The 573,799-nt window shown below is 45.7% G+C and overlaps 13 protein-coding genes, 1 long non-coding RNA gene and 1 other non-coding gene across 37 annotated transcripts; 9 read left to right on the forward strand and 6 right to left on the reverse strand.

Annotated features, from left to right (window-relative positions):
* FGFR1 (fibroblast growth factor receptor 1) lies at window positions 149,327-201,244 on the forward strand. Of its 13 annotated transcripts, none has more exons than XM_018041774.1 (18): window positions 149,327-150,191; window positions 158,736-158,914; window positions 186,028-186,294; window positions 187,644-187,733; window positions 187,982-188,154; window positions 189,867-189,990; window positions 190,962-191,152; window positions 193,701-193,845; window positions 195,746-195,942; window positions 196,762-196,907; window positions 197,104-197,225; window positions 197,738-197,848; window positions 198,338-198,528; window positions 199,098-199,220; window positions 199,374-199,444; window positions 199,650-199,787; window positions 199,950-200,055; window positions 200,236-201,244. In XM_018041774.1, exons 2-18 carry the CDS (start codon window positions 158,824-158,826, stop codon window positions 200,410-200,412), a joined length of 2,463 nt encoding a protein of 820 aa, XP_017897263.1. In that variant the 5' UTR covers window positions 149,327-150,191; window positions 158,736-158,823; the 3' UTR covers window positions 200,413-201,244. The 13 variants fall into 13 exon arrangements, with proteins under 13 accessions (XP_017897263.1, XP_017897268.1, XP_017897269.1 ...); XM_018041775.1 differs by lacking the exon at window positions 193,701-193,845 and adding an exon at window positions 192,166-192,316 and having other exon boundaries at window positions 149,913-150,191; window positions 195,746-195,948; XM_018041776.1 differs by having other exon boundaries at window positions 149,913-150,191; window positions 187,644-187,727; window positions 195,746-195,948.
* On the reverse strand, window positions 202,091-220,589 carry LETM2 (leucine zipper and EF-hand containing transmembrane protein 2). 5 transcript variants are annotated; one of them, XM_013975418.2, is made up of 10 exons: window positions 220,063-220,589; window positions 218,835-218,915; window positions 217,187-217,640; window positions 216,470-216,613; window positions 213,729-213,866; window positions 213,120-213,320; window positions 211,809-211,928; window positions 208,436-208,549; window positions 206,359-206,451; window positions 202,091-205,381 (listed from the first exon to the last, which is right to left on the reverse strand). In XM_013975418.2, the coding sequence occupies exons 2-10, from the start codon at window positions 218,879-218,881 to the stop codon at window positions 205,328-205,330; spliced, it is 1,365 nt and encodes a 454-aa protein (XP_013830872.1). In that variant the 5' UTR covers window positions 218,882-218,915; window positions 220,063-220,589; the 3' UTR covers window positions 202,091-205,327. The 5 variants fall into 5 exon arrangements, with proteins under 5 accessions (XP_013830872.1, XP_013830874.1, XP_017897274.1 ...); XM_013975420.2 differs by having other exon boundaries at window positions 202,091-206,105; XM_018041785.1 differs by having other exon boundaries at window positions 220,532-220,584.
* Window positions 224,237-327,954, forward strand: WHSC1L1 (Wolf-Hirschhorn syndrome candidate 1-like 1). Of its 4 annotated transcripts, none has more exons than XM_005698833.3 (24): window positions 224,237-224,731; window positions 258,402-259,123; window positions 267,143-267,214; window positions 267,675-267,837; window positions 273,879-274,033; window positions 275,763-276,278; window positions 278,176-278,302; window positions 282,779-282,879; window positions 285,183-285,228; window positions 288,231-288,361; window positions 289,465-289,593; window positions 290,605-290,731; window positions 296,803-297,000; window positions 297,698-297,871; window positions 302,009-302,155; window positions 305,392-305,548; window positions 310,239-310,441; window positions 311,461-311,573; window positions 312,135-312,404; window positions 317,643-317,759; window positions 319,277-319,418; window positions 320,418-320,524; window positions 321,132-321,336; window positions 321,664-327,954. In XM_005698833.3, exons 2-24 carry the CDS (start codon window positions 258,446-258,448, stop codon window positions 321,903-321,905), a joined length of 4,320 nt encoding a protein of 1,439 aa, XP_005698890.1. In that variant the 5' UTR covers window positions 224,237-224,731; window positions 258,402-258,445; the 3' UTR covers window positions 321,906-327,954. The 4 variants fall into 4 exon arrangements, with proteins under 4 accessions (XP_005698890.1, XP_017897276.1, XP_017897275.1 ...); XM_018041786.1 differs by having other exon boundaries at window positions 224,648-224,731; window positions 317,643-317,726; XM_018041787.1 differs by lacking the exon at window positions 302,009-302,155 and having other exon boundaries at window positions 224,453-224,731.
* TRNAG-CCC lies at window positions 231,351-231,422 on the reverse strand. The gene has a single exon. It is a non-coding gene; the product is annotated as a tRNA-Gly (tRNA).
* Window positions 324,363-332,971, forward strand: PLPP5 (phospholipid phosphatase 5). Of its 3 annotated transcripts, XM_018041791.1 has the most exons (8): window positions 324,363-324,466; window positions 328,083-328,174; window positions 328,547-328,655; window positions 328,985-329,075; window positions 329,437-329,500; window positions 329,984-330,108; window positions 330,745-330,915; window positions 331,812-332,971. In XM_018041791.1, the coding sequence occupies exons 3-8, from the start codon at window positions 328,596-328,598 to the stop codon at window positions 331,973-331,975; spliced, it is 675 nt and encodes a 224-aa protein (XP_017897280.1). In that variant the 5' UTR covers window positions 324,363-324,466; window positions 328,083-328,174; window positions 328,547-328,595; the 3' UTR covers window positions 331,976-332,971. The 3 variants fall into 3 exon arrangements, with proteins under 3 accessions (XP_017897280.1, XP_017897279.1, XP_017897281.1); XM_018041790.1 differs by lacking the exons at window positions 324,363-324,466; window positions 328,083-328,174 and adding an exon at window positions 328,277-328,407; XM_018041792.1 differs by lacking the exons at window positions 324,363-324,466; window positions 328,083-328,174 and adding an exon at window positions 328,284-328,372.
* On the reverse strand, window positions 333,516-360,366 carry DDHD2 (DDHD domain containing 2). 2 transcript variants are annotated; one of them, XM_018041793.1, is made up of 18 exons: window positions 360,111-360,365; window positions 358,670-358,897; window positions 357,808-357,995; window positions 356,928-357,017; window positions 355,841-355,961; window positions 353,460-353,549; window positions 352,426-352,561; window positions 351,868-352,076; window positions 351,536-351,603; window positions 350,755-350,877; window positions 349,566-349,661; window positions 348,447-348,557; window positions 348,183-348,338; window positions 347,828-347,930; window positions 347,515-347,685; window positions 346,643-346,805; window positions 336,209-336,316; window positions 333,516-335,445 (listed from the first exon to the last, which is right to left on the reverse strand). In XM_018041793.1, the coding sequence occupies exons 2-17, from the start codon at window positions 358,887-358,889 to the stop codon at window positions 336,235-336,237; spliced, it is 2,127 nt and encodes a 708-aa protein (XP_017897282.1). In that variant the 5' UTR covers window positions 358,890-358,897; window positions 360,111-360,365; the 3' UTR covers window positions 333,516-335,445; window positions 336,209-336,234. The 2 variants fall into 2 exon arrangements, with proteins under 2 accessions (XP_017897282.1, XP_017897283.1); XM_018041794.1 differs by lacking the exon at window positions 348,447-348,557 and having other exon boundaries at window positions 360,111-360,366.
* Window positions 359,418-369,034, forward strand: LOC108634068 (collagen alpha-4(IV) chain-like). The gene is made up of 3 exons (XM_018041764.1): window positions 359,418-359,488; window positions 359,784-360,884; window positions 368,496-369,034. The coding sequence occupies exons 1-2, from the start codon at window positions 359,418-359,420 to the stop codon at window positions 360,610-360,612; spliced, it is 900 nt and encodes a 299-aa protein (XP_017897253.1). The 3' UTR covers window positions 360,613-360,884; window positions 368,496-369,034.
* Window positions 366,285-398,335, reverse strand: BAG4 (BCL2 associated athanogene 4). The gene is made up of 5 exons (XM_018041795.1): window positions 397,946-398,335; window positions 382,510-382,617; window positions 374,541-374,795; window positions 373,887-374,141; window positions 366,285-373,155 (listed from the first exon to the last, which is right to left on the reverse strand). The coding sequence occupies exons 1-5, from the start codon at window positions 398,213-398,215 to the stop codon at window positions 372,670-372,672; spliced, it is 1,374 nt and encodes a 457-aa protein (XP_017897284.1). The 5' UTR covers window positions 398,216-398,335; the 3' UTR covers window positions 366,285-372,669.
* On the forward strand, window positions 379,187-380,900 carry LOC106503669. The gene has a single exon (XR_001917352.1). It is a non-coding gene; the product is annotated as an L-lactate dehydrogenase A chain (long non-coding RNA).
* On the forward strand, window positions 398,375-408,106 carry LSM1 (LSM1 homolog, mRNA degradation associated). The gene is made up of 4 exons (XM_005698830.3): window positions 398,375-398,813; window positions 402,915-402,983; window positions 404,381-404,496; window positions 407,567-408,106. Exons 1-4 carry the CDS (start codon window positions 398,768-398,770, stop codon window positions 407,735-407,737), a joined length of 402 nt encoding a protein of 133 aa, XP_005698887.1. The 5' UTR covers window positions 398,375-398,767; the 3' UTR covers window positions 407,738-408,106.
* On the forward strand, window positions 428,794-436,511 carry STAR (steroidogenic acute regulatory protein). Its single transcript, XM_013975437.2, has 7 exons — window positions 428,794-429,151; window positions 430,406-430,519; window positions 430,786-430,913; window positions 432,732-432,890; window positions 433,006-433,190; window positions 433,916-434,009; window positions 434,730-436,511. Exons 1-7 carry the CDS (start codon window positions 429,088-429,090, stop codon window positions 434,841-434,843), a joined length of 858 nt encoding a protein of 285 aa, XP_013830891.2. The 5' UTR covers window positions 428,794-429,087; the 3' UTR covers window positions 434,844-436,511.
* On the reverse strand, window positions 437,829-466,485 carry ASH2L (ASH2 like histone lysine methyltransferase complex subunit). Its single transcript, XM_018041986.1, has 16 exons — window positions 466,140-466,485; window positions 465,424-465,490; window positions 464,602-464,747; window positions 459,676-459,764; window positions 459,318-459,412; window positions 455,385-455,480; window positions 454,590-454,685; window positions 453,844-453,919; window positions 451,586-451,679; window positions 450,673-450,890; window positions 442,284-442,451; window positions 441,798-441,991; window positions 440,884-440,976; window positions 439,538-439,636; window positions 438,659-438,718; window positions 437,829-438,557 (listed from the first exon to the last, which is right to left on the reverse strand). The coding sequence occupies exons 1-16, from the start codon at window positions 466,328-466,330 to the stop codon at window positions 438,450-438,452; spliced, it is 1,890 nt and encodes a 629-aa protein (XP_017897475.1). The 5' UTR covers window positions 466,331-466,485; the 3' UTR covers window positions 437,829-438,449.
* EIF4EBP1 (4E-BP1 protein) lies at window positions 483,966-507,660 on the reverse strand. Its single transcript, NM_001285589.1, is given in 3 exon segments — window positions 483,966-483,997; window positions 486,532-486,711; window positions 507,516-507,660. Coding segments are annotated over 3 exon segments (357 nt in total).
* ADRB3 (adrenoceptor beta 3) lies at window positions 542,629-545,306 on the forward strand. The gene is made up of 2 exons (XM_018041800.1): window positions 542,629-543,937; window positions 544,659-545,306. Exons 1-2 carry the CDS (start codon window positions 542,667-542,669, stop codon window positions 544,678-544,680), a joined length of 1,293 nt encoding a protein of 430 aa, XP_017897289.1. The 5' UTR covers window positions 542,629-542,666; the 3' UTR covers window positions 544,681-545,306.
* On the forward strand, window positions 565,760-571,262 carry GOT1L1 (glutamic-oxaloacetic transaminase 1-like 1). Its single transcript, XM_005698826.2, has 9 exons — window positions 565,760-565,977; window positions 567,144-567,325; window positions 568,186-568,297; window positions 568,555-568,664; window positions 568,893-568,985; window positions 569,079-569,229; window positions 570,055-570,220; window positions 570,663-570,805; window positions 571,066-571,262. Exons 1-9 carry the CDS (start codon window positions 565,863-565,865, stop codon window positions 571,215-571,217), a joined length of 1,224 nt encoding a protein of 407 aa, XP_005698883.1. The 5' UTR covers window positions 565,760-565,862; the 3' UTR covers window positions 571,218-571,262.

Raw genomic sequence — 573,799 nt, forward strand, 5'->3', positions numbered from 1 at the left:
TGAAAGGTCACTCAGATGGATCCCTGAAATTCTCAGGGTTTCCCAACAGTGGGGGGCATCCTCTTCATCCCCGCTCCTCCTTGGTCTCCACACTCTGGCCCAATTGCCACTCTCTAAAACGTTTTCTCTGCTACCCCTTTCCCAGATGCATGCTCTTTTCTTCTGCAGGATCCTCGAAATTATTTCCGTTTGCTCCAGTGGGGAAGCTAGGCGAGTAAGTGTCCCCTGAACCCTGTACCTGGCATTGTTATGGCCCCCTCCACCAACTCAGTCGCATTTGGAAACCTAACTTGCCCTGGTGCCCAAGTGCTCCAACCGTGGACTCTTAAGACCAACAAAACAACCTTGGAAATGATCTTATAAGATCACTGGGTCCAGCCTCTTGCTTCTGGACAGGTGAACATCCAAATCACATCGAGACAATTAATCTACCCCATCTCCAGATAGTCCCACCACTACTTAATGACCCTTGCAGGTGATGAGTTCTTCTTCATATCAGACCTGACTCTTGCCTGCACTAATGGGGGCCTCGACTCTCATCTCATCCATTGCGTCCGTGACAAATCACTACCGAGTGTTTTCTTTCTGTCCTTGGCCTTCTCCTCTTCAGCAGAGAAAGTTTCCCCCGAAATAAAACTCTGATTGTTCTGCTCCTTGCTTCCCGCCTGCCTCCTCTAAGCACCCTCTAAATCAGACCCGAAGCTCCCAAGGGAGTAATAGCCCTGCTCTTGCAGCTGGTCTGAGTTTTGCGTCTGGGAGCCTGGGCTTAGAACAGCTTGAAGTTAGCACAGAGGCGAATGAAGCTTTAAATCTCCAGCACTTAACAGCTTCTCTGCAGCCTCAGAGGTAACCGCATTTTCTTGCCTGCTTCCTCTCATCTCTCTATATATCTATGTAATCTCTGTTCACTGGAGCCTGACTCCAGCTCTCTGTCTGCGCTGCTGAAAGAAGGAAGGGTGGGGAAGAAAAATTAATAGACACAGACCCATAAAAATAACAGGCTCTCTGGAGCACACATGAAGAAATAATTAAACAGATTAAATTTGGGGGTGGTGGTGGGGAGAGGGCTGAGACTGATTCCTCAGACTTCCATTCCCAGAGGGGCTACGGCTCAGCCAAGGGGGATTTGGGAGCTTTTTCTTTTGTCCTGATGGGTTGGACTCAGAGCCAAATATTGTTAAGTCACTAAGCTCTTTAAAGGCTGCGATGGTGCATTCTATTTCTTTGTATTCCCCCATAGGGTTCTCAAACAGCACCGCACCCCAGTGAGAAAAGGATATTTGATATTTATTGAGGGTTCACTGTGTGCCACGTACAATGTCAGATGCTCTCCGTCGTGGCTGATGATCAATGGAGTGTGTTTCAGACTTCAGAGCCAACTACAATCTCCTTCCTCTGCTCAGGGATCAATCCCACCTCACTGCTACCTCAAGACCTTGTGATGCTGAAGTCGGAAAATACCTTCTCACACCTTACCTCGACTACCTCCTTCCTTTCTTCCCTTTGGTGGGCAGAAGCTTCTGCTGTGATGGCAAGGGAAGGAGGGAGGCTGGCATTTAGAGATCATTTAATATCTAAAAATGTGTAGGTCAGGACTTCCTGGAGGTCCAGTGGTTAAGACTCTTTGCTTCCATTGCATGGGTTGTGGGCCTGGTCAGGGAACCACAGTGTGGCCAAAAATAAAACAAAAACAAACAAACAAAAAACTATACTTCACGTGTTTAAAGTTAATTAAAAAATAAAAATATGTAAGTCAACAAGCTTCTAAAATGACACGGGATAGGGAGGGAAAATGGCAATCCACTCCAGTGTTCCAGCCTGGGAAATCCCACGGACAGAGAAGCCTGGAAGGCTACAGTCCATGGGGTCACAGAAAGTCAGACACGACTCAGCGACTAAAGAAGAAAGAAAGGGAGAGGACCCGGGGCTGGAGATGGCCTCCTCTGTCTGACAAGCCTGTTCATCCCTCCTGCCTACTTCCTTTGGGCTCAAAGGAAGACCTTGAAGAGGAACAGTCCTCCACTGCTATGATGGTCCATCAATACTCTATCAGTTCAGTTCAGTTCAGTCGCTCAGTCGTGTCTGACTCTTTTCAACCCCATGTCAGCTTGGAGCTGACATCTGAAGGGGGGCCTGGGAGCAGACTGGTGGGGCTAAGCCCTTAACCTGTGGGATCGGGTGCTCTCGCCGGGTTAGACAGAGGCAGAATTGGGTTAAATTGTAGGACAACCACCTGGTGTCTGAGAATTGCCTGGTGTAGGAAAAAAAAAGAAAACACAGTATTTTAATATTAAAAGGTAGGTTTCCCTTTGCTGCCTGAAACTATCACAACATTGTTAATTGGCTCTGCGTGTGTACATGCTAAGTTGCTTCAGTCATGTCCAACTCTTTGCAACTCCATGGACCGTAGCCCACCTGGCTCCTCCGTCCATGGGATTCTCCAGGCAAGAATACTGGAGTGGGTTGTCATGCCCTCCCCCAGAGGATCTTCCTGACCCAGGGGTTGAACCCGAGTTTCTTACGTCTCCTGCATTGGCAGGCAGGTTCTATACCACTGGAGCCTCCTAGGTAGCCCTTAATCAGCTATATCCCAATACAAAATAAAAAGTCTTCAAGATAAATAAATGAAAAATTTAAAAGAGAGGTAAAGTTCAGAATACAGGTACTTTCCCTAGAGAAGGCAGACCTGACAAGTACCCGGAACAGCAACGGGCAGTGAGAACAGTGAGCATGGGGCTAAGATGGACCGAGTTCACCTGATTTTTCTGTCCCCCATCTGTGGAAATGTTACTTCACTTCTCTGCGTCCATCTCTCACTCTTTCTATTTTTTTTATTAATAGATTATATTTTTGAGCTGTTTTAGGTTTACAGAAAAACTGAGCAGAGAGTAGAGTTCCCTTTTGCCCTCTCAGCTGCCACCCCTAGCTTCCCCTGCTATTCCCACCTTCATTCTCGGTGGCGTACGTTCTGTGGGTTTTGACAAATACATCCAACACTGCAGTAGGGTGTGGACTCATTTCACTGCCCCTATTCATCCTTCCCTGACCCTGACCCCAGGCAACCAATCATCTCTTTACCATCTCTGTAGTTTTGCCTTTCCCAGAACACCATCTAGTTGGAGCCATTCGGTAAGCAACCCTGTCAGACTGGCTTCTCTCATTTAGCCATGTGTATTTAAGGTTACTGCGTCTTTTCGTGGCTTAATAACTCATTTCTTTTTTTTTTTTCTGCTTATTTACTTTTTTGGCCATGCCACACAGTATGTGGGCTCCTGGATCCCTGAACAGGGATCAAACCCACGTTCCCTGCCTTAGAAGCATGGAGTCCCAACCACTGGACCACCGGGGAAGTCCCTTGACAGCCCACTTCTCTTTATCACTGAGTCTCTAATTTTTTTCAATTAAAGTATAACAAATATACATTAAAGCCCAGTGAATTTTTATAGTGAGCATCCAAAGACATGAAAAGTGCCAGCACCCCGGCACTCATCCCGCTAGTTATTACCATCCCCAATTCCCAAATGGTCACTATTGTGACTTCTAGAATCGTACATTAACTTTGCTGGTCTTTGAAGTCATTTGAATGAAATCACACAGTAAGTACTCTTTTGCGTCCCGTTTCTTTTCCTTGATACTTAGGTCCATCCAATCATAGTAATTTGTTCTTTTTTATTGCACTGAGTAAATATGTCACAGTTCATCTTTCCATTCTAGTGTTAATGAGCATTTGTGTTATTTCCAGTTTGGGACTATTACAAACACTGCTGCTACGAATATTCTTGTACAGGTCTTTCGGTGTACATGTGCTCACATTTCATTTGGGAATATACCCAAGAGTGAAATTTCCTGGGTACCACAGGGCATCTGTATGTTTAAGTCTGGTAGATATGCCACTTTACCAAAGTACCTGGGTTAGTTTACACTCCCACAGTTTTTCATGCTCATCAACACTTTGTATTGTCAATACTTTAATTTTAGCCATTTTAGCCAATTGGTGATTTGAATTTTCATTTCCATGATGACTAGTGAAACTGAGGACTGCCTCAGGTCAGCTCCTTGAGAAGCAGACTGAGATGGAGATTTCTAGACAGAAAGTTGGTGGGAGAACGCACTGGGAAAGAGAGAAGGCAGCAAGACTGACATCCCTCCCAAACTGGCTTCTGCTGACCCCTCGGGCACCTCGGAGCTGGCAGGACCCTTTAGAGTTGTCCTGCCTTGAGACAGGAGGCCAGATCTTCATAGCAGTACTGATCAATCACTGAACATGGGCTGTCCCAGGGAAGGAGTATGACTTGGGGTAAAAAATTCTCTTTTGCCAAAGGCAGTTCCCAGAGAGGGACACAGCTGAGAGGGACTCTCCAAAAAGCTAAGGGATGGAGCACTTTAGTCCAGAAAAGAGAGCTGAGCTGAGGACTAGCTGCATCTATAAGCACCTCTTCATGTGCTCATTGGTTACTGGGAGATCCTCTCTTGTGAATTACATATACTGTCATTTACCAAATTCATTTTTTACTGGGTTATGGTTCTGTTTTCTTTATTTTTTTACTGAGTTGTAGGAGTTCTTTGTATATTTTCAAGAAGAGTCCTTTGTCAGATTTATGAAATATAAAAACATACTGACTTTTTACTCTTCATGGTGTTTTCTAATTAACAGGAAGTCTTCATTTAAACGAAGTTTTCTCATTTCTGATGAGTGAGTTTTTTTGGTTTGGGGATTTGCGGGGAGGGGGTTTGTTTTGGTGATCTGTGTATAAATCTTTATACCCCCTAAGGTCATGAAAATGTTCACATTATGTTATCTTCTAGGAATTTGATTGTTTTATTCTACACATTTGTCTCTGATCTACCCAAAATTAATTTTGTGTATAGTGTGTGGTAGGGATCAATTTTTTTTCCAGTTGGACATGTATTTAATCTAGCAGCATGTATTAAAATGATCATCCTTAACTCACTACATTTCAGTGACACCTTTGCCATAAGCCAGGTGTTACCTTTGCCATAAGCAAGTATGAAGGCCTGTTTCTTAATCCTATTCTGTTCTATTGGTCTGTATGTCTAGTTTGTCCCAATTCCACACTGCGTTAGTCACTGTAGATCTATAAGTCTTATATCTGATAGTATAACTCATCTAACCTCATTTCTTTTCCTCAAGGTTGACTTTGTACCAAAATAACCCTTTCCATTTCAACACAGATTTTAGAAGTAGCTTTTCAATTTCCACCAAAAAAACAACTCTGCTTGGGTTTCCATTGGAATTGCACTGAGTCATTGACAAATTTAGGGAGAACTGACCTTGTACACTATTGAATTTTCCTATCCTTGAGCATGGTATATTCCATGGTGTATTTAATGATTTCTTCTTTACTATCTTTCAACTATGCTTTATAATTTTCAGTGAAGATCTCTTATATACCTCTTGTTAGATTTATCCCTAAATATTTGATTTTTATTTTTCTATAAATGGTGTCATTTAAAAGTCTTTATTTCCTAAGTGTTTGTTGCTGGAATATAGAAATACAATTGATTTTTGCATGTTGCTTTTTAAAATTGAAGTCTAGTTAATTTGCAATGTTGTGTTGGTTTCAAGTACACAGCAGAGTGATTCAGTTATACATACATAGATATCTTTTCAGATATTTTTTCAGATTATTTTCCCTTATAGGTTATCAAAGTACTGAGTATATTTCCCTGTGTTATACAGTAAGTCCTTGTTGATTATCTTTTTAAAAAATTATTTATTTTTTTAAATAAATACATGGGTGTACCTATGGCTGATTCTTGTTGATGTATGACAGAAAACCACAAAATTCTGTAAAGCAATTATCCTTCAATTAAAAAAAAGTTTTAAAAAGGAGATGAAGTTGCAAGCAACAGCATTTTAGAAAGTGAAATGCAAATGAATGGCTACTAATTAGCAGCCCAGAAAAAAACTGAATCTTAAACCAGTCCTGGTAAAAGTTAATACAAGAACCTATTTACAGGCAGAATCCCTCAAAAACTTATGAAATCACAGCAAGTCCCTCAGGACTTGGGAAGTAATAGACGTGTTTAAAAGCCTGTTTATGAACAGATCTCTAGATCCCTTCCCTCACACCTTGCAGCCAGGTGTACACCCTCTCCCACTCTGGTATAAAACTGGAAATGTGTTCTCTGGATGGGATAAAACAAATACACCCTGGGCTAGAGGATTCTAGGCACAGTTGACAGGATGGCACCTTTATGAAGACAGGAGCAAGACAACCTACATGTCCTAAATATTCAGGTCTCCAGCCAGCGCTGCCAACATAGCTCTGAGAATGCCAGCAACCAGACTGCGTCCTCCAATATGAAACTGGAGAATGGTGGATTCTTCCCCAGAAAGAGGAAAGATTTACAGAAAAAAAAAGTATTGATTTATTTTTGGCTACATGGGACTTCGTTGCCGCATGCAGGCTTTCTCCAGCTGCGGTGAGCAGGGGCTACTCTCTAGTTGCAGAGCACGGGCGTCTCGTCATGGTGGCTTCTCTTGTTGAGGGCTACAGGCTCTATAACATGGGCGCAGTAGTTGTGGTGCATGGGCTTAGCTGCGCCACGGTATGTGGAATCTTCCAGGATGAGGGATCAAACCTGTGTCCCCCATGTTGCCAGGCAGATTCTTAACCCCTGGACCACCAGGGAAGTCCTGGTTATTTCATATATAGTAGTGGAGAAGGCAATGGCACTCCACTCCAGTACTCTTGCCTGGAAAATCCCATGGGCGGAGGAGCCTGGAAGGCTGCAGTCCATGGGGTCGCTGAGGGTCGGACACAACTGAGCGACTTCACTTTCACTTTTCACTTTCATGCATTGGAGAAGGAAATGGCAACCCACTCCAGTGTTCTTGCCTGGAGAATCCCAGGGACGGCGAAGCCTGGTGTGCTGCCGTCTATGGGGTCACACAGAGTCGGACACGACTGAAGTGACTTAGCAGCAGCAGCAGTGTGTACGTGATAATCCCAAGCTTGTAATTTATCTGTCCTCCTTTTCCCCTTTGGTAACTGTAGGTTTGTTTTCTATGTCTGTTGTCTGTGAGTCTACTCTGTTGTGCACATAAGTTCATTTGTATCTTTTCTTTTTTGCTTCTTATATTTAGTGGCCTTGATAAGCTCACTGATTAATGCTGAGTTTATCTGAGGATTCTTTCAGATTTCCCAAGAATACAGTCAGGTACTCTATGAACCATGACAATGTCATTTCTTCCTCTCCAATCCTTTTACTCTTTACTTCTCTTTATTGCCTTTAAAAGTGAAAATTAACAGAAATATCTATAAAACACCTAATATTAATATATAGTTCCAGGTCTGTTGAATGAACGTACGAATAATCTACCCCTAGGCAAAATCCAATTTCTCAGAATATAATTCATTTATACTTATAGGTTCTATGCTGGATTAGGGAAGGGCTAGGATAAAATATAAAGAAGAACAGAACATGGAAGAAGAGATTAAAAAGTGAGATGGAAGGCCATACCATTTATCCATCTATTCATTCACTTAAATATTTATTAAGTGCCTATGTGGTGCCAGTCTCCATTCTTGGGCAGAATCTGCCCCTCATGGAATTTACATGTAATCAATTTAAAGATGAAAAACAAGATGATTTAATTTTATGACTTGTCTTTGAGAGAAACAGGAAGTCCTGGATCTTGAGCAGGTTAGGGGGAGTTTGACTATCTCAGGAGTCAGTGGGATGTACACCCCAAGACTTTCAGGGCCTCTAGCCTCAAGAGTGACCAGATCTTATATACTTTTTGAAACTCTTGCCTCTTTGGAATTTGCTGGAATGTCACTGAGGGTTGTTCCCACCCCCGGATGTGAGCTCTCTTCCTTTCTACCTCCAAAGGCTCTGGAAGCTAGAGCTCAGAGTTAGCTTGTCTAGAGCAGACCTCAGATGCTCTGTTCAAAGCTTTTGTCAAGGAAAACTCTGGAGGCCCTTGGAACAGAAGGGCTCCACTGAACAGATCCTGGACAATCTCCTCCCTTGATGAGGCTTCTTCTGACTCTAGGTTGATCTATCTGACGTCCTACATCCTACCAGCCCCAGGGATTGGGATAGCACAAGCCTCTGCTTAGACAGACTCAACCGCTCACCCCAGAGATGTCTCCTCCACTTCTGGCTCATAAAATAGTCCTGGGAGCCAGACTTGATGAACCAGATTTCATGAGCACTGCAGCACCCCCATCACTATGACACTCACTAAACTTGAACTGTACCCACAAGGTATAAATTCCTTATTTATAAAGCACTTTCACTCACATGATCTCATAAATCACAACTTTCCCAATACAGAGATGAGGAACCTGAGGCTCAGAAAGGCCAACCGGCCTCCCCAAGATCACGCTTCTGGTGAACAGGGAGGAGACCGGATTCAAGGCAAAAATTTTCTGACTTTTCAGAGGGCTAGTGGGCTGACAGGAAGCTAAACCTGGCAGGCTTGTTTGCAAAAACAAACAAAAAAAGATTTCTCAGGTCCCCATGGAGACCTCCTCCAGCTGTGAATAAAGCCGTCTTCTAAGGCTCTTGTTCTTGTCTAAGGGGACAGATTCTCAACCTCCAGCCATGCCCTTCCCCTTCCTGTTTCTTCTGCTTTTCCACCGGGTAGTCGGAAGCCAGGAGTGTGAAAACTGGAGGCGTTTCAGGGCCGAGGTGCCCGTCGTCCTGATGAGCGGCTGTCTCCTTTGTCCCCAGGCTGGGTGAGGAGCCAGCTGCCAGGCCAAGCCGGTCTGTAGGCACCCCTTCCCAGCTGGCAGCAGAAATCGAGGCACCCTCTGCCCAGGGTGCCAGGCCGTCTGTCTGTACTGAAGCATCCGGCTTGAGCTAATGAGCTCTTGGCGTGGACAGCCAATTATTTTAGCTCTTTAAACACCTGCCAAGCTCTCTCTCTCTCTTTTTTTTCTTTATTCACCATAGCATTCCCATAATGACTGAAGACTGAAATCAAACCCTCTGTGTCAAAGTCTGTGGCCTTACCCTAGGGCACTCCTCACCCCTTTCACAGCCTCAGGCCTCGGGCCCACGAGTAGACCGGGATGTTTTCCCCTGGAGCCTAGCTCACCCCACCTCCTCACATCTCAGAGTCCAGAGTCCAAGAAGGGTCTTGGAAGCTTCGCTCCATTCCAGGCGGCCCCAGAGTGTTCCTGGGCCAGACGAGAGGCCAAGGCCCCGGCCTGAGTCCTGCAGGCCTTCAGAATGGGTGCGTTCTGCAGCCAGGCTGCAGTTCCCAACACAACTCCAGCGCCTCGGGCCCCCACTCCCCACAGTGTGGCACCCCAGCCCACAAGGTGCTCCCAAGAGAGCCTGGGAAGTCATATCTCCAGCCTAAAGTACTTGTATCAAAGAAGACACACCCCTTGGAGTGGGTGCCGTAAGGCACACTCTCCAAAATGACACCATTTCACATTTTAAAAAATAAGTTATTCATTTGGCTGTACCGGATCTTAGTTGGTGCACACTGCATCTTCATTGTGGTGTGTGTGTGTGTGTGTGTGTGTGTGTGTGTGTGTGTGACCGCGCAATGCGCACGGTCAATCGCTCAGCCGTGTCCAACTCTTTATGACCCCCTGGACTGTAGCCTGTCAGGCTACGCTGTCCATGGGATTTTCCAGGCAAGAAGGAGGGTGCTGCCATTCCCTTCTCCAAGGATCTTCCCAGCTCAGGGATCAAACCCACATCTCCTGCCTTGGCAGGTGGATTCTTTACCACCGAGCCACCTGGAGAGCGTGGCATACCTGACCAAAGATCAAACCTGGGCCCCCTTGCATCAGGAGCCCAGAGTCTTAGCAACTAGACCACAAGGAAGGCCCATTCCACACTTCTTACAGGTTGCTCTAGACGTGATGGCTTTAAGACTCTGCTGAGCACATACCAGATGGGCTGTGAGAGAGCAGGCCTGCGTGAGGCCCAGACAAGGCTGTGCAAGGCGAGGCCCCTGTTAGGAACTTGCTCTGCATGAGCTGGACGCCCGCGTCCAGCTGGGTTCTCAGAGCTTTGCATGGAGGAGAAAACTGTCAGAGAAACAGTGTCTGCTTCTCACTGCTCTGTGCCGCCCACTCCTTGCACACAGCAGGGCCCGCAGTCTCCACAGCAGGCAAGGTTTTGGTGTCTTGTCCTTCCCTGGCCTTAAAGAAGGGCTCCAGATAACAGGTGGAGTAAGTTACAGGTGTGGAGCCAAGCATCCTGGGGCCGGATTGATCTCTCTAGGTCTCCCTGTCCATTGAATGAGGAAGGTTTATTGAACATTGCTCTGGGCCAGGGCTGGGGCAGAGGAGGTGAGTCATGAGGCCAGAGGCCGAGCCCAGCTGTGGTGAAGAGCCCCAGCCGTGGTCACCCGAACCCCACAGGAATCATTCTGTCTCTGTGACTCAGACCAGCTATGCCAAGCCACTCAGCTCTTTTGTAAAATCCAATGTGGATTTCATTAAATAAGATTGCACTCTTAGCACGGTGCTGTCCACAGGGAGCTCTCAAGACGTGTCTGCAAGGACGGTGGTGATGATGCAGTGTCGGGTGGTGGGGGCATTGTTCCCTTGGGTAACTTTCATCTAGGGAGGGAGGGAAGACAGCAACTCAAGGTGGACAAGGAAATCCGGAAGGCATGGATGAAGAACTCCCGAGGGTGAGGGAGAAACCCTGTCTCCTTGGGGTGATGAGGGAAGATTCGGCGAGGAAGGCAGCCTTTAGGAAGGGGAGTGGAAGTTCCTGCTCAGGAAGTGGGCGTTAGATGTGCCATGGCCAGGGAGACATCCCTGGTGTAGGAAGGACCACAAGCAAAAGTCCAGGAACAGGAAGGTGGAGGCTCATTCAGGGACGGGGTGATGGTGTCTCTCAAATCAGTGTGTGTATGAAATTAATAAAGAGTGAGAGAGAGTCTGGGAAGGCAGTTTAGGATTACTAGAGCCTTTGGGGTCACAGGGTAGAGTGGTACTTTCTGCATTTGTGCAGTAGACCTCCTCCCCTATTGTCTGTTCAAGGACATCCCTCCAGCAACTTCCCATCCTCTCCTGTGTCACTGTTTCTCCTTCCCTGTCTCATTCCCATCACCACACAACCATACTATTATTCCACCCACGTTAACATGAAACCGATCAAATACATCTCCTTGACCCCACTTCTGTGCTCCTGTAGAAAGGTAGCTAGACTCCCCAGTTCTCCTTTCCCCTTCTTAACCCAGCTTTCACCCCCAGTGTTCCACTGAGACTGTTCCTGCCAAGGTCATCCCTGGCCCCCACGTGGCTCAATCCAATGTTTATCTTTCTTGACCCTCAGGAGCATTTGACACAATCAGTCACCCCCTTCAGCGTGGGGCACTTTTTCCACTTGGTTTCCAGATACCACCCCCCTCCCATCTCATTAGAGGCTCCTTGTCATCAGCCTTTCCTCCTTTCTCCCCAGTTCCCTGATAACCTCCTTCCATTAGAGTACCCAGGACTTTGATTTGCACCACCTTGCTTTGTTTTTTCTTTTAAGCCAGTGTTTATTTCAAAATTATTTTAACTATGGCAAAATACACATAACATGAAGTTCACCATTTACTCATTTTTAAACGTATGGTTAAGTACATTTATATTGTTTGCACAAGCCACCTCCAGAATGCTTTTTCGTCTTGGAGACCTGAACCTCTGTGCCCACTAAACATCCACTCTCCCATCTCCCCTCTCCCAGCCCCTGGCAACCAACCTTCTACTTTCTGTCTCTGTGAATGAGACAACTCTAGGTGCCTCGTATACCTAGAACCATATGGTATTTGTCTTTTTGTGGCTGGTTCCTTTCACTTAATGTCCTCTGGGTTCATTCTGTTGCAGGCATGAGAGGATCTCTTTCTCTTTCTATGTTGGATAATATTCTACTGTATGTATAGACCCCACTTGGCTTATCCATTTATCCATCGTTGGACTTGTGGGTTCCTTCTGCTTCCCAGCTATTGTGAATAACACTGCTATGAACCTGAGTGTGCAAATATTTATTTGAGACCCTGCTTTCAATTCTTTTAGGTATTTACCCATAGGTGGAATTGCGGATCACGCGGTAGACCTCTTCACTTCTCTCCGCACCACAGAGATCTCACCCAGTTCCATATCTTGAAACCTATTTGCTGATGACTTCCAAATTTATTGTTCCAGCTCAGATCTTTCCCCTGGTCTCTTGACTTGTATATCCAACAGTATATCTTTACTTGTATATCTTTACTGGGATACACAGTAAGCATCTAGAACTTGATACCTCCCTAAATTGAATATGTAATTTTCTCCCCAGAACCTGATCTTCCTCTAGTCTTCTCACTTGATGACAACCCCATCTTTCCACCTGCTCCATCAAAAAATTTGGAGTCATCCTTGCCTCCTTCTTTCTGTCATATCTCAAATCCAGTCCAACAGGAAATCCTGTTGGCTTTATATCAGTAAATTCAGAATCTGACCACTTCATCACCTTGACTGCTACTCCTGAGGTCCAAGCCGGCATCATCTCACCTGGATTATTGCAACAGCCTATGAGCAGGTCTCCCTGCTTTTATACCTGGCCCCCTTTTCTAAATCTATTTCCAGGTAACAACCAAAATAATCTTTTTAGACTTTTTAGACTTTAAAGACTTTTTAAGTCCAATGACATCTCACCCCTTCTCTCCTTTAAACCCTCCGATGGCTCCCACCTCAGAGAGAGAAATGCCAAAGGGCTTTCACAACCCACAGTCTCCACAGATCTGCCTTGCGTTGGCTCCGTGACCTCATCTCTTACCCATCTCCCCTTGGGCATGAGTTTTCTATGACAGCATAACAAATTACCCCCAAGCTCAGTGGCTTACAGCAGCAAACGTTTCTTCCATCCCCGTTTCCTGGCAGGAGACGGGGTGTGGTGGCGTAGGTGGATCCTAGGGCTCTGCGTCTCTCACAAGGCGGTCATCCAGCTGTCACTTGGAACAGTGGTCACCTTGAGGCTCAACCCTTCCAAGCTCACCCACCTGGTTGTTGGCAGGACTCGGGTTCTCGTGGGCTCTGGGAGTGAGGGTCTCAGCTGCTCCGTGGCTGCTGGCTGCAGGCCATGTGGTCTCTCCATAAGGAGCTCACGACACGGCAGGAGCTCCCATCAGAGGGAAGTGACGACCAGAAACGTCACGCCATCATTTTTGCCGCATTATATTCATTGGAAGCAAAGCTCTAGGTCCAGCCCACACTCAAGGGTTGGGGGTTACACAAAAACATGGACCCCAAGAGGCACAGATCACCGGAGCCACTGGAGCAAGGACTATGTCTCTATCCACCCTGGCATCCCGTCCTTCCTTCAACACACGGGGCTTTGTCCCAGCGTGGCCCCCCCGGACCACGCTCCCCAACAGCTGGGTCATGCCCCCTCAAGTCTGTGCTCAAGTGTCACCTCTTCAGGGATGCTTTCTCTGACCCTTAACCCCTCATGCTCTCTCTTCCTTCTCCCGTCTTTACTTTTCTTCCTAATACTTGGTAACTTTGAACAAACTCCAACATAGGCTGTTTGTCCGCCTCCCTTAGAACACAAGCTCCTGAGGGGCAGGGATTTTTGCCTGTTTGTTTCACTGCTATATCCCCAGGACCTAGAACAATGTCTGGTACATAGTAAGTGCCCAGTAAATGAACAAAGCCTGTAGGTCAGTGACTTTCAACTTCTCAGTGTGTAGCCCTTTCTCTAAAAAATATTGTAAGAGACTCTCATACTAGAGTAAAGAATCCGCCTACAATGCAGGAGACCCGGGTTAGATCACTGGGTCGGGAAGAGCCCCTGGAGAAGGAAATGGCAACCCACTCCAGTATTCCTGCCTAGGAAATCCCATGGACAGAGGACACAATTCAAGAGACTAAACCACCACCACCATCCATACATCAGACAAATAAAAGCAAAGCGGTGGTGTTGCAACCAGGGGGTAGGACACGCAGCCCTTCTCCATCCACTACCCCCAACCCTGTCCTTCCCCTTTGGTGGCTGTTTCAGGGGCTCTCAGACCCTCGGGCTCTCAGAGCACTGTGAGATGTTTTGTTCAGAGCTTGCAGTTCCAGCCCCTTGTGTGAGTAGTGGATCCTGCTGGAAGCTGGCCTGGTATTTTGAGCCGCAGGAAAGGAGCCCAGTAGCCACTGGCCTGTTCCTCCCACAATCACCAATGACTCACTATGCGGACTCGGCTCTCTCCCATTCAAAACTCTGTTCTATTCTTGGCCTCCGAAAAATGAAAAAACACTCAGAGATTCTCAGAGAGTCACTGTTACAATCGACCTTACACATCGCTTAAGACGACCTTCTGCCCTATTGGTGTCCAATCATTAATTCATTCAACAAACATTGAGTACCTGCTGTGTACCTGCCGGGCACTTTAGAGAGACATAGAAAGCAGAGTGCCTACCTTCCAGAAGTACATGGGAGTATAGCAAATACTGAGATGTGCCTCCCCAGATCCCCTCTGTTTGCATATCTCCAGCACTGGGGAGCTCACTACCTCCTAAGGCCACACATTATACTATCTGATGCCACCAGCAGCAAGACTGTTCTTTTTATTGACCTACATCTGTTTTCTTCTAACTTTTACCTTTGGTCTTAATTTTCTCCTCTGGCTCCACACCAAATAAATCTATCTCTCTTCTAAATGATAGCCTGTTAAGTACTTGAAAACAGTAATCAAGTCCCACAGAGAGTTCTCCATAGACTTGTGGCCACTCTGGGGGGCCTGTGTTTTGCGGTTGCCCCTGAGGATTTAGGATTTGGGAACTGGGTGGGGTTCGGCTGCTCCTGATCTCAGAGCAGAGCTGTGGTGATCAGAGCCCCCTCTCAGAGCCCAGGGCCCACCCCACCCCACCCCGCCGCATCCCACCCTGGCACCAGGGGTTTCCAAAATGCTTTCACTGGAGGCTGAAGGGTTCAAGCCAGAGTCAAGCCCTGGGTCTCAGGTCTGCACACTACCCTTCCCAGTGGGGCAATTTCTCCTCTGGGGGCAGAGTTTTGCCCTTCTCTATTTGAGCTCAAGGAGGTCTCCTGGTTTTCTGGGGTGGGCGAGACCCAGGGAGGGGAACCATCAATGAGTCCAGAAACCCTGGCTGTAGTTGGAGGAGGCAGCAACAGGGAATTCAGGGGTTTCTCGGTGTGTTTTTTGTTTCCATAAAATGTCGTCTTCCAAGTAATTGTCTGTCTGACGCAATCCGGGGCCGCTGGGCCTCCGGGTGTAAATCTTCCCAAGCGTGGGGGCAGAGCTCCGCTTTTTTTTTTTTTCCTGCAAGCCGAAGCCCAGCTCTCTCTCCCGACCAGCCCCGCAGGTCTTGAAGTCATTAGTTCGGGCCACTTAGCTCAGCTATCTCCGGCACTCCTGCCAGAGCTGTGGGTAGCTCGAAACAGTCCTGTCTGCCCAGAGTGCGGGAGGCCAGGATCACCGCCCACCCCCCCCCCGCGCCCCCGCCCCGGGAGAGAAGAGGAGGGGGGATGCAGGCAGGGGAGGGGATGGGGCGGGGTGTGCAGAGGGGAGGGGAGAGCGCAAAGAGCCCTTCCCTCGTTGCTGACTGGCTGGGAAGCCTCAGCTGGAAGAGCAAAAGCCTCAGAAAATATCCTCGGTCCCAGAAGAAGACCCAGGATACCAGGGCGACACCCTGCACAGCTGCCCGAGGAGTGAGGTTCCTTGAAAATATCTTAGATCCCAGTTGCAGGGATAAGAGGTCCATTCTATTTATCTTATCCATTCATTTTAATATTTTATGTATGTTGGTAGGGTCTTCATTTACTCGGCTGTGCTGGGTCTTAGCTGCGGCGTTCAGGATCTTGGTCGTGTCAAGTGTGTTCTTGCACTGTGACACACACACTCTCTAGTTGTGGCACGTGGGCTTAGTTGCACCGCAGCATTTTATTCCCCCACTAGGGATCACAGCCGTATCCCCTGCATTGCGAGGCAGATTCTTAACCACTGGACCACCAGGAAAGTCCCCGGGGGGGGGGGGGCGGGGGAGGGGGGGAGGTCCACTTTCTTAGATGGTCTCAAAATGCTCTGGGTGGCTCTGCCCTTGCCTCCCTCCCCTTCCTTCTCTTTTCCCCAGGCACTTGTTTCCAGGTAAAATGTAAAGAAAGAAAGTAGAGCGTTCCGGACTTCCTTTCCCTTCCTCCTCCTTCCCTGCTCTTCACCCCCAGCTTCTGTCCATCTCAGATTCCATCCCAACCCCACTTCTTCCACACTCACAAGTGCCGGAGCAAACGGGGCTCTTCGCTTCCCCGGGGACCAAGTCCCTGTCTCAGGACTTCCACTTCCCCGTAAGTCACTTGGCATTACGGGAAGTGGAGGGTAGGCATCCTTGGGGACTTCTAGGCATCTTACATGAACAGAGAAGAGAAAAAAATCTGTCCTTCAGAGTTCGTTAGAACATAAGCTCGTTGAGGGCAGGAAGCCAGCAGGAATCCATGTCAAGCTCCCATCACGTGGTATCACCCAGACCCCACCCATCCACCCACTTCTACCCTCCAGTGACTTCAGTAAAGCAGAGCCATTCTGGTGCACTCAGTCCTTTTAATCCATGACCCTAAGGCAAGGTTTTGGGTGGAACTGTTCACTGGGTACCAATTCAACTCTTTGGCAGCCTCATCCCTCTAAGGTTTGTAAAACCCGGCACCCACACCCTCTCTTGCCTGCCCAGCAAAACACGCCGGTAGGAAAGTTCTCTGAGCTCAATCCTTTAGACTTATACGTGAATTAAAAACCCCAGTTAGGTCAGCCTGGAGATATTTGCTTTTCAATCATCCCTAACCGTGGAATTAAAGGCTTTAAAATGACCGGAGGCAGATCCATCCAGGCAAAGGCCTTGAAGGGAGCATTGGGCTCTTTCACATGCCCAACGTAGACTCTGCGGCCCCTGCGTCCTCGCTGCCCACGGAGGTCAGCCTAGAACCCAGTCCTGGAAGCCAAGGTAAGAGGCTGCTTATCTTCACTTCCGGACTGGAGAAGGGCTGTGAAATGCCAGCTGTGAAACAGTCCCTGCCGCCCCCCAGCTGTGTATGGAGAGAGACAGCTCAGTGTACGCATTACAATGAGATGAACCTGGACACGTTCCTGCCAGGACACAGGATCCTGGGCTGGGGGTTCTGGGAACTCTGAGGTTGTGGGGTTCCCTGCAGGCACAGCCCATGGTCTCTACCAGAGCCGGACACAACAAGAAGTTGCGTCCTTTCACTCAGTTCAGTTCAGTTCAGTCACTCAGTCGTGTCCGACTCTTTGCGAGCCCATGAACTGCAGCATGCCAGGCCTCCCTGTCCATCACCAACTCCTGGAGTTCACCCAAACCCATGTCCATCGAGTCGGTGATGCCATCTAACCATCTCATCCTCTGTCGTTCCCTTCTCCTTCCGCTCTCAGTCTTTCCCGGCATCAGGGTCTTTTCAAATGAGTCAACTCTTCATATGAGGTGGCCAAAGTACTGGAGTTTCAGCTTCAACATCAGTCCTTCCAATGAACACCCAGGACTGGTCTCCTTTAGTGGACTGGTTGGATCTCCTTGCAGTCCAAGGGACTCTCAAGAGTCTTCTCCAACACCACAATTCAAAAGCATCAATTCTTCGGTGCTTAGCTTTCTTTATAGTCCAGCTCTCACATCCATACATGACCGCAGGAAAAACCATAGCCTTGACTAGATGGACCTTTGTTGGCAAAGTAATGTCTCTGTTTTTTAATATGCTGTCTTGGTTGGTTATAACTTTCCTTCCAAGGAGTAAGCGTCTTTTAATTTCATGGCTGCAATCACCATCTGCAGTGATTTTGGAGCCCAGAACAACAAAGTCTGACACTGTTTCCACTGTTTCCCCATCTGTTTGCCATGAAGTGATGGGACTGGATGCCATGATCTTAGTCTTCTGAATGTTGAGCCTTAAGCCAACTTTTTCACTCTCCTCTTTCACTTTCATCAAGAGGCTTTTTAGTTCCTCTTCACTTTCTGCCATAAGGATGGTGTCATCTGCATATCTGAGGTTATTGATAATTCTCCGGGCAATCTTGATTCCAGCTTGTGCTTCTTCCAGTCCAGCGTTTCTCATGATGTACTCTGCATAGAAGTTAAATAAGCAGGGTGACAATATACAGGCTTGAGGTACTCCTTTCCTATTTGGAACCAGTCTGTTGTTCCATGTCCAGTTCTAACTGTTGCCTCCTGACCTGCATACAGGTTTCTCAGGAGGCAGGTCAGGTGGTCTGGTGTTCCCATCTCTCAGAATTTTCCACAGTTTATTGTGATCCATACAGTCAAAGGCTTTGGCATAGTCAATAAAGCAGAAATAGATGTTTTTCTGGAATTATCTTGCCTTTTTGAGGATCCAGAGGATGTTGGCAATTTGATCTCTGGTTCCTCTGCCTTTTCTAAATCCAGCTTGAACATCTGGAAATTCACCGTTCACGTATTGCTGAAGCCTGGCTTGGAGAATTTTAAGCATTACTTTACTAGCGTGTGAGATGAGTGCAACTGAGTTCAAATCAAAACAGCATCATCGTTTGGTGCGTGGTTAGTACAGCAGGAGAACATTTGTCTGGACTTTTTATTTATTTAACTTTTGGCTGCACTGGGTCTTAGGTTCCCCTTGAGGGATCTTCCTTGGAACGCTCAGGCTCTATAGTGGAGGCATGTGGACTTCATTGCCCCAAGGCATGTGGGATCTTAGCCCCCTGACCAGGGGTCAAACCTGCGTCCCCTGCCTTGGAAGGTGGGCTCCTAAATCACTGGACCACCACAGAACTCCCTTGTCTGGACTTGGATGTGCATGTCACCCAAGGGTTCTTCAGGGAGCAATGTTATGACGCCAGCATTATTGTCAAGTGGCATTTTTCCCCCCAGGATGTCCAGATGGTCGTGTCCCTAGGATGGGCCAACTAAATGGCTCACTCTGCAGTGTTGGGAGCTTTCTTTTCAGCATCAAGAGCCATTGCTCCCTGCACACCCACACAGCTATGTTCTCCCGCCAGCTTCTCCTCGCCATGTTCGTCTGGAAGGAAAGAAGCAAACTTAACCTTCTCCAGAAAGGCTGCAGAGGCCTCTGAAGATCTGGCTGAGGCTGAACGAGAACCCTTATTTCATTTGCTTGGTGGTCTCAGCCACAGAGCTAATGAGCTGCAAATACCCTCCTTCAAAAGGAAGGGCTGGGCCTTTGAAGCCTGGGTTCCCTCCCAGAAAGAACACCACAGCCTCCAGCCGCAGCCAGCTCTTCGCTCCCCAGAAGGGCCCTGGAGAGCTCCCCGGGACGGGAATCAGAGGGCCAACTTGCAGGGCACGCCCAGCCTCGCCTCCCCGTTGGGAAAGGGGAGCCGTTTTGCTTTGCACCCTGCACTGGGGACAGGGCGAGCATAACAAGCACCATTTGTGGAGTAATTAAGTCCATGCCAGCCCCGGTGCCAAGCACTGTTGGTGTGTCGTTGTCTCTGTTTCTCCCACTGGCCTTATTTTAAAGATACAGAAACTGGGGCACAAAGAGGAACGGTCATTAGACCAAGGTCACACAGCTGGTAGGTGCAGATCCGGGACCTGACCTTGCAGTGCTGGGACTCGGTAGTTGCAGCTCTTGGGCTTAGTCGCCCCAGGGCAGCTAGCTGACTTCCAAGACCATACATCTCAACACATGGCGAATATTTTCTCTCTATAAAACCCTGAAAATCAGCCTTGGTCTACATGTGTCTGGCATCCATGTGCTTAAGACCAAACAGAAATTGGTCTATGGTGGACAGGCTGAAATAAATTGTGCCAATGCTCACCTCTGAGAGAAAGTGGGGGAAAGCCCTCTCACACTGAGTTCGCGCACCCCACCTTCAGCCAAGCTTCGGCCAAGCACCGAGTGTTTGGTGGGAAGACTTTTGAGTATACATACTGCCCACCCTACGAAAGGAGGAGCATTAAGAACACTGCAGGGATTTGGGCAGCCAGATAGAGCTCTGCTTCCTAATGATTTCTGAGAACACACCGGAGATTACCTGCCTGATCTCTGCATGGAAGCAGCCAGCCCTGGGACAAGAAGGCAGGGAGTCAAGTAGAAATAAAAGCAAGTTTCAGATGTAGAGGAAGAGTACCAGATTTTTCACAAGACTGCTCTGGGTGTGTACCTAAATGCTTGAAACTCAGAATGGCTCATCTGGACACAGGGAAGGGAAGAAGAGGATGGGATGATTTGGGAGATTAGCTTTGACATATCTACACTGCCGTGTGTAAAATAGACGGCTAGCGGGAAGCTGCTCTATAGCAGAGGGAGCTCAGCTCTGTGCTCTGTGATGACCTAGAGGGCTGGGAGTTGGGGGGGAGTGAGGGAAGGTGCAAGAGGGAGGGCATATAGGTATATTTAGAGCTGACTCACTTCATTGTACAGCACAAACTAACATTGTAATGCAAGTATACTCCAATAAATAAAATAAAACAATAGTATTTTGCATATACTGGATTAAATAGAATAATTGTTAGAACAACCTCATGGTGGTCCGTGTTTCTATATATGTGTGTGTGTATGTGTCTCTGTGTGTGTATGTGTCTGTGTATATGTCTGTGTGTGTATATGTGTCTATATATGTCTGTGTGTCTCTGTGTGTATGTGTCTATGTGTGTATATGTGTCTGTGTCTGTGTGTGTTTGCGTCTGTGTGTGTCTGTGTCTCTGTGTATATGTATGTGTGTGTATATGTGTGTGTGTGTGTCTGTGTATATATCTGTGTCTGTGTGTCTATGTCTGTGTGTTGGGGCAGAGAGGATGGGGAAGGGGAGAATCTTTTGTGAACCAGCTGAGAAGTGACCCCTATTCTATATGAAACAACAGTGCAAGTGGCCTGCACTACACCCTCCGTGAGTGCTACTTGATTCAGTACCAACTCTAACCGCAGCCGGAAGCCAGGGCGGTGGGATGGAGGAGAGTCAGCAGGGGCTTCTCGGAGCATGAAGAGGACGTCAGATGGCCCTCGAAGGCTGAGATGCAATCATGTGCTTCAGGCAGGAGGGCTTTCCTGCTGAGAAGCACACATAGGAAGACGGGAAATAAAAGCTCAAATCCCAGCTGCATTGGACTTAAAATCACAAGCTGTTAGGGCTCAAAGGGATCTCAGAGCCGTGGGGTTCAGGCTTTCCCTCCGCCGATAAGAGCACAGAGGCCTGGAGAGAGCAGGTTGCCTCGGGTGAGCCGTTACCTACTTGGGCTCAGTGGATGTTGGTCTCCATGGAAGCAGGATGCTCTGTAGACAAGATCTCCGTTAACCCAGTAACGTCCTTGGGAGCCAGCCCTGTGCAGAGGTGGTGACAGAGCAGCTGTGGTGATTTGATTGTCTGTGTTACAATGAGTTGGAAAAGAACCAAGTCCCCCAACTCTGCTGTGTCAGACTCTAGCTGCAAAGCAATGGGGACCTTAGCTTCCCTCTGGCCTCCTGTTCCTGGCCTCCTGTTCCCTTCCTAGCTGTTCAGCTCACCACTGCCAGGTATGAAAAAAGTGAAAGTGTTAGTTGCTCATTCTTGTGAAACATGTGACCCCATGGACCGTAGCTCCTCCGTCCATGGGATTCTCCTGGCAAGAATACTGGAGCGGGTTGCCATGCCTTCCTCCAGTGGTTCTTCCTGACCCAGGGATCAAAGCCAGGTCTCCCACATTGCAGGCAGATTCTTTACCATCTGAGCCACGAGGGCAGCCAGATATGGTTTGGTACAATAAAACTCACCCATTTTAAGTGCAAAATTTGATAAAATTTTAGAGATTGCATAGACTTCTGTGAACATGATCATACTCAAGATAAACATATTTCCATCACCAATCCTTCCCACAACCCTTGCCCCAGGCAGCCACGGATCAGTTTTCCATCACTATAATTTCGCCTTTTCTTAAATTCCATGTGGATGGAATCAGGCAGCATATAATCTTTTGTTTTAACTTTTTTCACTTAACAAGGCATTTTTGAGATTCATTCATGTTGCCCATGTTAATATTTCATTCCTTTTTATTGCCAAGTGTTGGATGGATATTCCACAATCTGTTTATCTGCTCTGTAGTAGATTGACATTTGAGTTTTCCCAGTTTTAGCTATTTTGAATAAAGCTTCTAGGGACATTCATGGACAGGTCTTTGTGTGAATGTATGCTTTCATTTCTCTCAGGTAAATATCTAGGAGAGGGGTTGCTAGGTCATGGACTCTTGATTCCCGGCTAGCTCAGTCAATAGAGCATGAAACTCTTAATCTCAGTCAGGGCCATGGTTCGAGCCCCACATCAGGCAGGTCTTCTATGGACTTTCCAGGTGGCTCAGTGGTAAAGAATCTGCCTACTGATGCAGGAGAAGTGGGTTCAGTCCCCGGGTTGGGAAGATCCCCTGGAAAAGGAAATGGCAACCAACTCCAGTATTCTTGCCTGAAAAGTCCCATGGACAGAGGAGCCTGCTGGGCTACAATCCATAGGATCACAAAGCTGGACATGACTGAGCATGCATGCACGCAGGGTGGGTGTATGTTTAATTTTGTAAGACACTGCCATACTGTTTCTAAAGTTCAGTTCAGTCGCTCAGTCGTGTCTGACTCTTTGCGACCCCATGGACTGTAGCACATCAGGCTTCCCTGTCGATCACCAACTCCCAGAGCTTGCTCAAACTCTTGTCCATTAAGTCGGGGATGCCATCCAACCATCTCATCCTCTGTCGTTCCCTTCTCTTCCTGCCTTCAATCTTTCCCAGCATCAGGGTCTTTTCCAATGAATCAGTTCTTTGCATCAGGTAGCCAAAGTATTGGAGCTTCAGCTTCAGTATCAGTCCTTCCAATGAATATTCAGGACTGATCTCCTTTAGGATGGACTGGTTGGATCTCCTTGCTGTCCAAGGGACTCTCAAGAGTCTTCTCCAACACCACAGTTCAAAAGCATCAATTCTTCAGCACTCAGCTTTCTTTATAGTCCAACTCTCACATCCATACATGACTACTGGAAAAAAACCATAGCTTTGACTAGACGGACCTTTGTTGGCAAAGTAATGTCTCTGCTTTTTTATATGCTGTCCAGGTTGGTCAGAGCTTTTCTTCCAAGGAGCAAGCATTTCTAAAGTGACTGTACAATTTTGCATTCCCTCTAGGAACATGGAAGAGTTCTGGTTGTTTCACATCCTCATCAACACTTGGCTTTATCAGTCTTTTTACTCAGCTTGTTTTAGTGGATGTGCAGTAATATTTCATTGGAGGGTTAATATGCAATTATCTTATAATTAGTGATACTAGGCACCCCACTCCAGTACTCTTGACTGGAAAATCCCATGGATGGAGGAGCCTCGTGGGCTGCAGTCCATGGGGTCGCTAAGAGTCAGACATCACTGATCGACTTCACTTTCACTTTTCACTTTCATGCATTGGAGAAGGAAATGGCAACCCACTCCAGTGTTCTTGTCTGGAGAATCCCAGGGACAGGGGAGCCTGGTGGGCTGCCGTCTATGGGGTCACACGAAGTCGGACACGACTGAAGCAACTTAGCAGCAGCAGCAGTTTTACACATGTTTACTGGTCGCCCTTATATCTTCTTTTGAAAAGTATCTATTCAAATTGTTTGCCCTTTTTTTTTTTTTGGTTATTCCACCCAACTTGCTGATCTCAGTTTCCTGACCAGGGATCGAACCCAGTTCCTCATCAGTGAAAGTGCAGAGTCCTAACCTTTGAACTGCTAGGGAATTCCCACTCTTTTTTTTTTTTTACTTGCCACTCTTCTTGTTACTGAGTTATTACTTTTTACTGAGTTCTCTGTATATTCTCAATACAAATCCTATGTCATAAGTATGCTATGCAAATATTTTTTTTCAGTCAGAGACGTGCTTTCTGTTTTCTTAACTGTATCTTTTGAAGAGCAAAAAGTCTTTAATTTTGTTGAAGCTGATTTTATCAACTGATTTGTACCCTCTGTATCTTTGCAACTTATTTGCTTGATGTAAGAGAGATGCTAATTTGATATTTTCTTTTAACTTTGGTTCTCACATTTAGATTTTTAATTCATCTTGAATTAATTTTTCTACATGGTTTAAAGTAAGGAACAAGGTTTAATTTTTTTTCATATGGTGATTCAGTGGTCCCAGCACCATATGTTGAAGGGTCTATTTTTTTCCAAGTGAATTTTCTTGGCACTTTTGTCAAAAATCAATTGATGATTCTTAGGACCATAAAACATTCTATATGATACTATAATGTTGGATACCTGTCACACATTTGTTAAAATCCATAGAATGAACCATACCAAAATTGGAACCAAATGGAAACTATGGACATTGGGAGATAGTGACAAGCCAATATAGGTTCATCAACTGTAATAACGCATGTACCACTCTGGTTGGAGCTGTTGATAGTAGATTAGGCTGTGAGCTTGTAGGAGTAAGAGTAGGAAGTATATGGGAACTCCTTTTACTGTCCATTCAATTTTTCTATGAACATGAAACTTCTCTAAAAAATAGATTCTACTAAAAATAAAATAAAATAAAGTCAATTTTTAAAACAACTGACTGTATAAGTGTGGCTCTTCTTCTGACTGTCTAGTCTGTTCCACTGATGTGTCTTGCCAGGTCTTAGTTGGGGCATGTGGGATCTAGTTCTCCGACCAGGAATCAAACCTGGGTCTTCTACACTGGAAGCTCTACTTAGTGTCTTAGCCACTGGACCACCAGGGAAGTCCTCCACTGACGTGTCTGGATCATTATAAGTTATGGTAAGTTTTAAAATCAGGTAACATAAGTGATCCAACTTTGTCCTTCTTTTTTGTAATTAATTTGGCTATTTTCTGTATTTTGTCTTTTCATACAAATTTTAGCATCAGCTTGTCAGTTTCTTCAAAAATGCCTATTGGGAATTTTATCAAGATTGCATTGAATCTATAGGTCAGTTTGGAGAGAACTGCTATCTTACTCATGCTGACTTTTCCAAACCATTAACAGGGAATCCATTTAATTAAGTCTTCCTGGGCTTCCCTGATAGCTAAATGGGTAAAGGATCCACCTGCAATGCAGGAGACCCCAGTTCAATTACTGGGTCGGGAAGATCCTTTGGAGAAGGGATAAGCTACCCACTCCAGTATTCTTGGGCTTCCCTTGTGGCTCAGCTGGTAAAGAATCTGCCTGCAATGTGGGAGACCTGGGTTCCATCCCTGGGTTGGAAAGATCCCCTGGAGAAGGGAAAGGCTACCCACTCTAGTATTCTGGCCTGGAGAATCGGCCAAGAGTCCGACAAGAGACACAAAGAGCCACTCTCACCTCACTTCACTTTGCAATGTTTTCTGGTTTTCAGTGTACAGATCTTGCACATCTTTTATTAAATCTATACCCAAGTATTTTTATGCTATTGAAAAATGGAGATTTTTAAAAACTGTGTTTTGTAAGCATTCATTACTAGTATCTATGAATAAGATTAATTTCTGTATATTGATCTTATATTCTGAAACCTTGCTAAATTTATTTATTACCTCTAGTAGCTCTTTTGAAGAATCTTTAGGATTTTCCTCAAACACAATCATGTTATGTACAAAAAAGATAGTTTTACTTCGTCCTTTCCAGTGTTTATGCACCTTATCCCTTATTTTATTTACGTTCCTTTTATTTACAACCTCTGGCACAATGTTGAACAGATGTGGTTTGGACAGACATCTTTGCCTTGTTGCTAATCCAAGGCAGAAGTCATGGGGCCTTTCACCTTAGAGCAAAATGTAGGTTTTTAGAAAAAATCCCTAACCAGATTGAGGAAGCTCCCTTCTTAGTTTGCTGAGTGTTTCCTGAGTGCCTCATTTTGACAAATGTTTGGCTGCAGCTATTGAAACGATCATATTGTTTTCCTCTTTTATTCTATAATCTGTTGAGAAACACTAATTAATTTTCAAATGTTAAGCCAATCTTGCATTCCTGGAGTAAACTTCCAAAAGGAGGAAGACTAAAAAGTGCTATTCTCATCACATCATATCAAACAAAGGTACATGTCAGCATTGTTTGTCAAGGTTCTCCACTGTAAAATTACTCCTCATCCTCCCCAACCCCTTTCCATATTTTGCTCTTTGGAGTTACAAGTTACTCCCTGGCACAAGGTGTTCCAGGTTCATTTCAGATAGTCCCTGTCTCAGTCCCAGAATTATCACCACTTTAGCCAGTCCCACAAATTTTCATTTTCGTTATCACTTCATTCAAAATATCTTCCAATTTCCATTATGATTTCATCTTTGACTGATAGACTATTTAGAAGTATGTTACTCAGTTGCCAGATATATGGAAATTTTCCTGGATATCATCTTAATTTGTAATTTAATTCCACCATAGAGAATACATTCTCTCTAATGTCAATCTTTTTAAATTTAAGACTTGTTTTTAACAGCCCAGCTGATGAGCTGTCCCAGTAAACACACTTTTCATGTGCCATTGAAAAAAAAAGTATTCCGTCATTGGTGGGTGTTCTAGTCTATAGTTCAGTTCAGTTCAGTTGCTCAGTCGTGTCCAATTCTTTGCAACCCCATGAATTGCAGCATGCCAGGCCTCTCTGTCCATCACCAACTCCCGGTGTTCACTCAAATTCATGTCCATCTAGTCAGTGATGCCATCCAGCCATCTCATCCTCTGTCATCCCCTTCTCCTCCTGCCCCCAATCCCTCCCAGCATCAGAGTCTTTTCCAATGAGTCAAATCTTTCATATGAGGTGGCCAAGGTATTGGAGTTTCAGCTTTAGCATCAGTCCTTCCAATGAACACCCAGGACTGATCTTTAGGATGGACTGGTTGGATCTCCTTGCAGTCCAAGGGACTCTCAAGAGTCTTCTCCAACACCGCAGTTCAAAAGCATCAATTCTCCTGTGCTCAGCTTTCTTCACAGTCCAACTCTCACATCCATACATGACCACTGGAAAAACCATAGCCTTGATTAGACGGACTTTTGTTGGCAAAATAATGTCCCTGCTTTTTAATATGTTATCTAAGTTGGTCATAACATTTCTTCCAAGGAGTAAGCGTCTTTTAATTTCATGGCTGTAATCACCATTCGCAGTCATTTTAGAGCCCAGAAAAATAAAATCTGACATTGTTTCCACTCTTTCCCCGTCTATTTGCCATGAAGTGATGGGACCAGATGCCATGATCTTCGTTTCTGAATGTTGAGCTTTAAGCCAACTTTTTCACTCTCCTCTTTCACTTTCATCAAGAGGCTTTTTAGTTCCTCTTCACTTTCTGCCATAAGGGTGGTGTCATCTGCATATCTGAGGTGATTGATATTTCTCCCAGCAGTCTTGATTCCAGCTTGTGCTTCTTCCAGTCCAGCGTTTCTCATGATGTACTCTGCATAGAAGTTAAATAAGCAGGGTGACAATATACAGCCTTGGTGTACTCCTTTTCCTATTTGGAACCAGTCTGTTGTTCCATGTCCAGTTCTAACTGTTGCTTCCTGACCTGCATACAGGTTTCTCAGGGGGCAGGTCAGGTGGTCTGGTATTCCCATTGCTTTCAGAATTTTCCACAGTTTCTTGTGATCCACACAGTCAAAGGCTTTGGCATAGTCAATAAAACAGAAATAGATGTTTTTCTGGAACTCTCTTGCTCTTTTGGTGAACCAGCAGATGTTGGCAATTTGATCTCTGGTTCCTCTGCCTTTTCTAAAACCAGCTTGAACATCTGGAAATTCATGATTCACGTATTGCTGAAGCCTGGCTTGGAGAATTTTGAGCATTACTTTACTAGCACGTGAGATGAGTGCAATTGTGCGGTAGTTTGAGCATTCTTTGGCATTGCCTTTCTTTGGGATTGGAAAGAAAACTGACCTTTTCCAGTCCTGTGGCCACTGCTGAGTTTCCCAAATTTGCTGGCATATTGAGTGCAGCACTTTCACAGCATCATCTTTCAGGATTTGAAATAGCTCAACTGGAATTCCATCACCTCCACTAGCTTTGTTTGTAGTGATGCTTCCTAAGGCCCACTTGACTTCACATTCCAGGATGTCTGACTCTAGGTGACTGATCACACCATCATGATTATCGTGGTCATGAAGATCTTTTTTGTACAGTTCTGTGTATTCTTGCCACCTCTTCTTAATATCTTCTGCTTCTGTACGTGCATACCATTTCTGTCTTTTATTGAGCCCATCTTTGCATGAAATGTTCCCTTGGTATCTCTAATTTCTTTAAGAGATCTCTAGTCTTTCCCATTCTGTTTTCCTCTACTTCTTTGCATTGATCGCTGAGGAAGGCTTTCTTATCTCTCCTTGCTATTCTTTGGAACTCTGCATTCAGATGCTTCTAGTCTATAAATATCAATTAAATCAAAGTGGTTGATACTGTTCTTCAAATCTTCAGTGTGTGGCAGATTTTGATTTTGTTTTGGTTTGGTCTTTGGTCTAGTTTTATCAACTGCTGATGATGAAATGATACAATCACCTATAATGGAATTGTCTAGTTCTCTCTTTAATTCCATCAATTATGCTTCATATAGTTTGAAGCTTTAATATTAGGTCTATATGTATTTAAAAGTAATGTCTTCTTAATGAAGTGACTGCTTTATCACTATGAAATGTCTCTCTTTGCCTCTAGTAATAGTCTTTGTCTTAAATTCTTTTTTCTGACATTAATATAGCCACTTCAGCCTTCCTACACTTCCTGTTCACATAATATGTCTTTTTTTCACTCATTTACTTTCGACATATCTGTGTCCTCATGTTTAAAATGTGGGGATTTCCCTGGCAATCTAGTAGTTAGGACTGTGCACTTCCAATGCAGGGCACACAGGTTGGATCCCTGGTCAGAGAACTAAGATCCCACATACTGTGTGGCACAGCCGAAAAAACAGTCTGTTTCTTGTAGAAAGCATAGAGCTGGATTTTGCTTTCTTCCAATCTCTTTTAAATGAAGAGTTTTAATTTTTTAGTATTTAATGTAATTATTGATATTGCTGGGTTTGAAGCTACCATTGAAAAAAATTTTTTCCTGGTTTATTGTTTCTGTTCTCCCATTATTACTCATTTTCTATTTTTTGATTCTTTGAACTTTTTTTTAAGATTCAATTTTAATTTTCCTCCTGGCCCTTTAGCTATCCTTCTTTACATTATTTTTAGTGGTTGCTCTCCCAGGTGGTGCTAGTGGTATAAAGAAACGGCCTGCTGGTGCAGGAGACCTGAGTTCAATCCCTAGATCAGGAAGATCCCCTGGAGAGGGAAGGACACGGCAACCCATTTCAGTATTCTTGTCTGGAAAATTCCATGGACGGAGGAGCCTGGCAGGCTACAATCTATGGGGTAGCAAACAGTGGGACATGACTGAAGCGACTTAGCACACACTAGAAATTACAATACACATCCTTAATTTTTTACAGAATACTGTAAATAATGCGGCACTGTTTCACACAAATTATGAAAAACTTATAGCTCTGTTGATCCATATTCCCTCACCCCACCCCAGCCTTTATGTTGTGGCTGATGTATGGAGAGATTTTCTTTAGCAGTTGTTGTAATATAGGTTGGAGAAGGAAGTGGCAACCTAGTCCAGTGCTCTTGCTTGGGGAATCCTATGGACAGAGGAGCCTGGTGGTTTAGTGTCCAGAGGGTCGTACAGAGTCGGACACGACTGTAGAGACCTAGCATGGCACGGTTTGCTGGCACAAGATTCTCTTTCATTTGAAAATTTTTTATTTAACCCTGATTTTGTAGGATATTTTCACTGGATAGAATTCTGGGATGATGCTTTTTTCTTTCTGTACTTCAAGGAAATTCTACTCTTCTGGCTTCAGTGGTTTCTAGTTGGAAATAGGCTCTGAATTGAGTTGTTATTCCCTTGCGTATATCATTTTTTTTTTTGCTGCCTTCAAGATTTGCTCTTTATCTTTGACGTTCAGTAATTCAACTATGACATCTTTCTTTTCTCTCCATGCTTTACCTTGGATATTTTTATCGCTCTATCTTCAAGTTTACTTACTATTCTCTCTGTCATTTCCACTGGAAACTAAGTCCATTCCATTCTGACTTTATATCTTTCAGTTCTAAATTTTCCATTTAGGTGTTTTTTCATCATTTCTCTTTCTCTGCTCAATTTCCTATCTTTTCATTTATCATGAGCATAATTTATTTTAATTCATTGAGGACGGTTGGAATAGCCATTTTAAAATCCTTGTGTATAGTTCCAATATCTGGGTCATCCCAGGGTCATTTTCAGTTGATTTCCTTTTCTCTTTAAGAGTGTGTTCCATGTTCGTGGCTCTTTGTAGGTCAGATAACTTTGGGTTGTATCTTGATCGTTACAAATATTAAGCTTTGGAAAATCTTGATTTGTTTTTTTTTTTTTTCCTGATAAGAACTAGAAACTCTGTTTTTAAGTGGCATTTTCTGTGTTTGTCCAGATATTTTTCTCTAAATGAATCCCTTTGAGTCTGTTCTGTACATGCATGGTTCCGGGGTCTATTCAGAGATACTGGGTAGTCAGAATTCGAGATTCTTTTTTTTTTTTTTTTTTGCTTTTTCCCTTTCATGATTCCTTTACTCTCTTCAGCAGTCACAATTTCTCTGGCTTCAATTTCCTGGTTTCCCAGCCCAGAAAGATCACAATTTTTTCCACCAGTACCCTGCCACCTCTGGCATCACATCACTGAATTTGGCCCCCAGAAAAAAGCCCCCCGAAATGAGAACTCACTTTGGTAAAACTCCCTTCCTGGAGGGTGTACTTTCTTGAAGAGTTTCTGCTTCTGTTACCCTCTTGAACTTCACATAGCTGCTGTGTTGTGCCTTGTCCAGATTTTTAGTTAATTTTTATAGGAGCGTCAATCTGGTAAGATCTTACTGTTATTTCTAGAAGCAGAGACTCTAAGATATTTTAAAAAGCAACTATAGTGTCACTCCCCTACTAAAATCTCATAAACTTCTTATCATTGCCCTTGGAGTAAAGCCCTAAATCCTTTGTGTGATCTTGACTGAGGTCCCTGAGCAGGAGACAAGGCACCCTCAACTGGAAATTTTAAAGGCAATTCACAGAGAAAGATAGATATCATACAATATTGCTTATATGTGGAATCCTGGTGGTCCAGTGGTTAAGACTTCACACTCCCAATGCAGGGGGCCCAGGGTTCAATCCCTGATTGGGGAACTAGATCCCACATGCCTTAACTAAGAACGGGTACAGTAAAAAATAAATAAATAAGTAACAAAAAATAGTACAAATGAACTTATTTACAAAACAGAAATAGAGTCACAGATGTAGAAAACAAACTTATGGCTACCAAGGGGGACAAGAGAGGGATAAACGGGGAGACTGAGATTGACGTATACACACTACTATATATAAAATAGATAAGGACCTACCATACAGCACAAGGAATTCTACTCATTACTCTGTAATGACCTATATGAGAAAAGAATCTTGAAAAGACTGAAAAAATAATTTTTAAAAAAGTAGCTGTGAAAAGTATTTTTAATTGAATTTTTTAAAAAAGTTCAATAAAGAGACCACTGAGAGGAACCATCATCACCTTCAGTGAGAGTGAGGTTGAGATGGAAGGTGAAGGGCAATGAGCTGGGAAGAAATGAGTGGGAAAGGGAGTCAGGGAGTCGGAAAGCAGGGCCCGTGTGCTCCAGGAAAGGGGCTGGGCCAAGGCTTAGGGGGAAGGTGCAGAGGTGTGAATTTGAGGCAGCTGTACCCCCATAGTCACGCCCTCTAGGCCCCGGGTTCAGGCCAACCCTTTGCATGCTCCATCCCCAATCCTCCTCACAACAGCCCACTGCCAGCCCCATTTTACAGATCAGGAAACTGAGGCACAGGAGTTGTGATCACTCTGTTTCCTGTGGTCTCACTTTGAAAGTTAACATCTCAGGCCATCACTGACCACCACTTGAATAGCCAAGGCCGGCTTCTTTCAAATCAGCAAGCGCTCAGTTAAATGCCTCATGAGTTCAAGTGCAGGCCTGCTGTGAATGGAGAAGAAGGTGAATGGAGGAATACTTGACTTTTAAAGTAAACACTTTGCTTTTAGGAGATGACTGTCAGAGCCAGTTACTGCCTTGTGCCACCATATATTATTAATATATAAACCCAGGGCCACCATATTTTATAACTTTTAAAGAGAAGCTGGAAATCAGATCCTTTTTTTAAGTACAACTTTTAAATATTAGTTTAAAAGAACTTTTCTAACTGTACAGGCCAAACATGGGAGTAATTCAGCCATGGGCCTCCTTTGGCAACCATGATTTTAAAGAGGATTTCTTAAGAGAGGAACAGTCTGGTGCAAAGTATAAAAGTGAGTGAGGGACTTCCTTGGTGGTCCAGTGGTTAAGAATCCTCCTGCCAATTCAGGGGACATGGGTTCGATCCCTGATTTGAAAAGATTCCATAAGCCTCAGGGCAGATAAGCCCGCGTGCCGGAACAACTGAAGCCAGCTCTTCTAAAGCCCACAAGAGACACCATCACAATGAGAAGCCTGTACACTGCAAATAGAGAGAAGCCCTGGCTTTCTGCAACTAGAAAAAGCCCGTGCAGGGCAAAAATAAATAAATTAATTTTTAAAAAACTTTTGAAAAACGAGTGAGCACCTCCAACAAGGTACATGCATGCTCAGTCACAAGTGACTCTTTGGGACCCCGTGGACTGTAGCCCACCAGGCTTCTCTGTCCATGGGGATTTTCCAGGCAAAAATAATGGAGTGGGTTACCATTTCCTCCTCCAGAGGCTCTTCCCCACCCAGGAACTGAATCCATGTCTCCTGCATTGCAGGCAGACTCTTTACTGCGGAGCCACTGGGGAACCCCCTCCAACAAGGTTCTATTCCCTAATCTTTAACTCTGTGTGCATAGATCATTTAAGACTGTGCTTATGTTTTTCCCAGTCAACAATAAAGCAGATTATCTTTACAACATTTCAAAAAAGAGATAGACTATTTACAGAAGTTAAAGGAAACATGAAGTGAGATGAAGGAGCCAGGGAGTGGCAATTGTAGGGAGTCATGGTGACTATGGGCCTTAAAAGGCAGAATGAACAAAAGCTGTTTCCAGAGCCACTAAAACTGGGGCCGGGAAGTGGGGCCACCAGACAGGAGCTGTCGTTACAGGACGCAGTCACCACCAGAAGCTCAGCACCCAAACAGGAGAAGAAAGGCCAGGCCATGCCTCCACTAAGCTCTCTGATTCCTCCACAGCCCTCTACCACCTAGAACACTCAATGGGAAGCCAGGAGGCAGTTTTATTGTTCAGCTTGCTGGTTGCAGAACAGGGCAGAGAAGGACCTCCTCTAGCCCCATCTTGCCTCTACGGTTCCCTCCATCACAGCCAAGCTAGACATCTCTGCATCCCTCCAATCAGCTCTTTTGCTCTTTGCCCCCAGAGGTCCCCTCCTTTTGCCAGTCTCATTGCTGTTCAGCCCATCATTGTCAGCCTACACCTAAATCCCTAGGGGAGCTCTTTTTGACTCCCCAGCCTAGATAATGACTCCTTTAACTATATTCCTAAAGATCCCTGGGTCAGGAAGATCCCCTGGAGGAGGGCATGGCAACCTGCTCCAGTATTTCTTGCCTGGAGAATCCCATAGACAGAGGAGTCTGCTGGGCTACAGTCCATCGGGTCACAAAGAATTGAGCACGACTGAACCGACTTAGCACACAAATACGCATATCGCACCCTCTGCTCCTCTTCTAAAACATCATGGTATCTAGCGACTAATGAATTGTGCTAACATTTAGTTATTTCTCTTTCTGACTTACTTCACTCTGTATGACAGACTCTAGGTCCATCCGCATCCCTACAAATGACCCAGTTTCATTCCTTTTTATGGCTGAGTAATATGCTATTGTATGTAACACGTCTTCTTCACCTGTTGATCAAACATCATATAAACACACACATGTGGAATCTATAAAAGTGGTACAGATAAACACCTATTTCCAGGGCAGGAATAGACACGCAGACATAGAGAATAAACATGTGAATACAACAGGGGACGGGGAGGGTGGGATGAATTGAGAGATCGGGATTGACATGTATAGACCACTGTGAGTATGACAGCTAGCAGGAAGCTGCTATATAGTGCAGAGAGCCCAGCTCAGGGCTCATGATGACCTAGATGGGTGGGATGGTGGGAAGGGCTGGGAGGAAGGCACAAGAGGGAAGAGCTAGATATGTATGCTTACAGCTGATTCACTTCATTGTATAGCAGAAACTGACACAACACTCTAAAGCAATTATACTCCAGTTTTTTAACAAACAGTCATTTCTCTAATCTCTGCCTTCTCTAAGAAACTGCAGGCTCAAGGAGGGCAGGAGGGGGTTCTCTTTTCCTCCCCACCCTCTTTGCAGTACCAGGGCAGGATCTGGCCTGCCTAGTGCTCCATCAGGGTATGTTGATTGAATAACCTACGTGTCTCTGCCTTTCTCTTGCAGGAATATGAGTGAACTGAATGCGTACCACTCGCTTCTGAATCCTACCATGTGATTGACTATATTAATAAAACAATCAAGCTGTATTTTAAATCTAAATAGCATAATTAAAAGTAGAGTCCTATAAATTGAATGCCAATCGTGAAAAGCAACCCTTTCCTTTATTGGTCCTAGAATTACCTCTTCAAGGGTTGGAGGCTGCCCTGCTCCCCAAATTTGGGATTTTTAGATGTAGTAGCCATGTCTGTGTTCACCTTTCTACCATGTTTTTGCAGCCTTCACTTATAACACACACACTTGATTTTCCAGTCAAAAAGGGCCTCCTCTCTGCAACCTCTTTATACTTGGCCAGACTTCAGCCCCTAGAATATGTTACTCCTTTCTTCTAGAATTTCTCAAGTTCTATCGTGGATTATTGGTCAATCAAGATCAAAAATGCCCATATCCTTTTGTTCAACTGCTAGGTTCTTGTGTCAAAGAAGGATGGGACTTTTCCTTTCTGGCCATTAGTTAGATCCTTGGAGAGTTGATTTCTTCATCTATAAAACAGCAGCCGTGTCTGCTGTGATAATTACATGTTGCTGAGTAACAAACCACTTAAAAACTTAGTGGCTTCAAACAATCATTTTATTTGCTCATGATTCTGTGAGTCAGCCATTTGGGTTGGGTTCAGTTGGCAGTTCTTCTGCTGGACCCTGACTCTCCCCCGCCCCGGGTCACTCACACAGCTGCATTCAGCTGGCCCATAATCTGGAGTTGGGTAGCTTAAGGGGCCTCTTGGGGAGAGTCTTCTCCTCCCCATGAAGTCTCATCCTCCACAGGCTAGTCCAAGCTTCCTCCTATAATAGCAGAAGAGTTTCCCGGCAACAAGAGAAAGCAAACGCCCAATATATAAGCCCTTTTCAAGCCTTTGCTTACATCACATTTACTAATATTCCATTGGCCAAAGCAAGTCACCAGGCCAAGCCCAGAATCATTGTCAAGGGGCTACACAAAGATGTAGATACAGAATGATTCATTGAAGACCGTTACTGTGATGATCTACCATGTCTGTTTCCTCCAGACAGCTATGGCCAGGATCAAATAAGATGGTGTTTGCACACCACACGGTACAATGCAAATTATTATTTTGTTGATGTGTATAATTCCATTACTTTCATTTTGCTTGTGATGTATCTAGGGTCTTTCTATGACCCTTCTGAAATTCAGGTCCCTTTGGGATTGTATTACAGGCAAAATTGTATTCCCCTCAAAATACAATACAAACTGTCTTCCCCCCAAAATACAAATACAGCTGGGGTTGAGGTTCTAACCTCCAGCACCCCGGAATGTGACTTTATTTGGAAATAGGGTCACTGCAGTTGTAATGTCAATCCAGTATGAGGTCATACTGGAGCTGAGTGGGTCTTTAATCCAGTATGCCTCGTGTCGTTATAAGAGGATGGCCATGGAAAGATACAGAAACACAAGGGGAGAGCACCATGGAAAGTCTAAGTGGAGATGGGAATTGTGCTGCCACAACAACTGGGATGACCGGAAAAGCAAACAGGCAAGAAAGGATCCTCCCCTCGAAGCGTTCGGAGGGACCCTGGTCCTCTTGGCACCTTGGTTTTAGGCTCCCAGACTCCAGAGCCATGAGACCAAAGTGGGTAGACTGCCGCCCTAGGAAACTAATACAGATAATAAATATAACCTTAACTCTCATCAGCTTCATCTAAAGAAGAATAGAGGGGGTCTTCCCTAGCTTTCCAGTAGCTAACACTCTGAACTTCCAATGCAAGGGGCGAGAGTTTGATCCCTGGTCAAGGAACTAAGATCCCACATGCCACACAACATGGGCAAAAAAATAAAATAAAGTTGTTAAATGGTGTAAAAAATAAAGAGGAATGAAATAGAATGGACCATGAGACTGGTTGAGAGTCAAAAATGCAGGTCACTCACCATCGGTAGAACTTGAGCAAGTCACTCAACCTCTCTGGGCCTTAGTTTTCACATCTGTTGAGAAAGAGGGTTGCAGGAGATCCCTGTTTGGAAGCATGGTGCAGAGCTACCTCAACAATGTACTTGGGATCACTTTACACAGGTACACGGGAAAACACTTTTTAATTTTAATGGTTTAATTTTAATCTTAATCATAGTTATCTTAATGAGTGGCAAGTCAGGCTAGTTTTCCATTTATGCTGGTAACATAAAAAAAATGCAGGTTTTTGAAAAATCCTGATTTAAATAAAGCTATGAGTAAATAATAGAACAGTTGGCATATGGATATGGCAAAAACTGTGAAAGTGGTGTGTGAAAGACTGACATTTGGGGAAACACTGAATTATGTATTCTCAAAGGATTCTTCCAGATGGGAAATGCTAGGGTTCTGTGGATCCATAAATATGACCACTAGAGTAGAAGATAAGCAAGACTTCCAGAGGAAGACAGGTGGGCAGTTAATGAGAGAAGAGACAGCTCTGCCAGAAGCCAAGAGAGGCAGTGAGCCCCTTGTCACTCTTGGGAGGTGTCCTCTGATCCAGTCCTTGTTTGCTCTGCGTCTGTCATATAGCCCTACCTCCAAAGACACATCTCATGAGGTGTCTTTGCCAGGATGTGTGTTACAGTGAGCCCCCTACATAGGACCCTTCAAGTTTTGAACTTTCAAAGTTTATATCTGGTTCTAGCAAAGAACCAAAACCTGTGCCCTCAACATCAGGCAGGAGTGAAATTGCAGTTTGCCCTCCATCTCCTCAGATTTCCCTGGTGGCTCAGACGGTAAAGCCACCTACAATGCAGGAGACCCGGGTTCAATCCCTGGGTCAGGAAGATCTCCTGGAGAAGGAAATGGCAACCCACTCCGGTATTCTTGCCTGGAAAATCCCACGGACAGAGGAGCCTGGTAGGCTGCAGTCCATGGGGTCGAAAAGAAGCAAAGAGTCGGACACGACTGAGCGACCACTTTCTTTTTTCTCTCCTTCTGTTGTTGATGACCTTTCGGCTCTAACACCTCCCACCTCATCCCCCTCCTGCAGTCAGTAACTCCTCTCCCCTGTTTGCGTGATACCAGCCCCTGGATCGGAGAAGGCAATGGCACCCCACTTCAGTACTCTTGGCTGGAAAATCCCATGGATGGAAGAGCCTGGTAGGCTGCAATCCATGGGGTCGCTAAGAGTCAGACACAGCTGAGCGACTTCACTTTCACGCATTGGAGAAGGAAATGGCAACCCACTCCAGTGTTCTTGCCTGGAGAATCCCAGGGACGGGGGAGCCTGGTGGGCTGCCGTCTCTGGGGTTGCACAGAGTCAGACACGACTGAAGCAACTTAGCAGCAGCAGCCCCTGGATGCCAGCTGTGCTGCACTACTGTACTCTTCAAGGTACTGTACTACAAGAGTAAAAACTTGTTCTTTAGTTTTTGTGTTTGTTTTTTATGTATTATTTGGATGAAAAATATTATAAACCTATTAGAGGACAGTACTATAGAGACGATTGTGTTAGTTGGGTACCTAGGTTAGCTTTGTTGGACTTAAGAACAAATTGGGCTTGCACTTGTGGAATGTAACTCATTTGTATGTAGGGGACTTACTGTACCCTGTTTAAACTTCTATGAATGGAAGTCCCAGGTCCTGAGACACAAACTACCTCTTCACTCGAGGCAAATGGCAGAAACTGTCAAGTTGGGTAGTTGGAGAGTCTTGCAGTTGGGCTGGGCTCTGTGCTGTGTCCTGGTATGCACAGCTGGGTGGAATTTGATGGTCACATTGGACTGTAAGTGGCTAATAGTGGCTGAAGAAAGGGCAAGAGTCATAAAGATAAATGACTCATAGTCTCACAGAAGAGATCTTGGAAGTCCTCTAGCCACTGGTGCTTCCTCATTGGATTCTCCCAGCTCCTGCAGAAACACTTCCATTCTTGAGGAAACTGTTCCATTGTCAAGTAGCACTTAGGGTTAGACATGCCCATCTATGATGGGCTAGGTCCCTAGGTGGTACTAGTGGTAAAGAACCCACCTGCCAAAACAGGAAACATAAGAGACACGGGTTCGATCTCTGGCTTGGGAAGATCCCCTGGAGAAGGGAACAACTAGCCACTTCATTATTCTTGCCTGGAAAATCCCACGGACAGAGGAGCCTGGCAGGCTTCAGTCCATAGGGTCACAAAGAGTCAGACAGCACTGAAGTGACTTAGTATGCATGCATGCATGGTGGGCTGCAGTCTCCCTTCTATTAACTGACATGTGTGGATCTTTGAGCTGGAAGGACCCTCAAGCAATCGTCTGATTTCCCCCTGCTACTTTGAACAGGGCAGGTGTTTTCATTTTTCCCAGGAGACAGCTGAGACCCAGAGCGGGTTAATGCAGAGGGAGGCTCCCCACTTCCCATTCAGTAATTCCACACTGTTATGCCATGGTGTTCTGAGTGACTCTTAGAGCTGAATGGAGCAGAAGGATCAGTCCTTCTTTGCTCGCATGTAGGAATCTCTTCTATAGTGTGCTCGATGTGTGGCCATCACCCGCCCACCAACTCCCATGCTCGTTCTCACTATCCTCCCCCAGTCCCAGGAGAAACTCCGTAGCTCAAGGACAAAATATACCTGTCTGGTTTCTGTTCCGCTGTTGGCACTGACTTGGTTCTCAGATTATTCCCCTTTGGTTCTTTTTCCTGACTTTAGACTGTACTACGAAGCTACAGTCATCAAGACAGTATATAAACAGAAATATACCCCAAGGCACAAAAACAGAAATATAGGTCAATGGAACAATATAGAAAACCCAGAGATAAACCCGTACACAACTATGGGCACCTTATCTTTGACAAAGGAGGCAAGAATATACAATGGAGAAAAGGTAGTCTCTTCAATAATTGGTGCCAGGAAAACTAGACAGCTACATGTGAAAGAATGAAATTACAACACTTCCTAACAACACACACAAAGATAAACTCCAAATGGGTGAAAGACCTAAATGTAAGACCAGAAACTATAAAACTCTTACAGCAAAGCACAGGCAAAAAATTCTATGACATAAATCACAGCAAGATCCTCTATGACCCACCTCCCAGGGTAATGGAAATAAAAACAAAAATAAACAAATGGGACCTAATTAAACTTAAAAGCTTTTGCACAGCAAAAGAAACTACAAACAAGGTGAAAAGACAATCCTCAGAATGGGAGAAAATAATAGCAAATGGAACAACTGACAAAGAGTTAATTTCCAGAATATACAAGCAGCTCATGCAACTCAATACCAGAAAAACAAACAACCCAATCAAAAAGTGGGCAGAAGACCTAAACAGACATTTCTCCAAAGAAGACATACCGATGGCTAGTAAGCACAACATCGATCATTATTAGAGAAATGCAAATCAAAACTACAAAGAGATATCACCTCACATTGGTCAGAATGGCCATCATCAAAAAAAATCTATAAACAGTAAATGCTGGAGAGGGTGTGGAGAAAAGGGAACTCTTGCATTGCTGATGGGAATGTAAATTGGCACAGTCACTATGGAGGACACTAAGGAAATTCTTAAAAGAAAAAAAAAAACCAGGAATAAAACTGCCATATGACTCAACAATCCCACTACTGGGCATATACCCAAGGAAAACATAATTGAAAAAGACACAAGTACCCCAATATTAATTGCAGCACTGTTTATAATAGCTAGGACAAGGAAGCAACCTAGATGTCCATTGATAGATGAATGGATAAAGAAGCTGTGGTAGACACATACAATGAAATATTTGTTGTTGTTCAGTTGCTCAGTCGTGTCCAGCTCTTTGTGACCTCATGGACTGCAGCACACCAGGTTTCCCTGTCCCGCACCATCTCCCGGACTTTGCTCAAACTTACGTCCATTGAGTCAATGATGCCATCCACCCATCTCATCCTCTGTCATCCCCTTCTCCTCCTGCCCTCAGTCTTTCCCAGCATCAGGATCTTTTCCAGTGAGTCAGCTCTTCACATCAGGTGGCCAAAGTATTGGAGCTTCAGCCTCAGCATCAGTCCTTCCAATGAATATTCATGGTTGATATTGGACTTCCCTGGTGGCTCAGACGGTAAAGCATCTGCCTACAATGCAGGAGACCCGGGTTCGATCCCTGCATCAGGAAGATCCCCTGGAGAAGGAAATGGTGACCCACTCCAGTATTCTTGCCTGGAAAATCCCATGGACGGAGGAGCCTGGTATCCTACCATCCATGGGGTCGAAAAGAGTCGTACACGACTGAGCGACTTCACTTTTCTTTTGGATGGACTGGTTGGATCTCCTTGCTATCCAAGGGGATGAAACTAGAGCCTGTTACACAGAGTGAAGTAAGTCAGAAACAGGCAAATACCACATATGAAAGCATATACATGGAGTCTAGAAAGATGGTACTGATGAAACTGTTTGCAGAGCAGCAGTGGAGACACAGACATAGAGAGGAGACATGTGAACACAGAGTGGGGAAGGAGAGGATGGGACGAATGGAGGAAGCAACATGGAAACATATACACCACCGCATGTAAAATCGATAGCCAGAGGGAACTTTCTGTATGACTCAGGGAGCTCAAACCAGTGCTCTGTGACAACCTAGAAGGGTGGGAAGGAGAGAGAGGTGGGAGGTTCAAGAGGGAGGAGACATATGTATACCTAAGGCTGATTCATGCTGATGTATGGCAGAAACCAACACAATATTGTAAAGCAATTATCCTTCAATTAAAAATAAATTAAAAAAATTTTTGATGTTGACCATTTTTAAAGATTTTATTGAAATTGTTACACTATTGTTTCTGTTTTATGATTTGAGTTTTTTTTTTGCCCTCGAGGCATGTGGGGTCTTATATGGCTGACCAGAGATCGAACCTATACCCTCTGCATTAGAAGGTTGAGTCTTAACCACTGGACCAGGAGGGAAGCCCTACCCACAGGTTCTCATTCTACACTCAGCACCTCTACACACTAAGCCCTTCTTCTAGCTAGCAACCCTCCACAGTCTTAATAAGACCCCCTCTCACAACCACATAAATCTTTCCTTCTATAGACTGAGCACTCTCCCACTGTTGCCCAAAGGACGTGGTTTCTAAGTCTCTGATCGCTTTGCTGTGGTCCTCTGGAGTGCTGCAGTGCGTGATGCTCAGAACTGAGTTCAGCAGTCTAGATACAGTGCAGAGGTAACATCACTGCTGTTACTTGGCCACTAAGCTTCTGTTAACGCAACATTGACTACTGCATAACCACAGGCCCCTCGGGACTCTGCAGGTGAACAAACAGTCAGTTAAATCCCTACACCTATGAACCATTGTTAGACTAGCGTTTCCATACCTTTCACTCGCATGATGGATAGTTTTAATCTTTTTTTTAAATTTGGCTTCGACATGTCTTAGTTGCAGAACGCAACTTTTTGTTGCCACAGACAGACTCTCTAATTGTGGCACATGGGTTCCAGATTGCACAGGCTCAGTAGTTAAGACATGTGTGGTCTCAGTTCCCCGACCAGGGATTGAACCTCCATCCATCCCCTGCATTACAAGGCAGATTCCTAACCACTGGATTAGCAAGGAAGTCCCTAATCTAATCTTTTAAATTTTCAGATTTTCACCCGGAATACTTGTTCATCTCCTCCAGGTCTTTGCATAAACCTCATCTTCTTGGTGGTCTTCTGGACAAGCCCGTCAAACTTTGCCTAAACATACTTTGGTAGCATTTTCTATCTCATTCTCTGCTTTATTTTTCTCTATTGTTTTGATCACTGTTTGACATACTATGTACTGTATCTATTTATTCTTTTTCCATCTGTTTTCCCCCCATTAGAATGTAAGCTCCAGGCGGGAAGGGGACTTTTTTATCTATTTGTTCACCACCCCAATAGAGATAGTAACTCCTGACACACAGTAAGCACTCAGTATATACTGGTTGTATCAGTGAGTGAATAAAGTGTAGGTGTTAAGCACCTTGGGTTGCCATAACAAATACCATAGACCGGGTAGCTTAAACGATAGAGATTTATTTCTTACGGTTCTGAAAGTTGGGAAGTCCAAGCTCGGGGTCTGGCAAGGTTTGACTTTGGGTGAGGGCTCTTGTCTGCAGACAGCTGCTTTTCACTGCATCCTTACACGGCCTTGACTCAATGTGTGTGCATGGAGATCTCGCTTTCTCTCTGCCTCTCTCTTTCTTTAAAAGGCCAGCAATTCTATGGGATTAGAACCCCACCCTTATGACCTCAGTTAATCTTAATTACCTCCCTAAAAGCCCTGCCTCCAAATACAGTCACATTAAGGGTTGGGGCTTCAACATATGATTTGCGGGGACACAATTTCAGCGATAGTAGTAGGACATGGGGTTACCTTACTGAAACCATTCATACATGTAAGGAAACCGTGGCCCTGAAACACTGAGGCAAGATCTTTCCCATTCACCTGCAGACAAGCCCTCACATAAGGGCTATCAGTGGCACCTAGGGATCAATGTGGCCTCCCTCCAAAAAGCATCCAGGCATCTGGCAGCTCAGTCCTCCTTCCTCACTGGACCCTCATCTCCAAACTGCAGGGGCAAAGACCCTCCTTGCAGTCTACACTGTGCAAGATGGCCACAGTGGCCAGTTTTCATCCACTGGAGGAATTTGCCCTCTTTCCAGGAACCCATCCATCAACCTGTCCTTACTGAGTCCAGCTCAGGCTGCAACCAGCGGGCTTTCTCAGTGATGACAACAAGCTGGTAAGACAGAGCTAATTTTCATGAAGCTATTAGAAAAAAATGAAGTGCTAACAGCGTATGAGGGACCGACTCCAGGATGTCAAGAGTTCCAAGAAGAGAGAAATCAGAGTGAGTGGCAGAGGGCCTCCCTGGTGGCTCAGTGGTGAAGGATCCGCCAGGTTCGATCCCTGATCCGGGAAGATCCCACATGCCTCAGAGCAATTAAGCTTGTGCACAGCAACTATTGAACTTATGCTCTAGAGCCCGGGAGCTCCGACTACAAACGCCCATGCACTCTAGAGCCAGTGCCCTGCAACAAGAGAAGCCCCCGCAAGGAGAAGCCCGTGCACCGGAACTAAAGGGTAGCCCCTGCTCACCACAGCTAGAGAAAAGCCCACACAGCGAGAAGGCCCAGGACAACCAAACAGCACACCTAATTAATTAAGAACAGAGAGTGGCAGAGAGCCTCTGGGAAGCTGTGGGACTTGAGTCAGGTCTGGAAGGATGCACGGGACCCGGACAAGCAGAGGGAAGAGGGTGACGCTGTGGATGATGGGAGGGTCGGGATGGTGACTCTACATTATGAACCAAGGACCGAGTGGGGTTGGGAGGGGGATGAAGGGGATGAATAGCACTGTTGAGGATGGGGAAGAATAGCCCTGGGAAAGACAAGCTGTTTGTCCAAGTTAAATTATTTTGTTCTTTCTTCCTTCCTTCTCCCCACCTGGATCAGAGAGGGCCAGAGCTCGCCTAACAGGGTTCTTAAGGAGCCTCCCAAGAACGTTCATCAACAGCAGTTCTTCCCTTTTTTCCATCAGCACAGGCAGCTCCTCGGACTTCTTTGTTGAACTTCTTACCCAGAGTTTGTCCTCCACCAGCAGCCAGACTGGGGGGTTGGGGAGCTGCAGCTTGCTCCCCGGAGCACAGTCCAAGTTCCTTGGGGTCTGAGGTACAGTAGGGTAAAGGGTTTGGCTGGTAGGTCCCTTCCTTCTTGGATTCGACAAGAAGTGGGCAGGTCCAGGGCAGCTGTGCTGAGTATTTATGTTACGCAAAAGGCCAACTCAGCCCTCCTTCCTGCCAAGGTCAGCAAGCCGCATTCCAGGCGGTTTGGGTGTGTGGGTGTCTTCAGAGTGAGCTGGAACGTGGGCCAGGAGCCCGGGCCTTCGCCAGTGCAGCCCCATGGAGCCCAGGGGGCTTCTGTGCCCACCGGGCACCACCAGGAATCCCTTGGATCGTTTTTTTCACCCCAGACCTTCCACCCTTTCTTCTCTGAGCTTCTCTGTTCACCAGTGAGTGGGACCAGGGGTGGGGCATGGAAACAGGGACCTGGCCTCACTTGGGGAGGTGGGGGGTGCAGAGAAGAGACCCCAGAGAGGCTGCGGGGAGGGTGTGGTGTGTGGGGGAGGGCAGAGCCACAGCAGTCATGTGCTTGCCTGCACAACTTCAGTAAAAGCTCAAGGGGTGTGTTGCCTCCCCACCCCCCATGACCATCACCAGCCACAACCACACACATTCTCAGGTCGGACTGCCGGCCTTGGACTAAAGCGGCCATCATTTAAAGGGGAAAATCAGTAGCCACAGGACGGTCTGAATGTTAACTATGGCAGGGGAGCAGGGGCACGCCCACGCTTGACTTTAGAAATTACCAGAATGCGGAACCTCCCTGGTGGTTCAGCAGTTAAGAATCCACCTGCCAATGCTCAGGACATGGGGCAGGTTCAATCCCTGGTCCCGGAAGATCCCACATGCCACAACTACTGAGCCCGTGAGCTGCAAGAGAAGCCACCATGGTAAGGCCGCTCACCACAGCTAGAGAATAGCCCCACACACAGCAACTAGACAAAGACCACACACTGCAGTGAAGGCCCGGCACAGCCGCATTAATTGATTAACTAATTTTTTTAAAAAAGAAATCAACAACAACAACAAAAAAAAGAAATCAACAGAATGAGATTAGTTTGGGAATTAAGGACTCCTAATGTGCAGATAAACTTCCAATTTTATTAAAAATGTGCAAAGCAGCTCTTTCCTTGTCCCTCAGGCTTCCTCTCTCCTACACAAACCCTACCAGTCCCTCAGGGTTCGGCTCTGGGTCAAGGCTCTCTAGAAAGCCCTCATCCCTCATCTATCTCCCATGAGCCAGGGACCCTGATGTTTGTAACCCGTCTAAAGAAATCCCTGCCTGTTGAGCCCTTGGAGAAGCCAGGATGGGGTTATTCTATCTTCTTGAAATTTCCTGGGTCCCTGAAGACTGAACCGACACAGTTCATCATCAAGGCAAGAGACAAAGGCGGCAAATACAAGAGAAGGGCGGCTGGCAAGAGAAGCACTGGGACGATGGGAGAGGCCGCTGAGTGTGTTTTCTCCAGAGATGCGTTTGAATCAAAGTCAGGGCGGGCCCCCAGCATCAGTACTGGGCTCCACACCCCCACCCTATCCACATCCACTGAGGAGACAAGCAGGGAACCCTTGAGCCCCCAGCTCTGCAGGTGGCATTCTATATGACCAGCCCAGAGGGGCCTAAAAGGCAGAGTCTGGTGCTGAACTCTCTGTAAGCGAGACCCAGGAGCCCCAGTTTAATTAGAATTCCTGCCCATGATGAAGGCTTATGGCTGCCAGCCCAAGCCTTGAGCCATTGGTCACGCCCCATAAAGGCCACACACGAGTCCTGGATCCAGGGCGGGCCGGGTCCCTTGGTGGGGGTGGCCTCAGAAGTGGTCCCCACCAGCAACCCCGGGCTTCCCAGGACTCCATCAGAAGGTCCCCTCTCTGGAGGGCACATGTGTCATGACACCCGAGGAGGACTTGGACCTCTCTTCTGGGCCATTCAGGGTGCGGGGCTCTCTGTTCTCTCCCCGACGCCTTCCAAGAGACCACTTCTGTCCCCAGCATGCCCCCATGTCTGCCTTTGATCCCAGCTGTGGGGACCGCCATTCAAAGCCCCACGTGTCCGAGACAGCTGTGGGGTTGGCAGGACCAAGGCAACCTGTGCCAGGAGGGTGAGTATTTCGAGAAGATTTGCATCAAACACACATTTTTAAAACTGTGAAATATGCTATAAACTTCATACCAGGTTTGCTAATGACGAAGTCGGTGTGGGCTGGCAGCTGCTGGGCCATGCAAGGCTCCCAGCGGCTCCAGCAGAGACCATGAACTTGGGCACGCAGCCAGCGTGGGGACCGGCAGAGGCTCCGCCCACCTCCATCCTCCTGGTAGCCTGGCCCCCAAACTAGGGGGCCCACCAGTCTACAAAGTGTGACCCTGAAGGGTCCAGATCCCACCCACGATCCACATTCCTGAGGCTGCTTTAGACTACACCTTTAATAAAGCTTTGGTTTAACACTAGCAGGGTTTCCCATGAAGGGGTATCCCTTTAAGGGGTTTTCAGTCATTTACACTTTAGTGCGAATGAAGGCCCTGGGGGAGGTGGACACTGGCAACCCAGTCCAGTATTCCTGCCTGGAGAATCCCAGGGACAGAGGAGCCTGGTGGCCTGCAGTCCATGGGGTCGCAAACAGTCAGACAAGACTGAAGGGGCTTAGTAGGCATGCCTGTGAATGAAGGATCTGAGACGAGATTAATTTAGAAAATTAGGAGGTGGGGGCCCAGGGTACCAGGGTTCTGAGGGGGAGGGAAGTACTCAACAAAGTCATTTTAAGTTGGGGCAAGTTCTGCTCCTTCGTGGATGACTCTGAGGTTGAGGCTGTTATTGAGGCCAGATCGCAGAGGCTCAAATCCTAGAGTTGCCACGTCTTAGCCGTTAACTCGGTGCCTGTTTGCTCAGCTGTAAAAGGAAACTCTTAGCAGCATCCTCTAATGTTGTCGTGAGGATTTAGTAAGTCAGCGCACGTGCGAAGCATCTTGAGAACAGAGTCTGGCACAGAAGCCGTAAGTAGGCACCACATAAGTGCTGCTATTATTATCTACAAAATTCAGGGCTGAGACAAGACTGTCTTGGCCTCCTGTTGTCAAGCGTGTGGAGCTCCTGAAGGCAGTCTTTGAGAATGCTCTCCTGTTTGGAAAGCATCTCTTTGCTCCCCTAAGAAAGACTCCTGGAATGGCAGGAAAGAAGTTCAAAGAAACCCCTGCAGAGGCTACTCAGTGGCCCCAAACCCTCCATCCCTCTTCCTGCAAAGTCCCACTCTGGGTTATTACCAACTTTCTGTCTTGCATGCAAATGCAGTGCCGTGCTAATAAATCAATTCCCAACCATTAGGAACCTGTAATAACCCCTTCCACTCAGCCTTTCAAGCCTGTTTTCCCCAGTGCCCAATTAACTAATAGCTGGGACTTGGGGCTCCTTCGTCCTGGGTGACTCCTCACGGAATCCCTCCCCCTAGAGTGCTCCCTGGCCTCCCTGTCAGAACCCGCCTCTCAGGGCCAGCCAGGAGATGACTGAGCAATTAGAACGTGGAACGATGGGGGCTCTATGCTAATGGAGATGAGAGATAAATAGAAACATTTAATTTAATTAACCAAGCAATCAATTATGACTTGAATGCTATGTCCTCCCTGTAAGGTCCTATCTTAATGTTTCCACTTTAAAAAGTCAATAAATCATCATGTTAATCTATGAGTCTCTCAGTTTGCTCCCTCTCCCCACTTACATATTTTCAAAATAATCCTATTCTTCAAGATCGAGTTCTAACTCCTTCGGACTCATCTGAGTGCCAGGCCCTGAGCTACAAATGGGAACCGAGAGCAGTGGTCTCCTAAAGGGCTACATACACCCTGGGGAGGAGCACCAGGTGAGTTAGGGGTTGGTAAGAAAATACTGGAAATTCCATTTCTATTTTTAAAAATATTTATTTGGCTGTGCTGGGTCTTAGTTGCAGCTTGGGGGATCTAGTTTCCTGACCAGGGATTCAACCTCCATTGGGAGGGGAGAGTCGTAGCCACTGGACCATGAGAGAAGTCCCCATTTCTATTTATTTATTTTTAAGCATGCCCTCTGTTAATCTCTATTCTTGTGTTTTCTTTACGATGACTGTAATATATGAAAGGGCTTCCCAGGTGGCTCAATGGTAAAAAATTTGCCTGCAATGCAGGAGACACAGTTTCAATCCCTGGATCAAGAAAATCCCCTGGAGAAGAAAACAGCAACCCGTTCCAATATACTTGCCTGAGAAATCTCATGGACAGAGGAGCCTGGTGGGCTACAGTCCGTAGGATCTCAAGGAGTTGGACACAACTTAGCAACAAAAACAACAATGTATGAATACAGAAGTATACGGGTGTCATTTTTTAATTAATAAATACCCAAATATCGAGGGTACATAACTTACAATTTTTAATATGTGGGGTACCAAATCAAAAAAGTTTAGAGATGACATGGGTAGAGCGGTGGTTCTCCAAGAGGAAAGTGGGAAGTGGGTGAGAGATTTAGAATGCTCTGGAGGGAACCTTTTCAAGATGGACTTGCCCATCCCCCTGCCAGAAACCACAGGAGTCACAGGAGAACAGGTGGAAACTGCTTGTCATGTTTTAAATCTCCAGGTGGTTTATACTGATCCTCCACCCTCTCTAGTCCCTGGTGAGACCCGCCCAACCACTGACTTCTAGGAAGCTCTCTTCCACCCCCTTCCCAGCCTGCACTGGACCGTCCTGGGGTGTCCAGGTCTGAGGGAGGGCCCATTGCCAGTTCCTGCAGATGTGGGAGTTTCTACCTGGTGCCTCTTTCCAGAAGGTGTGAGAAGGGGAAGACCAGCGTGCTGGCCTCCACACATCACCCTCAGTGAAAGGCATTAAACACACACGTCATGGGGCAGGACTTCCCAGGTGGCGCAAGTGGTAAAGAACCCACCTGCCAATGCAGGAGACAGAAGAGACGTGGGTTCAAGCCCTGGGTCGGGAAGATCCCTTGGAGGAGGGCATGGCAACCCTCTCCAGTGTTCCTGCCTGGAGAACCCCGTGGATAGAGGAGCCTGGCGGGCTACAGTCCATAGGCTTGCAAAGAGTGCGACACAACTGAAGCAACTGAGCACGCACACTTGGGGCAGAGCTGGAAGGGGGTTTCCGGGACTTGGTCCCCTGGAGAGTCCCTGAGGACCCACCCCTCCAGACAGAACACAGAGTCCCAGGTTACTCAACGCGCAGCCTCACCACCCTTTCTGCAGACCTTTTCTCCGAACTTTCAGCACCCACTGCCCTCCTGTTGCCTCTCTTGTCCCCAAGGAATTTACACTGAGTAAAAGGCCTGTCCAGAGGGCTGATTTAGGAAAGGAAGACCCTGAGGACGGACAGACACATGGCTGTGAAGCAAGCCCTCCAACCAGACCTGTCACTTACGAGGCTGCCCCGCCCACACCTGCGCTGGGGTGGCGGTGCTAAGAGGTTCTGACCCAGGCTGGCGGGAGCCGGACGCCGAGTCCAGGGCTGCCCACCCACCGGCCTGCTGGCAACCCTGGAGATGGCCAGACATGAAGAATTCGGCCCATCTGACTCCATGTGTAATGGAGACAGGAAAGAGAAGATGGAAAGCTAGTCAGAAATGAGACGCACAGAGAGAAGGCAGTGCCGGGCAGGGTAGACCCTGTGGTCAGAGCCAGCCCAGTGGGCAGCCAGTTCCAAAGCCGCCTCGGCAGGCCGCCAATCCTGATTCTAAGACAGTGCTGCCCCTTGTTCTCCAGGTGGTCTGGGGGCATCAGGTCCCTGCAGATGCCAGAGCCAAGGGAAGCCAAACCTTGGGTAATTGTCCGCTTCCCAGGCAGAGCCTCCACGTATGTGGACGGGGCGGGGGACACACGTAGGCAAGGCCATCCCATGTGCCCCTGTCTCCACACCCACCTCCGTTTCAGGCTAAAGGACCTTTCCACTCCCAGGTCAGCCCTGGGGGCTCACAGCCGCAGGGTTCCCCAGCTGCAAATATTGGCTGGGAAGGAGACTGGAATGAGGCTCGCATTTCACCCCCTGGGGTTGGCCGAGACCAGGCCCTCCCTGGAGGTAGGTAGCCCAAAGGCAAGATGAGTTTCTTTCTGTGGCAGCTTGAGACCTTGGGGTCTTGTCTCTCCTTCACACGGTCTCTTCTAGAAGGACATTCATCCTGTTGGGTTAGAGGTCCCCCTGCCCCAATCATCTGCCTTCTCCCCAGAGGATGGGGAGCGGACAGCCACACATCACAGCCGGTTCAGGCTCCTCTGGTGAAGCAGAAGTGAAGCGAAGTCGCTCAGTCGTGTCCAACTCTGCTTCTTTGCGACCCCATGGGCTGCAGCCTACCAGGCTCCTCCATCCATGGGATTCTCCAGGCAAGAGTACTGGAGTGGGTTACTATTTCCTTTCCAGGGTATCTTCCCGACCCAGGGATCGAACTGCGGTCTCCCGCATTGTAGGCAGACACTTTACCGTCTGAGCCACCAGGGAAGTCGAAGGTCTGTTCTGAAGAGGGAACAAGGGTATGAATGGGGCTGTGTTGTTGCCCAGGATAATAGCCAGGACCCAAGGTGAGGGCAAGAAAGGCCAGCCAAGGTCAGACATAAGAGGTCATAGGAGGGCCTGAGGACAGGGGCACCGGCCTGAAGGACACTGCAGTGAACAGAAGGGTGCTTCTGTGCCCAGAAGAGGACAGAGGGGAACTCCAAGAGAACCACTTGGAGATGGTGGTTAGATTAGAGATGCCCAAAAGAAGAAAGACTGGCATCTCATTACCCCGCTGGCCAGTGACAGAGCTGGAGAGCTGATAGGAGTGGAGGGTGATGAGAAACTCTTCAGAGAACGTTCTGGAAGCCTAGACGCAGGGTGCAGTGGCATTTCGGCCCCCCTCTTCCGTCCATGGGGACCACAGAGAAGGTGCTTGGTATGTGTTCCTTTACATTTGTGAGCAGAGGTACTAGCTCAGCGTCCCAGGACTGCCGTTACAAAGAACCACAAACAGGGCAGCATGAAACAGCAGATATTCATTGTCTCTCGGTTCTGGAGACCGAAAGTCTGAAATCAAGGGGTGGGCAGCACCATGCTCCCGCTGAAACCTGCAGGGGAGAATCCCCCCTTGCCTTGCCCTGGCTTCGTTTGATTTGCCAGCAAGCCTTTGAGTTCCTTGGCTTATAGCTGTAACACTTGCACCTCTGCCTCCGTCATCTGCGGTGCCCTCCCTGCGTGTGTGTGCCTTCATCTAGTCTGCTTACAAGGACATCAGTCATCAGATTAGGGGTCCACCAACCTCCAGACCTCTTCTTAACCAGTTATATCCGCAGTGACCCTGTTTCCAAATATGGAACATTCTGGGGTACTAGAGTTTAAGACTCAACATATCTTTTTTGAGGGGGACACAATTTCACCACCAGCTGTTACTATTATGAGCCGTTTCTAGACCAGAGATTTCTGAAGGTGGGAGGCTCACTGGATTGGCCAGCTGAACGAGAAGCCTCTATATATAGCACAGAAGAGTGGTCCCTAACCTTCTTGGCATCAGGGACTGATTTCATGGAAGACAGTTTTTCCACAGACCAGGGATGGAGATGGTTTGGGGATGATTCAAGTGTATTACATTTATCGTGTGCTTTATTTCTATTATTATTACATCAGCTCCATCTCAGATCATCAAGCACTAGATCCCAGAGCGCAGGATCCCTGGCATCAGTTTAGTTCAGTTCAGTTGCTCAGTCATATCCAACTCTGTGACCCTACGGACTGCAGCACGCCAGGCCTCCCTGTCCATCACCAACTCCTGGAGCTTGCTCAGACTCATGTCCATAGAGTCAGGGATGCCATCCAACCATCTCATCCTCTGTCATCCACTTCTCCTCCTGCCTTCAGTCTTTCCCAGGATCAAGGTCTTTTCTAATGAGTCTGCTGTTTGCATCAAGTGGCCAAAGTTTTGGAGCTTCAGCTTCAGCATCAGTCCTTCCAATGAATATTCAGGACTGATATCCTTTAGGATGGACTGGTTGAATCTCCTTGCTGTCCAAGGGACTCTCAAGAGTCTTCTCCAAACCACAGTTCAAAAGAATCAATTCTTTGGCGCTCAGTTTTCTTTATGGTCCAACTCTCACATCCATACATAACTACTGGAAAAACTAGACAGACCTTTTTTCAGTAAAGTAATGTCTCTGCTTTTTAATATGCTGTCTAGGTTTGTCATTGCGTTTCTTCCAAGGAGCGAGCATCTTTTAATTTCATGGCTGCAGTCACCATCTGCAGTGATTTTGGAGCCCAAAAAAATAAAGTCTCTCACTATTTCCATTGTTTCCCCATCTATTTGCCATGAAGTGATGGGACTGGATGCCATGATCTTTGTATTTTGAATGTTGAGTTTTAAGACAGCTTTTTCACTCTCCTCTTTCACTTTCAAGAGTCTCTTTAGTTCTTCTTTGCTTTCTGCCATAAGGGTGGTATCATCTGCGTATCTGAGGTTATTGATATTTCTCCCTGCAGTCTTGACTCCAGCTTGTGCTTTATCCAGTCTGGCATTTCCCATGATGTACTCTGCATATAAGTTATATAAGCAGGGTGACAATATACAGCCTTGACAAACTCCTTTCCCAGTTTGGAACCAGTCTGTTTTTCCATGTCTGGTACTAACTGTTGCTTCCTGACCTGCATACAGATTTCTCAGGAGAAACGGCATGAGCTGTGCCCCTGGCACAGAGCACCTAAGAGGAAGGCAGGTGACACCCATACATTCCAGTGCTCAGGATTGCCGAGGATACAGTGACAACCCCAGGGACTCCTGTGGTTGGGTGTCAAGGAGTCTGCGGTTAGCAGGCAGGCCCCAGGGCGAAGCTGAACATCACCCCCAGGAAAGCCAGTCTGGAACCTCCCCACTTGACATGGGGTTGGTCAGGTAAGGAAACCTCTGCCTCCTCCACCCTTCCTTCCTGCCCCTCAGCCCCTTCTGGGAGAAAGAAAAGGAGAAGGGGTCTCAGAAAGGCATTACACCCTCTTCCTGCTCTCTAAGCAGTCGTGAACCAACACTCTTGCCAGCCCAGGAGGAGGAAGGGGACAGTATCATATTGTGCTTAAGACTGGAGTCTTAAATGCTGGAAAGAGACGGGGCAAATGAGTCAAAGTGACAGGAAAGTCAGCAGCCAGCCAAGAAGTCATTAAGGAGTGCACTCGCCAGTGGGGTGGAACAGCTACACTTACAAATACAGGTAGTGATTGGGAAGAAATCATGCCATTTCAAAATCACACTCCAACCAATTGAGATTCCTCCATCTGCTAGCTGCAGTGAGTGTGTCTGAAGCTGATTTATGAAAGTATCACATGCAGGCTGCTGCCCTCGCCAAATAGACGGCACCCTTCATCATGTGCTTGGGCCCTGAGCTCAGACAGCTGTCTTCCTGTAACTGAGGAAGACGTCTTCCTGCCCAGGTAAGAACAGGTCCCAGCCCTCAGCACTCCAACACGAGACACCAAGCCACACTGGAGCGGCACAAAGAAGTCTTTGTCAGTCTCCATCCTCAGAGGATCTCAGTACTCCTCCCATCTGATTGCAAGTGTCAGAAATCAAGGAACTTTCTCCAGGGCAGTATGGCTAAGTAAGGGCTGTCTGGAATCCAGGGAGCCAACTCCACGATGTATATTGAAGAATCAAGGTTAATGAGTGACACAGACCAAGGAGAAAAATACTATAGGCAAACGACTTCTTGAGCTGGTTACTGCTCCAGGGCAAGGTGTGAAGAAAGCATGCTGATCGATGCTGCACTATGGAAAGAAGTGGCAAGAAGGATCAGGATAAACTTGCTCACTGCTAACAGTCAACAACAGCAAAAGAAAGAGCAGGCATATGGGGCCAAACAGAACTTCCCCAGAGGCGCAGACGGTAAAGCGTCTGCCTACCATGAGGGAGACCCGGATTCAACCCCTGGGTTGGGAAGATCTCCTGGAGAAGGAAATGGCAACCCACTCCAGTATTCTTGCCTGGAGAGTCCCATGGACGGTAGAACCTGGTAGGCTACAGTCCATGGGGTCACAAAGAGTCGGACACGACTGAGCAACTTCACTTTCGTGGGCCAAACAATTCAATTAGAATATATCCATCAAATACTAATCAAGAACCCACTAGTGTAGACATAGTGTTAGGCACGTGTGTGTGCCCAGAGTCGATTTGGTCGTGTCCGACTCTCTGCAACGCCATAGACTGTAGCCCACCAGGCTGGAACTTCTATTAGGTAATATAATACATAGAAATGTTTTACTTTATCCCCCATGTCTCTTAACATCTCTAATATTTTAGACCTCTTTAAATTCTTACAATAAATCCTGGGCAATTTCTGAAAGCTTTCAGTTTGCTTATTCTTTTTGTATGTCATTTTGCTTTTTCAAACAATTATTATATTTTCGTTTCAGTGCCCATATTTTCATTTAATATGCCCACTATCTTTTCACTGTCTTTCTCTTTTCTAGCATTTTTATTACCTCATAAACATCTTTAATCCTTTGAAGCATCTATTTTTAAGAATTCACTTGCTGTGCTTAGTCGCTCAGTCGTGTCTGACTCTTTGTGACCCCATGGACTGCAGCCCACCAGGCTTCTCTGTCCACTGGGATTCTCCAGGCAAGAATACCGGAGTGGGTAGCCTATCCCTTCTCTAGGCGATCTTCCCGACCCAGAAATCGAACCGGGGTCTTCAGATAAATCCTTATAAGGGCCTGTGGATACACTGGCCCTGCCATAGGCATTTTGATTCTGTACCAGATTCTGTACCAGCTGAGCTACCAGGGAAGCCCTTTAAGAATTCATATCTCTTACATTTTCCAAAATTCTTAGTCATATCCATAGACACATGTTCGTTATGGATTGTTTCCGTGTGAGTTTTAAAATTCTTGAGCCCATATTCAACAGAACTCCATCTGTGAGAATCCTGTGTCAGGGTGTGTCCTTCCAGTGGGATTTTGTGTTTGCTTTTGCCAGTCTCCCAGGAGGTATCATCAGCCTTGGGCCATTTGTATTTTAATGTCTTAGCTTGAGGATTCCTGGACCACCCGGATAGTATAAATTAGAACCAAACTCGGGCAAGGTACAGGCTGTGACTACAGATTCTCAGGGGGTACTCTTTCTCATCCAGATCCAAGCCAAAGAAGACAAGTATCTTTGCTGGCTCCTTCTGCTGATGAGTGGACTTTTGTTTTTAGTCCATTATTTTACTGAGCATGTTGCCCATAAATGACTCTAGTTTTAGGCAAGAGCCTCAGTTCCAACCCCTCTGCTTGATGCAGGTCCAAGGCTTTGTCTCTGAGGGGGTTCAGACCGAACTCCTATCCATTACCAGGTCTCAGAACAAGCTGGCCTCCTCTCAGGGCTGCTGTGTCTTGATCACATTATTTTGTTGTTGTTACTCACTAAGTTGTGTCCGACTCTTCTGTGACCCCATGGACTGTAGCCCACCAGAGTCCTTTGTCCATGGGATTTTCCAGGCAAGAATACTAGAGTGAGTTGTCATTTCCTTCTCCAGGGGATCTTCCTGACCCAGGGATCAAATCTGCATTTTCTGCATTACAGGCAGATTCTTTACCTCTGAGCCACCGGGGAAGCCCATACTTACCAGTCTGGTTTTCTGTTTGCTCTACATTTCTGGCCTTGAGGATTTCTTTTACTTTTCTATAAGCTCAACTGTGTATTGAAAAGAGTACTTGTTCTATCATAGCCAAGATTTTTAGGTGTTTTGTAGCAAAAGAGTTCCCCAAATTATACTGGTTCATCGTATCTACAAATTAAAGTTTGAACTTCTTCATAGTTATTATCTTCTCATAGTTTGCTGAGTCAGACACTTCATTACTCCAGATTAATAATTTCATTGCCTCTGTGGGCAATATGTCAGCCTCAGCTCCTCTTGTTAAACACCTGTCCTCGCCACCTGTCTTAATTCAAATTCCTGGGAATAGTTACTGGTTTGGGCCACTCCACTGGGCCATGGGCAGCCCATGAGTCAACTGCTTTTGAGTCAGGTCCAGTCAGAGGCAGCTGGAGGAGGGGAGGGGTCCCATGGTGTAAAAGATCATAGCCTAACGCTACCTCAAGTCAGATAAATCCTCATAAGGGCCTGTGGACACACTGGCCCTGCCATAGGCATTTTGAACCCAGTCCTCTGCCCAGCACTGTCAGAAAAAGATCCCTTCATCATCCAAGTAGCATTTTGCCCATGAACAAGCAAATAAATGAACAAATAGTTAAGATGTCCAATAGAACAAATAGCTAGCCCATAGTCAGTTGTGCCAATTGTGACGGTTAATATAGTTTTGATTGAAAGGCAGTCTCTAATGGCCTCTGGTCAACATTTTTTGTTGACGATTTAGACACTGAGATCAAAGTCGGTTTATAAATTTGACGCATGAGACAAAGTTGAAAGGGACAGATAACACATTCCAGAAACAAAGTTCAAATGGTTTCGGCTGATTAGAATAAACAAGATTAAATTTAATAAGGATTAGGTAAAGCCCTGAAGTTAGGTCCAAAATACCAGTGGGGAAGCACAGGATTGCTGGCTTGGCATCAATTCACAGACAGAGGACCTGGGGGTCTGAATGACCGTAATTTCAACCTGAGCCTGGCTGGTCCTTCTCAGCTCCCACCCAAGTCCTCCTAGCCTTGGCAAGACATATAGGACCCACAGAAAAGAGCTCTCCAGAAGTCACCCAGCATCCATGGGCTTAGATGCTAGCTTGCCTCATCAGTCCTACCGTTACTCTGACCTCTGCCCATTCTCTGTATTCCCCAACTTACTCCCTCTCGTTTTATCCACAGCTTTGTTGCCTGGACCCTTCTTTCACATCTCTGCTCCTTAGTCATTGCACTTGGAGCCTTCTGTGTCTCTGAAATCCATCTCACACTAGGACCTTGGAAGAAATTCAGGACACATTTCTCCTGGAGAAAAGGCCATGGAAAGCATTCGGGCATCTCTGAATGGAAGCAGGAGCAGACATGTTCTTTGTTGCTGCAGGCAGAAGGGAGAGTCACATGGATCAGATATCTGTTCAATATCAGGCTTTCATGTTTCAATTAGTATGTGTGAGCTTACTCCATGCAAGGCGATAGGTGCCTTGAGCCATCCAGAGGAAAGACTTTGCAACAAATGGAATTAATTAATGGAATTAACCAGCCACAGTGTTGGAGGGAGATCCTTGACCCTTTATCAGGAAGACTGCAAGTCGATTCCTGCCCTGGAGAAGAGGTCTAGATTCTGACCTAAAAAGGCCCCCATCTGATGGCAAAATTCTGGTTCTATCATACTATTTTCAAGCCAGGCCAACTTGCTCAGAAAAGCACTGACAGGAACTAATCTTTTGAATGCAGAAAGAGTGGCAGTCCGCAGCTTGTCACACCAAAAGAATCAGAATGGCCTGCAAGAGCACCTGCAAACACTTCTCTACCGATGCACTTTGTTTCTGGCCCTTTAAGTTAGCCCAACCCATCCCCAGGCTGCACCTGCAGAAGATAAAGCCTGCCTGAAAATAGCCACGGGTGTTCGGAGCAATTTCCCAGAACTTCCACTCTCTGATTTGGCTCGAATTCCATCTTACCCTCCTCCAGGCTCTTGGCTCTGACTTCACCTCAGTTATCTGAACCTTGGCTTTACTTATTCTATAGACCAGAGAGATTTTCGGACTTTAGCACCAGAATCACCAAGAGAACTTGTTAAAACATGATTCCTGTCTCTATCCCCAGAGTTTCAAATTAAACAGGTCTGGGATGGACCCAAGAATTCACATGTCTAACATGCTCTCAGGGAACACTGATGCTGCTGGTCCAGGGACCATGCTTTGGGAATCCCTGCTCTAGCCTGTAGCACAGCTCTTGCCTCTGCAGGAACTCCCCAGGCTAACTCAATCCCCACGAGATCCTGCCTCTGCCCCATAAGCTGCTATAGCCCCAGGCACCCCTCGGGTACTGCTAGCATCTTTGGATGCTATTGACAAAGAATGCCTAAAATTCCCCAGATCACTTCCCTGAAACCCAGGCTTTCTTGATCTCTTTAAATGCAAGTGCTTCAGAAGGTATTTTGCATGAAAGTGCAAGTTGCTCAGTCGAGTCCAACTCTTTGTGACCCCAAGTACTATACAGTTCATGGAATTCTCCAGGCCAGAATACTAAAGTGGGTAGCCTTTCCCTTCTCCAGATCTTCCTGACCCAGGGATCGAACCCAGGTCTCCCACATTGTAGGCGGATTCTTTACAAGCTGAGCCACAAGGGAAGCTCATTTTGCCATGGTTTTATAGAAATAATTCATCACCGATCCTCTGGGAATGGTGTTCTTTCCTTGAGAGAGTGTTTGAAAAAGCCATCACTCCCCCAAGTCTTCCTAAATCAGGTGAGACCCGGCTGGTAGCCTTCTAGGTGCAGAACTGGAGGGCCGGAGCAAACAGCTGAAAGTGGACAGTAAGGGCCATTTATCATTTTTTTAAAAGAGAAACTCTGCCTGTTTTTTGTTTGTTTTTCATTTAGTTATTTGACTGTGGCATCAGTTATGGCACATGTGCTCTTCTATCCTCATTGCAACATGTGAGCCCTTAGTTGCTGCATGTGGAATCTAGTTCCCTGACTAGGGATCAAACCCTGGCCCCCTACCTTGGAAGCACGGAGTCTTAGCCTCTGGACCACCAGGGAAGTTCCATTAAGTTCCAATTATTAAAGCAAACTCTAACTTAACTTTCATTTTGGGCCAGGCTCTGTCATAAGCACTTTGCATGTATGTGTTATTCCATTCCTCATAGCAAACCTGTAAGGAAGATATTATTGTTATCCTCCTTTCACTGATGAGACAACCAAGCACAGAGAGGTCAGGTAACTTGCTGTAGGTCACACAGCTAGACCCTGACAGAGCCAGGATCAACCCCGAGAGTGCAAGCTCCAGAGTCTTGCACTCTGGACTGCACTGCAAACCTGGAGTGACTTGCAGACTCTGAAATCTATGTTCTGGGGTCAGGCTCCTTTTTAAACAGAAACGTGAACCCCAGTGGGGCACCAATTTTCAGGTCTTCTACCACTTCCTCACCATCTTCATTCACATTGAGACTTGTTCCCATATAAAGGAATAAGTAATTTGGGAACACGTCATTTGTAACAAGTAATAAGGGAACATGTAATTTGAAGAGTCAGCAAACAGAGATTTGGGAGAGGCAATGGGGAGGACCTAAGACCATTCCAGGTGGACCCAGCTGACCATGAACATAAACCTGACTTTAATTAGTATCTTGACTGTTTTGCAATGACTTAATTGAGGTGGGAACGCTGGGGGCACAGAGTTCTTGAGGGCTGTCTGAGACAGTAGGCATCCCTAGAAGTCAAGGTAGGTCTGAGCCACTTTTTTTTTTTAAAGATTTTTGCATCTGTGTGGACTATCTTTAAAGTCTTTATTGAATTTGCTACAATATTGCTTCTGTTTTATGTTTTGGGTTTTTTGGCCATGAGGCATGTGGGATCTTAGTTCCCCCACCAGGGATGAAACCTGCACCCCCTGCATCGGAAGGTGATGTCTTAACCACTGGACCACCAGGAAAGTTCCTGAGCCACTTTTAAGTTTTGGAGGTATTTCCTAAAGAGGGGCTTATTACAAATGTTTGCATCAAGGAAACAGACACCTTTAATATAAGAAATACACAGTGCAATAGCCTGGTGAAATTCACAAGATGACTGATTCCAGGATCTATTTGAACGCGTGTGAATTCTGTGTGCCCTGGCCATGTGGTGGGGTAACAATTCGCCATCGGAGGGTGCTGTGAGGGGTACCTGTCCTGTCGGGTAGCTCAGTGCCTGTGTGTGAAGCCTTGTGCAGAAAACATCTACACGCACTGCTGGGGTCGTCCCTCTTGCCCAACAGCCGTCCCTCCCCCGGGGCTAGTCCCAGCTCCCTGCAGATGCTGAGACTCCGGGTCTCCTGGAGTCTGGACCAGCCTGTCCCAACACCTCTTTCCACCCTCTGTGCTCTGTCTTCAGACCTTCTCCCTTCCTACCTCTCTGCTGAATTTCTCCCATCTACTGCTGCCCGAAAACGGAAAATGCATGATGTCCTGGCCAAATACCAACATTTTAATCAGCATCTAATGGTTCCTTTGCTTTTAAAGATCCCTTGTCTTGAATCCAAGAACATGTTTCTAGACCTGTATATTATTTCCACCTCTGGCCGTGAACTTGACTGAATAAATAGAATCTGGTCCGCCTCTTTATTGGAACAGAAGGGGCACTGTTTTCAGTTCACCTCCCCAGCCTTTCAGAGGGGCTTACATCCGCACAGACCCTGTTCCCACCCAGTATCTGCTTCCAAGCAAACTACAGCTGGACCAACAGCTAAATTTTTTCCAGGAGTGGGGGCATCTCAGCAAACTGAGATGGTTGATGGACAAAATGTAGGCTGCCCAGGCAAATTTGAATTTCAGATAAACAATGAATACTTTCATGGTATAAGTGTACCCCAGGCAATACTGAGGACATAGTATAAGTAACACAAAATATAAGTTAGTTTAAAGGTATTTGCCATTTATCTGAAATTCAAATTTAATTGGGAATGCTGTATTTTTATTTGCTAAATTTGGCCACACTAAGGATAGATCAGATAAAATCCAGTTAAATAAGAGTTATAATATGGAAGCAACCTATATGTCTTTCAACACAGAAGTGCAAAAAGATATGGTGCATGTATACAATGAAGTGTTATTCAGCCATTAAAAAGAATGAAATAATGGCATTTGCAGCAACATGGATGGACCTAGAGAGTGTTATACTGAGTGAAATAAGTCAGATGGATAAGGTGAACTATCATATGACATCCACTGTATGTGAAATCTAAAAAGAAACGATCCAATGAAAAAACAAGAAAGAAAGTTCCTGGTTGGACTATTTTAAAATTGAAAAAACAGATGTGGTACATATATAAAATGGAATATTACTCAGCCACAAAAAGGAATGAAATTGTGCCATTTGCAGAGATGTGGATGGACCTAGAGACTGTCTTACAGCATGCTGTAAATCAGAAAGTGAAGAACAAATATCATATTTTAACGCATATATGTGGAATCTAGAATAATCGTACTGAGGAACCTGTTGGCAAAGCACAAATAGAGACAGACATAGAGAAGAAAAGTATGGACAGCAAGGGGAGGGGTGAGGACGGGATGAATTGGGAGACTGGCATTCACTTGTATGAGCTACCATCCCATTCCTGACAAGCCAGCCTTTGGGGCTTCCCAGGTGGCATCAGTGGTAAAGAACCCGCCTGCCAGTGCAGGAGACAGGGGTTTGATTCCTGGGTTGGGAAGATCCCCTAGAGGAGGAAATGGCAACCCACTCCATTATTCTTGCCATGGACAGAGGAGCCTGCCCGGCTACAGTTCATGTGGTTGCAAAAAGTCAGACGTGACTGAAGAGACTTGGCATGCACGCATTGCATGTAAATTACACTGCGATAAAGCTGATGAAAAAGGAAAAACCTCTAAAAGATTTTCATAATTTTTGGGCTTCCCAGGTGGCGCTAGCAGTAAAGAACCTGCGTGCCAATGCAGGAAACACAAGAGACGCAAGTTCCATCCCTGGGTTAGTAAGATTCCCTGCAGGAGGGCACAGCAACCCACTCTAGCATTCTTACCTGGAGAATCCCATGGACAGAGGAGCCTAGCTGGCCACAGCCCATGAGGTCACAAAAGACTTGGAGAAGAGTTAGCGACTAAACAACAACTTTCCTAAAAAGCAAAGGAAGATAAAGGAGACTGATGCCTTTTTTCTAGTCCCAGGACTGATCACTGCATGATTTGGGGGCACACCTTCTATAGCAACCCCACCTCATCCACAGTGCTTCAATTTCATCCTAGATGCAAAACGAATTTCTCCTGGATCCTGAAATCATCTTGAGGTCTTCAGAAGAAGAGGTGCGGGAAACAGTCAAGGAAGCCTTCTATCATCTCAATAACCAGCAACCGTGAGATGGCCCCACCCCTCAGATGAAAGGGGAGAAAAACAGTCTCCTTAGAAAACATTTTTGAATTAAAAAATTTTATCAGAAACATTCACAGAAGGATTTTAGTCAAATGATGCAATAATTTTACGGCGATCATAACCATACTTTTGAAAGCCAGGGCTGATTACCAGGTGTATTAGAAATGGCCTTGGGGGAAAGCTCTGTGCAAATATTCCTTTTTTAGTTTCATTTCAAAGACAACTTAAAAGGGAAAAGGGAGGATGTCTGAAGCAGTAGAGTAGCAGTCATTTGCACCTGGACAGGCTATGTGTCATCTCAGAGTCTGGAGCATTCTCTGCACCTGTGGGAGCGCCCATGTGTGCCCAGAAAGCCCTGGGAGCTGGACGGAGGGGTGTGGCAGAGAGAAGAGGTGCCTCTGCCAAGGTCACTGGGAAATACAGGTGGACCTGAGGGCTCCGCTCCCACCTGATTACAATCACGTGGCCTCTCAGCTTTGAACGGAGCACGGCCTTTGGGAGGTCCCTCTGAGCTTCAGGACTGCAACCTCTGCAGCTGAAGGGAAGCTGATGAGGCCCCAGCCAAGTTTCCTGAGCTCTTGCTACACAAATGGTGCCAGTAGGCCTCCTGGGGGAGAATGAAGGTGGACATGATTCAGATCCTCCAACAAGGGTGAGGTTAACTCACAGAGACAAGTCTTTGGGAAGAGATGAGACCTGCCAACGAGGAAGCAGGCAGTGTTCAGACCTTTCCCTTGGCCTCCAAACCTAGGTGGGAGTAGACATGTTGTTATTTAGTCGCTAAGCCATGTTCGACTCCTTTGCGACCCATGGACTGGAGCCTGCCAGGCTCCTCTGTCCCTTGGGATTCTCCAGACCGGAGTCCTGGAGTGGGTTGCCATTCCCTTCTCCAGGGGATCTTCCCTTGGTGGGCAGATTCTTTACCACTGTTTTGCCACCAGGGAAGCCCTGGGTATAAATGTAGACGTGGCGTATTTCACAATGTCATCCTGCCCATCCTGTATCCTGTCCGACTGGAGAACCCCTGCCTCTTCCCCATGACATGCAAAGCCAGCTCAACACTGGCTTTGAGCGTTGAGCGTTGGCCTCCAAGCTGTTGGCTGAAAACCAGACCCTTGCGGTCTCCTCCAAGAAATCCAGAAGGGACTTTGGATGGCGTGTTCCCATTCTGTTTGTGTTTTGCTAGTTTCCCACCCCACCCGGTCCTCTTTTCCACTCCCTCTTTTCCTTCTTTCCCTTCTTGCAGAAGAAAAACACCACACTTAGACCTCAAGACAAGGAGAGCAGAAAAGCTTCTGGATTCTCACCCCACTTCCCTGAGCAGTTAGGGAAACCATGGTTCATGTTAGAGCTGAGCCAGGGCCTGTGCCCCAAGGAGGGTCCGTCTGACCAGGGCAGGACCCCAGGGTGGACCTGTTTGTCCCCATCCTCTGAGTGATCTGGAATAAAGGATGAGGCAAAGGTCAGCGGAAGGCAGTGGCCAGGGGGACCCACCAATCACCCACCACCGCAGTGTGGTCAGTGGCCAGCCTGGATTCTCAAGAACAGTTCCAGTTTCAAATACCCCATTGACCCCATGAACCATCCAAATGGCCTGGAAATTATACCATTTCAGTGTCCAAACTACAGTTTCAAGACTGCCCCCTCGGTTTGGAATGGGTACAAAAATCTCTCATTGCCCAAATGTCCCGGCTGGGTTTTAGAAACCGTGATTGCTGCGGCTCGAGACTGATGGGGAAGGGGGTGAGCTGGGTCATCACTGCGGCTCGAGACTGATGGGGAAGGGGGTGAGCTGGGTCATCACTGCGGCTCGAGACTGATGGGGAAGGGGGTGAGCTGGGTCCTCGCGCTGTCTCCCTGTCCCCGTCATCTGTGCTCTCCTTCTGCTCAGCACTGCCTGCTGCCCATCCCCTCCCACCTCCTGCTGGCCTCCCCTTGAAGGAAAACAGCCCCAGGAGGGATCTGGCAAGAGGACGTGGAACCCAAGTATCTGAAGAGGATGGTAGGCTCTTCGCACCCTCACAAGAGCTGGTGTCTTGGGACTAAGGGCATGTTCAATCACTCAGTCATGTCCGACTCATTTTTGACCCCCCAGACTGTAAGCTGCCAGGCTCCTCCGTCCATGGGGCTCTCCAGGCAAGAGTCCTGGAGTGGGTTGCCGTTTCCTCCTCCAGGGGATCTTCCAGACCGGGGATCAAACCCTCGTCTCCTACACCGGCAGGTGGATTCTTTACCGCTGAGCCACCTGGGAAGCCCCTTGAAACCAAAGGTCGAATCCTAATAAGGAATTAGGGGCTTAAGCAAGGTAATATGAGGGAAGGGAGAGAGGGAGCCTGGAGCCCCTTGAAGCTAAGTGGCTGCTACCTGTTCTGCTGTGGGCTAGCTTAAATCTCCCGCTTCTGAAGGGGACGGAGGAAACCACAGTTGCCATGGTTGAAGGAGAGAGCAGGTGTCAGGTAGGTCTGAGCATCCTTCACTGAGTGGTCACACTCACTTCTGGATGCAGGACCATGAGGCAGGAATGTGATGGCCAGACCTGAGGACCATTGGCTGCTGGCTACAAGCCTGAAGGGGACTCCTATATATTTTGCTGCACTTCTACCCCAGGGAAAATGTGAAATTTGTCTACCAGAAAGCTGCACAGTGGCTGATATCAACAGGAAGTACTCAGTCCCTTGGGGCGCCGAACTACCCATCGTGATGGTCTCTATGTCACCGCAGTCGCAGTCGCCAGGGACGTGGATCACCGTCAGCCTGAGACCGTGGAAGCAGAGTGTGCTGTAGCTCATCATAGGACTCCCACCCAGAACTCTGTCCCCCTCGGTCGGGGGAGTCTTGTGAGGATGCACCTAGAAGGTGCACCCCAGGCTGCCCAGGGCTGGAGGTCTAGGTCTTGAGCAGTTCCCCCTGGTCCCTCCCACCCTGTGCTCGCTTCTCTTCACTCCCTGATGACAACTGTCTCCCTTCTGCTCTGCCTCCCGCAGCCTCGGTGAGGGTCTGCCTGCTGCCTTCCCTAGTTGCCTGTTTGCTTTCATTCTCTCCTCTCTTTGTTCTCTGTACGGCAGAAGATAAGTCAACTTCAGTCCTAAAATCCATCCTCTGGTTTAAAAAATGGATGCATGACCATCTTGGAAGAAAGTCTCCATAGAAGGCTGTCTCACCCTTGGTTTTTTCTCTCTGGCTTGTCCTCCTATGGGCCAATATTTTCACACTTAGAAATTAATTTCTTTGACTTTGTTAAAATACAAATAAGTGGAGAAAGGGAACAGCTATTTATGTTTCAGAGCAAATGTACTTATTCCGCGAGGAAACTTTGATAGAGAAAGAAAGAATCTTAGAATTCCTTTGATAGGGAGATGCAGAATTGGAAAATAAAGGAGCTGGGAACAGTTAAGAGAGGCCCCAGAGAAAGAGGGAACAACTGGATAACAGAGAGATGGAAAGGGGCCCAAGGCGCACTTTTCCTGTTTCAGAGCTTCGCACTTGCCAAGTGAGTCTGAGCCAGGTCTCAGATCAACAAGGGGAAAGGGGAGGGGTGTAATGGCACCAGTTCAGGCCTTAGCCACAAAGGCCTCCTTTAGGCCAGGGACTGTGTTCAGTTCAACTCAGTTCAGTCCCTCAGTCGTGTCCAACTCTTTGCGACCCCATGGACTGCAGGGCCTCCCTGTCCATTACCAACTCCCAGAATTTACCCAAACTCATGTCCATTGAGTCGGTGATGCCATCCAACCATCTCATCCTCTGTCATCCCCTTCTCCTCCCGCCTTCAATCTTTCCCAGCATCAGGGTCTTTTCCAATGAGTCAATTCTTTGCATCAGGTGGCCAAAATATTGGAGTTTCAGCTTCAACATCAGTCCTTCCAATGAACACCCAGGACTGATCTCCTTTAGGATGGACTGGTTGGATCTCCTTGCACTCCAAGGGACTCTCAAGAGACTTCTCTAACACCACAGTTCAAAAGCATCAATTCTTCTGTGCTCAGCTCTCTTTATAGTTCAACTCTCACATCCATACTTGACTACTGGAAAAACCATAGTCTTGACTAGGCGGACCTTTGTTGGCAAAGTAATGTCTCTGCTTTTTAATATGCTGTCTAGATTGACTGTGTAGACACCAGCAATGCGATGACCCAGCTCCTGCCCTCAAGGAGCTCACAGACTCATGGGAAGAAGCACAAGGGCATCAACATTTGAGAGTGCTTCAGCTGAGCGATGTATACAGGGGAGGGGCCTGGGGAACAGGGAGGATCTGGCTCATAGGCTATTAACAGACAAGTAAGAAGGAATCTAACACCAGAGGGGAAGGGATACGTGGCAGAGGGAGCAGCCTAAGCTAAGCCTCATGGACAGGACTTCCATGGTGTCCAGCGGCTAAGACTCCACACTCCCAATGCAGGGGGCATGGTTTGAATTCCTGGTTGAGGAACTAAGATCCCACATGCTGTCAAAAAAAGCAGAGTTCTGTGTGTTTGGAATATAGAATCCTTAAGGTGATGGGAGATGGGGCCGGGAAAGTGCTCGGCCGTCAGAGCAACAAAGAGCATGCCCATATGCATAAGCTTTCTTAGAAAAGCAATGAGAGGAGCTCTTGGTGGGTTTTAAGCAGGGGCCTCTAGAGGGTGGGAGGGAAGCTCCAGACGGAGGGGATATATGTACACATATAGCTGATTCACTTTGTTGTACGGCAGAAGCTAACACAACGTTGTAAAGAAACTATGCTCCAATAATAAAATAAAAATAATAAATACATAAAATAAAAGGAGGGGCCTACAAGGGCAGTTTCTGGACGATCATCTGAAAGTTTCTGGACGATCATCTGAAAGCAAGCAAATGATGGAGAAGGGAATGAGACCAGAGACAGAGAGAGGCCATTCGGGAGGTGCTGGTAATAGGGGGAGAGCAAGAACTGACCCAAAGCAGGGGCAGAGGGCCTGGAGGAAGATTGGAGGCAGCACCTATGAGACTCGGGAGAGACACAAGGACAGAGGGATTGTAAGAAGATAACAAAACGATGCCTGGATTTCTGGCAGGGCCACTGGTGAATGGTTAACAATCCACCGAGAAAGGACTGCAGGGGAGTCATCCAGGGCGGAGGCCGATTGTCTCGATGTAAGTATAGCCTCGCTAGGTCAACATTCTATTTGAAAATCCCTTCAATTATCCATAAAGTCCAGTTGCTTTGGTTGAATTAGATGAAGTTCCAGGACCTTGCTCACATGGTCATTAAATCCCAGAATTGTACTCAGCATAGAGCTACAACTCATGGCATGAAAAACACAAGGAACCTGCCTCTCTATGGAATAGAAGAGTCATGTCCTCACCATGGGGCTGTCAGCCATGGATAGGATGGCTGGCAGGTGCCCCACATGCCATTTAAGTCAGAGTTTCTCAACCAAGGCTGAATATTGGATCTACTGGGGGAGGTTTGAGACGATGGCTGAGTCTCATGCGCAGAGGTTCTGACTTAACGCTCTGGAGCACGGCCTGGGGATCTGAATTATCAAAAACTCCTGGGAAACTCTAAAGTGCAGACACAGTTGAGAGTCTCTGATTTAGACTGTTCTCTCTCCTTCCCAGTGTATTTGAATTCCCCTTCCCTAGAAGCTCAAACAGTAAAGAATCTGCCCACAATGTGGGAGACCAGGGTTTGATCCCTGGGTCAGGAAGATCCCCTGGAGAAGGAAATGGCAACCTGCTCAAGTATTCTTGCAGGGAGAATTCCATAGACAGAGGAGCCTGGCGGACTACAGTCCATGGGGGTCACAAAGAGTCGGACACGACTGAGCGACTAACACTTTCAAAGGTCAATGAGCCAGGTCATCGTGGGACTGATGGCGACTGGCGGAGGCTCAGACGGTGACATCCTTGGCCCGCCCCGATAGTCCCTCTGGATCTCACAGTAAATGTTTATCCAGGCAACCCCGGGTCCGGCAGTGGCTGCTGATTGCTGGGTACACTTGCTGGGACGGGGCAGAGGCTCTTCCAGACACTGGTTCCAGACAGCTTGGCTCTGAAACACAAACAAACAGAAAATAGTCCCTCTGCCTCTCAACCTGTTCTGCATTGGGGAGGTGCTGGGGTGGGGATCAGGGGAAGATTTCAAACCAGGGCAACATTTACTACGCTTTTCCAACCTGTGCTAGAGTAGTTATTACTGCAAATAGCCATTTGGGCGGCCACGAGTCTGTAATTTCAACCTCTGAAGCAGCATGTTCTCAGAGCCCTGGGTATCTCATTTCGGTGACGCAATGAGGAAGATCCAGGGACAGGACAAAAGGCAAGTCTCACCTCCCTTCCCCAGCCTCCCCCAGCTGCTGGCACCACGACCACCAGGCTATTCAAAATCAGGCTCCAAGATTTTACAAGGAGGATCCTTCAGAGTCCAGGCTGGAGCTTAATTTGTCTTTTTCTTGCCATATCTGCATTTTTTGTTGTTCAGTAGTTAAGTCGTGTCCAACTCTTTGTGACCCCATGGACTGTAGCCCACCAGGCTCCTCTGTCCGTGGGATTGTCCTGACAAGAATATTGGAGTGAGTTGCCATTTCCTCCTCCAGGGGATCTTCCTGACGCAGGGATTGAACTCATGTCTTCTGTACCTCCTGTACCTCCTTCTGCTCCTCCACTGAGCCATCAGGGAAGCCCCATTTCCGCATACCTTCCCCTTAAAACGGTCCTAGATTCTCTGCCTACCTTCCCATTAAAATGGTCCTAGTTTCTCTGAGCATCTTCCCTGGAGCATCTCTGAAGCTCTAATCCCAGTGAACCTTGATCCATCAGAGGCAATGGAGACTGACTCAGTTTATCCATGAGTCCATAGCACAGCCTCCTCACTCAGCAACCAGAGCAGAAAAGTCCAGAGTGGAGGCCACCAGGCATAGCAGAGACCCCTTCAGCCACTCTGTTCTTCCCTGACCCCTTGGGTATCAGTAGGGCCTCCCCATCAGGGCCCTGAGGAAAGTAGAGGTACATAGTTTTGTGGGGAAGAAGGGTATACACCAGCCCCAGGCTTCGGGACACTTAAATCCAATCAGTGTTAATCAAGCACAGGGCAGAGAAGGCTCAAGACACCAGATGAAAATCCAAACTCTGGGGGGCCCCTGGGTTGACCCCGAAATCCTAGAGCTGCAGCTTTCCTGGGACTGCTTTAATCCACTGCGAAGGCACCTCTTTAGTAGGAGCCAGTTGCCCCCAGCCCACAAGTGACCCAGGACAGGGGCTTCTGCCAGAGTGGCTGGCCCCAGGCTCCCAGCTGACCAGCTCCTGTGTTCCTTGCTAGTGTGTCGTGTGGGTGACAGCCGGTCACCCTGAGATAAGGGTCTTCTTTTTTTTTTAAGGCAAACTATTTGCTCATTTTCTCTGGCTGGGAAGCATGTGGGATCTTAGTTCCCCAACCAGGGATTGAACTCACACGTTGTGCATCAGAGTGTGGCGTTATAAACACTGGATCACCAGGAAAGTCTTGAGACAAGTGTCCTCCAACCTGAGGATGACACACAAGGGTTTTCATCCTTCTCTTGGGGATCCCCCAGATGTGCAGTGGCTTCTGCAGGTGGCTGTAAAATTCTCAAAAACCAAAGTCATTTGAATTCATTTTCATCTTTTTAAAGCAATCAATGCAATATCAGAAAGTCCTCTGGGGGAGCCAAGGGGATGGAGAGCCGTCACAAATTTGACAGATTCCTCCTTGTTTTAGTTGTCATATTTGATGGACAAATTCACATAATTCATTCATTTCAACAAACATCCAGCAGGTGCCCAGTTCTGCGTGGTGACCCCTTCCCTGCAGGCAGGAATCCGGCAGGGCCCTGGCCCAGCAAGGTCTTGCTTGCAGTTTAGGAGGCAGGTGATCATCAGAGTGTGTGAACAACAGTGTGTGTGAAAAATAGTGTGTGACGACTAACAGAGGGGCAGCCCGCATGGGGGGCTAACACGGCCTTGGGGTGTCAGGAAAATACATGGGGATATTGGGAGCAATTCACCAGGACCTGAAAATGAGAAGTGAGGGGAAGGACGGCGGGCTCAGAACCGCAGAGCCGTGGGGAAAGGCGGCCCCTTTGAGAGCTGGCTTCCACAGGCTGGACCTCACCCTGGGGGCCCGGCTGAGGTCAACCATAGGATGCCGGTGCTGTGCCCGGCCCAAGAGCATTCCTGGCCCTTTCCTAGTGAGATTTCTTCTTCACCTCACACTGGGTCGATGAACATATGTCTGATAAGCACCGCCACGGGTATGTGGCCTTCAAAGTCACCGACGTCATCCTCTTTGGAAGGCTAAAAATAACTCTTCCATCTGCTGCCTCCATCTCACCTGCTCAGGCAGAAGGCGGCCAGGTGGGCCGCATCAGAAGCAGGACTTGGCAGAGGAGGGAGGACTCTGGCAGCTCTGCAGTTTGATCAACTATCCACCGACTTCCAAGCGTATCAGGAGGCGAGAGTCTTGCCGCACGAAGACATGAGGCCAGAGGACCGTCCAAAGGAGAGGAGAAGAGAGTGGGTGCTTACTGAGTGGCCTCTCTCTGTCGGCCCGGGGTCAGCCGCTTCGTGGATGTTACCATCATCTCTGTTTAAAGAGGAACCCAGGCTGCCCATCCCACGACTGGAAGGTTTGAAGTCAACCCCATGCCCACCCCTGCGGGCACACACACCAGCCCCCACTCCAGCTTCCTGGTTCCCTGCTCCGCCCCCTCACCTGCACTATCTCGGCTGCTGGGTTTGGAAGGGCCTCATTCTGGGCTGCAAGCCCTCCTTTTCTCACAGCTGCTCCAGCGGGAGCTGTCAGCACCGGCCCACGCGGGAGTGGGTGTTTGCAAACGTTCGGAATGACCTTCCTTTAATGACAGTAGCATACAGATCCTTGAACAAATGACACATGTGTGTATCCTTTTCCAAGAGATGCCCTCACTTGCCTGCATCAGACAAAGGGATATGGGATAGAAGATGCAGAGGGAAAAGAATCAGGTTTGGAAATTAACTCCTTGCATATTTTTTAAAATGAAACTCCCAGGAAATTCCCAGGTAGTCCAGTGGATAGGTCTTGGTGTTTTCACTGACGTGGCTGGGGTTCAAACTCTGGTCGAGGAACTAAGATCCTCGAGGCGTGGCCAAAAAATAAAACAAATAAAACAAAATGAGATGTAGCTGGGCATTTGTCTTTTTTTTTTTAAAGAAATTAACAAATTCCAAACCCCTTAACCCACAAACAAATATCCTCACGGAACCCTAGCGTCTGGGGTCCCCCAAGAGAGGACATGATGTCCATTTACTTCAGTGCCTTAAACTATCCACTGGTCTGTAACACACGGACCGTCTCACCCATCAGGTCCTACACGGCACGCATTTCCCTTCTCACTTCTGCACCCGCCTCCAGCCAAGGCAACGAGAAGTTCTTCTGATTGTGGTTCTCCAGACTCCTACCCCACTCAGAAAGCTCTGCCTTTAGCCCGTTTCTCTTGAACCTTCAGTCCCAGAGATGCTACTGTTCTTCTGCTTTTTAGAAATGATCACCCCCGAGTCATCTCTTTATGTTCAGTCTTCTTATCTCTCCAGTCTCCTAACTATGCCCTATTCAAGGACATGAGCGGTCAGTCTGGTCTTTGACGTGAAACATGAAAGAAAGGTGAGCGAGACAAGTGCGTGTGTAACCACACGGAGGATGGAGGGCAGGATGGGAGAGGGGGATGAAGCTAGCGAGTCTTGTGGGTGTGCTGAGGGGGTTGCAAGGGAGGCTGATCAGAGGCAAGAGCTGAAACTCTAGAGTTAGACTTCATTTTTCTCCCTACACTTGTGTTTACTTTTCATTAAAATGGGTAAAAGATACCCAACAGGAAACGTTAAAGGACTAACTGTATGCACAGAACTTTACTTCCATGACCTCACACTCTTAATCCTTTTTTTTTTTTCTTTCCTTAACAGATGAAGGAATTGGAGCTTCAGTTCAGTTTAGTTCAGTTCAGTCACTCAGTTGTGTCCGACTCTTTGCAACCCCATGGACCGTAGCACTGGAAAAACCATAGCCTTGACTAGATGGACCTTTGTTGACAAAGTAATGTCCCTGCTTTTTAATATGCTGTCTAGGTTGGTCACAACTTCCCTTCCAAGGAGTAAGCGTCTTTTCGTTTCATGGCTGCAGTCACCATCTGCAGTGATTTTGGAGCCCCCCAAAATAGTCAGCCACTGTTTCCACTCTTTCCCCATCTACTTGCCATGAAGTGATAGGACCAGATGCCATGATCTTAGTTTTCTGAATGTTGAGCTTTAAGCCAACTTTTTCACTCTCCTCTTTCACTTTCGTCAAGAGGCTCTTTAGTTCCTCTTCGCTTTCTGCCATAAGGGTGGTATCATCTGCATATCTGAGGTGATTGATATTTCTCCCAGCAATCTTGATTCCAGCTTGTGCTTCCTCCAGCCCAGTGTTTCTCATGATGTACTCTGCATATAAGTTAAATAAGCAGGGTGACAATATATAGCCTTAACGTACTCCTTTTCCTATTTGGAACCAGTCTGTTGTTCCATGTCCAGTTCTAACTGTTGCTTCCTGACCTGCATATAGGTTTCTCAAGAGGCAGGTCAGGTGGTCTGGTATTCCCATCTCCTTCAGAATTTTCCACAGTTTCTTGTGATTAAAGATGATATAACTTGGAACTTCCCTGGTGGTCCAGTGGTTTAGAATCCATCTTCCAACAGACGGGATGCGGGTCTGATCCCTGGCCGGGGAACTGAGATCCCACATGCCGCAGGACAACGAAGTCTGCGTGCTGCGACTAGAGAAGCCTGGGGGGTGAAACGGAGACCCAGAAGGTGAAGCAGCCTGCCCAGAGACACGCAGATGGGAAACGGCAGAGCCCAGATCCAAGCCCAGGCTGGTCTGCTTCTGCCGTCCTTGCTTCTAGCCACCGCCGATGCTGCCTCCCTCTGTACATCTGATGTCCAATTGTCAGGAGCACCAGGTGCTTACTTCAGAAACCACAGCTACTCAGGGAAGGAGTACACACCTCCCAATCGCCATCCTCTCCAGGAGAGAGATCCTTGCTCCTCTCCCAACAATCTCTCCCCACCCCCCTTTATTCCTGAATAGGCAGGTTGGTCCACATCCTGCCAGGTTAACTGTGACTCTATTATTGCCAGTATTGCAATGCCCCAAGAGAGGGCAGATACAGTCTCCTTGAGAGGAAGGATCATTTATTCCCTTCAGATCTCTCTCCTCAGCTAGTGGGGCATTTACTAAGTGCCTGATTAAAAACAGTCACCCCTGGTTTCTTGGTGGCAGGAGGCAGGGTATGGGTAGGGGGCTTGGTTCCAGGATCCCTGAGGACGCCAAAATCCAAGGATGCTCAGGTCCCTTTTATAAAATGGCATAGTATTTGTGTATAGTCTATACACATCTTCCCTTACACTTTAAATAGTCTCTAGATTACTTAGAAAACCTAATAAAATGTAAATGCTATGTAAATAGTGTAAATACAAAGTAAATACTATTGAAAATTCAAGTTTTGCTTTTTGGAGCTCTCTGGAATTTTTTTCTTCTTGCATATTTTCAATCTGCAGTTGGTTGAACCACGGATGGGAAGCCTACAGATACGGAGGGCAACTGTACTTCGTGTTTGATGTACAGCCAAGACAAGGACTGATGGAGGGTGGGAGTGACCACATTTCTCAGAGCCTCTGTGGTTCACTGTGAGATCCTGACCTCTTGAAATGTGTCACTGGCAGACAGGCCACTGAGCAGCCTCTGAGTACCAGGTGCCATTCAATTCTGAAGTCTCGGGGGACCCCAGGAGACTGCAGCAGAAGGGGGAGCCACATATATCATCCTCATGACATTTGTGTGGATTTTAAGTGTTTAGCTTTAATCACAAGTATGCATGCATGCGTAGTCGTGTGCAACGCTTCGCGACCCCACAGACTGAAGCCCACCAGGTTCCCTGTCCATAGGATTTTCCAGGCAAGAATACTGAAGTGAGTTGTCATTTCCTTCTCCAGGGGATCTTCCTGACCCAGGGGTCACACCTGTATCTCTTGCATTAGCAGGTGGATTCTTTACCACTAGTGCCACCTGGGAAGCCCAAGTGGAGGTTTAACTTTTTTAAAAAACCAATCTTTAGAAGTAATTTACATGAAAACATACGTCTATACAAAATCCTGCATATGACTGTTCATGGCAGCATTATTCAAAGTAGCCAAAAGTGGAAAGAGTCCAAATGTACCTCAAATGATGAACGGATACATGAAGTGTGGTATCTCCATATAATGGAATATTATTTGGGGGAAGAAAGGAATGAAGTGCTGGCACATACTACAGCATGAATGAACCTTGAAAATGATGTTAATTCAAAGGAGCCAGGCACAAAAGACTACAAATGGTAGGATTCCATTCATACGAAATATTCAGAGAGAAAAAGCAGAGTAGTAGTTGCCAACGGCTAGGAGGAGATGCAGAAATGATAGCTATTGTGTGTAGAGTTTACCTGAGGGGGATGAAAAACGTTCTAAAAGAGATCAGGGTAACAACTGCACGACTCTGAGGATATACTGAAAATCATTGGATTATACACTCCAAATGGGCGACTTTCTAGTATACGAATTATACCCCAATAAAGCTATTCCAAACACAGAATAATTTACAATGAACATAGCTGTTTCCTTACAATTGATATTGACTCCAATTATGTCATCTCTTCTACGGTTACTCTATTTCACATTGTTTACTCTCAAATCAGCTACTTTTCAAGGGCATTTGCTGATTTTCTTTTCCTTTCAAACCCACAAAAAAGGCACAAGGATTTTTTTTTTTCAAATCTGAGATCTTTTTATGATCAAAGTGATCCATTGTTAAAAATTCATACCATACAGAAATAGCATAATGTACATCAAACATCTACTCATAACCCCTTCCCCAAAGACTGCCACTCTAATAGGTTGCTTTATAGCTTTCCTGAGCTTTAATGAATGTATAAACATAAATGTAATTTGCACAAACTTGATATCCAAGTACACTGTTCTGAAACCAGCTTTTTTTCTTTGACAGCCTGTCATAGATGGCTTTCAACGACCAAACATTTTGATATACACCATCATTTTTAATACCTGCTTAATACTGTTGAATAGATAACCCCCCAGTTATATTAGTCAACTCCACGTTAATGGATATTTAAGCTGTTGTCATGTTTTTTCTATGCTAAACAAGCAACAAGGACATTCACTGAGATATTAGGTTAGCCAAAAAGATCATTCAGGTGTTTTCCAAAACATTTTACAGAAAAACCTGAACGGATTTTTTGGCCAACCCGATACATTCCTAGAAATGGGAATGATTAGCCAAAGGAGTCACCTGTTTTACAGCTGGATGTCTATTCCTTGGTCTCCTTCTAGAAAGGAGGCTAATTGGGACAATCCTGAATTAAAAAGTGTCTTAGACCTCAGCAATTGGAGCCAGGTGACTAGCAAGGGGCTCCATTTGGCTGTCCATCACTCCCCACCTGGAGGCCGGGATGGGGACATCACATCTTTTCACTTCTGGTGAATTTCCACAGGTGGAAACCAGCCAAATCCTTGAGTTATAGCCATTTTTTTCCAGTTCTAAGATTCCAAGGCTTTCCTCTCTCAATTTCTGGTAACCTCCTTGTTCACATCGTTCAAAGATTTCATGGTGATTTCCAAATTTAGACAAAATTCATTATGTCTGAAAGTAATTGGAAGAAAGTGTAGGATCACAGAGCACACGAGATGTTAGTACCAACCAAGGATGAGTTCACAGAACTATTTACAGCAAAAAGAATAACTCTTCAAGATCCCAAAGAATCACTTGGTTTTTTGTGATCTTCTCCCCAAAAAAACTTATTTTCAGAACCAGGCATCTAGCTACAAGGCTGCCTGGCTTCCTAGTAAATTTTAAAGCCTACATCCCTTAAATAAACCCTACCTCTCTTGAGTGAAATAGAAGCTGCTGCCCTTCCCTCAAACATGCTGTATTTTCCTACATTGTGTCTTTGCCATTAATAATAAAAACCTGGCACCATTTCATCTATTATATGCCAGCCACTCTTCTATGTGCTTTTGGGGGGATATTTTAGGTAATTCTACAAGGCAGGTAGCATTTCTCCCCATATACATGTAAGGAAAAATGAAGCTCAGAAAGGTTGAGTGACTTACCCAGAGTCACACAGCTGCTCAGGGTCAAGCAGACCACGTCATCCTAATTCCAACACTTCTGCTGTCAATCTCCCCCTCTGCATTGCCTGACACCCTCCACCCTCTCTGGCTCCCAACAATCTACATCCCTCAAGAGGCACCTCAAATTCCATCTCTTCTGACAGCTCCCCACCTTCAACCCCATGGAAGTTCTTTCATCATTCTGAATTCTTACTGTCTGAATTCTGAGGGGCTTATTGTCCTCAACACAGTTTCTTCAGCACCTTTCAAGCACCAGACTCTGCCAGATGTCCAGCCCCAGCCGCAGGTCTCAAGGAGGTGCAGCCAGGGTTGTGTCGGCCACTAGACTGCAGACCCATCGGAGGCAGGTGTGACGGGTACCTCCCTGTATCTCTGGGGACAGCGGCCGCCCAGGAGGCCCACAGCAGACATTTCTGGGCTCACTGGTGAGTTGGGTGAACGATGGCAGTGTGAAGGGATGGCTGCTTTTCTCCCCCCGCCCCCGAATCAGGGCCTCTGAGTCTCTGCCTGTTCCCGTGACCCACTGTCCTATGGATTCACCCCTTCCTGTTCTGAGGTGTTTCTCCTGTCACCGGGGAGGCAGCTCTGGCCAGATAATTTCTCTCCTTCTGCAGAGGGCGACGTGCAGCCTGGCAGGTGCCTGATAACAAATCCATTAAACCTCTGTCTCTTCTCCCAGCACGAGCTCCCGGGCACTCCGCAGTGTTTATCTTCCCTACCCAGCAGCCGGGTAGATGACAAGGGTCTCCTTCCACATGCGGCAAGTAGGAAAGAGACTGTACTTTGAGCCCCAAGTCACCTGAATGACATCCAAAGACAGAACAACAGGAATTGTACCCTGCATGGCATCCCCTCCCCTGAGGACCAGGGTTGGGCTGAGATTACTAGAAAACCAAACCCTGATGTCCACCCGCTTTCTCCTTCGGATGGCTCCTCTGACCTCACACACACACACACATACACACATGCCCCTACACATACACAGACGGCCCCTCCTTCCCTGGGCCCCTGACAAGAAAACTCAAAAGGGAACACAGGTGAGGGCAAAGCCAAGGAGACTGTGTCATCCAAGGGTCTGGGGTAGGTGGTACCTGATCCCCGTGGTGCAATTTGAGAGAATCAGGCAGAACTAAGGCCTGGGCTGCCTGCCACCAGGACCTGAAAGTTCTCATTTAGGATTGCTGCCTGAGTTGGCCTCACAGTCTCCCTCGGGCTTCATGGCACATGGAAGAACCCCCACGTCTGGTTTTATGCTCTTCAGTTCTGAAGGACCGATGCTAAAGCTGAAGCTCCAATACTCTGGCCACCTGATGCGAAAACTGACTCATTAGAAAAGACCCTGATGCTGGGAAAGTTTGAAGACAGGAGAAGGGGACAACAGAGGATGAGGTGGTTGGATGGCAGTACTGACTCGATAGACATGAGTTTGAGTAAGCTCCAGGAGTTGGTGACGGACAGGGAAGCCTGGTGTGCTGCAGTCCATGGGATCTCAAAGAGTTGGACACAGCTGAGCAACTGAACTGAACTGGGGCCATCTTGAGATTCCTAACAATTTTTAACGAGAGTAATCCTTTGTTTTCATTGTGGGCTGGGCCCCACAAATCATAAAAGGTGCTTCTATTGATGAGAAGGGAGCAAGATTCTTCAGAAAAGGATGAAGGACGGAACAGGTTCTTGAAGAGGGAAGGGGACGGGAGAGGGCTGAAGGGCTGTTCCTGAGAGCTGGGGGAGCTTCATGGGTTCCAATCAGGCCCCAGAAGCTCAGGGAAGCTGAGACTGGGCCATCCTGTGTCTTACCTCTCCCCCATCAGCCTTTCCCAAGTCGCTGAAGCCAGCAGAGCACTGAGAGCTTCTGGGTCTCAGTGTGGCCCCAGGAAGATGTCAGAAAGCACCCTCCCTCCTCGAAGGCAAACTAGTGCAGCCACTATGGAAAACAGTATATAAGTTCCTTAAGAAAATAAAAACAGAACTACCCTGTGATCCAGCAGCCCCACTGCTGAACAGATATCTGGAAAAGACAAAAACTCCAATTTGAAAAGATGTTCACTGCAGCAGCAGCAGCAGCAGCAGCAGATATGAAGCAACCCAAGTGGCCATCAAGAGATGACTGGCTAAAGATGTGGTATATATCAATATATGCAATGGAATATTACTCAGCCATAAAAAAGAATGAAATACTGCCTTTTGCAGGAAATTGGATGGCCCTAGAGATAATCACACTAAGTCAGTCAGAGAAAGACAAATGTCACACAACATCATTTCTGCATGGAATCTTAAAAAATAATATAAATATACAAATATATGAAACAGTAACAGAATCACAGACATAGAAAACAAACTGATAGTTACCCAAGGGGGAGGTGGGAAGGGATCTGTTAGAAGTATGCAGTTGGCAGGTACAAACTACTATACATAAAATAGATAAGCAACAAGGATTTACTGTATAGGGAACTATATTAAATATCTAATAATAACACATAGAGGAAAATAATCTGAAAAATATACACATATCTCTAACTGAATCACTTTGCTGTATACCTGAAACTAACATAATATTGTAAGGCAACTATACTTCAATTGTTATAAAAAGCATCCCCCTGCCTCCCGGCCCTGGGTGTGCACAGGGAGTGTGATGGTGGCCCCTCCTATATTTACACTCTTCTGTCCATCCTCCAGGCCCGGGGCTCAGCCTCCAGCTCCAAGTCCTTCTACAGTCCCAGAGCCATGGCAAGGCTGCTGCTGCTGCTGCTGAGTCGCTTCAGTCGTGTCCGACTCTGTGCGACCCCATAGACAGCAGCCTACCAGGCTCCTCCATCCCTGGGATTCTCCAGGCAAGAATACTGGAGTGGGTTGCCATTTCCTTCTCCAATGAATGAAAGTGAAAACGGAAAGTGAAGTCGCTCAGTCGTGCCCGACTCTCAGCGACCCCATGGACTGCAGTCCGCCAGGCTCCTCTGTCCATGGGATTTTCCAGGCAAGAGTACTGGAGTGGGGTCCCATTGCCTTCTACTCTGAGCAATTCGCTGCAGTTTGCCAGGTGCCTTCAGCCACAGCAAACTGGGACTGGGAGCCCCTGGTTCACTGGAGTTGCGCCCACGCCACAGAGAGCCCACTTAAGGCTCCCTGTGATCCAGAGCCTCATTAGGGAGCAGAAAAGTCACGCCCAACCTCATCCCCAGCAGAAGCCCTGCCCTGTCCTCTGGGAAAATCAGCCCTTTATTAAAGCGGGGAGCTGGTCTCTGTGAGTGAGAGTGGGGACTTCTTTCAAGCAGGATCCAGGTCTTAGATTCCTGTGTATTCCAGTATCAAGCTCAGAGCCCTGGTAGGAAAGAAGGAAGATGCAGAAAGGAAACGAGGGAAGGAGGGAAGGATGGATGGATGGGTTGGTCACCTAGGCCTGACTATTCAGAAGAGCACCTAGGAAACCCTCCTGTCTTTAATCTCCAAAACAGCCTGCCAGATTCCACCAATATTGCTGCATTTCTTAAGAACCTTTTGGCCTTGAGAAGCCCTACTAAAATTCAAATACTCCTGGAAATAAACTCTGTGAGCTTTCTTCCAGGGAGATAAAGGGCGGTGCTCGGAATCTGGTGAAAGCAGAAAGAAGGCGGGGCGGAGGGGGGACAGAGGCAGCGGTGACAAACACAACTGCCCCGGAAGGAACACACCCATGGCCACGGTGGGGAGAGGCCCTGTGTGGTCACTGCTGGCTATAGAGCAGATGGATGGGGCTCCAAGTGGTTCCTGAGCTGCGGTTTGCTGAGTTCTGCTTGTCCTAAGCTCCTTCATGTCCCAGCTCCCTGAAGTCCAGGACTGTGAATCCCTCTCCCTTCCTGAGCAACCTAAAAGCAGGGCCTCCCTTCATGGCGGGGAAGATCCAAAGCTACACAGTGGGTGGGAGCACGGATGCTCCGGGAGCCCTGCCTCCTGGCCCCTCCGCCCAGCACCCCACCAGTCCCGCTGAGCCCCGAGCCAAGGTGCTTGGAAAGGGGCCTCCCGCTTGGCCCCACCACAGCAGGGGCGGCAGGAGAGGAGGACCTGGAGGGCCTGCTCCCGAACCCTCCCTGGAGACCCCATCTGGCTCTGCAGGCTGTGACCTCGTTAAGGGGGCCTGCTGGAAAGCGGATTAGGCATCCCAGTGAGTTCCCGTCATGTGGTTGTTATTATCCGCAGTTTTCATCAGAATTCGGAACCGGTGCCCTCTGGCCAGCTGCAGCTGCCCCCGGATCAGCTGATCAGCATCAGCCGCCTACTGTGCAGCCCCCTAGCCCTACCCACATTCCCCCTTTCAATCCATGTGGATTCATCAAGCGTGTGGATTCATCAAGTACTCAGCTGGCAGTTATACCTGCCCAAAAGTGAAGTGGAGCCTCCCCACCATAGAAGCCAGGATCAAGTGCTGGTGGTCAGGGGGTGCTTCCCAAGGGGGCGTGGCCAGAGCAGAATGGGGCAGTGGGTGCTGGAGTAGCCAGAAATAAAGGCAGCCAGGGACTTCCTGCTTTAAGCACTGGCCTCTGCTCCCCTGTCTGGTCTCTGATAGCCTGGAGGTTCCCTGTAACTGCCCCCCAAAGCAGCAAAAGGCATTCTCCTGTGAATTCTAGAGATCAAAGTGGTCTTCCCTGACCCCTGCCGCCCCCTCCGCCAGCTCCCCCACAGGCCTGGGAAGTGAGGATCACTTTTCTTTTATTTTTTTAACAAAACAAGTGCTTGGGGAGTTATTTTTTAATCAAGTTAGTCCAACAATTCCAAGGTACAAACTTAGCCAGTTTTGAACTGATGGATGACATGGGCCCAGAGGTCAGTCCTTCCACAGAGGAACGGTCTCATCACTGATGCCCTCCTTGGTCACAGTGCAGATTCTGAGTGCGTCCCCAGAGCACACGTCTCTCTCTCAAAGACGTCTAGCAGGAGCATCTCAGTTGCTCTTCACACCCACTGCTTCGACCAGAGGGCAGCCTCCAGGGTTCGTCACCCTCTCCCTCCCTCCCCCAAACCTGGAACAGTCTCCTGGGGTGACCCGAAGCCTGGGGGCCAATTCAACCGCAGGGAGCCCCTAAGCTACTTCTAGTGCTCCCTCTGACTGGAGAAGCTCAGCTCAGGACGCTCTTCTCACACGCAAGGATGGCCGTGTGGGTCGTGGTCCCTGGGGTCCCATCTCACACACGGTGTTCAGTCATTGCCTCGGCCGGATGTCTGCTGAGCAATTACTACAGGCCGAGCACTGGTCAGGGTGGAGGACAGCAAACCCACTCATCCTCAGGCAGCTCCCTGCCTGCAGAACAGACAAGGAGCAGGGCTAGGTGGAGCTGACCATCGTGTGGGAGACACCGCGGGGGAGTTAGTTCCATGGCCTTTGCCCTCAAGAAGCTTAGAGTCAGGAGGCCAGGCTGACTCAGTGCGATAAGGCTGGAAGCGGGGTCAGAGGGAGGCAAGAGCGAGTAGCTAAGAGGGGACATCCAAGAAGTGCTTAAGATAGGGGGACGAAACACAGGGCAGAGGCATGGCAGACCCACAACAGGGACAGATCTAGGAACTGGAGCTTAGGCAGGAGAGCAGAGGCCCTCCACTCTAGGCAGAGCCCTGGCACAATCAGGTTTATACTCTTTTTTCTATTTTTTTAAGATTTTTTATTTTTTTGATGTGAACCACTTTCAAAGTCTTTTTTGAACTTGTTACATATAATATTGCTTCTGTTTTAGGTTTTCGGTTTTTTGGGCCCTGAGGCATGTGGGATCTTAGTTTCCCGACCCGGGATCAAACCCACACCCCCTGCAGTGGAAGGCCAAGTCTTAACCATCAGACCCCCAGGAAGTCCCCCCAGGTTTACATTTTAGAAAGTGACTGGCCAGAGCTGGGAGGACACTATCCTGGGGGAGTCTACCTTTGTTTAGTGAATGATGCCTGACAACTGAACTCAAGCAGCAGAGGTGAGGCAGGGCAAAGGGGCAAAGTGAGTGGATTTAAGGAGGGTGAGTGGACAGGATGTGGTGACTAATGGATGCAGGCTGTGGACCAGAAGGAAAACGACACCTGGCTTCTGGCTTGATCGCCCAGGAGGACAGCTGAGCAACTAAATAAGGCAGGGAATATGGACAAGGGGCAGGATGCTGGGAATGATAAAGGGTTCAGTTTCTAACTTGTTGACACTGAGGCGTTTGTGGGACAAATAAGAGATGCTGGAAAGCTGGTAGATGGTGTAATGGATTTGGAAGACATGGCAAACTGAAGGCATACAAGTACCTGAGATCATCCAGCTTGTAAATGATAGCAAAGTTAAACCCTGCAGAACACCATCAGATAATCCAAAGGAGGAGGAACCTGGGAAAAGTTGAATAGAATGACCAGAAATAGAAGAAAAATCAGGGGAGGAGAGGAAGTGCATTTTCCACATGTAACCAGAAAAGTCAATTCAAACTGATCTAAGTAATAAAAATGATTTAAAGGTGCATATAATTGGAAATCCAGGGCCAACATTGGCTTCAGGTTCAGCTTCATCCAGCTGCTCAACAACAACATCAAGGATTCAGTTTCTTTGTGTCTCTTGGTTTTGCCTTAGATAAGATGAGCTTTCTTCTAATGCCAGTTGCCAAAACGCAGGTTTCTTATCATCCCCTCAAAGTTCAGGGGAAAGAGATCCAAACAGCCAGATATCTCCCAGAGGATCAAGGAAATTTTACCTGGAAAACTGCCAAAATTTTTCCCCAAGTTCATTGGCTTGAATTTGGTCATATCCCCACCCCTGAACCAATTTCTGTGGTTCTGACTAGCTTATACCCAAAAAGCACTTTCCCCAGGCTCAGAGCATAAGACAGACTTGGTTTTCCACAAAGCACATAGAGGAGTAGATTCTTTAAATTTTTTTTAAAAATTACTAAAAAATAGAAAGAATGCATGTTATAGGTAAGCATCAGAGATGAGATCCTTTCAAGGAGGAAGTAATCTACAGCATCAAAAACAGAGAGACTGAGACTTCCCTGGCAGTACAGTGGTTAAGACACCACATTTCCACTGCAGGAGGTATGGATTCGATCCCTGGTCAGGGAACTAAGATCCTGCACGTGTGTGATATAGCCAGAAAATAGAAGGAGCAGAAAAAAAGAACAAAAAACAGAGAGATTAAGAGTCATCTTTTTGTATGAGCTGGAATGGAAATAGCTGTGAGGATAGGAGTCCATCTAGAAGTTTCCCTAGAAACTGTGGTCCCCAAAGGGAGTCAAGCCCAGGCGTTGGACACTATGTGTGAGCACTAGGGCACGTGTGTTGGGTGTGTGGATGTACAGCGGATGGCATGGCCACAGTGGACCTTTGGGAAACTCACTCTGGCCTGAGGGAGGGGTACAGTGAAGGAGCAAGGAGCCGGCTCCAAGAGCAGGGGAGGCTCTCTTAGGTACCTGGGAATGATCAGCCAGCTGGTGGTGACCGGGGATGGAGAAAAAGATAGAATGAGTGATGTTAAAGGGACCAGACTGCAGGACTGGGGAGTGTTTGGAAGTGAAGGGTGAGGAGTGGTGGTACTCTGGGTGTGAGGACAGGGCTGGACAGCCCCCGTCGGCCACCATCGAGGATGGAGGCCCTGCCAGAACTCTCCTCCCCTCCCCAGCCGGTCCATCTACCGCCGAGATGCCAGTGAGGTCACACGTGCTGCCACGGTCAGGATGACTAGTCACTGTGGAAAGGAAATCGCGGATACACATGTGGGAAACGCTCTACGCTCCAGCTGGCCCCACAGGTGGGGTGGGAGGGCGAGCTCCAAGAGGAAGGGACCAAAGGGAAGAGATGCTCCCCCATCAAATTTTTTTTACAAAAGTGCAAGTGGAAGAGGACTTTGCCCCAAGGAGCAGCTAAAGCAGAACAGGATCTTCGGTGTCCATTTTGGAAGCAGCTCCCTCAGTGGCTGGTAATTTTTCTTCTGGAAGGTGAAGTGTTTGCAGCCCTTGTTCCAAGAACTTGGACCCCGTGTCCTTTTTTTTTGCAGACTTTGGCTTTGGTCGAATGGGAGATGCTGGAAATCTTTCTGCAGGAGACCGGACCAAGTTGCACTCTTGGCCACACTTCCTTGGGCTGGGCTCCAGTTTGTAGGGGAAGAGGAGAGGGCTCGGGCGGGGGGGCGCTGACGGAGCGGAGAACACACAGGGGGATGACAGAGCAGGGGTGGACGGCTCTTCCCAACAGCCCTGGGAAGGAAAGACAGGAAGAAGAGTCCTGGCAAAACAGCTAATCCTCCGTCCCTGCTTCCTCGCTCAGCATCCGCAGGCCTGGACTTCCCACCCTCGTCTCACTCCAGGTGAGAAGGAGGCAGAGGAGCTGTGAATGGAGCATGTTTCCAAGACCCCTGCTTCACCAAAACCAAGGCCACCAATCTGGAAAACACGAGGCCTTGGCTCACCGCAGCCACACCTGCCTCCGCCCTCGCAAGTGAGGCGACCCGGGCTTGTGTCTCCAGGATGTGGTTCACGTCCAACCCTGACGACGACGGAGGGAGGAGGACCGGGAGCTGCAGCTGGCTGGAGGACGCCTGGGCTCGAAGCTCTGGCTATCTTGTCTGCCCCCAGAGCAGCGGCAGAATCTGGGAAGGAGTCAGATGCGAGGTCCGTGACTATTTTCAGAAGATGCTCAAGGAAATCTCTTCTTCAACCTAAAAACCTCGCCACCCAATCACCAGGAAGGCCACAAGGTCAAAAGCAGCCTTTTGGGTCCTACACCACCCCCTTCTTCCCCCTCACTGAGCACCGAGAATAACTTCCTGCTGGGGGTGAGGTGGGTAAAAAAAGATTTAATTACAGTTTCTGTTTCTGAGCACACTCTCCAACCCTGGGGCCGCCATGTTGCCCTGCCTGACTGTGGTGTCAGTGAAAGGGCACTGGCCTGGGCCTCCACCACAGGCCAAGACGTCACCCAGCAAGAGCCCGGGAGGTGGAGGGCCAGCTATCTCCTCGGCCAAGCTCGCATGTCCTCACAGCAACCCCTGAGCAATCTCTGATAACACCCAAATATTTGGCCTTGGGGTATCTTCTCCAGACACCTAAGGCAGGATCAGTTCAGTTCGGTTGCTCAGTCATGTCCGACTCCTTGCAACCGCATGGGCTGCAGCACACCAGGCCTGCCTGTCCATCACCAACTCCCAGAGTCTACCCAAACTCATGTCCATTGAGTTGGTGATGCCATCCAACCATCTCATCCTTTGTCTTACCCTTCTCCTCCTGCCCCTAATCCCTCCCAGCATCAGGGTCTTCTCCAGTGAGTTAGCTCTTCGCATCAGGTGGCCAAAGTATTGGAGTTTCAGCTTCAACATCAGTCCTTCCAATGAACACTCAGGACTGATCTCCTTTAGGATAGACTGGTTGGATCTCCTTGCAGTCCAAGGGACTCTCAAGAGTCTTCTCCAACACCACAGTTCAAAAGCATCAATTCTTTGGTGCTCAGCTTTCTTTATAGTGTAACTCTCACATTCATACATGACCACTGGAAAAACCATAGCCTTGACTAGATGGATCTTTGTTGGCAAAGTAATGTCTCTGCTTTTCAATATGCTATCTAGGTTGGTCATGACTTTCCTTCCAAGGAGTAAGCAGATGGAAGGATTCTAAGTCTTTGAAAGGAGGGTGATTTTCCTCTGGGTATCTCTAGGCCAGTGTTGTCTTCTCCCCCAGTTTCCTAATCTCACCCTCTTCCCCCGCCATCCTTCCCCTCACCCCATCATATCCTTGCCACCCTGTGGCTGGCCACCAGGACTGCTTCATGCCAAGGCTTTTTCATATGCGACTCTCAACAGCATCAAATGAGGCCCCACATTGCGTGGCCTGCCCTTCATTGTTGGCAAGCCCAGGGCACACACACCTCTCTGGATCCTCCACCACTCCCACCCTCCCACCCCTCACCTCCAGCTCCCAGTGGAAGATGTTTAAAAATCCAATATTCACCGAGCAAACATTTTGCAAGTCCTTCTCTGCCCTCATCCAGCCCTTAGCTGTCCTGTTAAACAAGCAGGTGAGGCGGGCCCTTCTCCCCACAAAGTCCCCTAACCTTCTCAGCAATGCCTTCTAATCTGGTCATCAGATATTTCTGAAGATGAAGGCTGGCCCCGGACGGGGCATCAATGGAGCTGTGGTGAAGACTGTTTTTCTGGTTTGGGACTTCACCCACTGGGATTCCGTTAACTGCCTTTGTTGTCCAAGAATGCGAGTTAGGAATCCCTCCAGGAGGTGGGAGGGGTGATTAAAACGAAGAAGAGAATAAAAGCTTTTAAACATTGTCCCTCGGTGCCAAGAACAGCTCCCAAGGCTTACAAGTACTCGCAGGCCCATCAAAGGGAAGCCAGGCCGATAGCTCTTGTTTGTTGACTCGGTAAAACACTACGTCCCAGGGTTATTGCCATTGAAAACATCTCCTCTATCTGGGATCTTTTCTACACCAAGTGCACAATTGCTTCATTCATCTCCTCGGAGGAATCTGTCACCAAATCCATAAACTGCCTCCGCCAGCAGGCAAGGCAAGACACCCACCTGCCTGGCCTCTGCCCACTGGGATGAGATAAGTATGTGGTTCCTGGGTTAATAAAGCCCAGACTCTCTCCCACCCTGTGGGCGGCACCCTCCTCCTTTCCCCAGCCTAGCCCCAGCCCCCCTCACTCTCATAAAGAACCAAGGCAAAGGGAGCGGGTTGGGGGCAGGAAAGTGTCTCCATCGATGTTCAGGGAGCTTCACGTAAACATACAATGTATTCCTCCCCCCAAGAAAAGAAATCTAAGCTCACAGTGTGTCTTCTACATGCCAGACATAAGCTGTGTCACACGTTTGCTCTTTACCATAACCCAGCGAGGCAGATCTTTCATGGAGGAAAAAGTTGCCCAAGAACCCAATGGCAAGAGTAGGACTCAAGAGCGAGTCCCACCAGCCAATGGTAAGAATGTGGGCAAACCGTGGAGAATCTGAGCTTTGTATCACCTGCCTCTTTACTGCAGGTAGTAATGGTACCTCTCCATTCCAGCTCCCAGCTCTGACTTCCTCAAGTGAGATGGGATCTCCTTCATCTCTGTGTCCAGGTACCATGATCACCCTCCTTGGATGTCCGACTGGAATGAAGCGGTACCCACATCACATGCCATGGGGAGCAAGGGGAGACTTGCTGGTGGTCCAGAGGAGGGTACTGGTAGGAGCTGGGGCTGAAGGGGCATGCCAGGCATCCCGGGGCAGACCATGGGGAGGGAAGGTTAAGCACATGCCCTCTTCTGGGAGTGGGAAGGGGGGAACCCTCCTCTCACCAAGACTCTCCAAGGGGACCCTCCCCTCATCCCCAAGGCTCATCAGTTAGATCAGTCAAATCTGCAGAAGTCTTACAGGAAGAGCCAAGTGACCCCGTGACAAGAGGTGAGAGTGGCACTGCCATCCAAAACATCCAAAGCACCCTCCGTCGGACGGGATAGTGGGGGCGGGCTCAGGAGCGAGGCCTGCCTGGTGCCACCTTGAAGAGACCCAGCAGTTCCTCAAAGAAGGGCGGCCCCTATCGCCTGGGTGGGACTCATCCACGAGTAAAAAGGAGCTGCTCTGGGCAGGTTTTAGTTGGGGGGAGGGGGTTCCCCACAGACCCACCTCAGTCTAGACCCACCTCGGTCTAGACCCACCTCAGTCTTAGCAGAGGGGCATCTGCGGAGGCACAGACATGGCCCACCCCGCCTCCTCTGCCCCCTTAGTGAGATACCTCTGTACCTTTCAGGGCACCACCTGCCTTCTGTCTTGCTGCAGGCCCTGCTGTTTCGTCTTTTCTTTGTGGAGCCCAGGGCGGGGCCCTTATGCCTCCCGGGTCCTCTCAGCGGCTCAGCAGCGCCTGGAACCCCCTCTTCACCCCCACCCCCGCCCCACGCCGTGGAGATGAGGGTGGGTTCAGGTGAGGCGGGGGTTGGGGGCAGAGGAAGGTGAGAACGGCCCGGTTCACCCATGCTCCCCCGTCTTGCCCACCCACCGTCCACCCCAGGCCCTGAGATAGCCCACCGGGGTGCCAGGCGCATTTCAGCGGGGGTGAGGAGTGCTGCCCCTGCTCTCTGGCCCCCGGGCCCCCGGGTGTGAGCCCAGCGCCGCCTCCCCGCCCGGCAGGAAGCGCTCCGGCGGCTTCACCGCGTCTGCATCACGGCCGTAATTGAGCCTCGCCCTCCGGGGTGATGTGAGTGTCAAAAATACGCCGAGGCTGTAAATCAGGCGGTAGGAAGCTCCGTCTCCAGTTTGCCTGCTCAACCAGAGGGAGACGAAATGTCCTGTCACGGGCTCCCCGAGTCTGCGAAACCGCGTGTGATTTCAGGAGATTTGTAACCGGCATTAACACCGGCCAGCGCCCGGGGAGCCGGGCTCCCGGCGCCCTGCGGCCCGCGCGCCCCCCGCCCTCCTCCGCAGCTGGGGCCGAGCCGGCGGGGGACCCGGGGACCAGGTGCCGGACCAGCCCTGGTGTTCAGCAGCAGCTGCTCTGGCTCCTCCCTAGGAGGATCTGGGGGGAATTTTCCACTGCCCAGTTCCATGGAGCTTTCACCTGCCCCGACTGGTCACAGGGAGGAGAGCGGGGAAAGTTTGGGGCGGGGGGGGCCCACACGCAGACCCCCCCCACCCGCATCCTACAGGCATCCGTGGGGGTGGCAGGCGGGCGAGTAGTGGATTTTGTTTGTTTTCTCTGGCCCTGGAATGCCAAGGTGTATGGAGGTGGCTTGTGGGTGGGAACCTGGCATCCTTTTGGGGGGGAAAGAAAGGACAGGATCCAGGCCCAGGTTTCAGGGAGCGAGCACAAAAGCCAGCGAGGGGCCTAAGCCGCCCAGCGTGGGTGAAGGCTGCCTGCGCCTCTTGCGCCGGCCTCCCTGCCTCCCTCCCCCTGCTCCTCCCCCTCCCGGAACCCGTCCCCACCCTCAGCCCTGAGCCGCTGATGCCCTCGGGGTTCTGTTTTCATTCCAGGCTGTGGATCCGGTCGTGGGAAGCAGGTAGGAAACCATGATTCTGGAGGTTAAATGAAGAATTATATTTAGTGCTCACAGAAAGCCAAATATTGGGTTAGCAGCCAGGAATGGAGAGGGGAAAAAAAAAACCCAAAGCAAACAGCAGAGGAAAGAAATTCCTACCAAACAAGGTTCCTATTCATTCTTCCAGTCCCAGGTGCAGGGGCCTGCAGAGGTGAGACCTGGCCGAGTGGAAGAGGTCTGTCGTGTGTTGGTGGCTACAGAGAAGCTCATGGACCCCAGACTTCTGTGAGACTCCAAACTCTGATCCCTCACTGCCTGTCCCCATGGGACCAAGGGGCTCTCAGGCCTGCCCACAAAAGTGGTTGTTAGGTAGCTCGGTAGGTAGCTTGGCTGGCAGTGGTACCCCAGGCTTACTACATTGGGAGGTAGGGATGGAGTGGGGAAGGGGAGAGCAAAGTGAAACGCCCCTGCCTTGACTTGAATGAGTGATTCAACCTCCCTGGTCCTCACCTATGGAATGCAGAGTTGGATAGTGATTTCACAGGGCCTCACTGACTCAACGGACATGAGTGTGAGCAGACTCCAGGAGGTGGTGAAGGACAGGGAAGCCTGACGTGTTGCAGTCCATGGGGATGCAAAGAGGCAAACACAACTGAGCGACTGAACAACATCCTATTATTCTGTTTCTGCCTAAAATAAATGATAAAAGTAAGAGTGTGAACAAGACCACAACAGCAGCACCCATCTGCTTCCATCAGAGCTTAGGGCGAGGCCCAGACATGGCAAGCTGTGTTTTAGCCTGTTCCCCATGACTTCTAGGATCTGAGCTGACTATGCTGGACTCCAGTGATGGATCTGGAACCTGCTCTGACTGCTGCAAAATCAGACAACAGCCTGGGCTGGGGCCGGGTCGGGTGGGGGAAGGACTGGAGGTTCAGGAAGAAATTGCGAGTAGGTGGGAGAGAGAAGGGACAGAGGAGGAACCATCGCAAACCCCACCCCACCCCCACCTTTAGCCAGCATCTTCTGTGGGACCACAGAGAAGGCCGTTTATCTTCCTAACTCCAAGGCTCATTTCTATTCAGTCACCGGATTGTTTAATTACCTTCTCCTTCTGTGGATTTCTCCCGTGGGGGAGGTCTATAGTAGGAGGCTGGATCCCAAGTGAGAAAGGGCCTTTAAAAGCAAAATTGCTAGCTAGTGGGTAAAGGACAAAATTCTGACCAATCCTGAAAGGAGAGTTAGCTCTCCCAGGTCTGTCTGTCTCTGTGTGTCTTTATTTCTCAGACACTTGACTCTCTCTCCCTCCCGCGCCCTAGTGTTCTCTAATGGGCCCAAGCTTCAGGCAGAAATTGGGCACCCGCACACCCTGTGGGTAGGAAACGCCAGCCTGAGGACTAGCCTTTGCTGTACGTTGATGATGATGAATGCGCCCTCCAAGGAGCCCAGCCTAAGGGCACACTTGTTTACTAGCTCATCCCCGGCCCATCCGCGATTCCAGCCCGCATCAGCCAGCACTCAGAAACAGGCATCGGTCAGGTGAGTCAGACCAGAGCCCCGGGAGAGGACACCCAGAGCCGCCACCCACAGACCGAATTGTAAGATAAAATGAATTCTCACAAACCTGCCCCTTCCTTTGCATGCCTTAAGCTTAGCAAATGACACCGCCTTCCACAAGTTTTCTAGAAACTAAAAATCATCCTTGACGTCCATCCAATCCACCACCTCCTATTTATCTCCCAAGTTTATCTCTACAGTCTCACCACCCCCACTGCCACTGCCCTCGTGGGCCCTTGGACAATGGTATCGGGAGGATGAAGGGACAAAATAGCATCTGCATGTGGTGAGAAGGAGTGGAAAGAGTGCTAAAGCCTTATTGTCCATGGAGGGAAGTCTATCAATAGTACCCAAAGCTGAAAACTAAAGAGGTAGGAATATAAGCATATTATTTGGTGTTTACAAAGGTAAACACCAAAAGAAGCAGTTAAAGGAGTTGAGGGACTTCCCTGGTGGTCCAGTGGCTAAGACTCCGCACTCTCAATGCAGGGAGTCTGGGTTCTATCCCAGGTTGGGGAACTAGATCCCACGTGCTGCAACTAAGACCTGGTGCAGCCAAATAAATAAATAAATATAAAAAAATAAAATGACTGAGTAGGAATAGATGATCAGATAAATACAAATAGAATAAAACAAATATAAAAGACAGATAAAGACAAATAGAATAAAGAGCCCAGAACCTCAGTAGGGAAAGAATTATTTGGTTAATGGTACTAGGGCACCAGTTGCTGTTGCTGCTGCTGCTAAGTCGCTTCAGTCGTGTCCGACTCTGTGCGACCCCCTAGACGGCAGCCCACCAGGCTCCCCTGTCCCTGGGATTCTCCAGACAAGAACACTGGAGTGGGTTGCCATTTCCTTCTCCAATGCATGAAAGTGAAAAGTGAAAGTAAAGTCGCTCAGTCATGTCCGACTCTTAGCTACCCCATGGACTGCAGCCCTGGAAAAAAAATTAGATGGCTACTTCACACTATATAGAACATATAAATTCCAGGTGTTCAAAAGACATAAATTTAAAAAAGAAAAATTTTACAGTTTCAGAAGAAAATATGAGGGAAAAAGAAAATAGGATACCTTTGTGATCTCAGTGTTGAAAAAGAGTACTTAAATAGAATACAAAAGCTGGATCCACAAAGGAAATTATTGATAAATTTACTGTAAGAAAATGTAAAGAAGAGAAAACTAAAAATTTAAAGACAAGAACTAGGAAAAGATACGTGAAGCATGCACAACAAGAGTTGAGGGACTTCCTCGGTGGTCCAGAGGGTAAGATTTCACACACCCAATGCAGGGGGCCCAGGTTCGATCCCTGGTCAGGGAACCAGATTCCATATGCTGTAACTAAGTGTTCGAATGTCACAACTGAAGATTTCGTATGCTGCGATTAACGATCCCACATGCCTCATCTAAAAGATCCTGCATGGACCTGGCCCAGACAAATAAATGCATGCTTATTTTTAAAAAGAGTTTAATAAACTAATACAACATTGTAAATCAACTATATTCAATTAAATTAAAAGTAGTTTAATGTATTTCATCCATATTTGATAAGGACCTCTTAAAGACAGTTTAAGAGAGGTTCCAGTTCCAGTGGATGGAGTAAGCATGCCCCACCCGCCTCCCCCATTAAATACAACTATAAATCCCACACAGACTGTATGGAGCAGGTAGCTCTCTGAGGACCCTGAAAAGTAAGTGGTAATAAGTTGATGGGGCTTCCCTGGTAGCTCAGCTGGTTAAGAATACGCCTGCAATGCAGGAGACCCCAGTTCGATTCCTGGGTCAGGAAGATCCCCTGGAGAAGGGAACAGCTACGTGCTCCAGTATTCTGGCCTGGAGAATCCCATGGACAGAGGAGCCTAGTGGGCCTACAGTCCATGGGGTTGCAAAGAGTCGGACACAACTGAGTGCATGTGAACACACCCACACACACAATGGGCTGATGGGGGAAGGATGCCAGAATTCAGAATTTTACCCAACCGGGGTTGAGGTTATCAGTTTTTCCCCTTCGACATCACCTGACCCGAAGGAAGCTCGAAACCCAGAAGTACATAAAGATGAGCACAGAAACAGCTCCCAGAGAAACCTTCTTTTTCTGATCTGTGGAAGGGAAAAGTGGACATGACTTAGGGTCAGAAAAGATTCCCTATTTTTGTTGGTTTTTTTCCTCTTTTTTTGCTATTCTCACTCCAGTTACCAGGCAGTACCAAAGTGGAAGCATGATACTGGTAAGTGTCAAAGCCCTGAGGGACACAGAGGAGCAGAGGTCTCCAGACTGGGCGGGGTTGGGGGGACAGATTTCCTGTATATTACTCTTTGATTTGAATGACTGGCAGTCTCTCATCAGATACCATGGAGGCTTAAAGGAGGAGGAACAACGTTTTTAAAATGCTAAAAGAAAAAAAAATGAACCAAGAATTCTATACACAATTCAGTGCAATCCTTATCAAAGTTCCAACTGTGTTTTTGTCAGACAGAGACAAGCCAATCCTAAAATTTATACAGAATTGCAAGGGACTTTTAACAGTCAAATCAACTTTTTAAAAGAGGAGTAAAGTTAGAGAACTCATACTTCCCAATTTCAAAATTTACTACAAAGCTACAGTAATCAAAACAGTATAGTATTTGACAGATGAATGGCTAAAAATGTGACGTATATATATGCACAAACAATGATATACAGTGAAATATTACTCAGCCATAGAAAACAATGAAATAATGCCACTTGCAGCAACATGGATGAACCTAGAAAGTATCATACTAAGTGAAGGAAGTCAGAAAAAAAGACAAATATCATATCATTTATATGTGGAATCTAAAAAAAATGATACAAATGAACTTATTTACAAAACAGAAACAAATGCACAGACATAGAGAACAAGCTAAAGGTTACCAAAGTGAAAGGGGGTTAGGGATAAATTATGAGTTTGAACTTAACAGATATATACTACAATATATAAAATAGATAAACAACAATGATCTGCTATTAAATATATGGCACAGAGAGTTATATTCAGTATCTTATAATAATCATAATGGAAAATAATCTGAGACAGAACATACATACATATATATATATTCTTTATTATATATTCTATATCAAAGACCCAACTGTAAGGGCTACAATAGCAAATCTCTTAGAATAAAACATAGATGTAGATCTCTGTGATCTTACATTTGATAAGGAAGTCTTAGATATGCACAAAAGGCATAAGCAGCAAAATAAAAATAGATAAATTAAACTGTCAAAAGTTTAACATTTTGTAAATCAAAGAAATGAAAAGACAACCTACAGAATGGGAGAAAATATTTATACATCATATATCTTTGATATATAAAGAACTCTTACAACTCAACAACAGAAAGACAAGTCAACTCAAAAATGGGCAAAAGACTTGAACAGATAATTAACTAAAAAAAAATACAAATGACCGATAAGCACATGAAAAGATGCCCAACATCATTCATTATTGCTGCTGCTGCTAAGTCACTTCAGTTGTGTCCGACTCTGTGCAACCCCATAAACAGCAGCCCACCAGGCTCCCCCATCCCTGGGATTCTCCAGGCAAGAATCCTGGAGTGGGGTGACATTGCCTTCTCCAATGCATGAAAGTGAAAAGTGAAAGCGAAGTCGCTCAGTGGTGTCCTATACTTAGCGACCCCATGGACTGCAGCTTACCAGGCTCCTCCGTCCATGGGATTCTCCAGGCAAGAGTACTGGAGTGGGTTGCCATTTCCTTCTCCAGGGGATCTTCCCTACCCAGGGATTGAACCCCGGTCTCCCACATCAGAGACAGACGCTTTAACCTCTGAGCCACCAGGCAAATTATTAGGAAAATGCAAATAAAAAAACTGAGATACCACTTCACACCCATTAGGTTGGCTATAAAAAAATAAAATAAACAGGAAATAACATGTAAGAGTAAGGATGTGGGAAAATTGGAACCCTGATACATTGCTGGTGGGAATATATAAATGGTGCAGCCACTGTGGGAAACAGTTTGGCAGCTTCTCAAAAAGTTAAACAGAGAATTACTATATGACCTAGCAATTCTACTCCTAGATCTATATCCAAGAGAATTGAAAACAGGTGTTCACACAAAAACTAGTACACAGTTGTTCATAGCAGTATTTATTCGTAGTAGCTAAGGACTGAAAACCACCCAAATGTCTGTCAACTGGTGAATGGAAAAGCAAACTGAGATATATCCATACAATGGAACATTATTTAATCACAGAAAAGAATGAAGTATCAATTCATGCTGCAATGTGGATAAACCTTGAAAACATGTCATGGGAAGGGAGCCAAATATAAAGATCATGTATTGTATGATTCCATTTATATAATGTGTCCAGAATAGGTAAACCCACAGAGACAGAAGTAGGTTAGTGGGAATGGGGGGAGGGGGACTAGGGAGTAACTGCTTAATGAGAAGGGTTTTTTTGGGGGGGAGGGGGATAATGAAAGTGTTTTAGAGGTAGATACTGCCAATGGTTGAGCAACATTACGAAGGTACTAAAAGCCACTGAACTGTGCAGTTTAAAATGGTTACAATGGTAGATTATATATCACGAATTTTACCTCCATTTTTAAAAAAGCATTCTAAATCCAGTGAAAGTATTCTTCAAGAATGAAAGTAAAGTAAAGACATTCTCAAATAAAACTAAGAGAATTTGTCTGCAGCAGACTCATTCTAAAATAAATGCTACAAAAATTCTTCAAATAGAAGGAAAATAATACCTTAAAGAAATTTAGAACATCAGAATGAAGAAAAAGAAAAAGTGGTAAATAGAATAGACTATCCTTCTCTCAAGTTTTTAAAAATATGTCTGACAATTGAAAGCAGAAATTATAACATAGTTCAGTGAATTTCCGGTGTATATAGATGTGATACACAGGACAACTACAAGGTGAAGGGGGAGGGTAAAGGGACCTATATGATGGAAAGGCTTCTACAGGCTGCATGAAGACGTAAAATGCTAAATATATATTATAATCTTTGGGGGACTTCCCTGGTGGTCCAGTGGTTGAGACTTCATGCTTCCAATGCATGAAGGTTCAATACCTGGTCAGGGAACTAAGATCCCACATGCCACAACGAAGAGTCACAGGCTGAAACTGAAAAGATCCTGAGTGTAACAACTAAAATTCCACACAGCCAATATACACATACTAAAATATATATATGTATACATGTATATATAGAGAGAGAGTTGGACCCTAAAGAAAGCTGAGCACCAAAGAACTGATGCTTTTGAACTGGTGTTAGAGAAGAGTCTTGAGAGTCCCTTGGACTGCAAGGAGATCAAACCAGTCAGTCCTAAAGGAAATCAGTCCTGAATATTCATTGGAAGGGCTGATGCTGAAGCTGAAGCTCTAATACTTTGGAGACCTGAGGCGAAGAACTGACTCATGGGAAAAGACCCTGATGCTGGGAAAGACTGAAGGCAGGAGAAGGGGATGACAGAGGTTGAGTTAGTTGAATGGCATCACTGACTCAATGGACATGAGTTTGAGCAAGCGCCGGGAGTTGGTGATGGACAGGGAGGCCTGGAGTGCTGCAGTCCATGGGGTCGCAAAGAGTCGGGCACAACTGAATGACTGAATGGAATTGAACTGATATATATAATAATCCTTGGAATAACTACTGGAAAAATTCATTTAAAACTATACTAAGAGATATAATTAAAAGCTCAACAGATAAATTAAAATAGAATACAAAAAACTAATCATGTAGACCTAGTTTTAAACATATCAATATACATATGAAATAAAAGTGGTCTGAAAGACAGGGACTGTCAGCTTTGATTTAAAATCAAACAAGACCCGACTATTCGCTGTCTATGATTTTGTAATATAAGTAGGTTAAAAGTAAAAGAATGGGAAAAATACCATGCAAACACTAATCAAAAGAAAGCTGAAGTGGCTGCATTAATATTAGACAAAAGACACTGCATAGCAAGGATAATTTCCAAGAATAAAGAGGAGAAATACACAATAATTAAAGAGTCAATTCTCCAAGAAGACGTAGTATTTTAAATATGTTTGCACTTAACAAAAGAGCTTCAAAATACACACAACAGATGCTGATAGAACTGAGTTAGCTGCTAAGTCACTTCAGTCATGTCCGACTCTGTGCGACCCCATAGACGGCAGCCCACCAGGCTCCCCCGTCCCTGGGATTCTCCAGGTAAGAACACTGGAGTGGGTTGCCATGTCCTTCTCCAATGCATGAAAGTGAAAAGTGAAAGTGAAGTCGCTCAATTGTGTCCGACTCTTAGCGACCCCATGGACTGCAGTCCACCAGGCTCCTCCATCCATGGGATTTTCCAGGCAAGAGTACTGGAGTGGGGTGCCATTGAGTTAGACAAATCTATAATTACAGTTAGAGATTTCAATATTCTTGTCTCGGTAATTGATAAACAAGCCAATAGGAAATCAGCAAATATATCGAAGAACTAGTCCTTCTACCAGCTGATCTGATTGATATTTACAGAATACTCCACCCAACAAGATCAGAATATACAGTCTTCTCAAAGGTACATATACATTTCACTATGACAGTTCATATCCAGAGTCATAAAACAAACCGTAATAAATATAATAGACTTGAAATCATACAGAGTATGTTCTCTGACCATAATGGAATTAAACAAGCAATCAATAACAGAAAGATAGCTGGAAAACCTCCAAACACTTGGGAATTAAACAACGTAATAATCCATGGGTCAAAGAGGATGTTTTGAGGGAACATCAAGTATTTTGATGGGACTTCCCTGGTGGTCCAACGGTTCAGAATCCACCTTGCAATGCAGGGGATGTGGGTTTGATCCCTGGTCGAAGAACTAAGATCCCACATGCCACAGAGCAACTATGCTCGGGCACTGCAAGTACTGAGCCCATGCACTTTGGAGCCTACACACAACTGGAGAGTCTCTGCGCCACAACAAAAGATTTCACACAATGAAGATGCTGTGTGCCTCAGCTAAGACCTGATGCAGCCAAATAAACAATACATAATTTTTTAAAAAAACCTTCTGTTTTTAAAAAAATTGACCTGAATGAAAATGCCACATGTTAGAGTTTGTGGGATGCAGCTGAAGCCATGCTCAGAGGGAAATGTATACTGTTAAATGCCTACATTTGAAATAAAGAAAGATCTCAAGGCACTAGTCTAAGCTCCCACATTGAGAAAAGGGCTTCCCTTGTGGCTCAGCTGATAAAGAATCTGGTTACAATGCAGGAGACCTGGGTTCGATCTGTGGGTTGGGAAGATCCCCTGGAGAAGGGAAAGGCTACCCACTCCAGTATTCTGGCCTGGACAATTCCATGGACTGTATAGTCCATGGTGTCGCAAAGAATCAGACACAACTGAGCAAAAATTCGTATTAAGAAAAACTAGAGTAAAGTAAACCCAAAACAATAAGAAAGAAGGACAAAACAAAGATGAAAAAGAAACCAATGAAATTAAAAGCAAATACAACGGAGAACATCCATGATAAAACTAAAAGCTGATTCTTCGAAAATTTCAATAAAAATGGATACATCTCTAGTTAGAGTAACGAAAAAGGGGGAGTGAGACAGGAGAGAGGACACAGATTATGGTCCTCCCTCATTATCTCAGAGGGATTCGTTTCAAGACCCACCTTGGATACCAAAGTCTGCAGAAAGTCTGCAGATTCTCAAGTCCCTTATATAAAATGGCAAAGTACAGAAAGCTGTCTGAATGCATGGGGTCTCATCCACCCATAGGAAGGAAAGACCATACTAGCTTCCAGAGTGAAAGAGAGGATCCCCCCATAGACTCCACAGACATTAAAAGAATGATAAGAGAGTACTAGGAACAAAGAACAACTCTACACAAATAAATTTGACAACTTAGATAGAATGAACCAATCCCTTGACAGCTACAAATTAATAAAGCTTCCCAAGGAAGAGGTGAAAGTAAAAGTGAAGTCGCTCAGTCATGTCCGACTCTTTGCAACCCCACGGACTATAGCCTACCAGGCTTCTCTGTCCATGGGATTTTCCAGGCAAGAGTACTGGAGTAGGTTGCCATTTCCTTCTCCAGGGGATCTTCCCAACCCAGGGATCGAACCCAGGTCTCCTGTATTGCAAGCAGACGCTTTACCCGCTAAGCCACCAAGGAGATGACCCAAATAGTTCCTATCCTTTAAAGACATCAAATTCATAGTTTAAAGTAGTGTCATATTGTCTTTCAATTTCATTGATTTTTTTTAACATGTGCTAAAAAACTCAGAACTGCAAAACTCCCTCTCCTCAAAAAAAGTCAGTTTTACTCTGATTTTAAAAATCAATTAAGAAAAAAACAAATGAACAGATATTAAAGTAGACAGAAGTAGGAAAGTCACACAAGAAACAAACAAAATCTATAAAAATCTTCAACTTCCGTACTAGTCAGAGGATGCAATTCAAATTCAACAAGAAGTCATTTGGTACCCAGAGGTTGATCAGAGCAAGTACTGGGAAGCTGCAGAACCACAAGGCTGTCACTTACTGCTGGTAGGAATACAGCTGACCAATCCCTCTGGAGAGGCATTTCACAAGAGGAAGCTAAAAATGGTCCTGCCCTTTCCCCGAGCAATGTCCCTTCTAAAATTCTCTAAGGAGTGCAAAGAAGAACATGCCAAGAAAGTTCATTTCAGCGTTGTCTGCAATAATACTTTATGCAAAATATTTTAAGCCAGAGATTTATACATGGTGTATTATTCATACAATGTAACACTATACCATATTCTTAAATGCTATTGATTTTATGCGGTTTTAAGTAAATGACCTTTGAGCTGTGTGAACTCGAACAGATAAAAATCTCATAGATAAAATGTCCAATGCAAAAGCAAGTTGTAAAAATTACAAATGACACTCTATAAAGTTTGAAAATGTGCAAAACAATGTTATATATTGTTGATGGATACATAAAAATGCTTTAATGGTATAAAAACATGTCTCTAGAAAATTGTACAGATGAACCAAGTTCCAGGGCAGGAATAGAGATGCAGACATGGAGAAAGGACCTGGACATGGGGGGAATGATGAGTTGGGAGACTGGGATTAACAGATATACTCGATCACATGTAAAATAGATAGCTAGTGGAACTTGCTAAACAGCACAGGGAACTCAACTCAGTGCTCTGTGATGACCTAGAGGGGTAGGATGGGAGGGAGGTCCAAGAGGGAGGGGATATATGTACACATTTAGCTGAATCACTTCGTTGTACAGCAGAAACTAGCACAACATTGTAAAGCAATTATGCTCCAATTTAAAAAAAAAAAAGAAAGAAAGAAAAAATCATGCCTGGAAACATAAACACAAATTCAGGACAGGCACCACCTCAGGGGCCAGAAAGGAATGTGCTCAGCATAGAATACACAAAAGGGCTTCCACTGGACCTAAAATTTCTTTTCTCTTTTTTTAAGAAAACTATGCAAGCAAGGCCAAAGACTGAAATTCAGTGGAGGTGGAAGATGGATTTATGAGACTTCATTACATTATTCTTTGTAATTTTTTTTAGATAAGGGATATTGGAAGCGTTTTGTAATGAAATGGAAAATTACCTTTGCACACAATAATGAGCCTAGTGGTTAGCATCCTTAGCCACGAGCAATGTGGCCTGGCTACCCAGGCTCTGATCCTACTTGGTCTGCTCTCTGGCTGTGGGACTCATGAAACGTTACTTAACTTCTCTGAGCCTCAGTCTCCTCATCCATAAAATAGGGATAATATTAAGACTTTCCTTACAGTATTTTTGTGGGGGTTACAAGTGATGAAATGTAAGCCGCTTCATGTAATTCTGGACACAGAGCAAATATAATTTTTGTTAGTGAGGCAGGAGATAGACGGGCCCCCAGGCTGAACAGTTTCTCCCCTGTGGACAGAAACTCCATAGCAGCAAAAGCTCCATAAAAGCAGGATGATGGAGGAGGCTGGGCCCGGCTCAGAAAAGAGACAAAAGACCACATATTCCTCATTCTCGAAGTTAAGCAGACCTCCCCGACTACACATGTACAGAAAGGTTCCTTGGCGGTCACCTGCGTAATAAGTGATGCCAGCTACCCATAAGCCTCTTCACTAGAACCCATCTTGGCTAAGAGATGCGCACACATACATGGGAGAGGACCCTGAAAGATACCAAATACGGACTGAGACCCAGGCAAAGCAAGATGAACCGTCAAAGGAAAACCCAGGATGAATGCCCAGTAAATGTGAGTCAAACTACCACGAGGGCGCAACTCTCTGAGCCCACCCCATGTCGATCCACACGTACTGAACTCTTTTTCTTCCTAATAAATACTTTACTTGTTTCACTACTGTGAGATCTTTCCAGGAATTGTTTTCTGCAAAGCGGAAGGACCAGGACCTTGCCGTTGACCACTGGTAAGTGGCTAGGATTAGCTCTCAGCACCAAGACCCGGCCTCAATCTCTGGCTGAGAAGTCTCACTTCAAGCTATTGCAGGCCGAGGCCACCTGAGATCATTAGTTTTTTTTAATCATTATTCCTCAACCTTTGCAACTCAACTATCACCTCTGTGAAACCTTCCCCACCCAACACTGCTTCCATGTCAAATCCATCTATCAACCCTGGACCCAGGAGAACTGGGCATTCCATTCTGACTGTTCACCTTGCTTATCTGTGTAGCTTAACTATTTGTCTGTCTACCTGACTACACCGTTTTCTCATTTACCATTTTATCTTAGCGTCTGGCAACGGTAGGAATGTGAGAATTGTGATGAATGCCTAAAAGAACAAACAAACCACTGACTATCCCTCCTGTCTCTAAATAAATCCACTTGTGTTTTCTCTCCCTATTCCCTCCTCTTCCCCAAGAGCCTGAGACCCCTGAGAGCAGCTTATGCTAAGTAACTTTAGATATGTCAGGCTCCTTTGCAACCCCATGGGCTGTAGCCCACTGGCTCCTCTGTCCATGGGATTCTCCAGGCAAGAGTACTGGAGTGGGCTGCCATTTCCTACTCCAAGGAATCTTCCTGACCCAGGGATCAAACCCGTGTCTCTTACATCTCCTGCCTTGGCAGGCCAGTTCTTTACCGCTAGTGCCACCTGGGAAGTCTGGAGACCAGTTTAAATCCCTCTAATCACAGGAGAAATACTTAACAGTCAGTGCTCTGAACTTACACTCTTTTTGGATCAGGGAGGCCTGGTGTGCCGCGATTTATGGGGTCGCAAAGAGTCAGACACGACTGAGCGACTGAACTGAACTGAACTGGATCAGAGAAGACAAGCTTAAAATAGAAAAAGAGTCTCTGATGGTGAAATTTCCGACCCTAAGGGTTGCACTAGACACACACACACACACACACACACGCACACGAACACGCACACTCACATCTATCTCTGCTCCGAGAGGGACTATCTCAACCAGTGAGACATACTGAAAAATAACGAGGGAACAGAACTCTCAGGAAAAGAGTTGTGAATGTTCTCTTGAAAAATCGTGGTGAATCACATTTTTAAAAAAAAAACACAAATCATATTCTTCGTGAATAAAAGAATGTTTCTCATTTACTGGCAAAAGCAGGCTAGTTAAGCCTTCTAGTGAATTCTTTATTAAAGACTGAAGTAAGGAATTCTTTTGTTAAGTAAATATTCAGGCTCTTCCTTGCCAGCAAGCTTTTGAAACCCTTGCTGTAATTATGCTGATGTTTTCTGTGTTTATATGTTAAATGCCTAGGGTTTAATTGTTAATGGGTAAATAAGAGAAGCCGCAGGTCCCTGCCAAAAGAGGCCAGATCACTGGGGCCGGGAGGACAATGGCTCGGCGGGACTCCCCTGGACGGGCTGGAGGGCAGTTAGGACAGAGCGTTGGCCCCAGCTTTGCTCTGCATAGACACGGCTCCCCTGGGCCAGGGGTGACACCCACCTGCGGGGAGAACAAAGGCGACGGTCAAGTCCTGGCCCTGGTCCTCAATTCTAGCCTGAGCTTCCTTGCTCCTCATCACCCCCATCCAGGTCAAGAATTCCAATTTCCCCAAGAAACCAACCAGAGCATATGATGCTGTTCCAGCAACCATCAAACAGGCAGAGAGCTGGGTCCCAGGCAGGTGGTACCGAGGCAGGAGGCCTGGGTTGAAGACCCACACCCACCACTCACCAGTCATGCTTGCGGTTTCATCTCTGTGCAGGGTCCTCATAGGCCTGATAGGGCTTTCCTGGGGGCTCAGTGGGTAAGGAGTCTGCCTGCAATGCAGGAGACCACCTGCAGGGCACGAGACCTGGGTTTGATCCCTGGGTCAGAAAGATTCCCTGGAGAAGGGAATGGCAAACCACTCCTGGGAAATCCCACAGACAGAGGAGCCTGGGGGGCTCCATGGGGTCAGAAAGGACTTAGCTACTAAGCTACTACTACTACATCAGCGTGACGGGGATAAGGGTACCTACCTCCTAAGGGTTTCATGACAACTAAATTAGTGAATATTGTAGAAACATGCTTAGAACCATGTCTGGCACAAAGTAAGTGTATTTAAGTTAAAGATCTAGCTGAGAGTTAAATAAACATTGTGTTAAGTTTCCAGGTATCGAATTTATCTGGAACAGAGGCAAAAGTCACACCCTCTGCCTGGATCTTACGGACCGTTTGCTGAGTACAGTGAATTGCCATACATATTTCATGTGTCCTCCTTCACATCAATGCATATTTAATTATAGTGTAGTCTCTCTCGTCTCTGCCTGCATCCTCCGGAAGATTACACACAGAGGATGGCAATTAGTGAGGAAACTTCCATAGACCCCTGTTGAAAGCCCAACAAGGCTTGTTTGGATCAACTCTTGTCTTATCTTTCCCTTAAATTCCTCCCCTTTAGGCATGGAGGTCCTGCCGGAAGCAGGCTGAGAATGCTTAGCCTGCTAGGGTATCTCCAAGATCGTCTTAGCTATTCTAGGCAAAGTAACCTTAAATCCCAAGTCAGAAGGTCCACTGGAAGGAAGGAGTTAACTGGAAATCTCTCTAAGAATGTTTGTTGAGAATGCTTTCCAGGGCTGGTGTGGAGAGGAGAGGGCGGAGATTCCAGAGGGTACAGGCTCAGCTAAGGCTAGGTAGTCCCCTCCAGAATCCAGACCTTCAGATGGGTTGGATGCAGTCAGAGATAAGTTTCTTAAACAAGCAGAAGGGGGAAAAAGCTCTCCGGGATTATTTTTGCTGTTGTTCAGTTGCTCAGTTGTGTCTGACTCTTAGCAACCCCATGGACAGCAGCATGTCAGGCTTCCCTACCCATCACCAACTCCTGGCGCTTGCTCAAACTCACGTCCATAGAGTCAATGATGTCATCCAACCATCTCATCCTCTGTCATCCCCTTTTCCTCCCACCTTCAATCTTTCCCTGCATCAGGGTCTTTATCAATGAGTCGGCTCTTCACATCAGGTGGCCAAATATTGGAGCTTCAGCATGAGTCCTTCCAGTGAATATTCAGGATTGATTCCCTTTAAGATTGATTGGTTGGATCTCCTTGCAGCCCAAGGGACTCTCAAGAGTCTTCTCCAACACCATAGCTCAGGGCTTATTAGGCTCTTAAAATTTCAGAGTTGAAAAGGGGCATCTCAACCCTCAGCTATCAGCAGGGCACCAAGAGCTGAGTCCCCATGTTTCTAGGCACAGAAGGCCCCCTAGTTCTCACCATCACTAGGCCAGTGCCTGCTTGGGTGTGAACTCCCTCGGAGCATAGACCCCACCCGCGCTCTCTCCTGGAGAGAGGAATTCATCAAAGTGTTGTCAAATAATCTCCCTGGCTCCCCACAACCGCATCTTTGAGGGTAGATGTGTGTGCTAAGTCGCTTCAGTCATGTCCGACTCTGCAACCCTATGGACCAAAGCTCCTCTGTCCATGGGATTCTCCAGGCATGAATACTGGAGTGGGTTGCCATTTCCTCTTCCGGGGATCTTCCCGAGCCAAGGATTGAACCCGTGTCTCTTATACCTCCTGCACTGGCACGGAGAGCTGCTATTAAGGCATTTGACCAAGGAAGCAGATGCTCGTGGCGGCTAACGACACACCCAGGACCACGTGGCTACTTCACCTGACACGATAAACCCACTCTCGGTTTTTGAGAGAGCCCCAAGGGGATGTCGGCTACAATGACACTTGCTGTAGGCACTAGCCATCCACCTGTATAAGGGTTAGATCAGGTGCTGCTGCAGCTGCTGACCTTCACCACCCCAGAAGGAGTTCAGGGTGGAGACCAGGAATGAGGCACTCTGTGCTCAGGGTAAAACTGGCAGGACCAGTCTTCAGATAGTTGGATATTCTCTGTAGCTGACTTTATGAGCCCAGTTCTTGTATCTCCTCATATCTGGAAAAGCACTAAAATCCTTCATGGTGATGACTGTTTCTCGTGACCAGCAGAAGCTTCATGAGTCCAGGAGTAAACTTTTGGAAAAATACGTGCTTGATTGCATGTATTCCCCACTTCACCAAAATCACATTATATACTGATCTTCCCCTGCCTCTCTGGAACAGTCTCTCAGAGCTATCTGAGCTGCCATCTCCTGGGCTGCAGTCCTCATTTTGCCCCAAGTAAAACTTAACTCACAACTCTCAAGTTGTGCATTTTGTGTGTGTTTGTGTGTGTGAACAGGGAGGAGGAAAAGCAAGGACTCTACTGTGTGTGTGAGCACAAGGGCCTGATCCCCGCCTCCCCGTTAGAACCATGGCTGGGGCCCACATCAGGGGAAGGCAGGTCAGTGAGGACCCCTCACAAACCTCAGAGCGCAGTGAGCCCCTCCTTCCTTGGCACCTTCAGAAGCGGCTGGTCCTGCTCGATGCCCAGCAATGGGCTCTCCAGACACCCCTTTACTCCTCCTGCCTGGGATACTGGGAAGAAAGGTGCTCCCAGAGATGCTGGGGACTACGCTCCACGGGTGCCTGGACTTCTACCTCGTGACAGCTCGGTGGAGACCCCCCCCCACGCCAAGACCCTGGGAGGAAGTCAGGAAGAGGTGCCCAGCCAGATAGGGGGTGAATCCTGTGGGGAAAGAAATGCTCACAGTCTAGGGGTTTATTCAAATAGCCTTGGACTTGGAGAGGGCCCTGGAGATGGCGGAGTCCAGCCCCAGAAACTGCTTGAGGAGCGTCTGAGCAAGAGACTGAAGCCAGCCAAGGAAGGGAGGATGGGAAGGAGAGGGTGGAAAAGGGAACGGAAAGACAAAGAACAGGCGGTTCGGAAGAGCCGAGAGCGTAAATCGTTTGCAGACGGCCGTGCAATGCACAACTGAGGCTTCAGTGGGGGTGTGCCCATCACTGTGGGCTCAGGCACGTCACACTGAGTGTGAGCTTGCGCGTGTGAGCAACCCCATGAGTCATCTCGTGTGTGTAATGGTCCTGGCAGTTCGTGAATCACAGAGCGTGTGTCAGAGCTCTGTGTGTGTGTGTGTGTGTGTGTGTGTGTGTGTTTCAGTGCACAAGGCCATAATGCCCAGAGTGACGCGGGAGAAGGACGAACGCCAGCCCTCCCGGGGCGAGCTGTGTTTAAAGGGCACCACGCTTCATTCACACCATGCATCACGCTCCACATTTCTGAACTGGGTCCAGAGAACGCCATCTGTCCCCCTTCCTGCTGAAACCTCCCCCCCACCCCGGCGTGGAGCAACAGTGTGAAATTCTTTGGGCTTGTGGGGTTGTTTTCAGAGTCAGAGATGGCCGGGATCCTAGAATCCCAAATTTCCACCCCTCTGTTTTAAAGAGAGAGGAACCTCGGCAGGGAAGGCCGGTCCCAGAGTCATGGGGAGAGCTTTCGGCACAGCTTACAGCACAGCCAGGTGCAGCCACGGGTCCCCTGCCCTCCCCCCACCCTGCTGTGCTCAGTCCACTCGGACAGAGTGGGTCTTTTTCCCCTTTCTGCTCGAGGATGTAATGAGATCACTTCTTTTTACTGAAATGCACCAGACCCTCCCATGGAGTGAAGCACTGATGCTGCATCTTGGAGGCTGGATGACCTCACGGGCAAAGCTGGGGCGTCTCTGGCCAGATGGCTTCGACTGAGCGTCATTCTACCGCTTCTCCCAGAGCCTCCCTCTCACCGCACCCAGGTCAGGAGGAACCCTTGGGGAGACCACTCTTGGGTCTGCATCTGTAATTGGCGGGGCCCTTTGGCAGGCGACACTATGATTCAGAAGCTGCTTATGAGCCATCTACGAATGCCTCACTCGGGACTCCTGGCTCTGTCTCCTTTCACCCTCCTGCTCCATTTCACCAGCTCCAGAAAAAATGAAAAGACAAGTACAGCAGTGGGTTTACTTTGGCAGTTCTGAAGAAGGGTTTACTAGGTAAAGGTCCTGAACTTATTAACCATTAGGATGAGGTGTGGGATTATCTATGAGTTTCAATTATCCATTCCATTCATTCTTCCCCAATGGCTCAGAGCTGACTTGAACTTCAAAGGGAGTACTCCAGCCCCCTGGATTTATTGTTCTTATTTCATATTAATTAAGTACTTACTACACACCCAGCACGGCTGAGGCCATTCAGGAGGCACCGACTCAGCCCAGCATCCCTGGAGAGCAGAGATTGATTATCTCATCTACCAGGACTTCAAAGCCCTTTCCTCCATAGCATCTTGTCACTGACTGTGGGGGCGGCTGGGATGCTGAAGGCACAGCAGGGCAGAGGGAATAAAAGGAGCAGAGAGGTCGAGGCTCTAGGGCAGGCGTGGAGTGAGGTGGATCTTGTATCTGAGTCCAGGTTCCGCAGTCACAGGAAAGTGTCTTCCAAACACGCTCTGCTAAATGCACACACTCAGGAAGGAAGTGAAGATACCTTCTGGTGTGGTGGACAGATGAACAGACCCAGCAGACTTTAACAGAGTCAGTGTCCCTCATACACATGGCACATGGGCCAAAGGAGCATAACCATGTGTTTCTTTAAATATAAATAATTGTATTCAGGAAGGCATTTCTTTCAGCACCATCAGTTCAGTTCAGTCGCTCAGTTGTGTCCCACTCTCTGCGACCCCATGAATCGCAACATGCCAGGCCTCCCTGTCCATCACCAACTCCCGGAGTTCACTCAGACTCACATCCATCGAGTCAGTGATGCCATCCAGCCATCTCATCCTCTGTCATCCCTTTCTTCTCCTGCCCCCAATCCCTCCCAGCATCAGTCTTTTCCAATGAGTCAACTCTTGGCATGAGGTGGCCAAAGTACTGGAGTTTCAGCTTTAGCATCATTCCTTCCAAAGAAATCCCAGGGTTGATCTCCTTCAGAATGGATTGGTTGGATCTCCTTGCAGTCCAAGGGACTCTCAAGAGTCTTCTCCAACACCACAGTTCAAAAGCATCAATTCTTTGGCGCTCAGCTTTCTTCACAGTCCAACTCTCACGTTCATACATGACTACTGGAAAAACCATAACCTTGGCTAGACAGACCTTAGTCAGCAAAGTAATGTCTCTGCTTTTGAATATACTATCTAGGTTGGTCATAACTTTTCTTCCAAGGAGTAAGTGTCTTTTAATTTCATGGCTGCAATCACCATCTACAGTGATTTTGGAGCCCCAAAAAATAAAGTCTGACACTGTTTCCCCATCTATTTCATAATAGCAAAAAGCTGTGAACAACCCAAAAATCCGTTAAGCATCAATTATTAATTAATCAATTAATCATGGTATATCTATACAATGAAAAACAACGCAGCTGCGAAGAAGAATGAGTTATATCTACATATGTTAACTTGGCGAGATCTAGTTATTAAGTTTTAAAAAAAAAGCAAGTTTACAGAGGATGACTTATTTGTATGAAAAAAGTTTTAAAGGGTAGCCTGTGAAGAGATACGTATGGGGCTTCCCTGTCGACTCAGTGGTAAAGAATCTGCCTGCCGATGCAGGAGACATGGGTTCAATTCCTGATCCAGGAAGATCCCACATGCCACGGAGCAACTAAGCCCAGGCACTCAGCTACCGAGCCCGTGTGCCCCAGAGCCTGTGCTCTGCACAAAGTGAAGCCGCTGCAATGAGAGGCCCTACGACCACAACCAGAGAGGAGCCCCGGCTTCCCACAGCTAAAGAAAACCCACGCAGCTACAAAGACCCAACACAGCCCAAAATATAAATGCATAAATAAGATTAGATAGAAAAGAATGTCAGATGACTATGAGAGCTTGAGAAAAAAGAGAAAATTTTTTAAGTGTTTATTAGAGAAAGAGATACATATGTTTATGAATGTTTGTATATGTTAAAAAATGTAGGGAAAATCTGGGAACGATGTATATGAAAAATGTGGAAAGATACTCATGAATGTGGTTACACTGTTTACTTCAGAGGGTGGGGTTGGAATGGACAAGAAAATCCATTTTTCTAGACCAGACTCTATTGTTTGACTTTAGCTATGAGCTAGTTTTATAACTTCAATAAAGAAGAACAAAATGTATTGTGAAACTAAAGAGAATAAAAATAGGCTTGTCAATGCTTCCCGGCTGCCCTCGACCCCAAAGCTTGCCCCCAAGTGAAATGCCTCGCCAGTTATGACATTTGGAGAGCTGGCACCGTCGCTTGAGAAAACATGGCCCATTTGGCCTCTGCTGCAGCGTCATGGAACAAACAGAAACTTCAGCTGTCAGCTCCAAAGAAAAATACTGATTTGCATAAGCATATGTGACCCAAACTTATTCTGTGACTTTGAGATATCTCACTCTAAACATATAACATTAATTAAAAGGAGCACAAGTTTCCGGCAACTGTACCCTACCTCCCCTATTTTTTTTATTCATTTTTAATTGGAGGATAATTGCTTTACAGTGTTGTGTGGGTTTCTGCCATACATCAACAGGAATCAGCCACAGGTATTCATATGTCCTCCTGAACCTCCTTCCCACCCTCCTCCCCTACATGATTGATCCATTGAAAATTGGAACACATTACAGATCCTTAAATCCCATCCTGAGTCAGGAGGAGGGAGGCGGCAGGGAAAGAGGCCTTGCTGTATATGCCAGGCCCCGGGCTGGGCACTGGGCCTATGCCGTCCCACAGGACCCTGTGATCATTCAGCAAGTTTGGAGGAAAGCGCGCGCGCACACACACACACACACACACACACACTCACACAAGCATGCACTAGAAACTACAGAACAAGGTGCAAAGGAAGCGCCTAAGTCTCAAGGAGGCAGTATGCCCATGGCCTTAGAGTGGGTACCTGGCAGGCTATCCATCAGGGTGGGAGAATAGGGATGCTGGGGTCCCTTGGACACCTTGGCGAGGAGACTGGCTAGTTTAACTCTGCCTGGGTCTACTTCATCCCCACTGAGGGTCTGAAGCTCTGGAGGATGGAGCCTCTGCATGAGAGGAAGCTGTTATTACTAGGACTGAAATCTAACTCAAACCAGCTTTGGCAAGACACTGAGTTATTTGACTCTTAGAACTAAAAATGTCCATAAGTAGATGGCTCCATGGGCTCAGGACTCAACTAAAGTCAGTCAAGTTTCATTCTGTCTCTGTATTTTTCAGCTCTGCTTTCTTATGTTCCGTCTTCATTTTTCAAGCAAGCTCTTTGAATGTGGTAGTGAAGATGGCCTCAGAAATTCCATGTATTATTTGGTTTCTTGCAACTACCCATTCCAATGAAAAGCAAGCATTTGTGCAAAAAAAAAAAAAAAAATGGAGGTGGGGACTTCCCTGGTGGTCAGGTGGTTGAGACTCCACTGCAGAGGGTGTGGGTTTAATCCCTGTTCAGTGAACTAGGATTCTGCATACCACACCAAAAAAAAAAAAGGCAAGCATTTGTTTCCCAATAGTTTCAGCACAAGTGCCAAGGATGGCTCTCACGAGGACAGCTGGGGTCATGTGCCCATTTCTCAATTAATTACCATTTCCCAGCCTTCTCCAGATCACGTGGATTAGGAATGAGGGCGTGGTCTCCCTCTCCAAAACTGGAGTAATAGTACCAGTGGAAGAAGGGAAGGATGTTGGGCAAGCAGACCACAGATGTTTATCACAGCATCTCAGGGAAACCTGCCAGGAAAATGTAAACTGAGAGACTGGGAGCTGTTGGTTTTTTATACCTGTCATCTCTTGGCAACCAGAAGCTTCTTGGAAATTGCTGAGGTTCTGAAGACACTAAGGATCCGGGTCTGCCACGATTTGCCCTCCACTCTTAGAGACCCAATCCCTACTCTTCCCTGCCTTGAATCTGGTATAACCCCTTTACTTAGTGGGAGGATGAGGGTGGACACAGAGGCACAGGCTGCCAGGGGCACCTGTGTCCTGGCATCAGTGGGGAGGGGCAGGCAGGGAGTATGAACAAGTGGGGATCTGGGCAGATGTGTGTGGCCTCAGGTGGGACTGCCTCGTGCTGGGGTGCAGGAAGGCTCTCTGCTGGGCACAGCCAGGGTAGGGCTGCCTTGCGTACTTGTTCGAGCTGGGCCATAATATACTAAATTCAACCAAATTTTCCTTGAGGAAGGGGCACCCTCATCTGCTCAAAGAAGCCATATGGGCAAGCAGAAGCCCTGCTAATCAACGACACAGACAGAACCCACTCCATTGTCAGCTGTGTGCTTTGGGGGTAAAAATATAATCATGGAAGTGACGGTGCTTTTTGCAAAGTAGTAAATATCAGGGATCATTCTCAATCACCCTCCAATTCTCCAGGCAGTGGAGTGCAGAACGTTACCTAATCTACTCCTGGGTTCTGGGCATATGAGAGCACCAGCCGCTGGGAGCTACTGACGCCTGTGGTTCCCTTAAAATCACCACACCCACAGCAACCTCTCGTCTTTCCATTGCTATTACATGTAGGACTGTATCAGGTATTTAGAAGTTAGGGCGTTTCACAATGTTAATAACCTTTGTTTGAGTGGATGTAGTGAGTGTGTTGGGGGGTCTGTGTGGGGACAGGGAATGAATAGGTCCATTCTCAGTCAGATTTCAAACTCCTAGAGAATGCACATTTGTCCTTCTTTATCTCTCCCACATCAATTACTTTTCTCCCCTGGTTACTGTGTTGAATTAAACAAATGAGAATGCTTCTAATAGAGATGAAATTAAATAACTTATAAATGATGCCTAAACAGTATCTGGTCCATAGAAGATGCTTATATTTCTTTCCCCTCACTCCTCTTTTCTCTGACCCTCCTCTTACTTCAGATGCTGAGAGAATAAGAATATTCATTCAATACTATTAATCAGAGAGGAGGGATAAATTGGGAGATTGGGACTGACATACACACTCTACTATATATAAAATAGGGAACTAGTGAGGACCCACTGAATAGCACAGGGAACTCTGCTCAAGACTCTGTACTGAATGTGTGGGAAATGAATCTTTAAAAGAGTGGATATATGTACATGTATAACTGACTCACTTTTGTAACGCATCATTGTAAATCAACTATACTCCATTGAAATCTAATTTTAAAAAACAATATTAATATGAGGCCACTTGTTAAGAGCTGGGCATTACGCTGTGCCCTGGAGCTACAATGATACAGAAGAAATAATTTGTTTTCTTCTCAAGTTCTGTGGGCCATCTGGCCTGAAAAATACCCTTGATTATAATCTTTCTTGTTATATGGAGTTGTAAACAAGATGCTCTTGGATAGAGGACAGTGGAAGGACAGTTTGATAGTTTTAATGATTTTCTGGGGTTGGAAGAAGAGCAGGAGAATGCCAGTTTGGAAGATGATGTTTGAATGGGGTCTTGAAGGATGAATAGGAGTTCACAAAGCCAAAAAGAGGCAAGAGTGTTACAAGCAGAGGAAAGAGAATAAGCGAGGCTAGTTTCAAGACTAAAAGTTAGCTTGAAAATAACCACCTTCTTGAACAGAACTATGATCCATTGCAACCGCTGGGGCAAGGGCCCCAAATCAAATGCTATCGGTGGGAAGACAGAAAAATGCTTCAGAGCTGGGCTCCATTAATCATCTCACACTTACAGCTCTTCAGGCCCTAGTACTAGCTTTTATGTACTTTTAGTTTGAGGATGTTCGGAGCTCTTTAAATGATCCAAGTTATTGTTTTCCATTATCTAGAAAGGAACTGTTTTTGAAGCCGAAGACCAAAGACTGAAACCCCCAGGAATTTATTTCGAACTCAGGAATTTCCCCGAGGCCTGGAATTTGGTGTCTGGGTTCCAGATTTGGGGGTAACTGTTGGGCTCCCTTCTCAGACTCTGCCTCTCATGTGTGTCTCCTGCCTCTCCCGCCTCTACCCGTACCATCTGCTCAGCAGGGCACAGCTTTCCAAAGCCCTGGGTCAGCCCTCGCCTGGTAACTCTACCTGGGGAGAGAGGCTGCTCTGATGACCCACCAGATCAAAGATAAAGCCCAGAGTGTTTACAGCATCAGCTTTCGCTCCCTGGAGAGGACTGTATCTTTCTAAATGGCTGCAAAACCCAACTGTGGCTTTTTGAATGACTGGCCCTGTTGACACCTCCAGGCCCAGGCTTCCAGCTGCTGCCCTGGCCCAGCCCAGGGAGGGAGGGAGACCGCTGACAGGACACCCATCAAGAGAACAAATCTATCAGCCCCATCTTCACTGAGTACCAGCCTCGCCCTCACACCTGCCAGGCGGCGCCTCCTCTTGGTAAACTTCTTTCTCCTTTAGTTAGGCCATGTGGGAGACTCTCGGGGCTTATGGTTGATTAGCAGCTGGGTCTGTGTCCAGAACCTGAGATCAGGAATCCATAGATCTGCGCCGATACTCTTCTTCCAACTGTGGCCGATTGTGTGCTGGAGCCTTGGATAATTATGCCTCTCAAAGCTTTTTACTCATTTACAAGGATGCCAACACGGAGCAGAAGAGGCAGACTGGGGTGGATGGAGGCCAGGGCTCAGCTCCTGCTTGTCATCCCTGCCCAGCTTCACATATAGTCTGCCGTTTCCCAGTTAGGGGACCCTTTGGTGCCTCGGTGTTCCTCATCTGTGAAATGGGACTGTCAACATTCCTCCTTCACAGGGTCACTAGGAGGATTAAGGAGGATTAAATGAGATGTACTTATGAAGAGCTGAGTACGCTGTTTGGCACAAAATAAAGTTTATCCAGGATCTACCGTCTTCCAGGGCTGTGGAAGGTGCTGGGGTCCGAGAGGCACAGGGCTCACAGTGGGGTAACTGAGAGGAGAATCAAACAGAATAACAAGTACAGAAGCAAATCAGGTTACTGGCCCTCCTCATGCACCTCACTTCAAAAATACCCCCTTATGTGTGTGTGTGCCCTCAGCACACAGCATGGCCCCCGCCTACCTCTCCAGTGTGTGTGTGTGTCTCTGTGTGTGTCTCTGTGTGTGTGCGCGTGTGTCCTCACTGCATGGCATGGCCCCCACCTACCTCTCCAGTATATGTGTGTCTGTGTGTGTCTGTGTGTGTGTGTCCTCACCATGCAACACGGCCCCTGCCTACCTCTGCACTGTGTGTGTCTGTGTGTGTCTGTGTGTGTCTGTGTGTGTGTCTGTGTGTGTGTGTGTCCTCACCATGCAACACGGCCCCTGCCTACCTCTCCACTGTGTGTGTCTGTGTGTGTCTGTGTGTGTGTGTGTCCTCACCATGCAACACGGCCCCTGCCTACCTCTCCACTGTGTGTGTCTGTGTGTGTCTGTGTGTGTGTGTGTGTCCTCACCATGCAACACGGCCCCTGCCTACCTCTCCACTGTGTGTTTCTGTGTGTGTCTGTGTGTGTGTCTGTGTGTGTGTGTCTCTGTGTGTGTGTGTCCTCACCACGCAGTACGACCCCTGCCTACCTCTCCAGTGTGTGTGTGTGTGTGGGTGTGGGTGTGTGTGAGTTTGCGTGTATGTCTGTGTGTGTGTGTCCTTACCATGCAGCACGGCCCCTGCCTACCTCTCCAGTGTGTGTGTGTGTGTGTCTGTGTGTGTGTCTGTGTGTCCTCACTGCATGGCATGGCCCCTGCCTACCTCTCCAGTGTATCTGTGTGTGTGTCCATGTGTGTGTGTGTGTGTCCGTGTGTGTCTGTGTGTGTGTCCATGTGTGTCTGCGTGTATGTGTCTCTGTGTGTGTGTCTGTGTGTGTCTGTGTGTCTGTGTGTCTGTGTCTGCATGTGTGTCTGTGTCTGTCTGTATATGTGTGTGTCTGTGTCTCCTCACTGCATGGCGTGGCCCCGCCTACCTCTCCAATGTCTGTGTCTGTGTCTGTGTCTGTGTCTGTGTCTGTGTGTGTGTATCTCTATGTATGTCTGTCTGTGTTTGTATGTCTGTGTGTGTCTGTGTCCTCACTGAATGGCATGGCCCCTGCCTACCTCTCCAGTGTGTGTGTGTGTGTGTGTGTGTCTGTGTGTGTGTGTCCGTGTGTGTCTGTGTGTGTGTCCGTGTGTGTCTGTGTGTGTGTCCGTGTGTGTCTCTGTGTGTGTCTGTGTGTATGTGTCTGTGTGTCTGTGTCTGCATGTGTGTGTGTGTGTGTCTGTGTCTATGTCTGTCTCCTCACTGCATGGCATGGCCCCCGCCTACCTCTGTGGTGTGTGTGTGTGTCTGTGTGTCCGTGTCTGTGTGTGTGTCTGTTTGTGTCTGTATGTCTGTGTGTGTGTCTGTCTGTCTGTCTGTGTCTCCTCACTGCATGGCATGGCCCCCGCCTACCTCTCCAGCACCTTGCTCCTTGTCCTCCAGCCATGTTGGACTCCTTTCTAGCCCTTGAGCCCACCAAGCTCTTTCCTGCCTCAAGGCTTCTGCTGGGGTCCGTTCTGCTTTGAACAGTGGTTCCAGGACAAGAAGCATGTCAACATATTCCAGGAACTTGATGGAAATGCAAATTTCCCAGGCCCACTCAGGCCCTCTGGAGCCTAGCACACTAACATAATCCCTTCTGCACAGGGAAGGACACCCCCTTAGCCTCTCCGAAGAGCCCACGTGGCCAGGGTGTGTCTGTGTGTGTGACTTCCTTGTTGACCTGTCATTTCGTCTGGAAGAAATGGGACATCTCTCTAAGAAGCCAGTCTGGAACCGGCGGGACCAGCTGTGGATAGATGATGTCAGCAAAGCCAGCGCCAGCACTGGGGACACACACAGACATCCTGGCCCACACGGCTGCGTCACAGGACACGCAGAGGCCCAGAGCAGGTGAGCCGGCTTAAGTGGAGAGGAACCAAGTCACTTGGGCAGAGTTAGCACCTAATGGAAAAGCAGAAACGTTAAGGACTTAATTAACACCTATATTCTAATCTCACTGGTAGCTAAAGTAGGACTTAACCATATGCTTGAAAATAACAAAATAGCCCCAGGACAGAAGCAAATCTATAAAGATGTTGCTAACAGTTAAGTGAGTGATACCTAGGAAATGAGTTTCTTTTTCCTTTGAACATGTTGACTCACTGTATTTTCACCGCCCCTCCACCCAAAATCAAGTTCTGTGAGTACTGTAGCCCTCCAACCTCCTGTGTCCATGGGATTCTCCAGGCAGGAATACTGCAGTGGGCCCAAGTTATATAGCTGTCTTTTAAATATTTGTCAAGGCAAGGATGAGCCTATTCCTGACACATTTTGAGTCTGCATTGCCTAGGAAGACCCACACACACATGTACACTCACCTGACAAATAGCAGCTTCCTTCCAGTCAAAGCAGAGAGAGAGAGAGACTCTGGAAAGACCCAGAAGGTGCCATCGGCACACTGAAAGGCCACAAAGTCCTAAACGGGGAGTGGCCCAGGCCTGCGGGCACAGAGGAAGCCCCGCCGCTGATGTGCACGGCAGGCTCCCTCGTCTGCAGAAATAATGCAATTGTGAGGGGCCAGAGAAGCCACAAATAGAACAAAGGAAGGAAAGGAAAAATCGATAGCTTTAGAGGGGAGGAAGGGAGCCAGGCGTGATGCCTGAGTCCTGCCGGCAAGAACAGGAAAGAGGCAGCAGGGCTGGCCGGGGGCCCCTCACCCACATCACAGTCCCCCTGGGTGGGGGCCGTGTTCCTAAATCCCTTGCTAGGCAACCTGCACCCTGCCTCTCGCCAGCAGACCCTAGTGTCCATCTCCCACACCTGGGGATTGAGAGGCGGAAAGACTGCGTAACTCACTCCAATTCTCACTCTCAATAAAAGCACAGAGACTTGAACCCAGGGTTGCCACCTGTCAGCCCAAGCTCTTCCTCGCCCACCACAGCTGTCTGGATCAGGAGGGCTCTTGTGGCTTAGGAGCCAACGTTGAGTTTGGAAGGAAGGAGGACCATGTTACCTGTGTGCCTGGAGCTGGCTTTCCCAGGCCTGATTCACCTGGAAACAGCCTCTGGGGAAACTTGATCCCCTCCCACCCCCCATCCATGTGCAGCACAAACTGATGGGTATCTCTGAAAGCAGGCGGGATAAGACCCGCAAGTGGCCTTCCTAGGACCTCAGAAGATAAACCGCCTTGCTCCTTAGGATTCGGTCCTTCTTCCCCTCCCAGGAGGGCCTGCCAAAAAGAAGGGTCTCTGAGGAGCAGGACAGGGCAGGCGTGGGGCCCCCAGGGAGCAGCGGGAAGTGGGGTCTCCTCTTGGTTGATCCACATCCCGAGCCCCTGGGACCCGACATCCGCCCACCACCCCTCCCTGCAGTGTTTTAGTTGGAAAGTAAGACCCAACTCGTTAAATCAAAGTGGTTTCCCCAGCAACCCTGGGAGAAGCAGGTTTACTTACAACAGGTAAATAATGCATGAGCTCAGGCTGAGAAATACAGCAGCCAAGTTCACGTTACTAACAGATTCACTGAACCTGGAGGCTGGGCTCCTGAGCCCAAGTCCCAGGGGATGAGGTTGCAATTCCCCCCACCTCACTCTCCTCTCCTAAGGAATCCTTTCTGCATTCAGGTTGTGCATATGTGTGTGTTCTCATTTTTTTTTCCCTGGCTATTTCTTACTCCCTAAATCAAACTGCCTCTGCCTTCAAGAGCAAAGGACTAGGCGCCCATCCTCCGTGTGGCTTCTCCAATCTCTAAAGACAGGGCGCTGAGAAAGTCTCTTCTTTTGCAAAGTCAGACAAAGCAGACCAGGCCTGCACCAGGCTCCTTGGTCTGACAGGAGACAGTTCATTTCCAAAGCCAGTCGGTGTACCTGACAGGTTGGCCAGGTCTCCACGCTCCCTGGCACAGATGACCGCCGCCAAGAAGAAATGTACACTGAACCAAACTGTGAAAGAACAACTCTTGATAAAGACAGTGGGTTCCTCCCTCCCCCCTGAGAATAACTGATACTGAACCTACATCTCTCTACCCTCCTGGAAAGATGCTGGGCTTTCTCTGCCTGGCACTCTGGAAGTCATAAGTTTTGTTTTTAATTTTATAAATAGGAATTGACAGTGCAATAGAGAAAACGCCTTTTCAAATTACACAGCGCCCTCCCAATTTGATATCCCCACACCTTCACTCCAAAAAGAATCATTTATGTATTTAGATGATTGAAAATTCAGTACAGGGAGAAATTTTAAAATGCCAGTCAGAATGAACTGGCAGGCTTAAGTTGGGGGCAGGGGTGCTTTGCTGGTGGCTCAGATGGTAAAGAATCTGCCTGTGATATAGGAGACCCAGGTTTGATCCCTGGGTTCAAAAGATGCCCTAGAGAAGGAAATGGCTACCCACTCCAATATTCTTGCCTGCAGAATTCCATGGACAGAGGAGCCTGGTGGCATGCTACAGTCCACACAGTCCATGGGGTCACAAAGGGTCTGACAAGACTGAGCAGCTAATACACACATAGGTTTAATGGGGAGGGGGGTGCATGAAAATTTAATTCCTGACCAAAAAGATTTGCAAGTTTTGGGGTTCCCCGGGAGGGTAGTTGGCCCTCCAAATCCCAGAAGATGAAGCACTTACAGATGTCTGTAGCACCTGACTTGTCCACCTGCTGTCCTCCTGTGTCAGCAGATGTGAGAGAGCAGCCAGATCCCTGTTTACCTTGGTTCACTGCCTTGTACACAGTAGGTACCATCTAGATGAATAAGAGAAGACAGAGAAGCTGATGAAAACATCTAGCTCCCCTGAAAACAAAAAAAATCACAAACTTGCCTTAACACAAGCAAGGAGATTTAGGCAACTATGGCCACTTGTGTCTGTTCAAACATACTTGCGGTATTACAAAGTGGCCTGGCTCAGAGATTGTGTGGAGCATCAAGGTGTTAATGAGTAACTCTCTGTGGAAATGCTCCTATTGGAAATCCCCCAGTTTCTCAGGTGGAAAGGAAGTAATTCACACTAACAATAGATACCGCTTCGTGACTGCAAAACGAGGCACGTCTTCAGTGAGTATCATAGCAACCTTGTTGGGTCTATGAAAATTATGTCAGCTTCGCATTCAAAGCTGAAAACCCAACAGCCAAATCTGTTAGAAAAACTACTCTCGAAAGAGGAAATTCTGACATGTGCTGCCACATGGATGAACTCAAGACATTACACGAAGTGAAATAAGTCAGCTACGAAAAGGTAAATACTATAGGATCACACTTATGGGGGTGCTTAGCATAGTCAGGTTCATAGACACTGTAAGATGGTTGCCAGGGGCCTGGGGACAGAGAGGAAGGGGGAGTTGGTGTTTAATGGGTTTAGAGTTTCAGTTTTACAAGACGAAATAAGTTCTGGAAATGGATGGTGGTGACGGTTGTACCACATTATGAATGTATTGGATATGATTGAACTGTAGGCTTAAAAATGGTTCAGATGGTAAAATTTATGTTATGTGTATTTTACTGCTATTAAGAAAAAAATGGAGAAGGAAAAAAAAAAATCCCAGGCATAAATGTAAACAGGATGATGGAAAAACCTTCAGGTTGACTATTGAAGCGGCTTAGACAAAACCACCCAGATAAAGCAATGTCTGACTTGAGAGTGAAATCAAGTGAGGTGTTTGGTCTGGACTGAAAATTTGTTTAGTTGGTCCCAGGTCATGCATCCACCGCTAAACATTATGACAGGCACATAAGAAATGAAAACGTATTCGGGAACAATCAACCGAGGAAGTGATGGAAGGTGTAATTGGAGGGCAGGCACCCTGTCTGTCACAGATCTCATGGCAGGGATAGAACAATTAGCGGGCAGCCAACAGCTCGCAAGGGCAGGCTGCCCGGGGGATGGTGCAACGTGATAGCACGCTCCAGAGAATGCTCTGGAAAATCACCACCACCAGAGGTACTGGACTGAGCCCTAACGGCACATCAGCAAACCCTGTCCAACTGGGCAAACAGTCTGTCTGTGGGAGAAAATGAATAATTACTGTGGAAGTCATTGACAGAAGCACAAAAGTCTCGGGAGAAACATCCCAAAACCTACTGAGAAAAATAAGACTGTGCGTGTCCCTGGCAGGCCGGCCCTAGAGAAACAGCGGAACCTGAGGAACTTGTGGAGTAAAACCTGCTGCCCCTTTGGAAACCAGAGAGGGATCTGGACACTTGCTGACCGTCTCACAGGCATCAGGCTGACACCCGCTTTGGCATCAATTCAAAAGGCAGTACATCTAAACGATTACGTATCAGTGTGACATTCCTGTCCCAAATACAGATCATGTTCACCGTTCTTGGCTAACACAGCACGGACCGTGATAATAAGTTACATAAACCCACTCAGGCTATACCTTAACACGCTGCAATATACGTACTACCTACAAAGCACGATTGGATCTCTTATCAAAGGCGTGCTTTTACATCTATCCTCCCATCTTTACTACCCCAAGAAAACCGGGAGACCAGTTGAAATAGCAGTGTTAAAATAACTTATGTTTATTTTTGGTTGCTCTGGGCCTTTGCTTCCGTGTGTGGGCTTTCCCTAGTTGCAGTCAGCAGGGGCTACTCTCTAGTTGCAGGACATGGGTTTCTCATCGCTGTGGTTTCAGGCACCTGGGCTTCAATAGTCGCAGCAAGTCGAATCCTCCCGGACCAGGGATCAAAGCCATGTCCCCTGCACTAGCAGGCAGGATTCCTATCCACGGTACCACCAGGAAAGCCTTGAAGGAGCATTTTACAAGAGAAAAAAACTCAGGCCGGGCTGGGCCTTTCCCAGGGCCTGTTTCTGTGGTCTGACCCATCCCTGTAGCTGCACTGGATGTTCATTCCTTGTGGACACAAGACACTTTCCTACAGGTCAGGGTGGGTCATCTAAATGGTACCTTCCAACACTTCGCATGCTTCCCTGGGTTACCCCCATAACTGAGGACCCCAAGTGGATAGGCAGCTAGTACGCCTCTGCCTCGCTTAGCGCTGGGTAAGCCGAGAGATCTCTGTGGCTCTGGGGGCCACATCACCAGTGCATGTGCGTCCCTCCAGGACGACCTCGCCCTGGGCTCTGACTCACCTAATCACAGCCCGGGTGCCTCTCTGTGAGCCGCAGGGAGTAATTTAGGAGTTTGGGCCCATGGAGTGCCAACAACCCGGCCAGGGAGGGATGGTCCCACAGAACTGCTGAGGCCTCGGGTCAGGGCGGCAGTGGCTTCAGAGCAGAGGACGAAATGCCAGAGGCCCGCGGGCAGAGGATCAACTGGGAATCAGGTGACGCTCACAGAGGGCTCTTTCTCATGGCACAGAGACCCCCACCCACAAGCGCATGCCTGGTGCAGTCAAGAACAAGGCAGAGATCTTTCTGCAGAGCCACAGGTGCGGCCTAAACCTCTGATCGGTTTTAGAGGGGGGTCTGGGGAGTCCTCAGTTCCTATCAGAAGGAACTGCCCACAGCCACAGGGAGGCCAGGCCTCCCTCCACTGGACTAGATGTCACCCCACCCACCTCCAAGCCTGGCTTCTCTCCCAGTTTCTCCAAAATTCTTTTCTGCTCTTAAAATGTCAAAAGCTCTAGCTTAACTGGGCTGACCACCACCCCGCCCTTCAAGCTCCACCTCCAACCCTGAAAGGAAAACCAGAATCCCCACATCCTCAGATGAAACTCCCAGTTCTCAGACCCCCACGTCCACACACTTCTCTTGCATCCAGCTCTCAGAGGAAGTCTGGGGGCTGAGGGAAAGGGGAGCGATCCAAAGACCCAGGGCTCTGGGCTCTACGTACGTGTGTGCGTGCTTGCATGCTAAGTTGCTTCAGTCGGGTGCTCCTCTTTGTAACCCCATGGACTGTTGCCCGCCAGGCTCCTCTGTCCATGGGATTCTCCCGGCAGGAATACTGGAGTGAGTTGCCATTCCCTTCTCCAGAGGATTTTCCCCACCCAGGGATCAAACCCGTGTCTCCTGTAGCTTCTGCACTGCAGGTAGGTTCTTGACCGCTGAGCCACCAGGGAAGACCCTCTGGGTACAACAGGCACTGGATTCCATCTTCCCCTCCCCCGATCCACCCCTAACACAGCCCCGCCTCCCACCCTCCCTTCACTGGGGGGTCTGGAGGACACCCCCAGGACTCAAGCGTGCTTTCCCACACTCCCAGAAGCCCCATCGGGCAGGTGGTATTATCTGGTCCCCAGAGAAGGATGCTGAGGCTGGTGGGGTTAAGTACACAGGGCATTGGAGTGGTGAATGGCTGAGCTCCCAGATCCTCAGGATGGTGCTCACAGCAACCTCACAGCTCCCCCTCAACCAACATTCTCCTCTCCCCTGCCTCCCCTACAGCAACTCCACCCCCCACCCTTGAAGTAGGAACTCCACCCCTATTCAAGCTTCCCTTACCTCTTTGGAAAGTGGGGCACCCATTATTTCCCTCCACACCCTTGACCTACAAGGGGGATGGGAAACGGAAATTACAGTGGCACCAGGGAAGCCGGGCTATCCTTTGATTCTGCTTGTGAAGGGTATGTGGGGGCACAGGACATCAGAAGAGCTGCCCAGAGCAAGGCCAGGGGCAGCACCCAGGGACAGCAGGCAGGAGAGCTCCTCCCACCAGCAGGTCCCACCATGTAGGGGTGGGGGAGGGGGTAGGAGAGGTTGCATCATGCCCATAGGTTCTACCCTTTGCAGGCATGGGCACCCTTTGCTCTGGGTTCCTTCTGAAGGAAGACTCGAACGGGACTGCTGAGCTTCTGAGACTTCAGCGGTCTAATGGGATGCAAATTGGAATTTGCTCCCATAAAGATGCATTATGCATGGACTTTCTATTAGATTTCACTTGGAAACTCATCATCCATCACCCGGCGGGGCCGGCTGTACCTCGGGCCTGTGTCAGCAGTTTCTCATCATCTGGTGTCTGAGGCCAAAGTCATCTCCCTCGCAGGGGGAGCCTGGGGGACCCCAAAGCTTTGGAAGGTGGCCCTGGGTGGATAGCAAAACCACTTCCTGGCTGGCATCTTCCAAGGGGATCCCAGCCTTCTTGTGAGGGAGCGGGGCCAAGATGACAAGTGGGGCCCGACCCGCGGAATATTCCTTGGAAGGACTAATGCTGACGCTGAAACTCCAATACTTTGGCCACCGGATGCGAAGAACCGACTCACTAGAAAAGACCTGATGCTGGAAAAGATTGAAGGCGGGAGGAGAAGGGGACGACAGAGGGTGAGATGGTTGGATGGCATCACTGACTCAATGGACATGAGTTTGGGTGGACTCCAGGAGTTGGTGATGGACAGGGAAGCCTGGCGTGCTGCAGTTCACGGGGTTGCAAAGAGTCGGACATGACAGAGCAACTGAACTGAACTGAACTGACCTGCAGAAGCAGGGGATGGAGCCACTTGTCTCAAGATGCCGCAAAGCCCACTGCACAGCTGATGCTTTGAGGGACAGGCCTGAGCTAGCGGGGAGGAGGGAAGGAAGGCTTTGTCTGAGGGCCCAGACTTCCACCAAGGGAGTCAGGACCACAGTCTTCTACCCACGGGGGCAAATAAAGTCCTGAATCTTCTAACAGGATTAGTCTGGAAGACTTTTCTTCCTAAGGGTTCACACAATCACACTCACACATACACACAGCCCACATCCCTGTACCCTTACACACATTCACAACCTTGCATGCATACATCCAACCCACCCACATTCACACATACAACAGACACACACACGCGCTTACAGTCACACATGCACAACACACACGCACACTCAGACACGGCATCCCTTTTCATACACGCCCATGTTCTCACACACACACCCATCTGCTCTCCCATTCACACCCACTCAAACACATGCGACACTGCAACACACACACCCATACCGTCACACACCCACACTCACACAGCACACACATGCTTCTATACATGCACATGCACATGTACACACTCACAGCCACACCCGTACAACACACATCCTCATATCCCACCCCCAAGATGCAACACATACACCCACACACGCACACATGCTCATTCACATCCAGGATTACCTCTGAGGCCACAGGAGTCAGAAGGAAGTTTTTCTTCATTCATGAAAGACTACAGATGCAGCCTCCCAGAGTCGCTAGGATACAGACTCTGTGGGTGTCATCAGAGCAATGGTAGCCGATTCCAGGCTCTTGGGAGCAGAGATTGGGCAAGGGGGAGCCATGTTCCCTCTACTAGTGGAAAGGCAGGAGGGCAATGAGGCACAGGAAACCCGACGGAAAGAATCAGCTCAGCTGGATGTTGGAGGCATGATATAGTGCCAGGTAGGAGAGAAAGTGCTCAGTCCCTGAAGCCTGTGAAACAATCCACTCATCAACCACTGTTGACTGAGCATCTACTGCGTTCCCCAGGCTGAGCTGGGGGTCGTGAGACCCAAAGTCTGCCTGTTGGGAGGCACCAAGCCAGTTCACAAAAGATAGCCCACAGTTCTGGATGGGAACAAGGGCTTTGAAACCGGAAGTGCTCATCTGGACCATCAGAGAGGCAAAGCCACTGTGGGCTGGCATGATTCCAGAAGGAGGAGAAGGGAGAAATGGGTGAAGGCTAAGACTTCCAGGCAGGACCATGGGAGATGTGGGGAGAGGAGCTAGCCCTGAAGAATTGGGCGATGAGAATCCGGCCCCTGCAGTTCACTGAGGTTAGGAGCCTATCTTTAAATTCACCTCTGCATACTCCAGGGAAGGAGGAAGGCCTTGGTGTGTCCCTTAACTGTGCTTCCAAGTTCATCTCCTCCAGGAAGCCATCCAAGATCTCCCTCCTCAGAGCCCAGCACATTTAAGGCTTTAATTTCTTGTCATCTCAGATTTAGACCAATTCAGCACATAGTAAGTTTTCATGATAAGCTTCTACTGTTAACAGTAGAATTCCTGTCTACCAGGGAAAGTCATATAAACCAAGAGCTATACTAGCAGTGTATTAATGCTTAAAAGAATTGACGCTTTTGAACTGTGGGGTTGGAGAAGACTCTTGAGAATCCCTTGGACAGCAAGGAGACCCAACCAGTCCACCCTAAAGGAAATCAGTACTGAGTATTCACTAGAAGAACTGATGCTGAAGCTGAAGCTCCAATACTTTGTCCACCTGATGAGAAGAACTGACTCATTGGAAAAGACCCTAATGCTGGGAAAGATTGAAGGCGGGAGGAGAAGAGGATGACAGAGGACAAGATGGTAGGATGGCATCACAGATTCGATGGACATGAGTTTGAGTAAGCTCCAGGAGTTGGTAATGGACAGGCAGGCCTGGCATGCTGCAGTCCATAGGGTTGCAAAGAATCAAACAAGATTGATCAACTGAACAGAACACTAGCAGTGCCATTCCCTTACACAGACTGGTATAGGGCCCAGAAGTGGAGAAGCAAAAATCCAAACAGGACTATCAGAAAAGGCTTCACAGGGACTTCCCAGATGGTCCAATGGTCAAGACTTCGCCTTCCAGTGCAAGGGGTGTGAATTTGATCCCTGGTCTGGGAGCTAAGATCCCATATGCGTTGTGGCCAAAAAAAAAAAAAAACACAAAACATAAAACAGAAACAATATTGTAACAAATTCAATAAGGACTTTTAAAATGGTCCACAGTAAAAAAAAAAAAAAAATCTGTAAGAGAAAAGGCTTCATAGAGGCAATGATGTTAAAGGCCAGGCTGAATGTGCCTTGTCACTGTTCATCAGCTTACCTCTGCCCCCAGAGTAAATTTTGTTTATTACATCATATACCTCTTCACCTGTAATGCTTGCTTGTCTGCTAAGTGGCTTCAGTTTTGTCTGAGTCTTTGTGATCCTATGGACTGTAGCCCACCAGGCTTCTCTGTTCATAGGATCCTTCAGGCAAGAATACTGGAGTGGGTTACTATGCCTTTCCAACCCAGGGATTGAACCTGCGTCTCTTGTGTCTCCTGCACTGGCAAATTCTTTACCACTATCGCTGCCTGGGAAGCCCACCATACCTCTGCATCTCCTATAATACCTAGCATAAAACTGGGCATCAGCAAGTTCTTAATAAATTTACTATCTTGGTCATTCATTCAACACCTACTGGCTTCCTTTCATGCTCATTGGTGGAGCTTCTAGGATGCTTCTTTACCCTCCAAAATGTCTAAGTTTATACCCAGCCAGCTCCCAGACTTGACAGGGCAGCACGTCGAGGGAGGGTGGAGTGCTCCCTGGGCAGTCCTATGGTTGCCGTCTTTTCTCTGCAGGTCAGAGTGTAGACAGGAAGTACAACTGAGAATCTTAGAACCAGGACCTCAAAGATGTCCTGTATCTTCCTTCTACAGCCAGAGACTAGAGATAGTAAGTGGGTGTGCAAAGTCCCAAAGGTGGTTAGATAAGATCAAAGGAAATCATATCTTGAAAACTGTGCTTTGATCTAACTTGACAGTGGAGAATCCTAACCTACCTCATTGGTGGCTTCTGGAGGAGGTGAGCCTTATCTCCAGTGATAAGTCAGATAGTCTCTCCTGTCAGTGGGATGGACTGAAAATCCCACTTAACTTCTATGCTCTTCCTCTCCAAACCCCTAACTCCAGTCTAATCATGAGGAAAACATCAGCCAAATCCCAGTCGAAGGAGACACGATACCTGACCAATATTCCTCAGATATCCAAGGTCATTCAAGACAAGGAAAGTCTGAGAAACTGTCACAACCAAGTGCAGGCTATGGAGACACCAAACTGAATATAACGTGGAATCCTGGATTAGAACAGAAAAAAAGGACTTTAAGAAATCTGTATAAAATTTAGATTTTAATTATACTGATGTATTAATGTTGGTTCCTTAATTTTAACAAATATACCATACTAATATGAGAGGGCAGTAGTAGTGGAAACCAAGCCCTGGTGTGTACGAACCCTCTGTACTATCTTTGCTTTTTTTCTAGAAATCTAAAAATGTTCTAAAAGAAAATTTTAATTAAAAAAAAAATTGGGAGGACTTCCCTGGCGGTCCAGTGGTTAAGATTCCACAACTTTCACTGCAGCGGGGTATGGGTTCAATCCCATGTGCTGCACAGCATGGCAAAATATACAAAAATAAAACAACTTTGAATTAAAATAGCTTTTTAAAAAAAATTTGCTCTGCAGTTATAAAAACACGATACCCATCATAGCTCTGAGTGTGAAAAACAGACTCAGCCCAGGGCTCGCCCTGTCCCACCACATGGTCATTAGACACACTGACGTCTCTTTAAGCCCCTCTTGATTGCAATGCTCTCTCAGACTTCCCTTGTTTCTGATGACCTTGGTGGTTTTGAGGAGGACTGGTTGGGTATGCTATAGAACGTCTCTCAATGAGGATTTGTTTGATGTTTGTTTCCTCAGCTTGATTTCAAGTCCTTTGGAACCACAGTGGTCGTCTCTTTCCCCTGGGCAGGTTCTAGGGAGAGAGGTAACTGTGCTTTTCTCCACTATGAAGCCTGCGTATAAGGCTGGTGAGAAGCCAGCGCAGAAAGGTAAAGCCATACCTTTAGGGCCCAGAGACCACCTGGGCCATTCTGAAATCAGCGTTGGCATCCTTGCTCCAGAAGTGCTGGGCCAGATGCATCCCTCAGCTTCATCTCCTGTGGAAGCTTTGGCCTCCGAGAGAGAATCTTGGCTGGGGGACTGGGGACTGCAGAGAACTAGCTCTGTTCACGTCTCCCCAGAGCCAGTTCCGAAAGAGAGGCTTCTCCACAGCCAGCTCCTGTGGTCCATGGGGACCCATGAAACTGAGAATACTGGGGTCTACGAGGTGTTGCCTTGACAACCCAGCCTTCCAGGTATGGGGGGGAGAGGGTGATGCTTGTGTGAGTTCTGAAAAAGGCAGGATGCTAGAGCCGAGATGACTCTAAGGGTGTTATCATCTTTACCTCCCCCCAGCCCCACCCAGGTCCCTTCATTCTACAGTTTCTTAGCCTCAGTCCTCTGATCCAGCCACTCCTTCTAGGATGCCGCCCTGGTGAGGGGGAGGCAGCCACCAGGCACTGAACTGTGTGGGTTTGACGGGAGCTGGCAGGCAGACTCAGCAAGCTAAATCCAGTGGACCATTCGAGATGTCTAGACAGGAAGCCAGGCTGGGAGAAAAGCAAGGCCACTCCCTGAGGCTGGAGGCCTGAGGCGGCCGGGCGGGCAGCTGCCACTGTTTCAGGAGCCCAGGGGATACGTCCCCAAGGGCCGGCGGGGGGCAGGAGCAGCTCAGGGCACATCCTTATGGCAGTAAACGGCATGCCTTGCCCCCGCGCAAGTGCAGCAGGGGCGTGCCAGCTGGAGCAGACATCCCATTAAGCAGTGGTGCTCAGGTGACCATGTAGCCCACCTTGACGCTGAGGTTGAATTGGGGAGAAGGGGACCTGGCATCCCCAGAGCCAGTACTGACATCCAAGCAGGGCAAGGAGAAGGGGATGAAGCACCATGCAGGGTCCACCCCTGGGACCTAGAACCAGTTAGACACCTGTCAGTTTCCCTATTTGTAAAATGGGCTAATCAGACACCTGCCACGCCTGCTTCATGGATCATTAGGACGGGCAGATGAAACGCTACATGGGAGAAGACTTGTGTGAAGTGCTTGGTAGGCATGACGATCACGAACAATATTTATACTGTAAGCTTCAAGGCTGTTGATATATTCGGTTGCAGGCGTGAGTTCTTTGGTTGACAGTCACTGACTCACTTAGATTTTTCAGGTCATTTAGTTCCAACACACCCAATCTAGTCCTTGATGAAAGCTGGACATGGTTCATGACCTTCCGAGGTCCTAGAACAAGTTGGTATCTGATTCCAGGGGCCTGCAGTCCAGGGTTCCTGATTCCCACCAGGGGCTGGAGCGCTGTGCATGCCACGTGGCCTCCGAGTCCTCTTGCTTTTCCGCATTCCACTTCCATCACCGAGAGCTGGTCCCCGTTCCCCGCATTTGCATTTTAGCGCACACCCACTCTCAACAGCTTATCCTAGAACCAAACACCCCTGCCAGGTTCTGAGATCTTTAAGGAAATACAAAAGGGTGAAAGACACAACAGAAAGAAGATAAGCAAGTGTTCCTTTGGAGCCCGGCCAGTGTGGATCGGCAGGACGCCCTGGAGCTCCCGCCCTCAATCTGTTCACCAACCTGTTTCTCTCCCCAGTCAAGCTGCTCCTGAAAGGCTCTCTGGGAAGACTTCCCAGATCAACCAGGCACTGGCAGCTTCCATGGCTTGGCTCTGTCTGAATCTAGCACTGCCCTGGGTGTCACTCACCTACCTTCCACCTCGCTCATGGGGCACTTGGCCTTGCCCTCCACACCCAGCTGCTGGGCCAAGCAGCTCCCACCTCCTTGCCCGGCTTCTGTGCAAGAATGCCTCCCCGCTCTCTGTCTTAATCCCAGCCAGGTGCGTGACATACATCTGACATCGATCCTGAATCATCTCTTGATGTATTCGTCCTCTGCTTTTACTGGGTCACAAGCTCGCCCTCTCCTCTCTGCACATCTGTGTTGTTGGTCTGAGACAGTTATAACTCAGGGGGTCTCATTATCAAGAAGGGAGAGTTGCTCACCTCTGGTCTTGGGTTGATTCAATCAGGAGGCGATTGGACTCCCTTGGGTCCCAACTCTATGTCTCTTCAGTCCTGGCTCCAAAGCTGAATTCATGACATGCTGTCTCTTTACTTTAGAGTGACAATTCTGTCTTTGATTTAAAATCCAAACTACTAGACAGATAGACAAGTCCATCTTCTCTTGCCAGACAGTCTCCTTACTGTGACCTTTTACTATCTGATCATAATGTTGTTTGAAAGGAGTCTGCGGATGTGCTACCAGTGTCTAAAAGGGAGAGGGAAGGAAAGCAGAATACAAACACACAAGTGTGCACACATGCGTGTCCATGTATGTTTTGCTGTCAAATATAACTTACCTCTAGATGATGAAGCATCAATTTGTCTCTGTAAGCATACATGATCTCCAAATGATATACACAAATCTGAAAATAACAGCTGCCGTCGGAGAAAGATTTTCATGATATATATTTTTGTAAAGCTTTTTTATGATGAATTATTTCATATGTACAGAAATATATGAGATTAATGTATGTATTGAGATAGGGTTAATAAATAATTCTTCCCTGTGGATCTACCACCCACTGTAAGAAATGGAGCATTACAATAGGGTTAAGACTTTTTGCAGCATGCCCCTGGTCCCACAGAGGTCACTGCTGTCTGCTTGTCCTCAGTCTTGCCTGCTTTTATTTTTTTTTTCCTTTTTATTACTTATTTATTTAGCTGCACCAGGTCTTAGTTGTGGAACAAGGGATATTTAATTGTAGTGTTCATACCCTTAGTCGAAGCACGTGGCATCTAGTTGCCTGACCAGGGATTGAACCCAGGCCCGCTGTATTGGGAGCATGGAATCTCAGCCGCTGGACCACCAGGGAAGTTCCAAATTTGCCTGCCTTTAAAATTGTGTTGTGGTGTTGGAGAAGACATTTGAGACTTGGACTGCAAGGAAGTCCAACCAGTCCATCCTAAAGGAAATCAGTCCTGAATATTCGTTGGAAGGACTGATGCTGAAGCTGAAACTCCAATACTTTAGCCACCTGATGCAAAGAACTGACTCATTGGAAAAGACCCTGATGCTGGGAAAGATTGAAGGCAGGAGGAGAAGTGGAAGACAGAGGATGAGATGGTTGGATGGCATCATCAACAAAATGGACATGAATTCGAGCAGACTCCAGGAGATAGTGAAGGACAGGGAAGCCTGGCAAAGCTGCAGTCCATGGGGTCGCCAAGAGTCAGACACGACTTAGGGACTAAACAACAAAAGCAATATATCCCTAAGTAATAGAGTCTTTCACTTCACTTGCTTGGAACTGTACAAAGAGGGTGTCAAACTGTATGTATTTTTCTATGATGAGTCGATGTCTGTCACCCTGGTAGTCAGATTCATTCATGCTGATGCTTGATTCATGCATTTTCATTGTGTTAATGTTTCACTGTATGAATATGCCCACCTTATTTACCCATTTTCCTGGTGTGAGACATTGGACTGTTTCCCATTTTTGCTGCTATGAGCTTTCTCTGACTGCCTTTGGTGCACACATATAAGAGGGATCTAGGGTGTGATCCTGGCAGTGGTGCTGCTGGGCCAGAGTAGCTATACCTTCAGCTCACTGACCATTTGCCAAAGGGTTTCCAAGATAGTTGTGCTAATTCATAATCCCACCTGCACATGAAGGGTATTTTGTTTCTCTGCCTTTTTGTCAACGCGATATTAACAGACTCCCCATTTATCGGGAAAAACGTCTGCCTACAAAGCGGGAGACCCAGGTTCGACCCCTGGGTCAGGAAGATCCCCCGGAGAAGAAATGGAACCCCACTCCAGTATTCTTGCCTGGAGAATCCCATGGACGGAGGAGCCTGGTAGGCTACTGTCCATGGGGTCGCAAAGAGTCGGACACGACTGAGCGACTTCACTTTCTTTCTTTCTCATATGCAAAGGGCCACTGTCCCTGTAAAACACACAAATACTCTCTCTGAAAAGTGTCACCATAAATAAAATTGCTGGACTTCCCTGGTGGCTCAGTGGTAAAGAATCTGCCTGCCAATGCAGGAGATGTGGGTTCGATCCCTGGTCTGGGAAGCTCCCACATGTCACAATGCAACTAAGCCTGTGGGCCACAGCTACTGAGCCTGCGCTCTAGAGCTCCGAACCTCAACTGCTAAAGCCCGTACACCCTAGAGCCCATCCTCTGCAACCAGGGAAGGGGCCGCAACGAGAAACCCGCGTTTGGCAACTAGAGAGTAGCCTCCACTCTCCCCAACCAGAAAGCCCACACAGCATGAAGAACCAGCACAACCAAAAATAAATAATAAATAAAAGATTTTTTTAAAATTAAGAACAATAATACATTGGTGAGTGTTGTGAGCTAAATTTTTTTAAACTTTTTTAAATTGTTCATTTTAACTTCTTTTAAAATATTTGTTCACTTGTCTATTTGGCTGTGTCAGGTCTTTGCAGCCCGCAGGATCCTTGTCCCAAAGGCAGGATCTTTCGTTGCAGCCTATGGACTCTCTATTTGCGAGATGCACGGATTCTCTAGCTGTAGTGACAGCTCTGAGTTGCTCCACTGCATGTGGGACCTTAGTTCTCCAACCAGGGACTAAACCCACGTCCCCTGCACTGCAAGGTAGATTCTTAACCATGGACCACCAGAGAAGTCTATGGGCTAAACTGATGACCTGTCAAATCATATATTTAAGCACCAACTCCCAATACCTCCAAACGTATCCATATTTGGAGATAAGATCTTTAAAGAGGTATTAGGTTAAAAAGAAGTCTGTATGGTGGGCCTTACAAGAAAAAGGAAAACAGGACACAAATAACACAGAGCAAGGACAGCCATAGGAGGATGCAGTGAAAAGGCAGTCATCTGCCAGCCAGGCAGAGATGTCTCAGGAAAACCCAGCAGCTTGCTCATGAACTTCCAGCCTCCAGAATGGTGAGAAAAGAGTACGATTCTGTTGTTTAAACCCCCCAGACTGTGGTACCTTGTTCTGACAGTCTGAACAGACTAATGCAGCAAGCAGATTTCTGTTTGCACAGCGCTCTCATCTACTCATTCATCTACTCATTTATCATCAAATATTAATAGAGCCCAGCCCGGGTGGAAGGTACATTTCATTGTTAAATCCTCCCTGAGTCAGGAATAACGATCCCTGCCTTTAAAACAAGAGGGCTGAGTCTCATCGTGTTTGGGTGAGTGCAGAGAGGCAAAGCAAATGGCAAAGGAACAAAGGTGGCTTGTGGGGGCCAGAGAAAACTCAGGCAGACACGATCAGCTTTAAATACACGACTGTCACGTGGGAGACAGAATCTATTTTTCTTTATGCCCCGAAGGGATAGAAGTATGGTAAATAGGCCGAAACATCAGGAAGACAAGTTTCACTTCGAAAGAAAATCTTTGCACAGTCAGATTTGTCTCAAGATTCCCAGCCCAAGGATCGAACCCGGGTCTCCTGCATTGCAGACGGATTTTTCACCATCTGAGCCACGAGGGAAGCCTAATAACAATTCAGCAAGATGTCTCAAATGTAATGAGCTGTTCCTAAAGAAGCTGGACAACCACTTTATGAGAGATGGTGTATATGTGTGGATGTGTGTGTGTGTGTGTGGAATAAGGGTCAAGCTTCAGGTTTGTGGTTGGAGGACATGACCTTGAAGGGCCCTCCCCATCCAGAGAATCACTGATATCTCTGAGACCAGGTGGTGGACCAGACAGAGAAGCTGTCTTCTGAATTCTGATTCTCCAGCCTTCCCACCAAGCCAAGCTGCCTTTAAACAGGTTAGCGGCTGGATAAATGTGTTCTGGGTTTCCCTGATGGCTTAGACAATAAATAATCTGCCTGCAATGCAAGTTCAATCCCTGGGTTGGGAAGATCTCCTGGAGAAGGAAATGGCTACCCACTCCAGTATTCTTGCCTGGAGAATCCCATAAACAAAGGAGCCTAGAGGGCTACAATCCATAAATTCACAGAGTCGGACACGATTAAGCAACTGAGCACTCACAAATACATTCTAATGATGACAGCATTCACTGAGCAGCCTGGGGACAGGATACAGCACAGGGAGTGTCCAGTTTTTGAAATGAGAGAATTACTTCTACTCACTTTCCCCTTCTCAGAAGTCTTGATTGAAGCCAGGTAGGTAGCAGGGAGCAGGAGGGAACATGCAATTTTGAGAACCTACTTAAGCACTGGGGTTCTCATACACCTTGATTGCTATTTCATCTTTATATTAGCTCCAGCTGTGATATCATTCTTTATCTCCACTTTACAGATGTGGAAGCTGAGACTCCAAAGAAGCCAGGCAATCGTCCAAGCTTCCAAAGCTAAATCACAGCAATGACCTTGAGCCAATTCCCTGCCTCGCTCTTGGAGCCAGAGCTTGCCTGATTCCAAAATCCATCACATCTTGTTACCTAATGGGTATCGGAATGTTAAAAATGTGGGTTTTCTTTCTCTAAATCCAGACTACTGTCCTTGAGGACAAACCCAGGATAAACAAGTTGTCTTGAATTAGGATTTACAGGCTGGGGGGTGGGGGTGGGGTGGAAACACTTCCTTCCTATTTTCTGATTGGACAATTGACACCTTCTCAGCTTCAGGTAGGGCTTCCCTGGTGGCTCAGTGGTAAAGAATCTGCCTGCAATGCAGGAGCTACAGAAGACATAGGTTCGATCCCTGGGTCAGAAAGATCCCCTGGAGAAGGGCATGGCAACATCACTCCAGTATTCTTGCCTGGAGCATCCCATGGACAGAGGAGCCTGATGGGCTACAGTCCCTGGGATGGCAAACAGATGACTAAAGCGACTTAGCACGCACAGCCTCAGGTATGGGGCCAGCTCCTCCCTCGGTCCCCAAGTTCCCTCCTAACATATTTAATATTTCCTGTGCAGTGGGTGAATCTCTTCTCACTTTTATTTCCGGAGGTAATGAGGCCCACCTCTAGAAGAATCTTTCTGCAAAGAAAGGCAGGACCACTGGTCATGGCCCAAAGACCTACGTGGATCCTGTGTCCAGCTGAATGATCTATTCAGTCTTCATTGATCTGTGAACTGGGCTGAGAGCCCTTTAAGCTGGCGGGAGACGAGGACTCTGAGTGGAGAGTGCTCTTCTTTTTTATTTTATTTTTTTCTTTACCCCAAGGCAAAATGCAGCTTCTGTTTTAATCTGAGCCCCACTCTCCTCGGTTAGAACAGATAAACAGAAAGCTGGCCATGGTCCCCTCACTAGACAGTAACAAAGGAAGGGAGGGTTGTTTTTGCCTGGGAGCTGGAGGGCTGGAGGAACCCACTCTCCAATTCAATTCAATAGGAAAGAAAGCCGGGAAGTATCCAGAAGAGGAAAGAGCCTTCCCTGCTCTCTACCAGCCTTGCTCTGACTTCTAGGGGCTTCACGTGGCTTCTTCCATGCCCAGAAGTGTCAGAGCTTATTTCCTTCCCAACATAGCCTAGTCCTGGAGCTGAACCTCCTTAAGCTCCTAGGTTTTCACTCTCACCTCGAGCTTTGCTTTAAGAATCCTCCCCTCCACCAGCCTCCCAGCTCCAGTCCACCTCATTAATTCAATCCATCTGACCTTTCTGGAACTCAGAACAGAAGGCGTAGCTTTTTTAGAGATAATAGACCCAAAGGGGTGGAGAGTCTCCGGAACAAAGAGAATAAACGAACGTCTTTTTTTTTTTTTTTTAATCCCTCAGGAAGTTTAACTTTGGTCAGGTGAGCACAAAGGGAAGCCAGGTAAATGGAGTGTTTATGAGCCAGTGAGTGGCACCTCGCACCCCTCCTGGAGGTCAGACCGGGGAGCGCTGCCTGGGTTCTGCCTTTTAGGGGCTTGGTGGAGGAGGCTCAGCTGTGGAAGGGAAGGGCTGGGCTGCTGTCTGCTTTCTAAGGGGAGAAGAGGTGTTTCCTCCACTCAAGGGGGCTAAGGTGAAGGCCCGTGCAGTTGGTTAGAGAAGACTGAGAATTTACCTGGTGGTTCAGTGGCTAAGAGTTCGCACTCCCGAGGCAGGGAGCCCGGGTTCCATCCCTGGACAGGGAACTAGATCCCACTGGCCACAATTAAGAGTTTGCTTGCCGCAACTAAAAGACCCCACCATCCCTCAGTTCAGTTCAGTTCAGTTTTTTGTGACCCCATGGACCACAGCACGCCAGGCTTCCCTGTCCATCACCAACTCCTGGAGTTTACTCAAACTCATGTCCATCGAGTTGGCGATGCCAACCAACCATCTCATCCTCTGTCGTCCCCTTCTCCTCCTGCCTTCGGTCTTTCCCAGCATCAGGGTCTTTTCCAACGAGTCAGTTCTTCACATCAAGTGGCCAAAGTATTGGAGCTTCAGCTTCAGCTTCAGCATCAGTCCTTCCAATGAACACCCAGGACTGATCTCCTTTAGGATGGACTGGTTGGATCTCCTTGCAGTCCAAGGGACTCTCAAGAGTCTTCTCCAACACCATCCCTCATGCCACAGCTAAGATCGAAGATCCCACATGCCGCAACCTGGGGCAAGTAAGTAAATAAATATTTTTTAAAAAGAAAAATAAAATGGGAAGGAGACTTTTCACTTCAAAAAGAGAAACAGAGAGACTGATTTTCTAATACCAGAACGAGGGAGACAGGAAGATCACTGCCCTTTCAGGGACCACGCAGTATTTGCCAAACATTCTAAGGCCCCCGTCACACAAAGGCCCCAGAATGGGGAACATGTTGAGAACCGACAGAGGGCACCTACCTGCTATCTGACCTTGGATGGGTCCCTTGAGCTTGTTAGGCTTCAGTTTCCCCACCCCCGGGGAGGAAGGGGTTGGATTTGATCCATGATTCCCAAATTTGGGTCCAGTGCAATTTACTGAAAGTTTACTGAAAACTTGTCACCAGATAAGAATAGTTTAAAAATATGGCTGGCTCCTCTCACTACCAGTTAAAAAAGGAAGCACATTTCAGGACTAAAAAAAGGAGGAGAGACACAATCTTAGAATATAAAGGAAAGTCCTTTAAAAGAAATATGGAAAAACCCACTATGTGATCTTCCTTTTCTCATTTTGGGACAGACAATTGTTAAGCTTCATCACAGAGGGAAATCAATTCAAGAAATGGGAAACTACCTAGCATCCTAGCTCCTAAGATTCCATGATTTGAAGCCCAGCAGGGCAAATCACCCAGCCTCCCTCTGATCCTCGCTTGGCATGTCCCAAAGCCTGAAGCACAGTGAGGCTGGTGGACGGTGGTCGCCACTCTCTGTGCAGATGACTCCTGATACCTGGAATGCAAGCTTTATTCTCCCTTCTTATCCCATTATGTTCCTCCTGTCTCCTGAGATGCAAAGGAGGTCCTGTCACCAGGACAGGGGCTGGTGGGTGCTTCGGGCAGAATGCTTGAGATATGCCCCTTCCTGCATCCGCTGGAGGCAGTAAGTCACTGGGCAGGGGGTTGCCTCTCGCTCACCTTGGACATCTTCACAGCACCTGTACATGAAGCCTCTCCGTTAGTTAGCCTCTCGGAGTTCATGTCTGTACGCCGAGGTCCAGAGATGCTAGAGTCCAAAGAGGGAAGAGGGAAGCTGGCACATGTTCAACCTCTGGTCCAGGAACTAGATTCTACAAGCCATGCAGCACAGCCAAAAGACAGATAAATAGTTTTAAATTTAAAATTAAATTTAAATGGTTATGACAGAAAATTTAAAACTAAAAATTATTTCATTGTAAGCATCACCACTCCCTCTCCAAGTTAGAGTTCCCCCGGTCGCTCAGTCATGTCCGACTCTTTTCGACTCACATGGACTGTAGCCCGCCAGGCTCCTCTGTTCATGGGATTCTCCAGGCAAGAATACTGGAGTGGTTTGCCATGCCCTTCTCCAGGGGGTCGTCTTGACTCAAGGATTAAACCCAGGTTTCCTGCACTGCAGACAGAGTCTCTACCATCTGAGCCACAAGGGAAGCCCTGAAAGATAAATAACTTTTAAAAGATTTTAAAATTAAAATTAAATAGAAATGGTTATGACAGTAAATTTGAAAAAATAATAATTTCATTGTAAGCATCGCCATTCCCCCTCCAAGTTAGAGTTCCCCTAAGCAGGAGCCAAACAGCTTCTTTTTCTTTGCCAGGAAGAAGCATCAGAAAGGTCTCATCCAGGAGGTGTCTGCCTGCTCTTACTTCCTTCATCTGCAATGCAAGGGGCCACGTGCAGCTGGGGCTGACCCCATCCTGGGCTCAAGGGCCCATTAGGGCATCCCCTGGGTGCCCTCTCTACAGCCTGGCTCAGGAGCTTGGGGCCAGTAAGAAACCCCACCACAGGGAAGGGTCAGCTTCTGTCACTGCTGGCTTCTCATCACCATTCAACCCTCCCTCTGCACCCCTCACCCCCACGCACCCCAGTAGGAACCAGAGCCATGGAAAAATCAGCATTGATGAATGGGGATTCTGGGCTCTGTGTTTTTACAAGCCGTGGTCTGGAAGTGCCAAGAGGCTGCCTTAGTTTGCTAGTGGATAGATTCCCTAGAGAAGGATAATGAGATTGACAAGAGATTGAAAGGGACCTCTGAAAGAAGAAGGTTAGCAAGTTCTGCCCAGGAGGAGAGAGAAGTGAAGCAGAGGGCAGAAGCCAGAGCCAGGAACACTGTGGACACTCCGTAAATCTTCAGCGTTACATCATTCATTTGAAACCTGGCTGAGAGGCGCAGAGAGAAAGAGAATCCGAGGCCAGAAAGGCATGGCCAAGGAGGCTATTGAGAAAAAGGATCTTGAGAATCACCAACCTGTTTCACTCACCTTCATGGCTCACCTTCTGTTTTCTTAGGCTCAATCACTTCTTCTTTGATGTCAGTCCTTACAGAACCTGGGCACTGCGGGTACATTTCAGGATGAAGTGTGGAGTGGGGATGTGGGCAGATGAAGCCCATTGATGGTGACGGGAAGGAAGGGAAGGACTTCCTGGTGGTCCAGTTGGCTAAGACCTGTGCGTTGCCAATGCAAGGGCCAGGGGTTTGATCCCTGGTTGGGAAGAACCAAGATCTCGCATGCTGTGTGGTGTGGCCAAAAAAAAAAAAAAGTGGGGAGTGGAGTGGGGCAAAGGACTCAGGAAGTCCCTTTAGACCCAAACTGGGATCAATCTGGGTGAAGCTTTAGCATCACTGAATGGGGTGGCCAGCCTGATCCCTCTCCTACCACCAATGAATGGATTTGAAGCTAGAGGTTTGCCCCTTGGTATTCCCAGTAACTCAGGTAAAGCCAGGCCACATTTAATGAGCAACTACTGCAGTGTCTGGCACCATCTGCGGGGCTTTAGATGGATTGTTTTGGCTTTTTTTTTTTTTTTTACATCTTCACGACCCTGTTTATCCATTTTGCAATTGAGGCCCAGAAAGGCTGCTAACCTTGTCAAGGTGACACATAAAAAAAATATTCGTATGCCGGACCCACCGATGCTTACCTCGCCCCAGGGGAATATTGGAAACTCACTGGAGCAAAAGGCTAGGAGGTCCCTCTCTGGTTATCCTGTATTTTTGATTAAGGCTAGAGAAAGTCTCATTTAGATCCTCCAAAGAGCTTTAGAGTTTCAATAAAAGGCCACCTGAAGCAGAAACAGGAAAAGGAGGGCAGGAGGGGGGCCCGACCGCTCACCAGTCCTAGGACAAAACACCTTCACCCTGGCGGGGGCGGGGGGCGGGGAGGGGGCGGCGACATGACCTACCCCTCGGTCTGTATCAACCCGGGTGTGCGTTCCCTGTCCCAGTGTGTTCCCAGCAATTCTCTACCTGCCATCAATACTCTGCTTTTGTTTTTGCTGCCACCAACACACGATAATCTGATCTGTAAGGGAAAAAAAGGGAGTGGAGGATCTGTAGAAACAAACATCATCAAATGTCCTGGCTCTGTTCCCGGAGCTTCAATAAAAATTCAGGAAGGAAGAAATTGCAGAGATGAGCCCCGGCGGCCAGGCTCCCTGAGTCTCCATTAAGTCATTAAGAGAGGACTTTGCAGCATCAGAGCCAATTGCCAAGACGCTGCCGTGGAGGGCGGCCCTCGCATTGGAGGGTCCATCTCAGTGACACAGAGGGATGAACCATCTGAGTTGGGTACTTGTCTTCCTCACGGTTCTCTTCCTTCACCCCTACATTCGACTTTTTACCATAACAAACTTTCTCCCCTGACTGTTTTCATAAGGTTTACTGCACTGAAGACCTGGGCTTGGAATCGTACTACCCACCGCAGCTCTCATTTGGGCAACTAGTGACCCGAATCATACGTACTCTTGGGAAGGTGGGCTGTGGGGCCAGGGGACCTGCTTCTCGGGTCTTCTACAGAGGTGACAGAACATCAGAGCCAAACAAGAATTCTTGGGGAGCATTCCTACAGGCAACCAAACCAAACAAGCCATCTCTCTAATCAAAACACCACCCCTTGTTCTTCTTCTGAAAATTTTGAAAGGCAGGAGATGGAATTATAAGTGGGTAGGGGTATGGAAAAAGATTAAAATGAAAAATAAACTTGAAACATACCTAGCAGAAAGCACATTTGATTTGAAAGATTCTTTCCATTTCAATTCTCTGTGGGCCTATTCATAACAGAGATATGGTTACTTAAAATACAGTTTCTGCGCTGGCTGGTTGAGTCTCTTGAAAAATGCCTTCCATGTTTTCCCAAGCCCTCACTTCAACTTCACCACAAAATTCCTGAACAACATATCCAATAGGACCAGCTGATCTCAAGCAGAGTAATTCTGAAACCTAGTGATACCCCTAAGAGATGCTGATGCTTGGGCTCACAGTTGCCAGATTTCAGTTCCTTTTTTTCCCTGCCGCCCGGCTTCCTACCCCCGACACACACACACTCCCAAGATCCCAGAAAGCATAACTGTTTTAGGAAAAAAAAATGACTCTGGTATTGATTGAGTCAAGCAGACTAGTAACAGGTTCTCTTTAAAATACATACTCAGACTGTGACAATTCTGTTTGGTGTGGTTAAAACTTTTTTAAAAGAAATAATTGAATCTTTAAAGCAAGAACGGTTTTAAATTCCCTTTTGTAGACATTGCTACATCAAGAGCAGCTTCTTTTCCCGAGGTGAAAGGCTGGCAGTGAAGGCTTTGGAGTCAGACTGTCTAGATCTGCAGACTCACTTCCTTATCTCACCACTTGTGGGTCGGGTTAGCCTTGCCAAGCCTCAGTTTTCTCATCCGTGAAATGGGAGCTAACAGTCATCCCTTTCTCATTGTTGTGAGATTTAAAAGTAATGACCTCACTTAGCAAATGTAAAAGCATTTAGGAAGGTGCCTGCCTGGCAAGCATTCATTAACTATTAGCTCTTGGGGATGTCAAGCAAAACATTAAAAAAAAAAAAAAAAAAGGCTTAGCCAGAGAGATCAACCCTAATGCAGTTATTTGCATTTCCTATACACTTCTTGGAAAATAAGCTCACGTGCTTAGAAACCTATGAGAGTCAAACAAGTAACTTTGGGAATAACAGTGACTTATTAGCCTTTGCCTAGCTTTGGCGAGACACTTCCCATAAGACTGAACACTCATCCGGACGGTTTCCTAGTAAGGTCTCAGAAGTCCACCCCTGTCCACTCAGCTGACTCCCCTGCCTTGGACTGCTGACCGAAGCCACTCATGGGCTACAGGGCACAGCAGGAGAGGGCCCTGCTTCCGACTCGAGAAGAGCCTCCCCACCCCGCACCCCGGCACCGCGCCCTGGCACCCTGCACTGGCTGTTCAGAGGAGAGCTGGTTTCAGGAACGACTCATGACGGGAGGGGTCTGCAGCCCTCCCTGATTCCAGTGTGCTGTTTATAATCATCTGCCATTTCAGAAATCAGCTTTCACGTTCTCCCTCTCTCTCTTCCGATCAGGGGCCATTTTGCAAAGTGGTTGGGGCTGTGGTCACTGTGAAAGAAAGAATGGGGGCATCAGCGAAGGCCTGAGAGTGGTCACTTAAATGCTGTCCCCGTGGACGTGCGTTGGTGGGATGTGTCTCCATGATTACTGAAGATAAAGTCATAGCCCTCAGTGTACCTTTGCTTTTTCCACACATGCCGTCATCATGTCATCATTACTTTATCATCTTGCTGATCATAAAAATAGTACACGGTCAGGAACAAGAGAAGGTGCCACCTCCCCTGGACAGAGGTAAGGGGAGAAGCGCATAGAAATTTTAGCCGCTGAAACATACACCCAGCACTCAGCCTGATCAACTGTAGAGACCACCCTATAGACAAGCTGCATTCCCAAACTCCAAATGATAGAAAGGTATGTAAACGAGCAACGTAAGCGTCCTATAACCACATCGAAAAGGAAACCACTAATAACAGTTTAGTTCATAGAACTTTGCTTTGTTTTAAATAATGACATTCAACTAAGAGGGAAAAAACATAGGCATAGGATGAAATTTTTACAGTAGTCCAACAGGGTAGCCTGAGGGGCCCCTTCCCACCCCTACACCCTAGACGTTCAATTCACCTGTTGTGTGCGTGAGAGTTTCCTTCCAGGTAATCTACAATTAGATAAATACACACATATATAGATATCTGCATATGGGCTTCCCCGGTGGCTCAGAGGTAAAGAATCTGCCTGCAATGAAGGAGACGGTGGTTTGATCCCTGGGTCAGGAAGATTTCCTGGAAGAGGGCATGGCAGCTGACTCCAGTTTTCTTGTCTGGAGAATCCCATGGACAGAGGACCCTGATGGGCTATGGGGTTGCAAAGAGTTGGACATGACTGAAGCAACTTAGCAGGAGGCAGGCAGACAGGTATCCGCCTGTGTAACGGTGTGTGTGCCCCCATTCTTTTCTTAAACAAAAAAGATTTGTTATATATATAGTCCAAAGCTTCTGGCTCTTTCCCTTCCATATAGATCTATCACATTCCTTTTAATAAATGCACAATTTTGCATTTATAGACCACAATTTATTTCACCAAGTGCCCTATGGATGAGTCTGTTTGGTGTTTTGCAGCCACAGTGTTGCAGTGATTATCATATACATTATATAAATGTACCTATATCCATGTATACATACATAGTCTTTTTTATATAAACATATCTATATATTAATATATATTATATACGCTGTCTTTCTACACATATACAAGGACATCTGTATCTTGAATTCCTAAAAGAAGAATTTTGAGGTCAAAGAGTATGTGAGGTATGTACCTTTTAAATATTGATAAATATTATGACATGATCCCCAAGGAGGCTATACCCTCAGCACTCTCACCAACAAGCATTTGGGGTGTCCGTTTTCCCACACCCTCACTGACACCTTCATCTCTCTGTCTTTTAAAATGCATGCCTATCTCTCCTAACCTAACACTGTCTATTTTTAAATTCTTTTCCTCTCTGACCCTGCTTGTCCGATATCACCAAAAGTTCTTAACAACCCAGGAGAAGTCATCTGCAACTCTGTTAGCATATCCTTGGATGGAATCCACTTCAAAGGTGTATCCCAGTCTAACCCTGCATCTTTGATCTTTGTCCCTGGGCAGGGCAGAAGCCTCAGGAACTGGGTTCTCTACTCCTGGGGAGTCCTCAGAAGTGCAAATGTCCACTTTTCGGCCACTGCCACCTCTGTCATCTCTCAGCTCCCCAGCACGGTGGTTTGGATGGGCGGCTTTTACTGGGAGCGGGTTTGTAATTTGGGGTCAGAAAGAGGGGATAGTTCAGGGAGCTCTGAAGGAAAGCAGAGGACAAAAGGCCAGCTGGTTTGCCATGAGCATCCTGGAGGGGGTCTGAAACCTAGACCAGGGACCACGGCTGTTAGGATCATGGAGGTTTTATAAGCCTTGTTAGCTTCTCCATATGTGTTCTTGTTATTTTCTTCTTGTTTCACGCTTAAATCTGTAACAAAAGGGGCTGCTTATCTTGATGGGGTCCGCAAGGAAGGAGGAGATTAGTGGGAAAAAATATATCCTTAACTGCAGATCTTGGACAGAGGATCTGAGGGTGGTGGTAATTGAAGAGTGTCACCACAAAGATACCTGAAAAAAGGCACCCAAAGGGGTGATCCTGGGTTAAAATGGAAGAGCAAGGTTAGCATTTATGGAGCACTTTTTCTGTGCCCAGCACTGAGTTCATCTCTCCAGAGCAAGCCAATTCAGAAGCTTCAGCATCCTGACATGCACGCACTCTCTGTCTTGCCTTCCTTCAGCATCCCACATGGGCTTGTGAGTTTCACTTTCAAGACTCAGGCATTATTACTTCCCCTGAGCCACCTCCTCCCCAAATACTCAGCAGGTACCCCTGACTCCCCAACAAGACTGTCAGCTCCCGGAGGCTCATCTCCAGGGGTGAGCTCCCCCTCATCTCATTCATTCTTCGGAATCATTGTGCCCAGCACAGTGCCTGACACAGGAGATGTCCCCCTCGCCCCCACCCAACCCCAATGCTCAGAGGATAAATGCTGCACTCAGGCCAGAGAATCTGAGACCTCCCTTTCCCACTCTCAGTTGGTCGGGAGAGAGTGAAGTGTTATTTACAGAAACACCAAGCCAAACAAGACCCTCCCTTCCCCGATATGCTGAAGCTGTGCTGAGAACAGCCAGGGGTCACCAAATGGCAGCCAGATGGTAACTGACTGCCGCTCCCTAACTCCAGGAGCCTGGGGCAAAAGGCTGGACGGCCCACCTGCTCCCAGGGACCTGTGAACCTCCACCGTGGAGGGAGAAATACAGACGGTTCCCTCCTCCCGAGGCTGCTCCCCTGCAACCAGTCCAGCCCCTGCCGGTACCCCCCCCCCAAGTCTGAGGAACCCCCAGAGCTGACTAGAGCTGCTCTCCAGCCCCTCCTGCCCCGCTGGTAGTAGACTTTGCTAGCCTCCCCCTCCACACTCTTCCATAACAGGGAGGTGTCAGCTCTGCAGGGCCACGCCAGCCAGCGGAGGAACGGTCCTCATCGCTGACGGGAACAGCTGAGCCCTAAAATAACTAGACTCAGATGGAGCAGGGGAGCGCTGGGGAGGGGAGGGCCTGCCTTCTCGAGGAAGAGGTCTGAGGACACTGCAGGAGGAGAAGGGCTTTTCTGCAGTGTTCCCAAACAAAGACACCCGATCAGGCTTTGGGGAGAGCTCCGTTTCGCTGGGTTTCATTCAGCACCGCTCACCTCCTCCCATAGACACAGGAGGCAACAGGTCCCCAGCCGGTTATCAGGTCCTCGAGCCAGTGTGGGCCTTTGTCCCCCTCCCCACCCCCCGTAGACATCGAGCTGACAGGGCAAGGGACCTACAGATTTTCTCCGACCCTCCCAGCTCTTTGTTATCTCGGAGGGATGATTATATTTCTGTGCGGAGAGGCAAGGTGCCAGGAGTCCCCAGAGCAGGACCGAGAAGCAGCGTGGCGGTCTGACCCCTTCTCTGCCTGGATAGGCTGGGGCCGCCCTGGGGAGGCACTCCCTTCACTGACCTGGGGCCCGATCCTCCAGTGGAGGGTCCTCCTTTCAGGAAGAGGAAGGGGAGCAGCAGCACCCAAGGGGAGCTGGGCTGGGAGGAAAGAAGCCCCGGCCTCGCAATGGCTCAGGAGCCCTCCGAGGTCTGTGGACAGCCTGTTCATTCATTCCTTCCCCGGGTTTCCCACCTTTCCTGTGCTGTCTTTGGCTGTTTCCCTGAGAGGAGCGAGAATTACCAAGTTGACCACTTGCTTTCATTTTGGTTTCTTGCTACACCTGCAGAGACATTTCCTCAACCCCAGGTTGATGCCGCTCAACAACAGACAAGCATCAGAACATCAAAATAATATTTGAACATTTTCTGTTGAAATCAAGGACACATTCTTTAGCGTCATCTGTGGGGTTCAAGATACCAGTAAAATGCTTCTAAATCAGAAGGCAAAAGGGCTGGATTTTAAAATAAATAAATAAATAAAACCCTGTTGGAACCTCTCTGGTGGTCCTGTGGTTAAGACTTCGCTTTCCAAAGAGGGGGTGCGGATTCAGTTCCTGGTCAGAGAGATAAGACCACAAGCCTCAGGGTCAAAAAATAAATAAGACTAGAAAACGCCCTGTTTTAGAAGAATCAGAAAGAAGATGTGTGACCTATTCTCTTGCAGTAACAAAGTGTGAAAACAGTGGTTGGATGTTAAATGCTGGACTATCTTGGCTTGTATTCCCTCTCCAACTATATTCTCTTGTCTGGTCACCCAAGTTGGTAATCAAGTTCATCAACAATATAATGAAACACCTCCTGAGAGGAATCCCAAGCTAGGTCAGATGCAAGATGGGAACCAGGCCCTAAGACAGTTTGGGAGCTGGTTAGAAGAAAGAGTAGAGAAGACAACTAACAAAGTAGTGTGTGCTTAGTCACTCAGTCGTGTCTGACTCTTGTGACCCCACAGATTGTAGCCTGCCAGGCTTCTCTGTCCATGGAATTCTCCAGGCAAGAATACTGGAGTGGGTTGCCTTGTCCTCCTCCAGGGGATCTTCCCCACCCAGGAATTGAACCCAGGTCTCCTGCATTGCAGGCAGACTCATTACCTAGTGAGCCACCAGTTTTGTTACATACCAAATCAGTGGGATATACCAGAAGGTCAGTAGGAATCCCAGGGACTCATAGAGCCGAGATTGGCTGGGCAGGCCCCTACTAGGTAGAGGAGTGAGTCTGGCCTTCTTACAGGGCTGGAATGAGCAGGATTTAAAGTGAAGGTGGTGGAAGTCTCTGGTGGCACAGTGGATGATAATCAGCCTGCCAGTACAAGGGACATGCTTTTGATCCCTGCTCTAGGAAGATTCCACATGCCAAGGAGCAGCAAAGTCCACATGCTACAACTGCGAAGCCAGCATGCCTAGAGCCTGTGCTCTGTAACAAGGGAAACCACAGCAATGAGAAGACCCCACACCACAAGGAAGAGCAGCCCCCGCTCTCCACAACTAGAGAAAGCGTGCGCAAAGCAATGAAGATCCAGGGAAACCAAAAATAAATAGATAAAAATTTATAAAGAAAGAAAATGAAAGAGGCCAATATATGGGCAACTCGTTTTGTTGTTGTTCAGTTGACAAGTCGTGTTCAACTCTTTTCCACCTCATGGACTGCAGCACTCCAGGCTTCCCTGTTCGTCGCCATCTCCCAGAGCTTGCTCAAACTCATGTCCATCAAGTCGGTGACACCATCCAATCATCTCATCCTCTGTTGCCCCCTTCTCCTCCTGCCCTCAATCTTTCCCAGCATCAGGGTCTTTTCCAATGAGTCAGTTCTTTGCATCAGGTGCCCAAAGTATGGGAGCTTCAGCTTCAGCATCAGTCCTTCCAATGAATAGAACCTAATCAGGAGCACAAGGGTTGAAGGGTGGAAAGATAAACTCACAGAGGGGTAACTTCATAAACGATAACTGGGACTTCCCTGTGGTCCAGTGGTGAAGACTCCACCTTCCAACCCAGGAGCTGCCAGTTCCATTCTGGGTTGGAGAACTACGATCCCACAGTCTACGTGGTACAGAACAACAAATGGTGCTGGAAAACTTGAATACCTCTATACAAAAAACACAGCAACAACTGACCATGCCTTGCACAATTTACAGAAATCAGCTCAAAATGGTTCATGGACCTAAATGTAAAATCTAAAATGAATAATAAAAAAATTGATGACTGAAGTTCATTTATTCCACAAATATGTGAGTTCTTGCTTTGTATTTAATGTTTTTTCATTCATTTGTAAATATTTATTTATTTACTTGTCAGTCGGTCCATAAACATGTACTGAGCTCCTACTATGTGAACAACACTATGGTAGTCACTGTTCTTTTACCCGCTGGTCCAATAAAAAAAACTAACTTGGAGGCAATTTCCTGGCAGCCCAGTGGTAAGGACCTGATGCTTTCACTTCTGGGACCTGGGTTCCTTTCCTGGTGGGGGAACTCAGGTCCTACAAGCCACACAGCACAGCCACAAAAGAAAAGAAATAACTTGGAGATACTTTCCTTAAATGTTGGGGTGGGAGGGGGTTGTCTTGTTCAGTTTTTGAGCTTCCACAACCTTGTGGGTTTCAATGAGGTGAGGATGAGGGAACAGGCCCTACCAGTAACTGACACAGCAACTTTATCTATATCAAAAGCAACACTTTGTGTGCGCTGAATTCCATTATTTTAGTTGATTCTGGTGACAACCTTGTGAGGGGGCTCCAGCCAACTGAGGGAAAACAAGTAAACAGATCTTCAGTTCAGTTCAGTTCAGTCCCTCAGTCATGTCCGACTCTTTGCAACCCCATGAATCGCAGCACGCCAGGCCTCCTCGTCCATCACCAAGTCACGAGTCAGTGATGCCATCCAGCCATCTCATCCTCTGTCATCCCCTTCTCTTCCTGCCCCCAATCCTTCCCAGCGTCAGAGTCTTTTCCAATGAGTCAACTCTTCGCATGAGGTGGCCAAAGTATTGGAGTTTCAGCTTTAGCATCATTCCTTCCAATTTCTTTCAAATGCATGACTTGTCCAAAATCAAATAGTTCTTAAGTAGCAGGCCAGAAAGAAGGTATCTATCACATCTAGGGTGGCACACTTCTCACCTGCCAGTGGTCCCCTACCTGATACCATGGGAGCGGCAGAAAAACATAAGCTCTTTGCTCCTTCCTGGGACAGCCTGATCTCTCAAGTCTGAGCAGGTCCAAGAATGTATATTTTTCAGAAGTTTTTGGGAGGATCTGAGTGAACTCCAGGAGTTGGTGATGGACAGGGAGGCCTGGCGTGTTGCGATTCATGGGGTCGCAAAGAGTCAGACACGACTGAGAGACTGAACTGAACTGATCTGATGTCCATTTGGATCAGGGAACCACTAGATTATACCAGCCTGCAGAAGGACCCAGGGAAAAGGGCATTTTAGCTACTTTCCCTCGAGTTCCTTTGAGTACTGGAGTGTGTGCTGGGTAGGCTTTGATCAATTTCCAAATCAACACCTCTCAGCTCCTCTTACTGTTTGCTTCTGAAACATTCGCTGCAGACTGAAGACTTCCGGAGGCGGAGAATGGTGCTGCAGAACTGACAAGACTCAGCACCCCTGGACCACAAAACCTAGGCCATATGTTTGGGAAAGTGAGATGGAACCAAAGTGTCTGAGGAGCCATCAAACTTCTCATGAATAAAAGCAGTTTGACTTTGCTCAGTAACTCTGTGGCAGGCCCTTATTTAATCCTCAACTCTATATGGAAAGTGCTATTGTTCCCCTTTTTGTTGTTCAGTGGCTAAGTCATCTCTGACTCCTTGCAACCCCAAGCACGAGGGGCTTCCCACTCCTTCACTATCTTCCAAAGTTTGCTCAAACTCATGTCCACTGAATCAGTGATGCCATCCAACCATCTCATCCTCTGTCACCACTTTCTCCTCCCGTCTTCAATCTTTCCCAGCATCAGAGTCTTTTCCAAAGAGTCAGCTCTTTGCATCAGGTGGCCAAAGTATTGGAGCTTCAGCATCAGTCCTTCCAATGAATGTTTACGGTTGGTCTCTTGGGCTCCAAAATTACTGCAGATGGTGACTGCAGCCATGAAATCAAAAGATGCTTGCTCCTTGGAAGAAAAGTTATAACCAACCTAGACAGCAAATAAAAAAGCAGAGACATTACTTTGCCAACAAAGATCCATCTAGTCAAAGCTATGGTTTTTCCAGTAGTCATGTATGGATGTGAGAGTTGGACCATGAAGAAAGCTGAGCACGGAAGAGTTGATGCTTTTGAACTGCGGTGTTGGAGAAGACTCTTGAGAGTCCCTTGGACTGCAAGGAGATCCAACCAGTCTATCTTAAAGGAAATCAGTCCTGAATACTCACTGGAAGGACTGATACTGAAAATGAAGCTCCCATACTTTGGGCATCTGATGCGAAGAACTGAGTCATTGGAAAAGACCTTGATGCTGGCAAAGATTGAAGGCAGAAGAAGGGGACGACAGAGGATGAGATGGTTGGATGGCATCACCAACTCTATGGACATGAGTTTGAGCAAGCTCGAGGAGTTGATGATGGACAGGGAAGCCTGGCGTGCTACAGTCCGTGCGGTGGCAAAGAGTCAGACACGGCTGAGCGACTGAACTGAACTGACCTTTAGGATTGACTGGTTTGATCTCTTTGCTATCCTCTTTTACAGATGTGAAAACTGAGATACAGAGCGAGAACATCGTTTCCCGAGGGCACTCGGTCAGAGTCCAAAGTGCTACCGTGTGCAACCTGAGGGCTTCAGGGTCTCATCTCCATCCCTCCAAATGCTCATCCGTCCACAGCCCGAAATTCGTGCGCCCTCCGGGAGGGGCTCAGTTGGAGGGGCGGGCACGCGTCAAAGGAGGCCAGACAGACTGAGGCAAAGGAGCAGCAGAGCGCCGGGCGACTCAACCCGCTCCCCCCTTCTCGGGGGCCCTCGGCTCAGAACTACAAGGCCCAGCAGGCAGCGGCAGGGGGAGGAGGAGGAGGTGGGACCAGCGTGGGGTGGGAGTGCGAGAAGGAGCCCTCGCGCCTTGCCGGCGCATAGCGCTCGGAGCGCTCCTGCGGGCACTGGCGCGGCGGCCTCGGCTGTGGCTGCGGCGCGGCGCGGGAGCCCGAAGTCTTGTCCAGCCGCAGCGCGCGGAGGAGCCCGGGCTGTGCCCAGAGCTGGGCGGCGACGTCCGGACAGCCCCGAGACTCCGCTTAGCGCATTGCGGCGACCTCGCCTTCCCCGGCCGAGAGCGCGCGCCGCAGCTGGAAGAGCGGCGGAGCCCGAGGACTTTTCTCCGGTCCGAGGGGCGCCCCGCCGGGCGCAGGGGACCAGGGCGGCAGTCGGGCACGCCGCGGCGCCGGGGCCCCCGCCAGGCGATGGAGCCCGGGCTGCCAGAAGCTTGAGGGCCGCCGCCCGGTGCTGGAGAGGGGGGGGCCACAGGGTCTGGAGACCCCGGGCGGCGGACAGGAGCCCTCCCCCCGCCCCGCCTCCAGGGCACCAGCTTCGGCTCCATTGTTCCCGCCCGGGCTGGAGGCGCCGAGCCCCGAGCGCCACCGGGAGTCGAGCGCCGGCCGCGGGAGCTCCTGCGGCCCCGCCAGGACCCGAGCGGAGCCCGGGGGCGGCGGGCCGGAGCCAGGGACGCGGACGCCCGCCCGCCCGCACGAGCCACGGCGGACTCTCCAGAGGCGGAACCGCAGCGCCGAGTGAGGTAAGAGCCGCGGCGCCCCCGGATTCGGGGCGGGCTCCGCATCCCGGGCGGGCCCCCGGCGCCGGAGCCTCCCGGCCGCGCGCTCTCCCCGCCGCAGCGCAGTCGGGTCCGGCGCCTCCCTCCGCTCGTTACCCGCCCCTCTCCACCCCCGGCTCCCTGCCCAGCTCCCGGCGCCCCCCTTTTGTCTCCCCTCCCTTCCCTCCGCTCGCGTCGCCTTCTGCGCCCCCTCCCCGCGCCCGTCCCGCCGCCCAACTTTTCCGCCAACTCGCGCTGGGGAGCTGGCGAGGCGGCGGCGGCTCCGCGGTGAGTCCGGGGAGGGACAGGGCCCGGGGCCGAGGCGGCGGCGGTCCTGGGTTTCCTGGGCCTGGGGAGGCAGGCGGGGGCGGGCAGCGCGGTGGGGGGTGTGTGTGTGTGTGTGTTGCGTTCCACACCATCTCCTTTTAGTCCACCCATGGGGAGTCTCCGCGATCCAGCAGGTAGCTTTGGGTGGAACGCTAAAAAAAAAAGAAAAAAGAAAAAATCCGGGGTCCTCCTAAGTCCTTTTCCCTCTCCGGGAAAGTCTGGGGTCACTGCGGCAGGCGGGTGGGCGGTTGGGGGCCTGAAGGGGGAAGGAAGTGGAGGGGTCGGTTCGCTTCTCTTCCAGTCGGTTTTAAAGGGGGGTGTCGTCACCAAATGGCTGAAGCTGCTTCAGCGAAGAGCGAGAAAGGAATTCCCTTTTTCGAGAGGCGCTGATCTCCGACTTAGTCCCTCTCTGAAAGGGTCGGAAGTTTGGGGAAGGGGAGGGCGCCCAGCGGGTGAGGTTAAGCCCCATTACGGGGTCTGGGGGAGGGGATTGGTCAGTTCCTATCTGGTTCGAGGAGGTGGGGGAAGGGATGAGGGTTTTGTCCGGTGCGGTTCGCTCGGCACCGGTGCTTGTTGCTTCGCGGGCCCAGAGCCCTCTGCCCTCTTCCCGCTCCCCTTTCCCGCTATGTTTGGGGTGAGGAGAAGAGAGGGGCTGGAACCTTCGTTTGCAGAGGAATTTATTGACGTTGTAGATGGAATCATTTAACCCAGATCCTATGAAAGCAGTCAGATGCCTCTGGTTGGGGAGTGGAGAGCTTGGGGAGCGGTGAAACCTGCATCTCTTGTCTGGACCCAGAGGCTTTGGCCCTGTTCAAAGTTTCCGCCGTGTCTCCCCACCACCTCCCCACCACCACTCCCCCCCCCCGCCCCATTTTCCAGATGTAGCCGCCGCATCTGGTTCCGTTTCACCCCACCCGGGTACACCGCAGCCGCTTGAACGTCCCTGTTCCTCCCTGCCCCCTCCCCCGGATCGAAACAGGGATCCTATAACTTGTCCTCACCACCTCGCTCTTTACGATTTTTTCTTAAGACTTGGGGACGAGGCGCTGGGACTGGGGGAGAGAAGTTACCCTGGATGCCAGGGTACTTAGGCTGTGCTGGCGCTTTCTGGCTCGTGCGGGAAAGAGGCATCGCCGGCGAGAGGAGGTTTAGGGGATGACAATATCTCCTCTGATAAGTGGTGGCCTCTTTGGCCACCGGTCTGACCCAGAGCTGGCCCTGACAGAAGTTTCTGGAACCGGAGCATTGCAGCCTCCTCCCTTTTCAGTTAGAGCCGGAGCGGCGGGAGTGTCTGACCCTGTCCGGAGCCCGCCGCCGGGTCTCGGGCCGCCCGGCGGTGGCGTCACGCGTCCCCTTTTCCACCCTCCCTGGAGCTAGCCCGGGGCGCAGCGGCTTGGGCGTGGGAGGGGGGCCCGGGCTGTGGCTCCCTTGGTGTTTTGAAGGAGTTCTTTCTTCGGGCGGCCGCTCCCGGAGGCTAACGTGGGGCGTTTTACCAAGTCCGCGCCGGCCGCAGGTTTGAAAGGGGTTGGCCTGTTGAGGGTTTTTGGTTCTGCCCTTTGAGGCAGGAAAGGGCTTTCTGGTTCCAAAGTTGCGAGAGGGTGGGGAGAGTTGGTCTCTCACCCTCTCCTCTCCAGCCTCTTTCAAATTGAAAACACTTCTCTGGTTTCCTCCTTTGGGCGGTCGTTCGGAGGCTGTAATGAAATCGCACTTTCTCTAGACATGGTAATTAAGGTGACTGTTTCCTCCGCAGATGGCGCTCTATCCTCTTCACCTCCGGCCCTGCGCTTTTTTTGGAAAACAGTCTAAATTATACAACCTTAGCCTTGAGACTGTGGGGCAGAAAGTGGCCATTCCCCATCCTCCCCCCCAACCCCCGAACTATTGGCCCGGGCTCCCCGTTTCCTCCCTGAGGCTTGTTTAAAGGCTAAGTAGCAGGGCCCCTTGGGACGTGCCTCCGTCTGGTTAATTACACCCCCCCACCCCCCCCCCCCCGCGCCAAGCCTGGGTCATCAGCCTTCCTTCCAGTGACCCAGGGGAAGCCCTTGATGGTGTTGGTGGGGAAGACCCAGAGACCTTAGGGAGGATGGCCTGCCTCCCTAATGACTTGTTTACGTATTCTACCCCCTCCCCGCCCCCGCCCCCGCCCCCAAACGGCTGGGAAGACCTCCAGGGCTGCTGCCGTGGACCGCCCCCCCCTCCCCCGCCACCGCCCCCCCCCACCCCGAGGAATGCCAGGTGTTTGAGGACTGGGAAGCTGCCCGGGTCTCGGCTCCAGCCTGCGATGGTTGCATACTGAATCGGGTGAGGAGCTCGTTGAAATATCTGTTGCATTTATTCTTAGTCATAGCGGAGCGTCAGCTTTTTAATCAGGGTCATCCGGGTGAAGAGCCACTTGGACAGTGTGCGCGCCGTGCGCTGTCTGCTCTGATGGTGCCCGTAGGAATGCGCGTTGGGGAGGCATTTTCACGAATGGGATTTGGGCCAGAGTGGGCACTGTTTTCTTTGGCTCCCAAGTAGAGAGCCTTGGGTACTTACTTCTTTTCCTTGGCTCCTGGCCATGGAGGATGTGAGAAAGTTCCGTTAGGCACCCTTAGAATAGCAAGTGAAGCCAAAAGCAGGAGAAGACACAGAGAAGGAGCCTGGAAGGTGCTATGGCCCCACCCCTCCTGGGGGAGAGGATCAGAACATCTCCAGACTTAGGTCTGGTCCAGCTTTGTTCCTGTGGACTCCAGAGGCCAGGAGGATGGAGTTGAGAATGGAGGAGGTAGCCTCCAGCCACGGAGACCAGGCTGGACTGCTCTGGCTTTTAGTTGTCTGCTCTTTGTTTGTTTGGGGGTGTTTGGGGAGTGCTTTTTGTTTGTTTTGGCCTGGGGGAAAAAAAAAAAAAAACGAGTCCTAAAAGGAGAGATTTGCTCCTGTGAGCTTGGGCCTTTAGTGGCCTCTGAACACTTTCTTCAGGCCTCCATTTTTTAATCTCTCTCATCAAAATGGCCGTGGTTAAGAGCTTCCTAGGAAGGTTTCAGCCTGTTGCTGCAGGAGGAGAAGGAGCTACAGAGTAAGTGATTCAAACATCTTACTCTGAAAAGGCCTCACCTCACTGGAGAGGAGTTTTAATTTCCTCTTGGGAAACAGGTCTCGCATTTGGCTTCCCAGGAGCTTTGTAAAAGGTCTGAGTCAACCCCAGGACTTGTTGGGAGTCCAGATGCAGAGCTTCAGAAAAGATTCTGGGGTTTCCAGAGAGGATTAAAAAGCAGACCTGGACTAAGAGAATTGCTTTTCTCCCTAAGGCTGCATGCATCTTCCTGAGAGAAATTCCCTGCTCATCACCATTCCACTTGCAATTACAAGGAGCCACATTCAGGCTCCAAGAAAACAGCCCCCACCTGGGTGAACACCTCCAAGCGTATGGTGGTCCACAAGCCATCCTGTCTTCAGTGGCAAGGCTTCCTAGATTACGGTGGGACAGTTAGAGTTTCTCTTCTTATTACTCATTTCTTACATACCTCACTCCCAGGGACATCTGGGCACTTTTTTTTTTTTTTTTTTACAAGGACTCAAAACTTTTAAATGAGCATTTCTGTTGGACCCAGTCACATTTTGCAAGCCGAGCTGTGGATGTGTTGTCGGATGTTTGTGGAGTATTTGCCCTGCCACTCTCTGCCGGGAGTAGGGAATGCTCACTTTGGGGAAAAGCAACCATTTCTGTTAAAAAGTCTTATTCCCAACTAAAGGGATTAAAATTTTGGCATTACTTCCTCAAGTCTGAGGAATCAAGATGTTTAGAAAATGTCCTGGTTGGTATGCTTTGAAATCGAGTTTGGCTGGCTAACAGGGAGCGCCTACGATTTTCTCTGGCGTTGTCAACCTCTTCTCTGCAAGCGCAGCTCTGTCAGTTTCTTTCCAATCGGCCCTTCTTTGTTTCATTCATTTATTCATCCAGTTACCAAATGCAGCAGCATCCGCTGTGTAGATGTCAGGTGCTAAGGGTATTAGCAAGGAGTAAACCAATGCAGACCCTCCTCTATAGGAGCTTGCCACCCTATGGTGGACGTTTTGGGAAATTCAGAGGATCCTCGAAAGGCCCAAAAAGACTTGTGGAAGACGTGGCAGTTTGAGGCGGGGCTCCGAGAATCAGAGAGGAATGAGAGACCGTGGCCTGCCAAGGATAGAGGAAGGGCAAAGAAGCGCTTGGCAGGCCGTGGAGGTTACCCAGAGCTGTCCTGTCCCCTGTAGTGTAATACAGGCCGAGTGGGATCTCAGAGTTTTCTAGTGGCCATGTTTGAAAAGGGAACAGGTGAAATGCATTTTCATTAATTCACCTGGATCTCAAAAATATATCTGATTTAGCCCAGTATATGTGAAGCATTATCATTTGAACATGTAATCAGTATTTTTAAAAAATCATTGAGAGACTGTACATTCTAGTATGTGCTTTTGATTTCCAACACATTCCAACTTGCACTGGCCACGTTTCAAGGGTTCCATAGCCACGAGGGGCCACACGGAACGGGACCCTGAGGTCTAGAGTGTGGGGTTTGGAAAGACTGGAGAGGGAGAAATGGTTTTGCAAAGGCAGGAAGTTCATGTCATCCGGTTGCCAATTACCAAAGTCCCCTGAGAGTGCTATCAAGGAGTGACTCAAAGCACAATGTTTATAGATAATTCCTTACATTTGATTAGTGTTTTCAAGAGGAGAGAGCAAGTCCTTTCACCCACGCTGCGGGTTTAAGGCTCGTCACCCCCTGTGGTGTAGGCAAGGCAACTATATTTCAGCTCCCTCTGACGACAAGTGGGAAGACAAGTGGGAAAATCGAGATGTTATGTGTCCTCTCCCTGCCCCTCCTCCTTCTTTTTCCCCCTCCTCGCCCCCCAGTGAGGACCTCTGCACCCAGAGCCAGAGCTGGGCTCCCAGTCCCAGGAGATGAAACTGCTGGAGAGAGGCTGATGGGGCCAACTGCTGTGTGCACCTGCGGGGCTACAGGTCACATCTGTCAAGCAGTGGAGGAAGGAGACTGTCCCTAAGGGACTTAAAGAATTCCTTAATTAGTAGCATGGGAAGAAGGTGAGGTAAAGGGGGACGGGACAGTCCCCAGGGTTCCAGACAGCGTGTGGACTAGTGGTTTGTGTCGCTCTGTTTTCCGTAGTGGGATGTGTACCCAACTTACCTTCTGGTTCCAGAAGTGGTTGCCCAGGGAGCTGGGTTTTCTGAACATCTTTTGTTTTACAGACTGGGGACTCAGTACCCAGAGGGGGAGGAACGGAAGAGACGTTTGCAGGGAAGCTGCCAGATTAGTTTGAAATGTGTTGATCACAGAGCCGAAAGAGGGCGGCCAGCAGCCAGACCCCACCTGTGAGGAGGTGGGCAGGCGGGGGGGCAGGCAGAGTGACCTGCCTCCCTGCTACCTTTGAAAACCAGCTTTATCATCTCAAGATGATACCACCCTTTCTCCTTGGATGCTAAAAATTCGTTCCTGACTCTGGCTGTTCCTAGGGGACTTACTTAGGTTCTTAGTCAGGTGTACCTTTCTTGGTGACTGCGCTGCATGCATTTGGTGTATCTTGGGGATGTAACGAGATGTGGAAGGTGGTTTCAGCGTATTCTCTGGCCAGCATCACTTCTGTCCCTGGCTGGGGATCAGGCCTGTTCTGTGTCCTAGATGGTACACTCAGGAGCTGCTTCCAAGGGTCTTTCTCTTGAGCCAAGAAACTGAGAATCAGTTTCGCTTGTCCAGGAGCAGCTAAGCCCGTGGGCCACTACCGAGCCCGCGTGCTGCAACTCCTGAAGTCTGTGCACCCAGGGCTGTGCTCTGGAACAATAGTGGCCACTGTAATGAGAAGCTCACGTACTGCACCTAGGGAGTGGCCCCCACTCGCTGCAACTAGAGAAAGCCCGCGTGCAGCAACAGAGACCCAGCACAGCCAAATATAAAGTAAATCAATGAATAAATTGTTGGGGGAAAAAAAAAGAAAACCCTTTCCCATTGCCAGAGTCACCTGGGACCTGTCCTTATCTACATGGTTTCTGTGAGACACGGGGAGTTACCCTCTGGAGAAAATGAGCTTTCATCCAGTTTTGATCATTCCATTTTTATATATATATTTATTTGTATTTATTTTTTTGGCTGTGCCAGGTCTTAGTTGCAGCATGCAGTTCTTTTTTTTTTCATCTGTGTCGGATCTTAGCTGTGGCTCGTTGCAGCTCGCAGGCGTCTTTGCTCTTCAGCATGTGGGATCTTAGTTCCCTGACCAAGGGTCGAACCCAGGTCCCTTGCGTTGGAAGGCAGATTCTTAACCACTGCACCACCAGGGAAGTCCCCATGCAAATTCTTAATTGCAGCATATGGGATCTAGTTCCCAGACCTGGGATTGAACCCAGGTCCCCTGCATTGGGAGTGTGGAGTCTTAGCCATTGGACCACCAGGGAAGTCCCTGATCATCCCCTCTGGCTTCCGAAAGCCCAGGTGATGGAGACCCCATGCTCTTGCCTCCCCACTGCACCCTGGGCAAGGCACTTAACCTCATTGAGTCTCAGTTTCCCCATTGCTTAAAGGGCAATAATAATTCCCACCCTCCCCGAAGTTCATAGTGAAGAAGAGCTGAAGTTTTATAGTTTAAAATCATACCTAGTCCACACTTGGCACGGGTTTTAGGTACAGTAAATGCTTACTCGATTCTGTCTCGTCTAGTCCTTTTCCTAAATTCAGAAAAACAGAAATGTTTACTTCTTGTTTGATTTGAAATCATTAAAACATTTCAGGAAAGCCTTGGGAGGGACGCAGGCACTGCCTGCATCTTCCGCGCTGGCAGGCACTTGAGAACGAGGCCAGGAATCCAGGGGTTTTTCTGCCAGCCGGGACTGACTCACTCACAAGGGGCCCCGTCTGGCTCCGGGGAGGCCAGGCTGAAGCACCACATGAGGACATGTTCCGGGGAAGTGGATTCTCTGAATAACTCGGATGGTTCCCTGGAGTATTTAGGACAGAAGCCACCTGGAAGACTGAGAGGGTCATCCCCTTACAGCCCAAATGGTGCCCAGAAGGCTTATCACTTAGGAAAGGTTGAGCAGCAAAGACCATTATCCTGAAGACCCTGGAGGACTGTTTTACATGTTGCTGCTCTAGACACGAGAAGGACTTCCTTGGTGGCTCACACAGTAAAGAATCTGCCTGCAATGTGGAAGACCTGAGTTTGATCCCTGGGTCAGGAAGATTCCCCTGGAGGAGGAAATGGCAACCCACTCCAGTATTCTTGCCTGGAGAATCCCATGGACAGAGGAGCCTGGCGGGCTACAGTCCATGGGGTCGCAAAGAGTCGGATGCGACTGAGTGACTGACACTTTCAGATAGGAGAAGGATAAAGGGCCGCAGTCCGTGCCTTTCACCGGGGTTGGCATGAGCCATCTTGGAGTCAGGCCTTGCAAGAAATCTTCTTCTGCACGACTTTTCCCCACGTCTGGATCCATTTCTGCTGGACGACTGCTGACACCTCTCGGTCTCAGAGAGAACTGGGCCCCCCATCTCACAGCTCCCCACTCGGAGGCATTGTTTAAGGAGCTGGTGAGAGTTGTGTTGTCTCCATGAGGGAAAGCTGCTGGAATCCCAGAGGTCCCCGTGATGGGTCCAGTTGTAGAGACAAAAAGAACGCACCCTGGAGGTGGCTTATTTCAGCTTCCTCGCCGTGTAGATCCAGAGAGGTGCAGCGTCTCACATGGCTCTCAGTTTGGGGACTTATCCCATGATTCCTCATCTCTCTTCACCCCTCACTGAAGGGTTGGTGTGCCCTAGAGGAAGTGAAGACTTATCCTGGGAGAGGTCACATTCGTACCCCCGGGCCCCCTCTGGGAGACTTTTCTGAGGCTGTTCGCTTTCCCAGCACAATGGATCGTGGGGCTCATGCCTTGGGGAGCTTGACAATCTTCCCAATATGGGAAACAGTCCACACTCAGTAAATAGTTGTTGGAGTGAATTAAAGCCCTCCTTGGTCTAATTAAGGCTTCTAACCTCCAATTCAGCATTGGGGCAGGACAACAATTCCCTTCTTTGTGTCTGAAGGAGTAAGAGATTGCTTCGGGCACCTTCTGGGCAGGGTGGCCGCGTGACAGGTTTCCCTCTTTTTTTCCTCCTTGCGATGTGGGAGACCCCCCACCCCGCCATTCAGACCCTTCTAACTTCGGGTTTTGTTTTTTTTTTTCCTTCTCCCCAGAGTCAGCTTGCAAAGGAGGATCAAGCCCACGGCGGAGTCTCCATGGAGGTGTGGAGCTTGGTCACCAACCTCTAACCGCAGAACTGGGATGTGGAGCCGGAAGTGTCTCCTCTTCTGGGCCGTGCTGGTCACAGCCACGCTCTGCACTGCCAAGCCGGCCCCGACCTTGCCGGAGCAAGGTAAGGCGCAGGCAGAGGGCCAGCGCGGGCACACAGCCCTCAGCAGCAGGGTGGGCCAGGCCGGATGTGCTGTGCTCAGCCAGGCAGGCTCCATCCCAGGGGGCCTGCAGGAGAAACCCCTGAGCTGGCTGGGGCCTGCCAGTAAACACAGCCAGCTTCATCAGAGGTTGGGTTGTGAAGGCCAACGACATCCGTCTGCCAGAGATAACATGCTCAGGGTGGGTTTGTGCTTTTCTCCTCCTTAAAAAAAAGAGCTTCTGGTTGGAACCCAAGAGCCAGCTCCCTAAGCTGGATGGTGTCTAAAGTGGGAGCTGGGCAGTGCGGTGGGGTGTGGTGACCTGTGAACTTGGATTTAGAACTTGGATGGTCTTCAGAGGATGTGGAGGGATGTGGGAGCTTCATACAGACCTCTGGCTTCTAGAAATCGTTCCCAAGACGTGTCTTTTATGAGGGTTGGCCATCACGGCCACGTGCCTGCTGTTCTGTCTTGACCGTGTCTCACAAGCCCTGTTGGGAGGCTTGGTAAGAGGTTTGCTTCGGATAAACTGCTGGAGGGATTTCAAAGAGATTTTGAAGAGCGCTGCAGGATGTAGGTGCTGGTAGAGACCTGTAGTTTATTGGGAATTCAGAGGGATTTTTAGTAACAGGAAAGACTTGCCCCCACTGCTGATGGCATTTTTCCGGACTTGTGAAAATACCTTGTGGAGATTACAGGTACAGCACACCTGGCAGCTTTTGAAGGTCTTTGAGAACTAATATTTGGGCATTTCTGCTGCCAAGAGGTAGTGTGGCTTATGACTCAGCAGCTGATGACAGAAGCAGAGGAGGTTGGCAGGCACTGGGTGAAGGGCTCACGCATGCGTGTGACATGGTGACTGCGTGTCAAGGGCCACCAGTCTCACTCACAGGACCTGTGTGAGTGACAGATGAAGAGTGAGCGTGTTTATCCCCTTGTAGGGTAATGGAGAAGGAGGGAGAAGGGTGAAGGGGGCTTTCTAGAAGCTGGAGCAAGCAGGTACCTGTTGCATTCAATGACAGAACTGAAGGCAGGGCCTGACCTGGAACATATTGGAGACCCTGAGTGAGGCAGGGGGGACCGTCCTACCCACAGGGAGGTCACCATCAGGTAGAGGGTGACAAGTACAAAGGCAGCCAAATTCAAGGTGAACCGTATTTAGACCACACAGCAGAGTTATGACAAAGTGCAGTGGGAATGCCAGGGAAGCGGGGCAGCAGAGCCTCTGAGAGGGTCCAGAGGGATGGGCAGGGGGTGGGAAGGAAATGCGGGTGTTCCAGGAGGAACAGCATGAGGGGATGCTGGGGCAGGATGTATAAGGCATTCGGAGAAGGACTCACCTGGTGCATAGGTAGTTGGAGGACATCATGCCTGGAAAAATTGGACCGAGTTAGTGAATGGAAGCCTTAATGCCCTGCAGAGGAAACTGTAGTTAAATGGGTAGATACTGGAAGTCTTAAAAAATCTTGAGCAGAAAGTGACATGATCCAGCTTTCAGATTTTCAAGCATTTGAGTTTGGACGGATGGGAGGAAGAAGTCAGAAGGACCTAGGTTCCAGTCGTGCTCCGCCGCTTAATAGCGGCGTTACGTGCTTTGACAAATAACTCAAAGCCTTAGTTTGCTTATCTTTAAAACGGGGAGAGTGACACAGGATGCAGTGAGATAATCCACACCAAGCACATGCTGGTAGAGCATGGATTAGTTATGGCTGCTCCCACCACTGTTGCCAGAGAAATGAGTTACTTTTTCTTTTTTTGCTGCATTGGGTATTAGTTGCAGCATGCGGATGCCTTTCTAGTTGTGGCAGGCTTAGTTGCTCCATGGCTTGTGGGATCTGAGTTCCTCAACCCGGGATTGAACCCATGTCCCCTGCATTGAAAGGCAAATTCTTAACCGGTGAACCACCAGGGAAGTCCCCAGAGGCGAGCTACTTTAACAGTTGTTTTTGCATGTCTAGCTGGAGAAAGGGAGTGAACTAGGGTGGGGGGTTGTAAAGGAAGGAAAAATAGCAGAGATACTATAGAAATAAAACCTATAGGCTTAAGTAGGTTTGATGTCAACTCTGGGTGACTAGAGACACAGATAGAGAAAGAGAAGCCGTATCCAACTCTTTGCAACCCCATGGACTGTAGCCCTCCAGGCTCCTCCATCCCTGGGATTTTCCAGGCAAGAGTAGGGCCACCCTGGAGTGGGAGGCCATTCCCTTCTCCAGGGGATCTTCCCAACCCAGGGATCGAACCCAGGTCTCCAGCACTGTAGGCAGACGCTTTACGGTCTGAGCCACCAGAGAGGCCTCAGAGATAGACAAGGCGAGTGTAAAGGAGGTGTGTCGGGATGGGAGGTTTGTGAGGAGCAGGTAGAAATTGGGGTCAGCTGCAGCAATGGGCAGCCACGAAGAGGGGTGGGTTAGGTTTGAAGATATGAGTTTACGGTCAACCCCAAAGTTGTTTTTTTTTTTTTTTTTTTCCACTTTCTCTAGCAAACCTTTTGCAGCCCGGGAATGAAGTGTAGAGAAACTGAATAGTAAGCATCTCGAGCCTGGGCTCCTGTAAACAGAAAAGGAATGTCCAAGGGTCTAAGCATACGGAGTGGAGGGCAGGGGGAAAGAGTCCTTGAAGCTTCTGGCTGTGTCCAGACTGGGAGAGGAAGCTGGGGGGAGGGGCTGGAAGTCTTGGTCAGGACGAGGTCCCCGCTCCCCTGAACAGGAGGGAGGGGGTGGGAGGGGGGCCTGTTAGGAGGTGATGTGGTGGTGAAGAAGGAAGGAACAGTGCCATGTTTTAAAAAATCAGCTTAACTGAGGTATCACTCACATTCTATAAAATGCACTGATCATAAGTGTAGAGCTCGGTGTGTTTTAATAAATACAGTATTATCCCACATAACTACCCCCTCAGTTAAAAAGCCATGAAACGTTTTCATCCTCTCCAAACCTTGTCTCGTGGCCCCTTTGCAGTCCACTGGACTCGGGCAATGGCAGATCTACTTGGTGTCACTGAAGGTTAGTTTTGCCTACTTTAGAATTTCTCATAATGAAATTATCTGGTGAATGTGTATCCCTTCACTTGGTGGTGGCCATCGGGTTGTTCACACTTCAGGCTGTTATTACTAAAACCGCTGTGAACGTTCGTGTATGTTGTGTTCATGTACTGTGGGCATGAAGTTTTCCCTGGACTGCTCCGGTTTTGATTTTGGCTCCGTTTCTTACCGGCTGTTGCCTGTTGGCTGTCCATCTCCGCCTCTCTGTAATATTTATTGGTAATGAACATCTCCTCCAGAGATCCTTGTGAATATCAGATGTGAATGTCTGCAAAGCTCTCAGAACCCTGGCTGGACAGTCAATGAACCGTACATAGGAGCTGTGGGTACCTTTTCTGGGGAAGCACCAGGGGGTAAGGGGCTTGCTTCATGGCCACACTTGGAATGCCTTAGGATGCAGAAGTAGGAAATCCACTCGTCTCGATGGGCATCGGGTCCCTGCTTGGTTGAGTCAGCCCCTCCCCATGATTATCCATCCTGAGCTTGGTGATGTCAGACCACGGCCCCCACTGTCTGAAACCCTAAGGAAAAATCTCTCTCCATGCTTTGTAAACTATAAGGTATCTCATAAATGTAAAGTATTACTGCTGGTTATTGAATGACAATGCCGCTCTTGTCCTCAGAAAAGACTGGACTGGTTTGCCCAAAAGTTTAAGACAAACTACCCCAAACCCTGCTCCCACTGACTGAGAGCATTTCCCCTTTAGAGAGAGAGGCTTTGCTGTGAGTGAGTGTGGTGAGTGTGTGTGTGTGTGTGTGTGTGTGTGTGTGTGTGTGTGTCTTGAGAGCCCCTCCCCCAGTCTGCAAATGCTCCTTGGGGAGTAGGGAGGGCCTGGAGTTTCTGGCTGTCCTTGGAAAGTTGATTTAATAAGGGTTCCAGGAAAACCAGCCTCCCTCCTTCTCCCCCTCTCCTTTCCCTTTTCTTTAAGGTTTGGGATCTTAAAGAGGCTGAGCTGGTTTCAGACCAGGCTTTGTGGGGGAGTGGTAGGGGGAGACCGAAGTGGGCTCATGGGCCAAGGAGTAAGAATGCCCCTTTAAAAAGATAAGCACTGGCTTGAAAGACACTTTGAGCTTGAAGAGGCTTGTTTCTGTGTATTTTTCTGTCTTTTAGAATAAGACTTGGGGAAGAGCAAGTGGACGAGTCCAAAACCACTTGCAAGACCACTTGTCACATAGTTGGGGGGTGGGGGTCCTGCCCTTTTTTCAAAGCAATAACCTAGGCTAAAACCCCCAGACCCCATGGTGGAGGGTACAACATGAGTCTCAAAATACTTGCCTACATGCTCAGAAACCTGCAACTAATAAACGATTTAATGGCTGGGGTTTTACAGCTCCTCCCACCTACCCAGATTTGAAGGAGTCTGGTGGCCGGTTGAAGGGGGAGAGGTTACCCTTAATGGAAAAGCCGCACGTTTCCATTTCTGGCTGCAAGCCCCCTGGAAGCCGGGCACCACAAAGCGAGGCTTTGTCTTTGTGTGCTGCAGAAACCTGGGCCCGTGGGGGAGGCAGTGAGTGGCGCTGGAGACATCACCCCAGCTTCAAGTCCAGTCCCAGGCTCTGGCCGCCCCAGGCAACTCCCCAAGGGCTCCCCCAGCTCGCCTGGGCCCAGAGCGGTATGCATTTCAACCTGGCTGCAGGGGGCAGCCCCAGATCGGTACCAGAGGGCATCTCATTGCTGTCCTCCTACAGGCCGTGGCCCCACTAGCTGCAGCTGATCGGTACGGCCAGAGGACCGGTGTCCGCTGGGCCAGTGTGTCCAGTGGCTATCCCATCCCATCCCCCATATCAGATCGTTTTGCAAAAAGAACCTGTTTGCTTTGGATTCACATGGGGTGGGGGGCGTTGAAGGGAAGCTTCTTATCCCCAGTGCTGGAAGGCGGGTGGCATTCCGTGGAGCAGAGGGCAGTGATGCAGGGTGAGCCACTGGCGAGCAAGGCTGGAGGATCTCAGGACCTGGGAATCTGCGGGGCGCCGGGCTATCCCTGCTTCCCCAGACGATCTTCTCTGTCCCCCGCCCAGGAGGGGTGGCTCTTGTAGCCCGAGAAGGGTGCATGGGCAAGTGTTCTGGAGCAGGGCTTTGCGGAGGGTGGGGGTCGGGAGAGGCTGTGAGGGAGGCGGGGAGGGCTCACGTGTCTGCCTGACCACGCCGGGCAGAGCCACCCCAGGGCCGTGCTCTTGGCTCTGGCTCCTGCATTGCTGCACCATTAGCTTCACTGATTTTCCACTCCGGTTCTGCCGGCCAGCTCCCCCCTGAAGCCAGGGAGGAGGAATTTCTCAGGGAAGAACAAATGGCTGTCCAGAGCCCTGGCCCGGGGTGGGGAGAAGGGAGGGAGCCCACACCGAGAAGCAGGCTGGGCTGCTGTCCCCCCTGGCTTCTGTGACCGCTGCCCCCCCTGGAGTCGAGGGGGGTGGGCAGGGACCAGAGGGAGAGAGAGAGCCAGGGATGCCCCTGGGGAGGTGGGCCAACAGGGCCTGGCCCATGAGTGATGGCTCGTGTCTGGGGCAGTGATGGACGGCCTTGGGAGAAGTGGGTTCTGGGGAGTCGTGCTCCGGGAGGGCGAGGTCCAGGGTCAGAGAGCCTGACCGGCAGCTGCGCCCTGTTTTCGCAGGGCCTTGGTCCTCGGGGGCCTCTGGGGGCTCCAGCTCACCCTGTGGACGCCGCCTTTGCCTCTTGCCTCCCGAAAGTCTGGCAGCGGGACAGCTGTTTCCCTGCTGACCGGGAAAGTCCAGCTGCTTCTGGCACTGCCGATCTCCCGGACTCAGCTGCCCAGGCCTCCCTGTTTGTCCTGGAGAAAAGGCGCCTCCATGCACTTCCCTTCCCTCTGCCCACCCTCTCCCCCACCTCCACCCCCCTAGTGATTCAGCTGCAAGCCAACTGCTCGACCTGGGCTCTTAAGGCCCGGAAGAAGTTCCAGACTGTTTCCTCTTAGGAGAAACTGCCTGGACTTGGGCTGCTCCTGAACTTGAGGGCTTGCTCCAACTCATAGCTGGTGATGGCCAAGTAGAGCGGGCTGGTCGTGGCTCCTGCCCTGAGCCCCCTTGTCCTGTTCTCGGTTCACACTGACCCTCGTTGACCCCCTTGCCAAACGAGGTGCCCCCTGCCTTCATTTAAAGGCTTTCTCTTTACAAACGGGAAAGCTCAGGATGGGCTGTATCCAGTTAGTTCCACGCACTGAGAACCATTGCCCGGGTGGAGCTGGAAACGCAGTGCTCCTTCCCGAGCCCACGTGTTGTGTCATGGCCAAGCCTCCTGGGACAGGTTGTATAAAAAAAGGACGTGAGTGTTGGCGTGAATGTGGTTGTGTTTCCCCGGCCCTAATGTGTAGGCGTGTTGAGCCTCAAGTGGGTGAGAGGGTCAAGGAGTTTGGTGAAGACTTGACGTTAGTGGTCATGAGTTTGGGCAGGGAAAGAGATTAAAAACCGTCAGTGCTAAAGCTTCACATACTTGATCAACAACGAAAGTTGAGCTTAAGCCTTTATCCCTTCCTCTGTGTTCTCCAGGGTTAAAAACTAGCCTCTGGCTAACGGTTTCTTCGCCATTTGTTTACTGACACATTTTCTTCCTTTCTCCTTCCCTTCCCTCCATCCCTCCTTCCTTCCCACCCACCCACCTTCCTTCCTTCCCTCTCTCCCATCCATCCATCCATCTGGCCAAACAAGGCTTCCTTCTTTTTTGTTTAATACAGCTGCTACTGCTAAGTCGCTTCAGTCGTGTCCGACTCTGTGTGACCCTATAGACGGCAGCCCACCAGGCTCCCCCGTCCCTGGGATTCTCCAGGCAAGAGTACTGGAGTGGGGTGCCATTGCCTTCTCGGTTTAATACAGCATGCACATGCAATTATAACCATTGCTTATCCTGGTCCCTTAACTGAAATGTTCATCCCTAGCCTTTCCTGCTTTCACTCTGTCATTTCTACTCTTAGCTTAAGGTGTAGCTTAAGGGCCATCTCCCGATTGAAGTCCTCCTCTGGTTCCAAATAAATCACTTTTTTTTTTCCTCTCCTTTTTGTGTAGCATTTGATCTAGCACTGACTTTCCTCTGCCTTACATTATTTAATATATGGCTGTTTCCTTCACCAGAGCAAAGTTCTGTGCAATCAGAAAGAATGTTTTTATTGCTCTTTTAAGCCAGGGATATTTGGGGGACTTCCTTGGTGGTCCAGTGGTTAAGATTTTGCCTTCCAATGCAGAGGGTGGGTGTTTGATCCCTGGTCGTGGAGCTAAGATCCCATATGCCACGCAGCCAAAACACCAAAACATAAAACAGACTCAATATTGTAACAGAGTCAAAAAAGACTTTTAAAATGGTCCACATAAAAAAAAAGGAATATTTCATTATAGAAAATTTAGAAAATATAGGCTTCTAAAGAGAAAAACTTACATGCCCACCATCCAAAAATAATCACTGTTAACAACGAATCTGTTTGTTTAGTTTTTTTCTACATTTATACAACATGACTTTTCAAAAGGTAATTTATACATTATATACTAGTTTGTAACAAAAGCAGGTACTTATTGCCTTGCAGAGATGTTTTCATCATGCTCAAGTAACTACACAGAAGTATAGATGTACAAGATTTATTTATTTATGCAGTCCTCATTTAAGTTATTGAGCATTTAAGTTATTTTCAATAGTTTGCACTTAAGTGAACATACTTTCACAAGTAAAATTGGTCCATGTATCCAAAGATTTTAGATACATTCTAAAATCTTTTAGATACATTCTAAAAGTTATGATTCAGTTCATTCAGTCGCTCAGTCGTGTCCAACTCTTTGCGACCCCATGAATCGCAGCACGCTAGGCCTCCCTGTCCATCACCAACTCCCGGGGTTCACTCAAACTCATGGCCATTGAGTCCGTGATGCCGTCCAGCCACCTCATCCTCTGTTGTCCCCTTCTCCTCCTGCCCCCAATCCCTCCCAGCATCAGGGTCCTTTCAGATGAGTCAGCTCTTCGCATGAAGTAGCCAAAGTATTGGGAGTTTCAGCTTCAGCATCTATGCCTTCCAATGAACACCCAGGACTGATCTCCTTTAGGATGGACTGGTTGGATCTCCTTGCAGTCCAAGGGACTCTCAGTGAGTCTTCTCCAACACCACAGTTCAAAAACGTCAATTCTTTGGCACTCAGCTTTCTTCACAGTCCAACTCTCACATCCATACATGACCACAGGAAATACCATAGCCTTGACTAGATGTACCTTTGTTGGCAAGGTAATATCTCTGCTTTTTAATATGCTATCTAGGTTGGTCATAACTTTTCTTCCAAGGAGTAAGCGTCTTTTAATTTCATGGCTGCAATCACCATCTGCAGTGATTTTGGAGCCCAGAAAAATAAAGTCTGACACTGTTTCCACTGTTTCCCCATCTATTTCCCATGAAGTGATGGGACCAGATGCCATGATATTTGTTTTCTGAATGTTGAGCTTTAAGCCAACTTTTTCACTCTCCTCTTTTACTTTCATCAAGAGGCTTTTTAGTTCCTCTTCACTTTCTGCCATAAGGGTGGTGTCATCTGCATATCTGAGGTTATTGATAGTTCTCCGGGCAATCTTGATTCCAGCTTGTGCTTCTTCCAGTCCAGTGTTTCTCATGATGTACTCTGCATAGAAGTTAAATAAGCAGGGTGACAATATACAGCCTTGACGTACTCCTTTTCCTATTTGGAACCAGTCTGTTGTTCGATGTCCAGTTCTTTTTTTTTTTTTTTTTTAATTTTAATTTTTTTATTTTTTTTTTAATTTTTATTTTTTTATTTTTTTTTTAACTTTAAAATCCATGTCCAGTTCTAACTGTTGCTTCCTGACCTGCATATAGGTTTCTCAAGAGGCAGGTCAGGTGGTCTGGTATTCCCATCTCTTTCAGAATTTTCCACAGTTGATTGTGATCCACACAGTCAAAGGCTTTGGCATAGTCAATAAAGCAGAAATAGATGTTTTTCTGGAACTCTCTTGCTTTTTTGATGATCCAGCGGATGTTGGCAATTTGATCTCTGGTTCCTCTGCCTTTTCTAAAACCAGCTTGAACATCAGGGAGTTCACGGTTCACGTATTGCTGAAGCCTGGCTTGGAGAATTTTGAGCATTACTTTACTAGCGTGTGAGATGAGTGCAGTTGTGTGGTAGTTTGAGCATTCTTTGGCATTGCCTTTCTTTGGGATTGGAATGAAAACTGACCTTTTCCAAAAAGTTGTGATTACATAGTACCAAACTGCCCCAGAAAGGTGATAACCAGTTAACATCTTTAAAAATTGTAACTAATAAATACTGTTTGTTACATTGTTATATTCTGCATCCTTTCCATATTTTTACCTCTACACCAGTCTCATGGCCATAGGTTTTATTTCCATAATCAGATGAGGAAACTGAGGTTCAGGGAGTTAAATAATTAATCTAAAGTCATGTAGTTGATGGGCCTAGAAAAGGGAATAGCAGCCCACTCCAGTATTCTTGCATGGAGGACCCCATGGATGTAAGAGCCTGGCTGGGCTACAGTCCACAGTCTCAGAGAATCAGACACTACTGAGCTGCTAACACACACACACACACACACACACACACACACACACACACACACACTCACACACACAGCTGATGGGAGGTGAAAGTGGGATTCAGGCTCAGGTAGGTCTGACTCCAGTAAATATTTTTTCCAGTGCCTTTACTATGTCTCTCTATCAAATTGCATTTCTCCCCAAAATTCAGGCAGACCAGCATTACAATTTAAATGCTGCTGGTTCGGTCCCTTTTGTCTCACAGGAAGTAGGCGTCACCTCCCTTTCTGGGGTGGTACATACATGTGTGTGATTGGGGTAAGGCTGCAGATGCTTGCCTTGTGCCTTTTCTTGTGGGACATTCTTCTGCTCTTGACTGTAAGGCTGTGCATTGCTCATAGGTCTGTGAGCCACCCCAGTCAAAGTGGTTTCCTAGCCTAGAATAATCAATAGAACAAAACAGCCTTTCCCAGTGTAGCTGAGACGTCCCACTTGGCGAAGGTCTGGGATTAGAGGTCTCTAAAAGCGTCAGAGTACACACCTGAGTTTTCCTTGTTGGTCACACTTGTTTTAGAATATAGTGTGTTGTCTGGACACATAAACCACCTGGATTGCTTCTAAAATGCTCCAATAATGTCTGATAGATGAAAATAAACATGGCTAGAAGGCTCAGCAGGCCCGAGCTCTAGTGTCCTTTTGAAGCTTCCAGTATTTGTGTGTGTGTGCGCTAAGTCGCTTCAGTCATGTCCAGCTCTTTGCAATCCCACGGACTGTAGCCTGCCAGGCTCCTCTGTCCATGGGGATTCTCCAGGCCAGAGTCGTGGAGTGGGTTGCTATGCCTTCCTCCAGGGAATCTTCCTGACTCAGGGATTGAACCCATGTCTCTTATGTCTCTTGCATTGATATGCAAAGTTTTTTCCCACCAGTACTACGTGGGAAGCCCCCACCAGTATATATATATATATAGTATATTGTAATATATATTTTTTATATTTAAAACATGAAGAAATGCAAAGAAAAATCCACAAGGTGATAGGGTTTTAAAATCTTGTTTTTCTTAGTGTTTATATTTAGCAAAGTAATATTTTTAAATATATATATATATATATATTATAATGCACTTGGACCAGTCACAAAATACTTAAATTGAAAGGATATTCAGCATATATATTAATTTGTAGTATTCTGTCTGAAGTGTGTCCCAAGAATAGAACACAGATTTACTGGAAGTTATTTGGTAAATATTTTCTTCCAACTCTTTTTTTTTTCTTAAGAAAAAAAAACTCTTTTTTTTCTTAAGAGTTATATTTTTCGTTGGTCCAAACATAGGAAATACACATCCATGTTAAGTACTTCATTTTTTAAAACTTTATTTATTTATTTTTGGCTGCACTGGGTCTTCCTGTTACCCTCGGGCTTTCTGTAGTTGCAGTGAGCAGGGGCTATTCTCTAGTTGCGATGCAAGAGCTTCTCATTGCAGTGGCTTGTCTTGTGCAGACACAGGCTCTAGAGCTCAAGGGCTTCAATAGTTATGGCACATGGGCTTAGTTGCTCCTTAGCATGCAGGACCTTCCTGGCAGAGATCGAACCCATGTCCCCTGCATTGGCAGGTGGATTCTTAACCACTACACCACCAGGAAAGCCCCTGTTTCAGTTCTGTCAGTAACTGTCTGTATGACCTTTGGGGGAAAACCATGCAAGTCTTGGCGGCCCCTCTGGATTGGACACCCAGGGCAGAGGGCATCCCTGCCCCAGCCTGGCCGTGGGTCAGGCCCAGCCCCAGCCAGTGTCACTCTGGCTCCACGTAGGAAAATACAGTAAGTGACTCATTGAAGAAGAGTCACCCAAAGACAACCTCAAATAAGGACATAAAACCTAGGTTATGAGGACATCTGAAGCCACAGGAGAAGGCTTGTTCCCTAAAGTGAAAGGACAAGCTGGCCAGTGTTGGTGGGCGGTGACATGTGTGCACACGTATGTCAGGAAGGCAGAGGTTTTGCTCTATTTTTTGTTTACTCCAGCACCTTAGTGTCTGATACGTATTAGGCACTCAGTTAATACTTTTTGAATAAATGAATGCACGCATGAACGCACAGGGAAGTAACCATCCATTTTCTTTTCTTAAAAAAAGATACTTGCAACTGATAAGAACCTGCTGTAAAGCACAGGAACTCTACTCAATACTCTGTAATGACCTACGCGGGAAAAGAATCTAAAGAAGAGTGTGTGTGTGTGTGTGTGTGTGTGTGTGTGTGTGTGTGTGTGTGTGCGCGCTTCCTGACCAGACGGTAAAGAATCTACCTGCAATGTGGGAAACCTGGGTTCAGTCCCTGGGTCAGAAGATCCCCTAGAGCAGGGAATGGCTACCCACTCCAGTATTCTTGCCTGGAGAGTTCCATGGACAGAGGAGCCTGGCCAGCTATAGTCCACGGGATTACAAAGAATTGGACACAACTGAGCGATTAACACCACTACCACTACATGTGTATATATATAACTGATACACTTTTCTGTACAACAGAAACTAACACAACATTGTAAATCCACTATACTCCGCTAGGACTTTCCTGGCGGTCCAGTGGCTAAGACTCCATGCTCCCCTCAATGCCGGGGGCCTAGGTTCGATCCTTAGTCAAGGAACTAGATCCCACATGCTGCAAGGAAGATCAAAGATCTTGAGTGCAGCAACTAAGACCCGGCACAGTCAGATAAATTAATACTGAAAAACAAAATCTAGGGGACCCCCCATTAAAAAAAATCTATACTCCCAATTTTTTTAAAAAAGGAACTAGAGGGGAAAATACCAACAATTTCCAGTTTTAAAAATGGGGAAGATAGGAATGAAATCCTTTTCAATGAAATGGTACAGCAAAATGGGATAGTGCTACCCCATATTGAGCCCTTTTTTTTTTTTAAATTTTAAAATCTTTAATTCTTACATGCGTTCCCAAACATGAACCCCCCTCCCACCTCCCTCCCCACAGCATCTCTCTGGGTCATCCCCATGCACCAGCCCCAAGCAAGCTGCACCCTACGTCAGACATGGACTGGCGATTCAATTCTTACATGACAGTATACATGTTAGAATTCCCATTCTCCCAAATCATCCCACCCTCTCCCTCTCCCTCTGAGTCCAAAAGTCCGTTATACACATCTGTGTCTTTTTTCCTGTCTTGCATACAGGGTCGTCATTGCCATCTTCCTAAATTCCATATATATGTGTTAGTATACTGTATTGGTGTTTTTCTTTCTGGCTTACTTCACTCTGTATAATCGGCTCCAGTTTCATCCATCTCATCAGAACTGATTCAAATGAATTCTTTTTAACGGCTGAGTAATACTCCATTGTGTATATGTACCACAGCTTTCTTATCCATTCATCTGCTGATGGACATCTAGGTTGTTTCCATGTCCTGGCTATTATAAACAGTGCTGCGATGAACATTGGGGTACATGTGTCTTTCAATTCTGGTTTCCTCAGTGTGTATGCCCAGCAGTGGGATTGCTGGGTCATAAGGTAGTTCTATTTGCAATTTTTTAAGGAATCTCCACACTGTTCTCCATAGTGGCTGTACTAGTTTGCATTCCCACCAACAGTGTAGGAGGGTTCCCTTTTCTCCACACCCTCTCCAGCATTTATTGCTTGCAGATTTTTGGATCGCAGCCATTCTGACTGAAGACTCCACCAGAAAATTACTAGAGCTAATCAATGAATATAGTAAAGTTGCAGGATATAAAATCAACACACAGAAATCCCTTGCATTCATCTTGAGCCCTTTATGTCACCTAATGCAGTGGTTCTCAGATTTTCCCTGCAGGGACATCACCCGGTGGACTTGTTAAAAAACCATGCCTCAGTCCACCCCTAGAGCTCTGGAGCCTGCAACGGGGCCCCTGCCAGGTGGTTCTAACAAGTTCCCCAAAGATGTGGATGCTGCTGGTCTGGGGATCACACTTTGAGAATCTCTGATATCTCTTAATTCTCACTCACTTCAAAAAGTCTACAAGGTAGATGTTTAGGAAACTGACTCAGAGAGGTCAAATAAACACTCCCCGAGGTTAAACAGCTAAAATAAATGGAGGATCTGGAGTTGACTTGGGTCTGTTTAATATAGGCGCCCATGACTCTAACCTCTGTAGTGGGAGGTGAGGAGGGTAAAGAGGGCTGAGTCTGAATGCTGGGGGGTTTCAGAGGGAGGAAGACGGAGGAGTAGAGAGTTGTCGGAAAGCCTGTCTGGAGGGAAGGAAGCCCTTTTCCAGGAATGCCCTCCTGCTTTGCTTAGGGCTTAAAGTCAGTTCTCACTGCCATTGGAATGTCATCGCTCTCCCATCATCGGACCTTTTGCGTTCGGAAATGTCTGCCCCTTGATTATCCAACTTCAGGGTTTACTTTGGGGATTAAGTTTTGTTTCCCTTTGGTTTTAGGAATTAGCTTTTAAAGAGTCAGGTTCCTTGACTAACCTACTGAACGAAATTCTCCCTTTGGCATCCAAAACTTTAGTCCATGTTATTTGCTCTCTTCAAGCCTCTCTCAATGCCTGAAAGGTACACTTGGAAGAGGCATTTATTTTATAATGTTAGTCTTTCACCACTACCTACTGACTACCAGTCCATTTTTTTACACTTATTTGCCTAGCTAGTGAGCATCAAAAAAATAAAGAGATAATTCTTCTAGAATACCTGGGTTCCTAGCTTATTCAGTCATAGTCTCTGGGCTACCCCACACCCTCAGTTCTGAGATTTCTTCTGGAACATCTCGGGCCAGAGGGAAAAGATGAAGAGAGACATGTATTGAAGTTGCTGGTGGCCATAACTCTGTGGCCAAAATGGAATCCCCTCTTCTGTTCCTTTCTTTCTTTCTTTCTTTTTTTTTTAAATATTGACTCTGTTTTCTGTGCTTTATATTACATGCTTATGGTGCTTAGTTACTCAGTGACCAACTCTTTGCCACCCCATGGACTGTAGCCTGCCCAGCTCCTCTGTCCATGGAATTCTGCAGGCAAGAATACTGGAGTGGGTTGCCATTCCCTTCTCCAGGGGATCTTCCTGACCCAGGGATCGAAGCTGTGTCTCCTGCATTGCAAGCGGATTCTTTACCTGCTGAGCCATCGGCGAGGGGAAGCCGTGTGCGTTACATTCTTGCGTCTTACCTGTTTCATTTTGGTCACATGCTTCTTCTTTTTCTTTTCTTTAATATTGACTATATTCTCTTTGCTGTATGTTACATCCTCGTGTCTTACTTAGGCATGTGGGATCTTAGTTCCTTAAGTGGAAGCACAGAGTCTTAACCACTGGACCACTAGGGAAGACCCCTCCCCTCTTTTAAGGAAAAGTAACTTACACTCTCTGTCTTCCTTCACTGAAGAGGGTGTGCTGTGCTGGTAGGGGCCGAGGGGACACAGTGATTGGTAGCCAATTCCCAAGGCCTGGTTGAAACTTAGAACGTTGGTTAGAGCTGCGGGACCAGGCGGTGGAGGGTAGTCCAGTCGGCCTTCCTGTCTCAGAGTTGAGGCCATGGAGGCCTAGAGAGAGATGACTTGGCCCAGGTCACGCAGTCATCCCAGCGACTTCCATGCCAGTACTCTTTCTGCAACCACCTGGGGCTCAAGCAGAGTTTGGGACTAAGTGGTTTTGACAAGGATTTCGAAGGGGGCTCTCGTTTCTTAGGACACCCGGAATGTGAACCTTGCCCACAGTAGGCGGTCTCTCCTGAGAGGCTCGTCTGAGAGATCCCCCAGCTCATCTGAGCACAGGAGTCCCCACTGTGGACACTGACCCTCCGGGCAGCCTTTGGTCCTGGTTCTTCTACCTGCTCTGTCTGAGAGCCATTTCATCTCAGGGAGAAAAATCCCCGAACCACGCTCTTTCAGTTTCTGAAAACAGTTCTTGTTTGTTGTTGTTCAGCCGTGTCTGACTCTTTGCGACCCCATGGACTGCAGCACACCAGGCTTCCCCGTCCATCACTGTCTCCCGGGGCTTGCTCAAACTCCTGTCCATCGAGTCGGGGATGCCGTCCAACTGCTACCCTCATCTCTGTCACCCCCATCTCCTCCTGCCCTCAATCTTTCCCAGCATCAGGGTCTTTTCCAGTAAGTTAGCTTTTTGCATCAGGTGGCCAAAGTATTGGAGCTTCTGAAAACAGGATGAAATACTTTCATGGTGAATGTGAAGGAGAGAGAGAATGAATACATGGTACGTCCATGGGCCCTGTGGGCCCTCGCTTACCTCCCAATCTGTGGAGAGGCCATTAGTCCCAGATTTTTAGATTTCATGAGCCAAATCCCCACCTCCCAATATTTTGGGTTGACAACTTATTTTGCCATATAAGAACATCTTAAAAACAAACAAACAAACTTAACATTGTCCACTACCAATATTGTTTATTATGGTAAAATATACCAATGATAAAATTCACCTTTTTAAAGTGTACAGTTCTGTGGCATTAAATACGTTCACATTGTACAACCATCACCACCATCCAGCTCCAGAACTTTTCACCTTCCCAGCTGACACTCCACCTGTTAAACCAGCTTTTACACCATTGCCTTTTAAAACACCACTGCTGCTGGTCCGGTGGTTAAGACTCCCGGGATCCAAGCTCCCAATGCAGCAAGCCTTGGGTTGGATTCCTGGTTGGGGAACTAAGATCCCCACACAGTTCTGCCAGTAAATAAATAAAGGATGTCTGTCACCTTTATTCTTAAATAACGGGCATTTCTTTAACGTGGAAAAAAAAAATGTGTCTTTATGAAGAGTCCCTTTCCCCACTGCAGTGATCGTCATCCTGCACTGGATCCGATGATCCAGGCCCACCATCGCAGCCACAGGACTGGCCGGGGAAGGAAGGTGGCTGACCCCAAGGGCACTGATAGCCCTGGCGCACGTGCTCCGAAGCCCCCATCGAGGTCTGGTGGGGAGGGCAAAAGGCAGATGCTGAAACAGCTGTGGCCTGGGCTAACTCATCAGCAAGTTTAGGAAGCCACAGTGTTTTCCTAGCCAGCTGCTGGGGTTTCCTTCCCCAAACCAGAGTAGGGGGGAGGGGAGGCCCTAGGAGAGGGCGGGGCGGGGGGAGGTGCCTACATTCTTTTCTTCGAGGAACCTGACCGGACTTCTAAGGTCAGAGCCTGGAGTGGGAGCTGCCCGGTTACCTCTTCGCTGTCGTCCCTCCCCCACTCTTAATGATCTTTCCATTACAGAACCCAGACCAGGAAGTGCCTGACAGGTCACAGCTGCAGACACATGGCTGGGGAGGCCTGGGCTCCGGGCCAGTGGTGGGAGGGTCTGAGCTCCCCTCAGAGCAGCGGGACCCCTGCACACACACACACACACCCCCCTCTTCAGCTAGTCCAGCTTTCCCTGACTGCTTGGGGGGAAGGTGTTCTGTATTGTCACAGTTGGTACTTTGGCTTTGAGTTTAGGACGTGATTGTATTTAATAAGAGCAGGAGAAGTTCCCCACCCGAGTGTCCTGATCCCTACACAAGTCCCCTTCCTGGGCATGTGGTTCTTTAGGGGACGTTTTCCATGAATGAGCAAGGCTCTCCGGCTTCTTTTCCCAAGATGGAACCCACCGAACATGGCCCTAGAAGCTTCCAGGGCCGTGGTGAGGCACAGTCTTAATGCTGCCCAAACAATCGATTTAACAACCAACCTAGCATGTGTTGTGTTAATTGCCCAAATGAGTGAGTGAGTGAAGTTGCTCAGCCATGTCCAACTCTTTGCGACCCTATGGATTGTAGCCCACCAGGCTTCTCCGTCCGTGGGATTTTCCAGGCAAGAGTACTGGAGTGGGTTGCCATTGCCTTCTCCAGGGAATCTTCCCGACCTAGGGATGGAGCCATCAGGGAAGATGTTAATTGCTCAGTTGTGTCCAACTCTTTGCAACACCGTGGACTGTAGCCCCCCAGGCTCCTCTGTCCTTGGATTTCTCCACGCAGGAATACTCGAGTGGGTTGCCGTTCCCTTCTCCAGGGGATTTTCCCGATCCAGGGTTTGAACTTGGGTCTGCTGCACTGCCCCATCAAAATGCCAGATTCAAAAGATTTTGCAGGGGATGGTTTAGAGACAAGAGCATGAACTCTGCAAAACCACAGGCCTGGCTGGGCCAGCCCCCTTCATTTTGTTATCTTCACGGAGGCCGCCTCTTTCCACATACAAGTTTGCTCAGGAAATGTTAATTTACCCTAAACTGTGTCCAAGGGGGGCAGTTGTCACACAGGAGTTTCTGTCTCCACCGCCAGCTGTGTTGTTGGCTTTCTTCCCTGAATCTGCCAAGGCTGATTCCTCTGGTGCCAAATGTGAGCCGGTGACAAACTTCTAGGAACCGGGAGCTGAGAGACCTTCCTTCCCAGTAGCTGCAGACCAACCTTTGCTCCTGACGCTTCTTCCCGCACAACTTAGGTGAACTTGCCCTGGCCCAGGGCAGCTCTGTCTTCCTGGTAAGGCAGGCGGGAAAGCAGCCAAGGGTACTGGGCATCCTTCGGAGGAAGCGTTTCTGCCCGGAGTGCTTCTGTAAACACTGGGGCAAGAGGAAGAGGGGAGATTTCTCTTAAAAACTACTCCTGGGCACATTCCTTTGTTAATCACGTAATTACAGCCCTCTCCCCAGCCTGGAAGTGTCCTGCTCCTCGTGGTGGGAGGTATGGGGGTAGGGGGGGAAGGCGGGGAACCCAGTCTCTAGGAGGGAAGAAAATGCATCAGCTAGAACACCAGACTCAACTCTGATGCTGGGTTACCCATCGCTGCATCTTTGGGGAAGGTTTGCACAAAATACAAGGATTCGCCTGCCTGCCCTGCAACTTAACCGGGGAGCCGGTTTTGGGGAGTCTTGGAGTGGGTGCCGGGTCCTGGCTGTGGCTTCGGCCAGTGCAGGCGGCTCGCGCTAAATTACAGTGACGAGATGGGATGACACAAAAGGCCCGAGATCTTTTTTTTTTTTTTTTTAATAAAAACAAAACACAACTCCCGGCCCCAAGCCCCTGGGCTGCTGAATGGCGAAGGCTTCCTGTCAGGATTAGCCGGGCCGCCTGGGCATGTGTGCACTGCCTTTCTCCTCAGGAAATACCTTTGGTAAGCCCGGGTGGGGTCCCCATGGCAACGCGAGAGGGGACCCGCTGACTGAGACCATTCAGCTCCCATTGTGGCCAGGCCCCTTTGTCGGGAGCTGTATTGCTGCCCCTCTGGCCCACGCAGCAGTTTGCACCGTTTTGTCAGGCTGAATGTGGAGTTTTTACATTTTAATGGGCTCTTCTGGCAGCGGCCCATTTGCATGCAAAATGCTCCTTACTTCTTTCCCTTTTTCTATTTGAAAAAAAAAAAAAAACCCCTACACTCCAAATCCCCCCGGGTCGGGGGGCCTGGTGAATTCGGCTGGACCAGGGTGTCAGGCCCCACTAATTGACTGGTGTCCCCGTGTCCCCTCCCGCACACTTCTGTACGCACCCTGTCTCGGGGATGCCGCACGTCCAGGGGATCACGCATCCGGAGGGCTTCCTCCCTGGACCCCCCCCCACCCTTACAGGATGACCGTTTTCCCCCAGGATTTTGATGAGAACCCCCTCTGGCCTGGCCTTGCCAGACTAAAGTAAGTTTTCAGTTCCATTTCAAAGCCAAAATAACGTAATAAAATCCTCGACAGAGGGCTCCCGGGGCCCCGCTGGGCTGTTCTGTCTTCCTTTTAAGTTGCTTTCAAAGCCACCCCGAGTTCCTCCCCCACCCACAATTGCCCCCTCATTTATCTCTGGGGAGTTTGTGTCAAGACTGTAAACATTCCTAGACCACCAGTTCCCCACGTTACCAAAGAGCATGGCCCCTCTTCTAATTTTCTCAACCCAGAAACACAGGATCCAAAGGATTTCCTAGGAACGAAGAAGCTCCAATCCTTTGGCCACCTGATACAAAGAGCCAACTCATTGGAAAAGACCCTGATGATGGGAAAGATTGAGGGCAAGAGGAGAAGGGGGCAACAGAGGGTGAGATGGTTGGATGGCATCACCGACTCAGTGGACATGAATTTGATTAAACTCCAGGAGATACTGAAGGACTGGTGAGCTGCAGTCCATGGGGTCTCCAAGAGTCGGACAGGACCGAGCAACTGAACAACAAAAAGGGATTGCAACTGTTAAGAGCCGTCACACGTGGATTTGTTGGGGGGCTAGCTATTCAAGCCCTACACCCTTCCTGTCCAGAGTGGGCATAGAGATGACACCACACTGACCTCACGGGGTAGATGAGACATACTGATGGATTGGCCCTCAGCCGAGCATTTTGAATGAGGGCACGATAGAGCTGTGAAAATCTGTAAGTCACATTACAAATAAGTTGAGCAACAGAGTTGCAGAAATTTCCAGAGAATGAGTTTTCACGTCTGGGGAAGTGATGGAGAGACAGGAAAGTGTTATTTTAGGAGAAAGCAAAATAAAGGGCCGTGAGGGTATTGGCTGGCGGGGTGAGGAGACAGGAGAGCTGGAGGGGGGAGGCGGGCAGGACTTGAGAGGCCCCAGGTCCTGGAGGAGGGCATTCAAACCAGGCAACCAGGGGCATGAGGGGATGGGACACAGAGTGCCTGGGCCAGGGCTGGGACAGTCAGGATGTGTGATGCGGGAGGAAGGAGGAGCTGGCCCAGGGGATGGGTGGCCAGCCTCTTTGCCTGACATTCTTGATCTTTTCAGTGGATCAGGCAGGGGTCATCTGAGGTCATCAGCTCAGCTATAAGCTGCACTCAAGAGGGACTTGGGGGGACTTCCCTGGTGGTTCAGTGGTTAAGACTTGTGACTGTTTCATGACTTTGGGAGAAGTCTCTCAACCTCCACTGTCTCATGTTTAACTGAAATAAATGCAAATGAGCACAGATGTGAATAAGCACGCCCTGTAAAGCTTCAGGTGCTGCGCCAAAAGGGGGCGCTACTGTTAGTCCTGGGTCCGCCATGGTCACAGGGCTGCCCCACCCCCACCTCCCAATTTCCTCATCTGCCAAATGTGCGCAGTCGCACCTGCTCAACTCTAAAGGGTAGATGAGCATGACCAGGAAAGTGCATTGTAAGTAAAAAAACACCAAGTTATCAAGTAGTGGTTGTGGAGGTGAAGGAATGAGAAGAGGAGGAGGAAGCTAAAGCAGCCAGCTGCAGAGTCCCATGGGAGGAAGGTCGGAGACACAGGTGCCATTAGGCGGGACCCAGGGGCCGACCAGAAAGGGTTTCTTTCGCCTTCCGGAGGCAAGGATTGCAAAGACGGTACAAATAGAGACCCTTTGCACTGGTCTCTTTCAAAGGTTCTGGATGCATGTGGATTCTGGAGAGCCACGCCACCTGGGGGCAAATCCCTGCTCAGCCACTTACTGACTAGGTAGGCTGTCTTGGACACATCCTGAACCTCCCGTGCCTCCGTGTCTCCTCTGTCAAATGAGGGTGACGGTTCTCACTTCACGGGGTTGTTGTGAAGCACTTGTACTTGGCATACCATCAGCTTCTGCATTCCCAGGGTAGAGGTAACAATGGTATCAACCTCCTATGGGCTTCCCGGGTGCCTCAGTTGGTAAAGAATCTGCCTGCAATGCAGGAGACCCAGCTTCGATCGCTGGGTCAGGAAGATCCCCTGGAGAAGGGCATGGCAACCCACTCCAGCATTCTTGCCTGGAGAATCCCCACGGACAGAGGAGCCTGGCGGGCTCCAGTCCATGAGGTCACAGAGTCGAACACGACCAAGCAACTAACACATCACTTTTCATGGTTGCTCTGAGGATTCAGGGATACTCTGTGGTAAAAGCATTCACAGGATATGGGGTATAGATAGTAAGCCTGCTGCCAGTATTGGCTAATATTGGCATTACTGTTTTCAGAGTTGTTTAAGGATCCCAAGATAATATATGAGGAGGCATGTGGTCAGTCGTAAAGTGCTATGCAAACATGGTGCTGTTCTTTGCTGGATTCATGCGAAGTTGTGGGGCTCCGGGATGGATAGCTTCCAGACCAAATTGGTTCTTATGGGACCAAGGCTGGTGAAGTGGTATTTTTAAAATACATTTTCAGGTATGTTTGTCCATGTGGCATGAAAGGCCTGCATTCACAGTGACTGCAGAGGAGTGAGTTCCCCGGGACTTCTTCGGTGGTTCTGTTCTATCCACCCACCTTTAAGTTGAAATTATTCGGAGGGGGCTGTTTTCTGCTGTGTCTTCTTTTGTTCCAGGCAGGCCATATGGTCTAGCCTCATCTCCCATCCCCTTCATCCCGAGGCACAGCCTTGCTCGTAAGCACCCCATCTTTTTCTGCTCCCCACAAAGTTTCACTGCCTTCCGCTACCATCATGTTGCCCGGTGCTACAGACATCGCCATCTGCTTTAACCACCAGTACTTAAGTTCTGAAACCTTGGAGCCTGTGCTGGGTCACCTGTCCTGGGCTCTCATATTCTTCTCCCATTACCTCGTGTTGTATGATACAGTATTCCATAGCAACCAGGTATTGTGTAAATCTTATCACCCTGGCTAGCCCAAGGCTGGAAGAAGGAACTGGCAGCCCACTCCAGTACTCTTGCCTGGAAAATCCCACTCCAGTGTTCTTGCTTGGAGAATCGCAGGGACGGGGGAGCCTGGTGGGCTGCCGTCTGTGGGGTTGCACAGAGTTGGACATGACTGGAGCGACTTAGCAGCAGCAGCCCAAGGCTGACCAGCTCTTTCACTGCTTATTTTAATCCATGACCTCTCTTTGCACAGCAACAAGGGCTCACAGAGACAACCCACTGATGGCCATTCTGGAGAAAGTCCCTGTCCTCTTGGATTTGGGGAAAACTGGGGTCTCATCTTCCAGTGACCACGTTTGTACAGATTTGAGCCTCCTCGTGGTCACTGCCCACCCTACATGGTGCCCAGGGCTGGCAGAAGACTCAGAGTTTAGAATCAAGAACTTGGATCTGAACAGATGAACCCAGAACAGAGCTGCCTGCTAGGTGACAGTGGCAGATTTCTGGCCAACTGCTGTATCCTGTTGGCTCGTTGGCAATTACAGAGCCCTGGTGTTTTGGAGGAAAGTAGGGAGGGAGAGGGACTCCATAGGGCCCCGCTAACATTAATCACATTCCTAGACTTGAGAAGTTCCACTCTCACCTCTCTGTTTTTCTAGCTGCTTCCTTGAGGATTACTAAAACGTTTGGGTCCCTATCTGTTTCTAGTTCCCCTTGGAGGGTGGAGAGGTTCCATTAGAGAAGCAGATGGGACTGGTGATTGCTGTCTGAACCCCCGTCCCTCCCACTAAGAGTGTCCTGGGTCCAGCCAGCACAGCCTTCCATGGTCCACCTGCTGTCTGCACTGTCTTAGAAGTTGCCCCGCGACCAGAGTCCTCCTCAGCCCCAGATTCAGGCAGCTAAGCAGGAGCCTTTATTCCCTCCTGTCTTCTGGAGAGATGGCCAGGGCACCCTTGATCCTCTAAGGGTGTGCAAGTCAAGTCCAACCCTAACCTTAACCTTCTTGCTCCCAGTGACGATCATAGTGACTCTGAGGTGGGTGCGGAAGCAGGATGTACTGTTTTCCTCCAGGGCACCTCAGGCACCCTGCACCCAGAGCCTATTGGAGTGAAACTCATGCCAAGTGCTTTACGCCTCAGGCCAGGTCCCCACAGAATATAGATACCCAGTGTCCCCCAGCCTCCGTTGCCCACCTCATCTCTCAGGAAACAGGACACACAAAGCAAGTGTGTGGGTTTGCAGTCTCCCCTGCAGCCTCTCCACTGCAATTCATCCAGCGCTGGAATGTCTTTTCAAGTCGCTGCCCAATAAACTGCTTTCTCTTTTTCATCAGTCACGGCCAGCCCAATAAAGGTGTCAGCTCCTTTCTTGCTTCCTGATGCCTAACGACATGAAGAGCCCTGGTCTGTGGGTCCTGGTCAGAGAAAGGCCAGCTCAGTGGAGACGGAGCCACAGATGCAAGGGCCTTTCCAACGGGGACATAAATGGGGGACCCTGCAAAGACCGCAGGAGAATGGAGAGTAATGACTTGGTTGTTGCAGGCGGCCAGTGAGCAGGGACGCCCGCATCAGTTGCCTTACAGACGACGCTCCAAGGTCAGGGCTGCTACTTCAGGTGGTGGCACAGAGGGGCAGGGCCCGGTAAGCCAGCAGATGGTCAGTTATCTTTCCATTACCTCCTCGAAGAAAGTGGCATTTACCTGCTTTGTAAATGGAGGCTTTGACACACATCCAAGAGCACCATTAGCCATGAAAAAAGTCCACCGTAAACCAAGAGCCGTAGGTTTTGGTTTAAATTGAGAAGAATGTTTTCAGTTCCTCTAAAATTTAGTCTTTGCCAGATGCTAACTTCAAGACCTACTGAGTATTTTTCTGTGTTTCTGACGTTGTTAGGCACTGTGGGAAAACTATAATAGACTATTCTATTGGTCTGAGTTGCTTTCTGTTTCTTAGGCAAGACATGGACACTTTTGACAATTAGGAAAGAACACACCCAAATGTCTATCAGCCAACAAGTAGATTCGTAAAATGTGGTATACTCACAAAAACTATTATTTGGCCACTAAAAGGAATAAAGTACATGAGACCACATGAAAAGAACCTTGAAAACATACTAAAAGAAAGGAGGACACACAAAAAAACTATATTGCACAAGTCCATTGATATGAACTACCTAATATAGGCAAATCTATAGAGACAAAGCAGAAAATGGTTGCCTAGGCTGGTGGAGGGGGAAGGGATAGTCAGTGACTGCTAATGGGTATGGGGTTTCTTTGGGGGGTGATGCAGATGTTCTAAAGGTAGATTGTGGTGATAGTTGCATTCTGTGACTATACTAAAAAGTATTGAATGATACACTATAAATGGGTGAATTTTATGATACGTGAGTTATATCTCAATAAAGATGTTTGAAAAAGCAACAGTGCAAGATGGCTTGGAATCAAATGCAAATTTGTGCTAATCAGATGGTAACTGTTTTTACAGAAAAGGAGGGTGGGCGTCTTGGATTGTGCACTTTGAGTAGGTGGGTAGGAGAGTTCTAGAGAGATGCCCGACAGCCTTGAGCAGAAGTCAGTTTTGTTGTGGCTGCAGAATACGGTTAGTGCAGAAAACAGCCAGACTTGGTGTGGAAGGTGGGGAGAAGACGGTTGCATGGGAAGGAGGGGACAGACTGAGAGGAGCCCTGAAGGCAAAGCAGGGGTTGGAGTTCACCCTCTACACAGCCTTCGATATTGATCAGGAGAGTGAACGGGCTAGCACACTGTGGCCTGGAGCATCGGGCTGAGCTTGACCTCCAGGGACTGGAACAAGAAAGCTGGCTCTTGAGGCTTTATGTAGATCATGCAGAAGAGTTCTGTGTGCATGTCCTGGCCAGGAAGAGCGGGGAGTTTCAGACCCAAGTGGAATCAGCCCAAGCTAGTCCCAGCAGAGCCAAGTCTCTCTCTGTTGCTTTCTTCTGGGGCAACGCCCGTGTTCTCCCTGCTACCTTTTTGTTTCTGGGACCTGTCAGAGGCTAAGAATTTGAGTTTACCGGAGTTTACTGTTTAACCAACGGCTGGTACAGATCATGAGCTGCAAAATATTTAATCAGTGAGGTCATTGCAGGAAAATGAGATTTGATCCATAGGAGCGTCTTCTGTTTCCCTAAGGGTCAAGTCTGAATGGCTTTTCTTCTGCCTCCTCTTGGCAAAACCACAAACCATTAAAAATGGAAAGAATAACTTTTTTTTTCCCCAAGACCCACAAAAGCTTATTTTTAATCAATGTGTGGTCTGCTCACCTTTGTGGTGTGCCTCTTGACCTGATTCACAAAAATAAGTGAGTGCGGGCCTAGTGGTTTGTTTCCAAACCCTTTTAAACCAGCACCTCCTTTTTGATGACTCAGTATTTACTACCTAGGATTTAAGACAGAGCCCTTGGGTGGAGGGGCACCCGGCCTGCAGCCATGGCCTCTGAGCCTTGTCCGAGGCCCCCCCAAAAAGCTGCTGTTAGTCCCTGGTGCCCAGGACACATTTCATCAGTGAGGTTTCTAGCAGAAACCTGCTGGGGACTTCAGAAAGAATGGGTTAAAATGAGATGGTGAGGGAGAAGCAGAGTTTGGAAGGGAAGACGACAGAGAGACAGTGCATCATTGTCAGATTATTCAGCAAGGCTTTGTTGGCAGCTCTTGTGGGCCAGGGCCCTCCTGGGTGATGGGGTTTAAAGGTAAATTTGACATGTTCCCACTCTGTCAACCTTATCAAGAAAGGGGCCTTTCCTCCAGGGTGACAAGTGTGAGGGGAGGGCCCCTGACCCAGACTGGGGTCAGAAAGGCCTCTGGGGCAGTTTCCAGCCAGGCTGAGAACCAGAGGGTGGGTGGAGAGCCAGGCAGAGACTCCAGGGTGGCGGGGCCAGGTACCTTTCAGAGCCTCCCGAATCCGGTACCTGCAGGGAGGCTGCCAGCAAGCCTCTGATGCTGAACTGGGGGTAAGAAAGAAAGAAGGCTGCAGAAGGTAGTAGAAACCAGACAGGTAGGTGGTGGATGTGAGCTGCCTCAGGTGTGTTGTTCTGGTGGAGGCCGGGCAGAGGGCAGAAGATGCCAGGGGCAGGCATGCAAGTGCTGAGAGCGACGGGGAGATGCGTTTCTCCACGTTAGTGTGGACGGGGTGTGCTTGGGAGAAGACGGATACGCCTGAGGCTGGCCTTGTCCTGTGTCCGGCCTCAGGCCTTCCTGTTGGTGCGAGTTCAGCGCTGATGGTCAAGAGGAGTGGGTGTGTGGACCACCGGACTCAGGGTGGGGTGGGGGAGCAGTGAGGGGGAGTGGATGTGTGTGCCTGTGTGTCAGAGGAGGGCAGCGGAGAGGACGTTGGGGGCTTGAGAGGGGGAGCCCTGCAGTGGGGCGAGGAGAAAGGAGCTTTGTGTGGAGCGGCTTTTGCTGCCAGGGCAAGTGTGGGTTTTGTGGCAGCTGCCGGCCTCCGTTCCTAATATAGTCAAAAGCTCCGAATCCTCTGGCCCAACACCTGTTAGCCAGAGGCTCCCCTGAGCTGACCTCTCCTCGGGCCGTCTCTCCCGCGTATACACCCTGTGCATCGGACTCCTTGCGGGGCTCAGAGCCCCCCCAGTACTGATCACTTGAATCTAGAACCCCGCCCATGACACGCTGCCCCCACATGGGGGGCTGCTGCATTTTCGTGGGGCTTGTTCCTGAGGAGAGGGGTGAGGCTGCCCCACCCGAAAGCGAACAGTGTGTTCCCCTGGGAAGCGGCTGCTCTTGGTAAAGAGCTGCATGTGTGGGGAGGGGATGTTCTTAGACACACAGGGGTCCCGGGGAGGGCCAGAGCTGTCCCCCTCACCAAAAGATGGAGGGAAACCCACTCTGAACCGCTTAATGCTGCTGCAGCTGCTTCCTAACTTCGCCTCTGTCTTCCTTTACCCTCTGGAGGAGTGGGGTGGATAGGAAGCATTGGGGGTGCCCAAGGAGCCAGCTGTCCCCCCGACTGACCCGCCACCTCAGCTCCGTACCCCGCCCCCCGGGGATGCTGCAGCTCTGTGTGGCCAGCGTAATGCCTTTGTCTTTCCCCATCCCTCCTGCCCCCTTGCTCCCTCTGCCCTCCTCCTGGTCCCTGCGGCGGCTGCAGCCCAGCCCTGGGGAGCCCCTGTGGAAGTGGAGTCCCTCCTGGTCCACCCCGGTGACCTGCTGCAGCTCCGCTGTCGGCTGCGGGACGATGTTCAGAGCATCAACTGGCTGCGGGACGGGGTGCAGCTGGCGGACAGCAACCGCACGCGCATCACTGGGGAGGAGGTGGAGGTTCGGGGCTCCGTGCCCGCCGACTCAGGCCTCTACGCCTGCGTGACCAGCAGCCCCTCCGGCAGTGACACCACCTACTTCTCTGTCAACGTCTCAGGTGGGTAGCCAAGTCCACCCTCTGCCTCTCCCCGCTCCTGCCTCCCTCTCTGCTGGTATCAGGGGGAGGCCGGCCTCTTCCTCTGCCGTCATCCGCGCCCTCCCCTCTGCTGCAGAAGCTGCCACCCACTAACATTGCCCCCGCCCGCTGCGCGGCTTAGCTCTCAGGGGGTGACTCAGGGTGCTGGCCTCAGGTTGGAGAGCGGAGGACTGCCTGGACCCACCTTGGGGGTGCTCGCTGATACCCCCCGGAGAGGGGGGCAGTGAGACATGGTGGTTTCTCCAGCACAGCCTGCCCAGGTCATCGGGGTGCCCCAGGGCTCAGGCTGCTTCCAAACTCTTGTTCCCTGGCCAATTGGACTTGGTGCTGGGCTTAGTCATCAGCACCCCCAGATTCATGGTGAGATCCCTGTGGGATAGTGGATGACCCAGTTGCACCGCTGTAGTCACGGCTTGATGGGAGACACGTGTTCTCTAGCTTCCAGATCTGTGTTACGGCAGCCAGGGAACCCTAGAGCTTTGTGATTTTGGGGACCTGCCACTTGTAGGATGTGACTTTTACAAAACCTTAGGGCTGAACCGAGTAGAGCTGGAATTCTCTTTACACCACTTGTGCATCTCAGGCTGTGAGCCTGGCCTCTCCCCCGCCTGCCAAACATCCTCTAGAACAACCCCTCCCCGGCAGAGGGACGTGCCTCCTTCACTTCCCTCCAGATGCCCCCAAAACACTAGAAAGGACTGAGGAAAGATCTGTCACGAACCCTGATGGGTGACCACACGCTCAAAGGGGTGGATACTTGTTGGGGGCAGGCATTGGCAGCTGCCCACTGTGTCGCGGGTTCCTGTCCACTGTGGTTGAGAAGCGCAGTTCCCTGACCTCAGCAGACATGTGCTAGAAACGTTGCAACTCCAGAGAGTTCAGCCCAGGGCTTCGGAAATGGCTTCTGGCCACAGTGCCTCGATCTGTCTGGGTTTCCAAAGCAGGGTGCGGATGCCCTGGCTGCTGGTTCTGAGATGCGGCGTGAGCCTCTGAGTGCAGGGTGGAGTTAGGTTAAAGAGAACCCCACCTATCCGTGATGGAGCTGCCCTGGGCAGAGGCTTCGGGGAAGGGAAGAGCAGTGTGTTGGTGTCGGCAGAGGAGGGGGACAGGCACAGGGCATGCAGTTCTTACATAAACTGTGTCTGTCCCGCAGAGGGACGGACACTGAGGGAGGCTCTGTGGGGAGTGGTCGCCGTGGTCGCCTGTTACTGGACTGGCCCTCGTGCTCCCGGGGTGGCTGTGGACTGGATGCAAGCTGCAGCCTCTTTTCCTGGGGGAGGGACCTCAGTGCTCCCTTCCTCTTGCCCTAGATGCGCTCCCCTCGTCGGAGGATGACGATGACGACGATGACTCCTCTTCCGAGGAGAAGGAAACAGATAACACCAAACCAAACCGTATGCGTGAGACACTGTTTCCTTCCTTTCTGGCCTCCAGGCCCGGGGGTTGGGTTGGAATAGAAAAGGGGAAGCTTGGGCAAACGACTGGAGAAGGGAGGAGTAGCTGGGCACATGGGATCACAACGCTTGGCCCGGGGGACCTCCCCTCCGGGGTCCAGACCAGTGCGGGCATCGTTCACAGGTGGCGACCAGGTGGGTGGGGCCTCCCCGAGCCTGACCAGGCCCTGTCTGTCTCTGCTCTCCCTGGGCAGCCGTGGCTCCGTACTGGACGTCACCAGAAAAGATGGAAAAGAAACTGCACGCGGTGCCAGCTGCCAAGACAGTGAAGTTCAAATGCCCTTCCAGTGGGACCCCGAACCCCACGCTGCGCTGGCTGAAAAACGGCAAAGAATTCAAGCCTGACCACAGGATCGGAGGCTACAAGGTACCTGGGTTTTTATGAAAGCTGGAGTAAGGTGGGCAGGAGACGCTGCTTAGAAAATCCTTACTTACATGCCTTTAATTGTTTTAAATAAAATTTTCAAATACTAAAAAAGCAAATAAACTTAAATCTTTTTAGTCTTTTTTTTTTTCCTACGTATGTGATTTTTACATGGTCAATCACATTGTCTATCTAATTTCTTGCCAGTTGTTAACATTATGAGTCTTTTGCCATGTATTTGAAAGATAATTTTTCATGCCTTTATAATATCCCAGTATTAATTGTCCCATAATTTAATGAACTATTTTGTGATACTAGTTATTTTCCAGTTTTGCACTGCTGTAAATAATGTTATGGTGAATATCTTTGTAGTTAAGTCTGTGTCAGTATTTTAAAATATTTCTCTTTAGGGACAGATTGCTGGAAGTTACTAGAGCAAAGTATAAGCATTTTTAAGCTCTTGATGCATGTTACCCAATTCCTTTTTTTTTTCCCCTAATAAAGTTAGGTAATTTTATTCATTTGCTCACTTATTCATTTTTTACACCAACATTTCTTGGATACATGTCTTTCCAGAAAATGTATTAGGCAGTAGAGTTCAAAGTGCAATGGGAAGACATAAAATATTACTGTGACATTTGCTCTAATGGAAGATGATGTAATGAGTAGGGGTGTGATTTTTTTTTTTTCATTTTATTTTATTGTGGTAACAGTTACTTTCTTAAAAGGGAAAATGAATTCGCCCTCCCATAGCAGAGTATGAGAATGATAAACTGGCTATACTTTTGCCAACAAATTTGACAGGTGAGAGTATCATATTGTTCTCTGTGGGCTATTTTGCTTAGGAACAAACTTAGAATTTTCATGTGTTCCTAAGTGGTTTCCATTTCTTGTTGTGGAAATGTTCAAGTCCTTTGCCCGTTTATAATTCTAGGAAGAACGTCTTCATCTAACCCTCCTTTAAACCCTGTGATCATTCTCACCATCCCTGTTTCTCTCCCATCTCACCTAGCTGTTCTTTTCTCATTAATCTTGCATAAGAAAAGTAGAGGAGGGGCTTCCCTGGCAGTCCAGTGCCTAAGACTCCCTGCTCCCAAAGCGGGGGGCCTGGCTCTGTCCCTGATCAGGGAACGTGATCCCATATGCCACAACCAAGACCCAGCGTAACCAAAATACATAGATATTAAAAAGGAGAAGCAGACAAAATCAGAAAAACAAACTGTATATAAAGTAACTCAGCCGGCACTTGCTGTGTGCAGCACCCTGTGCTCTGGGTCTTATGAGGCAGCGTCCTGCCCAACAGAGTCCATGTAATGGGAGCACTGCACCAGTGAGGCCCAGAGGGATGAGAGGACAGGACGTGGACTGTGAAACGTCTCGTCAAGGGTGGACACGGCTGGACTCTTAGCAGGACACTGCTCTGGCACAAGAGCAGTGTGGACAGGGGTGCAGTGTTGGGAAAGCTCCCAGTGTATCTGGGAGGGCTCCAAAGTCACGTTTGTCCAGATTGCAGATGGCCTTGGCCGTGGCGGGCAGACCTTCCGAGTCCTCACACCCCTCTGCCTGATGCCTTCTTGCAGAGTGTGAGTGGGCTGGGATGATGGTCCCCAGCTCCCTGTGCAGCCGGACTGCGTGCTCTGATTGGAGGGTGCGTGGCTTCTGCCCACCTTTCCCTCCACACCCGCAATGGGGCCCTTTGGCATGTTTCCCCTCAGGTCCGTTATGCCACCTGGAGCATCATTATGGACTCCGTGGTGCCTTCGGATAAGGGCAACTACACCTGCATCGTGGAGAACGAATACGGCAGCATCAACCATACCTACCAGCTCGATGTCGTGGGTAAGAGGGTGGCGACAGGAGGAGGAGTTTGGTGGAAGGAGCAGGGATGCGGAGAACACAGCCTGGGAGCCAGGTTCACTTAGGCGTGGAGTCAGGATGCTGTGGCATTTATTAGCTCCGTCACCTTCCTTTTTCACACCTCCCTTTTCTTACCTGCCAGTAGAGTTGGGAGGATCAGTGGTACCACAGGTTCATTGTAAAGGGAAAGGTGCTGTTGAGTCTCTCTTGCAGGAGTTGACTGGCATAGTAGTGGTTAATCTAGCTTAATAGTAGCTACCATTCCACAGATGCGAGTGGTCTGCCGGGTACAGTAAATACACCACAGGCAATTCTTCTAGCACCCTGCAAGGCAGGTGCTGTTGTTCCCATTGTACAGAGGAACACACTGAGGCTCAGAGAGGTCAGTCCACAAAGACTCGAGGCACTGCATGAGACACTAGGAAGATCGCCGTGCCTCTTGGTGCTGTGGTGCAGCCTCTGCCTTCCAGAGGCTCTGAATCTCATTCTCTGGCGACCTTAAGGTAAAGAGTTTCACAGCCAGGGTTCTGCCTTGGCTTTAAGGATATGGTATGCAGAGAAGCTTCTGGGGAATTCCCTGGAGGGTCAGTGGTTAGGACTCAGTACTTTCCCTGCCATGGCTCGGTTCAGTCCCTTGTTGGGGAACTAAGATCCTATGAGCCATGCAGTGCAGCAAAAAAAAAAAAAAATTAATACAAGCTTGTGATCTAGGAGGTCCAGGGTAGGATCTGAGGGTCAGTGTTTCTAACAGGCTGGTGAAGCTGGTGCTGCAGTACCCAGACCACACTTTGAACAGCAAGAGTCTGAGTGGCTGTGGGTTTAGTTACAGGCAGGTAGGCTGGGCTTGGTCCGGGAATGCGTCTCTGTGCTGGTCCTTAGGATACTGTCAGCATTCCAGCCAGGAGCAGCGACGGCAGGGCCTGACGACCCTGTCCCATCCCGTGCCCCCCCAGAGCGGTCCCCTCACCGGCCCATCCTGCAGGCGGGCTTGCCGGCCAACAAGACGGTGGCCCTGGGCAGCAATGTGGAGTTCATGTGCAAGGTGTACAGTGACCCGCAGCCCCACATCCAGTGGCTGAAGCACATCGAGGTGAACGGGAGTAAGATTGGGCCGGACAACCTGCCTTATGTCCAGATCTTGAAGGTAATCCTGGCTCTGGTCTCTGTGGGCTGGGCTCGGGGAAGGAGGCCTGTATCTCCTGGGGCCCAGGTGGCTGGGGTCCGGCTCAGTCCCTGCGATCGGGCCCCGGTCCTTCTGCTGGGTCCAGGCTCCATCTTATGTGGGCCCCTGGCCACTTTCCAAAGGACCAGTGGCAGGTCATGGGTGAAGGCTCATAGGACGCTGAGGGCTGGGGGTGAGCACTGCTGGCTTCTAAAGAGCTTGGACGGTGACCGTACCCAGGCTTTCGGGTCAGCTTCTCTGGGAAGGCATTGGCACTCTGCTCTCCCACTGCCCACCACCACAGCCTTCCCAGCAAGCGTCTCCTAGTCTCTGCCCTGCTTCCTGAGTCACATCCTTTCTGGCACGTGGGCTGATGCCAGGCACGGTTTAGCTTAGGCAGGGCTAGAAAAGCCGAGGCCATGGGTCAGTCCTCAGCGGTTTCAGGAGTAATGGCACTTTCTTTTTTTCCTCCCACTCCCAGACTTCGAATGTCCCTGAATGCTCCATTAATCCAGGGAAGCTAATTGCCTAATTCTCCAGTGGATCTTGCAACAGGAAGTAACCAGAAGCTGGGAACCTGCTTTCCCTCCTGGTCCCAGCCTTAGACCTCCTCCTCCCTGGCTTGGCTGTTCCAAAGATTTCCCAGCCAGCCACCACGCGCCTCACCTTGGGCACTGAAACTGCCGTGTAGGAAGTGGGCCCGGGGCCTTGGACCTTGGCTGCTGTCTCCATTGGCAATCTCTGCCCTCTTCCTGGAGGAGGGGGTTTAACACAAATGAAACATTTGCTTGGGGCAATGATTTTTTTCATTGTTTGTTTTTCAGTCACATGGATTTTTAAAGTCCACTTTTTTATCCTGCTAATGAGGGAAAGAGGATAAGCATCACCTCAGCCTCTTGCCTTAGCTCCTGGGCCCACCTTAACACCGCACGGGAGCAAATACGGCCACATCTCTGTGTTGGCCCAACTGACGGCATGTCGTTGGTCTGTTCCAGCATTCGGGGATAAATAGCTCGGATGCGGAGGTCCTGACCCTGTTCAATGTGACAGAGGCCCAGAGCGGGGAGTATGTGTGTAAGGTTTCCAATTATATTGGTGAAGCTAACCAGTCTGCGTGGCTCACAGTCACCAGACCTGTGGCAAAAGGTAACGGGGAGCTGGAGGGGCCCCTGTGCTGGGGGTTGATGGAGGCCCCGAGCTGCCAGGGCAGCTGTGGGGAGGCCAGCGCCCCACTCTCCCTGTGAGCCTGCTGTTTCTAGTGCCCGGAGCCATGGAAAAATACCCGGCCTGGGCGGCTGGATTGGTTCGGTTCTGTGTTGGTGTCACCCCTCTGTGCCTTGTGTGTGTTCTTGGCTGCGTGTGGGGTGCGTCCTGGGTGATCCTGGAGACTGAGGGTCCGAGTGATGGAGAGGAGAGAGGACCAGCGTCTATAGTGATGTGTGTTGGGGGGGAATGTGTGTGTGTGTGTGTGTATGTGTGTGTATGGGATGGGGGAGTATGTGTGTGGGAGGGTATTTGTGTGGGTGTGAGTGTGGGGGGTGAGAGTGTGTATGTGGGGTGTGTGTGTGTGTGACTGGGGAGGTGTGGGTGTGGGGGGGCTGTGTGTGTGTGGGGTGTGGGGGTGAGTGTGGGGTGTGTGTGTGACTGTGGGGAGTTGTGTTTGGGGGTATGTGTGTGGTGGGGGTATATGTGTGTGTGGGGTATTTGTGTGGGTGTGAGTGTGGGGGGGTGAGAGTGTGAGGGAGTGAGAATGTGTGTGGGGGCAGTGTCGGTGTGTGTGTGTGTGTGTGGGATGTGGGGGGTATGTGTGGGGGTTGAGTGTGTGTGTGGGGTGAGTGTGTGTGTGTAACTGGGGAGGTGTGTTTGGGGGTATGTGTGTGGTGGGGTTATGTGTTTGGGGGGGTATTTGTGTGGGAGTGAGTGTGGGAGGGTGAGAGTGAGGGAGTGAGAATGTGTGTGGGGGCTGTGTCAGTGTGTGTGTGGGGTGTGTGAGTGTGTGGGATGTGGGGGGGTATGTGTGTGGGTGAGTGTGTGTGTGGGGTGTGTATGTGTGTGTGACTGTGGGGTGTGTTTGTCTGAGGGTGTAGGATGGGGGTATTTGTGTGGGTGTGAGGGTGTGTGTGTGGTGGTGAGTGTGGGTATGAGTGTCTGTGTGAGGCTGCAGCCAGCCCCCTCCGTTCCTCGTGTGTGTCCCCTCCGGAAACCAAACAGCCCCCGCGCCGGCCCATTTCTCCATGCGCTCGCGCCGCATGCGGGGCTGGGCCGGGGCTGCTGCGCCTGGTGACGGGTGTAACCAGCCATCCGCGTTGCGCCGTCAGGTCTGCCGAGTTCCTCCTCAGGCTCTCACCCTCTTCCTCTAACAGGTTTCTCGCTGCCTGGTGATTTTTGTCTGTCCGTTGTTGCAAAGGAGACGCTGGGGAACCTTTCTTCCTCTGGTTATTTTTTTCTTCCCCCTTTCCTCCTCCTCGTTCCCTCTCTGAGAGGTCTCCGGTCCCGGGCTTGTCCATGTGGCTTCCGTTGTCTCTTCTAGACGGCCGGAGTTAACACCACCGACAAAGAGATGGAGGTGCTGCACTTAAGGAATGTCTCCTTTGAGGACGCGGGGGAGTATACATGCTTGGCGGGTAACTCTATCGGACTCTCCCATCACTCTGCATGGCTGACCGTTCTGGAAGGTATACACTGTCCTCCTCCTCTCGATGTCCTGCCCTCGCCAGGGCCACGGGGGGAGCATGCATCGCAGGGTCGGGGGAGACACAGAGCCGGGCTCCATACGCAGCACGCGGCTCCAGCAAGTCATCCGGCCTGTCATCTGGCCTCATGGGTCGAACCTTCTCAGCTCACTCCGGAGCCTTCCTCCTGGTGCAGGATCTCAGATTGCTCTCACTTGTGGGCCTGCCTCCGTCTCTCCCCCGGGTCGGAGCGATACATGCGTGGGGTCTGGATCTAACCTGCAGCCGGGCTCTCCTCCAGGGCAGGCTCCTTCCCTCCTCGCGTCCAGCAGTCTTCCTTTATCGCCAGCCCCCGGAAGTCTCCGAGAGGCTCCCCCTGTAACTGAATATAGGTGCTCTGAAGGGAGGGGCTTGCCGCTCGGAAGCACCAATGCTCTCCACCTTCCCCCTTGCTGATCTCGGTGGGCGAGGTTCCTCCAGACCCGGACAGAGGACTTGAGCGGCTTTGAGCGAGTCCTTTCCCAGGCAGCGCAGGGGGCTCGATGGTGCCCGTTTATCCTCTTTGGCTCCCAGTGCAGCTCCTCTCCAGAGGGGGCCGTGGAGGTAGGGCCAGGAAGGCAGGAGCCTGCAGCCTGGGCAGGGTGGTGGGCTGGCGGCCTCGGGGCTGGAGCTGGGCGCTGCTCATCCTGGGACTCTGGTCTCTTTCCTCGTCCCTCTAGTCCTCTGATAACGCACGCCCACTGGAGGCGCGGAAGCATTTTCTGCTTTTTTGCCTCATCACTGTCTTTGTCCTGTGTTGTGCCTCCCGGTGGATGGTCTCTGTTTCTCCACGCTGGGGAAAGAGAAAAACAGAAACGCTTCTCCGTTATCAGCTCTGCCGTCCCTTGTCGCACCTTGGGGAGTTCTTTGGGCTGGTTTGGGGTCATGCCTGGGGCCTCCTGGGGGAGGTCCTCGGGGTGCTGGCCCCTGTGGCCAGCGGGGGTCTTTAATAGGGGAGGGGTGGGGGAAGGGATGTCCTGCTGGATGGGACCCTCCCCACCTCCGTGCGAGAGGGAAAGAGGCTTGAGTTGCCTGGGCTTCAGTGAGGGTGGGAGGCGGGAGAGTCTGAATGGAGAAATGAATAAAACCCTCTCCCTGACTTTGCTCAGTGTGAGGCATTAGACCTGTGAGTGGAAGTCTTAAGAGATGTTTCCATGTTTATCTGTAATAATCCAGACATTTGCAAGCGAAGTTCTGTCTGCAGTTTGGCTAGGTATAGACGTTTTCATGTCTGACCTGATAGAGATGACATAGGCAAAGCTGAGCAATGAAGTCGGGACGTATGCTGGTTTTCTTCTTTCCTCCCTGCATTATTATGTTTGCGTTATGAGTGCCACTGGATGCCAGGCGCTGTGGCCTGCAGACATGGATGAGGTGCCACCTGGGCCCTCGGGGTACCCCTGGACCATCAGTAATGGAAGACCGACGGATCGTTCGCTGTCCCATGATAGGTGTTGACCCAGTGCTCGGGCATTGTGGAGGAGGGCTGTGTGTCCATGGGAACACTGAGTGGCATCTAGCGTGCGTGAGTGCTCAGCTGTCTCTTGCAGGGCACCAAGTACCCATCCAGTCCAGCAGTCCCTGAGCCAGCAGGGCTCCTGAGTTCATGGGCATGGGCTTCGGCTAGCAAGATACAGTCCATCCCTCTGGGGATTCAAGTCAGGGTCAGGGAGCCTCACAGATCCCAGGATGTCTGCTGTGTGCTGTGTCAGGACCCCAATCCCATCTAGGACCTAGCTCAGTTTGTCTCTAACCCAAAGACTCCCAGAGTTTAGGAGATGGATGTTGAGTGTCTTAGGGAGCCGGGACCCTAGTGGACCAGCCCTGCCCTGAGCCCACTAACGTCCTGTTCACGCTGACCCAGCCCTGGAAGAGAGACCAGCGGTGATGACCTCGCCGCTGTACCTGGAGATCATCATCTACTGCACGGGGGCCTTCCTCATCTCCTGCATGGTGGGCTCTGTCATCATCTACAAGATGAAGAGCGGCACGAAGAAGAGCGACTTCCACAGCCAGATGGCCGTGCACAAGCTGGCCAAGAGCATCCCTCTGCGCAGACAGGTAACAGAAAGTAGACGGGGGGTTCGCACGCTCTGCCTCACCCTGTGCGTCCTCCCTGCACCCTAGAGGGGTCTGCGGGACCCGCCGCAGGGTCCCTACTTCAGACTTTGGTGTCCAGCTTCCGGGTGGCAGCAGGAGAGTGTCCTAAGTGCTTGGGGTCAGGCTCCAAGTTCTTCTGGCCGATGAATCCTGTGAGCCCATCTTACCTCAACCACAGTACCCTGCTCAGCCAGCCTGGGGACTGGGAGATGGTCCTCACTGGGCTGAATGCCCAGCTGATATTATGAATCTGAGCTTCCCCTGAGGGCCCATTAGGGATGCAAAGGTGCAGAGGAGAGGAGCTGAGCTGGGTCCCAAGATACCATCTTGCTCCTGTGCACCCACCTCCCATCCCAGGAGATGGAACAGAGGGTGAAGGTGCGTGAAATGAGAAAAGGAGGCAGGCTTCGCTCTGAGCCATACTAATTCTGGAAGGGGCTTCGGGAGTCAGGAACCCCTCATCCACAGCAGGGTTTTCACATAAGAATGAGGACAGGAAGAGAGTTGCTCTTGCAGTGACAAGTTACAGAATGTCAGGCTGTCACACTAATGTGAAAGGTGAGTAATCCAAAACCCAGAAAGGAGTTGGTGGCAAACGTAAGTCAGTGTTAGAACCTCAGTCTTCCAACCTCCTGTGGCCTTTCTGCCTGTGTTGGGGAGGGAGCACCGGATGCCAGGTCCACATCTCTAACTTTAGCAACAAGGCCTGAGCGGGGAGGGGAGGGACCTGCCGCTGCTCCCCTGTCCCTTCTGGAAGGGTGACCCCACGCCTCCCTGCAGGTGTCAGCCGACTCCAGCGCGTCCATGAACTCCGGGGTCTTGCTGGTTCGGCCCTCGCGTCTCTCCTCCAGCGGCACCCCTATGCTGGCCGGGGTATCTGAATATGAGCTTCCTGAAGACCCTCGCTGGGAGCTGCCTCGGGACAGGTAACCGCCCCCCGCCCCCCCAGCTCGTTATTCTAACGGGGGCAGTGGTGTGGGCTCAGACCTTCAGGGGAGCATCCAGAAGTGACTGCCACTGTCTGCTCTTAGTCAAAGGAACTGGAGGCGGAGGGGGAGTGGGGGTTCCTGTCAGGTTTGAACATTACCACCCTAGCTTATCCCACCCTTTGTTTCCCTGAAGACTGGTTTTAGGCAAGCCACTGGGAGAGGGCTGCTTTGGGCAGGTGGTGTTGGCGGAGGCCATCGGGCTGGACAAGGACAAACCCAACCGTGTGACCAAAGTGGCCGTGAAGATGCTAAAGGGTATGTGGTGCCTGTGTCCCTGCAGAAACGACCCCCTTCCCTTTCCAAGCAAACTCTGGGCGTCAGGCTATTACCTGCACCTGCTCCACAGCCTGCTTAGGTTGTCCTGGAGTTGGGGGGGCATTGCACACCCCGCCATCTCACCATGACCTCAGTTTGTTCCTTGGCGTCTGTCATCAGTTGGTGACCCCAGATCCTTTTTTTTTTTTGGCAACACTGGCAGCTCTCATAAGAGGGAAAGGGAGATAAATTTGGATGTGAAAAGGAGAGAGGAGGGACTTCTGGCAGTCAAGCGGTTAAGTCTCTGCACTTGCTCTGCAGAGGAGATCCCACATGCCCTGTGGTGCCGCCAAAAAAAAAAAAGCCAAGGAGCGGGGGCGCATAAAGAGAGAAGCAAGTCCCAGAGGAAAGGGACCCCTGGGTGTTTACCTCATCCCCCTCCCTTAGTTTTTGTCCTGTCGGCCTTCCGACACAAGTGCTTCTCCATCCCTTTCTCTGCTTTGTCCACGCAGCGGATGCAACAGAGAAAGACCTGTCAGACCTGATCTCTGAGATGGAGATGATGAAGATGATTGGGAAACACAAGAACATCATCAACCTGCTGGGGGCCTGCACACAGGACGGTGGGCGCCTCGCCTGTGGGATTCCACCCACTGCAGGGAAGGGCTCAGGCAGGCACTCAGGCTGCTGCCATCTGTCTGTCAGGGAGAAGATGCCTAGCTGGGACGTCAGGGATCGGGCATCTCTTAGCCACAATGAGGGAAGCGGGTGGGGGGAGAGGCCGGTTTAGCTATAGTCAGAATGTGTTTCTTGGGGTCTGGCCCGATGCCCATGGGGGTTCATCTGCGAGTCCAGGCACCTGGATCCACGCACACCATGTGGCCAGAACAGGTGACTTGCTGCGGTCGAGGTCAGGGCTCTGGCCCCAGCTTTGCTTGGGAATGTCCTGGACTAGGCTGAGAAGAATGACTGCCCTTGCTTTCTTTGTGGAGTGAGATGAATTTCTGGGTTTGGGGAACATGCTCGCGTTGTGCCTTGGGGTTCCTCCGGGCGAGGCTCAGCACGTGCACCTGCCCAGCAGCCCTGACAGCCTCTCCACGCCATGTCCCCAGGTCCCCTGTACGTCATCGTGGAGTATGCCTCCAAGGGCAACCTCCGAGAGTACCTGCAGGCCCGGAGGCCGCCAGGGCTGGAGTACTGCTACAACCCCAGCCACCACCCCGAGGAGCAGCTCTCCTCCAAGGACCTGGTGTCCTGTGCCTACCAGGTGGCCCGAGGCATGGAGTATCTTGCCTCCAAGAAGGTGTGGCTCCTGACGGCTCCCCTGGGTAGCGTGGGACCCCGGAGGGTGGCGGGGACATCAGAGCCAGGAGACCTCCGTGGCCTTGAGGCGTTGGGATTGGGCTGGACCAGTGTGAAGTTAGAATGATGATGCCTCAGCTGTAACCGGTTACAGGGAGGAGATGCGGTCCTGTGAGAGTTAGGTGCAGCTTGGGGTGCTGGGTAAATGCTGCTTTGTTTGAGCCCAGCCCTGTATGGATGTGCTTGGCCGGGGAGACAGGGCTTCCCCACGAGAGCTCATGCACACTGGACAGAGAGGGGTTCAGCTCACTGCCTGCAGGTTGAAAGCCAAGCACCGGGAGGGAAACATACCTTGAGGGTTTGCTGAAGTGATTGGGTGGCCCAGAGCTGGGGGTGTTTGGCTTTGACCTACAGGAAAGGGACCCTGTAGCAGGAAACTGGCCAGTTCAGGGGGCCGAGGGGTGGGGCAGGCAAGGGCCGGTGAGGGCAGTGGGCCCACCGGTGGCTGCTGACCCTCCCCTGCGCCCCACCTCCACCCCCCCAATCCCTCTGGTCCTCCGGGCCCAACAGTGCATCCACCGGGACCTGGCCGCCAGGAACGTCCTGGTGACTGAGGACAACGTGATGAAGATCGCGGACTTCGGTCTTGCTCGAGACATCCACCACATCGACTACTATAAAAAGACAACCAATGTAAGTGTGGGCGCCGCCCTTCCTCTGCCCCTGGACTCTGAGCCGCTGGGCTGCCCCCACCCCGACTGGCTGGGTGGGCGGGTGAGCTGGGTCCAGCCCTACCTCCGCCCCTGCCTGCCCCGGGCCACCCCAGTGTCTCCGTGCTGCTTGCAGGGCCGACTGCCTGTCAAGTGGATGGCACCGGAGGCCTTGTTTGACCGGATCTACACCCACCAGAGCGACGTGTGAGTCTGAAATAAGCAGTTGCTGGGGAGAGTTTCCAGGGTGGTACAGCCCCGCATCCTGTTTCAGAAAATGAACTAAACGTTGCCCCTTCACTTTGTTTCCAGAGGTTGACGGGCCATGGTCCCCTGGGGTCGAGGACTTGGGGGGAGAGATGGTGAGGTCAGTGGGGGGCCCTAGCTCTGCGCCCACAACGCTCATCCACAGGTGGTCTTTTGGGGTACTCCTCTGGGAAATCTTCACTCTGGGCGGCTCCCCATACCCTGGGGTCCCCGTGGAGGAGCTTTTCAAGCTGCTGAAGGAGGGTCATCGTATGGACAAGCCCAGTAACTGCACCAACGAGCTGTAAGCCTGAGAAAAGATGCCTGGGGTCCTGGGCTGGGCCCTGGGGGCGGGCTGGGCTCGGGGCGTAGAGGGAGGAGTAGGAGGCGCGCAGCCAGCCGCCCGCGGCCCCTCCGCCCTGAGCCTGTCCTCTCCCTCCACCCCGACCTCGCCATCCTGCCCCAGCTACATGATGATGAGAGACTGCTGGCACGCAGTCCCCTCTCAGAGACCCACCTTCAAGCAGCTGGTGGAAGACCTCGACCGCATCGTGGCCTTGACCTCCAACCAGGTAAGGCGGCCCTTCCCAGATCCTGTGTGCTGACCGGCCCGAATTCTCGCGGGATTCATCCTAGTTCTCGCGGGACTCATTCCTAGTTCTCGCGGGACTCATTCCAAGTTCTCGCGGAATGAATCCTACCGCCGCGGGAAGCAGAGTGCGGGTCCTGCATCTTTTTGTCTCCACCCGCAGGAGTACCTGGACCTGTCAATGCCCCTGGACCAATACTCCCCCAGCTTCCCCGACACCCGCAGCTCCACCTGCTCCTCCGGGGAGGATTCCGTCTTCTCTCACGAGCCCTTGCCCGAGGAACCCTGCCTGCCCCGACACCCGGCCCAGCTGGCCAACGGCGGACTCAAACGGCGCTGACTGGCCCCCATACCCCGCACCCCTCCCCGGACTCCATCCTCAACTGTGGCTCCGCCCCTCCTCCCGCTGGACTCGCTGCCTCCCCTGCGCTCTGCTGGCCGGCCTCCCTGAGGCCCGCACGCCCGAGCTCCCCTCCTCTCCTCCTCACAGCCTGACAGAGGAGCAGGGAGGCCGGTCCTTGCTGACGGCTACTACGTGGCCTGCCAAACGTTGGACCAAGACCCTGTCCCTGCCGCCTGGAGGGTCGGGCAGTGGGGGCCGAGCCGCCCTCGAGCGAGAGCCGACTTAGCTTTCCTGCATTGGTTTTGCCTGCTCTGCGCAGCCCATGTGCCCGTGTTTTGGTGGCAGGTCCTCGGGCTACAGCGGGAGTTGGGTGTAGAGGTGGTCAGCGCTCGGGCCTCCGCAGAAGGCGACCTCTGTTCCAGATGGATAGTGCCAGTGGCTTATTTGATTCCGATACTGATTTGCTTTGATGACCAAATACCTGGTACCCGAGGGTGGGGACGCAGAGGCCAGGAGCCGGCGGTGTGGCCCTGGGGCCCAGCCCCAAAGCAGGGGCTCTGTACATAGCTACGAAGAAAACACAAAGTGTATAAATCTGAGTATATATTTACATGTCTTTTTAAAAGGGTCGTTACCAGAGATTTACCCATTGGGTAAGATGCTCCTGGTGGTTGGGAGGCATCAGTTGCTATATATTAAAAAAAAAAAAAAAGTTTTTAAAAAGGTCATATATTTTTTGCTACTTTTGCTGTTTTATTTTTTTAAATTATGTTCTAAACCTATTTTCAGTTTAGGTCCCTCAATAAAAATTGCTGCTGCTTCAATTTTATACGGGCTGTGTGACACGGGAGAGGAGGCCGGCTGTGAAGGAGCGATGCTGCCGGGCTCTGGGGCTGGCTGTCCCAAGGTCTCTTCCCCATGGGTCCTTCTCCGAGGCCTCAGGACAGCCCTCCTTCCTCTGCCGGGCTTTGGGAAAGAAGGCAGGTAGGGGTCACTGGGCCCAGGGCCAGGCCCCACCGCCCCCTCCACCATACGTTTCCTTGGGGGGAATGTGGAGCCTCTGGGGTCTGAGAGTCAGACAGGGAGCTGCGGGCCCAGCTCCGAAGAGCCAGGAGTGGGGCTGAAGTGATGAAGAGGCAGGTCATGGATGGTTTGACCCTGGGCGGCAGGTACTCAGACCTAGGAGAGTGGCCGCTCCTCTGTGTGGGTATGGTTCTGCCTGTGCTTCTGTGTCAGGGAGGACCTGTTACCTAAGACCAGCTTTACACCCAGGGCCCTGGCTTCAGGTTTCTTGTCTCCCAGGCTATTCTGCCTACCTACCCCCACCCCCGCCAATACCATTCTGAATTCAAGTGATCAGACCGCGTGTGCTAGGGCTAGCACTTGGCCTCCTCCAGTTCTTCCCATAGGAACTCTACTCCAGCCCTAAGGAAAAGGAAGACATTCTGTGAAGGTGCATTTTGGCTGCTGGGGAATTTTCTTCCTCTGCCACCTGCTGGTTATCTCTCCCCCCACCAAGTAGGTGCCGGCTCCTTGGAACCTTAGGGCTCAGGCTGTTGGTTCACAGCCTCTGCCCCCAAAGCTTGCCCTTTGCTGGATCCCTTCTAAGTATAAAAGCAAGTCCAGTTTCGTTTGGGAAGAATGGGGTTGCTCCTGAAGTTTCCTTTCTGAGCTGTTTCTTGGCCCCTTCTAGTGTTGGCTCATTATAAAGTTCTGTTTTCTGCTGAGTAGCTCTGTGAATATGCAACTATCAACATACTCTGATATGTGTTCACGTTTAAGGAGGGCATATACTAGTGAAGAACAGAATCAGGAAATGAACTTTAGCTTTTAAAACCATTTGTGGGACAGCTTGTAGTGGCGCCTTTCCTTGTAAAATACTGATGATAGTTTGGGCCCAGGGTCGTGTGAATGGATGGTCACTCTTTCACAAAGGGCTTTGCGTGCCTTCAGTAGAGGCAGTGGGACACAGCTCACTGTTGCTGTAACAGTGATGTCCTTGCTGTTACTACTCTAATCACCCATGAATTTCCCGAGAGACTGAGCTGTCAAATCAAAGATAGTGAAATTGACCTGAGAGAAAATGAAATGGCCATTTTACTTAGCTGACCGGATTGGGTCTCTTGAGGAAAGAGATCCAGTTTATCTAATGAAGATGTCATCCTGTCAAGGCACTGAGTCTGTCTGGTTTCCTGAGGGTTAAAAGATGAGGGCCGGAGCATCGGTCGATACCACCTTCCCGCCCTTTCTAATTGCCACAGGCCAGGGGTCACCAGTCCCCCAGCACCGCTAATGTACTATATTGATCTCAGGTAAGTAAGATTGAATCATGGCTGAAGGAAATTTATCTCCATGACAGTGAAGTCGCTGTGTTTCTCACAGCCGCCACTGGGGGGAGCCAGCGGGCCAGAACCCTGGGCAAAAGGAAGGTGTCGATCAGCGTTAAAGTTCCGTTAGTCTGACCCTACCTACTGGTGTGCACTGCTGGTGACAAGGAGATCTTTAGGTTTTAACACTATAGAGCATTTATTCGATATCACCGTTGCGACCTGTAATGACTGAAACACAGAATTAGTCACAGCACAGGTGCAGGTCCATACGTGCCAAGCCACCAACACCTTTCTGTTGAAGCAGAATTCTCAGGGTGTGAGATGGGCCAAGTCTGACATCACCACCGGGGTTGGGCTTTAGAAAATGCCTAAAATTATACTCGGTGAGATTATTAGCAGCTGGTGCAGCCACAGAAGATGCATTTGTGGGGAAGAGCAGAGAGCAGGGCAAGGAGACAGGCTTCCACTCAGCTGTTGGGAGGCAGGTGGGCAGGGACCCAAGCACTGGGGCAAGTTCTCTCTAGGTTGGCACTTAACAGTATTTAGGGCCATTTACGCTACACTGCCTCCCAGACGTCTGTCCTGGCGCGTGGAAATGATGACATTTGTGGCCTGCACCAACTAGAGGTTTAAGTGTCTCTTGTTCCTCCCAGAGGTCGGGGGGTCAGTTAAATGGGGTGTTTCAAGCTGACCATATCTGTCTCTCCCCAACTGTTGTTCGGTGGCCTATTGATAGCTTGAAGATCAGCTGTGTGGGAGTATTTACATCACTGCTTTGCAATACTACAAGTCAGGGCTCCCTCCCAACCACACCCCAGAGTTGGCTATTAATTTTTTTTTTGAAACCACGCCACACAGCATGTGGGATCTTAGATTCCAACCGGGGATTGAACCCAAGCTCCCTGGAGTGGAAGCACAGAGTTCTAACCACCAGACTGGGTGTTAATCATTTACCAGAACACTACTAGCTCAGTCTCAGCAGTGGGCTGCACCTATAACCATCATGGGACCCACCAGTGAAGTGAGCTCTCTGAGCTACTATCAGAAGAAGGGGAAGAGAGGTGTATTGAGGGTCTCAGATGCCTATTTATGAAGTAAACATGGGTGAAGTCCAGCTGAGGTTTGAGGTGGCCAAAGGCCCCTTTCCCACTCTGCTCATGGGGAAAGCCAGAAAGAGTTGTAGAGCGGCCCCACAGCCCCCACGAGGCACCCAGCTGCAACAGGGTTGCACAAACGAACGAGCTAATCCCTTTCTCACATGCAACCCCTTGAAATATGAACTCATTAAAATAAACACACATCATTTTAAAAATGGGAAAATTTACTGTGAATCACCTTCCAAGGCCAATGGCATGGAGTTCCTCAGCAGGACAGAACATGGTGAGGCTTGTCCTCTAGCAGAGGGGAGGTTTAGGGAAGGTTTTAAAGTGCATTTCCTTGCTGTCAAATGCTGATAACATTCCTCTTTTAGATGACCCCAGACAGGTTGATTTTTCCTTGGTTCCATGGATGTCCATCTAACTGCCTTCAATTCCACAGCAAGTACAGAAATCTAATTTCTACAGCTAAAACACCTCTTCCTTTCTAAGTACTCCCCAAGGGAAGAAGGCTGGTGGTCAGCTGCATGGTGATCGATTTATTATTAAGGTTTTTCAGTATGGACAACACTGAAGATATCCAACATAAATATCTGAACATAATACCTGTTCCTAGGTAGTACTGGGATTGTATCAGACTCTTAACAACCCCTGTGACTAACAGATAGTCTTGTTTGTGAAAGACAAACAGACCAGAAAAACACACACCCAGCACAAACAAATGGTTCGGTCTTAAGCCCTTAATTATGTTTCCTAGCAAGATGAAGGCTAATGGAAGCCATATGTGCTGGAGGAATGGCGGCCTCCCAGATCCCTGCAGCCTCTGTGGGCCCGAGGGGGGCCGCCAAGTCTCTGATTGCCAGTCTATTGAACTCCATCTTCTTCCCTAAGAAGCTTTTTCTTCTTTAGATCCAGGAAGACCTAACCAGGGACTTACATCCATCCCGTCTCCAAAGGTACTTTGTTTCCAGGGCACTATTCCTACTGGTGGGTGTGTGTGGGTGTGGGTGTGGGTGTGTGGGTGTGTGTGTGCACGCTCAGTCTGAAAAAGTTGTACAGGCAGTGAGAGTGCGGGAGTGCCTGTGCAATGCTCGTGATGACTGGCTTTGAAATTTCCCTAGTTCCTACCCGGCTTACTAAGCTAGAGACAAGAGGTATCTTAAGGCATCAGGCTGATTCCATTGAGCAAAAAAGTTTCCTCTCTTAAAAGGACATGAAGTTGCTAAAAGACAATATGGCAGATGGGCCTTACACAAAGTCCAGTGGGATGATCTAATGCTGCGGAGAACATGGACTTTGCAATTAAATAGTTTTCCAAATGATCCGAACTTGGTCTTGCCACTGACGTCATCTGAACGGTTACAAGGCCTCAAAAGACTGCCCTGAGGACTAAATGACCGATCTTCTATCTCAGGGACGTCCTTTACGGATGCCACTGCTGAGGGCCCCAAGCCAGAGAGAGTAAGCTCCATCCTCCATGAGTCCTTATGCTCCATTTGAACTAGCCTTGCTGTTCTGGGTTGTCTTCTCTGATTTTGCCTGGAGTATTGGGGTACAAAAAAATAAGGACTTTAGGGACTGGTCATAGTGAGAAAGAAGACATGCAGACAAGGCCTTGGGTTAAACAATCTGGGTGCTCAGTGGCTCCCTCTTTGGTCCTCGAGAGCCAGCAGAACCTCTCCACAGCTCAACTCTCCTGTGACCCCCTACTGTTCACTGCCTCCTGCTTTCTGGTCTCACCCCCAAAGGGGAAAAGTGGCTAGATAAGTAATTTCTCATTTACATGCACTTCTCCTAAGATTCTTAAATTGCTTTCCTGCTAGTATTTCCTGACATCTGAAGCCTGTGTGAAATACACAACATATGGGAACTATTTCCATCTGGTGCAACAGAAAGTAAGAATCTGCCTATATTGTAATTAGCTTCTAGACTTAACATGTTTAGTTCTGAACCACGATTGCATTTGTTGATATATATATTTGCTTTTGGATCACTGAATTTTTTTTAAAATGTAGTGGTTATAAGATGACTGAAGTTCAGCCTACAGCTTCCTGTTTGGATGACACAGAGAGAGGGTGTGGTATTTTGCAACAATTATAATTCTAGATTCTCACTGCCCCTAAAAGTAACTTGAGGAAAAGAGTTTCCTTTTATAGAAATTTACATCTTTAGCAGAAGTGATGGATTCTTTAGGTAGTGAAACAGACTTTGATGGTGTTGTGGGTGATGATGTAACTGACGGCAGCTGTACCCATTCTTCACCCTTAAACATCAGAGCTGACAGCTGGGTTACTGACTCAAGGTGTACTGGAGCTACAGCCACACTGCCATGACTACCAGATCCCTGAAACAACTACTGGATGTCTGCCACCGGACTCAATAGGCAAAATCTGGAACCTACATGCATACAGCCAGATGCCGAACTTAGATCAAGCAGTACCCCAAAATAAGTCCTTATTAAAGGACACCAATGAAATTAACTTCTTGTTATTTTCATGTAATCAAAAGTGTCTCACCTTAGTTCCCTTCAGTTGAGATGCTAAACCGGCCATGCTCTCTTTAGATTCAGGGGGAGTGGATGATCCCAGGGGAATATCTGTCTTTGGAGCCTAGGGAGAGAGAGATTTTATATAAATTAAGCTGTCTGCTCCTCCTGAAACTCAGAAGCACTTCTACTTTAGTACTTTTCAGCACAATTTGCTTTCCTGACTTCCTTTCTGGGTGAAATAGGCAGTATATGTCCCTGAAATAGCAACTTAGTATTACCTTTTAACTTTTGAGCACTCTAGATACAAAAGTTGCACTTTAATCAGATTCTGATATTTAAAATCCTTTGTTATTAACAAGCTACTTATTTGCCATTTCTGATCCTGTTCCCACTCTCAAAAAAATAAAAATTAAAAAAACACAAAAGTTGCCATTTCTCACACAGGCATCAGTTTCTGCCAGCATTGATATAACTTAAGTCAAAACTGACATCTTTGGTGTCATTTTTGGTGGCTAGTAATAAATGATTTATTCAAATGAAAGGTGTTGCTTAATAGAAGCTCCTGCAATACCTGAAGATGGAGGGAGGGAGGGAGTGGTATTTCAGAAGAACTAGCTAACCTGTCTTCAACAATTACATTAATTACATTTGAAAAGTAAACCTCTGCTCTTTGGAAGTAATTTCTTCATGTACTTTGGAGAGGAAAGGGCTACATACATCCAAAACTATAGTATATTCAGTTTCATGTCTCAGTACTCTACTGAACCTAGCATGCTACTTGTTTTCATTTTGTACATATGAAGAACAGAAGTTTAAAAGCATGTATTAAAAACAACAACAATAACAATAAAATGCCTAAGAGCCTGTCCTTTTGTCCTTAATTCCCAGGTAGTTTTTCTTAATAGTATTTCCTTTTTACAATTTTTTTTTTCTTTTTTTGGCTGTGAGGCATGTGCGATCTTCACTCCCTGACCAGGGATAGAACCCAGGCCCTTGCATTGAAGGCCGGAGCCTTAACCACAGGACCACCAAGGAAGTCCAATTCCCAGGTGTTTCTTAACCATTCCAGAAAGCAACGTCTGGATCAAGAGTTTATAACCGCCTAGAATCATTCTGAAACACAAATTTAGCTCTGAGACATTTCGCTACTCTAAGACTTCCTTGCAACTGAGAGCAGTCTAAGAATGACAAGCAACTGGTCTGTCTCAAAGAAAAAGTAAGAACCCAGGAGCCTGTTAGAACATGGTCTATGCTCCAGACTTTATCTCCTAAGTCTCCCTAGAATACTTCTGGACAAAGCCCAAATCCAGATCATTTTCTGAAATTTTGGAAAAGGAAAGCAAGATGGTGTTTCCTGAAGTACATTTTTCATGTTGGACTTCATGTTTTTCTCCACTTGCCTAAGGAGTCGATAGCATAACCGAGATTCCAAATGATTGGTCCTCATTCCAGAGTGCTTAGGTCCATCCACTTGGCCACAAGTGCAGCCTCTTCTCTCGTGGGCCCTCCTTTCTCACACATGCAGCTTCCGAGTCAGACATGAAGCCACAAAGCAGGGAAGTGAGAGGCCCCTTCTGATGGACCCAGAGCAAGATGCTCTAGTGACTGGGCCAGTCCTGGGTTCTTGAGAACACCAGAAGAACAAAAGCTACTGAGTTAAAGGCAATCACAAATAATTAAGGAAATGGGCTGAAAGGAGACAATTGCTTATTTTCTAGATTGGCCATTCACCACTTAAAAATTAATAGGAATCTGGGCAAATGAGACAGACAGGAAAGAACAGGAACCATTCAGTATCAAAGGAGAAAGAATGGTGAGGAGGAGGAAAAAAAAAAAAAAACCCTCTAAGAAGACTAGACACTTAGAATAAAGCCAGACTCCTGATAAGAAATCAAATAAGACTCCTAAACACAGTAAACAGCTCTAAAGCTAGAGGTGGTCTGAGTAATTTTCATTTTTTAAAGGAATTTTTAAAAGATCTTAAAGCCACTGGGGCCAAATTCCAAAAGATAAGCCAAAATAGAGGCCTACTCTGACTAAGAGGAAACGGGTTTGCGGAGCGGCCCCAGTCGTGGGGTCTGGGTTCCCACAGAGCCAGGACTCACCTCCCCACTGAGTGGTATCTCAATCGGCTTCGGCTTCACGTCTATCAGGTAGAAGGTCCGGGACAGGAGCAACAGAGAAGGTGGGACATTCTCCTTCAGGTGGAGGTCCTGCCACTGGAGAAAGGGAGACGGATGAAACATGACAGTCACAGACCGTTCGAGTTCGCCGTGACCCCCTGCTGCCCACATCTCTCTGGTCTCACGGGCCCCCAGGCACACACTGAGTGCTGAGAGCAAGGACAAGGGCCTGTCTCCTGGCTGCTGCATTCCTGCTTGGGCCCTACAGCCCCTCACAGTCAGAGAGGAAGGTGCAATTAACCTCTCACACCAACTGTGGATCAAAGGAGGTAAGTATCTTCAGTATAAAGTAGATAAATGTAAAAGATTACGTCAACCTCATTCATAACTAAAGAAATTAACACTAGAATGAGATGTAATTTTTCAAGCTCCAAATTGGCCAAATTTTGGATAGGGGTGTGTGTGTGTGTTAGTCACTCAGTCATGTGAGTCTTTCTGACCCCATGGACTTTTGCCCACCAGCTCTTCTGTCCATGGAGTTCTCCAGGCAAGAATACTGGAGTGGGTTGCCATTCTCTCCTCCAGGGGATCTTCCCCACCCAGGGATCGAACCTGGGTCTCCTGCATTGCAGGCAGATTCTTTACCTACTGAACCACCAGGGTAGACCATAGATAGATATGTGCACATAAGACAAAATTCAAAAGGTAAATTATCCTTTTCTCTCGATACCCTATTTCCCTCCCTGGAATCAACTGCTGGTACCAGTTCCTGATACAATCTTACAGCGACATCCTATGCATATACAAATATACATTTAGGGACTTCCCAGCACCAGTGTTTCCACTGCAGGGGGCATGGGTTCGATTCCTGGTTGGGGGAACCGGGATCCCACATCCCTGCGGCATGGCCAAAACAAAACGAAACCTCAGTGGTAGCCACAACACTTGAGCCAAAAAAATATTAACAACAAAACCAAATGTACATTTATATGTTTATCTTTACTCTAAGGATGACATATACACACGTTTGCCCTTTGCTCTCTTTCACTGAAGCATCTTGGAAATCGATTTGTACCAATAGATGTAGAGCTGCCTTCTTTTTATTTAGTTTTTGGCCACACCATCCAGTGTGCTGGATACAGAATCCTAGTTCCCCGACCAGGGATCAAACACACTCCCCCTTCAATGGAAGCACAGTCTTAACCACTGGACCACCAGGGAGGTCCCAGAGCTGCTGCCTTTTAAATGTCTGTAAAGGATTCCATTGATGGAAATGCCATAATTTATTTGATTATTGTACTAATGAACTTTAGGCTGTTTTCAGTCTTTTGCTATCATAAATGGTGCTGCAATGGATAGTCTTCTAGATATGTCATTTTGCACATGTGCAATAATAGAGCACAAATTCCTAGAACTGAAATCTAGGTCCAAATAAATGCATTTTTAAATTTGGAAAGCTGTTGCCAAACCTCCATGCAGGACTTTACCAGCACTCCATGAGCGCCCCTCTGTCCTTACACCCGCCCCACCACAGCATGCCACCTACCTCTGACCTTTCCCAAGGTAACAAGCGCACATGGAATCTCATAGTTTTCACTTTTTTTTTTAAGTTAAGACATTTTGTAAGTTTATCATTTTTAGCTTTTCCTTTCTATGAGATGTCAGCCATATCCTACCGCAGGATTTGGGGAACAGTAATCCATAGCAATCCGTGAAGATTGTATGGTTGGCTTAGTTTTCTTGCTCCCTTGAAGGGGGATTATAAAACAACACATCCTTCCAACAAAACAATTTGACAGGATGAAGTCATTGAATACCCTACATGCAGGAAATAAATGATGTTTAAGTAACCCCTAGAACATGCTCCCCTTCCAATCAGAGCAGGTCCAACATTGAAGAGGAAATTGCTACCTGATGTGGTTCAAAGCCACAACAGTGGTTCCTAGCCCTAAATAATTTGTGCACACTTTTTTTGTGTGTGTATGCCAGACCTTAGTTGCAGTATGCCAGACCTATAGTTGCATAATGCAGGCTCTTAGTTGAGACATGGCAGCTCTTATCTGCGGCTGCATGATCTTTAGTTGAGGCATGCAGGCTCTTTAGTTGCAGCATGTGGGTTCTAGTTCCCTGACCAGGGATTGAACCTGGGCCCCCTGCACTGGCAGTGTGGAGCCTTAACCATTGGACCACTAGGGAAGTCCTTCCACAGCACCTTTTACAGTCATGGGAATGAAGATTGTAATAGGAGTTATTACTTTGTTTTAAAGCAGTTAAAACAGTTTAAACGCTCCGTTAAAAATCTACTGTTTGGGAGAGAGTATGTTCTCAGAGGGGAATCTGCTACAAAGCTAACACTTGACCCTGGTTTGGGGCATGAATTGGGAAAGCAGCCCCAGAAGGTGTAGGCCTTCAGGGGAATTCACCCGGATGACAGGCCCTGTATCAGAGCTTCAGCTCAGAGCCCTCATGATACCCGGAGGAGGGGGCACATTGGAGGGTGGTCCCAAGACTTCTGTCCCTTGTGTACCTACGCTTTCTCCCAGTTACTCAATTAAACGTTAAACTCCGTGCTGCCATGAAGGGATTCTGCAGATGTAATTCCAAGTCTCAAGTTGGTTGACCTTAAAATACGAAGATGACCCAGGAAGCCCTTGTCTTATCACATGAGGCCTTAAATCCGGAGCTAGAGGTTGGGTGAGAAGTTCACTGCAGATGGAGAGGCCGGAGGGGCTGAGAGTGGCCTGGGGCTGGGAGCCAGTGAGGAAACAGGGCCCGCACTCCCACAGCTGTGAGGAGTTGAATTCAGCCAACAAACTGCATGAGCTTGGAAGTGGAATCTCCCCCATGGCCTCCAGAAAGGAAAACAGCCTGCACTTCTGACCTGCAGGACCTGAAGCTGATCAGCGGGTGTTACTTTGAGCAGCTAAGTTTGTGGTGGTGTGTTAGCAGCCACAGACAACTATTCAACAGAGTACCGTGTTGCAGTCAAAGCCAGCTTCTTTAGCGGCCCATGGCTCCGCCAAAGAAGGCCAATTAGGTAAGATGGCAAGGCAGAAATTTTAAAAAAAGGCCTGAAAATGGGAAAGGGGGCTTCCCAGATGGCTCTAGTGGTAAAGAACCCTGCCTGCCAACGCAGGAGACATAAGAGACACGGGTTCAATCCCTGCGTCCCCTGGAGGAGGGCATGGCAACCCATTCCAGTATGCTTGCCTGGAGAATCCCATGGACAGAGGAGCCTGGAGGGCAACAGTCCATAGCGTTGCAAAAAGTCAGACATGACTGAAGCAACTGAGCAGACACGCAAACGGACAGGAGAGAGTTCCAGGGAACAAGGCCCAGGAAGGGGACCACTTGCCTCTGTGAGCTGCTGTCTCAGCTGCCCCTCAGTGAGGCCCAGTGACAGCATCCCTCGGGCCCTGCAGGCAGCTTGGAGCTCCGACACACTCAGAGCATTCACCCCTTCCTTGGCAATTACCTGTGGGAAAAGACAAAACAAACAAACAAACAGACAGAAGGAATGGCATCAGGTCCTTTGGTTCCAGTTTTGCCTAATCCTTCCATTCCCACAAGTCAGGGGAAAGGCAGAATCAGCTAGCTTTCCCACTCTGACCCCTGCTCGGACTGCCACAAAGGCCAGGCGCTCAATAAAGCCAGGTGACTGCAGGAGGTGCAGTGGTGGAGGTGAAGGGAATCCTGCCAACAGATGTGAATAATATCAGAAACTTCTAGAACTCCACCGCCTGACCCCGAGGTGTTTCTCCCTCTTGCATTGCCTTGCGCCTGGTTGTGACAGCTCCACTCCACTTCCCTTTAGTGGTGACTTTAAGACTCATTAGAAAAGCATTCCATTTGAAAAGCTTTCAATGTACCATTTGTTGCACATCCCAGCAGCGTTCCTCCCTCACCCCCCAACCCCCTAAGAACAGCGCCAACTCCCTGGGCCTCAAAACTCTTTCAATAAATAACACAGTTTCTACTTGGTATGACCCCAAACTATGGGACTTCTGGGACCAGTATTGTTTATTCCACAGTTCTGAAAGCAACCACTGAAATCTAAATGGGGCCAATGGGATCCTGCCTTCTCAGTTCTGGGAATCCTGCTCCCTCAGGCAGAATGCTTTTAAAGCAGCTGATTCCGATTCAAGAAACATTCTTTCCACTTTGTTAGGATACTAACGAGTAGTTACAGTCCAAATGGTGCCCTTACTCCCGAAGATGTTGGGGTCCTGCCTTCCCTCCTTGGTGGTCCTTGGCCACCCCTTCTTACCAGCTAGGCTCACCAAGATCCAAGGGAAGGAAGCATAGGGCAAGTGTGGGGGGGTGGTGGGGGAGGGGTGGGCGTTGAGCACTGTCCTTGGCAGTGCGATCTACTGTTCCCCGGGATCTACTAAGCTGCTGTTCCTTCCCCATGGGTCCTAAAACTGGTTTTGATTAGCCCCAAAGACATCCAAGCTACTCACTGCTTACAAGACCTTCTCAAGAGCCCAACAGGCAACTTCAAAAGTGAGTCATCAAGGTTCAGGTTATCAGTGGTTGCTCAGACCACTCATTCTCCCAGAACCAGCCTCCAGGCAGACCTAACAGAAGGCACTGCACTTTGTCACAGAGCCACCCTAAGACAGTTCCCAACGCCAGGCTAATTCCCTCCAGCTGAGTTCCCTCTTACCTCATCATCTGCTTTTATAGACTTCAGCCTCATCAGTAGCTGGAAGCGAAGCAGATTGTTGGTTCCAAAGGACTGCAGTTCCAGCAGTTTGCAAAGGGCCACCAGCTGAGGTCGGTCGAGGTGCTCCAGGGTCAGCTGATCCTCAAAGAGTTTGGAAAATTGAACTATCTCCTTGGTGCTGGGCTTGTGGCCTGTCTGGACCTAGGCGGTGGGACACAGGGACTAATAAAAACCTGCTTCCTGCTTAAAGAATCTTCCCTGTAGACCATGTGAAAGATGCCAAAGCATTTATGGATTATATCTTATGTCTGGAAGTGGGCCCTGAGTTACAAAGAGGAGTTAAAATAAAAAATCTGTCAGAAGTCAGCCTAAATCAACTGAACAATCAGGAGAAGTTCAAAAGTTTGAGTTTCATAGTACTGTTTTTCTAAGTAGTTATTAACATCTTCAAAGCATTGATGGCTTTAAGATAGGTTTTCTGCAAACTCCCATAAATTTCTGAAATACTGTATCTCTATAACTGAGATATTTGCAAATTCAGAGATGAGGAACAATCTGGAAGCTCCATGATGACACGAAGTGGTCTGGTTTTATATAAAAGACTGACACCTGTTTGACGTAGGAGGAGAACTGGGTTGAGGCGTCCCCCAGCTGGGCCCTGTTCCTCTTTGCCATTTCTGTAATCGTTTCTTGAAGGAATTTCGCTAGTTCCAACTTTGCAGCCATTTTCTTTCTCTGTTTTTCTTCCTTCATGATGGAAGAGGAAAAAATTAGAATTAATCCTTTATGATTACAACTTGGTAGGTAAAGATGAGAGAAACGTAACTGTGGTGGTGTTGCTGTCATCTCTACTTCACGAATGAATATTCTTGTTATACCTAATTCAAGGAGTTTTGTGAAAACCAGAGAAAATTAAAAAGTAGCCTCAATTTGCAACTTTTCTCCTTAATCTTACCTTTCTCTCTAATGCAATCATCATAAATATTGGATGGGTTCAAAATAGTTCCCTCAGTGGAAGCCTTTGTCACTCTTTAGAATAAAATACACACTATCTCTTAACCTGGTGCAAACCATCTAGGTCATTGGTCAAGCTGACCCCTGGTCTGAATGACCCTAGATTTTCCTTGGCCACAAACCAAAGTAGGAAGTTAAGCTAATGAACCTTACAGGTTAGGAAGAAAACAAACACAATTAATTACAAGATAATGAAGTGCTATAACATGTAAAAAAGCACTGCGTAGAAGAGAATTAAATGCATACTCTTAAGACATTATGTTGACCACTAATTCTAAATCCTTATTCACTACCAGAGATATAATGTGGTAGTATTTTCAAAATAACCATGATCAGGGTGGATACAGAGGAACAGGAATAAATGTGTTTTATATACATACATATGCATATACATATATATGTATTTCCCCCCATTAAGTTCCCAAGAGATTCTAATGACAAGCAAACCATAGCAATCATTGGTTTTTTTTTTTTTTTTAGAATTAGAAGAATCAGCCCCCTAGAATCACACAATGGCAATACCATGATTAAAACCCACGCAACCATCGATTTCATTCATCTATTTATTGAACATTCACCGTGTGCTAGGTGCTAGGGTAAAATGGGCAAAAACAGGTAAAAATTCCTGCCCTCAGGAAACTTCTAGTCTAATGGGAGAGATAAACATCGTCAATAATAAACCAGTAATTCCACTGCTGCTGCTGTCAAGTTGCTTCCGTTGTGCCTGACTCTGTGAGACCCCATAGATGGCAGCCCACCAGGCCCCTCCATCCATGGGATTCCCCAGGCAAGAATACTGGAGTGGGTTGCCATTTCCTTCTCCAGGTAGCTCCACAAATTAATGTAAAAGTGTATCAGGCAATGAAAGAGAAGCACATGGCGCTGGGACCTTGTGTAAGCAGAAAGCTAGGTACTCATCTTCACTCTCTTGCTCTCTCCCTCTGTTCATGGAACAAAGCAAAGGAGAAAGTATTTTCTAATCCTGTGGCCGTGATATGTGTGTGCATATGTTCAGGAAACAAGCAATGTTGAGGAAAGAGGAATACTTAGATAAATCACTACCTCATCCCCCACCTCTTTCTGCATTCACTAACATGTTCCTTGGGGACTTCCCCCGCAGGTCGGTGGGTAAGACACTGCACTTCCACCACAGAGGGTAAAGGTTCAATCCCTGGTCAGGGAACTAAGATCTATCATGCCACATGGTGCAGTCAAAAACAACAAAACAAAAAAAACCCACCACATACACATTCCTTGGAATCCCATGGTATTAATCCTAGACCCTGGCTACTTTAAACGTAAGTAAACTAATTTCAAACCACTGCCAGGCAGTTAAATATTGCAATTTGATTCTACCCTTTAAATCTGTCTCAAACCTATCTTCAAAGTTTTACTCCTGATGAAACTTTTATAATTCAGGTTTTGTCCTCCCTCTCTCTCTCTCATGCTACTGTAATAACATTCCAGCTGATTCTCATTTGGCACCGTCCTCTTTAATCCTTCCTGCCAACACACTGTTTTCCTAAAATGTAGCTCTAATCATGATGGATTAGATGATTTAGATTGATCTAAAATATAGATCACTTTTTTTTTTCTCATCCCCTGTTTTGCAGTCACCTTCCATCAATCACCATAGTCAAAGTCTAAATTCCTGAGGGTGGTGGATACTTTCCAACCTGACTGGAGCACAGAATGTGAGTCTGATCGTCTCCCATGGATCCCCTGGTGCTCCCTGCTCCAACTACAGAGGACCAGTCTATGGTCTCTGATTATGTCATACGCTTTTATACTGTTAAGGCATCTTAAACGCTAGTCCTTCTATCCAGAATGCCTTTCAAACAGTGCGGTAAAATTCTACCATTCTGTCATCTCAGATCCATGGTCACTGAGGCAGGGAAACATGTCTCAGTCTGATTTAAAAGTTGCCTTCTTTGTTTTCTCAGGGGGAAGGGTCCATGCCTTCATCCGTCTGTCTGGCAGAGTGGCCAAGATGGAGAGAATGAAGGCGCTGTCTCGGTTGGGCAGCCCTTCACCTTCATAGCGGCCATCAAAGGAGGAGGAGGACACCCTCCGCTCAGGAGCTACTCATAAGCATGCAAGGGTCTGTTTGAGTAAATCATGCCTGCTGGTCATCTAGTCACAGTTAATTTTTGTGTGGCCAAAAAATAAATTAAAAAAAATAATTTAAAAAAAATTATAGGGGAAATAGGAGCAGGAGTCCAGAGGTAGATGGACATTCTCTCTACTTTCTGCTCAATTTTTCTGTAAACCTATAAACTGCTCTTAAAAAGATAAAACTCTATTAATTCTTTTAAAATCTTTCAAAATCCTCATACCTTTTTGGATTCACTTTCAAAAGTTGATGGCAACATCTCTGGGAAAAGTTTCAGAAACACTGGCAATAAGAATTCCATGAAGGGGACGATGATGAACACCATGAATGGAACCAGGCGGAAGAAATCAGCACAGGTTCTCAGCAGCTAAAGAATTAAAGGCATATGCAAATATCCATTATTTCTGGCCATGCCAAAAACAAAAGTCTGCCTCAGTTCTGAAAGCATTAAAAACCCAAGGCAGCTATTTATAAAATGGAAAGGCCGGATTTTCCTCTGTACCTTAGCTCAGAAGTAATGATTATGGGATATCTTCAAGGAAATCTGTGACAATCAAAACATATTATTGGCATCTCTGAGCTTTCATCTAAGTCAGTACTTTAATAACATGGTATCTGTTAAAATTGATTTTTCAAATGCATATACTTAATACATTAACAGCAGTTTCTACTCCAGATGCACAGATCAAACTTGAAGCCTCTCAACTCCTTGGAGAAATTAGAAAACACAATTATAACCATTCCATGGGCAACTATACACACATTTTAAGAGCCCATCTATAGGTATATAGCAAGTCGGTTGCAGATAAGTCAGAAACTCTGGTTCTCACTGTGAATTACTATTCCTACTCTGGGGTTTTTTCAGAGGAATTTAAAAGTTGGTTCATCAACAGTTCGTTTCAATTTTACATTTTCTTTCTCAAATATGACTCTTGCCTACCCTTCTTCTCTCTCGCCTGGTCAGCACCTGTCCATGCAACAGCCTCCAAACCATCCTGGCAGCAACTTTGGTGTCAATCCAAAGCAAATAGAATCCATTGTAATAATATTTCAGTTCATCCATAATTATTTGTCTATAAGATCGCTTTCCTTCCTTAATCCTCATGCCTGCTTCTTTTGCGGGCTGAGGGCTTGGCACCTGAGGCTTCTTTGCTGTTTGCTCCTGTTGATGCTTATTGGGGACCTCCTGCAACCAGCAAGTTGAAGTGTGCAGCTCTTGGAAGATTCTGGCTCGTAAATGAAGTACTTTATTGCCTAACTGACTTGGATGGGAGTACTTTTTGCTTCCATAGTTCTTCATATAGGTTTTGTTTAAATGGCAATCTGGTAAGTGAAGAAATGCAAATGATGGGGAGTAAGAAGAGCTGGTAGGCTGGACAAAATGGTTAGGGAATCTGGAATAAAGACCAACAGCCTCTGAGTCAAGCACGTACTATTACAGAATGAAAGAGTAAAGAAATAAATATTTTATCTGGTAAAAATAAAACAATCATTTTTAATCCTGCATTTTTCAAAGCTGATCATGTTCATGAATGAATGAATACAACTTTTTAGTCCAACTGAGTAACCGTATGCTTTGTGGGTGAATGATACACTCTATGAGATATATTAATAAGTTAATTCCTGAGGATAACTGTTGAGTTACAAGCTAGAAACTCTGTGACTATTAATTTAAAAAGCAAACATTTTTCCATCTGGGGCTATGTCTGAAAGTTTTGTCTCTATTATCATTAAGCAGGTGGAACACTTGTGTTTTCCGCTACTCTACTGATGATAGAAATATTGTTTGAATGAAACATTTCATGGTCCCTGTGGGGATTAACCAATCACATAATACTGCTTTGTCTATGCAGTGCCCAGGGACTCCTTCAAATAAGGACTTACAGCTGAAATGTTATTCACCTAAGACTCCTAAGGAATGTTGGGAATAAGAATTAGAATTAGGCTCCCCAGTCAGGGATCTCTACATTCCAGTTTTGCAACAACTCACAATCTTCAGCTAAACTGACACATCAGATTATTTGAAAATAAAAATAAGACCCAGCTAGGTAAAAGAAAGTTTCTGGCAAAGAGATTTCTTTTCGCAAAGAGATGGCTTTTTCCATTCCTTCAGACTATTTTTGCCAAGATAAAGCACTTTTTGAATGGCCCAAAGGGAAAATGTACAATGTATTTGGCACACAGTAAGTCCTCAGTGAATATTCTTTGGAATAAGTAAGTGATAACAGACCTTACTGGGGCAGGTATAAGCCCTAGGATTGGCTTGCTTGCCAGCCATTTTACTCCTTTTTACATCTAAGGGCTGCATGTAGCATTCATCAGTTACAGTGGTGTCACTCTAAAGCCATTACATTTTCTATCTTACCTGTTCCACACTTTTACAAAATTATTCAGCTTGAGTTCTAAAGCATACAGAAAATCTGGGTAAGTTTAAATACATTAAAATGCCTGCTTCCTAAAAGCCAACACAATTAAAACCAAGAAAGCTTTAATTGTGTACTGAGTCTATCCTTTTACATGTATCTTTTCCATCTAGAAAAATAAGGTTCATATAAATAGTGGAGGGAGGAGGGAATCCCAAGGCTTACCTTGTCCGGGCAATAGCTAAGACTGTTTTATAACTGTAGAAGGCCATATTTATATTTTTTTCAACGAGTCAACATAGGGACCTGGGCAGAAGGAGTAAGTAAACAATTCAATACCTTAAAAACATATCGGTTATTCAGATACCAGGATTTAAGTGTTATCAACTACTTCAAGGGTAGAAAATTTGCGTATTCTATTCAAAGTGTAAAATCTCCCTCAAGCTCATTTCCAATTTTATTCTTCATTTCCACCAATCAGGAGTAATATTTTCTTAGCCCTGGATTTGAGAATGGTACTTTTAGATACCCACACATAGAAATGATCTCTAATACAATGATGTTCATATGATGATATGGTCTTCGAAGATATTTTGATTTATGGTAAATAGTACTTAGTAATTTACTTGAATGGTTGCCAAGTGTCTAAGAAACTAATCAAGACACATTTATTTGTAGCCTAAAATTACAAGTAGACAGTAAATTTTCTGCATTTGTTTTCAATTATCTTTACTCCTTACTTGGCCAAGCTGCTGCCAAACCTTTAAAGACTGAAAATACTATCAGTGAAAATATGCAAGATACCTACCAATAATTCAAACGTGGAGGAAGCCTGGTTTCCTACGCTAACGATTCTCTAAAGAGCCCAAGTGAAAGTCGTGTCTCTTTCTCGTGTCTCTATACAGTCAATGGAATTCTCCAGGCCAGAATACTGGAGTGGGTAGCCTTTTCCTTCTCCAGGGGATATTCCCAACCCAGGGAACGAACCCAGGTCTCCCGCCTTGCAGGCGGATTCCTTACCAGCTGAGCCACAGGGGAAACCCAAACTGAGCTTTAAACCTTTAAATAAGCTTTCCCAAAATTTTTGACCATCCTACCGGCGCTTTTCAGCCAAAGACAGCAAGGGAATTAGTTTCTCACACTGTCAACAGTTTTCCAGCAGCTGGGAAAGGAGTTCCAGTCCCTCCTGGTCGGAAACCTCAACCATAGAGCTGACGTCTTGAACAAGAATTCAAATGATACTCCAGAACATCTGAACCCAGACCAAGGGCATGTCGTCTCCAGTTGGAGGGGGACAGTTAATCTGCTCTGAGCAACCACTTCCCAGGAGGGAGGGGCCGAGGCCGAGGCGGGGCGGGGCCGAAGCGGGGAGGGGGCGGGGCGGTCGGCGAGCCCCGCCTGCCCTTCCGCACCGTGCCTCTAGCTCACCCGGACCTCAGGCTCTCTGGGTTACCTTTGCCTCTGATTCTCGGCGTCACTGGGGCAAAAGGCGCCCTCGGCTTCCTCAGCAGATGGCTTTTGTGCGCCTTGTGCGTTGATGGGCTGTGTTTGCTGTAGTAGGGTCTGGGGGGGGGTGGTCTTTGTTTTTTTGGAGAGGGGATGGTGCAGGCAGTGGACCACGAGCTTTGGCGGTCCGAATTTATGGAAGGAAGGCGAGGAGCATCGGGGTGCAAGGTGCGGAAAAGAAATGAGGAAATGAAGCACAGAAGGAGCGGTGGGTGGAGGCTGATCTCAAAAGTTGGGGCGCGGGTAGGGGACCGAGGTCAGGGGCTGAGGAGAGAGCGGGGTGGGGCCTGGAAGATGTGGGGAAATCTGGGCGCCGATGGGAGGAGCAGGATACGGAGGGGAGCGGGCTCCGGCGGAAAACAGGCGGGCGCGGTCCACCGAGTAACAGCCTGAGGACTTGGCTCGCCCGCCCCTACCTCCTCCGGCCGGCTCCCGGAACGGCTGCCTCAGTCCTCCAGTGCCTTCCCAATGCCCCTCCTCCCCCGGCTCCCTCAGCTAGAAGGGCCAGAAGCCAAGTCTCTATGGCTCCACCTCTTTCCTCCGCCATCACGTCACTGTGAGTGACGACACTACCCGCCAATCAGCTCGCAGATTCTGGGGCGCGAGGGCGTCCTTCGCGGTGGCAGCTCAGGAGGCAGCGAAGTCAGGTTCCCACCGGAGAAACGACTCGTCTACGGGGTTTAGTTTAAGGAGTTGTCTGCTGGGAGACTCAACCCGGCCTGTCTGTCTTCTGTAGGCTGTGGATTCACATCCGTCCGCCACCCACCCCCCAAAACCCTTTCTTGAAGACTAGATGGAAGAAGCTCTTACTCTACCAGTAGCATAATATGCCTGATAGTCGCCATGGTAACCATCTGGGAGTCACCAATTACATCACTTTGATGTATCCCCCTCCACCTTCCAACTCCGCCACTGAGGGCGGGGAAAATAGCAGGGAGAGGGAATGGCAGAAAGGGCGGGAATGGTGAGGAAAACATTCCTCTCCTATCTCTAGGGTCAAAAACTGGAATATTGTGAAATCTGCATATGGAAATATGAATTCCACTAAAGAAAACTGCTTTATTAATGTTCTCTTAACAGACATTGTTTATGTTCAATAGTGTAGAAATCTCAGTATTTAAAATGTATATTATAGTAGTCGTGCGGTGACATTAGCACTGCAGGTTTGGGGGCACTTCAGTTCCCAGGTTGGGGAACTGAGTCATTTTGGGAACGTGAAAGATGTAAAAATATTTTCGCTCCCCAGTTATCTCTACCCATCTATTTTATCTGACTCTAGAAGGAAAACACAATTTTGGTGGGTCTCCTTTGACTAACACCAGACAGGAAGGAATCACTTTCACACGAAGGCTTCTCTTAACATGTAACTGACTACAAACTTTACTCATCTGGGCTGCGCATTTGTAAGAATAAAAGCTGACGGGTATAAAATTTCATTCTTTAAAAAAAATGAAGGCAGCTTTTAATCCACAAAGCATTGTTTTTTAACTAATAACCAAATAGATCAACTGTTAAATGGGCAAAACTTTTCGGTGTGGCCACTAGAGGGCCCATTGTACATGTCTGATGGCCAACTTTCCACATAAAGGCTTCCCTTAATGTTCTATGTATTCTAGAATTAAAATCTATAAAGCTTTGGTTTCTGTACCTTTCCTTCCCTGAAAATTCCCAATGGTAAATTTTGAACTCTAAAAGGCTAGGTAGGTATACTTTTCACATTAATTTCATAAATTAATCACTGCGTTATCATGCACATGTACTTTTCTGCAAAAGATCATAAAAGATGTAAAAATATTCCTCTCAGTTCCCTGGGAGACATTTTATACCGGGAAATTATTCTTATTCATGCATTGTATTCATTTACAACCAGGCACAGTGAAAATCATTAAGTATTCATAAACCAGACGAGCGATTCCAAACCCAGTATTTGAAAGATGAGCTAGACTTTCTACCATGGCCATATGTCAGCAATCATTTTAAAAAGGGAAGGGTTAAGAATCTTCCTTATTGAAATCCATTGGTTCAAAGCAGTGTCTGCCTTCTGTTACCAGACCTGGTGGGTTTTTTCTCACTTTCAAGATAAGTTATTTATCATGTAATGAGTTTCTTAATATAATCTTCAGAAGAGAAAAACAATTTTTTTTTCTCCCTAACCTTGGCCCTGAGAATTGTAGGTTGCTTTCTTAATGAGCTATTTGCTCACTTTCTATGAAGAAGAGAAAGCATGTTCTGAACCTCATGTTAGATGCTAAGAATAGAAATTATTTTTAAGTTATTTCCCTAAATATGGCTCCAGACCAAATATTACTGACAATGTATATCTTATGTAGGAAGAGACTGTGCATTCACTTCACATAAATTTAAACTCCTGACAGCACAGCTTTAGAAGCAGATTAAAATAAAATCCCTGGGAATAATTTTCCACATTCTCCTCAAGGGGACAATCCAAGTGTCAGGCCAAGGAAATCGCTTATCAACAAAGCAAGAAAGATACAGGAAGGTGAAAAAGCAGATTAAGTAGAAAGGATCTTAGGAAAGTAAAAAAAAGAGACCAATTTAACCTCTCTTTCCAGGAGATAGAATCAAACATTTGAAATAAGTTCACAAATCCCCTTTGGAGACTTGTGTTCTAAAAAGACATTTAAAACAAAGAAAAATGTGCTTTGATTGATTCCTTAACTTCTGGAATCACAAGCATAGCAACCACACAAGTATAGGTGTATAAATAGTTACGGATGGTAATGGAGATGCTTAGTTCTGAATATCATAACAGCATTATTAACAGGCTGGTGCTTTTTATTTTTTTATTTTTTATTTTTATTTTTGGCTGGTGCTTTTTTAAAACGAATCCATAATTAGTAACCATGAAAATCATTGATATGTAGGACTTGAAAAATTTCCTGTTTAAGTGGTATTTACAGATAATAAGATAGCAGGAATTGCCCGTAACAGTACCAAATAGGTCCCGTACTGTAACGTCGGTGGAGAGTCTAACGTCTAGTGGGTGATCTGACTTCATGATTCTCAGAACCGAGTACTGGTTTCTTCATCTCGCTGCCTGTGTTTCCTTTGTACATTCACGTCCGCGCTGCCGCGTCCTAAGTCATTATCCCCAGGCCCCAGGAAATATCACCAGTCACATTCCTGCAAGACTCGTTTACCGTGTCACGCACCTGAGACCTTCTATTGTTTCATATAAGTTTCCTAGGATGGGGGGGGAGGTGGATATAGGGTAACAGAGAATCTCGACTCCCGCTTCCTCCTTCTCCTTCCTGCGTGCGTGAGCTTGGACGAGGACAAACGCCCCCATCCCTCGAAGCGGAGGTGTGGCCGGCGAGCAGGCGAGGGCCCGGCACGTGATGGGCGGGGAGCCCTCGGGATCGGGGTGCGGGCTGCGCCGCCTTTCTCCCCCATTACCCACAAGCCTCCGGGCCCACGGGGCGAGCAGGAAGCGGGCGTGCGGGGCCCCGAGGCCTGCCCGGGAGGCGTCTGAGGAGAACTACCGTCCGGGCCTGGCCCCCAACGGGCTCCGGTCTGAGGCCGCCGGGTGGGACGCGGAGCTCCTCTTTGACAGCGGTCGGGCGGGAGCCAGTCAGGGAGGCACAGATATCTCTGTCTCCCTTCCCCGCCCCCCCCCCCACGCCCCGCTCATTTTTATCAACCGGGCGCCCGTCTACAGGGGGATTTCTAAGGTCTGGGGACGGCCTCGCGGTGTCACCCCGAGGAGTTCCGCCGTCGGGTGACTGACAGACGCTGTTATCTCCTCAAGCATCAGAGAACACGCACGAGCACACTTTGGCCTCACAGGCCCAACCTCCACCCCGTCCTCTAGTTTTGTTTTGTTTTTCACTCGGCCTCCGCATCGCGCCTTCCTGTCTCTCCGCCCGGATCGCCTGCGGTCTCACTTCTCGTCTAGACTCCGCCGGGCGGCTCGCGTTTCTGGCTCCCCCCACCCCCACCCCCGCTCCTCCTCTCCACAGGCTGACGAGCCTCTTCCTCCTTTCGGCCCTTGGCGCTCCCAGCCCCGGACTGCATTTCCCGGCAGCCGCCACGGCCAGCGGCCAATCAGCGGCTGAAGATTTGGCGGCGGCGGCGGGGGCGCCCGGAGAGTTGGGGTTGGGGGGGGCTTTGTGCGAGGCGGCGGCGGCGGGAGCGGGCGGCGGCAGCGGGCGGCCAGGACGGAGGCGGAGGGCGAGGTGGACTGTCCACACTGATCGCCCGCGGAGAGGCGCGCGAGGCCGCGTCGAGCCCCGAGGATCCTGCTGCCCCGGCCCGGCCGCCAGCCACGGGCTGGTCTGTGGGAGGTGCAGCTGCGCGGCGACCCCCATCCCTCCAGCTCCACCGCCCACCCTCCCCCCCGCAGCCTTTCTCCTCTCGCTGCGCGGCCGGCCCCGGCCCGGCCCGGCCGTGGCCCCCTCCTCGGTGCCAGCCGGCCATGGCAGAGGCGTCCGGCGCGGGGGAAATCTAGCCCGGGGATTTCATGAGGCCTAGCTTGGTTCCGCCTCCTCCCGCCGCGGCCCCGGCGGCTGCCCGAGCCCCAGCCCCACTCCGGGCCTCCGTGTCTCTCCTGTGATCGTACTGACACGGCCGGGGGGTTAGAATGGAACAAACTGAAGGTAAAGTGAATGCGCGCGTGTATGTGTGTGAGAGAGAAAGAGTGTGAGGGTGTGTGTGTGTGTTGGAAGGGAGGGCTGAGGAGGGGGCGACCTAGGAATGGGACCCGGATCGGGAGAAAAACCTTAGCAGGGATGGGAGGACCACTGGGTGGCCCGGAAGGGCTCGAGGCGGGTCTGGAAGGATGGGGCAGGGTGAGGGTGTGGAGGGGATTGGGAGGTAGGGACTGGGATGAGGGATGGAGTCGCGCTGAGCTGAGAATTGGGAGTAGAGGTGGGATGGGGGCGGGGATAAAGATGAAACGGGGGAGAGGGCAGGGAGCGAGGAAAAGAGTTGGGTTCGGAGATGGGAGACCTGGGCGGACTGAGAAATAGGCAGGTTTGGGGGTGGAGTGTGTGAACTGGTGGAGAGTCTAGGGGAAGGAGAAGGAATGTGATGGAGAGACGAGGCCCCAAGGGAGCTATGAGGGAATGGAAGTGGAGGAAAAGGTGGATTAGAAAAAAGGGATAAGAAGTGATTGAGACAGGATGCAATCGGAAGATAGGAAATAGACTCAGGAAACCGGGAAACCCAGGATTGGGCTCGGGAAGGAAATGAACTGAATGTTGACAAGGGGTGAGAACTACGGACCAAGCGTCACAGAGTGGGAGGAAAAGAAGGGGCAGGGGGATTGCTGGAGTGTTAGGAAGGGAAAGCCTTTTGTTCCTATATTTGTGTATTCTGTGCGTTTTCTTTCAAGGCTCGAGAATGGAGAAGCTAGTGGTTATGGTGTTGTGAAATGGAGAGGTGTGGGTTTTACTGCTTTGAGGGAGGAGGAGGTGTGTTCCTGTAATGGTAGCAAGACAGGGAGAGCCATGGCCATAATTTGATGGTTTTGGTGAGGGAGTGAAGACTATTCAGATTTAAAGGGGGCAGGGGCAGCCATGTTTGCTGCCAGGCACTGCAGTGTAAATAAATTCCTTCTTGTCTCCGACATCAGTAGGATTCTAGAAGGGGCCAGTCCGGATTTTTAACCCCCCTTCTTTCTATTCATGAACTCTTCCCATACATCTTGGGGTCATATAAAATTATTCATAACCACCAAAGGAGGTAGTAATGTTTTCCATCTTGTGTGTTTCGCTGCTTTCTCCCACCTCTTTTCCCTCTTCCTGCTGGTTGCGAACACGGCATGCTAATGAGCTGCAGTGTAAAATTTAACCCTTTTAATAAAGTTAAAAGTATATTTCATACTGGGTGAAGGAATCATAACTAGTCTATTTCAAGCATGATCATGAAAAGTCTTTTAAATATTGGAAATGCATTTGTTTCAGAAGCTTCCGAAGCAGTCATCGTGTTTTCTGCAATTCTTTGAGTAAACAAGGAAATTGCCTGGGTTGTTTTACTTGGGCTTGTGCTCTTGGCAAAACACTGTGGGGGATAAGAGGGGATTGGAAGGTCTCTTGTGGTAGAGTATCTACTTTCTATAGTTCGAGTGTTGGAAAATTAGAAATGTGTGTATTTTAAAAAGGTTTTTCTGATAGCTCTTGCTTATAGAGGATGGGTGTGTTAAATGTTTTCTTTTTTAAAATAAACCCTCCTCCATCCCTTCCCTTAGCTTCCATACAGTTGCTCAATACAGTCTCCAAATGTCAGTTCAGCACAGTGCAATGATCTGTGAAGCAGGCATGCAGATCTCAGAGCATCATTCAGGTGCCAGGTTTTTTTGGTGGGAACTTCAGATCACACTCTCCAGGAAAGCACCAGTAACTAATGTATTCAACTAAAGCAACAGTAATCTAATGTATTCAAATGTATCTACTTGTGTGATTTGAAAATAGTTACTATTCTAAAGGTTTAAATACTAACAAATTTAGATAAACTAAGTGGAGCCTGGTTTATTTTCATACTGAAAAGGATTAAATATGTGAGTGACCTTTTGTTTTTGCTATATTATTGTAATTGGGGGAATCCAAACTTTAATCCATCATATTGACATTGAAATTGTTCTCTAATACCAGTAAGGCCTGTTAAAATTTTAACGATGGACTCAAACCAGGTGTACTACATTTTGACTTAATCTTAGTGCATTATCCTTTCAAGTTGTTAAATAGAATTTTAAGATATGTTCTTGGTCTTTTGGAAAAATTAAATAGAATATTATAGAGTGTTACTCTGGGAGAGCACTTTCAGAAGAGGGGTTAGATTTACAGCTTGGACTGTTTTTGATTTGATAATATTCAGCCTGAATTTTTAAAGAATCTTATGAGGAAAAGCTACTCTCAAAAAAACTGTTCAATATGCTTTTTTGGGGGAATTTCTTTATATGGTGGTTTCATTTTTATATCTCCTGCTTGATTGACATGTTATTTGTAGTTAATTTGTAAATGAACTAACAGTGCCATACATTTTTAGGAATATGAGAGACTGTTGTGTATTAAAATAAGAAAAGATTCTTGGAAGCTTGCATTACTTAAAAAAAAAGTACTCCTATAAATTTAGCCTTTTGTAAAGATTCAGAATTTTGTAAAGAGAAAGGTGCCCTGCCCAGCTCCCCTGAGTATTCTGGTTCCTTGGCTAGGGAGTCATATAATGAGGAAGGCTACTCCTGGATAGATGATTCTTAATTAAAATCCAGACTTTGCTCTTATTACCATTTCCATCATTAACTCACCTGCAGCCTGAGATAGCTTTTTTTTTTTTTTTTTTACTTTAAGTTAATAGATATGTGATTTCTTAGACTGATCAGATTGAATGAGTTTTGGGTAAAGGAAATTGGTTGCCTTGAGGTTGGTCATGCTTGAATGAATTGTCAAAGTCCTCAGTCAGTTGTCTAAGTATCCAGAAACTGGGTATTCAGTTTCTGGAGTTCATAATAATAACACTATTAATAGCTGCTGATAGTTGTTGTCCTCTAAACATGTGCTGGGCTAAGTGACTTTTGTGTATGATTTCCTTCTATCCTTTCAACAGTTGTGTGGGGTTAGTACTGTTAACTCCTTTTTATAGGTGGGGAAATTGAGCTAAATAACTTAAATAAGACACAGATAATAAAGAATAAAACCAGTATATGAACCTAGGTTCTTTTCTAATTATAAAACCCAAATCAGAAGACCTTTACTTTTACTCTCTTTTGAAAATTCATAAAAATAATACATGTTCAGTATTTAAATTTTTTCAAATACTAAGAAAGACTGAGAGATTTTTTAAAAGTTAGCACTCCATTCTCCACAATAACCATTTTGAGGTTTCTTGTGTGTCCTCCTAGAAAATTCCTGTACATATGTATATACGTTTGTCTTAAAATGCATAAAATTGGATCACACTATTCGCATTTTGCTTTTTTTGTTTTAATAGACTACCTGGGACATCCTTGTAAACCAGCACACATGGACCTACAGCTTTCTTTTTTTTTTTTAAGGGTCATATAGTATTCCATTATTTGGAATAGAACGTTAAGTTGTTAACAAGTTTTTGCTGTTGTTTAAGTAGTATAGCAGATCCTGAATTAAGTCCCTGACAGCCTCTTTATATAGAAGAGATATAGTCCAACTACTTTATTTTACAAGAGAAATCACTGAGACCATAAAGTTAAGTCCAAGGCTTTGGTAAGAAACCTGTTTCCTGACTCTTTATCCCAGGGGTCCCCAACCTCAGAGATCTAATGCCTGATGACTGAGGTGGAGCTGAAGTAATAATAATAGAAATAAAGTGTGCAATAAATGTAATGCTCTTGAATCATCCTGAAACCATCCCCTCCATCCTGGTCTCTAGAAAAAATTATCTTTCACGAAACTGGTCCTTGGTGCCAAAAAAGTTGGGGACCGCTGCTTTATACCACATCACGTTACTTCATTATTGTGAATGTACTTGTGCTTTCTGTCAAAGCTCAAGGTGAGGGGGAATATTCAAGGTTAGGCATGGTTAGTATAGTGAGCGCAAGAGGCTTAACTTGCAGTGAGATCGTCTTCTCTTTTTTTCCATACTTTGTTCACCATGCCGTACATATATCATATACACAAAATATTTTTACATGCATAAGTGAGTCTTGCCCAGGTATCTTGAATTTTGTGTTTTGAGTAATCAAGTAGTTTTGGCAGAATTGTTCCTGTTTTAATTAAATTATCAATGAAGTTTAAAAAAAGAAAAAAGAGGTCCAGCTTGGTCCTGGAAAAGAATTTCGAAAGAAGATTGAGACAGTAGTAAGTTTGTTAAATGAGGTAAAAGCACCTAATTGAAGACAAGTTCTTTTTTTTTTTTAATCATAGGCACCATTGATTATTTTAAATTATTTTTTTACTATAAGAAGAAAATTCATAACCATGGATTATTCATTGAGTTCTTTTAAAACAAAATCTGTTTTAAACACTTAGAAAGTTAAAATCATTAGAGCTTTAGGAAGGTTTAGAATTTGATATCCATAAAATCTGTTTTTGATGCAATGCTGTTTTTAGTTTTACTTTTAAAAAAAGTCTATTATATGTTGAAAGAGCAGCTGATTTATTCATTTGTTAATAAACATGTCCAGCATTAGAGTTTTTAAATGAATGGTGAATTTTACTTCTGCAGGCTAATCTTTTAACAAATATAAATATAGATAAATTTAAGGAATTGATTATACTATGACTACCTAACACTTTTTTAAATACTCAGAGGGTTTTTGTTTCGTTTTTATTGTTGACCTTAATAAGGACTTAATAAGTATTTTTAAACACTTCTGTGTTACCTTGTGCTCATACATGACAATAAGGGAAAAGGCATATTTAAGATTTTATGATTTAGAGAATGTTCAATTTTTACTAAACGGATGTGTGTCCTTACTTCTAGGGCGCATCTGCCTGTTGACAGATTTTGGATTTGAAAAGCTCTTTGATAAATGGTTTTTGGCTTATTTTTAAATTTTATCAATAGAGGTGAATCTGTGTTATCACTGAATGATCTACAATGAGAACCCTTTCTACTAGGTTCCCTTTTTCACCTAGGTTTAGAATTATATTGAGAGGAAAGTGAGTAGGAAAATGAAAAAAATTTTACTTTCATATAGTTTCCTTTTAACGATGTATGAATATGAATATTACGGTCTACTAATCCTTTGCTTTTACATGACACCTTCTGAGATATTTGATAGAATTGTTATTTAGTCACTTAGTTGTGTCCCACTCTTTTTCGACCCCAGCGACTGTAGCCCGCCAGACTCCTCTGCCCAAGAGATTCTCCAGGCAAGAATACTGGAGTGGGTTGCCATTTCCTCATCCAGGAGATCTTCTTGACCCAGGGGTCAAACCCGCATCTCCACAGTCTCCTGCATTACAGCTGGATTCTTTACCTCTGAGCCACTGGGGAAGCCTGTTTGATAGAATTCCAGCACAATAACGTGTGTGTGTGTGTGTGAAGTTGGAAAGCCCAAGGATTATTTAACTCAATTTAAATAAGTAGGTATTTTAAATTAAAGAAATATGTGGCTTCCTTGGATTTTGTGGGTGAAACAAAATTTAGTTTATCAAATTGATTTGAGATAACAAAGATTAGGAGGTCTCATGTGGAGGCTTGCCTACTGGCATTTTGGCCTTAGGCAAGATGGTATTGTGTCTGGTCTGTGGAGTCATAAGAAAGTGATACACAAAAAACAAACAAAACCTTAAAAGCCCTCTTTAAAGACTTTTTAAGTTGTAAAATGTGACATATATATAAAAAAAGCATAAAACCTAAATGTACAGTATAAACAAACAGTTAGAAAGCGGACATCATGGAGTCATCTCCCAGGTAGTAAGTCCTTTTAAGAAAAGCTGCAAAGACAGCCTCATTGGTTTAAGTGATAGTGTTGTAGTGGTAGTTGGTCTTGAGGAATAATGGTGTGCTGAAAACTAAGCGGAAAAATGAATAACCACGAGGGAGGGGTCAACACTCAGTAAAAACTGAATCACCAGTTTTTGTTGTTATCAAAGTGTTACCTAGACAATTTAAAAAAAAATTTCCTAACATTTGGTGTAGTCATTTAGTGATTTGAAATCTTGGTGCTTTACTAATGAATGTGGAAAAAAATAGTGCTGAATCCTACAACAATCATGCTGTGTTACACAAAGTTGTTTCTTCAGAGTTTGTCTCCGTTACACTTTTTGGTCAGATTCAGTGACTACTGGTTTTAGATTTATGTGCAAACTCTTAATGGCTTTTACTTCAAAAATGTCAGATTTGCCTGTACCAATAATCTCCTAACTTAAGTATCTTATTTACAAAAACTAGTTTGATTCTCTTGCTTTCACATTAATGTAACCATGAGGAAAAGTATTAACCTGAGAAGCAGTCAGCAGTGGCAACCTATGTGACTCTTCATCCGTGGTGCGTCTTGGGTTTTACCCTCACTGCATCTTGGCTGCTGCTGCTGCTAAGTCGCTTCAGTTGTGTCCAACTCTGTGCGACCCCATAGACGGAAGCCCACCAGGCAAGAACACCGAAATAGGTTGCCGGTGAACCTAATTTCTTTCTTAACTGGAGAAACCTATTTTAATATGCACCCCTCGATTTCTAGACCATTTTCTTATAGATATGGGAAGGTTAAATGTTGGCTTTAGGGGATTTTTTTTTTTTTAAGATATTTATTGTATTTGGCTGCACCAGGTCTTAGTTGCATCATGCAGGGTCTAGTTCCCTGACCAGGGATCGAACCTGGCCCCCTGCATTGGGAGTGCAGAGTCTTAGCCACTGGACTGCCAGGGAAGTCTCTGGAGGATTTTGATAGCAGAAAAAAATTGAATTTTTTTCCTCTCTGACTACCTGATGAACACAGTCTCTTTGAGTAAAATTCTCCAACGTGGACTTTGTGAAGGACATTTTTATAAATGACAAAGGACATCTGCATACATAAAGCCTTTTCCTGGCTTTTGTAATTGTGTTACTTTAAGCCCTCTGTGTTTCTCATGATCTCTTCAGGATCCAAGTACATCGAAATTTGGTGAAAGTTTGACTGTGGTTAAGAAGCTTCTTATTATGCTTTACCTAGAATTCAAATAGAATGTTGTTCTTCTTTATGTTGGGTGAACGTTAAATACATGCCTAGCTAATTTTTCCTCCTGCAAGAATGAGAAATGTTTATTTTAAATCTTGAAATGAGTATATATGTTGTTTTCCTAGAAATGGAAACAAACATGATTTGATATGATAGTTTTTAAACCTAAATTAGGTAATTTGGTTTTGTGTTAAGTAGAGTTAATATGCTTTTGGTCGTCTCATGTTTTCTATGTTATCACCTGTACATGTAAGCCTTGATCATTAGAATTTATTTTATTGTGTGATGGAATTAGGGTATTGAGGTTAAGGCATTAATTAAAGAATTATACCTTTATGCCTATAGGTCTACATAGGTAGCACCGCAAAGAAATGCTGATAGCCCTATTAATTTTTAATTTTTAATGGAAAATTGTCCTTTCCAAAGTGGCTGCTAGTTTAAAAACATTTATTATGTTTAAATTATGTAAATCTTATTTATTATAGAGAAATTGAAACCTGCAGTAAGATAAAAAGACTATAATCCCCTGAAATCTTACCAACTGCAAATAGCTGCAGTTAACATTTTATTCTGTATTCTTCCAGTGTCTTTCCTATGCATATTTTTTTAAAAACAAATTGTAATGGTACACAATATCATTTTATAACCTTTATTGTGAAATAAATTTTCTTGAGAATGTGATTTTTTTAACTTGATATATATATAATTTAATTGTATGTATGTGGCATATCTGTTTATCATTATTCTATTAATGGTATTATAGGCAGTTTGCAGTTTTTAGATAGATATTGTAATTTGATGAACATTCTTACATATTAAAAAATTGTATGACTGTGATTTCATTACAATAAATGTACAATTAACAAAGTTTTCTTAATAACATTTTTGTTGAAAAATAATTCACATACTATATAATTCAGCCATTTAAAATGTACAGTGTAATGTTTTTAGTATATTCACAGAATTGTTCAGCTGTTACCACAGTCAATTTTAGAACATTTCCAGCAAGGTTCGAACAAATTTAAACTCCCAGCAATATCATAGAGGCCTTGTTTTTTAAAAATTGCATTTATTTGTGATTTTTAAAAGTGTAAGTATAGAAGGACACAGCAGCTTGTGTGGTACAGTTTTTTCCTTTATAATTCCTAGCATTTGGTTTTGAAAAATTTTATTTCTACCTTTATTAAGATATAACTGATGCATACTTTGTGTATGCAGTGAGTTAAAACTCACCCATGAAAACAAGATGCTCATATTCCTATGTTAAAAGAAACATGACATAAAATATGTGGTATATTTTTTGAATTATAAAATCATCTTTCTGTTCTGTTCAAGATGCCTTTAATGAAGCAGTGTTGTATATGGTTTTAAAATACCTTTCTTTTCATTCAAATTTTATTTAGAAACACCTTTTTTTAAGAAACTGTCTATGGAAAGTATGCTATACCTATGTAATCAACTGTAGCAGACTTGTTATCATATAGAAAGTATGGCTTTGTTTTTATTGAGAGACTTGCTTTGCTCTGACTGACCTTCACCCTGAAAGTTGTTCTGTTTGCTTTGAGCCATTTAACAAAACATCCTTTAAAAAAAAAAAAAAAACTCAGCAGGCAGTGGAGTATAGGGCAAGAGTCAAGGAGAACTCAGTTCTTATCCCCGCCATACCTCTTACCACTGGGGCTCAGTATTTTCTTACCTCTAAAGTAGAGATGAAAAAATGACTACTTTTTGAAATTATAGGGATCCAAACTAGAAGTGCTAGAGAGTACCTAGAACTAGACCCGGAACGTAGCTGATAATAAATGTTTTTTTAAATATGAGAAAAATAACATGCAAGATGAACTAGTCTTTAGTCAGATGTTTCTTGGGTGAAGATGTGAACTCAGTTGGCCTAAATGCACTTCCATAGACGTTAAAGGTTGAATGGTAATTAGTGCTTGAGCCAATCTTTGCATGGGTTATATGGGTGTTTCTCAGTTGGTAAAGAGAATTCATGCTGGTGCAAGTATAAACATGAAGTTAACTTTCCAGTCGAAATTTACTTCCACTGTTGTTATTACAACAGCTTGATGGCTGTAGCTTCACCAGCACTTCGTGTTCTGATGAAGCAAATAAGTGATAATGTAAAATTTGAATATATGGTATAAAGTCCCTTATGTTTTCTTCATTGTTTATTTTAAAGGTGAAATGTTGAATGCAGTTGAACCTAAAATACTAAAGTGATGAACCAAATGAAAAAAACACTGGTCTTTATAGAAAAGATAAACTTAGTAAATTATCATTTTAGATGTTATGGTAAATTGCTTAGTACTTTAAAAACTACAATATCATTTCTGTGATACATTGCCTTGCTATGGTAAAAGAAGGTAAAATTTGAACAATCTCAAACCAATTTACTGTAATTAAACATTTTGCCAGGGAAAGAGGAAGGAAACTATGTAGATGAACTTGTTAGTTTACTAGACTTCATAGTAAGTAGAACAAGATGACGGATGTAAGTCACATAGTCTGTCATAATTTTCACTGTGAGCTAGTCTCCTTGACGTAAGGGATTGGAAAATAATTTAATGTGAATTTTCTTTCAGTGGTTGCCATATCTGTTGTTACCCAATGTGGTCAAGAACAAAGTGAGGATGGCGAGGTTAAACCAAATAGATAAGGGAAATTGGGTGTTTTGTATTGGTGCAAGGAAGTTCAATAGTAATGTGGTTTAGTCAGGAAAAAATAAGAACTACAAAGCAACCTAAAATGTTGTGTAACTTAATGGAATAGTAACTTAATAGTCAAGTGAAAATTGTATGACTGTATTTAGTGATGGTTCTCCTGGTTAAATGAAATTATAGAGTGGGGTTTTGGGGTTTTTTTTGTTTTTGTATTTCATTCACTAATTGTGTTTAATTTCACATACTTTGCTCCCTTATACAGGATATTTTAATGTCCTTGACCGTCATCTTTCTCTTAACATATGTTTACTGGAAAATTATTAAGTGAAAATTTTAGAGTATATTTGAGGTGATGACACTGGAGTTACACAGATTACGGAGTTGTTATGTTTAAAACAATTATGTTTTGAAAATAATGTTGCTGCATGGAGCTCTGCTCAGTGTTCTGCGGCAGCTTGGGTGGAACGAGAGTTAGGGGGAGGATGGACATATGTATGTGTATGGCTGAGTCCCTTCACAGTTCACCTGAAACTGTCACAGCATTGTTTGTTAATCGGCTACACCCTACTACAAGAGCGAAAGTTTTTAAAAAAATAGTGTTTCTCTATTGCTAGTGGTATACACTCAGAAAAATTAAAAATGATAAGGAAAAGTGCCATTTCTCTAACACACTTTGATCCCTTACTTAGTGAATTTTGTAGAAAGAAATATGGTGATCATGCTTTACCCTTAAAATCTTATTTTTGTAAATAGGTATTGGTTGTGAATTCAGTGTAATTGTTTGCTATTGCAAATAATTAACACCTTTAAATAACATCAATAGGGTAGGTAAGACAATAAAGTTAATTTTTAAAATCACATATGTTCTTGTCAGCATGCATATCTAAACCATACATTTATGTGTTGGTGACTGGGAGGAATCATAGTTTGTTTTCACCTTGTTTGGGGTCATTTCAGGTGATCTGGATCACCTCATTTAACCTTTATTATGGGCTGTAAACAGAAGTCCTAATATGTTGTATGTCTTTGGAATTCATGAAGCCAAGCCAGAGAGGTAGAATCACAACGAAAACCGAAGGCTCACGACTTCAAGGCCAAAGTCAGAGCACATTTTCCCTTGTCCCTGATTTATCTTACGACCCACTCCAGTACTCTTGCCTGGAAAATTCCATGGATGGAGGAGCCTGGTAGGCTACAGTCCATGGGGTCACAAAGAGTCGGACATGACTGAGTGACTTCACTTCACTTCTTCATTGTGGCATGCGGGTCTGATTGCTCAGTTTCCTTGTATGTGCTTTCTGTCGAGCTTTAGAGTATTGTTCACCAGTTTCTTGAAAAAAATGTATTATCACCCTTATGTTTATAAGCTTTTTTTGGATGTTTGTGTTTGGGTCAAATTGGACAAATGATTTACATCCGCACTGACCAGTAGCGTTTTCTGCAGAGATGGAAATGCCCTGTCTCTGGCTGTCCGGGACAGTGGCCACTTGCCACTGTGGATTTTGAGCACTTGAAATGTGGCTAATGTACTTGAGAACTAAATTTTTAATTTTATGTCATTTAAAATTAATCACATGTGAGTAGCCCAGATTTAGGTATTCTTGAAGGGAAGGAATTAAATAGAAGTGGACATCTTCACCTTTTTTGCCCTTGTGGTTATGGTATATTGTGTTTTTGTGTGGTTAGATTTTAAAATCTCATTTTTTCAAATACTCATTATTTTAGATAGTAAATAAATCCATTCACAGGAAACAGCTTAGTTATTTGATTATTATTTTAAACCATACAGATGTTAAGTATTTAAAAATTTTAAGTAAAACAATTTAAAATATAAAAGTCTTTTTAAAAACTTTTGATTGTTGCAGTTATATACGGATTGTGTACAACTGATCAACAAAATGGTTTCATTTCAGTATTTTTTTGGCGTCATTATGGTTAAATAATGTTGAAGTCTTAAACTTTTTATATTATGTGGAATAAATGACTATAAACTTATTGAAATCTTTTTACTATAGCCTCGAAAGCCTTTGAGACAAAGAAAACTTGAAAGAAAATAAAAGATATGGCTGGTAATCACTTCTTCACATGTCTTCCTCCAGTCTTTCTATATGACTAATTCCTGGTTTGGATTCTACTAATCCTTTTGATAACAATCCAGGAGTTACTGTATCCTGCAGTCACTGTATCCTGTTTTATAGTATTGATAGCTTATCATCATCTGAAATTTTCATGCTTCTTTAAGTTCCATGAGACTAGGATCATATTTCCTTTGATTTCCCAGGACCTAGAACAGGGCCTGGTACGTAGTTGATGTTCAGTAATGAACCATGTCACAAACAAAAGGAGAAAAAGACTGTGTGGAATTAGATACATTAGTATATCTGGAATAAGATGCCACTTGAGTTCGGGAATAGGCAGGATGAGGCTCAGCTTTTGATTCTCTTGGTGGTGTTGGAGTGAGCAATTTATGGGATTAGTTTAGAATGATTTTGTATAGAAGCATTTCTGTGGGAACTCTTGTTTTAAAAACAAACTTTTGTCCAGGCATACACATATGTACTATGTAAATTGTCTCCACATAAAACATACAATTGACAAAATGGAAAAAAAAGTGAGAAAATATTTCCATGGTCGGTTTTTGAGTATTCAGCCTTGTTTCCTAACCTCTTAGAGATTAAGGGATTTACTTGAAATCACTTATTTGTTTGCCATTGGTCAGAACAGACAGAGCTGCCAAACTCTGGTTTTCCAGTGTGGTGTTTTGACTTACCATCTTTGAATGGACATCACTGCGCAGCAGACATGGGCCCTTTACCTGATAAAAGCTCTGTTTGATAGTGGTTTGAGTTATCTGTGGGTAATCAGAGATCAAATGTCTCTTCCAGTAAATTGGGTGATTTAAGTTCTGATCTTTAAATGCCAGCATGGTAAGTGTGAAAAGGATGTTATTTTTGCGAATCTGTTCCTGTACATAGGCTTAAATAGTTAATGTTTTGAAATGTGAATGAAAGTCTTTTTATTTAGGCAACGTATACATTATTCACCTTTACCAAATAAACTTCCCGTGAGAGGTTGTTCATTAGACAAAATGTTGGCTTGGTAGAGTTCTTTTGGATGGCTGCGAGGGGGCTTTTCTTTATTAACCGCGGCTATTACATGTTTAACAGACTTTTTAAAAATGGCTCTTACCGTAGTGCTCTCTTTACTACTGCAAGTTTTCTCCATACCCATCACATAATTTTGTGAAAATCAACCACCAATTCCAGTGTGGTCTGGAGACTTTGGTTGTCTGAAATTGAAAGGTACAGTATTTTAGTAATGAAAGGATCCATAACATTATCATGTTGTGCATGATGATGGCTTTACTGCCTTTTCGTTTTCTGTGTCTCTGACTAGGACTAGGATTAGGACGAAAGTGAAATCCAGAGCATAGACAGCGGCAGTGGTTGTGGTAACAAAATGGGAAGAAATCCTTTCCTTCCCTTCCTCATTGTGAAAGGTGGCAGCGACACCTTCTTAGCAATTAAAATCTAATGCTTCTCCTGGCTGTCTAGGGGTAGGTTGTAGGTCACATTAGCATCTTTGTATCCATAGATAGGACTATTCGTGTTGTGGTGGGCTAAAACCTTTGCAAGTGACATTTCTGTTTCGTGTTCCCCAAATCTTAGGTTAAGGAATCTAAGGGAATTTTGCTTCTCCCTACCTATTTTGTAGTAGAACTAATAAAGACAAAGGGAGTGTTTAGAAATGCTGTCAGAGAAGACACTACATTAGTTTCCTGTTGACTCACTAACAAATGTTGTCAAACTTAGCGGCTTAAACACAACAAAATTTAAAGCAGTACACATTTATTATCTTATCGTTCTGGGTGTTGGAAGGCCTCTGTGGGTCTCTTGGGGCTAAGATCAAGGTATGAGCAGGACTGCGTTCCTCCCGGTGGTTCTTGAGGAGACTCTCCCTGCCTTTTCCACCTTCTAGAGGCGCCTGTGTTCCCTGGCCCACAGTCCCCTTCCTCTTATTTTCCATGCCAGAGCAGAGCGTCTTCAAACCTCTCTCTGACTCTTCTCCATCCTCTTTTCACTTGTAAGGATCCTAGGCACTACCCTGGGCCCATGTGAATAGTCCAGGATAATCTCTCCATTGTCAAATCCTTGACTTCATCACAACTGCAAAGTCCTTTTTTTTGCCACATCAGGTAGCATGTTCACAGGTTCTGGGGATTAGGATGTGGGCGTTTGGTTGGGGAGTCCTTATTCTCTCCATCACAGCTTCTATGCAAGTTGAAGATGCAGCCTTTGTTAATGGTAGGGATGTTTCCTGAAGCAGTAATGGTTGTCTTTCTGAATCAATACGGGTGTGACAGAAAAGTGGTTCCATGGTTGCTGACAGTATAGCATGTGGCAAGACCACCTGCTTTGACTCCTGTCTCTGCCCTTATTTCGTGTGTGACCTTGGGCAGGCCACCTAACCTGTCTGTCCTTTAGTTTCCTCATCTATAAAATGGAGATACCGCAAAAAACTTAAAAGGAGTTTCCTGAAGAATAAATGAAAATACTTGTAAAACACTTGGAACATCACAGTGTAAGTGCTCAGTAAATTATTTTACTTGAAGCATTTGAAAGTATTTTTGTTGACATTTCAGAGAGATTGTTAGTATATTACAGATTAAAATCTGAGTCTATTCTGAGTTGTTGCAGGTTTCTTTGTTTAATCTTTGAATACTCATAAATATGCCATATTCAGGAAAACATCTGTATTAGTCATTGAAAAATAGTATACATGCTAAAGAAATATGAGCATTTTCTTGATTAATAATTAATGACTTTATTTCCTAAAGAGACATGCTAACTTTTTTTAAGATTTTTAAATCTCTTATATCATTTATGAATTGTATTTCTTAAGTGACATGCTAACTTTTTTTTTTTTTTTTAAGATTTTTAAATCTTTCTCTTTTGGCTGTGGTGGGTCTTCATTGTTGCACATGGGCTTTCTTTAGTTGCATCTAGTGGGGGCTGGAGAAGGCAATGGCACCCCACTCCAGTACTCTTGCCTGGAGAATCCCATGGATGGAGGAGCCTGGTGGGCTGCAGTCCATGGGGTCGCTAAGAGTCGGGCATGACTGAGCGACTTCACTTTCACTTTTTACTTTCATGCATTGAAGAAGGAAATGGCAACCCACTCCAGTGTTCTTGCCTAGAGAATCCCAGGGACGAGGGAGCCTGGTGGGCTGCCATCTATGGGGTAACACAGAGTCAGTTACGACTGAAGCGACGCAGCAGCAGCAGCAGCAGTGGGGGCTACTCTTCCTTGCGGTGTGCGGGCTTCTCATTGCGGTGGGTTCTCGTTACTGAGCATGTGCTCTAGGCACACGGGCTTCAGTATTGGCGGAGTGTGGGCTCAGTTGCTCCTCAGCACGTGAGATCTTCCCAGACCAGGGATCAAACAGGTGTCCCCTGCGCTGCAAGGCAGACTCTTAACCGCTGAACCACCAGGGAAGCCCTTTATTTGTTCTTTGTAGACTCAACAGAGAAGCAAAAGACAAAACAAAAGAGAACAGACTCTAGTAAGGATTTACATTTTGGTCAACATCCTTTTAGGGCAGTGGTTCTCAACCCAAGGGTGATTTTGCCCTCCAAGGGACATTTGGCAATGCTTAGAGACTTTTTAAAAAAATTATTACTGGCAGGTGGACTACAGGCATCTAGTGGGTAGAGGCTAGAATGCTGATAAATATCTTGAATACACGTGACAGCCTTTTCAAATGTCAGCAGTGCCAACGCTGAAAACCCTTGTTTCAGAGTGTGAACTTGATGAGTTGTGTTGCTTTCTCAGTCTGATTCTCAGTCATATGTTTGAATTTTGGACCACTTTTTAAAATACCTGGCTGCACCAGTTCTTAGTTGTGGCCTATGGAGTCGTTAGTTGTGGCAGATAGGATCTAGTTCCTTGACCAGGGATGGAGTGGGGGCACCCTGCATTGGGAGCATGGAGTCTTAAGCCACTGGACCACTAGGCCAGTCCCAGATCGCTTCCTTCTTGATCAGTGGGTTACGTCAAGTCCAGATGCTAAAGACAAAATTTGATTTGGTAACTCATATTTGGCTCTTGGGAAATGTCAGTAATTTTAGAGATTAGTATAGCATGCACATTTGATGAGGTACACATTGGAATTATCTGCCTAATTTTAGATTATGAAGTTGAAGTTCTACTATGGTAAATACTAATGCTGTGATTTGGGGTTGTACTTCTCCCCTCCTCGCTTTTTTTCAGTTTGAGGCCGCACTGTGTGGCACATGGGATGTTAGCTCCCCAACCAGGGATCGAAGCCACACACCCTGCACTGGAAGGTAAAGTCTTAAAACGCCGGACTGCTGGGAAGTCCCTGGGGCTGTGCTTTTGACTGTAGTTTGATAGCCAAATCGTACTTAATTCTGTCTTCATTACCTGGTTGGAAATGAACATTCAATAAGATAGAGGTTCTAATTTCCTTTCGTCTCTTCTGCCTTTCCTGTATTCATTTAGCAGCCTTGTTCATTCTCTAACTGTGCTGGAGGATAGAGTTAACAGCAGTGAGCAAAACATAAAAGTACCCAGTACCTCTGGTAGACGTGAAGTATCAGTTTTGTCTTGTTGGTTGGTTGGTTTTTCCATGACCATAGAAGGCATGGCTACCCTTTGCTTTGGAAATAAATACGAACTTTAGAAATCAGAACACGTTTGGCAATTCTCTGAATGCTGAAGTTACTCAGACGCCTCTAATACAGGTTGGCATACTAATAGAAAGTGATTTTGTGTTTAGTCCGGGTTTTGTCTTAGCCTATAAATGATCAAAAAAAGGGCGTACCTGGTGGCTCAGTTAGTAAAGAATCTGCCTGCAATGCAGGAGACCCGGATTTGATCCCTGGATAGGGGAGATCCCCTGGAAATGGCAGGGGATGGCAACCCACTCCCGTACTCCCTTGCCTGGAGAATTCCATGAACAGAGGAGTCGGACAAGCTACAGTCCATGGGATCGCAAATACAGGACTGTGTGACTTAACTTTCACTTTTTTCACTTTTATTAGTTTCACTTTTATCTAGATCATTTAGAAGATGTGAAACTAAGATGCCAAGGAAGCTCTTAACTGTTTTAGGTGATGTCGGTTAATGTAACTCCCCTCCCTTCCACAGTTTAGGACTGTTTGTTTTCCTATACCTGGAAATGTCTGAGGTCCCCTGAATCCTCTCAGTCCCACATCCCCCCGCTTCTCACCCTCGGATGCTTTCCTTTGGCTTCCAGGGCACTTGTCCCTTTGTGTCCACAGAGACTCTTGTCTTGCTCATCTTTTATCTCTAGTACTTAGGACCAAACATAAGACAGGCCCTCAATATGAAATGAATAAGTGCATTTAATGGAGCCTCATCTCCAGCACTTTCCCTTCATGCTTTTGTTTCTCTTTCCAGTAGTAATGCACCTGTGTGATTCCAGGAACCATGTCTGAATTTTCATCTCTACAGTTTTAGTGCTTAGTGTGGTGACCGGTACATAGTAGGTGCTCAGTAAACAATGTGCTTTATCAGAGGAACCTGTATGGATTGGGGTGGGGACAACCTGGCTGCAACTTTTGGTCTCCCTCCCATTGTAGCAGCAGCAGAATAGGAAGGAAGGAGGAGCTGGAATGAACAGCCCAACATTGTCTCAGCCTACAGAGGGCAATTAGCAGACAGCATCTGGTATCCAGACTGGATGTAATCAAGTATTTTATTTCTTACACGGATGTTTTGAGATTATGTTCACTTGCATACATACCCTTCCTGTAGCTCAAGATGGCTCTCTCTGGTGTATTAGTGCTCTAGTAGGATATAGGTAGGATGTGGTGTCGGTCTTCAGAGGGTGGGTGAGGGGTGGTCTGGAAAAGCTTCTTGGGGCATTTTAACACATCTGAACAGAAGCTTAAAAGCTGAGTGATCAATGAGAGAGGAAATGAGAGAAAGGTGGAAGCCAAGGTCGGAAAACGGAAGCAGGACGAGAGAAGGCTGGACAAGTAGGCAGGGGCCAAATCTAGAAAAGGCATTTGCTTTCTGGAGTTTATTTTAAGGCGAGGAGAGCCATGGGAAGTTATTCCATTTTTTGGGGGGGGGGGTGTTTTTAAGTACTGTCAATACTAGAGAGAGTAGGTTGGAGGTGGACAACTTTGGAAGCAGAAGAACGGCTTGAAGTTGCTACTCGAATTCAGATGAGAAATGACAAAGCACAGCCAGTGAACATAGCCAGAACTGAGCAGATCTGGCAGAAGGTTGGAGGGTAGAATCCAGCTCTGCTCTGTGCACTTCGTTTATCTTCTCCTGGTCTGAAGAATTGTCTTCTCACTCATTTGTGTTATCTTTTAACGTACAGTTTAAAAAAATATATTGTTGATTTTATTCATCAGTGTTTTGTACTCTTTATGTATTGTTTAAGAAGTCCTTCCCCATTTTAAGTTCATAATGGTCTACTTCCATTTTATGTTTTTGTTTTTCCTTAGAAGTTTTTAATTTTTGTCTTTTTATGTCTGGTCTTTATTTCACCTGGAGGTGGTTGGTATATTACATTTTTTTCGTACGTGGATGAAGTTGTCCGGTACCATTCTCTGAATCTCCTGTCCTTTCTTCACTCATCTGCCATGACTCCTCTATTCCATGCCAAATTCCTGTGTGAGCTTAGGTCTGTGTCTCAGGCCTGTTTCAGTGTCTGTCTCTTTGCCAGTACCTTGCCTTTTAATCATTGTAGGTTACTAAATGTAGAGCTTTATATTTTGAGTACATTGTATATGTATGTACAAACCAGTAAATCTTTGTATGGATATTGTAGACTTTATTGTTAAGAAATATATGCAAATACTTTCTTGATTTCTTTTGTTTTAGAGCATTCCTTTTGATATAGCCTCCGTTGTTTCCTCCTCTTACCCCCCGTAACCACCACTCTGCTTTCTGTCTATGGATTTACCTATTCTGGACATTTCACATAAATGGAATAAGATACTATATAGCCTTCTGTGACAGCATTCACTTATTTAAATTGAGTCAAATTGACAGATTAGCAGGGCATTCTGTAGGAATATTACTGTGTCTTTTAAGAAAGTAGAACTATAATACTGTATCTTAGTGGGGAGCAAGAAGGGAAAACCTTACCGGTATTTATTTCTATTTCATTTTTATTGTTTAAGCATCAGATCCAGATTTTATTTCTTCATTTATTGAAGACAGTGGCCAGTCTTACGCTTTTGCTTAATTGCTTGATGAATAAATGTCCTGTAACAAATCCTGTTCTAGAAGAGTATTTTTGATGCATCTTGAGTTTATGAGATACGGATGGAGCAAGACTATTTTGATTTGGGTAGATGTTGTTGGTAATTATATAAAAATGATGTGATTACTTTTGTATCTTGGTGGATAGATGAGTAAAATCATGTGACAATATACAGGAAATATATTCTCTCCTGAATTGTTTATTTTTTAAAGCAAGCAGATTTTCCAGTTTAACCCAGAAATTAGTCACCAGCTTAGAGTTCTTTTTAGAAGGCTACCTCGGAAAGTACCTTTAAGTCATGTACCCAGATAAGGTTTACTAATAAAGAACATTTATTTAACATACTAAAATACTGTGAGCCTTGGTATCATTTGAAGAATTGATGTTTTATTAGTATAATTGCTGAAATATAGTTCAGAAAAGAAAATATTTTCCCCTTAATCATAACATGAAATTTTAACTTTTTTTTTTGGTTGCACCACTTGGCTCTCAGGATCTTAGTTCCCTGACCAAGGACTGAACCCAAGTCCCCCACAGTGAAAGCACAGAGTCCTAACCACTGAACCACCAGGGAATTCCCCGCACTTTTTTTTTTTTTGCATTAAACTTTCAAAGAGTTAGCCTCAATCAGAATGGTAGTAAACCTCTTTAAATGATTCAGAAGTTTGACCAGCACTCTTTTCAAACTTAATGATTTTGACACCCTCAAATTTTCATTCCAAAGTCATAAGGAAATTAAAAGTACCTGTAGAGTTAATATATTTATGTAGCAGCCTCCAAATTCAAGCCTTTGTATTATCATGGGAATTTAACAAACTGAGAGAAAATGCCCAATTTGTCAGAAATAATTTGCTTTTATACCACTATAGTTGCAAATACGGATAGACCACTGTAACTACCAACTGTGTAACTCTTGAATGCTTTTTTGAATAAATGTTAAATCTTGTAAACTGATACAGTTTTAGTTCCTTCAAAAGATAACTTAAAAACGAATGGAACACCACTTCAATTTATTAACTTTGTATTTCCTTGACAGTGGCATGCTCCAGTCCATAGTGTTACAAAGAGTTGGATTTGACTTAGCGACTGAGCAAACAAAAAAATTTCCTTGATTAAAAATTTTCAAGCAAGGCACACTTCATTTGAAAGATTGACACTGAGTTGTGTAGTCACTGTACCAGATTCATTAGTGCTTTTTGTCTATAGCATAGCCAGATAGCCAGATTAGATGCTGTCAATTCTAGCTACTTTTAGTGATTAAAAGGTAAATATTATTGCTCATTCTCTTTTTGGTACTAAAGAGGCATGATCAAGTTCTTAGAACCAAATGCCTGATTTTTTTTTTTTTTCCATAACTTTCACCCCCAGTTTTTTGTGTGTGCAGTGAAGTAAAAATGTCGAAAGGCTTGTGAAGGAAGAATATCAATTTTTAACATAATTTGCATCTTGTTCATACTTAGTAGCAGTTTATGTTTCCTGATTTTTAAAGGTGTGTGTTTGGGCTCTTTAAAAATATTTCTCTCTTATTTCCAAAAAGGATGAATGACTCACAGTTTTAAAACAGAAAATTATAACCAAATAATATACCTCTGTTCTTTTTTTTAACAATACACTTTTGTCATTACATTACTAACAATTAAACAGTTTTTAAATTATGAAAGCCAAAATGGGTAATACAGAATTTATAGCTTATAGTCAAAGGATCACTCTGATCATAGATGTGATTAAAATATGAATAGAACATCTAAGCAAAAAGAAAGGAGTCTCCTAGCATTTAGGGGATTTTAGCATTCTTCCTATATAGATTCTGCATGTTTTTTCAAGTTTTTACTTTATAGAGGCCCTGGTTTTACCTTTGCAGACCTATGTACTAAAAATAACGGACCCTTTAAAAAAAAAAAAAATTAATTCCTGTTACCATTTTCTTCTTGGTGTAGATTTGGGGAAAAAATAGTAAAATGACTCCCTTGATGCTGTCACCAAGAAATCTTCATATTCTGTCATTAAATATGAGTCTCAGTTGACATTTTCTGGAGGGGTAATGCTTGTATGTATTCAACTGATTTCAGATACAGGATCTGACTTTCAAATGTTAGTGATCATTCAGTTAGAAATCAGTATATGAATATATTTGATAGCCTTCTCTTGTTACACCTGAACATGTATATACTTAAATTTAATATCAATTTTTTTTGCTTTAAAGCACAAATGATCTCTAAATTTTGAACATTATGTATTGTTTTTATAGTGGTTTGCCATAGAAATCATCAACTAGTAAAAATGCCAGGTTTTCAAGAACCAGCATAGCTGGTTCACATCTGTAGACTGTCTGCATGCACTGTTACTATAGAAACACATGCAGACTGTGGATTTATCATAAACCTTGAGAAATATTTCTTGTGCAGTTCACATAAAGAAACATCTGGATCCCTTGTTTATCCTGGAGTAAAGGGAGGCCACCCTCTTCTGTGTTGTGGGAATCATGTTATATTCTACTATTTTTCTTTAGCTGTAAAAATTGTAATGTTGACATATCAAGTACACTGTGTATTTTAGTAAGATTGATTATAACAACTGGAATAGGTTTCAAAAATAAGGATTCGTGTTCATGCTAAGTCAGGTAACTGTGACTTTGACAGTTTGAGCTAGAGAGCTTCCATATTCTGAATTTCATATCTACAGTATTAATAACACTAGGGTTTTATTTCTGTTTTTTACATGGTTCCAAAGAGTATCAGATTACTTAAAATGTTAACATTTGTATATTTGCATATATACATAAAACAATTACGTAGAATCTTCAGGTCACTGGGGTGCTAATGTGGTACACACGTGAGCCTGGCAGGAACTAAAGTGAGATCAGGCTTGGAGGCACAGGACTTTGAAAAACTGGAGGTCTGAGAGGAGTCGGGTGAAGAGGAAAGGGCCACTTGAGGAGTTTGGCTTAACCCCACTGCTCAGATCTCCACCTCTAGCTCCTTTCCCATCCTTGGGAGAAGGGGCCCCGTTTTCAGACTGTATCCCCATGACATACTAGCCCACTCCCTAACATCTTGATGTGGTGAACACTTTCCAGAATCCTCTGAACCAGGTCCTTGTAAATATATTTGTATCAGAGAAAACAAGGCACTTTGGGAACATTATAGCTCATTCTCCTACACATACATCATTCTAGGCAGAAAGTAAAAATTGGTTAACACTGGGGTTTTAAATAGAACTGCTTATAAAGGAGTTTTTGATATCTTTCAGTCTTTCATTGGGCTAGTAGACTCTCCTTGGAAATGCATTTGACTTCATGTCAGTCTCTCGGAGCTTTAAGCCTCACAGGGAAGCATAGTCCAGAACTAAGGAAAATCTCAGTAATGGCTTGGAGAATGGTTAGATTTTGCCAAGGATATTCCTGAGGAGACCACAGTTGCCTTTATATTATCTTGCATTCTTCATAGAAAGATCCTCAACTCTCTTTGAAACAGTTCATTTATATGTAATAGCTCCCTTAAGTTCATATAGTTTAGTTTCAAAGATTCACTGAAGCCCCTTCTCTAGCCTTCAGTTTGGGTTCTAGGAGCATATGGATGAATAAAATTACTTCCTGCTCTTAAGAAAATCACACAATCAGTTTCATGATGAATTCTAAGAGGTATTATTTATCTTAGGAAACAGAAAAGTTACTCAGACTAGCATGGAACTTAAGTGAGTACTTCTAGGAAATGACTTTCTGAGTTCAAGATGGTTAAATAAGTCAAGCAAACAAAAAAAAAGTAAAAGAGCATATTGGGCTTCCTGGGTGGTGCTCGTGGTAAAGAACCCACCCGCTGATGCAGGTCAGGTGTAAGAGATGGCTGTTTGATCTGTGGGTCAGGAAGATCCCCTGGAGAGGGGCATGGCAACCCACTCCACTATTCTTGCCTGGAGAATCCCATGGACAGAGGAGCTGGGTGGGCTACAGTCTGTGGGGTCACATAGAGTGGGACATGACTGAAGTGACTCAGCACGGCAGGTATAGGAGACACTATTAGTAAAGGTACAGTGGTGTGAAATCCCAGCGTGTACAGTCATTCCGAGTAACCTGACATTACCAGTGTACAGAAGTGACTTGAGGCTGGAGATGGGGTTGGGGACCTTGCTTGGAGGGCCTGTGTACTCTGTTGGCTTTTTCTAAAAATCATTGACGGCTTTTAAACAGGAAAGTGATGTGGTTAGATTTACAAATTAAGTAACCTAGGTATGTATTGAAGGGGTAATTGGGTCTGAAGATAAAAATGGGTTATTTATATGACACCTTTAGAGCTACTTCTGATTCCAAAAAGCCTGAATAATGATGTCAATATGAGGAATTTTAACCTATAATGAAATATGTAGTTTTTTTTTTCTTGTGGAGAAGAAACTGATGTTAAACATAGGAAAATAAGTACATACAGCTCGGTGTGTAATTCTGTAAAGTAGAATCCAGCAGTATGTACAGTCTACAAGAGGAAATTGTTCACATTAGGATAAAAATTTGTTATGGTGACTTAGACTTTACATTTAACATGTCATGAATACTTGAGTAGCTCAACTGTTCATCTGAAACATCTTATGCTTTTTTTTTTTTTTTAGACTTTGTATCTGAGATTGACTTAAGTAAACTTTTCTGTTATCACTCCTCTCCTGAATAAGCTGGAGAACGAATGGCCTAAAGCTTTAGTTGATAATTTTCAACTGTTTTCCTTTAAAAACGTCTGTGGAGCTTCCCTGATGGCTCAGTGGTAAAGAATCCTCCTGCCACGGGTTTGATCCCTGGTCAGGGAAGATCCCACATGCCTCGGAGCGACTAAGCCTGTGTGCCACAGCTACCAAGCCTGGCTCTAGAGCCTGGGAGCCACAGTTATTCAGCCCACATACCACAACTACTGCAGCGCGTGCGCCTAGAGCTTGCATAGCATGACTAGAGAAAAGACTGCATCAACGAAGACCCAGAACAGCCATAAATAAACAAACAAATAAAACTATAAAAAATGTTTGTGAACAGCTTCACCAAAAATAAGGAAAAAGTATTCATTCACTGATTTCTTTCATCTTAAAAACCAGTGTGAAAACACTGGTTAGAGGAAGAATTTGTCCTAAATTGTTAGCCTGTGGTGGTTTCATTTACTTCGAACTACATGTTAACAATGGACCAAACACTAGTCCATTATGTTTCCCACCAAATTGTTAGCTCTGGGCAGCGGAGCTGACACTCAGGAAGTGTGCGTTATGATTTCAGTAAATAATTACTTCAGTAAGTAATTCAGTAAAGTGAATGTTTGTGTTGCTGTTTACTTGACATACTTAGGGACTGTGGGCAATGCATTTACTTGTCAAGAGCCAGTCTGACTGTGGGGCAGAGGGCCTCTGTGTGGATTCTCCATTTACAGGATGTCTGGCTGAGGAAGTCACTTAATCACACTGGCCTTCATTTTCACTTGTGAAATGGGGGTAGTGATAGTATTCCCTCAAAGACCTGTTTTGGGGAGTGAAATAATCACACAAATGTGAAGCATTTGAGATAGTATTGACATGTAGTTAAGTCCTCAAATGCTAGTCATTATTACTATTACTTTAGTAATACAAAAAAGTTTAAAACATCTTTATCAGGGATTTGTTAATGACAAAGGTGTGAGAGTTTTTAATGACTCCCGTGGAGTAGTTTTAAAATGTGTGGGTGAAGAACACCTAACCCCCAACCCTGCCTTTCATGGTCTAGAGGCCTCCTTGCCTGCTTGAGCACTGCTCTCAAAGGTCTGTTGTAATTGTGATGACACACAATGTAATTCTTAGTCACCTTCTGTTTAATGTTGTTTACATTGTTTACTGTTTTATGAGTCTTGACCATAATATCCTATCTTGTCTTATATACTAAAGAAATTGTAAATGCCTTTGGGTCAGAGATCAGGTTTTTCGTAAGTTCTGTGTGCCCAGTGCTGAATGATAATATTATGGTAACAGCTAACAGATACTGAGCTCTAACTCTGGGCGTTGTCCAAAGTACTGCTCATGGATTCTCTTAATTCCTACAGCATCACTGTTGTTGATGTTTAGTCACTAGTTGTGTCCAACTGTGCGAACCCATGGACTGCAGCCCACCAGGTTCCTTTGTCCATGGAATTCTGTAGGCAAGAATATTGGGGTGGGTTGCCGTGCCCTCCTCCGGAGGATCTTCCCAACCCAGGGATCGAACCCGCATCTCTGCCTCCTAATTCTCTATATCAGTTAGTGTGTCTGCTGTTTGAATGCTGGCCACCAGACTCCAGTATGTATAAAAATCACTATGTAAAGAATTTTATAGTCCTAAAATACCTTTTTAAAAAAAATTATTAAAATTGCTTTATTGACTGCATTCTTGTGTTATTTGGAGGTGCAGTATTAGAAAGTGTGGCTCTATTCATGCTTAGACTTCCTAGAAAATATGATACAGTGAGCCGTTTGGCTGAGTTGGTCAGAATATGCTGTCAAGATTTAATGCATGCTGTTCTGCCTTAAGAAGCAGTTGCTTTTTCTTTTTAATATTTCTTCCAGCCCCTTAGCTAAATTATTTATTTTTATTTTTTTCCCCAACATTTCACTTTAAAATTTTTCAAATCTTTAGGAAAATTAAGACTATTATAGTCGACACCTGGATTAGTTGTTAACATTTTTTGCCTTCTTTGTTTTACTCTAGATATATGTACTGTTTAAATGTTAAACCATTTGAAAGTTGTGGATCCTAGGACACTTTAAATATTTAAGCATAGCTCTTCTAAGAATAAGGACATTCTCTTACATTAACAGAATAGCGTTATCATACCCTTGAAAATTAACAGCACCATTGTTTAATAGCTTATTTATTTTTGAAATATTATTATATTTATTTCTTTGGCCGTGCTGGGTCCTAGTTGCTGCAGGCAGGACTTGCAGTTGCAGTGTGTGGGATCTAGCTCTCTGCCTAGGGCTGGAACCTGGGCCCCCTGCATGGGGAGATGGGAGTCTTGGTCATTAGGGAAGCCCCTAGTTTGCATTTTAGATTCTCGTTTTCTCCTAAACACTGTTTTTTACCTCTCTGTGTATGCTTGTGTTTACATCCAGGATTTAATCAAAGTTCACGAATTGCACTGGTCTTTTCAAATAAAGAGCGGTCTTTCCACCTTTTATTTGTAACTTTCACTTTTTGAAGAGCCGGGGCCAGTTTTCTGAGAGAAGGTCCCACACTATGGATTCGTCTGATTGCTTCCTCATTTTGAGGTTTGGTGTAAGCACTGGGAAGAGGGCTTGGGGAATGATGATGTGTGCATGAATCACACCACGAGGCCCAGGAGGCCAGCTGGCCTGCCTCTGGTAAAACCGTACCTACTCCCTTGTGTGAAGTACTCTGTCCTGTGCACAGTTCTGTTTGCAACTAGTAAGCCACCTGTGGAGTGATGAATATTGAAACCATCATTTCACTTGTTCCATTTTTGCTCAAAAACCCTTGGTGGGTCTCTCCCCATTTTCTAGAATGTAAAAGTATAAGGATATTTTTATGAGATATGCACTTTGCAGATACCTTTCTCTCTGCCTGTAATTCACTTTTTTCTCCTTTTAACTGTGTCTTTTGAAGAGCAAGAGTTTTTAATTTTGAAGTCCATTTTATCCATCTTTTTCTTTTGTAGGTCATGATATTTGCATCCTGTGGAAGAAATCTTCGCCTAACACAATCGAATGTTTTCTCCCATGTTTTTAGTCTAGAAGTTTTATGGTTTGACTTTAGTACCAGGTTTATGAACTAACTTTAATTATTTTTTTGTAAAGTAAAGTAAGGGTGAGGTTTGCTTTTTCTATACAGCTATCCAGTCATATTTTTTCCCAGCCTTGTCTGTTGAAAATACCATCCTTTTTCCTTGAATTTGTTGTTGCTGTTCAGTCACTATGTTGTGTCCAACTCTCTTGTGACCCCATGGACTGTAACCCTCCAGGCCCCTCTGTCCATGGAATTCTCCAGGCAAGAACACTGGAGTGGGTTGCCATTTCCTTCTCCAGGGGATCTTCCTGACCCAGGGATCGAACCCATGTCTTCTGCATTGGCAGACGGATACTTTACCACTGAGTCACCAGGGAAGTCCTTTTCCTCGAATTACTTGACACCTTTGTGGAAGATCAGTTGACCATGTAACTATGGGTGTCAGTGTTTTGTTTGTTTTTTTTTTTTACAATAAGCATAACTCATATTTTTTTTACCAAACCAGGGATTAGTGGGTGAGTAGAGTTACAGCATGGGCGAAATATCCCCAGAAATCCTGCGGGTCAGTGAAGGTATATTAGTTTTAAGCCCTTTGAGGTCAGAGATGCTTTCATTCATTTATTAATTGAACAGTATTGAATATCTAGCCTTGAATAAGATATCCATAGTCCCTGTGCTTATAGAGCATGCACTGGAATGAGGGAGAGAGACCATAAAAAGGGAAATGCATATTTGTACACGGCATGTTATTGTAAGTGCTGTTATGAAGGACACAAAACAGACTCAGTGAGGAGAGGGTGCTAAGGACCGCAGAAGTCTACTCTGAGAGTTAATGAGTGTTCAGGTAGTTGGAGCAACAGGGGTGAAAATTCCAGTGACAGAAATGGAAGTGGGCACATTTGAGAAGTTGATAAGCCCCTGTGGCCGGAGTGTGATGCTTCTGTGGCAAGTGTTGGTAGATGACTTTGGTAGTTTACAAACTGAGGCCTGAGCACGCAGGCATGATGCTGTGCCCGGATTTTACTTGAGTGCCACTGGGAGGGCATTGAAGGTTTTGTTGCTTATTTTTGCTTATTTCAGTAAATCATGTCATTACTATCTAGATGAATAAATCGAACATAACCAGCGGCTCAGAAACCTCCCTGTGGCCCCTTTCCAGTGTCTACAGCACCATTTTCAAGAAAGCAGCTACTGTTCTGACAGCTGTCCCCGTAGATTTAGGCCTAACTTCATCCTGTTTCTGACCCCTGTGTAAATGAAATCACACTGTGTACTGTGTAAGTGAAATCGCCGTTGTCTGACCACTTTTGTTCAAAATGACGTTTGTGAGAGTCCTCCCTATTGTTCGTCTTTCCTGCTGTATTTTAAGGGGTGGTCGCACGATTGGATTCATTTTTTTTTAAGGTGACGGGCCATTCTCTGGGGACATGGGTTGTGTGGAGATCAGGGAGATGGTTGTGCAAGAGCCTCGGTGAGGAACCAGAGGTGGAGTGAGATAGACCAGCGTGAGTCAGCTGCCTGGGGAGTAAGGCTCGGGGAGTTTATGGATCGGCTGGACAAGAGTAGGAGTGAATGAAAGGGGTGTGTCATGATTCCCAGGCTTCTGGCTTTGGCAGCTGGTAGGTGGAGGTTTCATTTTCTTCTCAGGGGAAGGACACATTTAAGTAAAATAGAAACTGAGAGTTCACTATTAGACATTTTAAAGCGCTTGTGAGATGTGAGTGAAGCTGCCCGACAGGCACTTGGGTTGTGTGTCTGGAGCATATTGGGTTAAAGTGGGAAGTTTGGGTAGCTCAAAGATTATGAGGCAGCTGCTATGTAGAGCATCCTGTGCTTGGTCGCTTGGTCCTGTCCGACTCTTTGCGACCCGTGGGCTGTAGCCCCCAGGCTCCTCTGTTCAGGGGAGTTCCCAGCAAGGATACTGGAGCAGGTTGCCCTTTCCTCCTCCAGGGGATCTTCCCGACCTTCCCGATGGAACCTGTGTCTCCTGTATCTCCTGCACTGGCAGGCAGGTTCTTTACCACTGCACCACCTGACATTACTTGGTACTGTACTGGAGTTAAAGGATACAAATTCACCATTTTATTCAACTTCTGTTGGCCATGTGACTAAGGGCAAATCACATGATCTTTCTGAGCCCCATCCCTTCTCATGTGTAAGATGGGGATAATACTTTGCTTCGTAGGATTAAATAAAGTATATTAGGCCACAGTTTATAGATATCTGGCTCAGTGGATGCTCAGAAAAGGTCATTCATGCCCTTGCAATTTGGGTTGGTAAAAAAAAATCAGATTGTGGAAAATCTCTAAAGGCACAGAAGAGACTTGATGTGTGAGGTTTAGAACGTCAACATGGGAACAGACCCGGTGCAGGTTGGCTTTAGAAGCATCCCCTGGCAGCTGTGCAGGAAGAGACTAGAGGTGAGAAATACCTAGAAAATCAGTTGTAGTTCCAGGATCAGGTGCTGACGAGGGCCTGGCCTGACATGGATATAGAAATCAGAAAACAAATCAAGGACTTCCCTGGTGGCTCAGCGGTAGAGAATCTGCCTGCCAATACAGGAGCTATGGATTTGATCCCTGGGCTGGGACGATTGCACACGCCCCAGGGCAGCTAAGCCCATGCACCGCAACTGCTGAGTCTGTGCTCTAGAGCCCAGAAGCGGTGACTGCTGAAGTCCACGCACCCTAGCGCCCGTGCTCTACAACAGGAGGAGCCACTGCAATGAGAAGCACACACGTGGCTGCCAGAGAGGAGCCTGCACTCTCTGCAGCTAGGAAAAAATGCCTGAGCAGCAGTGAAGACCCAGCACAGCCAAAACTAAATACAGTTTAAAGGAAAAGAACAAATCAGAGTTCAAAGGAATAGGTACTAGACTTGTCCAATGTTTAGTTTTATGGCTTCACTGAAAAGGAAGAATCAGTCACCCTCATATGAACCTGAGGCTCCTGGCCTGGGAGCTGGAAAAACAGTGAAAGCAGCGAGCAGTGCAGGGTAGTCTGGAAGCAAAGCTGAGTTAGGAAAGGACAGTCTGCTCAGCTTTAACATACGACTCTCAAGACAATTTTGTGTTGTCTCTGGGTGGTTGGATAGTCTCTGGCATGTGATCTCGTGGAAAACAACACAGGATTAGAAAGCTAAGAGATTGATTCTTTTTCAGGCTTCCTCGCTAATTAGCTTTGTAGTCTTGGGAAATTTGGCAAATATTGAATGTAGTTATCTGAAAAATGAAGCTAACACCTGCCCTGTCAGCTGTACAGGATTGTTTTGTCGATCAAATAAGAAAGTATGTGAAAACACTGTGTAATTGCAAACTCTTATGCGTGTGTGTGTGCTAAGTCACTTTAGTGGTATCCAGCTCTTTGTGATTCTTTGGACTGTAGACCACTAGGCGTATCCAGCTCTTTGTGATCCTTTGGACTGTGGACCACTAGGCTCCTCTATCCATGGGATTCTCCAGGCAAGAATACTTGGGTGGATTGCCATTTCCTTCTCCAGGGGATCTTCTCAACCCAAGGACTGAACCCATGTCTCTTATGTCTCCTGCATTGGCAGGTGGGTTCTTTACCACTAGTGCCACCTGGGAAGCCCTCTAACTTTTATGCTGTAATTATAATATAGTAATGTTATTTCTTTTCTTAGTTCAAACTAAAATAAAATATTTGGTTATAGGGCTAGAGAAGAGAAGGGGGAAATGCCAGACTTCTTAGAAGTTTGTGTTTGGAACTAAGTCAGAAGTATCAGAAATCTGAATTGTTGTTGTTCAGTCGCTCAGTCATGTCGGACTCTCTCTGAGCCCATGGACTGCAGCACACCGGGCTTCTCTATCCTCTGCCATCTCCCAGAGCTTGCTCAAACTCACATCCATTGAGTTGGTGATGCCATCTAACCATCTTGTCCTCTGTTCCCTTTTCCTCCTGCCTTCAATCCTTCCTAGCATTAGGGTCTTTTCTAATGAGTTGGCTTTTCATATCAGGTGGCCACAGTATTGGAACTTCAGCATCAGTATCAGTCCTTCCAGTGAATATTCAGGATTGATTTCCTTTAGGATTGACTGGTTTGATCTCCTTGCAGTCCCTGAGTGCATGTGCCTGAAAACCTCTAAAGACTATGGGACATTATCTGGAAGCTGATCTTGAGTATGACAGTTACAAGAACCAAAAGCACAGATTGCATCATGTCAAATGCTGGTATTTAACTTGCTTTCAAGTTGAAAGTTTGGAGAACTGTTGAATTCTACCTGTATACTTGCCCCATGTGTGTTTACGGAATTTAGAACATACTTTCTTGTGTCTGTGAGCTACATATTTTTGTCAAGGGTCAGATTAGCGTAAGGTTCGGTTCTTAAGCTATATATATAAATGATTTATAACCTTTATGAGCATTATCAGTATGATATGCTGGTTAGGAACACAGACTCTGAGACCAGACTGCCTGTTGGGAGCATTAAATGGTGTCCTGTTTATAGAGTTCTTAGAGTGGCTCCTGGCACATACTAAACTCTCTTTTAAGTGTTAGTGGTGGTTATTATGAAATGGTTAGTTGTTGTTTTAGCAGTGACCAAGCAATAAAGAATAGAGTTGACCAAAATGTTCATGTGGGTTTTTCCATACGATGTAATGGAAAACACCAGACAAACTTTTGGGTCAACCCAATACCTGAGCAGAAGAAACAAATCCTCAGAAATTAACACCTGAGGAAAGTGGCAGTGGCGTAATGGCAAAAATCTTGGGCTTCAGAGTCAGAGATGCCTACGTGCAAATCCTGATTCAGCCTTCTTGGCGTTGGGGTTTAAGCAAGGCCCCTAAGAATGCCTCTGCAGCTCACTTTCTTTATCTGTGAGCCAGGAGTCACTCCACCTTGAAGAGTTGTTTTGAGGATTAAGTGAGATGTGTAAAAAGTGCTTGGTCCGGAGTAGATGCTAAGGAAGTGGGAGTGCTCTCTCACATCCTGTGGCTGCTGCCTCCCCGCCGCCCCACCTCACTCCAGTATAGAGCAGTAAAGGCAGTTTGATTTTCTGTAAGCTCTCATATTCATTCGTTTGCAAGTTAAGAACTGGTAACATTCATTCCACTTGCAAACATCAGAATAAACAGCTGTTTAATTGGATACACCTTGGAAAATGTTGTCAGCTTTTATTTCCTTCTTCCTTTCACTGTTTTGGCTTACTTGCTTTATCATTTTTCTACTAGAACCACGATGGTGGACATTACCAGTAAATCACAGAATTGAACTGGGCTCTAGTCTCCGAATCCACTTCCCTGCATTCTGCCATCTACAGTTAGCTCATCAGACTTGACACAGTAGTGAAATCCTCTCAGCCTCAGAGCTTTTTAGAAGAGGTGTTTATAGGATTTTCAAAATTATATCTGGGCAGTCCATTAATCTCCTGTCTCAAGATGTGGACCTGTCAAACCTATGACAGAGCAGAGTGGTCTCAAAGCATTTCCTAACAGATGCTCATCCATACTGTAACATTGTCACACGGTGTGGGCAATTCCAGACACCTTCTAGAAAAGGCACAGTAACTCTAAGTAAAGCAGTGACCTGGCCAGCAGTGTGCATCAGTATCAGCTGGAATGTGGCCTTAAAATACTCATGCTTTATATATGGAATCTAGAAAGATGATACTGATGAACCTATCTGCAGGGCAGCAATGGAGATGCATACATAGAGAACAGACTTGTGGGCATGGAGGGTAGGGGGTCAAGGAGAGGGTGAGACGAATGGAGATAGTAGCATGGAAGTGTATCCACTACCATATATAAAATAGATAGCCAGTAGGAATTTGCTGTATGACTCAGGGAGCTCATGTGACAACCTAGAGGGGTGGGATGGGGTGGGAAGTGGGAGGGTGGTTCAGTGGGGAGGGGACATATGCACACCTGTGGCTGAATCAAGTTGGTGTATGACAGAAACTAACACAATATTGTAAAGCAGTTATCCTTCAACTAAAAATAAATAACAAATATATAGAGAACTGGAAAAAAAATACTCATGCCCTAGGCCTCACCCCAGATTTACTGAATCTGGGTCATCAGTACATAGGTCTTGACATGTGCCTTTTGTAAAAGTAAAGATGATTCTACTATCTATATCACTGATTAAAAGCAACTAGATGCTGGTGAGAGCATGGGAACTAGCTGTCCCCTCACACTATTGGTATGAATATAAATTGATACGGTACAGCCTATAATAAGCTATTCTATAGAACAGTTTTACAGTATCATCGGAATTTCAAATCTGTCCTAGAGAAATACATATATGCGTAAAGATACAGTTTCAAGGAAGTTTTCTGTAAGCCCATTTGTAATATCCAAGAGTTGTGAGCAACTGAATGATTGTCATGGTTAAATATGGTAGATTCCACAGTTGTTTACTGTGTGACCACAGCCACTTAGTGAAGGATGTATGAGAATGATCTGTATATGGCTGATGTAGAAAGATAGCTAGGATTTAAGTTGAATAAGCAAGTCGCAGATTAAACTATTTTAAATATTTTGTGTGTAAATATATAGAGAAAGATCTAGAAGAATACCCACTGAAGTATTTACATGGTTACACGTGACTTAATTGGCCTTTTAAATTTTGTATTTAAAATATTTGCAGTAAGATTTTATTATTTTTGTAATAACAGAACCACTGGACAAAACACGAATGATCCAAGGAAAACTCCCATGGAACTTAATTTGTATGCGTCAAGACACTGCTGATTTTGCAATTACCAGTTTTAACTGAGACTTATAATCTCTAACTTGGGAAACAAAGGAATGTCAAAACAATTTTGCATGTTTGCAAAGAGGACAGAATTTTTGTTACTCAAGTTGTTATGACAGTCATTGAGTTTCAAGCAGATAAGCATTTACAATAAAAAGTGTTCTGTGTCAGAATCACATTGGCTGCTTGTTTTAAAAACAGTGTTTGTGCAGATCTGGATATGAAAATGGGCTTCAGGATATTTTCTTTTAATCCTTTGTTATTGATTAGCCATCTAGCCTTTGAGGTTATTAACTAACACTTTTTGATCTCTCTTTTAAAACTTTAGGCCCGATGAGAGAAAGGGAAAGTTAAGGATGCTGGAGCAGAACAATGGATTTCTCTTTCTCTTTCATGCAAGGGATCATGGGAAACACAATTCAGCAACCACCTCAACTCATTGACTCCGCCAACATCCGCCAGGAGGATGCCTTTGATAACAACAGTGACATTGTTGAAGATGGTGGCCAGACACCATATGAAGCTACCTTGCAGCAAGGCTTTCAGTACCCACCCACAACAGAAGATCTTCCTCCACTCACGAATGGCTACCCACCGTCCATCAGCATGTACGAAACTCAAACCAAATACCAGCCGTATAACCAGTATCCCAATGGGTCCGCCAACGGCTTTGGTGCAGTTAGAAACTTTAGCCCCACTGACTATTACCATTCAGAAATTCCAAACACACGACCCCATGAAATTCTGGAAAAGCCTTCTCCTCCACAGCCACCACCACCTCCTCCTTCGGTACCACAAACTGTGATTCCAAAGAAGACTGGCTCACCTGAAATTAAACTAAAAATAACCAAAACTATCCAGAATGGCAGGGAATTGTTTGAGTCTTCCCTTTGTGGAGACCTTTTAAATGAAGTCCAGGCAAGTGAGCACACAAAGTCAAAGCATGAAAGCAGAAAAGAAAAGAGGAAAAAGAGCAACAAGCATGACTCAGCTAGATCTGAAGAGCGCAAGTCGCACAAAATCCCCAAATTAGAACCAGAAGAACAAAATGTAAGTTGAAACATCTTTTTGAAAAATTTTGTAATATTTTCACATTTACTGGAAGTCCAAGAGATCTTTTTCCAGTTTTTATCTCTTCAAATGTAAATATTTCTGATAACTTCTTTCTTCTGATCTCTGGCAAGGAGCTTGGGTTATGATGACAGGTGGTAAGTAGATATTTGTTGAGTAAATGAATGGACATCATCTGAGTAAAGAAATATTTTAAAACGTGACACTAAAAGTCTTGCCTCTGATGTGTCTTTGTTTAGCAGTCTCACTTAATCTTGCTTGTAATAAACTGGCTTCTGAAGATGAAGAGGAAAGTCAGTGAGAATATGGTTAATGAAATTGGTTTTCCATTGTTTCAGAACTTCAGCTTTTTTTTTGGTCTGGTTGCACCGGGTCTTCCTGGCTGCCTGTGGACTTTCTCTAGTTGTGGCAAGCAGGGGCTACTCTTTGTTGCAGTGGGCAGGCTCCTCATTGCAGTGGCTTCTCTTGTTGCAGAGCACAGGGTCTAAGGCACTGGGGCTTCAGCTCCATAGTTGCGGCTCCTGGCTCTAGAGTACGGGCTCAGTAGCTGTGGTGTGTGGGCTCAGCTGTTCCACAGCATATGGGATCTTCCCCCAACCAGGGATGGAACCCTGTGTCTCCTGCACTGGCGAGCAGATTCTTATCCACTGTGCCACAAAGGAACCGCCTGGACCAGCGTTTGCCAGGAGAGCTTAGATTTACATTCATCCTAGTGTGTTTGCTGCAAAATAACCTGAGGTAAACAAAGGAACTCTTTATTAAAATCAGAGTTAGTATTCATACATACTCATTAAAACTTCAGGTAGCATTTTATAAAAGTCATCCTTTGCTGGTAACTTAAGATGAGTGCTACTAGTTTTTTTTTTTTTTTAACATCTCTGAGGTTTCAGTATTAATTTTCTTAATAACAAGAGGTATGTAACAAATCAATTCTAGCTTGAGTGAAGAGTTTTTCATTAATATTCTAATATACAGTATGACTTGAAGATGTCCCCAGACCTATTTGGGAAGAAATGAATGCTTTTCGATTATCTGGTATGCAAGTTAATTTGTTATCTTCTATTCAAAGAAATGTTTACATCTTACCAACTCATCTTTTCCTTAGTAGCTGAGTTCCACTTCTTTATGCAGATCAACATGATCTTTCACTGGAGTAAAGGTCACACCTGTTCTAGGCTCTCACAAGTCTCAGTGTGATAAGTCAATATGTTTTTCTCATTTTCTATTGTTTATCTTAATCACTTAACAAATATCCACTGAGTACCTAATGTGTGCTAGACACTTTTCTAAGAATTGAAAGTTGGCCAGCAAGTGAAAAGTAAAGATGCCTACTTTCAGGGTGCTAACATTCTAGTAAGAGGAGCCAGAAAATACACACACGCACACACACACGTGCGCGCATGTGCATGTAAATGTGTCTAGGTTCAGATAGTGATAAGTGCTATGAAGAAAATAAACTGAGTGATGAGATAAAGAGAAGTTGTGGACACTAGCAGTTCTGCCATCTTAGTTCTGTAGCTATAAAATGACTCTGAAGCTAAGTGGTTTCTGAAATGCCTTTAAATTTCTTAAGTCATTTATTAAATGCACTCCCCCGCCTCGCATAGATCTTAGCTCATGTAGTATCTTACACTGTTGATTAAGTGAATGAATCAGTGAAAGGAGAGAAGTTAACTTTTTCCCCTCCAGATACATCCACTGTAGTATTTCTTTCATGGACCTGCAGTGAAAAGACATGTGAAACCCCAGTGACCCTTGGGAATCACGAAAATGCATAAAACCTGAATTTGGTTCTAGCTGAGGTTCTAAGAACCATCTTGCTGGCCCAAATTTGTTTTGCTCTAAAGAATCTGGCAAATAGGAGAATATCAGATTTTACTTACTAGGCTAGACTTCTTGCCTCATTGATAAAAATATTAAAATGTATAGTTTAAAATATATCTCACAATAGAAATAGGGCTGGAAGTAGTTAGAGGCAAGAGAAGATAGCCTTTTCATTTTTCATATCCACTCTTTGCTTTATTGGAATCTAGGAAACAGTTCAGTGCAATGATATGTCTAGGAGTCACTTTTCAGTGAGACTTTAAAGCCAATTCTGTCTTTGTTGGTTGTCTGCTATGTCTGGCCGTTTATATCACTTAAACCTTCAGTTAATGGTTATATCCAGGAATTAAATGGTTAGATGTGATTTAAGAGTTTTAGTTCATTTTCTTTTTTTTTAATTAATCTTGTAGGGGCATAATTTAATATTTCATTATTTAGGATCTTACAGTCTCTTGGGGTAAAGGAATGTCAGTTTGATTGAAGGTATAGACGTGGTAAGTGGCATTGAGTGCCTTAAATGTTACCAAGAGCATTGCCTGAAAGTTGAGCTTTGGGGGAAAATCTAGGGTTGTTGTTTTTTTTTTCCCTTGTTTTTCTCCCCTGACCCACCACATTTTCTTTCAAAGAAATGTAGTGAAGAGCTAAGCTCTTGTTAGTTGAATTTGATTAATCAGACTTCTGTCGCACATGTGGGGCAGGTCTAAGCTTATGGGAAGGGGCCATAAAAGTGCTGCTGCGCTCTGACAGTAGAACATTGAAGCCGGCGTCCCAGGACCCTGCTTGTTGTTAGGGCTGTGCCTCTGCTAAGCCGTGCAGACAGGGATGTGCACACATCAGCCTGCTTTTTTTGTAACCGTGTATGGTTTTATAGGTGTTTCCTTAACTTGAACAACGTTCCTTTTGCTTCCTTGAGGATGGTTGATTTAAGTGTTTTAACTTTTGATACTCTTGTGACTCCTGGCTGTCACTAGAGGTCCACACCCTTGGCATCCAGCATTACAGAGGGCTCGGAAGGGAAAGAGAAGCCCACGGAAGTGTCTGCAGACACCACTGGACATCTCCCCTCCCCCAGACACCCAAGGGCAGCCCAGTGAGAGCTGGTGTGGAGTGACTGTCCTCAAGCTGGGTTCATTGATAACTATATCTAGATGTACAGATGTATATTTCTTCCTTAAAAGCTCACTCATAGGTTCTTTTTTGAGACAGACAAAGCAAACAAATTCTCATCTAAAAACAAGATTCCACTCACTCCTGTTTTCTTTCCTTTTTTCTTAGTATTAGCTCTACGAGTATTTCCTCCCAATTCTGAGCTATCTGGCCTTCTAAAGAGTGGCTGTTCTGTGGAACAACCCAAGTATATCTTTCCAACAATGAAAATGTGTGTCCAGACATCTCAGCAGCAGCAGACCTGCTATCACTACTGAAACTGTTGTAAAGCTGCTTTAGCTGCTTTCTCTCCCACCAAATTAGAAACATGTGGAAATGTTTCTGCACTTCTTCCTCCTTGGCAGGTGTAATGCCTCAGGCATGTGAGCGTAGGCTCTGTTTAAACACTGGTCTTCCACCAGCCCTCGGTGGGCTTATCCACTAAGGCCAGGCCCAGTAACTCTCAACTTGCCATTTTCACATATAAAAAGCCAGACAGCTTCTTTGGCCCCATTAGCACTAAGTTAGAGGTTATATCTTGTTCTCCAGCCTCAGATTGTTCGATCTTAAAATTCTTAGAAACTGTTTATATGCATTACGAACTCACAGGTTATTCAGAAAGTAAAAGAAAAAATGCATGAGCAGTTTACTGGCTTTACATTTTTCTTCCCACCTTCAATGATGACACAAGGTTTTGGTTCCTGTAGAGAATACGATTTTACTTAATGTTTGAAAACTCTTAAGGACTTGGAACTCTGCCAGATTTGATGTGTATTATTCATCCTGATAAATCTCTTTCTTGGATTTTGAATAAAAATACTAGATATGTGTGTGTGTGTGTGTGTGTGTGCGTGTGTGTGTGTGTGGTTAGAACTGTGTGGCTTGCAGGATCTTAGTTCCCTGACCGGGGATTGAACCCAGGTGTTGGCAATGAAAGCCCTGCGTCCTAATCACTGCACCACCAGGGAATTCCCCCAGTTTTTTTTTTAAAGGAATATTTAGGGCAATAGAATTTTATTTTAGCTGCCATTAGCATATTTTTTCCTACCAGATTAAGAAATTTCCTATGATTCTTTACTGGAAAAAAAAAGGTCTTTCCACATGAAATCAGCTAAAAATGTAAAGAGATTGTACACCCATAAAAATCATTTAAAATTAAGATGACTCTAAAGCTATGAAGAGTTTGCTCACTGTCATCTTTTTCTCTGATGCTTTCTCTTCCTAAAGCGGCACTGTTAGTACCAAAAAGGTATCTTCAATCCCTGTTTAGTTTTAATCTCTTTTAAGCTTATCTATCCTTTGAACAGTCAAAGGAAAGTGGATTTTATACCCAGCAATATTTTATCTGTTGGCAATTTCTGACTCCTTATTTTTCTTGACTCCTAAGCATTTGACTGCCATTGACCATTTCATTTTAAAAAGTCCCCTTCTTAATTGATGTTTGTGGTAATCTGTTATCTCTCTTTACCTTTTTGAGCTCAAGTCATAGATCTCCAAATGCCTACTAGATATTTCTGTTTTGGTCACGTATTAGCACATTTTGCAATGTATATTCACATTCTATCATTGCAGCACCTTTATTTGACTTTTTTCTTCTATTTTTGCAGTTTGAAAGCTTAGAATAAATCTTGTTAGGCTTCTTTTTCTCCCTTGTCATTTCTTTCCTTTTAAAATGACTGTGTTTAAAAAAAAAAAAAAAAAAAAAACTTAGTTCTTTGAAAGTGATTTTAAATTTGATTCGAGCCAGCCTGAAGGCAAGGCAGGCTTCCCTGATAGCTCAGTTGGTATAGATTCCATCTGCAATGCAGGAGACCCTGGGTTGGGAAGATCTCCTGGAGCAGGGAAAGGCTACCCACTCCAGTATTCTGGCCTGGAGAATTCCATGGACTGTGTTAGACCATGGGGGTCGCAAAGAGTTGGACACGACTGAGCGACTTTCATTTGAAGGAAAGGCGAACAACCTGGAACCAGCCAGGAAAATCAGGAAGAGATAAGACATTTGAATAATATAAAGGTTTTGAAGGAAATCCTGTCTTTAATCCAGAAAGGGAGAAATGTTTATGAGCTTCAGATCAGCTCTTACAATAGTAGGATTCCATCATTTGGCAGAGATGAGTCACTCTTATCTGTCTGGCTTCAGAGTTAAAGGTCCTCGCAAGTGCTCTGACATCTCCAAGACTAAAGGCAGGGGAGGAGGAGGACTTGCTTTCCCAGCTACACACATGCTTGCCCAGGTGGCCCTGTCCTCCTGCTGTAGCTTGAGAATTGAGAAGCTGAGGTCAAGGCTTACTCTGTATCTTTGGACTGAAATGAAGCTGCCTATGCAAATGTGGACAGTACTTTTAAACTGCCTCCCACACCAGGGGGTGGGAGGGGGGGAATTCTCACTTGAACATAGGTTTCTCTCTCCTGCTCAGTGAGTTAGTCATATCGGATTAGCCAGTCATAGCAGCGCCACAGACCATCAGACAAAGTTCACGTAGTGCCACGGAGAGCCGCCACCATCTTCTTCCATGCGGGCTACTTCCAGTATTTTCAGTAGCCTCCTGATTAAACATCCCGCCTCCCCTCTTGCTCCTTTCCAAGATATTCTCCACACAACAGCTAACACGATCGTTTTAAAACAGAAATTGGCATGTGTTACTTCTCCCCCTAATCCTCCTCTGAGGCTTTCATTGCACTTGAGATAAAACCCTTGAACATGGCTCACCAGATATTGGTGAGGTCGCCTCCTCCCCTCTCGTCTTGTAACCTCTCTCCTCTTTGGGGCAGTTGTGGCCGCCGTAAGGGCTCTTTTGAAGTTCCTACCTTTGTTTAACCTCGGAGACTTCACACATGCTGCTATTCTCTGGAATGTTCTTTCCCCCGCTTTTTTACTGGACTACAACTCCTCTTCTTTTGGTTCAGATTATACTTTCTCAGAGAGGCTTTTCCTGATAGCTGCATGCCCACACACTGTTACTTCTCTTCATACATTGTATGAGTGTATGTTTGTGTTGAATTCCCAAATGGTTCAGCGGGTAAAGAATCTGCCTGCAACGCAGGAGACTCAGAAGACGAGGGTTCAATCCCTGGGTCGGGAAGATCCCCTGGAGAATGGCATGGCAACCCACTCTAGTATCCTTGCCTGGAGAATCCCATGGACAGAGGAGCCTGGTGGGCTACAGTCCATGGGGTTGTAAAGAGTGAGACATGATTGAGTAACTAACGGTGCTTCATATTTGTCTGTTCGTCTGTCCTACCCACCTGTGAGCTCTTTGAGGTCAGGCGTCACATCTGTATGTTTTGCCACTACACACCAGCTTCTAGAACAGCCCAGGAACTCTGTGGGCACTGTCCAGGGAACGACCCACACGTGGGGATTGGCATATGAGTCTCGCTTGTCATTTCCTAACAGTTTTCACAGTTTATTTTACTTAATAAAACTTTGTTTTTATAGCAGTGTCTTAAATGTCTTGAATTAATTGAATGGAGAATTTTAAGTAGCTTCTAGAATTAGCCATAGTTTTTAAGTGAAATTAGACCTAAGTTAATGGTCTCTTAGACCTCTCTTTTTTTTAAGTCATCTAAATTAAATTCTGTTCTTTGACAAGTAAGAAAAGTTTTTGAACATTTTAAATTACAAAAGCAATTGCTTTTTACAGAAAATGAAATATACAGATATCTGTCTTTCCTCATCATTTTCCTAATCTCCTTCCTCAAATATAACTACTCTAATCAGTTTATTGTACAATGTATCAAATATTTTTCAAGGCATGTCCAGGCTATTTTTTAAAAGAATTTTTAAATTTTATTTCTTTGGCTGCACTGGGTCTTGGTTGCTCACAGGCTTTCCCCAGTTGCGATGTGAGGGCTTCTCTTGTTGCAGGGCACGGCCTCTAGGCTCCCAGGCTTAGCTGTTCTGCATCACATGGAGTTTTCCTGGACCAGGGATCAAGCCTGTGCCCCCTGCACTTGGCAGGCAGATTCTTACCACCGGACCACGAGAGAAGTCCTTACAGGCTGTTTTTAAATAACAAGTGTGAAGATGTTGATAGGTGTGGGTTACTGACTTGAGATCGTGTTGCAGTCACCATCCCTGTGCTTAGATTTTCTCACTTTGTTTATTTCTATAGGACAAGTTCCTAAAATACAATTGCTAAACTAAAGAGTTTGTTTTGAGTTTTGCTCCCAAATTGCCTCCTCAAAGGTGTGTAGAAATCAACTTTTAAATAACGTATTTGTGGGTTTTATGACTAGAAAAGTAATGTGATGTTTACCATAGGCAATTTGACAAATATAGAAAAACACATCTAAAAAATCACGTAGTCCATCTTCTGGTGATATCCTGCTACTCTTTTTTTTCCTGTACACATAAAAATTATTTTTCCAGGATTGGAATCACACTATACAAACTGCTTTGCAGTTTGTTGTTTACAAATAACATTATATTGTTATTTTTCTGTGTCACTTAAAAATTCGTATTAAAATTCTACTAACTAGTTGTATTACAGTTTATTTAGTTAACTCTGTACTTTTGGACATCCAGACTAATTCTAATATTTGCTCTTGTAAAATATCACCGATGTGATTGTCTTTGTATGTATGTATGTATGTATGTATGTATGTATATATGTATGTATCAGTGCTTTTTCAGTATACATTTTTAGAATGGATTTGCTGGGCCAGAGTCTGAAAATTTAAGGCTTTTCATACATATTACCAAATTGTTCTCTAGAAGAATTCCAAGTTACTTCTTACTAGCAATCTCAGAGTGCCCATTTTTCTGTCCTCTGATAGGTTAAAAAAAATGAGAATCAACAGATTAAGAAATTAAGTTTTTAAAGAGATAGCATAAGAAGTAGGAGTGTTGGCTGTGGTGTAGAGCTGACATGGGATGTTAAGACGCAGTGTCATATGCTGTGGACGTTGTACTCCTCACGGTATTCAGTTAATGTATGTCCCTGATTTCCTTTGCTGTTGCGCTTTCTTTCTTTGTATGTGTGTCACTGTTCTTTGGTTTGCTGCCATTTTATTCTTTTCACCTAGAGACCAAATGAGAGAGTTGACCCTGAATCGGAAAAACCAAGAGAAGAGCCAGTGCCGAAGGAGGAGCCCCCGGTGAGTGGCTTAGTGAACTCTGTGTAACCAGACATGGTGCGCAAAGGTGGGTGCAGAGTGATTGAATTAGAACACACACAGCACCTATTGCTACTTCAGGAATTATACTGAAATAAATCTTGGAGCTGGCTTAAGAGGTCGATTTTTTTTTTTTTTTTTTAGGGAATTACTTTCCTTTTAAAATCTATGACCATTTTTTCATACTTGTGAATTTTTGAGATCACTTATCAATAATTGGGTGATAGAAACCATCCATCCTATTTTTAATATTTGGGGTGGGGCTTATTAATTATTTTCCTCCTCTCTTCTTCCCTTTTGCTAGATATGGATAGCAGGCATCAGACAAAAGTATGAGTGAAGATAAATTTTCCATGGTTAGCATGTTTGATGTATTTTGTACATTTTTCTTTTTAAAAGTTTCTTTTCTACTGACAAAGTTCTTTATGACCTTTTCCTACAGGTTCAGCCGACATTACCTTCTGTTCCTACAGCAGAGGTGTCCGCTGGTGTGAAGTTCCAGGTCGGCGATCTTGTTTGGTCTAAGGTGGGAACCTATCCTTGGTGGCCTTGCATGGTGTCCAGTGACCCCCAGCTTGAGGTGCACACCAAAATTAACACAAGAGGTAAGAAGAGGCATGAATGGGTGTTAAGTAAAAATGGGTATTGGGGCAAAAAAGTGACTCTTCAGTGTTATTATGAATATTAAAGTACATACATGATAATATAATCTGACACTACAAAAACACGTGTGTGTGTGTGTGTGTGTGTGTGCACATTCGTGCTTAGTTGTGTCCAACTCTGGGTGACCCCATGGACTGCAGCCCGCCAGGCTCCTCTGTCTGTGGGAGTCTCTAGGCAAGGATACTGGAGTGGGTTGCCATTTCCTCCTCCAGGGCTCTTCCCGACCCAGGGATAGAACCTACATCAGTGTCAGTTTTTGATGAACAGTGTAATAACAATGGTTATCTTAGCTGGCAGAGAGGCTCTACAGCTGACATAGTCCTTGTTTTCCCTTGAAGCATCCTATGTTTGTTTTATAATTTCTTTCACATTTCTATTTTAAAAACAAACAAACCTTCATCTGACTGTCCTCTCGTATGAATTCCAAAAGAAAGCAGACCTGTAAGTGGTGAAATGCCTTATGTGAGCTTAAGGGCCTTTGGGCCAAGCTTTCTTTGAACATTTTTGTTTCATCTTTGACGCCTGTGGGTACTAATTTTTTACTCAATGAGGTGCTTTTCATCCTGATAAATTTTGCAAAATGCTTTTTTCCTCCTTAACTCCCATTTTGTTTTTGTGGGTTTTTGAGGTTTTGTTTATTTTTAATTAAAAACTTTCTTTTTACTCCATTTTTGAATCTGTAAATTTACTGAAACATACGTAAATATTCAATGTGATAAATAAGTATACTTTGAATGGCATAGAATCCTGCCTTAGGAATGTCAATAAATGTTAAGAAGATGTTTGACCAAAATCTGTAGGGTAGATTCCTAGGAATGGACTTGCTTATTAATAGCCAAAGGAAGGTTGGAGTTTGGAATTTATTTCTGGATATTTGCTTTGTGGAATCACTTGTCAAGTCCCTTATTGCCTGTGACAACTTTGCACCTATTTCTTTTTCTCTCATTTTAAACTTCCTATATTGGTGCCTGTTCACTGTTATGAGGAGAAAAAAGGTCCGACAAGTCAGATTTGTGATGAGATCTGCCATATTTGCGACTCTTGTGCTACCCAGCAAGGGATCCAGCCAGATGCAGAAGACAATCATCTCGTCATTATAGTGCGCTGAGTAACGGTTGGGGAGACTGGAAGCTTCAGTGGGACAGAAGTTTAAAAAAAGGCAACATTACCTACTGTCTAGCACAGGGAGCTCTGTTCAGTGTTATGTGGCAGCCTGGATGGGAGGGGAGTTTGGGGGAGAATGGAGGCATGTGTAGCTGAGTCCCTTTGCTGTGCACCTGAAACTATCACAACAGTGTTAATTGGCTGTACCCCAGTACAAAATTATAAAAATATTTTAAAAAGTACGTTGTTGGATGTCCGCTTTTATGCAAGGATCACTGTTGAACAGTTCTTTTGTAGGACTTCCCTGGCTGTCCAGTGGTTGAGACTCTATACTTCCAGTGCAAGGAGTGCAGGTTTGATCCCTGGTTAGGGAACTAAGAGCCCACATGCTGTGTGGCATGGCCAAAAAAAACAACAACACGAAAACAACTCCTTTGTATGTGTTCTTAAGCAGCCCTTGTGGCATCAACACTGTGAAGCAGAGCCTAATATCATCTTGCTTCAGATCTGTAAATAGAGTCTCAAAGAAATCTTCGTCCATCACCTTCACTCTTAACCACTAGTATATACTAAGGGGAGAAAATAACTGAACCCCCTGCTCATGAGTTACAGAGGCTGAGGAAGGCAGTCCTAGTTCTTTCATTTATGTAGTAAGGGTGTTGGACTATTAATCTCTGAAGTGCCTTGCACTTTTAATAATCTGTGAATCTTGAATGAGAGAAGACAGGGACAAGGATTTCCCAAGAGGGACAAGCCTTCTTAGATGAAACAGTGCGTGTCTGGGCCTCCAGAGCATTCTGAAATCCTGCATTACATGAGAGCTGTGGTTCCTCAGTTTCTCTCCCTTTAGAAAACCAGCCTTTTGGGATTATATAAAGAATTTTTTTTTTTTCTGGGATACAAAGGAAGGTACAATTTGTGCCTCATCTTTTATTTCAAAGGAAGTATTTGCATTCATGTTATGAATTAATCTGGTCTGGTCCTCAGTACTTTAGTGCTGGAAAAACTGAGTTTTGTTTGTACTGTTGAGGAAACCAAAATCTGAGAATTTAGGTTTGAAAAATGTACCTTCTGATAATATCTTCAATTTTCTCTTTTCTGCAGTAGTTTTTGAAGTAATAGCCTTCCTGAGATATGTTTTACATGCCATAAAATTCACCCTTTTAGAGCGTGCAGTCTGGTGATGTTTAGCACATTTATAGTTATGCAGCCATCACCACGATCTGATGGGCTTCCCTTGTGGCTCAGCTGGTAAAGAATCCGCCTGCAATGCAGGAGACCCCAGCTCAACTCCTGGGTCGGGAAGATCCACTGGAGAAAGGGATAGGCTACCTACTCCAATATTCTTGGGCTTCCCTGGTGGCTCAGATGGTAAAGCATCTGCCTGCAATGCGGGAGACCTGGATTCGATCTCTGGGAAGGGAAGATCTCCTGGAGGAAGTCATGGCAACCCACTCCAATATTTTGGCCTGGAGAATTCCATGGACTGTTCCTTGGGGTCGAAAAGAATTGGAAGTGACTGAGTGACTTTCACTTTCACCACAATCTAATCTGAAAACTTTTTTCATCAGCCCAAAAAAGAAGTCCCGTATCTATTAGCAGTCACTCTTCATCTCCCGCTTGCACCCCTGAGCCCTAAGCAGCCACTAGCTACTTTTCATCTCTGTAGATTTGCCTTTTCTGGACATTTCATATAAATCAAGTCATACAATATGATGCCTTTTAGGTCTGGTTTTTTTCACTTAGCACCATGGTTAGAAGTTCATCTATGTTGTCTCTTTTTATTGCAAGATAATATTTCATTGCATGCCTGTGCAGTACAGTTTTAAATGAAGTGGTTTTTTGACAGTTTTTCTGAAAACCAGAAACAATATAAAACTTGATTTTGTTGATTACACTCTACACATGATACCTGAGAAGCATTTTGTGTTGCCTATTATCTAAACTGCTTTGTAAAATTTACTTTGAATTTTGTACAGTAATCTTTGGTTTCCATATTGTTTTTAGTCAGTATTGCTATTAGTCAGATTCTTAGCGTTGGAAAACATAGTTAACGGTTTTCACACATAAAAAGATAATTCTTTGAAAAGCACATTGAAAGATGTTTGGATCCCATACCTATTTCAAGTTGTATTTTATTGTTTAGGTCTTTCTCATTTTAAGTTTAAAAGTTAAAACTGAAATGCTTTTTCTGATTATAACAATATGTTTGGTTAGAAGCCAGAGGTGCCCAGGATCATCCTCCAGATATGGAACTTCATTCTATATGATAAACTCTAGGTTTATCCAATATGATAAAATTAACTATTAGAGAAATGAAAGGCCTCCCCGTTCAAAAAAAATAACATACAGTACAGGGTCCTTGGGGACTTCCCAGCAGCACTAGTCCTAAAGAGCCCTGCCTGCCAGTGCAGGAGACGTAGAGATGTGGATTTGATTCCTGGGTCGGGAAGATCTCCTGGAGGAGGGCATGGCAACCCACTCCACTATTCTTGCCTAGAGAATCCCATGGACAGTGGAGCCTGGCGGGCTACGGTCCATAGGGTCACAGAGAGTCAGACATGCCTGAAGCCACTTAGCACACACGCACACACAGGATCCCTGATTATGAGCCTAGATATCATGCAGTGTCAAATTATCATAGTTTCTAGAGGTTAACTCTTAGCGTCTCTGCTTTGTAGCACACTTATCCTGGGAACCACAGTCTCAGAGTAGCACCACTGGAGAGCTATGGTTCTCAGATGTTTTGGTCCCAGAACCCCTTTTACTCTTGAAATGTGAGGACTCTTAACACTTTAGCTGTATATAGGTTATATCTATTACTGTTTATGTTAATTTAAAAGTTAGAGCTGAGAAAATTTAAAATATTTTCCAATTAGAAAAAAATTACTTTCTGTTATATGCAGAAATTTTTCATGTTTAATGAAAAATATTTTCCCAAGCAAAAAAATTGAGAATGGTATTTTTACATTTTTGCCAGTTGCTTAACTGAAAACACTAGATTCCTGTATCTGCTTCTATATTCAGCCTATTATGGTTTGTTGCTTTGAAGAAAAGGAAGATAATCTGGCTTCACACAGATGTGTAGTCGGAAAAGGGAAGTGTTTTAATAGCCTTTTCAGATAATTGTGGGCCTATTTCTTTGCTATTACACCCATACTCAGCAAGAAGTGAGTCAGTTGCAATATGGAATCTGAAATCCTGTTGATAAACTTTTTGTACTTCATGACATTAAAATCCATTGGTTCTATCTTATACTTTGAGTGGATCTTTGCCTTTTATGACTTAGTAACATCATATATTAGCCATTTAAAACATATTTTGTGCCTATCTTCCAAATGTTGACACATTGCTTTATAGATAGTTTTTAAAAATCACATTCTTTAAGTCACCACTTACTTCATCAGAAAATTCTTTGATTACTGAGAAGTTGGAAAATTCCTAGGGACAGATACTAGTTTTCCAATATTCTAATTTTTCTTAAAAGATCAAATTTTATTATTGGCAACAAACACTATCAGTTGTTGTTCTTGAAGTGAAAAACGTGTTTGTTCATTTTTGAGAAAATATCTGCCAAACTCTCAAGTTCCAGTAACCTAGTTTTCCTTGCAGTCATTCTTTCAAGTAAAAATGGTGTTCTGTGAAGAGGTGGCCGGGTCACCACACGGTTCGATCAGAGAAATTTTTCCCCTCTTGACAGCCATCATATCTGAAGCACACAGAAGTGATTTATACCCTTCCTGTGTCATCACATAGAATATGAGAAAGACATATATATGTTCAAGGGTCGAGATGTTGTTGTTGTTCAGTTGCTCAGTCGTGTCCAGCTGTTTGTGACTCCATGGACTGCAGCACACCAGGCTTCCCTGTCCTTCACTATCTCAAACTCAAAGGGTTGAGATGTAGTAAAATTAATCATTTTTACTGCTTCATCAAGGGCATTAAGTAAAACTGGCCTTTTTTTTTTGTTTTAAACTGCCAGCGTGTGACTATGATAGATACACCACCAGTGTAATTTGGAGTCACTCGCTGCCTTTATTTGTGGTGAGATACCAGCAGTCTGACCCAGCATTGCTCTTGCCGTATTGACTGCACATGTCAACATCTCAAAAAAGACATCTTCTTCATTATAATGACGAAGGTTTTGACCTCATGGGAGCCTGGGGATCTCTGCAACCACTCCTGTTCTCCTGGGTCTGTGCGCCACGCTTTTCAGTTCAGTTCAGTCTCTCAGTCGTGTCTGACTCTTTGCAACCCCATGGACTACAGCACGCCAGGCCTCCCTGTCCATCACCAACTCTCAGAGCTTGCTTAAACTCATGGCCATTGAGTCAGTGATGCCATCCAACCATCTCATCCTCTGTCATCCCTTTTTCCTCCTGCCTTCAGTCTTTCCCAGCATCAGGGTCTTTTCCAAGGAGTCAGTTCTTCGTATCAGGTAGTTAAGTATTGGAGTTTCAGCCACACTTTTATGTCAAGAGAAATGCAGTTTGATCAGCTCTTAGTTTTTAAAAGTCCAAGAAAATAGGCCTTTTTTGAAGGAAAAATTATTTATTTATACCCAGATTTGTTTGTAAAATGGTTTGAGGCCTGTGAAAATACATCGTGTAACCAAGGTAACAAATCTGATAATGAGCAGAATATTTGTAATATTTTTTTCTTTTTAAAACTCACTGTACTAATTTTAATTGTTTGAGGTGATTTTTATAGTAGCTATTAGTTGTGTCATTGGTAGATGTTGGATTGCATCTTTGGATGATCCAAAAATCACAAGTTTTAATAAGAGTAAACCGGCAAACCCAGCTTAGGTTCACATTTTTGGCAAAATATATGTGGCTGCTTATGCCGTGAAATGGCTAACAAGAATTTTTGCTTGCAGGTGCCCGGGAGTATCACGTCCAGTTTTTTAGCAACCAGCCAGAGAGGGCGTGGGTTCATGAGAAGCGGGTCCGAGAGTATAAAGGCCACAAACAGTATGAGGAACTACTGGCTGAAGCGACCAGACAAGCCAGCAATCACTCTGAAAAGCAGAAGGTGACTGATGACATAGAAACATGATCAACTGAATGCAGATTTTAAGGGACTTAATAATTTAGTAGAGCTTTTCGTACTTGAATTCAGGCAATTAGAATGATTTATTTTAGTCCTCTAAGTTCAATTTTAATAATTTATTTTCACTGTGTCAAATTTTACATATCATATAAACAACATCACAGTCCTCTCAAAAACTTTTTCTGCTTAATACAATTTTGGCTTCTATTTTGATTTGAATTCAAATGCATAAAGTCTAATAGATGCTAGTGAAATATGGATATTGTCAGAGATTTCTATTCTTTTCATTTAATTTCGGCATCCTGCCCTAATTCCCCTTTATGCTTGTTTAGCAAAATTGTTCTATGAAAGTAAAATATTTTAAAAATATTTAGTAGTTACACTGAGACAGGCACTTTTTTAAGCATTTTATGTATGTGTTAATCCATTTAATCTTCATTATAATGTCAATGAGGTGTAGATACTGTTATTCCTGTTTCTACAGATGAAGAGATTGAGGCACAGAAAGCTTGAGTAGTTGGTTCAGCCAAGGTCACATTAGTAATGGAACCAAAGATGATGTGGTGGTGGACGTATTAGAATTTGGACCTGTATTCTTGATAATGTGTCTGGTCGAGATTTTTTAACTCAACTAATTTAGTGTGGGCCTCTGGTGATTCAGAAATGTGTTCTGTTTTCACAGTAAGCTAAATATTATTTCAGAGGATTTTGATGACTTTTATCAAACATTCTGTAACATGTTACAAATTTGAATGTCAGTGTTTGACACATACTATACTGTCTGATGGTTCCATTAGCTAATTTCTGGCTCCCTCAGTCTAAGCTCCCTGGCTAATTCCTACTTGCTTTGGTCATTCACATACCTTTATTCAAAATTTTCTTATCTGTCTTGCCAATCCAGTCGTCTGATCAGGAATGTGGAAACTGTGATTCAGGTTTATTTTTCCCCTCATATGTTCCTGTCTTCTTGGGTCTTATCGACTGTCACGTGTTCCTCGGGGCTCTCCTATCTCTGCACCCTGTTTGCATCCTGGCACAAGCCGGCCGCATAGCTCCAAACACTGGTTTTCTGCCCCTCCCTTAGCTCTGCTGAGGTCTGTGCAGCACCCCTGAGCTTGAGGGTGACATTTTTAATGTTTGTGTTTCCTAGGCCACTGAAAGCAATCATTTCTGTCACCTTCCTTCTCTCCGCCATCATCATTGCTAGCTTTTTATGACTGTGATATGAAGAGGACAACTCCTTGGAGGGACTCGTCCAGCAGAGTGGGCGACAGGGAAGGGTTTACCATCAGAGAGAGTGGACCTGCGTGTCCTCGGTAGTAGCACGGATCCATCAGAATTACAGGCTCAGAACATTTCCTTTATTTGCCTGAAGACCCTGAAGGTGTGTATGCACACCTGGAAAGACTATAAGACCACATGGGAAATACGCATGGGTTTCAGTGTCCCTGTTGAAGTAAAGTGTTAGTCGCTCGGTCATGTCTGACTCTTTGCGACTCCATGGACTGTAGCCCACCAGGATCCTAGGTCCATGGGATTCTCCAGGTGAGAATACTGGAGTGGGTTGTCATGCCCGCCTCCAGGGGACCTTCCCGACTAGGAATCAAACCTGGGTCCCCTGCATTACAGGCAGATTCTTTACCAACTCCGCCACCAGGGAAGCCCAGTTAGAATAAAGCGTGTTCCTTAATGCCTGCATCTTTCTTTCCAGATTCGGAAACCGCGGCCTCAAAGAGAACGTGCCCAGTGGGACATCGGCATTGCCCATGCAGAGAAAGCGCTGACTATGACCCGGGAGGAGAGGATAGAACAGTACACTTTCATCTATATTGATAAACAGCCTGAGGAGACTTTATCCCAAGCGAAAAAGAATGTTGCCTCCAAAGCCGAAGTGAAAAAGCCCCGAAGACCAAGGTCCGTGCTCAATGTGCAGCCAGAACAGACCAACACAGGCGAGGCAGCCTCCTCGCCCTCAGGTACTGAAATGCGGAGACACAGCCAGCGGCGGCACACGGGCCTGGACGAGGACGAGCCCCCTCCCGTGAAAGTGGCCTGGAAAACGGCGGCAGCGAGGAAATCCCTACCAGCGTCCATCACCATGCACAAAGGGAGCCTGGACTTGCAAAAGTGTAACATGTCTCCCGTGGTGAAAATTGAACAAGTGTTTGCTCTGCAGAATGCTACAGGAGATGGGAAATTTATCGATCAGTTTGTTTATTCGACGAAGGTATCTCCTTTTCTCATGGGTTTTCTGGGGGAACCCAGGTGTCTATTAAGTAGCCAGTGTTGGCATTAAAAAAAAAAAACAACAACCCAGATAACACAAGGTCATCATCTAAATACCCTTTGTATTCACCACACTTGAAATGTACAGTCAGTTTACTATGTTTAAGATGGGGGCAAAAAGGACATAGGCAAAAAGGCTTTGTTTTCCTTCTTTCCCCCCCCCTCTTTTGTAATATCCCCATCTGTACTAGATTAATCTTGAGCTGTGCAGCCAAAATTGAGCTCAGCTCCCTAAAATCATGGGAAAAAACTGGGCACTTTGCCCGTTTCTAGTTTGTGTGGTTAGCTGTTTTTTTTAGTTGCAAAGTATGCTTCTGATTAAATCATCTCTGTCATTTATCTGAATTAACCATTGTAATCATTGTACCTGCTGATCCATTTGGTGGCACCAGCAATTTTGTTCGGCTCACGTTGGCTTGGGGTGCTCATGCATTTTAGGGAAATACCAGAGCTGTGTGTGTCCTGTCACAATGAACCATGGTGATAGCCTGGGTAGGGGCATGAATTCAGCCTCTTCAGAGAGAATGCCTTCCTCAGCCAGCCCTGGGCCTCCAGTCAGGGCACTTTGAGTTTAAGGCTTTAAACCTTTTATAACATTTGTCGTTTTTAATATACCTCCTCACTACCCTCCCAGCCCACCCCATAACCGTGGGCTTGTGTATTCAATTTAGTGGCTCCTCATGGTTGTGTGGGATTCCCTTGTGGCTCAGTAATGAACCGCCTGCCAATGCAGGAGATGCATGTTTGATCCCTGGGTCGAGAAGACCCCCTGGAGAAGAAAATGGCACCCCACTCCAGTATTCTTGCCTGGAAAATCCCATGGACAGAGGAGCGTGGTGGGCTACAGTCCATGGGGTTGCAAAAGAGTCGAACACGACTTAGCAACTGAGCTCACACACATGGATGTGTACAAGTTTTGAAGAATTCTGTGGTTATTTCTTAACAGTGTCACGTGCTCATGAAAATAAATAAATATAAGGACGCCTCGTCAGTGATATATTTTCCAAAGGTGTAAATGTCCTCTGTTAACCTGTTTCTGCCTATAGAATCAACTAATTTCACTAAGGCGAAGCTCCTTGGAAAAACTTAAGTTACAGTCCCCATTTGGTTCTGTGAACAGCTTTGACTAGCAAATAAATCCTTTGCGTGCTTTTTGAATATGAATTGGCTTCATTCTTGGAGCTGGTTTTTATCAGCTTTGGGATGCACAAATTAAACTTGGTCACCCCCCTCCAAAGAGTGATATTTAAATGAAATTTGAGGTAAAACTGACCTTTTAAAAATGAAGGCTTTAAAAATACATATATTTATTTAATCACTCTTTTATTTCACTGCATTAAAAAATACCTAAAATGAGACAGAACTGAAACGGGACTTCTGTCTGCTCCAAATTGTTTATTTGGTCATAACTTCTGTGATCTAAGGAGAGTCTTGTCTTTCAAAGACACGTTGGCATTTTTATCCATGTAGTAGGGTACTTTACCATATAAAAATGACTACAGTTCTCTTACTGTGGTGTGGGTAAAGGAAGAGACTATTCAGACTAGAAAATGTTTTGGTTTTGACAGAAGAATAGGTAGTACAGGTTTTTTTTTTAGTGACATTCATCATCTGGGCTTAACAAATAGTTTTTTTTCCCCTGAATAATCTCATCATACATTTTAGAATACAACCTGATGACTTAATAAAATTGTTCTGATAATGGCAAGGATAATAAAGTAACTGCAATAAAAAATCCAAGCACATTATGAATGGTCTTAAGCCATCTTTATAAGCCAACAATGCCATTTGTCTGGTAATCACCTGTTTGTTTTTTTTTAATTTGCCTTATTTTGAAGGGAATTGGTAACAAAACAGAAATAAGTGTCAGGGGACAAGACAGACTTATAATTTCTACACCAAACCAGAGGAATGAAAAGGCAACTCAGAATATGTCATCTCCTGAAGCAACATCTGGTTCTGCAGGTGGGTATGAGTATAGAGTACACAGACCCATTTGAGGTCTTGGTTCTGCTGGATGATCACATGGCAACTGTTTTCCTAGGAAACCTTCATTATCAGAATCAAGTTATATTTTTAAAAAATCAAATTATCAAGGCAATTATTTCAATAGAGAATGGTTTAGGGACCAAAGAGCTTTATTGATAGTAACAGTGATAGTTATTTTTCCTATAGGAATTTAAATAATAGGATTCTATGATGAAAAGAGTATAGTTATAAAATCTATACATATCTGACAGATGCATCATTTGATGATCTCTCTGCTTGAAAATAACAGCTTTAGCTTTTCCAGCACTATTAACACATACTTCCTATTTCCTCCTTTATCCCCTGTGGAACTCAAATTGGTGGATGTCCACGCTTTTTCCATTTCCCTTAGGTGTGCTAGATACTGGTAGCTGAGGGTCCCAGGCCTAACTCTCTTATTAGAATCTTCTCTGATTAACAGATAGCTTGAGTTGAAAACCAAGATACATTAGTATTACTCAAAGGAGAAATCCCTATATTCAGTAAGATTGTGCCTTTGGAATAGGCAAAGACTGACTTGTAACTTAAATTGAGTGCCTGGTTGGTTTGGTTTATATAACAGTATTACTGCTGCATACAGCTGTCAAGAAAAGAGTTAGATATCAACTAACTTGATCATTTGAAATCTTAGAAGAAAGGAGTATGTTTCACTTTGTTTCTGTTTCTGTTTTTTTTTTTTTTTAATTTTGCTGGAGTATAGTTGCTTTAAAACAGTGTTGTGTTGTTTTCTACTGTATAGCAGAGTGAACCAGCTATACATATACATATATCCTCTCCCTTTTGAACTTCTTCCCTGTTCTTTTGAAATTTTTTTGGAATCTAAGAAGTGACCAAATAATTGTCCAGAAGGATTAAAGTCTTGAGACCTGAGGTAGTAGTCTTAGATCAATAATAATTCAGGCAAACCTGTAATTGAGTGACACTAAGAGGTAAATATTTTTGTAAAGGAAATTTTGAGTTAAAATTCTTCTTACAAAAGTTAAATAAAAACAAACATTATTCAGGAAAGAATTTGGGCTACTTTTCTTTTAAAACAAAGTGACAGGCCTGCAGGACGGGGAGAGATGGTGGCATATTCGTGGAGGGGCGAGTAAACAGGAAGCCTTCATCCAGGAGCGATTCAGGAGAGGAGGCTGCATTCCAGGGGAGAGCAGCCAAGTCCAGAACCACACTTGCAACTTGCGTCGTTTCAGAATCCTGTATAAAAAATGAAATTACAATGTTGAAGCAATGAATAATGGACTTAGAAGATCCTGCATTAATTAGCCATAGTTGAATGTTTTTCAACTTCTTAGATGCCGCAAGATGGTTGGCCTCAGCGCTTTGTAGTTAGGTCCAGGTTTTGTCATCTTTCTTTACACTGAACGGGTAGTAATTTGTCTGAATGTCAGCATGCTACTTACACTAGGAGGATCATTAAACATCCGTTTTTCTCCGAACTAGGGAGAAAGTAAATTCTGCATAGAATATTAGATTGATCTTCAATATTAAACTTTGACTTTTAACAGAGCTTGGTGTTTTCTTCCCCTCAGCTACTGAACATTTTATCTTCATGTTGTCCTTTCCATTTACGTTCTACTGTGAATTTTCTTCTTTCCTTTTTATTTTTTGAAGCTGTGGAAGGTTGTAATTCTTTTTTAAAAAATAATTTTATTTATTGTTGGCTGTGCTGGGGCTTCGTTGCTGTGCAGCTCTTCTCTAGTTGCAGAGAGCGGAGGCTGTTCTCTACTTTCGGTGCTACTCACAGGCTTCCTGTTGCTGCGGCTTCTCTTGTTGCGGGGCATGGGCTCGAGGGCACGTGGACTCAGTAGTCGTGGCTCCCAGGCTCTAGAGCACAGGCTTAGTAGTTGTGGCGCAGGGACTTACTTGGCCCGAAGCATGTGGGATCTTCCCGGATCAGGGATCAAACCCGTGTCTCCTGCACTGGAAGGTGGATTCTTTACCACTGAGCCACCAGGGAAAGTCCAGTTATTATTCTTTATATCGAGGAAAAGTTCAGTTTCTCTCTTAGGCAGACATATGTAATTAGATTTTGTGACCTTAGGTTATAGATGAGCGGTCTAAAGCTTTGACCTTGGTTTAAATTTGGTTGCCAGCTGTAGCTGATAAGCATATTTTGTCTCCTTAAATGACCGTTTTGCTCCTTGTGGAAAAACTTTTGTGGTTGAAAAGTCAGAAAAGAGACCTGGTCTCCCTTCAGAAACTGATTGCATCGTCATCATCTCAGTTAGCGTTAACTACTCATGGAGAATTCTCAGGCTTTTTCTTAGTAAATTTAGGTACTACCTAGAATGTGTGGCACTGCTACTTTTCTGTGGTTTGAGGAATCATATTTGCATTTATACAAGATCTCTATGCTATTTTCCAAATCCAGAGATGCTCACTTCTTATCCCTTAGAACATAAACAGAATACTTTTTCATTGTTTAGGGGGTTTTTTTTGTGTTTTTTTTTGTTTTTTTTTTCCACTTTTTTGGTTTTGTTGTTTTGGCTGTGCCACATGTCTTGCGTGATCTTAGCTCCCTGACCAGGGATCCAACCCATGTCCCCTGCAGTGGAAGCACGGAGTCCTAACCTTTGGACCATTAGGGAATTCCCATTTTTAGTATATTTATTTTATCTAAATTTTATTTATTTTTATTTTTGGCTGAGCTGGGGCTTCATTGCTGCACCTGGGCTTTCTCTAGTTGTCTTGAGCAGGGGCTACTCTGCAGTTACAGTGCGTGGACTTCTCATTGCAGCGGCTTCTCTTGTGGTGCACGGGCTCCAGGCATGCAGGCTTCCGTAGTTTTGCAGCTCGAGGGGACTAGAGCACAGGCTCCGTAGCTGTGGCACATGGGTTTAGTTGCTCAGCAATGGGATATTCCCTGGACCAAAGGATCAAACCGGTGTCCGCCTGCATTGCAAGGCAGATCCTTAATCTCTGGGCCACCAGGGAAGTCCAATGTTTTAAAACATAGTAGAGTTGATGTGTTCCTTGGGTAGCTTTCAGAATAATTTGAAGGAGTCACCACATTGCCTTATCTTTATAAGATAATAGATCAAATATCAGTTGCCCTTGATGGAACAATTATATGTTGTCATCCTCAAAATAAGAAAGCTGTTTGTTTGTTTGTCTTATGCAGTTCTAGTTTCATTTTCCTCTTTCCTGGTAGGTACTTGAGTATTGCTAACTAAACTGAAATGCGGATCTCTGGAATACTCCGGTGTCTGTGAGGGTGGGATGCCTGTTGTTTTAGTTAACGTTTCCATCGGTGTAAAGAGAAGAGTGAGAGTAAAGGACACCTTCACTGTGTGACTTCTGTGCTAGAAATTAATTAAGCACAGCTCAGAAACAATACGTTATCGTCAGACTGCCTGCTCCTGCCCCCTAAAAAGTAATGGGATCCTTCTTTGTTTGGGCTTTGAACAAAGGTGAGGAGAGCCGTTTCCCCATAGACAAGACTAATGAAACCAAGAAATATACAGGTGATGTGAACACTTTATTGAGGTAGCTTCTGCAAGGTGCTTATCATCTATCGAGAACTATTCAGGTGGTCCAAGTGCTGAGAAGATAATAGCTGTGCTGAAAGGGCTTTTCCTGCTTTGGGTCACAGAATGAACCATACATAGTGGGATCCATTCCTGACTTAGTGTTTTCTCACACTGTGGCCTTAAATGTCAGTTTTATCCTTTCCAAAACGGCATCGCAGAGTTGGATACAACTGAGGGACTGAACTGAAATGATGTGTTTTATTGCAAAGACTCTTAGTGTTTAAAAACCTTCTTAGTTTCTTTTTTTCACTATTTAATATTAACAGGCTTGAAAATTTTTTCAGTGAGTTTTCCATGACTAATTATTTTTAAAGGAGTCTAGTCCCTTGATAGTCAAGTTAACGATTCATTGTTCATCACATTTTTGTGTTTTTCCTCCTTTTTTCTCTTTGGTTGTTAATAATATAACAATATTACAACCAGCAGCCAGCCCTGTTAAGCATTTTAAAGGTAGAATTAATTTATTTGTTAATGCAAAATACATAGTACTGAATAAATTTTGAACCATTACTTCCTAATGTTAACTGAGAATGCAGTCGTTTTCATACATTCCCGCCATCCCTTCATTCCTTCACTTATTATTGCCTATGTGTGTTTATCGTCTGTTTTAGTTTGACTATATAATTTTTAAAAAATTAATCCCTCTTTATTTGTATAGTTTAGGGTCTTTCATGAATCCTAGTCTCAACTTACCAGCCTTGACAATTTAACCCACGGTTTTTTGTGTACTCTCAAGTGTTTTAATAGTTTTTAATGATTTGTAGTTACAAGACCAACGGTAATGGATGAGACAAGCAGGGAATTTGGTCAGATCTTAATTATTTAAATGTCAGGGCATCCTCGAGTGAGTTTTTATTTGCTTGTTTAAATTATCTTTTAGGCTCAGTAGAAAAGAAGCAGCAGAGAAGATCAATTAGAACTCGTTCTGAATCGGAGAAATCCACTGAGGTTGTGCCAAAGAAGAAGATCAAAAAGGAGCAGGTTGGCTTCCTACCTGTAGAGAGTTAAAGCCTTGTATTTGTAGATGTTGTGGCTTATGTTGGTACCTTAAAAGAAGGCAAGACCTCCCCAACACTGGATTTCCCTTCTGGACTATCTCATGCTTCTGTCCTGATGAATTCCAGTACCCAGTTCTAAGACAGCATCCCTGTGATTCTGCTTCAGGCATTTTCACAGAAAACAGTCAGGCTTCAGGAGATGGGAAACCAGTGGTCCAAGACTTTTAAAAATTCCTCTCGTTTATTTTGAATTTTCTGTTATGAGCAAAATGATTTCATGTTTTCATGATTTTTATTTGGAACCATCTCTGAGTTCCTTTTTAGTTTTTGACCTAAGCTGCTACTATCTGTTAATTTCATTTTTTAAACAAATCAAATTAATTTAACTGTAAGAGTTTTATTTAAGAAACATAATCATAGATGATCTGGTTTTTCTGCAGGTATCACAGATTTTTTTGGAATGTTGTTTTCCCAGTAGAAGGGCACTCACCTGTTATTGGATTATCAGATACACACTATTTAAGTTTAAAAAGGGAGGGGCACGTTGACTGAAGGGTATTCAGCCAGTGTAATCATTGTAGTAATAGGCATACTAAGTTACATTTTCAAAGAAATTTTTAGAAACCATTACTCCTTTAACTTAAGCTCACAGTCAGAATTTCTCTTCATTGTTAAAAGTAAAAAGATATTCATTTTTACAGATCAGACAGCTGCTATTAAACAAAAAGAATTATGACTAGTATTAGTTCCAATAAGCTTTCTATTTTTAAAACCACTCAAATACATTTAGAAGAATGTGGAGTTTTCTATGTAAATGATTTCCTTCAGAATTTTAAACTTCCAAACTTGAGGTGATTTTGTGGGTGCGTTGTGGTATCAGCAAGCATGTAAAACAATTTTCTGAGAAATAGTTTAACACAAATTTCAATAGTATACTAATTTGACTTTCTTTTATCATCATTAGCTTTCATACTTAGGAAATTATATTCCAATAAATCTTTCTAAGCTCTTGCAGGTCTACAGCATTCCTTACCAAAATGAAGTTGTGACTTTGCCAGCTGGTTCCCCAGTTCACTCTGTGACCAGCCAGACTAAAATTAATAAGGAGAATGAGTACCAAAAAATGGGACAGATTGTTAATGCCACTGTGTTTAGTTAGTAGCAGAACAATACCAGTGATTATTTAGAAGATTTTATATTTGTATCGCCAACTGTATCTTGTAAAAGCTCTTCTGTTGTATGATTTTTTCTGTTATAAAAAATAAAAAATAAAAAATTTTTTTAAAAAACTTAGAATAATCCTTAAATATTTACAGATGTGTTGCAGCATGCATATTTCACCACATCTCAAAGAAAACTAAAATTCAGTTTGTAGCTTAAGCAGGAACTCCTCCAAAGAGCATCCTTCCTTCAATTCCAACAGTTCAGCCCTCCAGTTACCACGCGTTTTACTTATCCTTTGGCAGAGTAACTTCTGATCTCGCTGTCCTAATGTAGGATCAAGACACTGTTCATAAGACACTCAAGAAAGCGCTTTTGCAATATTGCAAACTTAAGTTTGTACTAGCAGCAAAAGTATTGAGCTTCCAGCTGTATGGAGCCCCATAGCACTCTCTACAGAGAGAGTCCTGATCCCCAGCAACTTAGATGTCAGTGCAGGCACGGAGGATCTTTAAAGTGGTTGTGAGTTGCATTGACCTGAGTATCGTAGTGAGACTTCCCTGGTGGCTCAGACGGTAAAGCGTCTGTCTACAGTGCGGGAGACCCAGGTTCGAGTCCTGGGTTGGGAAGATCCCCTGGAGAAGGAAATGGCAATCCACTCCAGTACTATTGCCTGGAAAATCCCATGGACAGAGGAGCCTATCATAGTAAGTAAGAGAGGAGTATCATAGTAAGTAAAAAAAATTACCCTAAACATCTTTGGGGCAGGTGGAGGTTACAGGATCCCCTGGGCTGCTTGTACAGACAGCCCCTCTCCTGCCTCCCAGATGAGGAGGAAAGCATCTGGGTTGTCTTCAGGCACTGAGGAAGCAGTGAGAGAGGGCTGCCAGAGCACATGTGGCTGAGTGTTGCCCTTGGCGCCCAGCACAGGCAGCTCGGACTGAAACCCTCCCTGACCCTGAGACAGCTTTACCCAGAAAACGGGACCATGTCCAGATTTCAGATGCATTCATTGCTCATCATGACTTAGATTGATGGCCGTATTATTCCCCACCCCCCCACTGTTAATTTAGCAGAAGGAAAGAAAAATTCCCCACTCATGCTGTATTTTTCTGTCCAAAACAGGTTGAAACAGTTCCTCAGGCTACAGTGAAGACTGGATTACAAAAAGGTGAGTTATTTATAATGTTGCTCTGCATTTTCCTCAATTAAAACCAATTTTAAAGAATTCTTCGTACTTCATGTATTTTTGTGTGTCTCTGTAAATCATTGTTGTCGCTCTTCAGTCAATGATTTGTGTGAAACTGAAGCATTCCCCTGTGTTTGTGTGTGTGTGCGTGCGCGCGCGCCTGCCTGCGTGTGTGTCTCTTAGAGTTGATCTTACTCTGTGCCTCCATGTGAAGTCTTGTTTGTTTTGGTAAATTGGAGAACACCATGTAGGCTTAATACCTGTTTGCAACTTTTCTCCTTAAGATTCTGGGGTTTCACTGGTTTATAAACTAGGGATGTGACGAATCCACTTTTTTTGGTATTCGACTGAATACCGAATAGTAGCTATGTCAATAGCTGGCAAACCTGGACTATGACAAATCAGACGAGACCACCTGATTGAAAAAAAAAAATCTTACCACGTTTATTCTTACAGTGCTGTAAAATCTTTTTTTTGTAAATTACAATGATTCATAGCCTACTTATGGCCATTATTTGCTGATCTTATGCAGAATCTATTTGAGATATGCACAAAGTTTAAGAAACCTTAAACTTAAGTCTGTACTTTCTGTGTGCAATTTGACTGCAGTACAAACTCCATAGCATTGATTCGTGCGTTTTTGGTGAGATCAGACTGTATTTAATGCCTGTAGTTTACTCTGGGCAAATTGCATTATTAAAAAAAAAAAACACCAGCCTCTCTGCATTCTCGGGGAGAAGTCTGCAGCGATGGTCTCCGTGGAGATCCTCAGCAGAACTGAACAGCCTCTCGGAGGGAACACTGCTTGGCGGAGCTCCAAGAAAAGACATCGCGATCGCTGCGAGATTAGGAGGCCTGATTGCGTTGTGTTTCCACCATTCCACAGGGTCGGCGGACCGGGGCGTGCAGGGCTCTGTCAGATTCAGTGACAGCTCCGTCTCCGCAGCGATTGAGGAAACTGTGGACTGAGATTCCTGTACAATTTCATCCCAGAAACTCCAGACTTGTAGTCTCCATGCAAGATTTCTTTGTCGGCGGCTCGATAAAACAGTTTCTTTGTTTTCGATTTTGATTTTGCCAATCATCACTATTGGCGTTTTCCTGCCTGGTTTCTTCTTCAAGACTCTGAACAATTGCTTTAACATTCAAATGATTTTTTTTTTTTTTTTTTTTTTTTTTGGTCTGAGCTGGATGGGTACAGCTTAAATCATGGGTCCAGCCTAAAAAAACCATCGTTTAACTTACATTGATCAATTTCAACATGGACTGTTTTTGGGGGTTTTTTTGTTTTTTGGTTTTTTTTTTCGGTTTTGCGTTTTTAAATAAAGCATCATTAATGCACATCGCAGGGTTTTGCCAAACAGCCCAAACTGTATACATTACAATCATTAAAAGCTCTTATTTTTTTTAACATTAGTGCCGTTATCATGGAGAACAGCGTGGTGGCTGCCTGTGGGCAGTCTGTCCTTTTTCTAGCATTTTCAGAAAACTCATCGGAAATGGCGGTACCTGTGTTTCCCTCCGAAAGCCTCTCAGTACAGCACTCCTGTTCCTCTCTTAAAACTCCTTGTTAATCCAGTGATCTTTTAGGCCAAGGAAATATGTTGTGGTGGTGTTCTGGGTCCGTACACCAACAATGAAGGAGATAGATTTGTGTACTTGTGTTTTTTTTTTAAATCAGCGTTAACATGGGCAGGCACCCTCACTTTATAGATGTAAGGAAACCCTCAGTTGAAAACCTTGTAGGATGGGCTGTGATGACGAGGTTCCGGTTAACCTGAGCAGTCTCACGAGGTCCACATCCTCCACCACAGACCGTGGCCACACACCAAGTACTGCTCCCCGCCCAGCCTTTGCGGATCTTCACGGCCCTCGGGAGACCTGTTCCTCCTGGGTCTCTTCTGGACTGCACACCTCCACCATAGCTTCCTGGGCTGATCTAAGATGTCTGTCTGTTGTATGGAAATTTTTTGGGGAAAAAAAAAATGTCCCAAACACAAAACTGTGGGTTGAAATATTAAGCGTCTCCTTGATTCCTTTGGTATCCACCGTGGCTGATCCACACGTTCCATCGTGGCTGTTTCTGTATAGCCTATACTGCATTAGCCTGAGAGATTGTTGCTTTGTAACTTTTTGCACTATTGTTTTGGCCGGATTTGTATTACACACAGTTTTAAAAAAAAAAAAAATTCTACACTATTCTCTGCCTTTTTTTTTTTTCATACTTATTCCTTCCCGCACCAGTTCCACACAGAGGCCTCTCATCCAGCTGTTCGTGATTTGGCTGCACTTGAACATTGATTGTCTGTTTACAGCCCTCAGCACTGTGTCGCCTAGATGGCATGACGTGTGTCGCGGTGCTGCAGCACTTGTAATGGTCACAGTAACTGCCCTCCACCGAGGAAGTCTCAGACGAACAATTGTGAACATCCAGGATTTATCTGGGGTGGGGGGCAATGATCATCTGAAATGCAAAATTCGGGGGAAAATGGCGCTATCCGTGTACGACTCGAATACGAATCAGAGATTTGTCACATCCCTAATAAACAAGAAGGAGGTGTCTCTGCAACCGTATTTGTAAGCTGCACAGTGTGTTGGGTTTTATGTCTTCCCTCCCCCCGCCCCCCCCAAATTGAACGGCTCCTTGCATTGCTCCCAATCGATCCGCTGTCCTGCAGTTCTCACCGAATTGGTGTTTAGGTCGGAACTTGGGCTCTGTGCCCGAAAATAGCTTTAGTGCAGGAGCTCAGAATTAAATGTTTTCAAAGAGCGGTTGTAAATTACATCACTCACCATCAGGAAGGTCAGAAGCTTATGAAGTTTTGACTCATGACTTCAGTGTTACAAAGAGAGCTATGCTTTTTTTTTTTTTTTTCTCACACTACAGATGAGTTTGGGGAAAGAAAATATTCTCCCACAAGAAAAAATTAAAACAACAAATGTTAAGCACTATTTTAGGATTAATTTCGGTGTGTTGTATTAAGGTGCCAGCGAGATTTCAGATTCCTGTAAACCTCTAAAGAAAAGGAGCCGCGCCTCAACCGACGTAGAAATGGCTGGTTCCACGTACAGAGACACGTCTGACTCCGATTCCAGAGGGCTGAGTGACCTGCAGGTAAGTATGTCCCAGAGCCTGGGTGCAATGCCGTCTTGCTTTGCCAAACCAAGTAACCAAGTAATGCTTTGCCTGGCTTTTTTTTTTTTTTTTTTTGGCGAGAATGAGAATTGGGGGAAAAAATACGGGTAGTAAAGGAACCATTTTGGTTATTTGGTAACTTAGTGCGGGGGTCGCTCCGCAGAAAGAGAGAGGCAGTGGAACTTCCCTCAGCAAAGCTGAGGAGTCCCGAGAAGAGGTGAGCCTGCTGTCCGCCAAACCAGCCCCTCGGCAAGTGAGAAACAATCAAGACGCGACAGGGGTCCCGTCTGAGCAGTTCCGCTTTATTGCCACAAACTCTTGGTTTATATAGGCAAGCAAGGGGGTTCTGCGAGGGACCTCCCATAGTTGCACCAATCACGTTAAAGGTCAAATTATAATATACCATAGTTGCACCAATCACGTTAAAGGTCAAATTATAATATGCATATAAGGTCAAGTCGTCATGAGCTTAACAGGAGTCTATGGTAATCACGCACTGTCCATGTGTGCCTAAGTCAAGAGAACCAATCAAAACCTTTAACGTGGACCACGCTCCTATATCTCTTCCCCCGGACGTCATTTTGGCTTCCAACCGCAAAAGCTAGCTCCTTTTTTTTAAGGTTTCTCACGTAGGGCCCCACAACTTAGGAGTCCCTTAACTTTGCTAATCTTTTGGATCCGAGGTCTCCAATCTCTGGGATCTAAGGCCTGACGATCCGAGGTGGAGCTGATATAGTAATAACAGAAATCAAACTCAAATGTAATGCACTTGAATCATCCCGAAACCACAGCCCCCCCCCCCCGCACCTGCACCCCCTAGTCTAGGGAAAAGTTGTCTTCCATGAAACCTGTCCCTGGTGCTAAAAAGGTTGGGGACTGTGGGGTTTTTTGTTTTGTTTTGTTTTGTTTTGTTTTTTCATTTTAACAGTTTCTTTCAAACACCAGACATCTGGTAGCCAGGGGTTTTAGAAAGAAGAGGTTGTGGAAAGATTTATCTGAGCAAGGCTTACTAGGATTATCATAGCACCTAATTTTGAGGAGATTTTTGTTTTTCTTAAAAGCTTGTTCTGTTTTCCATGCAGGCAGGCTTTGGAAAGCAAGTCGATAGCCCTTCAGCTACTGCAGAGGCAGATGTTTCTGATGTGCAGTCCGTGGATTCAAGTTTGTCACGAAGAGGCACTGGAATGAGCAAGAAGGATACTGTGTGTCAGGTAGGCAAGGGGCCTGTCCTGCAGCTTGAAACAATGGCCATGATGTCCTGCCAGTACAACGCTTCTGTCCTGTCAGGATAGTATATTTCTTAAAAAAAAAAAAATTGTATTCCTTTATTTGGCTTCACTGGGTCTTCCTTACAGTATGTGGGATCTAGTTCCCTAATCAAGGATCGAACCCAGGCCCCCTGCATGGAGAGCAAGGAGTCTTAGCCCCTGGACCACCAGGGAAGTCCCAGAGAGGGTAGTATCTTTCTGAATTGCAGTATTACTTTAAAGCTACAGACCTCAAAGCCACTTCTGGCTCTTTTCTTCCCTTTCCGAGTTGGAATACTTACTATTCACATGAAACTGCGGGTCCTCACTGGGATACTGTTTGGTTGCTAAGTCAGATCTGACTCTTTTGCCACCTCGTAGACTGTAGCCCACCAGGCTCCCCTCTCCATGGGATTCTCCAGGCAAGAATACTGGAGTGGGTTGCCATTTCCTTCTCCAGGGGGTCTTCCCAACCCAGAGTTCAAACTGGAGTTTCCTTCATTGGCAGGTGGATCCTTTACCACTGAGCCACATTGGAAGCCCCCTTTATTGTGATACTCTCTTATTAATTAGAAGTAAATGACAGATGTCTGCCTTCAAAAACATTCCCTTAAATTTAAGTTGATATTACTGTTTTTAAGGTTTATTTCCCCTTTCTGAAAAATACTGATTTGCACTGTGAAGCAAAGTTGAAGTCTGCAGATTCCAAAGAAGGAATCATCAAAGATCGAGTATAACCTTTAAACTTTATACCTATTGGGTGCAGGGAAGAGTTTGCTAGTTCAGTGGTTCTCAAAGTGAGGGCCAAGGGCTAGCCGCACTGGCACAGTCAGGATACTTACTGGAAATTCTCAGGCCCAACCCAGACCCACTGAATCAGAAACTGTGGACCCAGCAAGTTTGTCTTCACAGGCCCTCTAGTGGCCCCGATGCCTGGTAGAGTTTGAGAACTGCTCGTTTTTTGCCTTGTTACAGATCTGTGAAAGCTCTGGCGACTCTCTGATTCCCTGTGAGGGAGAGTGCTGCAAACACTTCCACCTGGAGTGCCTGGGCTTGTCATCACCCCCTGATGGAAAGTTTGTCTGTGTCGAATGTAAAACTGGTGAGCATTCCTATTCTGGGTAGATACAGGGCGGCGGGTGGGGGTATACAGAGCCTCTGTCTCCTCTGACTGTACAGAGGTTACATCAACCTCTGACTGTGATGGTTACATCACAAACTGTAACCATGGGGAGCTGTATTTTTAGTGGAAAGATGGAGGGGCCAGAATAATGTAAGTGAAAAGTCACCTGGTTGTGAGATGGCCTGGTAGTGCTTCTAGGAACCTGTTTGTATGTTTTTGTGGGTTTTATTTCGGTTTTGCTGTGAGAAACTATGAGCCAGTTGGATGTCAAGTATTTATGATATGCTGACCTTACCTTTGACACTTTATTATTTTCCTACTCTTTCCCCCCTTTATTTGGATTCTCATAGATATTTATTTTATACTTTTTTACTTGTATGCCTCCCAAAATCTCTTGTATATTCCAAACTCTATTAGAACAGTAACTTTGTTTTTAACCAAACACTTCCTAAATGCCAGCTGCTCTTAATACTCGGCATTTTGTCTTCTTATCTTGTTTGATCCTCATTACATTATGAGATCACTACTATTATTATGTCCATTTTACAGAGTGTGAAACTGAGGTTTAGAGCGTTTGGTTCCCAGCCTTGCCCAGAGTCACAAAGATATACATGGTGAAGCTGGGGTTCCGGCTCAGGAGGCAGAGCTTGACCCCAGAGTCCTTGCTCTTTCCCATTGCCTTCTGCCACCTTGACCCAGTAGACAGGGATCATGTATCATATATCCTGACCACACCCACACACCCTTACTTATATACACAGGCAAAAACTAAGCTACAGAAGCTAAGAGAAATAACTTATATTTTTCCCTATGTAAGGTATCATTTTATTGATCACATTTAGACTCTGCAGAAAAACTTTTGGACAGTTTGCCAGCTGACAGCCTCAGAGTCAGATTATCTACACATTGTTTTATTTGGCCTTCAGAATGAGTTCTTAACGTGTAAACACACAACAAGCACGTACTCTTGGTTCCCCACCTTCCCTACTGTGCCCTTATTCTGAAACCCTGTCACTCAGTCATTGATGTTGCCTGGCGCAACTAAGCTTTCAAATTTTCAGCCTGTAGTTTAAATTACTGATGGGAAGGACCATGTATCTCAGTATTAAAACACTCTTAGGGCTTCTCTCCTAACTCTAGAATCCAGCAGAAATCTGCCAACAAATGTTAGATGTAATCTATTTGGTACACATCTACTAGAAAGTTTAAGAAGCAAATTTGCTTTAAAAGCAATTTAAGTAAACAAAGTCAGAGGACTCATACTTCCTGATTTCAGAATTTACTACAAAGCTACAGTAATTAAAACAGTGTGGTACTAGCATAAAGACATGAACCAATTAAATAGATTGGGGAGCCCAGAAATAAACTCACATATGGTCAAATGATTTTTTAACAAGGGTGCAAACACTGGTCAATAGTGTTTTCAATAAGTGGTGCTGGGAAAATTGGATCCACATTCATTGAACTTGAACCCTTACCCTATGCCATATATATATATGTATATATATATATATATATAAATTCAAAATGATCACAGACCAGAACATAAGAGCTGAAAGTATAAACTCATAGGTGAAAACACCAGAAATAAATAATCCAATTCAAAACTGAGCAAAGGACTTGAATAGACATTTCTCCAAAGAAATAATACAAATGGCCAGTAAGACATGAGAAAATTTTCATTCTCATTACAAACATCATTAGTAATCCAGGAAATGCAAGAGTAACTGTTTTTTAAATTGCTTTTGATACATTTTTTATCACATGAAAATCAGTTGGATACCAATGTGGTACACTGCCAACATATTAGGAATGTAAACTCAGATTCTTTAAGGTAATTTAGGAAGTTTTTTTATTTGTTTATCAAAAGATAAACACATTACATGTAAAAAGTATCACAGGATACATGCGTGATAAGTTCTTATACTTCCTGTTAGGTAAAAGACGACCAGGTACACCCAAAAAATGTTTAACGGGCTTTAATGGCGAAGTGCTCCCGGGCGTGGTTCCCGGACCCTAACGGGGCAGGTCGAGGAAATCCGCGCGCCGGGACCGCGTTGGAAGTTTGTTTATATATGCACGTTGCGAGGGATGGCTGGGCTAGCAGATGGAGGTTTGGATAGGCTGCTGGTTCCTGGCGTGGCGAGCTGATAGGTTTCTCTATGCGGCTGGGGCGGGGTGGCTTTAGCTGGCGGAGTGTGCTGTCATTGGTCCCTGGCATCTGGGAGGCTCCCTCCGTGAGGGACTGAGGAGGGGGCGGTTCGTCATGGCAGCCGGCGAAGTGTGCTGTCACTGGTCCCTGGGATCTGGGAGGATCCTCCGTTAGGGACTTTCTCGTCAGCGGGAGGGAGAGGAGGGGTGGCCCATCATGCCCCCCCCCCCCCCCCCCCCCGTCCGACCTTACACTTCCACTTTCTATTGTTTAAGACAAATGTGACTTCTGGATAGAAAACATTTTCATTGACCCTTTTGAATAAAATGTGTAACAGGCAGTTTTACTTGTGAATTTCTTATTCTAAGAAGACCATATTTTTAGGAAGACCATGTCCTACTGGGGCTTCCCTGGTAGCTTAGTTGGTAAAGAATCCACCTGCAATGCAGGAGACCCAGTTTGATTCCTGGGTCAGGAAAATCCCCTGGAGACGGGATAGGCTACCTACTCCAATATTCTTGGGCTTTCCTTGTAGCTCAGCTGGTAAAGAATCTGCCTGCAAAGTGGGAGACCTGGATTCGATTCCTGAGTTGGGAAGATCCCCTGGAGAATGGAAAGGCTACCCCCTCCAGTATTCTGGCCTGGAGAATTCTAGGGACTGTATAGTCCATGGGGTCGCAAAGAGTTGGACACGACTGAGCAACTTTCCCATGCCCTAGTGAGGAGGGAGAGCAGTGGAATCATCCCCATGCTAGAGCCCTAAGCCTGAGTCTTACAGGGATTTATAGGTCAGCTCTATTAGTGTAACCGCACCGCTCCTTACAACAATTTTCGTTTATATTAGACTTACTTTGATCATTATGAAAGCCTACTTCATTTTTATATGGAGCAGTTTATGCATTAGGTAAAGCCAAACCTTTTAAACTTTAAAATAATTTTCTACATTTCTAAGTTATTTTAAAAACAATAGTATTTCTTTCTTATCTACCCATATGTTAAAATATAATTTGAAATTATATATATGCAATGGGACAACAGCAACCAAAAAAAAACCCTGCTGTTCTTTATTTCTGTGGCAAAAACGATTTTTTAAAAAATTTGAACATGACTGTGTGTATACTAATTTTGAAGAATTTTTATAATTCACCCAATTTAACACTGCTGTATTTTATTTATGCAGCAAAGCCAGTTAAAAACAACAACAAATATTTGAACATCACAGTTATAAGTACTAATTTTAAAAGATCTTTATGACTTAGTCAAATTGTAATGGTTAGCTACTTCCAAAACCACATCCAACTTTCTGTTAAAAGTCAAAACAAAAAACTATTCCTTGTACATTTTTTTCCTTGAGAATTTTTATAACATCATAAGAAAAATGAGCAAAAGACTTGAACACTTCCCAAAAGATGAATCCAAATAAATAGCCACTTAAAATTTCCATACGTCACACAGACACAAAATGAAAACGCCAATCCTGATTTTAAAAGGCAGATAATGACAGCTTTCGGTTGTTTGCAGTTGCAAACAGTACTTCAGCCAACATCCTTTTACATGTACAAGTCTTCTCTAGCACAGACAGCAAGTAGAATGTCTAGGCCACAGAAAGTAGATGTCTCCTTTCAGAATGGATACTGCTTTGCTGCCTTCTGAGCTAGTTCTTTCCAACTTACCTCGTACCTTTTATGAGTGCCTGTTTCACCACACCCTAATCACAGCCAGCACTATCAAACTCTGTGCATTTTTTTCCTATTTGATGAATTTTTCGAATGTTACTTGTGGTTTTAATTAGCATTTATCTGATTACTAGTAAAGTTGAGCATTTTGGCACATGTTTATTGGCCGTCTGTCTTTTTTGCTTTCTATAAATTGCCTGTTCATACCCTTTGCCCGCTTTTATATTAGGCCATTTCTACATTGATTTGTAGTTCTTTTTAGTGGTTCAGTTGCCAAGTCACGTCAGACTCTTGTGACCCCATGGACCGTAGCCTACGAGGCTCCTCTGCCCATGGGGTTTCCCAGGCAAGAATACTGGAGTGGTGTGCCATTTCCTTCTCCAGGGGATCTTCCTGATGGAAGGGTCGAACCCCGTGTTTCCTGCACTGCAGGTGAATTCTTTACTGCTGAGCCACCAGGGAAGCTCATAAGTCTTGTGCTCTTTGCTTATATATGTTATATATATTTTCCCCATGATTCTTTATTTTGTATTGATTGATTGATTGGCTAATGCATGGATGCTACATTGCTTCAGTTGTGTCGGACTCTTTGTGACCCTATGGACTGAGCCCTCCAGGCTTCTCTGTCCATGGGATTCTCCAGGCAAGAATACTGGAGTGGGTTGCCATTTCCTCCTCCAGGGGATCTTCCCCACCCAGGGATCAAACCCGAGTCTCTTGTGTCTCCTGCATTGGCAGTCAGGTTCCTTACCACTAGTGCCATCTGGGAAGCCCAATTGATTGGTTAAAGCATAGTTGATTTATATTAGTTTCAGGTGTAAACCATAATGATTCAATATTTTCATAGAATATACTTCTTTTAAAGTTATAAAATATTAGCTATATTTCCTGTGCTGTACAATATATCCTTGCATCTTACCTATTTTATTATACATAGTAGTTTGTACCTTTTAATCACCTACGCTTATCTTGCCCCTTTTCATCATGCTTCTTCCCACTGGTAACCATTAGTTTGTTCTGTTTCTGTGAGACTGTGTTGTTATATTCATTCATTTGATTTTTAGATTCTACATATGTGATAATATCACATATGAACTCTTTATATAACAAAACATAATCCTTTGTCATCCTTGTTGCATTTATTTTTTTACATCTGTTTGTTTTTCACTTGTTTTTTTTTTTTTCCTTCCCCATTCTAATTGTCTCTGTCTCAAAATGTTTGGCAGATTGATGAGTGGAGCCTTCTGAGCTTCAGAGTTTCTGTATTGGTTTCTAACTGTAGTTTCAATTTCCTAAATAGTTTATAGAACTATCATATTTTCTATTTATTTTTGTGCCAGTGTTAATAAGTTCTGTTTTTCTAGGAATTAGTTCATCTAAATTTTCAAATTTATGCAAAAAGGTAGTGACATCCTCCTATTTGTTTAAACATTTGTAGGATTTGTAGTGATGCATCATTTTGCATTTTTGATATTCTTAATATTGCTGCTTTTTCTCCATTTTTTTATTAGTTACTTATTGCCAGGGATTTCAGTTCTTTTTCAGAGAACTGAGTTTCAGTTTTGTTAGTTATCCCCAGTCCATATTGACTTCACCCACTTCTTGCAGAGTGCATTCACAGGTGCAGAATTCTGGCTTGGTAACAACTTTCTTTCAGCCCTCAGTGATAGCATCCCCTGGCTTCCAGCTTTCTCTTTCCATCAGCTTTCAGTCTTGTTTCTCTGAAGGTGATTTTAATATTTTCTCTGTCCTTGATTTTCTGCAGTTTTAATAAGACATCTAGCCATAACTTTCTGTTTTTATTAGGATTATGAGTTTTCATTTTATGTCTGATCTACAAATGGAAATTCTGATTATCTGATCACATCTGTCTTTCCACTGATTATTTCTTTATTCTTAGTTGGGAAGACCTGCTGCTCTCAAGTGTTGAAAAATTCTGCTCTAGGTTTTCTATGGACTCTATTTTAGTGTAAAGTGAGAAGTGGGGATCTGAATTGCTTTTAGTGCTATATCTTCAAATGGGTGATCAATTATTGTAGAAAGTCAATTATTCTAACAAGTTTTATTGTCATGTTTTAACTGTTTTCAGCGCTTTTTTGTATATTAAAATCTTACACATAGTAGTGGAATCTGTAGGGGGAGGAGTTAGCTCTCTGATATCAGTAGCTGCTTCTGATTTAATCCAGATTTTATTTAAACTGTGTTCCTCACCAATTTTGCAGGACAGCACCCGTGTTTTTCATGTAAAGTGTCTGGTACGGATGTGAAGCGTTGCTCTGTCAGCACTTGTGGGAAATTTTACCATGAAGCCTGTGTCCGCAAATTCCCAACTGCCATCTTTGAATCAAAAGGCTTCCGCTGTCCCCAGCACTGCTGTTCTGCCTGCTCTATGGAGAAAGATATCCACAAAGCAAGTAAAGGTAAAACAAAGCTAAGGAAGGGGACAACGTTTGGGGTTGTTTTAAGTGCAATGGCAAACAATAAGCACATTGTTATAAAGAACATTGGGCATCCTCCCTTTGTTTATCTATAGCTGTTGCAGCTGGGCCACAGTAGATAGTAAAGTAAGTGGTAAATAGATAGTAAAATAAAATTAGTAAAGTAAGATAGTAAAAAACACAGTCGTATCTGACTCTCTGTGACCCCATAGACTGTAGCCCACCAGGCTCCTCTGTCCTTGGGATTATCTTGGCAAGAATACTGGAGTGGGTTGCCATTTCCTTCTACAGGGGATCTTCCCAACCCAGGGATCAAACCCGTGTCTCCTGCATTGGCAGGAGGATTCCTGACCACTGAACCACCAAGAGAACCCTAAGATAAGTGGATACAAGATTCTAATTCAGACCACGAGAAGGAAATTCCATATGTTCAAAATTACCCCTGGAGATTCCTTCAACAGGTGCCATATTGGCGACCACCATTTCTCCAGCACTGGAGCAGACAAAATTTTTTTGAGTGACCTCTAGATGGGCACTACATTTAGGGACCATACAGCATAGAAATGGCAGAGCCAAATTAGTTCTACTATAACCAGCATCATCCTGGGTCCCCAAAGATCTCCCTTTGTGTCAGCAGATGCCTTGTGACCCAGGTTCCTCCCTGACCGTCTTCCAATAGGTCGCATGGTGAGATGTCTGCGGTGCCCAGTCGCCTACCACTCCGTAGATGCTTGCATTGCCGCCGGCAGCACCCTTGTGTCTTCCTGCACTCTCATCTGCAGTGACCACTCCACACGGAGCACTGGCTCTTCCTCTGCTGTAAATGTAGGCTTTTGTTTCGTTTGCGCCAGAGGTGAGTCTCAGTCCTTTCTCTTCAGGTCTTTCTAGGTTCATTGGTAAATTTCCCCATTAAAATCGAGTTCCAGGAATACCCCTAAGAGAGATGCACACTTGCAGCAACCAGTCCCTTTTGTTAAATTAGGTACTCAGACTGTTAGAATATTAATCCTTCCATAAATTAAGCTAAATTCTGCTTAATTTCTTAGTAACTTAGAATTAAAGATGAGTCCTCAGTGTTCCTGTTTGGAGCATCAAAAGATTACAGTTGACCCTTGAACCACGTGTTTGAACTACCCGCATCCACTTGTGTACACTGTTTTCTCAATGTGTACTCCAGTGTTGGTGGAATCCACAGATGCAGGAGAGAGACAACTGTAAAGTTACAAAGGATTCTGACTGCGTGGGGGTCAGCGCCCCTAACCCCCACATTGTTTAAGGGTCAACTCTCTTCACTTATCCAAACAATTCTTCGGTTTGAAATAGAATCTTCTCATGTCGTATTATGTAATCCATAGTTTCCAACTAATTTAGATTTCACTTGCAAGGCAAGAAGATCACATTTATTTTTCAATTATTTATGTTGTATTTTATCATGTTTTGGTCTGGCATCGAGGGAGGCCTAATGGGATACAGCCAAGGCAACATATGGGGTATATTAGTTAAGAGCCTGCAGTGCAGGCTTTCTTACTTGCCAGCTGTTGATACTTAAGTCTGCCAAGAGATTGATCAATTAAAAACAATATTGTATCCCTGAGGGTGTCAGTGAACTTAAGTTCGTGATAAATCTAAAGTAAAATTTCTTTAGCTGAATATGATACGGAGTATTCACCTTTACAGAATGTCTCAGCTATTTTATAATAAAAACAATTTTTAGTGTAATGTTTAGTGTAATCTAAAGTGTAAGCATTTTAGAAATCAACTAATATCCCCAAACACAGTTTGTTGGGATTTTTTTGTTATAAATGCTGAGTTTTCTAAATTTCCCTTAGTGTGAAATTCTTGAAAGGATTCTATGGCATGTCAGGCCTATTAGATTATGTTTAGCCTATATTGTGGAGAAGGCGATGGCACCCCACTCCAGTACTCTTGCCTGGAAAATCCCATGGACAAAGGAGCCTGGTAGGCTGCAGTCCATGGAGTCGCGAAGAGTTGGACACAAGTAAGCGACTTCACTTTCACTTTTTACTTTCATGCATTAGAGAAGGAAATGGCAACCCACTCCAGTGTTCTTGCCTGGAGAATCCTAGGGACAGGGGAACCTGGTGGGCTGCTGTCTATGGGGTCGCACAGAGTTGGACACAACTGAAGCGACTTAGCAGCAGCCCATATTGAAAAAGAAGTTTGGGATCGTGTTTTCTTTTTTAAATAATTTTTTATTGGAGTATAGTTGCTTTACCACATTGTGTCAGTTTCTGCTGTACAGCAAAGTGAATCAGCTCTGTATTTACATATATCCTAACCCTTTGTTTGGATTTCCTTCCCATTTAGGTCACCACAGAGCACTGAGTAGAGTTCCCTGTGCTGTACAGGAGGTTGTCATTAGTTATCTACTTTAGACATAGTGGTTGTATTTTGTTTTGTTTTAGAAGACAGTTCTTTCCATTTGGTGAAAGTACTATAAAATGTTTTTAATAGAATTTAGCTAGTATGATAGATTTTGAGTTGTTTTACTTTTGTAACTCTCATTTAAAAAAAAAAAAGACCAGAGGAGGTGGACAGTAGAGGATTAAGTAACTGGTAGTCCTTGTAGCAGCCAGCTAAGTCAGTGTACGCATTGCTTTGAGCTGGCCTGTTTCGCAAGCGTGTGGGGCGGCCGCCGTCAGAAATGCTGGGTAGAGCAGTGAAGGCAGCTGTATCCTGCCCTGAAGGCTGGATGGCACAGGGAGGAGAAGATTGGACGTGTCTCATGCCACATTGCATTAGCCAGAGAAAATGTCAGCATGTGCCTTGTCCGTCTCCCCATTCCTAAGAAAGGAATGCTAGGGTGAAAATACTGAACTAACAACTGAATGACTAGCTTTAGAGACTTTCAAATAGATGAATGTCAGTGATAACATAAAGTCTCTGTTGCTTTGTAAATATTACTTTTACTCACTTTCACTTGGAGTGATGAAGGGGGGTGTGTGTATGTGTAACTGAGCCAACACTTTATTAATAAATATCAAGTTTAAAACTATCATGTTGGCTTACTCGGGAGTACATTCTGAATCAAGTACCATCAGTAAGTATATCAACCAATATTTTTTTTTGCTCTATTTCATTCAATAATTGGGTGACCTTTAAAGCAGGTATTTTTTTATGTAAGTAAGGTAGAAAATGACCCCTTGTCAAGGAACCTAGTTTTAGAGCAAATTCTAACCGTTTTAAGTTTAACTTTCATGCCTTGATTAAAAGCTTGACATAATGGAAACTCCGTATTTTAACAACAGGATCACATTTGGATTTTATCAATTTGGCAGTTATTCTGCAAGATTTGCTGTACTGAAATGCTTTTTTAAGAACAAGATTATTTAATTCTCAAATACTCTAACTGCAGCTTTGCACAGTAAACAGAAACTTTCATTTTCTTTTCTAGCATTTTACAGAAAAATTTTCTAAATAGATCAGATGCTAGGATTTGAAAAGGGCTTAAAAGTTCTCCAGAAGTAAATGATACGTGTTCCTTTATCAGTATTTATAGAGGGTCTCCTTTTTTAAGGGGATCTAATTGTAGTAAATCCACACTTATTAAAAGGGATACTTTAGTCCTTTATGTTTTGGCATTAGGAAACTTAGCTTGTGTTGCAGTTGTTTCTCTCTCTGCACAGAGGATTTTTGTCTTAGTTCTTGGTTATTGGTTGTTTAAAATCATTAAGCTAATTCTTAAAGCCTGAAATATCTGGAAATATTTTTGGAAATGCTTCAGCGTTTCGAGGAACGACCCACCTCCCCTGCCCCTCATGGGGTCATAAGTGCCATTTCAGTGCAGTAGAGATTCTTCAGCATTCCCTTTCATCTGGAGGGTGCTGTAAAATAAAAGTTACTTAACATTCTAAGTTGTTCTTCCCTATTTAAAAGCCACTGTACCACTTTTCTCTATTAAATGTATAAAATTCATTCAACATTATATAACCTTTATTCAAAGATTTCTTCTGTATTACCAATTAGCAATTTCAAGTTCCATTCACATGAGAGATACTTCCTGAATCTCAGTGTCGAGCAGCACCAAATGAAGATAACATCCACCAAAAATAATAAATGGTCACCCCTTTAGAAACAAAACTCTTCCCTCTTCTCAAAAAGATCTCTGTGAAGCTGCTGTCGTGATTTGTACTGGAAAGTCTTAGATTGTTATAAACTGACCAGTAACCACAAACAGAAAGTTTCCCTGGTCTTGCAGGTCCCTTGGCTACAGGATGGACTTAACTCGGGGCAGGAGGAGAAGGGAGGGAGGAGAGGTGTGTGCTACTAGTGGGTTAGAGCAGATGGTGGGTTAGAGCTCTCCAATAGGACAGCTGTATTAGTGGATTGAAAGGACGTTTTTATAAACCCTTAAGTTGGTTATTATCCTAGCAGGACAAAATTTTAAAGATTTGCAATACCTCATTGAAGTTCAGCAACTTACAGCGTCTTTAAAATCATGTATCATACTGATAAAAGGAAAGCGTCGTTGTCTGGCTGAGAAAGCTGGAATTTGAGGGTATCTAAACATCTTAGTAGAGAGGAAGGGAGGCCCGATTCTGCCATTCAGTGCTGCTTGACATATTGAAGGTGACCAGGGTCTCTACTGTGTCATGTAGACAGTGCTTATTTCTACTGTTAAGTGATATGTCATTTTATTCTTTGGGTTGTCATCATAGTCCTTCTAAACACTGAGGAACATAGCTCTGTTTTCCAGAGGGGGTTTTCAGAACGACATCAAACACAGTTTAATCCTCGAGTTTGAGTTTTTTTCCTGGGTGTGTAGATTTCTGTGTAGAGATAAGGCATTGAGTAGCCTAAACTCCCTTTACTAACTATAGAAAGCTTTTTCTGTCAGATCTTTCTTTTTCTTCATATTCTTTTTCCCCCACCTTAAAGCACAGCTACATAGTAGGTGTTGGTTTATTTTTCCTCATGGAATCATGGGTAGTTTCATTGCAGCTCACATCTTTCTGTTTGTCTCGTATAGGGCTGATAGTGCAGGACCATTCAGACCCCATGTTCAGTTCCTATGCCTATAAGTCCCACTACCTACTGAACGAATCAAATCGTGCAGAGTTGATGAAATTACCTATGATTCCTTCTTCGTCAGCTTCCAAAAAGAAATGTGAGAAAGGTAATAATCAAAATAGTTTATCTCTTACTTTTATTTTTGCATTTCCTATTTTTTTCTCTTTAAATGAAGGGGGAAAATGTATGCCTGTCAAGCACCATCTGTTGCTTTCAGTAAATTCTACCTTGGTGGCTGTGACTGTCTTCATATGGCTGCAAAATTATTAAAAAGGGCTTAAAATAATTCTACTATTACAAATTTTTACTTACACTTCTTGAATAAATTTTCGCACATTCCATATATCTGTAGTTATTAAAATTGAAAGACTAGGATTCTGCTTAATATAGAAATGTATTCTGAGACCTCTTTCTCTTTTGCTTGAGCTACCATTCATGTTAGAATAGAACAGACAGGATGTAATTTGTTACTAACTTTCAACTAAATAACAAGATAGGTTATTAAACAGAAGGGAACAAAGATAACTGACACTTAAAATTTTGATTCTGGAATACATTCTGTCGTTTTGTTTCTTAAATGTTTGCTGTGAAAACTAATTGCCCTTCTCTCAGGAGACATTGGTGGGCAGCTGGGAGAATGCACAAATACTGGAGCTTAAAAGGCAGCCCAGCGGAACTGAAGAATAGCTTATGGATAATTTATCCGCAGAGAACAAAGAGCTAAATGTATATATTTATTTTCTCCCAGTTATCTATGGAAGAAAAATCTTGTGTTTTGCCTTACAGAGCCTACATATAATACAGCAGGGGTGGGGGGTGGGGAGTAGTTTAACAGTAATGTATTATTGGGGGAGTTATTATTCTAGAGGGTAAAATAAATAACCTAGAAGGTGAAGGCCTTTTCCTGTATACATTTCCATTATGATCTGGGGCCAGGCTCAGAATCTTTAAAGAAAATTTAATTCATTTTTTTTCTTTCTTTGTGTTGCCTGCTGCTGATGTATGTTTGCTGTTTGTCAGACATCTGAAGTAGCGACCCATGACTAAAGGAAAGTATCACTAAGCAAGTTGGTTAGAACCCATGGAGAAGGAGGTTGAGAGACTATTGACTTTTTGTCTGTTTTCCATTGAAGTCACAATATGGCATCTTACTGGTGGTACCACCTGTTTCCAAAAAAAAAGATGGACACGGGTCTGACTAATTCCATAGTGCAGTAAAATTAGACTACCCAAGGCATTTTAGGAAATGCCTGATTTCCCTGCTGGCGCCTTTATAAAATTAGACAAATTTAATTGTTGCTTACTTTGTGTTCAGTACTCGGTATTGGCCTTGACATGAATTGAAATTATTTTGAGCCCTCTGTTTGCTTAGCTTGAACCGTTATCTTTCTTCTCTCGCACCCTAAAGCAGTTTTCTTGCATAGCACCAAGGTGGAGTGTTCATATTTTTATTTTTCTATTTCCCTGTGTATTTTTGTCAAAAAATCATGATGATTTTCACTGATGATTCAGGGTCTGTATTTCCTCTGAAATAAGACTTAAAATTCAGGTCTATTCCATAATGTTAAAAAATGGCCAGCCTGACTTTTCCGCATCAACCCAAATAATCACATGTCCTCAAAGCTATTTGCAAAGACCACTCTCCCTACTGGTCATTTCTTTCTGATGGAAAAATGAATTATTTCATTTTACTTTAAACTTACAGAAGAATTCCCTACCTAAGCTGAGACCACTCAGGCAGCTAATCTCTAGGTTGGAGAATTGAAACAATTAATCCACATTAAGATCTGCAGACGAAGGGGAAAATCCAAATGATGGAAGTAAAAGCTTTTAAGCAGAGGAAATATAGTAATTTAATTCATCACTGATTGTACATGGATTTTCTTTTTGTTTTTATGTTAATTAGTTAGAAGTTTGAAAGTCTACAGGAAGACAAGATTTTCTGGAAAATTGATAGCAAGTGCTCAAAAGGTTGGAGCATATGATTTGATAAAGTTGTATAGTGGGCTCTTAACCTTTTGCTTATAAGACTTTAAATCTCAGTACGCTTATGGGTTATAGACTTGGTTTTCTAATGGAAAAATGATTTTTTTTTTTACAGTAAATGTCTTTATTGTATTTCATCGTCAGTGATTAACATTCTTCCCTGTCACTTGTTGAAATACCTAATCTCCCCTCAAATTTCTTTAATTTTTTGCATTTAAAAATAATATTGTTTCATTTGCTGCACCTGTTTTTGTCTTAATACAGAGATCATTTTGTGTTTTTAAAAGGAGAGGATTTTGCTAGGCTACTTAAAGAGATCTCCTTGTATGTGATACTTGATCCTACCTGATGCTTCTTTCATGCTATAAAGCAGTGGTTCTCAATATGATGTCAGAAAATATTACAAACAAAATTTTGAACTATGTTTAATATTTCAGAAAGTCTAACAGAATCAGCCATTTGTGCAAAATACAGTTGCATGAGTTTCTCTGTATTTGACTAATTTTAACAATTTAATATGATAAGACTAGTTTTGTTACTGGGATCTGAAGCTCCAATTGGCTATTAGATATTTCTGTAGTTAATTAAAACATAAAAAATAATTGTGGCTTTTAAAATGTTTTTTTGTTTTGTTTTGTTTGGGTGGGTTTTTTGGTTGATAAAATATTTGAAAACATGAGTCCATGGGAAAGGGAAAGGGGACCCTTGGTGATGAAAAAGTTGTAAACCACTGCTATATAGCCTGTTTGACTTTCTTTGTCTTTCCTGAAAAGGTAATGATAATGTAATCACAAATTCAAGATCTTTTTGCTTTTTTGTATGCTTACAAGTGAAGAAAAAAGTAGTGGTCAGCCTATTGGCTATTTTCATTCTCGCTAATATTGTTATAAAGGGATTTAGTTAGCTGTGCCACTGGATTAAAATACAAAGATGACCATTGTTTACTTTCTTAGCTTTCAAGGAGAAAGAAAGAGTACATATTTTTCTGAAAATCTGTTCTCACATCTACTCAAGGCTAAAGATTTTATGCATCTATTTGTCACATGTTAAGAGTCTTAACCCACGGCTAAAGCAGTGCCTCATTTAGTCCTCATTTCAGAGGGGTGAAGAGTCATATTTTTCCTACTCACAGTTCCTCACACGCTCTGAATTTCTGGCCACTGAAGCCCTCCCTAGGAAGGACTGAAGTAGCTAAGTCTGTTTATTATCTTGTATTTTAATCCATCACTACAATATAACTCAATCCCTTTGTTAATTTCTCTCAATCTGAATCACATTTAATGCACTGAAAAGATAACTTTCTTGTCTCTCTCTTTCCTCTCTTCTTAGTTATTAAGACTGTTTTTTTGTTTCAAGGTGGACGACTGCTCTGCTGCGAGTCATGTCCAGCCTCCTTCCACCCGGAGTGCCTGAGCATAGAGACGCCCGAAGGCTGCTGGAACTGCAATGATTGCAAAGCTGGCAAGAAGCTGCATTACAAGCAGATTGTTTGGGCCAAATTGGGAAATTACAGGCAAGTTTTTCCAAGGACAAAGAGGAAGTATTCAATCACTGTTGAGTAGTTCACAGTCTGTACAAGCATGGCCAGGAAACAGGTACAGCACACAGCACAGCCACTTCCTCAGAAAAAGAAAGAAAACATTTTTAGTCTGGGCTTTCAGAAGACTGGGAAGGCTAGTGGTTGTTAGATTCCCCCTCCACCGCCTTTTTTTTTTGGTTGATTGACTTTTGTTTTTAAGTTCTGAAAGTTATTTTATCCTAATGAACTATGGTACTAATAGGATTTAGAATAAAAGGTTTCATATGGATAGTGGGGAAGACCTTTTTTTTTTTTTTGCATTCTAATTAGATTTATGTTCATTTCTGGTTTCTAATGAAGTTAACAGTTTATATTCTGGCCAAAATAACTCTTTCTGACCCTATATCTGTTTTATTATAGTTCTAGCTAGAAGCTCTAAACTATGTGCAAAGAGGGAGCTTTTTAGAATTTAGAGAGAGAGATTATTTCATTAGGAGCCTTTAGTTCTTAAGGGAATGAGGCAAGAAGTATGCATGGTTGCCATTATTTTATTAAATCTTTCTCCTCTGAAGAAGCCTATTTTTAACAAATCTTCACACAAAAGGATAGTGATATGTTTTTTAAATTTTACATTCTACATTTTGAGGTGTTTGTTTATTATTTTACTAAGAAAATGGATACTATTCAAAAGAACACAGTAAAGTTCTGCTTTTCAATTAGAATCCTAAATATGTTTCTATAGAATTTCAAACATGCTGTAATTTTTTAAAACAAGGGTTCTGTCATTTCCTGTTTTAAATACACTGCTTGCTTACCTATTTAACCTTAAAAACTTCATTTTTAGCTGAGATAAGGGGCATTGAGAAGCTCCCCTCCAACCAATTTTTTTAACAAATGACAGGAAACTTCCATGTTCTTTTTTTAAAAAAATGGACAGTTTGATTATATAAATAATTTTCCACTTTACAGCAAAAGATATAAAGTTTTAAAAGGCAAATATCAAACCAGGTGAACTCTTCTACTCTCAGTAAGAAAAGAAAAATACCTTCCTGAAGGAAAAAGGAACAGAGAAAGAGCCAGTTTGCAGAAGAAGAGCAAATGGAAAATAAACATGTGAAAAGTGCCCTGCCTCACTAAAAATGCACATGAAAAAAACAAAGTTTATTTTCAATTGAGAACAGGCTGGCAGAGATTTAAGAATACTAATTCTGCAGCTCAGGTGGGCCTGGAGAGACAAGGGCTCCTGTACAAGAAAGGCGTCGTGTGACAGGATTGAACTGTACGCCCCTGGACCCAGCACTTCCCCTCAAGGAATGCATCTAAGGAAAGACACTGGACAGACGGGCAAAAATGCCCTTATAGGGGTGTTCACTGCAGTATTGTTTCTGAGTGCAAAAGGGATCCAGATGGCCAGTCAGTAGGAGATTTGTCAAGTCCATATTGCAGGGTGCCTAGAAGGCAAAAGAAGGGTAATGCTCATGGTAACTGGAGAAGGCAATGGCAACCCACTCCAGTACTCTTGCCTGGAAAATCCCATGGATGGAGGAGCCTGGTAGGCTGCAGTCCATGGGGTCGCGAAGAGTCTGACATGACTGAGCGACTTCACTTTCACTTTTCACTTTCATGCATTGGAGGAGGAAATGGCAGCCCACTCCAATATTCTTGCCTGGAGAATCCCAGGGACAGAGGAGCCTGGCGGGTTGCTGTCTGTGGGGTCGCACAGAGTCGGACACGACTGAAGTGACTTAGCAGCAGCAGCAGCAGCTCATGGTAACATGGGAAACGGCCGCAGTGTCCAGTTACCTTCAGGAAGCATGTTAAATAGCACACAGATTATCTCTCCGTATATGTATACAACTTGTAAAAACTGGAGATCTCGATATAATATGTTTGTATTATTACCTGGAAAAAGCATCTAACGTTAATAGTCTGAGGCATGAGATTATAAGGAGGAAGCATGTTCAGCTTTTCTGCTACACATTTCTGCATAGTTTTAATTTTTAAAAGAAACTACATTGGTTTTTTGTGTGTATAAAACTACATTTAATAATTTTAAAGGTATGTCCTTTTTTAATTGAAGTGTAGTTATAGTGTTGTGCTAATTTCTGCTGTTACATCAGACTGACTCAGTTAAATACAAACATACCTTCTTTATATTCTTTTATGGCTTATCGCAGGGGATTGGATATAGTTTCCTGTGCTCTACAGGAGGACCTTGTTGTTTATCCATTCTCTACGTAATAGTTTGCATCTGTTAACCCCAGACTCCCAGTTCTTCCCTCTCCCTCCATCCCCCTGGCAACCACGAGTCTGGATTTCTCCGTGAGTCTGTTTCTGTTTTGTAGATAAGTTCATGTGTGCCCTGTTTTAGATTCCACATAGGAGTGATAGCGCATGTACTGGTTTTCCTCTTTCTGGCTCCCTTCACTTAGTACGATAGTCTCCAGACGCGCCCATGTCGCCGCGAGTGGCGTTCTTCGTTCTTGTTCATGGCTGAGTCGCGCTCATTGTGTAGGTACACCACATCCTCTTCACTCGCTCATCTGCAGCGGGCAGTTAGGTGGTTTCCCTGTCTTGGCTGTTGTAAGTACTACTGCTATGAACATAGGGATGCACGTGTCTTCTTGAATCATGGTTTTGTCCAAGTATGTGTCCAGCAGTGGGATTGCTGGCTCATATTGTAGTTCTGTTTTTAGTTTTCTGAGCACCCTCCATACTATTCTCCATAGTGACCATACCAATTTACATTCCCAGCAACAGTGTAGGAGGGTTCCCTTTGCCTCACACCCCCACCAGCATTTGTTATTTGCAGACTTTATAATGATGGTGATTCTGACTGGCACACAGTGCTTTTATAATTAAAAATATATATATTTTCCAGGAGGGGGTAGGTACAGGTTTGACGAATAATAGATAAGATATTCCCGGATAAGAAATATCAGAAATAGTAAGAAGGCTTTGTTGTTGTTTAGTCACTAAGTTGTCTGTGACTCTTTTGCAACACTATGCACTGTAGCCTGACAGGCTTCTCTGTCCGTGGGATTTCCCAGGCAAGAATACTGGAGTCAGTTGCCATTTTCCTCTCCAGGATTGTCTCCTGTATCAACCCCTCGTCTCCTGCACTGACAGGCAGATTCTTTACCACTGAGCCACCAGGGAAGCCCCAAGGTCTTCAGATAAATTTCAGAATGTTTCCTTTTTAAAACTTTCTTTTGCCTTTAAAACAAATGTAATTGACGTTATGTTAGTTTCAGGTATAAAATATGATGACTCGACATGTGTATACATTGCAAAACAGTCACCACAATAAATCTAGTTAACATCCGTCACCATATATAGTTAAAGTTAGGCCCAAAGCAGAGCTTCCATTCACAGGCCAGTGACATTTTATCTGGCTGATTTTATATCCATGGACTAATTCATAATGTATTTTTTCCAGTCAGACCTCTCTGGGCCCCATGAGACTGTTTCTTTTCAATGACTAGTTATTCTGATGTGAGACTTCCTGGGGGAGACGTGGGCCTGGAACAAGGCTGACAGAAATTACACCCCTGTCTGTCTGAGCCAGTGTGTGTGGTTACCACTTGCACCCCACATGTGGCCTTAACACGAATCAGAAATACAACCACTGACTGCCCAGCCTGCTTTGAGAGGAACCAAATACTGATCACACAGAATAGTGTTGTTTTTAACAATTTGAACACAGGCTTCTACCCACGTTTTAATTAACCCATAGGTGAACATGGGGTGCTTTTAGGTGAAGCATGTTCATCATTTATCTTCCCAATAATGTCATTCATTGTTTATTAAATAAATGGTTTTATGAGGCATGTATAAAATGAGAATGAAAAAAATTAAGTTTGTGTGCATCTGCCGTTGGTATCAACGATCTCAGGTACTGCAGGGACTTCCCCCTTCAGTTCCTGACTTGCCCAGTTGCAGGAAGTCTTCCAGTGCACCTCGCAGGTGGATCCCCCAGGGATCGCTGTGAACCAGTCATCACGTGAAGCATGATTTTTTCAGGCCTGTCCCAAATCCCAAGTCTATTATGATCTAAGATGAATTAGATTCTGAAATACACACTGATACAAGCCTAGGACATTTGACCAGAAAATACTTTATCCTGGTTGATTAGAGAGTCAGAAAATGCCAGTTTGAATGGGAGCAGCCATTCTCCCATCAGTTTATTCTGATTAGCATCAGTTTATTCTCAAATGATTCCCTTGACTGCCAGGAATAAAATTCTGTAGCTTGAAAGACAATCTTGGAATTAAGAATGTCACATTTAGAGAAAAACGTGACTTTTCCAGGACTGAAATCTGGTTTGGAATATTTTATTGGCCAATTCTAATTCTTAAGTTATATTGTAGGTTCACTGTTAACCTTACTAGTATGCTTTATTCTTATGATATATATACTTTTATAAATATAAAATATTAATATTTAAGGAAGAAATCAGATTGGGTGTTTAGGGCCTAGTTGTTTAGTCTGTGCTCACCATTTCATGCATTAATTTGTTCATCAGTATGTTGTTAAATGATATGTGGTTTGGGCAGGATTAAAGATAAGCGAGGTGTTCTGTGTCCTTAGATTTGCAATGAGAATTACAAAGTACAAAACCTGTGTCTTTCGGCTCCCGCAGCCATGTAAAGCATAGTGCAACTGTCCATCCTCCCGCTTGCAGATGGTGGCCAGCCGAGATCTGCAACCCCCGGTCTGTGCCACTGAACATCCAGGGCCTCAAGCACGACCTGGGCGACTTCCCCGTGTTCTTCTTCGGCTCTCACGACTACTACTGGGTCCACCAGGGCAGAGTGTTCCCTTACGTTGAAGGAGACAAAAGCTTTGCCGATGGACAGACCAGTATTAACAAGACCTTCAAAAAAGGTACGTCTGACGACTTTCACCGTAGCTCAGAACTGACACTCCTGTTGATCTCTCCGCACTCCTCACTCAGAGGATATGTGGTGTTAGGGAGTTTCACCAGGTGTTATGACCCGGCGTCCATAGTTTCCAGTCATGTTAGAACCACCTCACAATCCAGTCATTTAGGAAAAACTCATTCAGTGGAGTAGACTGTGCTGTGTGTGTGAAAGAAGTTTCCTCAGTGATCTTACTACAGACATAGAGATTTTTCTGGGAACGCAGAGTCTCCTTAATTAAGTGAAGGACCTTTGCCACAGAAAAGTAGTCAACACTTCCCATGACGAGCCTTACAGCTGTTTTCTGTAAAATTTTTTGCTGTCTAATTTTGTTAAACTTTTTTTTTGCTGTATATTGAGGTAAATCTGATCTGCAAACAATGTTGTGATGGTTTCAGGTGAATAGCAAAGGGACTCGGCCATGCATATCCATGTGTCCATTCTCTCCCAAATTCCCCTCCCATCCGGGCTGCCACATAACCTTGAGCAGAGTTCCCTGAGCTACGCAGTAGGTCCTGGTTGGTTATCCATTTTAAATATAGCTGTGCGTTCTTCTCCATTCCACACTCCAGAACTGTCTCCCCACCCCCTGGCAGCCATAAATTCGTTCTCTAAGTCTTAACAGCTGTTTTTGCAACAAGTTGACGGGAAGTTTAGCTTTCTGGGGAAGAGTGAAGTGAATTTAAATCTGGTACAAGGTAAAAGCTGCTGTCAGCTTCCTGTGGAAACCCCTGACCATTGAAGGGGGGCCTCTTTTCCAAGGTGGCAGCTTGCACAGAGCAGTGCTCAGCTGCAGATGAATTATATCCCATTTCAGTGTTACTTTATCCTGGTGATAAATGGTTACTTCCAGGACATAATTTTTAAAAGAAAACCTCAGGTCCCATTCGGTGCATGGGGAAGGCAGGGTAATAACAACTCTTCTAGTGGTTTTTGTTTATTTGGTGTGGGGTGTTTATATGCTTTGTCTGGTCTTATTGGCAGCGTTGGAAGAAGCTGCAAAACGTTTCCAAGAATTGAAAGCACAAAGAGAAAGTAAAGAAGCACTGGAGATTGAAAAAAACTCAAGAAAACCCCCTCCATACAAACACATCAAAGTGAGTCTTCACCCACGAAAACGCTGTAATTTGACAGATAAGGTGAAACTGCTCTCTTAGTAGTTAGAAGGCCCCGACTGACTTGTAAAAACTTTATGCTGATTATGGCTCAGTCTGTGCAGAACAACCGGACAGCTTCTGCCGGATCATCCACTGGGAGCCGAGGCTGCTGCGCTGGGAGGGCGGGGGCTTTGACGAGTGAGCCCCTCATACTGAGGAGCAACATGTTTGATGGGGATTTCTGTGCTTGCTCCTCAGCCTGTCCTGTAACCAGCAAGAATACAGGGATTTAGCCCCTTTCTTCCAGAGAGCCCAGAGCTGTTTCAACTTTATGAAATTGTCATCAACTGGTAGAAGGGGAAAGACACAGGATAAATGAGGACTCGCGTCAGGTTTTGGTATTTTTGTCAACTTAAGAGAGAGAGCTGTTAATCTCAGCTTACTCAACTGGGTAAATCCTTTATCAGGGTCACTCCACAGGCAGTAGCGGGGCCAGGCCGACCTGAGTATCTCCGACCTCCTGTTCAGATTCCTCTCTCCCACTTGTGATTTTGTTGCCAGGCCAACAAAGTGATAGGAAAGGTACAGATCCAGGTGGCGGACCTGTCGGAGATTCCCCGCTGCAACTGCAAGCCAGCCGACGAGAACCCGTGTGGCTTGGAGTCCGAGTGCCTGAACCGAATGCTGCAGTATGAGTGTCACCCCCAGGTGTGCCCGGCGGGGGAGCGCTGTCAGAACCAGTGCTTCACAAAGAGGCTCTACCCGGACGCGGAGGTCATCAGGACCGAGCGGAGGGGCTGGGGCCTCAGGACCAAGAGGAGCATAAAGAAGGTAGCACGGGGTGGGGCAGCAGTGGGGCAGACCGGGACCCGTGCCTCTCAGAGCGTGTCAGTAAGGATTTAGTACACAGGGATTCATTCCGCAATTCTGAAACTTCTCAGGTTGAGAGTTTGGTACTTCTGGAGCAAGTAAGAAATGGTTAGAAGAGCAGATGATAAAGAATCTGCCTGCAGTGCGACCCGGGTTTGATCCCTGGGTTGGGAAGATCCCCTGGAGACCGGAATGGCTACCCACTCCAGTATTCTTGCCTGGAGAATTCCATGGACAGAGGAGCCTGGCGAGCTGCAGTCCATGGGGTCCCAAAGAATCAGACATGATTGAGTGACTTTCACTTTTCCTGTGATCAGTCATAAGAAGGAGAAAGGACATTGGTCATTCTATCTGAAATATTTTTCACTTGTTAAGCAAACTAGATTTAACGTAGGTAAAAGGAAAAACAGTGAAGTTAAGAACATACTGGACAGAAACTAGCAACCCCAGGACTTTGCTCTAACATCGTAATTAGCCATGAAGCCCCAGTCAAGTCACTTAACCCAGGGGTCTCCAACCTCTGGGATCTAATGCCCGATGATCTGAGGTGAAACTGATGTGATAATAATAGAAATAAAGTGCACAATCAAATGTAATGCACTTAAATCATCCCGAAATCATCCCCCCTCTCCCTCATCCATGGAAAAATTGTCTTCCATGAAACCAGTCCCTGGTGCCAAAAAGGATGAGGACTGCTGACTTAACCTCTCTGAGCCTCAGTTCTTCCATCTCTAAAATGGATATAATAAACCCTGCCCTGCATGTGTAAGAGTTGTGGCTAGTCTCAAATTAGATCATATATACAGAGCAGCTAGAAAAAGTTGAGATCTTTAATACTTATAAATTATCTTCATTCCTATACTTTGAGGTAATTCTTCAAAGCAGTCTCTTTGTTTAACACGGGAAATGTGTGCCCATTGTGGAAAATATTTTAATCCAAATAACTCAATTGAAAATCACCAATAAATCCTACTATTCACACAGTGGCTCTCAACCTTTAGAGACCCTGAGAATCTTCCAGGGTCCTTGTTAAAATGAGTGTCAACTGAAATATTGGTGACAGAGCTAAATAATCTGTTTTTTAAAAAGTTCGTCTTCTCTACCTACTCCCCCCCACCATCACCTGGTGATGTGTAGAACTTGGAGCCATGTTCTCTGAGAGAAGATGGGCCTAGTAGGAATTTAAAATTACTCTTGGCATTTTTCTGCCTTAAAAAAAAAAAATCACCTTTATAATGAAAAGCTGTATAACATAGAAACTCAATACAAGAAAGATAATAAAGAATGAAATTCCCCAATTCCTGCCTTCCTCACCAGAGAAGACGATTGTTCTTAAGTTGGTGTGTTGCCTGTTAGAACTTTTTCTGTGCAGTTAATACACACAAACGGAGAGAGGGCAATAAAAGGAGACCATGATAGTCCAGGCTGTGTGGCCTAACCGGGGTTGTCGTTGAGCAGGAAAGAAGTGGTTGGACTTCTGACATTTCGAAGGTAGCACCTGCAGCATTCGCCAGTGCAGTGGGTGTGTGGATTGGGTTGCTTGGTCAAAGGCCATCTGCATTTAAAGTGTCATCATACAGGGACTTCCCTGGTGGTCCAGTGGTTAAGAATCCGCCTTGCAGTACAGGGGACACGGGTTCGATCCCTGGTCTGGGAACTAGGATTCCTCACGCTACGGAGCAACTAAGCCCCTGCCACCACTGCTGAGCCCACCGCCCCAGCTAGAGTCCGTGTACCGCAACAAAAGCTCCCCCATGACGCAACGAAGATTGCCGTGCCACGACTAAGACCCGACACGGTCAAATAAATATTTTTTTAAATGTCACCACATAATGCACACATTTTGATACCACTTTAATGCCCTGCACATCACTTGCGGGTTTTTACTTATGGTTTCAGGGGAGTTTGTGAAGCCATCCTGAAATCTACCCAGTTTAATATGTTGACACCTTTTAACAGTAGTTATATTTATTCTAAACCATGTTCTGAGTTACTAAATTAATTATATAATCAAGAGAGAAGAAAATAGTCAGGATTATTCTGCCCTTTAGCACCTGAGGAATTGCTAGTGGAAGACGGTTGGTTGGTCATTTACAAAAGAGCTAAACATACACAGTCCCTGAACAGCATAGTCAAAAAGACTGTAGCAATGTGGAGAAGGCTTGGGTACACTCAGAGACAGGAGGCCAATGGGAGACTGAATGTATACCATCAGTCCCCTTCTTTTCACACATAACAGATTCCTAAAAACGTGTGCCAGAGTTAAACAAGGGACTTCCTGTTATGAAGTGGTTTCTTTCTTAGAAATTAAAAACATGTGTGCGTGCTAAGTCACTTCAGTCGTAGCCGACTCTTTGTGACCCTATGGACCATAGCCCGCTAGGCTCCTTTGTCCATGGGCTTCTCCAGGTACCAATACTGGAGTGGGTTGTCATGCCCTTCTCCCCCAGGGGATCTTCCCAACCCAGGGATCTAACCCACATCTCCCACGGCTCCTGCACTGCAGGCAGATTCTTTACCACTGAGCCACTGGGGAAGCCCTAAAAAAATTTTTTTAAATACTAAATTAAACTGTCTTTTTGCTGTTGCCTTTAAGGATAGATTTCTAGCATTTTAAAATTTACTTACTTATTTATTTTTGGCCATGCCTCAGGGCATGGGAGATCTTAGTTTCCTGACCAGGGATCAAACCTGCGCCTCCTTCATTGGTAGCGTGGAGTCCTAACCACTGGACCGCCAGAGGAGTTCCAGATTTCTGGCTTTTTTAAAGTGCTTTATTTTGTTATTTTTAACCACAATTGAATTCACAGTTAATGGTTTTAAGTCCAGTAAGCAACTCTTCAAGGCTAAAGATCTGTCACTTTTTAGATGCCTAAAACATTTCTTATACAAAATAACTAGAAAGATTTATTCACTATATTTATTCACAACCATATTGAGTTGATAAGACTTAACATGCCTCGTTTGATATCAGCACTTTGACTTTTCAGGATTCACCAGTTTTCATAGAATAGTAAATAGAAACCATAACACATGGTTTCAGACCTTTAAAAGCCACAGAACCGTTTCTTCAAACGAAGCCTTGACTTGAATCTCAAGTGTGTCAGACAAGTAAGGTGGAGCTGATTTGGTCTGAATTCCCCTTTATTCGGTCTTCAGTACAGAAAACTCGCCATAAATAAAGTGACACTAGGTGGCAGTGCAGCCAAGCTGGTGATGAGATCTAGCTGGGAGGGCGGTGAGACCGGGGACAGGGGCAAGATGTTTTCAGCAGCCAAGGTCCAAGTCCTGACCACGTGGAGGGAAAGCCATTCAGGGCTGACCGCGCGCAGTACATGTCCGTGCAGAGCTGTCCTGTCTCGGCGTCGCAGGCAGAGGGGAAACACAGCTCCCTGTCGGAGCCTGTCGGTTACAGTGGGGGAGAGAAGCCCCCAGAAGCGCGTTTGTGTGCTGACGAGGTCCAGCCGAGAAGAGCTGTAGCTGCTTGAAGCAGACGGGCGCTCGCCCGCGTCCCCTGTGGCCAGCTGGCCGGCCGGCCGCCCAGACTGACCCACCATCTCCCTTCTATCATACTGAAGTCACAGTCTTGTCTCTTTATTGGTGGGAAAAAGCTAAGTATCCATACATAAGGACATTGGCTTATGCTTTTAATGACTCATCAGAATCAGAAAAGACACTACAGCACTTCTCTTTAGATGACTGAGGCTCTCGATTCTGTGATACTGAGCACTGAGTGGTGAGCGCGGCTGGTGAGAACTTGGGTTGGGGGCTGGGGGAGGAACACGGGTCTGGTAAAAGCAATAGCAAATACATATTAATTTACCCTCTGAAGACATTTCTCTGCCTCGGAAATGTATTTTTAACACCAAGAAATCCTATAGTTAATGTTGTTGCCCTAGATTGAATCAGCCAAGTCTTCGAGGTGAAAGGGTGATTCATGATTATGCATTTATAAACATGAGAGGTTGAATGTATGGTATTTACACTTATTTTAAAAAGGAGCTTATTACTACACACCTGTTAGAACAGCAGAATGAAAAACAGTGACTATCCCATGGGCTTCCCTGGTAGCTCACCTGGTAATGAATCTACCTGCAATGCAGCAGACCCTGGTTCGATCCCTGGGTGGGGAAGATCCCCTGGAGAAGGGAATAGCAACCCACTCCAGTATTCTTTCCTGGAGAATCCCATGGACAGAGGAGCCTGGTGAGCTACAGTCCACGGGGTCACAAAGAGTCAGACACAACTGAGCGCACACATACCACATGCTGACGAGGACGTGGGGAAGCCGGCTCTCTCATACATGGGGAGTGTGTGGTGGGAACTCAAAATGATCCAGCCACTCTGGGAAATAGTTTGGCAGTTTTCTAAAAAATTAAACATATGCTCACCATATGACCCAGCATTTATCCCAGAGAAAGGAAAACCTTTGTCTACATAAAAACTTTATCAAAATATTCACAGCAGCTTTATTTGGTAATAAAAGCTTTATTTGTTACTCAGCAGTAATGAAACAATAAACTATTGATACCCACAACAGCTTGGCTAGATCTCAAGGGAATTAGGCTTAGTTTTTCTTTAAAAAGCCAATATCTAAAGGCTACATATTGTGATTCCTTTTATAGCGCACTCTCAAAATGACAAAACTATAGGGTTGGGTAAGGTCCTAGTGTTTTAGCCCTGGGAACTATATTCAATATCCTGTGATAAACCATAATAGAGAAGGATATAAAAAAGAGTGTGTGTATGTATAACTGAATCAGTCTACAGCACGTCAGAAATTAACACAACATTGTAAGTCAACTATACTTCCATAAAATACAATTAAGAAAAAAACTATAGAGTTGGAAACAGATGAGGGACGGAGGATGGGCATGGTTATGAAGGAGCGGTTCGGGGCCTCTGTGTTGACAGGACAGATCTGTATATTGACTGTGGTGGCGGCTGCCTGACTGCCCACCTGGTAGAACTCCCAGAAATGCACGCGTGTACACAAACAACACACAGGCACACAAACCAGTGCTTGTGAAATTGTAGGAATCTTGGACCAGTATCAGTTTTCTGGTCTGTCTTTGTATCGCCGTTCTCTTTCCAGGAAGGTTTTGGGTTAATTCTCTTGGGTTACACATGTGGTGTTTGGGAATGCTTTCTAACACAATACACTAATTGGTCCTCTGCATGTTGCATGCTCCTCTGCAGGGTGAATTTGTAAATGAATATGTCGGCGAATTAATTGATGAGGAAGAATGCAGATTGCGAATCAAGCGAGCCCACGAGAACAGTGTAACTAATTTTTATATGTTAACTGTTACCAAGGTAAAATTGCTTTTTTTTTTGGTAAGAACAAAGGATTTTTTTGGTTTAGTCTCATAGTCTTAGGTTGAATTCAGTTTCCTTCCTCTAATTCAGTTTCATTTCAAGCAAAGCATAATGGTCTGCAGTAGCCAGTATGCGTCCCACTGTAGTATGCTCATTTTACCAGAATACAAACGTGAGGGATTGTTGCAGGTCACGTGACACAGCGCCGTGCGTGAGAAGGTTACCAGCAACAAGGTTAATACACCCGGGTTTGGGCCTCAGCTCTTAGTCACTGGAAGACCTGGTCCTCAGTTTGTTTATCACCAAGGGAGAGAGTCATCTCTGTGATTCTAAGTTACAAACCACCAGGAGAGTTCTGCTTTAGCAAAAAAAAATCCTAACTGTAAATCATTCTGTATGTTTAGACTTTTTTTTTTAATGAGTCAGGAAAAATGAATGCTGTCAAAAGAAAAGAGAAAGTAAAACTTCTGATTCAATACATGCAACTGTGGGAGTTAATTGAAGCACATTCACCGCGAAACCTACTTTATTGAATTTCTCCAACAGTCCTCTGATTTATAGGTGACGAGAAACTCAGGCCAGCCATGAGAAATGATGTGTTGAATATCTTGTTACAGCTTAACGAAGAACCAGGACTAGTACCTGTGTTTCCTATGTTCCAGGCTCTCTCTAAAACTGAATCAGAATAGCATTAAAAGAACTAGAAATCATTGAAGAGTATTAGTTTAACTGTTATGTCACTCAAAGTTTTACCACTTTCACGAACAGATAATGTATAAACGTAAAATGCCATTTATTCATGGCTGCCGACTGTCCCCTTAACACCCAGCCCCACTGCCAGTGACCCCTGCAGCCATCCGGACAACACTGTGGGGGCTGTGTCCTCCAGGGCCTTTCTGGATTATCAGAGTGTAAATTCAGGGAGCCAAAATGTTGGGCTTCTTATGATACCTTGAACTTTCCTATAAGTAAATGTAAATGACAAAGATTATATCCCAGACTCTAGCGTTTCCATCAGCCAAATCTCCCAAGTCTTCGTGCAGAGAAGTGTCTCTCTTCTCTTCCCTCTCTCTTTGTAGCCTAAGTTCTCATCCACCTGTGCCCCTGGCCCCCAGCTCTGCTTCTCGCTCAGAGCAGGGATGGCAGCAAACCACCATCATCCCCATCTCAATTAACATCCGAATTGAGCACTCTCTGCTGAGAAAATACTTTTCCTTCAGCCCCACGGCCAGCTGACATTCTAAGTGGTGTTATCTGCAGTCTGTTCCTAGAAGCAAACTTTAAAAGAACCCAGACTTCACATTGTCTTACTTGCTCTGACTTGGTCTCCATGTAGAGAAAAGGACTCAGTCAGTCGTCCAGGAGCACATCTGTGAAGCTGTAGGTGGTCAGGCCTCAGCTGGTGGTGCTCGGCGCTGCCCTGGGGCTCTTGCCTGAGCTGGGGGTTTCTCCTACACGCTGATGCTCAGTTTTATGTCAAAGGAGCTCTCTCTTCCTTTCTTTTCTTTTTGAAGGACCGTATCATTGATGCTGGCCCAAAGGGAAATTATTCTCGCTTTATGAACCACAGTTGTAATCCAAACTGTGAAACCCAGAAGTGGACCGTGAATGGAGACGTTCGCGTTGGGCTTTTTGCTCTTTGTGACATTCCTGCAGGTAAAAGGAACTTAAGTTGCTCCCTCTCCCAGGACACTCTTCAAGTTTCGACCCTCACATATTTATTCAAATAAGATACAGAGCTGTGTTTAGAATTATCTGTCATTAAGAAGTAAAACTCTGTATCCTGCAAAAGGGAGATTAGTAGAAGCAAATTCATTCTCCAAATGATTGCTATCTGTGTAATGCAAGCAGATGTTTAAACTTTTGTTTTCTTTTTCTTTTTTAAAGTAATGAGCCTGCATTAACATCAGCTGGTTTCTTGGGTTGTTTGTGGGAGCTTTCTTGTTTTGGTTTTTAGTTTGAAAGAGCATTCTGTTCCAAATTAGACATAAAAAGCTTTTTGAAGCAGTCACTGCTTTTATTTTTCCTTGCCCATCCACCATCATAGCAGCAGAACTTAATTTCTCCTTTGTTAGAAAAATGGGTGGGAAGGGAAGTGCCATAACTGAAAGGGATTTAAACTGTGTTTCTAGCACTCACTGTGGATTGCTGAGGCCCAGCCAAAGGAAGCTTGGACCTCCTAGTTTGAATCCCTGGGTCTTCGGGTTTGTATAGTAAACCTGCATTTTGAAATCTTTTTCTGATCATAATGTAAGACATTAGCTACTGAACATGATATGGTTGTGACAATTCCACGGTCATATTGTTCACTCGGACACTAAGTGTGAATTAGTTTTAGAAAAGGAGGCCTGAACTAGAGCCCGTTTTCCTTGAGCACAGATTTCAGATTCTCAGTCTCCCTTTCATAGTGTTTGACCACTTCGGTGAAAAGGCTGTGATGGCCTTTGCAGAATGTTTCTTTTTGCTTTAATCACTGGTGGATGGGGATGTCTTCCTCTAGGTTTTGTTTGTTTGTTTGTTTTCCCTTTCCCCATCACTGCGTTCATGTGGGACCTGTCAGAATCCTGTCTCTTTTTTCAGTGTGAGGCTGTGTCTTTGACACCTTCTCTCTTCCCTGGGACTTGAGTATGAACGGTTCTCTCTCTTGTGGCCTAGGGATGGAGCTAACATTTAATTACAACCTGGACTGTCTGGGCAACGGCAGGACGGAGTGCCACTGCGGGGCAGACAACTGCAGCGGCTTCCTGGGCGTGCGACCGAAGGTCAGTGGTGGGGAGGGCGCTGTTGGAGAGCCGTCTCAGGAAGAATGGGCCAGATGGTTTAACTGTCAGGTTCTGAACATGTTTGTATTTCTGATTGAATTGGAAGTTAGCAGACTCCTTTTCAAAAACATTAAAAAAAAAAAAATTCACCTTACAAAAGCCACCCAATTACACACTTTAAATTGGTGGATTTTATGGTTTGTGAATGATATCTCAGTGTCTTTGCAATTTTGAAAAAAAAAAGCACCTTTTCAAAAGTCAGTGAAAATGAAGCATAGTTTTGAAATAGAACAGTGTCCTTCTTTTTCTAATTTGGCTGCACCAGCTGTTTGTTGCAGCACGTGGGCTCTTCTAGTTGAAACATGTTGACTCTAGTCCCTGACCAGGGATCAAACCCAGCCCCCCTGCAGTAGGCGCACAGAGCCTTATCCACTGGACCAGTGAAGCCTTGTTTTTCTTTCATTTCTGTTACGGGACAAGCCCTTCTGGAGTTTTATCTAACTGGACAACAGATGGATTTAAGTGAACCTGAGATTGTAGGATTTTCCTTTTCCATAATGCTTCATGCACTGTGATCATTAAAACCATGATCCCTCTTTCCCGCCAGTCGGCATGTGCCTCCACAGCTGAAGAAAAGGCCAAAAATGCTAAGCTAAAGCCGAAGCGACGAAAAATCAAAACCGAGCCCAAGCAGCTGCATGAGGATTTCTGTTTCCAGTGTGGGGACGGCGGGGAGCTGGTCATGTGCGACAGGAAGGACTGCCCCAAAGCCTACCACCTGCTCTGCCTTAACCTGCCGCAGCCGCCCTACGGTGAGCGCCCCCGCGGGCCGTGCGGTGGGCAGCAGAGAGGACAAGTGGCCGGAGCAAGCAGCTCTCGGTGTGCAGGGGGACGCCTGTGGGCAGCAGGGCTGGGGTCTTATGTTCCCCGAGGTGGGCAGCTGGCCCCTGTGGTGTGGAGTTGGGAGCAGAGCTCACAGCCATGCTGCCAGGACCACGCAGACCTCTCGTGGGCTGAGGCCTGGAGCTGTGGTCAGCCGGACGCAGCCTCCAGCTGGAGAGGCAGGTGGGAGGCTGGGTGTCTGGCGGGCAGTGGACCCAGGCACTCACTGGGTTCCTTCCTTCTTCCCGCCTCCCCAGGAAAGTGGGAGTGCCCCTGGCACCAGTGCGACGAGTGCAGCGCTGCGGCCATCGCCTTCTGCGAGTTCTGCCCCCGGTCCTTCTGTAAAGATCACGAGAAGGGAGCGCTGGTGCCCTCCACCCTGGAAGGCCGGCTCTGCTGCTCAGAGCACGACCCCGCGTCCCCCGTGTCCCCCGAGTACTGGAGCAAGATCAAGTGTAAACTGGAATCACAGGATCACGGAGAGGAAATCAGAGAGTAAACGGGCGGGGAAAATGTCCTTCTTTTTATTTAAAGGAAAAAAAAGGAAAAGAAAAAAGTAGAGGACGCGTCAGTGCAAGAAGAGACCGCTGCGACGCGGGCACCCTTGGCCAGCGGCACCGCCTCGCGAAAGCAAGAGTGGGGAGCCGGTCCACAGGCCGAAGCCGGTGGTGGGCTCTGGTGTTTTCAGTTCTGTCGGTTTGGGAATTCCTTTGTGGAGGGTTAGATTCACTTGGTCTTTTCTTGCCTTTTACTGTGCTTCAGAGCCTTTGCAGCTGGGAAAAAAAGAGCTGTCTTTGCTTTTTAAAATAAGAACAGAGAGAAAAGAAAGTTTTTTGTTAATGAGATAAATTTTAAGTCTAGGATGTGTTCTGTGGGTGTACAAAACAAAAGGAGTCATCATTCCTTTATTTATTTTCATTTTTTAAGATTCTGAGACACGTAGTTCAGATAGTCTGATCAGTATATGTGTGTACATGTGTGTTTTAAGTAGGAATTGCAGAAAGCCCTCTAGAAAAGGGTCTGGCGGTGTCACAGGCCCCTCTCCCGGGCAGAAGGGCGGCCGGCTTCGCTTTCCCTTCCAGGTGTCCCTCATGGTCTTTGAGACGGCTCTGTGGGAGGACTGAACCTGGCCTCTTGAAAACTAAAGCCCTCAGTGGATATTACCTCTGTGGTCTTACACTCAGCGGGCTTTCTGATATGACTTTACCTAGATAGGTATGTAGTGTGGTTGCTGGTTCTTCCTTCTGGAGGAAGCTAGAAGCGGATGGCCTCACTGAGTCTGAAATGTTCTCCGATGATAATGGGTATTCTGGTGAAGTGCATTTATGTGGGAAGTGAATGCAGTGTTTGAACGGACATCCCTATTGTCCTGGGCTACTGGTAAAGGCAGCTAAAGGCAGACGAGGGGCACGGACCCAAAGTCGGCTCAGAGGAGCCCCCTTGTCTGTCCAGTGTGCTGACCCTGGTCTGGCTTGGAGAGAATGTTGGGTGTTTCATTTTCCGTCTCCCGGTCAGGCATCCCCTTTATCAGCTGGCCATTCAGTTTCCTCATGGAAACTACACAGATGAATTTGAATTTGTGTGATTTGAGTAGCTCTTTCTGTTTAACTCCACATTTGAGGGTGAAAGGGGTCAGGGCATTCCCCAAGTTACCTGTCAATTATCCAGTCCTTAGACTTGCCCCCACCGGGGAAGGGAAGCACTTGTACAGGGGAGGGAGGTAAGGGCCCCACACACACACTTCACCGCAGGAAGCACTCAGGGAAAACTCCCGAGAAAGCAGTATTGGCAAGAATAGACACTCGTGAAGCGGACTGTCTGCCCACACAGCTCCCTTGCTTGCAGTGCTTAGGAATATGTCTACTCCAGGATTCCCTGTATGGATCCATTAGTCCTGTCAGACCTTGTTGTAACACTGTACTAAGTAGAAGTCTAGGGTTAGCTTGAATGAACGTTCACTTTCTCTGTGAATTTTGACTGCTTACAATTGCCTGTACCTGGCAGCATTTATTTTCCCTTCCGAAGCACCCAGTGACCTTACCCAAAGGCTGGGAAGACAGATGCTCCACAACATTCCTTCAGTTGTGCTGTGTGTCCCCTTTTTTCTTATCAATCTAGAGCTCTTCTCTGGAAAAAAGAAAAAAAAATCTGTTTTGTGCCTATTTTTTTTTTGTATGTATATGTGCAATTATACTGGATTTTTTTGTTTAAAAAAACAAAAACAAAACAACAAAAAAACAAACACTACAATTCCTTTACTTAAGCTCCTAAACTGCCATTTGCGTGATTCCAGCAAATAATTTTGAGGTAACTTAATGAGCCTCTAGTAATTCTGTTGATTAGATACGGTCTCAAAAGAAAGAGCAAGATAGAAGATGCTACACATGTTACCAAATGCGACTGCCGCCAGTCACATGAGTTACAGCTCACCAAAACACTAACCTTGGCTCTTGAGCAACTGTAGAGTTTGATGTCCTTTTAAAAAAATAACTTAAGAAAATCTATGTTTTATCATACTAAAACTTTATTTTATATATGTATATGATAAACGTTTGCTTTTCTAAACTTACTAACATGAAGGAGTTCCTTTAATATTTGAACTGTAACTCGCGTTGAATCAGTATCCAACATGAAATCTTCTTGCTTTGTTTTGGACTTAGTGCTATTTACTATCTGACTTTTATATGGTAAGCCAGGGTATATCCTGTATGCTACAAACACCTTAGGGTTAAGTGTTTTTATGCAGCTTCTGCATTGTGTCACATTTTGTTTGTGTATCTGTAACAGAGCTCTGCTGAGAGTTTTCTGATTTGGGGTGGGGGACAACGGGGTGGGTAGGTGGGGTGGGAGGGGGTGACTAACAGGATTGTTCTGCCATTTCAGAAATCAGGGTGGAAAGCAAAATCGCTGACCGCAGCTCTGGAGTCCCTGTCCAGGAGTGTCCTCTAGCAGTCTCAGAAGTGGTTTCAGTCCTGCCAGTGCCAAGGAGCTCTACTCACACCTTGTGGTGTCACAAGTTTACGTATTTTAAAGGTGCAGGCTGTGGAAGCAGGCGAAAGAGTAAGTCACGCTTTCTGTTTGCGAAGTATCCATCCATGCAGCGTGCATAGTATCTGAGCAGTGTGCTTGCCTGGGGTTCGCCATGAAACACTGCGACAGACGCGTTGCTTACTCACAGCCGGAAGTTGTTATTTGATTTGCTAACTGAAATCGAGCTGTAGTCAGACCATAAATGGCTGGTTTTTACTTCTTATCCAAAAATGAAATAACATCAAGCAGCATGGGATAACGGTTGTATTTGTTTTGAACCTTATGTTGGTTCAGAGAAAAAGTGAATGTTAAGGTTTTTGATAATCAGCAGAACACTTCAGAAACTGGGTCTGTAACAATTAGAGGTGAGATTCCAGACCTTCCAGGCCCTGGTGGGTGTGAGGAGCTGCCTGTCGCTTTTAGGGGGTTGGGCGGGGTGGGCTGCATTCCTGGAAGGTGGAAGCAGCTGGAGGAAGTGAGTCACTTCTTGACTGTCTAATCAGGGCTACAGTTAGGAGTGAGGTGGGTTTTATTTTCATTTCTCTTTTTAACATGTTCCCACCTTATCCTAATTCTCAAAAAAGCTCTTGCCTAAGCTATAAAATAGGCTGACTTTTAGAATCATTGAAACTTGGAGATTTCTGTCTGTTCAAGTCAGAAACACATCTAAAGACTAAAAACATAAAACAGGGAAGGAGGAAGGCTGCTCCCTGCTGCCATTTCCACAAAGTATTTGGAAGCAGGCCTGGGAAGAATGCTGTGACGCCCACAACCTCGAGATAATCACATAAAGGACTCTCAGACAGGGCGGCAATTGGATACCTTTCTTTCCTGATTGTGAATCAGAGTTTCCTTACTTCATAGTAGCTTGTTGTGTGGTGTGTTCCAGACAGGGTCCAGCCCAGATCTGCAGTTTGGAAGCAGACAGGACAGCCGTGTGGAGCGCAGGCTCTGGACTCCCGGGGATTTGTTACTTGTCTCTCATTTCATTTTAAAACAGAAAGCTCTTCATTAGCATTCACCTTAAAGTTAAGATGCTCTCGCACACCATGTCCCATTAGGATGAGAAAATTCGTCACCATGGTGTGCTGACAGCTTGGGAAGCTCACACCAGTTGTTTTTCTGCAGGAGGGACAGCACAAAGGGACAGGGGAAGTTGCTCAGTTGACGAGCAGTGCAAATTAGACTTGAATTACTTAAAAAGCTGGTGTGTCTAGATCCCTCAAGTCGGAGCTGCAGCAGCAGCAGACAGGAAGTGATCACTCGGAACAACTTCCTTTAGCCTCAGGCCATCTAGACTTGGGCTTCCCTGGTGGCTCAGCTGGTGAAGAATCCACCTGCGATGCAGGAGACCCTTGTCCAATTCCTGGGTCAGGAAGCTCCCCTGAAGAAGGATAGGCTACCCACTCCAGTATTTTTGGGCTTCCCTGGTGGCTCAGCTGGTTAACAATCCTCCTGCAATGCTGGGGACCTGGGTTCGATCCCTGGGTTGGGAAGATCCCCTGGAGAAGGGAATGGCTATCCACTCCAGTATTCTGGCCTGGAGATTTCCATGGACTGTACAGTCCATCGGGTCACAAAGAGTTGGACAGGACTGAGTGACTTTTGCATTCTTTCACCTAGACTTGGTCTCTGGTTATTTGTAAACAGAGAGTGGAACTCACTTCCATTTCCAGATAGGCTCGGGAATTGACTTAGACAGCTTTGCCATGTACTGACATATACGAAAGAGTTGGAAATTTGTATATACTGAAATCTACCAACGTTTATCTGGGGTGGGGGACTGGGAGAAACGGGGTTACAGTAGGGTGAGGGAGGGGAATTATAATGTTTACCACAGGTACGAAGTAGTCACTTTAACATTGAGACCTCTGCCTCATTGAATTCAGGTTTTTTAAGTACTTGAAACTCCTCAGATTCTTCTTGTTTTACAGTTATTTTTAAATTTATGAAGTAGAAAGCATTGTTTTGTACACTGTTTTGTCTCTTACCCTCTTGAACTTGGATTAGAGGCGAAGTTCTGCACATGGGAGCGTCCACAGTAGGTCTCTCAGATTCAGTGCACGTAGTCGGGGAAGAGACTCCTGCATGAAATACCAGCAGCATTTACATGAGTATTTCCTGCGTATGTTCTTTACTTTGTTATTTTGTCAACCCTATCCCCACACACCTCTTCTTTTCTTTTAGTAGATGCCTGTGTAGGGAAAAAAAAAAACTTTGCACTTACGTTACACTCCTGAAATGCCGGGTGTGACCTGTGTGTTTCAAACCCATTTCTGTTCTTTCTCCAGTCAGTCCATGGCTTAAGTGACAAGTTCAGGTGCATGTGGCACGTTTGTACGAAGGGAGAATAGGAAGAGAAATACCTGTCCTTCAGGAGCATCTCAAAGTCATTAGCGTGTAAGAGAAAGGGAAAATAGTTGCCAAAGTCCTTTATTCAGTCCTTCGTCTTCTCGTGTGACATCACTGCATCTGCTAATTGGCAAGAAAGCACCCTCGGGTTCCCCTTCCCCAGCCGCCAGACTTCTGATGTGTGCATACTGCTGTCAGTATCCATCAGATGACCCAGATGAGGGGTGTATATGGTGTAACTCTTGTCGGTTTAGAAGTGGACTGGATGAAATGTCCTTTTCCTTCATTGTCACTAACATTGCTCTTTATCTCATTCGTGCTGTCACATGCCCTCCATGTTAAACAAGAAAATCCTATCGCCACTGATAACTAAGATGCTAAATGATGATTGCAACTGGCTAATAATAAGGTTCTTTTTATATCTAAGGGTGTGTGCATAATTGGAATTGACATGAGAAATCCATTTGTATCCACTTGTGATATTGCACAACCACAGATACCTACAGATTCTGTTTTCATTTCCTCGTGATCTTTATCTATGATAATGACCTTTGTAGATTGGTTATTTCTGTACTTTGTTTATCTGTAATAAACTTTGTAGATCCTGTGAAATGTTAATTTTGCCTAAATCACTTGAGACTTGAGTCTTTAATAACAAAGCATCAATATTCACTAAAAGTCAATCTCTTTTATTAGAGTTTCTGTGACTTGTCTAGAAGCTCCTGATACTAAGGATTAGTGTTCATTTTCCCTGGGGGGTGTTCCACTAGGGCATTACTGAATAATGACTTGATGTTGCCACATAGATATATGATATTTTGGGGATTTTGTTGATTGGCCCATGTTTTATTGCATAGTGTGAAACGTTTAAAGCTTGGTTAACCTGTATATAGATAGGTTATTGTTGACTAGTTACAGTGTATTAGGATTGCCTGTAATATTTAAGCTTCTTACTACTGTGTGTGCTGGTAGGAACATATAATTTTTGTACATTCTATTTACTGAGATGTTACCTTTTTTATTTTACAAATACTTTGGGATTCAATTTTTTTTTCTTTTTGCTTCCGTGAGGATTAATTTGGAAAGATTTTTAATGACATTCCACTGACTTCCGATTTTGCTTGAGATCGACTTCAATAAATTGTCCTGTATGTTCCAAAATTAAATATATGGACTTGTTCATTGCCCGTAACTTCTTGCTACAACTCAGTGGCCAACAGGCCACCCTGGGCGGGAGGGGGCCAGAGCGGGGTTGGAAGACCTCGTGCATCTAACCCGCCGGTGGGCCCCGCAGCCCGAGGTCTAGCGGAGCCGCGGAAAACTCGGACCTAACAACGCAGCAACACAAAACGCGCAGTTTGCGCACTTCCCGGGAGCGAAGGCCAAGTGAGTACAAAGCGTCGGGGCAGGCGTGGGAGGGCGGAGACCGACCCCTCCCTCCTTCCGGCCCCGCCCCACCATCTGCCCACCCCCACGTGATACCCCGCCCCTCTCGACGCCCCGCCCCGGCGCCACCACGTCAGCCTTGAGCGCGACTGGGCGATGGGCAAGGGGAAGGCGGCGGCGACGGCCCTCGCGGCCGAGGTGGGCGTGCGACTCGCACTGTTCGCGGCCTTCCTGTAAGGACTTGAGCTCTGGCCCCCTCCCCGACCCCGGTCCTGGGCCCTCAGCCCCCCACCCTCCTTTCCGAGGCCCGGCCGGGTTCCGCGCACGCTTGCCGGAAGCCGCCGACGCTCCGCTCCTTTGTGTCCCCTTCAGGGTGACGGAGCTGCTGCCGCCCTTCCAGAGGCTCATCCAGCCTGAAGAGATGTGGCTTTACCGGAATCCGTACGTGGAGGCAGAGTATCTCCCCACCAAGCCGATGTTTGTGCGTGGAGGACCCGCCTGCCTTCAGACCGTGCTTGTCAGGGCGTTGGGCGGTCATCCCGACTCCGCGGCGACATTTATGGGGAGTTCGCTGCTAGACGGGGCTTCGCCTCGCCGTGCTTCTCGGTGTCCCTCCGTTTTGGCTCGGGAGACACGTGCTGGGGGACAGTGCTCAGGGCTGCCAGGGGAGCTCGGGCCGCGGACCCTGGACGCTGCACCTGCAGGGGGCAGTTCAGGTCTAGGGTGTGACTTCTGCTGTCACTCCGCCCCTCTTGCTGTCGGAGGATTCTGTTCTCTTTCGTGTGCTCAGCTCAGCTCTGTCCCTTGCAGGTCATCGCCTTCCTCGCCCCGCTGGCTCCAGTACTCCTGGCCAGGTGTCTCAAGGTGGCAGATGCAGCCGACAGCCGGCAAGCCTGCCTGGGTAAGATTGCCCCCCTCCCTCGGCCGTCGGGTCCACTCCCCATGCAGCTGGTGGCCTCTTCCGAGTCCCTAAGGTGACTCTTGTTTCCCCTCTACCCCACTTTTTACCTGTGAGCTGTGGGTCACCTCCCAGGTACACCTGTACGCACAGGAGTGTGCGCACCTGCGGCGCATCCTCAGTCTAGGCCAGAAGTCCTCCCTGTGGCACCGCAGTGGCCACCAAGGCCCGCGTTCCTTTTATGCTCCAGTCTGACTGGAGGCCGACCACTCTGCTGTCCCAGGAGACGCTGTCCCCTGTGGCTGTGCTGAATGAGACAGGGACCTCCGCAGACCCACTGACAGTGAGTTTCTTTGCTTTGCAGCGGCCAGCCTGGCCCTGGCCCTGAATGGCGTCTTCACCAACACAATCAAACTGATAGTGGGGAGGTGAGTGCCCGAGCTTCCACCTGCCGTCTCAGCCCTCCCTGGTCAGGAGAGCGGGGTCACGCAGCCCCAGCCCTAGCCCTATCTTCCCGAGCCTCTTCTCTCTTGCTTCCTCTCTTCCCTCTGCCTTGGTGCCCAGCTGACTCAGGGTCTTTTCTGCCCAGAACAGCACATTTCCCAGTGCCACAGAGTCAGTGTCCTCCAGAGCACCCTGAGGAAGCTGCAGCATGACTGGATCTTTCCCCCAACAAGTAATTACTCGCTGCTGCAGCCTTTTTTTTTTTTTTTTTTTTTTTCTGATTTAAATACTAACCTTGGAGAAATAAAACTTTTCTCTTAGTGGTGACTATCCAGTCAAATTTCACTATTTTGCCTGGGATGCTATTTGAGTGACAGTTGATAGGTTAATCGATATCTAACACAACCCAAGAACAATTTCTGGAGTTGTAAATGATCCACGTTCAGACCTGGCCATATTTCTTCCAGGCCACGCCCAGACTTCTTCTACCGCTGCTTCCCGGATGGGCAAGCCCGTGGAGACTTGATGTGCACAGGAGACAAGGCCGTGGTGAATGAGGGCCGCAAGAGCTTCCCCAGTGGCCATTCTTCCTGTATGAATACCATGTGAACTCTACATCCCTGTTTTGTTTTTTTGAATTTAACCCAGGGGAACCTGTGAGGATGGGAACCTCTCATGCACTCTTGTTCTCATATCTAGAAGTCAGAGAAGCCCCCCTTCTTTAATAACAAGCTTGAACCTCAAGTATTAAACATTTAAGGACAGAGGAAGTACTTTCCCTTCATGAAATTTGAACATTTTTTTATTACTGTATTATCCTGCCTAAATCCTGCAATCTCGTGCTAGTCATAAAAATATTAACCAACCTTTATGGAAGAGTTACTAGTCTGGTGCTTCCAAAAGCATTGTAGATTCATGTCTCATTTGACAGCATATTAGCCCAATGAGATGGGATTCTGTTATTTTTATGATTCCCATTTATATACAAGGAAACGGAGGCACTGGGAAGTGAAGTCCCATCGCTAGGATTCCAAAAACTCTCTTCTGAGTAAATGTCACTCACTTTGGGACATAATCCTTCATTTTCCCTTGTTTTCTCCTCCCTCATAACTGACAGTCTCAATCAGTGATCTACACCAAAAGCTACAAAAAGGGCTAAGAACATGTTCATAACCGTGTCTTCTTTTCCTTTAAAAGACACATACTGAGAGGTTTTTCCCTCTTCTAGTTGCATTTGCCGGCCTGGCCTTCGCATCCTTCTACCTGGCTGGGAAGTTACACTGCTTCACACCACGAGGCCGAGGGAAATCTTGGAGATTCTGTTCCTTTCTGTCACCCCTACTCTTTGCAGCTGTAATTGCACTGTCCCGCACCTGTGACTACAAGCATCACTGGCAGGGTAAGCACCGCAGGCGTCTAGGCCGTGGACCCTCCACGGTTCTCCTGTCATTTGTCCCCCGCACGTGGCATGGGACACACCCCCTGGGTGTCTGCTGAGTGAACAGACAAGTGTGCAGAGGATGGTTTGGATCTAAATTGAGTGTGATTTATTGCTACATGGAAAATGAGACAGCACACTGTTATCTTTTAAACAGATTATCAGAGAGGGACATCCTAATTTTCTCATTACTTTGAAGCATCCTAAGTTCAGAAAAAACTCAAGAAATTTTTTACAACCAACCTCAAAGTTCAGTTTACTTACTACCTTAAAAATCAATTTCACTGTCAAGGTTTTTGTTCAGTAATGGAAGTAAAATTTAAGAAAACATAAAATTGTAATTAAACCAAAGAAATTTAAGTTGAATGATATAGTAAAACATCCAAATTACAGAGTATCTGCAGAGAAAGCCCAAAATTAAAAAAAAAAAAAGTTGACAGTATTAGCTAGAGGCCCTTAAGAGCTGTTCTGAAGAATAAACTAAATTTTTGCAAAGAGAGGCAACTCCTGGAGAGTTTATGCCTTCTTCTAGAACCCTTTGAATGGTGATGAGGAGTTTGTCATAGTATTCAATGAATCTGTTATTCCTCCAAACTAAAAAAACTCAAAGCAGTGAACTCAGAAAATGCCTTGTTATACTTACCTAACTAAAGATGTGTTTTGATTTGGTGTTTAAGGGAACAGCTTGATAATGACAATACTGGAGCTATATGATAAAACTAAGAAAATCCCCCCAAACCGTAACCCTGGAATGTAGGGGTTCTGCAGGCTAAATGAGTAGCCTTGGAGGGTCAAGCTCCCTCCACCGGCAAGCATGACTTGTGAGTGAGGGAAGGCCGTCCCCTGTCTTCGTTCAGACGTCCTGGCTGGATCCGCCATCGGCCTGACGTTCGCGTACAGCTGCTACAGGCAGTACTACCCTCCGCTGACGGACGCCGAGTGCCACAGGCCGCTGCCTCTCAGCCCTGCTCTTCCTGCCACGCAGAAGCAGCCCCACAACCCGCAGCCTTTCTGTGTTTAGACACTGGAGCCGCCTCCCTGGAGAACAGGCCCATGAGACCTCCTCTCTCCCCACACCCAGGACAAGAATATCTGACCTTTACCTCCTGAGGACAGGTGAGGACAGACGCCCACAGGCTGATGCAGTTTTGCCCCGGCGCACAGGAATGTCTCGAGAGGGGTCGAGGTCCTTTCTCACTGCTGTGCGCCATGCACAGTCCCCCAGCAGCTTAGAGTCTGGTCCACCAGACTGGTGTCCCAAGATCCAGTGTTTCCACATGTAACTTCAGTACGGCTCTTAGAAGGATTATGTCACGAAGAAGCATTTACCGTAGCCTCGCTTTATCCTAGACACTAGCATTGATTACCAAAACTTAATTTCCACTTTCCATAGCTCAGAATCTTAAAATCCAGGGCATGAGCAATTAAATTATTTTACTTCTGTTTACTTTCTCTGGCGGGACAATTCCACACCTGAAATGGGAAATGTCTGATTCTGGCTAATTGACCACTGTTGTGCTTATCCAAGTCCAGCTGAATAGTGCTGTCCCTTCTGAATTCTGTGAACATAAGTGATCTGATAATTTGTTGAATTACTGAGTAAACACAGTAAACAAGAAAATGGTCAGGAGCGTCGATTCAGTACCGACAACGGATCCCGGTTCCTGCTGCACCTGTGCTGAACCGAGCTCAGGAGCAGCTCTACCTCCAGTCACGGCTGCAGACCTGTGCAAACACACCCACCCTGTCCACGTGGCTGAGGCAGGAGGGCGCTCAGAGACTTACCTGCAGGACAGATCAGCGTCTCCTGTCCTGTCCCCAGTGGGCCTTGAGGAACAGTTACGGGACGTGGTCGGAACTGATGCACGGGACCTGAAACTACCCTTCTTTTTATGCTGACCATACTTTAATATGACCTTGTTTTGTGTATTTCTTTCTATAACATTTTCAGTGCACCTTTTTCCTTATGTAAATACAATATGCAAATAAACTGGTGAATGTGGGCTTTGCACTTAAAGTTCCATTTGAGAACTGAAACATTTCAAAGTTAAACACTGGATTCCCCATTTAACATAAGTGACTCAACTGTCTCCAGCAGTGGCTGATGTTAATAATACCAAAGAGCTCTCAATATTTACCTTATAATCACCGTAACAGTCAAGGGGAAAAGAACCCAAATGTCAGTTCTTTGCCCAGTACTTTTTTTAAACTTGTTTTAGTAACACAGAACGGAGAAGGCAATGGCACCCCATTCCAGTACTCTTGCCTGGAAAATCCCATGGACAGAGGAGCCTGGAAGGCTGCAGTCCATGGGGTCGCTGAGGGTCGGACACAACTGAGCTACTTCACTTTCACGCATTGGAGAAGGAAATGGCAACCCACTCCAGTGTTCTTGCCTGGAGAATCCCAGGTACGGGGGAGCCTGGTGGGCTGCCGTCTATGGGGTCGCACAGAGTCGGACACAACTGAAGCGACTTAGCAGCAGTAACACCGAAGGGAGGAGAAAATGGTTATTGTACTGATTCTCTTTGGTCTTTGATGGATGAGCCAGGTAGAAGTACGCAACTGGTCAAATTGGTTTTATTTCATTATTTACTAAAGTTTTAAATATAATCACATAAAAAACAAACATTTCAAAAAGTGCAAAATATTAGAAAGCTAATCAGTGCTATTAATCTTTCCATGCAAACAATCTCTCTTGCTGAGATAAGCAATATCAATTCTGCAGCTGGAGTATGTATAAAATGATACTCTACCAGAGTTTAAAAATAGGCTTGGTCAAGAGATTGCACATGATACAACTGAAGTAGTGCAAAAAATATACAACTGAATAAGGAATTTAAGTCAAGCTTAGTACCCTGTGTAAGTGCATCCATGATACCAACACAGGGGGGTACACAGGATATAAAGCTCTTTTCCAGTCACCTGCCCTTCACCACCAGGAAGGAAACACTTCTTAGTACAAACAGTGGTTTATCTAACAATCTGGGGTGATGCTGTTCATCTTTGGTTACAGGGACTTACTCTTGCTTGTCCTTTGGCTTACTCTTACAATTTACTTACTCTGTTAATAGGAAGAGTAAATGTAAATTTGAAGACAACAACTTGATGAAAGCTTCCACTTTACATTGAATGCTACTTAATTCTCAGTAACCCTTACTTCCGTCTCGGAGTTTATGTAGTAAATAAAAGCATTTCATAGAGCTGAACCGTCTTAGTGGCTTGGTCAGCATTAGTCTGTAAGCAGATGGACATGGAGAGGCCAGGCTCTCACCAGTACCCCAGCCTTACCTCTAGCGTGATGGTAACATTCTCTCTGCTGTCACAGAGATGGCGTGTGTGAATGTTAAACGCCGGGGGTCTACATTCACCCATCTCACCTGCACACTCTGACACTGACTCTGCAGCAGCTGTTCCTAGCCCCACAGAGCCAGGTTTCTCTTGCGGAATGAGGAACATCTCCCCCTGGGTGGAACCACCCCTCCCCTAGCACTGCCTGTGCTGGGGCCTGTCCAGTTGCTCCCTGCACTGTGGGGACTCAGGCGACAGTGTCTTTTTTAAAGAGCACAGTCTTCAACACTCCCTTCACACAAGCAGATGTGGCAGATGGCTTTCACGTGTTGTTCCACCATGAACACACCACTAAAAGGTTTTATTCATCACTTCATAAGCAGTCAAAGCTGTGTAACTGCAGGTTTGTCAGCGTTTATAACTTTACCCTAAACTTAAGAACTAAAAAATAACTAGGTTGGACTTCATCTAGAGTCTCCCAGTTTGAAGTATGATACATACAAAAGGACAGGTCTAGGATATGTAATATGTTTATAAAGATGTACCTGATGGAAACTAAGCTGTCCACTTTAGACTCTCAGAGCAGCTCAAATAGCTGCAAAAACAATGAACAGCCTCTCTGAGTCCTAGCAATAAATCTTCTCAGTCAACTATAGAAAGTAAACAGTATTTGTAATTTTAGTCTTTCTTCATACAGTACATGTAGAAAACAAAAGTTGGTTGGAAAGGATCTGACTGCCCACCAGTCTCCCTCCTCCACTTAGATCTAGCCTTCCAACACAGAGAACACCCATGACCGAAAGCAGACCCAGAATGGCTTCTGAGTCTCAGGAGCGCACTACCAGATTAGAATATTCTCTAAAGATAAACAATAACCTAGAAAAATTTACACCCAACCCAAAACAAACTCAAGGCAGGCTTTATGCCATCTCAGGTGATAAGCATAGAGCGTGGTAATATAAACACCACCAGAGACTGCCGCGGCCATGGAGAAAGAATGCGAATGTTGCTGTGAAGCCAGTGGTGAAAAGTAACAGGGTCTTCCCTTTGCTTTTCCACTTGCTTCCAGAGAGGAAGATTATCTTCCAGAGACCCCAGTGGTGAGTAAGTGGCAGGCAACATGCAGGGAACGACACAGCTGAGAAGAAAACGCGGGAACAAAGAGGCGGCTTTTCTGGGGAAGGATCCCTCACTGTCCATCTAGGGGAGAAAGTGGAAGAGAGGTCATCACGCTGAAGGCAACCAGAGAGAATGCCAGTCTGACACACAAGCTTTCTAACTATTAATACATATATACAAGGCTGAGTAATGTAAATCCCAGGCTGGACTGTCTATATTTAAAGCTGAAACTGTTGTAACTGCAAGGAGCTAAAACCAGTCCATCCTAAAGAACACCAGCCCTGAATATTCACTGGAAAAGCTGATGCTGAAGCTCCAATACTTTGATGCTGGCAAAGACTGAAAGCAAAAGGAGAAGAAGACAGCAGAGGATGAGCTGGTTAGATGGCATCACCGACTCAATGGACATGAATTTGAGCAAACGCCAGGAGACAGCAGAGGACAGAGGAGGCTGGTGTCCTGCAGAACATCGAGTCGCAAAGAGTTGGACGCAACTTAGCGACTGAACAACAACAATGTAAATCCCAGAATGGACTGTATGTACTTAAAGCTGTAAATGTTGTCATGGTAACTTTTAGATGGTCAGAACCATGAAGATTCTGAGTTTAGATCCTAAAAATGACAAGTGTTATTGGACCAAGTTGCTAGCAAAACACACACTAACCTTTCTCTAAATGGCCTCCAGTGCTTTTTTCCCATGAATTTTAACCAGAGTCCCTCTAAAAATGAGTAATAACCTAGAGCTCGGTGACAAGAAACAAAAAGTACATTTCCAAGCAGCTTTTCAGGCGCCACATGTTAATATGTAGGAATAATGCTACATACAGGACATTTAAAAACTTACATTAAGCAGCCTTAGGTGGTTCATTTTTACTGTAAGGGCTGATCAAGGAAGATACCCTGGGTTTGGTAGATTTCTTTGAGGACCAGCAATACTGTATCTTCAGACTCCCTGGAGAAAGAAAAGATTATGTTGTAAAAAGAAACTAACATTTGTACCAGGTGTTTTACATATACTATCTAACAATCTACACAACCACCTTACAAGTTCGTTTTTTTTTACTGTTTTAAAAAAAATCTGGCTCAGAAATGGTGTATCTGACAGTGGCTTAGAAGGTGTTTGTTAGGTTACCTTCTAACAAAGAAGTCTAGCGTTGCGTTCTGTAATATAAAAAAGCCAGTAGTAAATGACCAAGCCCTCCCTTCACAGAACTCATTCTTGGGACAACATGGGAGAGTCATCCAATTCATCACCTTAATTTTTTAAATGTTGAGTCATCTTTTTAAAAGAAAAGCCAATACAATCATGTGGACAAAGATCAAAGATACAAAAGGATGTAATAATGAAATCTCCTTCCCACTGTTTCTAAACCACTAGTTCCCAACTTCTGACAACTGATGTTATCAATTTCTTATGTATCTTCTAGATATTATTCAGTGTGTATACAAGCAATTACTTACATCTCGTTCATAAAGAAATATGACTATAAAAATAACATTCATGGATTGCCTTACAGGTATATGGCTCAAACACTTTTCTAGATCTGGGGTTTGACATTGTTTGAGTCATGGACCTATTTGGGAATCTAATGAACCTATGGATTTCTCCCCAGAAAAGACATCATACACATATACTATATACCCAAAATTGTAAGTAGAATTTCACTAGACTGGTAGACTTTCTGTCCCCTACAAGGGACTGCAGGTTAAGAAATTCCTCCTATCCCAATGAGTGGAGATTAGCTAAACCAGATATTAAAATGGTATGATCCTGGTGCATAAACAAATGAGTCAATAGAAAAGAACAGAAAATTCAGAAGACTTAAAAACCCACAGAATAATATCAAATCTATTAATAGTGTTTTCCAGATGGAGAGCCATCTGGAAAATGATTTGAATCAATTCACATCTTCTTACAAGGATAAATTTGAAGAGAATCAAGGATTTACATGTAAAAATGAAACCCTAAAATATCAGAATAAACTGTGGTAAGGAATTCTCTGGAGAAAAATCTAAGCATGACACAAATTCCAGAAGCCAAAAAAGAAAAAATAAATTTGACTATATAAAAATCAAAGTTTATACCTGGCAAAAAACCAATGTACACAATGTTAAAGACAAACTGGGGAAAAGTTATTTACAACTCATATCACAGATTTTATCAATTAAAAAAGCAATTCAATATGAAAGAGAATAGAGTATAGATAACTTCCCAAAAAGAAAATTAAAATGGTCCTTGAGTGTATGTCAAGATGATCAACCTTGTAACAGGGCAATAATTACAGCGGGCATGATACATACACTGAAAGTCACAAAACATTTCTGACAGAAACTAAAACCACAATACACTGAGAGATACCACGTTTGTGGGTCAGAAAACTCAGCATTTATTAAGGTATCAGTTCTCCTCCCCCCAAATTGATCCACAGATAAAATGCAATCACAATCAAAATCCCTAAAAAGCTTTTTGGTTGAAATTAACAAGTTCATTCTAAACGACATATGGAAATACAAAGGACCTACAATACCTAAAGTAACTACTAATAGGCACAACAAAGATGAAGAGCTTACAAATACCTAATTTCAAGACAATATAAAGCTACAGTTATCAGGACAGGGTTTTATTGATGTAAAGACTGACAAACAGATCAATAGAACAAAACAGAGCCAAGGCAATTCAACAGTTTCTCCATCTGAAGAAACTTTTCAACAAATGTTGCTAGAATAACACGAAAGCCACAGGTAAAACAATGAACCTCAATCCTTTCCTCACACCATATTTAAAAATTAACCAAAATGGATCACAGACCTAAATGTAAAAGCTAAAATGACATTACTTCTAAAACTAAAAGAAAGAAGATTTGATGTTGGATGTGGGCTTCCCTGATAGCTCAGTTGGTACAGAATCCACCTGCAATGCAGGAGACCCCGGTTTGATTCCTGGGTTAGGAAGATCCCCCTGAAGAAAGGATAGGCTACCCATTCCAGTATTTTGGGCTTCCCTGGTGGCTCAGAAGGTAAAGAATCCACCTGCAATGTTGGAGACCTGGGTTCGATCCCTGGGTTGGGACAATCCCCTGCAGAAGTGAAAGGCTACCCACTCCACTATTCCGGCCTGGCGAATTCCATGGCTACAGTCCATGGGGTCGCAAAGAGTCGGACACGACTGAGCAACTTTCACTTTAACTTGGCAAAGATTTCTTACTTATGTCACAAAAGCACAAACATCAAGAAACTGGACTTCATCAAAAGACATTTTTGCTTTTCAAAACATACTTGTTGGACAAATGAAAAAACCACATCCTGAGAGAAAAAAAGTATCTGAAAAGGACTTGTAAATAAAGTATAGGAAAATCTTGAAACTTAATAATAAAATAATCCAATTTTTTAAACGGGTAAAAGATTTTAACAGACAATTCACCAAAGATGATGCATGGATGGCAAGGGGGATCAATCAAGGTGGCAGAGTAAGAAGACATGGAGCTTACTCCTTGCCAACAAACAGATCAAAAATACATCTATATATGGAATAATTCTTGTTGGAAACTGGCACAAAAACTCCTGTACACCCAAAGGCTGTGAAAGAGATTCACATGTAATTGGCTTGGACAGGAAGAAAAGCGATCAGGTCAGCATGTGTGCCCGAGAGGGGACTTGGAGGAAGAGGGAGAACACTGGGGCAGAGACCCATCCCGGGGAGTGAACAGTGAGTCTCAGGTGGGATGCTGCAGGCCCGGGGTCCTAGCTGGCGGAGATGAACCACCCCTGGCTGGGTGGAAGGCAGGCAGGACTAGCAGGAGGGCTGTGGGAAGGAGTGGGTGGAGAGGGCGTGTGTGAGTGTGTGTGTCTGTGCGTGCTGGCTTATGCACCCCCACAGGGAGAGCAGGGCAGAGGGGGCGGTTGGATGAATGCTCTAGTGGCTGCCAGGTTCCCCGCCTGGGCACACACCTCCACTCCATGTCCTCCACCAGGATGACACGGCACTGCACAGCGTCCAGAGGCAACCCGGGCCTGGGGCAGAGCCTGCTTGGGGGCAGCAGTCACGGTTGGCACTTACTCAAGTGGCGCATCAGGAGCCTAGCACTCTGACGGCAGCCTCTACCCCACAGCTCCTGCAGGATATATACGGAGGCTCCACACAGGCCCCAGGGACCCTGCAGGGTGGCCCCATGACAAGACGAGTGGTGGAGGCTGGGCATGGTGATGGGCTGTGAGGGGCAAGGCGGACATGCACATGAGGCTGCGTGTGAGCAGAGCAGGGGAACAAGTGCAGCCCCAGCAGGCAGACAGCTCAGCCTTCTGCCTGCAGAGGGTCCACGTGGGTGCCACTTTGGTCAGTACTTCCCGGCTCTGAGGCAAGGCTTCCAACGCAGGGAGAGGGGAAAACACACATGCACAGGGAACAGAGCCAGCCTGGGCCCGACCCTTGCCTCCAGCAATTGGGATCAGATCCTGTCCCAGCAAGGTGCCAGCCATTGGGCAGGGGCAAAGGTCTGCCTCATACCCAGCTCCAGCCCCACCCCCTGCTGAGGGGATATCAGGGAATCCAGCTCTCCCATTGGAGACCCTGGGCACATGCAGAGTGTATAAGGATGCTCCCACATCAGAACATCCCTTTAAGACCACAAGAGGTAACTGTTTCACCTAAATTCAACAGTGACATAGAAAGTTAAACAAAATAAAAACGCAGAGGAACTGCTCTCAGTTGAAACAAGAGGAAAAAACCCTGAAAAAACAAATAATGAAACAGAAATAAACAATTTACCAGGTAAAGAATTCAGAACATTGTTAATAAAGATGTTAATTGAATTTAGGGAAAAGAATAGATGAACATAGAATTTTAAAAAGGAACTAGAAAATATTTAAAAAGACCCAATCTGAAGAGAATTCAATAGCTGCCAAAAAAAAAAAAAACCCCACACTAAAAAGAATGAATAGCAGACTAAGTGATACAGAAGAACACATATATGATCTGAAAGACAGAAAAATGGAAATCATCCAATCAGAACAGCAGAAAGAAAACAGGATTTTTAAAAATGAAATCAGTATAAGAAATCTCTGAAATAACATTAAACAACCAACATTCACATAACAGAAGACAAAAGAGAGCAGGGCATCAAAAATGAAGCTGAGGTGATTACGGCTGAAAACCCTCCAGACCTGAAGGAAATAAGCTATCCAGGAACAGGAAGCACAGAGGACCCCAAACAAGTTGAACTGAAGGAAACCCATACCAAGGCAGCCAGAAAAAAAGAACACAGACTCCCCACCGATAAGACTATCAGCTGATTTCTCTGCAGAAACCGTGCAGGCCAGAAGGGACTGGCATGATCTGCAACCTAGAGTACTCTGCCCAGCAAGATTACCATTTAGAACTGAAAGAGAGACAAAGAACTTCTCAGACAGGCAAAGACTGAAAGATTTCATCAATACTAAACCTACTCTAAAAGAAATGTTTGTGGGTTTTCTCTAAGTGGAAAAGAAGTAAGAACCTATAGAGAAGAAATACAGAGTAAGGACTGAGGACCAACAACTTAACTGAGCAGTATGGAGATTAAAAGACAAAAACCTGTGAAAGCAACTGTAACTACAATAAACAGTTAAGGGATAAACATGAAACAGGAAGATATAAAATACGACATCAAAGCATGGAGGAACGGAATAGAAATGTAGACTGTTCAGAATGTGTTTGAACTCGTATGAGTACCAGTTTAAAACGAGATATAGGTAAACATATATGAACCCCATGGTAATCACAAATAAAAACAAACACAACAAATACACAAAAACTGAAAAGAAATGCAAGCATACGGCTAAATAAAATCATTAAACCACAAAGTGTTAGTCGCTCAGTCATATCCAACTCTGCTACCCCATGGACTGTAGCCCTCCAGGCTCCTCTGTCCATGGGATTCTCCAGGCAAGAATCCTGGAGTGGGTTGCCATTCCCTTCTCCAGGGGATCTTCTGAATCCAGGAACTGAACCCAGGTCTCTTGTACTGCAGGCAGATTCTTTACCATCTGAGTCACCAGAGAAGCTCCCTAAACCACAAAGGAAGAAACAAGAAGAATAGAGAAGAACCACAAAACAACTGGAAAACAAGTAATAAAATGGCAAGAAGTACATATCTATATCAATAACTAAATGTCACTGGGCTAAATATTCCTATCAGACAAAACAGACTTTACAACAATGGCTATAACAGAAGACAAAGAAGGGCATTCTATAATGATAAAGGGATCAACACAAGAACAAGCCATAATGTTTAACATATATGCATCCAAGACAGGAGCACCTCAACATGTAAAGCAAGTACTAACACACCTAAAGGGAGAAACTGACAATAACACAGTAATAGTAGGGGACTTTAACATCCCACTTTTATCAATGGACAGATCATCCAGACAGGAAGTCTATAAGGCAACAATGGCCTTAAATGACACATTATAGATGATCTGAATATATTAGATATCCACAAGGACATTATGTCAGAAAATAGCAGAATACAGACTTTTTTTCCCAAGTGCACATGAAATGTTCTCCCAAACAGATCACATGTTAAGAGGATAGAAATTATACCAAGCATTTTTTCCAACCACAATAGTATGAAACTAGAAATCAATTACAGAAAGAAAAACAGGAAAAGAACTCACACATGGAGATTAAATGATATGATATGATATGCTACTAAAAAAACGGGTCAATAGAGAAATCAAAAAGGAAACCAGGAAATACCTTGAGACAAATAAAAATGGAAACACGACTCTCCAAAAATCTGTGGGATGCAGAAAAAATGGATCTAAGAGAGAAGCTTAGAGTGATACCGGCCTTCCTGAGAGAGGCCTTCACTCCCTTGAGAAAAACCTCAAACAAACCTACCACCTTAAGGAATGAGAAAAGGAAAACAATCCAAAGTCAGCAGAAGCAAGGGAATAATAAAGAGAGAGAAGAAATAAAACAGATCTTAAAGAAAAAATACAACAGGGCTTCCCGGTGGCTCAGCGGTGAAGAATTACCCGCCAATGCAGGAGACACAGATTCAATCCCGGGTCTACTACGCCTGTGCTCTAAGAGCCCTGGAACTGCAACTACTGCGTCCAGGTGCTGCAACTACTGCAGCCCGTGCGCCCTTGAGCCCATGCTCCGCAATGAGCAGCCCATGCACTGCAACAAAGAGGAGCCCCCGTGCCACAACTGGAGAAAAGCCGGTGCAGTGATGAAGACCCAGCACAGCCATAAGTAAATAAACACAAAATTTTAAAAAAACAATAGAAAATATCCATGAAAACAAGAGTTAGTTTCTTGAAAAGATGATAAAAAAAACTGATAACCTTTAGCCAGGCTCGCCCAGAAGAGAGAGAGAACCCAAAATAATCAAAATAAGAAATGAAAAAGGAGAAATTACAACTGATATCACAGAGATAGAAAAACATAAGAGGATACTATCAAAAGTCATATTCCAGCAAATTGGACAGCCTAGAAAAAACGGACAAATTTCCAAAAAAACATAAAAATTGGCAGACTGAAAAAAAAAAAATTGGCAGACTGAAATCAATAAGAAACAGACCATCTGAACAAACCACACACTAGTAGAGAAATTGTATTTGTCATATAAAAAACTCGCAGGAGGCTTCCCTGGTGGCTCAGGGGTGAAGAATCTGCCTGCCAATGCAGGAGACACAGGTTTGACCGCTGGTTCAGGACGATCCCACATGCCATGGAGCAACTGAGCCTCTGCCTCACAACTACTGAGTTTGTGCCCTAGAGCCCAGGGTCCTCAACTGCTGAAACCCGCGCGGCCTAGAGCCCATGCTTCGCAACAAGAGAAGCCACCACAATGAGAAGCCCACATGCTGCAACCAGAGAAAAGCCTGCACAGCAAGAGACCCAGCACAGCCAAAAATAGTAAGTGAAAATTACATATTAAAAAACACAAAACTCCCAGGAAACAAAAGCCCAGGACCAGCTTCCCAGGGGATTCTAGCAAACTACAAAGAAGATTTAACACTCATCCTTTATAAATTATTCCAAAAAATTGAAGAGGAAGAAACTCTCCCAAATGCATTCTGTGAGGCCATCATTATCCTGTTACCCAAATCACACCAATACACTACAAAATAGGAAAACTACAGGCCAATGTCTTTGATGAAGATAGATGCAAAATTCCTCAACAAAATATTATAACAATCCAAAAAAAATAAATAAAAGATCATACACAATGATCAAGTGGGGTTTATCCCAAGGACACAAAGATGCTTCAATATTCACAGTTCAATCAGTGTGACATACCAACAAAAGGAAGGACAAAAATCACATGATCATCTTAATAGATACAGAAATAGCATTTAATAAAATTAAATATACATTGACAAAAATTCTCCAAGTTGGTATAAAGAGAACATACCTTAACATAATAAAGACTGCTTATGACAAACCCACAGCTACCATCATACACAACAATGGAAAGCTGAAAGCCTTTCCTCCAAATTCAGAAACAAGACAAAGATGTCCACTTTTGCTTCTTTGATGGAACATAAATAGTACTGGAAGTCCAAGCCACAACAATCAGAGGAAGGGAAGGGAGGAAGGAAGAAAAAGCACCCATGCTGGAAAGGAGGAAGTAAAACTGTCACTATTTACAGATACGTTATACTTTAATATACAAACCCTAAAGCCTCCACCAAAAAGCTATTAGAACAAATGAATTCAGTAAACTTGCAGGATACAAGATTAATATACAGAAATCTAATCCTTTTCTATACAATATTAATGAACTACCAAAAAGTAAAAAAAAAAAAAATCTCATTTAAAATTACATCAAAAAGAATAAAATGCCCTAGGAATAAACTTAACCAAGGAAACGAAAGCCTATACTCTGAGAATTATAAAACGCTGAGAAAGGAAACTAAAGATGATATAAATAAGTGAAAAGATATTTTGTGCTCTTGGATCAGAAGAATTAATATTATTAAAATGGCCATACTACCCAAAGCAACCTATAGACTTAATGTTATCCCTACTGAAATACCCGTGACATTTTGCACAGAACTAGCACAAATGAATCTAAAATTTATACAGAATCACAAAAGGCCCTATATTGTCGAAGCTATCCTCCCAGACTTCGCACTACACTACAAAGCTACAGTTATCGAAATATACTAGTACTGGCACAACAACAGACACACAGAACAATGGAACAGAATAGAGCCCAGAAATAAACCCACACACCCACAGTCAACTAATCTACAACAAAGGAGGCAAGAATATACAATGGAGAAAAGACAATTTCTTTGATAAGTGGTGCTGGGAAAACTGGAAAGCAACATGTAAAAGAATGACATAAAATCTCTGCACACCATATACAAAAATAAACTCATAATGGATTAAACATCTAAATACAAGAGTGGAAACCACAAACCTCCTAAAAGAGAACATGGGCAGAACACTCATTGATATAAATCATAGCAAAATATTTTGGGTCTATCTTTTAAAACAAAAATAAGCAAATGGAACCTAATTAATCCGTAAAAGCTTTTTGCCAGCAAAGGAAACCATAGACAAGATGAAACCAAAAGCTACTGAAAGGGAGAAAATATCTGCAAATGACATGAGCAATAAGGGGTTAATATTCAAAATATATAAATATCTCATAAAGCTCAATATCAAAAAAGTCTCCAATTAACCCAATCAAAAAATATGCACAAGACTGAAGAGGCATTTTTCCAAGGAAGACATACAAATGGATACTTGGGCACATGAAAAGGTGGTCAATATCACTATTCCTCAGTTCAGTTCAGTTCAGTCGCTGTCACCAGGCCTCCCTGTCCATCACCAACTCCCAGAGTTCACTCAAACTCATGTCCCTCGAGTCGGTGATGCCATCCAGCCATCTCATCCTCTGTCGTCCCCTTCTCCTCCTGCCCTCAATCCCTCCCAGCATCAGAGTCTTTTCCAATGAGTCAATTCTTTGCATGAGGTGGCCAAAGTACTGGAGTTTCAGCTTTAGCATCATTCCTTCCAAGGAACACTATTCCTCAGGGAAATTCAATTCAAAACCAAAATGAAACATTACCTCACACCTGTCAGAATGGCTGTCATCAAAAAGAACATAAATAATAAATGTTGGCAAGGATGTGGAAATGGAACTCTTATCTGCTGCTGGTGGGAGGGTAAACTGGGGCAGTCACTGTAGAACACAGTATAGATGCTCCTCAAAACGATGAAAACAGAGCTACCACAGGACTCAGCAGCTCCACTCCTTGGCATATACCCAGAAAAAATGGAAACACTAACCTGAAAAGATATATGCACCCCAGTGTTCATAGCCACACTAGTCACAATAAGCAGGATATAGAAGCAACCTAAGCATCCATCAACAGACAAATAAAGAAGATGTGGTACATATTTACAATGGAGTAACACTCAGCCATAAAAAAAACAGAATTCTGCCATTTGCAGCATCATGGATGGACCTAAAGAATATTATGCTCAGTGAAGTAAGCCCTCATTGTATCACAGGTATTTGATAGATGTAGAAAAAGCAGGACAGGGCAGTGCTCATTTGGGATTAGAATGATGGCTTGTTTATCATTATTAACACAAAATAGCACAATCATGTCATTTGATGTTCCAACCAAGGAAGACAAATGGATAACGGGCACGTGAAAGGGTGCTCAACATTGCTAATCCTCATGGAAATTCAAAACCACAGTGAAATATCCCCTTACCCCCTTCAGAATGGCTGTCATTAAAAAAGTAATAATGATAAATGTTGTTTAAAATAAATACAAATAATAAATATTTGGTCCTAATAAATAATTAAGGCTGAGCACTGAAGGTTTAATAAACAAAGAAGGCTGAACACCAAAGAATTGATGCTTTTAAACTGTGGTGTTGGAAAAGACTCTTGAGAGTCCCTTGGACTGCAAGGAGATCCAATCAGTCCATCCTAAAGGAAATCAATCTTGAATATTCATTGGAAGGACTGATGTTGAAGCTGAAGCTCCAATACTTTGGCCACCTGATGGGAAGAACTGACTCATTGGAAAAAACCCTGATGCTGGGAAAGACTGAAGGTGGGAGGAGAAGGAGATGACAGAGGATGAGATGGTTGGATGCCATCACTGACATGATGGACATGAGTTTGAGTAAGCTACGACAGTTGGTAATGGACAGGAAGGCCTGGTGTGCTGCAGTCCATGGGGTCACAGAGTCTGACACGACTGAGTGAACTGAAGACAAAAAAAAAAACAACCCAAAACAAAAACAAACACTTACCAGTAGCACAGATGGCTTTGTAAAGCAAATAAATATTCATTAAAACTTTCAATGGGCTTCTCCTGTAGCACATAGTCAATGCGCTGGCCTCCATTCAGCATTCCCACATGGATGGGGGGGGCTTCCTCTTTCACTGGCACAGGGTTCTCTTCTGTGTTAACATCTGGAAGTGAAGGAACCATGGTCAGAATATAAAAGCTTCCAGCCCTCCAAGGCTGTCCTTATCTCTCCTCACACTCCAGCCTCAGCAGAGGAGGAGCTACTCTGCTCAGAAAGCTCTTTCCTCTCAATGCCCTTAAAGCTTGTTTTCAAGCCACACTGATTTTATCCAATCCCCTTTCTTTCCTATACCTTTGACAGCTAATTCCATTTACCTTTGGTTTACAAACTAAATGCAAGCAGGGTTAGATAGCCTTTGGCAGTTGAAAAGAAACTCCTTTTGCAGTTAAAGAGCAAAAAAATGCAGTATTAACTGTGCAATCAAAAGAAGTGTCCCAGCTAGTCCCCAGCCAGGAAAATAAAACTGACTCATGAACACACAAACATTCCCTGGTAAAAGCAAGGTTCTTCACAGTGTAGGCGCTTAGCATCACCGCCACAGTGCCCAGTGGGGAATGGTTTAAAGCCTAGTTACTAGATGCTCAGCTTCTCTTTAACACTTTCCCTCACAAATAATTGTTTCCACAATTTGTGGCTATTTGATGACAGAAAGAAACCAGCAGAGCTGAAGGCCCAGTAGGACTCATAGTCTAGTGTTGGTTCTCAACAACAAGGGGAAAGTTAAGAAGACCCTGGTAGACTAAGAACCAGACTTCAGGGAGTCCCTCTTATCTGGCCTGGTGCAGGTAATCAATGTGTACAGTGTCACTGACCACTAGGCTTCTCCGAATTTGACTCAGGTTCTGCTTCTGTTTCTTCCGCAGTTTCTGAAGCTTGTAAGGCAGGGTATGGAGCTCTGGTGAAAGACTTCCAGGCCATCCGCAGTGAACCTAGCAAGTTATTCTTAAGGTCCATGCTCATCCTGGTCAAGCCCTCTCTCAGTTCTGAAACACATGTGAAAAAGAATACTACATGGTTTACAGAGCTGTAAAAGGGCTCAACATAGCTAAGCAAAGTGAATGAGGTCCAGTCAGCCTGCACTGACCAGAAGGTCTACAATCATCAGGTTCTGGACTCAAGACATACCTAAGTGCATCCGCTTCCTGCCTTTATGATGTGGGATCAGCATTGGCTCAAATTCCGCTCCAGGGACCACCATTGGTTCAATCCTGTAGGCCACAGGATCAAACTACATGCAGAAAACAATAGTTACACATACCTCTGCTGATCATAATGATGGTCTCAGGAATAAAAATAATTATAAGCTCATTTATTTTTAAAGTACTTGTTCTGCCCCCTTCACTTCCAGATTCATATATAAATTTTCTCATTAGTACAAAATAGTATAGAAAAAAGTAAATCAACACAATAGACTATCATATGCTCTTTACCAATAAGCCCTAACATTCAGGTAAAATCACAAGAGCTGTCCAATGCTTACAGGGTGATAAATATTGAAGAAACCTTTGCATGTTGGAAATCTGTAGTTGGGGTCAATTCTTTTTAGCCCCCGGACAGTAAGGAACATTCCAATGGGAGATCCAAAAGCAAAGAATATTTCTGGTTTATAGATAAGCCGGGGGTATTTTACAGGCACCTGGATGAAGGAAATAAAAGCATCTCTTATTGATAATAAAAGTTACATTTGTTTCTACAATACCAATGGCAAACAATAAAACGACCAAAGAGAATGAGTACTGTTTACCTGCCCAATGCCGACATCCAGACCATTAGTGCTACTGTAGAACTCCGACTCTTTGGGGATATTAGACATATTTGCCCCTGCAGGTGATTGCGGGGTTGGTCTATTAACACCCTAAAGAATAAACGATAGTTCTGTGGAGCTGCTAAGTAGTAAAAAATATCCAAAGGATTATACAGTTTTCTACCAGCTTGGCAAGGTTTTGAAACGACAGTCAACAATTTTAAGAAGAATCTCTCAGAAAACAAAATAAAGCTAATGAAAACCAAAGCTGCCTTAAATTATGAATTGATATCCCTACATGCTCTGAAATGATGAAAGCTGTACAAAGCCATCTGGGTAGTAACTGAAACTTTGGGCAACCATCGTGAGAGAAAACAGCAGCAGAGCACTGTGGGGCGCTGGGGGCTGCTGAGGAGTTCAGTGTAGTCCTATGCCTTTCTAATCAAAGTAGACAGTATGTCTCTATCAGCCTTAAACCAGAACCAAACAACCTGCTAAACGGCTGAAAGATAATCATCTAGGCTGTGGAAGGGAATTCAGTGGCAAAAATACTCAGTGCACAAGTACTGTTACAACATGGTTATACCTTGAATACATTATGCTAAGTGAAAGAAGCCAGTCACAAAAGGCCACATATCATATAACTCCATTTGTAAGCAATATCCAGAATAAGAAAATCCAGAGACAGAAAATAGATCAGTAGTTCACAGAAGGGAGGAATGGGGAGTGACTGCTATTGAATATGATGTTTCTTTTTACAGTGATGGAAATGTTCTGGAATTCAATCGTGGTGATGTTATTCAACTCTGAATATGCCAAGACCCACTGAACTGTGTATTTTAAAAGGGTGAATTTTATGGTATGTGATGTGCAATATATTTCAATAGTTATAAAGCAAACCAAAAAAGGAAAACAATTGAATGGTAGAAGTCCAGGGGAGATTAGACTTCTGACACTGATAATATTTTTAAAGATATTAATAAACAAAATGTATTTAGTTCCTAACAAAGAGAGCCAAAGGTAAATTTTTAGCTTAGCTCCCTATACATCTCAAAAAGCACAAGGGTACAAGGTAAGTCAGAACACTGTTTAATCCCATAAGCTATATTAAGCACATACCATTGAATTTTTTCTGGTCCTAAAGTAGTTTAGTATCTTCTTTCTTGGTCCTAAAGGAATTCCCATTTCCTGAAGGTCTTTGTCTGTACATAAAGCCTAAGCATAAAAAATCAAACACTGTTTTTATTTCTAGGCAAAATAAAATCAATTAAATGTCCCATTCTCTGAGAGGAATAGGCCTAAGCACTCTGTTGTTCTTGGCTTTACATGAATAGGAGTCCCCAGTGGTAAAGCATCACTAATAACTTTCTCTCTTAATAAAGGAGCTTAAAAAAGGAATATAAAATATCAATACTGGAGTTATCAATGCTGTAGTAATATAGATACTATTGTTAAAAAAAAGCCTACAGAAGTGAGTATCTAACTTCATGACAGAAAAACCCTCCACGGTTTCCACGCTCCTCAGATGTTCCATTCCTGAGAAAGGTTATGTTCCTATTCATGCACGTGAGCAGTGAGAACATAAAGCAAACACAGAGCAGAAAACACACCAACAATCCAGATGTCAGCTAAAGGGCTGCTCCCTGATGAGGGAAGTCTTCCTTAAGCCCCCAGACTACATCAGCTCATCCTGTGGCACACTCCTAAACCACTGTGTACTTTCCCTACTTAGAACTTAGCACAGTTGTAATTAATTACGTGTTTGGCTATCTGTGTCTTTTCCACTAAGCTATAAGCACCATGAAGTTTGAATAATATCTGCCTTATCAGCACTCTACCTCATACTTGGTACAGCTGCCTGATCATAGTAGGTATTTAGTAAATACCTGTTAAATGAACAAATGTGTCACAAACCTTAAAAAAAAAAAGAAAAGGCACACCTGAGGTGGCAAAAAAATAAGCAAATACCCACAAGTAGAGCTCTGGAAAGTATAACAGAAAATAAAAGCTGGAAAAGTCAGTGGCCTTTACACCTGCTCTCATGTTTTCAGAGCTGTGCTGGGTTTTAGTCTTTGCTCTATTCCTATTATCAACGTGGCTCCTCTGAACTTTGAACTCCCACAAAAAAAAAGATCACTTTATATGATGAAAAAAAAAAAACAAATAATGTTAAAGAGCATTACTAATGATAAACTATGTATGACTAAAATGCTTCTAAAGGGCAGGCTCTTAGCCAGCAGTATGATGAAAATAAGCAATAAAAATACTGAAAATGGAACAGTGTACAGTTTTAAAAGATTATTTTTACCAGAGCTTCCTTATCTATTTTCTCCTTCTCAAAGATACTAAAGAATTCAGACAGTTGAAGTTTCCTCAACTCTTCCTCCAGTGTTGGTGTATCTCCTTGATCCATGAAAATACTTGGCAAATCCTAAAAATTAAATTGTAAAACTTATATTGTCTAAATTCATTTAGATTTTTTTATTAATACTACTCTGCAATAAAGAAAAGCACTATGTAAGATAGCCACACAGTAATCTTAACTTTGACTAAATCGAAACGTATACGAAATATAAACTAAAATGTGATTGATCTTTAAGTTTTTGCAGTCGATTGAAACTTTATGTTTTTAAATAAATGAATCAGTGAATCAAGGACTATTAAAGTATTCTTCATCATCATTAACAAAACTTTCCCTGAGCTCTTAGTAGTGTTTAAGGACAGCTTTCAAGCAGAATTTCTATAAACTATATCAATTTGCATTCAATTAATTCTTCATTTCCTCATATGCAAATTCCATTTCAATTCAATGATTCTATAACTCTAATAACAGATCAGTAGTGCAGTGTATATTTATAATGAAAATAAGATAACCATAATTATTTTAGAATGTGGCAAATGTTTACAGAAGCATATTACTATCTTGCTTCTATTATCCAAGAATAACAGAGATAATTACAAATCTGTTAAAATTAAAATATATGTAAATTTAATATTATGGTATGAGACTAAGTGGGAAAAAAAGTCTAAAATCTAAAAATCCCTACTAAGAAATAGTACAAGAAAACCTATCTGAACATCTAAATTACCTTTTTACTGTCAGTATCTCCCAAAGAATCTTTCTGATTTGTTAGGATATCAAACAATATAAGTGAACCTGTAAAACAGAAGAGGGGACAATTTTGAAGCATTAGCACTGAACAGCTGCCTTTTACACAAAAAAGGAATAAGCAAAATCTACTAAGAAGGGAGTCTTTCTTTCCAATCCACCATTACCCTTCCAACCCCTTCCCAATATTTCATCACAGACCAGTTCTAGACCTCTGAATCTGACACTGATAAAAGACACTGTACTTCAAAAAATACTTAAAAGGTATCCATAAAATGTGATAGTCCTCTCCAGTCATAGAGAATTCATTACCTAAACTATGACCAGCAATGGATACACTCCCTTTGAAATCAGGGTTCCTCTGCAGAAAAAGTATGTAAATTCGGTTCATTTCAGAAGCGACTGTGTCCACGATAGTCTGACAGTAGGTGGGGCTGTTGTAGAAGAAGACATCCAGAATTGTGTCGTTGGTAAAGTGCCTGAGGCGGTTAATGCTAGGCAGGGTTATTCGCTGCAGATCTCTGAAAAAAGGAAAAGATGTTTTAAGCAGAAAACTTCAATAAATTCCATAACCTCCTTTATGCTAATGAAATAGTAAAGCTGCAATAGTAAACACTAATGAGCCACTAAAACATACTGGAAGAAGATACACACCATTCCCTACTCCTGACCCAAGCTGGTTAAACAAAGGAATTGTTCAGCACTTAATAATGTAACTCTAAGAAAATGACGCAGAAGTACAAAAAGTTTTTTGTTGAACAGAATTTTATATACACTCTCAGCTAACAGCAGAGATGTTCCTAAGCATATTAATGATCAGAAAACATTACAATCACAGGTAACAACTCAAAGGTGTAAAGTATTACTCACACATCTACACCAGTGGAATGCAAGGGACTGTGCCAGTTGACTGGGAGAAATTCTACCCTCCCAATCTGCTGATTTTCTTGGGCTTTCTTAAAATGCGTCTGTAGCAGGTTCAAAGAAACACTGCGAAAATCATTAACTAGAAAAGAAAATTAATTAATGCATTAACAGTGAAGCAATCAACTCACAGAATTAGGATGCAACAGATCATACGATTATACCACACTCATCTACATTTGCTTAGAGCACCTACTGACTGGAGTCAAAACTAGAGTGATATTTAAGAAAAATTAATAGTGCATATGGGAAAACACATTCCTTTCATATAGGACTGCTTTTACTATACAAAACATTTTCATTAAAAAAAACACACACACACAAACTTCAAAACTTCTGTGTCAGACAAACTGTTTCAATTTTTTAAAAGAATCACCTGACTATGTCAGTTGGCCTTACACTCAATCATTCATTATCCAATATTTCAGAAAAACCACTGATGTTTAGAATTCATATTACATTGATCTTTAACCTTCTAGAAAGTTTATGCTTAGAAGCATTAGTCATTAGGATAAGACTCCCAAATTAGGATAATTAGACTATGAATACTACCTTTCAAAATCAAGTTAATGACCTAAATATTCTAATTAGAATATCATGAGGTTTATCACAATGTAAGTTAAAAAAATGTAAGTTTCAGTTGTTCATTTAAACTAGATTATCTTTATGGTCATATATTTATGGTCCCCTTTAAATTTGGAATAGTTACAAACAGGACAATCACATTGTAAAACAATTTTATCAGACTTGAAGGCTTATTCACTCAAGAACTATTAGTTAAGAGTATAAACCTATTAGCCTAAGGAAGTTACTAGCACTTCAGGTCTAAGCTGGGAGGCTTTACTACCTTGCCACCTGTCTTCAGCTCTCCAAATCTTATTATGCAGCTAAGAGGACAGCCTAAGACAACACTATCTCAGCTCAGAGGAGCACTAACAGTCCCTTTACATGATCTAACCTGACACGCTTTGCAAACCTACCACACTGCACAATGCTTCGAAAGCGGAGATCACAAGCAGGTCCAATCCCATGGACTACAAAAACCAAGTGATCTATTTGTAAAGGTTCCCCTACAAGTGAAATTATAAAGAAAAGTTATTCAGTATAACTAGTCATGTATTCTAAAATCAAACATTCACAATAAGCAGGTAATAGAAATGGGCAAGTTAAAATATGAGCAGATTTTTTTTTAAGACACAAATTTTCCTATATTTCACTACTCAGTAAAAATATTGCAATTTTACTTTGTTTCTAATTTATCTCAAAAGTGTTTCTAATTTATCTTAAAAATATTTGGTTGGTGCAAAAGTAATTGCGGTTTTTGCATTGTTGAACTTTGCCGTTTGATATTGGAAAACATTGTTAATGAATGTGATCATGTTATAGATCTAACATATAGATCTAACATCTAAATGTGTTTTAATACACATTTCTCACCTTGTTTCTTTGCTAAGTGTTATTACTTGCTGTTTATTTTGTATTTATTTTAGACTATGAAAACGATGTTAGACAAAAAGCAAATTTGAGGGATTTTCTTAAATAAGGTCAAAATGGGTTGTAAAACAGCAGAGATAACTTGGAACAACAACAGTACATTTGGCCTAGGAACTACTAACGAACGTACAGCGCAGCAGTGGTTGAAGAAGTTTTGCAAAGGAGATGAGAGCCTTGAAGATGAGTAGCATACTGGCCAGCCATTGGAAGTTGATAATGACCAACTGAGAGCCATCATCAAAGCTGACCCTCTTAAAACTAACAAGAAGTTGCAGAAGAACTCAACATCGACCTTCTACAGTTGTTCAGCATTTGATGCAAATTAGAAAGGTGAAAAAGCTCGCTTAGTGGGTGCCTCATGAGTTGACCGAAAATTTAAAAACTTGTTGTTGAAGTGTCATCTTCTCTTATTCTGTGCAACAACAATGAATCATTTCTTGATCAGATTGTGACATGGGACAAAAAGTAGATTTTATACAACAACTGGTGACAGCCAGCTCAGTGGCTGAACCAAGAAGCTCCAAAGCGTTTCCCAAAGCTAAAGGTACACCAAAAAAAAGTCAAGGTCACTGTTTGGTGGTTTGCTGCCAATCTGATCCACTACAGCTTTCTGAATCCCAGCGAAACCATTACATCTGAGAAGTATGCTCAGCAAATCAATGAGATGCACTGAGAACAGCAATGCCTAAAGCCAGCATTGGTCAACAGAAAGGGCCCAATTCTTCTGCACGACAACACCCAACCCCACGTTGCACAAACAACACTTCAAAAGTTGAACGAATTGGGCTACACAGTTTTGTTTCATCTGCCATATTCACCGGACCTCTTGCCAACTGACTACTACTTCTTCAAGCATCTTGACAACATTTTGCAGGGAAAACTTTCACAACCAGAATGAGGCAAAAAAATGCTTTCCAAAGTTTGTCAAATCTGGAAGCACGGATTTTTATGCTACAGGAATAAAACTTATTTATTGTTGGAAAAAATGTGTTGATTGTAATGGTTCCTATTTTGATTAATAAAAATATGTTTGAGCCTAGCTATAATGATTTAAAATTCATGGTCCAAAACTACAATTAGGTTTGCACTAACCCAGTAAGTCAGTAAAAGAATTTTTCAGGATTTTAAAACTTTTTATTTTGAAATAACTGCAATTTTTACAGAAAACTTGAAAGAATAGTACAAAAAATCTCTTTTTCACACAGATTCCATACTTTAACATTATGTGTGTGTGTGTTCACACACATTTATTTTTAGAACCATTTGGGAGTAGGCTGCATACATCATCAGACTTCACATATCATATCTCTTTAAACCATTAATATTTTGTGTGTTTCCTAAGAATATTCTCTTGTATAACCACAGGGCAGTTACCAAATTCAGATAATTTTACATTGACAGAATACTTAAAAGGAATTTTATAATCCAGTTAAATATATTACAAAACCAACCATAAATGCCCCTAGTTAGAGACCAATGGATAACCATCAGGGTCCTACTGAAAAATAGTTTCCCTGGTTGAAAAACTTCAAGGACACAAGTTACCAGGAATAAATAAGCAAGCAGGAAGAATCACATTTCTTAGAATTAGGACTAAATCAGTTCATTTGTACTTAGTGACTTCCTGATTAGTAGTGCCCAAATTTTATCCATCCCACCATATATACTTAGCAACTTCAAAAGATATTTTTATACCTATTAAGAGTCTCACTAGATCAAGTAATACTAATCGTAACTTAGAATAAGCCCATTGGATTAAAGACCACTTTTTAAGCCTCAAGGTAATCAATGTCATAGAAAAAGGCCACAGTTTAAGTCATAAACAAGTATATCAGAAGATAAGAAAAAAATGAATGATTAACATTACCACAGTGAATGTCAACAGAGATGTTCTCAACCCCCCTCTTCACTGTTCGAGGTCGACCTTGCTCAGCAGGTGCTGAACCCCATTCATCGGACCCTGCAACTGGCTGGTAATGCACCATAAGCTTAAATAAAAAAGATCAGAGCAATATTTATTCTACATTAAAAACATCTTAATAAGTTCTCAGGAGTGGGGACAAGTCTTTCAAAACATAAAGTGTGAAAGAGAATGTCACTCAGTTGTGTCCAACTCTGTGATCCCATGAGCTGTAGCCCACAAGGCTCCTCTGTCCATAGAATTCACCAGACAAGAATAATAGAATGGGTTGCCATTTCCTTCTCCAGGGGAATTTCCCCAACCCAAGGATCAAACCTGGGGCTCCTGCATTGCAGGCAGATTCTTTACTGTCTGAGCCATACACACTCAAATCTCAACTGGAGTTTTGCCATGTAACTCCAATAGCTTGAAATGAGAATCCTGAAAATACATTAGGCTAATGTTGTATACTTTAAATATCTCACTATTTTATTTGTCAACTATACCTCAATAAAGCTAAAAAACAAAAGGAAAAAGAAAATGTTGATACATATCTTTCAACAATATCCTACACGTGAAAGATATGCCCACCTAATATGTCAGTAATCTTCTTAATCTACAATGACATAATTTTCCCTATGAAAACTCTCCTTGTAAGAGGTGAATCAGCAAACAATGGTAGTGGTTATGGTATTAAGTTTCATAATTGTGAATGCAATATAAAAATTTCCAAAGGTTATCCTATATAGAACCGCTAGAAAAAAGAAGCCACCAAGAATTAATTGCATTCTCTTTAGTAACTCAATTAATCTTAATCCTATCATTAAAGTGAAAGTGAAGTTGCTCAACTCTTTGAGACCTGTAGCCCACCAGGCTCCTCCGCCCATGGGATTCTCTAGGCAAGAATACTGGAGTGGGTTGCCATTTCCTTCTCCAGGGGATCTTCCCAACCCAGGGATTGAACCCAGGCCTCCTGCATTGCAGGCAGACGCTTTAACCTCTGAGCCACCAGGGAAACCCGATCCTATCATTAAAGGGCCTTAATTTGCTTTACCTTTGGATTGTGTAATATAATAATTTCTCTGTTGGGAGACTCCAATTTCTTTTTCCATTCATCCAGAGTTACAGCAAGCATGTAAGTTTCCTTAAAACAAGACACATTTCATTAGATTTCTCTAATGGCTTTTCTATTAAAATTGAACCTCTCTTCAAGAATATTACTAGATAAACAATTACAGTAAGAATATCTTACTCCAATTTATCAAATTTATTTTAATTCTCTTTAAATGACAACAGACACTAGTATAGAATAAAACAAAAAACAATCAACAAAAAATAATCATTCTGCTTCTATCATCTAGACTGGAAAAAACCACTATACACATTTTGATATATTTCTTTCAATGATATTAATGCATGTATATTATCCACAAAATTAGGATATTACATATAAAGTTCCTTCTCTTGATTTATCAAATTTATTTTAAAATTCTTTTAAAATTACAATAAGTAACAGTATAGAACAAAGAAAAAAATCAGTCCTAATTCCATCATCTAGACTAGAAATAATCATTGTTCACATTTTGATATATTTCTTTTAACAATATTAATGTCCTACTCCAATATAAAGCAAATTTCAGAATAGTTTCAGAGCAAGAAAAATAAAAGCAAAAATGAACAACTCTATGGTCATAGTTTAAATACTAACTGATCACCATTAGAGAAAAAATTTTTAAAGACATAAACAGTTTCTGAAATATTTTAAAATCTGAAAACTACTTTATCCTGAAACTGACTTGAAAAAGAAATGCCATAAACTGTGTTGCAGATAGAACCGAGCTCTCTTTATAAATTCACAAAATAAGTCACAAAGAGGAAGAAAAGATTATTAAATAAGAGAAGAAGAAAATGAGTAAAAGAGGTCAAAGGAATACCTCTAGAACTTGGCTGAAGCTCTCCGAGTATGGAACATACTTATTATCTTTGTCTCCCTTGTAAAACCAGGTACATCGTCTCACTTCTGAAGCCAGCTCATCCCAGTAAACAGCATACCGCATCCTCTCCCCCAAATGAACATCATATCTACCCCCATCAGTGGGAACAATTGTATTACAATCTTTTCCTATTGAGGATTGGAAAGGGGAAAAGAAGCACATAGTATAGCAAAATAAAATACAACTGCCACTCCCAAAATACAACTCTGAGTTATATGTTAAATAATGTTATAAAACACATGAATGATCCCTTTCTTCTTGGCTAAACCATCAAAATCATTCTTGGCTTTAATGAAACATAAAAAAAATAATACCCAAATTCTATTTTGCTCTTTTTCTGAGGAGAGATTATATATCCCTTAAAAAAAAAAAAAAAACTGTAAATAAGAAAGCTTTCCTGAATTTTTTGCTTAAGGGGTCAAAAGGTAAATTAATGACCTCATGATGATAAAGTACTAACCAGAATCATTCTTACTTCGTAACATAAGAAAAAACAAGTGAAAAAGTAAAGAATTCATTCTTCTGCAATATGACACTACCACCCACCACTCTTTATAAACAAAAACTGAACCATAAGAAACATTATTGGATAACTATGCAGAAATTACAATAGGCACTGTTTTCAAAATACAGACCAAATTCTTGAATATTATAAACTCATTGGACAATAATGCAGAACTTCAGTATTAAAATGCTATAGGAGATAACTAGAAACAGCACTCACTATAATAACTATCATATTACAGTTTTAAAGGAATGACAGTAAGTCCTCGCTTGTTACAAGTCATCACTTTTACCCTACCAGAGCTATATGCCTCTTCCAGCTGCTGTGAATCCTGTGAGTTGAAAGGAATCCATGTCTCCTTAGAATCTATTATCTTACAATAAAACCAATGAGGAGAAACTGGTTCATACAAACTGCCAGCATCCATGTCTAGGAGCTCAAAGGAACTACATGAATTTGGTGATGGAGATGGGTCTGACTGGGACGACTGTTCCTGCTGTGACTCCACTGATGACATTTCGTTCTCTAAAAGACAAAAGAAAACTTTCAGAAAAAAAATGTCCTTCTATTAACAGTGTAATTGTTCATACACACAGACACACACACAAAAAAAAACAGGGTTATTTTTAAGAGGAATTTCTGAAGGAAAAAAAAAACTAAGGCGGCCATACAATTTAAAATATAAATTAAATAAATTAATAGCTTTGTTTGGTTGGTTTCTGGTTTTTTTAAGGGAGGGAAGGAGGCTTTAAACAAAATGCTTCTCATAGTTAGACCAATGGGCTTTGCACTGATCTCCCAATACTCCCAGGAAACTATGATTTTAATTAAGCAAAACTGGAATCATGAGAAACGCATGGTCAAAATCTTGATTGCAAAAAATAACCCAAACCACTTTACCCCAATTTCCAATATAAATCTAGTGCCAAAGCCAAAAACATTTTTTGGCTTCAGGCTACGGGAATTACAATACTGAAAATAAAACTATTCACTTAAGATAACAGTCACTTCTTATCAATCCTTGCAGGGTGCTGAAGCACGGGCGATGGTACACATTTCTGAAAACGCGAACCCTCGCTTGGGACCACTGCGCGCACGCGCGCACCCACTCGCACGGTCCAGGTCTCAAGAGGAAAAAGGTAGCAAGTGACCTCCTTCCCCTAAGGAAGACTGACCTGTGTGTTTCCCCTTCACCGCTCGGCAAAGACTAACCAACGCTGCACAGACCACAAAAGGGAAACCCAGGCTCCAGCGAGGGGAGCGGGCGAGACCATCTCCGCACTCAGTGCAGCTGGACCGGGAACACCCGGCCTCCCTCTGAGCCGCCGCTCCCCGGCTTCCGCCACTTTTTATCTATTTTTCCCCCCAGCACGAATTTACCTCCACCACCTAGCGTGTCCCCTCTCCCCAGGACTCCGAGCCTCCTGCGACCCAGGTTTGAGACCTCAGGGCTCGCGGACGCCTCTCGCCGTCTCGCCTCCGGCCCTGGAGAGAGCAGCGGGGCGCGGGTGGAACCGGGTGACTTCCCGGCGCCTCCGGGAGCCGTCGATACCAAGCGGGCCAGGCCGCGTCCCAGGGACCGAGGCCACCCCCCGCCCCACAGGGGCTGGTCCTCCCGGGGGCCCCCTTCCCTGCCTCCAGGCATCGCGCCCTCCTCCGCCCCTGGCATCTCCATCCCGCAGGGCCTCCCAGCCGCTCCTTGGGTCGGGGGCCCGGGGCCCGGCCGCCGCAGACTCACCTGGCTGCCTCACAGCCTCTCGCGCTCTGCTGCCCTCGCTCAGAGGGGCACGACATGTCCCCGCGGAAGCCTGCCCCGCGAGCCGGGGCTGGGCGGGGCGGGGCGGAGCTTGCGGGCCCGCGGGATTCGCGCCAACACCGTTCTCCACCGCGCTCCCAGCGGGAGAGTTGCCAGCCGGCCGGGCTGCCGACAGCAGAGAGCTGAGGTGACGGGGAGCACGCCGTGGAGCTACGGCCGGGGCTCGGAGACCCGCAGGGGCGCTGGCGGGAAGTGTCGCGAGAGGTGGATGGACTCCCGCGAGATGTTATCCTCGGAACCCGCTGGAAGTCGGCGCGCGGGACCAGTGGGTGTTGCGTGCGGCGTGACCTCCGCTCCGAAGCCGCCTGCGGGTTCTCGGCATGAGGCAAGGGAAGTCTTTGGAAGGAAGGAACGCGCCCTGAGGCGTTACGGGTGGAAAGCCTGTCAACTCTCGGTGAAAGCAAGGTTCTTCGAGCAAGGATAAACGAGCCCAGCCTCTTCACTTTATAGAGAGGAAGACAGACGTCCTGGCCCCCGTGGTACCCCGGCTGACCTGCTAATGGCCAGGATGGTGCGAGGACGCTGGCATGCCACCCACTGCTGAAAAGTTGGGCAGGGAGCTGGCAGCAGCTGCGGCTACCCAGACCTTCGCTTCTGGGTGCTGAGAACACATACCATTGGCATTTGCAAGGGGAAGATCTCTGGGGCTTTGCCCTTCTCCCTGGCGTTTATTAGGATTTCGAGGCTGCCGGAAAGGTATGTTTAAAAGATGTTGAGGTGAGCTTGGCAGGATTCAGAAGCCGCAAGGGAGGTTGGAGGTGATATTTTTGTCTAAACAAGATGACATGACTGAGGTCAAGAGTTTAAATGAATTTCCTAAGTAGTAGAGCTGCGCAGATCTCCTGAGGATTTAGTTTTGTGCAAGACCTCAGTTCCTTTAGGCCTACAATACTTTTCTGTTTCCTAACTAAATTATAGGGCAAGGGTTTGGGGGATGTTTGTCAGTCTTATTTCTTCAAAAGGGAGAAAAGGGAAACTAAAACAAATTTTTGTAACATATTCTCTTACGGTTTAAGCCACACACAATTATCCACAAGTTTACTTATACCTTCTCCTCAAATTTATAACACCTGAATAGCTTCAGTTCTCTGCAGAGGATGAAGAAAGCCAGTTACTAGGATGCTGTTAGATGACTAATGTAACTAATAACAGTAGCTAGCTTTTACTGAGCTCTTAACCATGTTCTAGGTACAGTTGTAAGCATTTTACAAGTATAATCCCATTTAATTCTCACAGCAACAGGGTGTTGTAGGTTATCCCTATTTGCAGAGGTGGTTAACATGCTACCGGCAAGTGATGGAGCCAGTACTAAAAACACATGCTGTGTCATCTGAGCCTGCACCTAAGTAACTTAACCTAAAATCACAGGTGATAGAATTGGAACTTGAGTTCCAAGATCCTTTCTCCAAATCCCTGATGCAGCCTACCAGGTGTTCTCAGTTGTGGGGGGAGGCTCTCAGTACCCTCTATACTGTAACTGTTGAGAACCCTAGACAGGGTCTATCATGATTCAGTGTACTACATGTTACGACAGAAATTTAAACACTTAATTTGAAAATAAGAATCCATTTTATGTAAATATTTTTGTGGGAAAATATTTTCCAGATTTTTTTTTAATCAGAGAAAAGAATATTGCTTTCATTTTTGTAAATTTCTTTAATGTCTGGCTTAATAGAAACCCATTGGATTCTTGTATTTGCCTCTGCGTTCAACCTGTTATTAATACAACTTTAGTTTTGGTTGAACTACAATATATGAAGAAGATGCAGGCTCACTGAACTGTGTAGATGGAGAAGTCTAATAGCCTTTTGAGATAAATTGTGGGATATTCTAATACTACACTAAAATTCAACAAATGGTAGCTCCTTAAAAGTTAGTTGCCACGGGGATGATCCAGAGAGATGATATGGGGTGGGAGGTGGCAGGGGGGTTCAGGATTGGGAACTCATGTACACCCGTGGCGGATTCATGTCAATGTATGGCAAAACCAATACGGTATTGTAAAGTAAAATAGAGTAAAAATAAATATTAAAAAAAAGTTTGTTGCCCTGTGGGATCTGAAAACTATTAGTGAATTTTTGTTCTCTGATACATTAAAACCCATTGGTTTATTCTGTACTTTAAATGGATCTTTTACTCTTGCATGATTGATGACATCATGCATTGATTTGGAAAACAGTTCACTGAGCTATGCAGTCTTTCAAATGTTAACATATCTCATTTTTTTAATTACCACCAATCTAATTAGAAAAGCATTTTAAGTATTAGGAAGCATCAAGCTCAAAGAAGATAAGTTTTCCAAAATTCTTTTTTCTTTAAAGGTCTAATTTCATCATTAGCAACAAATACTGTCAGTTGTTCTGCCAAATACCTAAATCTGCATAGCCACAGTTTGTGTGTTATTTGTACTTTCAAATAAAAATGATGTTCCATGAAAAAGAGCAGCTAGTTATCAAGTCCAATATGTTAGTTTCATGTGCGTTTTCCTCACAAGACCAGCTGCGGTATTGTGACTTACGGGAAAAACATATATTGGTCATTCAGATGTGTGAAAGTGAAAAGTCGCGCAGTTGTATCTCTTTGTGATAGTCCATGGAATTCTCCAGGCCAGAATACTGGAGTGAGCAGTCTTTCCCTTCTCCAGGGGATCTTCCCAACCCAGGGATCAAACCCAGGTCTCCCATTGCAGGTGGATTCTTTACCAGCTGAGCCAAAAGGGAAGCCCAATACTGGAGTGGGTAGCCTATCCCTTCTCCAGGGGATCTTCCCAACCGGGGTCTCCTGGATCACAGGCGGATTCTTTACCAACTGATCTATCAGGGAAGCCCCATTCAGATGACTATATATATTCAATTCACAATTCCTAGCTCACAGCTCTCCAAACCTTTGGACTTTAAAAGCAGTGGGATAATATTTGAACTCTCGTCCTCAGGTCCTAAAAATACCTCAGGGAAAGTGACTCTGAGACAGAAAGAGGGGGAGCTGCTTCTCTGGAGAATCAACCATGTGATTAGAGGGTAGGAACTTTCAGTCCCAACGCCCAACCTCTGGTGGAGGGCAGAGGGGTTGAAAGTTGAATTAGTTGCCAATGGCCAATGACTTAGTCATGCCTTTGCAATGAAGCCTCACTAAAAATCCAGAGGCCAGGGTTCAAAGAGTTTCCAGGTTGGAGAACACCTGTGGAGATTAGGGGGACCCATGCACCTGAGAGGGCATGGAAGCCCCTGCCCCCTTCCAGCAGGCCATGCCCCATCTCTCATACCCTATGTATAAACTGGAAGTCTAGTAAATAGATGGGTTTTCCTGGGATTTGTGAGCTGTCCTGGCAAATTCATTGAAGCTGAGGAACAAGTCATGGGAACCTCTGATTTCCAGCTAGTTGGTCAGAAGCACAGGTAATGACCTAGATGTGTGACTGGCACCTGGAGTGGAGGATATGGTCCTGTGGGGCTGAACCCTTCACGTGTGGAATCTGATTCTGTACCCGGTAGACAGCTTCAGAGGTGACTTGAATTCTTGGACACCCTGCTAGGGGTTCAGGAATTGCTTGTTGGTGTGGGGAGGTCTCAACATACACACTTGAAATTGGGTCTGGAAACCCTTTCTCACCAGCGTAGTTCAGCCCGCAGAACTGTTTCTTGCATCCTAACCATTTTGTCACATAGAATGTCAAAAAGGTGTGAACTCAAGGGTTAAGAGTTAATAAAATTAATAACTTACTCTCATGAAGTATGGAGAAGGCGATGGCACCCCACTCCAGTACTCTTGCCTGGAAAATCCCATGGACAGAGGAGCCTGGTAGGCTGCAGCCCATGGGGTCGCGAAGAGTCAGACACGACTGAGCAACTTCACTTTCACTTTTCACTTTCATGCACTGGAGAAGGAAATGGCAACCCACTCCAGTGTTCTTCCCTGGAGAATCCCAGGGACGGGGGAGCCACCAGGCTGCTGGTGGGCTGCCGTCTTTGGGGTCGCACAGAGTCGGACACGACTGAAGCGACTTAGCAGCAGCAGCAGCATGAAGTATATTTTTAAGTGAAACTGGCTTTTTTTTAACAAATGCATGACAGTGGACAATACAACGACCGATAGCACAATTTGTTTCCACTGCCTTAATTCCTGGAAAGACACCAGGAATTTTACCCACCACTGATTTTCCATCAACAGAGCAAATGGCAGCAACACAGCAAAAAAGGCAAATCGTGTCCTGGTACTATTAGGAAAACAGTTTTCTTCCTGTGACTCTTAAAGGGTCTAAGACTCCCAGCCTCCATGGACCACCCTTTGAGAACTATACAACAATTAAATGTGCCTAATCTCGGGCTTGGATCAAGAATACCTACCCTGAAGGAGTTCACAGTCTCAATAGGAGAGACAAGCAGGTAAACAAATACATCTTATCCAGTGCTGTAACACAGACTAGATACACCAGGAGTTACAAAAGAGGGAGTAATCAAATGTCCAGGCATACCTCTAAAAGTTCTCATTCAGTAGGTCTTCAGTGGGATTCAGAAATCTGCATTTTAAACAAGCCCTCTAGGTGATTTGGAAGCATAGGAGAAGGCAATGGCACCCCACTCCAGTACTCTTGCCTGGAAAATCCCATGGACAGAAGAGCCTGGTAGGCTGCAGTCCATGGGGTTGCTCAGTCAGACATGACAGAGCGACTTCACTTTCACTCATTGGAGAAGGAAATGGCAACCCACTCCACTGCTCTTGCCTGGAGAATCCCAGGGACGGGGGAGCCTGGTGGGCTGCCGTTTATGGGGTCACACAGAGTTGGACACAACTGAAGCAATTTAGCAGCAGCAGCAGCAGATCATAACACAAAGTATAAAATAAATAAATATGGGTCCATTCAGATATAAAGAAATACGTAAATGGGAGACAATGAACAAATATACCTTGCAGGGAGAGTCTAAGAATTAACCAATAAATACTCTGAATGAGTTGGAGGATAACTCCCCACCCCCAAATGTATAACTGCATACGGGGACTTTCTTCCAAAGAATACAGCTTGGAAGCAGCGGTGGGGGTAGGGGTGTGGGGGTGGCGCAGAAAGACTGTAGTGGAGAAACCTGACAGGCTCTACCTGAGCCAGGTGATGACAGTTAAGATCAACAGGATAAGCTACATCGATAGTACAGCCATTTGATATCTGATGAGAAAGGGCACTCACCTCTGTGGTCTTCCTCCCCAAAACACAAGCCCCAGTGTGATCAGGAGAAAAACATCAGACAAGATAAATCCCAGTTGAGGGGCATTCTATGAAACATCCGACCTGCACTCCTCAAGACCATACAGGTCATCAAAAACAAGGAAAGTCACAGGGGTTCTCCGGTGGGCTGGTGGCTATCCACCCAAACCCGGATTCAATCCCTGGTCAAGGAATTGAGATTCCACACGTCTCACAGTGAGGCCAAAACAAAACAAGGAAATTCTGAGAAACTGTCATGGCCAAGAGGCTCCTAAGGAGATAGGATGACTCAATGTAATACAGTATCATAGGTGGGATCCAGGAAGAGGAAAACAGTGTTAGGTAAAAACAAAGGAAATATGGATAAAGTATAGACTTTAGTCAATAAGAATGCATCAGTACCGATCCGTTAGTTGTGACAAATATACAACACTAATTTAACATGTTAATAATGGGTGTAGTGTATGTTGGATCTCTGTATACCATAATTCCTCTATAAATCTAAACTATTCTAAAGTAAGAAATTTATTAAAATAAATAATAGAAAATGAGCAAAAGACACACAGGGACATTTTTACAGAAGAGGAAATATAACTGGCGAATAAGCACAAGAAGAGGTTCAACGTCGTTAACCATTAAGGAAATGCAAGTTAAAAGCACAATGAGGTATCATTACACACTGATCAGAACGGTCAAATTAAAAAAAGTGACACCACCAAATGCTGGCAAGCATACAGAGAAACTCCCTCACTGCTGGTGGGAATGCAAATGGTACAACCTCACTTTTAGGAAAGTCTGGTAGTCTCCTAAAAAATTAAACATGCACGTATCGTATGACCCCAAACGGCACTCCTGGGCATTTATCCCAAAGAAATGAAAACCATGTCCACACAAAAACCTGTGCATGAATGTACATAGCAGCTTTATTCATAATAGCCCCAAACTGAAACCACCCAGATATCCTTCCACAGGTGAAGGTTGACCAAAGGTACATCCATATCACAAACTACTAATTAGCAATAAAAAAGAACTACAGATACAGGAAACAACTTGGATGAATGTCAAGAGAATTTTGCTGAGTGGGCAAAAACCCCAATCTCTAATGATCACATACCATACAATTCTATTTCTGTAACGTTCTCAAAATGACAAAATTCAGAAATGGAGAACAGATTTGTGATTGCCAAGGATTTAGTGTGGAGGGAAAGGGAAAGCACAGGTGGCTGTGAAAGGTCAACAGGAGGAACAGCGGTGGCAGCGGGACTGTTCTGCATCTTGTTCCGTATCAATGTCCACATCCTGGTGGTGACATGGCAGTGAAGCTTTGTGAGATGTGACCATTAGAATAAACTGGGTAAGGGGCACAGGAAAGCTCTGCATGGTTTCAGAAAACCGTCTGTGAACTAACAAATTACCTCAGAACAAAAACTTTAGTTAAAAAGATACAATACAGGGCATCCCCTGGCAGTCCAGTGGTTAGGGCTCCACACTTGCATTGCTGAGGGCTGGGCTTCAGTCCCTGGGGGGACTAAGATTTCCACAAGCTGCTCAGCACGGCCAAAAAATAAAGAAAGGAAGATTACAATACAGTTGGCACCCCTATCCATGAGTTCCACATTCACGGATGCAGCCAACCATGGGTTGACAATATTTGGAAAGAAAGGAAAAAAATTCAGTCAGGTTCCAAAAAGCAAACACTTGAATTTGCCACACATCCAGCAACTATTTACATAGCATTTACATTGTATTTACAACTATTTACATATCATTTACATTGTATTAAGTATTATAACTAATCTAGAGGTGATTTGAAGTATGTGGGAGGATAAACCTAGGTTTTATGCAAATACTACACCATTTTTATATAAGAGACTTGAGTATCCATGGTTTTTGTACTAGAACCAATCCCCCACCCATACTGAGGGATGGGACTGTATCCCTAGTTATTCTGGATTTCAGAAAAACAGTTATTTTTAGTATCATTATGTCCCATGCAATATGTGGAACACACTGATACTAAAAGATGAGTTGTTGTTTATCTGAAATTCAAATTTAACTGAGAATCCTATATTTTATCTGACAACACTACCGTTGGCATTCTACTAGGGTAACGTGTATACTGTAAAATAAAAGAACATTTAAGAGTTGGCTAGAGCAAATGTGCTCTGATCTCAGAAACCCCTAAATCCTCCCTTCTCAGTAGCTGGCGTCTCCTCTGCTCACATTTTGTACTGTGTGCTAACCGTCCACCACTTGTGATGAGAAGAGCCACATAGAGTGTAAAACCCTCCTTTCTCCACAGAGAAGTAAAAATTATCCAGACAGTCCTTCCTTCTCAATTTCCATTTAAAACAGATATTCTAAGAAAAAGTATGAAAAAATAATTAAGCAATAGTCATGAAGCATTTTCTAGAAGCAATTTTGAGTCTCCAGTAGAACAACAATGGTCTCCAGTATAAAAACACAACCAAGAACTAACAGACATCTGAAAAAAAACTCTAACATGAAAAAGATGGCAATCTAAAAAGAAAGGGAAAAGCAATTTGTAGGAAATTCATTATTCAAGATGAAACAATTATCAACAAATTACCATTAATGTTCTCAGAGATATAAGATGCTACACCCACAAACAAGAGCAGAATCACATAGAGAACAAAAAATTCCTAGAAACTAAAAATATGGTAAATAGAAATGTAAAATTCAGTGGTGAGTTGGAAGATAAAGGTGAGTAAATCTCCCACAAAGACAGCAAAAAGGCAGAAAACTGAAGTGAAAAGTCAAAGAACCAGGCTAAGAAATCCATAACAGAAACAGCAAGAATTCTACAAAGAGGTAATGGAAATGAGGGTAGCAGAGGGGGAAGAGAAATAAAAAACCCGAGAAAATATTATAGGACTTAAGGGCAGGTATCTCCAGAATGAATTATGCCCAGGAAAATGGACAAAAACAGACCCACACCAATGTTATACTGCTAGGAAATTTCAGAGGGGACAAAAATAGCCTACAAGCTACCAAAAAGAAAAACCAAGTTTTAAACAAAGGATCATGAAAACATATTTTCAAATATGCAAGATATTTAAAAAATTATTTCCTACAAACCTTTTATTCAGAAAGCTACTGGAGAACAGGCCTGACCAAAATGAGGGAACACACTAAGAAAGAGAAAGACATAGATTGCATGAAAAAAAGAATCCAGCAGAAGAGGTAGAGAGAATCTCCAGGATGAACAGAAGACACCAGAATGTAAGTATGCACCAAGAACACAGCCATTCTCCCATCAGAGGGCCCCCAGAGCACAGCTTCTTCAGGAGCCTGAAATTGACCAAATGTATCTGAGCATCTTAAGAGAAGATTTAGACAAATGATGGTGGGTTTAAGGTCAAATTAGTGATAGGTACATCAGCAAACCAAGTAAGACAAACGATTCATTCCAGGGAAATTCATTCATTCACAATTCCAGGAGTTGTTCAGGAAAAGTAACCAGTTTACTACATGAAAAAGCTCTGGTCAGCATTACATAGTATAGTAACGAACAACAGAACTACCATATAAGTGGCTGGAGAAACTGGAGGGAGGAGGGCTGCAATGTGTATATGGCACAGGCAGAGACCTGACCAGCATCTTCTACAACAGAAAACAAGAAGAAACAGCCTAAAATTGACAAAGGAAGAGGGAGAAATACAACTGTGTTATTAAAAACACTGGGACTTCCCTGGTGGTCCAGTGGTTAGGACCACACTTTCCACCACTGGGGGCCACAGAATCATCATTCCCTGGTCGGGGAACTAACATCCCACAAGCTGCACAGTGCAGCCAAAATTTTTTTTAAAGGTCAAAAAAACATGGAGAGAATTTTTTTAAAAAACTCAATTGAAAGTGGTTACTTTTGTAGAAGGAAAAATGAAAGTATGACAGAGAGCTCCTTTTCATAAACTTTAAATTGCTAGCTTCTATAGAATTATTTGAGTCTTTAAACTCATAACTTTTTTTAAAAAGAAAAAAAAGATGAAAAACTCCAGTCATCAAGTACCATCCCCCAAAAAACTTCAATGCCAATTTAATCTATATTCTTCAACTTAAAAATCTTCCTACCTCTAACGGTATTACATTAACCAGCTAAAAATCAGTTTTAAAAGCCCTATTTTTCGAAGCATTTGGAAGAATTCCCCACCAAGAATGTAGAGACTAGTCCATGACACTGATACTTCATCAGGACTTACTTGTGTAAATGTTTATACTGGCGTTTGTATTTGCAACAATAGTGGTTATTATAAAAAAGAGATAGTTGTGTTTAACATGCCAGATTTGGGTAACTTTATTCAAGATTTTCACAAAAATTATCCTCAAAGTAATATTAAACTTAGACACTTTTTAAAAGTCCAAATTTGAAATATCAAAAACATTTTGAATTCAGTCTGGAGTGAATACTAAGTCAAGAACTGAATCAAATCCACACAAAAAAATGAACACCAATTTTCCTTAAGTTCACTGTATTTTCTGGAAGAGGTTGCCAATTTAGTTTTCCTTTCCTTGACACTGGCATTTAGAATCATTTTAACATGGTTTACATCTTTAAGTTGTAAGTCTGTACTTATCCTGAATATCTTATCATAATTAAAACTATAAATCCAAAAGCAATAGCCCTCCCTTAAGAAGGAATCCAATTAATAAATGTAGAAGGACTTCAAGAAACAAAGTCACACTGGAACCTCACAGTGGTAATCGACACAAGCAAGATCTGCCAATGGACTAAAAAATGAGTGGGCTGAAGTTTAAGCAGAAATGGGACATTTGCATAGCTCACATTATCTCCAGCAAACAGTCACTACAAAGGAAAACAGTAAGTTTACAGTAGTGATTCCTAGACACCGCCTTAGGTAGTGGCTAAGGTTAGTAACACCAGAAATACATCACCGCATCAGGGGTCATAGATACACTGTCACAGATCAGAGGGCACTATGATGACATGACAACTAAATTCAAGGCAGGATCCTGGACTGGATCCTGAAACAGAGAAACGGCATTAGTGAAAAGACTAAGAAAATCTCTACTTTCCAAAACTCTACTTTAGTTAATAGTATTGTATCAAGGCTAATTTCTTAACTTGACAAATGTTGTACACTTATGTAAGATGTTAATATAAAGGGATTATTAGTGAAGAGTATACAGAAACTGCTGTTTTTACAACTCTTCAGGAGGTCTAAAATTATCTAAAATATTTTTTTAAATAACTGTTAAAAAACACACACACACGTCTGTGTATATAAATAAATCAAGACTTCAGGGAAACTGCTATCATGGGCACTCAGTTAAAAAATAGTGTTCTTGCCTGTATCAGTCATTGTCTCACTGGTTTATGAGCTTTAAGGTTCTCCCCCTTCTAATATTTGTTTCAACTTTTTTCTTAAAAAAGCCTTTTTTTAAACATTTCTATATTAGGCCAAAAATAAAAATCCTTGAATAAAATTGGCACCATATTATCTCATAAAATCAGTCATATCAACCTAAGACCAGTCACTATTTTTACTCTAATTGTTCTCATCATATATGTGTATTGGTTTTGTTTTTTTTTTTTTAATAAGGAGAGAAAATGGCTGAAAGATTTGTTTTCTTATTAATAGGCCTGGCAGTCAAGAGAGGAAAAAAACACTATCACTTGGATATCTTATTAAGAAACAGCAGTTTTTCCAATAACATATTATATACTGGAACTCACTTCAGATGTAAAAAGTAAGTTATCTACCTAAGTCTCTTCTACATGATAGCTTAGAGCTACCCAAGCAAAGGGCTTCCTGGTGGCTCAGGAGTAAAGAATCCTCCTGCAAATGCAAGAGACGTGGATTTGATCCCTGGGTCGAGAAGATTCCCTGGAGAAGGAAACAGCAACCCACTCCAGTATTCTTGCCTGGAGAATCCCATGGACAGAGGAGCCTGGCGGGCTACAGTGCATGAGGTCACAAAGGAGTCGGACACGACTGAGTGACTAAACCACCACCCAGGCAAATCCAGCTAAGACCTTTTCAGTATCCCTTTCTTAACTCTGGCTCTGAAGTGACTGTTTTTAGGGGTGATAAACATCTTTTTTATATAACAGGCAAATATGTCTACACAATTTATTCTAGGGAAACAAAGCTAACCATCACATCTGCCTTTAAAAGAACATAATTTCCCACTCTGGCTGTGGCTGATTCAGTCCCAGAGCATGAATCCTCTTTTACCCTCTGCATATCTTACTGTACACTGGGCAGATAAACCGAGCTTAAGTCCACTCATAGGGATCTTGACAGTGAAGCTACTATTTTAGACGGAGAATAGCATTCCCAAATGGTTGTGCCTATTACTTTTGCAGTGACTGTTTCTCCTCGGCATGGTGTTTTTATTTGTGTTCATCACATTGCTCTGTATGGAAGTAGCTGTAGTAAAAAGATAATGAGGTGGCGGGGGGGGTGGATTTCTAAGTGGAGCTTCATCCAAATACAACGAAGAAAGCAAAAAAAGAATATGCCCACATTTTCATTCCTATAGCCATGCCATTTCCAAATTAACCTTCTGATAGTAACAAGAAAAATAGAAGTGGTAAAACTCTTAACCTGATAATCTGTACAAAAGAGGAGACAATCTACCTCAGAAACTCATTACACGGTGCAATATATTCAAGTGGTAAAAGGGTACAAATTATCCAGAACTGCCATACTATCTGGCTGTCAGTACAGTCTCTTGAGTAATTATATTAAACATATTACTACAAAATATACCAAGAAATAGAGAATCATACTATATTTGTGAACTGCAAATAACAAAACAAAACAGAGGTCCAAGGGGGCTAAAGTCCAAGCTGTAATTTACACACAAAGTGTATGGTGAAAGCAGTTACCATGTACAAAAATGTGACAAGTTATCCAGATGTTTTAAAAAAACAGAGCCTGTCCAAAGAACATCCAGTCTTATCCTGTAGGTTTCTGAGGAGCCTGTTACATAAGGTGAATTCCCCTCCTGCTGATAAGAAGCAGCTTGCCGAGGACACCCATGTATTTCTTACTGGGCGAGTCTACTTGGCAATACCGATAACCGGAGAGCTCTCTCTTACATTCACTGGTCTGAAAACAACTCATAACCCAACTGTTCTTCCGAGTCCTTTACCAGTGTTTCAAGCTTTCTATCAAAGGAAAGTTGGAATGTATTGCTTCTTGTTGTCAACAGGCATTTCAAAAAGAGGGTAATGAACCAAAATCAAGAGTTCTTTGGTCGAGTTAGTAACAGGCTTCCCCTTTGTTCTAAATCCCTTCATAATCCCTTTTTTTCCAATTTTTCCAGTATGGCCTGGATTTTACAAACCGCCTCTTTCCTGGCCTGCCGGACAGAGTCCTGGCCCCCAGTTTCAACTGAATCCAGTTCCAGGAGTTCCTTGGTTAGCATCTCTTCCAGAAGCCAGTAGGCTTTGTCTGTCTTTTTTCCTACGAACTCTTCTACTTCTTGCTCAAGATACTGGACCTTCTCCAGCACATGTATGATTTTTTTAATGCTTGGGGGAGTCCCTTCATCTGAAGATAAACACTCTTCAGCAAGATGATTACCCTGGTCTTGAGTGCTGGGATGTTCGTGGGTGGCATTACCGTACAGATGAGGCTCAGCACTATACTGGACCTGGGAATCCAAAAGCTCCGAACTGTCATCATTCACTGATCCCGAGGACTCGTACTGATGGACACTACATGGAAAGTTGTGCTGGCTCATGCCCTGGTCTGGTTGGCTGTAGGTGTAGGAGGAGTCCTTGGAGTGGGAGAGCAGAGAGGGGAGAAAAGCTGTTTTAATGGGAATCCATCAGCATCAGATTTGTTAGCCCCCATCTTCCACCTGACCAGGAAGGTACATGAAAAGATTCCCCACCAATAAAACTGGACAGCCCTCTTTAATAATCATTTGAGGAAAATACAGCTCTGAAAAGATAAAAGGCAGAGAATTCCTGAGTATACAGGCTGGAATCTACCCTGAGGTAGGTCTTCATCATGAACACCTCATAATCTATCTTTATCACCTCACAATCTGACCAGTGACTTAATAAATGGGAATCAGATAGTCTGTTCCCCTTGAGAGAGAAAACCTGAAGACAAATCTTAAAAAGGAACCTGGCCACAGGCAAATAATGTTCAAGTATACAGTTTAATAAAACCATGCTATTTCTCATTGGTTTTGTCTTCTGTCTGGAGATGGAGGTAACAAAATCTAACCTTTGATTTTAACATTCAGATAGTATTACAACTAATAAGAAAATGAGCACTTTCCTGTCTTTAAGAGGAACCTAAAACTGCTCTAAAATATAGTCTATTTTAAAAAAGACAAAAAAGAAGAAGGGGGGACTAGACTACATAAAGTTGTAGGTGGTGGCCAACAGCTTTTTGAAACTAGTCCCTCCATTTAACACAGGCCAATGCGGAGAAATCCCATATTGTGCTCTCTCGATCACCAAACACTGAAAGAACAAGGTTCAGCAGGCCTCCTACCTTAGGCTGTGGGGGTGGCGGTGAAGGAGGTGGCTGAGGAGAGCCACTGGTAGGCCACGATGAAGTGCTCTCATTCATGTAGAGACTCCCCGGTGGTCCTGAGGGCGCAGCTGAAGGCCAGGGGTACCGGGTTCCCATTCCATAAGCACCTGGAGGAGCCCATGAGTCCTCCTGGGGTCGTACGGGTGGTCCTGGTTGTGGAACACTACGATTACCATCCCCATAAGGGTAATGGGGTACGCTCATTCCAGGGTTCTGGGTTGAGAGGAAGGAAATATGCTGGTCATTGCTAAAAAAACACTTAAAGAAGTAATGAAAACATTCTAGTGTAAACAGATCCTGAGCTGCCTCCTCTCCGCTTAACAGTATACTTTAGCTGCTACAGGGTTAAACTGGGGTGTTTCTAAACAGCTGCAATAACTTCTCCAAGCCTACAAAAGCTTGGTTCCAAAGATATCAGGGGCAGGTCTGGTGACCGTCAAGCTCAGAAGGAATAGGGCCTAAACTTTAACAGCACAGAACTCCCTGTGAAGTGAACAGAAATTCCTAAAATATTTAAAAATATAAACCTAACCTCTTGAAGTGAACAGAGAAATAAACCTGGTACCATTCATTAACAGTTAAAAACTAAAAAGACAGCAGAAGAGTGCTCACCTGTGAAGCAGGATATCCCGGAACCTGCCCCCTAAGAGGGGGCGCTTCAGTCTGGCAGTCCTGCTGGGGGTACATCCAACGGGAGACCGGGGTTGGGCTGTTGCCAGGTGAACGGTAAGTGCTTGGAAGCTCTGTGGAGTAATTGGTCTGAGCATACCCAGGGGTGTAATAGGCCCCAGGGTATGAGGCAGTAGTTGTCCCTGGGCCAGTGGGGTATGGGGGGCCGTATCCCCCATTTGTGTAAGAATTCAAACTCTGGAAAAAGCAAAGTTGGGAGAGAAGAGATGAATGAGTACAAGAGCTGAAATGCCCTCACTTTGAGAACTTTGGGAAGAAAGGAGATGAGTAACTAATGAAAATAACTACCTAAGCGACCCTTTAAAGGTGTTCTTATATTATTATTGTATATATATATTAAACTCAGATTATCACTTTAGAGTCCGTGTCATAACAATAGGAAGGTATATTGTGATGAAAGATGAAGTAATAGCCTTAGAGCAGTGCTTTTCAACCTTTTTCATAAGAACGCCTGACAGTTACACCTAATGGGAGGGAGCTTGTCCCCGCACACTGGAAAAGGGACTTTGGGAAACCCGGGAGAATGGCTAAAGAGAGAAGAAAAGGACCCTGATACAACAGAAAGAAAAAAAGACCACAGAGATAGACGGAGCCCTGCCACAGGCTTTGTGTTTACTCTCTCTACTTTTTCAAGCAGGAAAATGGAAATCATGAACTTATTCTGCAGGGTTATTGTAAAAACTAAATGAGATGACATATATAAAGTGCTCAGTACAGTGTCTGGTACATGGTATGCTCAATAACTGACAATTTTCATAATACCATTGTTGTTAGTATAATTGTGGCAAGGCCAGAAAATGAACCTGATCTGACTCCAAGCCTGTGTTTTTTGTACTGTCTCACTCTGCTTCCCAAGTTACAGCAGACAGAGACAAATTCCTCACATACTGCTTCCTGCAGTTTTACATCAGCTATCCAGACTAGTATTGATACCTAGAATCCTCAGTTTAGTAATCCAAATAAGACTAAAGCTAAACTTTAAATGATTACCTTCAGGTTTTCCATTACTTTCTACTCTACCTTGTAAGATGGTAAAAATAAAATCAACTTTACCTGGACTCATCCTTCTAAAACTAGACAGTCTTTCCCATTTTAGGTAGAAGAATAAGAAAAGAAGCTTGTGATAATAAAATAGACTTATTGTGGTGACCATGTGATAATGTAGACAAATATCAAATCATTATTGGATACATCTGAAATGAATGCTAAATGTCAATTATACCTCAAAAGAGAATCCTGATACCGTCTACAGTTGTTAATGATTAAAGAAAATGAAATTTAAATCTGATTCCAAATCTACCACATCAAAAAGAGGGACAGGCACTTCCCTGGCGGTCCCGTGGTTAAGCCTCACATTCCCAACTCAGGGGGCACGGATTCAATCCTAGGTGGGGGAACTAAGACCCCTCCCGGGCTGCAGGACACACTCCCCCCTGCCCCCCCCAAAATAAAGTCCCTTATACAACATACACAGCTGAAGATGATTTTTTTTAAAAAATGTGACTTTTTGTACTATTATTCAACTTCTAGAAATCCTTCCTAAGGAAATGATTCAACTAGAGAAAAAGTTATAAGCATGGACTTGTTCATCAGAGCATGATTCACCATCATGCAGTATCGAAAGCAACCTACATGTCCTGTACTGATGGAATGATTAGGTCAGTTACAGCCTATTCATTTGGAGAAGGCAATGGCACCCCACTCCAGTACTCTTGCCTGGAAAATCCCATGGACGGAGGAGCCTGGTAGGCTGCAGTCCATGGGGTCCCTCAGAGTCGGACACGACTGAGTGACTTCCCTTTCACTTTTCACTTTCATGCATTGGAGAAGGAAATGGCAACCCACTCCAGCATTCTTGCCTAGAGAATCCCAGGGATGGAGAAGCCTGGTGGGCTGCCGTCTATGGGGTCGCACAGAGTTGGACACAACTGAGTGACTTCACTTTCACTTTTCACTTTCAGGCACTGGAGAAGGAAATGGCAACCCACTCCAGTGTTCTTGCCTGGAGAATCCCAGGGATGGGGGAGCCTGGTGGGCTGCCATCTATGGGGTCCCACAGAGTCAGACACGACCGAAGCGACTTAGCAGCAGCAGTAGCAGGCTATTCATTGAAAGAATTTCATTCTGTCTTAAAATTCACTGTAGAACTGACCAGACATCTGTTGACATTACAGAATTATTTTTAGTGTTTATTTCTTTAAGCTTTAATAATGGCATTGTGGTAATATTTTTAAAATGTCCCTGTATATTAAAGATACATACTGAAGTATTTACAAGAGAAATAATGTGATATTTGGAATTTTCTTCAAAGCACAGTAAGGACATGGATGAAACATGAGGGCCATGTATTGATGATACTTGCTGAAGCTGAGTAAGGGGTACGTGGGAGATCACTGTACTATCCCATTACTTTGGATTATGTTTGAAAATTTCCTTACTATTAAAAAAAGGAATTCCTGTTATTTCACCCTGTAACAAGTACATATGATAACCAAAAAGTAATATTAAAAAGTATATGTAAAATAAGTTTAAAACTAGATAAATATAACAGGGAGAAGGCTGAAAACAAATTTACCAAAATATGGAAATATTATGATGACAGAGTTAGTGGCTTTTCTCTCTTTTATTTCCCAAGTATTTAGTAATAAAGTTGTATTATTTTTATAGAAAAAAATTATGCTATTAAAAATGTCACAAAATCCCAAGTATGTCTAGAAACTGGTGGGCTGCACAGACCATAGCTACTTCCATCTAGTCCAATTTTTTCATAAAGGGAAACTTGTATCTAAAGACAGCAAGCTGGGATTTGAAACCTGTCAGCTGATATGGCAACAGATAAAATCTGAAATTGATCCACTATAAGGAGAATTAAACAAAACCTCTGACAGTCATTGAATTTCTGTAGACGTCTCATTCTGGATTCCAGAAGAAATCAAGAGACTGGAACTCTTAAAACTCAAAACATATTCCAAGTGCTGCTTCTATTCTAGAGGTAAATGTAAATATGACTCAGCATTTGAAAGTCAAAATACTGTCACACCATATGGTGTCTCACTGCAAGCTGAAGATTATCCACGAGGAAATACTTCTTCCAAAAGTTGGTTTTACAATTGATGGACTGCTTATAGATGTAGAACCCAAAGGGGAGAAAAGTGGCCAGGTCTCTCACCCAGAAAGTGGTAACACTGTTAATAGATTCCCTTTCCATTTGGTAATATATGGCTATCAACAGCAAACAGACCCAATCCAAGTGGGAAAAATTACTTCTCCATTAGCAACACCACGATTCCTCCTGTTATGGTTATCTTGAAAAACATGGAAAGCTTCACCACAAAAGGACTCCGAGCCTTCATAATTATCAGCAGTCAACATCACCTTGAGTTTCTCCTGACACTTGCTTTTGGAATTCCCCAGTTCATCATCATCCACTGGTCATTTCCTCATGCAGCATCTCTACTTACAGAACTGGTCCAATTTTTGTCTCACAGGAGCTCCAAACCACGGTACTTAATAAGCTGTATTTGACAACCCAGTTCTCCTTTAAATTAAATGAAAAGGTTATTACAGGTTCTGACCAAAGTCCTTCTGTATCATGATTTCTCAATTCAGAACATTTAGAACGAAGAGGACTTCAGTTGTCTTTCTTTGAGCATTTCTATTCCCAGGCACTTGGCGTTCTGTGGTGAAATTTTCCAGGAGTCAGGAGACTTATCTTCTTTATCAGAAAATCAATGTGAAAACATCCGTCTTTCATCCTTTAGATATGCGGGAAAGCAGCTTTAGAAAAACAAGCTGCATTTGTGACCAATGAGAGGATTTTAAACAAACAACAACAGAAAAAAACCACCACAGGGACTTCCTTGGTGGCCCAGTGGTTAAGACTCTGTGCTTCGGCACAGAGTTTGATCCCCAGTCAGGCAAAGGAACCAAAAACCCCACCACAATCATTACTAGAAAACCTGTGTGTTCACCATACTTTTCCTAAGTACCCTCTGGGTCAATAGATCAGAGCTACAACATGCATGATTACAACAATCAGAGTCAGAAGAACATGTATTAGCCTTGCAATCCTTACAGACCATGACTAAGCATGACCTAATGATCACAGTTCAGAGGTGTTTCAGAGGTTTTACTTCTGAAGAGTAGGTTGGCAGCAGAGAAAATAAAGAAGTTCTTGGCTCTCTAATCACTGTGAAAAGTAATTTGGCTATATTAAATAAAGATGTATATACCCCAACCCACCAATTCCACACAGTAGGGAAATGCTTGTCTCGTATGTTGTACAATAGAAAAGGGAAAAACAATGCTGAGTTTAAAAAAAGCAAGCTGCAAGAGAATGCTAGGATGAAACACTTATATCAAGTTTAAAAACTTGATACGGTTTTAAAAGAAAATGTTTTTAAAATGTTAAATTGTACTATAAAAATGCATATACAGGTAGTAAAAGCATAGAAACACATATAAGACATAAATATAACTAACTTCAGCGTCAGTCCCTGATTGGGGAACCAAGATCCTGCAAGCCAGGTGCCGTCACACACAAAACTTTTTAAATGGGCAGGGGGGAGTACCGGAGCCGCTGCAGCCAAGTCCGGATCCCACGCCGCACGCCTCCGACACCCGCCCGCTCGACGGTCACTCCCGGTTCCTTTAGGTTCTAAGTCCAAGATGGCAACTCTCAAGGATCAACTGATTCAGAATCTTCTTAAAGAAGAACATGTCCCCCAGAATAAGATTACAGTTGTTGGGGTTGGTGCTGTTGGCATGGCCTGTGCCATCAGTATCTTAATGAAGGACTTGGCAGATGAAATTGCTCTTGTTGATGTCATGGAAGATAAACTGAAGGGAGAGATGATGGATCTCCAACATGGCAGCCTTTTCCTTAGAACACCAAAAATTGTCTCTGGCAAAGACTATAACGTAACAGCAAACTCCAGGCTGGTTATTATCACAGCTGGGGCACGTCAGCAAGAGGGAGAGAGCCGTCTGAATTTGGTCCAGCGTAACGTGAACATCTTTAAATTCATCATTCCTAATATTGTAAAATACAGCCCAAATTGCAAGTTGCTTGTTGTTTCCAATCCAGTCGATATTTTGACCTATGTGGCTTGGAAGATAAGTGGCTTTCCCAAAAACCGTGTTATTGGAAGTGGTTGCAATCTGGATTCAGCTCGGTTCCATTATCTCATGGGGGAGAGGCTGGGAGTTCACCCATTAAGCTGCCATGGGTGGATCCTTGGAGAGCATGGTGACTCTAGTGTGCCTGTATGGAGTGGAGTGAATGTTGCTGGTGTCTCCCTGAAGAATTTACACCCTGAATTAGGCACTGATGCAGATAAGGAACAGTGGAAAGCCGTTCACAAACAAGTGGTTGACAGTGCTTATGAGGTGATCAAACTGAAAGGCTACACATCCTGGGCCATTGGACTGTCAGTGGCTGATTTGGCAGAAAGTATAATGAAGAATCTTAGGCAGGTGCATCCGATTTCCACCATGATTAAGGGTCTCTATGGAATAAAAGAGGATGTCTTCCTTAGTGTCCCTTGCATCTTGGGACAGAATGGAATCTCAGACGTTGTGAAAGTGACTCTGACTCATGAAGAAGAGGCCTGTTTGAAGAAGAGTGCAGATACACTTTGGGGGATCCAGAAAGAACTGCAGTTTTAAAGTCTTCTAATGTTGTGTCACTTCACTGTCTAGGCTACACAGGATTTTAGTTGGAGGTTGTAACTCATATTGTCCTTTATATCTGATCTGTGATTAAAACAGTAATGTTAAGACAGCCTAGGAAAAAATCAGTTTCCTAATGTTAGAAATAGGAATGGTTCATAAAACCCTGCTGGATGGCAAGGAATGCTTCATGAAACCTTGCAGCTGTATCCTGATGCTGCATGGCACTTACCTTGTGTGGTCCTAAATTGATTTGTCAAATAATTCAACTTCCTTAAGAGGTTCCACTGCCCATGTTGCAGATGCTGCAGTTGCCCTTCAAACCAGATGTGTGTTTACTGTGTAACATAACCTCTGGTTCCTTTAGCCAAGGTGCCTAGTCCAGCTTTTTTCCCTCCAGTTGATCACATCCTGGGATCCAATGTACAAATCCAGTATTGCATGCCATGTGCATAACTGTTCTAAAGAATCTTATGTACTGTATGTATCAGAATAGTGTACATTGCCTTGTAATGTAAAAAGGAAAAATTACATAAATAAGGCAGCCAACCAAGTTACACCAACTAAAACAATAAATAAAGCTTGAACAGTGACTACTCTGTTAAGATTTAAAAAAAAAAAAAAAATTAAAAAAAATAAATAAATAAATAAATAAATGGGCAGGGGATCTGAATAGACACTTTCCCAAAGAAGACATACAAGATGACCTGCAGGTTCATGAAAAGGTGCTCAACATCCCTAATCATCGGGAAAATGCAAATCAAAACCACAGGGACACACCACCTCACACCTATTAGAATGGCTATTCTCAAAAAGACAATTAAGTACTGGATGAGGATGCTGAGAAAAGGAAACCCTTGTGTACTGTTGATGGGAAGGTAAACTGGTACAGCCACTATGGAAAACAGTATGGAGATGCCTCAAAAAACTAAAATCAGAACTACCGTATGATCCAGCAATTCCATTTCTGGGAATATGTTCAAAGGGAACAAAAACACCAACTTAAAAAATTATCTGTACCCCCATGTTCACTGCAGCATTATTTAAATAGCCAAGACACAGAAACACCCTAAATGTCCAGCAGCGGATGAATGAATAAAAAAAAGAGAGACAGATATATACACACACAATGGAGTATTATTCAAGCAAAAAACCAAGGAAATCTTGCCACTGGGACAACATGGATAGACCTTGAAGGTGTTAAGTTAAATGCGATACACAAATACTATGTGATCTCATTAATATGTAAAATCTAAAAAACAAACAAACAAAAAAAGCCAACTCACAGATACAGACAACAGACTGGTGGTTCCAGAGGTGGAGCAGTGGGTTGGTGCTCAAAAGGTACACACTTCCAGTTATAAAATAAATAAACCACAGAACGCAATGTGTACTCTAGCAACTATAGTTAAATATTGCATTGCAAATTTAAAAACTGACGGGGAGAGTTTATCTCAAAAGTTTTCATCACAGAGGCTTTCCTGGTGGCTCAGTGGTAAAGAATCTGCCTGGCCCTGCAGGGAACATGGGTTTGATCCCTGATCTGGGAAGATCCCACATGCAACAGGGCAACTAAGTCCCGGCGCCACAACTACTGAGCCCGTGCTCTAGAGCCCAGAAACTAAAACTACTGAAGCCCTCGCAGCCTAGAGTTTGTTCACTGAAACAGAAACCACTGCAATGAGAAGCCCGCGTGCCACACACAACTAGAGAACAGACCCCGCTCTCCGCAATTAGAGAAAGCCTGCATAGCAAGGAAGACCCGGCTGCAGCCAAAAACAATACATTAGCAACTTCTTTCATCACAAGAAAACAAAAATTTGTAACTATGTATGGTGACAGATGTTAACTAGACTTACATGGGGATCATTTTAGAAAGTATACAAATACTGAATCTTTACATTATATACCTAAAACTAATATAACATTATATGTCAATTACATCTCCATAAAATAACAAATCATTAAAAATAGGTACATTTTGCATTTGTTGTTTCCAGGTCCTGAGAAATAATCTCTCATGTGTCAAGCCACTTCTGCCTTACATAGTATCTGCCTAGATATTTCCCTACCTCTGAGTTAAAAATGTTAAAATGATTAAGATAGACTCCATTACATAACAAAACCCCACACATCTTTACTATAAAATCTCCACAGGTTCTGAAAACAAATCAGATCATTAAGAAAAAATTCAGAAAGTCTTATCAATTTCAGATCATACCTGGCTTTGCATTTCCGGTCTTACAGGGTATGTACTTGGGTAAGGAGCCCGAGGTCGGGCAGCAGAATTCCAATAGTTAGAATTGTAACTAGGATATGGTGGCTGCTCCTAAGGGAAAAAAAGGAAAGTAAATTCACTTTTACTAACATCCTTACATCATTCTGAAAAGTTGATATAGAGGCAGGTGTAAGCATAGAAAAAGTCAAGAAACAAAAAGCAATGGGACCCCACTCTAAAATCACTCGTTATTAAAACTGATGCAGCTACATGGTAAACTGCGTGTCCAAGAACAAAGCAGTTATTAACTATTCTTGTGTATTATGCCAAGTATATTCAATAACAAATGATATATCTACTATGTCCAGACAATTAGCAAAACCAGAGACATTCAATTCCTTTACCCCTCTCCAATTCCTAACCCATCACTACTAATTTAATGAGTGCAGCCCAATTAGTTCTTTGCCATTGTTAAGAGTAGTACTTATTTATCTCAACAGCTTTGCAACTTGAAGTTAATATTTTACTATTAACTGAAAAGTAAAGTTGCTCAGTCATGTCCAACTCTTTGAGACCCCATGGACCAGGCTCTGCAGTCCATGGGATTCTCCAGGCAAGAGTATTGGAGTGGGTTGCCATTTCCTTCTCCAGGGGTTCTTCCCAACCCAGGGATCGAACCCGGGTCTCCCACATTGCAGGCAGACGCTTTTACCTTCTGAGCCACCAGGGAAGTCTTTTACTATTAAACTTTACTTCAAATGCAAATGTCTTTAATACTCAACTTCTTTGCCTGCCACACCCCTGTTTTTTGTGTTTTTTTTACATTTTTCTACTTTCTGCTATGGCTAAGCTTTCTTCCGGCAGCCCACAGCTAATTCAGTATCAGGAAATTAGGTAGAATAATTACCACTCCAAGAAGAAAATCTAGTTATGATATTAATTTCCACAGCTTTCACTCCAATCATTTGCATAAGCCAATATACTCTGATAAGAAACAAGATCAACTCAAAACTTCCCAGGCTATTTTAATATATGCACTTTTTAGCCCATAAATTGAGCTATTTTACTTTGAGCTTTATAGTTTAATTTTAAGCTTAAATAGGATCTTCAAATCTTCAAATATGGTTTCACAAAGAAATTCACTGGCAGTTGTAGTCACTGAGAATTTAATTATCACCATCATCACCATCTGAGCTTAACTGCACTACTTACCAGTTTCATAACACTTTGTTTTCAAAGCATGCATTATTCCACATGACATTATACAAGCTGGGCAAGCAGCATCTCCTTTACATAATACAGCAACTAGAGCAACATAGAAACGAACAAACTTCACATCCTAACAACCAGGTTTCTCAATCAGGCAAATTCCCCTGATTAATACTACCTTCCCTCCCCCCAATTAAGTGGTATTTGACTAATTAATTATTTCTCTCTACCAAGAATTTGAATCTTAATTAAAAAGAAGTGAAAAGACAAGAGTTGAAGCTGACTCACCCCAGCAATGGTGAACCGACACCTAAACCCCCAGAACTTCTTTGGTTTCTGTCCTTTCCTACTGATTCTCCAAAGCCCCCCCCACATTTTTACTGCCTCACCACCCTCCTTCTCACTCCTTCCTTACTCAGCTTTCCAACACCTTCATCCCTTACCACTCTCACTCAGATGTACTCACCCTGCAAAAACCATTACCCACTGACTTCCCATCTGTACTTCACCTAAGTATCAGTAGAGAGAAACACAAGCTCTCTGGTTTCACACAAGCAGACACTCAGCACCGCCTAACAACCGTACCACCCTTCCTTCATCCCACTCTGCACAACAACTACTAATATTTCACCTTCTTGTCCCCTCAAATCTCCAGTATCCTCTTATGACGACACCCCTCACTCATCAACTGGTAATTTTATCTCATCTTTCACACACACACACACACACACAAAAAGCAGCAATCAGACAGAAACTCTGTCTTCCTACTTTCTGAAGTTAGCAATCTGTCCTTGTCTTCTCAGAACATGTGCATGAACTGTCTTTGGCCCTGTTAAAAGGCCAAATCCTTCCTGATAGCTCTGGACCACATAACTACTTACCATCTACAGAACTTTCACGAACCATCTCTTTCTCCTAGTAGAGCAGATGGCCTCTCTTAAAATACCAACCTGCCCTCAAGACTACCCTAAACAAATATTAAAACCTATTTTTAAACTACTATAATTAACAGTGTGACAAGTGATTGGGGGTCTAATGAATAATAACTTGATTAACAACAACCTCTGACAGTTGCTAAAGATGAGTGATGGATATCTGAGGATTTTATTACACTAGTTTCTTTACTTTTACAAAATGAATGTGTCACAAGTTTCCATAACAAAAAGTTAAAAATCAAAGCTATGGGGCAGAAGGTAGACTTCTCTTAAATACATCCTGTTTTGTATATTTGACTTTAGGATAATTATGAACATTTTACATAATTATGAAAGATAATGAAGTATTTTTAAATCCCTAAAAGGATGCAAAATAAAATAAACACTATTAAATATTGAATTGATAAGACAACTTCACAGAAGGAAATTCTTTCAAGTGAGTATAAAGCACAGTAATCTGACCAACATTACAACTGAGGTAAATAGTCTGTAGACTCCCCCAAATGAATTTTTCAGTGAGTGAAGTCGCTCAGTCGCGTCCGACTCTTTGCAACCCCCATGGACTGTAGCCTACCAGGCTCCTCCCTCCATGGGATTCTCCAGGCAAGAGTACTGGAGTGGGTTGCCATTTCCTTCTCCAGGGGATCTTCCTGACCCAGGGATCAAACCCAGGTCTCTCGCATTCCAGGCAGACTCTCTATTAATAATTACCACCATTGCTGGCACTGCTAATGAATGATTATACTGGTGTGATAGGAAATCAGTATTTTCATAATGGGCGATGAGGGATACAAGAATAACGAAATCAAGAGGTTTCCCAGGCAGCTCCGTGATAAAACATCCGCTTGCAATGCATGAGACGCAGGAGATGTGGGTTCAGTCTCTGGGTTTGGAAAGATCTCCTGGAGGAGGGCATGGCAACCCACTCCAGTATTCTTTTCTGAAAACTCCCATGGACAGAGAAGCCTGGAGGGCTACAGCCCATGGGGTTGCAAAGAATCGGACATGACTGAGCGTCAGTGCACACACATTTTTCACTCATTTATTTCAACAAATGTGTCTGAGGACCCATGATTAACCAAGCACTGCAGTGTGTGGAGAAACATGGGAAGCCCCCACGGAGTTTACATGCCACAGAGGAGGTAGATAAACCATAACCAAATAATCAGCAACAACAAAAAGAATAATGAATTAAAACCCCCATAGCCCTGGAATTCCCTGGCAGCCCTCACTTCCACTGCAGGGTGCACAGGTCCCATCCCTGGCTGGGAAACAAAGATCCTGCAAGCCACCCAGCATGGCTAAACAAAAAACCATATAGTCCTTAAATTTATGTGAACATTTTAGTTTGAATTCAAACTGCATTTTATCTTAAAAAAAAAAAAAAAACTCTGACAAATTGATAACCACACATATACAAAAAAATTAATTCAAGTAACTCTTCAACAATCTTCTGAAGGATATCCTTAATGGTATACCTTCTAAAGGTAAAGAAATGCAAAGAAATATTAAATTAATAATATGCTATTGGTAATATTAGTGTTTTAAGTTTTCAACTGTTTAGAATAAAGGAAATAAATAAAACTGTTACTGAGAACCAGTATTTTCACATGGAAAAGGATAATATATATTGACTAGAAAAAGATGAAGATGAATTGTGCATGGTGGATGTGAACTGGAGAAACAGGTATAAATTCACATATTTTAAAAATGTAATTTAACCTTGTATGCAAAACAGACAAATACAGGTAAGTGACAGCATGCAGGTGTTAAACAAAGGACTTAGGAGTCAACACAAATTCTAATAACCCTTTTGCACCCCTGCCCTCCACCTTGAGACCAGCATATCCCATATAGGAGCTGTCATTTGAACCCAGCCTGGGACCTGAAGATGAGCCCTTGTAGCAACTGCACAGAACGTGAGCAGGAAATATTCACCGCTGTTAAGCTACAACTCGGAGTTGTTTTTTACTACAGGAAAAATCAACTGATGAGATAACTAAACATCAAGTTGGTAACATAACCATACGGAAAAAAAGAATTATTTCTAATGACTTTAAAATCGTATTACTTTGTACATTCTCAGTGGAATATATTCCAAGGACCAGATGAACTGTAAAGAAACCTAAACTGCATCCATTAGTTATCTCTTAGTCAAAATTGAGACATCATTTACTACCATAAAATCTGCTCATTTAAACTGTGCAAATCAATAGTTTTTAGTATATCCAGATATATGAAAGCAATATATGTGATCATCATCACAATCAATTGCAGAACATTTCAAACCTCAAAAAGAAACTGTTTCCATCAGCTACACCCTCCTATCTGCCATTCCATAGCCCTGCTGCTGCTGCTAAGTCGCTTCAGTCGTGTCCGACTCTGTGCGACCCCATAGACGGCAGCCCACCAGGCTCCCCTGTCCCTGGGATTCTCCAGGCAAGAACAGTGGAGTGAGTTGCCATTTCCTTCTCCAATGCCTGAAAATGAAAAGTGAAAGTGAAGTTGCTCAGTCGTGTCCGACTCTTCGTGACCCCATGGACTGCAGCCCACCAGGCTCCTCCGTCCACGGGATTTTCCTGGCATCACCACTACTCTCTCTCTAGATACGCCTACTCTGGGCACTTCATATAAGTGGTAGCATGTATCATATAATATGTGACTTGTGGTATAAATTGTGACTGGCTTCTTCCACTTATGACTTAGGAAATTACAAGGGTTTCCAAGAGACCCATGCCAAAAACCTGGGGTAGAGATCAATACATATGTATTTTTTTCTATTATCTCACACAGCATAGAGTTGAATCTGTTCTTTTAATCCAGTCTGACAGTCCCTGTCTGATTGGATTGTTTAACCTATTCACAGTTGACGCTATTACTGATATAACTGGATTTACGTCTGCCATTTTACTTTTGTTTTCTATATTTCATATTCGGTTTGTTCCTCTATTCTTCCTTTACTGCTTTTGCATCGAGTATTTTCTAATGCAGCTTTTTAATTTCTTTACTGAGTATATATAAATATTTTTGGAGCTGTTAAACTCCACAAATTTCCAGCTAATTTCTCTACTATTTCAACAAGATCCTGGGATGTGAATTGTTCCACAAACAGACCCAATCACATTTGGGTTCCTTGGAAGAGACACCTCCCAAAGTCTGTGTCTGAGATGTGTTCTGACTCCAAATGGCTCCAGCTACCTTTTTCCCCAGTTCTCTCCAGCTAACTAGCTGGCCTACAGTTTAGTCTTTATTTGCAATGAATCTACCAGTCTCCTCCCAACTGCCTTTCACAACTACCTCTAAATTTCTGAGAACATCCTCAGGCTTCAGCTTAGCCACATTCTGATGCAAATAAAGTCAGTGCCTTTGGGAAAACATTAGGAACTACTGGTTTTACAGCTTCCGCCTCCAGAGAAAAATGTCTGAGCCACATTCTGCAGTTGGGTTGGGGACAAGGGTGTGCTTCAGTGAGAGTCACCCCTGCTGTAAGAGCGGAACACCTAGAAGGGGGAAGACAAGAGCCTCAGGCCTTCCCAGCTTGCCTCCAAGCCAGGAAAGGGTGATCAGAGCCCCAGTGTCCTGCTCAAGGTAAAGCCCCCATTCCACAGGGTGTGGGGAGAAACACAGCTGCTAACCGCACCTGCCCGGTGTGTGGCCTCTGCAATAGTAGCTGGGGGCGAGATGAGCAATGCTGACATGCTGTTCTCCCAGGATGGCTGGGACCTGGGGAGCCAGCAGCTTTGTTTTATTTGCCCTCCAGTCTAGAATGGAGCTTCTGTATCACTGGGCTGGGGTGGGAGAGGTGGAGGATCCCACAGAATCTCACTACTCTTACTGAGTTTGAGTACATTTTCTATCATAAATGTTTCTTCGTTTGCTAAACTCCCTCAGACGATTTCCAGAGACTTTAATGTAGTTGTTTTAAAAATATTTTTCACCAGTTTCATGGAGGACTAGGCCCACAAGAGCTCCTCATGCTGTCATGCCCGAGCTGGAACCTGGCATTATTTTAAAGTTATTTTATATGTTACTGCAGGACTGAATTAATACAAGTATTTGTAATTACCTTAATATTGTTAAGAAACCAAGATTTCCATATAAAAGTAATAAATACAGTGCTCACTTCAGCAGCACATATACTAAAATTGGAACGATAACAGAGATTATCATGGCCCCTGCACAAGGATGACACGCAAATTCATGAAGCTTTCCATATTTTTTGATAACACTGTATTATAAATGATTAAAACTAGCTAACTAGCTAAGAGAACTTAAGTATTCTCATTAAGAAAAAAAAGATAAATATGTGAGGTGCAATGGATGTGTTAATTCTTGATTGTGAGAATCCTTTCACAATATATACATATAGCAAATTATCATGTATGCTTTCAATATATTACAATTTCATGTGTTAACTGTACCTCAATAGATGAAAAAATTTTTTAAAGTAATAAATACAATCTAAGAAGAAAAATAATCTGACATTAAATTTAAATTAACACAAATATGAACTCATTTATTTGTTTTAAAATACTTAGTCACAACATTGAAAATCAACTATACGTCAATTAAAAAATCTTAAATGCTCATTTTGTATAACTCTGTTCATTTAAAAGGTCTAGAAGCAATGACAACACAACAGCAATCAGTACACCTCACACCAAATGTAACTTCTGCGCTGCTGCTGCTGCTGCTGCTGCTGCTGCTAAGTCACTTCAGTCGTCTCCGACTCTGTGCGACCCCATAGACAGAAGCCCACCAGGCTCCCCCGTCCCCGGGATTCTCCAGGCAAGAACACTGGAGTGGGTTGCCATTTCCTTCAATGCGTGAAAGTGAAAAGTGAAAGGAAAGTCGCTCAGTCGTGTCGGATTCTTAGCGACCCCATGGACTGCAGCCTACCAGGCTTCTCCATCCATGGGATTTTCCAGGCAAGAGTACTGGAGTGGGGTGCCATTGCCTTTTCCGAACTTCTGTACTAGTGATCTTAAAAACTACTGGCCCTCAGCAAGGAGATCAAACCAGTCAATCTTAAAGGAAATCAACCGTGAATTTTCATTGGAAGGATTGATACCGAAGCTGAAGCTTCAATACTTTAGCTACCGAACACAAGGAGCTGACTCATTGGAAGAGACCCTGATGCTGGGAAAGACTGAAACAAAAGGAGAAGGGGGCGGCAGAGGATTAGATGGTTGGATACCATCACCAACTCAAACAACATGAATTTGAGTAAACTCCAGGAGACACTGAAGGACAGGGAAGGCTGGCATGCAACAGTTACTGGGGTCACAATGAGTGGGATATGACTGAGTGAACAACAACTGGCCCTCAGCTCCAAACCCAGCATTCTGTAGCTGACTCTGAGATGCAGGATCAGGCCTGCAAACACTTCTCCTTATCACTTGTTTACTATTTGATTCTGCCAATAGGGGGCACCAGGTTAGAGGAGGGGAAAATGGACTAGATCCTTCCTGTGTGCTTGCTTGCCTCCTGTTTCTGCTACTGCCAGGCCAGCAAAGCCCGTCAACCTGCAGGCAGTGTTGGCCAGCAGCCTCCAGACTCCCCTGGTTTCCTGAGAACTCCCACGGAAGTACCAATACCAGTGCCTCCTTGGTTCCAGTGACACAGGTCATTTTTCCAAGTTTCCAGGTTCTATTAATTCCACAATCTCTCCCTCTTTATTCCGCAGCCCCAGGAACTGAGGTTGTTCTCTGCCATAACTATCTTCTGAGTTACTTCCATATTCTCTTTTTACTTTTCCAGATCTCCAACACCCATTTAACTAATTTCCTAAATCAAATTCTCTCTAATAAAGGAACTAGTGTAGGTTCTATTTTCCTATCTGGATCCTGACACATATATCTTCTAAATAAAATTCTCTAATTAAAACCAAACAAAACAAAAATCAAGCTTTCTTAATGGAATGGCTGAGTGTAACATCTGGGACAAGCTATATAACAAGCCTGGCAAATCTTGTACCAGAAATCAAAGAAGCAGTCAAAAACCAATGGGTCATGTCAAAAGAACTTTGAAGCCAAGAAGAGGGGAGGGGTCTCTCATTAGCAATATAAGATCATTAAGCAATAGAAAGAATGACTGCAACTGACTGAAACACTTTCGAAATATTGAATATATACGTGTAGACATAACTATGTTATGCAAATGAGCTCATAAAAAAATTTTTTTTAAATAACACAGTTCTTTTTCTGTAACTTTAATGCGGTTTCAGTTCAGTTCAGTTCAGTCGCTCAGTCGTGTCCGACTCTTTGCGATCCCATGAATCGCAGCACGCCAGGCCTCCCTGTTCATCACCATTTCCCGGAGTTCACTCAGACTCACATCCATCAAGTCCGTGATGCCGTCCAGCCATCTCATCCTGGGTCGTCCCCTTCTCCTCCTGCCCCCAATCTCTCCCAGCCTCAGAGTCTTTTCCAATGAGTCAACTCTTCGCATGAGGTGGCCAAAGTACTGGAGCTTCAGCTTTAGCATCATTCCTTCCAAAGAAATCCCAGGGTTGATCTCCTTCAGAATGGACTGGTTGGATCTCCTTGCAGTCCAAGGGACTCTCAAGAGTCTTCTCCAACACCACAGTTCAAAAGCATCAATTCTTCGGCGCTCAGCCTTCTTCACAGTCCAACTCTCACATCCATACATGACCACAGGAAAAACCATAGCCTTGACTAGACGGACCTTAGTCGGCAAAGTAATGTCTCTGCTTTTGAATACACTATCTAGGTTGGTCATAACTTTTCTTCCAAGGAGTAAGCGTCTTTTAATTTCATGGCTGCAGTCACCATCTGCAGTAATTTTGGAGCCCAAAAAAATAAAGTCTGACACTGTTTCTACTGTTTCCCCATCTATTAATGCGGTTTAGAGATGAACAAATATAACTCTTCCATTTTATGCTCAGAGTCCTTTTTTTTTAAAAGGTGGATAAATTTTTATACCAATCTGATAGTGCTTACATAATCATATGCATTTGTCAAAATTCACAGAACTATCCCTTAAAAATGGTGACATTTATAATATGTGAATATATCACACTTTTTATATGAAAAAAGAATGTCCTCAGTGAAGCAATAAAAATTATCATTTGTATTAAGTCTTAATTAAAAAGATTGTCTTTGCTTTTTTTCCCCTTTTGGACAAAATGGAACAAATCTAAAAATATTCCCAATAACAATGAAAGTCTGCAGCTCAACGCCTTCCTAACATGACACTAGTTCTATGAAATAGCATTTGGTTTCACAGGAAGCTGGCTGAAGCTGTTCTAAAACCAAGCTGCCAATTTTATCATGTGCCCAAGTCTTTCCAAACTTTTTATGTGCTGTCTGAAACTAGCCAAAGGTGATGCTAAAAGATGATATAAACATGATAAAAGGTTTTTACAAGTGAGACTATTATGAATTAAAGTTCTTGTGACAAAGGAAATTTTATTAAAATAATGCAAGTTTACTTTCTTCTCTTTTGAAAAGAAATACCTAAATCTCAGGTGAAGGCTGAAGTCAACTCCCTTCATATTTATTGCAGAACTATCTAGCCCCATAAGAAGTGGATATATGGTTAACTTTACAAAGTGACTTGGCACCGTGCCTCCAAAAAATATCTCCAGCCCAGACAAATCAAACAGCACAGGAATCTGAGTAGTGCTGGTTCTTTCTACCTAAGATCCCCTTACAAAATTTTTTTTTTCCCCACAAGAATTAGACAAAAATTATTAGAAAATTCCCAGGTGGCTTCCCAGGCGGCTCAGTGGTAAAGAATCCACTTGACAGTGCAGGAGCTACAGAAGTCATGGGTTCAGTCCTTGGGTTGGGAAGATCCCCTGGAGAAGGAAACGGCAACTCACTCTAGTATTCCTGCTGGGATAATCCAATGGACAGAGGAGCCTGACGGGCTGCAGTCCATGGGGTTGCAAAGAGCTGGGTATGACTGAGCACACACACACACACGTTAGAAAAATACATTATAAATAATGTTTATAGTGATCTATTCCAAATATCACTAAAAAGCACTTTCTGCTCCTGTATTGGCCCATCATCACAAATTTCAGCTTTACTCTCACATGGGTCTCTGCTGTGCTTCCCTACACAGCCTCCCTTTTCCCTAGCACCTGCTTCACACATTCACCATACTGAGTTCTCAGCGACCCCATCCCACTTCTTTTACCCTCAGAAAGCCTCCTGCTTCATCAACCAAGAGCTGGAACTCCTGCAATACCCTCCCCTCCCAACAGCTTCATTTCCCCTTCTCTAGCTCTAAGGAGGTTTCTCGGGTCTTCCTCATTTCGTACTCCACTTCTCCCCAAGCCACATTCCATCCTTCTGTTAGTATCTTTTTTTCACAATCTACTAGCTTTCTCTCTCCTCTGCTGACAAACATTCTCAAGCCACTGAGTCCTAAACATGCTTCCCTCAACCATGGTTCCCAGTCAAGTGGCCACTTCCTCATTTACTAACAGTTTACACTAGTTGTCTTCCCAAATCCCCCAGTCATTACTTTTATACTATTTTAAAGTCCCACCATTAAAATCAACAATACTTTAACTGCCAATCCAAACGCTTCTCCTCAGTTCTCATATCACTAACCTGCAAAGTAGCAGTGGTCTGTATCACATGACATCCTGCTTTTCCTCCTATCCAGGTATTCTCACTCATTGTCTCCTGGGTTCTCTCTCTGTCACCCTCCTAGATCTCAAAGCTCTCCCCTGGCAGCATAACCCAATCAGGTAATTCACCCATGTGTCCATGTGGTGACTCTCCAATCACTGTCTCCATCCCCTGACTCCCTGCTGAGCCCCACATCTATTGCTTTGCTCCCACAGACAACAACTCCTCAATGCCACAGACTGTAAAACTGGACATCGGAAAACAAAAACAGAGAATCTCAGACATCTCATTAATCGGTCACATACACTGCATCCAGAGCTTGGTAACCACCATCACAAACTGGCTTCCAGCAGAAATGAAATAAAGATGGGACTTCCCCGGTGGTCCATGGGTTAAGAATCCACCTTGTAATGCAGGGGAAGGAGGTTCCATCCCTGGCTGTGGAATTAAGATCTCACATCCACACCGCAATGAATGATGCCACATGACGCAACAAAGATCTCACATGCCCCAACTAAGACCTGACGCAGCCAAACAAATCAACATTGTTTTTTCAAAAGAAATGATCCCTAGTTCTTTGGTACAAAACTAAACCACATCTTCCCATAAAAGCCTGTTCCGTTTCCTTGTTAATCCTAGGAAATACTAAAAATTCAGGATCCTTCTGTTTCTCCTGCAATCCTCACTTCCAGTTGATACACACCTTTGAAAATGCCTTTCGAATCTATGTAACTCATTCCGAAACACATCCAAAAATAAGATAGGTAGACGTGGTAAATATAATAAATGCTAATAAAATCTAGGTAGTGGGTATGGGGATCTTCACGTACAATTTCAACTTTTCTATGTTTGAAAATGTTTATAATAAAATGTTGAGAAAAAAACCTATCTACATTCATTCAGACATTGTTCAAACACATGTCGTTTTCTTTTCTGACCTAATTTGGGAGCCTAACCTGAGCTGTTTCCCCAAACCCTCCCATTGTAACCATCCTGCAAGATGACTCCCAGTGATCCCTGCCTTCTGTATGCATATCTGAATGAAGATGCCTCCCACACTGTAGCAGGGTCAGTATCTATGACTAATAATATATGGCATGTGTGAAGGTGTATCACTTCCAGGATGAGGTTGTAAGAGGCTGCAGCTTCCCGCTTCCGTCTGTCTCAGCACTCTCTCAGATGACTTGTTCTTGGGGAACATGTGAATCACCCAGTTGTTGTTGTTCAGTCACTCAGCCACGTCCAACTCTTCGCAACCCCACGACTGCAGCACACCAGGCTTCTCTACCCTTCACCATCTCCCGGAGCTTGCTCAAACTCATGTCCATTGTGTTGATGATACCATCCAACCGTCTCATCCTCTCTTGCCCTCAAATTTTCCCAGCATCATGGTCTTTTCCAATGAGTTGGCTCTTCGCATCAGGTGGCCAAAGCACTGGAGTGTCACCTTCAGCATCAGTCCTTCCAGTGAATATTCAGGGTTGATTTCCTTTAAGATTGACTGCTTTGATCTCCTTGCTGTCCAAGGGACTCTCAAGAGTCTTTCCCAGTACCTCAGTTTGAAAGCATCAGTCCTTTAGTGCTCAGCCTTCTTTATGGTTCAGCTCTCACTTCTGTACGTGCCTACCTGAAAAACCACAGTTTTGACTAGACAAACCTCTATCGGCAAAGTGATGTCTTGTTAAAAGTTTTGGGCAGGGCCTGAGATACAGCATCTCCCACAATCTCCTAGGTGCTGTATGTGCTGCAAGCTTAGGAATCAAACTACAGTGCTGCAAGTATAGCTAACAAGGTAAAAAAAAAAAAAAAGAAAACAGTAAGAGGCTCTCCATTTTTCCCCTGCCATATTTAAATAATTAATATAGAGTCAAGCCTTTGTAGTGGTTCAGAGCAACCTGATCTCAGTATGTTCAATTCCATTGCGCAACGTTTCTCAAACAAAATATGCATATGAATCACCTGAGGATCTTATTAATCTGCAGCAGCAGTAAGTATGGAGGAGGAAAGAGTCTGCACTTCTAACAGCCCCCTAGCGAAGCTGAAGCTTCTGGTCCATGGCCCACAGTTTTAGAGTAAGGTTTTAAAGGAATTATGCTAAAGCTGAAACTCCAGTACTTTGGCCACCTCATGCAAAGAGTTGACTCATTCGAAAAGACTCTGATGCTGGGAGGGATTGGGGGCAGGAGGAGAAGGGGACGACAGAGGATGAGATGGCTGGATGGCATCACCGACTCGATGGACATGAGTTTGAGTGAACTCCAGGAGTTGGTGATGGACAGGAAGGCCTGGCGTGCTGCGATTCATGAGGTCATAAAGAGTCAGACACGACTGAGCAACTGAACTATACCTTTTTAAAGTCTGACATGTTTGACTATATAAAACTGCAAAACATATGTCAAAAACCACAAAAAAGTCAAAAGGTAAGCCACAAATTTAGAAAAGACATTTGCAGTATGTAGGACATCACGTTTACCTTTTGTATTAGTTTCCTACTGCTGCCTAAGAAATTATCATCCGATACTTTTTGAGTTTCAGAAATATCCGCCTGAAAGACTCTTGAAATGATTTACAAATGCCCATTACACATTCCAGCTTTATCCTCCACCCCTCTAGCACCATCACCCACCTGTGTGCACACCTGTATTCCACCATACCTAACAACTCCCTGCATGACACTGAGATCTTAACTTCTCTAACCTTAAAAAAAAAAAGTCACAAAGTCATGTCCAACTCTTTTGAGACCCTACAGACTCTAGCCCGCTAGGCTCTTCTGTCCATGGGATTTCCCAGACAAGAACACTGGAGTGGGTTGCCATTTCCTTTTCCAGGGGATTTTCCCGACCCAGGGATCGAAACTGGCGGATTCTTTACTGCTGAGCCACCTAGGAAGTCCTCTCTAACCCTAACCAAAACCAAAACATATTTTTGTTTTGATACCACAGCAAGTCCAGGCAGAGTCCTCAGCTCAGCGGGCCTCTCTATCCCTTCAAGTGAGCCTCAGTCTAGTTTGCCTACTTACAGGCCAAGTATTTCATCATGCCACTCCGTCATGGGACCAAAATCCCACGGCTCCTTATTCCAGATTTAGACAGAAAAATTATGGACCTTCCTTAACAATTAACTTCTCACTACATGTTTTTTCTCATACCATTTTTTAAAGATATAACATACCATAAAACTCACCCTTTTAAAGTGTACAATTCATGGTTTTAATATACTCAGACTTGTGCAGTTATCGTCATTAAATTCAGAATATTTTCATCATCCTCAAAGGAGACCCCATACCCTTTATCTATCTTTCTCAATGTCCCCAGGTCCACAGCCCCTGGAAACAACAAAATTTTCTACAGATTTCTATATCCTGGAATTTTCCAAAAAAATGGAATCATACAATATTTGGTCTTTGTGTCTTCATCCATGTAGCACATTTTCAACGTTCATCCATTTGCAGAATGTCTAGTACTTCATTACTTTCTATGGCTAAATAATTTCGTTGTATAAATACACTGTGCTGTGCTGTCCTTAGTCCTTCAGTCCTCTCTGACTCTTTGCGATGCTATGCGCTGTAGCCCACAGGCTCCTCTGTCCATAGGGATTCTCCAAGCAAGAATACTGGAGTGAGTTGCCATTCCCTCCAGGGGTATGAATATACTATATTTTATCAATTCTTCAGTTGATGAGCATTTGGGATATTTCCCTTTTTTGGCTATTATAAATAAAGTTGCTATGAACATGTGTGTACCGGATCTTATGTGGACATGTTTTCAGTTCTCTTGGGTATATATCTAGCAGCAGGCTTGCTAACAGTACACCTTAACGTTTTTAGGAACTGCCAAACCGTTTTCCAAAACACTGAACCATTTTACATTTCCACCAGCAATGTCTGGGAATTTCATTATTACATTTCAACCAATGAGAATGTTATAATTCCTGAAGACAAGGAGAGGTGTGCCCTCACCATAGAACCGTAATCCTCTACGAAGAATATTGCATTAACAAAACAGAAGTATATTTCCGGCACGACGACACAGAATAAAATGTCAGAGGTCTGAATATATTGAGCAAGTGAGTTAACCTTTCACTGTCAGCAGTTCTTCCACCGTAAAATAGGGACGCTGTGATGACATCTACGTTGCAGTCACCGTTAAGATTACATACAACCCACGGACAGGTGCTTTCCAACACTGATGATGATCGGTGATTCAATACCCGGCAATGCTTTAGGGGCAAAGGGCTAAATGCCCAGATCCCTCCCTTTCCTTCGCGTTCCTTCCCAGCGGGAGGGGGCTGCAGCCACATCCCTCCTCGGAGAGAGGCGGCCCCCACGAACCACGCAGGATAAATTGTGAGGATTGGAAAAGCAAAGCCAGGTCACTCCAGCCCAACCTCTTCCCCAAGATGAGAGATTCGCAGCCTGCAACTCAGCAGGTTCAGCGCAGGATTTTTTTCCCGGTAAGAAGATATTTATTACGGCTGAAGCACAAGAGGAGGGGCAAAGAAAACACAAGCATATACCCCCACCCACGATCCTAGTCTCTTGTCTCTCCAAAGCCGTATTAGGACAACGCACGAAACCCAATTCATTACGAACTCTTGGGAGCTGTATCAATCCCAATGGCCCTCACCCCCAAAGATTCCCCTATCGGACCCCCCCCACTCCACCCTGGGGACCGGTGGCGCAAAGCTCACCTGGTGGCCTCCGCCAGCACGACCCGGCTCTGACCAGGCGCCTCCAGACGCGTAGTAGCCATCGCCTCCTCCGCCTTCCCCCGGCCAGGTGGTCTCCGCCGGGCCGCCCCCGCGCCCCCGCCAGGAAATGGCAGGCTGGGGAGGCTCGGGGCGCGGGGGGTAGATGGGCGGAGGCGGGTGCACCGGCACATCTCCACCCCCAGGCCCGTAGTAGCGGCCATAAGACGGGCCGTCACTGGGGCCGTAGCCCGAGCGCCTCAAGGCCGACATGGGCTCCGCCGCCCCCAGGCGCTTCCCGGCCCCCCGCCCCTCACGGCCGGCCCACCGCGCAGGCGCCGACGGGGGAGCGTGAATGGACCACAGGGAAAGGGGGTCGGCCTGCAACAGCCAATCCTAGGCAGGATCCCGCCCCCCTTCACTTCCGCGTCCTAAGAGGACGAGGGCGGCTGTCCGTGACTCTGGGGTCTAAGAAGCAGGAGAACGAGCGTTCCTTAAAAGGGAGAACGCACCTCCGCACTGTCCGTGCAGCCTAGACTCCTCTTCCCCTTCTCGTCAGGGATATGTAAAGGGTATCCTGGGGCGGGGGAAACCACATGGACGGTCCCGCCTCTTCCTGAGGGCGGGGACGTGGTGCCGGAAGTGGGTGGGGTAACATGGCGGCGTTTCCGGCAGGCCCCGGCTACTGAAAGCCGGGGCGGCGGCGTTTGTCCGGGTCCGGTTCCTGTCCCGGTCCCGCAAAGGCGGCGACCGCGGTGGGAGGAAGGAGGTGTGGGACGCGCTGGCCCACCGCCGCTATACGCTGCAGCTCTGTCTCGACTCAAAATGAACTATATGCCTGGCACCGCCAGCCTCATCGAGGACATCGACAGTGAGTAGTTCATCTCCTCAGAGTGAAGTCTAGGGTCAAACCCTTCCTCCCAGGAGGATGCCTCTTAAGGAGGAAGCTGATAGAATGAGTCCGGGCCGGGGGCGGTGTGTATTTAGTCCAGTTCTGGACTTCCGGCGTTGGCATCCTCGCAGGATGCGGGAGTCACGGGACAAACCGTTTGCCACTTTATCCCCTCCTGCCTGTATCCCGCCTCTCGCAGCTTCCACCGGATCTCCCGGGCAAGCTGTAGAATTCATTTTTGCTTTTCAGAGTTGCGGCTGCTGAAGCTCACATGTGAAGGTTACCGTTTCCCCGGTCCATCGTCTCCCACCTGTGGTATTTCGAAGTACCAGGTGGTTACTGGGTGGATGAATGAGAATTCTCAGAGAAAGGGTTCTTGCAGAAACGAAAATAGTAATACAACAGCAGTTGGACTTAATTAGCACTAAACGTAGGGTTTATACTGTGTGGCCGTTTGCAGTCTTTTAACCGTTTGAGAGTATTTAGCTTTTCAGACTAGGTAGTGACTTTTCCAGAAAGACTGAGTCACTTCAAATTTACTTTTTTTCCTCTGTTAGTTTTCTCTTGCTGTTAAGACCTCCCTTATTCCAAGTCACTATCCTGAAGAAGAGCTCGGTTGTATCAGATGTCTTTTGTTTTTCCAAACTCTCATCTGTGAATTACTCCTAAAACAACACTTTTTAAAGTTGTGTCAATTGTGTGATCTGTCTCATTAACTTGTAATTGCTGTGAAACATTTACCACACAGTTCCAAACAAGTTCAGCAATTTTTTGCAGTTACTGTGTATGTAAAGAGTGAATTTGTGATGAAATCCTCTTCCTATCCTCTGAAATCACTCTTTAGATGCAAATTAGTGATTTTGCTACTGAAGGGAATGTAGTGTAGCTTGGATCAAATTCATGTGTGAATAACCACTGTACAGGCCTGTCTGTAACATGTAATGAAATCTTTAATTCTAGTTGTCTGAGGATGGTGCCCTCACCTCTCTAGTTATGTATCTGAGTTATTTGAGATCCCTAACACATCCTGCCATTCTAACAAAAATAATTGTTTTTCTCAAGTCTCTAACCCCATTTTGCAGATTCCAAGCTCCTCCTTTATTGAATGGTTTCAAATCATTTCATATCCAGCCTTCAGTGCAACACACAGACACACTTTCCTCCTCTCTCCTCAGTCTTCCTGTATTTTCACCCATCCTGGCATCTCAGTTGGAAGTATTCCTCCCTTTCAGTCTGTGTCTTATTTATTTTTCCTTCCAGCTGCTTCTGGAATCCATTAATACCCTTTTTCTCTCATATTTCTTGCTCCCCCTCATGTATGTTCTTGTCTGTCGTATTTTTTTTCAGTTATATTTCACCATCAAATTCCCATTCCTTTTTTCACATCTGTACCCCCAAACCTCTTAAATCATCTCCCATTTTAACTATTTCCTGGCTACCTGGAGTAGACCACCTCTGTCACCCTACAGTCAGGTTTTTTTGTCAACACACTAATGAAACTGCAATCTTAAAAAACATCTGTCTAATGCATTCGTTCCCCTTTTTGGCACTGTGATGCCATCATCATAGGATTCTTCATTTTCTTGATTTTTCCAACATTGGTCCTTGATTTTCTTATCTCTGCAACAGTTATTGTTCCCTAAAATAAATGGACTCCTAGGTTCCATCTTTGGCTGCTGCTTTCTTTAAATCTCTAGGAGAGTTCCTGGACTTTAATAATGATATCTCTTCTTTGTGGGCATATCAAAAATTGCTCTTTGGCCTTCCAGTCTTACATCTCCAGTTGCCAGCTGACGTTTCTGCAGCGGTGTCTTGATACCACTTGAGAATCACAACAGCAAAACACCTTCCATGGGATCTTGCTTCTTTCACCCCTAACTTTTGGTACATAGTCCTCCCTGACAAGATGACTCAAAATTCCTGCATCATCTTTAACCCATCTCTTCAGCTTCCCACTCTCTCACACACATATCCACATATACAAACACACTTGGTTGACCAATTCCATCCCTTATAACTGCAGTGTCTTGATCCTCTCAGCCTCTCCCGTCCCATCTCTGCCCTGCTTCAGGTCTCTTCTTCATGTCTTAGACTCTGGTAATAGCCTCAAAACCATTCTCTCTTTTTCTACCAGTTGAATCTTCAGAGTTATCTTGTTCCCCATGAAGGCACATCCAAACTCAGCCTGCTCCCAGTACTTTTCTGACTTCATCTATTCCCTTCACACCCTCAACTTTTAGCCACACATCCGGATACACAGCTGCCTTTTCTTCTGCCTAAATTACAGATTTCCCCCTTCCCAGTCCCTGTCACTCTTCCCATGGCCAAAAATTATCTACCCCTTTTAAGGTCCATTGGAGAAGGCAATGGCAACCCAATCTAGTACTCTTGCCTGGAAAATCCCATGGGCAGAGGAGCCTGGAAGGCTACAGTCCGTGGGGTTGCCAAGAGTCGGACACAACTGAGCAACTTCACTTTCACTTTAAAGTCCAACTCATATCTCCAGCTAGATACAGTTTCTCTCATTCTCATGTAATTAAGATTTGCCCTCTTGTGGTACTTAATTATAGCAAAAAAAAAGCCTATAAATTCCTTCAGGAAAGAATCACTGTCTTGTTGCACTGTTCTGCATCTTGTTGTTCAGTTGCTCAGTGGTGTCCAACTCTTTACAACCCCATGGACTATAACACACCAGGCTTCCCTGTCTTTCACTGTCTCCCAGAGTTTGCTCAAACTCATGTTCATTGTGTTGATGATGCCATCCAACCATCTTATCCTCTCTTGCCCCCTTCTCCTATTGCCCTCAGTCTTTCCCAGCATCAGGGTCTTTTCCATTGAGTCGGCTCTTTGCATCAGGTGGCCAAAGTAGCGGAGCTTCAGCATCAGTCCTTCCAATGAATATTCAGGGTTGATTTCCTTTAGGATTGACTGGTTTGATCTCCTTGCTGCCTAAGGGATTCTTAAGAGTCTTGCATCAGTTCTTTGGTGCTCAGCCTTCTTTATGGTCCATAGTCTGCATGTAGAAAGTACTTTATGCATGGCGTTAAAGACGAATAAGTGATTTTCGCTGGCTGTGCTGGGCTTCCCTTGTAGCTCAGTCTGCTAGCTATTCTAGTGACTGGCTTACTGTCATTCCTCAGTGTCGGCTCAGAGTCACCTCTTCAGAAAGGTTTTCCTTAGCCACCTTCTTTTTTTTTTTTTCCTCCCCCGTGTTTGTTTATTTACTCGGCTACACCGGGTCTTAGTTGCAGCACATGGTATCTTTAGTCGCAGCATGCACACTCTTAGTTGTAGCGTATGAGATCTTGTCCCTGGGCCCCCTACATTGGGAGTGTGGAGTCTTAGCTCCTGGACTACCCGGGAAGTCCCCAGCACCCTCTCTTCTATAGTTTCTTCCCCTCCCTTTCTTATATTATCCTGCTGTCTTGTTTTTATTCTGCTAGACTAATCACCATAGGTCATTTTTTAAAATGTGTTTGCTTTTCTCCACCAGGCTTATAAGTTCATGAGGTTGGTGACTCTGAGTCTTATTCTCTTCTATATATCTAGGCCCCAGAACAGCACATAGCCCTCAATGCATTTTGTTGAATTTTTGCTCTGGTTTTATTCTCAGCATTCTCATTTTACATGTCTTTGGTACTGTTTTTATTTAAAACCGTCTCTGATTCCAAAGTGTGAAATAGAAACTCTAAGTTGAGGAGAAAATAATTTTGGAAAATGATGATCATAAAGACCATCTAGAGCAAATGTCCAGATTGGCAGGTATAGAAACTGACATGATGCTGACAGGGTTTAACTGTCGAGCACTGGCATCTGGAGCCAGTCCGTTGGGCCCCCTGACTGTGTGCCCAGTCCTTCCCCGCTCTGCTGCCCCTCTTAGACTCTTTTCACCACCCATCTTCTCATCTAAACTAATCCCCAGCTGCCTTGGTCATCCCTCTAGTTTCTCAATGAACTGCGTTAAATGCTCTATAAGAGGAAATGCTAAAGCTTAATCTGCTATTAACTCTGTTTTTGTTTCCCTGTAAACTCGCTGAAGCTAACGGTTCATTTTTTAAAGATCTCTTTTCCTCTCCCCAGAAAAGCACTTGGTCCTGCTTCGAGATGGAAGGACACTCATAGGATTTTTGAGAAGCATTGATCAATTTGGTATGTATTACTCATGGGCTTATCATGAGTCCATGGTGATAAGAGCCATGGTGGCTTTTATCATCCCATACTCTGGATGATAAGAGCTGCCCACTGTATTTTTATGTTGTTTCGTATTGAAGTTTATTTATCTGCAACTTTTTTCACGTACCTGGCATGATGAAATACTGTTTTAAGTCACTACATCATTGTTTTCTAAATTACAATTAGGTGGTTTGAAAGCTTGTGTTTACAAGCTTATATTTTATTTCTAAAACTGGTTTTCACTATTAGAACATGTCGTTACAATGTTTTGGACTGTTTTTTATTTTCCCCATTAGAGGGAGCCAGATGATAGAAATACACTCAGTCCACTGAAAAGGCTGCTCATTTGTACATTGGCTTGGGTGCGACTACTCTTCAAAGCAGTTCCTGCCCTGAAGGTAATCCCTCCCTGTCCAATGAAAAGTGGGTCAGAGGCCTTTCCTGAAGCTTTTTAGGGACCCCCAACATTAAGCTCAGGATTTTATACTTTAGGATACATCAGACTCAAGGTCTTAATCTTGATTCTGTCTCTTACGTTTTTCTAAAGAGACCTTACATTTGCTCCTGTCTTGAGGAACTTCCAGTTCATGTCAACATTTGCTGGACATCAGCTAGGTCAGTGGCTTTGGGCCTAAGGAAGAACAACATAATTGAAATACTTAGTAAGAATCACAGATGATAGTACTGTGTTTCTTCAAAGACGACAGCAGTACCAACTGAAAGAAGAAAAGTAATTATTCTGCACAGATTGTGGTTCTAAACCTTAAGTCAAATTCATCAAACTACGTGAGGGGAAAGTAGTGAATACTAATGTTACTCTCGGATTACCAAATTATAGTCATCTGACAAAGGAGAAAAAAAACAGATTACTGTTGTATCATAATCCATGAATACCTACATTGGATTAAATGAATCATCTGTACTGAAACAAAGGTAAATCTTTGGTAAATCATCACACACACATACCTACACAAAGTAGGAAAAATGTTTCCTTCTAAAAGAGAAAAAAAGATAATTTCTGCAGTTGTTTGGACTTTAGAGTTTTCCAAGTGCCATATCATATTCTTATAGTCATGTTGATATCAGCAGTTAACTCATAAGGAATTTAATTTTCTTCATTTATTTCCACCATCCTTGTATTAATGCAACATAATCCCAAGTACTCTATTTGCAGTTGTTTAAAAATCTCCAAGTGGTGTGTCTGAATGAAATAGGATGAGATTGTTTGAAATTTTAGCATTTTCCAGAATTAGAAAGTTTGAAAATCACGTTCAGCTAATCGTTTCTATTCAAGATAACTGATTGGGTTATGGACCTTTACCTGTAAAGTAATTTGAACTAAATGTCTTTGTTTCTTCCCTGTACACTTATAGCTAACTTAGTGCTACATCAGACTGTGGAGCGTATTCATGTGGGCAAAAAATACGGTGATATTCCTCGAGGGATTTTTGTGGTCAGAGGAGAAAATGTGGTCCTGCTAGGAGAAATAGTAAGTGAAAACTGTTAAGCTCCTACGGCTCTTGATAATCGTCCAGTTAGGTTTCTTTTTGTCTTTTCAAGAAGGGAAAAATGTTTTCCACCTCCACCCAGCTTCTCACAGGAAACCACCAAATTAGCTTAAGAAGGGGATATTGTAAAAGGAGAGCTGCAGAGCACAGTCAGCTTTGTTTCAGTTCCTTCTGGCATGTTAAAGATTTTGATCCCATTAGCAGTAAAATATCATTGATTTTTACCTGATATCAAAAAATACTGTCCTACATGGGAGTTTTTTGGCAGTCCAATGGTTAGGACTCCACACTCTCACCGCAGAGGCCCGGGTTCAGCCCCTGGAACCAAGATCCCAGGAGCTGAGTGGTGCAGCCATTATATATATAAAACACTGTCCCACACAAATGTGTTCATTAGCAGATTACTCTTGTATCTTTAATAGAAAATTGAAGCCTGATACCCAACGAGAGAAGAATAGTCCAATGAAATATGGCTTACTAACACTGGAATATTTTGTAGTCATTTAAACAGTTGGTAACAATGGTCTTTCATGGCATAAAGGTAGTTGGGTTTGAGGGAAAGGCACATGGCATGTACAGTGTGATATCTGTGTTTTTAAAGGGGGCAGGGGGAAAGAGTGACTGCAGCAGAAGCCTTTCTTCATTTTCTGAGAATGGACTCAACCTCACTTGGCTTCTTAGCTCTCAGTCAAGGAGGAGGCTCCTGTTATCTGTCAGGAAAGCCAGCTGGCAAGTGAAAAGTTAAATCCTCTGAAGTGGTGTTTCTGTAGGTGTGAGTGTGTATGTGTGTGAACCATTAGAAAACTACTCCTCCAAAATATATATTAGAACTACTCCGACATTTTTAAAGAAGATAAAACTTGATTTCACAGTTTACATGAAACGTTTACTTAAAAAATGCTGTATTTAATATCTTTGACTTGATCCTGGTGCTTCTGATTATTGTGTTTTCCAGGAAAATCAAACCTTGATTTTATCTTTAAATTTTTCAGTAGCATTTCACAATCCCTAGCCACATGCTAAGTCAGGTTTACAGAAGTCTGGAGAGAAGTGGCTCAGTCTGTAGCTGCTTTTGTTGTTATTGTTGTTGTTGTTGTTGTTTTGTTTTCGTAGCAGTTTTTAACTATACACCATTCGCGAAAGTAAGGAGGTAATTCTGCCAGGGTCGTGTTTGTTCATGTTGGAAGTAGATAGAAAAAACTAATCAATGCTGTCCAAGAATTGCTATGAAATATATGAAGTAACTTTGAAGTTTTAAAAGTATTTTTGTGGTTAATGTAAAGCACCATGGTATCCTGGGATGTGGGGGTTGGGATTGTCGTCTGACTGTATATTCAGAGGGACTGGCCAATCTCTGGATGGTAGGATGGTGGGTGATTATTTTTTCCCCCTTTTTTACTTTTCTGAATTTCACTTTTAGAGAGGAAATGTATTACTTTGCTATCAGGGGAAAGGTTTAAGTCACAAGACCACACACACTGCTTCAATTGAAGAGAAGAAAACAGCACAGATACGCTTTCTGTGCCAGTTACATTGGCACAGACACGGCGCTGTGTAGATGTATGGGAAGACAAGAATTGGTGTTTATTCTTGAAGTGTCATTGTTTCCTGGGAGCCCTGTCGTGGAGAAGAGTACTCTTTTTTTTGTATGTTAACAGTTCAGATTCTGCAGAATTTTTTATAGTGGTATTACTAAAGAAATACGGTTCGGGACTGCTTCCACAGTTCTGTGAATCTATGGTCTGTTTGAAGATGTTGTGTACCAATTCTAGGAAAACGCAAAACTAGAAGCCACTTGCATTCTGTAGATGCGCAGTTGTTTGTGAAGTCCCTGGCTTCTACCTCAAGGATAATGAGACAAGGGGCCTTAAGTAATAAGCTGATTGTTGGGAAACAGCATTGCCATAACCACACGAATAGCTCAGCGCATAACATTGGAAAGTCCAGGAGGTAGGACACTGAGCCAAGAACATTGTCTTCCCTTCTGCCGCCCATGGGCTGTGAGGGAAGATCACACTTGATAATATATATTTTGCTGGATGCAGCTAACTTTTGAGGGCAGGCCTTGCTTATGGAATTTATGTGGCTTTCTCTCTGGGAGAGTCCTCCATCTGCGGTGTCACCGCTGTGGCTTCCAAGGCCTTGGCCGCCTCTGTAGATGAGGATCTAGCGATAGGCTGGAACGTCTGGAGAGGTGGCGGTTGCGTTGATGCCTTCCCAGATTTTGTAAGTAAAAGTCAGAGGAGGATGAGAAATGTGAGTACCCTGTCCGTAGAGGCTTTCCATGTTACAGAAACACCAAGTGATACCTAGATAAACTTCTTAAGGAGAAGAAACAGTCAGTAAATAGATAATTTTATAGCAAAGTTCTGCATTATCAAGTTGGTTATCAGATGTTTAAGCTGTTCAAAAATAAAATATTAGCATATTTTACCATATTAAATGGGAAATGTAGCCAATATTTGCGAAGAATGAATGTTGGGGCCAAAATGGTTTACTAACCCAACTGGTTTGCTGAGGTTTTCTCCAGAAGACTAGTTGCCATGGGGGAGAAAGAAGTCCTGTGTTAACAGAGGGCCAGTTGATTGCCTTTGGCTTGGGGGCTGGGGGTCAGGGGTGCTACTTTGAATCAATGTTTTCTACTTTTTAGCAAAAAAAAGCCCCAGAAATTAGGCTGACTTTGACTGTGTATAAATACAAAATTTATTTTAAGCTACCTTGACCTTGGTGACTTCTCTCTTGGATTCCCTGGGGTTGGGGAAATAGCTGTAAGAAAAGTAGTTCTTAACTTATGTAGGACTTTACTTTGCACAGACTAAAGCTTTGTTATGCACACTGATACTGATTCTTGTTAAACCACATCTGAGTGTTCTATAGGAGCATTGCCAGCCATTTCTTTGTAAAGTGTTATCTGTCCATAGGGTGTTTGTGCCCTGGCACAAGTTCGTAAAATAATTCAAGCCTGATATAGGAATCCGTTTGCCTTTGTATCTGTGATGTTTTCTATTCTTGGTCATGAGGTAAAGTTTCCCAAACCTACTTGTTTTGTAGGACTTAGAAAAGGAGAGTGACACACCTCTCCAGCAAGTGTCTATTGAGGAAATCTTAGAAGAACAGAGGGTGGAACAGCAGACCAAGCTGGAAGCCGAGAAGCTGAAAGTCCAGGCCCTGAAGGACCGAGGCCTGTCCATCCCTCGGGCAGATACTCTCGATGAGTATTAAGTCTTCTGCTCAGAGACTGTCGCTCCTGAGGAGCAGGGCTGTCACTAAACGAAGTGACAGCCTGGTCACCTCACACATGTGATGAGAGACTCTATAGAGTTTTGAAAAGTCATTTTTGTTTTGAATTCTTTCACAGATGCAACATGAAGAAATCATGTGTTGTGTTCTGTGTGTGGGGGTTTTTGTTTTTTTTTTTTTTTTTCATTTTAATTACAAAATCATCGTTTAAAGAAACAGTGGCATGGACTCCTCTCACTCATCACTGTGGAGCCAGCAGCTACTTCTTTACATTGCTCTTCTCACCCCAAATGAGTGGCTACAGGGGACAGTCTTCATTTACTTGTAAATAAAACTCGAATCTCAAAATTGCAGTGTTATTTCTCAAGTTTGAGTTGCCTTCAGTGACTGGACATCATTTAATTTCTTCTCCAAGAGGTATAAGCAGTCCACACACACGTGGAATTTCCCTTCTGTCACAATTCCAGCCTACTCTTGTTTTAGTTCATTTATTTGGCTGTGCCAGGTCTTCGTTGCTGCACGTGGGACCTGTAGCCAAAGCCTGTGAACTCTTAGCTGTGGCACACGGGATCTAGTTCCCTGACCAGGGATGGAACTGGGGCCCCTGCAGTGTGAGTGGAGTCTCAGCCACTGGACCATGAGGGAAGTCACTTACAAAGGAGTATTCTCATACTAAATACCCTGCAGGTCCTCCCTTGTCCCCTCGTCTTTTATTTTTTTCCTCTAACAACAAAAAATGTTCAGGCTTGAGGAGGGCTCTTTCAGTGAGGTGTCACAGTTCTTGGTTACAACAGAAGCTGGCATTTGAGAAGCAGGAGTGGTAGCAGCTGCATCACCAGCTGTGTTCCCATGAGACCCACATGACAACTTCCCTAAATGCTCTGTTAATCTCATGAGGTTTTTCTGGTCATTTGGCTTGAGTCTTGAGCATCTTATGGTGTCATCAAAAATAAGCACAGATAAAACAGTGTTTCAGTGACTGACTGATAGATCTAGGTTCTTCTCCACCCACGTCTTGGCTGCCAACCCCCGGTGATGCCACCTTTCTGGTGTGATGATCACGTAAGAGGCTGTACTTTGCAGGAGTTCAGTGTTGGGTATTGGACAGTGTGAACTTGGAACTGGGAGACAAACGGGTTAAAACCCAGACTCCTCTCTGGCACTTGGGTTCAAGCAAGTCAGTCTTCCTCCTTGACTCTGTTTTAACTGTAAAATTATTCCAGATACTTATAGTCTTGAGCAGAGACATCATTTGCAGAAAAGATACTTAAATCCAATTCTTATCTTTGAGTTACTTTATAGTATTCAATATACTTCACATTTTATGAGCTCAGGGGTTTGCAGATAAACCATTTGACCTCAGCTATTCATCACTGGCTTGGTTTCAAAGGAGGTAATATGGGAAAAGTTGCACTTTGATTTATCTTGTGTGTTTCACCTCTAACCTTACCGCTGAATAGCCTTAATTTCTTATTCCCACATGAAGGGGAAAAGCCCATCACCAACTGTGGAAGTTGTGGTTAACTTTCACTACAAGAAGATTTTGAGAGCAGAATATGTTGGTTTTGAGCACCACCATTTCAGAATATCCAACACCTTCAAGAGATTCAAGTTCACTGTAATCTTTTGTCTTTTTGACCTCACTCAGACAATTCCACATGCAATCATAAGACTTAGGATTTATTCTTCTGTTCAGGAGAAGACAATTCCCATAGTAGGTCAGGAATTTTCAAGCCATGGCTGGGTTTCAGTCATCACATACAGTAAGGTACTGTCCTTTAGACCATTGTCGCACAGGCTAGAGCTGAAGGATGGAACAAGATGAGGCTCCCTGCTCCCTCCCTTTCATCTCCCTGCCCCTCAGTGCAGGGATCCCCCTCAGCTCTGCCAGTCCAGGCTTTTTGCAGATACCGAAATTATCTGAAATTATCCATCTTCATTCTGATGTAACTGGGTGCAGCAGCCTCTCTCTCACCCTCCCAGCTGTTCTTTTCCCCCTTCCTTGGCGCTTGACCTTTCGTTGCATTCTGTCAGCTAAATTTAAACCACAATATCTGTTCTCCCCTACTCGGCTAAAGTCCCAGAAGGCCCTGGGTACTCAGCAGAACCAGCTACTCTCATACCATCTGGCATGGACGCCACGTCAGCGTAAACTGCAGAGGTACCCAGATGTGATGGCTGGAGAGTGGCCTCAGTTTTGCTCACAGGAGTACAAGGGACAGGTCAGGCTGAGAGACAGTAGAGCAGGTGGAGCAAGCCCTGGATGGGGCCAGAATTTCCTGTTCTCTTGTTTAGAACATACTTGCCTCAGACAGCTACAAGAAAATCCTTCCCAGAAGACCCATTTTAAATAGCAACATCATCCCCAACTATATCCTTTGCAGCTTTGTCTTTCACCAGAGCAGTTATTGCAGTCGAACATTAATTTCACTCCCCTGACAAGAGTGTAAATCCTTAAGGCAGGATTTTTGTCATATTCACTCCTGTGATTGCACATGGAGAATGATGTCAGGCACATATCAAGTCTCAGTACATCTCTGTGGAGGTGAAGGAAGGATGGATAAATGATGGATGGATGGGGCATGCGGTGGATTCAGGCTGGTTACTAAGATTACTTTAGAGACCAGTCAGAGAACTACCAGGAGTGAATACACTGAATATGGAGATGATTTCTTACTGCCCCCACTGGAGACTACGGCCCTCCAGGAGTGAACAGTTGGGAGATGATTGGTGTGAAAATGCCTGGAAGAGCATCCCAGGGAAATGGGGCCGGGGCAGGGGAGGACTTGTCAGGGTTGCTGGAAGCAACAGATGTCTTTCTTCTGTCTGTTTCCCTCCCGCCAGCAGGGCTGCACCCCAGCCTCGTATATTACCCTTTTATGAAGTGAAAGTTGCTCAGTTGTGTCTGACTCTTTGTGACCTCATGGACTATACAGTCCGTGGAATTCTTCAGGCCAGAATACTGGAGTGGGTAGCCTTTCCCTTCTCCAGGGGATCTTCCCAACCCAGGAATACAACCCAGGTCTCCCACATTGCAGGTGGATTCTTATCCAGCTGAGCCACAAGGGAAGCCCATATTACCCCTTTCAGTTCAGTTCAGTTCAGTCACTCAGTCGTGTCCGACTCCTTGCGACCCCATGAATCGCAGCATGCCAGGCCTCCCTGTCCATCACCATCTCCCAGAGTTCACTCAGACTCACATCCATCAAGTCGGTGATGCCATCCAGCCATCTCATCCTCTGTCATCCCCTTCTCCTCCTGCCCCCAATCCCTCCCAGCATCAGAGTCTTTTCCAATGAGTCAACTCTTTGCATGAGGTAGCCAAAGTACTGGTTTCAGCTTCAGCATCATTCCTACCAAAGATATCCCAGAGCTGATCTTCAGAATGGACCGGTGGGATCTCCTTGCAGTCCAAGGGACTCTCAAAAGTCTTCTTCAACACCACAGTTCAAAAGCATCAATTCTTCGGTGCTCAGCCTTCTTCACAGTCCAACTCTCACATCCATACATGACTACTGGCAAAACCATAGCCTTGAATAGACGTACCTTTGTTGGCAAAGTAATGTCTCCGCTTTTCAATATGCTATCTAGGTTGGTCATAACTTTTCTTCCAAGGAGTAAGCGTCTTTTAATTTCATGGCTGCAGTTCCACCTGCAGTGATTTTGGAGCCCCAAAAAATGAAGTCTGACACTGTTTCCACTGTTTCCCCATCTATTTGCCATGAAGTGATGGGACCAGATGCCATGATCTTTGTTTTCTGAATGTTGAGCTTTAAGCCAACTTTTTCACTCTCTACTTTCATCAAGAGGCTTTTTAGTTCCTCTTCACTTTCTGCCATAAGGGTGGTGTCATCTGCATATCTGAGGTTATTGATATTTCTCCCGGCAGTCTTGATTCCAACTTGTGCTTCTTCCAGCCCAGCGTTTCTCATGTTGTACTCTGCACAGAAGTTAAATAAGCAAGGTGACAATATACAGCCTTGACGTACTCCTTTTCCTATTTGGAACCAGTCTGTTGTTCCATGTCTAGTTCTAACTGTTGCTTCCTGACCTGCATATAGGTTTCTCAAGAGGCAGGTCAGGTGGTCTGGTATTCCCATATGTTTAAGAATTTTCCAGTTTATTGTGATCCATACAGGCAAAGGCTTTGGCATAGTCAATAAAGCAGAAATAGATGTTTTTCTGGAACTCTCTTGCTTTTTTGATGATCCAGCGGATGTTGGCAATTTGATCTCTGTTTCCTCTGCCTTTTCTAAAACCAGCTTGAACATCAGGGAGTTCACGGTTCACGTATTGCTGAAGCCTGGCTTGGAGAATTTTGGGCATTACTTTACTAGCGTATGAGATGAGTGCAAATGTGCGGTAGTTTGAGCATTCTTTGGCATTGCCTTTCTTTGGGATTGAAATGAAAACTGACCTTCTCCAGTCCTGTGGCCACTGCTGTTTTCCAAATTTGCTGACATATTGAGTGCAGCACTTTCACAGCATCATCTTTCAGGATTTGAAATAGCTCTACTGGAATTCCATCACCTCCACTAGCTTTGTTCGTAGTGATGCTTTCTAAGGCCCACTTGACTTCACATTCCAGGATGTCTGGCTCTAGGTGAGTGATCACACCATCGTGATTATCTTGTTCGTGAAGATCTTTTTTGTACAGTTCTTCTGTGTATTCTTGCCACCTCTTCTTAATATCTTCTGCTTCTGTTAGGTCCATACCATTCTGTCCTTTATCGAGCCCATCTTTGCATGAAATGTTCCCTTGGTGTCTCTAATTTTCTTGAAGAGATCTCTAGTCTTTCCCATTCTGTTGTTTTCCTCTATTTCTCTGCAATTACCCCCTTGGAGTCCCGCAAATAAGGAAAGCAGGAGACAGCTTTAAGTGTGCTTGCTGTTCCCAACCAAGCAACTTTTGTAGCTGAGTGACCCAAGATCTTCTAGCCTGAAAGAATTAGGAAACCAACCGAAGAAAGCGGCACATTTCTGTCTGTACCAAAGGCCTGGATCAGTCCACCCTGCTTAGCACTTCTCTACCTGTCGACTCTGGCTCTGCCAGACCTACGTGGGAGCAGAGAATGAAATCAAGCCCTTTTCTTCTCACTTCACTGGTTTGCCTCTCTTTTCCCCACTTCCCAGCTTCCTAGTTTTTATCATTCTCCTTTTTTCTTTTTTTTAAAAAAGGAGTAAAAAAAGATTTCTGTAACTCCACTCGAGCCACTTGGCTAGACCCTGGGCTACAAAAAGCCCTCAAGTACTCCGGAAACATGAGGAACTGAGTGATGTCAGGGCACCAGCCCACCAGCAGTTAGGACAGCAAAAAGAGAGGGCCCAGTGCTGGCCATATCCCAGGTCAGAAACCCTAACTGCCTGGGAATTCATCTCAAAGACCCAGTTTTACCGATGAATAAGTTTGCATACAGTAAACTTCACTCTTAGCATACAATTCCGTGAGTTTTAACTACTGCATATAGTTACACAACCACGACCCCTGCTGCTACTGCTGCTAAGTCGCTTCAGTGGTGTCCGACTCTGTGTGACCCCATAGACGGCAGCCCACCAGGCTCCCCCGTCCCTGGGATTCTCCAGGCAAGAACACTGGAGTGGGTTGCCATTTCCTTCTCCAATGCGTGAAAGTGAAAAGTAAAATTGAAGTCACTCAGTCGTGTCTGACCCCTCAGCGACCCCATAGACTGCAGCCTTCCAGGCTCCTCCATCCATGGGATCTTCCAGGCAAGAGTACTGGAGTGGGGTGCCATTGCCTTCTCCACCACGACCCCTAAAAATGGTGTGTAGGTCAAATATCTCGAAGGTTAAACTCAGCCCACCTGCCTTCAGTTGGCTCTTCTGGTTTAGGCTATTGCCAAGGTAGCTTTAAGTACAGCCCCTGCCAAGTGTCCCCGGCTTACTTGCTGGGGACAGGAAGAAGAAAACAAGAGTAACCAGTGTAAGGGGATAACCGAACGCACCGCTCAACACCCTGAGATCTGTCAGGTGTAAGCGGCAAATATGGGCCCCGCTTTTCAGAGAGATGAATTTGCAAGTTTTGTAAAGAGCACACAGCCGTAAGAATTAGTGCAGTTCACGACTACACAGATGGACCCAGCAATTATCAGAGTGAAGCGAGTCACAGAGACAAGTATCTCCTCATGGCACTCATTCATGGAATCTAAAATATGGCACAAATGAACTTATCTCCAAAAGAGAAACAACAGACTCACAGAACAGATCTGCAGTTCCCAAGGGGGAGGGGGAGGGAGGGGTGGGATGCTGGAGATAGACAGATGCAAACTGTTAGATAAAGAATGGATAGACAGCAAGGTCCTGCGGTACAGTCCAGGGAACCATGTCCGCTACCCTGCAATAAACCATAATGGAAAAGAATGTGGTCGCAAAGAGCCCGGCACGACTGGGCAACTGAGCAACAGCAACATATGTATATTCACTTTGCTGTACAGCAGAAACTAAGATTGTAAATCTTCACTTCTGAAAAAAAGGTGGAGAGCAGATTGTGCATGCTGGTGTCTTTACTTCGGAACGCTCTTGAACTTGATCCAGCGGCACCTCTCAAGACCTCCCATTTCCTGTCTATTAAACAGGGATCCCAGGCATTCCCTGGTGGTCCAGCAGTGAGAACTCGGCACTTTCACTGCCAAGGGTTTGACCCCTGGTCAGGGAACTAATATCCCGTAAGCCGTGCACACACATGGTAAATAAATAAATCAAACAAGGATCCTAATAGTGCCAACTAGTTTGGCTGGTTGTTGTAAGGACTGAGTGACTATATGTGAAGAGCTTAGGACAGAGGTCCCCAACCCCGGGGTCATGGTCAAGTACCCATCCTCGGCCTGTTAGGAACCAGACCACACAGCAGGAGGTGAGTGGTGGCCAAACCAGCGAAGCTTCATCTGTATTTAAGGCCACTGCCGTTCCCAATCACTTGCATTACCGCCTGAGCTCAGCCTCCTATCAGATCAGTAGCAGCATGATAAACATAATATGCTTGAATCATGCCAAAACCACACCCCTAGGCCTGGTTTGTGGAAAAATTGTCTTCCATGAAATGGGTCCCTGGTGTCAGAAATGCTGGGGACCACTGGCTTAGAACAAACCCTGGCCCAGGACTTCCACATCAACCATTATAATCTACTGAGTCCCCAGCACCTAGCCAGACTCGTGGGAGGGACTCCACATCCTCGGTGAACTTAGGCTTAGTCTCCTTTGTACAAGTAAGAATTACACAATGGCAAGCAACTCAGACTGAGGAAGGAAATGCTGAATTACATCAAGTGTTCTCTGTAGGGAGGTGACCCAAAATGACCTCAACCCCACGAGTTAAACTTGCCATAACTTTCTGCTGCCCTCTCACAATTGGCCCCATTGGAGGAAAACATGCCCTTCTTTCAATTGTAAATAAGCTTGTATCCTATAAACAGTATGGAAGAGCTGGAAGAAAGTCAGCGTTTATTGAGAATCTCCAGAGTGGCAGGCTCCTATCTTTTAATTATCTATCACTTTCCTAGTGGATCAGACAGTAGAGAATCTGTCTGCAATGCAGGAGACACTGGTTCGATCCCTGGATCAGGAAGATCCCCTGGTAAAGGGAATGGCAACCCACCCCGGTATTCTTGCCTGGAGAACTCCGTGGATGGAGAGCCTGACGGGCTATAGTCCATGGGGTCGAAGCCACAGCACAGTTGCCTAGCACTGTGCTAAGTGCTGGGGAGTCCAAAACTTGAAAAGGATCCAAGTCCTCATGAAATTTCCAGGTCCTAATGGAGTTTACAGACATGGACAGAAGGGAGGAGCCACAGGTGTGGGGTAGAGGAATGCTGGGAAGTCTGTCTCCCCCTCTCAATTTCTCTGGGAACCTAAAACTGTGCCTAAGAAAGTCTTTAAAAAAACATGGGTGGGGAGAATGAGTAATAGCCTTATTGACACTGTGATAAACGTTTGTCAAGGGAGCCCACAGGTATTGGATCCTAATTAAAGAGTAGAGTGAGGGGATGTCCAGTGCTGTGAGCTGACCCGAACGTGGAGGCACCTTGGGAGGGCACTGGGCCGGGCTGGAGGAGAAGCAGGGGGCGGGAGACAGGAGTCCAGAGTGCCTAGACACTGGCTAAGATGTATCGTTACCTGATTTAAGCCTCGTAACTGCCACGAGAGGATTACACAAAGAAAAAGAAAATATTCCCTGATTATACAGATAAGGAAATTCAGCTTGAAGAAGCAGGGGCTCCCAGGCATAAAGTTAAGTGCTGGGAGGGGGTTGGGAAGTCTGTCTGTCTGTCCTCCAGCACATAGCTTTCCCACATACCCAAGGTGATGCTCAGCACTCACCTCCTCGGGGCTGGGCCCAGACAAGCCCAGGTTTCCCCTCTTCAACTCTCAGCCTCTGTCTCCTGGGAACCTGCAGAGGAATTGTCCCAGGCCCACCAGCTTGCTCTGACTTCCGCCTGTGTCTCAGCCTTCATTTCCCTCCACGCTCTACAAACACGGCCCAGCTGAGCACCCTCAGATTTCCTGCCCCCGGCCCCCCACCCCAACCCCGATGCTCTACCTGGAATACTTGCCCCCCACCCCAGCCCCTCTCACACCTGACTGACTCCTTCCTGACCTGACTCTCCACACTCAGTTCAAATGTCACTACCCCCAGGAACACCCCTCCCTCTCCTGTGTACCTCACCCCTCCTCCTCTGCCCTACTGCTTCCCATATGGGGCCACATCATTCATTTTCCCCTGAAACTGTAGAGCTTCATGGTGGACACTCAGTGAAAGAATGAAAGAAAATGACGTCGCTCAGTCGTCTTCGACTCTTTGCAACCCCATGGACTGTAGCCTACCACCGGGTTCCTCCATCCATGGGATTTCCCAGGCAAGAGTACTGGAGTGGGTTGCCATTTCCTTCTCCAGGAGATCTTCCTGACCTAGGAATTGAATGTGGGTCTTCTGCATTGTAGGCAGATGCTTCATCGTCTGAGTCACCAGGGAAGTCCACTGGACACTCAGTAGGGGACCCTTGAGGGAGTGAGCGAGCCCGAGGGGCCCACCCTCCAAACCCGGGGCCTCCCCATCCAGCCTGGGTCTTGTCTCTTCCTTCCTGGCCTGTGGCACACCCCTCACCCCCACTGGTGTCCTCCAGTGGTGGGGCGGGGGGCTCTGCGCTCATCTGCAAGCAAAGCCAGAAACGGCTTCCAGAACCACAGAGAATTCCCAGACATCTCTCCCCATTCTACCGCTCGGAGGGACCGTGAGAGTTAACCAGGCAAGGCTGAGGAAGAGAGCCTTGGCCCTGGGGGAGGTCATTAGCACACCGCCCCCCCACCCACCATGCCCCAGAGTCAACGGCAGCCTCTGACATCAGCAGCAGCTAGGGCCCCCACCCTGCAGTCTCCCCCCACCACCACTTCCCCGTCACAGTGGCCATAATTCTCCCCGAGACAGCCATGGGGAGACCTTGGGCATTATCTGGCCCCATCTGTCCTATAATAACCTCTCCCCGCCCCCCTCCCAGAGGCACATGTGCACGAGGGTGCACGTGGGCGAGGAAAGAGGCAGCCTGGGGCATCTGGCCCGCTCCCTTTCCCCGTGACCTCTCTCCGCCCCAGCTCAGGCTGGAGACAAACAAAAGGCTCCTTCAGGTGCCTGTGACTCTGTCTGGGCAGGAAGCAAGGCCCTCAGGCAGGTTTCCTAAGTCAAGGTGTCCCTGGGGCCTGCAGCTGCTCGTCCACAGACAAGGGGAAGCAGCCTCAGCGCCGGGAGGGCGGGGGGCCAGGCCCACCCAAGAGACAGCAAACATGCACTCTCAGTCACACACGTCTGAACCCTCACGGCCGCTCTAAGTGGGACGGGCAGTAGGGAGCAAGCCAGTTCCGGGAGGTTGGGTGGTCTCACAGACCGGCTCCAGGGGCCCATGGAGGGTGGGCCAGGGGCTCTGGGCAGCCACTGCTCAGAGCGGAGCCCACCCAAGGGGCTTCTCAGGGATGCCCCACTGCATCAGCAGGACTTGAAGGAGGGTGTGAGACTTGCCTGCGCTGCATGGGAACCAGGCGCCTGGCCTGGCTCTGGGAAGGCCCTGTCGCTTTCATCCTTTCTGGAGTGAGCGGACACAAGAGCTGTTAGCGGCCTCCTACTGCTTCCCTGGTTTCCAAGCCCTCCCTCCACCTCCAGGCGGTGGTGACACAGAGCCCTCTCACCAAGAGGGCAGGCCTGTGGCATTCAGTCTCTCAGTCCTGTCTGACTCTTTGCAAACCCATGGACTGCAGCACGCCTGGCTCCCCTGCCCTCCACTATCTCCCAGTTTGCTCACACTCAAGTTCATTGAGTCAGTGATGCCATCCAACCATCTTATCCTCTGTTGTCTCCTTCTCCTCCTGCCTTCAATCTTTCCCAGCATCAGGGTCTTTTCTAATGAGTCAGCTCTTCACATCAGGTGGCCAAAGGATTGGAGTTTCAGCTTCAGCATCAGTCCTTCCAGTGAATATTCAGGACTGATTTCCTTTAGGATGAACTGGTTTGATCTCCTTGCAGTCCAAGGGACTCTCAAGAGTCTTCTCCAACACCACAGTTCAAAAGCATCGATTCTTCAGTGCTTAGCCTTTTTTATGGTCCAACTCTCACAACCATACATGACTACTGGAAAAACCATAGCTTTGACTATATGGATCTTTGTCTGCAAAGTGATAACTCTGCTTTTTAATAAGCTGCTTCCCTGGTGGCTCAGACGGTAAAGCATCTGCCTGCAACGTGGGAGACCCGGGTTCGATTCCTGGGTCAGGAAAATCCCCTGGAGAAGGAAATGGCAATCCACTCCAGCCCTGTGGCCTGGAAAATCCCATGGACGGAGGAGCCTGATATGCTACAGTCCATGGGGTCACAAAGAGCCAGACACGACTGAGCGACTTCACTTTCACTTCACTAGGTTTCTCATAGATTTCTTTCCAAGGAGTAAGCATCTTTTAATTTCATTGCTATAGTCATCATCCACAGTAATTTTGAAGGCCAATGCTAATGTGATTCTCTCAACCCCCAACATTCTTGCCAAATGAATTTGGCTGAAAAGCAACCTCAAGGTCAACCTGAAAGGGAAAAGATATCCTCAGAGACCAGCAAGCAGGCTGAGATGAGATCTCCCTCACTGGGCCTGGGTCATAGGGACTACAGAGGAGAAGCTGGGCTGTCTCATGAGGCCCTGGTTCAGAGCTCAGGGCCTCCAAACTGCAAAGACGAGGGCTGAGCACCCCAATACCCTGTCACTCTGTCTTTTAAAATTCTCAGCTCATGCCAGGCCCTATGGAAAATCCTGGTCAGCCTAGGTTGTTCAGGAAAGTGTGACAAAGGAAGGGGGCCCAGCACAGGCCCCCTTTCTTGGTGTCTCTTGCCGGCTCTTCCCTATGGTCCTGCTCCAGAACTAACCCCTGAGAAAGGAACTGATTCTGCACAGGGCTTTGGTAAAAGTTGTTGCTGTAAATGGATGAATCAATAATTGAACAGCTAAGGACATGGAACAACAGACTGGTTCCAAATAGGAAAAGGAATGCGTCAAGGCTGTATATTGTCTCCCTGCTTATTTAACTTCTATGCAGAGTACATCATGAGAAACGCTGGACTGGAAGAAACACAAGCTGGAATCAAGATTGCCAGGAGAAATATCAATAACCTCAGATATGCAGATGACACCACCCTTATGGCAGAAAGTGAAGAGGAACCAAAAAGCCTCTTGATGAAAGTGAAAGAGGAGAGTGAAAAAGTTGGCTTAAAGCTCAACATTCAGAAAACGAAGATCATGGCATCTGGTCCCATCACTTCATGGCAAATAGATGGGGAAACAGTGGAAACAGTGTCAGACTTTATTTTGGGGGGCTCCAAAATCACTGCAGATGGTGACTGCAGGCATGAAATTGAAAGACGCTGACTCCTTGGAAGAAAAGTTATGACCAACCTCGATAGCATATTCAAAAGCAGAGACATTACTTTGCCGACTAAGGTCCGTCTAGTCAAGGCTATGGTTTTTCCTGTGGTCATGTATGGATGTGAGAGTTGGACTGTGAAGAAAGCTGAGCGCCGAAGAATTGATGCTTTTGAACTGTGGTGTTGGAGAAGACTCTTGAGAGTCCCTTGGACTGCAAGGAGATACAACCAATCCATTCTAAAGGAGATCAGCCCTGGGATTTCTTTGGAAGGAATGATGCTAAAGCTGAAACTCCAGTACTTTGGCCACCTCATGCGAAGAGTTGACTCATTGGAAAAGACTCTGATGCTGGGAGGGATTGAGGGCAGGAGGAGAAGGGGACGACAGAGGATGAGATGGCTGGATGGCATCACTGACTCGATGGACGTGAGTCTGAGTGAACTCCGGGAGATGGTGATGGACAGGGAGGCCTGGTGTGCTGCGATTCATGGGGTCGCAAAGAGTCGGACACGACTAAGCGACTAAACTGAACTGAACTGAAGGGCTTCCCTGGTGGTCCAGTGGTTAAGAACTGGCCTGCCAATACAGAGGACACAGGTTTGATCCCTGGTCCAGGAAAGTTCCACATGCCATGGAGCAACCAAGCCCTTGAGCTCAACTACTGAAGCCTGCATGCCTAGCGCCTGTGCTCTGCAACACGAAAAGCCACCAGAATAAAAAGCCTGCACGCTGCAACTAGAGAGGAGCCCTCACTCACCGAAACTAGATAAAGACTGAAGACCCAGAACAGCCAAAAATTAAATTAATAAAAAAAAAATACCCTGGAGAAGGAAATGGCAACCCACTCCAGTGTTCTTGCCTAGGAAATCTCATGGACAGAGGAGCCTGGCGGGCTACAGTCCAAGAGGTTGAAAAGAGTCAGACACGACTTAGCGACTAAACAACTAATGAGAGGTGTAAGAATAGCTTCCCTGGTGGCTCAGATGGTACAGAGTCTGCCTGCAGCGTGGGAGATCCGGGTTCAGTTCCTGGGTCAGGAAGATCCTCTGGAGAAGAAGGAAATGGCAACCCACTCCAGTATTCTTGTCTGGAAAATCCCATGGACAGACGGAGGAGACTAGTGGGCTACAGCCCATGGGGTCCCAAAGAGTCAGACAGGACTGAGCGACTTCACTTTCACTTTCAAGAATGAATGACAGAAACGAACAAAGACCATTAAAAAAAAATTGAACAGCTGAACACAGAGTGTCAGGGGGCTGCAGGAGGTGCCCTGTAAGGATAGACTAAATGTCAGAGGGCTAGAGTTGTTGTCCCTGCTGCCAACCAGCTGTGGGACCTTGAGTGGGTCATTTCCACTGCCAGTTGGAATCCATGCAACATGAGAGCTGTGACTTTCAGCCTTATCTGGAGATTTTTCAAGGACTATACACCAGGAACCCGGCCCCTCCGCCCTGAGGAGCTGCTCAGAAGACTCATCAATGGGTCGGTAGGCGAATGAGGTGAATGGGTACATGCAAGCAACCACACATCTTGATAGAAGGTTGTTGCCGGTCACAAGGAGCCGGTATCTCCTTTAACGAGTTTAGTGCTTTCCAAATAAGGAAAGACGAAAGAGTCTGGGTTCATCAGAAATTTCTCCTGAAAATATCTAATTATCTGAGGGCCTGTGCTGTCTCACTGTCAACTCCACCCTGGAGCCCTCTTAGGGGTTACTATAGGACAGTGACTGTAGGGGTTATGACTTCATCCTTGTATCAATAGAACCGGGAAACCTCAAAGTTGGACAGAGGTCAAAGAATTTCACTTAGAATTTGATTTGGGGAAGTCCATCAAAAATATCAAAAAAGATTTAAAAGCACTTGGCCAAATAGGATCATAGGTCACTGTAAAACTACACTTATTTAACCAAAGCGACAATAAAAAATTTCAAAGGCAAATACAGATCTTTACAACAGATTACTTAAAGGTAAAGAAACATTACAGTCTGTTATGGAAAGCAGATCAATATTCTAAGAAAACTTTGTCCTCTTAAAGGACAGAAAACCAAATTCAGGCTTTGCATCACCTTACCTTTGTTTTTTTCTCGATGGACGTGAGTCTGAGTGAACTCCAGGAGTTGGTGATGGACAGGGAGGCCTGGCATGCTGCGATTCATGGGGTCGCAAAGAGTCGGACATGACTGAGCGACTGAGCTGAACTGAATGTTCATTGAGAGCCTACTCTGCTGCTGCCAAGTCGCTTCAATCGTGTCCAACTCTGCGACCCCTCAGATGGCAGCCCACCAGGCTCCACCATCCCTGGGATTCTCCAGGCAAGAACACTGGAGTGGGTTGCCATTTCCTTCTCCAATGCATGAAAGTGAAAAGTGAAAGTGAAGTTGCTCAGTAAGTGTCCGACTCTTCGTGACCCCATTGGACTACAGCCTACCAGGCTCCTGTGTCCATGGGATTTTCCAAGCAAGAGTAGTGGAGTGGGGTGCCATTGCCTTCTCCGGAGAGCCTACTCTATGTAGGCACAATTCTGGGTCTAGGCACAGAACAGTAAACAAAGTCCCTGCTGCTTGAGCGGCACACATGCCAGGATGAAGCTTGTGTTTGAACTTGCCCAAGTTAAGTATGATCACGTTCACATGGAGAAAACTCAACCTCTTTGAGTCTGTCTTCTTTTCTATACAACTGAGTCATACTGATTCCCTTGTGGTTTGGTTAAGAGTAAGCCAGATAATGCAATGGAATCACTTAATGAGCTATAAAATTTAATGCCAATTTTAGTTACTCCTCCAACTTGTAAGTGACAGGATGTACGATTTTTTTTTAATCTTTTTTTTGAATCTTGGATTTTTAAATATAAATTCTTTCTTTTTAATTGAACACATATATTTTTTCAACTCTCTATATATGCTCTTCTTCAGATTCTTTTCCATTATAGGTTATTAAAAGATACTTAGTTCCCTGTGCTATATAGTAGGTCCTTGTTATTTATCTATTTTATATATAGTAGTGTGTATCTGTTAATCCCAAACTCCTAATTTATCCCTTCTCCCACCTTACCTTTAATATTAAAATTCATGTACTCATGAATTTATTTATTTAAATTTATTAATTAGTTAATGTATGTACTTATTTAAAATTGTTCTAATCTTAGCCAGTCCTGATCACAAACAAAACTTTTCTTTTTTTTCCCTAGGATTTCTTTCCTACAAACTTTCTGTAACTTCCTTTTTCACCTTCAGATTTTTGTCCTATGCTTTTCCCTTTCTCTCTCTTTTCTTTAGGACAAAATTACTCTTTCTTACCTTAACTACATGCATTTCCAGTCCTTAGGCTTTTTTCCCTTGCACAGAAAAATGTTTTCCTATTTAATTTCTAGTGGTTTTAATTATATATTTTAATTAGCTTTTTCAACTCTTAAAAAATCCTTACTTTCTAGTGAAAACAAGAAGTAAGCAATTATAAATTGTCTTTTATATTAGTATTCTGTAGACTGGCAAACTAATATATACTATTTATAATGTCTAAAAACATGTGCTTTCTTACAGAAAACGTCTCAATTTGACACCAAGCATAGTTACTAATAGTCCTAAATATCTTTAGTTCATCTGTAAAAGGAAGCCTATGTTCAGTAATTAATGTTTTAGTAACTTAAACACAGATCGTCAATAAACCTCCATCATTTAATTTAATTTAGCAAAATTGGACAGTCTGAAGTTACCGAATATCTGGGGAAACTATTTTTAAGTGGCCATTCCTAAAGTATAATTATTTCTAAAGATTTTACCTAAAAACTCCTATTTACATTTAATTCACTTATAAGAGTTTATCATACCAAATTATTTTTCTTTCTGATAAATTTTTGTAACAGAAATAATAAGATCTTATTTGACTACTGGTAAACCTAAGTACAATAAAAGCATTATATTTAATGTTGCTGACCCTAAAGACATATCTGTATTCATTAAGCCAACAAACTCAAGCTAACTTTAATAACAAATGTTAACTTAATACTGAATAATTCCCAAAATATGTGAACCTGAAATTAATTTGGGTTAGTTTCTAAGAATTTATATAAGCATTAATTTCCTGTGTAAGCCAATTAAATAGAGCTCATTTCCAAATTAATTTCTGTGACACCACCCAAAGGTAGAGACGTGTCATATTTAAAATGATATCTATATATAACAAATAGTGAAAGTGAAGTCGCTCAGTCGTGTACAACGCTTTGCGACCCCATGGACTGTAGCCTACCAGCCGCCTCTGTTCATGGGATTTCCATTCCAAGCAAGAACACTGGAGTGGATTGCCATTTCCTTCTCCAGGAGATCTTCCCGACCCAAGGACTAAACCCGGGTCTCCCGCATTGTCGGCAGACGCTTTACTGTCTGAGCCTCCAGGGAAGTCCATATATAACAAGTAGAGACCTATCTATATCATATCCATAAAGGACAAACATAGAGACAGGTACAATGAGATCTCATAGCCTCATTGTAAAATTTAGTCATAAATCAGATTGTACAATATGAAACTCAATAGCTTACAAATAGCAGTTTGAATAAGTTAAGTTTCCTAGCTTGAGTTTTTAAAAGAGACTTCTGTTTCTCTCTCTCTCTTTGTTTTCCTCTCAGTCTCAGGAATTAGGTCTGGTAGAATATATTTACAGCTCAAAGGCACAAAGAAAGTAAAGCAAATTCTTCCTAGAACTTGTTCCTTTAAGGTCAGAATTCCGAAGATGGTTTATGAAGCCAACTTTCTTCAATTGTATACACAAAAGAGTTTTGGAATGTCAAAAAGAGCCCCCATCTTGCTAAAGCAATCTTAAGAATGAAGAATAAAGTTAGAGGGATGGGAGGGGAGTTTGGGGGAGGATGGATATGTGTATATGTATGGCTGAATTCCTTTGATGGTCACCTAAAATTATTACAACATTGTTAATCAGCTATACCCCAATACAAAGTAAAAAGTTTAAAAAAAAAAAAAAAAGCTGGAGGTACGGTCATCCCTGACTTCAAACTGTACTACAAAGCTGCAGTAACCGATATGGCATTGGCACAAAAACAGACACATAGATCAAGAGAACAGACTAGAGAGCCCAGAAATAAACCCACATAGTTATGGTCGATTAATCTATGGCAAAGATTTTTAAGAATATATAGTGGAGAAAAGAGTCTCCTCAATAAGTGGTACTGAGAAAACTGGGCAGCTACATGGAAAAGAATGAAATTAGAACATTTTCTTACACCAAATGCAAAAATAAACTCAAAATGGATTAAAGACCTAAATGTAAGACTGGAAACAATAAAACTCATACAAGAAAAGCTAAGTAGAATGCTCTGTGACAAAATTGAAACGATATTTATTTTTGGATCTGTCTCCTGAAGCAGAGGAAACAAAAGCAGATTCATGACATCTAGTCAGATTCAAAGGTTTTTGCATATAGGGAGGGGATATGTGTATACTTAATGGCTGATTCATGTTGATGTCCGGCAGAAACCGACACAATTCTGTAAAGCAATTATTCTTCAATTAAAAAATTAATTAATTAATTGAAGGTTTTACCCAACAAAGGAAACCATTGACAAAACTAAAAGACAACTTACTGGATGGGAGAAAATAGATATGGTATGACTCATAAAGGGTCAACATCCAGTATATATAAACTCATCCAATATATATGCTCATCCAACTCAGTATCAAAAAAAAAGGACTCAATTTAAAAATGGATAGAAGATCTGAATAAATACTTTTCCAAAGAAGACATACAGAGGGCCAACAGACACAGAAACAGATGCTCAACATTACTAATTTTCAGAGAAAAGCAAGTCAAAACCACAAGATACCACCTGACACCTATCTGGATGGCTATCATCAAAAAAACTGTAAATAACAAATAGGAGTGAGGATGTGGAGAAAAGGGAACCCTTGCACACTGACAATGGGAATGTAACTTGGTGCAGCCACTTCGAGAAACTGTATGGAATTTCGTCAAAAAACTAAAAATAGAACTACTTACCATATGACCCAGCAATTCCGTGGGCTTCCCTGGTGGTTCAAATGGTAAAGAATCTGCCTGTAATGCAGGAGACCAGGGTTCAATCCCTAGGTTGGGAAGAGGCCCTAGAGGAGGGAAAGGGCAACCCACTCCAGTATTCTTGCCTGGAGAATCCCATGGACAGAGGAGCCTTGGAGGGCTACAGTCCATGAGGTCTGATATGACTGAGTGACTAACACATTGCTTCCAGCAATTCCACCCCTGGGTATTTTTCCAAACAAAACAAGAACACTCTTATCGATACCAGAGGGGAAGGTTGGGGGAAGGGATAGTTAGGAAGTTTGAGATAGACATACACACACTACTTTATTTACAATGGATAACCAGTCTGGTCCCAGTGAAGCCAGCAAATTCGGGCCTTTGGCCATAGCCTTTCTTTGGCGTGTGCAGAGACAGTGAGAGGCAGACCAGCAGGTTGAAGCTTAAAAGTCATAAATGGAGACCTGAAACGAATTAAGGATGTTGTCTATGGGTTCTGAAAGAAGTCACATGAAAGCTATTATCTAAAGATGTTGCGTGTAAGGATCTTTGTGATGAAACGTCTACACGTGGTACAGTCTCAGCCTCGGTTTGAGGTTGGAAAGGATGCTCCTAAAGACGCTACCTAGCAACAGCGCCGTGCCAGCTGCCCCTGGACCCAGGACAAAATTTCTTTTGTGTGTAATTGGAACAGGCTTGGGTAGAGTGCTCTTGGTGTTTCCCCTGGCCTCCTCTTTGGGTTGTGCTAAGTGGTACTTAGCAGCTAAACAACAAGAGCAAAAACAAGTAGCAGGGAAGGGGCTGTCACGGTGGCTCAGCGGCAAAGAACCTGCCTGCAGTGCAGGAGGCATGGGTTCGATCCCTGGGTCAGGAAGATCCCCTGGAGAAGAAAATGACAACCCACTGCAGTATGCTTGCCTGGGAAATCCTATGGACAGAGGAAGCTGGCAGTCTGCTGTCTGTGGGGTCACAAAAGAGTCGGATATGACTGAGCAACTAAACCAGTTTGTTTTCTTTGTGAGATCAGTTTGTTTTCTTTGCTAGGTGCCCGTGGTGTGAAACAGAACTGAACTGCTTTGCCTGAAGCAAGTGAAACGATTCCTCTCCTAAAATAAATTATTATTTGTGATAAGTGAATAAAAAGGATAACCAACAAGGACCCGCTGTATAACACAGGGAACTCTGTTCAATATTACATGGCAGCCTGGATGGGAAGGGAGTTTGGGGGAGAATGGATACATGTATATGTATGGCTGAGTCCCTTTGCCGTCCACCTGAGACTATCACAACATAGTTAATTGGCTATACTTCAATATAAAATAAAACATTTAACAAACAAAAAACAAAAACACTAACTCAAAAAATAACATGTGCCTGCATGTTCCTAAGCAGCATTATGTACGACAGCTAAGATATGGAAGCAACTTAAATGCCTATCAACAAATGAATGAAGAAAGATGTGGACTACTACTCAACCATAAAAAAGAATAAACTTTCACAACCACATGGATGGACCTGGAAGTATTAAGCTAAGTGAAATAATTTAGACAGAGAAAGACAAAGATTTATATGTAGAATCTAAATAATAAGATAAATGAATGAATAATTTTTAAAAAAGGAAGAGTTCCGTTTTGACGATTTTCAGGGTGACATTTCCTTCAGTTCCCAATTAAATAAGTACTTAAAAGAGTAAGTTCCTTATGTATTATACATGAATCTGGATGGAGTGTTAGAGGTTGGCTTTCTGACACCCTTTGTTTAGCCTAACTGAGAAAAGACATTAGGCCAACCTCATTCACTCCAGACCATTCTTTCAACTGCTGGATATAGTGTCTTTCAACTAAACAGATCCCAGGGTCTTTCTGGGAGGCAGAGTTTGGGGGGAGGAACTCTCCCAGTATCTCTCAACTGGGGACCAGATACCCATTACACACCACCAGATAAAACTCAGCAGTATCAACCAAAAACCGGAAGATCTAAGAACCAGGAGAAACTTACCCCAGTTTTTCTGGACTGGCTGAGGACAGGCATGTACTTTCAAGGCTCCAGATCCTCACCGAGTTCAGGCCAAGGAGAGAAGCCATCTCTGTGCTCCTTCACGGTCACCAAAGCTTTTGACTGAAAAACCAAAAAAAGCACAACCAGAGAGCTGGGAGTTTCCACTTTATTTGGGGGTTTCCTGAAGACTTGACCCTGGGATACGGCCTCTCAGAAATCGCTGAGGAACCGCTCTGAAGTGGCTGAGGGCCTGGGGAGGTCGGTGTATGTGGGATTTAGGTGAGAGAGGTACCGACACTCAAGCGCACAATTTGGTAGAAGTTTGCCCCTAGTCACCAGCAATGGGTTTCTCTGTTCATGATTTTAGTATGAGAAGATGTAAGAACCCAAACTCGTAAAAAATTTCTCTTGATAATGTTATAATATTGAGGCTTCCTTGGTGGTCCGGGGACTAAGACTGTGCTCCCAATGAAGGGGGCAGGGGTTCGATCCCTGGATGGTGAACTGATTCCACATGACGCGTGGTGCAGCCAAAAAACATGATAATATTGTTAACTCTCTAAGGACTCATTTCGCCTGTTTTTTGCACAGTGCAGCCAAAAAACAAAACATGATAATATTGATAATTATCAAAGGACTATTTTTCCCTGTTTCTCAGAGCACAAATTGCCTCATCCTTATCTTATTCCTAATTTCTTTTCATGATTGCTATAGGTCAGTGACCACAGGGGCAATGACTTGATTCATGTAGAACTGGGGTGGGGTTGCCTCTGCCAGCTCCCCGCAGATGCCCTGAGCACTCTACCAGGGCAGAGTTTCTCAAAGCCTAGAGTACAGTTCATAGAATACTTTCATGGCAATCACTTTAGAATTGTTTCTTAAAATGCGGCTTTCACAGCCTCAATTCTGGACCTGCTAAACCTGGAGTTTCTGAGAGGGGGGTCAGCTGCAGAGCCGCACTCTAAACAGCAGGCTGCTGGCCAACCAATGTCACGTGTGCGCACTTTTTTTCTAAATTGCCTTGACCACTGCTTCTGCCTTTTCTCTCCCCTCCATCCACCCCGGGGTAAGGACCAACCTCCCTTCCCCTTTCTGTGCCCTCCCTCTCCACCCCAGCTCCCCACAAATGGCCAAAGGCTCCTGGTGAGGCAATCTCTCTATCCTTGGTGCCTTCCTCTCCATGCTGAGTGATGGCTTTTTTATCTCCCGATGATGAAACACAGCCTTCAGCTGGAGGTATTTAAGGCGCAGAAACACACCATCTGGCTGCAGCTGCAGGGCCCGAGGCCACAACCCTGACAGGCTGAGGAAGCACAGAAGCAGCCATCCTCCAGGACCACAGGCCACGGCAGGCACCCTCAGCATCCCCGCCGGACTCCACACCTGCCCCTACTGCCAGGAAAGATGCTCCTCGCGACGTTTAAGCTGTGTGCTGGGAGCTCCTATAGACACGTGCGCAGCATGAAGGGTGAGTTCTTGGGACCCCGTCTGGGCGGCCAGGGGCTCAGCAGTGTCTAATGGGGAAAGGGCACACCTCGGGGGCAGGCCTCTCAGGATCTGGCCCCAGCTGTGCCTCTCACTGAGGCAGCCTGGGCAAGCCTCTCACCTTCTGCACCTCAACAGCCCCGCAATACTCCCTCACTGAAGAATTGAGCTGGACACGAAGATGCCTTCCAGGCTCAGTCATCCCTGGCATCCCCTGCAGGGCTCCAAGCCATCTTGGCTTCTACCTGACTTTGCCTTCCTCTAGGATGGGTACCAGGAGAAGGCAATGGCACCCCACTCCAGTACTCTTGCCTGGGAAATCCCGTGGACAGAGGAGCCTCGTAGGCTGCAGTCCATGAGGTCGCTAAGAGTTGGACATGAATGAGCGACGTCACTTTCACTTTTCACTTTCATGCATTGGAGAAGGAAATGGCAACCCACTCCAGTGTTCTTGCCTGGAGAATCCCAGGGATGGGGGAGCCTGGTGGGCTGCCGTCTCTGGGGTCGCACAGAGTCGGACATGACTGATGCGACTTAGCAGCAGCAGCAGCAGCAGAATGGGTACCAAGGGTGCCAGGGAAATCCTGGCTCACAGTGGTGGGGGGGAGCCCAGACTCCAGGCCCTCATGTTGGCAAACCTGAGAGCGGATGGGTGGGGGAGAGAGAGAGAAGGGAAAGAAAGAGGAGTAGGACGAGAGCACGGGGGGGCCTCTTTATCAGCATCATACAGTCGGGAGGTGGAAATCAGTGCCTGCAGGACCCAGGGTCATTTGAGTCAATCCCCTCAAGGGACCACAGAGCAATCTAAATGAGTCCAATTAGATTTTTTTCCAATTACACTTTCCAATTACACTGGGCTCCACTGGCTACTGTTTAGATAGAAGCTGCCCTTGGAAGACCTGCACCGGCGTGGGACCATTCTCCCTAAATCAGCAAGTCCCCCGCAGGCACACGGAGCAGTTATTCTCAGACCTCAGGGGACAGGGTGTCTATAACAGTGGAATGTTTTGGTTGGGCAACTTCAGCCAGCCTGGGTATGGCCCCCACCTTCAGGTGGGGCCAGTGAGACAGAAGGCAGGTTTCTGGGCCCTGGAGTCATCCCTCTGGGAATCCTTCCTGATCAAGTCACTTTCCCTCCAGGCCAGCTTCCTCCTCTGTGATGAGAGGAAGGGTGGAAGGGTCCATCTCTAAGAGGCTTTCCTGCTCCTAAGCAATGATTTCCCTCTGTTTCTGGCAGGGCTGCGGCAGCAGGCTGTGCTGGCCATCGGCCAGGAGCTGAACCGGAGGGCCCTAGGGGGCCCAGCCCCAGCTGCGTGGATTAACCAGGTTCGGCTTCGCGGCTCTCTCCTAGGTAAGAGCTGAGGTTTCTGGGCATCTGCCAGTGGCAGGGGGCTCCCGGGTGCAAGCATTGCGTGTGTGACTGTGGTCCCCCAGACCCCATCCCCCCCCCCCACCTTCCTCACTCCCTCTATGGGAATGGCATTGTTCACAGCCAGACCTCTGTGTCTAACTCAACCTGCCAGCTGGGACCCTGTGACTTTGGTCTGGGCTCTTAGGGGATGCAAAGGATGAAACTGGCGGGAGGCTAGTTCAGTGTCTCCTTGGCTTTGCATCCAGGTTCTCAGCTGGAAGACTCTCTCTACAGCGACCAAGAGCTTGCCTATATCCAGCAGGGAGAGGAGGCCATGCAGAGGGCCCTGGGCATCCTCAAAGACCAGGAGGGCTGGAAGAAGGAGAGTCGGCAGGTAAGCGGGCCACGGAGGAACCCACAGCTCCTCGCTGTTACCGTGCCATTCTCGAGGCCAGCTGCAGTCTCTGCTCCTCTCAGAAGTCCAGCCTCGAGCCACAGTCACTGGGCAGCAAGCAGTTTTGTTTTTTTTTCCTTTTTAATTTCGCTGCCCTTGGTCTTCATTGCTGGGAGCATCTCCTCGCTTTCTCTAGTTGCAATGAGCAGGGGTTGTTCTCTAGTTGCGGTACAAGGGCTTCTCACTGCCGTGGCGTCTCTCACTGCAGAGCACAGACTCTAGGGCGAGCGAGCTTCAGTAGTTGCAGCTACTGGGCTGTAGAGCAGCAGGCTCAATAGTTGTGGTGCATGGGTTTGGTTGCCCCCTGGCATGTGGGATTTTCCCAAGCCAGGGATCGAACCCATGTCTCCTGCACTTCCTTTACCAGGGAAGCCCCAGTAAGCGGTGTGAATTCTTGTTTCCCAAGAATATACCCCCAGATACTCCAGTCCCCCATCAAAGATGTTCTAGAGATTTGCGTTTGAGAAAAGTTGTCACCGTGTTCTTAGCTCCCCTCCAGGATGCACTGTACACCCATTCAGACCGTGAAGTGGGGACTCTAGGGTCAGGAGAGGCCTCATCCCCTGGTCAGAAGTGCCAGGACTGAAGCACCCTTAGCCCACCTCCTTGCAGGTGTGACCTGGGTTCACCTGTGACAGGGCTGGTCTGGAATACAGGGGGCCAAGGCCCTCTGGGGAGAAGGCAATGGCACCCCACTCCAGTACTCTTGCCTGGAAAATCCCATGGATGGAGGAGCCTGGTAGTCTGCAGTCCATGGGGTCACTAAGAGTCGGACATGACTGAGCGACTTCACTTTGACTTTTCACTTTCATGCACTGGAGAAGGAAATGGCAACCCACTCCAGTGTTCTTGCCTGTTGAATCCCAGGGACAGGGGAGCCTGGTGGGCTGTCATCTATGGGGTTGCACAGAGTCGGACACGACTGAAGTGACTTAGCAGCAACAGCAGCAGCAGCAAGGCCCTCTGGTGTGCCCCGCTCCTGAGCACTGCCCTTTCACTGGGAACAAGGTGCAGGTCAAAGGCCGATGGCTCTACCGAGAATCGGCTCTATTTCCGCAGCCAGTTCACAAGCCGCCCACTGGCCAAAGTTCAGGCGAGGTCTTTCCTTCTCCAGGTTCTTTAATAGACTACGAGTTTGGGAGTCAGGAAATCTGGGACCTGGGCCCAGCATTGCTCTTGCTAAGGGTCCTGGGGCATCTCGCTGACCTTCTCTGGTCATACATCCTTCTGGTGTAAAATGAGGGGGAAAAAAAACCTGTGTGAAATTAGCTGGTTGCAGACCACTTTCTTCACTCCCAAATGAATCTCTCTCTCAGGATCTTTGAGCTTCTGAAGTCAAGTAACAGCCTTCTCAGGTGGACCTACCACCCCTGTCAACATTTACCCCTAGATGTGGGGAGACTCTGCAGTGAAACGTTCATTTTTTCCAAGTTAATCTCAATCAAAAACCCAACGCAGGTTTGTTGAAAATTTTACAAAATAATTCTGATTTTTATCTGGATGAAAAAATACATGTCAATGTTTAAGAAAATACATTGATCCTCAAGAAAAAAGGGCCCAGGGGACAGGCAGGTTACCTCTCCAGTCCTCAGCACATGTACCAGGCTGGTGGCAGGAAACAGGACCTCCTCTGCCTTTATCAAAGACGGTTCCAGGCTTCCTTGGGTTCAGCCTAGAGTTCCCCTGGCTGTCTGTGTCCTACGCTGGGAATATCTTTCCTCTAACATTTCCCTGGGGCTCCTCTCTCCTCACCGACAGGCCAACGGGGATGAGGTGCTGAGTAAAGTGATCCCTGACGTGGGCAAGGTGTTCCGGTTGGAAGTGGTGGTGGACCAGCCCATGGAGAGGCTTTATGAAGAGCTTGTGGAGCGCATGGAGGCCATGGGCGAGTGGAACCCCAGTGTCAAGGAGATCAAGGTGGGGAGAGCTGGTTGGAAGGGCAGCTGCAGCAGTCGGAAGGGGGCGGCGGTGAGCTGGGGGTTGTGCCTCTCCCCCTACCTGGCTGAGTCCCTGGTTCCCTGTGGCCTGGCAGGTCCTGCAGAAGATTGGAAAAGACACGATCATCACTCACGAGTTGGCTGCAGAGGCGGCAGGAAACCTCGTGGGTCCCCGAGACTTTGTGAGCGTGCGCTGTACCAAGCGCCGGGGCTCCATGTGCGTGCTGGCTGGCACGGCCACACTCTACGAGGAGATGCCCCAGCAGAAGGGTGTCATCAGGTAATACTGGCAGCAGCCCCCAAAGCTCCCATTAATTTATTTGGCTGGGCTGGGTCTTAGTTGCAGCACATGGGATCTAATTCCCTGACCAGGGATTGAACCCAGGCCCCCTGCACTGAGAACACAGAGTCTTAGCCACTGGACCACCAGGGAAGCCCCAAAGCTCCCTTTTCTAACACAGCCTGGGGACACGTGCCTGCCAAGTGTGTGATGAATCCCCAGCCTCAAGGATCCAACCCTTGGTTCCTACCCTCCATCTTATTTTCCATAGCAGGGGAGGAAGGCAGAGATGGGCCACACTTCTATAGCCAGGTCGCCCTGACCCTCCCAGCAAGTTTAAGAACCTTAGTAATTTTCTAAAACTAGACGCAGGGCTGAGGTTTAGCTGGTATGCTCATGTCCGACTGTAATGTTGATGAAAACAGAGTCCATACCACTTAGAACACAGTTGCTATCGGAGTTTCCTGGGGCCCCCAGCACCACCCTGGACCCTTTCCCGATCTCCTGTTATCCCAACTGAGAGGCTCTGTAGGCCTCCAGGCTCCAACTGGCATTTGTTCTGACGAGCTGGTGACCCTGCCAACTGTTAAATCTCACCCTTGGCAAATAGCACTTCTCCGATGAGACTTAAAAAAGATGAGGTCCATGAGGAATGTGGGTAATATAACTAGCCAGCATTCAAGAACTTGGGCTTGTCCTCTTGACCTGATGTCTTCACCTGGCAGAGCTGAGCATGGCCCCACCTGCATGGTGCTCCGCCCCCTGGTTGGAAGTCCCTCAAGGACCAAACTCACCTGGCTGCTCAGCATTGACCTCAAGGTAAGGGGCACAGGAGGAGGCCAAGCGGATGGTGAGAAAAGTAGGCTCTTACCCCTCCCACCAGCTTCCCTGGTGGCTCAGATGTTACAGAATCCACCTGCAATGTGGGAGACCTGGATTCAGTCCCTGGGTGGGGAAGATCCCCTGGAGAAGGGAATGTCAACCCACTCCAGTATTCTTGCCTGGAGAATCCCATGGACAGAGGAGTCTGGTGGGCTCCAGTCCATGAGTTTGCAAAGAGTAGGACACCACTGTGCAACTACACAGCCCTCCCATATCAGCCCACAATATGAAGAACCGTCCTCCATTCTGAGAGAAGTGGACCACTGCAGTGGGAACAAACGAGTGATGGCCTGCTATTCCATCATCTCAGAAGCCTGCCAGGGCTTCCTCTTACTTTTCATATCCAATTTCAACTCAGTAGTTATTTTCCAAAGAAGGAAACTTAGGCCCCCAAAGGTTATGGTAGCTAGCTCAGGGTCACACTGTAGGGAAGACAGGGCCGAAACCTGTCTGGACAATCCCGTGCTTCTGACTTGGTCCTGACAGCAGGGCAGTAATGCAGTCTCCCAGCCCCTGGCCCCAAACAACCAGGAGGGTGTGCCTCCCAACAGGGCTGCAGGACCGAGTCCAGGCACCGCATCAGGTGTGTGACAGGGATCGGTGGTGTCTAGGAAGGGATGCCAGTCACAAGATGGCCAAATTCTTCTTTGACTCTAGGGATGGCTGCCGAAGACCATCATCAATCAGGTCCTCTCGCAGACCCAAGTGGATTTTGCCAATCACCTGCGCAAGCGCCTGGAGTCCTGCCCGGCTCTTGAAGCCAGGTGTTGAAGGCCAGCCTGCGGCTCCACCGGCTCCCAGCTGAATGGGTTTGAGGGCTCACGAGGAGGTCCCTGCTGGAAGCCTCCAAATTTGTTAAAGATCTCACCTGAGGACGGTGGGACAGGGTGGTGGCGCATTTTCAGTAAGATACTACAGCTCAGCTACTACAGTAGCATTTTAGTACCAAGAGAATGGGGACAAGGCTCTTCGAACTTCACTCACTGATTTGTGACTTTTTTCTTGGGTCCTGACAGCATCTACCTAAAAATATCTTGAAAATGCTACCAGTTAAGGAATGCAGGGTGCAGAGGGTGCAAACACAAGGATCAGGTTGTCAAGCTTGAGAAGGTCAAGAGGTCTGCAGGCAATGTGTGCAGATAGTGGTCTTACACAGGGCCTCCCGCAACCCTCTGCTCCTCTACCAAGCGGGTGGATAGCTGTACCAAAGAGTAAGCAACTCCCACAGCAGATGGCTTCTAGAATGGAAAAAATACAGAACTATCAGATTGATTCCCGTACTTCTTCCATGACAGGAGTCAGAATAAAGAATTGTAACTAACATAAAAACTTTGTTAGTCTGTACCCAATTTAAAATTCTACTCTTTTAAAATCCATGATAGTAAATGGCAAGCTCATACTAAAGGAGCCGTGGATAAAGATTTTAATTAAACTAAATCTCTTCATTCAAAGGAAAAACTCCAGGGGACTTAAGTCTTTCAATTATGTAGGATCTGTTACCAGAATCTTTCATAAAAATTTAATTTGGACAATATGCACAAGACTAAATCAGTTCTTAAAAGAACTCTATAGCTGGTAGCTGATTAATGGGCATTGGAAGATGATTTTGACTGAAGATTTTTATTTACCTAAGGACAGAATCAAAAGTGAATGACTGAATGGTATCACTGAGAAAAATCAAAAAGCAAATTTTACTACTTTCCCATTAGTTGCTTGTTTAGATCTGAAACAGCAACTGAATCTTTAGTCTGGAGTCTATTCTGTCCTTAGCTTGACTCGGGGCTGCAATTTCTCTGCTTTAACAGGTCAACGTCTTACCATCTTGGAGGAGATGGCTAGGAGAAGGTGTGATAGCATGAGAGCAAAATCCCTTTCCAAGGTCTGAGAATTGGTGCTCTAAACATCTAAGCTGAGATGGGGTTATCTGGCTAAAATACATATACAGGATGAAAACCCAACCATTACCACTTGTAGTGTTTCCATTCCAGTGATAACAGCATTGATGATTTATACCATGTGGAATGTCATGCTAGCTAATTAAACAAATTACCAGTAACAGAAATGCTGGTATTTATTGAGGCATTGAGACTGTACAACTGATACAGGTATTTATTAATATTTATTGTTTCTTAGTAGTCTATTTTTGGCATAGATGAAATTATGTTTCTCCACCCTGGAAGCTTCAGAGAAGGAATAACAGTGAAGTATTTCAAGAACAGAATTCTCCACTCCCAGCTAAGAGAAAGGGTTGCTTGTTGAAAGGTGTGTACAGCAACACATGCTCTGGTTTCGAGAGAACAGACTAACAGTGAAGAAATGGGCTTTCAACACACACCATGTTTGCCTTTTTCAAACTACGCTACTGTGTCTTTAAGGGGCCTGGGGAGATCTTTTCTCACTTGTTTGATTTTTCATTGGAATAAAATGAGTTGTCAGTGACGACCTGCTTACAGAGACCGTTTCATACAGAACTGTATGAAAAGTGGGTATTCCTGGAGCCCTTCAAATGAACCCTGTCACACATGCACACAATACGATGCATAAACAGGTAAAGCCATTATTTCCATAACCTCCAATTTATGAAAGTGCAATGTACAAAACCCTGACTTCATCATTTAAATAGAAGAGAGGGTGCACAACTTCTTTTTATGTCATTTAAGTGGTCACTTACATTACAAAAAATTTACCCCCAGCTTCCTCTAAACACCACCACCCTCATTTACTCAGAGTTCTTCACCCTCCGTTGCTCCAGAAGCTTTAAAACCACTTCTGCTCTGTAAGACCCACCATCAATGAACAGAACTCAGCCTGATTCTGTTGGGTTTCCTGTTAGGAGGTAGAATGACCAAAACAAAGAACCTCAGTGATTCATTAAGAGACAAATAATCAAAGCTTCTGCGTTGATACAAATAGTCGCTTGAAATTTGGTTAATTTCTTAAACAGCTATAATATATGGTGACCCTTGGCAACGTATTACTGGCCTTTTGGTGAACCACCCTACCTACTAACCTAGGTAGGAAGTTACATGCAGGGGAGTCTGCAGCAATCCTGGGAGGACTGCCCCGCCACTGATTAAAAGAGGGAGGGGGGCGTCCCTGGCGCTCCAGTGGTCAGGACTCCGTGCTGCCACTGCAGGGGCACAGGTCCAATCCCTGGTCGGGGAAGTTCTGCAAGCTGTGGTGTGGCCCCCAACAAAAACGACGGGGGGTGGGTGCAGTGAAGATAGGGAAACACACGAGGGCCCCAGGGGAAGGGCTCATCCTTACATTTCAATTTTTAGTCTTCTGAAAACTGCCCCCCCACTCTCTTTTAAACATTTACTTGGCTGTGCCAGGTCTTCACTGCGGCACATAGGATCTTAAGGCAGACAGAATCTTATAGTTGGGGTAGGTGAGCTCTAGTTCCCTAACCAGGGATCGAACCTGGGCCCCCTGCCTTGGGAGCTTGGAGTCGTGGCCACCAGGGGAGTCCTTGAAACCTGCCCTTTAATCATCAGCTATTACAAAGGAAGGGAAGCAAGGCAAGAAGACAATCCACACAGATCAACAGCCAAGTCCAAAGGGAAGAGCCGGAGGGAGACCATGCGCCCTGTGAAGTTCCGTCTGCTTTCGAGAGTCTGGTTTCACAGGGCAGACTGGGCTGAGCTGGCGGGGCGGAGACAGAAACCTGCCTCTTCGCCAATGCTGGCTCAAGGCGCCCACTTTTCCAACAGTCAGCACGCGGACCCCAACCTGAAAGGGAAGCAAAGTGCTACACACATTCAAAGACAAGTTTTATTTGGGAAGAGTCTCTCACTGTTAAAGCTGCAAGCAAGTGCCTTTCACAATGACAGTCCTACGGACCTAGTAGTTTCAGAGATCCCAGTGTTCAAAAGTTCATCTCAAAATTAAAAGCACACCCACACCAAAAGGAAAGCATTTTTAGACTGCTTTGGAATGTAGTCGTGGATTCCAGCTCTTCTCAGAAATGGGCCCACTGCTTCCTGGGAACCAGGTGGGAGGCAGGCAATGCCACAGAAGGAAATGTCTCTAAATAAGTTAGCTACTGGACGAGACGACCCCGTCCTCTGAAAACACAGGAAGCAGCACTTCTCAGCTGGTGGGTGGAGTGTGTGGTACAGCCCTTTGCACGGGGCGCTTATGGGATCCCAGGGCGGCAGCTGTTGCAGTCTGGTGTGCACAGGGAAAGCCATCCTGGAAGGGCGAGTAATGAAGGGCAGGGATCTCTCCCAGTCCCACTCGACCTTCAACTTACTACAGCAGAGGCCCTGTTCTGTGGGATCTTCGGGAAAACTTGCAACAGTTAGAAAACAAAAACAACACCCCCCTCATACAATTCCCCAGAAAGTCTGTGTCTGTAAAGAGAAAAGGACTTGGTCAGGGCTCCCACGGGGGGCTCCGCCTCCCATCCACTTCTGTCTCCACGTGATACAAGACATCGGCCAGAGTGTGCTCCACCACGGCGCCCCAGCCCATGTCACTCATCTGCAGGGGAACAAGGGACAGAGAGTGAGGTGAGACGAGAGCAGCGGTGGCAGGAAGTAACAGAGACGATGATGCTCGCAGGCGGGTTCAGTGGTACTCACAGGGCGGTACGTGAGATCCTTTGGAGGGTACTTGAAGCATGGTCCAAAGTTTATGGAGACCTGGGACAAATTCAATCCAGGCAGACATGAAGAAAGAGAAGAAACTAGTGAAAACCTCAGCATGACAAGGGAGGCTTTTAAACGTAGCTGTGATATTCAGGGTACAACTGGAACAAACGGTGAAGTGAGTGAGTGAGTGAAGTTGCTCAGTCATGTCCGACTCTTTGAGACCCCATGGACTGTAGCCTACCAGGCTCCTCTGTCCATGGGATTCTCCAGGCAATAGTACTGGAGTGGATTGCCATTCCTTTCTCCAGTATACATTAATAATTGCTCGAAGTGGTCAAGGCATCAAGAATTAGGTAAACAGACTTTGCTGACCTTTGTTTATAACCTAAAGATTTCCTTATATGACTTCAGCAGTGGTTACTGACAGGCAAAAGGACATGGAAACTTCCAGGCATTGCCTTTACAAAATTTTTTCAAACTGGCTCTAATGACAGTCTCCTTCATGCTGGATCATATTAAAAAAAAATCTATATAAGCAATAGTTACTAATGATGGTAGGTTATCATGACACATAACAGCAAATTGATTTATGCATGTACACACCTTATATCCTTTACACTGAACAACACAGACCATGCCGCAACGTCCAGAGGAAAGGTGTGGAGCACAGTAGCCAAGTGATCTTTACCTATCCAAGCAAACACTTCCTAAAGCGCCCAACTGTTTCTGGAACAAACAGGAGGGATACACTGCCTGCTCACTCCTAGGCCTTTCACATGTCCTTCTAGAACCCAACTCATGGCTCTCTGACCACAACGGCTCACTCATCTCTCTCGAGCTGTGTTCGCAGGATGAACAGAGGGTACGTACCGTGCAGCTCTTGTACAGGGAGATGGCTGGAAAGTAAACCCCTTCAAAAATGTCTTTATAAGCCACACCTTGATTGACACCATTTTTATAAAATATTATCTGAAACAAAAACCATGGTTTTACTTCAGAATTTCAAAAAAGAACACTAAAATGAACTCTGCTGGAGGGCACTTTACTAGTGGTTTGCGGGCAACACATCTAAGGAATTCAAGGAGTAGCATAGCTCATTTAACAGCAACAGCTGACACTTACTATGCAGTATCTTAGGTTTTCTCACTGCCTATCTACATGCATTGTTGTAGCAAGTGCTCACACTTATCTGTTTCTGAATTCCTATGCTACTTACACCAAATAGTTCCACTTTCTGTTACTCATTATATTTATAAAAAGTAGCTGGTCTTCCACTGGCCCTTTGGAGTGACACCCTTTTAAGCTTATTTATTTGTCCCCTTCCCTTGCCTCAGGTCCTCCCTTCTGCACTTCTACTTTGAAAATCTCGCAGATCTTCTGTCAAGGTCCTGGAATTCTCCTTTCTTTGTCCGTTCTTTCTTGAAACTCTCCTGAATTTTCTCTCTTAACCACCTGAGAGGGACTTCAGACAAAGCTGCTTTTTCTGAAGTACCTTTCTCTCTTCTTCCCAGGAACAGCTATGTTCCACCTGGCTGTATTTTCTGGCTCAATTAACTGCGTGCCTTCACTACTTTCCCCTAAAACAACCAGAATCCTAAGTGTATCCTCCCACACTTGCTTCTATTACTGTTAATCACAGGTGGCTTCACAGCATTTTTATGAAGGAATGTCCCCAGCTCAGGACTTTTCTTCCAACCCTTCCCCTTCTACTTATGGTCCTTGTGGTTGGTCCAGATCCACCAGCCCTTCTTTGATCGTGCTGTAACTTGGGAAAAACATATTCCTAACAACTCTGGAGAAGGGACGTGGGGAAAGTTCTGGAAGACACTGAACAAGCCATCAGAGCTCCTGTTGCCCCGGGTCACATACCGAGGCCAGCATGTCCTACTCCAGGGTCCGCCCCTCTGCCCTTGCTCCCTGCTTTGATAAAGGACCACTATCTCTGGCTTGCTTCCTTGACTGCCTGCAGACATTCCTTATTCAGCTGCTGTTCTATATCCTTTTCTCCGAGAACCTAGGCCAGCCTTCTCGCAGCAGCAGGCAGCCCAGGAAGAACCAAACACGGCAGGCAGGAGAGAGCGTCGGCCCTGCTGTTGTGGTAGCAGCAGCAATCACTCCGCTGCGCCGTGGGCCTCAGTTCCCTCACTTTCATAACAAGGGGCTTGGGCCCAGGGAACAAACTCTTCTACTTCTGACATTTAATGACCACGACTCACCTCACTGTGAGGAGTCTGCTTTAGGCTCTTTTCTGCTTTATCCACAAAGTCTTTTTCTTCAAAATACAAATAACTCTTGAACTTTATTAAAGCCTTGGAAACCGAGAGAGAGAAAAGGAACAGTGAAGCAGCAGCTACATCATGAAAAAAAAAAAGAGGCCAGATTCACATAAATAGCATGAGTCTTTGTGTTTTGAACAAAACTTACTATCTCTGCAGAGTCAGCTTTGTTATACTTTGAAACATGTGCACCTTAAGAATTACCAGATGGTACACACTTTTTAAACATCTTCATAAAAGGCCCTTACTAAGACTCCTCTGTCCAAGGGATTCTCCAGGCAAGAATACTGGAGTGGGTAGCCTTTCCCTTCTCCAGGGGATCTTCCCAACCCATGAATCAAACCCAGGTCTCCCACATTGCAGGTGGATTCTTTACCAGCTGAACCACAAGTGAAGCTCTCTGAAGTACTTGGCAGAGGTTACTTGGTGGGGGTTAAAAAAACATGGATTAATGGCTGGTAGAGGAATGAACAGATAACATGGTTTTTATATATCTATTTGGCTGCATCAGTTCTTAGTTGTGGCACATGGGATCTTCGTGGCAGAGCACGGGCTGGGTTGCTCTGCGGCATGTGGGATCCCAGTTCCCCAACCAGGGATCAAACCCCGTAAGCCGTACTTCAAAGTGGATTCTTACCCATGGGACCACCAGGGAAGTCCTTGGATAACATATGATAATGGCAGAATCTAGGCATTGGGTATTTGGACGCCTTTTAAATTCTTTGAAATGTGTTATGTCTTAAAATTTCAAAAATGAAATATTGGGAAAGATAAGCATCAAGAGAACATGCAGCTGCAGGTATCGGCTGCCACTGGTCTTCAAACCCAGGAATCTCTCAGGAGGACAGACTCACCTTATCTTTGTAGGTATCGGGCAGTGACTTGGCTGTCTCTGTATCTTCGGGAAGATTGATATAAAACCCCAGGACGTCTCCCTGTCCGTAGCCAGAAGAGTAGTGTTTGCCAATGGACTGGTGGAATTTGGTTCCCTTTTTGCTCCGCCAAGAATAACTAAATTTATCATAACCTAAGGGAGCCTGAAGGTTACCTGTTCCAATAAAAATATACACAGCAAGTCAGGACTGCAAGTCAACTCTGGCCTGCTAAAAGAAAAGATTCTACTCCTTTTTAATTTTTTTTACCAATTTTGTCAAACTGCTAACAAACTATTTCTCACAAGCAGTGAATTATAAAAATATTCCTAGGAACTTCAACCTACCTAAACCCTCAGGAATTGAACGTTATGCCCACAATCCAATAAGCCCCAAAGTCATGAAGACCAGCCAGACGGTGGACACCTCTCCACCTGTCGCTGTGTCCATATCACAGCCCCGGCTTACCTAACGGCTGGGACCAGCCCAGTCTGGCGGCAGTGTCTGGCGGCATCTCATCCACTGTGATTTCAAAGTACCAGGCACCTTTCCGAACCCCATGAGAAGCCCGAACCATAGAGTAGCCCTTCTCGCCGACCACAGTCAGCCGGTCATCGGAGATCTTTAACTGGGGAGCTACAGTGATAGAGATGAAAAGAAAGCCGGCAACTTACTCGAAATACCTGGAGAAAATAGCCGCAAAAACACAAAGTCTCTTACCCTCCAGTCAAGCAAAACTAAAAATCAGAAATATCAAGTCAGGAATTTGAAATATTCGTTTAGGAACTAAAAACTTCAAGATACAGATGAAGGCACAGAAAGAAAGAAAAAGGAAAAAAAGCTGTCAAGCAGCCACTTGTTGTTATATATGATTATTTAAGATGGCAGGTGAAAGTGATTATACTATCTATTCCCTAAAATACAACTGTGTTTAGATCCTGATGTGTGACTAAATCATCAGGATTTAGAAGACATTTTATTTGAAACAATTTCAAGCTTTCAAAAATAGTAGAATCCTCCCATGTCCTGCACTCAGCTCCCTCAAGTGTGAACACCATCTATGACCACATTACAAGGACCATACTGACAGGACGCAGTATGCGCGATCATTTCTGTGATACTCTTGTCGAGAATGTAGAACTTGGATCACGAGGAACCAGATGAAACTAAACTGAGGGATACTCTGTAGAACTGGTCTCTTCATTTTCAGAAGTGTCAAAGTCTAGGAGAGGTGAAGAAACTGTTTCAGGCTGAAGCAGAATTAAGAATCACGACAACTAAATGCAGCAAATTGTTTTCAACTGGATGCTTTTGCTATGATAGACACACTAGATCATCTGGAGAAACCTGCCCAGAGTCTGAGGATCGGATGGCAGCGATCAGATGCTAGCTTTCTGCCTTTGGTGGCTGTGTACTGGTTCTATAGGAATGTAAGTTTAAAAAATAACTACTAGCTCTTTGATATTCTTCCTGTCAAGGGATGGAGTCTAATTTCTCTCCCCTTGAGTGCGGAATGAATTTAGTGACGATTTCCAAATAAAATGAAGCTGGAGTTGACTGTCTGACCTTAAGATGGGTCAAACGCATTATGGCTCCCTGATCACCTGCTCTGGGAGAAGTTAGCTTCAAGTGAAAGTGAAAGTCGATCAGTTGTGTCCAACTCTTTGTGACCCCACGGACTATACAGTCCATGGAATTCTCCATAGCTTCCAAGGATGAGGACAAATTAGTACTCTATGGAAAGGACCACAAGTGAGGATCTAAGGGTGTCCCGTCCAAGCTGGGTGTCTGAGCCGTCTTGGAAAGAGACTTGTCAGCCCCAGCTAGGAGCTTGACAACCTCCTGAGTTTCCCTGAGCCAGGCCACACAGCTAAGCTGCTCCCAGATTCCGGACCCTCAGAAACTGTGGGCTGATGAACACTGGTAGTTTTAGACTGCTAGGTTTTATGGTGATTCACTGTGTAGCACTAGATAACACAAAGAGAATGTCCTGTCTGTAAGAAACACAAAATAAACTTCTCAGTGGTTGAAAGGACATCATGGCAACTTACTCTCAAGCGGTTTAGGGAAAAAAAAACAACAAGTTTCCTACAGTTCTTACAACTTTCTTAAGAAATAAATCTGAGGGGACTTGTTTGGTGGTCCAGGGGTTGGGAATCTGCCTTGCGATGCAGGGGATGCAGGTGCCATCCCTGGTCAGGGAACTAAGATCCCACTCGCCACGAAGCAACTAAGCCCATGGGCGCTGCAGTGAGGACCCAGCACACCACAGCTAAGACCTGACACAGCCAAATAAATACATAAATAATTTTTTTTTAAAGTAATAATTTGGCTCTCCTGGTGGCTCAGATTATAAAGAATCTGCTTGCAATGCAAAAGATCCAGGTTTGACCCCTGGTTCGGGAAGATCCCCTGGAGAAGGCAATGGCAACCCACTCCAGTATTCTTGCCTGGAGAATTCCATGGAGAGAGGAGCCTGGTGGGCTACGGTCCATGGGGTCGCAAAGAGTTGGACACGACTGAGTGACTAACACTTTTACTTTCTTTAAAAAATAATAAACAAATCTGAAATAACTTCAAAATAAAGTTTAAAAGATACTATATAGATGGTTAAGTTTTAAAAGGCTCAGTACAAGCAGCAGGAGCCACTACTATCCTATGCACTAAGTTCTAACAAGTCACTGCTAAGGGCCAATGGTCTCCCCTTTTCTCCCCTCCAGAATTACAGCTAAGAGTGAAACAAGACAAGGATCACTGCTTAAACCCGGACGTCACTTATCTGGCCCTTCCCTACTCTCAAAGTATGCTTGTCATTCAGTTCAGTCGCTCAGTCGTGTCCGACTCTTTGCGACCCCATGAATCGCAGCACACCAGGCCTCCCTGTTCATCACCATCTCCCAGAGTTCACTCAGACTCATGTCCATCGAGTCCGTGATGCCACCCAGCCATCTCATCCTGGGTCGTCCCCTTCTCCTCCTGCCCTCAATCTCTCCCAGCATCAGAGTCTTTTCCAATGAGTCAACTCTTTGCATGAGGTGGCCAAAGTACTGGAGTTTCAGCTTTAGCATCATTCCCCCCAAAGAAATCCCAGGGTTGATCTCCTTCAGAATGGACTGGTTGGATCTCCTTGCAGTCCAAGGGACTCTCAAGAGTCTTCTACAACACCACAGTTCAAAAGCATCAATTCTTCGGCGCTCAGCCTTCTTCACAGTCCAACTCTCACATCCATACATGACTACTGGAAAAACCACAGCCTTGACTAGACGGAACTTAGTCGGCAAAGTAATGTCTCTGCTTTTGAATATGCTATCTAGGTTGGTCATAACTTTTCTTCCAAGGAGTAAGCATCTTTTAATTTCATGGCTGCAGTCACCATCTGCGGTGATTTTGGAGCCCCCCAAAATAAAGTCTGACACTGTTTCCACTGTTTCCCCGTCTATTTCCCATGAAGTGATGGGACTGGATGCCATGATCTTTGTTTTCTGAATGTTGAGCTTTAAGCCAACTTTTTCACTCTCCTCTTTCACTTTCATCAAGAGGCTTTTTAGCTCCTCTTCACTTTCTGCCATAAGGGTGGTGTCATCTGCATATCTGAGTGTATTGATATTTCTCCCGGCAATCTTGATTCCAGCTTGTGCTTCTTCCAGTCCAGCGTTTCTTATGATGTACTCTGCATAGAAGTTAAATAAGCAGGGTGACAATATACAGCCTTGACATACACCTTTTCCTATTTGGAACCAGTCTGTTGTTCCATGTCCAGTTCTAACTGTTGCTTCCTGACCTGCATACAGATTTCTCAAGAGGCAGGTTAGGTGGTCTGGTATCCCCATTTCTTTCAGAATTTTCCACAGTTTATCGTGATCCAGGAGTCAATCCTGCAACGGTTCATTACACCAAGGGATTATGTCCAAGTGATTTCACTACGTCTCCTTCACTTTTGATTGACAAGCATCAGTATAAGAGTTACAGCTTTTAGCATCAATTCAAGAAATAATGGGAGAAGGCAATGGCAACCCACTCCAGCACTCTTGCCTGGAAAATCCCATGGACAGAGGAGCCTGGTAGGCTACAGTCCACGGGATCGCTAGGAGTCAGACACGACTGAGCAACTTCACTTTCACTTTTCACTTTCATGCATTGGAGAAGGAAATGGCAACCCACTCCAGTGTTCTTGCCTGGAGATTCCCAGGGACAGGGAAGCCTGGTGGGCTGCCGTCTCTGGAGTCGCACAGAGTCGGACACGACTGAAGCGACTTAGCAGCAGCAGCAAAAAATAATGAAGGGGACTTCCCTGATGGTCCATGGGTTAAGAATCTGCCTGCAAATGCCAGGGACAGGGATTCGATCCCTGGTCCAGGCGGATCCCACATGCTCGGAGCAGCTAAGCCTGTGCACCACAACTACCGAAGCCTGCGTGCTCGGCAGCCCAGGCTTCAGGACGAGAGGCCACTGCAATGAGGAGCCTTCGCACAACAACAAAGACCCAGCACGGCCAACAAATACATAAATTTTGAAAAAATTAGAAAATTTAAAAAAAAAGGAAAGAAAGAATGAAGGGCTTCCTAATGCAATAACTATATGGATGTGTTCAGATTTAATTAAAAGAAAGAGGCATATTTTCAACAACCATGGAAATGTGAACTGAGTATGGAATACTTAAGAAATTATTATTCACCTTCATTAGGTAACATAATGTCATAGTGGTTATGTTTTTAAAAAATCCTTGTTGGAGATAAATACTGAGATATTTATGGGTGAAATAATATGCTATCTGGAATTTGCATTAATACTCCAGAAACACAGCAAAAAAAAATTCATGAAGTGCAGCTGTCTAAAAGTAGTTTCTTTAAATTCACTTTCACATTCTAAAGGATAAGAATGCTATTTTAGTAAGTGAATAAATTATGCCATTAAAAGAACTATTATACGTTAAAAAGTTTCACATTTCAAAAAAGCCATATACAAAGTCAAAAGACAACTGACAAACCGGGAGAAAATGTTTATAACATATACCACAGACAAAGGGCTAACATCCCCAACATGTGAAGGGACAAAATATCAAACTCCCAACAGAAACAGGGGAAATAAAACAACACAAACCTAATTCACAAGGTAACAACTCAAACAAGAAAATAATGTTCAAAGAAACACAAAATCCTGAGACTCCACTTCTCACCTCTCAGATGGGCCAAAATTAATACCCAGGAAATCTTCTGTTTGTGAGGTTACATGGAAACAAACATTCTCTACATTGCTGGTGGAAATGCAAACGAGCATGACCTTTTGAAGGGAAACTTGGCAATATTTTACAAAACCACATATATATGTATTTTGGCTCAGCAATTCCACTTCTAGAATTCTACCTTGGAAAATACACCACCAATAATACACACACACACACACACACAGATACACAGACACACACACACACACACCCCCCCACCCACCAAAGCTATCCACTGCTTTTCTGTCAATCCAAAATCCTAGCAACAACCTAAGTGCCCATATTCAGAGTGGCTGAATACACCATGTACATCCACGTAATGGCATTATCGTAAAGCTTAAAAAAAAAAAAAAAAGTGGACGAGCTCTTTGAAATAGTCTGGAGTAACTGCATGAAGCAAAATGCAAGACTCCCTACAGTATGCTGCCTTTCATGTACAAAAAAACAAGGAGCAAAGGAAATACATGTGTGTGCTCACCTGTGCAGAAAAAACAGCCAGGATGAACTAGAAACTTAAGAGCCTGGCTAAGTGCAAAGGGTGGGCGGGAAAGCAGTGGGGGAAAAGGAAGAAATGAGAACGGGGAGCAGGGCTGAAGAGGGAATGACACTGAGCAAACCTCAGTGAACAGCAGTTTTAACTCTCAGAGCCCCAGTAGTGTTACATGTTCCCTGCACACACACACATCCCCCCAACATGTAGGAGAACCCCACATGGCATACCAACACTAACGAATAAGCCTACCTGTATCATAAACGAAAGTCGTGACCACAATGAAGGAGGCGGGGAAGAAAAGAACTAATCTAAGTTAACGCTATCCACGTGGGACAGTGCAAGGCCAAGACCGAAAGAGCTGTCCATACACACTGTAATCTCATTAGTGAATGCTTCCTACAGTGGTCTGCAATTCTCAAACCACCTTGGGTGCACATTCGACATGAATAAGTAGGAAAATGTGCTGTAGATAATTAGAGTCAGGTTTCTCACTGCTCCACAAAGAAGTTACACACACAGAAAGGTGGGAGGCTGGAACGACTCTATGGTGGTTGTTTAATCTCTCAGTCATGTCTGACTCTGCGACCCCAGAGACTGCAGCACACCAGGCTTCCCTGTCCTTCACTATCTCCAGGAGTTTGCTCAGACTCATGTCCACTGAGTCGATGATGCCATCCAACCATCTGGTCTTCTGTCGTCCCTTTCTCCTCCTCAATTTTTCCCAGCATCAGGATCTTTTCCAATGAGTTAGCTCTTCACATCACATGGCTAAAGTATTGGAGCTTCAGCTTTAGCATCAGTGCTTCCAATGAATACTCAGGACTGATTTCCTTTAGGATTGACTGGTTTTGATCTCCTTGCAGTCCAAGGAACTCGCAAAGTCTCCTCCAGTACCACAGTTCAATAGCATCAATTCTTCAGTGCTCAGCTTTCTTTATAGTCTAACGCTCAGATCCATACATGACTACTAGAAAAACCATAGTTTTGACTATACGGACCTTTGTCAGCAAAGGGATGCCTCTGATTTTTAATACACTGTTTAGGTTTGTCACAGCTTTCCTTCCAAAGAGCAAGCGTCTTTTAATTTTATGGCTGCAGACCCTATAGCGTTTGATTAAAATCCAAAGTGGCAGAGTAAACTCAGTACAGGCATGTATGTGTGTGTTGGTTAAGACGCAGACACGTATTTTCTACCTGGGTCCACTGAGGGAGCCCGGAATACCACCCAGTAATGGCGAGCATACTGAACGCTCACATCTTCACTTCTGAGGCTGCTTCCCCAAGCAAAGGAATCTGAGCTCCCTGGAGAAGAAGCTGATACTTGGCCTGCAGCATGGAAAATATGACATGAACCAGAACCAACTTGTGACGCCAGTAAGTAAGGGAAAATAAATGATGGGGGCTTATCAACAGGACACAAGAGATTCCATTGGCAACAATGTTAAATGGACCCGGAGGGCATTTTGCTCAGCGAAATAAGTCACAGAAAGACAAGTATTCTGTTATCACTTATATGTGGAATCTAAAACACCTAATGAATGTGTGAAACAAGAAAAAGATTCACAGACAGAACATACTAGTGGTTTCAAGAGGTGCATGCAGGAAGCGGGGACGGGCAAGATGCAGGCAGAGGACCAACGGGCACAAACCACCATGTGTAACCCAACAGGCTATGAGAATATACTGCAGAGCATCAGGCAACATGGCCATTGCTTTATAATAACTGTGAGCATCATCTATAAGAATACTGAAACACTATGTTATAAACCTGAAACTAATATTCTAAGTCAATTACACTTCCAAAAAAAAACACAAAACCCCCACAAGAACCAACCTAAAGAAGCTTCTAATGACCAAAGCTGGAATAATTTGAATGACAAAATAAAATATAGCCTACAAAATAAATAAATATGTGTTAAGTCCACACTGATACAAATAACCAATTAAATAATTAAATAGAGAAAGGAAGAAATAGCAAACAATTAGGCAAACACCGCATTAACAACAAGATCCACAAATGGATGCTAAAATTAGTGGGCAAAACTTTAGAGAAACAGGGTATTTGTATAACCTCGAAGGATCTTTCCCTAAGATATCTATTAACTACCAAGGGAAAGAGAGTAGAGAGAGCCAGCAGAAACCACCTTAACCAAATGACTGTGTCCACACAACCGATAACAAGACACACTGACCTCACGAGCCTACAGAGATGATGTAGTGGGAAGGATCTGTGTGTGCACTGTTCTTACACGAGCGTACAACCGCAGTCTAATCACGGAAAGAGTCAGACAGACCCTCAGTGAGGAACACTCAAAAAGCAGTTGGTTAACACTGCAAGGGACTATGAAGAAATAATTAAACGCAATGTAGATCCTAGAAAGAGGCATTAGCGGAACACTGGTGAAATTTATAAAGTCTTTAGCTTCATTCGTAGTATTTACTAATGTTAATCTCCTGGGTTTGTTGTTTTTCTGGCTGCGCTGAGCAGACAAGGATGGAAGCTTCGCCCCCTGCAGTGGAAACTCAGATTCGTAACCACTGGACCTCCAAGGAAGTCCCATCTCCTGCTTTTGATAACTGTACTGTGGCTGTGTGAGATCTCACCATTAGGAGAACTTTGATGACAGATATATGAAAGTTCTAGTACTTTGTGTCCTGCAGCCTGGTGGTTCAGACAGTAAAGAATCTGTCTGCAACGCGGGAGAAGCAGGTTCAATCCCTGGGTCAGGGAGACCCCCTGGAGAAGGAAATGGCAACCTGCTCCAGTATTCCTGACTGGGAAATTCCATTGACAGAGGAGCCTGGCAGGCTATATGGTCCATGGGGTCACAAAAAGTTGGACATGACTGAGCGACTAACACTTTCACTTTCAATATGGAAATTCTATTATTTTTGCAACTTTACTGTAAGTTAAATTTAGTTCAAAATAGAAAATTTTAAAAAAAGTATTCTGTATATAAATGGCTAGAGCTTATAAGGACAGACAAAGAAGGAAATGACTTCTTGCATTCTGGCTGAGTCTAGTTAGAGATGGGGTGAGGATTAGATTGGCATGTCTGTCTAATTCTAGACAGGACAGAGCTGACGATGGTAGTTCTGAGCAACACAGGGCCCAGCACAAACATTAACAGCTTACCCACCTCGATCATGGAGGGCTAACAAAACCCGTTCATATAAGCAGGCTCTGTAGAGGTCTCCCGGAATCGGTTTTCCTGCCCAGCAGTCGAGTTCGAGCTTCTCAGGGTCAGGGGCGTGGGGATCGGGCTCAGCTAGAATATAGCGATAGCCATCTTTGTTAAACGGGTGTTCCAAGGGGTAGCCATGAGGGGGAAGACGCTGAGCAGAAAACAAAGGGTCACTGCAGAAAGGAAAAAATAAAATCAAGAAACTACAACCCCCTCCTCTAGCTCACGTGCCTTCAATTCTGTTAGGCCTCTGCTGTATTCGGTTTCAACTGAACACCGGCAACTTCAAATGTTTTTCCTTATTCAAATAGATCATTCTGCCCTCTGCAGGCAAGATGGGGAAATGAAAACTACTTTATCTTGGTATGCAACTAAGCCAGGGGAGACAGGGCACAGAGGAACAAGGGCGGTTTCCTTCAGCATGTTTATTACTATGACTAATAAACAGAAACTCAGAGATATGAACACCCACTACCTGTTTCCAGTCTGAATAAGAAATGACCTGGATTTCGTCACCCCAGTACTGAACCAAGTGAAGGGAAGAGCTATCAGGGGACAGGCAGAAAGTTTACTGTAAAAGAGCTGACATTCAATATTGGTTTCTTTCACTGCCTCTGGTCCATCTATCCTTTCTCAAGATGCCTTAGCAGAACTTCACGCCCAGGTCAATCATCACAGGGTGCTTCCCTGGGGTTGTTTCATTTAGAAACGAGTTCCCCAAACAGGGCGCCTAGTCTGGGGCTATTTGACCCCTCAAACTGTTTAAGATTTGAGAACAAGGGGTAGGCTTGCGCCTGCAGACAGCTGATCTCTTGCCTCACTGAGGGGCTCTGCAGCCCTCGGTAAGGGGCAGGCAGGGGGTGTTCACCTCCGGGCCTTCTTGGTGGTCCCCGCGGTGCTGCCGTCCTGCTGTTTGCGCTTGGCTCCTCTGCCTTTCCCACTGCTTCCTGCTGCAATACCGCCTTTGAAGAGAAGGCAGATCACCTTCAGTGAGCTGTGACAGGGGACAGCTCCCCAGGGACGAACACTCCCAGCGTGCATTTGTGTGACACCACAGGATTTCCTGCCCGGAAGCATATAGGACTTCACCCTGGTTCGCCTGAGTCTGCCGGGTGGCTCCTAGCCCAGAATGCTGCGTTCTGGCAGCAGCTCCAGTGAACCCAGCACTAATGACTCCTGGGTTACAGCTGTGCCCCTTGCTTCCTAAATGAACTGCAGCTCCGGGAACACTTTCCAAGGATGAGACACAAATGCATTTTCACTCACTCAGACGGCAGACACCCACAGCTAGAAGTAACTGCGTGGGTAGTTTTTTCCCACTCAAATCAATACGAACATCCATAAGGAGAACATCCTCACTGAAGGGATGCTCGCTTGCATGAACTACACACAGCATAGTCCATAAACATGAGAGAGGCACAGGATCTGCTAAAGCGCTGAACTTGAACTTCCAGCAAAACAGAAGTACATCAAACGTGGAAACAAAAAACAGAAATACTAAAAAGGTGTTTCTCTTCAGTGCTTCTAGGCATCTGGTGTGGTTGTTCATGACACAAGCAGGAAAGGCAGCTTTAAATTTAGTCAGCAATCTTTACAATTATTAAAATTGTGCCAACGCATCAAATTTAGGTTTGACGAATCTGGCTTGTGGAATTAAGAGAAAATACAGATAGAGAATTTGTAAATAAAAAAAGAAACAAGCTACATATTAAAAGCCACAAGGAATACTACCTTGGGCACTTCTGAAATAGGTGCTTTGAAATTTTTGTCCAGTTGTCATTCCTCTCAATTAGTTTATTTGTCCAACTTCCAGGAAACATCCCTGAACTGTAGGAAAACACCTTTACGTAACAACTGCATGAAGTACTATATCTTAATTTGGGGCAAGCTTGGAAATTATCAGCAGTTCTGCTGCAATAAAAAGAGGATCAAGACATTGAAGGCAGGTCATATTCTGCACAGACAGGACCAGATTTATGCTGAACTTCCTTTTATGAACATATCTGGTGTCATCCCGTCCTCATAAAAGGCTTAATGTTGAACTGTTAAAATATCAACACCTCTATAGTTTGTTACCTTATTCAAAAAAACTGTTAAGGTTTTATTGGCACTGCATTTCAATTATTTTGAGACAAGTTTTAGATCCACGTTGAAAAAATCAAGCAACACTAAAGAGGACTGCTGGACATGTGAGGCAGAATATGACAACGTACAAGCTTCCAATTACTAACATTAAACCGGAACTACTGTTTCATATCAAGTGCTACTGCCACCAACTCCACAAGGCTTTACAATCTTAACTCAGTTTCAGCTTCTATCACAACTCAGCAAAAAGCATCTTCCAAACCACAAAATACTTAAGTCTGAGAGGCTGAAAGAAGACAGAGGAGGAATTCACCTCCAAAAGAGGCTCCACCTGTAAGAACAGAAGTGGCACCGTGTATTTGTCAAACTTTAACAGAAAGGAGAAAAATAACGTAAAGAGATGAACAGCACACTTAGTTATATTAGTAACAGTGGAAATGGTTACATATTTAAGACCCTATCACTCCAGAAGAGAAGGTAGCGACACCATATGTCAGATGAAGAGCTGGCTACCTCCCCATTATATCTGCTTTCAATTTGTTGCCATTAGTAGCAAAGGGCTGTCCTGCTCTTAGAGGGGTTAGACAGAAAAACATGCTACAGTGGGTGGTCAACACAGAAACGGTGTCATGTGCATAAGCTAAAGATTTAGGGCAAGAAAAATTAGAAGATGGGTAGGAAGTTAAAAAACAGTAGAATTAAGGAAAATTTGAGTGCAAAGCACGTGAACCTAAATTAAGTGTTAGTTATGAAGATACAGATGGGGAGTCGAATATAAACTCAGTAAATCTGACCTTAAAATTGTACCTCGTTTTATGTTAAATGTTTCACTTAAGACCAAACTGTGGTGTAACGTAACAAAAATTTCTCCTCTGCTATCATTGCTCAAATCCATAGTTAGCCCCTAAAAATTGAGATTTGGACTTTAAAGCATCTTAGTAAATACCTAGTCAAGAATCAGTCCAGAGACTGCCCAATTCTAGGCACATGTGGATTGAATAGCGTACAGACATTTCACCCATGAAATATTTAAACACTTACCATTTAGATTCCCACTGGTAGACACGGCACTACTCTGCTTTTGGTTGTCATAAGCAGGACCGATGTTACTAAGATCCTAGAGGGAAAATATTCAATTATAGAGGGTGGCTACCTAATCAAACCAGGCTGGCAATGCTCAAAAAAAAAAAAAAAAAAAAAAAGGGAGAAAAAACAGAATGGCAACCTAGACTCTGAAGCCGGCAGAGGTCCCAAACTTAGATGCTTCAAAGATCAGCAAGTCACATGTGTGAGGCAGCCAAGGATGAGGATGGAAGTGCTTTCAGAATCAGGCTGAGCCAGGCTGGGGGTGGTGGAGGGGGAATGGGGAGGGGTGGTAGAAGACCAAGGGCAGACCTCCCTATGGGAATCCAGGCCCAATGTGGCCAGAGCTCCACATTTTACAAGAAAAGACAGAAATCTGAATCTCTGAAATCTGAGGTGGAAAGAAAATCAGAAATCACTTGGAATGGCGTATTTGTGTTACAAGAGAGGAAACAGAAGTTTAAAAAGATAAAAATGGTATGTGTCAAGTCATAACATTTTAAGGAAGAGCTGCAACTAACACACTGGTCTCCCAGTTTAAGGTGAGTGCTCTTTCTTTCACATGGAATAAGAACCATTTATTTGGAGCCCACCGGGTCATGGGCATTTGTAAGTGGTAAATACACAAATGTAAACACAGCCTGATTCTCTCTGTCCCCGTGGCTTAAAAATCAAACGGGGGCCTGTGAAGCCGATTAACGTACCTGATCCAGAAGGCCAAACTTGGGGTAATCTTCTTCTGGGTCCTTACTCCCTGGATCAGGGTGTTCCTTTACTAAGAACACATCTCTTTCTTTACTCTAAAAGGAAATGGTATTTTAGTGTTACTGGAAATTTCATACTTAAACTGAATGGATGCTTAACCCCTAACTCCCAAATCGTAGGTGTAATCTCCAAATCTCAACACAAAGAGCCTGCCCCCTGGGGGAAAAAAAAACACACACACACACACACACACCAGTACTGTTTTTCTTTGATTAGAAAACTAATGCATGACCACCAAAAAATACAAACAGTAGAGAAAGTTGACAAAATGAGAGCCACCATCCTTCACAACCCTCACTCATCCCCACACCTCACAGAGATACATAGTGGTAACAGCTTGTGCTGATGTCTCCCCAGGTGCTCTAAGTCTAAGGACAATAATGTTCAGAACAGAGTTTGTTTTTTTTAATCAAAGAAAACATTGTTTCCAATTTAGGTATAACACTATACTTGCCAAAGTACAACGGACAAAGGATTCAGCGGCGTACATAAAACTACCATATCTTCACTTAAGTCTATGTGCAACTTACTGATTTTGTGTGAAAACTATTAAAATTTACAATTACTAAGATTTAATACTGTTGTTCTCATTTTCTTAGTCATCACATTACTTCAGTGAGACCACAATCAAAAAAAAAAAACCCAACAAAACCCATATATAACTTCTTGTATAAATTCTTACAAGGAACACTGGTTTTCTAAACATTGAGTCTAGTCAATTTTAGTTGACTTACCATAGTTTTCACAATGTTATTTGGCCAGGTCATTTTCCCAGGTCTTTGTCTGGTCGTCATGCATTCCCAGTATTTATCAATAAATGGTATGATATCCTGATTTTTAAAACAAAATATATTAAAGCCTTTATAGCTGCTTTCGAAATTATGCTCACACACACAAAAAAACACTGCTGCATTTTCAAAGATCTCATCAGAATCAAAAGACAAACACATGTTTTTCATCTTTTAATAACTTATAACGTGAACAACATGTAGGTTGCGGGGTTTTCAAACAAGCATATACAACTCTTAGCCACACAGGGCTTATGAGCCGGTTAAGGGAAAAGACGTGCCCTTGTCTCCTGGTATCCTCTCCCCCGAGCTCCTGCTCCTCCGCGCTGGGGACACCTCTACCTGGACATCCTGCACGCACCTCAGACTCCTTGTGACTAGGACTGACCTCGAACCGCACCTCACGAATCTGCTCTGCAGGTTTCTATTCTTGCTCTTCGCACTCAGGATCACCCAGAATCACAGGGTTCACACACGGAGTCATCCTCATCCTTCTCACACAACCTGCACATCTCAGCAGTCACCAACTGAACTTTAAAATTCCAGAAAATGTTCACCAATCAGGCCTCCTTCCTGCTCCAACTGTGGTCCTCGCCAGCCTCTGCTTACACGACTAACACAGTGTCTGAACTTCATCCTCTGTCACCAACGTCCTCCCACCCTGGGCCACCTGCCCCAGCCTACCACTAATGTCCTTCACCAGAGTCAGTTCCGTGAACATGGAACCTTTACTGAAAGGAGCCAGGCTGAATTAGGGGAAGTATAGGGGAAGACTGGAACGTCTTCTTGTTCGAGAAGGTAAGGAAGAGTTCACACTTATAGGGACATATCAAAAAGTGTCTGAAGTCAGCCAGGATGGGGCTACACTGGTCAGATCTGAGCATCAGAAATCCAGAAATCCCATGATGGACTATAAAAATCAGTGAGTCTTAAAACTGAAGACAAACAACAGCAACAACAATGACCGGGTGGAGGGCTCTTCTTTACAAAAGAACTATAACCGATAAATATATTCTGTTGTACAAGGACCACTCTATTAACTGATTGAGGTTAGGATAATCAGTGGTTACAATTACCACTGCTTGAAAGGGTTGTGAGAACAAGATATTCACATGAACTCCACGTATTACCCATGAATTACTTAACGATTACAAAGAAAAAGGGTCTCTTTACAGTAGAGAAATCAAGTGGTCACATTTAGGATCACTAATAAAACAAGGCAATGTCTTATGCCTCCTAATGGAATACACAGAAAAACACATACTACCTACGTAATATTCTTGCCAAAAATGTTTAAGCTGAACCTAGTCATAAGGAAACAAGTTGATAAATCCAAACTGAGGAACATCATGGCAAACAACTGTCTAGGCTCTTCAAAATCTCAAATGTCATAGCAAACCAAAAAGTAAAAAGGAATTGCTCTAGAGATAAAAGGGACATTACAACCAAATTCAATGTGTGATCCTTGATCAGGTCCTGGCTGGAAGAAAAAATTATGAGGGACATTATTTAGACAAAAATGTTGAGAAAATATACACTGTATACACAAAATAAACAACCTATATATATAAGAACACTGCACTAACATTAACTCTTTGAGTGTGGTCATTGTATTGATGAGAGAATACTGGATAAAGTATAATATCTACAATTTTATAGATATTATACTTACATGTAAGCCTTAAGTCTCACATAAGCTTACAGGGAAAATATACATAAAGCAAACAGCAAAATATTAACAGCAGGCAAATCTAGATAAGGAATAAACAGGCATCTATTATAGTATCTGAATTTTTCTGTATATTTGAAAAATTCAAAATAACAATTTGGAAGGAAAAAAACAAAAGACAAATATAATCATAGCATACTTGTGTTTAAACACGTTCTTTTTAATGTAGGAAAAAAAGCTGGGCAGGGGCAAGGGGGGCCCTCTGCTGACTCCCTCAGCTTTCAGGATTAAGCCCTAACTCGTTTGTTTAGCAGAAAAGGCCTTACTCAGTCTGATCCTGAATATACTAGTCTCACTAAACAATGGAACAGACTGGTTCCAAATAGGAAAAGGAGTACGTCAAGGCTGTATATTGTCACCCTGCTTATTTAACTTATATGCAGAGTACATCATGAGAAACGCTGGCCTGGAGGAAGCACAAGCTGGAATCAAGATTGCCAGGAGAAATATCAATAACCTCAGATATGCAGATGACACCACCCTTATGGCAGAAAGTCAAGAAGAACTAAAGAGCCTCTTGACGAAAGTACAAGAGGAGAGTGAAAAAGTTGGCTTAAAGCTTAACATTCAGAAAACTAAGATCATGGCATCCAGTCCCATCACTTCATGGCAAATAGATGTGGAAACAGTGGCAGACTATTTTTTGGGCTCCAAAATCATTGCAAATGGTTACTGCAGCCATGAAATTAAAAGATGCTTACTCTTTGGAAGAAAAGTTATGACCAACCTAGATAGCATATTAAAAAGCAGAGAGATCACTTTGCCAACAAAGGTCAAGGCTATGGTTTTTCCTGTGGTCATGTATGGATGTGAGAGTTGGACTATAAAGAAAGCTGAGTACCGAAGAATTGATGCTTTTGAACTGTGGTGTTGGAGAAGACTCTTGAGAGTCCCTTGGACTGCAAGGAGATCCAACCAGTCCATCCAAAAGGAAATCAGCCCTGGGAGTTCATTGGAAGGACTGGTGTTGAAGCTGAAACTCCAATACTTTGGCCACCTGATGCGAAGAGCTGACTTATTAGAAAAGACCCTGATGCTGGGAAAGACTGAAGGCAGGAGGAGTAGGGGACGACAGAGGGTGAGATGGTTGGATGGCATCACCGACTCAATGAACATTGGTTTGGGTCAGCTCCGGGAGTTGGTGATGGACAGGGAGGCCTGGTGAGCTGCGGTTCAGGGGCTCGCAAGGCATCAGACACAACTGAGCGACTGAACTGAACTAAACACCCTATACCAATCAATGCTGTTCTTTTTCTTTTGGTCAAGTCATGCAGCTTGTGGGGTTTTAGTTCCTCGATCAGGGACTGAACCCGTTCCCCCGGCTGGTGGAAGCTGAGTCCTAACCACTAGACCATCAGGGAAGAGAGGAGTCCCCAGCCAGTGTCTTCTAAACTGTAGGTTGCAGTCAATTAGTGGGGTATATAATCAATCTTGTAGGTCAAAGCTAGCATTGACTAGAATAGAAAATATCAGCATATGGAGAGAGAAGGTGACAGGGTGCTTCAGTCTTTAAAGACTCACGGATGGGCTGACCATCTAATTTTGAATACTGACTTTAGTCATGTAGTTTAACAATAAAGCATAAATTTTTTTAAATAAGTCAACCTTTTCCCTAACAAAATCCGTGATAGGCATCCATAAAAACAGCACAAACTAAGCTAAAAAGGTTCACCTCAAAATCTGATTATTAATTGTGGAACAGACAATTGTTTGCTTCTGTAAAGCCACTCAAAACTATTTAAAGATTCACCCTTCTAAGAGCTAAGCCAATGACATAATGAACACACACCAAGAAGTTAGTAAATCACATGAAATGAGAAAAACGGAATCACTGAATCTACAGTCATATATTCATAAAAACTGGAAGAAAAGAACTTGTCAGGCTGTACAGTTGACCCTTGAAAAATCATGGGGTTAGGGGGACTGGACTGTCCACAGTCAAAAATCCTCCTATAGTTTTACAGTCGGCCCTCTGTATTCGTGGTTCTACACCCAAGGATTCAATCAGCCTTGTGGTATGTATTTACTGAAAAAATCCGCATGCAAGTGAACCACTGACGTTCACAGCTGTGTTGTTCAAGGGCCCACTGTATTCAGAAGTCCCTCCTGGTTCTCTGGCATGATCGCAATGACAGTAATTCCATCTCTACCTTATCTTTGGAGAACATGGTTTTTGGATGCTCATCTTGTGTTCGGGACTGCCACGTGAGGTTGGCCAAAGCACTAAGGCACATTTCTTTCAAGTCTATAAAAGCAAAAAGGAAGAAAGAGTTACTGTAGTAATATATTCCTGCTACCACAGGAATATTCAACCAGACGGTCCACAGATTAACAACTACAGCATCATCTGATCTAAAACGGACAAGAGCAGGCATCCAGAGCTAAGCCCCAAGGTCAATTCTACCAGCTTCGTGGCAGAGGTTCCCTGATTTGGCTGAGCCCAGATCCCTTTTCTCTGCCAGCTAACCAGAGGAGGTCACTGTGCAGCCCTCCAAGGCCTGTCCTTACTTGCTTGCTTCCGGAGGAAATAGGTGTTCCCGCTGTGGTGGCACACGTTGCAGTGGAAACTGTAGTTGGTCATGAATGGTAGACAGGATCTGGAGAACACCAAATGGAGCAAATTAGTGAGCTTCTGAACACACACTTAAAAGAAGCAGATCAACAGGGATCTTTTCCCTCAGTGAAAGTTAGACAATGATGCTAATATAGTAATACATTCTCAAAACTTGAGAAGGGCACCAAAACAGGGCCCTTTGTAGTTTTACAAATAGCTGAACTTTTCCATCACAAAAATTTAGCAGGACATTATCCACATTTGATGATTCAACATCTGGCAGGTTCTGACTGGAGCCCCTATCCAGGCTAGTTTATTACGGTTTTTAAACACCTAAAAAGAGTATACTAGGCCACTTGTGGAAGAAGACAAAGCAGTCTCTTTAAATATCTTTGCACTGAAATATCTATATTTAAATTATATTTAAGTCTCTTTGTAAAGTGTCAATAAAATTGTTGGAAAGGGCAGACAGAGGTATAAAAAGATTAACTTCAAAATGTAAATAATTATTCAAGAACAACACAGAAGTCCAAAAACATTACCTGCCTCATTACCAAATGAATCCTACAGATGACAGCCTTGAAGAATTTATTTTTTATTTACTTATTTTTTAACATTCACTCTTCTTCTCTGAAACACATTATTATTATCTTAAATATTTATTCATTTGGCTGCTCTGGGCCTTGGTTGTGGCACACAGGATCTTTGTTGAGGCATGCAGGATCTAGTTCCCTGACCAGGGATTGAACCTGGGCCCCCTGCACTGGAAGTGTGGAGTCTTAGCCACTGGGCCACCAGGAAAGTCCTGTTTTTAAGAATTTGAAGGACTGAAGCAGTAACTTCAGATTTAAGAGTTAGGGAAGATTTTTCGAAGACACAAATTATGAACTTGATTTGGAAAAACAAGTTGCTTTTCTTTTCTATAGGTGAACTATTTTACGTAGAGATAAGAAACTGCAAATTTGGAGGCAAAGCGGCAATCTGGTGCACACCAGTCTGGCCAGGGGAGGGGAGTTGTGAGAGATATGCTGAAAGGCCTGCAAGGTAGGAAGTAGCAGAGGCCTTACATGCCTGGGGAAGTGAATTTTCTGTGTAACAGGAACACCTTGAAGGGGAAGCCATGTGGTGAAAGTGGTAAGTTTGGTAAAAGAACAGGTCTGAAGGGAGGAAGAGATAAAGAAAAGGGAACATGTGAGAAGCTTCTTCAGCAGTTACAGAAGGTGTAATTAAAAAAAAATAAGGCCTCACACAGAGTGAAATAACAACACTGGGCAAGCAAGTGTACAAGAAGAAAAGAACCTGGTTAAGCTTAGGGGCTGATTTTATGTGAGGGGGCAGCAAGTGAAAGAAATCCTAACCACTGAGACTCCTTGTAGGTGTCAGCTCACTTCCTAAGAGATGAGCTCAGGAGCAAAAGCAGGCCTGACTGTCTGAAGGCAGAGAAGAAGCCGGTGGAAGGAACTGGGGGCTAACAGGACCCGTGCATTAGTGCAGCTTGGTGCTGTGCTGGTGACTGGAACAGCATGGGAAAAGCTTGGTCCTGAAAAGGAGAAAGCAACAGAGAAAGAGAAGACTGGTTTAAGTTGGAAAAGAAGAAATCAAAATAAAGACAGGTTTATCGTGGACTCTGCTCAAACTTAGCTGGTAAAGAATCTGCCAGCAATGCAGGAGACCCGGGTTCGATCCCTGGGTCAGGAAGATCCCCTAGAGAAGGAAATGGCAACCCAGTCCAGTACTCTTGCCTGGAGTCTGGTGGGCTACAGTCCATGGGGTCACAAAGAGTCAGACATGACTGTGCGACTATGTTCAGTTCAGTTCTGCTGAAACTAATTTCACACATCCTTAAAGAGATGTTTCCAGGTGTGTGTCTACCACCGCCATTCAAGGAAGAAACATCCTTATGAATGTTAAGATCAGGTTCCCTCACCTTTACCTCTCTCTACAGCCCCTTCTGCAAACAGCCTGTTGTGGTAAGCTCATTTATAAAAGAGAGAGGCAGGTGTACAATAATTAACAAACACATCAGGTGGTTAGAGCAGTTTTTTTCATATCCTGCTAGCTCACTCACTTCCCCCATCCGCCATAAAAGATAATCTGTCCAACCCATTGGGTTTTAGGTGTAACTTCTCAAATTCAGGTACACACTGGTCACCACCAAACCTCTGAACTGTGGTTTGATTAGTTTCTGCATCACTCCAAGTTATCTCTCTGGTAAATTTCCTTTCCTAGGCCCTGTTTATCCAAACAAATTCTCCTGGTGAAAGTGGCCCAATTTGAGGTCTTTCCTAACTGACGAGCTTGTATATTTTCTCTTAGGTCTTTCTACCAACATCAATTCTTCTGACCACTCAATATTTTTCTGTTTAAAACATTCAATCCTTCAATGTCAACAGTCACATGTTAATTAGTATATTAACACTACTTTAACTTTTTAACTAGAAGACATTCAACAGATTATAAAGGAAGGTATTTCTTCACAAACCAACCCAAGGGAGGTTAATTTCAGAACTAACAATGCAGCCCTCTTCTGATATAGTCTTGAAGCAGATGATGTTAAGAAGAGGTGGCAAGAATACACAGAAGAACTATACAAAAAAGATCTTCACGACGCAGATAATCACGATGGTGTGATCACTCACTTAGAGCCAGACATCCTAGAATGTGAAGTCAAGTGGGCCTTAGAAAGCATCACTACGAACAATGCTAGTGGAGGTGATGGCATTCCAGTTGAGCTATTTCAGATCCTGAAAGATGATGCTGTGAAAGTGCTGCACTCAATATGCCAGCAAATTTGGAAAACTAAGTAGTGGCCACAGGACTGGAAAAGGTCAGTTTTCATTCCAATGCCAAAGAATGCTCAAACTACCGCACAATTGCACTCATCTCACATGCTAGTAAAGTAATGCTCAAAATTCTCCAAACCAGGCTTCAGCAGTACATGAACTGTGAACTCCCTGATGTTCAAGCTGGTTTTAGAAAAGGCAGAGGAACCAGAGATCAAATTGCCAGCATCCGCTGGATCATGGGAAAAGCAAGAGAGTTCCAGAAAAACATATATTTCTGCTTTATTGACTATGCCAAAGCCTTTAACTGTGTGGATCACAATAAACTGTGGAAAATTCTGAAAGAGATGGGAATACCAGACCACCTGACCTGCCTCTTGAGAAATCTGTATGCAGGTCAGGAAGCAACAGTTAGAACTGGACATGGAACAACAGACTGGTTCCAAATAGGAAAAGGAGTACGTCAAGGCTGTATATTGTCACTCTACTTATTTAACTTCTATGCAGAGTACATAATGAGAAACGCTGGACTGGAAGAAACACAAGCTGGAATCAAGATTGCCGGGAGAAATATCAATAACCTCAGATATGCAAATGACACCACCCTTATGGCAGAAAGTAAAGAAGAACTAAACAGCCTCTTGATGAAAGTGAAAGAGGAGAGTGAAAAAGTTGGCTTAAAGCTCAACATTCAGAAAACGAAGATCATGGCATCTGGTCCCATCACTTCATGGGAAATAGATGGGGAAACAGTGTCAGACTTTATTTTTTGGGGGCTCCAAAATCATTGCAGATGGTGACTGCAGCCATGAAATTAAAAGACGCTTACTCCTTGGAAGAAAAGTTATGACCAACCTCGATAGCATATTCAAAAGCAGAGACATTACTTTGCCCACTAAGGTCCATCTAGTCAAGGCTATGGTTTTGCCAGTAGTCATGTATGGATGTGAGAGTTGGACTGTGAAGAAGGCTGAGCGCTGAAGAATTGATGCATTTGAACTGTGGTGTTGGAGAAGACTCTTGAGAGTCCCTTGGACTGCAAACAGATCCAACCAGTCCATTCTGAAGGAGATCAACCCTGGGATTTCTTTGGAAGGAATGATGCTAAAGCTGAAGCTCCAGTACTTTGGCTACCTCATGTGATGAGTTGACTCACTGGAAAAGACTCTGATGCTGGGAGGGATTGGAGGCAGGAGGTGAAGGTGATGACAGAGGATGAGATAGCTGGATGGCATCACGGACTCAATGGACGTGAGTCTGAGTGAACTCCGGGAGTTGGTGATGGATATGGAGGCCTGGTGTGCTGTGATTCATGGGGTTGCAAAGAGTCGGACACGACTGAGTGACTGAACTGAACTGAACTATCTAAATTTATTTGAATATGAAAAGAACACCCCAGGGAGCCAGCAGTATAGTCAATTTGATAGAGTCAGTAATGCTCTCTTGCTAGCTGTTGACTGAATCTCCTAAATAAGAAGCCTTTCATTCTCAAATCCTTAATATGATTTTAATTCACTAGAAAAGAGGCAAAGACTGGAAATCGGTTTTGCTGAGCAGAGAATTCAGGACACCTAAAGGAAGTGAGTTAGAAACCAAAAGGATAAAAGGATGTCAGGCATGAAGAGGCACCTGCCAGCTCAGATTTTTGACATCAGGCTTTATCCACCATGTACACCAATCCTTTCCCCAAATCCACAATATCCAGTACGAGGTTTAAATGGTACTGTCTCAAATTTGTTTAGGTAATGCTTTGTAACTGCACAGTTTTGTCTCCTAAGCACAAAGACAAGGATAATACCTACCATTCTACCTATTAAGGGCAATGCCCTTAGTAGACTAAAAACATGCTCAGACTATTAAAACAATTACTGATTCAAATCCTACTACTCACTGAACCAGAATCAGGAGTCATGGGAAATCCTATGCATTTACATTCGCCCACACACCTAACTGGGCTTCCCCGGTGGCTCAGATGGTATCTTTACCTGTAGTGAGGGAGACCTGGGTTCGATCCTTGGAGTGGGGCCATCTGTTAGACATGTTGAGATCTACTATTTAACATAGCAATTCTCACAAAAGACTTTGAAAAATACTCACGAGGTATCTATGCCGAAGGTGTCTGCTGTGAACCATTTGGTACATATTCCACACTGCAGCTCCACCTCTCCCAACTGACGGCCATTTTCTTCATCCACGGAGCCTGCCTGAGTATCCATCACCTCTGAAGTATCCCCAGCACCTTCCTGTGTCCACAGAACCATCAGAGAATTGTGTCAGTTGATCTGATTGTATTTTTGATTCATTTAAAAAACTAAAAAAACAAAAAACCCTTTTGCCTGGAATTGCTATTTTCCAGTACTTTGCCAAAATGACCAGTGCAAAGGGGGAGAAGAGGGGTACCCCTACATGTTCTCAGGCCTTTTAGAAAACATAAGAGCTGCTCCTTTGGCCACATACATGCAAATCTACAAGAAAGGTAATCTTGTAGATATCAAAGAAATGGGCACTGTTCAAAAATGAATACCCTGCAGAACAAAACTGGAAGAGTCTACAATGTTACCCAGCATGTTGGCATCATTGTAAACAATCAAGTTAAGGGCAAGATTCTTGCCAAGAGAATTTCTGTGTGTATTGAGCATATTAAGCACGCCAACAGCTGAGACACCTTCCTGAAATGTATGAAGGAAAAGGATCAGAAAAAGAAGGATGTCAAAGAGAAAAGTACTTGAAATGTACTTGGGCTCAACTGAAGCGCCAGCCTGCTTCACCCAGAGAAGCACACTGCGTGAGAACCAAAGCAAAGGAGTCTGAACTGTTGAAGCACATTGGAAAACAAAAGAACTGAAGGGGTGGGGGGGACCCTTTAAAAAACCAACCCTTTCGACTGTGCAGTAGAAACACTCAAAAAGAAATACTTACAAGTGTATCTTTTCCATTAGAGGATTCTGTCTCCAAGCCACCACTTACATCAACAGAGTTTGCATCACTGTAAAGTAAGGAGAGCACTCATGGAAGAAATATCAGAAGAAAACCTGAAAACGCCTATTCCCAAAGATGATGATCCAAGTACAGCTGAACGTCACATCCCTACTCTTTTTCAGCCAAGCCAGTGCTCAGACAGGATGCTCAGCATTAGGAAGAAGGCGGCCAAGATGAACTCAAGCCCGTGGGGCATAAGGAAACCTTACAGGCCCTTGCAGACAAGTCTACAGAGGACAGAACTGGTCCTTGGGGAGGTTCGCAGAGGTGCACCTCTCCCACTCTGTTTTCAGAGGGACACACTCCTTCCAGCCTGGCAATACAAAGTGGTTTCCCTCTCTGGGAATTTTGAAGGGTTCCTGCTAAAAAAGGGGTGGGGGTAGCTACCAGCCCCCTGCCGGAGGAGTTAGGGCTGGAAGGGAGGCCGAGAAACCGGGAAAGGTGTGCAAAGGGGCGTAGCCTGAGATACGATTCAGAGGGGACGGGTCTAGCGGCGGGCGGGACGAAGGCCCGGGTAAAGGCAGGGCGAGCCGTTGGCCGCCAGGCCTAGGTTCGGAGCAGGGCGGGTGGGAGTGCTCACAGGAGCCGCGGGATTCCGAGAGGGACCGGCCTCCCGCCCCCCACCCCCGTCTTCCTGGGGCCGCAGGGTGCCTTACCCGCTTTCGGCCTCTCCGGAGCCGGGCTCCGCGGAGGCTGGAGCAGCAGACGTCCCCTCTCCGGCCGGAGCAGCCGCTACGGCTGCTGCCGGCTTCGTCTCCCCTTCTTCTGCTGGTGTTGCATTGGCAGCCGCTGCCGGCCCGGGTCCTGCGCTCACTCCCGGTCCTGCTCCGCTTCCCGCCGCCGCCATCACTGCCGCCTTCTAGACTTCTCGCGAGAATACTACCTCCTTCTCGCGCGACATGCTCGCCGGCTTGCTCACCTTCAAACAGTAAAGGACTCACGGTGGGTCCGCCGTCTGTGTGGGGAAGGCTCTCTCCAAGTCCGCTTTAAGGGCAGGCGGGCGGGCGGAGGTGGGCGGGACCTGGGGGCTGCAGAGCTACAAATGCCGCCCGCGGGAGGCGGTTGGGGCTTGTTAGGTTTTTTCTAGGACGCAGTTCGTAAGAAAGTGGACGCAGCGCATTTTCGTGGCCAAGCCTGCAAGTCACCGCGCAGATAAGGCACCCTGAGAGCGCTGGCGGCCTAAAGGCCCTGGACGCTCTGTTGTGTTTGCAGACGCCTCTCACCCTTAGAGGTGGAACATGCCTTCCCGCCCCAGGAATTTGTTGTCGTATATTGCCCTCCTGATCTGCCACTTTGAGCAGGTTTCCTAGTGACATTTACAGGTGGGCGCCTGGGCTGAATCCCAGAGCCCCATCTACGCCGGGGAGGGGACGTGGATGGAGTCTCTAGGCGGAAAAAGTCGAAAGCACTGTGTTCCTGAAACTGCAAGCAGCTTAATACCGTTAAGAGGAGGAAAATGAAGCCTGAGTGTTAAGGTGCTGGAGGACTTACGAATATAGAGAAATTTGGTCCTTAGAGAAAGGGACAGGTAATGGGCCAAAGGTAAGAATTTGAGGAATCAACGACAGTGCAAGTAGGTGAGGTCGTTGGAATGAGCAGTCATTCGGAGCCATGGTATCCAAACTCCTGGAAGTATTAGAGCCAGGACATCTTTCAGGAAATCAGTGTTTACATCGTAATTTCTAGAAAGCAGCCTAAAGATACACCTTTCCCCCTATTTTTAACACTTTCACCTCCACTTTTCTACCCCTTTACAAAAGAAAGTCATATGGGGAATCTAGTCTGACTACGCAATGTATTGTCCCAGGCTGTGAAACCTCTGGGACACCACACACAAGAACGGTTGGAAATAATAGATATTTTGATTTCTGATTTCTTCCCAATTTCTTGCTTTTAACAAAATTGAAGGAATAACTAATTGATAGATACTACTGGCTGATACAGATTATTTTTCAAATTGTTGGTGATACGTGCTTCAAATAGGTGAAACTTTAAGAAGAAACAATAATTGCACAAAGTATCTCCCCCTAATATTTATTATAGTGCAATTTTAACATATAGCCACAAAAATCTTTGATACCTCCTTCCTCCAGCAAGTAGAATTTGAATTATCCAGTCCTTCGAGTGTGTGCGAGCGACTTGGTGCCTTGCTTCTAAAACAGAACGTGGAAAAGGAGAATAGTAGTTTTTACAGTGGGGAAACTGGCAGACACCTCTTTAACCAAGTGGTCAAGGTTAACACCAGTGGGTGAAGTCATGTTATCAGTTATCCCCTGATGTGAGGCAGTGGAGAACTCTACTTCATCTCTGGAAGTCTTTGCAAAAATTCACAACCCCAGACTAATCAAGAGAAAACATCAGCCCAATACAAATTGAGACCTTCTTGAAAATACGTAACCAGTACACCTCAAAACTGTGAACATCATGAAAAACAAGGAAAGACTGAGAAACACAGATTGGAGAAGACCAAGGAGACATGACGATTATATGCAAGTGGGATCCTGGATTGTATTCTGGAACTGAAAAGGGACATAGTGGAAAAATTGGTGAAATCTGAATAATAAAGTCTGTAGTTAAATGATAAGTATTATAACAACTTTATTTTGTTCCCTGTACCGTGCTTTAAGATACTGACTGTAGGGGAAGCTGGATTATATGGGGGACCTCTTTGAACTATCTTTGCAACTCTAAAATTAATTGAAAATTTAAAAGGTAATTGGTGGGGGCAGAATCCACATTGCAGTGGATTGAGAAATGAGTAGAGGGCTAGAAGTAGACGTGTGCAGACGCATCTTTCCGCTTTTTTCCTGATGCATTTTATTTTTATAAAGAAAAGACCTCAGTTAATACAGCAAAGTGTCCACATCTGTCAGATTTGTTTGTGTGTTACACGATTGCCTGCACTGTCTCAGTGGGTTTGAAATAGTCCCTAAATACATGTTTGGCTCTGAAGGAGAGAGAACAGTTGGATGGAGAGAACAATTTCTGAAGGAAATTCAGAGTTGGGGCAGAGGATAGACTGATGAAACAGCTTTACTCATCAATAGGAAGGGAGAGGTTGAAAATACAGGAGGCTTGGTGGTTGATGGAGCAGCTTTGTGAAGAAAGTGGGTGCAGAGTTAAGTGAACTGACAGAGATGGAGAGGTTATTCTTGATGGCAAGGAGGGACTCCATCTCGTGAGACTGGAGGAAAGAAGGGGCAGTGGAATAAGAATGCCATTTCTAATAAGGGCAACAGGAGACCAAGGGAAAATATTGTTGGCTGAGCTCTGAGCCTATACATCTGTGGCTTCCATTTCTGTCTTCCATGCTGTCTTCCAACATACATATAACAGCAAAGATGAATGGAAACATTTGGAGTTTTCAGTTTTGTCTTGTAGATAAAACAGAGCCAGTTTGGGGAATAATCAAAGACGATAGAAAGCAGTTCAGATGATTTAACCATGGCACCTGAGAAAGCAGAGGAACTGGAAAAATGAAGAATTCCATGTCAAAGTTTGGAGAAGGCAGGAACTGGAATGGTGAGAAGTTGAAATAAGAGAAGAAAGTACTTGAACATCACTTGAGCATCAAAACTTTAGGAGAATTCCATGGCCAGCTCACCTGTGAGTAAAAGTAGGTGATGCAAGGAGGAACCAGACCTCACTTCTGGGCTTCGAGAGCAAGGCATCCACCAAACCGGGCACCTCCTCCAGGTTAATTAAAATTAAAATCACTAACAGAGCACCAGGTTGGAGGTTTAGAATGCACACACAGAAACACAGTTTTGGAAGCTCTCAACTGAATCTCCCCAATTTCAGGCTTTCTCCCACTCCAGTATATCTTGGCCAATCCTTCCACACACCACTGAATCACTTCTTGCCTGAGGAAGGTACTTACTGCCTTTCAGAGAGAAGTCAGACTCAGCTCCCTGCTCAGGAGCGCCCAGCAAGTGGTCTCCCTGTCCTGTGGGAACCCACCACGCTCAGCAGGAGTTGCCCCATCCGCAGCTTCCTGGGTTTGGTCCTGCTTCGCTGCATTTGCTCTGCTTTCCTGCATCCTGTTTGCCCTTTGCTCCATCTCATATCCACGTGCATTACATCAAGACCCACATCAAAGTTGTCTCCTCTGCAAACCTTGCTTCCTGCAGTTTTTAAGTGGGTGCATATGACTCAGTAGTCCTGGATTAAAAAGAAGCATATTTTCTGGTGGGCCCACAGTCTAGAATCCCATGTGGCTCATCTGTATGAGGTCTAGTGCAGGGAATTCTTTCCCTCTTAACAAACCATGATATCTTAATATACTTTTCTAAAATGTTCAAAAGGATCAGCTCCCCAACCCACATTCAGGTTGTTCTTGCCTCCTCTTCTTTGCTTGGGGTGTTGTCTCTGACTTGAATGGCAAATGTTAAAGAACATGTTTTAAAATAGTATTGTGACCATTGTTTCACCAAGTGCATGCGTGTGTGTGTGTGTGAGTTGCTCAGTTGTGTCCAACTCTTTGTGACTCCATGAACTATAGCCCATCAGGTTACTCTGTCCATGGAATTCTCCAGGCAACAATACAGGAGTGGGTAGCCATTCCCTTCTCCAGGGGATCTTCCTGACTCAAGTATCAAACCCAGGTCTCCCACGTTGCAGGCAGACTCTTTACTGTTTGAGCCACCCGGGAAGCCCATTGTTTCACCGTATAAAATAATTATTATTTTAGATGAAATTAATAAGTTTAAGAAGCAATTATTTTGACTGATGTCATTTCTGGACTTGTTTTTGTTTTTGGCAGTGCTGTATGCCTTACAGGATCTTAGTTCCCCAACCAGGGGTGAACCTTTGACCACTGGAGGATTCCCCAAATTTCTGGACTTGAGAATGAAAAAGGAGATAAAAATAAAAAAGCAGTATTACATTGTCATCCTATTTTTGTACGTATTCGTTGGTATGCATATGCACGCTCAGTGGTGTTCAGCCCTGCCGCCATCACTCCAAATGTTGCCTTTAAAAACTTCTTCCTGAAAAGCATCTGGGAGTTTGGGTCTTTTGAGCCCAAACCACCTTTTCTCCTTGCTGGGTCCTGCAATAGACCTTTTCTGCTCCACACTCCGATGTCTTGGTTTGTGTGGCCTCACTATGTGTCAGGCACATGAACTTGGGTTCGATGACAGTACTTCTATCATCTTTAGAGAAGAAAAAAAAGATGTTTCAGACCCTTATGGAACCAAAGTTTACTCATTAAAAAAAAAAAAAACAAACAAACCAGGGAATTCCCTGGTGGTCCGGTGATTAGGACTCCATGCTTCCACTAAAGGGCACACAGGTTTGATCCCTGGTCGGGGAACTGAGATCCTGCAAACTGCATGGTCCAAAAAAGAAGATATATGGATTCTAATTCTGCAGAAACGGACCCAAATCTGTGTCCATTTTATGTCTATCAGCACCCATGGGCTTGTAGTAAAGAACCTGCCTACCAATGCAGGAGATGTAAGAGACACGGGTTTGATTCCTGGGTCGGGACAATCCCCTGCAGGAAGGCATGGCAACCCACTTCAGTGTTCTTGCCTGGAGAATCCCATGGACAGAGGAGCCTGGTGGGCTATAGTCCATGGGGTTGCAAAGAGTCAGATACAACTGAAGCAGCTTTAGTGTGAGCATACATGCATACATACACACACACACACACACACACACACACACACACACACACATCAGCACCCATACTCAGCCCTTGCATGAATATTGTCTTGCTGGGGCCTTCAAAGAAGAATGAAGGTTTCCAGAAAGTCCTACAACTTAACCTGCTTTTGGACCTTCTTCCTCCTCCCAGGAGCCTGCCCTTAGCAAAATAGAGTCATCCTTTGGAATCTGAGGCGGGGATGGTTCCAGGACCCCTGAGAAAACCAAAATCTTCAGATGCTCAAGTTCCCTTAAATAAAATATAATATTTGCATATAACCTACACAGATCCTCCCATATACTCTAAGTCGTCTCTAGATTACTCATACCTAATACAACATCAATGCTATGTTAATAGTTACTGGTGCACAACAAATTCAAATTTTGCTCTTTGGAAGTGATGAGTTTCAGGAAAACGTTTTTAAAGGGCTAGGTGAGGGACGGGAAGTCCCAGGATATATGGCCAGCATGTGCACAATTCTCTAATTGGTTGGTGAGGTAATAGGGCAATGTCAGGGCTTAACAGTTCTTAGGCTCCCGTAGATCTGGGCGCTGTGTGTTCATGGTCATCAGTTCATTTCTTCCCCTGGGTGGTGGATAGAGCATCTGCAAAGGAACTCAGGAAATGTGCATCAGATACTGTGATCTAGGTGCCTCAGAGAGGAGCTAAAGCAGAGGATATGGGGGAAGGCCTGTTCATCCTCACACCGCCCCCCAAACCCCTGGAAGGCCCCAAGGGCTCCTGCTTGGTTACCACAGGGCTTTGTATAAAGCTCACAATATGGCAGATGTAGTGGAAGAGTTTCTGAAATAGTAAATTTTCCCTCTTCTCCCTATTTAGTCTTCTACCAGTTTCCCTCCCTCTCTCCCTCCCCACAAAGTGCTTAACCCTGGCTTTGCATTAAAATCATCTTGGGAGCTTAAAAAAAAGACACTGCCCTTTAAAAAAAGACAGTATAATTGAACCCTGTAAAAGAGGGGTCCCGGAACTGATAGAGTTAAGAAAGCTTCCTACATGGTTCTACTGTGCCTTGCTGCCTCCAGGAGACAGGGCAGAGGGAAAAAGAAATGGCCTATTATATCTGTTCCTTAGAAGCCCAGAAAGGGCTCAGAACATAAGTAGAATATTTGGGATAAATGCTTTTCCTTCCCCATGAAGAGACTATCCAGGAGATGAGAAGGGGTGGGCCATGATTGTGTAAAGCCTAGGTGGAGGTAGCCTGGGACTCAGCCTTGCAGACAGCTTGGTGCCTTGGTGTGGCTCAGATGAGGCAGGAAGACTCCTGTGTCCTCTAACCTGGCCCGTATGTAGCAGAGGGAGTAGCGGGAGCTCAAGGATCAAGGCTCCAAGGATGCACAAGGGCCCATAACGGGACACCAGGTGGGGCAAGGGAAGGCTTGGTGGATGCCCAGGTGCGTAGGTAGCATCAAACACCAGCTGCCCCTGCCCTGAACACTGGAATTCCTGTCCCTAGAGACTTAAACACAAACTCCTAGGAAGAGAGAGGAGCCTCAAATTAAATGGATATATAGCCCCCAACAGAATACAGTTCAAAAGAAATCCTGTGTGGGATTATATGAAGAAATGTAAAGAGAAGATAAAGAGGAAATTATGTTCAATCATGTAGAAGAAAAGATGTCACCTGCCATATCAGTAAACAAAGGACGTTGCAGCCACCACCATCGCTACTAGAGTCACCCTGAAGGTGCACCCTGATGGGACTCAGGATGAGAAAGGAGGACGCTAACCTAGATAGTTAAAATGCATATCAGTTCAGTTCAGCGACCCCGTGAATCGCAGCACGCCAGGCCTCCCTGTCCATCACCATCTCCCGGAGTTCACTCAGACTCACGTCCATTGAGTCCGTGATGCCATCCAGCCATCTCATCCTGGGTCGTCCCCTTTTCCTCCTGCCCCCAATCCCTCCCAGCATCAGAGTCTTTTCCAATGAGTCAACTCTTTGCATGAGGTGGCCAAAGTACTGGAGTTTCAGCTTTAGCATCATTCCTTCCAAAGAAATCCCAGGGTTGATCTCCTTCAGAATGGACTGGTTGGATCTCCCCGCAGTCCAGGGGACCTTCAAGAGTCTTCTCCAACACCACAGTTCAAATGCATCAATTCTTCGGCGCTCAGCCTTCTTCACAGTCCAACTCTCACATCCATACATGACCACAGGAAAAACCATAGCCTTGACTAGATGGACCTTAGTGGGCAAAGTAATGTCTCTGCTTTTGAATACACTATCTAGGTTGGTCATAACTTTGCTTCCAAGGAGTAAGCATCTTTTAATTTCATGGCTGCAGTCACCATCTGCAATGATTTTGGAGCCCCAAAAAATAAAGTCTGACACTGTTTCCACTGTTTCCCCATCTATTTCCCATGAAGTGATGGGACCAGATGCCATGATCTTCGTTTTCTGAATGTTGAGCTTTAAGCCAACTTTTTCACTCTCCTCTTTCACTTTCGTCAAGAGGCTTTTTAGTTCCTCTTCACTTTCTGCCATAAGAGTGGTGTCATCTGCATATCTGAGGCTATTGATATTTCTCCCGGCAATCTTGATTCCAACTTGTGTTTCTTCCAGTCCAGCGTTTCTCATGATGTACTCTGCATAGAAGTTAAATAAGCAGAGTGACAATATACAGCCTTGACGTACTCCTTTTCCTATTTGGAACCAGTCTGTTGTTCCATGTCCAGTTCTAACTGTTGCTTCCTGACCTGCATACAGATTTCTCAAGAGGCAGGTCAGGTGGTCTGGTATTCCCATCTCTTTCAGAATTTTCCACAGTTTATTGTGATCCACACAGTCAAAGGCTTTGGCATAGTCAATAAAGCAGAAATAGATGTTTTTCTGGAACTCTTGCTTTTCCCATGATCCAGCGGATGCTGGCAATTTGATCTCTGGTTCCTCTGCCTTTTCTAAAACCAGCTTGAACATCAGGGAGCTCACGGTTCACGTATTGCTGAAGCCTAGCTTGGAGAATTTTGAGCATTACTTTACTAGCATGTGAGATGACTGCAATTGTGCAGTAGTTTGAGCATTCTTTTGCATTGCCTTTCTTTAGAATTGGAATGAAAACTGACCTTTTCCAGTCCTGTGGCCAACGCTGAGTTTTCCAAACTTGCTGGCATATTGAGTGCAGCACTTTCACAGCATCATCTTTCAGGATTTGAAATAGCTCTACTGGAATTCCATCACCTCCACTAGCTTTGTTCGTAGTGATGCTTTCTAAGGCCCACTTGACTTCACATTCCAGGATGCCTGGCTCCAGATTAGTGATCACATCATCATGATTATCTCGGTCGAGAAGATCTTTTTTGTACAGTTCTTCTGTGTATTCTTGCCACCTCTTCTTAATATCTTCTGCTTCTGTTAGGTCCAGACCATTTCTGTCCTTTATCGAGCATGAAGTGTTCCCTTGGTATCTCTAATTTTCTTGAAGAGATCTCTAGTCTTTCCCATTCTGTTGTTTTCCTCGATTTCTTTGCATTGATCGTTGAAGAAGTCTTTCTTATCTCTTCTTGCTATTCTTTGGAACTCTGCATTCAGATGCTTATATCTTTCCTTTTCTCCTTTGCTTTTCGCCTCTCTTCTTTTCACAGCTATTTGTAAGGCCTCCCCAGACAGCCATTTTGCTTTTTTGCATTTCTTTTCCATGGGGATGGTCTTGATCCCTGTCTCCTGTATAATGTCACGAACCTCATTCCATAGTTCATCAGGCACTCTATCTATCAGATCTAGACCCTTAAATCTATTTCTCACTTCCACTGTATAATCATAAGGGATTTGGTTTAGGTCATACCTGAATGGTCTAGCGGTTTTCCCTGCTTTCTTCAATTTAAGATGCATATGGAAGGGATGAATTCAATGAGCCTGTGCTAAGTTGCTTCAATCTTATCCAACTCTTTGCGAGCCTAAGGGCTGTGACCTGTCAGACTCCTCTGTCCATGGGATTCTCCAGGCGAGAATACTGGAGTGGAGGCCGTTTCCTCCTCCAGGGGACCTTCCCCACCCAGGGATAGAACCTTGGTCTCATGTCTCCCGCAGTGGCAAGCAGGATCTTTACCATTAGCGCCACCTGGGAAGCCCTTTCGATGAGCCCAGAGTCTTGCACCTTCCGTGCACAGAAAAGTGCACTAAATTCCTTAACTTGAGGTGTCTGTTTTCCTTTCATTAATAGTAATCTTTTCATGCTCCAACTACCTGGTTTTCATTGCAAAAACTATATATCCTGGCTCTTCCCTTACTTTTTTCAGAGCAGCCTTTCAGAGCTGAGAGACCGTCTTTTGAGCTTAAGTTTTGTCCATGAAATAGAACATAATTCTCAGCTTTTAGGTTGTGCTCTTTTTTTTTTTTTAGTTGAGAATTATAAAAAGAAAGATAAACTCCTTGCCAACTTGAGCTGTGGCCCAAGAATCTCATCTGTGACACTGGTCAAGATGAAAGTGTTAGCCTCCGGAAGAACTGTATTTGTACTTTATAGAGAGGATCCTGGGCTCCCAGAAGGCTTCAGCATCTGAGAGAGAGAGATTGTATGGACTCAAGCATGTCCCATCCCTGAACCAGCCTTGGCCAAGAGTCTCTGGACCCTTTCCTAAAAAAGAGCATCTGGTTAGATGCCCAGAACTCTACAGATTCCTAGGGTTTCCCCCTGCTCACCCCATCCCCACACCAGCCCATGCCCCAATGTTTGTATCATCTATAAAGCAAAACAAAGCATTTTGTGTTCATTATAATTGTCACGAAGATGGAGATAATTATTGTGGTGCTTCATCTCACTGGGGCATTCCTTTAGTCTCTGCTGGAGCTCTTGGTCCTTAATCTCTAGTGTATATAAACTGCTTTGACTAAAGACTCATGATTACTTCCAGTAACCAGATACCTGGGTCCTTCTCAACTCATTTTAAGAAAAGAGTTCTACTCTTCCTTTTATTAGAAAGAGGTAAATCTCCACGTGGGCAGGGATTATATATATAATATATATAATATTAATAAATTATTAATACATGTGACTATATATTAAATAATATATTAAATATACAATATATTATATAATTATATATACTATTTAATATAATTATATTATATACAAGTAAAATATTTAATATATAATATATAAATTCTATATAGAGATAATTATATAATTCTATGTAATTAATATGTATTATATATTATAATACTATATATTATTTAAATTAAAATATAATAATTATCCTATAGTATTATATAACTCTATAGAATTAATATATATTGAATGATATGTTATTTATAGTTCAGTTCAGTTCAGTTCAGTCGCTCAGTCGTGTCTGACTCTGCGACCCCATGAATCACAGCACGCCAGGCCTCCCTGTCCATCACCAACTCCCAGAGTTCACTCTGACTCACGTCCATCGAGTCAGTGATGCCATCCAGCCATCTCATCCTGGGTCGTCCCCTTCTCCTCCTGCCCCCAATCCCTCCCAGCATCAGAGTCTTTTCCAATGAGTCAACTCTTTGCATGAGGTGGCCAAAGTACTGGAGTTTCAGCTTTAGCATCATTCCTTCCAAAGAAATCCCAGGGCTGATCTCCTTCAGAATGGACTGGTTGGATCTCCTTGCAGTCCAAGGGACTCTCAAGAGTCTTCTCCAACACCACAGTTCAAAAGCATCAATTCTTCAGCGCTCAGCCTTCTTCACAGTCCAACTCTCACATCCATACATGACCACAGGAAAAACCATAGCCTTGACTAGACGGACCTTAGTCGGCAAAGTAATGTCTCTGCTTTTGAATATGCTATCTAGGTTGGTCATAACTTTTCTTCCAAGGAGTAAGCGTCTTTTAATTTCATGGCTGCAGTCACCATCTGCAGTGATTTTGGAGCCCCCAAAAATAAAGTCTGATACTGTTTCCACTGTTTCCCCAAGAAAGAGTGAGAATACAGGAGACCTGGGTTTGATCTCTGGGTTGGGAAGATTCCCTGGAGAAGGGAGGGAATGGCTACCCACTCCAGGAATCTGGCCTGGGGAATTCCATGGACTCTATAGTCCATGGGGTCGCTAAGAGTTGGACACGACTGAGCAACTTTCACTTTCACTGATGATGGAGTTCCAGCTCTTGGCTCCCCTGATGACCTGGGCCTGGCATTTTTAGGTTTCCCAAAGTCTCCTCATTAACTTCCCAGAAGACACCTTTATTACTCTCATCACAGGAAATTCCAAGGTTATCAGGAGCTCTGTGTCAAAACTGGGGCAAAGACCAAATATTTGTTCATTTATGCCGCACCGCACAGCTTGCAGGGTCTTAGTTCCCCGACCAGGAACTGAACACGGGCCATGACAGTGAAAGCAGTGAGTGAGACCTAACCACTGGACCACCAGGGAAGCCCCTATATTTATTGAAATCACAGCATCCAAGCAAGATGCATCCTTCCTCCTACAGCTCCCTTGGGAGTCGTGATAGAGCCTGTTGAGAATGCCTGGGTCAGGCCCTGGGGAGTCCTCATGGAGAGCTTTCTGCAGGAGACCAGGAAGGTGGGCCGGGGGAGTGAGGGTAAACTACGTTCCCCTCACTCTAGCCCTACCAAGTTCTGCCAGGATGTGGCAGTCGCTCCTTCTGTTGGAACTGTGGGGGATGCACTGCAGTGAGGAGCTGAGTGTGAAGGAAGCTGCGTGGTGCAGGGCCCCCGTCTATCTGGGGAAGGACAGCAGTTGTCAGAGACTCCAGTAGGGAAAACCTGACAGCAAGCTGGCCTCATCCTGGGGTAAGAAGAGACCTAAGGTTTTTTTTTTTTTTGTTTTGTTTTTAGCCATGCTGTGCGGTTAGTGGGTTTTTATTTCTCAGACCAGGGATTGAATCCAGGCCACAGCACTGAAAACTCAGAGTCCTAACCACTGGACTACCAAGGAATTCCCTTTTTTAAGTCTTTTTTTTTTTTTTTTGACCTGGCTTTTAGAATCTCAGTTCCTCAACCAGGGATGGAACCAGTGCTCCCTGCAGTGGAAATTTAGAGTCCTAACCACTGGACTGCCAGGGATTACTTTTTTAAACATTTTTTGGCCGTGTTGCACGGCATGTGGGATTTTAGTTTGCCAGCCAGGGATTGATCCCATGCCTTCTGCCTTGGAAGCAGTCTTAACCACTGAACTGCCAGGGAAGTCCCAAGAGATGAAATCTTGACCTGTTTCCTTTCCCCTCCTCGACAAAAGGAAGTTTCTGAATGAACCATCAACTTGCATGCAGTTACTCCAGGATTTAAATGTTCATGGTGCAGGCCCAAGAGCCAGGGTCCTCTGCTACCCACCCCACACCAGGCCCAAATACCCTCTGGTCACTACAGAGTGTAGCATCCATGTGTAGTTCCATACAGGCAGGTCGGCTATCTCACGGGTCAGGATCAACATTTTCCCTCCTGTTCTCAATAACCCATGCTCAACCCTGCAGGAAGGCAGTTGTAAGTCCAGGGACGGAGTTAAAGTCTCCAGGAAGCATTGGCTGAAGGTTCTGGGTGGAGGTGCTAAACAGGACATCTTGTCAAGGGAGGGACTACCCATTCACTATTGAGTAGTATTTCCAATTACATTCTATATATTTTTTTAAGCTGCACAGGGCAGCATGCAGGATCTCAGTTCCATGGCCCGGGATCAAACCCATGCACCCTGCAGTGGAAGCAAAGAGTCTTAACCACAACACCACCAGGGAAGTCCTCAGTTAAATCTTGCAGAAAGCGAAGAACTAAAGAGCTTCTTGATGAAAGTGAAAGAAGAGAGTGAAAAAGTTGGCTTAAAACAATATTCAGAAAACTAAGATCATGGCATCCGGTCCCATCACTTCATGGCAAATAGATGTGGAAACAGTGGCAACAGAGACAGACTTCATTTTCTTGGGCTCCAAAATCACTGCAGATGGTGATTGCAGCCATAAAATTAAGACGCTTGCTCCTTGTAAGAAAAGTTATGATCAACCTAGACAGCATATTAATAAGCATAGATATTACTTTGCCGACAAAGGTCCATCTAGTCAAAGCTATGATTTTTCCAGTAGTCATGTATGGATGTGAGAGCTGGACTATAAAAAAAGCTGAGCTCCAAAGAATTGATGCTTTTGAACTGTGGTGTTGGAGAAGACTCTTGAGAGTCCCTTGGACAGCAAAGAGATCCAACCAGTCCATCCTAAAGGAAATCAGTCCTGAATATTCATTGGAAGGACTAATGCTGAAAGCTGAAACTCCAATACTTTGGCCACTTGATTCGAAGAACCGACTCATTGGAAAAGACCCTGATGCTGGGGAAGATTGAAGGCAGGAGAAGGGGACGATAGAGGATGAGATGGTTGGATGGCATCACTGACTCAATGGAGGTGAATTTGAGTAAGCTCCAGGAGTTGCTGATGGACAGGAGGCCTGGAATGCTGCAGTCCATGGGGTTGCAAAGAGCTGGACACGACTGAGCCAACTGAACTGAACTGAACCGAACTGATAACGAAGAGTGGTGGTGCCATCTTGTTCCTGTAGGGGGCGCACTTGCATACACAGGGCTGAACAGAGGGAGGGGTGAAACCCAGGACGCTCACTCGCCCGGAGAAGGCTGATCTGCCATCTATGGAGCTAACCAAGAGAGGAAGTCATACTACTCTCTCTCCAACTCAGATCAGCTCCACACTGGCACAATTGGTCAGTGAACTGAGTAAAGAAAGGTGTGGCAAGTTCATCAGGGTGCAGAATATTTGGGTGTCAGTGTCCCTCTGTTGGACACGGCGCTTTCTAACACGCTGTCAAGGGTCCTCATCTGAGTTAGAGGCTCAGCTCGGGAGCTGTGGGGGGCTCCCGGGTGGTTCTCAGAGGGCTCAGAAGCAGAAACTGTCCCAGGAGCAGATTACCTGAAAGACAATCACACTTGTATCCGCGGTTCCAATGCAAAACAGAACCGCTGTTGTAGAGGCTAAGAAGTTCAACAGTTCCAAGTCCTGACTGTCCTTTGGAGGACAGTCTTGCTTCTCTGGTGGTTCAGATGGTAAAGAATCTGGCTGCAGTGTAGGAGACCTGGGTTTGATTCCTGGGTCAGGAAGATCCCCTGGAGGAGGGCATGGCAACCCATTCCAGTACTCGTGCCTGGAGAATTCCCTGGACAGAGGAATCTGGCGGGCTACAGTCCATGGGGTCACAACTGAGCGACTAACGCTTCTCCCAGGTTAGGGCAGAGGGACGAGGAGTTTGAACACAGGCACCACTCTCGGTATCGACTCAACGGACATGAGTTTGAGTAAGCTCTGGGAGTTGGTGATGGACAGGGAGGCCTGGCATGCTGCAGTCCATGGGGTCGCAAAGAGTCGGACACAACTGAGCGACTGGACTGAACTGAACTCAACCACTCTTGGCTTTTCATCTAAGGGAATGTAATGGAGTCACTTGGAGAGGAATGGTCCCTTGTTTTAACAAAGTCTTCCAGCAGGAGGCAGCACTGAGCCAAACACAGCAACTGGAAACTAAAACATGCCTCTTCAGAACCTTTGAGTTAGAAACAAAAATAGCAGCTCCAAGTCTTCCTTTTAGAACCGTCTCCCTGCACGTAATAACTTTTAACTCACAATTACCAGTCAAGAAATTTAACACGCATACTTCTGGAGGATTTGGTTTTCTTTTGTCCTGTTTTTCAGTTTCCTGGTCTTTGCTAGACTTTTTTTCCTGGAGAAATGAACTGTATTATTTAAAATATGAAAACTTTCAAGATAAAGATTTTTATATTTGTTATTAAAAGCACACTTTAATAAATTACTTAGATTTACCTCATCCAAAAAAAAAAAAAAATCTGTCTCCCTGTCCTCTGACTTCTGAACAGTTGGGGGGAAGACTGCTGCACCTCCACTCTGGCCAGGGGGCTTCCTCTCTTGCAGGACACATTTAAGTCCTACTCTTTGGAATGTGTGCATCAAGAGAACCTAATCTGTAAGGGCCGTACTTTTCCCCAGTTAATCTGCAGTTTCCTTACCTTTTCATATGCATTTAATTGGCTGCAGAGAGAAGGGAGGCTTTATTCTAGTTAATTCCAGAAACTGAGGTGTCTATTGCCCGTCATTGGGGTGCTGTCTCTTCCACTCGAGATGAATTGCCCTGAGGCAAGGGGCACAGTCCTCTGCTTAGGGCAGTCAGGGAGGGCTGTACGTGTTAAGTTCTGAAACTCAAAGCACTGATTTTGTCTGTATTTACAGGATTGGCCGATGTGTGGAAGCTGTGTCAATGCCATGAGTTAGGAACTAAACTTCAGGGAGAAGGGACTTGGTTGGACAGGTAGGGTTTTGATGTAGGGAGGGCCTTCCTGGATGGTGGATGACCTGAGGTACAGGGGGCGCCAAGAGAGCATGTTAGACGGAGGAACGTCGGAACAGTTGGATTTTCTAGATGAATGAAGAGGCTGCCCCAGGGCAGTGGACTGGGGAAGAGGTGCTGTCTCTGATCATTTGGTGAGGTGCAGGAAGTCATGGAGGTTTCTGGTCTGACCACACGGTAATCCGGGGCATTGACACAGCTTCCACGCAACAGCCAATCCTGTAAAGAATACTTTAAGACATTTCTGGGTGTCCTTCTCCAGAGTACTGCTTGTCTCCAGATCAAGTCAAAAGATCCTTGGGACACACACACCGTAGCTTAAAACAGTTCCTTGTCCTTTCCTAGCTCATAGCGTGTGGCCTCTGCCCCATAGCTGTCCCTGGGTTTTCCCTTGACTACAAAATCAGAGCTTTGGGTGATGCCTGAGGCGGGCAGGCCCAACTGTGAAGGTTTCTCAGAATATTCCTGTGGATGCTAAATTGGACCACAGGAGCTTTATCTCCCCAAGATTTTAAGTTCCCTGAGGACCAGGACTGTGTCACAGACCTTTCCCACTCCACAGCAACACAGCCAGGGTGATGCTCAAGAAATACCTGGGTTTTCCGGAGGAGATACTTCTGTTCAATGGGAAAGGCTCACAACACGTAAACAAATTTCTTATTGTTGGAGAGGCCAACTTTCTACCCTTGGACACTGGGATGTGACCAAGAAGGGGACTGGACTTGTGATCATGGCCTCGGGTTGGACATCAGAAGGGGAGAGAGTAAGAGGTTTTTAGGGGAAAGTTGTGCCAATCTCTAGTTTGATCCTAGTTGGGGCTTTATTTGTTGTTGGGTTGGTTTTATTTAATGTTTTTGTTTTTTTTTCTGGCCATGCCATGCAACACGTGGGATCTTAGTTCCCTGACCAGGGCTTGAACTCCTGCCCCTGAATTGGCACTGCAGTCTTAACCACTGGACCATGAGGGAAGTCCCCTAGCTGGGGCTTTAGTTGTTGTCTTTGCTCTGGTGGTGGCCCGTCCAAGTCTCACTTCCTATCCACAGGAAAAGTACATGCTGCATGCCTGAGTCAACCTGCCCCGGATCCTCCCACACTCTGTCACCAGGCACAAGGCTTCCAGCCGCCGTTGCAATCCAGGGAGAGGAGGAGACTCCAACTCAACTATAGGGAAAAAGAAAAAAGGAAAAAACAGGCAAGGGACTCAGCCACTAAGGCCTTCTGCTCCCCAAACAGCAGGCTGATGAGTGTGCTGAGTCCAGAACTGGTGAGCTCCAGGTTGGCCATGGCCTCTTGGTCAAGGGCCATCCGCCCTTCAGCACACCCTGTATATGAGATGAGAAACACCTGCTGCTTCTCAGTGGGCCCCTCCGCCTGGCATCTGAGGCCCTTAGAAATCTGAACCCCTTTGTTATTTACGAAAGGCACCCCCACCCTCACAAACTGCCTGCTCTGGCCAAAGCAGGCAACTTGATGCCCTGTCCTGGTACAGCCTGTTTCTCCAGGACCACCTGCCCTTGGCCACCCGGGCCCTGGCCTCCTCCCAGCCAGGTATTCTCAGGACCCAGCTGTAGCATCAGCTCCATGAAGCCTCCCCTATGTGGACCACTCGCTGGAAACCAATTCCTATGCAGTCTCTTTCATGCTACCTTTTCTATGGGCAAATCTTACATTTCAATGAAATCCCCAAGGCAGGGAGCTTCTTCAGGGGTCTGTGGCCCGCTAACAGTCACACAGGGACACTTGACGAACACCGGGGGTCAGGCCTTTGATGCTTGCAGTGTGGGGGCTGCAGAGCAAAGGGGACTGCACCGCTGGACACGTTTAGGGGGGTGCCCAGCCCAGAAAAGAGGCAGCCTCCAGCACCAAAAAACAGGAGACAAGAGTAGCATAGCTCAACCCTTGCCAGGACGACACCTGTGATGGAGTGTGTGGGGTTCACTTCCTGGGCCGGACCGCGAGGGTAATCTGTGTTCTACTCACCCGCCCCTCACCAAGGGTCCCTCGACCATCAACTTGAGAGGCCAACAGGAAGTGCTTGAGAAGCATTAGCCATCCATACAGAGTTGAAAAGAGCTCAGACAGGGGCCAACTCTTGGCCCTAGGGCGAAGGTGGCTTTTATTTCCTTTCTCAGGAAGGGAGGGGGTGGGGAGCTTTCCCCACACACCAATCTAAGTCGGGGAGGTGGGGGGGCGTGGGTGCTCCCCCAGAGGAGGGGGCCGGGAGAGCTGGAGGACCATTCAGAAGGCCTCCTCCGTGTCCACTTGCCGACCCTGGGCTGCGGGATGCGCCCGAGGTCACTGCCCTCCGGGTACTAGTTCCTGCAGAGTTGGAGGCACATGGAGGTATGTGCTGGTGTCCACGAAGAAAAACGGGGAGCAGGGGCCCTGAGTGAGGGAGCAGGGGGCTGGGGTGGCTGGCCCCACGCCCACCGCCTGCCCAAGATGGTCACTTGCATAAGGCCTGGCTGGTGTGGCTTCTCCCAAGAGGGGCCGCTGGGGCCCGGAGGCATGGCTCGCTCTGATGGCTGGCCCTTTAAATGTCCATCTCAAACTGTGACTCTTCACCTGGGGAGAGAAGGGGCAGAGGACCAGGTGAGCCATGGGCAAATGGCACGGCTGAACCTTCGAGAGGCCGGAAGGGGGTGCTGTTTCCCGTTCTGTTGTTCCAACAGGGAGAGCAGGGGCCAGGGGCATGCTGCCGAGGATAGCGGACAGAGGGCAGGCCCAGGAATTCCCAAGCCACACGTCCAGCTGTGCTCGCTCCCCCGATCCCAGAGCAGAGACCACATCTCCCCACTGGACAGCTGACAGCCCTGTGTTCTGGATCACTTGTATTTTCTTTAACAAGAGTGAATGGCTCCTTGTGATTTGAAATGAATATAATTTCACAGACACATACTCCTTAAAACATAAAACCTTTCTGAGCACGTGTCCCAACTTCTGGGTTAGGACATGGTACCGTAACCTCCTCTGCCTACACCTGATTCCCCAGAGAAGAGCCTGACCCTGCAATACAGTAGCTATTTGGGGAATTCAGCTGCTCACTGCCGTCGCCCAACTCTCACCATTAGAATTTCCAAGTAATTCACACAGCGGCACGTTGTTTTCCTTTTTAATGAAACTGCCTTGTGCCTGACCTCCTGGCCAAGGCTGCTCCAAGGTTCTGGAGGGCAGAAGGCCTGCTCTGACCCCCTATGGGGAAACAACCGCCCTTGACTTCTGGTTATGTTGACACAAATATGCTTGTCCAAGGGCAGGAGCCTTGGTTTCTTACATCCAGTGAAGCAACATGGAAAACCACGTGCCTCCTCCTTCAGCCCACCCCATCCCAACAACCGTGTGGCCTATGAGGCTGCCACGGTGGGGTCAGAGCCTTTGTTGTGGGCCAGCACAGCTTGAGAGGCTGGGAGGGGCGAGGGTATGCAAGTGCAGGCGGTGGACAGCCTTCAGGTTGTGCTGACAGCCTCCATCCGCAACGGCCAGTCTGGTTTAAGGGGAAAGAGGAGTGGAGCACCAACCACACGACTCTGTCCATCCTTCTGTCCTTTTAAAAAATACTGGTCTCTTTATTTTTGGCTGTGCTGGGTCTGGGTTGCTGCTCACGCTTCCTCTAGTTGCGGCCAGTGGGGGCTCCTCTCTAGCTGCAGGGCTCACACTTGTCTCTCCAGTGGCTTCTCCTGTTGCGGCTCTGCGTGCACGGGCTTCCGGAGCTGAAGCACGTGGGGGCATTAGCTGCGGTTCCTGGGCTCTAGAGCACAGGCTCCCTAGTTGGGGGTTCATGGGCTTACTTGTTCTGAGGCATGTGGGACCCTCCCAGGCCATGGATCAAGCCGGGTGTCCTGCATTGGCAGGCAGGGTGTCTACCACTGAGCCACCAGGGAAGCCCTGTGCATCACTTATCACAGGGCAGGGAACCTCGCTGCCTGGGCCGTCCTTCCTGCTGGGCTCTGTGGGTCCGTGTCCATCTCTCTTTTGCCCATGGATCTCCAAGTGCGGCCCGCTCTGGGAGGTGGGGCTCCTGACTTTCTGATGAACCACAGCCTGCAGGCCCCAGGGAGCTGGGTTCCATGCTGTCAGCAAGACCAGCCAAGCTCGAGGGCCCAGCTGCTTCCTGTCTGGGCTTGGTTGCTGCCTTCAGGTGAAGGGTTAGCAGGTTCCAGGCTCTGCCAGTGCTTATGGTCCCTCCTCCCACAGCAAGAGCTCAGATACTCTGGCTAGCCGGTCCCTGATGCTTGAAGATAGTATTCAAGCACCTCTGCGGGGGTGGCTGCTCTGATTGATGAGGGGTGGGGGTGGGGGTGGGAGGAAGGACCCAGCCTCCCCTTGTCCACTACAGAAACAACTGGTTGCACTGTTTCCACGGCCTGATCCACTAGGACACCTGACATCCCTGTCGCCTTTCTGATTCCGCTGCTGCTGCTGCTGCTGCTGCTAAGTCGTGTCCGACTCTGTGCGACCCCATAGATGGCAGCCCAACAGGCTCCTCTGTCCCTGGGATTCTCCAGGCAAGAACACTGGAGTGGGTTGCCATGTCCTTCTCCAATGCATGAAAGTAAAAAGTCAAAGTGAAGTTGCTCAGTCGTGTCCGACTCTTAGCGACCCCATGGACTGTAGCCTACCAGGCTCCTCCATCCACGGGATTCTCCAGGCAAGAGTACTGGAATGGGGTGCCATTGCCTTCTCCTCTGATCCCGCAGACGTGTAATTTCCTAGAGGGCAAGGACACTGTGCTTTTGATAAGCAGCTTCCTGCACAAAAACATCCTGGGTGTGTTCCAAATTGCTGCAGACACAGAGAAATGCCTCAGGGACAGTTGTATAAAGGTCATCCAAGGGCTTATGAAAGTGGCCGCCTGGATGCCATCTCCTTTCAAACAAGCTCCCCGCTAATGAGACTATCTGATGAGGCTGAATGGCCTTGCCTGGGCTTCCTGGGCCCCTTTCCTGGGGAAAGTGGGTTCCAATGAAAATGCTGCACCCCAGACCCTTCCCTCGCCCTCTGGACTGCTCCACGGGGCAGTTGTGCTCCCTGGACCACCCACCCCCACGCCCGCTCTTCAGCTTCCTGGAGGGAGAGCCCAGCCATTCCCAGCCACTCACCGCCTGCCGGTTTGTCCTCGGGGCTGCTGCGCAGGTGATTCTGGCTGGCTTCCGTGGGGGGCTCATCGCCTGTAGGGCTAGTGACCCCGGGAATGGTGGGCAGGTCCCGCGGGGGCGTCTTGGTCACAGGTGAGTTCCGACACTCCATCAGGAACTTCCGGTCATAGATGATCCTGGTACCTGCAAGGGGGCGGGGACACGGATAAAGCCCCCTGGCCTGCTTTTTCCCCGAGGCCCGGCTCCAGCAAAGGTGGCAGGCTTTCCTGCAAAAGCCCAGGCGGAGGTGTGAGGCTCACTCACTGCCTCCTGCAGCCCCGGACTCTGCTGTCGCCAAACCGCCCCATCTCCCCGGGGTCAGCGGGTACTCTATGGAGAAAGATTTTTTTTTTTTAATTTTTGGCAGCACCCTACCAGTGGCTTGTGGTTAATTCCCTGACCCTGCCCCCTGCATTGGAAGGCTGAGTCTTAACCACAGGATCCCCAGAGAAGTCCCCAAAGTGGGTTTTTTATGCGTTTTTCAATTCTGTCCTTACACACCCTTGGGGAATATCCAGCATCTTTTAACTCCATTTGGCAAAGAAGCAAAGAGAAAAGTAAGTGATTTCTGCACCCCACCGCCCCTCTAACCACTCCCCACCAGTAAATATGAGAACTCCTCCTGTCTGGTCTTTGTGGAAAAGAGTAACAGGGAGCACCCCCAGCGTCACCGCGGATCTCTCAACTCAGTCCACCTCGCCGGAGACGCCCCGCTCCGCCCAGCATCCGGTTACCCATCCTCTGTTCACGTGTCACCCGAATTCAGGGTTTCTCCTCAGTCTGCCTTCCATTCCTTTAATTTTCACTCTCCTTTCTCAAGTGTCACCCTAGGGTGAGGGACCACGTCTTACAGAATCATTCACTGACCTTAAGCCTCCCAGGAGCCCTCCTATGAGGGCAGCTGCCTGAGAGATTCCTTAAAAAAAAGGAGTGTGTTCTCAAGCACAGGAGCCAGGGAGGAGGCCTGCTGATTCACAAATAACGGTGAAGAGTGAGAAGGTGACTCCCGTTGGGCCCCTGTCTAAATCCTGATCATCTCTGCAGCCCCACTGTGGTCCTAGTAACATAACACCTCCAGAACATTCGCTAGTGGCTCCCTTCTCCACAAGGAGCAGGCCCCAGGCTCAGCCTTCAACAGGCAGAGGCATCTAGCTAGAATTTAAAACTGTCTTCTTATCATTATGTTCTTTTTATAGCTACTTCTATTTATGGCAAGTGACTGGTTTTCCATATATAGCTGTGATAGCAAACTCCCTTTTAATATATACAACAGGATATAATTGAATATGGTAATGGTACATGTTATATATCACATAACCTATAATCTACATAATAAAAGCTAGGGAATTCCCTGGCAGTCCAGTGGTTAGGTCTCTGAGCTTTTACTGCCCAGGGGGTGTGGGTTCAATCCCCGGTGAAGTGAAGTGAAGTGAAGTGAAGTCGCTCAGTCATGTCCGACTCTTTGCGACCCCATAGACTGTAGTGTACCAGGCTCCTCTGTCCATGGGGTTTTCCAGGCAACAGTACTGGAGTGGATTGCCATTTCTCGGTAGGGGAACGAAAGATCCCACAAGCTATGGGGCTCGGCCAAAAAAATAAAAAACAATAGATTTTAAAGGAGAGGTGATACAAAGATAAATATTAAATATATGTACAAGTAGAATGTAAAGTATGATAAAGACTACAGAAGAGGGGGAGGGATAATGAGGAGTTTGGGATTAATACATACACACTAGTATATAGAAAACAGATAACCAACCAGGACCTACTGTACAGGAAGAGCAATACTCAATGGCTGATAATAACCTACTGCTGTTGTTTAGTCGCTAAGTCCTTTCTGACTCTCATGACCCCATGAACTGTAGCAAGAATGATTTTCCAGGCAAGAATACTGGAGTGGGTTGCCATTTCCTCCTCCAGAGGACAGAGAATCTGAAAAACAATAGATTTAGACATATGTATAATTGAATTACTCTGCAGTATTCCTGAAACTTAATATTCAGTCCTGAATATTCATTGGAAGGACTGATGCTGAAGCTGAAACTCCAATATTTTGGCTACCTGATGCGAAGAACTGACTCATTGGAAAAGACCCTGATGCTGGGAAAGATTGAAGGTGGGAGGAGAAGGGGATGACAGAGGATGAGATGGTTGGATGGCATCACCGACTCAATGGACATGAGTTTGAGTAAGCTCAAGGAGTTGGTGATGGATAGGGAGGACTGGCATGCTGCAGTCCGTGGGGTCGCAAAGAGTCGGACACGACTGAGCAACTTAACGGGAGCCAGCGTGAGGAATTCCACCCGTGACAAGGTCATGCGGCAGAGCTCTGATGGCAAGGCTAATCAGACTTGGAATTTTCCCCTGGAATTTCCTGAGCATCCACCCCCCAAAAATAAGAATCTGCCTGCTTTTCCACTCTTCTGACATTCTCTGGAAAAAGTCAATTCAGGGCTTTAGTCTTCTGCATTTGAAAGTGTTTCAATCCAAAAACCCCTCTGATGGCTTTCTAGCCTGCCTGCAGGACTCGCACAGCTGCACATGTGATTGTTTGAGGCCTCCTGACTGCAGGAGGCACAGGAAGCTTAAAACATCCTAGGAATGTAGGGGCTTCCGAGGAGTCAAAGTCACTAGAATAGGACTGATTAAAAGTTTCATTTGTTGAGCCAATACTTGCTGCCAAATTTTCATATCCTTTATTTTTAGATATAGTTGGTATATAGAAAAACAAGTAGTAGACCTGATATTAGCAACATTAGATCTTTGAGTTAAGTACCTTCTTTGTTATAACCCACTGCCCCTTTGTTCTATTGAGATGTAACTTTAGCGCTTTAAGGAGATGCAGATTAAAGAAAAACACTTAGGGGAAACGAAATTAACATTCATTAAGGAAGAGAGCCAAAGAGTGTTAACAAGCCTCTTGGCCAGAAGATAATGTAAATCACCTGAGACCTTTTGCATACAAAAAGATATACAGAAAGAGTCTGGGCTGCTAACGCTACATAATTTTATATTACCCATTGATCTCTATGTATAATCAAAAGTATAAAAGGCCTTGAAGGACATTAGAAGGAGAGCCAGTCGCTGGACTGGTTTCCCCCGTGTCTCTTTACTCTAATTTCAGGCTGAATTCCCATCTGGGACGTGGAGGCTCACTATGTCTACTTACTTGTCCCGGCTTTTAAGATCCGCAAGAGACAGAGCCCAAGGCGGGGCACTCTCCGATATTCAAACAGGCGCCGGCGGCCTAACGTAGATGGTGCAAGCTCCTTGTCTGGAACTTTGTTGGTTTTCCACGTAACCCAAGTTAATCAGCCTCTTCTCTCCACTTAATTTTCCTACTACACTATTTCTTCCTAATCTAATCTTATATTAATAAATAAATAAGTTTTCCTCGCCAACTCCGTCCACCCTTCGAAGTCCCTGGATCCACTGGGGCTGGACCCCGGCAGCAACTGAACTGAACTACCTGAAACTAACACAATCAACTATACATCAATTAAAAAATGAAGACTATAGGAGGATGGTGAATGGCCTCAGTTTAGAAACCAGGACGCAAGGACTCCAGGAATGCCCATCCTCATCAATAGCTCTGAAATATGTCCCTCACTTAAGGGCTCTGCTGAGCGACATTCCAACAGCTGACATTCCTTTCTTGATGTTGAGCACTGCCTGTCTACTAACCCCGGAGACAGGAGAGGGATGGATGGGCTTGCATCTCTGAGCTCTGAGGTGAGTTAAGATTGGGCTCCTGGTGCCGAGGAGGACCCACGATGCTGAAGAGCAGGGGTTGGTGAGAGAGACCCAAGGATGAACTTTGCCTCCTTGCTCGTGTTGGCCTGGTCTAAGCTCGGCCTGGGCCAGGCAGCCACCTGGGCTTGCTCTCCTGGTCTGGAGCAAATAATGCTGAGGTTGGCAGCCCTGCCCCTCATCACCAGGAGGACTACAGTTCAGAGCTCATGTTTTTAAGGGGGAGGGGTGGACAGCAAAGGACACAGACCTGGGGCTGTATTTTAGGCCCTGCTATCAACCAGCTATCTCTGGTGGCTCAGATAGAATCCACCTGCAGTACAGGAGACCCGAGTTCTATCCCTGGGTCGGGAACGCCCCCTGGAGAAGGAAATAGCAACCTACTCCAGCATTCTTGCCTGAAGAATCCCAAGGACAGTGGAGCCTGGTGGGCTACAGTCCATGGGGTGGCAGAGTCCGACACAACTGAGAGACTATCACTTTTACCAACCAGCCGGGCAGCCCTGTGTCCCTTCTACCTTTGGGCCTCACCTGTAAGGGCAGTTTCCTCACCTGTAGCATGAAGGGCTGTGTGCCGACACGCCCAGCGGGCTCCAAATGGACAGCAGCAGTGCCCTCTCTGGAGGAAGGGCATCCTGGCTTCAGAGATGGGCCCATTTTTCTCTGTTTCTTAGTCATCATGGCGTGGGCACCCTACCCCCTTATCTCCTTCCCACCCGCCACCTTGGCATTTAAAAAGATTTTAGTTATTTTTATTGAAGTATAGTTGACTTACTATACTGTGTTAGTTTCTGGTGTCCAGCAGAGTGATTCAGTAATATATGTATTTCTGAATATATATCATGTGCCTCATATTTTCTCCCATTATGGTTTATTACAGGTTATTGAAAATAGCTCCTTGTGCTATACAGTAGGACTTTTGTCTGTTTTATGTTGGCTGTACTGCACAGCTTGTGGGATCTAAGTTCTCTAATCAGGGATGGAACACTGGCCCTCGGCAGTGAAAGCAGAGTCCTAACCACTGGACCTGCAGGGAATTCCCTGTTTATCTATTTTAAATATACAAATTTGTATCGACTGATCCCAAACTCCTAATACCACTTTGGGTTTTTTTGTTTCTTTGTTCACCACGGCATAGAGCAACTGACCCTATCAGAGCTGAACCTGAGAGCTAGAGATTTAATCATCTCAAAAAAGAACTTGGAGATCAGCAGCTTCTGAGGTTCTTTAAAGGTCACGAGCCCCCAGTGGTTTTGTTGTTTGTTTTTTTAACAAGTGTGGTAAAACAGAAATAACATAAAACTTAGCATCTGAAGTAATCTTAAATGTACAGCTGAGTTGTTTACGTACATCCACATTGTCATACAACTCATCTCCAGGCCTGTTTTCATCCTGCCAAACTAAAACTCCATCCAGGAAACAATCCCCCCTCCCCAGCCAGGGCAACCACCACTCTGCTTCCATCTGAATTGGACTGCTCTGTTGCGTTAGTCGCTGAGTCGTGTGCAACTCTTTGCGACCCCATGGACTGTAGCCCTCCAGGCTCTTCTGTCCATGGAATTCTCTGGGCAAGATATACTGGAATGGGTTGCCGTTCCCTTCTCCAGGGTATCCTCTCAACCCAGGGATGGGACCTGGGTCTCCTACATTGCAGGCAGATTCTTTACCATTTGAGCCACCAGGGAAGCCTGGACTGCTCTAGGTACCTCATGTAAGTGGAATCTTATAGTATTTGTCTTGCAATTGGCTTGTTTCACTTAGCATAATGTCCTCAAGGTTCATCTACATGGCTGGACTCTATGTGGGAATTTCCTTCCATTTAAAGCTGAATAATATTCCATCATGGGCTTCCCTGCTGGCTCAGTGGTAAAGAATCTGCCTGCCAATGCAGGAGACTCGAGTTCAGTTCCTGGCTAGAGAAGATCCCCTAGAGAAGGAAATGGCAACCCAGTACAGTATTCTTGCCTGGGAAATCCCACGGACAGAGGAGCCTGGCGGGCTACAGTCTGTGGGGTTGCAAGAGTCGGACATGACTTAGTGACTAAACAACAATATTCCAGTGTATGGATATACCAATTTTGTTTAGCCACAGACATTCAGGTTACATCCACCTTTTCGTTATTGTGAATCATGCTACTAGTGTACAAATATCTTGATAATCTCCTTTCAATTTTTGGGGGTACATACACTGAAGTGGCCCCCAGAATTTTAAAAATCAGTAATTACACTTAAAAGAGAAAAAGAAATAGCCTCTGCACCCTCTATCCTGTGGCTAGGGCACTTATTTAACAAAAAAATCCTCACAATCTAAATGCCGGTAGGGGTGGCACCTTAAACATCCACCCCTGGACTTCCCTGGTGGTCCAGTGACTAAGGAAGATTGCACTCTGAGCGCAGGGGGCCAGGGTTCGATCCCTGTTCAGGGAACTAGATCCCATATGCTGCATCTGAACGGTCCTGCATGCCACAATTAAGACCCGGCACAGCCTAATAAATAATATATATTTTAAAAAAAATACTCACCATCAGAGTAATTCAGCCAGAGAGGGAGGGTGTGTGTGTGGGATAGACAAAGGGGTAAACAGTGGTGTCCAGAAAGTCAGCTGACAAGGCACCGAGCCTGGGATAAGACCACAAAGTCACCACTGACTGGCTAATTTGGGGCCTGTGAGGAATAGGAGCTGGAGATGGAACCGCTTTGGCTTTTTAACTCTTTCTTCTTCTAAGCCTTCATGGGACCCACCTCCGTGGCCAGTGATCTGGAAATTCCCAAAGGCTCCCACAGATGAGGCAAACCTAACAAAACACACACAGGCCCATATTGTTGAAAATAGGAACCCCTGGCCGACGAGGCTGCAGCGCAGCCCCGGAGCTGGGACCTGGCCTGCACACGGGGACAGGAAGTGGGGACCAGCAGGGATGCTGAGGACCCTATGAGGCTGAACAGTGGCGGCGGGGGTGCTGGTCTGCTGTGGTCCTCTGGGGCGTGTGGGTGTCACACTAGGCGGCCCCCCATAACACTCTTTAGCTGAGGACCCACTTCCTCTCCGTGCAAGGGAAAACAAGCCCCCTCTACAAGGTGTCTATGCGAGCTTTTGAGGATCTGGGCAGCTTCCAGGAGGCAGAAACAAGACGGGTTCTTCCTTCTGCTTCTCTTACAAGTCATACAAAACACCAAGAACTAGAAACAGAAGCACCTGTGCCCACCTGGATGCCAACGGGGCTCTGACTGTTCTCCACATCACGATATATGAAGACAGAAAGTGAATGAAGGAATGGCTCTTTTTTCCCCTTTCCTCTTTTTTTTTGAGGGGGGCCTCCCTCTGTGGCATGTGGGATCTTAGTTCCCCAACCAGGGGATGGAACCCAGGTCCCCTGCAGTGGAAGCACAGTCTTAATCACTGGACCACCAGGGAAGTCCCAGGAATGGTTCTAACAGGGAGGAAAAGGGGGACAGCTAACGGTAGCAAGGTGGCGGTGGAGGTTGTAACAGCAAGCAAGCGGGGTCGAACCCAGGAAGTTTCGGGAATTAGAGGTATCAAGGAAAAGGGGGCTGGGGGCTGAGAACAGGACAGGTGCCACCCGTCTGTCACCCAGGAGGAGGCCAGGCAGGCAAAATAAGCTGACCTCCTGAATGGTGGCCTCAAACCCTTTGCGCTCCTCTGCTTCAAAATAAAGAGCAAAGATAAAGACCTACAGAGACAGATTTTGGGAGGGGGTTATCTCAAATGAAAAAAAAAAAAACCCAAATAGCCACTAGATTGAGTGCTTTGGTCTCTGGAACAGACAAGGGGCTTCTGGCCAGGTCTTGAGCAACTCCTCTCTCTTAAATAATAAAGGGAGCAGAAGACAAAAAGATAACCAATTAGAGACAGTACCCAAATCCTGGATAAAAGGAAATCAAGAAAAAGAGACAAGAGAACTTGATCAAAAGAATTACTTAAAAGATCAAAAGAATTAATTAAATACAAAAAAAAAAAAGATACTTTTGCTGAATTGAGAGAGATGAGTCTTGAAAGACTACTTGACTATCCAGTGCAATGAATTAAAAACCACCAGCTTAAGATTCATTATAAATCATGAAATCTTCCAGAAAGGGTTGAAAGACAACAGGTGCCCACTGAGGATTGGGAGTAAGAATGTATCAAAATTTTCAACTGTTACATGGAAAGCCTGAAGACAGTGGGTCAAATGCCTTCACTATCCCGGGGCAAAAGTCATCCTGACCTAGTTTCATACCCAGCCAAACAATGAGCAGGGATTGAACCCCGGCCCCCTGCGCTCAGAGTGCAGTCTTAGTCACTGGACCACCAGGGAAGTCCAGGGGTGGGTGTTTAAGCTGCCATCCCTACCGGCATTTAGATTATGGATTGTATTAGCTCAAATGAGGATTTTTATTTTTAAATAAGTGCTGTAGCCATAGGATAGAGGGTGCAGAGCCTGGCAGTCTGCAGTCTATGGGGTCGCTAACCAAATAGAAGGAGAACAGAGCCATCTGCAGAAAGTGCCAGGAAGATGGAGTCTATAAAATCAGAGAAAGAGCAGAGGCTCCTGAGAATCCCATGCCCGCAGCTGTGTGGCAGGTCCCGAGTCACCAAACTGCTCAGAAAAGAGGGAAAATGTATGGAGAAATGCAGAGGTCTGACTGTGAAACCATACTGAGAGGCACTTCAGAGGGGCTGGCGGGTGTGGGAAGACTCACCTGAATGAAAACTAAGCACATTTTATTTTTTTATAGTTACACTTTTCAAAATTGCTCTTTTAGATTTAATTAACACATTGTATTAGTTTCAGGCGTACAGCAAAGTGATTCACATGTATCTCTTCTTTTTTAAATTCTTTTCCCATTACGGTTATTGCAGAATATTGAGACTATTACAGACTACTGAAGAAAGAGGGCGGCAGAAGATGAATGGTTGGATAGCATCACTGAGTCAATGGATATGAACTTGGGCAAACTCCACAAAATAACGAGGGACAGGGAGGCCTAGCATACTGCAGCCTATCAGGTCAAAAAGAGTCGCACATGACTTAGTGACTGAACAAGACTGTTGAGCAGAGTTCCATGATTTCAGGATTTGGGTACTGAGCATATTTTAAACTAAAGAAATTAGTAATTCTACTTAAAAAAAAAAATTGTAAAAAATGGAAATGCTATCACTAAAATCTACATGGCTCATCAAGAATCATATTATTAAAAACAATAAATATGTAATTAGAAGTAACCTGTATCCATCAACAGATGAATAGATAAAGAAAATGTGAAATACATATACACAATGGAATACTACTCAGCCATAAAAAAGAATGAAACTTTTGCCATTGGCAACAATGTGGATAGATCTGGAAGGTATTATGCTTAGTGAAACAAATCAGAGAGAAAAACAAATATTCTGTAATTGCTTATGTGTGGAATCTAAAAATAAAACAAACAAATGAATATAACAGCACAGAAACAAACTCACAGATAACAGAACAAACCTGTGGTTACCAATGGGGAGAGGGAAGGGGGCAAGGCAGCGGTAAAGGATTAATAGGTATGAATTACTATGTAGAAAATAAACAAGCTACAAGGATATATTGCACAACATTGGGAAACATAGCTATTATTTTGTAATAACATTATTTTTTATTATTTTGTAATAACTTTAAATGTAGTATGATCTATAAAAATATTGGGTCAGTATGTTTTACAGTGTATAATGTTACAAATCTCCATTCATATTTCTTCAGGAATCCTGTCTGATCCCTTGAATCTATTTGTCACCTCCACTGTATAATCATAAGTGATTTGATTCAGGTTATACCTGAATGGCCTAATGGTTTTCCCTGCTTCAATTTAAGCCTGAATTTTGCAATAAGGAGTTCATATCTGAGCCACAGTCAGTTCCAAGTCTTGTTTTTGTGGACTGCGTAGAGATTCTCCATCTGGAGAAGACTCTAAAGAGTCCCTTGGACTGCAAGGAGATCAAACCAGACCATCCTAAAGGAAATCAATCCTGAATATTCATTGGAAGGACTGATGCTGAAGCTGCAATACTTTGACCACCTGATGCAAAGAACTGACTCATTGGAAAAGACCCTGATGTTGGGAAAGATTGAAGGCAGGTGAAGAAGGGGATGACAGAGGATGAGATAGTTAGATGACAGCATTGACTCAATGGACATGAGTTTGAGCAAGCTCCGCGAGATGGTGAAGGACAGGGAGGCCTGGCAGGCTGCAGCCCATGGGGTCGCAGAGTCAGATGACTGAGCGCGTAGGCGCGCACATGCGCATACACACACGCACACACACACAACTTTGACTTAAAAAATGAAGAACTAAGGGACAGGTTAAATAAACTATGGATCAGACCCACAGTGCAGTGCAGGTACTACTTGGGATAAAGTGTACACTGTCTGGGCTTTCTCTGTGGCTTAGCTGGCAAAGAACCCGCCTGCAATGCAGGAAACCTGGGTTTGATCCCTGCATTGGGAACAGCTCCTGGAGAAGGAAATAGCAACCCACTCCAGTGTTCTTGCCTGGAAAATTCCACGGACAGAGGAGCCTGGCAGGCTGCAGTCCATGGGGTCACAATGAGTTGGACACGAATGACTAAACCACCACCACACTGGCCACAAAAAAAAAAAAAAATCACACCTGTATTTTTTGTTTACTTATCTCTGGGGGTGAGATAAGGATTAAAGCAAGGAATACACCTTTTATACTGAATAATTTTAAAATAAAAAAATTCAAGGATCTGTGTGTTAGTTGCTCAGTCATGTCTGACTCTTTGACATGTAATAAAGATACAGGGATAGTAAACAAATAAATAAGGATATAGGGTCAGAATCTCCTTTCCTAGTAAGTCAAGTTGAAACTGCCATGGTTGGAACAAGACAGATTCCCCATGTCCTGAAGGCTCTCTGCTGGGCTGGGGAAAGAGTGGTGAGCTCACCCTTCTAGCATCTCCAGGCAGTGTGCACCAGCCCCGTCCATGCTAGACTCCAGGAACTGTATTCAAGGATCAGGACAAGCATTAACACCCACCCACACAACTGCCAGCCTTTGCTCAATCACATGCCCTGAGAGTAGGGGTTATGGGTCATATATTCCCTCACTGAACCCCTCTGGACCACAGCAAGCCAGGTGTGACAGATGCAAGGGACCATTAGATACAGGAACAGCCCCCTGATCTACACACGCTTAGTTGGAGAAAAACCTGGAAACAAGTGTGTGGAGTCTAGAGACATAGATGGGGACTACAGAGGGAAAGGGAGAGGTCTACCCCGTGTGTACCACTGGCAACAGGGGATCCAAGCCCCCGACTCTTATCTCGAGCCGGAAGCATCCTTATCACCCCAGTTCTGCACTGACCCAGAGTGGGGGGTGGTCCTTGGATGATCCAGACGGGAGGGACTATAAGTGCAGAGCCAGGGAATCCAGAAACTGCCTCCCACAGGGTGGGGGCAGAAGAGAGATGAACCTCGCCCCCAACTCTTCCAAACACTTGCGTAGCTGAGATCCTACTGGGTTCTGAGTTCAAGGGTGTGTCTCGAACTACATGTAGAGAATAGCTGAGGCTGTCTTCCAACTGGAAGCCCATGTAAATGCATCACCCTGAGTCCAGCTGGCTGCCAGAGTTCCCAGCTACGGAGAGAGGCGGGTGGGGACAACATAATGGGGGCGGGGTGTGAATGCCTGCTGTTCTTATTACAGCCTAGTGGTTAGAAGCCCAGCTCTCCTGCTTGTTGGTTCTATCCACTCTGGGCATTATTGCTCCATGTTTCTGTGCCCTGATTTCTTCTTTCTCTTTTATTTATTTATTGGCTGCGTCAGGTCTTAGGTGAGGCACGAGGGCTCAGTAGTTGTGCATGTGAGCTTAGCTGCCCCTTGAAGTGTGGGATCTTAAGTTTCCCAACCAGGGTTCGAATCTGCATCCCTTTCACTGGAAATTCTTGACCACTGGCCCATCAGAAAAGTCCTCGTGCTTCGATCTCTTCCCCTGAAGAATGGGGGTGATGGTGATGATGGCAGGTCAAGCCTCCCGGGGTCACCGCGTGGGTCAGCACCGTGGCTCACACAAAGTCAGCCCGAAACAAGCAAGTCCTCGGCATTGCCACGACCAGTGTGACTTCAGTTATATGGAGGTAAAAAAAAAAAAAGCTGGGATAAACCAGAGGGGAGGTAAGAACCCTGAAAAGAGACTTGGAGAGAAGGGGGTGGGGTTGAGGGGGGGAGGGTAAGGGCATTCTCCCTCCTGTTTTGGTCCACAAAGAAACAGGCTTCAAGCACCACCATGAGCTGTGGCATGTTCGGTAACCAGTGTCATCTGGGATTTTACATTCCAGGTATGCACCAAATGCAAGATTTGTATTTTTTCTTCAGGCAGGCTTTAGGGGTGAGGACAGCTTGCTTGAACATATAAAGCAAGGCACACATGCCCCGGGGTCTGGTTTCCTCGCCTGTAAACAAGGACTTGTTCTGGGCTCATTCAAACTATTTTTAAAGCCCCAACCCTAGGCCAGGCTTTAGAGATAATCTCTCGGGTGCGTTCCAGCTCTGATACCAACCATTTATTTTTAGGATCCCCTTGTGGGCAGGTGCTTTTAAATTGAAAGTGGTGCAACTAGCTTGGGGACGGGAGGCAGCAGTTCTGGGCTCAAAATTGGATGTGACATTGCACCAGCCCTCACCTCCGAGTCCCAGTTCTTCACTCAGTGAGCATAAAAGCCTCACAGGAGTGTCAGGCTGTGAAAATCATAGCGCCATGTGAGCCCTGCCTGCCACAGCCTGACCTGCTAGGTCTCCGTGGACCCCCATGAGGGAGACACCTTATTCTGAATTCACAGGCAGGAAACAGGTTCAGAAAGGCCGGCCCCTTGCAGCCATCCCAAGATAGACCCAGCCTGTCTCGCCTCCCACCCTAAAGACCAGCCTCTGTTTACAATGAGCCAGGCAGCCTGGGCCCCCATGCCAGCCAGCTCTGGCCAAGGGGAAGCCACCAGGGTCTTCAGATTTCTGCCTCCTCTTCCGCCTGTTTGAGGACAGGATGTTCCCCGGGAGGGAGGCCTCCTACATTCCTCTTCCATCTCCCTGCGGTCCAGCCCCAGGGGCCCAGAGGCGGCTGGATGCGGCTCCTGTAAGTTGAGACGCTGGTCCCGCTTTCTTCCCAGGCCTCCGCTGGCAGGAACGCACCTCCCAGGGGCCGAGGACGTGAGGCCCAGCAAGAGTACAAGCACGGAATTCCTAGAACTGCTGTTCCCCTTCCAGGGGCGGGAGAGCATTTCATAACAGGGTCAGACAGAGGGCTGAACGCCTGTGCTGGGACGCGGGCCAGCCAACCGGGAGAAACCCATTGGAACGAGCGTACGCTCAGCTCAGCAGCAGTGCCCGGCTGTTTCTTGCAGGACTGTCTGCCTGGCAAACCCAGCTGACTGGCCGAGGAGTGGGGGTTGGGGGGAGTAGCTTGGTAAAGAAGCAGAGCTCGCTCACTCCAAGACTGCCCTTCCCCTCCCACCCTGCCAGCTCTCCGGGGAGAACCAAGACCCCTACAATCCTCGGACTTCCCTGATGGTCTAGTGGCTAAGACTCCAGATTCCTAATGCAGGGGACCCGGGTTCCATCCCTGGTCAGAGAACTAGATCTTGCAACTAAGACCTGCCACAACCAGATAAATAAATATTAAAAAATAATAATAATAACCCCCCAACCCCCGAACAAAGACCCTTTAGGGGTCTTATGAAGGCCCTGAAGTAACAAAGGGACCATCAGCCAGTGGCAAATGGCCCTTCCTTCAGGTCCCATGAGGGAACAGGCAGGCTGATTTGAAAATTAAGCAGAAGGGACAAAGTTTCTCCGGAGACAGAACAAAACAGCTGACCGACTTCTAAGGTTGGCCAAGCTCCTCCCCTTTCCCTCTGCACCTGGCATAGCCAAGTAAGTCTGCCCCCTGAAATGCACTACCAACAGTGAGTGCCCTTCTGAAATATACCACCCCCCTTGCTGCTGGAAAGTGAAGGAGTCCTGCTTTTTTGTGTGAATGGCACGCCCCCAAGTTCACATGCTGAAGCCCCAGCTCCTAGTACCTCAATGTAACTGTATTTGGAGATAAGGTCTCTTAACCAGGCTATTATGCGAAAATGAGACCGTTAGGGTGGAGCCCTAAAACAATGTGCTGGTGAGCCATTCTACAGAAGGATCACAACCTCGGAAAGGGGCAGCAGGAGGCGGCCTCTGCAAGCCACGGAGGGGGCCTCAGCAGAAACCAACCTGTCCACACTTGGATCTTTGGCTTCCAGACCAAGAATATAAATTTCTGTTGTTTAAACTACCCAGTCTATGGATTTGGTTACAGGAGATCTATCAAATCCACACAGGCCCACTGTCCCCTTTTGTCTGGGAGGGAGAAGAGGGAAACCCATTCACACTCCTTAAGTCAAGAGACCCAGTTCTGCAGCTGCCACTTCATTGTGCATGTGCTGAGTGTGATCCTGCCCACACCAGCAGTAGTCTCCCTCCCACTCACCTGTGGACCCCTGGGCTCAGACACCTGCCTCTTGCCAGTACTCCAGAAAATCAAAGATGTTCAAATGCAAGTGCTGGGCAGAGGAGGCCATACCTGAAGCCTGGCCATTTGAAGGGGAAACAGGAGGTAGGCTGGGTGGCAGTTAGTACGCGTCACACCAACTGAATATACGGCCCAGAGCCCTGGCACCATGTCCACCTGTGTGTTTTGCTTTGTGGAGCTGAATAGAAGGGCTTGAAAGCAGGACATGGGATCCATGACTCAATGTTTTCAGGAAGGTGTCCTCTGTTCTTAAACCAACAGTCAATAAACACACAGGCTCGTGATTCCTGTCTCCTACACCTGGCTGGATAAAGCACAAGCTGGCATCAGGACTGCTGGGAGAAATATCAATAACCTCAGATATGCAGATGACACCACCCTTAATGGCAGAAAGTGAAGAGGAACTAAAGCGCCTCTTGATGAAGGTGAAAGGAGAGTGAAAAAGTTGGCTTAAAGCTCAACATTCAAAAAACAAAGATCATGGCATCCAGTCCCATCACTTCACGGCAAATAGATGGGGAAACAATGGAAACAGTGAGAGACTTTATTTTCTTGGGCTCCAAAATCACTGCAGATGGTGACTGCAGCAATGAAGTTAAAAGACACTTGCTCCTTGTAAGAAAAGCTATGACCAACCGAGATAGCATATTGAAAAGCCGAGATATTACTTTGCTAACAAACGTCCGTCTAGTCAAAGCTATGGTTTTTCCAGTAGTCATGTGAAAGTTGGACTATAAAGAAGGCTGAGCACCGAAGAATGAGTGCTTTTGTATTGTGGTGTTGGAGAAGACTCTTGAAAGTCACTTGGACAAACCAGTCAGTCCTAAAGGAAATCAATCCTGAATGTTCATTGGAAGGAATGATGCTGAAGCTGAAGCTCCAATACTTTGGCCACCTGATGTGAAGCACCGACTCATTGGAAAAGACGCTGATGCTGGGAAAGACTGAAGGCAGGAGGGGCAGGGGACAACAGAGGGCACGATGGCTGGTTGGCATCAATGACTCAATGGACCTGAGTTTGAGCAAGCTCCAGGAGATGGTGAAGGACATGGAAGTCCTGGCACCCTGCAGTTGCAGAGTCGGACAGGACTGAGTGAGTGAACATCAACCTCTGGCCCTGGCTCTGCTGGCCACTCAGCAGGACAGGCAGTTAAATCCCCTCAAAGGACTGTCCTTTGAGGCCTGACCCTTGCTGAACCTCGTCTCAAAGCATGGCCCACATAAATCCTCCTACCCCTGTTTATACCCAGCTTCTCTCATCAAAGGAGTTATTTCCCTTCTCCTAGAATCTGGGCTAGCCTTGCGGCTTACTCTGACAGACAGAATACTGTGTAGGTGACATACTGTGACTTCTGAATAAAGGCCTTAAGCGGCCTTGGAAGCTGCCATGTAAATAACTCATATTCTGAATGGTGTGAGGCCATGAGGACAGAGAGAGAGCCCAACCTTCCAGCTGTCCCCAGCAATACCCAGACAGGTGGCTAAGGCCACCTTGAAACTTCCAGCCCAGGACAATTCAATGGCCAACTGTATGCAGCCAGATGAGTGGGCTCAGGCAAGATGATCAAAAAATGCCCAATTTGCCCAAAGAATGAAGAGAAATAACAGATTGTTGTGGTGGTGGTTGAAGTTACTAAGTTTGGGGGGTTGCTTGTTACACAGCAGTAGCTAGCTGATACAACCCTGCTCATCAAGACTAGATCTCTGGGTCTAGTATCTGAGCTCTCCCTGTGAACCCTCATGAGCATAGGCAGTGGATTACAAGGCCCATGTCCTAAGCATCCAAATGCCATGGGCAGATGTCACCTATTTCTGCTGAGTCAGCAATACTGGCTGCAAACAAGTCAATGAAGACCATGAATCTCCCAGTGTCTGAGACGTAGGCCCCAACACTGACTAGTTCACTATAAAAAGTCACCTCCTTCCACAGTCTGCTTCATAATAACTTGGAATAATACTGGGATAAGTGGGAATGTTCAGAGAAAGTTAGCTTCTGCTTCTGGGACATTCCAAGATAAACAGCTATACTTGTAACTAAGAGGACAGAAAAGAAAATTTAAACATTGTTATTAAGCCAGCCCAGACCCAGGCCTAGTAGTAGAGACACTAGGTCACCCTGAGAATACTCTCATCACAGGAGTTTTTCACCCCTCACCTTTTAGACATCTGATGTGGCTGGCCACACCACAAAGATGAGTAAGCCATCTCTGAAAGAACTTCCTGTCTAATCTAGGGAACAAATATGTAAACAAAGACATGTGAATCATTGTTATGAACCACAAAAGAGGAAGAACACTGGCATGGATCTCAGTAAAACGAGAAAGTAACATGTTTTTCGTTCATACGTTTGAACACTGAAGAATCAAGAATCTATGTGTACAAATGAACACTTTTCATTCATTTCACCCTGGGAAGCAATCCTTGTTTCAATAATGCTGCCTTTTCCTAACTTGACGTCAAATAAAGTCCCTGACAAGCAAATGCCTCACTACTTTATACCAACAGTCAATATGGCACCATCTTGCTGGCCCTTTCTCCAAATTTGGTAATGAAGGACTTTTTTTTGCTCTTTCAGGAAAAGAACAAACAAACCCCTTTATCAATAATGAGGCCTTGCCACCCTTGAGGATATTGGGGGAAAAAAAAGTAAGGTCTGAAGGCAATTCATATCCAACAGCTGTGTTTACATTGTTAGAATGTAAGGCCAACCACACTGGCTACTTGGAGTGGGCAAGTCTCATTTAATATCATGTAAGGCTTCCCTGGTGGCTCAGAAGTTAAAGCGTCTGCCTGCAATGCGGGAGACGCAGATTCGATCCCTGGGTCGGGAAGATCCTCTGGAGAAGGAAATGGCAACCCACTCCAGTATTCTTGCCTGGAGAATCCCATGGATGGAGGAGCCTGGTGGGCTACAGTCCACGGGGTCGCAAAGAGTCGGACACGACTGAGCGACTTCACTTTCACTTTCAAGTTTTCAGGGGTGGGGTAAGTGTCTGTCTAATTACTTTAGATACAACTCTGATGGTTATAATTCTATTTCGGGTGTGTTCATCTTTCTAGCTTGCAATGGAAGACCTTGAGGTCACACTTTGTCTTCCAATGCCATGGCTGTAAGATTAGGAAGGCTATGGGTGCTCTACACCAGGGTCCCTGCCAGTCTTTAATGAAGCACTTAGTATGGAATGTTCTAAATGCTTTAAAAGGAAGCTCGGGTCAGTATAAAGAGACCCATTATAGTTCCTCTTTGCCTTAATGTCAATGTCAAGTTCTCTTGACCTGTAATAAAGAAGCAGTGTAACTGAGGCCTGGGGACACTGGCCACGCTCCGGCTTCAGTGCCCAGCCTACCCTATCCTCTTCCCGGCACTCTCTGTTCCAGCGCCAGACTGGGAGCTGCCCCAAGGTAAGCCTCCTGGGCGTAGGCTTTGTTTGTCTAACCAAATAGGATGCCAGTAACACCTGCAGTCCTAGCGGCTTACCTCTGATTAACCTTATCCAGACCCAGGGCTTAGGTACGACTACCACCCAAGCCACAACTCCTGTAGCTTTGGGTCAAACATCCAGTAAGGAACTGGGAATGTAGAGGTTGGTGGGGGAAGGGTGGATGAAGGGTTCTGACCCACTCAAAGGTTCTGGTGGTTTAGTGTTACTTAAGACTTTTAAGACTCCACAGATACACAGAATAGACTTGTTGCCAAAGGAAAGGGGTTGGGGTGGGGAAGGTAAGGGTTGGGAGTTTGGGATTAGCAGATACAAACTATTTTATACAGAATAGATAGACAACAAGGTTCTCCTGTATAGCACAGGGAACTATATTCAATGTGATAAACCCCAACAGAGAGACTTCCCTGATGGTCCAGTGGATAGGACTCCACGTTTCCAAGGAAAGGGGCACAGGCTCAATCACTCATCAGGAAACTAAGATCCTGCAAGAAGCATGGCACGACCAAAAAAAAGGGGGAAAAAAAAACCACCAAAAAACCTAATGGAAAAGAATATGAAAAAGAATATACAACTGAATCATTCTGCTGTACAGCAGAAATGAACACACTGTCAACCCACTATACTCCAATAAAGTTGGAAAAAACAAAATCATAAGATTCCACAAACTTGAGTGTTCATCAGTGACACTCTCTTAAGTAATTTTCTTACGTAAATCACTCTTCAGTTCTCCAGACATCTAACTTCTTCAGATCAGTGGTTCAGCCTGTGTAGGGTTAATGAGCATGGAAAGCAAACTGGAGTCAGAGGACTGGAGATGGCTCAAGTCATCTGCTCTTATTTTCCCCCAGGACACACACTGCAGAGCCATTCCCAGCAAGAGTGACCAGTGGACAGTTTACTCCAGTAGCTTCTGACACTATCCAACCACGCAGACTCTGCCGAGAGCCTGGCTCTCCAGAGTCTAGTTTAAAGACAGATGCCAAACCCAACCTCAAGAGAAGTTTACCTGGATGGACGCATCACCTTTTTTGTCAGACCACAGAGGAGAGCCTGGTGAGGGCTGTCACATTCCAATTCCTGAGAGCTCAGAGAATAGTCCTTACACCAGTCACTGGGAGCTAGTTAGAAATGTGGAATCTTAGGCCCTACCCCTAACCTACAGAATCAGATGTGGTCCCCAGGTAATTCATGTGCCCCCTAGAAGACTGAGAAACAGCACTCTTGACCGAAGCAGAAGGGGGCCAGGAATGACCTTTACTCATTAGGTCAAGCCCCTCTGCCCAGGCAAAGGGTTGTGTTAAAGTGGGCTTTGGAGGAAGACTCCACGCCTTGGTTGTGCAGAGGCAAGCCTGGATTCTCTGGGTTATGGACTGTGAGCTGCGTCTCCCCCGCTGGTCACTAAGGCTGGTCACTCTCTAGGCTCCTGGCACTGCTAGCTTCCTTCCAGTTGGCCTCAGAAACTGTTACACTGATGCAGAAGCCCCTTGTCCCTCTCCCAGATGAACACCTTCAAAAGGAGGGAGACTGGCTGAGGTCTGCCCCAAACCGCAATTTACCAGTACAAAGGGAGAAGTGGAAGCGAGTTTCCCATTAACAGCACCCCGGCTGTTGCTTCCAAGCTGATCCACCCCATCTAGCAACAAGGGTGCAAAATAGGGCCAGCTAAGCCTTCCGGCCTGAGTCAGTGCCCACCCTGAACAGATGAAGCAGTGGCTCACACCTTCACTGGAGGGGACCCCAAAATTGTCCAGAAAGGTCCCAGTAGACACATCATAGCACAGAAAAAACGTAGTAGCATGGACTACATAAGGTCCAGCATGGAAAAAGAATCTGAGTCAAGAGGACAGCAAGAGTCACTGGGAACTTTCCCTTGGATCATTTTTAATAGACGCGGCAGCATTTTTTTCCCCTCTGCGCTTGGCGACTCTTTCTTGTTCAGTTTGGGAAATCGGGTGTTCGATTGGACCGTGGGCACGTGTTTGGGGGCCTCGGTGCCGCGTCTCAGAAAAAGGCGGCCCCCGCTGTCCAGGAACCACTCAGCTGGCAAACAGCTCGAACGCTGTATGTTTTGAGTGAAACAAAACCAGGGCTTCGGATCTGGCTGTGCTCGCCGGGGGTGGGACAGCTGCCTGAGAAAAGAAGCAAGTGACCCCCGACGCTGCCAGGCGACAAGGCGGGCAGCCCCGCCCGAGTGCGTGCGTCTCAGCCGGGACGCCAGGATGTGCGGCGCTTTTCTCGAGTAGTTTGGGAAGCGGCAGAGGGCGTAAAGGGAAGGGGAGAAGGGCAGGAGCGGGTGAGGACAGAGCGAGGGAGGGAGCGAAGCGGCGAGCTCGGGGATTTCATCACGCAAACGCGCGGGCAGGTTTCATCAGCACCCAGGCTCCGGAGCGGGGAGCGAATGCCAGGCTCCCGAGGGCAGCGCAAAGCGGGCCCCCACCCGCGCCAGCTCAGCTTCCTCTTCCTCATCCACGCTCCCGGAGGTCACACGGTTCCCTCCCTCCCCTCCCCCCCGGACAGAAGAACGTGTTTTTCTGCATAGCGCGGCTCGCGGCCCCAGGTCCCTGAGCAGAGAACCGCCGCGCGCCTGAAAGAACCATCTGGTCCCCGTGCAGCCGAGGCGCCGCAGGGGCAGGCGAGCACCCTCCGCCCAAAGCTGGGGCTGGAGGTCGGGTGAGGTGGGGGTGGGGGGCCTCGGGAAGGAAGAAGAGTTCTGCAAGGGTCATTGATTCCAACGTCCCATCCCACAAAACCCTTAGCCCGGCCTCTCCGTGGTGCGTGGCCCACCCCGACCCCACCCTATCAGCCTCAGAACTGCCCCCAACACCCGCAAGGGGCAGCACACCTCAGCATGTGGTGGTCTTGGAAGCGTGCGTTTGTTTGTGCGTTTGTCGACGATCGGAGGAGTCAGGAGTCTCTCCCAGAAAGAAGAAAACTCCTGGCATTGGCAGACGCTGCACTGGAGTTCGCACCCGATGGCTGGCGATCGCAGGCGACCCCCATGCTCACTCCCTGCGGCCACCTCCCGGACTCTGACTGCCTCCCTGATACCCCGTTCCGTTCTTCCCAGTCACCGCGCCCCGGAACTCGGTCGCCCCGTCCAGCTGGCGGCTCCCGAGCACTCCCCGCTCCTGTCAAGTCCGAACTCCCCACCGCCCGCACCCAGAGCCGGGGGGCAGGGGACCACCTCCCCGGAGCCCGCGCCTACCTCCGGGGGTGGTGCTGAAAAGCGTGCCGCCGGGGGTGGTGCTGTAGTCCCCGGGGGGCAGCTGCACGCCGTCGGCGAGGACCACCCTCCGAGTGGTGGGGATGGCCCGGCTCGGGGTCTGGCTGCAGCTGCTGCCTCCGGACATGGTCTCCCCGAGCGCTGAGCCCGCAGCCGGGGCGTGGCCCTAGAGCCCCTCGGGCCTCGCTCCGCCCCGCCCGAGACCTCCCCTTCCGCCTCTCTGGCAGACGACCCTTGGGATTTGTAGTTCCCGCCGCACCGCCGCGCCGCCGCGCCTCCTACCTCTCCCCTCGGCTGCGGGCTCGGGCGCTCCTCGCCCCCAGCGCAGGCTCCCGCTCCCGGGCGGCCGGAGCCTGCGCCCGGCCCAAGTACCTTCCAGATCCCTCGCAGCCATGCCCCTAGTCTTTTCGGGTGCCCGTTGACACGCCGGCAGGGACTGGTCGAATGGGGGTGGTGGTCGCGAGCTTGCCCCGGTTAATGCCTTGCTGCTGGATCGGGGGCGCATCTCAGGCTGTGCGGGGATCCTAGCCCACCCTGGTTAGTTTCAACACTGGGACCTCAGCGGAAGGCCCCCTTCAGTCCGCCCCTGTTCCGCGTTCTAGTTCCTCAGACCAGAAGGTGGGCGTTGGTCGTCGGTAGGTCATTCATCAACTGGTTGAACATCCGTCATGTGGCAGGGGTGGAAGAAATGGCGAGAAATACACATTCCTTTGCCCGAGGGTGGGACGAAGGACCCGGGAATCAACCACCCAGTTGGTTGATCGAGAGCTAACCTTGGAGCTAGGTGGGGCGAGGTGGGGTTGAACCTCAGTGAGGTGGGTGTTGCGGGGAGGCTCAAGAGTTGGTCAAAGAAGATTCTTGACACCCTTTGGGTTGGGTCCGTCGCCCACCGCGCTGCCTGAAGTTTGGTAGGTACTCCTTGAATGAATGAACCAACGAATGAATCTTCAAGTGTCCCCAAGTGAAGGACAGAAAAGCCTGCAGTGATCACCTCTTGGAGGGGAGAGAAAAGAAAGAAGTTTAAAAGGCAAATCTGGGTGGATTGTGAAGGGTCTTTCACATCATGACTGTGTGTTGCAGACCTTGTCCTCCAAGAGCAGGAGATATCAGAGATCTTTATTATTTATTTATTTATTTATTGGCCACTCTGCATACCATGTGGGATCTTAGCTCTCTGACTGGGGATCAAACCCATGCCCACTGCATTGGAAGCGTGGAGACTTAACCACTGGACCACCAGGGAAGTCGCTCAGAGATCTTTTGAGCTGGGGAGTGACACAATGATCTTCCTAGAATGGACTATGGGAGAGTGAGGCCTGAGGTAGGAAGACTGGTTGGATGTGGTCACTCCTGAGCTAAACCCTAGGCCTACGCTGTCCAGCATGGTAGCCACTGGCCACGAGTGCAAAATATCTCAATAATTTTTTTATACTAATTGAATGATGAAATAATATTTTGAATATATTGGGCTAAGTAAAATCTATTATTAAAACTAATTTCACCCGTTTCTGGTTTTTTTTTGATAGGACTAGAAGAAATATATATATATGGATCATAACGTATTTGTATTAGACAACCTTGCTCTAGAATGAGGTGTTATGAAAGCAATACTTAAGTTCTCAAAACTTCTTCCCCGAAAACTATGGACTCATCAAATGTTAGCTCTGGCCAGGTACGTTATAGCTCATCCAGTACGATACTTATCTCCATCATATTGAAAAACAGAACAAACATAAAACAGAGGCCCAGAGTGTTGCAGGAAAGAAAGTCGGGCCCAAGAGGATGGTCACGTCCCCAGGTCACATCCGAGTCCCTGGGATGGTCTCCAAGTGTGGGTTCTTGGCTTCTTACAGGAAAGAATTAAAGAGCAAGTCACAGTAAAATGACAGAAGAGTTCCTCAGGGACTTCCCTGGTGGCGCAGTGGATAGGAATCACCTGCCAGTGCAGGGGACATGTGTTCCATCCCTGGTCCAGGAAGATTCCACATGTCTCGAAGACACTAAACCGGTGGACCACAGCTACAAGCCTGCGAGCCTAGAGGCCACACGCAACAACAGAGTAACCCCCGCTCACTGCCATCAGAGAAAGCCCACACCAAAAAGGAATGAAGACCCAGTGCAACCACAATTTTTTTTTTTTTCCAAAAAGGGTTATTTAGGAAGGAAACACACTCCTTAGAGAGAAGTGAGGCCCGAGGGCATGGGGTTGTCAGTTTTTATTTTTGCTGTTGTTAAGTCACTAAGTCCTGTCCAACTCTTTGCCACCCCATGGACTGCAGCACACCAAGCTTCCCTGTCCTTCACTATTTCCCAGAGTTTGCTCAGATTCATGTCCATTGAGTCAGTGATGCTATCTAACCATCTCATCCTCTGCCACCCTCTTCTTTAGCCTTCAATCTTTCCCAGCATCAGGGTCTCTTCCAATGAGTCAGCTCTTCGTATCTGGTGGCCAAGGTATTGGAGCTTCAGCATCGGTCCTTCCAATGAATATTCCAGGTTGATTTCCTTTAGGATTTGACCAGTTTGATCTCCTTGCAGTTCAAGGGACTCTCAAGAGTCTTCTCCAGCATCACAATTTGAAAGCATCAGTTCTTCGGCGCTCAGCCTTTTTTATGGTGGAACTCTCACATCCATACATGACTGCTGGAAAAAACATAGCTTTGACTAGGTGGACCTTTGTAGGCAAAGTAGTGTCTCTGCTTTTTAATATGCTGTCTAGGTTGGTCATAGCTTTTCTTCCAAAGAGCAAGCGTCTTTCAGTTTCATGGCTGCCATCACTGCAGTGATTTTCGAGCCCAAGAAAATAAAATCTGCCTCTGCTTTCACTTTTTCTTCCATCTATTTGCCATGAAGTGATGGGACTGGATGCCATGATCTTAGATTTTTGAATGTTGGGTTTTAAGCCAGCTTTTTCACTCTCCTCTTTCCCCCTCATCAAGAGGCTCTTTAGCTCCTCTTCACTATCTGCCATTAGAGTGATATCATCTGCACATTTGAGCCTGTGGGTATTTCTCATAGCAATCTTGATTCTAGCTTGTGATTCATCCAGCCCAGCATTTCACATGATGTCCTCGGCATATAAGTTAAATAAACAGGGAGACAAAATACAGCCTTGTTGTACTCCTTTCCTAATCTGGCACCAGTCAGCTGTTCCATGTAAAGTTCCTATTGTTACTTCTTGACCTGCATACAGTTTTTCAGGAGATAGGTAAGGTGGTCTGATATTCCTATCTCTTTAAGAATTTTCCACAGTCAAAAGCTTTAGCAGAATCAGTGAAACAGAGGTAGATGTTTTTCTGGGATTCCCTTGCTTTCTCTATGATCCAACGAATGTTAGCAATTTGATCTCTTGTTCCTCTGCCTTTTCTAAACCCAGTTTGTAATCTGGAATTTCTTTGTTCAGGTACTGCTGAAGCCTAGCTTGAAGGATTTTGAGCATAACCTTGCTAGCATGTGAAATGAGCACAGCTGTACATTCTTTGGCACTGCCTTTCTTTGGGATTGGAATGAAAACTGACTTTTTCCAGTCCTGTGGCCACTGCTGAGTTTTCCAAGTTTGATGACATATTGAGTGCAACACGTTAACACCATAATCTTTTAAGATTTGAAATAGCTCAGCTGGAATTCCATCACCTCCACTGGCCTTGTTTGTAGTGATGCTTCCAAAGACCCACTTGACTTCACACTCTAGAATGTCATGTTGAGTAACCACACCATGGTGTTTATCTGGGTCATTAAGACCTTTTCTGTATAGGTCTTTCTGTGTATTCTTGCCACCTCTTTTTAATCTCTTCTACTTCTGTTAGGTCCTTTTCATTTCTGTCCTTTATTGTGTCCATCCTTACACGAAATATTCCCTTGTTATCTCCAATTTTCTTGAATAAATCTCTAGTCTTTCCCATTCTATTGTTTCCTTTACTTATTGGCACTGTTTATTTTAGAAGGCCTTCTTATCTGTCCTTGCCATTCTCTGGAACTCTGCATTCAGTTGGGTGTATCTTTCCCTTTCTCTCTTGCTTTTTGCTTCTCTTCTTTCCTTAGCTATGTGTAAAGCCTCCTCAAACAAACACTTTACGTTCTTGCATTTATTTTTCTTTGGAATGATTTTGGTCACTGACTCCTGTACAATGTTATGAACCTTTGTCCACAGTGGTTTTGGTCATTGACTCCTGTATATTGTCACAAACTTCAGTCCATAGTTCTTCAGTCACTCTGTCTACCAGATCTAATCTCTTGAATCTATTCATCACCTCAACTGTATAATTATAAGAGATTTGATTTAGGTCAAACGTGAATGGCCTAGTGGTTTTCCCTCCTTTTCCAATTAAAGCCTGAATTTTGCAATAAGAAGCAAAGGGGTGGGTATTGCTCAAAATTTTCCAAGTAAGACTTCGACAGTATGTGAACCGACAACGTCGAGACATTCAAGCTGGGTTTAACAAAAGCAAAGGAACCAGACATCAAATTGCCAACATCCATTGAATCATAGATAAAGCAAGTGAGTTCCAGAAAAACATCTACTTCTGCTTTATTGACTATGCCAAAGCCTTTGACTGTGTGGATCACAACAAACTGGAAAATTCTTCAAGAAGTGGGAATACCAGACCACCTTACCTGCCTCCTGAGAAATCTGTATGCAGATTCTCAAGAATCTGCAAGAAGCAACAGTTAGAACAAGACATGGAACAATGGACTGGTTCCAAGTTGGGAAAGGAGTACGTCAAGGCTGTATATTGTCACCCGGCTTATTTAACTTATATGCAGGGTACATCATGAGAAATGCCGGGCTGGATGAATCACAAGCTAGAATCAAGATTGCTGGGAGAAATATCAATAACTTTGGATATGCAGATGACACCACCCTTGTGGCAGAAAGAGAAGAGGAATTAAAGAGTCTCTTATTACTTTGCCAACTAAGGTCCGTTTAGTCAAGGCTATGGTTTTTCCTGTGGTCATGTATGGATGTGAGAGTTGGACTGTAAAGAAGGCTGAGCGCCGAAGAATTGATGCATTTGAACTGTGGTGTTGGAGAAGACTCTTGAGAGTCCCTTGGACTGCAAGGAGATCGAACCAGTCCATTCTGAAGGAGATCAACCCTGGGATTTCTTTGGAAGGAATGATGCTAAAGCTGAAGCTCCAGTACTTTGGCCACCTCATGCGAAGAGTTGACTCATTGGAAAAGACTCTGATGCTGGGAGGGACTGGGGGCAGGAGGAGAAGGGGACAATAGAGGATGAGATGGCTGGATGGCATCATGGACTTGATGGACGTGAGTCTGAGTGAACTCCAGGAGATGTTGATGGACAGGGAGGCCTGGCGTGCTGTGATTTATAGGGTTGCAAAGAGTCAGACACGACTGAGCGACTGGACTGAACTGAACTTGATGAAAGTGAAAGAGGAGAGTGAAAAAACTGGCTTAAAACTCAACATTCAGAAAACAAAGATCATGGCATCTGGTCCCATCACTTCATGGCAAATAGATGCGGAAACAGTGGAAACAGTGGAAACAGAAAATGACAGATGTCATTTTCTTGGGCTCCAAAATCTCTGCAGATGATGACTGCAGCCATAAAATTAGAAGATGCCTGCTCCTTGAAAGAAAAGCTATGACAAACCTAGATAGCATATTAAAAGGCAGAGACATTATTTTGCCTACAAAGATCCATCTAGTCAAAGCTATGGTTTTTCCAGCAGTCATGTATGGATGTGAAAGTTGGACCATAAAAAAAGCTGAGCACCGAAGAACTGATGCTGTTGAACTCATGTTGGAGAAGACTCTTGAGAGTCCCTTGGACTGCAAGGAGATCCAACCAGTCCATCCTAAAGGAAATCAGTCCTGAATATTCATCGGAAGGACTGATGTTGAAGCTGAAACTCCAATACTTTGGCCACCTGATACGAAAAGCTGATTCATTGGAAAAGACCCTCATGTTGGGAAAGACTGAAGGCAGGAGGAGAAGGGGATGACAGAGGATGAGATGGTTGGATAGCATCACCAACTCAATGGCCATGAGTTTGAACAAACTCTTGGAGTTGGTGATGGACAGGGACGTGCTGTAGTCCATGGGGTCGCAAAGAGTCGGACATGACTGAGCAACTGAACTGAACTGAATGAGTGGAAGGAGTATTCCAGCCATTTGGGGGAAGGGATGGGAATTTCCAGGATTTGGGCCACTGCCCACTTTTTGACTCTTTGTGGTCACCCTGGGGATGTTCAGTTTGCTGCTGTGCTACAATGAGCGTGTGCCGAGGCTCAAGGTCTAGAGGAAGTCAACTCTATGCCATCTTGAACCTACTTGGCTCTTACTGGCTTATGTCTTGTCCTCATGTGTCTGTGTGTGTGTGCGCTCAGTCGTGTCTGACTTTGTGACCCCATAAACAGTAGCCCGCCAGGCTCCTCTGTCTCTGGAATTTTCCAAGGAAGAATACTGGAGTGAGTTACCGTTTCCTCCTCCAGGGGATCGTCTCAACCTGGGGAACAAACTTGCATCTCCTGCATTGGCAGGTGGACTCTTTACCACTGAGCCAACCGGGAAGTCTTGTTCCCAGGCTGTGTCATTCTTTTAGGGGTTGTGCCCTGTCCCCTTCCCATCTCAAGAGAGGAATGGGGGTTTGCTCAAGATCACACAGCTGTGAAATGCTTGAGGCGGGAGCAGGACTTGCCTCCCTTCCTGGCCAGCCCCCTTCTCAGCCCACAAGAAAACACAGGGGCCCACCCGCTCCCTTGGGGAGGACTGTTTTGGGAAGATCTGTTTGGTTGCCTTATCAGACGGGCAGGTTTGGCTACAGTGGAAGCTTTAGGGAAGGGGCCTGCTTAGAGAACTCCGCACTCACTATGACCTCTCAGCATGAGGGCTGTCAGAGCTGCAGAGGAGGGTCTGAGGACTGCAGCGGAGTAAGAGGGCTGGGGCTGGATAGACCTGGGCCCCTCAAAGATCTAGGAAGAACACTAGCATGGGCCTGGTGCACGTGTGCACGTGTGTGTGTGTGCTGTGTGTGAAGTCACTTCAGTCGTGTCCGACTCTGTGACCCCATGGACTGTAGCCCACCAGGCTCCTCTGTTCATGGGGATTCTCCAGGCAGGAATACTGGAGAGGGTTGCCATTCTCCACTCCCCTCCCCCCAGGGGATCTTCCCAACCCAGGGACTGAACCCACATCTCCTGCATGGGCAGGTGGGTTCTTTACCCAGGAAGCTGCCACCTGGGCCTGGTGCCACCAGCAAATAACTCTTTAGTCCTGGACCAGACTGAAGAGCTATTTCCCTCTCTGGGCCTTTTTTTCCCCAGCATCTTTGTTTTCAGCATCTGTCAGATGGCAGGGGATGCGGCCAGTGTTTGAACTTCTCTGAGGACCCTCAGTGTTTTATGATATTTTATGTCTTTGATAAACTCACTGCTGAATTCTGTTTCCTGCCCAGACAGTTCACCTCTGGTGATTTCTGCTTCCTCACAGAGCAGGGACTCGATCAGAGGAAGCTTTGTCACCAGGTATAAGCTCCCACAGGCAGGGACCAAGGGTTTACCCTCACTCGTTCTTGTTTTTGTTTTTAATATTTATTTATTTGACTGCACGTGGTCAAATAAATAAGATCCCAGCATGTGGAATCTTGTGGCATGTGAATTCTTAGTTGAGGCATGTAGGAGCTTGTTTCCTAAACAAGGATTGAACCTGGGCCTCCTGCATTGGAGGAGTCTTAGCCTCCTGCACCGAGTCTTAGCCACTGGACCACCAGGGAAGTTCCTACTGTCGCTGTTGACAGAGGCCATTGGAATCCTTTTGGGTGCTGCTACCAAAAGCCAGACTTATCTATTTCTGTCTTCCTTTCGAGCAAAGGAAGGTCAAAAGAAAGAAAACAGAGTGAGCCAAGGACTGTTTTCTAGAAGAAAGATAAGGAGGGGATGGGGGGAGGGAGGGAACAGTTTCCCTCCCAATTTGCTCTTCTTGATCTACAGGCAGGAAAGGCCAAGGGTCCCATCTTATCAGTTGAAGGAAGTGGAATTTCTCTGAATAGCAACCAGGCACACAGGCCCAGCCCTTCCAGGATGAAATGCTTTGTGAGGTTAACAAGTAACATCTGGGGTAATCAAGAAAGGCCCTAAGTGGGCACTGGCCCTCCCTAGCATCTATCTCAACACTGGTTGAGTGGAGCTGGACCAGAGTGGGGAAAGAGTGCTGGGAAGGGGTCCTGGGACTGGTTGTCTGGGGAGGACAGAGCAGGCTCCACAAGAGGAAGTAAGGCTTCCAGAATCTGGGGGAAGTCACAGTGGAAGCCAGGGGGTCCTGGGGGTGGGGGAGTAGTGGGAGAGAAGGGAGCTGGTATGTTTGTCTGTTTGAATCCACTCCTCATGTTATTTGATGCTGTAAATGGTCCCCCTTTGTTAGGGGAAACGCTTGACTGAAACCACACCAGCCTGGCCAGGCATCAGTGTAACCATTTGCCTGAGCTGTTTTAAGACCGGAGGCAGGGAATACGCGAAACTCCCAAGTCACCACTAACGGGAAGAACTTGAGAGAGGTCAAAAGGAGATGCCACTGGTCCTACCAACCTCCCTCGTCTCTGGGATCCATCTTGGCTGGACAATGTGTGCACCACCAGGAAGGACCCTGACTCATCGGGATCAGCATGACTCGGCCAGAGACCACCCAGAAACTAATCCCACCCCCGTAAAACCTGAGACTGTGAGCCACGTGGCAGAGCTGTTCTCCTGGGTTTCCTTACAACCCCGCCCAGGGCACCCCTCTCCCCCAGAGTCTCTTGCTTTATCAGCACTCATGTCCCCTGAGACTCTATTAGCGAGCGTGTCCTGTCGCCAAGCCCCCAGCTGCCTGTGGAGGCTCCTATCCTTTCTTGTCCAGTTCAGGATTCTCGGCCCCTCTTCTGTACATCCTGCCCCAGGCGTAGGCACAGCCTTTTTTCCCAGAGCTCTGGTTTCCGTTCCAGACACATCTGTGCATGCCTGACCGGTGGGGCTTCCATGGGCAGCTCCTTGTCCTGGTGGCTCCTCGTCCTGATCCTGGCTGGCCTCTGTCTGTCTCTCGTCCTGCCTGTCTCTTGTTTCATTTTTGGGCGGCCCCACCGCCAAACCTGAGCTGGTGGCGGATGCGCGCCTCCACGCCGCGCCTCGGGTCACCCCACGATTTAGCCCCTTTTTGGTGCTCCTTGTTCTCAGCAATGCTTGGCCTCCGATAAACTCGATGGCGAGACTATTCCTTATACTAAGAGCTCTTTCTTTGCAACGGCCCTGTTATCCTCTTGTCAGTGGAGAATCTGTTTTCCTTTGTATACTTTTTTTTTTTTTTGCCCACATGCAGGCTCTTAGTTCCCCAACCAGGGACTGAATGCCCACCTTCTGCAGACGAGGTTTGGCTGGTGGGGTTCCATGAGCAGCTCCTCGTCCTGGCGGGTGGGAGGAAGTGTGGAGTCTTAACCATTGGGCCACCAGGGATGTCCTGCCTTTTTTCTTCAACGTGTCTTTTTTTTTTTTTTAAGACTTTGGTACCTTTGGACCTCCTTCACCCATTTCTCCCACCCCCCCACTCCCTCTGACAACCACCCATCTGTTCTCAGTAACTTTGAGCTTGTTTGTTTTTAAACATCTCTTTTGTCAATGGTTGTATCTCCATCTGAGGCGGGAAGTATATAGCAAAGGAGCGTCTAAAGGACACAGGGCCGTGGGGACAGGACACAGGATTTGGCATGACGGGTTCCTAGTAATGAATTTAACGTTTTAATATGACTTCAGGCTAAAGAGTTTACCAAAAAATTTAAAAAAAGTCACTCTGCCATCTGCCATCAGAACTTGCTCTGCCATCTTTACCTGGACTTTGAGAGCATCCTTGGGGAATGCTCTTCTTCTGGGTGTGGGAACAATGCAAGGCGCTGGAGAGGCTGGGGGGTGGCCTCTGTGGATGACCCTCTGTGCATTTACCTGAGCTGTGCGCATGTAGGCTTAGAAGGTGTTATGTGTTGGCCAGGAGAGCAGGACAGCCGAGAGTTTTTGGTGGCAGCTGAAGGAGCATGGCCTGGAGGCCACCAGGGACAGTATCAGATCCGTGGTCCTAACCAGCCCTCAGGGATGTATCCATCAGGGTCACTCACACGGGGTAATTCAAGGAGAGTTTAATAGAGGGGTGATCTGCAAAGGTGTGGGCGGGAGGTTGGCAAACCAAAAGGGAAGTGATGGGACCTGGGGGCTGGGCCTGAAGGAGTAAGAGAGGTGTGTTTACTGGAATCTAGAGAGAAACACATGGACAGAGGTGGAGAGGAGAGGCTCACAGGAGCTGTCACCTGCTGTCCAGGCTAGAAATAGCTGGAAAGTAGACCTGCCCTCTTGCACTTGCTGGCAAGCCACCGGCCCTGTCTAGCCGGAAGACAGAGAACAAGGGAGCCCACTGATGCTGTCCTATGGGCTAGCCTCCTGGAGCACTGAGCAGGGCGGAAGAAGGTGGAGAGTGGATGGAAGGGGCAGCACAAGGCTCTAGGAGGGGTGCGTGAGGGGCAGCCCGGGGCGTAGCAAGTGAGTGTGTGTGTGCGTTGAGCCCCACAACGTACTCTTCTTGCTTTGAGGTGAAAGTGGGGACCCCAGAACCCTTATGTTCAATGTTCTCAGTCCTTAAATATTTTCCTCCGCTCACAGCTTGATATCTGAAATCTCATTTAAAAAAAAAAACACAAAACTTTTTGCAGGGAACTGGGAATTCCCTGATGATCCAGTGGCTAAGACTCCCAGCTTTCACTAATGAGGGCCCTGGGTTCAATCCCTGGGTCGAGGAACTAAGATCCGCAAATGAAAAATATATAAAATAATAAAAGGAAAAGCTCTCTGCTCCGAGCTAAAGGTTCGGCTAACTGTGAAGTGACCTCCAAGACAGCAGCAGCAAGTGGGAAGAGCAGCGGACGCTTCCTGTGTCCTTTCTCTGGGCCTGCACTGAGTGAGAGAGATCTGACTCGATGAGACAGGTACATGGTCCCATGGCCTTGCAGGACAAGTGTTACTAATTCACACATGAGGCGCGTGGGGTTGGGGGGCCTAGCCAGCCTCACACCACGGCCCACATCTAGATGTTTTTATAACCCGCTTAGTCCAAAGCCCATACCGGTCACCACCACCCCTGTGATCCCCAAACTCCACAGGAGCTGAGGAGCTGGTCTTGAGGTGAGGAGAGGGGAACCATCCCAGAGAACAGGAAAAGCTACAGTGGAGGCAAGGGCCAGCAAATATTGACTTCTCATTTCCGGGGGCTGGAAGTCCAAGATCAGGGTGCTGGCAGACAGAGATCCGGGTGAGACCTGGCTTCCCGGTTTGCAGACAGCTGCTGTCTCAGTGTGTTCTTACAACCAGGAAGCGCTAATTTTGAATTTGCACTGGATCTGCTTCCAGGACTTTAACTCTTTTTGTTATTATAAGCATACATAATGGCCTGCCTCAGGGAGATAACCTGACCCCACCCACCGGTGATGGACTGTGACATTCTTGAATCCTTTGTGTGGCAAATGGCGCTGGGCCCGGTGCCCACTGCTTACCAGCGAGACTCAGAAATTCACATTTGGGGAGGCCAGAATCACAGATAGATGTGACATCTTTGTTTGTGACTGTGACAGGGAATATTCCATTTCACACCACCCATGAAATGACTGTAAGGAAATGAAACTAACATATCCCCCCATCTGAGGCTTGCCATTCTAGGAGATACTTGCAGGAATTAAATGGCCTTTTTACTTCGTTTCCTCACCTCCCACCATCTCTGATCCATAAAATAATCTGACATCCAGGCGCCAACTAGTTGGTTAATTGGTTATTTTGAGGCACTAGCCTGCTCCCAAATAAAGTCCCTTCCTTGTCCCAATACCTCATCTCCGACTCATTGACTTATCTTGCAGCAAGCCAAGCGAACTTGGACTGAGTAACATTATCACATGGTGTGGGGAAAGAGAACTCTGTCTCTCCTTCCTTCTTATAAGGACACCATTCCCATCGCAGTGGGGGTAGGACACTCTTATGACCCCATCTAAACCTAACTATAACCTCCCGAAGGCCTAATCACTAAATACCACTAAATATCTCCCATCACTCCATTGGGGGAGCTACCATCACACATGAATTTGGGACCAGACACATTCAGTCCATATCAGAAAGGAACCTTGAAGACTTTTGCCCAGGGTGAGTTCACCCTGCTTTTCTGGGTGGTGACTGTGCCTCCCTCCAGCCCCCCAAGAAGGGGTCCAGCATAACTGCCTCTCTTTCCCCTCCCTGGACTCAACATTCACTCTTCCTAAATCAGTAGACCCCACAGAAAGCAGTGCTTTCAGTAGCAACATCTTTGAACTCAAAGTTGATGGCATACTGTTAATTCCACAAGTTTTGTAAAGAAAATATCATGGGCTCATAATCCGCTTATGATCTATGTGACCTGTGTCGGTCACTCTGAAATGCAATTTTCTGTAGCATCTTTTTATAAATTTTTATTTTATTTATTTTATTTTTGGCTGCACTAGGCCTTCGTGGCTTTTGCCTGGGCTTTCTCTAGTTGCGGCGAGCAGGGGCCACTCTCTAGTTGCGGCTGGAGGGCTTCTCATTGTGGTGGCCTCTCTTGTTGTGGATGACCAGCTCTAGGGCATGCTGGCTCAGTAGTAGAGGTGCCTGGACTTAGCTTCTCTGCAGCATGTGGGACCTTCCTGGACCAGGGATCGAACCGGGGTCCCCTGGATAGGCTAGGTGGATTCCTATCCACTGCTCCATCCGGGAAGTCCTAAAGTACAACTTTCTTATATGTAGAATGGCTGTCCTGGTAGCTCAGATGGCAAAGAACCTGCCCACAATGCAGGAGATCCCATTTGATCCCTGAATGGGGAAGATCCCTTGGAAAAGGGAATGGCAACCCACTGCATTATTCTTGCCTGGAGAATTCCACGGACAGAGGAGCCTGGAAGGCTTTACAGCCCATGGGGTCACAAAGAATCAGGCTTGGTGACCAAACAACAGCAACAAAATGGAAGTAATACTAGCCACCTGGGTTAAAACAGGTAGCACAATCTTTGGGACTTGGTGGACTTCCAGTGAGTGTAAAGAGCTGTCTAGAAGCTAACCTCTTGATTTCCAGGCCTGGGCTCTGCCTTGACTTTCCATTTCTTTTATTTGAGGGGCAAAATGTGACATTTATTAAGCATCCTGGGGACAGGGGGCCTTACACTGTCCATCAATAGCTGGCCATCCTGATCTTGGAGTCAGTGGGCTGGTCGCACATACGAGAAAACGTGGGGATGAATAAAAAGGAAAGGAAGACCTGTTGTGTGATGGAAGCGGGGTGGCTGAATTGACCCTTTTGAAGCAACTCCGGAGCGTGGAAAGCGCTGAGAAGCCGGAGTCTCCAGCGCGGTGAGCAGTTTACTCGCCGCTGGTCCCCAGCTTCGCGGCTGCTGGGCTGGCGCGCCCTCTAGTGGTCCTCCTGATGCCTTTTTTAATTAGACCAGTTTCTTTGGCCGTCTGTCCTACCTTAAGTTTACTCAATTTTTTACAAGCGTATGATTTGTAAAATTACTTGTTTATTTATTATGGTTGCACTGGGTCTTCATTACTGCAGGCAGGCTTTCTCTAGTTGAAGTGATCGGGGCTACTCCCTACTTGCAGTTCATGGGCTTCTCATTGCGGAGGCTTCTCTAGTTGCAGCAAGCAGGCTTTAGAAAGTGTGGGTTCAGTAGCTGAGACTTCCTGGGCTCTAAAGCACAGGTTCAGTACTTGTGGCCCATAGGCTGAGTTGCTCCGTGGCACGTGGAATCTTCCTGGACCAGGCATGGAACCCATGTCCCCTGCCTTGGCCGGTGGATTTTTAACCACTGGACCACCAGGGAGGTTCCCATTCAAGTTTTTACTGAGAGAGTTCTTTGCCAGGGAGGAGATAGTCTAGGCACTGGAGATTTAGCAGAGAACAAAACAAACTCCTACACTAACTCTTCACTTGCTTAGCAACTTCCATCTGGGTCCCTGAAGGCTGTTATTGGCTCCTCCTTTTGTATTGCCAAAGGTGAAATTTTAAGAAACCAGCATGCATAGACCTCCAAATAAGATGAAACCAGAGCATTGGGTAATACTGGGGCAAATCTGAAGAGAGAGGTATTTAACTCAATTTTAAGTGACTTGCTGTCTCTTAGCGCTTCTTTCCTTTATTATAGATTATGATTTTGCTTTCCCCCTGTTTTTTAAATTTGTTCATGAGTTCACTTGCAGAGGTTCCACTAGATCTACGCTATCCAATACGGTAGCCACTAGTCACCCATGACTATTTAAATTAAATTAATTTTAAAAATTTAATAAGACTTAAAATGTAGTTCCTTATTTGCATCACATTTCCAGTGTTCACTCCCCACGTGTGACTGGCGGCTATCTCATTAGCACTGATACGTAATATTTCCGTTGCAGAAGGTTCAACTGGACGACCCTGTAGCCACGATGAGGATTTGGCTGTAGGAGTGTTGAGTTAGTGTGAAGGTACGATCTACCCATTCCTTCCATCTGGCTTCTTTTTTTTAAGGATTTCTCTTATTTACTTGTTTGCTTTTCGCCATGCAGGGTCTTTGTTGCAGTGCACAGGCTTTCTCGAGTTGTGGCAAGCAGGCTGCTCACTGCAGTGGGTTCTCTTGTTACGGAGTATGGGCTCCAGGGTGTATGGGCTTCAGTAGTTACGGTGCACAGGATTAGTTATCCCACATGTGGGGTCTTAGTTCCTGGACCAGGGATTGAACCTGTGTCTCCCGCATATTGGCAGGCAGATTCTTAGCCAGTGGCCCACCAGGGAAGTCCCCTCCTTCTACCTTCTTATCTGCAGTTTGGACAGTGGCCTCTGGCTGGTAGCAGAGGGATGTGAGCCAGAAGACCTAACTTTCTCTACTGTTTGCTGAGCCAGTTGGGAGATGTGGCCCCCCTTCTCTCTTCTTCTTTTTTAAAATTAATTTTACTTATTGATTTATTACAAACATTTCTTTCCGCCTCACTGCACAGCTAGCAGGATCTGAGTTCTCCGACCAGGGATTGAACCCCAGTGTACAGCAGACCAACAGAGAGAGCTGGGTCCCAGGCTGATCAACCCTGTGGTTGCTTTTCTCTTGGGAGACTTCAGTTGCCAAAGGTTTGTCTCTCTGCGCCCTTGGTCCTGGGTTGCCAGCTCTGCTCTTGACCTCTGCTCTTTCTGGTTCTAACTGTGGGCTGGAAGGGGCTTGCGGAATCTTCTTACCAAGCTCTTGTTTACAGGGACGTCTCTGATCACCAATGAGAGAGCGAGTGGGCAATGAATGCTGGAGGGTCTGAAAGTTAAAAGTCTCCACTTCCTGAGCCACTACCATTAACTTAGGAGCAGAGGAAGCTGGACACAGCATCCCGGTACCCAGGCTCTTCTCATTTCTGCTGCTAACTTGCTCTGTGACTCTGGGCAAGTCCTTTCTCTTACCCCAAGTCTCAGTTTCTTCCTAAGTGATGAGGGATGTGGGACTTGATGATTTCCACATTTCCAGAGTCTAACTTGGCCATTGCCTTTGTGACTCCAGGGCACAAACAAGTTATTATCAGGATAGAATAGATTCTCCCCTCCCCACAGAGAAATCTCCTGGCTCAAATGGTTTCACTCCAAAACCTGAAGAAGACAAAACACCAATTTTACACAGATTCTTCCAGAAAATGAGTGAGGAGGGAACACTTCCCAACTTATTTTTAGGCCAGTATTATTTTGATATCAAACCAGATAAAGATGGAGAAGCAAATGGCAACCCACTCCAGTATTCTTGCCTGGAAAATCCCATGGATGGAGGAGCCTGGTAGGCTACTACAGTCCATGGGGTCGCAAAGAGTCGGACACGACTGAGAGAATTCACTCACTCACTCAATTATCTTATAGTTTCAATAAACTAAGCTTAAAAAAAAAAACAACCAGATAAAGATGGTACTAAAGAAAGCAACTATGAACCAATATCTTTCATGAACTTAGACCAGTAACTCTCAAAATCCTCAATAAAATATTAGCAAATTGAATTCATTGTTCTAAAATAATTATAAATATGAGAAGAATTATATACAGGGACCACATAGGATTTATTCCAGATATGTAGTCTGATTCATTATTCAAAATTCAATGGATATCAAGTGGTTAATAAAGTTGAGTTAAAAAAAGTCCATCATAGCAATAAACTAAATATAATCATCAACCTATAGAGCTGTGTCAGACTCTTTGCGACCACATGGACTGCAGCACGCCAGGCCTCCCTGTCCATCACCAACTCCTAGAGCTTGCTCAGACTCATGCCCATTGAGTCAGTGATGCCAACCAACCATCTCATCCACTGTCATCCCCTTCTCCTCCCACCTTCAATCTTTCCCAGCCTCAGGGACTTTTCTAATGAGTCAGTTCTTCCCATCAGGTGGCCATTGGAGTTTCAGCTTCAGCATCAGTCCTTCCAATGAACACCCAGGACTGATCTTTAGGATGGACTGGTTGGATCTCCTTGCAGTCCAAGGGACTTTCAAGAGTCTTCTCCAAAACCACAGTTCAACAGCATCAATTCTTTGACACTCGGCTTTCTTTATGGTCCAACTCTCACATCCATACATAACTACTGGAAAAATTGTAGCTTGACTAGATGGACCTTTGTCAGCAAAGTAATGTCTTTGCTTTTTAATATGCTGTCTAGGTTGGTCATAACTTTTCTTACAAAGAGCAAGTGTCTTTTAATTGTATGACTGCAGTCACCATCTGCAGTGATTTTGGAGCCTAAGAAAATAAAGTCTGACACTGTTTCCACTGTTTCCCCATCTATTTGCCATGAAGTGATGGGACCGGATGCCCTGATTTTAGTTTTCTGAATGTTGAGTTTTAAACCAGCTTTTTCACTCTCCTCTTTCACTTTCATCAAGAGGCTCTTTAGTTCCTCTTCACTTTCTGCCATAAGGGTGGTGTCATCTGCGTATCTGAGGTTATTGATATTTCTTCTGGCAATCTTGATTCCAGCTTGTGCTTCATCCAGCCCAGCGTTTCTCATGATGTAATCTGCATATAAGTTAAATAAGCAGGGTGACAATATACAGCCTTGACATACTCTTTCTCCTATTTGGAACCAGTCTGTTGTTCCATGTCCAGTTTTAACTGTTGCTTCTTGACCTGCATACAGATTTCTCAGGAGGCAGATAAGGTGGTCTGGTGGTCTGATAAGACCACCATTCTCTTTAAGACTTTTCCACAATTTGTTGTGATCCACACAGTAAAAGGCTTTGGCATGGTCAATAAAGCAGAAATAGATGTTTTTCTGGAACTCTCTTGCTTTTTCTATGATCCAGCAGATGTTGGCAATTTGATCTCTGGTTCCTCTGCCTTTCCTAAAACCAGCTTGAACATCTGGAAGTTCTTGGTTCATGGTACTGTTGAAGCCTCACTTGGAGAATTTTGAGCATTACTTTGCTAGCATGTGAGATGAGTGCAATTGTGTGGTAGTTTGAGCATTCTTTGGCATTGCCTTTCTTTGGGATTGGAATGAAAACTGACCTTTTCCATTCCTGGGGCTGCTGCTGAGTTTTCCAAATTTGTTGGCATATTGAGTGCAGCATTTTCACAGCATCATCTTTTAGGATTTGAAATAGCTCAACTGGAATTCCATTGCCTCCTCTAGCTTTGTTTGTAGTGATGCTTCCTAAGGCCCACTTGACTTCACATTCCAGGATGTCCGGCTCTAGGTGAGTGATCACACCATCATGGTTATCTGGGTCATGAAGATCTTTTTTGTATAGTTCTTCTGTATATTCTTGCCACCTCTTCTTAGTATCTTCTGGTTCTGTTAAATCCATACCATTTCTATCCTTATTGTGCCCATCTGTGCATGTTCCCTTGGTATCTCTAATTTTCTTGAAGAGATCTCTAGTCTTCCCCATTCTATTGTTTTCCTCTATTTCTTTGCATTGATCACTGAGGAAGGTTTTCTTATCTCTCCTTGCTGTTCTTTGGTACCCTGCATTCAAATGGGTATATGTTTCCTTTTCTCCTTTGCCTTTCACTTCTCTTCTTTTCTCAGCTATTTGTAAGGCCTCTTCAGACAACCATTTTCCTTTTTGCGCTTCTTTTTCTTGGGGATGGTCTTGATCAATGCCTCCTGTACAATGTCACAAACCTCCATCCATAGTTCTTCAGGCACTCTGTCTATGAGATCTAATCCCTTGAATCTATTTCTCACTTCCACTGTATAATCCTAAGGGATTTGATTTAAGTCATACCTGAATGGATTTCTCCAGGGTAACCTTCCCCTTCTCCAGGGGATCGTCCCAACCCTGGGACTGAACCCAGGTCTCCCGCATTGCAGGTGGATTCTTTACTAGCTGAGCCACAAGGGAAGTCCTTCATGAAGATAATCATAATCACATCAACTAGTACAGAAAAAACATTTGACAAAATCCAACAACTGTTCATGATTTAAGACTCTCAGCAAGCTAGGAAGAAAGGGGAACTAACCTCAGTTTGATAAAGAACATCTGCAAAAAGTCTATTGCTAACTTCATAGTTGATGGTAAAAGACAGAATGCTTTCTCCCTGAGTTTGAGAACAAGGCAGGAATATCTGCTCTCACTGTATGCATGCTCACTCAGTCGAGTCCGACTCTTTCTGACTCTTTGGGCTGTAAGCTGCCAGGCTTCTCTGTGCATGGATTTTTTTTTTTTTCAGGCAAGAGTACTGGAATGGGTTGCCGTTTCCTCTTCCAGGGGATCGAATTCGATTCTCCTGGGTCTCCTGCATTGTAGGCACTCTTTTCACAGTGAGTCATTGAGGAAGACTTGCTTTCACTTGCTTTCTCTACTCTTGTTTATACAGTGCTGGAAGCCCTAGTCACTGCAGTAAAGCAAGAACAAGAAGTAGAAAGGCATACCGAGTGGAAAGGAAGAAGTAAAACTGTCCTTATTTGCAAATGTTACAATTGTTTATTAAAAAAAAAATCCCAGAGACTCTACGGAAGAGCTCCCGTAACTGCTATGTAAGTTCTGCAAGGTCACAGGATACAAGATCGATGCATAAAAAAACGCATTTCTATATAGCAACAGCAAGTAGGCAGAAACTGTCTAACTGTTCCAAAGAAAATGAGATACCTAGTTTACATATTTAACAAAACATGTATAGGATCTGTATGCTGAAAATTACTAACACTGATCAAGTCAATCAAAGAAGATGTGAATAAATGGAGACATATACTGTGGTCACGGACTGGAAGACACAGCATAGTAAACATGTCAATTCTTCCCCAATTTATAGGTTTAATGTAATTCCTATCAAAATCCCAACAAGATATTCTGTAGACATAGATAAGCATGTTCTAATATTTACGTGAAGAAGCACAAGCCCTAGAATGACTGAAGGAATCTTAAAAAAAAAAAAAAAAAAGAATAAACTGTGAGGAATTACTCTACCCCATATAAGATATTGTATGAGACCAGGATGAAATAAAGGAAGGATCAAACCCTGACCAGCTCTTTCCTGAAAGTAGAGATAGCATCTCCTCCAAACAGTCTTCCTGGATTAGCTCCTATACTTCACTGGCCCCTGCGTATATACTCTACTTGAACTGTATCAAATTATTTTCCCTTCATTAATATGGGAGTTGGTGAGCATTCCTATTTCTCAGCTATGTATTCAATAATCTGCAATACACAGAGCTTGGTGAGGGCATTATTATGGCTTCTGCCTTTTTGCTTTTCTCACCAGACCCAGGAAGGTATTCTGAACCTAGTGGGCGTTCAGTTGTTTCGCAGCCAGAACAGACTGAGATGATTATTCTCATCTTACTCTTCTCAGGGCCTCCTGGCCCCCACCCGGCAACTTGACCCCAGGGTGCATCAGGAATCCAAAATCGCAGCTCATGATCTCAGAGGCTTCATCCCCTCCCAGCACCAGCTGCTGATCCCATTACCCAGAGCAGGGCAGGAAGCGCCCGAGGTCTCCTGAACACTGATGATGTCAGGAGAGTCTTCCTCCGGCCTCCGCCAGGCTCTGCTTTGGAACACTTGGGGCCACCAGGCTGTCCATTCTGTTGTCAGTTCCTCTTCCGGTACTCAGTGGCTCGTGGGTGGGGCGGGCGTGGGTGGGTGGTGGAGGGCTTGGGTTGGGGCCAGGGGAAATGGGAACAGTGCAGTGAAAAGCAGGAGCCTGTGACTCTTCGGTTTCCAGGCCGGAAGCACTTGGAAGAGGCAGAATCTCTACTTTTTATCTTTCTGGCCGTGCTGGATCTTCACTGCTCGTTGTTGTAGCGCTTGGGGTTCTCACTGCGGTGGCTTCTCTTGCTGCAGCTCGTGGGCCCTAAAGCACAGGGTCAGTAGTTGTGGCGCATGGGCTTCATTGCTCCAAGGCCCGTGCCATCTTCCTAGATCAGGGATGGAACCCACGTCCCCTGCACTGGCAGACAAATTCTTAATCACTGGATCACCAGGGGAGTCCAGCATTTCATTTTTATATTGAGGAGGTGGCAGAGGGCCTGGCAGGATGACTTTGGAGGGACTGCCCTTCCTGTAGCCTGGAAAGAGGATTCCAGATGCTAAAGGGCTTCCCTGGGGGCTCAGACGGTAAATAATCTGCCTGCAATGCAGGAGACCAGGGTTTGATCCCTGGGTTCAGAAGATACCCTGGAGAAGAGAATGGCAACCCACTCCAGTATTCTTGCCTGGAGAATTCCATGGACAGAGGAGCCTGGAGGGCTATAATCCATGGGGTCACAAAGAGTAGGACACAGACTGAGCGACCCTGAGAGAGAGAGAGAGATGCTAGAGGTGGCTGGAAAGACACCCCTGCTCCGGCCGTGTCGTGTTTCCCTGGTGACCACAGATGGCGTCTATGTGCACTTCCTGTTGCCTTCAAGCCCAGGAATTCCTCACTCCTATCAGAGCATCCTGGAATGCCTTGCTGGCTCTTGGGGCTCCTGCCTTTGGTCTTAAATGGTATCATGGCACTGAAATCACTTTCTCATCTGTGGGGGGGAGCCGGCAGGGGGAGGGTGTGAGTAGGGAGATGTGAGTCCAGGCATGTGAGTGGAGAGTAAGCCAAACCAAGCAAAGAAACTCAAGTAAGAAATGAGCCCTAAGTGATGCATAATGGGTCAAGAAGACCTGGGTGGACGTGCTTGTACCCAGAGCCCAGCAAACTGTGGGGGCTGAGCGGCTGCCTTTATCAGAATTCTTCCCTCTGCGTGTGTTTTTCATGGCTCTTGCCCCTCGTGGCCCTCCTAGATCCCTGGGCTGTGCTTCTGGTCCCTTCCACACTCCCTACAAGTTGGGCCTCTTAGCCAGAGGCCCCCAGAAAAGGCTCCCCGTCTGTCCACGTCTGGGCATTTGCTGGCGTTGCAGGTGGCTCCCTTCCACCTTCCCACTCACACAGGCCTCCAGAGGAAGATCGGCCAGATCACACCTAGATCCCGTGCTCCCTTTCGGCCCTCAGGCCTCCTCCACCTCTGGGAACTGACAGGGAACCGAGAGGGGAGCGGTCCCTGGGGATGACCTCCCCAGCAGGACAGAGCTTGGACACCATCGTCTGCCGGCGTGAAATTGGGGAAGTGGTGGGGACAGGCTGCGGGGTTGTCACTGGGGAGCTTTCTGTTTCTCGCTCTATTTTTACAAAATGTGCTTACGACACTGGGGACATGGCGGGGAAGGGAGCAGACAGGAAAGAGGGGATTTGGAAGCAAGCAAGAAAACAGAACAGTCCATTGGACTTGCATTCCTAAGGCTGGACTCACGCTAGTCTGCTGTGACAGACGTGGGGCAAGGCTGCCTGCCTTGAAGACTCCAGATAGATTGTTCAGACGTGGGCCTCTCGGAGTCCTGGTTCCAAGAGAGAGGATTCATACATAACATTATTTTTTTTAACTTAAGGATAAGTTTTTTGATGTCCTCGACTGTAAGCCCCTTGAAGGGTAGAAAGCACACTTTTTTTTTTTCTCTCCTTTTTCCACAAAGCACATCTTAACTGTCTTTTAGTTTCCTAAGCACATAGCAAAGTGCCTGGCATACAGAAAATATTAAAAACCCAATGAACTGGAAATCGCCCTGAGTTTTCCATGGTGTGTAAACCTCCCCACTTAGTTTACAAGGAAGGTGAGTGTAGGGTGCAGTAAACAGGTCATCTTTAGAAGTGATAGTGAAACAAACTCTTGCAGCCAGCCCCCAGGGATGGGGGAGAGGAGCTGGGTGGGTGTGCCTTCTGTCAAAGTCATAAAGCTGGCAGGAAGTGTAGGGTCCTGGCCTTTTCCCTGTTTCTCTTGGGATCCCACCTTCTATCTGCCCAGCCCAGAGGAGCCAGGCGGCTCTCCTGTACCACCGACATCATAGCCATTCCCACGTAAAGCTGCTGGGCTGGAATTAACAAAAACCTTTTCCTTTTAAGCTCAGTTGTAACAACACAATGACTGGGGTCTTCTTACTTTTCGTCTTGTTTCAAACACACACAAAAGTAAAGAGAATAGTGTTTCCCCTCCCGTGTTCCCATCACCCAGCTTCCGGAATGGTCAATGCCCTGCCTTTTTCACCCACTGGATGATTGTAAAGCTCTCTCCTAGCCATCCTACCATTTCCTCTGTAATTATATAGTCTCTGTTACCAAAGGAGAAGGGCTTCTTATCTTAAAAACACAACAATAACATAGGCGTTCTTTAAAAAGTCAACAATAACTCAGTACTATCAAACATGCTGTCAGTGTTCAAATTTCTTGGATTGTCTTGTATTTCTTACTGAATTTTTAAAGATATCTTTACGGTCATAAAACATCTATAAATAAAATTTGCCACATTAACCACTTTTAGATGTGCAATTCAGTGGCACTGATTACATTCTCAATGTTATGCAATCATCGCCACTATTTCTAAAAATTTTTTCATCATCCCCAACAGAAATTCTGTACCCATAAGCGATAACTCTTCCTTTCCCTTACCCTGATAATTTCTAATCTAACTTCTGTTTCTATAAATCTACCTATTTTAGATACTTCACATAAGTGAAATCCTACCATATTTGTCCTTTTGTTTCTGGCTTATTTCTCTTGGACGATGTTTTTAAGTTTCATCCAGGTTTCAGCCTGTATCAGAATGTCATTCGTTTTTAAGGCTGAGTAGTATTCCATTGAATGGATATACCAAGTTTTGCTTATCCATTGATGTCCATCTATTGATGGACACTGAAGTTGTTTACACCTTATGGCTAGTGTGAATAGTGCTGCGATTAACATTGGTGTGCAAATGTCTGTTTGAGTCCCTGTTTTCAATTCTTCTGGATGTATATCTAAGAGAGGAATTGCTGGTCATATGGCAGCTCTATGTTTAACTTTCTGAGGACTGCTGCTGGACCATTTTACATCCCCACCAGAAACGCAGAAGGATTCCAATTTCTCCATATCTTGTCCGACACTTGTTATTTTCCACTTTAAAAAGTATAACCATTCTAATAGGTGTGAAGTCATATCTCATTGCATGTTACTGATGACTTATGTGGAGAAGGCAATGGCACCCCACTCCAGTACTCTTGCCTGGAAAATCCCATGGGTGGAGGAGCCTGGTGGGCTGCAGTCCATGGGGTCGCTAAGAGTCGGATACGACTGAGCGACTTCACTTTCACTTTTCACTTTCATGCATTGGAGAAGGAAATGGCAACCCACTCCAGTGTTCTTGCCTGGAGAATCTCAGGGACTGGGGAGCCTGGTGGGCTGCCGTCTATGGGGTCGCACAGAGTCGGACATGACTGAAGCGACTTGGCAGCAGCAGCAGATGACTTATGATGTTGTCTCTGGCTGTGCTTATTGGCTATTTGTAAACATCTATTCACGTCCGTTGCCCATTTGAAAACTGGGTTGTTTATCTTTTGTTGTTGAGTTGCAGGAGTTTTAAAAAATATGTTCAGGGTATTAAACTCTTACTAGATATGATTTACAAATATTTCTCCCATCCTGAAGACTGTCACTTCCTTTTCTCAATAGTGTTTTTTGATGCACAAAAGTTTTTAATGTTAATGAAGTTCAATTTATCTACTTTTCCATTTGAGGCCTGTGTTTTTGGTGTCATATTTAGGAAATTGGTGCCAAATCTAGGTCACAAAGAGTTTCCCCTATGTTTTCTTGTAAATTTTGTAGTTTTATGTCTTAAATTTAGGTCTTCGATCCATTTTTAGTTAATTTTTCTTTATAGTGTGTCCAAAGTTCAGAAATAGCAGAAGTGAAAACAGTGAATCACAAAGGCAGTAATTAATAAAAGTTTATTGTGCACACACCAGAAAAAGAGGGTTTTTGAACTGGGAGCATTCAAATATAGCATGGAATGAGGGGCAGAGATATGTTATTGTATGGCAGCTTATACAGTAGGGAGGCAGTGACTGTTTATTCTTCACAGTGCTTGGTTATAGAGTTTCCTTAAATGATAGTGAATGGTTCAGTTCAGTTCAGTTCATTTCAGTCACTCAGTCGTGTCCGACTCTTTGCGACCCCATGAATCGAAGCTCACCAGGCCTCCCTGTCCATCGCCAACTCCTGGAGTTCACTCAGACTCATGTCCATTGAGTCCGTGATGCCATCCAGCCATCTCATCCTCGGTCGTCCCCTTCTCCTCCTGCCCCCAATCCCCTCCCAGCATCAGAGTCTTTTCCAATGAGTCAACTCTTCTCATGAGGTGGCAAAAATACTGGAGTTTCAGCTTTAGCATCAGTCCTTCCAAAGAAATCCCACGGCTGACCTTCAGAATGAACTGTTTGGATCTCCTTGCAGTTCAAGGGACTCTCAAGAGTCTTCTCCAACACCACAGTTCAAAAGCATCAATTCTTCAGCGCTCAAATTTCTTCACAGTCCACCTCTCACATCCATACATGACGACTGGAAAAACCATAGCCTTGACTAGACGGACGTTTGTTGGCAAAGTAATGTCTCTGCTTTTCAATATGCTATCTAGGTTGGTCATAACTTTTCTTCCAAGGAGTAAGTGTCTTTTAATTCATGGCTGCAGTCACCATCTGCAGTGATTTTGGAGCCCCAAAAAATAAAGTCTGACACTGTTTCCACTGTTTCCCTATCTATTTCCCATGGAGTGATGGGACCAGATGCCATGATCTTCGTTTTCTGAATGTTGAGCTTTAAGCCAACTTTTTCACTCTCCACTTTCACTTTCATCAAGAGGCTTTTTAGTTCCTCTTCACTTTCTGTCATAAGGGTGGTGTCATCTGCATATCTGAGGTTATTGATATTTCTCCTGGCAATCTTGATTCCAGGGAATGGTTACTTCACATGAATTCGGGGAAGACTTTAAGTTTCACTTATGATTTTCAGAGGCATAAGCAAGAAGTGATCCAGGGCAAGTTAGTCTTGCTTGTCTTTCAAAATAAGCTAAAAAACTGGTTTTGTTTGCTTAGGGAATGAACTTTCAAGTCTGGTCTCTGTTTGATTTTAAAGGTGTAAAGTAAGGGTCCAGCTTCATGCTTTTGCACGTGGATATCTAGTTTTCCCAGCACCATTCGTTAAAGAGAATTTTTTCCTATTGAATGACTGTGTTACCTTTTTGACAATCAGTTGACTATGTTAGGGTTTATTTCTGACTTCTCAATTTGATAAATCCTTGATCTATACATTTATCCTTATACCAGGCACCATGCTGTTTTCATTACTGTGGCTTCGTAGTAAGTTTTGAAATCGAGAATGAGTCCTCTAACTTTGTTCTTCTTTCTCAAAGTTGTTTTTTTGCTATTTGCAGCCCCTTGAGACTGCAAAAAAATTCATACAAAGGATTTTATTTTAATTTTAAGATGAGGTTTTCTATCGCTGCGAAAAACACCACTGGAATTTTGATACGGATTGCACTGAATTTGCATATTGTTCGGGGTTGTATCATCAGCGTTTTAAAGTTTCTCTTATTGTTATTTTTTAATTGGAGTATAGTTGATTTCCAATATTGTGTTAGTTTCCCGTGTGCGGCAAAACGAATCAGTTATACATATACATATATACACTCTTTTTAGACTCTTTTCCCATATAGGTCATTACACAATATTGAGTAGAATTCTCTGTGCTATACAGTTGTATCATCATCTTAATAATATTGTCTTCCAATTCAGGAGCATGGGACATTTTTCCATTTATTTAGGGTTTTCTTTCAGCAATGTTTTATACATGTCTTTTATCTCTTTGTTTAAATTTATTCCAAAGTATTTTATTCTTTTTGATGCTATTAGAGATGGAATTATTTTTTTCAATTTTTGGGAAGGATTGATCAGTGGTAATATATAGGAATACAACAGATTTTTGTGTATTGATTTTTTTTTTTTTACCTTGCATTGGCTTATGGGATCTTAGTTCCCTGACCAAGGGTTGAACTCAGGCCCTTTGCAGTGAAAGAGCAGAGTCCTAACCATTGGACTGCCAAAGAATTCTGCCAACCACACTTAAATTCACTAAAAAACTCATCTGTATTTGTCTCTGTACTTTCAGACTATACCTTCTATCACCCACCCTCTGCTCACCCACAAATCCTTCCCTCCTAGCAATCAATAATAAATTTAAAGTGAACAGACTATAAATATGTTATGAAGTAAAACAGTGTTTGTTGATGCCTCCTGTGTATAGAGTTTAAGAGAGAAAGAGAGAAAGATAGAGGTCCGGGATGGGACCAAGAGTTTTGGCTGGAAAACCTGGCAGAAGGAATTTGCCACTTACTAGAATAGGGGGGAAATGATTTCATTGGGGGATGCGGATGTTTTAAAGAACACAGAACACATCAAAACACCTCACAGTGGACTCTGTAGAGGTCTATTATTTTAATTTAACATGTAATCACTGTTATGACCGGTCAGTAGATTTCAGGTCACCTATCCCTTAGTTCCTCTCCCTTATTTTACCAAAAATGACCCTTGTCTCAAACTTTTATGAAAGAATCCTGATCCAGTCCATAGAATCTTACTGGTTATGCTTAGTGCATGAGACATCATCCACAGAAGTTGCTCAGAGGGACCATAGCTCTCCCTTATCAAGGGGCTCAGTCCCTCAAACACTGTCCACACTTGGGACTGGGCTGTACAGAGAAAAATTCCTGCCATTTCCCCCAAGAGCATCTAGGGTTCCTAACGTGCTCTACCCATTGGGCAAACTTCTCGGAGTTGGGGGAGCTTATAAAATCAATCGCCCTAAGGTATAATCGACCAAGAGACTTTCTCTTTTGGGGTCCTTTCATTTTAATAAAGAAGTAAGACCATCAGTCAAAAGCATACATTTACAGTGATGGGATTTTCAGGAGAACTTTTTTTCCCTTGGAGGAGGGCATCTTTCTATCTCTCTCGAATCTTCATGCTGTACTATCCTTAAAGCAGCAGGCCTGACAATGGTTCTAACAACATTTCTTTCTTCCTTTTTTTCCCTCTTTTTAGTTTTGCCTCCTTTCTAATCACCGTCATCTGGAAGTGATTTCGTCTCTCTCAGAATCCAGCAAACCCCAGTGCTCACTGCCCTTCCTCTGTCCTTGTCAAGTCACACTTATTTTCTGGTATTTAAGCCCCGCCTTCTAGAATGGACTCTGTGTGAAGGCGGCCACCGTGTCTGATACCTCTCAGGGTCTCCCAGCATCTCTCCTGGGGGCCCAGTCCAGGGCTGTATATAGTAGGTGTTGACTGATGAATGAGTAACGGGCGCCATTGCACAGGCATACTTTCTCAGCCATCATCTTCCAAAAAAAGGACAGGCCTGAGCAGTTTCCCTGGGATGAATGACAAGGCAAAGCGGACAGTTGGTCAGTCAGGGACTTGTCCCCTCTGAGCAAGCTGGGCTGGTGCTGGGTTTAATTTAGGCTGCTCTGCCCTTCATGCTTTGGAAAGACTTTCCCACGACAGACTGGGGACCTGGAGTTCTATGCCATTAGCACCACTCCGGAGAGATGAGTAGGGACAATGCTGTTGGCGTGCAGGCCTCTGACCCGGTTCTGCTTCTGCGTGGGGCTGAAGTTTTTTGCAGCGTTGATGTTTGCCGTTTCATTCCCAGCTCATCAGCTGGAGCGTACACACGTGGAGCACGCGCTCTGGGTTTCGGTGCACCCATGGGCGGGTGGACCTAGGCTGGACGCACGTGACCAAAAATACGGATGCAGTGACTCACTGCAGGCCAGGAGGGTGCACGTCTGATTGAGTTTCTGTGGATTGTGTGTTCACATCTCCAGCATTGCAGGACTCACAATGGGGCGTGCCTATTTGCAGGTGTGTGTATGTGTGTGTTACACTTGTGCCTGTCTGTGTATGTGCCTGTCTGTGCATGCTCTTCCTTCTGAGCTTCTACTTTGCTGACTGTGTACATCAGCGCCGCCTGCCTTCACGTGTGGATGGCTATGCAAAGAATGTGAGCCTTTCTCCAGCTGGTTCCCAAGAATTGATGGATCCCTCTTGTCCCTAGGCCCCGACCCCGACCTCGGCGCAATGTGAAATAGATCCTGATCGATTCGCTAGCTCCTCCTTCTTCGGGATGAAGAAATGGAGGAAGCCCACAGTGTCCTTAGCAAGGACTCTTTTCCTTGATCATGTCATTTCTTTGGTATTTATTCTGTGGTTCTGATCGGGCTTTGAGAGCGAGCCATGGAAACCTGAGCCTTGAGTGTCTGCGGCACCATTTGGAACAGGACACGAAAAGGTTCTTCCCCACTACTGGAAGGAGGAAGGCATTTAACTCTCCTCCCAATCCTGGCCACACTTCCTGCCTCCCTGTGCCTGAGTCTGCCCCGCAAGGGTTCCTGGGCTCCTGTGAAAATGCTGCTTCATGGGAGGCTGGAGTACCTAAGGAAGCTGGGGTGATCCTCTCTCCTGGAGGAGCCCTGAACCTTGGCAGGGGGAAAGGAAGATGCTTTTTAGCCAAAAGGAAAGATGGATGCTCTTTAGAAATCCAGGGCTGTCTTCCACAGCTCCTGCCCCTAGGAGAGAGCTGACATTCCCAGCACTGTTTACATTCTTTTCCTTCTTGCCTCCCTGTTCCCCACCCCTTCTAGGTCCTCTTTCCTTTGGGCTGGCAGAGAGACTGTGCCCCTAGAGACAAAGCTACCTTCCTGCTTGGGGGAGGGAGGGGGGATGCCCAGCCTCACCCCCGTTTGTCAGAATGCCACCAGCTCCGATTTCCACCCTTTCCTCACCCATTCTTCTTCTACACCCTCCAGCACCCTGGATTAACACTTTTGTCTCCTTCCAGGAGCCAGGGAGCAACCCAGATTCCAGGAAGCGGAGGTCAATGCTAACGGCTGGCCCCAGTCTCCAGCCCGCCCTGCACCTCCACTTCCCTGCCCTCAGCTCCCAGACCCTGTCCAGTGGAGAGGGTGGAACAAGCTGCCAGCAAGGCCAGAGGAGATAACCAGGCTGGTCATTTCCTTTGTGACCCTGGACAATCTCCTACTAAATCCCAATAGCGCGATTTGTAAAGGAGACAGGATCACCCCAGCCTCCTTCTGCTGCCCACCTCCCGCAGAGCATCCAGGAAGCAGCATTTTCACAGGAGCCCAGGAACCCTGGGGGCGGGGGGTGAGGGTGTGGGGCAGACTCAGGCACTGGGAGGCAGGAGGTGTGGCCAGGATTGGGAGGAAAGAGTTAAATGCCTTTGTCTTTCCAGCAGTGCGGGAAGAACCTGCCTGCTGAGGGGGAGGGGGGAGCTGAGGTACAGCAGGCTGTCCTCAGTGGTATCACCTTGGTTTCCCCAAGGGATGCTCTTCCTTGCTTTCTTTCCCTTCTCCACCACGGGACAAAGCTGCCCTGCCTGATATCTGTGTCCAAAACTGCCGGCCAAATGCTGGTAGTGCTGCTTCCGTCGAACGAAATGAACCCCAACTTTCTCTATGGGATGGGTTGATGCCATCCAACCATCTCATTCTCTGTCGTCCCCTTCTCCTCCCACCTTCAATCTTTCCCAGCATTAGGGTCTTTTCCAATGAGTTGGTTCTTTGCATCAGGTGGCCATGTGGGGACTGGCAGAGAGAAAAGTGCCCAGTGAGCCCCGGGCTGCCATACCCCCACCAGCAGAGTCCGCATGGCAGCCCCGAGGCAGTCTCCTCTTCCTCCTCTTTCTCCTCCCGGTTGCAGCAAAATGCCTTCTCTCCCCTTGGGATTGAAAAAAAAGAGTGGCACTTCCCTATGAAAAACAAGAAACATTTTTCCCTTGCCATAGCCTCTCCGCTGGCACCTGGACCTTGACCACCCCCAGAAGGGGGTCTTTTCTGATGGGCTTTGGCCACCCCAGAGCCTTTGTGAGGCTCAGCTTCCTTCCTCTTCCCAGATGGGAAAGAAAGCTCCAGGCTTTGTCTTAATTGGAGGGTCTGATACTTGAGACATGGGTTTCCTGTTTGGGGAAGAAGCCATCCTCTTGTTTTGCTCCCTGTCCTTCCAAGCACGGGCCCCCTTTGGGTTGATGTGAGAGAAAGGCCAGAGAATGTGTGGCTTGAGTACCAGGCAGGCTCTTGCCTTGTTCGAGCTTTCCCTCTCAGGGAGAGGGATGGAAGAAACCACGGATCTAAGCAGCACAGCGGGTCTGCCTTCTTCCTGGTTGCCTCCTTGATCAGTCAGAGAAGTGGGCTGCACCGAAGTCAGCCAGCCTCCAGGGTGACTGCAGGATCTGGGGGTTGGTGGGCACCCTCATCTGCTCTCTCCCTCCCTCACCCTCCTGACCCTAGGATGCCCGAGTGAACCTTTCCTGTGTGATCTCGATCCAGCCTCAGTTTCCCCTTTGGACCTCAGCTTTTTCTTTTTCTTTAGTTTTTGGCCATGCCCCGTGACATGTGGGATCTTAGTTCCCCAACCAGGGAGCAAACCCTCGTCCCCTGCAATGGAAGCGCAGACTCTTCACTGCTGAAGCACCAGGGAAGTCCCCCAGACCTCAACTTTTTCATTCTTTCCAATGTTGGTGTTGGATTGGATCTTTCAGACCCTAACTTTTAGCTCTTCTTCGGTGCCACCATCATCCTACCCTCCCGGACTGATTGTGACTGAAGGAGAAGCAAAGATTAGAAAGTCAGCTGTTCAGAAGTCACACCTACACATGATGTTTGAAGAAAGACAGGACGGAGGGGGAAAGCTTGAACACAGGTAGCCTTGGACAAAGCGCAAGGCTCAGCCTCCTGAGCTAGGCTCCTACAAACACGTGCACAGACACACATGTACGTGGACCCAGCTGTGGTGCTCAGGGGATCGACCACGAGCTGCAATCAAGTGCAGGAGAGCACATCCTGCTATTAGAACTTCTGCCCACAGAGCAAGGCGGCAGCTGCCTCTTCTGCTTCTGCTGACTGAGTTCTTCAAATCACAGGCCATCACACAACTGGCCCCTGACACAATAGGATGACCTGTTGCATCCTCGGAGCCCCCAGTACAGAAACAGCAGTGGCCTGAACTCAGTAGCTTCAGAGGCCCACATTCCCAGTCTGCCTCCAAGGGCACAGGACAAAGGTCATCTGGGGGCCCAGGGCCAGGGTAAACTCTCACTGGGCAATGCATACTTTTGTCCACAGTTGGATGACCCCTATAGACTGGGCAGTTTAACTCCCCTGTGGCCAGCAATTAGGATGACTTCCCGGCAGTGGGTCACTTGCCTCCCACCCTTGGCAGGCCATCAGAAACACTGGCATGAGGGTAAATGAGTACATCGCCTGGAGAGAGAAATTTGGCTGTATCTTTTAAATTTGCAAATGTGTATACTGCATGATACAGTGATTCTACAGGAATTTATTCTACAAATATACTTACACGTGTGTGAAATGACATGATTACAAGCAATGTGCTGCAACGTCGTCTATTAGGAACGACTGGAAGTCAGTGAGATGTCTATCGGTAGCTGTTTGGTTTCGTAGATTATGGTATATCCCCACAATGGAATACTGAAAATGGGAGGCTTTTGTGCACTGGTATGGAAGAATCACGGATATATATTGTTAAGGTAAGCAAGGTTCAGGACAGTGGGTATATTTTACTACTATTTGGGTTGAAAAGAAAGGAAAATAAAGGACAATGGCATATATATTTTTTATTGACCTTACGTAAAATATTAGCAGAAAGATAAACAGGAGACTAATGGTGGCTACTATTAGGGAGTTGAAAACTGAGGTGAAGGCAATTTTCTAGTAAATGATTTTGTGTATTTTGATGGTTGAATGATGTGAATGCATTATGGGTTCAAAACATAAAATGAAGACACACAGAAGCACAAGAAGAGACCCAAGGGATGAAAGATGGACTCCTCCCTTCGGGGGCCCCAAGGCCAGGGGTGAACGGCGGCCAGGGTTGGGGATGGGCCGGCCAGATTGATAACCTTGGGGGGATGGGCTAGAGCAGAGGAAAAGCTCTCCAGGTGCTGGGCACTGCTGTCTGCTGGCGCCTAAAAGCCTTCAAAACAGGGGCCAGAATTCCTCTCCCCACAATCTCCGTTGGTTATAGGCCTAATCATTCCTCAAAGGCAGGCACACGCATGTGGTTTGGGAAATCTTGTCTTTCTTGAAACGTAAACATTAGAACACACTTCCTCAGATTAACAAGGTCACCCCTCAAGCCACGGCAGCCTTTGAAGCGACTTGACTTCCTATCACCCCTCTCCTTTCCCCCCAACCAACTCAGATGTCCTGAAAACAAAAAACAAAAACCCCAAACCTTGCTGAATGGCTGGTATTTGTCTTAGAGGTTACTCTTTGAGAATCTTCTGACACCCCTTGGAGATAACTGGCAGCACTCGGGTGTTGCAAAACCTGACTTGGGAGGGACTGCCCTGATGGTCAGCAAGAGGCCTCGGTCAAGACTCCGGCCAAGTGGGACCTGCACTGCTTGGCAGGATGGTGCGAGGGGTGAAGGGGAGAGGCTGGGCCTGCCTGGGGGTATAGCCTGGGCACGGAAGGCATTTGCTTGGGAGCCACTGACCAGCCCTGCTCGTGGGTGAGCACGGGGTCCCTGGGAGATGACACGGGTTCTTTTTCCTTGGGGATAATTTTAGGTCTTCACTTCGCCTCCAGTCTCTCCGACTCACAGCCCCTGGCTGGGCCTCCCAGAGGGATTGCTGAGACCAGTGACTCGACAGGGTACTGTTGAAATATAGAGCTCTTCAAAAGAGACTTGCTAAGGCATGGCCCTGGAGGCTTTTTCCATGATATTTCCCCCCCTTTCTCCCATTGTTTTGGGAGAGGAAGCAAGATGGCTGAGGATCAGGTTCTGGTAGGACTTAATAAGGGTATCAGATCTTCCTGCCCTTCAACTTTAACCTAGGGGTGTGTTTTTCAGCTTCATCTCTCCACACCCAATTTGAGAGGAACTGGCTTAGAGACAGAGCTTGGTTGAGAACCAGTCTTCGGTCTGGGGCGGGGGTGGGGTGGTGGGGAGGAGGTCCTGGGCTTCTTAGGGGCGGGGAACCTCTGATGTCGTTGTAGAAGAGACTCCAGCAGGCATTCAAGTGCCAGGCCTGCGGTGCCACATACTCTGAGATGCAATGTGCGAAGTCCTCACCCCAATGTCTTCTAATTTTTAAAAGTTCATGAATAAAATCTTCAGGGAAGTAGAGAAAACTTTGCCACGGTGACGGAAGATTTGTGGAGAGCTGGGAGTGATGGTGGATAAGCCTCAACCTGGAAGCCATTGGTTCTTTTTATGTCTTCCCTGGGTCTCAGTCATGGCAGGTGGGATCTAGTTCCCTGATCAGGGATCAAACCCGGGCTCCCTTCCATTGGGAGTGTGGAGTCTTAGCCACTGGACCACCGAGGAAGTCGCCTTCACTGTTTCTTTTTGGCCGTGCTGAGTCTTCATTGCTGCCGGGCTTTCTCTAATTGTGGTGAGCATGAGCCACTGCTCCTTGTCGGGCACAGGCTTCTCACTGTGGTGGCCTGGTGCAGTACTTGGGCTCAGTTGTTGCACCACAGGGGCTCACTAGCTGTCTCTCATGGACTCCAAAGCGTGGGCTCAAAAGTTGCAGCCCAGGGCCTTAGTTGCCTGCATGCGGAATCTACCCAGACCAGTGATCAAACTTGTGTACCTTGTATTTGTAGGCAGATTCTTATCCACTGTGTGTGTTAGTCGCTCAGTCGTGTCCAACTGTTTGTGACCCGACGGACTATAGCCCACCAGGCTCCTCTGGCCATGGGATTTTCCAGGCAAGAATACTGGAATGGGTTGCCATTTCCTTCTCCAGGGGATCTTTCCCAACCAGATATCGAACCCGGGACTCCCACATTGCAGGCAGATTCTTTACCATCTGAGCTACCAGGGTATCCACTGTACCACCAGAGAAATCCCCATTCATTCATTTTCAGCACAGTCATTACAAGAGAAGCGTTTTAAGAGAAGGGGTCCATCTAGAAGTTTTCTCCGTGGAAAGTGTGGGGAAGGGGCAACATGGAGTGGGGAAAACAGAAATGGAAACTCGTAGCATCCTGGGCTCAGTTCAGAGGTCAAATCCAAACTCAAATGAGCAGGCAATCATAAAGACTCCTGGAAAATGGAAGTTGTGTTTTTTTTTTTTTTTTTTCAGTAGCTGAAAAGGGGGAAAAAAAAAAAGAGAGAAAGAAAAGTAAGACTAGAATGACAGGGGAGGTAAGTAAATAGAAGGGTAGGGGCCAGATCTCATGGAAGGAGGTCTTGGGAGAAGATGGAAGAAGCCGGTGTCCTCTATGACTTACAGAGTCTCAGAGGAGGATGCCTGCGCGGAGGAGGGGCTGCTGTGGGTCCTTTCCTTTACCTCCAGGGGGTTACCTTTCCCTCCAACGCGGTAAGGGGGCGGGGGCTCTTCCTTTCCGAGAGATGCTCCCGGACCTTCCCGGGAAATTGGTATAGAGTTCCAGAAAGCCAGTGCCATCAGAGCGGGCAGCTGTTACGGCAGGAGAGGGACACGTCGTAGCAGAAAACACACGGCGTGACTTGACTCTTACGAATCTTACTGGGGGTTTGACTAATAGGAAAGGCGGGCGTCCATCTGGCTTCAGTCCCCACGGCTCGATTCCCCCTCAGGAGGCCCAGCGTGGAGACTATTGGCCGCTGCCCCTTTAAGGGCCGCCACTCCCCCACCCCCATCCCCTCCCCAGCGGTGGCACCCAACGGGTGGGGGTGGCGCGGAGACTGTGTGTTCTCGCCGGTCAACTGGGGAAGATGGCTCAGGCCGGGGTAATCGCTCCCACGCCCCGATGCCCCCGCCGCTGAGCAGGGTGAGCTGGGAGACCCTTTCCCTCATTCCTTCCCGCCCCACTCGCGACGCGGGGATGGCTCCGTGGCCTCCCAGGAATAGCTCTCTGACCCCGTGGCCAGATATCCCCACCCTGGCACCCAATACTGCCAACGCGAGTGGGCTGCCAGGGGTGCCCTGGGCGGTGGCGCTGGCGGGGGCGCTGTTGGCGCTAGCGGTGCTGGCCATCGTGGGAGGCAACCTGCTGGTAATCGTGGCCATCGCCCGGACGCCGAGACTCCAGACCATGACCAACGTGTTCGTGACTTCGCTGGCCACAGCCGACCTCGTGGTGGGGCTTCTGGTCGTGCCCCCGGGGGCCACGTTGGCGCTGACCGGCCACTGGCCCCTGGGCGTCACCGGTTGCGAGCTGTGGACCTCGGTGGACGTGCTGTGTGTGACCGCCAGCATCGAAACCCTGTGCGCCCTGGCGGTGGACCGCTACCTGGCCGTGACCAACCCGCTGCGCTACGGCGCACTGGTCACCAAACGCCGCGCCCGAGCAGCCGTGGTGCTGGTGTGGGTCGTGTCCGCCGCGGTGTCGTTTGCGCCCATCATGAGCAAATGGTGGCGCGTTGGGGCAGATGCCGAGGCGCAGCGTTGCCACTCCAACCCGCGCTGCTGCACCTTCGCCTCCAACATGCCCTACGCGCTGCTCTCCTCCTCGGTCTCCTTCTATCTTCCGCTTCTGGTGATGCTCTTCGTCTACGCACGAGTTTTCGTGGTGGCTACGCGCCAGCTGCGCTTGCTGCGCCGGGAGCTGGGTCGCTTCCCGCCAGAGGAGTCTCCGCCGGCTCCTTCTCGCTCCGGCTCCCCTGGCCCGGCGGGGCCGTACGCCTCGCCTGCGGGGGTGCCCTCCTACGGCCGGCGGCCGGCGCGCCTTCTGCCTCTGCGGGAACACCGCGCCCTGCGCACCTTGGGGCTCATCATGGGAACCTTCACTCTCTGCTGGTTGCCTTTCTTTGTGGTCAACGTGGTGCGCGCCCTCGGGGGCCCCTCTCTGGTGTCCGGCCCCACTTTCCTCGCCCTTAACTGGCTGGGCTACGCCAACTCTGCCTTCAACCCGCTCATCTACTGCCGCAGCCCGGACTTTCGGAGCGCCTTCCGCCGCCTGCTGTGTCGTTGCCGGCCGGAGGAGCACCTCGCCGCTGCCTCCCCGCCCCGAGCCCCCTCCGGCGCCCCCAGGGTCCTGACCAGCCCCGCTGGCCCCAGGCAGCCCTCACCGCTCGACGGGTAGGTAATCGAGGCGAAGGGATCAGGAAGCTTTCTGTATCTCCGCTGGTCAACTTTTTTTTTTTTAAGTTCGGGGTTCGGGAGGAGAAGATGGGGCTGGGGAGGGTCTTTGCAATCAAGACAAGGGGGGCACAGAGTAGGGAATCAAAGTGGAACCCAGAGCCCTTTCCTTTCCCGTTTCCCACCCACCCTGCCCGGGCGGAGATGGGGGGTGGGGAAGGTGGAAGCAAAGGAGGCGGACGGGTGGTTCTCCAGCCCAGGAGCAACAGTGCGCCCGGAGGTGCCGAGGTGCGGAGGGCCCCCGGCTCGACCGGTCAGCTCCAGCTTTGGTTTGCTAGCTCAGTTCTTTGTCTGCCCAACATTCTTACCATCACGCGAGCTGGCTTTGACTTGCCGAGACTAGAGGGCAACCCCCCATCCCCTACCCCACCCCATCCCCGCGCCCGTCCCCAAGCCTTCGGGCTCAGTTCTGGTTTCTTTGAAAAGTCTGATAGCCCCGAAGGTGAGGATTCGCTTCCGGAATGAAGGCTAGCCGGGCTGAGGAAGCTGTGAGTGCGAATTCTTCCCCAGTAGGAAGCAGGTCGGGTTGGAGTTGGGGGTGGGCTTTATGGCTCGGTGGGTCCCAGAGGAGCTTCCAAGGTCTCTGACCAACCCCCCACCTCCTCCCTGTTCCCACCCTTTGCCCCCTCACCCCAAGGTACTGTTATCTCCATTTTTTCAGGGCTTCCTGCGGACTTTCTTAGGCCTTGAAGAAACAGCTCCATTGATCGGAACCTTTGGAAAGCCTCTGGCCGGCATCGGTTCAGAATGAGCCCCGTGGTTTCCCAGCTGGAAAACTCTGCCCTTCCCCAGCCTGCCGACTGGGTCCTGGGAGGAGGCGGGGGGACTGACTCGGGAGGGGAAATCCTTACCAAGTGGGTTTTCGCCGGCTCTCTCTTTCTGAGAGAAGTCTTCTAAACCCCAGCCCTGAACTTCACCGCTACCTCAGCAGCTCGCGCGTTCGCTTCCCGTTCGCAGCCGCACGGGCAGGAGCTGGGCTGCGTTTAGTCCCGGCACCCGCCCCTGTCTCACTCGGGAGCTGTGTGCGCGGGGGCAAGGCGGGCACCTTCATTCTGTTCCTTCCGCCTCCCAGACCCTGAGGAACCCACCGGGGTGCTGGAGGCCCAGGCTGAGAAGAGGAAGGGGGAAGGTCACGGTTTGGGCCTCTGTCCGTGGCTTCCTCACTGTAGACACACCTACCTCACAGCAGTTTCAGGACTTTGGAGTTTGGGGTGGGGAGGGGGCGCTCCTGATTTCGTGGGAAGGTGAACCATTAGAATGGGTCCCTTTTCCTTTAGAAATCAAATGAATAAATGTTACTGAATGCAGTGTATTCGTCGCCCTCTTTCTCTCCCTTTGTTTTCTCTGCATAATCCACTTACTCCTTTCATAGAGCTGACTCTGTGACAGAGGCAATAAATTAGGCCTAATCCTTGTCCTTTTCTTCTTGATCCTCATGAAACAAACAATGAAAAGTCTTTTGGGGTGAAGGAGACAGAGTTTGAGCCTTTGATACTCCGATCTCCCTACCCTGGAGGCCATTCTGCCCACGGGATTCACTGAAGTGTCGGCAGGAGGGTGGGGTTTGCTGTGCCAGGGATCAGGGCACATGGAGCCTTGCGCTACAAACCAGAGGTGGATTCATAACATCCCGTTGCCACCAGGAACCAGTTTTGTCCGGTGCTGTACGTGTGTGGGGCGGCACAGACCATTGTTTGTGTTGGGCAGATGTTCTTGGGTTATAAATATATTGTGACATTTCTTATCCTTTCCATAACCTCTATTAACCTCTACCTTCCCACTCCCTTTCCTGGGCAGCAGAAATCTGTATTATCTTCTTGAACTAAAACTGGAGTTATAAGTTTGAGCTCCTTGATAATTTTTTCTCCCCTTATTCCAATTTTATGAATCTTATCAGGCAGTTTCCTAGGGAAAGAAAATTTCTATGGTAACCCCCGGGTCATTTTGTGAGTTCTTATTTAGACTCCATGAGCAGAGACCATTGTGCAGGCTGATTTACGGGAGAGCCAGTAAATCACTAAAAGTTGAACGAGCTGAGTGACGGCAGCTTACAATGGATTGGCTATCTTCAGGGGCTCCAGGGTTATAAAACTTTGATCGACCCTGAGGATAAGCTCAGTGGATTTCCACATATGGGTGTTCCCTGTGAACTGGACCTGGCCTTAGCTCCTTTCTTCTGTCTAGAAGTCCAGGTTTTATTTCTTAGGATGTTTGCATACCAAAGATGACTTTCTCCTTCTTCACTCAGAGCAGTACGAGATCTCTGGTGTCTGAGGTGTGGAAGGGTTCTTGGCAAGGACTCAACTGTTGAACCTTTAGCAGAGAAGGAAGTCTCGCTTTAGCCTGAGCATAAGTAAGAGGGCCTCCTCTCTCTTCCCATCTCTGGATATTTTCCCAACATCGCTGAGGGAAGTTGTCCAGTCGGTACCAGGGTGCTAGGCGGGGGAGAAGAATGATTAGGGGGAGGGAGGGAGCTCTGGTTTGTAGAATTGTCCTTGAATGCCATCCAGGGGCTCACAGGGCTCGAGTCTTACTCGATACGCACCCGTGTGCCAGCTATCAGCCTCCTCTGGAGTGTTTAGACTTGCGCTGGAGCTGTGGACTCCGTCTGCTAATTGTCACCACTGTGTCTGACAGGTGGAGAGGCAGCCAGCCGCTCCCGTCATTTCTCCAGCAACTTGCGGTCAGGTGTCAGGCCGAGGGAGATTTATACCCTTGGATGTCGAGTGGGTTGCTCTCTGTAGCATGGGTCCAGAGCACTTGAACTGGGGAAGACAAACAACCATCCTCTGAACCAAGAGAAGTGAAGACTTGCAGACGGTGCTAGTGGTGGTGTGTGCTCAGTTGCACCTGACTCTTTGCCACCCCATGAACTGTATAGCCCCCCAGGCTCCTCTGGAATTTTCTAGGCAGGAATACTGGAGTGGCTTGCTCTTTCCTCCTCCAGGTGATCTTTCCAACTCAGGGATTGGACCTGTATCTCTTGCATCTCTTGCAATGGCAGGTGGATGCTTTACCACGGCACCACCTGGAACCAATGAGGGAAAAAGGGTCCGTGGAACCACTGGCTCTGCCTTAGCAGGAGTAACAAGGTGGAAGGGGCTGTGCTGGAGGATGCGGGATGAGGAGTGATTGGCTTTTTCAGAGGGAACCTGCCTTCTGCAACCTCTGAGACTGCTGAGGAGCAGGCAGAGTTAGGGGGAGGGTGTTGTTGAAAACAGGCTTTCCTAGGACTCTCCCGTGTTAGGTTCTGGGGTGTGCATGTGTGCTAAGTTGCTTTAGTCGTGTCCGACTCTTTGCGACCCCATGGACTGTAGCCCACCACGTTCCTCTGTCCATGGGATTCTCTAGGCAAGAATACTGGAGTAAGTTGCCATGCTTTCCTCTGGCGGATCTTCCCGACCCAAGGATCAAACCCACGTCTCTTATGTCTCCTGAATTGGCAGGCACGTTCCCTACCACTAGCGGCAGCAGTCCCTAACCTTTTTGGCACCAGGGACTGGTTTCATGGAAGACCGCTTTTTCACAAAGCATGGAGTGTGTGTGTGGGAGTGTGTGTGGTTATTTCGGGATGATTCAGGTGCATTACATGTACTGTACACTTTATTTCCATTATTATTACATCAGCTCCACCTCAGGTCATCAGACCTTAGATACCAGAGGCTGGGGAACCCTGTTCTGGGGAACAGTGGTAAGTGCAGTCTGTGGTCCTCGTGGGCAGTCATGGGGCAAACATTCCACACCAGCTTCATTTCTCAGCCTTTAGGGCGTCTAGCAGTTTCTTTCTCTCGGCCTGCGGGCACAGGTAAAGGCCATGGAAATGGTGCCCTTTATGGTTCCATCCTAAAAGCCAGAGGTCTAGGCTCTCTTCTCAGACCCCTGGGCAGGGGCAGTATGTCTGTGTTTGTGTGTCTGTCCAGCGGAGAAGGGGGAGTTGGCAGAGGGTGTACAGACCTGCCAATGGCCTCCCTAGCCCCCTGCCAAACTCCGTGGGGATAGTCTGCCTTAGGCCAGCTAGTGAGCAGTTGAGGTGTGATGTAAAACTTTGATTAGCAGCAACTCCAGAAAGCCATCAGCTTTTTCATAGTTCATCCTATTATGGGATGAAAGAAAATCAAAACACATTCCTCAGTTTCCCCATCTATAAAGTAAACGGAGGATAAATTTTTCTCTTCTCTCTTGCCTTTAGAAGCGGAATGAAGGTGACCGGGATGGCTGGCTCTCATCAACCTCTGGGAAGCCCCTAGGCAGAGCTTTGCCTTTTCAGCGTTTCTGCGAGCGTCTGTGCTCCGTTCAAGGCATAAGCGGTGCGAGGCGCCCCCTGATGGCTGTGTGAAGTACAACAGATGTAGACCGAGTTTACAAGCCGGCCTGAGGTGGAGAAACTTGAAGTGACCCTAGAAGCGGTTTGGTCAGGGGAATTCCCGGGCGGTCTGGTGGTTAAGACTGTGCACTTCCACTGCAGGGGCACGGGTTGGTCAGGGAAGTAAGATCTTGCATGCCCGTGGTGTGGCCCAAAACAAATAGGTGTCAGTAAATGGATATGGTCAGTTCACTTGAGCTGCTCAGTCGTGTCCGGCTCTTTGCAACCCTATGAACTTCAGCACACCAGGCTTCCCTGTCCATCACCAACTCCCGGAGCCTACCCAAACTCATTTCCGTGGAGTTGGTGATATCATCCAACCATCTCATCCTCTGTCATCCCCTTCTCCTCCCACCTTCAATCTTTCCCAGCATCAGGGTCTTTTCCAATGAGTCCGTTCTTCACATCAGGTGGCCAAAGTATTGGAGCTTCAGCTTCAGCATCAGTCCTTCCAATGAATATTCAGGACTGCTTTCCTTTAGGATTGACTGGTTTGATCTCCTTACAGTCCAAGGGACTCTCAAGAGTCTTCTCCAACACCACAGTTCAAAAGCATCAATTCTTCTGCGCTCAGCTTTCTTTATAGTCCAACTTCCACATCTGTACATGATTACTGGAAAAACCATAGCTTCGACTAGAGGGACCTTTGTCGGCAAAGTAATGTCTCTGCTTTTTAATATGCTGTCTAGGTTGGTCATAGCTTTTCTTCCAAGGAGCAAGCACCTTTTAATTTCATGGCTGCAGTCACCATCTGCAGTGATTTTGGAGCCCAAGAAAATAAAGTCTGTCACTGTTTCCATTGTTTCCCTGTCTATTTGCCATGAAGTGATGGGACCGGATGCCATGATCTTTGTTTTTTGAATTTTGAGTTTTAAGCCAGCTTTTTCACTCTCTTCTTTCACTTTCCTCAAGAAGCTCTTTAGTTCCTCTTCACTTTCTGCCATTAAGGGTGGTGTCATCTGCGTATCTGAGGTTATTGATATTTCTTCTGGCAATCTTGATTCCAGCTTGTGCTTCATCCAGCCCAGCAATTTGCATGGTATACTCTGCGTGTAAGTTAAATAAGCAAGGTGACAATATACAGCCTTGATGCACTCCTTTCATGATTTGGAACCAGTCTGTTGTTCCATGTCCAGTTTTAACTGTTGCTTCCTGACCTGCATACAGATTTCTCAGGAGGCAAGTAAGGTGGTCTGGTATTCCCATCTCTTTAAGACTTTTCCACAGTTTGTTGTAGTCCGCACAGTCAAAGGCTTTGGTCTAGTCAATAAAGCAGAAGCAGATGTTTTTCTGGAACTCTCTTGCTTTTCTGTGATCCAATTTGATCTCTGATTCCTCTGCCTTTTCTAAAACCAGCTTGAACATCTGAAAGTTCTTGGGTCGTGTACTGTTGAAACCTCACTTGGAGAATTTTGAGCATAACTTTGCTAGCAAGTGAGATGAGTGCAATTGTGTGGTAGTTTGAGCTTTCTTTGGCATTGCCTTTCTTTGAGATTGAAATGAAAATGGCCCTTTCCAGTCCTGTGGCCATTGCTGAGTTTTCCAAATTTGCTGGCATATTGAGTGCAGCATTTTCACAGCATCATCTTTTAGGATTTGAAATAGCTCAACTGGAAATGGTTTAGATCATTCCTTTGAGAAAATGAGACTTCCCTGGTGATTCAGATGGTCAAGCGTCTGCCTACAATGCAGGAGACCCAGGTTTGATCCCTGGGTTGGGAAGATCCCTTGGAGAAGGAAATGGCAACCCACTGCAGTATTCTTGCCTGGAAAATCCCATGGATGGAAGAGCTTGGTAGGCTACAGTCCATGGGGTCACAAAGAGTCGGACACGACCGAGCAACTTCACTTTCTTGATAAAATGAAGAAAGTGACCTTTAGCAAGATGAATTGTAAGTAGCCAAGATTACTTGGCAAAACTGTGTTTTCAGTATAAATTGCATGGCATTTGGAGCTGGAAAAAACAAATAAGGATGGAAGTGACCTTTTTTAGGAGTACCAATAAATATACCAACCTTGTAAGAGGTGCTCTCCAAATGTTACCTTGCAGGGACAACAAAGGAAAAAATACAGCTGTGTAGCAATCAAAGAGGTTGCTGTGCTGATTTTAACCCAGTCTACCAGAATCCCAAGTTCACTTTCTTTGCACTGACTGCTCACCATCAGTCACACAGAACAAGTGACTTAGCCTCTCTCTTGGCCTGTGAATCAAATGGAGATGATATAATTGCTGTACTCAATTCTTGCAGACTGGTTTTGAAGCTCAGATGAGAGACTGTATGTGACAAGATTTGGAAACTGAAAGGGTCCTTCCAGTTGTAAGAGGTGTCATTTGAGCGGGGCTCCGACTAGTCCCAGGGCTCCTGGCTTCAGTCCCAAGGCTCCTGGCTTCAGCCCTCGTTTGGTCCTACTTCCATCGACAGCCCAGATCCTGGACTCACTTACCTTTGGTCATTGTGGGTGTGTCCTGCCTGGTCTTCCTTCTGCAGGTTCATCCCCACCTCAGGTGTCAGTGATCCCGCTGGTGTCACATCCATGTCACTATACACCCCCCCCTCTGGCCCTCTTGTCACTTTCAGACCCTGGTCTAGCCTGTGCCCGACCGTTCGGTCAAGGTTTGGCTCACCCTATCTTTGGGTTGCAGCATTTATGATGATCTAATTTTTTTTTCAAAAATAGTTTTATTTATTTATTTGGCTGCACTGAGGCTTAGTTGTGGCATATGGGATCTAGTTCCCTGACCAGGGATCAAGCCCGGGCCCCCTTCATTGGGAGTGCAAAGTCTTAGCCCCTGGACTACCAGGGAAGTCTCTATAATGAGCTAATTTTAAGGACAGACAGGCATTTCCCTAGCTGTCCAGTGGTTAGGGCTCTGAGCTTTCACTGCAGGGGGCCTGGGCTTGATCCCTGGTTGAGGAATGACAGAGGATGAGATGGTTGGATGGCATTGCCAACTCGATGGACATGAGTTTGAGCAAGCTCCAGGAGTCGGTGATGGACAGGGAAGCCTAGTGTGCTGTAGTCCAGGGGGTCGCAAACAGTCAGACACGACTGAGCTACTGAACTGAACTGAATGAGGAACTAAGATCTCACATGCTGTGTGGCGTGGCCAAAAAGAAGAAAACAACAATGGACGGAAGGTTTAAGAGCGAGGGCACTTCTAGGTGTCAGTGCTTTGTGGTATCTTCAAGCAGGGAGATGGTATTTTAGTTGGTTAAACCTTCCATAATGAATTATCCCAAACAGAAAAGTATCGTCACAGTTCTAGAGGCTAGAGATCCAAGACTAAGGTAAGGCCCTGGGGGAAGGCCCTTTTTGCCTCCAGCTTCCTGGGTGTTGTCTGGCTTGTAGCTGCCGCAGGGCGACGTCTGCCTCCGTCTTCACCTGGCCTTCTCCCACTGTGAGTGTCTGTGACCAAAGTTCCCTCCTCTTGTAAAGACACCAGCCATTGGATCAGGGTCTAGCTTGATTCTGTGTGACTTCATTTTAACTTGACTACACGTGCAAAGACCCTACCTCCAAGTAAGGTCACATTCCCAAGTTCTGGGGGTTAGGACTTCAGCATATCTTTTCGGGGGGCACAATTCAACCCACAGCTGAGGGTGTGATGGGGAAGGAGGAACACTCTTACTCCAGCCTCGGCATGCTCATCTTATTCCTGCTGTTTTGAACCCACATTTCCCAGGCTATTTCATCTATAATGAAGGGTGGTGGGGTGCTTCTAAGCCTTTTCTCTGGGTCCCAGATTTGAGAGGTGATTCATCAAGTCAGGAGATTCCCAGGTGGCGCAAAGGTAAAGAATCTCCCTGCCAGTGCAGGAGATGCAAGAGACAGGGATTCAATCCCTGGGTTGGGAAGATCCCCTAGAGGAGGAAATGGCAACCCACTCCAGTATTCTTGCCTGGAGAATCCCATGGACAGAGGAGCCTGGCGGGCTACAGGCCACGGGGCTGCAAAGACTTGGACACGACTGATCACAGGCCTCATCAAGTCAGACCTTGTGTTTGTTTTCTCCTGTTGGCAGAATTTGCTGTCCATTCTCTCTTCTTTCCTTCCTTGAGTAACAGAACGCCTAAGTTTTACCAGGCACATGGCCTGCCTAAAAACACATTGGAGTTTCCCCTGCAGCCCGCTATGACTAAGTGACAAAATTCTAGTCGAATGAAGTGTGAAGCTTCTGGGTCTTAAAGGGAAAAGGTATATGCTCCACATTTGATTGCCCCTTTCCAACTGGCTGGAATGCAGGTGTGATGGTAAGGACTGAAGTAGCTGTGTTGGGTCATGAGATGGAACCATATATTGCTGATGACAGAAGAACCAGTCAGGGGGTTTATTTTCTTACAGTTCTGGAGGCCAGAAATCTGAAATCAAGTAGACAGGGCTAGTTCCTTCTAGAGAACCCCCTAGGAGACTTTGTTCCAGGCCCCGGGCTGCAGCAGTTCTTGGCTTTTGTTGATTTACAGACACATCGTTTTGATGTCTACCTCTGATATCACTTTCCCCTTGTGTTCCTGTGCGGCCTTTCCTTCTCTCTTTTAAAGACACAGATCTGTCTTTGTAAGAGACAGATTGGACTTGGATTTGGGGCCTGTTCTAAACCAGGATGATTTCATCTCAAGATCTTTGCCTTAATTATATCAGCAAAGACCCTTCTTCCAAATAAGGTTGCATTCTGAGGTTCTGGATGGTGTCTCTTTCGTTGGCGGGGGGAGGGGTCACTGTTCAATCCATTACAGTGAGAGATCCTTGTAAACTCTACAGAGTTCTGATCTTGCGAAATTATCATCCAACCCAATCACCTCTCATGGAAGGACTGTTCTCTCCAGAAGCTTCTGATGACCTCCAAAGACCCATGTCCTTGCATAATCCCTCCCCCGTGAATGTGGGTGGGGGCATAATTTGCTTCTAACAAACAGAAAATGGCAAAGGTGATGGGATGTGATTGTTGTGATTATGTCATATTATATGGCAGATGGGAAGGAATTTTGAAGATGTAATTAAGGTCCTTAATTGAATTCACAGAAAGGGAGATGATCTTGGGTGGGCCTGACTTAATCAGGTAAGCCCTTTAAGAGAAGGTCAGAGATAGAAGAGAGACACTCCTGCTGGCCTCGAGGAAGCCCACCACTGTGAGTTCTACCGCTACAAGGAAATGGGTTCCCTGTGAGCCTGGAAGAGGGCCCTGTGTCTTAGATGAGACTGCAGCCCTGGCCAACACCATCACTGTAGCCTGCTGAGACCCTGAGCAGGAGACCCAGATTCCTGACCCATGGAAACTAAGATAATAAATGTGTGATGGGACTTCCTTAGTAGTCCAGTTGTTAAGACTTCATGCTTCCACTGCAAGGGGCACAGTTTTGATCCATAGTCCGGGGAAACTAAGATCCTGCATGCGGTAAGTTGTAGCCCCCCTCAAAAAAAAAAAAGAAAGAAAAAGAAGTGTGTTGTTCTGAGCTGCATTGTGGTAATTTGTGACACACACACAAAAAAACGAATCCATCTCTGGTCCTGTTTTTAAAGATTTCCTATCAGAGACCAGAACACAGTGGGACTCTGAGCTCTGGAAGGTCCTAAGATCTGCTGTGCTCTGCTCTTCTCCAAAGGCCCCTGGGAGCCTCTTGTGGGCTTGGTCCAGGAAGAGCATCCCAGCCTCTGTCCTTCATGCTTAAGAGAATGACCAGTCATTCTGTGACTCCTCCCCTATCTTTTAAGAAAATTAGGAACTAAAGAACCCATTTCGCTACAGTTTTCATTTCTGAGTTGCCAGGGAGGAGCCAAACAGTGACTAGGCTTCCCTGGTGGCTCAGGTGGTAAAGCATCTGCCTACAATGAGGAAGACCTGGGTTCGATCCCTGGGTTGGGAAGATCCCCTGGAGAAGGAAATGGCAACCCACTCCAGTACTCTTGCCTGGAAAATCCTATGGACAGAGGAGCCTGGTGGGCTACAGTCCACGGGGTCGAAACGACTCAGACACGACTAAGTGACTTCACTAGGGAGGAGCCACACTTTGTAATGCTGTGAACACTGTTCTCAAAGCCTCTTCAGCAAGAAACTAGATGAAATCTTCCAGCTTACACTGTTGGTATTCCCAGGAGGGAGAGCGGATGGGCCACTTCTTCCCAGAGAAGAGATTGCTGGGAATGGGAGAGCTTTGCATCAGCTGGGCGCCACCCGCGGTGTCTCTGTTTTTCTCTCCCTGGTCAGTGGATCACGTGCTGGAGCCCTTCCCTTGAGGGTTCCCCTTGGGTCCAGGTCTGAATCTAATTGACGTTGGAATGCTGTCCCAGAACCACAGGCAACTGCTTTCCCATTGGAGACATTCTGACCATCTTGGGGGAAAGAGAAACATACGGGGCTGATAGCAAACATCACTGCGGTTGTCAAGATGTTGCTGGCCAAAATCCTGGCCTACTCTGCCCACCGAAGCCAAAAGAAAAATACAGAGACAGAGACTGGAGGAAATAGAAAGGTAGCTTTTATTCTCAGCGGGTGGAGAGGGGAACACAGTACGGTCAAGCCTCAAGAACTCTGTCCCCAGCTCCATGAGAAGTCTAGGGGCTTTTATAAGGTAAGGGCTGGCTGTCAGGAGTCAGTGATGAGGGCCGAAGCTGACAGGATCTTGATTCCTCCCTCTTGCATTGTTTCAAAGACAGTCATAAACTGGCGTCAGTAACCCAGTAATTGAGTCTGGCAGTTGGGCGGCTCTGCGCCCTTCTTTGTGATACGTGTAACTCCAAGGGGAAGGGTGTTGTAAGGGTAGACACCAGATAGAGGATGTATTTAGCACAGAGTCAAAGGAAAATAAGTGTGAAGTGTAGCTCCTGCAGAGTTAGGGGGCAGAAATGCAAACTTAGTCACAGACATTCAGAGTTAGGATCAGTTAAAGGAAAAAAAAAAAATAGGAATGTTCAGTCCTGCCCACTGTTCTCTTTATATTCTTTGTTCTCAGGAAAAGGAAGGAAAAAAACTTATTCCTCCTTTTTCCTTTTTACTGCAACAAAGACCCAGAGGGAAAAACTCATTAAGAGCAAATTAGTTCTTCCTTCCCAACCCACCCTCATGCCCATCCCTTCAGTAGGCTTGCTGGCTAGTTGGTTTCACCTGCTCTGGCGTTGTCCATCTGACCTCAGAGAGTGAAATGTTTTTAAAAATCTTTGCCTTTGCTTTCCTTTACCATTTCTTGCAAGTCGTAATGAAAAAGATCTGTTTCTTAATAATAAAAGAAGGTAGAAAAGTTGGACACAAAGCAGACATTAGCACTGATACATAAGATATTGTTTACATTAAGCAGATATTTTGCAGAACTGACATCTCCCTCCAGGCTTGGTGTGGTGCCTGGTATTTTTATGGAGGACATCTGGCAAGTTTACCCAGTACCCACAGCCATATCTCAGGCCTTCATCACTTCTTAACCGAATTAACTAAAATAGTCTTCATGTGGCCTTCTTGCCTAGTTCTGGCTCTTCTCCAGTTCATCCTCCGCAGCCCCCAGGGAGATTTTTCTAAAACATAAATCTGACAGTGTCATTCCCTTTCTTAAAATCATTCAATGATCTTCAAGTGCTTGGGGTAGAATTCAGACCCCTTAACGCAAGGGCTTAGCATTAGATGGACAAGTGCCTACCTTTCCAATCTGATTTCGTACCACTCCCCTCTCCTATACACGTTTATTCCAAACAGATTTAATTTTTTTTGAACTTAAAAAAAATGATTTTGGGGGGATGCAGCTTCTGGGATCTTAGTTGCCCAATCAGAGACTGAACCCAGGCTCTTGGCAGTTAAAGTGTAGAGTCAGAACCACACTAACTGCCATGGAAGTCCCCCACCCACACTTAAATTGACTGAAGAACTCAGCGTTGTCAGTGTGCCTTCACACACACTGCGCCCTCTGCTCATTCACACACCCATCCCTCCCAGAAACAAATTAAATAATAAATTTAAAGTGAACGGGCTCTAAATATGTTACAAAGTAAAACTTGCAGGGTTTGCAGATAACTTGGGTGTAGAGTGTAAGAGAAAAAGAGAGAAGTCTGGGATGGATGTTTTGGCCTGAGAATCTGGCAGAAGGGACTTGCCACTTACTAAAACGGGGGGAAATAATGGAGGATGTGAAACTACCAGTTAGCTTTTGAACACCGTAAATTTGAAAAGTCTGTTCAAGATTTATTGGAATATTAAGTAGGTATTTGGATTCCCGAGTCTACAGTTTAGGAAAGAAGCTGAGTTGGATGTATAGGTGTATTGTCAGGCCACCCAAGATGGCTGTTCTTTTGCTCTCTGTACTTCCCCTCCTTGACCAGTACCTGCTTCACCTGTAGACTTCACCCCTGACTGACCTTCCCTCTTAATCATGGAGCCTCATCGGTTAATGCCTATGTGTCTGCCTCAGCCCCAGATAGTGTTAGTTCTAATCTCTAGATCAGAACTATTTCAGCTATGATAGTGCATCAAAGGGGGCAGTGGCGGGGCGGCGGGGGGGGGAGGGGTGGGCACGCTCTTCTGCTGGTTTCTGCAATAACTGATAAGCCAAGCTGACGTCAGCTCCCCCTGGAACTGCAATCTCTTTATCACCCTGGGAGCAAAGACTGTTACCTTGTCTTACCCGCTGTTTGCCCCACACCGTGGGGTGTCGCTCCAGGACCTCTCTTCAGACATGTAAGGTCCCTCATCCGTTACGCTGCTGATGTCTCTTTTGCCAACTCTGGGCTCTTTCTTTGGTTTTGAGGCTGGGCAAGTACAGGGTTTGCAGGCCTTCAGGTGCAGCCCAACAGTAAGTTTGACAGATGGATTTTGGCAGTGAAAGCCTGGAAGAAAAAAAAAAAAATCTTGATTCTTGTCTTCTTTGAAGAAAGAATTCAGCAAGAGACCAAAACTGTGAAAAAGATAACAGTATTTATTAGAGGCAGCATACATGTGGAAGAACAGATGGGCAGACTCGGAGCGAGTCACCTCCCACAGGAGTGGCTTAGGTTGCTTATATGGGGACAATTTTCTGGGTTGTCTCTGGCCAATCGTCTCCAAATTTGGTCCTGGTGTGGGTGAGCATCTCTCAGTCAAGAGGGATTCCAACTGGCATCTCTCTCTCCTTTGGTCCTTCCCTCACATGGACGGCCTTCTCTGTGCATGTGCTGAGAACGCACTCTTAGATTAGACAGTACCGAGATCTGTCATTTGTGACCTTGATAAGAGTGGCTTTTTAAAAATAATTTTGATTGATTGATTGATTTTCTGCTGTGCTGGGTCTTGGGTGCTGGGCGGGCTTTCCTCTAGCTGTGATGAGTGTGGCTCATCCATATTGCTTCTCTTTTCAGTGGCTTCTCTTGTTGTGGAGCAGGGGCTGCAGGGCAGAAGGGCTTCAGTAGCTGAGGTTCCTGGGCTCCAGAGCACAGGCTCAGCAGTTATAGCGTACAGACTTAGTTGCTCTGAGGCAGGTGGGATCTTCCCGGATCAGGGATGGAACCTGTGTCCTCTGCATTGGCAGGCGGATTCTTTACCACTGAGCCACCAGAGAAGCCCCCAAAGTCAGCTTTGGTGGAGGTGATGAAGCGCTGATCAGAGTGGGTTCAGCAGACCTTGGAAAGTGAAGAGGAGACAGACCACACAAGTTGCTTCAATAGCTATGGCGCTGAAGATCAGAGAACATGGTGTGGTCGATGACCCTGTTGTCACCTTGGTTAAATCCGGGACCCGTTTCCCAGAATCCTTGTTAGATTCTGGGTGACCATTGGCCAAAAGAGGAACCTGCCTCATATCTGAGAGCTGGAAATGAAGCAGGGCTCACTAACACCTGAAGGATTTCAGGGTTAGATATGGAAGCAGAGGCGCCGGATGGGATCTGACTTGTCTTCAGACTCTCCTCTGCTCATGTCCAGCTCTGCTCACAGACTGATGCCCTGCTGAGTGACGCAGCATTCAACCCCACGACAAGACACTTGGCTGCCGCCCCACATGGGGTTAGCTGCACATCTTCCTGTAGACCCCTCCATGCACCCTCCCTTCTAGCCCCCCACACAGCTGGATGTGTCTGGTTTCTCGAATTTCCCTATACGCTCTAAGACGTTCACATACAGGGTCTTCAGGCAGCCTGATGCATAATTTTTCTCATTCTCCAGCTCCCTCTGGACCTTCCCTCTCCCAGATTCTCCTCCACTCCTGCAAGCTCTGGTTCCTGTAACACCATATCACTCCCAGGAGTCCTGTTTCCTTGGCTGAGCTCTGCAGGACACATGGGGTAAGAGCTGGAGAGGGGATGGGAAGTCATGGGAGTGTTTGTGTTCAAGATTCGAATTTCGCGCCTGTTTGTATGCTCCAGAGGATGTTCTAGTAGAGAGGGGAGATGGAGGAAAGGGCAGAGAAAGCCCAACAGCAGGGGCCTTGGAGCTGGGACCCAGGGCAGGAGGCGACAGGGGCTCGAGAGAGGTGAGCTCAAGCATGGTGCTAAGTTGTGGGTGGGTACCCATGGAAGGAGATTGGTAGCTAAGATGGGAACATGTGAGAGTCTCTTCCAATCACTTTTATTGTCTTTGTGAACAGAAGTAAGATTGCTAGTTGAGACTACCAGGGGGTAGGGTGGGATATTTAAAGAGAAAGGAGAAAGTGTGATATAATTGTGACACTCTGTCTTTTTTTGACCACCTTTTTCTCTTCTTGGGGCTGCTCTTGTGGCTCAGCTGGTAAAGAATCAGCCTGCAATGCAGGAGACTTGGGTTCCATCCCTAGGTTGGGAAGATCCCCTGGAGAAGGGAAAGGCTACTCACAACAGTAATCTGGCCTGGAGAATTCTATGGTCTGTACAGTACATGAGGCCGCAAAGAGTCGGACACGACTTAGCGACTTCACTTCACTTCAATTCTAAGGTTTGGAGAAGTCTCCACTTTCACAGTCTTGGCAGGAGGCAGAGACCGCCTCTCAGGAATGAAGCTGAAACCAACAGACTTTCAATTCTCCCACAGAGGATGAGATGGTTAAATGGCATCATCAACTCGTCGGACATGAGTTTGAGCAAGCTCCGGGAGTTGGTGACAGACAGGGAAGCCTGGCTGCTGCAGTCCATGGGGTGGCAGAGTCCGACACGACTCAGCGACTGAACTGAACTGAACCCCTGGGCTGGAAAATAGGGTGGGGCCAGTGGGTCACGTGAGTGGGCTCAGCCAATCAGAACAGGTTCCTGGGTCTGTGCTTCCGGAACACTGTGAAGTTAGGATGGAAGGATGGTAGCGGCCAAGACCTGGTCCTGGGACCTGCAGGGGCAGCGGGGCCAACAGAGGGACGTGAGGGTGGAATTAGTCAGAGCACTGTCTGTTGTTCATCTATTGTTTGGCAATTCACCTCCTTCCTTTTGTGGTCTGATTGTGGTCGTGTTCCTGGCCCCAGATCTCCAACCTCCCCATCCAGCATGTGAGTTACCAGATATCCTTTCAATAAATCCCCCTTTTATGATTCCGTCAAGAGTCAATTTCTGTCCCTTGCAACCGCAAATCCAGATTGATATTGAGGGGAAGGAGAGGCTGGAGGCCAGTAACATGCTTCTTTTCTCATTCAATTGGCAGCATTTGTCCGTGTTTCCTACATGTCAGGGGCCAGTAGGTTCAAACTTTGAGGCCATTTTCTGAGAACTCCATGACTAGAGGGGTAACAAAAGGCTTTTCTCTGCCAGTTCTAATGGGACTCCAATAGGTCAGGCTCAGTCACATGCCTCTTCTCAGAGCAGTCCCCAGGATTTGGGAACCAAGGCTGGGGAGCTGAGTGGGGTTCCTTACCAGGAGTAGGAAGAGGGTTTCTGGGTGAACTTTGTGAAAAACCACTACCTTCCACCTTTTGGCAGCTCATCAGCCAGTGTTCTTTTCCTCCAACATGTAATTCCAGGAATGGTCTCACCTCACATGATGCAGTTTTTCCACAACAAAGAAACTCATGGTCTCCTCCCCAAAGGGAACAACTCAGGTCACATCCAACATCCAACGTGGAGTTGAGGATCTCTGGGTGAGCTGCCTTTTCTTCATCTAAAAGTAGCTACGTATGACACTGTAGCTTACATACCCAAAATGAATATACCCGCTCCTCAGTACACCCAGTGTTCCATGCTGAGAGGAAAACTGCTCTAAGGTCCCCATTTAGAAAAGCAAGGAAGGGAAGTGATGTACAGCAGTCCCTGGTCCCAGAGCAGCACACCTCACAACTGTGTGGACACAGACATAAAGTGTCCTGGCACTAGAGTGAGTGTTTCAGGTCAATTAATGAGGGCATCCTTTTCCCCCAGCTTCCCATCAGGAATTTCCTTTATCCTTTGGTCTCCCTAGCTGAGCCTGAGAGTGGCTAAGTAAAGATTGCTTGGGGAGTGGCTTGGTAAAGGGGGCTGTTCTGCTTTAGCAGCTAGCTTCTGTGAGTGTGGTTATTGGAACCTGCAATTTTCTGGGGGGAAATGTCAAAGCCCTAGTTTGTTCAAATGTCCATTTTATTTCAAGAGACCTCCCAAGAATTCTACAGTATAAACTCTATAATCAGAAATTCTTGCATTTAGGTCTTACATTTATAAATTCTTCTCTCCTTGTGATGGCCCAGGGGACACATCCCTTTCCATAATAAATGTCACACAGTTCTATAATGTTTGTTTTCCCAATTTAAAATAAATACACTGGGACTTCCCTAGTGGTCCAGTGGCTGAGACTCCCAATGCAGGGGACCTAGATTTGATCCCAGGTCAGTGAACTGGATCCCACGTGCCACAGCGAAAAGATCTGGCATGCCCCAACAAAGATTGAAGATCTCGCATTCTGCAACTAAGATTCAGTGCAGCCAAATTAAAAAAAAAATGCATACACTAAGATGGAGAGATTTTCAATTACTTACCTAAGGCCCTGTAGGTACTAGGGAAGAAGTAAGATGGAAAGCCAGGCTTCCTAGGACCAAAGACCCTCCTCTGTTCAAACACCACGAGGCTCTAGTTAGGGTCTCGGTTCTGTGGCCATGAGGGGAGGCAGGTAAAAACGGAAAGGATTTTCAGTGGACGCTCAGGGTGGCAGGCATGTGCCGGCTGCCTTGGTAGGTGGGTGTTGTGGCTTGAGAGGCTTCAGAAGAATGAACCCTTGGCATCCACACCGATATTGTGTGATGGTCAGCGTGTTGCCAGTCCCTGTGTGGTGTGGAAGTGCTGGAGCCAATGACAGGCTAAGGAACAAGTGTCAGTGAGGGGGCAGGACTGGGTGAATGTGACAGTGTTAGCCCCAGCATCACTTGAGAACACCCCAGGAATGGCCAGAAACAGCTGGTAAAGACTAAGACAGGCCTGTGGTCCTGTGCTCTGTGGAAAAGACAGGATATTCTAGTTTATATAACCACGTCTGTACCTGGGCTGGTGAAGGATGGAACCTGGGGCCACGAGCACTCTGTCCCCAGTTATTGGCTGATCAGCTTCAGGGTAGAGCCTCAAGGCACAAGCCAGCCACCGCCTCCGTTACTCCCTGCCTGCTGTCACTCTCTGTAGCCTGGGAGAATCCAGAGAGGAGACTTCCCCACTGCCTCTGCTGGGATACGGATGTTGGACAGGTTTGGAAGCACAAGGCCAATGAACATAAAAGTAGCCGTTAAAGATGGCAGCTCTTCTTGGGACTTCCCTTGTTGTCTAGTGGCTAAGACTCCAAGCTCCCAACACAGGAGTCTAGGGTTCAGTGCCCAGGATCCCACATGCTGCAACTAAGACTCAATGCAGCCAAAAAATAAATAAATAGTCTTTAAAAATGGTGTTTCTTCTTGGGACTTCCGTCATAGTCCAGTTGGCTAAGACCCTATGCTCCCAAATGCTGGGGGCCCAGGTTCCATCCCTGGTCAGGGAACTAGATCCCACATGTAGCAACTAAAGATCCTGCAACCAAAACTTGATGTGACCAAATAAATAAATAATTTTTAAAAAAGAAAAAGAGAGAGTGGCTGGCTCTTTTTTTTTTTTTTTTTTGCCACACCTCATGGCTTATGGGATCTTAGTTCCCTGACCAGGGATTGAACCCAGGCCCTTAGCAGGGAAAGCCTGGAGCCCTAACCACTGGACTGCCAGGGAATTTCCAATATGGTGATTCTTAAGACTTGGAAACGGATAATTCTGTGAACGCTCTCTGACGTCCTTCCCACCACCCCTTCTCCCCTCTCTCATTTCTGACAATTTGTCAGAGCCGACAATTTGTCAGCTCCTTTTAGGGAACTCTTCTAGGCATGGGTTTGATCTCTGAGTCAGGAAGATCCCCTGGAGAAAGAAAATGGCAATCCACTCTAGTATTCTTGCCTGGAGAATCCCGTGGACAGAGGAGTCTGGTGGGCTACAGTCCATGGGGTCGCAAAGGGTCGGACACGACTGAGCATGCTCGCCTGGTTCTGTCCGTTCTTAGCTGTGCGGTTTGGGAGGGATGAACACACCCCTCAGCTCTAGGTGGTTGGGTTATGCTACCAGAGTGTCCCATCCTCAGCCATGATAAGGTCAGGGATGGGACAGTGACTGATTCGCTGCAGTCGAGAGAAAGGAGGTAGGGGGTTCCGGGAGGGAAACTTGCTGGTTCTTGCAAGGATCCAAGAGGAGAGATGCTCTCTCTTCCTCTGGATAGTGCTGCAGCTATTGTTTGAAAACACAAACACTTTCTAAATGAACAGTCATCTGCATGTGGTCTAACATTTCCAAGGGACGAAGTCGGGTGCAGTGGAAAGCAAGGCAGTGTTAGTTCCCGTCCTTGTCCACTGGCCAGCCTGTTCCACTTTCCAGAGGTGATCACAGTTACCTGCTTCTTCTTGCACCCCTCCAGAGCTTCTCTGTGTATTTACACACAAATGATCTTTTATTTCTCCCAAAGTGTTCTCTACTTTGCTCTCCATTTGTACCTCCATTGTTCCTAATGATGTATCTTGGATATTTTTATATATTTGTATCTGTAGGGCTGCCTTTAACTGCTGCACAGAATTCTATTATATGGATATTCTGGTGTAAACATTCCTTCAGTAATCAGCATTTAGCTTATTTGCAAATAGAGCTGCAATGGAAATTGTTCAAATGCGTATCCTTTGCGTCAGTGCTACGTTCGCTTTTGCTCCCATGCCCAGAGTCAGCCCAAGAACAAAGTGGAAGCCTCCAGAAAAGGAGAGCCAAGGGAACCGCAGGAAATGAAGCTGGAACCCTGACAAGTCGTTATGCTCTGGTCTGGACGATGCTCGAAGTCACAGGTACCCGAGCCTGCCCGCTTATAGAGGCAATGAATTCCTTCTCCTGTTCATGCTAGTTTGGGTTGGTTTTTTGTTTGTTTGTTTGTTTCTTGTCGCATAAAAAATTCTCATTGGCACAGATATTAAATCCTCACAACCAAGATGTGAAGTGAAAGAAGTATAATAAAAAATGACATGGTGCTTTTGATATCCATCATCTTAAAATATAAACATCTTAGAGAAGAAACCAGAAAGGGTACACCAAAGGTTAGCTGTGGCTGTGGGTTGCTTGTAGAACATCTGTGTTCTATGTATATTTGAGTTTTAAAGGTTTCTACAGGACTTCCCTGGTGGTCCAGTGGTTAAGAACCTGCCCAGTGCAGGGGACACGGGTTCAGTCCCTGTCCAGAAAGATTCCTCATGCCAAGAGGCAACTCAGCCCGTGTGCCACAACTACTGAGCCCATGCTCTAGAGCCCTGGAGCCACAACTGCTAAGCCTGCGTGGTGCAAATAATGAAGCCCGCACACCCTAGAGCCTGTGGGTTGCAACAGGAAAAGCCACAGCAATGAGAAGTTCACACACCACGACTCAAGGGTGGCCCGGCTCACCACACGAGAAAGCCCAAGCAGATCAACGAAGACCCAGCACAGCCAAAAATAAATGCTTCCAAAGGTTTCTGCAGTAATAGGGATAACTTGCACAATCATTTGTCTCAAGGCAGGTTCCCTGGAAACACAGGCTGAGACAGGGATTTGGGGCATGTGGTTTGCAGAGGGAGTGCTCTGTAGGAGGAACCCACAAGGAAATGAAGGAAGCAGGACTGTAAAGAGGAGGGGGCCACACAAGGGGCCCTGGGTCAGGTCTAGCCATGGCTTGATTGGGGGATGGGCCCTGAAGTGCAAAATGAGCCACGTGCATCCCCCAAGTCAAGAGCAATGACTTTTTAACTTAAATTATTATTATTTTTAAATCTTTTTTGCCACACCGAGGCATGTGGGAATCTTAATTCCCCCACCAGGGATCTAACCCGTGCTCTCTGCAGTGGAAACTTAGAGTTTTAACCACTGGACTACCAGGGAAGTCCCACGGCTGGCTTTTTGTATGTAAGATCAGGTAGTCATTGGCTGCTGCTGCTGGTAGGAGTGTAACCTGCCAGGTGGGAACCTTGGCAACCTCCTGTTGAGATGAGAAAGAAAATCCTTATCCACCAGCAGGGCTGGTAAAGGTATCTGGGTGAGACACCAACTACATCTGTAACAATCAGAGAGTCATTTGAAAAGAAAAGAAAAAAAATATATATATGTATATATAGGACATCCTACAGAGGCCAACGCTTTCTGCCCTTGATCTCTGCCTTCTACACTTGCTGCTGGGACACCACTGAAAGAGTTAGTAAATGTAGAAGTCTTCATTGTAAATAACAGAGAAATAGGATGGTCTTAATGGGCATCCCTGGTGACTCAGTGGTAAAGAATCCACCTGCAAAGCAGCCTCAGATTCAATCCCTGAGTGGGGAAGATCCCTGAAGGAGAAAATGGCAACCCACTCCAGTAGTCTTCCCTGGAGAATCCCATGGACGGAGGAGCCTGGTGGGGTACAGTCCATTGGGTCGCAAAGAGTCGGACACGACTGAGTGACTAAGACAATAACAGGAGTGGCAGATTACACTCTTTCTAGAAATAGGACTCTTGAAAATAATTGTGGAAGAAAGCAGTGCTGTTTTTCTTTTCTTTTAAACACCTGGACCCCTGAGTAAAATGAAAGTAGAAGCTTTTTAAATGTATCCCTCGACTCACATTACTGCTGGGTCTGAGGTTTCACGTCTGCAGAAGCAGCCCTGTCTGGGCTCGTGGCTGCCTGTGTTGCCGCGTCTTCTAAGGGGCTGATCTGTTATTTTAGATGGGCGGTCCAGTGGTTAAGATTCCACTTCAGGGGTCACTGGTTTGATCCCTGGTCAGGAAACTAAGATCCCACATGCTGTGCAGCCAAAAAAAAAAAATTGGTCGATTAGGTGACTAGAGGAGGCAGTGAGTTAGGGAGAAGTGCCTGGGAATTCTATGTCCTCACTGTGACCTCCTCCAGCCCCATCCCTCAGAGGGTCCTCTCCAAGCATCTTGGAATACTCCCATAGCCCTTGAGGAGGGCCACCACAGACACAGTGAGTGATGGGGTTCTGTTGCTCTGGTGACCAGTTGCCACCAAGATTCTGGAAAGAGGCAGATCTGGGTGGCCCAGACTTGGAGGCTGGCTGCAGGCAGAAGCCTTCAAGAGAAGAACGCAGGAGCAGGAGCGCAGTCCTGGTTCTATTTTCCCTCAGCGATGCCCACTCTGTCTGTGTTCACAGATGTGCCCATGGCCCAGAAGCTAGAGGGCAGCTTGCTCAAGACATACAAGCAAGATGACAACCCTAACAAGATGTTCCTGGCCTATAAAGGTAGAAGCCTCGTCATTTGGGGGTGTGAGACGCAGGGTACCATGACCTTCTCTAGGAGGGCAGTGTTCCCACTGCCACAGGGGGTCAAGAGAGCACAAACCTCCCTAGACAGGGAGGTCTGTTCCTGTGAACAGAATTGCCAGCGGGGAAAGAAGCAGAAAACCTCGTGGGTGGGTCTGGGCCCTCTGCCCTTCTCTGCGGATTCCTGGCATTTGATAAGGGCTTGTATCCTCTCCCAGGCTTCCCAGGTGGCATCAAAGTACCCACCTGCCAATGCAGGAGACGTAAGTGACTGGGGTTCGATCGCTGGGTTGGGAAGATCTCCTGGAGAAGGGCATGGCAAGCCGCTCCAGTATTCTTGCTTGGAGCATCCCATGGACAAAGGAGCCTGGTGGGCTACTGTCCACAGGGTCTCAAAAAGTTGGACACTACTGAAGCAACTTAGCACACATGTATCCTTGCCCCCAGCTCTGTGCTGGAGCCTGTGAGGACACTGTGTTTCCTCCAGCCTCTTCATTCTCCCCTTCTCCCTCCTCTGCTCCTGAACCAAGAGTGGCTCCTAAACTGTTCTGGGATGCAGCGAGCCCTCGCCACGGTGAAAGTCAGTGTCACCTTTGTCCAGTCCCACATGAAAAGTGAAAGTGTCAGTCACTCAGTTATGTCTGACTCTTTGCGACCCCATGGACTATAGCCCACCAGGCTCCTCTGTCCATGGGATTCTCCAGGCAAGAATACTGAAGTGAGTTGCCATTTCTTTTTTTCTTTTTTTTTCTGTGTGTGTGTGAGTTGCCATTTCTTTCTCCAGGGGATCTTCCCCACCCAGGGATCGAACCTGGGTCTCCTGCATTGCAGGCAGATTTTTTACCGTCTGAACCACCAGGGAAGCCCAACCTATAACTCTCCCATTGTCTATCATCTTTGCCCTTTAAAATGGCATACGTTTCTCTTGTCTTTTTCAAAAAGGTGAAAATTAGACATACCCACTAACAACACATTGTTTTTTTATAAAGGGGTAGGGGGGAGAAAAGGAAAGTTGTCTTTTCCTAGGCAATTCCCCAAAGCCCCAAGAGAACCAGGACAGATTCGTGGGCTGTCTGCAGAGCCCACAAGCTTGCAGGCACCGCAGTGGGCCTCCAGAGAAGACCCCTCTGCCCTTCCCGTCACAGTCTGCATGACCAGTGAAGGCAGACCCTGGGTATCCTCCGTGGTGCGCAAGACTCGAAAGCAGATTGCCCAAGATCCCTCCCTGAACTATGAGTACACGCCGGTGATGGGCATGAAATCATTCGTCCAGGCTTCCCTGAACCTCCTCTTTGGAAAGAACAGCCAAGTCATTGTGGAGAACAGGGTGAGAAGCAGGGCCCTTCCCTCGCTCACTGAGACACGAGGAGTAGAGACTGGGGGTCTAGGATTGTACAATCGCAAACATGAAAAGAGTTTAGAGGGGCCCCGCAAGGTTCAGAGTGTCCCAAGCCCTTGCTTTGGAGGACAGAGCTGGGATCAAGACCCAAAGCCAGGGGTCTCCACACCAGCCCCCACTGCTGCGGTGCCAGCTCTTTCAAGAAGGGAATGATCCGAACCTGAAATGGTGCTGATATCACCATCATGCTTTTTTTTTTATGGTTTTATGATTTTTAATGGTTGAAAAATCAAAGAGGGATAATATTTGGGGACACATGAAAATGACATGAAATTCAAATTTCAGTGTCCAGAAAAATGTTATTGGAAAATGGTCACAATCATTTACTTGTCAAGAGTGGCCTTCTGCTCTAAAGGCAGCGTTGAGTAGTTATACGACCTGAGTGAGCAAGCGATCAAGTGATCGTCGCTCAGTCGTGTCCAACTCTTTGGGACTCCATGGACTGTAGCCCGCCAGGCTCCTTTGTCCATGGAATTCTCCAGGCAAGAATACTGGAGTGTGGGGTTGCCATTTCAGCATAAAATATTGCCTGTTTGGTCCTTTGTTGACAAAGGCTGCCCCTGCCTGCTATGAACGTGAGCACCACGAGGGGTGGAGGGGGTTCATTCTATTCCCTTATGTATCCCAAGAGCCCACCACAGTGTCTGGCACCTAGTAGGGGCTCAGTAAACCCGGTTGGATGAGTCAGTGGACGTGCACGTGTGGGAGCACGTGGCCTTGACCTCCTAGAGCAAGGTCCTCTTTCCCCAATGTTGGGAGACACCGGCACCTTCTTTTTTTGCTGGCAGGCAGGGGGTGTGCAAACCGTGGGGGACAGCGGCGCTTTCCAACTCGGGGCTCAGTTCCTCAAAACTTGGTGTCAGAATTCTCAGATTGTTTACATCGTTTCTTCTCAAAAAGGTGAGTGGCAGGCCCTGGCCCCGCCCCATTCTTGATTCCCACCCCACCACCTGCGGTCTTCACTGCTCTCCCTCTTCACTCTGTCCTGAGAAAAATGGTCGCTGGGCCTCGGTATTCTTGTCCTTTTCCTGTTCCTGTCCTCGCCTCGGCGACTCATCCTCCTCCCCTGCCCCCGGACCCATTCTCTGGTGTGTCTGCCTCCCATCTCTCCACTTCTCTCATGCCAGCTGGTGGCGGGGGGTGCTGTGTTCCCACAGAACCTCATGGACTCATCTTCCAGGACATGGGCTTTACAGTTTATGAACACACCTTCTGGGACTCTGCGCATCTGTGCTTGGAACCCAACATGCTCCTCGATGTGGTGGAGGTAGAGGTTCCCCCGCTCTCAGCAGCGTCTCCCCAGACCTGGTTTACAGCTTCCCTTTTCTCCTAATCACCCCCTCTACCCCGACTCCGGTCATCCAAGACCTTTTATAGGCTCGGATTCACAGCCCTTTAGTAGGAACCCACGTGGAGGATGGCTTCTCCTCCCAGCATCCCCCTGTCGTGACCTGTGTGGTCAGGGAGGCACCGACAGGACAGTCTTTCCCTGCAGCATGCCCCACATGGCTGCGTCTTTGTGATCGGGAGTATCGGCAACTGTCAGCTGACCCCGCATCAGTGGACACAGTTGATGACCCTGATGAAGGTGAGCGTGCCTCCCGCCTGGCTCCCCTCCGTCTCAGCACCTCTCATGCCTCCGGGAGTCCCTCCCCCTTCTCATTCTCTTTTTCTCCTACAGAGCAAGGAGATATTTCCATTTTTTGACATTCCCTATCAAGGTTTATCCACCGGTGACCTGGAGGAAGATGCTAGATTCTTACACTACTTTGTGTCTCAAGGCTTTGAGTTCTTCTGCAGCCAGTCTCTATCCAAGAATTTTGGCATTTATGGTACGTCATGGGCAGGGGGAGCAGGGATGGCCTGATGGCGCCACACCTGGGGCACAGGACACGTTTGACGTCTCCTACCCTCTGGAGAGAGCCCAGAGCCCCGGAGCACCCCAGGGCAGCTTGGAGGCCGAGGGAAAGGGCACTGAGCTACATGTCAGGGTCTGTGGTACGATCTCAGCTCAGCTGCTAAAGCTGACTCCAGTTAAATCATCTCATACCCCTTAGGCTTCTGTTTCTTCAACTGGAAGATGAGGGGCAGGGACTTAGCAATGTTTCAAGTCCCTTTCACCTTTTAAAAAAACACAACTTTTTGCAATCTATTTATTTTTGGCTGTGCTGGCTCTCTGTTGCTGTGCTTGGGCTTTCTCTGGTTGCGGTGCATGGGCCTCTCACTGCGGTGGTTTCCCTTGTTGCAGAGGGTTGGCTCTAGGGCACAGGGGCTCAGTGGTGGTGGTTCCCGGGCTTTAGAGTCCAAGCTCAGTAGTTGTGGTGCAGGGCCTTAGTTGCTCCGTGGCATGCAGAATCTTCCTGGACCAGGGATTGAACCCATGTCCCCTGCATTGGCAGGTGGATTCTTAACCACTGGACCACAGGGAGGGGCTGCCTTCCACCTTTAAGACTCTTACTTGCGCCTACTTTTCTTGGCAAGAAGAGCCTGCGCTGACTTCTTGGGGCCTGGATGGGGCCTTCTTGGTGAGGCTGGGTGGAGGGCCCTGTCGTCCAGCCCTCCCCTCTGCAAGGCTGGAGGCAGAGACTGAGGGCACGGCCCGGGAACGGTGGGGGTGCTGAGACACGGTGGGGGTGCTGTCTGTCCCATTGCTGCAGACGAAGGAGTGGGTACGCTCGTGGTGGTGGCACTCAACAACCAGCTCCTGCTGCGCGTCCTCTCCCAGCTGATGACCTTCGCGCGGGCCCTGTGGCTCAACCCTCCCACCACGGGTGCTCGCATCATCACCTCCGTCCTCTGTAACCCTGCTATGCAGGGAGAATGGTAAGGCCAGGGAGAGGGGCAGGACAGATGGGCAGAGGCTCTGCATTCCCACAGACCCGCTGACTCACAGGATGCCCTGGCTGCTTCCCTTCCTGCCCACGTTGCCTCTTTTACTGAGGAGCCCCAGTGGCAGTGCTGAAGGTTGGGGGAGTGGGTAACGGGATGCTCTTTGGGGGCACAGGTCGGCTTATTATCGAATTGTTTGAATGCTCTCAGTTGGCAAGAGATTATGAGGAAGCACCAAGGACCTGCTCCTCTGGCAAAGTCGGCTGGAGAGTCTGCTCCCCTTGCTTACATTAATATGGGCTGAAACCCGCTCCTGTTTATAACCATCCCAGATGGATGCTTACTTTTAAAGGGAGAAGAGGGGAAAGGCAATGAAGAGGTCGAGAGCCTGGGGAGACCTTACGCTCTCCACTTCTTGCTGTCCTTCCCTTGGCAGGAGACAGAGTCTGGAAGGGGTTGTAGAGAATGTCATGATGACCAAGGAAAAGGTGAAGGAGAAGCTCCGGCTTCTGGGAACCCCTGGCTCCTGGGATCACATCACTGAGCAGAAAGGGTCCCACAGCTATCTTGGACTCAACTGTAAGTACCTAGGAAGGGACAGCTCTCTCGTTTCTGACCTTGGATTTGGGCTTGTATTTGAGCATAAACTTCATGGACTAGGTAACCCATCCCTAGCTTCACCTCAGACTTTGATTCTTTCCTGAGGAAAGTGGAGCTGCTTTGGGACTCTTGTGGTTCCCCAGAAATCCTGAGACTTCCTGCCGTCCATAATTCACCCTGGGCTAGAGGGGAGCAGGATGGTACCAGCCTAGGATCTGAGACCCTATGGTCGTCACCAGCCCAACAGGTGGAATACCTGATCAGTGAAAAGCATATCTATATCCCCAAGAACAGTCGGATCAACTTCACCTGTATCAATTCCTACAACATAGATTACATCACTTCGAGCATCAATGAGGCTGTCTGCTTCACAAAGGACTCAGAGAAATAGCTTCTGAAAGTAAATGACCCCTGATTGGAATAAAGCTTTAGTCTTTACAAAAGTCCTGTGCTGATTATTCATTGCTATAGTTCATTTCTCTGCAGAGCACTCTCTCTCTCCCCATCTATCTATAAAGTATTGGCCTGGCCTCAGCAAAGAGGGGTAAAAAAGACCCAGAGAAGAAGGGAATGTTTGCATTCACTGACCATCTTGTATTTGTTGAGCACCTACCATACCATATATTGGGCTTCCCTTGTAGCTCAACTGGTAAAGAATCTGCAATGTGGGAGACCTGGGTTCGATCCCTGGGTTGGGAAGCTCTCCTGGAGAAAGGAAATACCCACTCCAGTATTCCGGTCTGGAGAATTCCAAGGAAATGTATAGTCCATGGGGTTGCAAAGAGTTGGACACGACTGAGTGACTTTCACATACCATACTGAGGCCTGACCTGGTGTCTTAGTCCATTTGGGCTGCTGTAACAAAATATCATAGACTGGGTGTCCTGTTAACAACAGAACTTCATTACGAGTCTTAGATTTCTGGAAGCTGAGAAGGCCGGGATCAAGTTACCAACAGATTCGGTGCCTAGAGAAAGCCTATCTCTTGGTTCATAAGCAGCGCCTCTGGCTGCAACCTCACATGGTGGGAGGAGTGAGGGATCCCTGGGGCCTCTTCTATGAGGGCACTATACCCATTCATGAGGGCCCCTCCTTCATGACCTAATGACATCCCAGTACCATCACATCGGAGCTTAGGTTCCAACATATGCTTTTTATTATTATTTTTTTTTTTTGGCTGCACATGGGCTTTCTCTAGTTGCAGTGAGCAGGGGCTGCTCTCCAGTTGTAGTCCCCAGGCTTCTCTTGTTGTGGAGCACGGACTCTAGAACACATGCTCAGTAGTTGTGGCACATGGGCTTAGTTGCTCTGTGGCATGTGGAATCTTCCTGGACCAGGAATCAAACCTTCGTTCCGTGCATTGGCCTGCAGATTCTTAACCACTGGTCCACCAGAGAAGCCCCAGCATATGCATTTTGAGGGGATACAAATATGCAGACCATAGGATACAGGCATCAAAAGCTATGTAAAAAGCAGACACAGTCCAGTTCATTTCCTCTGGAAGTTTACAATCTAGTTGGAGAATGAGCCTTGCATGTAGGCATGCAAAGTCGCTTCTGTCGTGTCTGACTCTTTGCCACCCTTAGAACCTGGGACATAGGAATCTTCAAAAGACCTGAGAGAATAATCTTCATCTGTGGATAAATACCGACTCAAGATAAATTCATCTCGTATTTGTTGAACACCTACCATACCATATATTGGGCTTCCCTTGTAGCTCAGTTGGTAAAGAATCTGCAATGTGGGAGACCTGGGTTCGATCCCTGGGTTGGGTTGGGAAGCTCTCAAGATAAATTCACCGACTCAAGATAAATACCGACTCAAGATAAATTCACTCTAAGCCACTAAAGTGACTATTGGGAGTCTGTTAATACATAGAACTCTGCAAACCCCTAGCAGTTATGACGACACCCTTCACACCAGCTGGGGAAAGACAACTCACATGGTAAAAATGGAGCTAATCATAAGAGATGACATGTAAATAAGCAAGTCTCAGGGTAAGGTTAACCTAGCAGGACTTAAGTGCCCAAACTTCATATATTCTAAGGGACTTCAGGAATGGCCCTTGACCAGTGGCTGAGAAATGAAGTCTGAGCTCTCCGAGTTTCCTGCCTGACAAGAGTGGCTTTGTGTGATGAAGCCCTTGGGTCATTCTGTGCCAGCTGGGTGTCTGGGGCTGGAGACTGAGGAGTTGAGGTCAGTTATACAGGCCCTGCATGCCCACGTGATTGAGACCCCCGTAAAAACTTGTGGTGTGCCTCACTGGCAACACCTCACACGTACTGTCACATGTTGGTGCTGGGAGAATTGAGCACTGTCTGTGCAATTGGAACCGGACGGGTGGACAGGAAACTGGAAGCTTCTGCCTGGTATCTCCCGGATTCCATCCTATCTACCCTTTTCCTTTGCTAATTTCAGTCTGTATCCTTTCACCGTAATAAACTGTAACTACGAGTGTAACAGCACGAGGATTTAGGCAAGTCCATTTTTAGCTTCTTTGAATTCCCTGAAGATTGTTCTCACAGGGAGTGCAGACAAAGTGAGCAGCCTTGTGGGGTTGGGCTTAAGATCCCCAAATGTATTTGTAAAGGCTGGGAGGCTCCTGCCTGGAAAATAAATAGTTCCTTTCCCCTAAATTTTAATTCTTGTGAGAGGAAGCAGAGATTCTGTCTAGAGGTCTTGTAAGTGAGCAGGATTGCAAACAAGTTCATAGAGCAAGTGGGGTCATCTCCTCTGGTTTCCTGGTGCTTAAAGATGAATTTATCTTGAGTCGGTATTTATCCACAGATGAAGATTATTCTCTCAGGTCTTTTGAAGATTCCTATGTCCCAGGTTCTAAGGGCTTCTAATCTGAATGCCAGAAGATTTCTAGAAAAACCCTTAGTGCCTGTGGATCGCGTTTTTAACTGTCCTCAAAGCATAAAGATAGAATTTATTCAGCCAGGCACTCCCCAACCTCCTGAGCCTAATAAA

This window comes from Capra hircus, chromosome 27, assembly GCF_001704415.2.
Source record: "Capra hircus breed San Clemente chromosome 27, ASM170441v1, whole genome shotgun sequence".
NCBI lineage: Eukaryota > Metazoa > Chordata > Mammalia > Artiodactyla > Bovidae > Capra > Capra hircus.

What these genes read in the sequence shown, in the direction of transcription:
- PLPP5 (XM_018041790.1), top strand. Translation starts at nt 328,331, where the DNA reads ATGGGCAAGGGGAAGGCGGCGGCGACGGCCCTCGCGGCCGAGGTGGGC. An exon ending in TCCCCACCAAGCCGATGTTT is followed by an intron (nt 328,656 to 328,984) that starts GTGCGTGGAGGA and finishes TGTCCCTTGCAG; the next exon opens with GTCATCGCCTTCCTCGCCCC. An exon ending in ATCAAACTGATAGTGGGGAG is followed by an intron (nt 329,501 to 329,983) that starts GTGAGTGCCCGA and finishes TATTTCTTCCAG; the next exon opens with GCCACGCCCAGACTTCTTCT.
- LSM1 (XM_005698830.3), top strand. Translation starts at nt 398,768, where the DNA reads ATGAACTATATGCCTGGCACCGCCAGCCTCATCGAGGACATCGACA. An exon ending in CCTCATCGAGGACATCGACA is followed by an intron (nt 398,814 to 402,914) that starts GTGAGTAGTTCA and finishes TCCTCTCCCCAG; the next exon opens with AAAAGCACTTGGTCCTGCTT. An exon ending in GAGAAGCATTGATCAATTTG is followed by an intron (nt 402,984 to 404,380) that starts GTATGTATTACT and finishes GTACACTTATAG; the next exon opens with CTAACTTAGTGCTACATCAG.
- DDHD2 (XM_018041793.1), bottom strand. Translation starts at nt 358,889, where the DNA reads ATGTCATCAGTGGAGTCACAGCAGGAACAGTCGTCCCAGTCAGACCCA. An exon ending in CTCTGTTGACATTCACTGTG is followed by an intron (nt 353,550 to 355,840) that starts GTAATGTTAATC and finishes TTTCACTTGTAG; the next exon opens with GGGAACCTTTACAAATAGAT. An exon ending in TGGATGTCGGCATTGGGCAG is followed by an intron (nt 348,339 to 348,446) that starts GTAAACAGTACT and finishes TCCTTCATCCAG; the next exon opens with GTGCCTGTAAAATACCCCCG.
- FGFR1 (XM_018041775.1), top strand. Translation starts at nt 158,824, where the DNA reads ATGTGGAGCCGGAAGTGTCTCCTCTTCTGGGCCGTGCTGGTCACAGCC. An exon ending in CTTCTCTGTCAACGTCTCAG is followed by an intron (nt 186,295 to 187,643) that starts GTGGGTAGCCAA and finishes CTCTTGCCCTAG; the next exon opens with ATGCGCTCCCCTCGTCGGAG. An exon ending in TGGGAGCTGCCTCGGGACAG is followed by an intron (nt 196,908 to 197,103) that starts GTAACCGCCCCC and finishes GTTTCCCTGAAG; the next exon opens with ACTGGTTTTAGGCAAGCCAC.
- ADRB3 (XM_018041800.1), top strand. Translation starts at nt 542,667, where the DNA reads ATGCCCCCGCCGCTGAGCAGGGTGAGCTGGGAGACCCTTTCCCTCATT. An exon ending in CAGCCCTCACCGCTCGACGG is followed by an intron (nt 543,938 to 544,658) that starts GTAGGTAATCGA and finishes CCATTTTTTCAG; the next exon opens with GGCTTCCTGCGGACTTTCTT.
- LOC108634068 (XM_018041764.1), top strand. Translation starts at nt 359,418, where the DNA reads ATGGTACACATTTCTGAAAACGCGAACCCTCGCTTGGGACCACTGCGC. An exon ending in CGCGCGCACCCACTCGCACG is followed by an intron (nt 359,489 to 359,783) that starts GTCCAGGTCTCA and finishes CCCTCTCCCCAG; the next exon opens with GACTCCGAGCCTCCTGCGAC.
- LETM2 (XM_013975420.2), bottom strand. Translation starts at nt 218,881, where the DNA reads ATGGCCTTCTACAGTTATAAAACAGTCTTAGCTATTGCCCGGACAAG. An exon ending in TCTCCTCCTACGTCAAACAG is followed by an intron (nt 213,321 to 213,728) that starts GTGTCAGTCTTT and finishes CCCACCGCCTAG; the next exon opens with GTCCAGACAGGCCACAAGCC. An exon ending in AGATACCACTCAGTGGGGAG is followed by an intron (nt 206,452 to 208,435) that starts GTGAGTCCTGGC and finishes CTCTCTCCCTAG; the next exon opens with GCTCCAAAGACAGATATTCC.
- ASH2L (XM_018041986.1), bottom strand. Translation starts at nt 466,330, where the DNA reads ATGGCGGCGGCGGGAAGCGGAGCAGGACCGGGAGTGAGCGCAGGACCC. An exon ending in ACCTTCGGCATAGATACCTC is followed by an intron (nt 459,765 to 464,601) that starts GTGAGTATTTTT and finishes GGTGTTCTCCAG; the next exon opens with ATCCTGTCTACCATTCATGA. An exon ending in AGCAGACTCCTCACAGTGAG is followed by an intron (nt 439,637 to 440,883) that starts GTGAGTCGTGGT and finishes TTTTTGTTTCAG; the next exon opens with ATAATATTTTATAAAAATGG.
- STAR (XM_013975437.2), top strand. Translation starts at nt 429,088, where the DNA reads ATGCTCCTCGCGACGTTTAAGCTGTGTGCTGGGAGCTCCTATAGACAC. An exon ending in ACACGTGCGCAGCATGAAGG is followed by an intron (nt 429,152 to 430,405) that starts GTGAGTTCTTGG and finishes TGTTTCTGGCAG; the next exon opens with GGCTGCGGCAGCAGGCTGTG. An exon ending in TGCTCAGCATTGACCTCAAG is followed by an intron (nt 434,010 to 434,729) that starts GTAAGGGGCACA and finishes CTTTGACTCTAG; the next exon opens with GGATGGCTGCCGAAGACCAT.
- WHSC1L1 (XM_005698833.3), top strand. Translation starts at nt 258,446, where the DNA reads ATGGATTTCTCTTTCTCTTTCATGCAAGGGATCATGGGAAACACAATT. An exon ending in AGTTTGTTTATTCGACGAAG is followed by an intron (nt 276,279 to 278,175) that starts GTATCTCCTTTT and finishes CTTATTTTGAAG; the next exon opens with GGAATTGGTAACAAAACAGA. An exon ending in AGCAACATCTGGTTCTGCAG is followed by an intron (nt 278,303 to 282,778) that starts GTGGGTATGAGT and finishes ATTATCTTTTAG; the next exon opens with GCTCAGTAGAAAAGAAGCAG.
- GOT1L1 (XM_005698826.2), top strand. Translation starts at nt 565,863, where the DNA reads ATGCCCACTCTGTCTGTGTTCACAGATGTGCCCATGGCCCAGAAGCTA. An exon ending in AAGTCATTGTGGAGAACAGG is followed by an intron (nt 567,326 to 568,185) that starts GTGAGAAGCAGG and finishes TTTTGCTGGCAG; the next exon opens with GCAGGGGGTGTGCAAACCGT. An exon ending in TGCTCCTCGATGTGGTGGAG is followed by an intron (nt 568,665 to 568,892) that starts GTAGAGGTTCCC and finishes CTTTCCCTGCAG; the next exon opens with CATGCCCCACATGGCTGCGT.
- BAG4 (XM_018041795.1), bottom strand. Translation starts at nt 398,215, where the DNA reads ATGTCGGCCTTGAGGCGCTCGGGCTACGGCCCCAGTGACGGCCCGTCT. An exon ending in GTGCTGGCGGAGGCCACCAG is followed by an intron (nt 382,618 to 397,945) that starts GTGAGCTTTGCG and finishes TTTTTCCCTTAG; the next exon opens with GAGCAGCCACCATATCCTAG. An exon ending in CGCCACCCCCACAGCCTAAG is followed by an intron (nt 373,156 to 373,886) that starts GTAGGAGGCCTG and finishes TCCCACTCCAAG; the next exon opens with GACTCCTCCTACACCTACAG.